This window comes from Chaetodon auriga, chromosome 8 (assembly GCF_051107435.1).
Source record: "Chaetodon auriga isolate fChaAug3 chromosome 8, fChaAug3.hap1, whole genome shotgun sequence".
Lineage (NCBI taxonomy): Eukaryota > Metazoa > Chordata > Actinopteri > Chaetodontiformes > Chaetodontidae > Chaetodon > Chaetodon auriga.
The window spans coordinates 18498246-18907934 of record NC_135081.1 but is presented as its reverse complement, the minus strand read 5'-3'; the positions used below and the strand labels follow the sequence as shown (position 1 = coordinate 18907934).

At 43.2% G+C, this 409689-nt stretch overlaps 38 protein-coding genes and 1 non-coding gene across 64 annotated transcripts in view; 21 read left to right on the top strand and 18 right to left on the bottom strand.

Annotated features, from left to right (window-relative positions):
* The first annotated feature begins 2984 nt into the window (after window positions 1-2984).
* On the top strand, window positions 2985-23933 carry fam131bb (family with sequence similarity 131 member Bb). Of its 3 annotated transcripts, XM_076736929.1 has the most exons (9): window positions 3014-3212; window positions 12273-12310; window positions 15604-15639; window positions 16068-16170; window positions 17732-17956; window positions 18146-18286; window positions 19966-20279; window positions 20997-21263; window positions 22263-22964. In XM_076736929.1, the coding sequence occupies exons 1-9, from the start codon at window positions 3185-3187 to the stop codon at window positions 22470-22472; spliced, it is 1362 nt and encodes a 453-aa protein (XP_076593044.1). In that variant the 5' UTR covers window positions 3014-3184; the 3' UTR covers window positions 22473-22964. The 3 variants fall into 3 exon arrangements, with proteins under 3 accessions (XP_076593045.1, XP_076593044.1, XP_076593043.1); XM_076736930.1 differs by lacking the exon at window positions 15604-15639 and having other exon boundaries at window positions 2985-3212; window positions 22263-23933; XM_076736928.1 differs by lacking the exons at window positions 3014-3212; window positions 12273-12310 and having other exon boundaries at window positions 15336-15639.
* Window positions 23934-27473: 3540 nt separating this feature from the next.
* Window positions 27474-54873, bottom strand: LOC143324811 (chloride channel protein 1-like). Its single transcript, XM_076737553.1, has 23 exons — window positions 54780-54873; window positions 42539-42776; window positions 41151-41282; window positions 40862-40990; window positions 40575-40708; window positions 40073-40150; window positions 37096-37174; window positions 35789-35914; window positions 34785-34869; window positions 34483-34584; window positions 33859-33943; window positions 32756-32911; window positions 32573-32642; window positions 32372-32482; window positions 31622-31835; window positions 31390-31523; window positions 30781-30962; window positions 30603-30684; window positions 30425-30507; window positions 30065-30109; window positions 29832-29936; window positions 28788-28874; window positions 27474-28505 (listed from the first exon to the last, which is right to left on the bottom strand). The coding sequence occupies exons 1-23, from the start codon at window positions 54828-54830 to the stop codon at window positions 28041-28043; spliced, it is 2973 nt and encodes a 990-aa protein (XP_076593668.1). The 5' UTR covers window positions 54831-54873; the 3' UTR covers window positions 27474-28040.
* Window positions 54874-56323: 1450 nt separating this feature from the next.
* Window positions 56324-71280, bottom strand: casp2 (caspase 2, apoptosis-related cysteine peptidase). Of its 7 annotated transcripts, none has more exons than XM_076737559.1 (12): window positions 64850-64978; window positions 64391-64468; window positions 64105-64268; window positions 62797-62967; window positions 61940-62009; window positions 61380-61471; window positions 60899-61081; window positions 60322-60450; window positions 60129-60219; window positions 58670-58870; window positions 58297-58406; window positions 56324-58171 (listed from the first exon to the last, which is right to left on the bottom strand). In XM_076737559.1, the coding sequence occupies exons 3-12, from the start codon at window positions 64252-64254 to the stop codon at window positions 58037-58039; spliced, it is 1332 nt and encodes a 443-aa protein (XP_076593674.1). In that variant the 5' UTR covers window positions 64255-64268; window positions 64391-64468; window positions 64850-64978; the 3' UTR covers window positions 56324-58036. The 7 variants fall into 7 exon arrangements, with proteins under 7 accessions (XP_076593674.1, XP_076593678.1, XP_076593676.1 ...); XM_076737563.1 differs by having other exon boundaries at window positions 58682-58870; XM_076737561.1 differs by lacking the exons at window positions 64391-64468; window positions 64850-64978 and adding an exon at window positions 71166-71280.
* rap1gapl (RAP1 GTPase activating protein-like) lies at window positions 66427-72968 on the top strand. Its single transcript, XM_076737555.1, has 19 exons — window positions 66427-66596; window positions 66763-66795; window positions 66912-67002; window positions 67208-67243; window positions 67331-67378; window positions 67532-67729; window positions 67814-67911; window positions 68636-68714; window positions 69130-69183; window positions 69272-69355; window positions 69451-69551; window positions 69646-69775; window positions 69922-70083; window positions 70295-70366; window positions 71294-71380; window positions 71486-71641; window positions 71740-71823; window positions 71916-71935; window positions 72021-72968. Exons 1-19 carry the CDS (start codon window positions 66526-66528, stop codon window positions 72109-72111), a joined length of 1695 nt encoding a protein of 564 aa, XP_076593670.1. The 5' UTR covers window positions 66427-66525; the 3' UTR covers window positions 72112-72968.
* A 141-nt stretch (window positions 72969-73109) lies between these two features.
* On the top strand, window positions 73110-76271 carry LOC143324816 (glutathione S-transferase kappa 1-like). Of its 2 annotated transcripts, none has more exons than XM_076737566.1 (8): window positions 73110-73195; window positions 73629-73734; window positions 73822-73903; window positions 74484-74612; window positions 75159-75304; window positions 75392-75508; window positions 75598-75691; window positions 76006-76271. In XM_076737566.1, the coding sequence occupies exons 2-8, from the start codon at window positions 73666-73668 to the stop codon at window positions 76050-76052; spliced, it is 684 nt and encodes a 227-aa protein (XP_076593681.1). In that variant the 5' UTR covers window positions 73110-73195; window positions 73629-73665; the 3' UTR covers window positions 76053-76271. The 2 variants fall into 2 exon arrangements, with proteins under 2 accessions (XP_076593681.1, XP_076593680.1); XM_076737565.1 differs by lacking the exon at window positions 73110-73195 and adding an exon at window positions 73297-73536.
* A 1084-nt stretch (window positions 76272-77355) lies between these two features.
* Window positions 77356-83003, top strand: styk1b (serine/threonine/tyrosine kinase 1b). The gene is made up of 10 exons (XM_076737557.1): window positions 77356-77784; window positions 78624-78679; window positions 78856-79026; window positions 79732-80064; window positions 80179-80360; window positions 80458-80532; window positions 81200-81408; window positions 81567-81607; window positions 81957-82053; window positions 82147-83003. The coding sequence occupies exons 2-10, from the start codon at window positions 78625-78627 to the stop codon at window positions 82337-82339; spliced, it is 1356 nt and encodes a 451-aa protein (XP_076593672.1). The 5' UTR covers window positions 77356-77784; window position 78624; the 3' UTR covers window positions 82340-83003.
* Window positions 83004-83014: 11 nt separating this feature from the next.
* Window positions 83015-89436, bottom strand: phc1 (polyhomeotic homolog 1). The gene is made up of 14 exons (XM_076737554.1): window positions 89289-89436; window positions 88376-88497; window positions 88134-88244; window positions 87980-88045; window positions 87732-87875; window positions 87100-87342; window positions 86166-86918; window positions 85935-86070; window positions 85651-85829; window positions 85460-85523; window positions 85257-85344; window positions 84835-85006; window positions 84120-84357; window positions 83015-84023 (listed from the first exon to the last, which is right to left on the bottom strand). Exons 2-14 carry the CDS (start codon window positions 88490-88492, stop codon window positions 83872-83874), a joined length of 2463 nt encoding a protein of 820 aa, XP_076593669.1. The 5' UTR covers window positions 88493-88497; window positions 89289-89436; the 3' UTR covers window positions 83015-83871.
* Window positions 89437-91684: 2248 nt separating this feature from the next.
* Window positions 91685-91790, bottom strand: LOC143325315 (U6 spliceosomal RNA). Its single transcript, XR_013077516.1, has one exon. It is a non-coding gene; the product is annotated as a U6 spliceosomal RNA (small nuclear RNA).
* Window positions 91791-93071: 1281 nt separating this feature from the next.
* Window positions 93072-98353, bottom strand: m6pr (mannose-6-phosphate receptor (cation dependent)). The gene is made up of 7 exons (XM_076738080.1): window positions 98018-98353; window positions 97131-97303; window positions 96758-96924; window positions 96307-96416; window positions 96010-96140; window positions 95034-95160; window positions 93072-94932 (listed from the first exon to the last, which is right to left on the bottom strand). Exons 1-7 carry the CDS (start codon window positions 98021-98023, stop codon window positions 94810-94812), a joined length of 837 nt encoding a protein of 278 aa, XP_076594195.1. The 5' UTR covers window positions 98024-98353; the 3' UTR covers window positions 93072-94809.
* Window positions 98354-101722: 3369 nt separating this feature from the next.
* arhgef5 (Rho guanine nucleotide exchange factor (GEF) 5) lies at window positions 101723-113860 on the top strand. 2 transcript variants are annotated; one of them, XM_076738151.1, is made up of 15 exons: window positions 101723-101837; window positions 102410-106255; window positions 106993-107038; window positions 107359-107408; window positions 108193-108557; window positions 109559-109719; window positions 109873-110025; window positions 110208-110337; window positions 110510-110584; window positions 110706-110795; window positions 111523-111665; window positions 111839-111982; window positions 112069-112139; window positions 112891-112995; window positions 113118-113860. In XM_076738151.1, the coding sequence occupies exons 2-15, from the start codon at window positions 102430-102432 to the stop codon at window positions 113258-113260; spliced, it is 5502 nt and encodes a 1833-aa protein (XP_076594266.1). In that variant the 5' UTR covers window positions 101723-101837; window positions 102410-102429; the 3' UTR covers window positions 113261-113860. The 2 variants fall into 2 exon arrangements, with proteins under 2 accessions (XP_076594266.1, XP_076594267.1); XM_076738152.1 differs by having other exon boundaries at window positions 102410-105571; window positions 113118-113858.
* A 482-nt stretch (window positions 113861-114342) lies between these two features.
* On the top strand, window positions 114343-118633 carry LOC143325104 (gamma-aminobutyric acid receptor-associated protein-like 1). The gene is made up of 5 exons (XM_076738002.1): window positions 114343-114525; window positions 115760-115849; window positions 116100-116178; window positions 117187-117305; window positions 118125-118633. Exons 2-5 carry the CDS (start codon window positions 115760-115762, stop codon window positions 118188-118190), a joined length of 354 nt encoding a protein of 117 aa, XP_076594117.1. The 5' UTR covers window positions 114343-114525; the 3' UTR covers window positions 118191-118633.
* A 268-nt stretch (window positions 118634-118901) lies between these two features.
* On the top strand, window positions 118902-125462 carry LOC143324677 (early activation antigen CD69). Of its 2 annotated transcripts, XM_076737368.1 has the most exons (7): window positions 118902-119203; window positions 119410-119508; window positions 123028-123132; window positions 123398-123526; window positions 124069-124220; window positions 124331-124428; window positions 124965-125462. In XM_076737368.1, the coding sequence occupies exons 1-7, from the start codon at window positions 119116-119118 to the stop codon at window positions 125089-125091; spliced, it is 798 nt and encodes a 265-aa protein (XP_076593483.1). In that variant the 5' UTR covers window positions 118902-119115; the 3' UTR covers window positions 125092-125462. The 2 variants fall into 2 exon arrangements, with proteins under 2 accessions (XP_076593483.1, XP_076593484.1); XM_076737369.1 differs by lacking the exons at window positions 118902-119203; window positions 119410-119508 and adding an exon at window positions 122458-122931.
* A 41-nt stretch (window positions 125463-125503) lies between these two features.
* Window positions 125504-131975, bottom strand: trpv6 (transient receptor potential cation channel, subfamily V, member 6). Its single transcript, XM_076737367.1, has 17 exons — window positions 131789-131975; window positions 131518-131665; window positions 131313-131410; window positions 131098-131220; window positions 130444-130584; window positions 130130-130228; window positions 129805-129980; window positions 129544-129690; window positions 129377-129456; window positions 129151-129286; window positions 128473-128559; window positions 128306-128382; window positions 128057-128222; window positions 127795-127861; window positions 127414-127682; window positions 127220-127326; window positions 125504-126053 (listed from the first exon to the last, which is right to left on the bottom strand). The coding sequence occupies exons 2-17, from the start codon at window positions 131646-131648 to the stop codon at window positions 125795-125797; spliced, it is 2163 nt and encodes a 720-aa protein (XP_076593482.1). The 5' UTR covers window positions 131649-131665; window positions 131789-131975; the 3' UTR covers window positions 125504-125794.
* A 3325-nt stretch (window positions 131976-135300) lies between these two features.
* Window positions 135301-171517, bottom strand: ephb6 (eph receptor B6). The gene is made up of 19 exons (XM_076737552.1): window positions 171409-171517; window positions 161635-161699; window positions 155710-155982; window positions 153649-153818; window positions 153252-153547; window positions 143507-143662; window positions 142838-143109; window positions 142305-142386; window positions 140987-141111; window positions 140731-140893; window positions 140318-140432; window positions 140171-140226; window positions 139726-139842; window positions 139388-139635; window positions 139043-139261; window positions 138799-138948; window positions 138161-138345; window positions 137903-138061; window positions 135301-136796 (listed from the first exon to the last, which is right to left on the bottom strand). Exons 1-19 carry the CDS (start codon window positions 171512-171514, stop codon window positions 136691-136693), a joined length of 3063 nt encoding a protein of 1020 aa, XP_076593667.1. The 5' UTR covers window positions 171515-171517; the 3' UTR covers window positions 135301-136690.
* Window positions 171518-174331: 2814 nt separating this feature from the next.
* Window positions 174332-183822, bottom strand: slc2a3b (solute carrier family 2 member 3b). 2 transcript variants are annotated; one of them, XM_076736996.1, is made up of 11 exons: window positions 183705-183822; window positions 183395-183553; window positions 180205-180309; window positions 179581-179741; window positions 178821-179061; window positions 178357-178519; window positions 177929-178116; window positions 177065-177169; window positions 176870-176971; window positions 176575-176778; window positions 174332-176485 (listed from the first exon to the last, which is right to left on the bottom strand). In XM_076736996.1, the coding sequence occupies exons 2-11, from the start codon at window positions 183416-183418 to the stop codon at window positions 176228-176230; spliced, it is 1551 nt and encodes a 516-aa protein (XP_076593111.1). In that variant the 5' UTR covers window positions 183419-183553; window positions 183705-183822; the 3' UTR covers window positions 174332-176227. The 2 variants fall into 2 exon arrangements, with proteins under 2 accessions (XP_076593111.1, XP_076593112.1); XM_076736997.1 differs by having other exon boundaries at window positions 183691-183757.
* Window positions 183823-190073: 6251 nt separating this feature from the next.
* cox6b2 (cytochrome c oxidase subunit 6B2) lies at window positions 190074-192594 on the bottom strand. Of its 2 annotated transcripts, none has more exons than XM_076736229.1 (4): window positions 192520-192594; window positions 191896-192034; window positions 190958-191058; window positions 190074-190373 (listed from the first exon to the last, which is right to left on the bottom strand). In XM_076736229.1, the coding sequence occupies exons 2-4, from the start codon at window positions 191999-192001 to the stop codon at window positions 190320-190322; spliced, it is 261 nt and encodes an 86-aa protein (XP_076592344.1). In that variant the 5' UTR covers window positions 192002-192034; window positions 192520-192594; the 3' UTR covers window positions 190074-190319. The 2 variants fall into 2 exon arrangements, with proteins under 2 accessions (XP_076592344.1, XP_076592346.1); XM_076736231.1 differs by having other exon boundaries at window positions 191896-192022; window positions 192523-192594.
* Window positions 192595-194463: 1869 nt separating this feature from the next.
* On the top strand, window positions 194464-202997 carry rasip1 (Ras interacting protein 1). The gene is made up of 16 exons (XM_076736184.1): window positions 194464-194732; window positions 195436-195557; window positions 195898-196349; window positions 196522-196782; window positions 196883-197124; window positions 197203-197367; window positions 197908-198112; window positions 198205-198503; window positions 198615-198776; window positions 199829-199869; window positions 200170-200324; window positions 200438-200550; window positions 201298-201586; window positions 201967-202130; window positions 202220-202361; window positions 202470-202997. The coding sequence occupies exons 2-16, from the start codon at window positions 195436-195438 to the stop codon at window positions 202646-202648; spliced, it is 2991 nt and encodes a 996-aa protein (XP_076592299.1). The 5' UTR covers window positions 194464-194732; the 3' UTR covers window positions 202649-202997.
* A 13295-nt stretch (window positions 202998-216292) lies between these two features.
* Window positions 216293-221259, top strand: il11a (interleukin 11a). Its single transcript, XM_076737963.1, has 5 exons — window positions 216293-216299; window positions 217070-217227; window positions 220215-220310; window positions 220462-220623; window positions 220806-221259. Exons 1-5 carry the CDS (start codon window positions 216293-216295, stop codon window positions 220983-220985), a joined length of 603 nt encoding a protein of 200 aa, XP_076594078.1. The 3' UTR covers window positions 220986-221259.
* A 1545-nt stretch (window positions 221260-222804) lies between these two features.
* On the top strand, window positions 222805-230249 carry znf628 (zinc finger protein 628). 2 transcript variants are annotated; one of them, XM_076737818.1, is made up of 9 exons: window positions 222805-222932; window positions 223383-223958; window positions 224093-224165; window positions 224250-225188; window positions 225714-225884; window positions 226021-226354; window positions 226698-226852; window positions 227432-227674; window positions 227809-230249. In XM_076737818.1, exons 2-9 carry the CDS (start codon window positions 223573-223575, stop codon window positions 229870-229872), a joined length of 4365 nt encoding a protein of 1454 aa, XP_076593933.1. In that variant the 5' UTR covers window positions 222805-222932; window positions 223383-223572; the 3' UTR covers window positions 229873-230249. The 2 variants fall into 2 exon arrangements, with proteins under 2 accessions (XP_076593933.1, XP_076593934.1); XM_076737819.1 differs by having other exon boundaries at window positions 222872-222932; window positions 223667-223958.
* Window positions 230250-230440: 191 nt separating this feature from the next.
* nat14 (N-acetyltransferase 14 (GCN5-related, putative)) lies at window positions 230441-232925 on the top strand. The gene is made up of 4 exons (XM_076736239.1): window positions 230441-230585; window positions 231064-231221; window positions 231313-231618; window positions 231710-232925. Exons 2-4 carry the CDS (start codon window positions 231141-231143, stop codon window positions 232151-232153), a joined length of 831 nt encoding a protein of 276 aa, XP_076592354.1. The 5' UTR covers window positions 230441-230585; window positions 231064-231140; the 3' UTR covers window positions 232154-232925.
* A 2974-nt stretch (window positions 232926-235899) lies between these two features.
* Window positions 235900-237376, top strand: aicda (activation-induced cytidine deaminase). The gene is made up of 4 exons (XM_076737798.1): window positions 235900-236464; window positions 236561-236843; window positions 236967-237082; window positions 237188-237376. The coding sequence occupies exons 1-4, from the start codon at window positions 236279-236281 to the stop codon at window positions 237236-237238; spliced, it is 636 nt and encodes a 211-aa protein (XP_076593913.1). The 5' UTR covers window positions 235900-236278; the 3' UTR covers window positions 237239-237376.
* Window positions 237377-237933: 557 nt separating this feature from the next.
* LOC143324914 (adaptin ear-binding coat-associated protein 1-like) lies at window positions 237934-243410 on the top strand. Its single transcript, XM_076737722.1, has 7 exons — window positions 237934-238107; window positions 239129-239229; window positions 239656-239760; window positions 239987-240068; window positions 240197-240305; window positions 240442-240589; window positions 241726-243410. The coding sequence occupies exons 1-7, from the start codon at window positions 238007-238009 to the stop codon at window positions 241836-241838; spliced, it is 759 nt and encodes a 252-aa protein (XP_076593837.1). The 5' UTR covers window positions 237934-238006; the 3' UTR covers window positions 241839-243410.
* A 58-nt stretch (window positions 243411-243468) lies between these two features.
* mfap5 (microfibril associated protein 5) lies at window positions 243469-246899 on the bottom strand. Its single transcript, XM_076737724.1, has 7 exons — window positions 246809-246899; window positions 245721-245795; window positions 245577-245609; window positions 245406-245441; window positions 245181-245268; window positions 244086-244159; window positions 243469-244002 (listed from the first exon to the last, which is right to left on the bottom strand). The coding sequence occupies exons 2-7, from the start codon at window positions 245761-245763 to the stop codon at window positions 243890-243892; spliced, it is 387 nt and encodes a 128-aa protein (XP_076593839.1). The 5' UTR covers window positions 245764-245795; window positions 246809-246899; the 3' UTR covers window positions 243469-243889.
* Window positions 246900-252652: 5753 nt separating this feature from the next.
* sbk3 (SH3 domain binding kinase family, member 3) lies at window positions 252653-257729 on the bottom strand. The gene is made up of 4 exons (XM_076738161.1): window positions 257350-257729; window positions 255001-255148; window positions 254341-254543; window positions 252653-253438 (listed from the first exon to the last, which is right to left on the bottom strand). Exons 1-4 carry the CDS (start codon window positions 257353-257355, stop codon window positions 252653-252655), a joined length of 1143 nt encoding a protein of 380 aa, XP_076594276.1. The 5' UTR covers window positions 257356-257729.
* Window positions 257730-269920: 12191 nt separating this feature from the next.
* On the top strand, window positions 269921-283993 carry epn1a (epsin 1a). Of its 3 annotated transcripts, XM_076737264.1 has the most exons (13): window positions 269922-269991; window positions 273142-273303; window positions 273570-273671; window positions 274047-274205; window positions 274885-275013; window positions 275362-275482; window positions 276536-276693; window positions 276893-276961; window positions 278498-278581; window positions 279416-279704; window positions 280349-280513; window positions 280740-280982; window positions 281946-283993. In XM_076737264.1, exons 3-13 carry the CDS (start codon window positions 273603-273605, stop codon window positions 282407-282409), a joined length of 1950 nt encoding a protein of 649 aa, XP_076593379.1. In that variant the 5' UTR covers window positions 269922-269991; window positions 273142-273303; window positions 273570-273602; the 3' UTR covers window positions 282410-283993. The 3 variants fall into 3 exon arrangements, with proteins under 3 accessions (XP_076593381.1, XP_076593379.1, XP_076593382.1); XM_076737266.1 differs by lacking the exon at window positions 276893-276961 and having other exon boundaries at window positions 269921-269991; XM_076737267.1 differs by lacking the exons at window positions 276893-276961; window positions 280349-280513.
* Window positions 283994-284082: 89 nt separating this feature from the next.
* Window positions 284083-288663, bottom strand: foxj2 (forkhead box J2). 2 transcript variants are annotated; one of them, XM_076737268.1, is made up of 10 exons: window positions 288401-288663; window positions 287742-288088; window positions 287520-287594; window positions 287314-287403; window positions 286427-286564; window positions 285852-286350; window positions 285593-285754; window positions 285376-285477; window positions 284637-284978; window positions 284083-284502 (listed from the first exon to the last, which is right to left on the bottom strand). In XM_076737268.1, exons 2-10 carry the CDS (start codon window positions 288060-288062, stop codon window positions 284390-284392), a joined length of 1842 nt encoding a protein of 613 aa, XP_076593383.1. In that variant the 5' UTR covers window positions 288063-288088; window positions 288401-288663; the 3' UTR covers window positions 284083-284389. The 2 variants fall into 2 exon arrangements, with proteins under 2 accessions (XP_076593383.1, XP_076593384.1); XM_076737269.1 differs by having other exon boundaries at window positions 284260-284502; window positions 287742-288141; window positions 288401-288541.
* Window positions 288664-288862: 199 nt separating this feature from the next.
* isoc2 (isochorismatase domain containing 2) lies at window positions 288863-291210 on the bottom strand. Its single transcript, XM_076737319.1, has 7 exons — window positions 291073-291210; window positions 290765-290875; window positions 290299-290423; window positions 289984-290196; window positions 289789-289859; window positions 289251-289368; window positions 288863-289024 (listed from the first exon to the last, which is right to left on the bottom strand). Coding segments are annotated over exons 2-7 (594 nt in total). The 5' UTR covers window positions 290766-290875; window positions 291073-291210; the 3' UTR covers window positions 288863-288958.
* A 5-nt stretch (window positions 291211-291215) lies between these two features.
* atg12 (ATG12 autophagy related 12 homolog (S. cerevisiae)) lies at window positions 291216-294319 on the top strand. The gene is made up of 4 exons (XM_076737321.1): window positions 291216-291348; window positions 292742-292878; window positions 293009-293071; window positions 294108-294319. Exons 1-4 carry the CDS (start codon window positions 291255-291257, stop codon window positions 294165-294167), a joined length of 354 nt encoding a protein of 117 aa, XP_076593436.1. The 5' UTR covers window positions 291216-291254; the 3' UTR covers window positions 294168-294319.
* A 119-nt stretch (window positions 294320-294438) lies between these two features.
* LOC143324635 (germ cell-specific gene 1-like protein) lies at window positions 294439-302193 on the top strand. 2 transcript variants are annotated; one of them, XM_076737317.1, is made up of 9 exons: window positions 294439-295141; window positions 295172-295478; window positions 296087-296182; window positions 296300-297436; window positions 299708-299890; window positions 300006-300053; window positions 300162-300314; window positions 300423-300534; window positions 300647-302193. In XM_076737317.1, the coding sequence occupies exons 4-9, from the start codon at window positions 297241-297243 to the stop codon at window positions 301017-301019; spliced, it is 1065 nt and encodes a 354-aa protein (XP_076593432.1). In that variant the 5' UTR covers window positions 294439-295141; window positions 295172-295478; window positions 296087-296182; window positions 296300-297240; the 3' UTR covers window positions 301020-302193. The 2 variants fall into 2 exon arrangements, with proteins under 2 accessions (XP_076593432.1, XP_076593433.1); XM_076737318.1 differs by lacking the exon at window positions 295172-295478 and having other exon boundaries at window positions 294439-295025.
* rcvrn2 (recoverin 2) lies at window positions 302113-305953 on the bottom strand. The gene is made up of 4 exons (XM_076737320.1): window positions 305913-305953; window positions 305240-305796; window positions 303220-303331; window positions 302113-302715 (listed from the first exon to the last, which is right to left on the bottom strand). Exons 2-4 carry the CDS (start codon window positions 305618-305620, stop codon window positions 302627-302629), a joined length of 582 nt encoding a protein of 193 aa, XP_076593435.1. The 5' UTR covers window positions 305621-305796; window positions 305913-305953; the 3' UTR covers window positions 302113-302626.
* A 2314-nt stretch (window positions 305954-308267) lies between these two features.
* On the top strand, window positions 308268-311271 carry LOC143324838 (uncharacterized). Of its 2 annotated transcripts, none has more exons than XM_076737600.1 (2): window positions 308268-308390; window positions 309204-311271. In XM_076737600.1, exon 2 carries the CDS (start codon window positions 309274-309276, stop codon window positions 309706-309708), a length of 435 nt encoding a protein of 144 aa, XP_076593715.1. In that variant the 5' UTR covers window positions 308268-308390; window positions 309204-309273; the 3' UTR covers window positions 309709-311271. The 2 variants fall into 2 exon arrangements, with proteins under 2 accessions (XP_076593715.1, XP_076593714.1); XM_076737599.1 differs by having other exon boundaries at window positions 309198-311271.
* A 1476-nt stretch (window positions 311272-312747) lies between these two features.
* LOC143324078 (C-Jun-amino-terminal kinase-interacting protein 4) lies at window positions 312748-323598 on the top strand. Its single transcript, XM_076736281.1, has 28 exons — window positions 312748-312847; window positions 314234-314608; window positions 314742-314936; window positions 315061-315181; window positions 315305-315375; window positions 315517-315581; window positions 316261-316324; window positions 316428-316597; window positions 316771-317027; window positions 317486-317543; window positions 317721-317873; window positions 318011-318053; window positions 318187-318314; window positions 318431-318484; window positions 318963-319103; window positions 319232-319364; window positions 319643-319729; window positions 319831-319878; window positions 320015-320156; window positions 320319-320361; window positions 320461-320541; window positions 320694-320761; window positions 320849-320997; window positions 321090-321261; window positions 321481-321594; window positions 321691-321789; window positions 322224-322313; window positions 322448-323598. The coding sequence occupies exons 2-28, from the start codon at window positions 314510-314512 to the stop codon at window positions 322564-322566; spliced, it is 2964 nt and encodes a 987-aa protein (XP_076592396.1). The 5' UTR covers window positions 312748-312847; window positions 314234-314509; the 3' UTR covers window positions 322567-323598.
* A 302-nt stretch (window positions 323599-323900) lies between these two features.
* Window positions 323901-324827, bottom strand: LOC143325233 (transmembrane protein 238-like). Of its 2 annotated transcripts, none has more exons than XM_076738186.1 (2): window positions 324754-324827; window positions 323901-324360 (listed from the first exon to the last, which is right to left on the bottom strand). In XM_076738186.1, the coding sequence occupies exon 2, from the start codon at window positions 324351-324353 to the stop codon at window positions 324024-324026; it is 330 nt and encodes a 109-aa protein (XP_076594301.1). In that variant the 5' UTR covers window positions 324354-324360; window positions 324754-324827; the 3' UTR covers window positions 323901-324023. The 2 variants fall into 2 exon arrangements, with proteins under 2 accessions (XP_076594301.1, XP_076594302.1); XM_076738187.1 differs by having other exon boundaries at window positions 323901-324355; window positions 324754-324802.
* Window positions 324828-325266: 439 nt separating this feature from the next.
* On the top strand, window positions 325267-330056 carry ccdc106a (coiled-coil domain containing 106a). Of its 2 annotated transcripts, XM_076738185.1 has the most exons (8): window positions 325267-325369; window positions 325876-325945; window positions 326043-326141; window positions 326263-326484; window positions 326620-326676; window positions 326812-327093; window positions 327231-327398; window positions 327508-330056. In XM_076738185.1, the coding sequence occupies exons 2-8, from the start codon at window positions 325876-325878 to the stop codon at window positions 327822-327824; spliced, it is 1215 nt and encodes a 404-aa protein (XP_076594300.1). In that variant the 5' UTR covers window positions 325267-325369; the 3' UTR covers window positions 327825-330056. The 2 variants fall into 2 exon arrangements, with proteins under 2 accessions (XP_076594300.1, XP_076594299.1); XM_076738184.1 differs by lacking the exon at window positions 325267-325369 and having other exon boundaries at window positions 325764-325945.
* Window positions 330057-330279: 223 nt separating this feature from the next.
* On the top strand, window positions 330280-339407 carry u2af2a (U2 small nuclear RNA auxiliary factor 2a). 4 transcript variants are annotated; one of them, XM_076737162.1, is made up of 12 exons: window positions 330280-330896; window positions 331794-331935; window positions 333800-333835; window positions 334171-334274; window positions 334492-334643; window positions 334794-334910; window positions 335047-335185; window positions 335326-335405; window positions 335752-335874; window positions 336049-336135; window positions 336862-337110; window positions 337208-339407. In XM_076737162.1, exons 1-12 carry the CDS (start codon window positions 330848-330850, stop codon window positions 337340-337342), a joined length of 1413 nt encoding a protein of 470 aa, XP_076593277.1. In that variant the 5' UTR covers window positions 330280-330847; the 3' UTR covers window positions 337343-339407. The 4 variants fall into 4 exon arrangements, with proteins under 4 accessions (XP_076593277.1, XP_076593276.1, XP_076593280.1 ...); XM_076737161.1 differs by having other exon boundaries at window positions 335047-335203; XM_076737165.1 differs by lacking the exon at window positions 333800-333835.
* Window positions 339408-345771: 6364 nt separating this feature from the next.
* cacng6b (calcium channel, voltage-dependent, gamma subunit 6b) lies at window positions 345772-352219 on the top strand. The gene is made up of 4 exons (XM_076737812.1): window positions 345772-346493; window positions 349009-349083; window positions 350886-351023; window positions 351127-352219. The coding sequence occupies exons 1-4, from the start codon at window positions 346130-346132 to the stop codon at window positions 351345-351347; spliced, it is 798 nt and encodes a 265-aa protein (XP_076593927.1). The 5' UTR covers window positions 345772-346129; the 3' UTR covers window positions 351348-352219.
* Window positions 352220-355392: 3173 nt separating this feature from the next.
* On the bottom strand, window positions 355393-373758 carry cacng8b (calcium channel, voltage-dependent, gamma subunit 8b). The gene is made up of 6 exons (XM_076737098.1): window positions 373319-373758; window positions 364098-364399; window positions 363089-363313; window positions 359561-359644; window positions 358336-358476; window positions 355393-358045 (listed from the first exon to the last, which is right to left on the bottom strand). The coding sequence occupies exons 3-6, from the start codon at window positions 363309-363311 to the stop codon at window positions 357246-357248; spliced, it is 1248 nt and encodes a 415-aa protein (XP_076593213.1). The 5' UTR covers window positions 363312-363313; window positions 364098-364399; window positions 373319-373758; the 3' UTR covers window positions 355393-357245.
* A 2290-nt stretch (window positions 373759-376048) lies between these two features.
* cacng7b (calcium channel, voltage-dependent, gamma subunit 7b) lies at window positions 376049-389869 on the bottom strand. Its single transcript, XM_076737466.1, has 6 exons — window positions 389468-389869; window positions 385336-385531; window positions 384839-384925; window positions 383808-383948; window positions 380335-380480; window positions 376049-379603 (listed from the first exon to the last, which is right to left on the bottom strand). Exons 2-6 carry the CDS (start codon window positions 385529-385531, stop codon window positions 379148-379150), a joined length of 1026 nt encoding a protein of 341 aa, XP_076593581.1. The 5' UTR covers window positions 389468-389869; the 3' UTR covers window positions 376049-379147.
* Window positions 389870-392376: 2507 nt separating this feature from the next.
* The window catches only part of prkcg (protein kinase C, gamma), an 18059-nt gene continuing 746 nt past the window's right edge, over window positions 392377-409689 (bottom strand). The window contains exons 2-17 of one of the 2 annotated variants that reach the window (XM_076736837.1): window positions 408721-408967; window positions 405301-405332; window positions 405105-405187; window positions 404013-404124; window positions 402809-402937; window positions 402539-402695; window positions 401934-402135; window positions 401215-401412; window positions 399069-399242; window positions 398677-398768; window positions 398153-398215; window positions 397840-397978; window positions 396601-396681; window positions 396304-396411; window positions 395082-395222; window positions 392377-394240 (exon numbers count right to left, since the gene is read on the bottom strand). In XM_076736837.1, the coding sequence (XP_076592952.1) occupies window positions 394079-394240; window positions 395082-395222; window positions 396304-396411; window positions 396601-396681; window positions 397840-397978; window positions 398153-398215; window positions 398677-398768; window positions 399069-399242; window positions 401215-401412; window positions 401934-402135; window positions 402539-402695; window positions 402809-402937; window positions 404013-404124; window positions 405105-405187; window positions 405301-405332; window positions 408721-408962 (2115 nt within the window). In that variant the 5' untranslated portion in view covers window positions 408963-408967 and the 3' untranslated portion in view covers window positions 392377-394078. Of the gene's footprint in view, window positions 394241-395081; window positions 395223-396303; window positions 396412-396600; window positions 396682-397839; window positions 397979-398152; window positions 398216-398676; window positions 398769-399068; window positions 399243-401214; window positions 401413-401933; window positions 402136-402538; window positions 402696-402808; window positions 402938-404012; window positions 404125-405104; window positions 405188-405300; window positions 405333-408720; window positions 409070-409689 lie in introns of both variants that reach the window. The other variant, XM_076736838.1, reaches the window with a different exon arrangement.

Sequence of the window (409689 nt, the reverse complement as noted above, 5' to 3'; positions counted from 1 at the left end):
TGTAATAACACACACTCGAGCAGCAGTTAGTTCAGCAGAGCACACACTAAAGATGTATGGAAAGCAGTGGGCAGTAATGAAGCAAAGACAGCGGGAAATGGAAAAATGGCATCTTTTAGAGGAGTTTAACCAGTCAGAGCTAGTTTTCCTTTAAAGAAAACACTTAGAAAATCTTTAGAATGACTTTGAAAACGGGCTGTTTCATTCATCAGCACAGAACATCTTTAATGTGCCTGAACAAGGCAATATTAAAGCTGTTATTCATTATCCTTGAGGTGCAACCAACAGATAGTGACAGGTACATGAAAGCCACTGATTACAGCAACGAGGTGTGTGTGTGGGTCCCCGAGATAATATTAAACAAGGACTGATGCATTTAAATTCAGTGCAGCATCATCAGCCCAGATAAGAAAACAAGAGACGTGCCGACAGGAGCATGCTGGAAGTCATCTGTGTCACGCGCTGCAAGGCGGTTTCATGTCATCACACATGCTTTGTTAGCCGTGTTGTAAACGTGTGTGTAAGAGTTAGAAAGGCAGTGAAAGGGAGTCATCTCCGTGAATTGCTCATGTATCATGACCGAGATTAGTGTCAAGAATTTCTTTCCTCTGTGGTTGACCTTGTCTCGCATCGTCGGTATCATAGATCACCACATTGTCAGGTGTGCTCTGTCTGTATGTGTGTGTGTGTGTGTGTGCGTGTATATATACAGCTAAAGTTAAGATTCATTATCAGTTAATCTGAAGATTATGTCCTCATTTTTTTGCATTGTCTGTAAAACATGAGAAAACAGTTCAAAATGCCCATCACGTCTTTCTTAAGCTCAAGGTTACATCATAAAATCTCTTGTATTCTTCGACCAACAGTCCAAAACCAAAATACATTCAATTTATTGTAAATGTAAGAGAAGGAAAAGCAGCAAAGTCTCTCAAACAGCTTTGAATTGATTATCAAGATAGCTGCGGATTCGATCGATTAATCAGCTAATCGCTACAGCTGTAGTGTGTGAGTGTGTTTGCGTCCTATCTACGAGAACCAAACATGAATCGCATTAAAAAGGAGCAACATGTAGAGCAGGATAGAGACACCTAGATTACCTGAGGATATAGAGATAGAGATGCGTCGGCGAAGAGAGAGACCGACTGAAGCATTATAGAGACTTCCAGACAGCAACTGACAGAGTGACGGGCAGATGGACGGGGAATGGAGAGCCAGAGAGGAAAACAAGGGTCGAAGACAATATACTCAGTCTGCAATTATTCGTATCAGAGGGGAGTATGTTTTTTTTTTTTTTTTTAAATCAGGTTCAGGGTGTGTGAGCTAACAGTCCAGAGTGAAGCTGACCCCTGCACCAGCCCATTGCCTCGTCTCCTCTGCCCCAGTGGAATCCAACAGAGAGAGCAAACACACATCTATATATAAACCCACAGTGCAGGGATTGGCTGGATTATGTATGATTTGTTATGTCTGGCGAGTCACACATCCACTGTAAACTCTTTCATTCTGTTTCACATCCATGCCTCTGCATTTCTTTTTCTTTTTCTATTCAGTCTTAAAGTCAGTGATTCGATTTTTGTGGGGTTTTTTTTCCTCCGTCCAGTCTGGACTGCTAATTTTCATTTCACACAGCGTCGTCTCCACACCTCTCCCGCACATGACTCAACTGTTCTTTGCTCTCCTTCCCATCACTCCCCCCATCTGTCCATGTCTTTGTCTCTCTGTCCTTCCATCTGTTGTGCTCTCTTCCTCTCTTTCTTCTTCGCCCCATGTATGTAAAGTCAACAAAACATGAGTGACCATGCATCCCTCTCCACTCTCCAGACTGTTCCTGTGGCATTTGCTGGGCAAACACTTACAGAAGCAGCACACATAAATGTGTAATTAGTAAGGAGAAGAGAAGGGGGTTCCCAGACAGAAGAGGAGTAAGAGGAGTAAGAAATACAGGGAAGAGAGAAAGTGTTGATATGAAACTGAAGTGAGAGGGGGGTTTAGAGGGAAGGTGGAGGGGTTAGGTGTGATGGTGCTAGAGATAGAGATACAAGCCAAATGAGAGCGACAGATGTAGATAAAAGAGCTCCTCGGCTTTTTTCCTCCAGGGAACATGGGATGAAGGAAAGGAGGAAGAACAGAGGAAGATGCTGGGATGTGATTCAGAGTGAACAGAGAGCAAGATATAGAGCCGACTGAGGGGCGGATCAATACTGAGAGACGACAGAGAAAGAGGTGGAGACTCAGCACCGGCTCCAGTGTGAAGGAAAACCCGCTTCTGTGTGTGTGTGTGTGTGTGTGTTTTTTTTTTTTTTCTTTCAGGATTGTTTAGTATTGGTGTATGTGCGTGCATGTTTTTTAGCGATCGGTGTGAGGGAGGGTGATCGAGAGGGAGATGGAGAGGGGAGAGGCGCGAGGAAACCGCTGCAGTGCATTGTTAGGCTGAGCGCACACAGGAGAGGGAGACAGAGAGAGAATCCCCCATTTTAGCTCAACAATATTACAGCAGTGCAGAGATATCTACAACAATGGCAGCCCGGCACTTTCAGCTCCGTGCTATTGATCTTGTAGTGGCAACCCAATCCACACACAGTCAGTCTAATTGTTGTTTCAGCCTCTCGTTAGATTTACGCGTGTGGTTGTTTTGATTTTTCTGGTTTCCAAATTATCCAGTCAAATTATCAGTCAGTCCCAAAAACTCAGGTAAATGGAATAATATCTGCAAATTGGATGAAATTTGAAATTGAAAATGGATGTTATAAACCTAATATTACAGGTAATATTGATGATATTGATACATTTTCTTAAAAAAACAACAACAACAACAACAACAACAACAAATATTTGTTCTTAAATAACGCTAATTACACCTCACATCTTTATTTAGTCTCAATCTATTTCCCTCAGGCATACTGACTTACTAACCGGATCTCTTCTAAGACACTGCACCGGAGAGAGGGAGCGAGAGAGAGAGAGAGAGAGAGAGAGAGAGAGAGAGAGGGATGGAGAGGGAGGGAGGGAGAGAGAGTGTGAGTGATCGAGCGGGTGCAGGAGGGAGAGAGGAAAAGAGAGAACGCAGGAGAGCAAGAAAAAGAAGCTAGAGCCGAGAGAAAGAGAGTCGCAGGAGCAGGAGGGAGAATGCACGGTGTCTGGGTAACACTTCCACGCTTGTATCCAGGGCCTTTGTGAATACACCATGGGATGCATCGGCTCCAGGAGACTGAGTAAGCGCCGCTTCTCTTCCCTCTCTCGTTGCGGGCTAGAGGGGGGTTTGGGGGAGGGTGGGGGTGTTGAGGTGGACGATGGGGTTCTTGCAGGACTGAGGGTTTGCGTGGAGACTGTGGCCAGGCTGTGAATATGTGTGTGTGTGTGTGAACATATATGAGTGTGAGCTGTTGGCTTCTCCTTCAGTGCAGAGCAGAAGCAAGCTGTAGATGTATGCTCACAGAGGCTGTGTACACAGTATACAGGCAAGATGTCAGAGACAATATGTGTTAAAATGTGCTACTGTGTGTGTGGTTGCATCCCCCACCTCCCCACTCCCCTCCCTCCCTCCTCCCATCCCTTGATTTATGATGCTGTTTGGCAGTATGTATACGTGTGTGAGTAGGAGGCAGAGAGGGATGGAGAGGAGAGAGAGGCGGGAGAGGGAAACGCTGTGATAGTGCTTGTTTATAGGGTGGTATGGCTTGGAGAAAGAGATGAAAAAGAGAAAAGGAATAATGCCATTGTCACTGGTGTTTGCACAGTTAGTCATTATTTGCATAAATAATAGGGATAGAGGGGGATAAGGAAAGGAGTAGCAGAGGAAGAATTTCAGTGCAGGCTGGCGGGCGGGCAGGGAGGAGGGGAGACGGACGGATGGCGATGGAGAGGGGGGAGAGAGAGGGAGGGGCAAGGATATGCAGGCGAGGTTGTGTGGGATTAATGGGAGTTTTCAGGTGAGGACCCTCCTGGATAAACCCATAGATGACATGTTAAGAAAACCAACAGCAGGACTGCTGCTAAGTGGGGAAAGACTGGGAGGGGTAGTATAGAGAGTCATTGGTGGTAAACAGTCAGCTATCTGCATGAGTACAGTTCAGATATGTTGGAGTGCACATTCAGGTCCTGCACGTCTTATCACGCTCAAAGGTAAAAATAAACACAGACTCCCTTTGGTGTTAAATATTAATGAGCCACTTAGCAAGTCACACTCTTCATCATATTCATGGCAAAGCATCAGTCTGAACACATATCTTAACATTGCTCTGAAAAGTGCATAACCTTTACATGGGGTTGTGAATGTCAAAACCAGACCAGACAGGATCTCCAGTGTGCTCGTGCAGCACGCACCTTGCCCCCCCCCCCCCCCCCCCCCCAACTGCATGTAAATTCTTGATGAAGTGGATTTTAAAAATATCTACAATATGCAAGTGCAGAAGAAGGACTACTACATGACACAGTTAGGAAGGCAGGTGTGAACTGAATACAGCAGAGGCAGTGTCACAGCATCTCAGGACGTCCAGATTACAGTATTTGACAGATTGCAGAACAGGAGAGGAGGTTAGGATGATCTGTCAACACACGGGTCAAGACAGGAGCCCAGCAACGGGAAATAATGTGATTGAAGTAGACAGAAGGCTTTGGAAAGGTGCCACATTAATCTGACTGTGAGCCACCTGAATACTGATGCTCATTTTTAGACAAGTGATCACAGAAGCTTAAGAATCCAATAAGACTGGTTTAGTAATAGCAGTTGCATTTTCTAATCAGGGATAAGTGATGGAGAGCTGTGATGAAGGAGAATATGCATAAGTACACATCCAAAGTACATGCAGCAGAGATTGTACGTCTACTTAATGGAATATTCCTCTCCAGTTTGTAGTTATTTTAAGATGTGTGTGCTGTAATCTTACATGAATGCGTAAATAAACAGTACTTAAGAGAAGAAAGACCAGCAGCTTGTGTGCCTGAGTCTGCGATGCTCTCGTAAGCAACAGAATCAGCAGCAGTGTTGCCAGTCTAGAGGCGCGGTTGTGTTTATCCTGGGTGAGAATGGCTTTAGCGTGCGCTATTGATCGGCCTTCTCGACTGCAGTCCATGCTGCCAAGCAGAGATCAACAGGAGGAGCAGCAGCACTGGATCTGTGTCTGCACGGGAGTAGCCCTGATGTATCTGTCTGCCCGCTGGTAACACTATCTCTCCCAGCTCCATCATATCTGGGAGTGTGCCCCGTGGTCAGGCTGTGATATCTGTTTGTACCCACACGCTGCCATAGTATGTTATCTATTCCTGTGACATACTGCATCGCATCCTGCAGGAAACTATACATTTTATTTTGTTTTGGATGCCACAGGTAATGTGACATCAAAGAAACTATAGTGGCATCTTTTTAGTTGATGGCGTTTTAAATTTGTCTCAACAAAAATACTGCAGGTGTCATGTGAGTTTGCGCCTGTTAATTCAGACACAGTAGGGAAATCAGGCCTAACATGAATACCAGCGTTATGGGTTTTTTTTGCCAATAAAATGTTCAGTCTTCAAAGAATAACCTCCTTATCCTTGCAGCAGGTACAGTGCACTGTATGTTAACAGTTATTCTGGGTTATGCTTTAAACTCAGAGTGGAGGAAAGGTACTGACCCCAACCCTTTAAAGATGTGCTTTAGCCCAGCTCGCCCTCACTGATACTGGGTCAGGTGAAGACAGACAGTGATGTACAGTAGATGAGGTGTCTGCATCCATCACCGCTCCAGAGAGCAAAGGCCTTGAGAAGCAGTCGTTGGGAGGTGCACATTGTTCTTCACCTCATCAGTGAGGAAAGGCAACGAGATCTACTGCGAAATAACCACAAACTGTATTTTCCTCAGTGACTCAGCTTGCGTGTGCAGTACACAGCTTATGTATGCCTCATTGAGAGCAAATTTCTGCCAAACACAGTGTTAGTAATTCTGTTACGGCACCATGATGTTGATCACATTTGTAGATGTAATGTTGATAATGCTATTACCCATAATTGTACTAAAAGCTACACATCAGGAGCGTTTTCCTGTAGCCAGCTACCAGGCCACACCACACATGTGAGTCCTGGAAACATTAATCACTCTATAATTTAGGGCATTATGTGCAGCGTGAAGATAACTGCTATGGGTCAGGCTGCGGTGGTGAAATTATAGATATGAATGTGGGACATTATGGCCTCGCTCACCTGTTCGTGCAGCCGCGAAGCAGGCTCCCTCTTCACTTTCTTTAAGTTAGCTTAGGTAAAGTGCTGCTGCTGACACACCACTTACTGATTCAATAAGCACTAATAGCCAGTTCTGTGCGCGTGTGTGAGTGTCTGCTCATATATTTTTCCGGTACTGACTGAAATGTGTTTATAGTGCAGAGTATTACAAGTGCTGAAAGCTGGCATCAAATGTCTGGTCATATTCAAAATCTTGTTTGCTCGTTCTTTGATCAGACAGTTCCTGAAATTTTGCCGATTTTAAACTATTTATTATATTTAAAGTTCTTGTGCAGCAGCTGTATTTAACATTTGAGAGCGGGTTTCGGGTGTGTCTACATGTTCACGTGTATGTACAGTCTGTGTTCATGCATGGACCAGTGAGTGACCTCTTGTTTACATCTGCCTCTCACATGATCGTGCTCTTGCTGCTATATTTATGTACACGTGGGCCCATGTGTGGGTGTGAATACAGTATAGGCACCACCGTTGCCTCCAAATGATGTCCCATCACTCTGTGGTGCGATACAGAAAGGGATTTCCTGCCATTGAATTAAAAAGAAAACCAAACACCCCCGCTGCACAGTGCCTTTACACACATTCATGCAACCATTGAGCAACCATGTCCCAGCATTTGCCAGTTTGCAGTTTGCCTGCAAACTGGCAAATCTGGCAGACTGAGGTGGAGGCTGATTGATGGCTTCTGTTCAGGTTGGAAAAGCCTTGTACACACGAACGCATTCAAGGTGAATGACTCAGTGATGTAGTGCCTCAGAGAGACAGTGGGACCTGATGACCCTTACCTGTGTGTGTGTCAGTGTGTGTGTATGCTTATACATCCAAGGTCTCCAATGTGGCACATATAGCGTAAGGCCTTTACCTCCAGATTTATGTGAGTGTGAGTGCCTCTGTGTCATGTTCTCTGCTGTGTGCCTTCTTACTGGGTGCCAGATTACAAGCCTGGATCATTATGGGAGAGGAATTGATTTAAATGTATTAGGGTGTGTGTGTGTGTGTGTGTGTGCCCTTGTACATATCATTTACAGTCTGTACATGTATGTGGCAGATCAGAAGTAAGAGGCCTGTGTGTGTGGGCACATGACAGCACGTGTTTCTGTAAACAATGTGACTCAGCCGCAGAGTGTGTTATGAAATTGAAACATAATGCTGTGAAAGAGAGAAATTCATCCCTACAGTTTGATCTGTGCGTGAGTGTGTGTGTGAATTTATGTGCATTTGAAGATGTGCTCAGCATCAACCAGCGGTGATTGTCCCGGTGTTATCTGCAGCTACTAACCACTTCAATGCTGATAAAGAAAAAAGGCCATGTTCTCAAAGACGGGAAGTCTCCTTTAAATATCAAGAGCGTGAAAACAAAGATTTCCTCGATACAATGTCTGTACACATAGCCAGGATGCTTTCCTCTGCCCCTGCAGGTTTTCTTCCCTTCATCTAAACACAATCGGTTAACGGCATTTTTTTTCCTTTTCAGGACTAAGTGCTCATTTTATCTATAGCAGACCATTACAGTGTTTGTGGGAGTGATCAGGTTTATGCTACTGGGCTGCAGCTGCATATACCAAGGTACTACATGCTGTGGATTTTTAGTTACCACAGCCGGTGCAGCAGTGACTGCTGTAACCTATTTACCCTGTATCAGTGATGGAGACCTGCACAGGATGGCAGCCACATTCATGCCTAACAGATTAATGAGGCGTGTCAGATCTGCCGATGACAGGGGCATGTAGATTAAGAATGCCATAAAGTAGTTCATGCTGTGCTTGAGAGTCTGTTTAAGTGTATGCCAGAGCCCCTTCATCTGCGTGGATTATGTCCTGAGACACATTTAGCTCAATTTCCCTCAACCAAACTCTCAGAACCATCTGGGCTCTGGTCCTCAGCTGTGTTCTTGCTGAACTCTGGAGCTCAGTAACCTGGCCTCTGCACATATCGCTGCAAGAGGGCTGCCATCCAAGCCGGTACCCCATCGTGGCAACCAGCCTGACTGCAGCTGTCATGGTAAACAAGCACCAAGCCCCCTGGTTCTTCGCCGTTATTGCTGCAGGGCAGTGGGAGTACAAAAGACAGATGACGCTCAAATGCTTCCCACTTCAGCGGGAGACGTCAAGCCACTACAGTCAGAGCCGGAGTTGACAGTGCAGCCGCTGCAGATCTTTGGTTGTTCGTTACGCACGGCCGCGCTGCTCCCTCTTTTTTTCTCCTCCATCTCCCCACCCTCCCTCCTCCTCGCTCCCTCTCCTCGGCTGAGCTAAGCCTGGCTCCCCTATGACCGCAGGGGGGTATCCAGCACCGCACCGCTGTGTATGCGGGGGAGGAGGGAGAGCGCCAGGGGAAGAAAAGCTGGCTCAGAGCTCTGGTCATGTGCTCTGTTGTTGTTGCTGTTTCCTCAAGGAGGGATCCTGCTCGGCTTCTCTGGAGCAGAATTACGCATTCGCTTACTGTGCTGCTGAGAGCACAAGAGCATCACCTACACGAGGGCAGAAATACAGACCGTGCCATGTCTTAAGAAACCAGCAAGGTGCTGGGTAATGACTGCTGACCCATCATCTATAGAGATATTCTGAGACCTATAGACAAAGCACAGCATAGCAGCCAAACCCTCATGGCTCACTTCATAAATAGCACATGCTTTGATGTAATCTCACATGAGGCTGAAGCTCGCAGACACTAGAAAATACACATACAAAGGTGCATACAATGCACTTAATGTTTCTGGTCCGTTGCTGTGTAAATATTAGAGAGCTTCCCAGTGGTGGTTTGTACTGCTGCAGTCCAGAGGACTCTTGAGCCATATTGTGATTCATGTGGGGAGAGAGTGACTGCTAATTTACTAATTGGCCAAAGAAGCTGAGGGGTGGAGAGGGGAGACACCAAGAAAACTAAAGAGAGGGAGGCAAACAGAGGAGGAGAGGGAGCAGCAATGTGTGTGCCTTATACTGTATGTCGCTGTAGGTCCAGTGCATGTGGGTGTGCATATACGTTCAGTTTGTGTTTGCAGGGCAGCTTTTTAACCCAGATGGGGAAGAAATCTGGGACACTCACTCACACCCAGGCAGAAAATGAGACATCTAACTGATGTCAGCCAATAAGTAACCATCTCACGCCACATTCCACTGTGCCAAAAATCAAACACGCCTGACTAATCCTTCAGAGGTCACATGGAGTTCATTTGTAATCGTGAAAGTAGCATTAGAAAATAAATACGTCCACCCTCCAGATGCAGAGCAGTTCTTTATATGCTGTTTTCTTTTTCAGGAACGCCTTGTTCACACTCACAGTTTCTCACAGCTTCATAGCAAAAAAAAAGGTGGATTTGCAGCAGTGCAGGGAGTTCTGTCAACAGCTGCTGCTTAGTGGCCGTAAACACAGCTAAATCACTTTTGCTCTAAAATGAGTACATTATGTTACCAAAATGACCTTTCACACAAAGAAGTATTTTCAATCAGAAACAGTAGTGTTGTGCTTCAGTGTCAGGTCCTTAACATCGGTGAGCAAAGTCATGTTTGGCTCATCACTGTACAAAAACTGATAATAGAAAACCAAGTCCTCCACTGACGGAGACCTTGCAAATGTTCCATTTTTCTGTGCTACATTGTGATCCATCATAATGCACTACAGAAAGAAGACATGTTGGCCTTCTGTATCAGCAGCGTCTTCTCACATGTAGAACTGGAGTGAAGATGGGTTGATGTGACATTTTGGACATTCATTTTATCAGTGTTTGATAGTGGTATTACACTTTCCTGAAACTTGCAAAAGATGCCCTGAATTTTAGTCCCTGCTGTATAGCTCAAGTCCCTTCTTGGCACTTCCTGTAAATGTTCACGTCTGTGTTAAAGATTTACACTGTGGAGTCGAAGCCCAAGCAGAGATACCTGGGTCATGTTTCCAGGTTGTGTAGTACTCCCTGTGACTAGGAAATTGACTTTCATACATAAAACCAGTGCAGTGTACCTTAAGGCAAATTTACCCTGATAACGCACAACCAAAGAGCTATTTATACATGCAGTAACTTTGTGCACCTTCAGTTGTGATGTCCAGAGATATTAAGGGAAGCACCAACTGTAGGGAAAATGCATAAAGTGGGTTGAGGGAAAGTGGGTCGAACCAAACGAGATAAAACACTCCTCACAATGTGTTAAAGTTCCTCTCCTGGCACAGATTAAACCCAGAAAAACTCATCTCTGTACATCAAAATAACACATTTAGAAGTTTTTCCATGAAGGAAAAAATCCCTTCATGCCTTAAAATTGCTTATATGTAACTACACCTTCCTTCATTTAGTATGCACAGAGTTATGCATATGCAAATAGTGCCCACCTCTATCTCCACCCACCCCTCCGCTGCTCGCCTGCAGCTCAGGCGTACCTGCTCACCTTCGACTCTGCTCTTCAAACACACGAGCCTCTGCTTGTTTTCTGTTTTGCTAGCTGCTGTATGTAACACAGTGGCAAGCGGTAATAGAGGAGAAATTCATCCACACATGTTCAAAGCAGGAACTGATTCTGACTCTGAGGGAGAAGAGTAAATTGTGCAGTCGCCCACAAGTTGATGTATCAGAATGGCATTTTGTGTATTGCTATCTATTGCATTAAAAATGTAGCTGTAATAGATAGCATCTGACTTTGGCTTGACTGCCATACGTGATATGGAAAGCTCCGACCTGCACGGTGACGGGATTGGTTCATTTGGTATTTGATGTATGAAACCCACTGCTAAACCATGGCATTGACTGTTTTTATTGCTCCTGATATGTCTAGTAACCATCCCATGGACATGTAATCAAGGTCAAAACTTGATTTTCCTGGAAGTGAGTCTTCAAGTATCACAGACTGATGATGCATAATATTGTGTTAACTGTACAAATGAAGCAAGGTGGTCCTGATTTGTAGTTGGCACACCCTTCCCTGTGCAAGCGAAGAGGGTCAGTTTCTGGAATGAAGCCTGTCCCTCGTCTCCTGCCCTCGCAGTGATCTGATGTGACTGGATGGAGTTCAGAGGGAAGGGTAATATCTGAGAGCCCAACAGAGACAGAGTGGAGCTGATGTTTGTGAATCACTGGGTCAGTGGGTCACAGACATCACTGGACATCCAGAGAGCCAACGACTCTCTGTGTTTCTCAGAGCTCCCGAGGAGGCGCTCTTGATTGCCAGAATGCAGCTGTGAAAAATGTGATTGGCTCAGCAACACGCATGTAAACACACAGACGCGCAGAGTGCTGATACAGGAGTGAACCCCTCTGAGAGTTGTGCACATAGACCCTCTGATACAGAGAGCAGGCACCTAGAGACTGAAGCTGTGTTTAAACTCCATTACCAGGACAGTCTCTCTAATTAAACCAATGTTTTAATTAGGATTTGGACAGCCAGGAAAGAGGAGGGATAATAATGTTCATTTATCCAACAGAGAGCGCGTGTTCCAGATGACTCCCATCATCAGTATGCTGGGTGGACGGCTTTGTGCCTGATCTGCTGCTGACTCTTCATAGTGCATTACGCAGTGAAAAGCAAGTGTCATTTACATGTAGAGGAAATTCATTAAGGAGAGAAAGACTGGTGATAAGACTCCTTCGACAGAGGAGGCCCACATAAAGGATGCCCCAGAGGATAGACGCTGGTGGTGATGGAAGAAAGCCTGCAGCTGGTTGATGGAGACTCTCTGTTGAATCCGCTGAACATCCTGGATGTCATGGTGGTGATGGTGAGGTGGTGGGCTGCACAATAGTGGGTCTGTAGTTGTGCAGTTGGTCTGATCTCGCATATTTACACCAATCCACTTCGTCATTTTCGCCATGAGACGTTAACTCAAAGGCAATTACATTCTGATCTAATATCTGAGAAATAGCAGAAATTCACCTGCAGAGGAGTAAAGGCAGAACATGAGAGAAAAGATCCTCCATATTGAACTTCAGCCAACGCTTCATGAATGGCAGGAGTACGAGTGGAGGCAAGGCTCCTTTTGTGATGTGACTGAGGATTAAATACAAAGACTAAAGATCTGTTTTCCTTCTCTCCCTTCTCTCTCTCTGTTTGTCTCTTCCTTTACCCTGCTCTCAGCGGCAGATGGCGTGCCAGTCCAGAAGGATGGGGAGCAGGTAAGTCCTCTGGCTCGCCCCTCGTGTTGACTTCCTCTGACGGCCTGACTGTTGTCACTCCACCTGAGGAACCAACATGGCCGCTGATTTAAAACCCGTAGCTCCACGATGAGCTACAGCAGCTCACTGCGGTGCCCTCGAGGTGCCCGTGCTTTTGCTGGTAGATTAGTAAAGTAGCACACATCACGTCAGTGTCAGTTGCTTACTTCCACCACGCTTCCCTGCGCAGGGCGGGGCGGCGTAGCTGGAAGCTGAACAGCCGCTGGTTCGGTTGGCTCATCGCTGCTGCTAAGACGTCTGTTGCTTGATGTCCGTCCGACAGAGTCGCTGCTCAGTGCTGGTTCAAAGCAAAACAGCAGAGGCATCACTTTCTCTTTCTCCAACTTCTTACACACCATTACTATACTCTCCTCTCCTTTCCTCTCCTGCTGCTATACTGATCCCATGCTCTAAAGCTGATCCCTCTGAGACAGGACACAGGAGAGGGAACCATTTTGGACTAAAATGTAGAGAACTCTACTTTTTCACCAAATGCACCGTGGACTGATTCCATCATTTATTTATGCATGGTGTCCCAGAATGCCCTTTGGTTCCTTCGGAGAGGACAGAAACAACTGCGCACACACACACACACACACACACACACACACACACACACACACACACACACACATCAGCGTTGTCAGGGCTGTTGGAAGGAACATAGGAAAAGCTGCTTCAAGGGGCCCAGCTCAAGCACTCAAGTGTGTTAAATCTCTCATCACACCCACTGCTGTGGAGCGAGAGGAAGAAAGCGAGAGAGAGAGATGAACAGAGAGTCAAAGAGCGAGGAAGAGGGAGCAAAGAATAGAATTACAAGAAAAAGAAGGAGTGAAGAAAGGAACGGAAAGAGGCTGATATCGATTAACACGAGCTATCTGGATGCACGCCGCACGAAGCTGATGGAGATAGTGAACACGACCCTGGTAGTCACTCCTTCATTATGTCACTCATTAAATGACCTTTTGTTTGCGTTTAACATTCCAGAGACGATAAGTAACAAAGCACATTTACTCAAGTATAAGTACACAGATGCAGATGCAGTGGTGGTTTATTGAAGTATTTATACCTTGTGCTACTTTATATATCTACTCCACACCAAGACAGAAGGGAAATATTGTGCTTCTTATTCCTCTTAGTTATTTGATTAGAATTATACATAAAATCTGATTCATTATAGATTAAACCACCAACAGTTTACTGTACAAAGTAATTAAAATTAATTCAATCACCTCCAACAGTGAAATCACATTTCGATGAAAATACCTCTGTAAACTTTTTAAAGCATGATTTTTACTTCTGATTGAGTACATTCCACATTATGGCGTTTCTATTTTTCATTCAAAACCCATTTTTGAGCTCAAAGGAATAGTTTGACAACTTGGAAAATACACTTATTCAATTTCTTGCAGAGAGCTGAGATGAGATGAGACGAGTTAGATGAAGATTGCTGCCACTCTCCCACTCTATATGCTAAATATGAAGTTACAGGGAGCAGCTGGGTAACTTAGCTTAGCATAAAGACTGGAAACAGAGGGGAATAGCAATTCAAAGCTAGCTGATTCTGCCCGCCAGTACCTCTAAGGTTCACTAATTAACCTAATATATCCTGTTTGTTTAATCTGTACAAACCACTGTGGTTTCATGGCGGCGTTTTGCCACACTCTTTCTTGGCCAGATACAGAAACGTCCAGATATTAGGATTTTTAGGGTTTTTCCAGGGGTACTTTTGGCGTTGCCTAGTCAAATTATGCCATGTTGATTTGTGGTTTCTTAAATGCGCCGAGTTGCTCCACTTGGAGCTGGGGGATGGTTGTGGTGGCGTCAGATGGGTTGCGGTCACATCAGATGGGTTGTGGTGACGTCAGATAGTCTTTTTCATCATTCAGAAGCAATAACTTCTGCTGCCATTGCCAGATATAGCAGATACTTCATCCTCTTTAATTATCCTGTCTCTGTTTTTCAAACAGTTTACAGTAGATGCCAAAATCATAACAACAATCTGAAAATCCATGATGATTAGTAGCTGGCTACCAACTATCAGTGCTTTTAAATGACCGACTCAAGGCTAGCGTGCCATCCTATGCTATTGTGGTCCCGAAACTGCAGGCTCCTCGATTGCAGGAACATACTACTCCTGTCATCAGCCAAAGACCCGCTTTCAAGTGGGCCGCCCTGTTGTAATGGAGGTGCAAATCCCTTCCACGCTGGACTGATGCACTGAGTCAAGCCAAGCCAGCACATGTGCATGGAAAAGAGCTACTAGTTAGCTTTGGACAGAGTCAGGCTAGTCATCCCCCCTGTTCCCTGTCTTTATGCTGAGCGACCCTAACAAGCGTCATATTTACTGTGCAAACATGCGACAAACAAGAAAGTAAAGGATCTTCTTCCACCACTGCTCTTTACATTGCAGGGTGTCAAATACAGTATATAAAGCTGCAGACATGACCGCCTTTGTGACATGCTGGGGGAAAAAAACGAGCTAAATTGTAAGAGAAATACAATTGGAGAGCATGGTGGGATGTGTGCTAAATGTTGGGGGCCAGCGAGACTTGTCCAGTGTTGTTGTTCAGCCTCTACTGTCTGTGCAGATCGACGGGAAGGTGAAAACATTTCCACACAGCCACTAACCCACCAGTGTCCCCAGTCTAGTTAGTGTCAGTCCAGCTGATAGAGAGGAATGGTGTGGCAGAGGCTGCTGCTTATCTGCTTTGTCCCCAGCATCTGCCTTCACACACACACACACACACACACACACACACACACACACACACACACAGTCCCCTTCCTCCTGTTAGCCTCAGTCCCCTGTCTGTCTGCAGCATCAGATACCGTTCGACACAGCACTGACATCTCTCTCTCACGCGCTCGCTCACGATTTTCCGCTGGCTTTCAGTGTTTTTGGCAGCACATGTAACCAGAGAGGAGACTCATTCATCCGTAGCATATTCACTCTGCTATACATAACTAAGAAAATATACTGATCCGCTGTTTAATCCCTTCTCCTTGTCATTCTGGTCCTTGACTCCTGCCTTCCTCGTTCCTGGAAAATCCTGTGTATCTGTCTCTCTCTTCCCTCTCTCCCTGCTCTTAATTTCTTTCTCTCCCTCTGCATGTCTGATGTGCAATCCCCCCTCTGTCCCTCCTCTCTTTGTCTTCTCCCATTTCCCCTCCCATGCATGTCAATGTTCTCTCTGTCCTGTCACTCTCTCACTCTTTCCCCATCCCTCTCTCCTCCTATTTCTCTTCCTCAGCATGGACGTTCAGAATTTTCATGGGAAGGAATCAATGTAAGTGTTGTGACACCATTCCTTCATCTACTACCTTTCTTTCTCTATTTGTCTCCCTCACCTGTTTTGATTTAACTCACCCTTTAGCGATCAGCTCTTCCCTCCCCTCCCCCTCACGACCCCCCTCCACCTCGGCTTTACAGTCGATCTCTTTCGGTGTATCGTAGTGGTTCACGGTAGTGAGCACAGTCAGAATCACTTATTGGTGCAGAATAAGATAAAGACCGCAGTAACCTGGAATGAGGATTTGGGTAACGCAGATGTTATCTTTTGTATTAACCCAACATCTCCATCACTTCTCCTCTCCACTCACCCCTCTCTAACACACACTGTCTCGACGTCTCTGTGTGCTCTGTCACACGTCCCATACTATCCTTTTCTCTCCGCTTCTTCCCCGTCCTCCATTCCTCTGTCTTCTCTCCCTCTAGCTGTCTATGGAAGACACCACGTCAATCCTGCCTCGGCTCAAGAGGAACTCAAACGCCTATGGCATCGGGGCTCTGGCTAAGTCTTCTCTGTCAGGTGTGTCAGGTGTGTGTCTGTGCTGTAACTGGTAAACCGACCCCATGTTGGCTCCGTCCTCAGCGGGCGCGCGAGTCAGCATGGTACCCGAATCGGGTTCCCCTTTATCACTTCCTCTCCACACTGTGGTAATACTCGTCAATGACTCCTCGTGAGTCATTGATGGAATTAATTCAGCCTGAACAACACAACACACACACACACACACACTGTGCATCGTCACGCAGCTTGTTGCTCTAAGAAAAGGTGAGTGGTGAGTGGGAAGTGTAGCTTTTTAATGTCAAGTGGTTGTGAAGTTGTGGTGTCCTGAACAAGTATTAGTATGGATGTACTGGACTGTGTAAAGTGCTGTGTTGAACAGAGTAAAGTGCAGTGTAGTGAAGTGCTTTCTTTTAGTGCAGTGGTTTTTGGTTTGATCCAGATGTTCTGTGCAGTGCAGTTTATTTGAGTGCAGTGAAATGCATTACAGTACAGTGAAGTGTAGTGCAGCTGCTGCACTGTGTGGTGTGGTACTGATTTGTCCTATAATTTATTCCCATAATTTATTCATAAATCTCATCTCCATGCGCCACCATCAGAGAGAATCAAACAACCAGGGATTTACAGTATGTGTCATCATGTGTGGGTCACATGGAATATGGAGCGCAGCCATTATGCAGATATCAGCTGGTGTTAGCTTGGTAGCAGAGGAAGAATTTCTTCTTTAAAAAAAAAAAGAAATCTATGCTCTGCAGTGTTTGCATGAGACAAGTTCTCAGACAGGGAGCAGTTTTCTGCTTACCCAGTGCAGCTTAGCAGAGGTGTGAAAGCTATCATGTCAACAAGCCAACCTCTCATTACTCATGCCACATAGCCACCTCACCCCAATTAACCTATTCCATCCCATGATGCACCTTTGTCAGACAAGACACATCCATTCCCGACTGCGCTCTGTAGCCTGAGCAGGTGACGGCTTACTCATGAATGTCACCCCCACAACCCTTGTCATTTAGCTATTCTCACAATCCATGTTCATGGCAACCATCATTAAACTACAGGCATTTAAATAGTAGGATTTGACTGATAATGTTTTTCTGTAGTGGTTTATTTCTGTTGATATTTTAAGCTAATATCCAGTATTTAAAAAAAAACAAACAATTTCTGTTCTCCGAACATCGCAGAGGTTATTCAGTGATAACACTTCAAAACTATAATCACACATATTTGTATAGACGTGAACCACTACAGGTCAGCCTCTGCCTTATTATCAATCATACAGTCAATATGTAACTAAATAACCTGCATCATATTATATTTGAGGAGAACAACACTGCCTGTCCAAATATATCCTCCCAGTTGCCAAACCAGTTTATCAGTCGAACTCTACTGGATATCCATAGTTTCATAAGCCATCACAGCATCCACCACCACACAGCAGCACACACTGGATGATAACATGTCTATCTTATGTCTGTCTCCCCTCTTTCTCTCTGTTTGTCCATCCTTCCCTCTCCATCTTCCCTCTGTGGCCATCTCACTCCTCCTACATTTCACTTCACCGTCCTCTGCTCCACATCTTTTCCACCATAAGGAGTGACCCGTACCATGAAGGAGAGAGTGACCAAGCCCACAGCCATGGCCCAGGGTCGCGTTGCTCACATGATTGAATGGCAAAACTGGGGCATGCAGACGGTAGGAGCAGGAGGCATCCCCCAGTCCCGCATCACCACCCAGGAGCGGGAAAATGAGCGGCGGCTGGAGAACGATGCCTACAGTGACCTCAGTGACGGGGAGAAGGAGGCCCGTTTCGCTGCAGGTTGGAAACACACACACACACACACACACACAGATGCGGGCAGGCACTCCACAGAGCCTGTTAACTGTCATCAGCAGAATTATGTGCTCATCACCTCGTTTTCTGGGATTTATGCCAGTTAATCAGCCAATTAGTCTAAATGCAGGTCCTCACAGTGATCCTGTCTCGCCCTGTGAATCCTGACCTCAGGCATCCTGCAACAGTTTGCGATCTCAGAGGCGACCCTCCTAGCCTGGTCATCGATGGATGGAGAGAGCCCACGGTCGGGGTCTAATCAGGGCAGCGTGGCTCATCTGAGTGAGGTCAACCAGGAGAGCATCACCAGTCGAGGTAAAGGACTACAACTATGACTGAAGTAGCTTGTCTTTACATGACGGCAAAGATTACGATTAGATAGATAGAATGGTAAATGGTATTTTAAAGTACATCAAAAACATGCTATAAGAACATTTATTTTCATCATCGTTGGAGGAAGTGTCATATTTTACCTAAGTTACTGTAAATATATTCACTAATGCACAAAACTGCACAAATACACTTAAAATTAAATGTACTCATCATGCAGCAAAATGACCCCTGTCAGTGTTATTATGTTGTATTATTATATTACCTTTACTAAGTAATGTGCATGCAGGATATTATGTTGCAGCTGATTTAAGTAATGATTCTTTTTTCTGCTAAATGTGTTATTGGGTAGTTGGATGTAATCATATTGTGCATCATATTTTATAACCTGATCGTATGTTTTGCACCCTGATCGCCAACTTTTATAGTAATCAAAGCTGACAGTGTGAGTATAAAGTAGCATAAATTGGAATTAATCAAGTCAAGTTCAAGTGCATCTAAACATTGCCTGAGCAAATGTGCTTGCTTCCCACCACTGTTGTTTATATTCAGTGAAATAATGTATAATTGTGTATAATTAATATGCATTATAAAGAGTAATAATGATGTAATATATGGCCAGCATTAACACAGCTGTGTCAAATGTTTGTGTAGGTGTAGACAAACAGCTTGCAGCATAGCGTGTATCATACCGTTTAATAATAGGAGCATACTGTTCCATCTCCTCTCCAGGCTGGAAAGTTAGTTCATTATTAATTTTACATGTTCCAGCAGAGACTGTTTGAAGGTAAACCCTCAGCACTCAACCCTCAGCGATATTGGACATTTTTACTCCACAGCACCGTCTTCTCCGTGCAAACTTTTTCTCCTCGAGTCGATTCAAAATCAGAGCTGCGTCTGCACTATACAGTTTGACACAAGTGATGAATCAACAGCGAAAGGTGTGCCAGTGTTCAAACTTCGTTCAGCGCATCAAGGAGAGTTTCTGTCAGAGCTCTCATTCAGCCAATGTGCAGATTTTTTTCTGCTGACTTTTTCGATTTCGCTCCCAGTCGAACTTGTGTATTCTGCTCGGCTGGACAGATCAAAGCCAAACTCAAACTGATTTAGTTTTGCTCTGCTTCTTAATTGTGTGATGCACCGCTTGCACTCCACTTCCACTTCTTTTAAAATGATACTTGACCTTATGCATTCTATGTGCTCTGCTTTTAACTTTATTTTATTCTTATTATTCAGTGTGCTTTATATTCCATCTTATGTTTTGCATTCTTCTTATTCTTCTTATTCATCTTTGTTCTATGTTATTTTTTACTTATCGTTAGTAGTATTGTAAAACAGCCTAAACCTGAAAACCAGATACAATTACATGTATGATTTACTCTTAAATTTTAAAATTATGTCAACATTGCTACAGGCTAAATTGTGGAAGCTAAAGGTAAAGTTAAGCAGTTGAAATAAAATGGTAATGTTTACCAGACCAACAATGACGTGTTTTTGGTTTAGTTCTTGCAAAGATCTGAATTAAAACAAAACAAAACGAAGCATAAAAAATCAGCAGCATGGCATCAGGACATCCCTGGTTTTATATCATAAGGTCATATCATCGAGATGATCCAGTCTGCTGTGCACTAAAAGCAGCTGCTGCCTTTTTTCTTTTTTTCCAGATCAGATATTGCACCACTCCTCAGCAGAGGTGTGGCCTCACACATACGTCTCCCAGGGCCACTACTGCCTCTCCTCCTCTGACGCCTGGGAGCCGATCAACAACGACCCCTCCGGCGTGGCGTCTCCCCCTGCCGGCTCCTACGTTATGGGGACTGACGGGTATGACGGGCAGGCGGCAGCTCACTTCCTGTCGCAGCAACAACAGCAGCAGCAGTTCACTCTCCAGCAGCAGAGTCAGCTACAACAGCTGCAGCAGATCCAACAGATCCAGCACTACCAGCAACAGCAGCTCCTGCAGTATCAACAACAACAGGTGGAGTCTCACTGCTGTGGCTGTGGCAGGGTGTAGCTCCTGTGAGAAATTAGATGGAGCTGACATTTAGTATGTGAGCATGTTTACTGTTGCTCTAAGTCCAATAATGTATAAACTGTGAGCACCTGAGTGGAAACAGGACAGGTAACATTGAACATATGATGCTCTGTGTCCAAAAAAAAATCTGAGGTTCATAAAACTCTTTCAAAACAGCTAGATCGACAGAAAAATCAGTCACTCTGCAAAAAAGAAATGTTTTTTTCACTGTTTTTAAAAGTTTCTCTTGATTTTCATCATCAAATTCTGGTGAAAATCATAAACCCAGAGCAACAGTCTAGCTCCGCTAACTAAGAACGTGTTTAACATACACAAACAAAAACGCGAATTCTTGCTTTAACATGCAAGTTGGAGCCAAAATGAAATGATGAACCTCATATATCAAAAAAAATGAAATAAAATCTCCTGTAGACAAAGGAAAGTGGTATTGATCACTGGCACGGTCAAAGAGTGCTGGGCTGTAAACTGTTTACTGTATTGCTTTCCTAATCCTTTTTCCTTGGCTGGCGACACGAAGCTTTGTGTGTTTTGTCAAAGGGCTTGACGCCGTGTCCTCTTCTGACATGGAAAAACACACCTGAGTCAGAGAACAGGACTGATGGCAAACAAGCAGCAGATCTCAGCTCTGTGCCTAACTCTTCCTCCTCTCCCTGTTTGTAGTCGCTGGAGCACAGGCTGCACAGTGCCAACCACTCTTTGCAAGCGACGCCCAACAGCACCATCCACAGCCTGGTCCATCCCGCTCACCCACCCCTGGTCGATCTGTGGAACACGGGGCAGATGGAGGCCTATCAGACGGAGGCCGGAGGCTACATGGGTGTGTCGGCCGTGGTGGAGCCGAGCCTGTGTGTCCCGTCTGGAGACGAGATGGTGGGAACAGAACACTCCCCGCTGCTGGAGCAGCAGGAGGAGGACGAGGAGGTCAAGGTGAGGCAAGCGTAGGGTTAGATGACATAAAATGACATCTTCATTGTTTAAAGTTTGATCTATGTAGTGCTGAGCAAGCACAGTAAAAGATGATACTGGTGGTTTTATGTATCATATCGGTCGGTTTCAATTCATGTCAGTGTGGTAACAGCAATAATCAAAGTCTGCTTTCCTGTTTCATCTCTTTGTAAATTGAACATCTTTGAGTTTTGGGCTGCTGGCTGGACAAAAAGCAAACAATACTTACTTTGAACACACATTTAAGAGGCTAAACAATTAAAGCTACTAGATTGAAGCATTCTGTAAAAACAATGTTGCAGCTGTCGTAAGAACATGAACTTGCAGTGAATAATCAGTCACCTGTAAGTGATGTGATTGTAACATAAGAACCTTTTTAATTGGTCTCGAAGGGAAACTTAGGAGTTGGCATCTGACCATCAACCTTTTAAAAGGGGCACTTTGCCGATTTCCAGCCACTAAACCACCTGTTATAACAGCTGTTTAATGCCTTTTGTGGCTCTGGAGGGAGCTTTCCAAAGTTTGATAGAAATAACTCGGTGATGTTAACAGAAAGTCTGTGTTATAAACTGAAGTGGGTCTCATGAAAGATGCCTAGATGATGGAGTTTTTCAGCAGCAACAGTTTGGGATTATGATTTAACAAACCACCAATACAAGCGACTCCAGTTTCACCACAGATGACTAAACGTCAGCTGTGATGGATCGCACGTTTCGAGCATGTCTGAGGAGTCTTTTCCAGCTGATCGTCACACTCTGCTGGTTGCCTGAGAGATGAGAAATCAATCTGTAGACCCGTGGAAGTCAGCTGGCAGTAATGTAAATAATATAAGACATGTAGTCAATGGGATAAAACCTGGGAAATCAGCAGTGTGGACCGTGGCTTGTGTTCATGATGGTGATGGTGAATCAGTGATGTGTGGATGGAGCTGAACATCTTCTGTGTTTGACCTAAGCTGACTGCTTCTGTCCCGATCACCAGGAGGAAGAGGTGACACTGTGCATGGAGCCAGAGTCGGCCACGTTGACTCCACCCACGCAACAAGGTGATGCCTCTGGTGGCAGTAGCCCGGGGCAACCGCCGGCAGAGCCAATCACAGAGCGGAAGGCCTCCGATGTCACCCCCAGCCTCGTTCAGACACTAGAGGAGAGGGACGAGGAGGGGCCAGCCGCCTCTGTGGCAACCAACTGAGGTCCTGGCTGTCAAGAGACTCCTTCTTACAAACTGAGCGGAGAATCAGCGAGGAATGAGCATAATAAATACAATATATATCTATTAATCTGTTCCTTTTCAGGTATCGAAAACACGACTTTTTGGTTGCGAGATGAATTCTTCAAAATGGTGAGAAACAGATTTGCAAGTGGACTCACAGTGAGACAGGGGCTGATGCAACAAAGGACACCTATTTCTTTGCAAGCCTTACATCCCAAAGGTAACCGAGGAGAGGAGTGAGGACGGAGAAACTGAGGAGGAGGTGGTGGAGGAGGAGGAGGAGGAGGAGGAGGAGGAGCACCAACTAACTGAGACATTTCCATCAGGGAAGTGAGAGCACGTTGAGATGAAGAGGAGGGGAACGGAAACATGCATGCTTTTTATGAAGACAAGCAACTCGACCGTGTCATCGTCTCACAATAATAATGAGAATCTAACATAATAGAACATTATAATAAGAATAATTTTGTTAAAAAAAAAAAAAAAAAAATCAAGACAAAAATCTATGTATAAGTGTATGATAGGATATAACGGTTTTCCTGCGGGGGAACTACTCTGTTTACAGCTGTTACTCAACATATTAGTGTTTAATCAAATTAATTTCCCTGTTGCATCAAACACACCCAGTACACTTAAACAACCCAGACGATTTCACATGTAATTAACGTAGGCTCAGAAAACGTCAGCATTTCAGTGAAATGCAGATTAACCCTGGAGAATAGATTCCTCTGTGACGTTGTGGCACCAGGCTGCCCGGGCACAACCCAGACGCAGGCCTGTGCGCTGACTGCACACCGAACCCTGCACAGAAAAGGATTGTACTGTAAGATAGCGTGCTTCCGACTCTGTCTCTCTTTATGCATGTTTCTTCAGAGCACTATGGAGTACCTGCACTATACAGCACTGTATAGACTTTGCACTGAACCATAGTATCCCAGGTGGGGCCACAGCGGCGCCTGCGGTGAGCGTGAGCGGAGAGTTTCATGACGGAGAAATAAAGACAGAGCTGCATGAGCCAGTCTCTTTTGCACTGATGCAATCCCACAGATCAGAGGTTGCCTTCGGATGGTCGGCAGTAACCCACTTCTCACTCTGAAAGCTTTCAGCACCAAAACCGAGCCACTTAACAACACAAAACCCTCAGCTGCTTTTTTTTTTCTTTTTTTTCTTTTTCCGTAGAAGTAGTCACGATAAATTGAGGATGATAACCACTATTTGAATGTACTGGAAGACAGATGGCAGTACACGAGCGTTGTTCTTGATGTCTCCTCGCGGTCCACGCGGGACGCAATCAGACGCTTTCTTAGGACAAAGATAAACAAGCGAGTCTTTCAAACGTGTGGGAGGGAGCTGTTGGAAATGGATTCACTGTTTGCTCGCCTGGACCACCACTGCACACACACACACACACACACACACACACACACACACACACACACACACACACAGAAAACACACCAATATCTAAATTGTAACCAGCAATAGGCAGGCACAACACTGGAATCCCAACAGACCAGTGTCAGCTCTGTCGCATAGATGTAAATAGTCTGAGTATATAAAAGTCGCCTCTCACTCACAGTCACAACTGTTCTACTACAGTATGATTTCTTTATTTTTTTACACCTCTCAGTCCCACTTTATTTTGGGATTGTTCTCAAACTGACGTTTCAGGCCTCAATTTCGTTTTTTCCTCGCGCAACACAAAGACAAATGAAACGGGGGGAACGTGTGTTGTAAATAAGAGCCCACAACGCAAACTGGAGCGCGTTACATCTGGTGAGTCCGTCAGTGGGGGGAGGGGGGCGACATGGAACAGCAGCAGGTGTGAGCTCAGGCGGAAATCAGAGCCCGCTCAATCAGCCAATCAGGGAATAGAACAGAAGACCAGAACTGAACACTGGAGCCGGATACGTCGGCGTCTTCCTGCTCATCGTGATTACTGTGAAGCAGCTGCCTGGAGTGTGATAGTGATTATTAATGATGTTTGAGGAAGCATGTTTTCATTTATTATTTATTTTTTTCTTTCGCTTGAGGAAGACCGGGTGTTTTCCAGCGAGGAGGGGAGCGAAAAGCGAAGAACGCGGACTCACTGATGAACTTCACTACAATGCACCACCACTGCTGGCATCTTTTCTCTGCTGGGGAGCACCTGCTCCTCTCACTTTGATGATTGTGTGAGAAACTTTCAAGATAAAAAAAATATATATATATATATATATATACAGTTTATTGACTTGAATGAATTTATTTATTGATTGCTTCTTTATGCAATGTTGGGGACAATGTTTATTTTTCTACTGACTTGTTGAAATCCCTTCCAGTATAAGTTGGAATAAGGTGTCATGGTTGTAAGGCAGTCTGGCTTTGGTCTGGTTTTGAGCACTTTACACCAAGAAAAACCCGCCCTGACACCTTGATTTAGAGATGGATCATTTGGCAGCTCTTAATTATAACAAATCTATTGTTTTAGTTCACTTCAAGGACCCCTGTTTAGTGGCTCACAGAAAGGAGAGGGCTCAAAACTGCAAACAGAATGTCTTTACACACCGGCACATATTCATTTATTTATTGAACAATTACTCGGTGGGGAGGAATAATGTGACAGCTTGTACAGAGTCTATACTTTCATGTAGGTACCAACCCTTCTGGGAGCAGTATCTTTTCTTTATGAGTCTCTCGGCTTTAAAGGCTTAAAACGTGGATGGGAAAGACTGTTGCTTTATATTTGCTGACGGCAACAACTGCAAGGCTAATTTGGCTAAAGAGAGATAAGAGTTCACGAATGGAAGGATGAAAAGAAACTGCTTCAATTTGGGTGATTTTAGTTCTTTTTTGTTTTGTTTTTGTTTATCAAAATCTCAATGAATGAATAAACTAATAACGAGAAGCCAAATATATTTCTGTGGATGTTAAGGTTTACTGATCACATCTTTGTTAACCGACCGGTTTGCAATTGAGTTCCTCTTTTTGTATAATTCTACTGCCATCTTCCAAGAGTTACGGTAACTTGTCTGCAGGCATGACGCTCAAAATCTGCTTCTGGTCCTCTGCCTTTCTCCTTCTCTCTCTTTCTATCTCTTTGTATCTGTTCTGTATATTTGTGTCCGTCTGTTTGTCTGTCTGTCAGTGTACAGTAAGTTGTCTGCTGTCTTGTTGGAAGAATCACTGCCTGAAAAAAAAAAAAAAAAAATTCCACATCAACCAAAGGGGATTTGAGGCAATCAGACATGTAACATAGCTATAATTTGGACGTGTGCTGCAAAAAAAAAAAAAAACTAACCGCTGTAAAAAACGCTGTAAAAAAATTGGATGGCTTGTGTAAAAGTCTGTATAAAATTGGATTTATTTGTTTGAAATGAGGCAGTGTGGCTGGTGATACCAGTGTACACTCACGACACTCACACCTATGCATGCTTGTTGGACGGTTGTCACAGGACGGTTCTTCCACGTGGTTCCCCCCTCTCTCTCCTCTTCTGTCAACAACTCTATCTTTCTTCCCGTTTCTCTTCCTCCCCCCTCTTTTTCCTGCACGACAGAACCTCCTCCAGCTCCTTTACCTGTCTCCTCTTCTTTTCCTCCGGTGGAGAAAGAGCAAATAAAACAAACCGACAAATGGCATTTCTTGTGCATGTGTGGATATCTTTTCCAGGCTGTGAATAATTAGATTCTCACACGTTCACCCCTTTCTCTCCGGAGCCTTAACACATGTGATTTGTCTTTTTTTTTAACCGTGTTTGGCGGCTAAGCTCATTGGTGCTTGTCAGACAAAACGGCAATCACCAAGGACCTGGCAGCAGTGGAGTCCAGCCTGTCATGCTTTTCCAAAAGCATCCCTCTCCAGTCTTTATCGGGGGTTTTATGCCAGGAGAATATTAATGACAAATTCTCAGAGACAGGCCTCCTCTATAGGGAGTAGCTGCTTATTTGTTCAGGCTCACATAGGAATCAAAGACTGAAACACACTGTTGACCTTCACAGCGCAAAAGTGTTTATATGCTCGGAGATATTCTCTTTTCAAGCCTGAATATTGGAACATCATCACTGACTATCACTGATACAGTGATTTACTCTTTTTTACCCACACTTGTGGCATGTCTGTCCAAAACGAACCAAACATTGCAACATTTATTGGATAGACTGCCATGAAATTTGGTACAGGAATTCATCCCACTCCAACGTTAATTCTAATACCTTTGGTGATCTCCTGACTTTTCATAGTAGTGCCACCATCAGGTCAAACATATTCTTAGTTGTTCGTGACTACGCAGAGGCTCAGGCTAAAAACAGCCCAACATTAAAACAACACAAGGGGCTGCGTTGGTGGGAAGGTGTTGCTTCACATACTGGTGAAAGGAAACACTCTCCCGGAAGGCCTCTTCGAATAGCAGATATATATTCTTAATCACCACAATCAAGAGCTAAACAGTAGAAATACGGCGTTCATCCTAAAAAGTAATCTACCAGGAATGTGCACTTGCATGTATCTGATTGGCCACTGCAATGCCTCACTGGATGCTGCTGCGTTGCAGTCAAGCAGTAATGACAGATTCACCCTTTTTGCCAGAGGATCCTGTGGTTTTTTGCTGCGTTGGCACCCCCACTGGGTCGCTGGACTGTTTCCATTCAAATGAATGAGAGAGCTGCAGTTTTTCACCAGGGCTTAAGTCAGTCTGAATGCAGCAACTTGCAAAGCAATCCCATCAGCCTCGGCTGTAGTTTGTGTTTCGTGCTAATTAGAAAACGTTAGCATGCTAGCACACTAAACTGAAAGTGTGAACATAGTAAACATCAGAACATCTTCTAAACATCAGCATGTTAGCACACTGACTTTAGCATTTAGCTCAAATCACCAGCGCTGTGCCTAAATACAGCCTCACAGAGCTGCTAGCATGACTCCAGTTTTTCTTCTGATTGTCATTTTTATTGTAAATAATTAAAATAAGCTAGCAGACAAATTTAACATTTATTCTCTTTAAAAATTACAGACTGGTAATAATGATTTGAATATTTACCATACAGCAAATATATGATATATGGAAGTTAGAATTTAAAATTAACCTCAATCAGTAAACATTAAATGCATGATCTCTTTGGCCTCTAGGTCAAATTAATTAAGTCCTCATCAATATATTATTTCATTAACATACAATTCATTGCTGTCAGTTAATTTTTGATCAAAGGTACTTCATGAAATTAACAGACATTGATATATGATGTGCAGCTACATTCAACATCTCCAAGATATGGATGGACATTGAACATTAGTGACACGAAGGACTGAGCATGTTTGTCCGTCTGCAGTTCAAAAGACACAGGAAGGAACCTGAGATTTTGAGTGAAAAAGTGTGATTGTCGTAAGAGTAGAAAAAATATCCTGCACTACAAGTTTCAGGAGCTGTGTGTGCACAGGCTCGTCCTGCTCACTGCGAGCTGAATGTCTGTGAGGGCTGCGGGTGAGCCCGACTCCTCCACCCGGACAGCAGCTCTGTCTCTGACGAGAAAGAATGAAATCAAAAGAAGGTAAAAGTCTTTTGTCCTAAACCCAGTCTATATGGGCTCATCTGACTCCTCGCTCTCCCTCTCCTCCTGCAGTGAGGATAGTGTAAGGACAGGGCTGGTGGGTGACACAGGGGAGGCAGGGGGTGAAGGTGAGGTAGGGGAGGAGGTAGAGGGGGATGCGAGTTCCTGTGAAGCACCGTCTGCACCTCTTGTGGTGGCAGAGCTGCCACTGGGGCTCCCGGAACTGATGGGGGAGGAGGAATCAGTGTCACACCCCGGAGCTCCTCGGGAAGATGATGCCTTCCCTCGGGAATCCTCCTTGGACTCCTTCCTCACCGGCTCTCCCTCCCTCCTGCTCCCCTCGCCCCACAGGTCTCTGTCCCGCGTGGGAGAGGAAGGGGTGGATGAGGGAGGCTGGTGCTTCTTGGTTTTCCTGCTGGCGTCTCTGAAGCTGGCCAGAGGGGGGCGAAGCCTCACCCCGCTGCGAGTTGAGCCCTCTATGGCTTTCTGTAACTGTTAGCAAAGAGAAAGAGGTTGAAACACACACAGAGGCAGCACATAAAGCAAGGAAACATGTGCTGAAGGGACAATGTTGGATTACTAAAGAGAACATCCAGGGATATGAGTTGGGGGCGGTTAGTGAAATAACCGCATGAATCAGAGCGTGAAGAATGATGCACCCTGTGACAGAACAACTGCCCACAATGTGAGATCATCACATCTCGCTGTCATGCCACATTACCGGATCAAACCAAGAGAGGTGACAAAAAATGAAGAGACAAAAAGTGACTTTACCTCTTTCAGTGCCACGACACCCACCAGCTTTCCAATACTGGTGACATAGGCGTGACTGAGACCCAGCAGAGAGAACAGAGTGTGGGTCTGAGTAATGAGAGAAGGAGAACATGATCCAGTCAGTGTTAAGCGTGTTGTAGTGTGACAGGACTCTGCTGGCTGCACTGTTCCTCGTAAACAATTTCTACACAAGGAAAAGAGGAAATACTGTATATGGCTTTGCTGCATAGCATGAGTCACAGCATGAAATTCATGATTCGGGATTCAAAGCTTTTTGGTCATATGGACAGAGAACAAGCTGTACGATAAAATTCTCAGTTTTCTGCTCTCACTGATTGCCATCCATACGACATAAAAACAGGGTTGTGCATGAATGTGCTGAAAGAGCGCGTTCATTGAACGTGCTCATGTTTTTTGGTGAACAATGAACTGAATGTTTTACAGTACCTGGATGACGAAGGAATGACCTGCCCTCCCCTGCCTCTGATTGGCTCACCCTGATATTCTCACCCTGACCAATATAAATGAAGACAATACCAGCATGGCTACTGCAACTGGCAAATATTTGAAGGAGCTTTATGAACAAATCAGCACGATTGTGTTACCGGGTCAAACAAACAAATCAGAACTTCAACCACATTAGCAACAGGTTGATTTTCTGGAGCCACTGAAGAAGAAGTCTTCAGCTGTTTTTATAGGCCCCTTTAAAATGCTGAAGAAAGACAATGAAAGTAAATGAGGCTAATGTGAAAATTAACTTGGTTCTGTGTTTTGATGTTTGACATTTTGGGAAATACTTTCATTTGCTTTCTTGCCAAGAGTCAGATGGTAAGATTGATAACGCTCTCACGTCTGTAGGACAAATTTAAACTACAGGCTGTTAGCTTAGCTTAGCATCAAGAAAAAAAAATCAAGCATGCAGTAAAAGTTGACCCTGCATTCTTCTGCTGCTTGGAAAAAAGAACTGGTAATTGTGCAGGACATATAACTGCATGATCGGTGTTTGCATGTGCTGAAATGTCACCCAGGTGTTGCTGTGGTCACCTTGTGCAGAGACGTTCTTTCCACCAGCTGAAATGGGGAGGGGTCTATACGTATCTGCTCCATATCGACTGGTTTACCCAGCTCTTCCTCTTCCCAGGCTTTGATCTGCATCAACCAATCACAGGGCAGAGAGATGGACTCAGAGTGTATAGAGCTTCTAATGATTCCTTTGTATACCAGTTCGATTGTCTCATTTCTGGTGGTGTGAATGCTGAATCAATAAGGTACAGTACCTCCTCTGGGGACATGGTGTCAGTCAGCGGAGGGGCCATGGTTTCCTGAGGAAAGAGAGGGGACAGAAAGAGCGAGGGATAGATGGTTGGGCAGTCAGTCAATTTGAAGAAGCTATACAGATGATGATAAGATGAACCCTGGTGGGTTTATATCATCACCCACTGCACAACATGTCAACTCCGTTATGTATGCATCATGTCACACCCCTCCCATCACATTAGTGAGGTTGGCTGGAGCTGCCATGTTGGAGTGATGCCCCTGTCTTAGCTGTCACTGCCAGCTCGACAGAAGATCAGTGATGTGCTCTGAGCTTTTGGGGTCAAAACGATGAGTATGCGAGGCTGATCTTAGCAGCATACCTCAGTTTCAGTCTGGCCTGACGAAGACGTGGAGGAGAAGAGTCTCTGAAGGGTCCTCCTGACAGATGGCAGCTTGCGCTTGTCTGGGGACGTGATATGGCAACACGTGTAAGAGGAGAGAGGAAGCGACATTTGATGGGTGGACTTGTCTTTATGTGCAGTGGAAATGTCATGTCACCTGAGCCTGTGTGGTTGGTGGAGGGCTCCTGAGGTTTGGGGGACGGCATGGGCCCATTACATTCTTCCTGTACTGGAGAAGTCTGAGGGAACAACATGGCTGGTAACTGCATCATATATTTTTTAAGCTAACAAGGTAAACTACTTCCTGTAAGTTCATTCATGGTTTGTTTTTCTACCTTGTCTGCGCCTTCCTCTCCACCCTCCTCATCTACGAAGGTGAAGGACTCCCAGCTGACTTTGGAGCCCTGGCCTGGTGAACTCTGACCTCTTTCAAACACTCGCCTCTCTGGTGAGAGCCACCAGTCAAAGACAGCCTGAAGCTCTGTCCTCTCGATGGAGCCCAGAAGAATCATGGATTCTGCAGATAGAAGTGTTACAGGAATATTTCAGCATTTTTGGATATATGCTTATTTGTTAGATGAGAAGACTGATACCACTCTCATGACTGTATGCTAAACATGAACCTACAGCCAGCAGGGGTTTAGCTCAACTTAGCATAAAGACTGGAAACAAGGGGAGGTTAATTTTTATTTGTTATGGCTATATTTGGGACCATTTCTTGGCTAGGAACAGCGATTTCCTGGAGTGTATAACATGTTAATTAATGAGCTTCAGTGATGCTGGAAGGCACGTTGTTTTTTTAGTTTTTGTTTTTTTTACCTTTGAAGACAACAAAGCTAGCTATTCCAGTCTTTAAAGTGAGCTAAGCTAGCTCTCTCCTGGTTGTAGCTTCACATTTAGAGGACAGACATGAAAGCAGCATCGATATCGGTGAGTCACAGGACCTTTAGAGTCAACCAGGGGGATAGTTTTTAGAGTCGAGGTCTCTAGCAGATGGTTCAGTTCCCGATAGGTGGAATGAGAAGACAGGAATTTCACTTTGCGCACCATGATGTCCTCCACAAAGATGTTATACTTGCTGGGGATACAGAGATACTATTATAAATACTTTTTGTCTTCCAATGACAGCTGTATGGAAAACACTCAAAATATAGGTTCTCATTGTTTTAGCTTTACCTGATGTGCCCAAGGGCCAGCTCAGGCAGGTAGGGCAGCTTCTTCACCTGGATGATGGAGTCGTAGAGAGAAGGCTGCAGACCCTGGGCCACCATGTTTGCAAGGATCACCGCCACCATCATGGGCAGGATGTGGGAGATTTGACCCGTCAGCTCGAAGCAGATTACTGCAGTGGAAACGGTGTGTGTGACGGCTCCCGTCATCGCTGCAGCACCTGGTGGAAAACAGTGAGAGGAAATTTATTTGGTAAGGGTGAAGTTTTATTTCTCAATCTGATTTCTCTGCACCTGTTAAAAATATACATGTCACATCAGTTCATTTTCAAACCTGTTTATTATGCAGCCCAGTTGTCAGAATAACATTGGCATTGTATGTTTCTGCAAACCTTGAATACATTAGATTTGTTTCTATAACAGGTATCAAGGTGACATGGTACTCAAAATAACCTCCAGTTAAGAGGGAATCCACTCATTTTTTCGGTGAACACAGAGCACGGTTACAATACTGAGCTGGACAGCAAATTTAAGAGTTTTCAATGACTTAATGCCACCAAGTCAAGAGAAAATGGTGGAGTTGCTTCCAAGCTGCTGCTAGATCGACATCTTTAAACTGGAGGAAGAAAATTTTAAAGGCCAGGACAAACAGGTCGAGACTGGTAAGTTTGGGCAAAAAAAAAAATCAAGCGCTCTTAAAGTCATTCATTTAAGGTCTATGGGAACCTGTGTACAGCACTAAGACTAGCAGACTGACCAATGACAGCGTAACCTCCTGGCAGGATGCGGTAGACTATCCCATCAAACAGGATTCCATTTGGGAAAAGAGTGGCCATGATCTCTCCTACGAGGCGACCAAAAGCAGCTCCTTGAGGAGAGAGATAAGACACACTGGTAAAGACAAATTGAAGTGAAGCTCAGCAGGAGATACTGCACTCGCATTACAAAATCCTCTTACCTAATATGAACACTGGCATAAAGGCACCCGAGGGGATGGGCATTGTGGTGGAAACTGCTGACATCCAGAACTGCAGCACAAAAACAGGATCAAGGTAGGATTGGGACCAATCCCAGAGGTTTTTCATGCTGTCACATGTATTTCAAGGCAACACCTACTGTACACTGCAAGAGGGAGAGATACCTTCATGACGCAGAAGAGGAGGAGGATGACGAAGACACTAACATGCGGATGGAGCCATGCAGATGAGCGACCCAGGCCGGGCGGAAGAGGAGATCCTGAGATTTTGGTCCAGGTGAAATTATCAAACAGGGAGTTGATGCACTCCCTGGGCATCAGCTGCCAGAGGGGACACATTTTTCAAAAATGCACTTGTGCACATTTCACATCCCACAGTACAGCCAGAAACTGGATTACAGATTCAGTGAAGAAAAAAGTTCCCAAAACTTTACTGAAATGAAAAAAAGTTATAAATAAACAAAATACTCATTTTATCCTGTTGATGTCTGACAAAAAATATGAATATACACTGCCTACACTTCATGTATCATGTATAAAAGAGGGGTACAAACTAAAACTAAATCACTACTAGTTAAAGTGGGAGTGGTACTTTCAAGTTGTACAGACTAAAAAAGCTTGATTTTAATGATTTGTTCAGATAGTCAGGGAGAAAGTGGCTAATGTTCAGACGGCTTGGATCCAATTGATTGATTTTGGTCAATTCAATATGACAAATTCAAACTTGAACTTGAACACGTGGGCTACCGAGCAGAACCAGAGACACCATCTCTATTTTTCCAAGCATTTCTATTTTTCTTATGCTAGTGACGAACATAGCTTTGAGCTGTAGCATCAAGCAGAGGAGCAGGCTACAGAGGTCTGGTAAGCTCAGTTCTTTCTAAGTCCACACCCTGCGGTCTATTTTATTTTCAGTCTCGTAGTCTCAGCTCCAATCGACACTGACTCAAGTGACACCACTTGAGGCAATTTATCAGAGTTCACACAGGTCCCTCTGGAGACACAAAAAGTTTTATACAACTTAGTTCACATATGCAGTAGAGCTCCCCAAGACTCCAGTGGTAGTCCCCAAGCAAACAGACTTTGATGTGTAAAGTCGCTGGAGGTCCCCTTTGAGTTGCTTCTAAAGACTAAGATTAAAGACTTTCTTTGCTTCTGTGTACGGCCTAACATGACAGAAACACATGATCCATACTCAATGATGCACCTTTTCAGAAAGAACACACATCGATAAGAAGTCAGAGAGTGTGAGATTGATTCAGTCTCACCTCTCCAGCCATAAACTGTCCAAATCCAGGAGGAAATGTCAAGGTGGCGATGATCAGTGTCACTGCACCTGGATAGATCAATCGACTAGGCGCACACAAGCACGCACACACACACACACACACACACACACACACACACACACACAGCCATTAACAGGAAGCCCAGTGTATCATCAGAAACCTCCAACATGGCATAATAAGTGATGCTTGTAACAGAAATAACTGTCTCAGTACGAGTGCGTACCACCACTGATTGTACGGCTCTCCTGGTGCTGCTGCTCGCCTCTCTCTAATGGCGGAGACTAATGTTCCCTGACTGCTGAGTCTCGGAGGATAAGTGAATCTCCACACTGAGTGAATAACTGGCTGAAAGGTTGTTAAGGCTTTGCTGCTGTCCTGGCCAGTGTTGTGAGACTGATGAGTTCAGAGAGTGGAGCTGAGATACATTAAGAGGAATTGGGTTTGAATGCACAAATGGTTTGAGTTCCTTGGAACAATGTCTGCTACCAGAAGCACTGTAGTCTAAGAGCCGAGTGCTTCATTAATCTACAGCAGCAGGGAGTACATGGTCCTGTTTGTGTGTGTTTGTGTGTGTGTGTGTGTGTGTGTGTGTTGGGATCTCACTGTTTGGTTAGGAAGCGTGTTAGCGCTGTCGGTCTTCTCATGAAAAGAACCACCTGTCTGTTCAGGTAGACGAAAAACGCCCCCAGAAAGCCACATGAGATCCTAAAACATGAGAAGAAACTTGTTCTTACTGTTCTGCCTGCACAAAGTTTAAGAAAACTATTGGACATGCATAGACACCAAATGTACTGGGGAGAATACACTGGGGTGCGATTTCTATAGGAGACCAAAAACAGATACAAAAAGGACATGCAGTACAATTCCAAACACACACATGCACACGTACTCTTTAACATCCTCACCCTATTATTGCAAATGCAGGCAGCTCCTGCAGGTCAAAGGGGAAATCCATCCGGAAGTTAGTTTTGAAGAGAGCTGTGATTGTGACTGAAGGAAACAGAAAAAGAAAATCACAAACTAAGCTAATTATGAAATCAAACAAATATGTGATCTTAATCGCTCAACTGTGCTCAGTTTCATTTTCCTACACAAGCTAAAATCAAAGAAAGGACTGAAAAATATAATCGAAAGAGAGCAAAAAGGCTTCTATTCATTATCCAACAGAGATTAAAGCATTTTTTAAACATGTTTTGTTGGACCTGAAACCTGCATTACTGTTTTTATGGTGATACTTGGAGGCTGTGAACACAACATCAAACAGACACAGAGCGACATCATCATCCCATTGGAGTCGTGTTCATGTATAAATGATGAACTAAAGTTTGAATTTCACTCTCTTTTAGCTCTATTTTTGTTCTCAACCTCTTTAGCTGCTAAATGCTACACTATGTGCAGCAGTTTCTAGGTGAGCTGTTTGGTGCTGAGTCTTGTAATGTACAGTGGATTTAACAGAGCTTTTTTGCTGCCTGCTGTGTCTGGAAACACTTCATTCTTTTCTTTCTTTTTTTTTTGCATATTTGGAAATATTGCAAAAGTGCATTTATGAATGCGTTTATAAATTAAATAATCTGAATGACGTCCCTCTGTGAGTTCAATCTAGTACTTAAAACTTAATATTTGGACAGTAGTATTATAAACTGTAAGAAGATGACAAAATAAAGGAAATATAGGGTGCAGGGATTTAGAGTTTAGTGTATTTCATTATAGTAGTGCTGCTGGATTGTGGATATACTGTAGGTGATGACTTGAAACATTTCTGGTTTATCTAAAGAAGCAAATATTACTTAGCTGTCATATTCAGCTACTTTCCATAAAATGCTACTTCAGCAGTGTTTTACAACATTGTGTGTGTGTGTGTGTGCGCGCGCGCGCGCGCGCGAGCATGTGTGTGTGCTCTGCTCCTCACCAGCATCCTTGTTCCAAACAGAGAGCACCCTGAAAATGAAGGCGCTGAATGTGGCGGCAAAATATCCCCGCCAGTAATTCCTCACCGCAAAGTAGGTAGACGTGACCTCAATACTGAACAACACTCCTGGTGGTGGTGACGAGAGAGAGAGAGGAGGACGGACAGAGGGAAAGGAGGGATTAAAGAGGAGAGGAGAAATGAGGATGGACAGTGTGAGAAATGAGAGAGGAGGAAGAGGAGCAGGAGAGGAGGGTGAGAGAAGGACAGAGACGGGCAGCGGGGAGACAGAGAGGAGACAGAAATGAGTTCAATAAGCAGAATGAGTCCAAAAACAGTTTAAGCTGAGGGTGTAATTATACACAACGGGAGAACCACAGAGAGAGAATACACACACTAGAACACAACCAAACACACACACACACACACACACACACACACACACACACACACACACACACACACACACACACACAGGGCCATAATCAGCATGTGAAGCAATAAAATAAACATTAGAGCCATCAGAAACATTATTCTGAGCAAGACGAAAACAGCTGAACACAGTGGAATAAATATTTAAGGACTAACAACTGTTTTTTCTTTTTCTTGCGATTGAGAACTGGGTTATTAATGTTTTTTGGCTTTATGTACTTTAAGGGATGTTTGTAGACTTCTGCACATTGAGAGATTTTAAGTGGAGCTGCAACTAACAAGTATTTCCATAATAGTTTGTTCTATAACATATCAGAAAATAAAGAAAAATGTCTGTCACAATTCCCCAAAGTGGAAGTTGACCGATTCATATTTCTAGTTTCATCTGACCGACAGTTCAATTTCCATTGGTGATTTGTTCTCCGCTGTAGAAAGCCAGCACAAAAGCAGAACATTTAAAGCGATCATTACTAAAAATTACTTCAAAGGTTGTCGGTAAGTTGCAGCCATTTAATTTGCTGTTGATTAAAGGAAAATGCCTCCAGCACTCCACTGTTGACCTGGCCAATATATTGACATTTTATTATAGACCTGATAGTATCAGTGTAAATAAGTGACAAGAAATGACCAGAAATTGCAAATATATGTTTCAGGTCATATAGAAACTGTAAGTATCGCCGTCACAGTCTGACCTTCCAGACATAAGACTAACTTTAGATGGTGGATAGTTGGAGTGGATAGTTTTTGATACCCTGTGCTAGTGACACAGTTGGTACTCAGAAAGTACAGGCACAGCCTCAGCGCAGTATGATCTAGTACAGACGGATGTTTGGTGCAGTAGTGTGATTATATGAGGCAGTGTGGAAGTTGTACAGTACCTCCTAATGGAGTGCCGAAACAGCATCCCACCCCCACCGCACAGCCAACAGTCAGAATATCTGTGTAACCATAAGGGTTCTACTGACACAGAAAACAGAGGGGGAGAGGAAAGAAACAAGAGGGAAATAACAGGATGAGAGAGACAAAGAGGGATGAAAGGTGTGAGATGATGAAGGGGGAAAATGAAGGTGACGAGGAACAAGAGCGTAGACAGAAAGACAGGAGAGCGAGTTGGAGGAAGAGAGAATAAAAGATCAAGGTGGAGAGGACGTAATGGGGAACCACAGGGGGAGAATTGACAGAGGGGAAGCAAAATGGAATAAAGTGAATAAATAATGCTCACTGAAGAATGGTAAAAAAGTGATAGAGAAGGGAAGGGGGGGGGGGGGGTCATGCCAAGAGAATACAAAGCAGAGGATGCACATGCCAATGAGAGTAATCAGACTTAGAGGAAGCAATTAAGCAATCAGGAAACAAAGCGAGTGGTCACATCGTCCATAGAGACAGATCCCTGCAGCTGATTGCAGACCGAAAATTAAGGGTAGCAGACATGAAGTATTTCCACTGATTATTCATGACCTTGAATCAAATGTAGGTTCTATGTAACTTTTATGGAGGGTCTTTTATGATCTGTGTTGCATCATTTCTTTTAGAGAATACATATTTTTAACATGTGACTTAATAAGAAATTTGGGCATTGAAATGGTAAAAACGCTGAAGCTCATTACTTTAGAAAAAGCCTGAAAGCGGAGACAACCTTATAATCCAGGGCTCACCTACTGGACAGTATTGCTGGGAAGCTAATCTGTGATAAATATTCATTCACTATGAATTCATGGCTGCTGATGCCTGACACCGGTCTGAGATAAGGTTCAGGGGACCAGTTTGACATTTATAGAAAATGTCCTTCCACAAGTTAGATAAGAGGACTGATAGGACTGATACCATTTTCATGTCTGTACACAAAATGTGAAGCTAGAGCCAGGAGTCAATTAGCTTATCTTAGCATAAAGACTGGAAGAAGAAGGAAAGTGCCTGGCTTTGTCTGAAGGTAAAAGAAAAAAATGTTCACCAGCACCTCTAAAATTCCTAAATTAAAACTCATTTGTTTAATCCACTGGGGGAAAAGACATGTTAAAACTCAAAGTTGTGGTTTTAACACACAGTGTGCCACATGGTGTGCTACATTCACACAATACTGACAGAATGGGAAGGACAGGAAAGTCTCCAGTTAGCCTAGATTAGGTGAATTGATTCTATTAGAGTTAATATTGGATTTCATTTAGATAGAACTGCCAGCGATGGAGGCTTTGCAGCCATGTTTCCAGCGGTTTGTTGACACTTCTTTTTGCCAAGTGGAAAGAAATTCTTAATATCTTTGACTCAGAATTTCATCTTGGTGACAGACATGAACGGTTTTCCCCACAGGACTGCACATAATTACAGTCTGAATAATATGACATAAACACTGCTTTAATTAGACCTTTAGTGGTCCAGGTAGATAGATTTTTTTTACCTTTTGACAGAGTCACGTTAACTGCTTTCCTCCTGCTTTCAGTCTTTATGCCAAACTAAGACGATTGCCTGCTGGCTCTAGCCTGAGGTATCGACCTCCTCCTCTCGGCAGCAAAGAAAGTGTCTCTCACAAAATGTTGAAATATTCCTCTAAAGTAGAAACTAAAGTAGAATAATTGCCAGGCTAATCTGCATGTTTAAACATGCAGTTTAATTCATCACTTGTAATGGAAGGCACTGGTCTGAGGTCAGATTTAACCCCCACGTGTTGATGCTATTTCAGGAGGATAGAGCTGACTGGAGACCTGTGCCTGAGTGAGTCAAGGGGAGGAGCTGGGTGGGACTTGCCTCCCACGGGGGCAGCGAAACAGGTGGCCACTCCCACGGCACACGCACACACCAAGAGGTCCTGGTTATGGGTGCCATTCTGGGGTTAAGGGTCAAGGGTGGAGACAGATGGGGGCAGGGGGACACAAACAAGCACGGATGAATGAGAAAGCCACAGGGAGGTGGAGACAGAGACAGCAGGGAAACGGGGAGACAGGGATATGGGAGGTCACTGTTAATACACATGCCAGACATAACCATCACACTATTAATACAGTGAGACACAAACACAGACGAGGTGTGAGGGGGCGAGCCAAAACAAAGACTCAAGAGAAAGAGGGAGGGGAGGGTGTGAGCTGGGTGGGAGAGAGACAGATGAGGTACAACAACAGTCACAGGGTTCCCACTTTCTCTTCATCAAATTCAAGGACCTTCACAATGAATTTAAAGGGCTCAAAGTTGGCATGTTTGGCAAACTCAAACACTGTACAGGCCTCAGTTGTAATTTCATACATTGTCAAGTGAAGAAAATGGTCATTCATTTAAAAATGTTGATAGAGCTGATGGAATTTGTATGTTTTATTTCTAGGTCATACAACCATTTTCAAAACAAGTCTATGATTCTACAGCCGGGTGCTCACTGCTCTGTGAGACTGTACTAAGTGCTGCTTTGAGCTAAATGCTAAAGTCAGCATGCTAACACGCTCACATTGACGATGATAACATGCTGATGTTCAGCATCCTCAGTGTGATGTCAAAATATTCAAAACACTGGACAAATGAAAGCTTTGACCTGATGATGGCGCTAGATGAAAACTCACTAGGATACTGTTACTTTGGGACCATGAGTATTTGTACGAAACAGTTGTGGAGATATTTCTCACCATCAAAGCGTTGGATCAACTGACTGACAAACTAACAAACAATGTCATCCCTTGAGCCTTCAAAACAACTGATTTTATCAAGTCTAAAAATGAAGATTTTAAGGGCCTGTGGGAACCCTGTAATTACACCAAAGACAACAACAAAGTATGTTATAACGGAAATACTGCATTCCACTTCGTTACTGCATTGACTGTGAGGACATGAGGCTTATGGGTAATGCAGTCTGTTTTGGTCAGGGCCTCAGCTTACCTCATAGACGCCCGAGAAGATGGACATGAATCGACTCAGCACTGCGGCACAGATACTGGCAATGTGGACAAATGGACCCTGGAGGTGACGGGAGGAAATCACTGACACAGATGAGCGACATGTAGTGTTATCTACACGGACACTGACTATTGTCTGTAAAACAGGCAGTCTAAACTGGGACATGTTGTATCAGAACAGATAAATCACTGTATAATTGCTGGATGTGACAGCTGCCCTGCTACTGTAATGCAGAAAATGAATATACTCCTTTGCTGAGGACTTGAATAATTTGCTTCAATCCCATGAGAGGAGGGAGAGAGGGAAGACATGACAGAAGATGATTTATTATCATCCAAGTTTAGAGAGAGAGAGAAAGAGAGGTGAAGAAAGAAAAAAGAAGGGACGGAGGATGATGGTAATGATGTTCGATCAATGGATAGGGAGAGATACAGAGGAGAACAGACAGTAAAGAGGTGAAAAGGGGGGAGGGGGGGTTGTTTACTTCTTTGCCAACTGGCATCCCACTGCCCAGGCCAGCAGTCAGCCCGATGACTTTAGCGATGAAGGCTTTGAGGGTCAGATATTCCTTCAGCACTACGCCTCTCAGGATGGTTTTCAGCTCAGGAATACCAGAACCTGGAGAAACAGATGGAGACAAGGAATCTGGGCGAAAGGATGCTGAGTGCAGTAAATAAAGAAATATCCTACAACAGGCAAAACAAGGTAAAAAGAGGAAAACGGAGATGCTGAGAGAGAGTAACAGAGGCTGACAGGTGATGGAGAGCTTACCGATGGCCTGTGGGGAAACCAAGTGACAGAAGAGCGAGGCAAACGTGACAAGGATCATGGGATAGGTAACCCAGGCAAGGTACTGGAGTGGCACATTGCCCTTAAGCTCCCCATGTATCCACTTATAGGCTGAAAGATGGAAAAATGACAGGAATACAAAGAGAAAAGAGTACAGAAATAGTGCATTACACACAGGAGTATAAACTAAACAATTACTCACAATGGAAACCAGAATCGTATCAACTGCAGATCTAATAGTAATAATCTCTATGACCTTGGCCTGTGTTACCTTGCAGGCTCTTGGCGCTGGCGTAGTCCATGCTCCAGCTGACCAGAGCCATAGTCAGTCCCAGAAGAACCAGAAAAATCCAGTCCTCCCCCATCTTGGTCACTATATACCGCCGCACACGAGCCAAACAATCTGGGACAGAGAGATGAAATGATCCATCCTCAGTCCATTTATCGCTTGATTTAATTACTGTCAGTTATTTTAAAAATGCCTGAGAGGGAATCATTCAACACGGTTAGGGGCACAGCGATGACGCTATAGTTCATCACAGAGGTAAAGTAAAAAATGAACTGAAAAGATTGTGTTTTTTTAAATTTACAAAGGATGTATGCAAACTCTGGAACATGAGAATTTAAAGCACAGTTCACTGGTGGTAGAAAAATAAAATGTTTTCGGGGAAAAAAACAGCAAAGAGATCAGCACAGTCATTACATCTCAGCACAGTCGTGAGGTAGACTGACTTTGAACCTCTTATATTAGGATTAAGATCCAAAATACTGGATCCTACACTTCCCACAATGCAACTCTTTAATTAGACTTCCTTGCCTACAGTATGACTTTCAACCTTTTCCCACCCAGTTTCTCATACAGGTTTCAACCTTTTCCCACCCATTTTCTCATACAGGCTGTCTGTTAGAATTTTGTAGTCTGGAACAAAGTTTGGATATTAAATACGATTACTGAATAGGAAGCAAAAATATCACCTGAGCACAGGCTTTGTAATACTCCATTACCCCATTAAGCATACCTGCACAATGTAATGCAATTCAGTCCTTGAACTAGGTATCAAACATGCTGTTTTACCCATTTTATGTAAACATTCAGTTTTTGTATTACTGCAGCGTGGAGAAGGCTTTAAACCAGCATTTAGAACTTTGTGTTGGGGAATAAAAATGACAGAAAATATGACCAGATGAGTGATGCATAAAATACAAAGAACAAAATAAATAAATTTAGATACTTTGTTCTTGTAGGTAAGGGTGGGGTCCATTAAAGGACTCATGACCTCCAGGTGGTGTAAAGTCCAACTGCCTCATGTTCTGTGTGGCAGCCTAATTCAGCTATAGCCGTGCATCATATTTTATGAGCTCATCGTGTTGCATGTAAAATCATAATGTGCCAAGTAATCAGTAACTGAAGCTATCAGATAAATGCTGCTCTCTCTAGAATGTAGTGCGATGAAAGTATGAGGTTTCACAAAAAAACAGTGAAGAGTGAAGTGCAGCATCTCAAAATTGTGTTTAGTTTAAGTAAAGGTGTATTGTTAATTTCCACCTCTGTTTCACGGTTGACACATGTGCACAAAGCATGACTATGGAAACTGTCACCACAATCTGCATCTTCTTGGAATATCTTCCGTAAAGCATTGGAACAGAATAACTGGTCACCTTGGCATTTGGAGTAGTGACGAGGCTTCTTGGTAGAAGAGGCGTGGCTGTGATGCGACTCCAAGGCCATGGGTTGATGATGATGATGATGATGATGATGATGATACCTCCGGCCGTGCCCTTTGCGGCCGGTGGCTGTGGTGTCCCCCGCCCGTCTCCTCCATTGTCTCTCTGTCAGCAATCGGGCAGCCTCCCGTCGGGCAAAGTTTCCCAGCTGCTCCCTGTATTCTCCGTACAGCTGTAACCAAGAGGAAACACTGACAATCACTTTGAATCAACAAGTCAATAGAAACCATATGTTTCTTGGGCCTTCAAAGGATTGTAGAGAAGGAGAACGAGATGTCAGACAGGAGAGAGGGGAAAAGAAGAGAGGAGAGAGAAGGAGAAATACCTCTGACAACTGAGACTGGGGAGAAGGATAAAACTAGATCCAGTGTGAAGAGTCTTGAGATAACAAGAAAGAGATGGGGAATGTGCGGCGTGTGTGTAAGGGATACACACCAACCTGAATACCCTGGCAGACAGAAATAGACAAAACGGGCATTGAGATCGGAAAAACCCCTCCCTGAGAGGAGGCAGGGGCTGGAGAGGAGCCAGAGGAAGAGATCCTGGAAGAGAGGACATTCCACATCTTCCCCTTCCCACTATGTGTGCACTTTGCACCTACAACCACATGCACACACACAATAACACACACACACTCGGTCAGAAAACACGACACTCTGTAATCCAGCGTGATCAGTTTGCAGGGCACTCGTTAAAGCCATAGAAGCCGTAAAATACTGCAGATCCAGGTGCAGCTACGATGTGCAACTGAAACCTACAGATCACATGCATCCCACCACACAGTAAAGCAAGAGGCTAAATCATAAGGATGGCTGGCTGCCACACATTTCTGTCTCATGTTCACACAGGAGAGGAGTGCTGACACATCCAGCCATGAGGCCCAGGACCAGAGGACCAGAGCGGGAGCTTAGCAAACTGCCCATAATTACATCCACACCAACAATAAAACAAAGCTGCAACAACAATCTACAGTCTCATTTGATGGGAAAATGTTGAAACAGTTACTGTATGACAGAGACAAGTTAGTGTAATCTGGGTTTGGTACGATTTCCTTCAATGTAAGCACAGAAAAACTGCTTTACACAACCAGTCCACGGTAATACATGAGTCACTACAACTGCATGACAAAGTGACTGATGTAGATGTTTATAATTAATACACGGATACAGCACATAGCAGGTGGCCTGGCCAGCAGTTACACTGTTAAAGGCTCTTGAAAACTTTCAATGCCTCTAAATCACATAGCAAGTTATTTTAAACCTCACTAAATACTACGAACCACAAACTGTTATTCAGAAGAATGCTACACCGCTAACAGCCTCTATGAGCCTTGATGTAACCATCCACTGCTATTCCCAGTTTTAATTATTTCACATTATACAAAAGTTAAATATTACTTCCATTTGTTTGTTTTACCTTTGTTCGCTGCCAGAATAGTGGGGGTTTGCTATTAAGGGCCAAACAATGATGTGGAAGAGTTAAAATCACAGGTCGCAGGAAAGGATTTAAAGTCATTTTTTGGGTTAGAAAACTTACCTATCATTAGCTGAGTTGTCCAAATGTTTTGGATGTGATTCTTTGGCTGTTCCATGTAAAATAGATGAATTATCTACAAAAAGTGTCTGACAAAACTCTGATGCATTGTCTTTGTTTCTGGTGTGGAAAGACACATAGGAAAATATGCAAACTATACTGTCTTTTGATCTCTTATTATCATTGCTTTTTCTAGTACTGGATGCATTTAAATCCAATAAAGTGCTGCAAAACAGCAGAGGCTACACATACGATTTAAATTTGAGCTGACTCACATGTAAAAATGATTTGTGTTTTTTAATAACACAAAAAGAACCTGACCACAGCAATTGAAAACAGCAAGCTGTGAAATGTCTTGAGTTTTCCGCACAGAAAATGACATGTGAAAGGAATTATAATAAAGACAGCTGCTGACTAAAAATTATTTATTAAGGAATTAAATGCAGTTTTTGTTGGTCCATCAGATATTTGTTTGAAGAATTTGGCTAAAATCCTATTGGAGCAAATTTTATAAAAATACAACCCTGTGTTTAATATACTGTATAGCCTATACACTATAGATGTTCAATATTTTCCTATAATATAATATATTGTTATAATATACATCCATCCTCATCTAATGTGAGAGGCACAAACAGTTACTGCATTGTACAAACAACCCATTTAAGATAGAGTCGGAAAACAGAAATCAATCAAAATATGTAAACAGATCCACTAAAATAACTTGTGGAGATTAAAGAAAGAAGACGCAGAAGATCACAGGACCTTGCCATTAATAGCAGAGAATAAAAAGATAACCCTCCACCACCTGACCAGATGGAGCCTCTGGTGATCCTGCCTGTTCCTCATCAGTTGTCTTTAGCATGATGTGGTAGCAGCTCTGTCCCTGTTCTGTCTCCTGTCCTATGCTGCAGGCAACCTCACCACCGCTGCACTACACATTAACACCAAAGCACTAATCCATCAACATCATCAAACAGGCGCTGGCACCAGGCGCCATCAAAACCAGGGACAGCAACAAGAGGAACCTGTGCACCGCTCACAGAGAGGGACAGATTAGTTATTTAAACACTGTACTGCCAATGCCACAACAAAAAGGACAACCAGGAGATTACAGTCTAAAGATAGCAAAACAGTCATTCCTACAAACTATATTTTATAATAAATTGCTTAACAACAGCATCTCCTGTGTGTTTTTGTAAATAACTTCTTCATGTATTTCTGTATTATCCCAGTCATTAGCATCACATTTATTTTACTATCAGTGTCCTAGCAGCAGCTTTTGTGACTGGTTTAAATTTTGCGCTCTCTACTTGCTTGATAGTTTTACAACGTGAACATGCAGTCAAACAGTACTTTTATTTAAGTGGCCAAAGAATAGCATCGTATATAGCATTTTGTTTGAACTTTCTGCCTTTACTTGGTCATGTAACACTGTCAGCTAGTTAGCTAGCTAGTAAACTAACTGTTAGCAACAGTGAGCTGACCAGTTAGCTAGCTAGTCAGCTAACTTAGGCTGTCACATAGAGGTGCTATTTCAAATGGCAAAATGGAAATTATTTAGGAATGGACTCTATTAAGAGTATAGCTACTACAATATAGCATTGCATTTCTATTAGATTGTTGGACTCACAATTGGTAGTCATCACATATCGTCATTCGACAGTACCTGCCACCTATATTACCCAGTAATTACCACAGTTCAGTTGGAGTTATGCTAGTAGCAGCTAACGTAGCCTCGAGCTGCTACCCTCAAGTAGAGACAAAGAGTGGGCTACAGAAGTCTGGTGAGCTTTCTAGTCTCGTGTGAGGAGTTACTGCCTTTCTCTATGATTGTATTTTGGACTGTTGGTTGGATAAAAAAAATAATTTGAGTACATCACCTTGAAATCTAGGAAACACTGATGAGTTTTTGAAATTTCTTGTAGCAACATAATTAGCTGCAATGTTCATATATTGCCAGTAAAAGTCCACTGAATTGTCATAATGGAAGTAAATCTGAGAAAGGGGGACAGAGACAAAAAGAGACTGACAGTGTGAGAGAGACATTGAAAGCTGTGATTCATTCGCATCGGGTGACTTTGCTGACTCCATCTCTCAAACTTGTGTTTACCTTTGCGTCACCACATAACCTTGTACGTCCATCAGTGCCACACGGGGCCGAAACATGACATCAGCAACCACCTTCACATCCCCAACTTTCACACGCTTTTGAACATTGCTGCTGCCACTGTTTGACTCTCCAGCTGTGGAATGACCTTCCGACTCCCACTCAAGAACACCAGAGGAAATATCACCCTCTCCATACCCCTCTTCCTTCTCTACTCGCACTAATTTGCTCTCAGCAAGATTCCCTGCCTCCCCTCTTGGCTGTTACTATTTTGCTGCACTTTCCTCTCTCTACAGACACATGAGCGTAGTCAGGCGTTGACACTCACACCGCTCGTTATTAGTTTCTTGTGCTCTACTGAAAGCCTCTAATGTTGTGGTTATTGCACTCCCGTTGGATGAAAAAACGTAAACCATTCCTCCCTTGGCTTTGTTAGCAATACAAATCCCGTTTTAAATTAGGCTAGCAGGCTGTCAAGAGCTTAAAATGCATTCATGGATTCGCCCTTCATGAGGCATCAACTGTATCACTGCGTAGAAGAAAGCGTACACCTACTCCCCTAACCCTGCTCTGACGTTGCTAGCTTATGGAGATTAGTTTATAGCTAACAGATACTGATAGCTAACATTACGGCTCACCCGAGGAGGATGCCATTGATGCTTACATTCATGTGTGGATACACGCTTCCTCCTGTGCAGTGATAGAGTTGGTGGGTGAAGTTCAGTAGAGAGAAAAAAGTTCCTTTATGAACTTGCTCACAATAAGGTCTGTGGATTATCTTGAGTGACCAGCTCATGATTTTTGAGACATTGCTGTTAAGTTTTAACTGCCATCTAGTTCCGTTATATTCAAGAGAAGGCAGATATACAGCCAGCGTGTAACAGTGGAGATGGATAAATAGCTCCACAGGTATGAGGAAAAAACAAGGTGACACACCTAGAACTGTGAAACACAAGAAATTCAAGAGGTAAGAAACTGCGAACAACAAAAAGAGAAACAGGCTTGCAGAGGGAAAGAGAGGGAGAGCTTCAGTCACAGTGAGAGCTGCTAATAGATGCCGAGGTTGAAGGGCAGTGTGACATTGAGAGTTAATTAAAAAAAATAACAGCACATTCCTGCATCCCTCCTGAGAGGGAGTCAGCACTGCATATTCATAAATATCTGTGTGTGTTTGTCTTGCTTCTTTAGCATGCTAAGTTTGTGTTTGTGTGTGCTTATCACCGTGCTAAATTAATGTTTCTGTGTGTGTATTTGTGTGTGTGTGTGTGGTGAGGCCTTACAACACTATAGTCCTGTCCCATAGCACAAGGTTAATGATAAAATCTGACCCGCTCACTGACAGATAGATCAAGAGATTACCCCCCCAACACACACACATACTCTCAATCCTCCCTCCCAACCAACACATGTACACACGTACACACACACGCACACATACAAGCACAAGTCTCCATATGAATACACTAATTAACCAGCACAATAACATTTCCATGCCTAGTCCGAACACTGTTCAAGCTGTCATGTTCTAATTAAGGCATGTCGGCACAGCCAAAAGAGAAAAATAAACCAAACTAACTTCCATGTGTTATGCATGAGCCCACAGTTTAACTTTACACCAAGTAATCCAGGAAAAAGTGACTGGAGGCCCCTTGATCCCTTGTAAACCTGGTTTGCCTGTAATAAGTAATGTCACAACATGAAATTTAAAATTGAAAGTCAATAAACATGTTAGAGATGGTCCAAAAGTAGCCTTCTTCTACCTCTCTTTTAAGTCATGAATGCTTCAATCCTTGCAAAACCTGATGCAACATAAAGGAAGAAAACACTTCAGTATGTAAGATAGTAAACCTTACCAGGAATTGATCTATATTCAGAACTGTTTCAAAGGTGTTGATGCGCTCCCTCATCTTTTCAGCCGTTCCTCCTGCAGGTCGCTGCTCACTTTCCTGTGTGTCTTTCATATACTGTAATTCCCACTCTGGATATCTTTGTCTTACATCTGCCCTTTCCTGTCTTTGCCAGTGTGACGGACACAGACTGTACCTGCTACCTGCCTCCATGCAGTGTAGACCCCCAGTACCTGACAGGTATGGTCAGTGTAGCATGCTCGCACGCACACAGGCGCGCGCGCACACACACACACACACACGTACACACACACACAAGGGCAAAGCAGTAGAGGTTAATACAGACACTTGAGGCTTGACAATAAATTGTCAGCAGCTCTTAATTCAGAGGGGTGGATTCTCAGTCAGGCGGTTGATCCAGAAGATTCCTGCAGCAGGATCATAAATGATACCAGGCAGGCAGGACACAAGCTTAAGGTATGAAAATAATACCTGCTTAGTGGAGACCATAGCCGTATTAACATTGTGTGGGATATAGTGGGTAATACTGAACTGTACTTTAAGTGCCATCAGCATAGATAACATGCTTTCCTAAAGCCTGGCTGGGCTCTGGTTCAGCATTCAGTATCATGTTTTTTGGCTAACATTTGTTTTTTGTCCACAAACAAATGTTTTTGCCAGTGAACGCTGAAATTTGGTTATTAAAGATTAAGTTGAAGCGATGATAAAAATATGTGCCGATGCAAGCTGTTTTACAGTAGAGAAATAAATTTTACTCTGAAAGATGACAGTGAATTTTAAATCTTAGACGGGCATGAAAACTATGAATAAAAGACAAATACATTAAATGCAGCCTATAAAACATTTGTATGGTGCATATCCACTAATATGTAAGTGGAACACTGCTTGAAAGCATGAGAAATGCTCCAAATCTTCTGTAACTTTCACCAGTTTTAGAAATATTCTCCTTCTTACAGCCAACATCAGTATGGATTACGACCTGCACTGATTTCTTTGAATAAGTCAGTATCCGCAGGTCATATCGGCTTGCTGTTTCATCAGTTGGATTCTGCTCTTTACCTTCATGTAGTCATGTTGTTCTCTAGCTGTGGGGCCTAAATTGGGTCAGTGACTGTTCTGTTGTGACCCAGTGGTTCTCATGTGGTTTCTGGGTCTTTGGGGACCAGAGTGCTGAAGGTAGCTGTTTGCATTTGTCTGGCTGTTAACTGGCCCACTCAGTCAGTCCAGTCAGTTTGGTGGATTGTAGTGTTTTAACTGTGTGTGTGTTGGGATTGGATACTTTATCACCTGCAACTACCACTGGCCCTGAATGTGCAGTGTTGATGTCAGCTGAAAATAACACCATTTTATTTCAATTTCAACTGGCAAATGGAGTGTAAATAATCTGGTTTTGCCTTACCCTGCAATAGACTGGTGGCCTGTACAGGGTGTTTCCTTGTCTGTAATCTGGTGCATGCTGGGATACTCTCCAGCCCCCTGTTAGCAAGTTGAACAGGCAGAAAATTGATGGATGGAAGCACCTTTCAGTTTCACTGCAGCAAGGAACACCTGGCCTGAAAACCTGAGAAATGTTCCAAACCTCATTTTAAAACTTTCTCCCTCTTACAGCCAGACTTAGTACACAGTTTGACCAGTATTACATTTTCATTTAAGTATTTTTTGAGCATTATGGTGCTTGATTTGAGTCGATTTCATATATGTACAACACATGAGGCAAAAGAGAGGGAAAGACTTACAGCAAAGGTCCCTGCTCAGACTCAAAGCAGCGTTGATGTAGTGCCTTTTTACCGCAGACATTTTGACTTGTCATGGCAGGAGAAGCAAAGGTGTAAAATTAATCACCGCTCTGCTTCATCTAAGTGTCCCATTAAGCAAAACCAGCGAGCCAACATACATAACACCAGGACCCCGAAACCTGCACACCAAAGTAAATGCAGCCATCGTTAATGTTATTAACTACACGTTTGTCCTGCTACGACACGATAAAATGTCTGCCGTTTATCACATTGTGAGCACCTTAAACCCCAATTATAATCCAAATTTCAATGCAACACAGAAATATTGCTGTCATTTTGAAACCAACTTAAATCAATTTGTATTGTATGTAATTTAAATTTCTCTAAATAATTTGCAGTTCAGTTGACTGGCTTCAAATTGATCTAAGAGACAGAAAAACACATTTCTGCACTCATTTTGAGCAGCTGCAACCAAGTGTGTGTTGCTGGCTCTTGTGTTCTGGGCCACATCTCTCAAGGCAAAAACAATCTTAGTCCCGTTGGAAGCGAATTTGCTCATATCACCTTAACCACGAGATGCTTTTGAGAAACGAGACCTTGGTTTATATTCAGTTTAGTGTTTTATTTGTTTGTCCAGTTGCATATCCCTGTAAGGCACAAACACACATCAGATTTTTCTGTCGTGCGACGCCACCAACAGATTTTCTTGTACTTTCTTTTCCGAGCTGTCTCACCTCCGACTGAACTCTTGTGTGCAGCCTTTCACCTTTCTCCCTCACTCTTCCCCCTGAAACTTTCCCTCTCACCACCCCTTGTCCCGATCCATCCAACCCCCACCCCTGAGGTGAAACCTTACTCGTGGATAAATTTAGCAGCAGTGTGACCCAATGTTCACTGACACACTTCTCCGCACCTCTCCCTCTCTCACGCTGTTTATCTCTTTCAGCCCATCTCTCCCAGGAGGCCTGTTGTACAGACAGATGGAGGGCTTTAACCTTTACACAAAAACAATGACAAGTTATCGATGCTATTTTGCAACGCTAACGTGGCGTTTCATCGTGTAACTACTGATGTAACTACTAATCGTTTAATCATTACATTATTGCCACCTCTGTAATTGAAAAGACACATCAAGTGACTGCGATATCATATGAAATTTAATGGCTTAATCGTCTACATCCCAGTCATTCCAGTCTGCGCGACATTTGGCAGGTGAACATTATCCCTTTTAGTAGCCTGTAACATTTGAGACTTATGAGATCTGTTTCACTGATGTTGACATTCTCACAGATCGAGACTCGTCTCCTCACACAACCTCATTTTTAACCACATCCATCATATAAAATGTAACACACGACGTGCTGTATCAAAGCAAGCACAAAGATACAGTGTGCACACACATTGCTATCTGTTCTCGCCACCCTGCCGGAGTGTGTCTGTCAGTGTGACACAAGCCCACAGTGGGGGCTTCCTCTTTGTTAAGGTCAAGGGTCAACAGCAGCTGTGTGACTTGGAAGTAATTAACACAACCTTACAAACCCAGCAAGCAATAATTTAGTGATTTGCAGGTCAAAAGACATTGAGACGTCTGTGTTAAACCTGGTCTAAATTTGTCAAAAAAACAAAACAAAAATGTAATGTTATACGGGCCCGTAAGTTCCAGATCATTTGTTAAACATTTCCAAGAAGTTTCCTGAAAAGAATTATGCAAATAGTTACTAATTACAGGAAAGCAACAATCTGTCAACACCAAATGTATTACAAATGACTCAACTATAAGCTTAACAAAAGTCTGTGACAGAAATGTTGCACTTCATGCCAAGTGTGCATTACATAACGCTTTGTTTGTACTAATTAAAGGGCGAAAAGAGAGAGAGTTCAATTTCTACACATCAATTAATTACTACTGCAACCTTTCAGTCAGTGCAAAACAATTCAACACATGTAGAGAATAATGCTGAGCAGATGGCGAGTGCTTGGATGCTTGTTTCTTATTTAAGTGAATAGACGCACTGTTTGCAAGCAGGACTCGGTCACCTGATTCAAACCCTGAACACAGAGGAGGGGACTGAGAAACTGCCCCACTGGAGAGACATGACATCACATGCAAAGCTGGGATATTTATGTCTGTTCAACCTTAAAACGCTAACAACAATCAAAATGTTGGTGATATAATTCTGAAAAAATCATACATCAGTCCATTGTTTTCAGGTGTATTGTCAAATAATTTGGTGATGTTTGATCCGACACTGAGCAACTGAACTGACCATAGTGAGACAAACGCATCAGTGGACAAGATGAAAAAAAATTAGCTCTGTAGAACGTGTGGAAGTAAAATCATCGGTCATCATTTTACTTAGGTCTATATATTCTCTACTTCTATTTTCTGTGTCACAGTGACCTGGAAAAGAGGCCCCACTGCGTGAGGCAAGATGAAAAACAGATGTTCTGTGAAGGATAAACACAGGATGGGGGGGCCTGTATGTCCTGCGTGCGTATGTTAGGAATATGAGACAGTGTGATCACTGCATGTTCAGAACATGACTTTGTGGCAATTGGCCAGATTTTGAGGTGGAGTTACTGATAAGCCAATGATATGGCTCCTTGCTAATTGGTCAGATGTTGGGTAATGGTGGACAGTTAGCAAATCAGAAGAAAGCTTTTTGTTTAGAAGACTAATAACAGCTGAATTTTGTGGAAAACATTTAGAAACTGCTGGCTGTGACTGACTTTTCCTGACCTTAGTTTTTCCTTATGTGTCTCCTTATTGTAGCTACAATAATAACAATGTTTTTAATTAACAACCAGCAGTGTGTAATGATTTGATGTGTTTTTGAGTGCTTTTAAACAGTTTCCACGGCAAACGTACGGATGCTTTTATTTATTTATTTATTTATTTTGAGTTTTGGACATTTAGATTCATTGAAATAAGCCATACCCACTTTGCATCAACTGAGCTGAATTTCTTATGAATCCATGTTGCCCATCACATGAGCTTTTCGCATTTGTGGCGCCACCTAGAGGCAGAATAACCCAGGACTGCACAGCGAAGCTTTTAAAAATGTCTTAATTCAAAACCATATTGAAGATTAAAAATCGTTTTTCCAGACTGGTCCAGATATGATATGTGCTGATTTTGATGCTGAATGCTTAAAATTTGTAGGAGGAGTAGTGGGTAAACAGACTTCACTTAACTGGGTGTGGCTGATATGGATAGATAAGTTTGTTGTTACAGTGCCACCATCTATATATATCTATATCTATATCCATATCTATATCTAGATCGCTAGACAGACAGATATACAGACAGATATTTAGATAGCTGTAGCTGTTACAGTGTCTGAGACAGATACCTTTAGGGCACAAGAAGAAGAAAAAGGAAGAGCAAGAAGAATCTTGAGAGTTACAGTTGGGTTCCAGCAGCTTTGTTTGGCCTCTAATGAAGGATCAATTAATAATAACTTGGGTCTAAATGGAGCTTTTCATTCAAGGAAAATGTATATCTTTTCTAGAGTTACTACAAGCAGATGAGAGCTTACTGGGTCAACACTACAAACACAGACATTATCGTCTTGCAGCAATAGTGTGCATCTGTGAGCCAGCTAAACCATCACCCTGAAAATATACACTACTATATCCTGCTGCTGATCAATAAACAAATTATATTAGGACGATCTATTAACAGCTCTACACATAAACTCTTCAAATCCTTCAAGGCTCTAATTTCCTCTCTCACACACAGACACCATCACAGCTTTCACACCTGAGAGATGTGGGACCTCTCAGGGAGACATTAAGCCTGTAAATAGTGTGGTTAATTGAGATTTCTTATTTATATCTGACCTGTGGGGCCCAGAGGGGCTCCACGTGGGCTGGGAATTAGAGATTTGCTTTGGGCCATCGTCCAGCGTCTCAGAGGAGAAGAGGAAGGAGAAGGAAAAGACAGTCACTGCTCCCCCGCATTTTGTCAGTTGCTCAGGCTGCTCTAACACACACATACACACCCCAGCTGCTCATGTATCGGTCATTCTCTGGTCTTGTAATTCACATTCAACTCTGCAGAAAATGACCTTTAAAAATCCTGCACATTGCCACAATCCTTCAAATCAGTCGCTGGAGAAGATAATCTGATGCTGTGAGTCATTTTTGACCTTAGAGCAGGTGTGATTGGATGAAAACAGTAAAAAAAAAAACAAAAAAAAACAGACATGATGGGTCTGACCAACATTCAGGATGAGCATTTAAACAGATGAACTAGATGATATGGAGACATGACTTCATCTCAACACGTAGGTCTAACCTGTCTGCTCGGGTTTCTTGAATATACAGTAGGTATTTATATCCACCAGCACATGAAAACAGCAATGACTTTACAAGGCGGCAGCACGGATGAAAGATGGACATAGTCACAAAGACGAAATGTACCCAAAAACAATAATAGTCAAACGCCAGGCATCAAGTAGGAGACTGGTGTCAAAATAATTAATAAAATCCTTGATTATTGCAGGGATGACTTTCCATTTATCGCCTTCACTCAGTGTTTTGTGGTGTGGGCGGTGTGAAAGCAGCGGGGACTGTGAATGTGTTTGAGGGCTGTACTAATAAAGTTGTCATTAAGTTGAAGATTCTCTTCTTTGAGAAGAGAATGGAGGAGGAGAGAGAGCGAGCACTGCTGGTGGACAAGAAATGATGTGGTAACAAGAAATAGATGACCAGGAGGTAGTACTGAAAGTACTGAAAGGTAGGGGAGAAAGAAAATGGGGAAGTAAAGGATGGTTGGAGCAGACTAAGTGACAGGTGGGTAGATGCAGGGATGAGGGAGAAGCAGGTGGAGGGGCGTGAAATGAGGGGAAAGGAAGAGACATTTTAAGAGGCAGAGGGAACAGCAGACAGACAGACAGGTAAAGGAAGATTTGGGAAAGACCTACCAGGGTCTGTTGGTATCTCAGAGCCTTCCTTTGCGACGCATCTGCAGCCATTGACACGCTGTCACTGATCCAAAAATAACCTCGCTGGACACCCCAGCATTTCCAATGGCGTGGGCAACACCATACACACTCTCCCACTCTCTCTCTCTCTCTCTCTCCTTTATATGCACACACTTCACACCAGGTCAAATAAACATGCAAACATCTTCTAAAGTTTCTCACACTCCTAGAAACTCATTCTCAAACACACTCGTTACACAGAGAGAATCAAAAAACACCGATGACGTCCTTCCTGAACGCGCTCTTCTCCAGGTGATCCAGAGGCTGCGAGCCATCCAGCTCCACTGCAGACCTGACAGACACACGGACAGAAATCAGACAGGCAGACAAAGCAGAGCAAAGCCATCTGATGAGGCAGTGAAGGACGCAGCGCTTTCCTTTATTAGAACTGCAGACACCTAATAACACACACACACACACACACACACACACACACACATCTTGTTGCCCTTCGCAGCACCCTCCCTGCCAGCCAGCCATTAGGTGTGTGTGTGTGTGTCTGGATGGACTGTTCTTGTTTGGACGGAGGGGGCAGCTGGGGGTTGGAAGGGCACCCCCCATAGGGCTGCCCCTGCAACGTGAGCAGGAAGGTGCACACGACACCCCTATGACAGCTCGCACCTTATCAGCCAATGATGCAAGGCAATCCCCATAACGCTCACATGCAATGGCAGTCCCCCACGGTAGAAGATGCCCACACTAAAACCGCTTGTAGGACCCACTGTAGAGCGCAGTAAAGTGATCTCCATATTGCTTAACCTCTCCAGCAGGTTCAGGTGTCTAGAGGAGCGAAGGCAGGGGGCTGAGCGTGTATGTGCTGCACATCAATCGCTGGAAAGCTCAGAAAAAGCACACAACATCCCACTCAGACAAGTTAATCTGAACGTCTCTAACTCGTCCTCTTGTTCCTCTTCGCAGGCTGATGACACAGGCGGCCATTATGACAACGACAAAGACACACAGACGCACACAGATCCCCCTTAACCCCGCCCTGCTTTGTGGTCCACACGCCAGTGCATAACAGCCTAATCTTACAGCTACAACGGAGGCCAATGAGAAATGTGTTACTCTGACTGCCAGCGTGTGTGTGTGTGTGTGTCAAGGGAGAATGACTGTGGACAGCTGGCTGGGCCTCCATCTGATACGCTAAGAACATTATCACTGGGCGGCGGGCAGTGTGAGAGATACATACATCCCAGTAACAGCGTGGGGAGACCTGAGCGCAGCGGAATAGTGGGGAGCCAGTTATATTATACCTGAGAATGGAGAGGACAGGCTGTACGCCGAGAACAACACACACAAACACAGCAACAAGGAGGATCGAATAAAGTCGAGCACACGCAGGAGAAACCTTCGTGCAGAGGCCTCACACACTCACACACACAAAATTCAGCTTAAAGCAAACATATGCGCTAAAAGGAACATGCAGATACACTCGTGCGCACATGCAGCTGTAAGAAAACAACAGAAAGCGTGTCTTGTTTAGAAACCATGGCCTGTTTATTGTATAGGACATTTGGCAGTGGTTGGCGTTGACAGAAACAAAATCTCTCCGGGCCCCTCACTCTGCACCTCAGCAGAGCTTGGCAGCAAATATCAACCTTCAAAACTTCTCACCCTGCAGGAGAGTTACACCTCCATCGCACTTCAGTGTTTTCCTTTTTTTCATTATAATTATAATTAACACAACCAAAGGATGAGAGGGATGAGCGGCTTCCAGACCAGGGCAAACTCCACCACAAGCACCTCATACAAAGCATCTTTGTTTACAGATGGTTAACAATCAATACTGTTTGAACCATATATTCTGTTATCTTCACTACAACACTGTTGTAACTAAACACAGTTCGCCTGGTGAGGGCCTTTCTGGGAAACATCAATGCTCACACAGCCTTGACAAATTGATTTCTCTCTGTGTGTGGGGAGGTGCCAAAGTGATACAATATACTGTAAAAGCTTCATGGTGATAAAGTCATCTAACAGACCATCGTCTCGTGGCACAGGCTGCGGTAGAAAATTGCATATTGTTTATGGAAGACATAAGGAATGTGTGCTTTGTCCTTACTTTATCAATTCCAGTAAAATACCACCAAAAATACAGTGGCACTAACTAAATGAACACCTCCCACATAGGGAGAAACACTATTAGCAGTTAGAGTGAGCCTAAAGGTCGGAGTTCATACTTTAGGTGTATGACCCCACAAGTAGCACCACATTCCACTGGCAGCCCACCACCCTGACAGGGACAGATATACAGTAACACAGCTGGCACGCAGTGAAATTTACAGCGAGTGCCTTCATGAAATTTAAGGTTGAGAAGCTATAAATTTTCCTGATTGAACATCCAGAAACAGAAGCGAATAAAACAACTGAAATGAAGCACAATCTTGTTTTGAAGCTGCCCTGTAGGTGTTTTTCCTCTTCATAAGGCAAACCAGGTGAGGAAAAAATGTGAACTTCTCTAATGAGAAGACTTTTTACTGTTTAATCATCACTGTAGCTGACTGTAACTAAAATAAAAGCTGTCTGCAATCATGACAGTAAAGATCATTTTGAACTGCGGGGGATATGAAAAAACTGATGAAAGGCTGAACATGAAACGCATTTGTCTCTGCTGTGCTGCCCCCTGTCTGTCATTGTACTAAAAACATGAAATCATCACAACTCATAGCAAACATTATATACAAAAAAAAGGCTTAAAAATCCTTATGAAAACAATTTCATACAAAATGAAGCCACAAAAATAGATCTGTATACAAAATACACTTTAAAAAGAGTGAAACCTCAAAGTAGCCATGAAGAAAAAAAGTCTTTGACTAAAAAGGATTAACATCTAAACCCGCTAACTGGCATTCGACACAGACACACAGATACATGAGCAAGTTGTATGCAAATACGTTGCCCGTTTTCCAAGTACATGTAGATTAACATAAGCTTGCTCCTTTTTCATTTCCAAGATTTGCGGGAGTGTATGCACACGTGTATGTGAGTGCACGTCTGTGGGTTTGAGGAGGCAGTATTTGCACAGAAAACATGAATGAATAAATCCTCTGTTTGGATGAGAAGCTGTGACAGGGGAATGTGTGAGTGTGTGGCAGTAATTGGTGTGGAATCGACAGTTGTGCGCCCTTTATCGAGAGACTTCAATACAAGGAATGGCCTGTGTGTGTTAATCCGTGTATGTACATATTGGCATGTCAATACTGGGGCTGGTACTTGGGGAAAAGGAAGAGGTCTTTGCACAAGGAGCTGGTGAACTCCGACATCTCTTTGCAGCGATGGTGGGCGGTGCCGGGAGCGTAACCCTCCCGCTCCTTAATACGACCGTTGACCTTGACACAGAAAAAAAAAAAGAAGCAGGAAGATTACAGTAACGTCTTAAAGAAGTTCACTAAATAAAAAGTATATTTTACACTGTGGACGCAGTGTATGAAGTTATAGGACACTTTATGCTCACCTGCACGAGGATGTCTGCAAGGTGTGTGTCTCTGGCATGGAGGCGGAACGCCGTGTTAAGCTCTTGGATAAACCAGGATCCTTTCTTGGTGTTCCGCATGGCTGCTGTGCCTTGAGGACACAGAGATCAAACGATAAAGGCTCAATACAGCAAGATGAGATGCAGCGAGACAGAGCTAAGGTGGTGTCAGGCATTTACATGAATGAAACCAGGATAAGTCAGAAAATATTGCTAACATTGAAAACTGAAATAAATGTCTCGGGGAAGCAGTCTAAGTGCTCTTGGACCAGAATGGGTGAAGGCCGAGCTCAGTGGAAACTGAATCAACCAACACAATTTTACAACCCAGAATAGCAAAAAGGGACAAACTTACAAATTCTCTGACCTTTGAGAGACGCGAAGCCACAGATCATGTCAGACCGCTGGGGCAGTTTAATCCTGGGCCTGCCCATGTCTCCTCTCTGTCTGGAGTCTGCATCGCCCTGTCCTTCCCTCCCAGCATCCCTCTGTTCACAGCTTGGTGAGCAGGTCCTCACTGGCCCATCTAGCTGCTCCACGCCACAGTCCATCTCCTCTGAAAGGCAAGATGGTTTCAGGTTAACTTCAAACATTCTTCTTAATATGTGGTGCAAAAAACAGAGCTGAAGCACTTTGCCCTGGTTTCAGTTTCAAGATGCTTTTTCTGTGACTACAGTTATGAAACATTGAATAGGCACACTGCTCGGACGAGGACTCATCTTGGACCCAGTTTAAGGAGGTCTTGACTGTGGCTGTAGCAAAAACTTCAAAAATCAATGCAGTATTTGTGTTAGTATGTCGTATTAGTGCTTCAACTTCTGCACTGAAAAAACCTAAAAAGTGTGACTAGTTCAGCCATTTCTCCAAATTATTTCAGTAAAACTTCTAACTTTTAGAACACAAATTGTTAAACTGCATAATTTTTGACAGGATTTTCGTGAATATGGGAACAAACTAATCATTAGTTTTGACTGAAGCTATTTGCAGAGGTACAGGCCAACCACATCTAATGGCCTTTCATCAGCACACCTGCGGTGGCCTCTGCGGTGGAGCGAGGGAGTATGTGACAGTAATTACAACTGCTCCTGAGGAGTATGAGGATTTGTCAGGGGCATCATCAGCCCTGCAGTCAGACCGTAACCTCCATCACAGACTGTATAATTAGCTGGGAGCCTGGTTAAGTCACAGATTAATTACATGTTTATGGACCATTATCGTACTGCTATTGTATTACTTCTTATTGAAGCCTACACCAGAACATTTGACATTACGACACCATCCACAGCATCTGGAGCTATGCGGCTGATGGACAGCTGCGATACTGTCATACGGGTTACCTGTCCCAGTCGGCAGGAAGCTGACAGTAGACAACATCTGGACACGTGGAGGGACAGGCTGGCATCTGTCTTTTCTTGCACTCGTTCAGTAAAAGGTTTAATTATGTTTCAGGGATCCAACCGGATTAACATGGCCACTGTTAGCACATACTGTAAGCCATTTTAATAATAATATATTTGCATACGTATTCGCACGCGCCCTGAACATGTCCACAGGGAGGCACCCAAGAGACAACCTCAGAAGAGGCAATGACCATCTCAACTGGCTTCTTCACATGTGAAGCTCCTCACTTTATGGGTGATCTCAAGTGAGCCCAAACACTCATAAACACACTTTCTATATAGATATGCATACATGGTTAGTACGAGTAACCTGTATAGGTTTGCATACGTATTGATGAATTTATTTCCTGAATTATTTGTATGTAAATGATGATAGAGATACAGATGATACAGAATAAGACAGAGAGGCTTTACCTCCTCTGCAGGCCTGGATGAAAAACATCTTGGGCTTGTTCTGCAGCAGGGGACAGTGTGCATTGTCAAAGGCCTCGAACACCCAGTCCAGCTGAAATTGATGAAATGTTACATGTTAAATGTGTGTAAAAGAGGCTGCATCTTTATCCTTTTATAGCATTGCATACATCACAAAACTATCAACCAAACACACCTGCAGGAGCTGTCCATCTGTGCCATATATAGCTCCTTCCACCCCGTGGGACAGCAGACATACCACACAGCTGTCCACTGTCCGGTGGTCTGGCAGTCGACAAAAGTTCTCAATGCACGTCCTCATGCCCTGCACAAAGAATGAGGAATCAGGAGAAAACTCTGGTTACCGCAGATGGGCATGTGTCCAGGTTTCTGTTTGCAAGTTTTGCTTTTTACTACTGCACAGGTTGGTAAGGCAACCATGTGGTTACATAAAATATGTTTACTCATTCCTTAGTTTCATTCCTTAGAATAAGCCAAATCATTAAAATGTTAAATGTGTTTGCTTTGTGATAACATTGCCAGACTGAACAGCAGTGAAAATGGGAAGTGAGCTAAAGAAACCTGCCAACAAGCACTGAGCTAAGAGACTTTCCGAAAAATGATTCAAGGTCACAAAGTTGTTCCTCCCTGTTTTACAACTTTCTTCTCTACTTCTGTCAGCTAAAGATGGACTCATTTTGTTTCAATCAGCATCGTGTAAAGATACATATTGAGCCTGCGTCTGTCTGTCTGTGTGTGCATATATGTGTTACCTGAGCAGTGAGGTCTCTGTGAACCGTAACCAGGTAGTCCAGCTCTGTGAAGACCTTCCTGAGGACCTCGTCATCCACCTCGCCTCCCTTCCTCGGGTCGAGGTCAGGCGCAGCACAAGGATCAAAGGTCACGTTACTGATCACCAAAGCGAAACCACGAGGGGATGAAGTCATTCTGTAAGACTGGAGTCCAGGAAGGCAGAGAGAAAAACAAAAAAGCATGGTAAGGAAATGGAAAGGGAAACAATGGATCAATGAATCCAAGATTAACCACATGACATTATACTATCGTTACTTTTACAAATGACTACAATTTATAGTCACTACATTTTCTGCATCTTTGCATGTAGCGCTCTGTACTGACACATGTTCAGACAGGGGGTGTGACACCTAAATATTTCTCAAAAGCCCACAGGTAAAACATAACCAAGTAAGTTACTGCAAACCTGTTGAGCTGATCTGGTGATGAGAAGTGTTTTACCTGCTGGCAGTGCGAGAGGTAAAAGTCAGGAGTGCACGGGAGCACCGGAGTGTTGATGGGACTGTCTGCATCCAAACTGAACTCCATGGACTCTGCCCCACACACACACACACAGACAGACACACACAATGGCAATGTCACACACTGCTTGCTACAAGTTGAATTGCTGATGCAGAGTTTTCACATCATTGTGTGCTCCCACCAGCACTTGTGCATTAACAACCTTTGTACTACAACGCTGTGAGTGAGTCACTCTTGGGGCGTGGTGCCTGCAGGTACAGACAGTAGCCAAATACTACAGCTACCACACTCCTACACTTCTCCCAGTGATACGATTACATACTAAACAATTCACACAGAACACTGAACTCTCAAGCTGCCGAGGGCTACAAAATATTTTTCTGTTGAAGTATATTGAATTACCTGTCTGTTTATTTAAACTGGACAACAGATAAACACTTGTCCACACACTATCCCTTGTCCCCATGGAAACAGAAAATATTGACAACAAGAGAGACCCATTTCATCCTGAATGCAGGCCACACTGCATCACCACTCACCATGTGTCCTTGCTCTCTTGGCAGGAATTCCTTCTTGGGTGGGAAGTGGCAGAGAAGAGTCCACAAACCTCTGAAATTCAAAGTCATGCACAAATTATTCATGACAAAACATCAGCTGCTTCACACAAATGAAAGAAGACAGATAATGACGGGTTTTGGTCTTTGCTGTAGCAGCAGCAGCAGCTGTTGTTTGTTGTGGGAATATGACAACTAGAACCATAACTATTAAGGAATCTCCTGCCTCCTGTGTGGCTCCCTCAGCAGGCCATCTGGCTATCTAACATAAGATGGATGTGGTTTGTGATTCTCACATCTGTCTGCTTATCTCTTCCTCTTTTCTTCATACTCTGTCTCGTCTTGCTGTCTTCCTCCCTGACTGGAACCAAGCACCTGACTGAGGACACCGAGGCTCGTACTGGGCACGATGAGGTGCCGATCACCTCACTCTTCTCGTCTCTGTCTCCTGGGGATGTCTGCAGAAGACCATGTAACTGGAGCATAATGTTATCTGAGATGAGTGACTCTTTACAATTAGGCTGACAATTATGAAACATCCTTAAAAAGACTTATTCAATTGTATAAATTTATCCAGACATTACCTTTTGTTCTGTCTCAGTCGTGTGACAGTAACTGCAATAATTCTGGTTGAGGGATTATAAGCACTCTGCTTCCCCCTCTCTTTTTTTCTGCTGTCTGCATGACTAGTTGTCCTACCATTCCCTCTGGTTCTTCCTCAGGCTGAATACTCTGTCAGCAGAAAACAGTCCAAGAACTGCACTAACTCTGGTAATAATCTGCCGCCTATACTGTAGATTTGTGTTGTGTGTGTGTTAACGTTTGATGGAGTGTGCGCTCACCTCGACATGTGTCTCTTTGCCATCTTTCTCTGGTGATTGTGTGAGCAGGTCACACAGGTGCTGCTGCTCAGTATCTCGCAGAGCGGAGCAGAAGCTGCTAAAGGCTCTGGGCCCTCGCTTTGGTAAGAGCAGTAGTAAGCGCCAGCTTCGTTTCTGTGATGTTGGCTCAGCCTAGAGTAGACAAGGTCACATCAGAAATCTAAAGGTCACTGACAAAAATTAAATCACTTATATCATGACATTATTTTTTTCCATTTTGTCTCTTCAGCTCCATGTCAGCATGATCTGTCTAACAATAACATAGCCTGCATTCAACCAGACACTGTTTTTTTTGAGGAGGGTATCTCAGGTGGCAACTCATCTCAAATTTACCTCTTACTTTACAAGTTACCCAGTGGTTCCCAAAATATTTGGCTGGTGACCACTTAAAAGTGTGCAAGCTTACTTGTGACCCCTCATCAAAGCTTAAGTCTTTAGTATGGACAGTAATGGTAAGCAGTTCAGTTTGATTAATTTCAAATATGTTTACAATCTAAAGAAGTTAAATGCATACTATTCAGGAATTTACAGATGACAATCATGTTTTTTCCTGCAAATACTGATTATTTATGAGCCATTGCAGATAATACACAGCTGATATCGAATTTTTTTTTTTTTTTTTTAGTTTCGTTTTTTATTATAGCAGCTAATATAGCAGCACTATGGGTCAATATGACCCCCCGAATATTGGCTGGTAACGTGGCCAATCAATCTGGGCGTCCCTACAGCAACTGTCGGCTACTGTTTGCAATCAAACAGCTTTCTGAGCTATGTCTGCTATTTTCATAGCCTCCTCTTGGATGCCTGCTGTGTACGGTCTGGTACCTGGTCCCAACCTCACCTCTGTGCTGGCGGCTGCACACCAAGTGCCAAAAGGTTGCAGACCCAACATCCCGACCACGGCCAAATACAGGCATGGTCTCTGCAGATAAATACACCGCCACACACTTCTAGTGGGTCACTAGTGATGACCGAGGATAACTTTTGTATGAGTCTATACATTGTTTGTTTTTTGTTTTTTTTTAGGACATTCCTGTATAACATACCTTTACAGTATTGGAATCAATCTCTGTCCTAATTTTGACCCAACAGATCTGTCATGTGACCTGTTAGGAGTTTTGACAAAGGTTTAACCCATCTGGACAGCTGTTAACAGTCACCTGAAATATTTTCTTTCTTGACAGTTAGGTGATTGACTGTTGACTGTCAAACTGCTTATTAGCCACGTGACCTTAATGAAACTATATCCACATGTCAGTGCTCACATACCAGGATGCTCTCTGCCATGCTTTCTGTCAGGATGTCGTCTGCCTGTAAGGACTGAATGAGCAGTTCATCCACCACCAGCTGTTTGCAGAGAATAGCTGAGCGTCTCCGAAGAGCCCGGCTGTCCCGCTCCAGCATGCCGCACTCCAGCATTTTGCTCCAGCGGACTGGGTATAGGACAGGTAAAGAAACACATAAACCTCCACAACTATTAAACGGAGGTTCAGCCACAGCATAGCGAAGTGACGGGCAATCTGAGCAGCTCCAGTGGTCTCACTACAAGACTCACCGTGTGGTGTTTCTGATTTCTTGCTTCAGGTAGCAGCGAGACAGTATCGATGTACATTTCAGTGTTGCTGGGCTTTCTCTATCGGACATATCGCGGAATAGTTACGCGTTATACATCCGTTAGCGAATCACCACAAAATACTTCTGAATCATGGATATCATGTATATTCATAGTAAACTTTTAAAGCCATCAAAACCAAAACCACCACCAATGCTAACTGATCGCTGCATGTGTATACAAAGGAACATCTAACTAATGCGTTTGTGAAGACAATAACTAACTGTACATGTTTATATTATGTTATGAACAAAAGCTCACGATGCAAGAGACTGTAGTTAAATTGCATTGCAGTTGATGGCTAATTACCAATGCTAACTAGCTAGCTAGCGCTAGCTCACTTGTCTTCTTTTTTCTTGCATGTGTGAGCGAAATATAATTCCTTCAAAACTCACTTCTTACCGTTCTTCTGTTCCTGCAACAGAACACCAAACCGTCCAGAAAAACTACAGAGAAATATCAACGCGTTTCACACTATTTCACACAAATTAACAACATCCCGTACACTGTCTACAAACCAACTTCCGCGGGGTATCCACTGCCGCAATGAGGGGGAGGGGCTAAAAGTAGTTGTTTTGGATTCTGACCAATGAAAGCAAAAGAAAGCTTGACTGGCGTTTCAGGTTTCCAATCACCTGGTTTCTTACAGACCGGTGCCACCAAAACTATATTTACTGTAAAGAGAGATTCAAGGACATTTTGAATTTGAATCCGTTTTCTTTAAATAAGCAGCCAATTGATAAGGGCCGCTTTGAAGATAGACACAAACAGTTAACTAATAGAAAACCATTTGACTAGAGGAGGATGGACTCTCACTGGTTGAAAAGTAAAAAATGGAATAGGATTTAACAGAGACTGATTTCCAATATGTATGTTCATACCTCAAAAAGATATGAAAATGGATGAAATTATAGGCAATAGAAACAAAACGAAAAGCAAATTGCATGGAGGGTCTGCTGCTGGTGGAGGAGGTACAAAAAGGAAAAAGTTATATAGATATATAAAAGGGAAATTTTGAACAAAAAACAATATATGGAAAGAAACGGTGAACAAATTAAAAGCCGGCTTTTTACATTTTTACATTGAAAGTGGCATGACGTTTTGTGTGTTTGGCCATAATATCTGAGTTACAACAAAGAAACAGCTGCATTTGTTGAGGAATACAACTTCCTAATTCTGAGTTATATCCATTGCCTCAAATATATTATTCATCATGACCAATAATATAAAAAACTGTACAGTCATTCCAAAACATGTGTCAGAGTGTCTCCGTCTCTGTACTGCAACCGTCAAAGATGAAACAAAGTACCCTCAACCAATTTAGAGACCTCTGGAGGTCTTTTAAACTTAAGGCTTACGAGACAAAAGAACTGTTGGAAAGTAACTAAGTACATTTCCTCTAGTACTCTACAACGTTTACTTTATCTCTCACTTCAGTCCAGAATGTCAGCTTCGTCATGGACCCTGCATACCTCATTCAATTAAGATACACAGCTAATAGAAATGTGATTCGTGTCATGTGAGACATTTTTTTTAAATATGCACACCTCCTCTCTCCGCTGCCTCTCTCCTTCACTTTCTCTCTTTCTTACCTCCCTTTCTCTTGTTCTCTCTCTCTTCCTATCCTGAGGCCTACTTCACCCTCCCCCGCTGGCTATCTCCTCACCCTCTCTGTGTGTGCTGTCAATAATTGATGATCCTCACTGACTCAAAGGGTAACAGGTCCCGGAGAAAATATCTCATCCATTTATCTTTTATCTTTAAGTTCAGTCAGTCTGAGAAACCACATGCACGAGCGTTTATTCAAGCACGGGGATCGATGGGCATGAACAGGCTGGCCGTGTCCGTTTCGCAGTTTGTGGCAGCTGCTGCACCTGTGACCATGAGTGGGTTAATGCTGCCTGTCTGGCTGACAGCAGGGACAGAGGGAGGAAAGGGAAGCTTAAATGAGTGAGAGGCAGGGGGCAGAAAGGAGGAGGAGTGACAGAATGATAGAGTGAATTAATTCAACCTTAGCCAGCCCTGATTGACTCGGTAGCAAACTGGCATGTACAAACATTCACAGTGACACCAAAGCCATGGAGAGAGAAAAGAGGAATGACATGTCCTTCTCCAGAAAGAGAAGTTTCACTTTTGGGGCATATGGAGGGTGAGTAAAAACACTGTTTCTCTCATATTAGGACTGACATGTTCCACCACGAGTCAAGTGAATAGCTACATAGTGAATAAATTACATTATTTCAAATTTAAGTTATCCTGTCTGTGTAAGATTATTCATTTTCTTCTCTGACTAGTTCTCACTTCCTTGTTTACAGTGTGGACAGATTCACATGTGGGGATGAGACGAGGTGAGATTTTCTTTTCCATTCGATTGCAGCAGTTTCGAGCTCACGTTTGTGGTATGAAGTAACACCTGAATGAGAAGTGACGATGTCTTCTTGTGTCAATGAACCTGTTGCTGCAGACCTGAATCTGCAGAGGACAACATACTGGACATCCTGGACTCTCCTGTCAATGAGAGCAAGACTTTCCTCTCTGCCAGCAGCAATCAGAGGGTAATATCATTATCATGTTCAGCGTGCATCCTCCCCTCTTATTTTAATTAATCACATTTAATGTATTTGCATACCCTGCGTTTCTAAAAAGGCGAGCTTCCATTTGCAGCTGAAGCGTTATTCATGTTCCTCTTCCTCCTCATGTGTCTCCTTCCCTTTCTCTCTGTCTGCATTTCTGCCGTCTGCTGCTTGTTGTTCATATCAGGACACAGAGCTGTTTGAAATCATTGAAAAGCTGCAGGTGAGTTACGGTGAGATTGATCTAGTGTTGTGTGTGGCGTCTGAGCAGCGCAAGTTTCTTATCATCAATACTCCTCTTGTCCATCAGGGCAGCAGGATCGATGAGCAGCGGTGTGAATTCCCTCTTCCTCTGAAGGTTAGTCTTCAATCTGAGACTCTATATATGGGTTTGATCCCGCGTGTATGTGTTGACACTGACCTTTCTATGAATGCCCGGGCATTTGTTTGCGCAAACAACAGAAATGACAGGCCCTCATCATCATCAGGTGCTCCTTTGTGTCTATTTCAGTCTCAGCTTTTAACGATAGGTGGAGACCTGCCGCTCATCCTCCCTTCTAAGTTGGGGGGCTACTGGATAGACCCCCCACTGGATAGGCTTGTAGATGTGAGTCCCACCTCTCCCCACTCTGGCCAAGATCCAGACAGCTATGACATCATGGAGAGAGATGGAGAGGCCAAAATCTACCACGAGTTCTTCCGCTCACGAGTAAGTAGACTTTATGTTATGTCTCAAAGAAGATAATATCTTTCCTGGACTGGTATTCATGTTCAATCTTTTTTTTTCCATTAGTACCATCACTCATTCACAGCAGTGGATCCATCTTTGGGGCCTCTGGTTCTCTCTGTGTGTTTGGAGGACGAGGACAACAAGCTGCGGGTGATACTAAGGTTGAGATCTTAACTCATTTTACTCAATTATGAGACAATCTTTGAATCTTCCAAATTTGATGCCAGCAACATGTTTCAAACAAGTTGGGATGGGAGCAACTAAAGACTGGGAAAGATGTGGAATGCTCCAAAAACACCTGTTTGGATCATTCCACAGGTAAACAGGTTCAATGGTCACAGGTGATAGTATCATGATTGGGTATGAAAGGGACATCCTGGAAAGGCTCAGTCGTTCACGAGCGAGGATGGAGTGAGGTTCACCACTTTGTGAACACATGATTGTATAAAGGATATTACTACATGGACTCAGGAACACTTTTTGAAACCATTGTCAGTAAATATAGTTCATGTAGCTATTCACAGTCCACAGAAAGTTACACTAGTGTGATGGAAAAGCTTGAAACCTCCAGTGCACATACGTATGTATAGTAAAACTTAATAAAACTTCTGTATAAATGGAAGACAAACCTTTCGTGTATTCATATATTTAGAACTTTTTCATGAGGGAGAGGGAGTAGATGTCATTTTAAGAATTATTCAGTGAAGTAACTGAACTTGTTTGTGGAAAAACATATCAGGCAAAAATTATTCAAAATAGAATATATTTATATGTCTTAAAGCGCATCTGGCCGAGATCATCATATTTTCATTTGAATGTGTTTGCATGTTGCAACTGTGAATACTGGGCAATACTGCATCATACAGACAGTTTTTTGTCTCACAGGATGAAGGAGTGCTCTCTGCATGGAGTTTTCTCTGTCTCTCTTTTCCCCAACATCCCATCTGCTGTTGAATTAGCAAAGGTATCCGACTACTTAATTTGGTGGAAGAAGTATTCATATCTGATACTCGAGTAAAAGTAACAGTACCAGAATGTAAAAATGTTACAGACGTGTTGTCAGTAAAATAAACTTTAAGTATGACATTCTCATAAACTCATAAACATTCTCATTGTCCCTTAAAGACTGGTATTTTGAGTTGTTATTGAATTATTTTTGCATAAATTTGCAGGTTTATTGTAGTATTTTCAGTGCTGAGACTACTGTTGGGCACTCATATTTTCTAAAATGATTATATTTTTGTATATAAAATGTAACTCATAACTTTTGTTGTCAAATAGATGCAGCAGATCCCTCTGAAACAGTCAAATAGATGTATGAAGTTAAACAGAAAAACTCAAGTAAAGCATGTGTCTAAAATCCCTCATATTGTCCCCAGATGCTCTGTGACAGAGTGACTGCGTCAAAGTTTGAAGTGGTCAGCTATCTCAAGGTAATGATTTAAAATTACCAATAACTAAATACATTGTCCACTTGTTCCAGACAGATCCTCTCTAATCTCCCTCTCACTCATCCTTCAGGCTCCAGAGCTCATAACTGCATTTGATGAACACAGAGTGTCTCCTAATTTCAAGTTTGGCATTTTGTGCCAAAAGGATGGGCAGGTAAGAGATTGTGCAGAAAATGTCCTGCCTTCATAAAAATGACCTGGCACCATATCATAACCAGCCCCTCTCAGACAACACCCATCTTTCTGTAGCTCACTGAGGAGGAGATACTCAGCAACAATGAGGAAAGTGAAGAGTTTAAAGAGTTCCTCTCTATTTTGGGAGACACCATTCAGCTGCAAGGCTTCACTGGGTAAAGTGCTCTCTGTTGATGTTGCTTAGCTGAACAAATGACACATGAAATGTGTAAAATCACATGGTTTTGTCTCCTCACCCCCTTCTCTCAGGTTCAGAGGGGGACTGGATGTGTGTCATGGTCAAACAGGAAGTGAAGCCGTCTTCACTTCCTTTCAAGGGAGAGAAATCTTGTTCCATGTCGCAACTAAACTGCCTTTCACAGAGGGTGACCCACAGCAGGTCAGTTACTGTATCATCCTCAGCCTATTCTGCGCCGATGACTAACAGGATGGCGTTTCTGAGGATATTTTCAGCATTAGTTGGAAAACAAGTTTCTTGAGAAGATACTGACACACTTGTTTCTCCTTCTCATCTCACCCACACAGCTGCAAAGGAAAAGGCACATTGGTAATGACATCGTAGCTTTGGTCTACCAGGAGGGCCAAACCCCTTTTCTGTCTGACGTTATCAAATCTCACTTCCTGCACTGTTTCCTGGTGGTCCGGAGGATTCAGGGGGCGGAGGAGACAGGCGAACCCTCGTACCAGGTGAGTGAAATCTATCATCCCTATCCATCAGTGGTGGAATGTAAATGAGTACATTTACTGAAGTAGGTAAGTACAAATTTGAAGTATTTTTAATCGAAAATGGCGAAAATAATCACTACTGTGGAGACTGTGGCTCCAAATGATGTCACCAGTGCAACATGGCAGCGCCCGCATCTGCGATCTTATGGCTTTTTTTTTCTCCTCTTCACAGGTGTCTGTCACAGCCAGAGAGGATGTTCCTCCCTTTGGTCCAGTCCTCCCAGATCCTCCCATCTTCACAGAGGTAGGAAATAATACTTTTTCTGAATACTTCACAAAATGTGAGTCTCAGCATCAACCAAGTCATAATTTTCAGCATCTTCTTCTTTGTCGTCAGTCTACCAGTGAGTCATATGCTGTTATTTTAGAACCTCCTGGTCCCTCCCTGTCCAGCAATGTCTCCAATACACGTTTATCATAACAAACATTTTGATTTGTCAAAGCAGAAAAGGCACAGGTGTAAATAATCAAATGAATGATCACTCAGTTCCATTAAGGGTCCCAGTAAGTGTGTGAGCATGCACACGACCAGTGCCCTGGAACCGGCTCACCTAAATGGAGTGAAGCCATCATGAATGCTACTGATTCCACCTGTGCTTTTCCTACTCAGACAAGTCAAAATCTCAGTCACGACGGGTCAAGTCTGCGGTTTCCACACACGACTGCATACCTGCTCTATATTCCCTCCAGCACTCTGCTGTAAGAAAAACACGGGTGGAATTAATAAAATAAATAATGGCTTAATTCCATGTAGCTGCTTCAGGTTCGGGCTCTTGGTATTGTTTATGCTGGCTCACTGTCACACTGTCACTGTGTACACTGTGGGACACTTCAACTGAACAGAGCCTTCAGTAATGTTATCAGTTTTTTCCGCTATGACACAATTTGTTTATTTTTTTCCAGTTGTGAGCAGCTCATCAACTTCCTTTTTACATTGCATTCAGGCAGAAAAATGTGTTAATAGAATATTTGGTTTGTATGCTGTGAGCTTTGATTATACTATGCCCCTTGTCTTGTTAACAAACCTTGCTTTGATCACTCACCCAGTAAACGCTGTTAGTACTCCACCTTTGAGCATTTGAGTCCACACCTTGCTTGCCTCAATCACTACAGCACAGGTGAATTATTGAGATGCTTCATAGGTCTCGGTGTCTTCTGTCCTGTGTTTCAGCGCTCTCTGCTCAGAGAGTTCCTTCTGACCAAACTCATCAATGCAGAGATTTCCTGCTACAAGGCTCAACAGTTCAGCAGACTAGAGGTAGAGAAAAAGCAGTTTTTATTCATGCTCTTTGTTAATGGATATCACAGTTTGTTCTCTGATTCCTCTCCATGTGTGCTCTCCTGTGCCTCCTCTCTTACGCAGCTCCGCACTCGCTCCTCTCTGCTGGAGAGCTTGCAGGCTGAACTCTCCACCCATTCACAGTGCATGATGGGGGATCCATCGCTGGCTGCTCTCCCACCTTCTGAAGGTGTACGGGGGGTGTCTGAGGGCAGTGGAGGATTCATTGAAAACTTTAAGGTAAATGATGGCCTCCTCATCTTTCAAGTTTCAAAAACTCTCTCATACTTGACTTTAGTATTTTCAATTTGCCTTTTCCTCTGAATCTCTGTCATTAGAGAGCCATTAGAGTGAGGAGCCACTCTTTTGAGACGCTTGGAGTACCCAGGAAAACTGGTGGCAGTGCATCACTGAAGCCTAAGGTAAAAATTCACAATGTTAGCGAATGTGATCGACTGAAATAAATACTTATTGAAAGGTTTGAACTAATGTTCTTTTCTAACTTCCATTACAGGCAGAGAAAGATGGCGAGAGGTACGGCTTCTGAACACAGGTGAAAATTTGGTCTTCTGAATGATTTTGGTTAGAAACAGAGATAATTGTTTTATCTGCTTTCCAGTGACAAATCTCCAGGACCTCCACCTGCTCTCCCAGACAGTTTGGCACCAACTGACCTCAAGGATCAAGCAAGTCCTCAAGAAGAAACATAAAATGAAATATTACTTTGAAGATTTTAGAAAATAATACCCTTATAGACATTGCTTGCCTATATGGTTACTTATTTATTATTCTGGTGGATGGCTTAAATGTAAATAGATTGCAAAAGTAAATAGTATTTCTGAGAATATAATTATTTTACTGTCATAAGAGGGATATTCTACATTAATGAAAATCTTTATATTGTATTTGAGTGAAATGTTAAACATAGAAAACTGCTGGGAAAGGACGAAATGTTTTGAGTTTCCACTTGTGTGTCTATGTTAATAAAACAGTTTTACTTCAATGAGGGATGTGAAGAGAGGAAACCAGAGGTGAAGAACAGATGGGGAAATTTAAATCGAACTGGCACAATATGCAGAAAATGAAGAATGCTCAGTGGTTTAAAGATAAATTTAATGATATTAGTAAAGATAATTATTAAAGGGCGCTGATGTTTCTGCATGCACACAGTATATGTGGAAGGCAGCAGCAGACATTTTGACTTGCCATACTAGGAAAAGCACAGGTGTGGCTAATGACATTAGCAATGGCTCTGTTCATGTAAACCATGACAGTGTGACAGTGAACCAACATGCACAATACCAGGAACCTGAAACTGAAACAGCCAAATGGAATTCAGCCTTCATTTACTGTGTCATTTACACCTGTGCTTTTCCCACTGTGGCATGTCAAAATGTCTTTCGTGAAAAAGGCCATTGAGAATATGGTTTACTGGCTTGACATCCACTGAAATTACAGGTGACAATATACAGATTCCACCAAGTGAAAGAGGAAGAATATGACAAAGCATGCTGGTACTGGAAGAATATGGGAAAGGCATCAAGTGGCCAAGTTACTCAGCTGGTATCTGTAAAATAGCTAGGAAATTATATATATTCATATATGTATTCTATATATCACTTCTTTTTTTAAATAAAACAAGTTTTTTGGCTAATCCACTGCCCTATACTCCAGTCCAGGAGGCTATATGTTGTCTTAATGAATTCACAGAAGAAGAAGAAGAAGAAGAAGAAGAAGAAGACCCTCGGAGGGTCGAGTTGGAGGAGGGGGAAGAGGAGGAAGAAGAAAATAAAGGTAATGGATTTAGCTCAGGTGATTTACACCGAGTTGTAGTTGTTCCAGAGGAGGGCAGTAGTGTGGTGCTGTTTGCGTTATTCAAACACAGGCGGCAGACATGTTTCTGAGCACATCCGTGGTGCTTGCAGTTCTGGCTAACTCTTGCTAACTAGCTAACTGAACGCTACGTCTAATCAATTGACTGTCACGCTACAAATAGGTCAAGTTCCACAAATGATAACAATAATTCTGCGCTGATGCGTCTGTTACAACCGACAAAAGTGATCTCTGTTGACTGATTTTACGGTTTGATGAAGCACTGATTTGACTAAACACACCATCGAGCAGTCCTGCGTCAGGTCGGTTGAACTTTGACACACTGCTGTACCCTTGGACTGTGTGCAAGGCAAGGAGCTCCTCAACGTTAACTTACCGTTTCATTTCACCGTAGTGTTAACGGCGAAAAGTAAGAGCCGCTGACTGCAAAGATGACATCCAAGAAAGTGATCGAGTTGTTCTACGATGTGGTTTCTCCGTACTCGTGGCTTGGCTTTGAGGTTTGTTTGGTGTTGATGTCTGCTTCAGCAACACATGCACAGTTGAAGTTGAAAATGAAGCCTCACGCGGGTCGTCTCTGTCCACAGGTCATGTGCCGCTACAGAGACGTGTGGAATATAGAGCTCAAACTGCGCCCTGCTTTTCTGGGGGGTGTCATGCATGGATCAGGTACATACACAACGGTGCAAAGTAACTAAGTACATCTGCTCGAGTACTGTACTTATTGCAATTTTGAGGTACTTCCATTCCCTGCTACTTTCTACTTCAACTCCTCTACATTTATTTGGTAACTCTCTTGTTCCTTTGCAGATTCACATTAGCAATACAAAATAAAATCAGCATATAAAATATGACATATTACTGAAGATCAGAATGAGATAAGGGGGCAAATTCACAGGCTAGCAGTATGTAAAGTTACTAAAGTCCACATTTAGCAGCTGCAACATTAACATCAACAATAATATTCATTATTCTGAATTGGACTGTTTGGCATAACGAGTATATTTTGATGCTTATACTTTTGTACTTGTACATAAAGTAACATTTTGAATGCAGGACTTTCACTTGTATCAGTATTTCTACACTGGTATTCCAACTTTTACTCAAGTAAAATATCTGAGTACTTCTTCCACCACTGCAAACAAATATTTGGCACCTGTGAACTATTGCAGGGCATGTTGTTTGTTCCCATCTGTGTGGACACTGTTGGTACTCGTATGTTTCATATCATCTTTACCTTTCATGACAGACAACAAACCCCCTGGTCTGGTTCCAAACAAGTTTCTGTACATGACCAAGGACCTGGACCGCTTAGCAGAGTTTTATGGTGTTCCCTTGCAGCGTCCATCCAACCCCTTTGAGGCCATGTTCGACAAAGGTACATTTAATGATACTAGTAAACATGATTATTAAAAGAAACTGATGATGTTGCCGTAGATGATAGTAAACTGAATATGTTTGGGTTTTTGTCAAAGAAAACAAGACAAATCACTGCAAAGGAGACAATTACAATTATAATCTGTCATTCGGCAGATGCCTTTATCCAAAGCGACGTACATATGAAAGAGGCTCTTATTATGCCAGTTGATATTAGGGCTGCAACGAATGATTATTTTCATTGTGGAGAATATTTTTCTCGAAGAATTGATTAGTTGTTTGATCTATAAAATGTCAGAAAATGGTGAAAAATGTCAATCAGTGTTTCGCAAAGCCCAAGATGATGTCCTCAAATGTCTTGTTTTGTCCACAACCCAAAGATGTTCTGTTTACTGTCATAGAGGAGTAAAGAAACTGGAAAATATTCACTTTTAAGAAGCTGGAATCAGAGAAATATTTCTCTTAAAAAAAATACCCAACATTTTCTTTAATGAACAAACCTGATCATGCAGCAGGTTTCAGTTCTTCCTCTGTTTTCTTCTCCCAGGCTCCTTGTCTGCAATGCGATTTGTGACAGCTGTACAGGAGAAACAAAAGGATGGAGACAAGCAGGCGGAGAAGGTATCCCGGGAGCTGTGGAGAAGGATCTGGAGTGAGGACAAAGACATCACTGAGCCGGCGTCATTGTGTGAGGTACCAGCTCATCCAGTGTGTCTGTGTTCGAGAAGATTAAGAAGAAGCATCACTTAGTTTTGTCATAGTGTTTCTTTTTTTTCACAGGCAGGGAGGAAAGCCGGATTGTCTGACAGCGAGATTGAAGAAGCGCTGAAGCTGTCCACCTCAAAGGAGATCAAAGACAAGCTGAAAAGAACAACACAGTATGCACTTGAGAACGGGGTCAGTTGTCCTTCGGTTCTCCTTGTACATTCAGGCAGCAGAAACATTACGATGCAATGAACAGACTCTCTCCCGCTGTCTCTTCCCAGGCGTTCGGCTTCCCCATGATGGTGTGTCATATAAATGGAAAGCCAGAGATGTTTTTTGGATCGGACAGATTTGAGCTCATGGCCCACTGCATTGGTGAGAAAACTGTGCCTCATTCACACACACAAACACACATCATGGAAAAATGACAATACATACGTTAAAGGGACATTTGACATAGTCTTAATCGGCTGTTGCACTCACTGTAAATCACCCATGATATGAGCATTAGATAAATGACTAAAATGTAAATATCCTGTTAGTGACAGGCTTTTTATTTTATGACTGACTGACATTATAAACTGTGTTTGTCTCTTGTGTTTCTGTGGTTTTGTTGAGCATCTCATTAGCATTTCAGGCTGAAGCTGTCTTGCGATTCTGGCCCAGTCACACTTTGTTCTCTGTTTCAGGGGAGAAGTGGGTGGGACCTCAGCCCGCCAAATCAGCCAAACTGTGAGAGAAGAGGCTGCCTTTGGTGTGCTCACAGATTTTTGAATTTGCATCTCATCTTAGTCATTTTCCCTGATTCTTCAAAATTCTGTTTTGATGCTGTGCCTTCTGAAAACAAAGCACTAGCTGGATTTCTAACAGACCGTAACAGCAAAGAATAGTGTAAATAATGTAACATGCAATTGTACTGTTGATTGTGTGCCTATTAAAAAGCATTGACACCTTCCAGGTGAGAAAGCTGGTTATCTTTTCTTTTGAATTTTGTAATTGTTGCATTGTAATGTTAGGCTCCATGGATGGTGCAATGATCACTTTGGTCCAAATTGACATATCTAAAAAAAAACTTCATCATTAGTGGTCCCAACAGGATGAACTCTGATTCTAGTGATCCCCTGACTGTTCCTCTAGCACCACTATGAGGTTGACTTTAGTGGTTTTGAGTGAAATGCCTCCATAACTACTGGATGGATAGCCAAGACATCTAGTTCAGACTGTCACGTTCCCCTCAGGATGAATTCCAGTAACTAGTAAGCCTTTACAGTTTTCATCTAGCACCATTATCAGGTCAAGTTACTAGTTTATTTTCAGATTAACATTTAGCATAAAAACACATGATGATCTTATGAAATACAGTGTGTTACCATATATTCAACCAGTGGCTCCGAACCCTTTTGGCTTGGTGCCACCTCACATATAATCAGTGTCGAGCTGTGGCCCCTTTGCACTGTTCAGATGTCTATAAGTTGTGAGCAGTTCCACCAAAGAAACCGAGCGTCTCAACTCAACTTCTCAGGCTCAGAAGGGTCAGATTATCCAAGATTTCACAAAAAAAGCACAGAGACAGGAAAAAAAAAAAAAAAAATCAAAACTTGTTTTGCAGACCTTTTTTGTACACTACTACGACAATCATCTCATGACCCCTCAGACGTACGTCTAGTTTGGGAACCACTGAATTAAACTAGCGCCATAATGTTTTTTTCTTCAGTAGAATTTTTCATGCACTACTTGTAATTGCTAATTTTCACAATGTTCCACCACTGTAATAATGCATTTCCTTAATTGATAGTACACTGTTTAGATATTTTTCAAGACGTGGGATTATTTGTCTGTGTTAAATGCACCTGAAAGAAATGCAGTGTATTATCGCTGATTACCTACTCCAGAGACTGCAGAGCTTGTCATACAAGTTCCAGTGCAGTGAAGGTCGAACATGGTTAACAAAGGGCTAAAAATGACAAGGAGTGGCAGGACCAGTTTTTCTAAACAAAGAAGAGGAAGGCAGCACCAGAGGTAGCTGACATATGTTAACTTCTGAGAAAAAGCCTATCACAGAATGTGGTCGAGCAAACTCTGAGAGAGGCTGGGCAAGGCTGGATTAGCATAAACCTGATATCAGTGCGATGCATCTCCTCTTAAACTGACAAGGAGAGAGGCAGAGAGGAGGAAGAAGGAGGAGGTAAACAACAGAGAGGAGGGATGAGGTGCAGGTGAGGAGGGTGGGGTTAAGAAAACACTGAAGGTGGACAAACAGAGCAGCGCACTGATCCCCTGAGCCTGACACACCACCTGAGAAAAACAAAGACGATGAAGATCTGAAAGCAAAGCTGAACCCGGACTCCACATTCAGCTGGGAGGATGTATGAAAAGTGTCTGACTGTGTGAAGGAGGGAATCATGAGCCTGGAGTGACAGGACTGAACGTTTTCTGTGGGATATAAGACGCAACTGAAGGAAGCTGAGGTAAGGATTCATACACTACAAATTGTTTTCAATTAATCTAATCTCATATATAAACTGTTAGATTATGATTGTGAGATTGTTTTTGGAGAGTGAGCCGGTGCTGTTATGCCATTAACGTTTGCCCTTTGGGTGTGTAGTACAACATTTATGTGTCAAAAAATGCGGACGAGCAGGTCTAGAAACGCTGGATGTGACGTAGAGGGATGAAGAGTTTCCCCGTGACGCCGCGGTGCCACTTCAGCTTTTACTCTACTGAATTTAAAGCAGCATTTAAATTCAAACACACAACGTGAAGAGTCCTCAGGTAGAGAGATGGTTTCTTTGCGAAGGGTGTGTCTCATGCTCAAACCAGCTCATATAACTTCACCTTAAGACAGACACAGAGTCCTAAAGGCTGAAATAAGACGAACTGAAATTAAACTGTTGAGGTGTCACAGCTTTTTTTTTTTTTTTTTTGGCGTAGCTCACGGACAGTGATCCAACATCTGAAGTTCCTGGTCTCAGTTACACGTTCGCTCAGACACCTTCTCATACTGGATACCTTGTAAAGAATCATGTTACCATTCACAGATTCAGCCCAGACACCAAATGGGTGTCAGGACTACCTCTGTCACTTTATCTGTTGTTTTTATTCATCTACATCTATTTGTTTACCCTCAACAAAGATTTCAATGTTTTCTTGTAAATAGAAAATATCCCTAGGCTTCTACATAATGACTGGAAGCATGAGGAAGTATAAGAAGGCTCCTGAATGGAAGGTCTGACTGTGTGACAGGTGTATGAGGAATGGGCAAAAGCGAATAAAATATCCTTTATTCTCATTTCTTCTAACGCAACAGGATGTCTTCACTGTCAGAAGCAGACTACCGCTGCGAGCATGGAGACACGATCTGTGGTGAGTTTTATCAGCAGAGATAGGACTTGGAGATTTTGGCCACTAACTTGTTCTGGCCATAAGAGGCCTTGTTCACCTGAGATGACAGACGAACAGACGACATACCTGCCCCAGACAGACACGTCTGGCACTCTGAGATCACTGTCTCTGAGGATTGTATCTGTTCCCGTTTGCAGAGATCCGTGTGTATGAGCAGGAGGTGATCATTGTGCCCATCTTGCTGCTGGCCAGCTTCCTGGTCACTCTGGTCTTCATTTTCCTGCTGCGCTTTTGTCCAGAGAAAGTCGATCGCATCCGCCCACAGGCCTCAATGTCGGCCCCCAGGAGAGTGCTGCATGGCATTGATGGTAAGACACTGGGCGAGGCCAAGTTTGTTCCTGTTGATTTAAACAAATGAAACAAATTAAATCATATCACAGGTTGAAGAGTGCAGGTTCTTTTTGCTTAATGCTGGACAACTTTCTATGTATCTATTTTTATTGTCTTTTGCATTTTAAGTCTGTTTGTGTGTAAATTACTAACAAGAGCAGTCAATATCAGTTTTAAGAATGTCTTCCAATAGAATGTGAAAGATGTGAGCCCCACATCAGCACGTTCAACTGGTTTTAACAATAGCAATGATTTTATTTGTATAGCACCTTTCATACAAGAGTGCATCTCAATGTGCTTTACAACAAAGAAATCGCATGCACCCAGTGCTCCACATGGACAGGACATAGAAAGAACTTAAAACAGGGACAGAAAATGAATGTAAGATGAGATGGACGATAAAACCCACAAGCTAAAAATAGTAAAAAATAGGATATAAGGATGATTTTAGAATAAAGAGAATGCATTACACAAGATGGAAAATAAAATCCACTTGGTTTTTCATAATGATGAGTTGAAGTATCCGCTGTATATCATGATTTCTCTCTATCTGTGGTTTCAATTAAACATTTCTTCCAACACAAAGATGAAACAGTTCTACAGACCCACTCTAATGTAAATCCTGGCACTTCTCTAATGATCATTATCCTCTTGCTCTCTCTCACTTAACTCTCTGCCCACAGCTCCACCAGGTATCAATGTGCTGGAGCATGAAAGCATCGCCCTGGACGTGCCCAGTTCCTACTCCACCTTCCACCCCCCAAACACTTACCGCCAAAAAGACCTCTCCATGTCTGTGGTCACACCCTCTTTCGCGTCCAGCCCCCCACCGCAGCCCTTCAAGCCCAGTTTCACTCCCATTGTCCAGCCCAGAGAGTTGCCCCGTCAGAGGCTGCCTGAGTCCTTCAACCTGGTCACCCCTCTGCCCGCTGCCTTCTCCCTGCAGTCCGACTCCTGTGTGTCCCTCTACAGGGCCCGCATGGAGAACAGGAACGTGGTGCTGCGAGTCCTCAATGGTGAGAAACTGGAAGTTTGTTTTTGTTTGTGGCTTTTCAAAAGAGCTCTTGAGGAAATGGTTTCTGTAACAGCAGTTTGTTCCTTGAGCGCCCTCTCATTCTTGCCCTTTACAGACTCTGCCGATGCCGTAGAAAGACACAACTTCCTGGGCTTTGCATCCTTCCTGGCCCAGGTGGGACCGCATCCCTTCCTGCCAGAGCTGCTCGGAGTGGTCTCACTTCGAGCCCCTCTGGTTACAGTGGTGGAAGAGCTGGAGAACAGAGACCTGCTCAGCTTCTTGTGGCGATGCAGACAGGTATTTTGTTTTACAGATGGTGAGCCGCAGCAAATATCTAAGGCAAAAAAAAAAAAAAAAGATTGTCTCATCAGAATCTTCTCTTTGAATTTTTCAGGACAATGTGGATCCTCCATGTGAGATGACTGAAAGACGAATATTTACCATGGCCAAACAGGTGGCCTCAGCACTGGTTAGTATGCTGAGAAATATGCCCTCACCTTTTTTAGACGCTTGTTTGACTTTCAAATCATTGACATACAACATCCCTGTCCTGACAGCATCTCAGCACTGACTTGTTGGTAGGGTTTACCTCCAATAATCCTGACAATCCCAAAAATGTCCCTGTGTTTTTGTATCATTGGGTCATTTCTTTTATGCTATGGGAAACAGAGATGCAGTCTACAGTCACACTAACTGGAGTCTGTACTTTCGCACAGTGAAGCTTTAAATGAAATGCTACCATCAGAATGCTAACAGTGAGGATGCTAACATGATAATGTTGGCAGGTAACATTTACCTTGTTTCACCACCTTATTTGCTATGTTAACATGCTAGCATTTGCTAATTAGCACTGAACACAAAGTAGGCCTACAGCTGAGGCTGGTTGCTGTTTCTGCTAATATTTAGTGATAAAAGTGTCCATGATAATTAATGAACTTAAGAAAATATTGGAGAAATTGAAATCTTAACCTGATGAAGTTATTTCAACTCAACCTGTTGGAAACAAATTGCTGACATTTCGCCCCAAAGCACACGTCTGCTTCGCGGTGGTGCTAGAGGCAACATCAGGAGATCACTAAAACCAGCAGGAACCGAAATCAACTGAATGAGTTGTCCCATGTTTTCTGCCCAATCAGGAGTTCCTTCACAGCAAAGATCTTATCCACGGAAACATTCGTGCCCGTAACGTTCTGGTCACCAAGGAGTTCACGGCCAAGCTTTGGGGCCTGCACGGGGTCTACACGAGGAAGAACCAGGGGGCCACTCAGAAAGATGATCCCAGCATGAAGAAGTGGCAGGCCCCGGAGCTGTTAGCCAAGAGACCCGCCAGTCAGAGCAGCGACGTGTGAGTTTTCTGTTAGCATCTCGGGTATTGCCTGTACTTTGTTATAATACTATAATATTGCTACTAACTTCTCTGCGGCGGGGCACTAAATGCATGATGCGTAAATATGTAATTGAGAGCATTTACTGAATGGAACCGTTGTCCGTGTCCTCCTCCAGCTGGTCATTCGGCGTCTTTCTGTATGAAATGGCAGCACTGGGTAAGTTCGGCAATATAAGTATATATGTTACAAAATATATCATGAGATGACGTAAACCTCTCAGCTTATTTATATTGTATTATTTCTTTAATACAGAGGGTTGTATTAGACAATTGTAGGCAATTTTATAGCCCCACAAACAAGACTAGTTCATGGCAATATTAGATTTTAATATGGTCTTTGCATCAATGGGATGAAGTACCTTCATCTGTAAGGTAACAGACGTCGATAAATAGCTTCTCTGTTGATTTCTCAGAAAATGTAAGAGCACATACTGGATTCCTTGATAGAGGATTTTTTTTTCTATATCTTCCACTCCTGTCGACTAAATTTACTCTTTTCTCTCCAGGTGAAGCTCCATTTGCAGAAATCTCAGTTAATGAGCTGCTGCAGTTTCATCAGCGAGGGAAAAGTCTGAAAAAACCTTCCAACTGTTCCAACATGCTGTAAGTATCCATGTGACACAATCAAACCTGAAGCTGAGTTTCTCTCTTCATCAACGTGCTGTAAAGCCTCACATTGTCGCCTCTCTCCGTCAGATACTCCATCATTAAGGGTTGTTGCCAGTGGAAGGATCAAGATCGACCCTCTCTGGCCGAGGTGAGCCGCAAGCTCCTCTCAGGAGAGAAAAGTGCCTCTGACAAAGTCCTCAAGGCGTCGGGGACAGTTAACATTGAGCAGTACCTGCAGGAGGCAGGATACGGGGAGACCAACAACTACACTGTTTTCTGATCACAGCTTGTGCCAGCTCAAATCAATTGCACTCTTCTCCCCAGTGGTACCCAAATGGTGCACTTCTACAAAATCACATCTTTCAGGTGCAATAAAGGTGTTCCAAACTCTGTTTATGAGAGCTTTGGGCGCCGAAATTGTTCTTTTATGTATTTTCTTTAGTAAATGAGGAAAAACTGTACGCTAAGCAAGTTGTTTGGGAAACATTCATTTTCATATACGCAAGACCTTGTTCATGTGCGTCTTTGTCTTGGTAATTCCTAAATCTTTGAAGTTCAGTTGGGGGAAACACAACCAGTCATTTTTGTAGTACACTTCAAGATATGTAAACTTGAGCAATGTACAGCTGCTGCATCAGGAACCTGTAGTCAATACTGTCAGTATATGATGGTTTACAAATCTTTTTTACAGGCTAAAACAAATGTGTATTAACAGATCTAATATATGTTATTACCACATTCTGTATGATTCTTTATTAGGCAGAATTGTGGAATTGAAGGGCACATAAATGTATTTATATATGCTGTTATTACACCCATTTTTTCCCTCTATAAGCTCAGTTTATGCGAGCAAACTGTTTACAGAAACTCAAATGTGAATAAAAATAGTCCTACAATGATCTTTTTCCTTTTCAAGTGGACACCATGGAGGTAATAAAGCATACACACACGCACATCCAGTAACAGGAATTGTTTATTGGTAGTACTGCATACATGTACATAGAGCACTTCCACTCAGCCCTTGAGAGAGCAAACCATGAGGAACACCTATTTTCAGGTAGTTAGGTTGATTAAAGCTACTAAAACTATATCATATTCATGAAAAAATAATTTTGATTGTAGTACAAAATGGAAAAGATACAAAACTAAACCTTTAATAACGGGTAAAACTAACTCAATAAAATAAACCAGGCTTGTTGAGTGTCCTCAGCTCGATGTGATTGGAGCCTGGATTGAACATCTACAGTAACATAAGTAACTACTAAAAGACTGACATATTTAAATGAAGTGGACTGTTGTTGACATCACTTCAAATCATACATCACTAAAGTTAAAGCACCATTTGAAATACAGCAAGAAGGCAACATTTCCTCTTTTTTTTTTTTTTGACCCAACACTTGAACTGTCCTGGCTAGAAGACCTAGCACCAATGACTGCAGGCTGGCAGATTTGCACAGTTCCACAAGAGCCACAAGAGTATATATACAAAAGGCCTCTACACACAGCAACAGTCCCCCCCCCCCAAAAAAAAACAAAAAAAAACAAACAGACACTACTGACATGGATACTTCAGACTGTCTGTGCTCACCACTCACACAACAGTACACACACATGTATCTGCACATTCAATGTCCAGAAAGTAAACTGTCCATCCCCATGTCTCCACATGATCGATGGTGCAACATTGCTTTGTAAAGAACATCATCACTGTAACCAAACATCTTAGTCTTTTCTTACTAAAAGAGGAGCAGGTCCAGGTGTCGACTCCAGTGAGGTCATCGATGAGAACATGATCCTGAAGTGCTGACTGCATCACTCACGCAGGGTGTTGATGGAGGCACAGATCTTGAGAGCAGGACCCAGCTTGATATTCATGGTGGAGATGAGATGGTCCTCTCGCAGAAGCAGCAGAGCCTGCCCGTCTATTTCCTGTGACAGGAACTGGGCAGCCAGCTCTTCACAGCCTGGACAGAAGACAGGGAAGTTCAAACTAGTACAGAAAGAGAACAGGGGCCGTGGCCGAGCCTTACAAAACGGTTATCTAATTGCTGAACACCAACCTTGAAGTGAAGAGATAAACCTGCAGACTTCTTCCACGCTCCACTGAGCAGGAGTTGCTGAGAGAAAGTTAGCGCCGTCTAGTGGAAGGCTACCAGGAGCTGAGCTGTCAGACGGAGGAGCGCTGTGTCCAGCCCTTGAGCAGGAGTGTGAAGAGCTGGGGGACAGTGAAGGAGAATCGTCCTCCTCTCCTTCCCCGTCGCTGGAAACGTCCTCTGAGCGACTGGACTCAGAGTGACACTACGGCCAAAAGAGCAAAGACTCAGATACAAAGGCCACTTCACAGACTAAGTTACATTTGTTTACAATGCAGCGACGTGGTATAAAGCTTTTCTTCCTGTCAACAAACTCCATGAAAAGCCAGAGCATTAGTCAATGTGTTCCTTCCTGTTTTCCTTACAGGCTGTGGCCCTCAAGAGACAGATCACAAGTATAAAGTTTGATTTTTAAAAAAGCTTAGTAATTTCCTTAAGTAGCTAGGCACTGTAGTTTTTAGCAAACGTCACTAAAACAGGAGTAAATAGTGAATCTGTTGGGGACTACTTTCAGCTGTGGAATCATACACATTTGGTACACTACAGCAGCAGTGCCTGTATTCTCTGTATTGACTTAAGTCCTTGTTAGTTTGATGAATTGGTTTTGCTTTTCTCATGGGATTTGTTGACAGTTAGAGAAATACAGTATCACCGTCCTCATCCTTTAAACTACAGATCTTACCTTGACAGGTAGATGCCTGCCTGATATTTTATTGCAGGTGTTATTAGAGCTGCTCCTGCGAGTGGGGCCCCTTCGCCTGGCAGCGCTCTCAGTGGGTGCTGGAGGTGGTGCTACGCCTGCACCACTTCTCCCTCTGCTTGTCTTGAAGTGCTGACTGCAGCTCACATTATACCTGTGGATCCAGGAGCACAGTCACTGCTGAGGAAGAGGTTTCCTGGGGGTTTGTTATCCTAGGAGCTTGTGCTCTCTAATGTGTACAATGTGCTAATTAGGTCTAATCAGTGGTATCTTCTGGTATCGTCTTTGGCTGGTTCCTTAACTACATATGGTCACCTGTCCTTGATGTAAAACACAGGAGAGTATGTAGTTTTCGGAAGTACGTACCAAACAATAAATCAAGACAAAACAAAAACAAATCATACCTCTTAGCACAAGTGTTTGAACAGAACCTCTTTGATCCTCTGAACTGGCTGGCTGGGGCGAGGCTTCCACAGTATTCACACTTTAACACTGAAGAGGAAAAGCAAAGAATAACAAACATGTCACACAATTAATTATTAATACTGACGATGCACATAGTTTCATGATATCATCATTGCAACATGAGAGTTATTCCACCACTTACATGGAGGTCCGTTCTCTGAGCGGCCAACTAGGGCAAAGTCTCTGTCTTTGAGGAGTCCAGCAACCTGTAACATCAAACACAAGCCTGACACTAAGGAAGCGTTTCACATGGCAAAGTGCATAACCAGTGCATTTAAAATGAGATATTTGATTTAATGGGAAATCTATGTTGTCATAGCAGGGCACACTTACAGGGAAGGGCTCAGCTCCTTCCTGGATCACAAAGCCCTCTATGAGGTGGGTGAGGACTTGTGGTTTGACCACAGCCTGGGGAACAGGCGCTCTGTCTTTGTCCCCAAGCCCGACTCTTGACAAGGGCAGAGGCAAGGACAGGGTGGGAGGAGACGGGAAGGCTGCAGCTACAGGAGGAACTAGTGAGGATCAAAAGTGAAAATAATGAGTTTTCAACCAGAATTTCATTATCTACTCTGCTACTAATGATCTATGCTTGATTTGGAGACAGCAAGTTGAAATACCTGAGTCCTTTGTAGGGGCAGGGGATAAGGGAGGAGCAGCATCTTTCATGGGAGTAGAGTCAGAGGATTCTGTTGTCATCTCATTTGGTGCGTCACAGTCAGATTTTCTCTTCAGAGAGCCAATGGCAGGCTTTACCTAATAATATATGGGGGGAAAAAGCAATTCCTTGAACACTGATATTTATTCTTACATCTAACTGAAGAGTACATCCTTTCAATGGTCGATCTTACCATAGCACTGTTGTTGGAGACTGTGTTAACATTCCCACCAGCTGTACTTTCCTGGCCTGCGCTGCCTCGTACCTGTGCCAGGGCCACAGCCTGCGCATTTCCTGCTAGGCCCTGCCTGGCTCCTACAAGCTGCACAGGGATGTGGGAAGTGCTGTGTCCCCCAGTGGTGGCCTGGCTATTGCTAGGTGGTGCTGGGAGAATGGGAGGTGGGTGTCGAGGAGGCAGCTGTACAGGTAAGCGGTGTCCCTGAGCGGTCTTGGGCTGGATTGGCACAGGACCTTTGTCTGCAGTAGTGCTGGCCTGTTGTAGGGGCTGCACCACCAGAGTCTGTGTGTTTACATTGGCCTTTGGGGTCACTGAGCCAATGGAGTAGCCCTGGGTGGTGGTAGGGACATTTGAGGTGGGCACCAGGATCACAGGGGCAGCAGAGGAGGACAGGAGGAGTTGAGACAGAGGGAGTGCTGGAGAGGAGGTGGAGGAAGGAGCTACAGAAGCAGCAGGAGTAACAGTCATGGCAGCCTGGTTTCCAGTCTTTACAGTCATAGTGTTGGCGGTGGGCTGCTGAGTAAAATTGGGTTTGGCCATTTGTTGTTGCTGTTGTGGTTGCACTTGCTGCTGCTGCTGCTGAGCTCTCTGGGCAAACGTCTGCTGCTGCTGTTGACTGAGAGGAAAGCTGGCAACATCTTTCCTCTCAGGAAGCTCAGACTTGACAGCAACCGCTCTAGGAGCACAGTGTAGAGCCAGATTCTGCACCTGTATGAAAAAGAAAGGAGTAGGTTGAGGTGAAACATATTTGAGAAAAGTACCAGGAGCGTGTTTGGTGGAGTCAAATAGTCCTCCCATGACAATCATCTCCCTGAAAATCACATATTTAAGACTGTATGCCTTTAAATAACTCAGACTTTAAATTACAGGTAGGGGATGGTTCTCAAACCTGGTCATTGTCAGACTGGGCACTAGCAGTGGTAGGAGCAACTTCATGCTGCTGCTGCTGCTGCTGCTGCTGTTGTTGTTGTTGTTGTTGTTGTTGTTGTTGCTGTTGTTGTTGTTGCTGCTGTTGCTGCTGCTGCTGCTGCTGGGGCTGTGTCTGGGCAACTGTTGCTACAGTAGCTGTTGCTGTACCACCAGGCATGAAGATGAGCTGAGAAGCAAGGGGAGCCCTGAGAGAGCGGTTGACCTATGCGAGGACCAAAACAGATGGGTCAACCTTGTAAATAGCACATATTTCAATTCATGACTCCTTAACTACATGGAATACTTAGTGACTACAAACATTTTTGTTGAGCTTATTGCGCAAATGACTAAAAGCACTTTCAGCGTAACTGGTTGTCTTGAAAAACTTTTTCTCCATACTTATAGTGACAATCACTCTGGCTACAAGTAGCATAATATACCAACCTAAAAGTGAATCTTTAGAGCACCAAATCAATAAACTTTTAGAAACAGAATAAAAGGTTAATTATATCATAAGAATCGGTGACACAGGGAGGAGCAGTATGCATTCATTCATGTATTCAGCTGATTATTTCTCAAAAAAAGATGATATGCACAGTTATTTTAACTCACCCGAAGATACATCTGTCCCTGTCCTGCAGAGTTTCCACCCAGCAACACTGACTGATTGAGAGCTGTTGTTGTTGCAGAGGTGGCTGGGCCATGGGGACGGGGACTGGTCATGGTACCTCCCGCAGATGTTGTGCTTAGGTTGACCTGGAAGGAACAGAAAATTGTACATTTCCATCAAACCTACCTTAGTATTTCAAGAACTAGCTGTGTGATTCAGAATTCAAACAATAATTAGCATAAATACTTACAGTCGTGGGTGCTTGGGACATGCTGTTACTTGGGGTATTAGACTGACGACTAGCTGCAAGCGTGGCCTGGTTTAAAAAGAGAAAGGAAAGGGATGTGCTGTAATGCTTCTGCTTTCTAAATTTTTGCACATTTTTCTGTCATAATTCTGGTTACCTGTTGCACAGCAGCCAAGTTGTGGAGTTGGGCACTATTGATCTGCTGTTGTAGCATGAGCTGCTGGAAGTACTGAGCTGCATTTGGCTGTCTTTGCAGTGCTTGGAGAGCCTAAACACACAGACACACACACATTATTTTAAGGCTAATCCAAAAGTCTTCTCATTTCTATATTATTAGCAATTCAAAGTAACAGTCTTTTCATCACAAGCAGTTGTTTATGCACATAACACTTCACAAACCTGCACAGCCTGTCTCTCATATAAAGACATGTGGGCTATCTGGGGTGCACGAGAGTTGCCACTTGTCTGAGAATTTCCATTGGTAGTGCCTGTGTTTTGGTCTTCACCTCCATCCATGTTTGCTGCTCAAAACACAGAAGTCAGTCATTAAATATAGCGGTGACCCAACACCACTGTTGAATAAACGATAAATCATTGTAATAGCTGTAAATATCTTAGCATGAAGACTTGTTGAACATGGAATTTGGCATTCCACACAATAAAGATGACAATAAAAATGCTTAAATAATGTACTGTACATATGAAAACTCAAATAATCAATTCCTAACTTCAGAAAGTTACATGACAAACAAACACTCTATCAATTCATGAGGATTGTTTTTAACAGAGGGACGTTGCAGAGGGTTATTCTTTCACAGGGCCCAAAAATCACAGCTTGCTACACCCCTACACATATAGTAGCTTTAAGTACACGCTTGGCAGACGTTATCACTATGGCACTAACAATCGTAGCAAGCAGGAGCATTGTGGTATTTTCATTAGGAGACCAGCTGTCAACATGATAGATGAATGCGGGACAAAGAACATGGAGGAAAGCTCATAACACCAAGTAAGAAAGCCACTAGCCAGCTGTTGCTAACTATAATGGACTTTGCTAGTTAGCTAACCTATCTCTGAATAAAAGTCTGACATACCACAAATAAAATAAATTAATACTTGTAACCAGACTATGTTAGTTTGGCGCTAACAGTAAGGTTTACCAGTACAAAAGGTGCAGCGTTAGTTTAACATAGATCGGCTAACTAACTGGCTATGCTAAGTGGTTACAGCAGGCAGAAAGCTAACAACTAGCTGGCTATCAACCATGCAACAAGTCAACGTTTAGTGTGCTTCGGCGTGCTTGTGTCTTTACCTCTCCTTGGTATTTCTGTCCTTTTCACAGAAAAACGCAATTAAATGTATATTGCGCTCTTGGTTTTAACTACAAACAACGATATCCCCTCTCAGGCTTTTTGCCTCCAACAAAACCCCGCCCCTTACAAATATTTTTCTTCTTCTCCTCCTCCTCCTCCTCCTTCTTCTTCTTCTTCCTCTTCTTCTTCTTCTTCGTGTGTGTTGGCGGGTGGTAAACCAACGTTAAAGGTGCATACAGTGTCCCACTGCATCGAAAAACAGCGTTTGTTTCTCTCTCTACTTCTACATGTCAGTTCTAGTTCATTAAGGTGTTCTCATCTTACACGATTTAGCCAACCGTTTACAATCATGTCAATGTGGTGTGTCTGCGTGTCAAGAATTTTTGGTTCGAAGTCACAAAATATCTTGCATGTCACAGCCCCACGAATACAGTCGACATCAGCGGTGGACTCAGGGGCAAAAAAAATTAAAAGGGACACCAGCTGCGTGTGGTGGGGCTCTAGCATGCAGAAAGCCGCGATGCATTTATGGTGAAACAGATCCAAACTCTGGTTAAGATTATAAGTACTATACCCCTGTAATCACACATGGAATTATAAACCATTTGCTTGCTTTCTTGCATGTAGGGGAGTCAGTATGGCAATGCATTGCGTTTGCTCCAAAGGCACCCGAGAGAGCACTGCACCACGTTTTCTCCATCGGAAAGGCACTTGATCATGTTTTTTCCACTGGAGGGGCCCCTTAGAAGACACTATTTTGTTACAGGTATCCATGTTTTTTTAACTGACAAAGGGTGAGGGTGGTAATGACATGGGATGTGTGGTTTTTAGGACAGGAACCGCACAGGAAGTTTTCTAAAGGGCTGGAACTCTCTCCAGACTGAGGCTCAAGCTGAAGATGTGCAGGAGTCTGGAGTTGACGCCACCCGTGCCTGTAGCCTTCCTCGCCTTCATCCTCCTCAGCTCCTTCCTCACCTTATCGGCTATTATGGAGAGGCTGGGAGGGAATCAAATCTGTTGAAAAACTGGTTCAGTTCATGTGCCCATTCCCAGTCTCCAGATTCAGGGCCCCTCCCGCTGTCGCTGCTGTGCCCTGAGATGGTGTTCAGGCCTTTCCAAGCCTATCTGGCATTGTTTCCCTGAATGCCTCATCCAGCTTTTTTTTTTTTTTTTTACTTTATTGTGGTAGAGACAGCTAAAGACATGACATGAAAGAGGGCAGTGAGAGAGTTTAATATTTAAAATTAGTTTAATATTTTATATACTGCAAGTATACTTTAAAGTTTTCTTTAAGTGAAGTTAACATCATACTTATAGTTTACTATTTCTATATTTTTTCACACTTTAAAATATACTACTAGATTGCTATTTAGTTATACTTAATATATAATGACTCATAATAGTGGCCAGTATGTATCAAGTCTGTTACAATACTGAGACCTTGGAAGAAATGTCAGTTTTTTTTCTCTAATAAAATCAGACAAATGTTTCTCTGTTTCTGTGTGGGTTAATAACACTACATAAAAGATGAAGTTCAGTTCCACCCATGTAATATCTATATATTAATAATATCTAAGCTATTCCACTCAAAGCTGACTTGTTACTGCAAATTTACTTGTGGAATATGTAAGCTCATGAGATAGTATGTAAAACATACTGCAGTGCACTTCAAAGAAGCCAATATGTATGGGAAAATATTTGAATAGGCTACTATCAAAAGAGTAAGCACAACTGCAATCCAAATATACTCGAATATTATTATACTTTTCCCAAGTGTATCCCGATCAAAAGTTCAAGTACAAGTCAAATACACTCAGACTTTTCTGTATACTTTTCAGTATAAGCCAAGTATACTTAAGTATAACTTTGTTAAGTATATCTCTGATAAGTACATCAAAAGTAAACTGAAAGTATACTCTCTTATTTTTAATTTAAAAGAAGTATACTAATAGCATAGTTAAATAAAGTTGTTTTTTGTAAGGGGAAGCCTGCAGGCTGGTCGAGCAGCAGACACCTGGCTTCCAGCAGCTCTGACTGCAACACTGTCCACACCAGCATTGGACCGAGACACCCTGTCCAAATCAAACCAAACAATTACGTTCACGCAAATATAATGGCACGTTAGTGGGCAGCACCACAGTCATGAGGAGAAACAGCGGATCATGCAGTAAACCACGAGTCCACACTGCCCTCTACTGTCGAAAAGTATATATAACTTTTTATATAGTATATAAAAGTCGATACATCGCTGTATCAATCGTATTTCTCAATGTCACCTTCAGTTTTCTAATTATTGTGCTTTTTACTCGAGATGTCGTCAATTCAAGCAAAAGGTGATGTACAGCACACTCGCAACCTGAAAAACCTAACCCTAACATCGCAGCTGAAAAACGAGAAAAATGAGGAACGCTTCACGAATTTGCGTGTCATCCTTGCGCAGGGGCCATGCTAATCTTCTCTGTATCGTTCCAATTTTAGTATATGTGCTACCGGAGTAACACGACTTTGCAAACCTTCTGGTGGGCATATAACCGGTTCCGTGCCGTGTCAGCCCTGGCTGATGGTGCGAGCTCACGCGCGCTGAGAGGGCTGATGGGAAATTTATGCAAATAGCCCTTACGTCATCCAGCCAGGATTGGCCCTGAAGACGAGACAACAAAAGATTTTCTCACAGCTCTGATCCTTGCATTCCTTCCCGAGGATGAGAAGCCCCAGATACCCCAGAGCTCAACCAGGAGCTGTCCACCCCCTGACGACACAAAGACAGACAGAAATGTCTGTCCACAACTCATTCAGCTCCGCTTCAGGATGAGTCAGAAAGCGTCTGCAGTTCCGCAGACTCGCCACCAGGTGTCGGTCTATGAACAGTCTGTGGAGAGGAGCGCTGTTGTTGCCGCCCTTCTCCTCCTCTTCGTCCAATCATCGACAAGCATTTGTTCTTTTGAATGTTCACTGATGAATCACTGAAGCCTCGCGCGTCATCGAGGAAATCTCTACATTTCTGCAGAAGTTGCGAGTTCACAGTGAGATTTTGGCGGTGGCGGCGGAGGCAGCGGCGGGGGTGTGTCTGATAAATGACACATAAATTCGTACGAATAAAAATATTCATTTAATTCAGCGTTTCTTAGTGCAGGTGTGTGTGTGTGTGTGTGTGTGTGTGTGTGTGTGTGTGTGTGTGTGTGTGTGTGTGTGTGTGTGTGTGTGTGTGTGTGCCAGTGAATTACTCACGTTGTGGGGACAGAAATCTGTTTACACAGTCACATGTGGGACAAAATACAGGTCTCCACAATTTAAATCCTTACATTTTAGGGTAAAGACTGAGGATAGGGGTATGGGTTAGGTTAGGTATAGGGTTAGGCAAACAGTGGTTATGGTTAGGGATAGGGTTAGGGTAAGTCTCCAGGAAACCAACCAGGGGCTATTACTCGCCCACAAGACTGCAGGTTTGTCTTTGACCCCATAACTTTATTTATTACCTCACAATGAAGACTGGGTACACTAAATGAAACATAAATATGAAGATAGTGTAGGTGTGTGCTGTTGAAGTGAAGTGTAATGTGTCATTTGTAATTGTCATACTCATGTTTCTTCTCTATTTACCAGTTAAGTCATTATCTGAATCAAATTTCTTGGCAAATTTGCTTTCAGCCTTTAGGCTTGGAAAAACCACAGAAAAAAACCTGCTAAACCTGCTTCTTTTTCCTGAAACGGCTACTAACGCTTACAAGGACGATTGAACGTAACCATTACATTGACTCATATATGAATTCTGAATAAAAATGTGTTGTGCATGAAATGTTTTTATTAAAACATTTTTACATCCATTAAATCTCCAAAGAAGAGTGCACTTGGGTGTGTATGGAGTTCACCACTACAATGGGCATACATAAACTTCTTTCATATTTTATTTTTGATGGAACCAGAAAACAAACCAAAAAAGTTTGTGGCTTGAAATCATCTTTGAAACAAACAAGCTATTATATCTAATGGGAGCTCAGTTCACTACAAACACAGGTGTGACCATTTCCAGCAGATTGTTTCCAGGAGTCTGCTGAACTAAGGACAGAAATGTCAGCTGTAGTGAACACAAAAAGGAAGTGATAGAAACAAAACAAAATAAACACAAGTGTTCAAACTGACAATAATACAGTAACTGGATTCACATCATCTTTCCATCAAAGTCAAAAATCCTGCTTTAATACTTCGCAGTAACTATTTGAAATTTCTAAAAAACATTACAAACCTCATTCCTGATATCATCAGAGCTGTAACATTTTTACAACAATATAGAAAATTAAGTGCTTTCACTGCTGCTATATCTGTCTAAAGGAGCAATGCATCAAGCATGAAGCGGCCTTTAATATTTGGTCAAAGTACAATCTACTCTTGCCAAGCAGTGCATCTGGCGTTTGGGTCGGCTTTATTATGACAGATCAGTTTACTCGTTATAATATTCATTATTCAATAGTTTTGTGATGATCAACATTGGTCTTTTACTGTGACAGTTCACTTATTCTATGAAAATACAGTATACTATATATATGACATATTTTTTGAAATCATACATTTTTAATAGCGGAATTCATACACTAATCTCTTTTTAATGCCCATCACTGTATACTAGCATAATGAGCAAAAGTTGGTCATTTGAGATCTAATTCAATTTTTAATTGAGTTGAATGCTTCGCTTTGGACACCAAATTTGTAAGTTCAATTCACTTCAATTTAATTTAGAATTGTTCACTTTTCTTATAGCAAAAACTAACATGCTCAGATTTCTCTCAGGAAGTTGGTAATACGAACTATTTTAGGGACATATTAACATTGATGTAGAAGCTTTCCCCTTTAATGTGGGAGAAAGGGAAATGCCCCATTAAAAACCAAACTCAGTCAAGCTATCGTTTTTGCAGTGCGTCACAGTACTTAAAATTAAACAATGACATTCTCATATTACGTCTCCAACTTTCCAAAGAACGCATAAACTGATTAAAGCCAAATGACATGAGCAAAAGCACCAGCATGTTTTATAACGTGTCAGAGCACAACCAAGATCCCAGGAAGAACAGCTTGCTGCAACCTGCATCAACTTCAGACAACAATCAGTAGCTAAGCACAACAATATGAACAATATGTTATTAAGTTTAAATCATGGAGAAATCCAACTTCTTAATGTATCCCCTTTGTGCCAGATTTTCATTGAAGAATGGCTCGTTACTTTGCAATCTTGTAATGAATCACTCATTTGTTTGACATCAAACAGCTGAATGAAATGTATGGGGGAGGGAGAGGAGACAGGTCTGTCAGCCCTATGAGTAATATGCCCTCTTTAGTGACAAGCAGATCACACAATAGTTGCCTTAGACACAAGTCTGGAATAAACACACATAGTGTCAACAGGTCCTAACCTAAACCAGTACAAGAAAAACAAGACTTGTGTCTAAAAGCAACTTTGTCTGACCTTTGAAAGACTAAACTGTGTCACGCAGTGAAACTTTCTGTCCCACTTCTGACATATTTAGGTCACATAGGTAGTAAGTGGTCATCTCTCTCCTCTGGCTCTTCTTCTAAAGGTTCAGCAACCACTCCTCTGTACGCCGGGGCCTCGTCACGATTTCGTGACCGGCACACAAAGTCACATCCATCCTGTAAGGGAGGCAGGGGAAAGTTATGAACGTCATGATATTCCCAAAGAGTCACGAGACTGATCTTTTAATGACGTTATATATCGACTGCTCTTGTCTTACCGCTGTCAGATTGCCAAACTCCACCCAAAAGGCATAATTTGGGAATTGCTCCATCCCTTTGGCTCCGACAATCAGTCGCTGGTAGAGGAAACCTCCAATGAGGTAAACAGCCAGAAGACAGATCGCACTGAAAGAAGAGAAGTCTTATGATCACTGACTGTTTATGATATTAGACGCTTTAAAGGATCCAGTGTGTAGGATTTAGTGTCATCTAGTGGTGTGGTGGCAGACTACACCCAATTAAATACTCCCTTTAAAAGCATGTGGGATAACCTACGGCAGCCCTTGGGTAAGGTAGAGCCAGAATGTTTTGTCCATTCTGGGTTACTGTAGAAACATGGTGGCTCATTCTAAGCTAATGAAAACAGAATGATTCCTAGGCTACATCCACACTAATGTGTTTTCGTTTTAAAACTCATATTTCTTCCTACATTTGCACCTAGCGTCCTCACTACTCTGATGTCCTAGAGACTTAAGGAAATGCTGCTGACCCCATTTTAGTTTGAAAACTTCTAGATTGCATTGCAGTCTCGACAGGTGGGAGGAGACACTTTTGGAAACGATGACAAAGACACCCACAACTGCCTCCTGATTTGTAAGGTTCCTATCACATGACCCTTTTCCAGCAGAGATTAAACAACATCAGCCCGTATATATCCATGATATCATGCTACCACTGCCTAGATAGGTAAGAGGCAGACACCAAACACTGGCACACGTGACTGCCGTTTTTAGATGTGTTTGTTTAGACAGAGATGATTTCTTCTAAAAAGCTCATCTGGAGGGAGACCATGGACAGAAAATGTTTATCAGTTTGGATCTAGCCTTAGTTTCAGGTGATAATACACTAATCAAAACATAAATCTGAATATTGTATTACAATCCTGCCAGTAGATCCTCCTAAATCCTCCCCACTTGTCCTTTAATCAAGGGTGAGGTTAGGGTCTTTGAGTCATTAGAGACTGTCTATACGTACATGATGAGTATTATGGAGCCAGTGCTGAGCTTGGACTGAATAAGTGGGCACACTGCACTGGAGTCCATCTCAAACAGGTAGAAACAGTCCTGCTCCCTGTCCCTGTCCTCCAGCACCACCTCCAGCGGACCCTGGGAGTGCGATGGAGAGAGACAAAGGTAAACACAAGGCAACACAGAGTAAGGGAAAGAGAAAGGGTGCTAGATCACACATGAAACAGGAGAAACATCAGGCCATGTTCAGACCTGTGTGATTCAGTCACGTTTTTCTAGGTAAGTTGTGTACTGGTGATCTTACCGCATCCATATTCCTGTCGCAAGAGATCATGACAATGGCTTTCCTCTTCTCCTTGGAGCAGTGGGCATCATATGTGTCGCCGTTTCTGTAGATCAACATCACCCAGTCACCTGCAAGGGCAGTAAAGTATAAAAACAATGCAGACACAACACTCATCTAAAGCACCCTATGAAACTGTTAGTCCCACGTTCAGAGTGAATTCAAGACTGAACAGTAAGGATGTGAAGATTCTCAGTCATCAAGGTCATGTTATCCAAAGAGGGTTGAATCAAAAACAGTTCTTTAGCTATCTTGGGCTTCTTTTGCTCATAGTTTGTCCCAAAACATAATGTAATTCTCCAACCTAAGATCCCACAGATGGTTATCATTCACACACAGGCTGCAAGCATCTGATCAGAGCAAAGTCAGGGTAAATTGGGATGAAATAAAGAAATATTTTCGAGACACTTACTTCCTCCAATGGCCTGTGTTGAATTGTACGATCCAATCACTATTGGTTTACTTTCTTGCTTGCTGTCCAACTGAACAACCCCTGCTCCTGGAACACCCGCTGCATCTCCACACAACTGGAACACATATGTGTAACTCTCTTTTTCTGTTTTGGTCACGACTGAAAAGCTGAGGACAAATCCCAGGAAATAATTAATCATATATAAGAGAGATTGTGAAAAAAACAACACTGAATGGCAAAGAACCATTAGGCTAAATGCTTCTGCTGCATATGCAACTATTGTTGATTTTCTGATTGGTTGCAGGCAATCCAAACACAACCCAATGTCACATCGATGGCACTGAATCTGCAAGTACACAATGGAGTCACTTACTTCTTATGGGCGAGTGGCTCTAGTCGACTGAGGACTTTCCGTTCTGAATCAGACTCAGCAGGCAGTTTGCAGTTCTTGGTGCTGTCACTGGTGTACACCCCACTCCCACACAGGACCAGCTGAACAGCAAGGGTCCACACCAGGAAGGACCCTCCACTCTGACTATGGGCCACCTGACAAAAAAAGAAAAAAAAAAGATAGTTATTTCATTCATCAGCAATTCTTAAGCATAATTATTTAGGGAAATTAGGGTTGGACAATCTGACAATCCTACAATATTTGTATGGACATATTTATATGCATATACTGTGTCTACAAACTACCTACCATTACTGTTAGCTACTGTTTATACTGCAGTAGTATAAATGTGGTGGCATTATGGTAACCAGCCCCTTTAGAGCATGAAAAAAGTGGTCACTTAATCAACTGGCAAAAGATTGATGGATAATTACTTTGATAACAGATGAATAATTCCAGTAACTTTTCAATTGAAGATTTGCTTCCTTTATTTGTTATTATTGAACATCTCCTGTTCACTGTAATCAATTTCAACATGCTTACTTAACTGCTCTCTTAAGAAAAAACCCAACTAGGAGGAAACTACCTGTTCAATTCTTGGGGGAAAAAAAAAAAAAAGTATTTTAAGTGTGGGCTATAATATGTACGGACAGAAAAAACGAAGATCCATGTCTGCTGCTCATGTAATTGGGAAACTGAGTTGTGTAACCTCTATCTTTAAGCCTTCACTAAATATACAGCATGTGCATGCAAAATGTCTGTTCATCTCCGCACGAGGAAAGAAGTTTTCCTGAGGAAACACAGCCAGTTGAAAATATCTCTCTGAACAGCTTGACAGAGTGCAACTTTTGGCTTTATTGTGCACCTACCTTCATGACTTCTTCTACTGTAAATGAGCGTGAAAAGCTTCTTTGTTCGTTACAGTTTAACAGTCAAACTGACAGTAGTTTAAAAACGTAGCCAGTGGATGATGGAGTGAGCTTCCTCACGCTAACATCGCTTCCTGGTTTACTTATTCAACAGCTGTTCTTTTGTAACGCAGATATAACAAAGTAAATTTGCGTGTAGTCGGAAGTTTTAAATAAACGTTGCTAGCTGTACACCTTTCTGTCCTGGATAATAAGCACGCTTTTCCTCAAAATGTGTGAAGTGTCATCCTAGAGGCTAACAAAGCTACTGACAGGAACGTAGCGTAGTGCGGAAGTGAAACTAAACACACACGCGCATGTGACTGTCCGAATGAAGCGCGACCAATGAGCGGCAGTTGAATCGTCACGCGCACAAATCATGTGACCTGCGACGTTTAGATGAGTTGCAAAGAGGAAAAGCTCAAACATGTCATGTCTAGTTTATTCAGTGTGTGTCTTGAAACTTAGTACCGCTGTCAATGCTGCACAAACCACTATACCTGCTTAATCACCATTTGACAAGATGAACCTCCTGATTCACCCAGTTTTTTTTTTAATCCAAGTAAATACAGTATTTTAAAAGTGACACAGAATTTTATTTTATTTTTCATAAAAACTTCTGTTTCCTCATACCAACATGTTACCATGTTACCCACTTTGAACATTATGGTGTTAGTATGCTACCATTTTCTATTATTTGTTCATAAACCAAAGTACTGGAAAAAAAAAAAAAAAATTTAGATATTTGCTGAGCAGTAAAGGAATCACTAAATTTATCAAAATTGATCCCTTGGGGAGATCAATTCTATAGCAATCTGGCAAGCTATCCAGTAAATTTTGAGGTCTTTCACTCAAAACCACAAATGTCACCCATGTGGTGGCGCTAGAGGAAACGTCAGGAGCTCGCCAAAGACAGTGTCTGGGGGTAATGAATGTTTGTACAAAATGTGCCAATCCAACAAGTAGGTGTTGATATATTTCTCAAGATAACTGAAAATCACCTAAGTCAGTGGGATTCATCCTCTGGGGACCATGGATATATGTACAAACTTCTAGGACAATCCATTTAATAGATGTTGAGATATTTCAGTCTATATCAAAGTAGTATTATGCAATACAGTTTCAGAGGGCCACAAATTGCAAATGCAGCAACCATTGTATTTTTAAAAAAGAGAGGTCAAATTATGGCTTACGGTGAACTTGAAGTGCAAGGTGATTGTTCTAGTTGTCACTTGTATATATTTCTTCGTCATAATTAATTTATTGATGTTTGACTTGGAGTGATTATCTGGTTGATAATGTAGGGATTGGTGTTAAAGCAATTTTTGTAATGACATATCACATGAACTCCTTTGTCTGTACTCTATTTGGGGACTTTGACTATGTGTAATACTTGACTTTGTATATATAGCTGTGATTTAGTTTCTCTCTAAACCGACTAAAGTAAACTACAGGATCCAAAATGACCATAAAGTTGATTCAGCACCTCTCTAAAATACTTCTTAACAAAAACAAAACATTCTCATCTTCGTGGAGGTCGGATTTATTGCAGGGCTGTTATGTTGTACTGCATTAGTTTTATTAAAGATTTCCTGGAAAATGGCAGCAACTGAGTACATTTTGTCACTGAAATTGCATGATAATGTGTAATCATCTATTTGAGAAAGACTGGTTGTTAAAATAATGTTCTTAGAAAATATATGTGTGTATTTGACTGCATGTAAAACTGTGTGTGTAGAACACGTTGCTCTGGTATGAATTAAATGTTTAGGCAGATATATTTATGGTAAACCTTACGAAGTAGAGTACCAGTATGTCCAGTTTACTGTTTCAATAGCAGCAGCATTTCCCAGTTACATTAGCAACCACACATGGCTCCACCAAGCTCGTTTATACAGTCGCCTGAACCTCATCCTGCCAACTTCAGTTTATCATGAATCTGAATACAAGGCAGCCTTTAACCTGTTAGGAGTTTGATTGATTGATTTCCCTGAAACATTGCCCCATTCTTCTAATCCAAACCTAATTTGTAAAAATCTAAAAGCACTGTTTAAAATGATAAGATTTACGGTGATAAACAATCCTCAGGAGTGTGTGTGTGTTTGCTCAGTGAATTTATGCTCTGTTCTATTTAATTTACCTTTGGGAGGAAACAGCTGAAAAATATCCAGCGATTCATAGTTCGTACTGGGATTAACTGGCGGATTTTGTTACCTTTAGACAGAGCCGTGCTACCTGTTTCTAAGATGAACAACTGCTGGCTGTAGCTTCATATTACCGTGCAGACATGAGAGTGGTGTCAATTTTCTTGTATTTCTCAGCATGTTGAACTATTCCTTTAAACAAAGAGTGGCCTTACATCTAGTAGTACACCTAGCTAAAACTGATGCCCTCATTGATATAAATGGAGCAGGAAAAATATCTCAAATATAAGCAGCACCACAAGTTACAGTCTACAAAATAACCACAAAACTAAGTATAACCCTCATGACGGCAGGATTTGTTGCAGAAGTGTGTTATTAGACTCCATTGGCTTTAAAGGTCCTGTATTGTGAAAAACTCACTTTTTCAAAGGATTTGGGGTGTTATTTTGGGTCTCTGGTGCTGCCACACGCATGCAAAGTGTGAAATAAATTAGGTGTGATTAGTGTGGAATAAACAAAATTAGGTGTACCAAATAAACTGGCTGCTTGAGATTCAAAATTGCTAAATGTATTCATCTGAATTATAAAGGTCTTCATCCAAATTAAGTACAAATCCGAACGACAAAGTGGTTAAATGTACATAAATAAGTAAAACTGCAGTGAAGTCAAACATGAGTAGTGAACGTGAGGCCTGGGTCTTATTGCCTTTAAATGGTCATGTTAATGACATGGACCTTTCTCTCAGGCCACTTCAACACAGTAAAACCGTCACTGTTGAACAAATGATTCACAGATCAGCCGTGTAATGCCCCTCCCTTGGTTTCCTCCTCTGTGATTGCTTAATCTTATTATTTTTTTTTTTAATCATGAGGAAGAGCGTGCGTTTCATCTTTCTCTCCCTTATTAACTACCTCTCTGGGGATTGTTGGGAAGTTTTTATTGTGCTCAGCGAGCTTTGTGTGCTCTCATTCCTCACTCTCTGTCTCCCCTCCCCCAGCTCTCCCTTGTGTTATCGCAGCCTTTACCTTACCTGGCTGTGTCTGTTGTGCAGACACACCCGGCTGCTTCATGTCAACCAATCGCTGCTCCAAAGGCAGAGACACCAAGGAGGTGTACTTCCTGTGTTTCAGCGAGAGAGGAATGGGGCAGGAGAGAGGAGAGAGTTATGTACTTTTATTTTGCCAGGGGGTGTCCACACAGGCGATCATGTCGGCAGTAGAGAGGAGGGAAAAGAACTGAAGTAGTGGACAGACTTTAGTTTGATTTATTGGAGGTCTCCTGGTTCAGCAACAGCAACTGAGAAGACAAGACAGAGAAAAGGAGGAGGGGAAAGATAAGTGTCAATCTGTTGAGACTTGTTTGGGAATTTGAGGAAGGAGGGGAGGTGGAGAGAGAAGGCAGCAAGAGGGAAAAGCAAGGAGAGCTCAGGCGTAAACATTACGTTTTTCACAAGAGTTGAAGTATTGAGAGGAAAAGATAGACACTGAGTTATCTGAAGAAAAGGAGGACGTTTGGTGTGTTTCCTAGACAATGTGAATACAAGGAGTGAATTCTTCTGTGTTGTGCAATCCCATGCGTCTGAGCTGAGCTGGACCCGAGGGGGGAGACCACAGACCTCCCCAGGATACTACATTCAGGTGAGTTGCTTTACCATTTTTCACGGATTTCAGATGAACACTTCAGTAACTTCTGCTTCTGGTTTGGATGCAGATTAAGGTCTGGCTTAGTTGTGGCTTACTTGTTACATGCCTTGCCTATGTGTCACAGGCCCTCGCTTTCTCAAAGACGTCTTTTGGTATGTGGTGCCTTGCAGGACTGTGCTGCATTCTTAGACGACTGTAAGAGGGTGTCACCTTTTCTTAGGCCCGCATGTCCCTTTCTTACTGTAAAGTTACTATACAAACAGACATGCTGAGAATGTCACGCAGCTTTTAGCTTCAAAGTACAAGTGCAGCAATTCAGCATGTATGACAAAACAGAATAACAGGCTGAAAACGCAGCTACCTTTGTGCAGCTGCCCTGTTTTTCAAAGGTACAGTAGCTGCAGCATTTGTGTATAAGTATAGTTTTCCACACTAATCTTACTAAACTCTGTGATATTGAGTAACTATGCTTAATTTGACCTGCATATCTGGGATTTGTCCCTGAAAATGGCTTGACTGGTAATGTTTGATTTCTAACTCATGATGGTCGTGTTACTGTCTTTTAGGTTCTCCAAATTATGATACTATGGGGACCAAAAGGCCCAGCTGCACCCTCTTTGACACTTTATCTAACGTAAACACATCTGACCGCAAGCTTCAGCCAGGTGGAAAAGTCTCCCGGGATCCAAGTCCGAGGCCAGCGATGACTGCCCAGTCGGATCGAGAGAGAGACGGCAACCGAGACGAAGACTGGAGGAGAGACAGAGAAACAGACAAAGTTAGAGACAGAGCGAGATACAAAGATATGGACCCACGGGAGAGATACTATGAAAGAGACAGAGCTCCTGCACCCCGGCCCAGAGAGGGAGAAAGAGAGTGGAGGGACAGAGAGAGGAGGCAAGGAGATGACAGGAGCAAAAATGGGAGGCCGCTGTCAAATGTAGAGAAGGAGATTGAGAGAGAGGTACAGAGGGGGGCGAAGAAAGGTGACACATTTCCCAGAATGAGAAAGAGCAGCCCAGATCGGGGCAGAAGGATGACGGCCACGACTGAGATGGCTGAAGAGAGACGAGAAAGGAGGCAGAGAGACAGGCCGAAAAGAGTGGAGGCAGATGAGTGGGAGAGAGAAAGAGAGAGGGCACGGCAGAGAGACAGGCACAGAGAGAGGGAAAGAGATGAGATCAGGGCAAAGGAAGAGGGGAGAAACACTGGACGAAGACCTGTAGAAGAAGAGAAATCACGTCATAGGGAAAGATATCAGGAGTCTGATGTTGGCTTTCAAGACAGGAGAAGAGAAGTGGGTGATTCGTGGGACAGGAGAGAGAGGGATGCAGGGAGAAAGAGAGAAAAGCCAAGGCTTGACACAGGAAACAGGGAGGTCAGAGTGTCTTCTCCACACAGAAGAAGAGACAGAGACATGTACTCTAATGAGAAGGAGAGGGAAAAGGCGCAGAGGAGAGAAGGATGGAGGGACACCAGGAGCGAGGGAGACAGCGACGAAAGAGAGCTGAGGAGGGAGAGACAGAGAGAGGAGTTGACATATCAACACAGTAGAAGTGAGGGGGAGAACATGGGCAAAACAGAGAGGGAGAGAGCTCGAGATAGGCAAGGATACAGGGAGGAGGACAGGCAGCCGTACAGAGACAGGGACAGAGAAAGAGAAGAGGATCGATCCAGGAGGAGGGCAGCGGAGAGGGATAGGGAGAGGTACAGAGAGGTCGACAGGAGAGGAGCAAGGGAGGCAGACAGGGAGGGAGAAAGATGGAGGGAAAGTGCAAGAGACACGAGGGATGACAGGAGACAGGATGACAGATACAGAGAGTACGAGGAGAGGAGGGGGAGGGAAACTAAGGAAAGAGAGGCAGATCCTAGGTGGGACGATAAGACAGGCAGAGGGGGCCGATCCCTGAACGAGATGGCTCCCAGGGTGCCGCCACGAGCCCAGAGCAGCGGAGAGTGGAGCACTACTGAAAGTGACAGAGATGTAGAAGAACAGAGAAATCCAAGGAGAGCTGCTGAAAGGAGTCAGAGGGAGCAGAAAAGAAGTGAGAGACAAGAGAGAGACAGAGGAGAGATGGCAGGAGGCGTGCCAGAGCAGAAGAGGATGTGGTTAGAGCCACAGAGGGGCACATATCGGAAAGAAGAGTTTGTAGACAGAGAGAGACACACGAGGGGGGAGGAGAGGAGGAGAGAAGGAGAGAGGGGTATGGAGTCGCAGGCTGAGTGGAGAGGAGAGGAGCAGAGAGTGAAGGAGGAACCTGATGAGAGGTACTCGGACCAAAGCAGTTACAGAGGAAGACATGGGGGAAGAAATGAGTACAGAGGAGACATAGAGAGGGAGTCAGAGGGTGTAAGTGTAGATGCAGAGGAGGTGAGTGAAGGCTGGGGTGAAAGAGATAAAGGAGGGAAGGAACATCTGTCTGGGCATGATGGAGGGATAGAGGGAAGGCGGCGGAGCTGGGATGCAGAGGGAGAGCACATGACAGATAACACAGAGGAGAGTGACAGAGAGGAAGAGGGTGGGAGCGATTACTGGGGCCGCTCCGAGAGCGAAGGAGGAAGTGAGACAGGGTGGAAGCAAGACAGAATGCTGTCAGGAGAAGACGGCTTTGTGACCGTGTCCAGTGGAGGAGATGGAGAGGATGAAAGAGAGGAGGATGAAGAAGAGGAGTTTGAGGACTGCCAGGAGTTCTGGGAAGGTGGAGGTTCATATAATGACCCCCCACCTGTCGCCTTCAAGGGGCATGAGGGAGAGGAGGAGAGGGAAGAGGAATGGACAATGGGAAAGGAGGAGATGGATGATGAAGACAGACAGGGAACGGAAAATCCAAAGTACGTCTTCTGTGTGATTGGGCAAACATTGCCCCGGTCAAAAACCAGTGAGAAGTCACAGTCACAAGTTGATCAGACGAAGGGAGTGGAAAGAGATGACACAAATTTAGAAAGTCATCTTCATTGCAGTGATGACGCCACACGGCAACCTCAGGATGTCCTGCATCCGACACTGAGTAGAAATGATGAATACCCGATCATCACCAACCAGGACACAGAGAGCAAGAGCAGGTGTAACCTGCCCAGAGAAACAATGGGAGAAACAACGGAGGTGAATATCAGGTACAGACTGTCATCAGAGCCTCAAAACACAGAGGCTGGAGAGGAACTCAGGCGCAAAAAGGAGCACCCGTACGCCGAAATAGGGCCGATTAAGAGGGACTCACAGACTGAAAGGCTCCTTGTGAAGTGGAGAGAGAAAAATAAAGATGAGGTGGAAAGAGAGTGGGAACAATCTTCGCCTCTCCCGAGTAATCCCTACACTGATGTTTGTTCTCAGATGAATTTTGAACAACTTGAACCCATCTTGGACGGGATTAAAACTGGAGCGATGAGCCCAGAAGAGGTGGAGGCCATTCGGATCCGAATGAGCGGGGCGTGGAGCATGTCCGAGGAGCCCAAACGGCATTCCCAAGCCCCCCACCTTAAATGGGCCAAAAATGTGGTGCGGGAGATTCTGGGACGCTCAGAGGAACAGTCTTTGGATGAATGTAATGCAGAGGCGCAAGGAGACCAAGGGTTCGACCAGTCCGAGGCGGCAGCGGAGAACGACAGACGACAGCAGGAGGTGGCACAAGAGACTGGAGAGACGGCTGTTGGTCAGTTGGGTACGGACGAACAGCACTCAGAGCCAGAGCTGGAGGACGAAGAGCAGTTGGAGGTGGAGGGATTGAGAGGTATGGGGCAGAGTCAAGCCGACATGCATGCTGACCAGTTCGCAGCTATGCATGGTGACACACCTACATACACTCATGCTGACACACTGTTAGACACAGGAGGGAAGGAGGATCACAGTATGGACAAAGACACTGAGCCCTGTGGTCACCTTCAGGTAGAAAAGGCAGATATAGAGGTGAAAATCAGTGAGAAGGCGGGTGAGGAGGGGAGTTTGTCAGAAATGGAGAAAGAAGCGAGGAGAGAGAAGGAGGTGCAGATGTATTTATCTGTGAGCAACACGCTGTACAAGCCTAGCAGCTGCCCCATTCTTAACTATGAATCTGGGTCTGACATCCTCAAGTCCTCCAGGGAGGGTGAGGGCCAGGAGGCGGAAGACAGAGCGGGTGAAAGTGAAGAAGATAGGCAGGGAGAGGAGCCTGACGAGGAGGGCACTGCAGAGGAGGTGGGGGAGACGAGGGAGGGAGAGGGAACCGAGGTGGACAGCAGACAGGTGGCGGCAGAAGGGAAAGCAGGAGGGGGGGCTGTTAAGAGCAGCTGCAGCTTCCGAGATTTGGGTCCCGAAGCTCGATTTCGAAGAAGGGGGATCCGTAAAACCACTGAAAGAAGAAATGGACAGCATGTAGAAGTGCAAGAAGAGGAAGGTGTTGGAAGGGATCGCAGGACCAGAATATTCTCTACAACAGGTAACGAGAGAAGATGGGAGACGCTGGTTCTCTGCTCAGATCAGTTACAGCCACACGATTACCTTTGGCATCCATGTTTGATTTCTGTCTAGGTTCAAATCAATCAGCATTTTCCATTTTTTTAATCATCTAATCAGGTTGACATATTTGGGCCCAGACTGCGCACAGGGGATAACCTTTGAATGAAGTTAACATTTAATTTTTACACGTGGGAAATTTTAATCACAGATGATCTTTTTGCCATTTCCTTTTTCTGTCCGACAGGTTTTTTGTTTGAATCATTTCGGTTTTACTTCTCACGCACGATCCAATATCAATGGCAGACATCTGCTAATAGACACTCTCAGTGCAGTGATATCAACACAGCGCATTACCTGAAACTGGAAACTGCGTCACAGTGTTGTGGTTGCAGGTAATGGAGGCGGGGATAAGTGGAGGTGGAGGAAGTGAGGGAAAACCAGAGGCACGAGCTTAAAGGCTCGGGTCGATCCTGTTTTGAGACATAACACGAGAAGCATGAGTTCTGGAAACACACTAATCTTTTCTGTAATTCAAGGCTACTAAGTAAACTATTTATTTTATTTATTACCTACTTATTTATTTGTGCATTTTTAGGTGTTTTGTTTCTATTTGTTTACATTCATTGTTGTAGTTCATAGTGAATTCGGGGACACATTGCGCGCGGATAGGTATGCTGTTGTGTAATCTATCAACAAATAGATACTTTTATATTCCAGATGATGAGGATGATCGGAGCAAAAGCTGGGGAGAAGTAGAGCTGAGGTGAGTCAAACAACCACACTTGACATGATAAATAGGACTGTGAACACATGTTCTCAAACAGTAGTGGTAGTGATTGTTTGTTATTGAGTGTACCTGTTATTAAAATCTGCCATAGTTTAGCACTTGGAGGGGCCAAAGCTCTATAGCATTACTGAAATTATTGGGTTTTTTTTGTTTTTTTTTAATTTAATCTATTTCTGTGTACTTAATACAAATGTTCCACACTAAAAGCCCTTTTAGACCGTTTTAGTCAATTGATTTTTATACAGTCTTCACAGTTGTAAGTAAACTGTTGCTGTGATTCTTTCTCGGCACCGTAGGAATGTTTTAGAGACAATCGACAGACGAAAAAGGAACTCCAGGTTTTTCAGTGAGTATCTCTGTTCCACCTTTATGTTTCATTCATTTCATTTCATTCAGGTCAAGTGTTACAGAACGCTCCAGGCTCAGATCAACTCCATGAGAGCCTTTTTTCAAAATGTGCTGTGCGTCTTACTTTTTTTCGTCACTGTCAGTTTTGTTTCAGAGTTAATCTTAAGACTGATTATTAGAAAAATCTGTGTAGGCAGCGCAGTGACGTGGCCTCAGATCATATCTTTGGCTGTGGTCGGGAAATACACGACATGGTTGAGCACTTCCTTTCCGTTTGCGTGATTCATCTCTGTGTTAATACAGGCCCACTAACTGTTTACCTCTTCCTCATTAAGTATTGGCTCAGAATTGAAATGAAATGCACAAAGGAAAGGGAATCTGTGCACAGTTTACTGTTGGCTCACACAGTTACAATATTACATTTTAAACAACCTGAAATGGCCGCGGATACTTGACCTATGATTCACATGGATATTAGGAGAAACGGGACGGGAGTGTGTCTGTGTGTATGTGCTGTATATACGTGTGTCTGTGCGAGTCACAGACAGGTTTCTGCAAGCATTCAGATCTCCTAACTTGAGGGAAACACAGCTGCCTGCTTCGACTTTGCATTCCGACAAGTATGTGTAAAAGGAATGTCAAATGCAAACAAGTCTTCTTGGCTAACGCTGTTCCTGTCTCTGTCTATCTTCTGTCCTTTGCTTCCTGTATTTTCAACCTTCTTTTTCTGTTTCTCCTCTGCCGTCTTTCTTTGTCTGTCTCGCTTCCTCTCTCTCTCCCAGATGCTGCCCAGCTTTACCAGCAGTACAGCGAGGCCGCTCAGAACTTTGAGATCCTTCGCCAGGCCCGCTCCGATGTCATCTCTGTGTGCGAGGACATTACCCCGTCCCCTGCTCCCTCACCTCCTCCTGCCCGCAGACCTCTTCCTCCTCTGCCTCCTGTCCGGCACCCCCACTCCTACACAGGCTCAATCACCAGTGTCAAAAGCTTGCCTCTCCCTGAGCCCCCCAAGCACGAACGCAGGTCTTCCTCCCCACGTCTATCCATCTCTCTCACGCAGTCATCCACGCTGTGGCGGGAGCTGCCGGGGGTCAGGAACAGTGCCGAGCTGGAGGAGCTCACGGAGGACGAGAGGCGACTACAGGAGGTAACATATACTGCACATGCGAAAGCCTAGTCACCATTAAATGCAAAAAGAATGGACAGTGCCTTGGTAAATGTGAGAAACGTTTCAGTGAATGAAACACAAAAAAATTCACACTGAATGAGTGAGCTTTTATTGAAAATTCCACTCTAACCAAAATCATGCGTTTGCACATCTTTGGAAAGCTGCTGGCACAACATTTCCACCTCAATGAAATTCAGGAGAATCCTCCAGGCAACTGGATGCCTGATGGTTATCTGTCACTTTTCCTGCAGCTTTATCTCCTTCATCCAGCTTGTTTGATCTTGCTAAGATTGGAAATTCAGATTAGAGCAACAAAAACTGCTCCATTTATGTACAGTAAATATTAAACGGTGAAAGAGTCAGTGGGAAGGTTTGTGCGTCATTCTCTGTGAAGTCACTAACACAACACTGATTTGTCATTGAAATTTGGAAGAATCTTGCGAGGGTCAATTAAATGCATCACGGAAATGAACTTGTTTTCATGTACATAATGATCAGCCATATTTAAATTATTAGTTAGTGACTTTACTTTGGGCGTCTGTTCACATCAGCAGCTTCTCTGTTGGCGCTGACTTCTGGGAAATGGCATGACGTACATGAATCAGCTTTCCACTGTTGTTACCTCACTCCTCAAGCTACTAAAATCACTCAAAATATTCTGACTTGCCACATCTTAGAATAACCCTCCCACTGATCCACTTCTCATTGGCAGAAGAGTGTCTCTTGCCAGACAGTGTGGTTGCATAAACGTGTTGTGTTTCTCCCTTCTAAATCGTAAAGCAGACATGTGTCTTAGCTGGAAAACTTCTGCTCATTGTGAAATCTTCCTCCTTAGTTAGTCACATCCTTGAGAACTGACAAACCTCTGTTTATTACCTACAATTTACTGTCTCGCTCTCGCTCGTCTTGAGTCTCTTGCTCAATGTTTTAATCTTTTCTAATGTATCTCACTTTGTTTTTTTGTTTTTTTTGCCCTCCAGGTGAGGTTTGAGGTGGTGACCTCAGAGGCCTCCTACTGCCGGAGTTTGGACATTGTTGTCGAACACTTTGTCAAATCCAAACAGCTGGGGGTGCTGTTGACCACTCAGGACAGGAACTGGCTGTTTTCCCGCCTGGCGGATGTTCGTGCCATCAGCCACAGGTCAGTTCTTTATCCACCTGAATGCAGTCTACATTCACATGCACTCAGATTGTTAAGATCTGACATGAAATGTACATGAAGTGACTATCAAACCTGTTTGTGTAACAAATCTGCCAGAGAAATAAGCTCAAAAGACTTCTCTGTGATTTATAGTTTTTTATCAAAGCTGGAGGAGCGGGTGGAATCAGACATCATGCACTTCACCGTGTGTGATATCATCGCTCGGCAATGTCAGCGCTTCAAAATGGTTTATGTGCCCTACCTCACCAACCAGTCCTATCAGGATGCCACCTACCAGAGACTCATGTAAGCCACTCTTGTGATTTCTCTGCTGGATCCAGAGAGAACCAAAGCACTATATACTCTCTGTGAAACTTGCTTACTTATCAAATTTTGGGGCGTGAAAATGATTTCCAGTTCATGAAAACTTCAGCTGCTGTCGGCATTCTTTCATCTGTTGTTACATTCAGTTTCTCTTTTTCTCACAGGAATGAGAATCCAGGATTCAAGCGGATTGTGGAGAAATTGGAGAGAAGTCCCGTCTGTCAGAGGCTTCCTCTTCGTTCCTTCCTTGTCCTTCCTTTCCAAAGGATCACGAGACTTAAGCTGCTGGTTCAGGTGTGTGTGTGTGTGTGCGTGTGTGTGTGTGTGTGTGTGTGTGTGTGTGTGTGTGTATGTGTATGTGTGCGCGTGTGTGTGTGTGTGGCCTCTCTCAAACAGCAAAGGTTGATGGTTCAAAACATGTTCGATCCTGTACCCTTTATCTCACATACACACCATTTCTCTCCAGAACATTGTGAAGAGAACAACTCCTGGTACTGCGGAGTCGACTCAGGCCATCAAAGCTATGAAACTTCTGGAGAAGGTACAGCAACGTCCCCTTTTCACTGTCCATTAAGGCAGGATAGCAGTGATATAGCTGAAAAATGTCCTGGTTAGCCTCTTGGTGACAAACCTCTCTTTTTATTCATTCCTCCCTCCTCAAGTTGATTCAAGAGAGTAATGACAGCATCACTCAGATGAAAAGCATCGAGTCGCTGGTCTCCCTCAGTGCGAAGGTGGACTTTGAGTGCAGGGTAAGTAACCACTACAAGATGAGATGGGAGAAAATCAATGAGATCACATTATGATGATTTGACCATAACTTGTTATTGTTTTCCAAAGCCTAATTTGAAAACTAACAAAATAAAATGTTGACGGTTCTGTTTTGTGTTGTGTCATGAGATTAATTTCACCCATATTTTCCAGCATTAATGAGAAAAATTGCCTGTGTTTGTAGTGATGTTTATGGAATCTACAGCAAAATAAATAATGTGACACAATGATCTTAACTCAAGGTCCACTTCCTAGCTTTCAAGTCAGGGTCTTCATCAGTGGAGGGAGTTAAATCTGAGAAGTGGGCTTTTACATGTACAATAAATGAACTTAACATTATTTGACTGCAGCTTAGGAGTATGGCGGAACCTGTGGCATCGTAAGTGCATCGACAGTGTTTGTGTAATTACTCTCACTGCCAGAGGGGGAGACAAAACTTCTATGCTGCCAGTTAACCCAGTTGTTACGGGGATGGCTCAGTTGGCATCCCCTGATCTACAGTCAGGTGGTTGTATATATAGGACAAATATGTAAGTGACCATGAGATGTAGCTGAAAGCCCCAGAAAAAGCTTGTAAGTGGACCTTGATTTATGATTGTTTTGTCAAACTGCTGTTTCTATTGTGAACAATTAGCTTCCCAGCTCAAAAATGATAACATGCTAACATTACTGGCTTTTGCCAATCTGTTTTCTGTGTGTGTTTTACAGACTCTTCCTCTGATCAGTCAGTCTCGGAGGCTGGTGCGGGAAGGGCCGATCACTGAGCTGATGGATTTCTCTCTAAAGGACACAGAGAGGAATATTTATTTGCACCTATTCAATGACTACTTGCTACTTTCACTACAAAAAGAGTGAGTCAACGAACATGATTTGTAATGTTACAATAAGCCGTTCCCAACTGGCTCATTACCGTTTGCTACACCCTGTTTTCCTTCATATCGCCGTCTTTTATCATCCCTGTGATCTCATCACATTATTTCCTTCCATCAACTCATTTCTCTGTTGTGCCGTCTGCTGCTTCCAGAGGAGGAAGGTTCACAGTAATCGACCACTCCCCTGTATCAGACCTGCGTGTAGAGAACTGCCGAGTCAAACTTCACTCCCTCCAGAAGAACCTGTTCCGGCTGCACATGTCGCACAAAGCCCTGCTGCTGCGGACTGACACACAGTAAGAGAATGAGGCCATTGCAGGGGAATGTCTGCGTTGGCTGTCACAGTTGCAGAAGATATAATCGTCTTTGTTTGTTCCTCCAGGAGTGATAAGCTACGCTGGATATCCGCTCTTTCAAGGCCACATCCTAAAATAGATTTTTCTGCTGCTCAAGGTGAAGACATTACAAAAAGTTGTTTGAAATCTCTGCCCAGTTCACTCATTCCCCACATCATAAACACAGTCAGTTACTCTATTGTGAGTTGTATATTCAGATTCCGAATGCTGGAAAATTCATCATTGTCTTGCATCCTCAACCACAGTTTCAGTGTTACATGAAAATAAATGTAGTGAAAGAAGGTTCTGTGGAACTTTCAGCAAAAACAGTGTCATGGTATGGTGATACTGCATTTTCTGTTTAACCATACAAATTGTGCATAAATTTGACACATTACATGACACTAGACCTGTCTGTGATAGTGCCAGTTGATAACTAGGTGTCTAAACCTCAATTTCCTGCGCTCTATTGACTAAAGCATTGTTTCCTTATGTAGGAAATACTTACATGCATTTTAGACATGAGAGCAAACAAAAGAGCATTACATAATTTACTTAGACTTAGACAAACTTTATTGTCATTCAGTAGACAGCAAGTGTACACCGAATGAAATTTCGATTGCAACAGGCTCAGCACAGGGTTCAAAATACTTAAAGAGTATGTTAAAGTATGTTAAAATAAACAGTGGAGTATATACAGTATGTGAAATAAACAGTGTGTAGAATAAACAGTAGGAATATTCAGTAAGGTAAAAATAAGCAGCATAAATTTAGACTAAAACACAGTACAGTGCAGTGCAGTTACAGTATTGACCTACTAATATTCGTGACTGTCAACCTGACCTCTCTCTCCTCTTTTCTCCATACAGATTTTCCACAGATGCAGTGTATCCGAGCTTTTGTTGCCCAGCAGCCCGATGAGCTGTCCCTGGAAAAAGCTGATATCATTCTAGTGCACCAACAAAGCAGCGACCGTAAGACCACCGCTCTACCTTTCCCATCATTCCCTTTGCTTGATTGTAGAACTGCCCTGATCCTGCTGTTATTAAAGAATAAACATTTAGTTACTCTATGTTGGATGCTTTCTTCTTCCCAGATTGGGTAGAGGGGACCAGACTGTCTGATCGTCATCGTGGATGGGTGCCCGAGTCCCATTTGGAAACCATAACCAACTCAAGGGTCCGGCAACGCAACCTGTCAGATGCCCTCAAACTGACAACAGCCACAGCTGCTGTTTGACCAGGATGCTTAGAGTGGGACTAAAGTGAGGGACGTCCTGGATGCACCGTAAAGGATAAGTCTCAGTTGTTGGCGTCAAACTGCTGGAAACGGGACTATGGAGATTCAGTGCTTAAGCATTGAATTGTTCACAAGCGTGAAGCAACTGAAATGCTGTAAGATTGCACCTCAATGTAGCATTGGGTCTCCCTTGTTTCACTTGGTGGAACAGTGCATTGCCTTAGAGCAGTGTGTGAAGGCTGAGGCCTGCCAAAAAGACATTAAGGACTATGTGACTCTATTAACTGTTGTCTACAGTACATTACAAACATTGTATGTACTATAATACATCAATAAACTGGTGTTTTAAGAGAAATAGTTTTAAAGGGAAATCACCTTTTTCCAAGAAATCGTTTTTTTGGAAAATGTATTATTATTTGTGTATATTGAACAGAATCTAATGATGATGCACATCCATTAAAAAGTTTACCCCTGCGTGCAGGAGTGCCGACGGGAATCATGCAAAGTGTACAAGGCAGTTCAAAGATGCACAGGGCTTACCCTGTTATAACATTTCAATAAATTCAGATCGGTGGAATAAAATCATTTTTCATTATGTCCATGCCTTCTTGAGAGTGGTCTGTGGCACATTTCCTTCATCATATAAGCTGTTTTGGTCAATTGTAGATACAACTGTGAGAAATTGTACATCAGCAGCAGTATTGCACGTTCACAGCGAGCCTTTACTGTCAGTTAGATGTGATTTCTGGCATGTGTATGCAGGAGTTGTTTACAGAACAACGAGAACAGTACATTTACTGAAAAAAACCTCTCACGCTAGGCACGTAACTTGGCTAAGGCGTGACCATACGGCGTCCTGGCCCATTTTTTAAGACCCGCTATTGGTTTTCTCTGCCATCACTCACAGAGAACGGGGCGGCAGGAAATGGAGATGGTGTGCAGCACTCATCCAATGAACGCACTGTAACCCTGCCTTTGTCTTCTATTGAATGGACAACTTCTACTGTCAGTCTACACACTTATCTCTGATTGGTTACAGCTGTGGTGGGAGGGCGTTTCAGTATTTGTTGTTGTTTTTCTTCAGCAGTTGAGATGCCCAGTCGACATCTTTGATGTAGGTTTTATGCCCGTGTGTAATGGCTGTAGTTTGAGCTAATAATTAACCCCGGGTATTACTTTGAGAAACTTGACCACATAAGGGACCAGCGGAGCTTATCTGTATTTGTCCTGTTTGGAGTGAAACTTGTTTTTTTGTCTTTTTGAAGGTACGTGAACAGTAACGTCTTGTTGACCTATTAGCTGCAGCTGTTAGCACTACTGTTGTTAGCTAGCACCACAAACAGCTGATTTCGGTACAGATAGCAAAAACACCCTTTACGTGCTGTGTTACAGATGTGGAGACGTAAGTAGTTGATTACAACGATTCGTGTTATTAGGTGGTTTGGTTGCTCTCTATGTAAATACGCTAGAGGGAAGATAGTTTAACGTTAGCCGATGTCAAGACTGTGAGAAGTGACGTGGCCTCGTTTCACGATGACCCAAACCACCGCGAGCCCAGAAACTCGTGATCTGCACGCTGAAAAAACGAGTTTGGCCGTCAGTGACGGTGTTTCCTGATCATTAAGGGACATTGTGTGGATGAGTGTTTTCATCGTTAGCTGTACTCTCGAAGCTTACCCACCGATACCGTTGTTTACTCCTCACGCAGCTAGCGGTAAACAGGGGCATTTGTTTGGAGGTTCCTGATATGAGAAGATTTTAAACTGAGACTGTTTAAGTTACAGACACTCCCATTTCTGACTGTATGTCGAGGAGTAAATTCTTCAATCACGCGATATGTATTTTATATCATGATATCAGTGATATTATATATTTATTACATGTATTTATGTAGAAAATTAACTTGAGATTCAATTCACAGATGAGCGGATTAGAGTGTCTGTTTTTGGGTCAGTCCTATTGGCTTGCAACAAATGATTACTTTGATTATTGATTAAAAAACGGCACCGTTTTAAAATGTCTCGTTTTCATACTCCGTTCACTTGAAACACGACATAATTAATCAAACGATTACAGAATATTTTCTATATTTGCCGAAAAGATGGATTGAGTAATCATTTCAGCTCTTGATTAAATGCTTAAAAAAAAAAAGTCCTCACATTGATGCAAATGTCCTATCAATCAATTAATGCTACAGAGCAGTCCTGCTCACTGATTTGCTGTTAGAGCTGATACTTGTGCTTCATTGATTCAATCAGTCAATTGAGTAAATTTAAAAAAAAAAAATGTCAACAGTCTCTAATGAAACCATGGCTGCTTTTCATCTTGCAGTAAACAATGATGTGCTCTTGAGGTGGTCAGTCACTTGCTGACTGAATGCACTGGTTGGTGAAGTCAGCGTGTGCTCTTTCTCCTTTGTCTGCTTCTGCTTGGTAAATAATGCCGTTGTGAGAGACTTCATGTCTTCTGGTGTTGTTTGTTTCCTTGTGTTGTTTTCAGATGGGCAGTCAGTACCAGCGCTCAGTGCCACTAGAGGTGAGGAGAGCAGAGGGAGAGAGAGTTCGGGCCAAACATCCTGACAAGATACCGGTCAGTTTCATCTCTGGCACATTTTTTAATAACATGGTGCGTTTACTGTTAGTGACTGTTCGATGGTCACGCTTATATGTAGACTTACATCCAAAGCAAGTTCTCTAAATACAAGGGTAGATCTATGATTTATTCAATTAAATTTAACTGTAAGTAGTGCAGATGAATTTGATGGTGTTTAGATTTTGGCATGCGAACACATCCTCTCTCTGTTACTGATGACTGATCGCTGTTTGTTTTTTTCAACCAGATCATTGTGGAGAGGGCCGCGAGGTCTCGAGCTCCAGAACTGGACAAGAAGAAATACCTAGTGCCCTCAGATTTAACAGGTGAGTTATGCAGACACATGTGCGTACTTAAAATAACTCTCACGTCCAGCGGTCTCGTGAGCTAGCCCGGAGCTCACAGATTTCCAGATTGTCAGACACAGCTGGTCTCCCAGAAAAGTCAGGATGTAAAGAGAACGTGGCTCTGTCTCAGACGTGAACAGTTCTATCTATTTTGATACTGGTACTGATATTAATATTTGGAAGTTTAAAACAAATCTGATGAGGACACATTGGCTGATAAGTATTTTGTTTTTAACCATAAACACATAAACAATCTTGATATTAATCACTTAGACTTGTTTTTTATACATATATTCAGTTGTAACCAAGATACTAACTGTGAAACATTTTACAGTTTCAAAATAAACTTGCCAGTGCTCTCTGGTGGACAAATTATGTAATGTTGAGACTGTTTCTAAAAGTAAACACAGATATCAAAGTATCTACAATAAATTAATATCGACTGATATATCAGCCTGGCTGATTAACCAGTTACAATTAATCTGTCAGTCAGGAAGTACTTTTTGTCTCGCACTTTGATTTCTAGACTTTTTTATGGCAGTGATTTAACCAGGAGTGTTTAATAGCAGTAATGGTGGCGGCACTCCAGTTAGATGAATTCCTGGTAATGTATTGGCTCACTGTCATGTTGCCTGCTACACGTGCCATCATTAAAATTTTTATTACCACCTGTGCTTCTCCTGCTGTGACATGTGCAAATCTCTGCCATAAAAAAGGTCTACTGGAGAGCCGGACAGTGTGCTTTGAAGTGCAACTGTACGGGGTTCAACTACATTTGCTTGTAGCTTTTTGTGGTTGAAAGTGATAATATTACTTTTCGTCGGACACCTGTTTTGTTTTCTGTCTCTGAATCTGTCTCTAAGCCGACCTGTGACCTGGCCGTGCCCCGCTGTCGCATGTTTTCTCACTCTTCATATGACATGAAACTCCCGGGTTTGACCCTTGCTGACCATCTCATTCTCTCGATCGTGCCTTCCTTTGTTTTAGTTGGCCAGTTGTGCTTCCTGATACGCCAACGCGTGTCTTTGAGACCAGAGGAGGCACTCTTCTTCTTCGTCAACAACTCCCTTCCCCCATCCAGCTCCCCTCTCTCTGCTGTATACGAGGTAACTGCACTCCTCCACACACACCATAACCTCTACTGGCCTGACCCTAACCTTAACCCAAGCCTTCACCCCAAAATGTAATGATTTACATGATGGGGACCTGCATTTTGTCCCTACAAGTAAGGCGAGTCCCCACAATGTTACTGTGTAGACAGATTTATGTCCCCACAATGTGAGGATACACATACGGACATTTACCCTATCCTTAACCACTACTTGGCTAATCCAAACCATTACTCTAACCTTAACCCAAGCCTTCACTCTAGAAGTTAATAATTTACATTATGGGAACTTGCCTTTTGTCCCCATAAGGAGGGTGAGGCTTTTTATGAAATTACCTTTTCACAGCTTTGTAAATAAATAGTTTCAACTTGAGCACTTATGTTTTTTGCCCCTCAGCCTTGACACAACATTCCGCAAGTGTCATCACAGTCAGACCATGCTCGACAGCTCTGCTTAGACAGCAATGTTGCTTCACTTTTTTGGACCACAAATAGATTGCCAGTAACCCATGAACATTTAAAAATATATGCAAAAAAAAAAAGGACCAGATTGATGGTGCTCAGCCATCAAATAAAATCCAGTGGGTTGTAGATATAAAACCAGCATATATTTGGAGTCATTCGAGGATATGAATTGTCTTAAAAGCTTTGTATTCCCCAAATGATCAAATGAGGCCGACAGGTACATTTCTGACTGCGTTTATCATGTTCAGGCAGCACCGCTGCGGTTAGTGCGGGTGTGTCAGTCTGTGTACGTCTTTTGAAGTACGCTTGTCACCCTGAATTATGCATCGTTCTCCGCTTTGTTGTGTTGTAGGAGCACCATGAAGAGGACCTATTTCTCTACATGACCTACAGTAACGAGAGTGTGTACGGTGCCTGAGGGAGGACAAAAGACTGGAGAGAGAGAGAGAGAGAGACTGGGGAAAGAGAGAGAGAGAGTCTGAAGAATTAAGAGCTAAGGCTGTTTGTAATGCACCGCTATTATTCTTTATATTAGTTTTGATAAGTTACTACAGTACAGGGTGGAAGAACGGCTACGCACAAGGGAGAGGGCTCTGGAAGGTTTACTTTTGTCAGTATTTTGGGGTGAGCATAATGCATCTTTAGTACACTTCAAGTCACGTTAATTCCAAACTTGGTGAAAGAAGAAAGAGGAAGGAGGAAAAGAAGAAAGAAAGAATGCATTGCAAAAGGAAGTTGTTGAAATTATGTTGAGCGAGCTCTCGTTATCTTTCTCAGTCATCTGTATTTAATGCAAATAGTATTTTTTTTTTGTAAATTAATATCATAAACTTTTGTGAAAAATAAAGGTGAAAATGCATACATTTCTGATTCATTCTTTTTGTCATTGCTGTACGCCCGCGTGTGTATGTGTGTCTACATTTGCCACACCTGTGGTTCTAGGTGTCATTGATTTAAAAAAAAAAACAAAAAACATCTGAATCCAATACTTTTCATAGCTAACTGGGCGTTATCAATCAAAACCTGCTCACAGAGAATGTTGACATATCACGTACGCACAGAAGCGCCATCCCCCAAAGCTGCTTGTACACTGTATATATGGGACTTGTGGGAAGGGCAAAGTCAGGAGAAATCTTCAGGGGGAAGTGTTCTGTCTTTACCGATCAGATGAGTCATATACTGACTGGACACTTAATATTTCACACATCATTTCGCAACTGGCACTTCATCTAGGCTGCAGTTGTGTCTGCACGACAAAAGGTTACATAACCTTGCCAGCTGAATAGTTAGATCTGAAAAACTTCCTAGCAAACCGAAAGTTAGAGAAACAGAGGAGAAGAGCCATGGAGATGAATACGATCAACACAGAGGAGGAAAGATATGTGGAAGGGATAAAACCAAGTGAACCGATCCTGAAGGCCAGTGCTGAAGGTAAGAGAAATGTATTTGAATGAGGAGATACCTGATAGTAAGGATACAAAACACAAGCTTAAACTGTAGAACTGCAATGTAAAAGTTTAAAAGGTCGTGCTAATATTAAGAGAATTTATATAGTTTACTTCTGTGTAATGTTTGGAAGCAACGTGTAGATGCTCGTGTCTCTGTAAAAATGTGTCTGTATTTTTGTCTGGCTTTAGAGGAAGCAGAGCTAGACCCGTATTCTAAGCTGCAAAGTCCACCTGAGGACATCTATTCAGAGGCTTATTGTGGTGTCGGTCCAGACAAACCAAAAGCAGGTATACTTTGTATCAAGTGTGTGTTTCGTGCAGCTCAAATGCCCACAGACGTCATGCTTCAGCTTGCCTTTGAGCGCGTCGCTGAGACAAAATCACTAACCAGTGCAGCATTTCAAACTGCATTCTGTTTAAACTCTGCTCGGCTGCTTCATCACACGAAACATACAGTAAGTATTTCAGTTTGAAGGAAAAACAAGAAACTCGTAAGGACTTTCCATGAAGTTCCTCACATTGCTGAGCGTGCATGTTGTCGTCATTAATTGAGTCATGGTGCTGTCGAGAAATTGCTGCCGAATGACAAGAATTCATGACTTTAGTATTTCTCAGAAAACAGATCAAAAAATGAAAAAGAAAGTAGAAGCAAAGTGGCGACGGTTTTGCCAGAAAACTACGCCTAAAGTGTAACTGCCTGCAACATGTTTATCGCAGTGATAATGTCTGTTTGACTGCCGGTTCAGGTAAGGACAGCCGGGTCACAGTGAAATTCTTTTCATTTCCTGTAGAGCAAAAATAAACAAAGCAAAACATGTTCACGCCTTTGGGATATCAAGGAACAGTTCACCTAATTTTAGCTCATCATTTTCTCCACCAAGGGCTCATTTAGATTATTTTAGACGAACACTAGAATATTTACAAAAAAATCACCTAAATTAACTTTCTTGTCTCACAACTTTAATGTTATTTTTTTAAAGATTCATTAGAGGTTTTTGCATTTCTCCGATCTAACTGAATAATTGTACCTACGGTGTATTTGCAACATGGCATCAAAACAAAGCAGAAACGTGTAGTAAGAATGTACAGCTAACGAGTATTTGTATTACCCAGTCATCTGCTAATTGTTTATTAAATTCACGGATTAATCGTTTGGTTTGTGTTTAGTCTGAAAATAGACAATTTCCTCTTGCTCGTCATATTCACGTTGCTTGTTCTTTGCGGTTTGCAGTCACAGACGGCCGAGAAAACCTGCAAATAAAAAATGAAAAAATGACTCAAACAATTAATTAGTTATGCAAATTCTAAACCAATTGATTCAGCTCTAGGACTAAGCAAACATTAATTAATCATCAGAGAAATAGTTATTTTATTTACGTATGTACGATGGTAATTAGACTCAGTTTAGAAAATTCTCCTGCAAACACGAACCCTTTGTGTTTACATCATACATGTTTCACCCTTTCTGTGGTTAATGTTGGCTCCAAAGATTCAATGTGAACAGGATGAAAACATGAAAATACACACAAATAGATATTTATAATAATAATAATAATGATGCGCATTTCTTTGAATACACAGACAAATACAAAATAGCAATTACAGATAATTTATATCTGATACTTTAAATCTTTCGTTTACATCTCTTTTTTTTGTAGGAACGGAAGTAAAAGTACATTTCTGATTCACGCTCAGTTGACAAACACAAACTATTCTTCATCTAGAAAACAAACCTTTATTTCTATGCTTGAATGCATCTGTGATTCACGGAGAGTGAAAGCAGAGTTAAGGCTGGACTGAAAAACAGTGCCTGAACTCCATTTGGCTGCTTCCGTTTCTGGGTGTGGGCATTGAATAGAGCGTAGCTAATGTTGTAAGTAATCTGTTTGCTTCTCCAGCTCTGACAGGTCAGAGCACATTTCATACATCCTTTTAATACTGTTGGTACGCAGCTGCAGCAGCGGCGGCAGCAGCAGTAATTTTATGTGTTGCACTTGACACAATATTACATTACACTGAGAATACAGATATGTTAAATTGACCTCAAACATATACTTGTTCTAAACACTGTTGAGTGGGTAAGCGTAGGTTTGTTTATCATGTTTTCTTAGAAATCTGTGGCACAGTTTATCTCACATTTGATAAACTCCATGTTGTCCAGTGCTCCTCCGTCTTAATATCTGTACGTTCTGACACGTTCACTGTTCTTTATGTCCGTTTTATGCCGTTTGTCATACCGCCCTGGTCTAGAAAAAAGAAACTAGGGACACGGCCAAATAGCGCAGTAGTGTATGCTACTGTTTGAAAAGCCTCGAATCCAAACAGTGTTTTATCAGAATCAGCTCAATCAGCCAAGAATGTGCACAGGAAAAGGACTTCGCGCATACTTGACTTCGGTTTTAAGTGGCCCTCAGTGTTGCACGCAGTTCCAGAAACATTGTAGAGGAAAGAATAAACATACAGCAAAAAACAGGGACAAGAAAGAAATCTGAAGCTTAAATATACTCTTACAGTACTATTATAAGTAAGTTAAAAAAACATGCGTATGTAAAAATATGGAATATATTAAAAAGCTGTAACATTTGTTTGAGCATATTTTGATAAATCCCACATACATGACATTCTGTTGTTGCTGTTTTGGAACCTTTTTGCTCATTTTTATTTTTTATTTTTGGTGCCGTGCCTTTGTGACACTTTTGTCTTCATCTTCATTAGAGGCTGTTGCTACTTACAATTGCATCTGTAGAGCCATTTCACTTATTTTCTGATTTTTGCGTTTGGCTTATGCTGCATTTTTCTTGTCTTATTTGTGCTATATTTTTGGCTTGTTGGCATTTTCTTAATTCTTGGTGTTTTTGAGTGGACGCCAGGGTTGACCAGCGGCCATGCTGGAAGCTAATGAGGAACTAAAGAAAAAATAAAGAATGTACTATTAAACTGTAAACTAATGCAAAAAGTGCAAAGGTCAATAAAATGCACCAAAGCTACTGCATCACAATTAATCTTTCATTTAACTGGACTGAATTAAATTATCGCCTCTTTGCTCACAAGAATTCAAGAAGAGTGAATTCTTGGAGTGTTCGGCCTGTTCTTTATAGTAAAGAGAAAAATGCTTTGTTTATATGTCAAGTGGCTACAAAAATGCCTTGTGAAGAGTCTTGAGCAAGGTCCGGTTTGATTCCTCCTGGATATGTGATGCACTTGTATCACGTCTCTTGTGCGTCAAATTGATATCAGCGCTGGCTTTATGTTCTGTCTCTGCACTGCTTTTGGCACTAACACTCGTCTGAAATGACCTCAAGGGAGAAATCCTATCTGTTGTTTTGGAACATCTGCGGACAGGCGGCATCTGTCTGTGTCCCTCTCACACACAGTCATTCCTAAAGGGAGAGAAAAAGAGAGATACAGCTAAGTTTTTGGGTACTGAAGGACAAGTCAAGCACTGTGCTCCATGAATAGATATCAGTAAATGCCATATTGCCATGGTGACGAGACGAGGGGGGCGTCTTAAAACTGCACTGCTGCAGGCAGACGTGAGCCAGCAGGACGGGCAGAGGGAGCAGGGAAAACAAGCTCCGTAACAAAATCCCAGGACACTTTTCTCCATGTACATCAAATTCTGCCGCAATTATGGCGAGGATGAAAAAGAGAAAGCCGACGCTAACGTGTCACCCAAAGCCAAGCTATCTGTTGATCTGGAGGGGGAGAAAGGTAGGCTAGAGCAGGTTTTTCCCCAGGCCTGCTGGTGGTTTGCGCTGTGCTCTTTAAAATAGCTCACTAACATCCGGCTGATATCTTCTTCTTCAGACAAAGAGACTGTGGGAAACACACGTCTGTACCGTGCGGTGTGTGTGCTCCTCGGAATAATCTGCCTGACCCTGCTGCTGGTTGTCATTATCCTCAGTGCGAAATGTGAGTATCTGCAGCCATGGATCTGTTTTCATGTAATTACAAACCCCTGCTGGCTGGATTATTTTTGTTATACCAAAGCAGAGTATGAAAGGATTGTAGTTTTTCACCAGCAGTGCAGAAGTAAAAGGAATCATGTCAGAATCACACTGCTTTTATTCTGTTTTTGCAGCAGACAGTGATGCAGGAAAACAAAGCATGTTCGCTTGCTTTGTTGAAGGCATTCTTCTTTTCCCTCACACTCCTCCCACTCTGCTCTAAATTCTAGTCCAACATGGACCCGCTGTCTGCCAGGAAAGAGAGGAGGCTGTAAAAACCAACAGGCAAAGTCCTTCATTCTCTTCCACCTGCAGCTATGAGCAGTGCCAGGAACACCTCCCCAGCATTGAAGTCAAATGTGAGTGTGATGCCAGGTGGCAAAATGCAATGCAGAAAACCTTCCTTTTACAAGCAAAAGAAACATCCAGATCCAAGAACAACAAACAAAAGTTTCTTCATCACCATGTTTTTAGAGACAGTTCTGCTTTCGCAGTTTCTCAGGCCTCAGAGGAAGTCGGATCATGTGCTCGTTTTTAGAGAATCCAAACCAGTTTTTTAATTTAAACCAAGATTCAGCTGATTTTGATCTGATTCATTGTTTCCTCTTGATTTGTAATGGCCACATGGAGAAACAAAATAGGAGCAAAAATGTTGAGAAAAATATAGATATAGAAAAGATGGAAAGGTCTGCTTTGGAGTTAAAAGTGCAATATTTGCCTCTATGATGTTGTGGAGTAGTTGCATAGAACAGAAATATTCAGTACACGTGCCTTGAATTTCCACTTAAGCACAGCACTTGAGTGAATGTACTTGATTACTTTCCACCACTGAATTGAGTTCACTCTGATTTGCAGAGCAAGCTCTTGTGACTTCTCCACACTGTGCCCTCTCTCCTTCCAGATCGCAGCTGTCCGCAGTGTGCTACCGGATGGGTGGAGTTTGACAAGACATGTTTTTTCCTGTCCACCGTCAGGCTCAGCTGGGAGGAGAGCCAGAAGAACTGCAGTGCCAGTGGAGGATCTCTGGCTGTTATCAACGACCCCCTTTTTCAGGTGGATCTGATCGTACTTCCTTCCCTGACCCTGAAGTATAACCATGCAGTTCATAACATAGTCATAACAGTGTATTGTTTTGTAAATGTCGGTGGTGCTCTGTCTTCTAGTATTTTCTGTCCAAGGAGGGTAAAATGAATTACTGGATCGGACTGAGACAGAAGAGCAACACGTGGACCTGGACCGATGACTCTGTTCTGCAGAAGAGGTGAGTCTTTAAGAATGGCCTAGAAATATATAAATATGTACCAGTTCTTGTGTTTTATGTTCTGGGTTGGAAGGAGAAAAATCAGATAGAAAAAGAGATGTATTTATGTATCTTTATGTATCTTTGTGTATGTGACACTTTCAATATAAATGTGCACTCAGTTGCCACTTTATTAGGTACACCTGCACAATCTAATGCAATCCAACAGCACTGCCATCAATTAAACCTTTGCCAAGTTTACAGTCTTCAATTTTTTGGTGCTGTATTAGACTACAATATATTGGGACCTGTTTCTATTTTTTTGTCCTTCCCATTTACACTCATTAGGCGGCGGAATATTGAAAACACCACTGACCACCACGAACTATGACCTCAGTGCTTCAAACATATAACTGAATCTACACATTTCCAACAAAGTCACTATGGACTCAACATTATGAGCTTTATTAAGGCAGAACAGTTATATGAGCCAGATTTACTCACTGAAAACCTGTGGTTACCCTCTAATAATCAGTGTTCTTCTCTTTTGTTTGCAGTTATTGGGCAGAGAACAGTGGAGGGGGGGACTGTGGGATCCTCAACAGCGGAGGCCCACCTGAGAAAAACTGGGTGACAGCTTCCTGCAAAGCCTACACCTACTTCATCTGCCAGATGCAGCTGTGATGGCTCTATCTTTTTTGACAGACTAGCAAGCAAATCAAAATACTCAAGCAAGAACAAGCATCAACTTCTCAATAGCACTGCAAATCATTCCTCTTTCCACTTCACACATCAATCAGTAGTAGCCAGCCAAAAAAGACAAGTAGCACAATGGATGATAGTTTTATACTAAATACATGAAGAGCTGTTTAGTTAAATTTTAGACAAAGTTATTTTGTTGTCTGAGCACTGTGTCACCTGATTTGTATTGTGACCCATCAGTCAGAATTCGTCATGCCTATAAGAAGCACCAATCAGGGTGCCTCACTCTTGCATGCTGTATCTTTGTACTGCTCTCTGACTTCTTGACAAATAAAGTTTGACAAATAAAGCCACTTTGTCTCAACAAGGTTTTATTCTCATATAAAAACGTTCATGCATCTACATAATAAGTTGAATGTCTATGTTTCACTTTGCTTTAGCTTAGCATATATTACTGCTACATATTTTCTATATTGCTATAAAAATAACGCACTCTTCTCTATAGCATAATACTGCAGGAGTAATTGCACCGTTGACTATATAGACAGATTGAGCCAGCTGAGTCCTCTTCTTGCAAGTTCGTGCGTTGACTTTCATCAACTTTTATATCTACTTCAAATGTTCAGGACTGTAAGATGGCGGAAGGCCTTGGAGAATTCACTTCAGGCTCAGGTAGTGTCTCTTCCTAGACATATTTAATGTCCTGGTCTTCCTCCGACTCTTCCTGCCCCATCTCCAAACCCAAAGCGCTGTGGCGAATCATCTGCCATCCCGTTAGAGACCTCCTGTTGTTAAACCCTCCTCTGTTTTTAGGTCTGAGCTTTGGGGTTCCTGACAGCGACCCCTTTATTGCATCAGTCTTCTCTTCCTTTTCCTCGTCTTTGGAGAAAGCTTTGATGTAACGCCGCATCTTCTGAAGCATCGGATCGTTTCTGTCCTCAACCCTGCAAAGAAGAGTAAAAAAAGCAGTCAGAGTTGCTTCAAGGGGAAAATATTCTCACTATGTAAACTTTCATCAAGATGTTTAAAGTGACTCTGCAGCAATGTAGTATCGCGCTTCCCTAAATTTGACTCAGAGGCAACAAATCAAAGAATGGATGGTCAGAACTGAAGCAGCAGATGGGAAAATATTCTGACTTTTGATTGGTGCTATTGATCAAACTCCAGACACCTACATTTCCCATAATGCAGATGGACAGTGGTCTTTCCTGCCTTGTAAATACGCAAATCTTTCAAACTCCAACCCCCAATTTGTAATGCACACTTTGAATGACGCTGGAAAAAGCCTAGGAGCATTTCTCAACATCAGTAGTGAGCTAGTCTTCTTATGTAAAACAGGTGGAGAGCTCCTTTAATGTTTAAACCCACATAACATATCAAGGCTAAAAAGAATGTAGGTGGAGGAGGTGCGATACTGATGTCGTAAGATCTGTGAGAGTGAGAGTTGTGCCTCTTACTCACAGCATAACATGACTTGTGGTTGACGTGCATTAAAAACTACTTAGGTTGTGGTTGATGGACAAACTTCTCCCTCTGTGATTATTTTGAGCAAAAATAGGAAGCCTAAAAAAAGTTTGACCACTGGTGTCATTGCACACTCTTTGTTATTTCCATTTTTTGCTTTTGAAGGGGATTTTTGGTGTGTTTCTTCTTCATTTTTTAAAAATTCTGCCTCTCATGATCGCCTACAGGGTTCGTCATGGACACTCATTTTCTACTAACGTCCGAAAAGTTTTGGCTAGTTCACAAGGGATTTCTGGAGGCGTTTTGTGCTCTTCCTGTTGGTTTGAAGCGGGCGGGACTCAGTTTGGGAAAAGGTGAGGTCATGAATTTCTGTGCACCAATCAGGATGTGGCAACATTTGAATCAAAATGGCATGACGGTCAGCAGGGTGCGCTTGCTTGTATTACCAACTGCTGTCAACCAAATCTGATCAGATCCCATCCACACAGCCCCGAGGAGGCAGATTAGCTGAATCTTTGAGTGTTAAACTCTGAACAAATCATAACAAATTAAGTGTGATTGTTGGATTTAGCAATGAATATCTACCATTCCATAAAAAAGGCTTTAAGAGTCTGTTTCTCCTCCTGTTACTGCAGTACTGTCTTACCTGAGATACCAGCGCTCCCTCAGACCGTAGTTGAGCCCACACACCCCGAGTCGAGGCCACAGGCAGCGGGGCAGCCTCCTCTCCAGCATCAAAGTTGTAGCTACCACCTGCACAACATCATTATAGCTGTAACCATGACAGTGTTAGGCACACTGGGACATAACAATGAGGCGTTTCTGTGTTGTGAGTGTCACCTGAGTCCTCCAGAGCTCGTCTCTCTCCTGGGCCACCCTCCAGTGTGTGTCGCTCATCATGGCGATCAGTAGGTTTAGCAGAAGGATGTAGGAGACCACAGAGAAGGTGCAGTGCAGCACGTGAACGATTGGGGGGGTATCGATGGTGTGGTCCACGGGCAGATCTATGAGGCCCACGCTGAGCTCAAACTGGGAGAAGAGGGTGATGGGGAAGGAGCGATATGCAGGAATGGACTCCGGCTCCTGGGTCATGTACACCATCCACAGGGCTGAGAGGAAAATTCAAATAAAACCATATGAGTGGAAAAGTCTAAATCCTTACCTTACAAGCTTTGTGAGGGTTAAAGATTTGTTTGTACACATCGCCCAGAATATACTCACAGGTGGAAAAACCAATGAGCACAATGAAACTCAGCCACATAAACTTTGTCAGGTCTCCAAATATAATCTAGGGGGAAATGAGACACATGACATGTCAGTCTGCAAGCGCAAATAGGTGAACCTCAAAAACCAAAACAACTGAATGCATCTGCGTCACAAACATTTTGGCACAGGTGTGTGTGGAACAAACTGTGTCTACATGACTCATGAGCTCCCATCGCATGCACCACTGTGTCTGAGCCCCGGCTGAGCTGACTCCTACCTTCTGTATCATGATGACATAAGGGCCCAGCATTTCAAAACCTCGGGCGAAGAACATGACGTTGCTCCAGCCGAGAACTAAACACAGTGCCATCACCACCGCCTCTCCCTGCACCTCGCAGGCTCTGAACACACACAGCAGCACCACCAGGCAGGCGTAGCTGATACTGGTGGAAACAACAGCAGAAAGGTTAAAAGTCATTTCAGGACAGGGTGCTTTATTTTACTGTATGGAAGCGTTTCTACTCACAGGATCACATGGAAGGGGCCTCCGAGTGCTGTCTGGCCAAAATAGCGCTTTGCCCCCACTCTCAGTATATCAGGGATCTGTCGGATAAGGGGGCACAAGAGGACGCGGCAATGAATGCACTGTTTGTAAGAAGGTGGAGCGTGAAGAATGATGGAGCATAAATTCACCTCCAGCAACAGGATGACAAAAGCTCCCAGAATGCTGATGATCTCGCCTGCCAGCCGCAGGTTGTCCTCATATGTCACATAACTCTCCTGAGGCACAGAGAGAGGAAACATGGATGTATAAATATTCAAAGTATTTTATAATTAGACTGTGTGTCAAGTGTTGCAGCACAGTTTGACATTTACACAACAGCTGTGAGCTGAAGCCCCTGCTTTTTATTTAGTTTTACAGTATTTGTGTGATTAGAGTTTGCTTTTAATTCATCTTCATCACATTACAGAAGTAATGTGCATAAACCCGACCTCTTTCTGTGCCCAAAATAATTTGAGGTAAAATGCCTCTTGAGGTTCAGAAATAGATCGAGTATCTTTACTTAAGTGGTAAAGGTACCACATTCCAAGTAAAAGTCCTGTATTCAGATTTTTACTTCAAAGTATAAAAGTGTTATTATCATAAAAATAAAATGTGCATTAAATGTACAAAGCCAGTACAACAGAGCCATATTGTAACTTTGTCATGCACAAGGTAAAAACTAAAGGCCCTATATATGTATACAAATATACATATATATAAAACATACATGTTACAGGTACTAATATGCACAGGGTTTACAGTTCTGCATACATATATTACAACACATCATGTTTTGTCAGTATGAAGTATTTATAACTCTAACACACATGGAGTGCTTTCTGGACTCGGATGGTTTTGTCCATGTCTGACTTCGTGTAGTTCTCCGGAGCGTCCTTTAGAGGGCGATATGCACAGCACAGTGTGAAGGTCCCGATGTACAGGAGATACAGTAAGAGCAGCAGCCTGAGGCAAGAAAAGGAGAGGAAAGCACTGTGAAGAGAGACTGGCCATGTGTACAGTTCAGATATTTACTTCAGGCGTCATTTTTTTTACCTGAAGTAATGTTTTCCATACAGGTTCCACTTCAGACTAACCAGCTGCCTCACAGGGGTCACCTCCAGTATCCCTCTGGCCTGGAGAGCGAAAACAAGGTTTGACGTTGTTACTTCCGGCCAAACAGTCTGCGATTTCACTAAAACACCGCCGCTCTTGAACTGTACCTCTCTCTGGTGGCTGCCCACGATGAGCTCCAGCACTGACATGTTGTCGGCCCATGAGTCGATCTCCGTCAGGTCGTACAGGTTGGAGGTCAACGGGCCCAGACTCCATTGGACTAAACGCCTTTTATTAACCAAGTGCTGGAACGCCTGAGAGAGCCAGAGGGGATCACAGCAGTGAGGATGGGATTAGTGAAATAATCTGGTCCACCTTTCATGTTGGGCTTTCACCCTGTGAGCCCCCCCCTACCGGGCTTCACTCACCACAATGTTTCCCTCTTTGGCAGCTAGTTTAAAAGGTGTAAGGCCTCGGTAGTTGGGCACCATGTCGAGTGGCACTGACTGGTCCAGCTCTGCATCGCGTGCCATAATCAGGTCAATGGCCTGGCACGCAATCGTCTTGTTGGGCTGCAGAACCAAAATGTGAAGCACTGTGTTACCTAGACGGAAAACAAGGGAATACAAGGAGGGAGTGTGTGTAGACAGAGAGAGACGACAGAAGACTATTAATGATAAACATATCAGACTGATACACAGATGTAAAATAATACTGTGCTTTTCTCTAACTACAAGGCAAAGTGTGTCATACCACGGTAATCCTGGACCCTGGTGCTGGCCCCTGCGTCGATCACCATTGAGATAATGTCCTCATTCCCAGCGCACGCAGCAAACGACAGAATGTGCTCACCTGTCCACCAAATTTACATTTTTAAAAAACACCATTTGTTTTGTGTCACTTAGCATAAAAGCATACATTATATTTAATTTGCTAAATGCTCTGGTCCAAAACAACTTGCATTTTTATGCAAACACAGCCATTAGGAGCAATTTGGAGTTCACAGTGGCTGCAGCCACCTCATACATTTCACTGTGAGCCTGCTGACAGCGAGAACGCTGACTTACCGTAATATATGAGTCCTCCTATCCTCTTCCTGAAGTACAGACCGGTGACTCGAGGTGTAGCCACATCGCCCCCACGACTAATCAGATGATGAACCATATTGATGTTCTGATTCACCACAGCGATGTGGAGAGGAGTGACACCTGAGGCAGAGCAGACAGAGCAGAGTACATCAGCAAATGAGCTGGTTTTAAATTCGCCTGCTGTGTCAGTGAAACTTAACCCCTGTGTCACCAGCGGCAGAAGACGTATTCAGATCATTTGCTTCAGTAAAAGTAGAAATACCACACTGTAAAAGTACTGCGTTACAAGTAAAAGTCTTGCATTGATAGTTTTTCTTCAGTAAAGTACAGAAGTACAAAATGTATGTTTTGTCAGCACTTATTGTCCTGTAACAAGTGTTCATATTTGAGACCTTTAGAACTGTAATGAATGCATTTTGTAATTGGATTTTTCAAGGTGAACCTACACTTATACTACATTTACATATAGATAATCCATCATAAATCTCAACTGCAACTATTCACATCCATTGTTTCCTCGCTGTGAAATAACTCTGGTTACTCTGAGAAAAGTAAATGCACCATAGATCCGTATTTCACCTATAATCTAATTTCATTTTGTGCTTGTTTCTGTGTGTGTGACTGCAGGTCAACCTTGGAAGAGCTCTGAGGTCATGGGCTCGTTGATGAGCTCAGGAGCTCCGTCCATCAGGGCCACGGCGGCGTCCAGGTTGTCATTCATCACTGCGACATGAAGCGCCGTCTCGCCAAGAGCTCCTGAGTGAGACGGTCACAGTTTCAAAGATTACGACTGACACTGCACGGCCCTGAAGTAACGGCTCAGTGAGGTTTTCACAGTTCAGCCTTACCTCTCTCAAAGATGTTCGTGGATGCACAACTCAGCAGTTTCTTGATGCAACCAACGCTGTTCTTTTTAGCCGCATAGAACAGAGGGATGTCATTTATGCTGAGAGGGGAAGGACAGAAGAATAATCAGGTAAAGCTTTACACCTGCGTGCCATTCATTTAGACATAATCTCTTGTTGAAGACAGTGGAAAATCTGAGTTTCTTACTGTTTGGTGTAGAGCAAAAATGTCTCATCCAGCATCTCGTTCCATCCTTTCTTGTTTTGAAGGCGAAACCTCAGCTGGCTCCACCAGTGGTTGAGCTCGCTCGGAGCGGATCTGGCCAGAGACGGAGACATTGACACCTGACGTTCGACTGGAAGAAACAAATGCAAGGCGATGTCCACACAGAGGCACACACACAGAGAAAAGTTGTCAAAGTCAGTTTGGTTCTTGGACATGGATTATTCTGCTGTAGGAGAAAGTGTCTCGTTCTTACCCTTAATCAATAAAAGTGCCGCTCCTCAGCTTCTGGTGATACTCAGTCATAACACGTGGTCAAATTTGGAAACAGCACCTATGAAATGTCCCTAAAGAGAAGTGATATCCCCGTGGCATCATCATTATATATGACCCAGGCACGGGGGAGGAGACATGTGGAGGGATTGAGAATGAATGGGTGGAGAGGGAGGATGAGTGAACAGCGGACAGGTAAGACAGAGAGAGTGAGGCTTTAATGAGCAGGTAGACTTTCACCGCAGGTCAGGGCTCCCACAGGGAAAGTTGCGCTTCAAGATTTGAGTCACCGTTGCATAAGGAACTCCTTTATCATGCTGATCTGAAATTATTATCAGTTCTGTCACCTTCAAAGTGAAGTGCCAATGGTCCTGTTCCTAATGCCGGTATATCACCCTGTTATCACCAGGCCTGTATGCATTCCACTCCCCACCACCAAAACCTGCATGGCCACTATGAAAATTCTGCAACATCATGACAGTCAACGCATAGCAGTCATTGTTTCTAGTGAACCGTTAAGGAAACCTGTTTGGAAATTGCAAGCATGTAAGTTTGAACCCAGGTTGATAATTTAAACCTGATACTAAGGCACAACTGTCCAAGTTGCGTGTTATTCCTGTTGCTCTATTACCAGTTTCTCCAGGTGAAACTCGGGATCATTTGGCGGAGTAAACATGGACATGATGTGTGATTGTCCGACACGCTGCTTCTTGTACACACATGCACACCGAGCTAGTTTCATTCATAATGATTTAACATGTTGAGCACCATTGATGTGTCAACAGGAATGATCACAAACAGGGTAATTGCCACATTACAAAGACCATAATGATCATTTAGAGGCTGGCAACATCATGTCACTTTCCTCTGAAGGCATGAAAACAAAGCTCCACGTAGGTTTGTTTTGTTATCTTATTATTCTTTATTCCAGGAGAGCCCATTCGGCAAAAAGGCACCAACCGAACCTGGACCACGGATCTCATTTCCACACATGTGAAGTATTTGTAAACTGCTGAATCAGTCAACTTTTACGACGTCTCTGGTTAGCTCGGATGTAGTGTGCAGGTGTTTTGCTGCACCATTTATAGGTCATGACTAACAGGCTGGTCAGCCACAGGATAAACTGGGTTTAGGAAGACTCTATAGGAGGCCCTGATAATGGTTGCAGATGTCGTGGTCATTTAGTATTGTGGAGATAATAGCTGTTTACCAGACGGAGAGCACCATCTTTAAGTAGTGTGATAAAGACCAGTGGTTTCCACTCTGTTAATGTCTTTATAAAGAAACAATAACACCATAAAAACATGATTTTGTGGTTTGTGTGTCTACTGTTTCTGGACATACGTACATGCACTTCTTTCACAACACTGTGTTAATTAGAGCCGGGACACCACAGCAAACAATTATTACAGATATCTCTGCTCCGTTTGTGACAGTTGACAGATGCTCCTATTCAGAGTGACTTAACACAACGGAGCCCAGTGATCACAATTAAAGCAAAAGCATCACATTAAACAAATAGACTGACATGATTTCAAGAGTATCATCATCGTCGTGTAACTTCACCTCTTTTTCAAACACGAACTTCAATTTAATCTTTAAACTCTCAAACTTTTAATGTAAACTTTTTTTCAATTTCTCCTTTTGCATCTTTAAAGTGAGATTAAACAAAAAAAATGAAAAGGTCCACATGATGTGAGTAATTTTCATTTTTCTCTATAATTCAGCGTCATATACTTTGTGTTGAGAGAAGTATTCAGATCCTCTATTTAAATACGATTAGTGATACCCAGTGGTGGAAAGTAACTAAAGTACATTTACTCAAGTTCTGTTCTTCAGTACAATTTTCAGACTTTCAGACTTTACTTGAGTATTTCCATTTTCTGCTCTTTAATACTCCACTAGATTTCACATTGGAAATACTTTTTACTCCACTACATTTATCCAGCAGCTTCAGTTACCAGTTACTTTGTGTATTTTGGTTATTTTTCATTCAAAGCACATCATGAACTTCTAAGACGTTCTTCGATAAAAAAAAAAATATCTCCCTGTGATTCAGTCATTTTATTCTGGAATGGGGTCCTTAAAGTTTTATTATATTATTACAGTTCTATTACATTATATTATTATTTTTAAAGTGGCTAAAATCAGCTTCACCTCGACCGAGTACAACAAAAATGCTGCGTACACATCAGGGCATCGGTGATAATAATCCTGTGAAAGGGGCGATTTCCATAAGTGTAACTTTAAATATATCGTGCTGATAATACTTCTGTACTTCAGTCAGATCTTGGACACAAAGTTTTTTCTCGTGTGTTTCATTGTTGCATTACTACTTTTACTTGGGTAAAAAGTTTAAATACTTCTTCCTGCTTTATATCGTAAAGCAGTTAAAACCTGTAGAGCGTTCTCAAAGCATGTGGAAGTGAAGTACAATACTTGAGTAGATATACTTATTTACTTTGAACCACTGGATATTGGATATATTGGAAGCGTTTTGATCTGATCTGCAGTTTAAAATAAAGTTCTGAGGGTTTGAACAATGTTTGGCCACCCAGCAAACCTTTTGGAAAACTGACGCTGGGACAATGTGGAGACCAGTTATCACGCAGCCGTCTGATATGATCCAGTGTCAGACTGGCACAGTAACGTGGGAGCTTGTGTAAGCGCTCTTACTATCAGTCCAGATCTGCTGTGATATCAGCAGCAGCAGGACATGCGGGAAAACCAGAGTCTGTTCCTGAACTGCTGCTGATCCCAGCAGATCCCCGACTCAGATTCTGCTCAAACCTGCTGATCTGTTCACTCTTTAACATTGTGAAGGTGATATTAGGTCATCAAGGTGAACATGTTGTATTTTACTGTGTAACTCATGAATTCATTGTCTGAACAGCATGAAACACTTCCTCTGTCGGCTGCTGTTATGAACCATTTCACTTGTGTTTAGTGTTCAAACATCAGCCCTTCAGGCCATGAAAGACTGGCTGTTGGATGAATTTCTTACGATTTGGTTCAGACATTCATTTTCTCCAGAAGATGAATCCTAAAGACTTGGGGCATCACACAAATATTCACCAAATCATTAGGTCAAAATTTTTATTTGGTTTATGACTTTTGTTCAGTGCTAATTCGTAAATGTTAGCATGCTAACATGCTTAACCAGGATGGTGAACATGGTAAACATTGTACCTACTAAATGTCAGCATGTTAGCATTCTTACTGCGTGTTAGCATGCCCACGTTAGCATTTAGCTCACAACACTGCTGTGTCTAAGTGCAGCCTGACAGAGCTGTTAGCATGTCTATTCATCTTTTTGACATAATAAATGTGGCCTTTTGTTGCATGTTTGGTCTGTGCGACGGCCTTTGTCTCTTTCTTTCTTGGCTCCATCAGGTTGTTTTTCATGTGTGACAATTTCATATACTGATCAAGCCCAAATAAAGACATGGATATTACTTTTTTTCATGTTGAGTAGCAGGTCAAATTCTAAAATAAGGAGCAAGTACAATATTTTAAATAAAATCATATCATTTATTTTACAAATTTGCACAATTATGGAGTAGTGGTGAACACTCATACAAGTAAACACAGCTAATAATGTGTGTAGCCTGACACACTCAAACACACACGCACACGCCCACACGCACGCACGCACGCACGCACGCACACACACACACACACACACACACACACAGCATCATGTACAGCGTACACACGTTACAGACACACAGGTGCGTACTTACAAAGCATTTTCCCTCCTTCCTTCAAGTGTAAATCAGATCAGGTTTCGTCCATCTTTCCCATTTCACACATTCACAACGCTTCCATGACTCAGTGGCTTTTCTCTCGCAATCAAACAGAAAGAGGTGAAGTGTGAAACGTACACATAAAGGTGGGTGCTGTTCGGTTCTGTCCTCGTCACAGACGGACGTTTGTGTTTGCAGCTGAGGTGAAGTTTGTAGCATCACAGTACATGAGCTCTGTTGTCGCAGAGAGAGTGAGAGTGAGCTGTACAAACAGGGCTGCTCTCAATCCCTGGATATGTCTTTTAAAAAGGGGAAAACACGGCTTAGAGTTTTTAAAAGCATCTTTTTGTTTTGGTTTTGTTTTCCCAATTTCATGGCAGTGATTCTTGTCTGACCTCAGGGTTTGCGGTACTGATTTTGGCGTTTGTTGGAACACTGAACAAACATGTTTCTGAAAGCTAATGGTAATACCTCATAAGGCCAACCATAGGCTGCTAGGAAGTACAATGTTTACTTTTTTGCTAACAGGTTTTAGCATTTGGCGTTTAAAGTAGAGAGGAAGTGATACAATTTTACAAACTCAAAAAAAAAAAGTTAGAAAAAGGCTTTGATTGTCTTCACGCAATTCTTTGTGTGGAGAGATCTCCATGAGTATTTTAACAAAAAGCGTTTATATCTTTTTTTTTGTACTGAATGAGGGAGAGGGAATTGAAAAGTTTGAGGGAGGGACGGTCGTGGATGAGAAGGTGAGAGGTAGGACTGCAGATGGGTGAGGAGCGAAGAAGGCAGACAACCATAAAGTGAAATCTAGTGAAAAACATGGAGGGATCTTTAAAGTCGTCCTTCTCCTCAGCACCTCCCTAACCTCACTTTGACCTGGACTGCAGCTCCCATAGTGCATCTCTTCTCTGTTATTTGTGTCGAGTGGCTGGCAGGAAGTCCGTTCCTCTGTTTCGCCCCTTCTGGCTGTAGCGTCGGGTTTTTCAGACCACATGGAGTGGCACTTGAAAGGTTGTTCTCTTCCTGTTTTGGTGTAAAATGTGCTCCATCGAAATGAATGTAACAGAAACCAGACACCACAAGCACAGGAAGGTGAAAACCACAGAAATCCATGGCACAGGTTGTACTGTAGGTGGATTTCACACCTCCACCTGCCCCTGCGTCAGATGGGCCCTGAGCTGCTGGGCTGCACTGACGATCTTCCTCTGGTGTCCCAGCAGGCTCACCCCGAGATTCTGGACGTCGCTGAAGGAGAGAGCAGATGAACCGCAGAGTTTAGTTCAACGCTTCAGCTTGATCTGTGGCCTCAGTGATATTCTGAAGGACAGTACTGGTTCTGCCTGTGGTAGCTCAGGCTTTTAATTGATGTTCATACTAGCCCTGATTTGTCTCTGTAATACTTTGACTTATTTTTATTTATTTTTTTAAAGACATCCAACTCACTTATCACATACTTACCAATGGTTGAAATGTTTTGTAATGTTCTAGTTTACATAGTCAAAACTCAAGATGTGAGCTCAGCTTTCACAGCCTCGATTTCCAAAAGAGCTGGACTGCTGAGTGAAACATCAGTAAAAGAGAATGTGATCATTTGCAGCAACATGTTTTAAACATGTTGGGACAGGAACAACAAGAGACTGGGAAAGATGTGGAACGCTCCAAAAACACCTGTTTGGATCATTCCACAGGTAATCAGGTTCACTGGTAACAGGTGAGAGTATCATGATTGAAAGGGGCGTCCTGGAAAGGCTCAGTCGTTAACAAGCGAGGGTGGAGCGAGGTTCACCACTTTGTGAACACGTGATTGGATGAAGGATATTACTACATTGGGCTCAGGAACACTTTGTAAACTGTTGTCAGTAAAATGTGAATGTTACGTTTCCCACAGCGTCCAAGCTTATTTGGAATCTGGGTTGTACTCAGTTTGCAAGAGCATATAATTGAGTAATTGAGTGTGAAAGTTCGTTCTTGATGTTGGAAATAGATGTTTGCTCGGCTGTCATGACAACTGCTGGAAAATGAACCTTGAGCTCAGCTTCTTTTTGTCAATATAGTCAATATACAAATTGTGTATACTTCACACTTGTGCTGCTACTGAGTCCACTTCACACAAAGTAATACACTTTGAGACAGTCTGAGACAGTTCTCACCAATATGTTCTGTAAACGCATTTTCAAATCAACCTGAAACTTGATCCATCACAGACAACATGCAGCTGGAAACAGTGATGAGACACTGGCTGGTTTTGGCTGTCCCTTCCACTAAAATCTGACTCATTTCTAAACATGGCCGGAACATGTTTCATTCATTAGTTACATAAAACAAACTTTAACAATAAAGACCATACTCACTCCATGGTGAGCATGCTGACTCTGTCTAATGTGTCCAGGTGTGCCTGTTCAAACTCATCCTGATATCTCTCCATCCTCAGCGCCTTCAGCCAATCACTGACTGTTGCCACTGCTGATAAGTCTGTGGGGGTGGGGCTGAGCAGCGGCTGAGAGCAGCTTCTGTAAATGTCAAAAATGAGAGCATGAGAATCCAGAAATACAACAGATTGTTCATCGCCTGCTGCCTCTGATATGTTTGGCCAGAATCTGCTGTCTCACCGCGTTGGCTCCGCCTTGAGGGAGGCAGGGTGCCTGATGAGCCGATCCAAGGAGGACAGGAGCGAGTCAAAGCCTGGCCGGTCGCCTCGTTCAGCCTGCCAGCACTGAAGCATCAGAGAGTGGAGGGCTGGGGGGCAGCTGTGTGGGGCAGGGAGACGATACTGGTCTGCTACTGCCTTCATCACCTGCAGAGAGAGCGAGGGACACCTCAGACATAAGTAGAACAGACTGTGTGAGGATTCTTGTGTAACTGCATTATGTAAAAGGTCACAGACCACTCAGGGCTCGTAAGAGTGACTAAGAGGAAATTATGCAAATTCCAGATGTCTGACATTTTGTCAACGTTTAAATATGGCTGTTAAATAAAAAGGAGGGGTAATAAAGTACAGCTGTCTCTAATTTGTAAGTACCCTCCTTGTGTTTTAAGACAGAGCACTTTTATTCAACAGATTTAGATGTTGGATGTAAACAGTGGATGCTGCAGTTCAGCGAGTGCCTTAACCCACAGAGGGCCTACCTTTAATGGCATTTAGTACACTGTAGTTGTTGAATTTGCACTGAGGCAAAGGATCTGACTGCATTTCCAGTTAGTAAATCATGGCCTTTTGTGCTCAGGCAACATTCTCCTGTATACTCACTTCCTGATTGCTCATGTCCCAGTACGGACGCTCCCCATATGACATCACTTCCCACATAAGTATGCCGAAGCTCCAGACATCACTCGCTGAGCTGAACTTGCGATGCTGAAAGGCTTCTGGTGCCGTCCACCTCACAGGGATCTTGCTGCCCTGATGGAGGAAGACAGATGGTGAATTAGTGAATTATGTTACACTGAAACCACAAATCAGGTGCGTTTAAAAGCCACAGGAGCTCAATATGTACCAGTGAGGCGGTGTAGGTGGGTATGTTGTGGTCCAGGCCCCTCATGAGTCGGGACAGGCCGAAGTCGGACACCTTACAGACCAGGTTGGAGTTGACCAACACGTTCCTTGCTGCCAGGTCCCGGTGGACAAAGTTCCTCTCAGAGAGGTAACGCATCCCTGCACCGATCCCTCTGAGCATCCCAACAAGCTGGAGGACGCTGAACTGTCCCTCGTTCTCCTGAAGGAGTTATGAGGGCAGGAGAACGGGAGAGGAGAGGAGGAGATTCTTTGGTTTATAGTCAAGTGAAATGTGTGCATTCACTAAAAACATCCCGAAGATGTAAACAGCGTGTTGTTGTCTCACCCTGAGGAAGGAGTCCAGGGGCCCGTTCTCCATGAACTCAGTGATGATCCTCTCTGGGGGGCTACGAGTGATCACACCCTCCAACTTCAGCACATTGGGGTGGTCAAACTGTCCCAGGACCCCTGCCTCACTGAGGAACATCCCCCTCTCTCTGTCGGACGCCCCCCAGCGCAGGGTCTTCACCGCTACCAGCACCTCCCTGCGACCCAGCGGACGGTAGCGGCCCCGGGAGACCTCCCCAAACTGGGCTGGAGTGGAGAGGAGGTGGAACAGATTATTACTATTACTAATATTATTACTATAATATGATTGAAAAGAGAATCTAGTATCAGGCCCACCTGCACCGATCACCTCCTCAATCTTGACATGAGTGGGATCTATCTCACGGGCGAACTCTTTGACAGCCTCGCTGGGGTCCTCGTATGTGGATGGGTCCACATAGTACTTAACTCCACCTGGAATTTAAAAGTAAGCAGCAATATTTTAATACATTTATTGTCATGACAGGAGGATGAGATGATCTTTCACCGCCCTGCAGAGAGAAATGACTGTACACCATGATGTGCAGTACTGTATTTCTAAGGATAAATATTAATTTAGAAGACATGGGAAGTTTAATCCTATTTCAAAATAAGGTCTGTCCCATTCATTCAGATAGATGTGAAGCATTTGTCTACTTTTTCAGGTGAAATGAAACCATTAAATGAATCAAAAATGAAATGAATCATTCACTTGACCAAACTGAATTTAAAGTAAATGAAATGACATTAAACTAACGCTCACCTCGGTTACTGATGTACCTCTGGAGTCTGTCGCTGTACGGACTCTCCCTCCTCTTACTGCCGCGCAAAAGCAAACAAAACGCAGGAGGTTAAAAAAAAAAACAGATCCTGTGTCTGATGGTGCGAACTGATCGGAAAATTACAGTACCTGCGAAATACCACCACAACCACAATCGCTGCCACCACCAGGAGAAATGCTGCTCCGCCCATCACTGACCCGACCAGCAGAGGAAGCCGATTCTGGATCTGCTGTGAATGTTCCTCTGCGGGAGAGAAGGAGGACACCATCAGCTGCTGGAACTAAGTACAAACACTGCTGTTACTGGAACTGAACAGACGTCAGTGTTGTCATGAGTATTTTCTAAAACCAGCCATTGTATTTTCACTTACAGTGGAACCGAGATCTGATCTTTTACCCTGATAACCCTGATTTTCGGATCTTATTGAAGCTGTGATTTTAAACTGTTGTTTTGTTATGGTTGTTGTTTTTGTGTAGACCCCAGCAACCACTTTGTGAAGAATAAAGGATTTCACTGGTATGACAGTGAATGAGCGTTGTACCCAGAGGCAGCGTGGTGAAGTAGATGGTGTTGCTGTAGGGGCCGTAGCCCCGTTCATTTCGAGCTCTGATCTGGAAGGCGTAGATGGAGCCCGGAATCAGAGAGTTGACGGTCACTGTGTTGGTCTCACTGTACACACTCGCGGCGCTGTCCACATCTGAACCCTGAAGGACGCAGACGAAGGACATTTAGTGGTGACTTTTGTCATGAGTCAGTCTGGACGGTGGTGCAGCATGTTTGGGAGTGACTCAGTGTACCTTGTCATAGTATCTAAGCTGGTACTCCAGGATGTCTCCGTTGGGCCTGTCTGGCTGAGGCCACGACAGAGTGATGGAGTCTGGGGCTCGGCTCAGCTGGTGCATCATGGGAACTGTACTGGGAACTGTGGGAGACAACCAGCGGTGGAGGAAATATTCAGATCCTTTACTTATGTAAAACTATCAATACTACATTGTGAAAACACTCCACTACATGTAAAATCCTGGATTCAAAACATTACTTTAGTACAAGTATGTATCAGCAAAGTGTACTTAAAGCATCAAAAGTAGAAGTACTCTTTGTGCTGTAAAATGGTTTAAGGTTGTCATGGCCTGGCTAGCTCAGTCGGTATGAGAGCATGAGACTCTTTATTTCAGGGTTGTGGGTTTCAGCCCCATGTTGGTCACTGACCTTTTACTGCATTTTGTTGTCTCTGTGTTGCACTCTGACAATGACAATAAAGTTGAATCTAATCTAATAATTTTATCTGCTTTGGATATTTTAATCCACAGCAATGCATCATAATCTATAAAACCACCAGAAATACTCAAGTAAAGTACAGGTGTCGTCCTTAAATACAGCACTTGAGTGAATGTGCTTAACCATGTTCCACCACTGGAAACAACCATCTCATCCATCTGCAAACCCCATCGTCCCACAACAGTAAAACCGTGAACTTGTGTTGATGCAATGGTGACCACAAGGGGGCAGTGTGATAGAACATTTAGTAGAGCATGAAAGTGGAATAGGCGTTTTCATGGCTCACCTCACAGATCTAGTTACAGTCACTATACTGACCGGCCAGACGTCAAAGGGAACTTTCTGCCATCCCGTTAATTTAATCAATAAAGTCTGAGAGCAGACACAAGAAGGTTTTGGATTATTTAAGTTCTAATCGATCTTGATCAGTTTCTTGGAAAATTGTATAATGGACTACTTCTGTCTGCACAACGCTCCATTCTGCTCTCCTCTCCCCATTCATCTACTTTCTGTCCGTCTTTTTGTCTTCCCATCTCTCATTTGTCCCTTTCTTCCTCCACACTGACTATAATGGGATCTGACAGGATATTGTAACCTCGAGCTACCTCCCGTCCAGAGAGCAGGAGCAGGAAAGATGGAGCAGAGACACAGAAAGAAAGAAGGAGAGAGTTTCAGGGGGAGAGAAACCCCAGACAGGCGCGCACACACACACACACACACACACACACACACACACACACACACACACACACACACACAGTATCTACACAAACATCATCATCAGAGCATCTTTTCTCTTTCATCTCATCCTTTTCATCCTCTCTGTCCCGCGCTCACCTGACTGGCTCGTAGTGAAATTGATGCTTGTGTATCGCGCTGGAAAGGGGCTCAAAGCTGACACCTCATTCATGGCTTGCACCTGTCAATACGAAGAACACACAGATGTGACATTTGAAGCTTTTTTCTATTAACTTTTATGACATGCACCCGTGTTTGAGAAACAAAGCGTGGCACTTGCAGCTGTGTTGGCCAGTCAACAAACACCAGAAGATGGGAAATATCGGCCCATTATGAATAAGAAATAAGCTATGATTTAGTTGAGTGATTCCGAGCTAAATAATAAATGTTACTGTGTATTTGCTGATGTGGAGCTTATGGAATAAAAGAGCCCGCCTCCTCTGTGGATCCAGGAAATGTTTCAACATTCACAGAAAATCCTTAAAAACAACTTCCAAACATTCACCAGTAACCCAGACCTGCAGTTTAAAACAGTTACTACTGTAAAATCAACTCCCACAGACAACTTAGACTATTTAAAAGGTGTTAAGGGAAAGTGTTTTATGCCTTAAACAGACAGCTTAGCACAGTACCTGTATGAGATAAGTGACTCTGGTCAGCAGGTTGTTAAGGGTGACCTTGGTTTGTTTCAGGTTGGTCTGGGAGGGGCTGAAGGTGACGCCCTCCCCACACCACGAGCACGACGCCGGGTTGGAGAAGGTGGCTGATGGGCAGATGCGACACACCACCCCGTACCACACTTCGCTGCGGCCTCCCATGTCCACCGGAGGGCGCCACCTTAAGGACACCCCGCCGTCGCCGCTCTCGTACTCCCAGGACAGAGAGACCGGAGCAGATGGAGGAGCTGTGGAGAGAACACAGATATAGAGGGAAGGCTTTGACATGCATAATGTAAGCGGTAGACACTTAGATGGCAGCATCTGCTAAAAAGTTTAAGATATGAAAGAAGCTGCATGCTGGCAAAGATGTTTAACCATGTAAAGTAATGGAAAGAACTTTATAAAACAAAGTTTGGCAGTGACACAATTTGAGCTCAGCGAGCAGAAACTAAATACTTCACAGTTTTCTTTCTGCTGGGGGAATTAAATGTCCATTATATTGTGCTAAAAAAAGAGGATGGATTCCGGTCACTGACTGTACATCTCGGTTCTCACAGTCTGAGTAAATGACAAATGACCAATGAGGCCTCTTGAACACCTCCCAGAGAGCCAGGCGTAAACAAACAAACCAACAAAGCTCACTTGTGCAGGCAGAAGAGTTGGCATCATTCGCTGACCGATAAAAGCCGCTGCGACATTCACACACACTCGATCCCTCTTGGCTGGTTCTGCTGTTGGAGGGACACACTGAGCAGGGAACAGAACCTGAGACGGACTTGAAGTAGCCCACCGGACAAGCTGCGGAGGGACAGGAGAAAAACATGGAGGCTGAGGTTCATCCTCTGTTAAGAATCAAATAAATAAAGTGATCAGTGTTCACGCTGAGTCAGTGGTAACCAGAACTGTGCCATGTAGGAGTCTGCAGGGTTTCAAGGTTGTATCACACTGTCTCTCCCTGCTGGTTTCACTAACACATCCTCATCCAGAGGAAAGAAGACAATTTGAAAAGAGACACTGAAAAACAAATTCAGTGTCAGACTAAACTAAATCTGCCAGTTCTTCCATTTGCAGGCAAAAAAAACATGTAAGAAGTGTATGTATCAGTAGGAGAGCTTGACAGCAGTTGACAAAACACTCTTAAGTCAAGGTCCACTGACTCACTTGCTCTGAAACCACATCATACAGGTGGAGTTTGCTCAGTTGTCATGGAACTGCAGATGTAGACAATGGAAAGTTTAAGGAGCTATAGCTCCATGACGTGCTGGTCGAAAGCTCGAGAACAAGTTAACAGATGGACCTTCAGATAAGAATGTCTGTAGTTTGGTTCATGATCACTGAAAGTCAAGTAACCAAATAAACAAAATGTTTTCCACAGTTTTTCCCCTCGGCTGAGCAGAGGACCATCTTGAAACGTCTGTGAACTGGCAGTATTTTGAGAAATACACAGCTTGTGTACTTCCAATTTGTCCCGTTTTATTGTTTTGGTCCATGGTGTCCAGGACAAAGTCAAACACCAGAAGCTATTTCGGGGTAAAGCATCAATTTGAGCTTGGCTTGTGGTTCCCGTTGAGTCAAAAGTTCATCTAAGACATGGCGGCCTGCTGTTTGTTGTTGGCTTTGTCCAGCACAGTCATTTACTGTGTTTACAGAGGAAGTGGCCTGTGTTAGCACAGAGCAGCAAAACCATCAGTCTCAAGTTCAAAAAGCACAAAATGGTCACACTGTCCCTACATCAGTGTGTCAGAGGAGTAGTTTGACATTTTCTCAGCTTATTTTCTTTATCAAATAAGATAAGAAACCCATATAACTTTTATGTTAGTACAGTAAATATGAAGCTACAGCAGCTAGCCTAGTCACTATGTGTCATTTTTAAATCTTGGTTTTTGTACAGACCAAACAAATGAGATAAAACGTGTGAAATTGTGAGCTTTAGAAGGGCTGGTAGGCTGATTTTGTTAGCATCAAACATAGCCCGGCTAGCTGTATCTGCCTGTTTCCAGTGTTTGTGCTAAGCTAAGCTAACCGGCTGTTGGTAGTAGCTTCATCTGTTGCGTACACATGTGAGGATGGAATCAAAGCTTTCCTTCATTCTCAACCTTGGGAACTGGATGAATGACAAAATAATGTCAACTCCAAGGGCCGCTTAAAAGCTAGTTTTTCTGAGCTTTCAACTGCAACGTTTTTACAGTCTTCATCAGTAAATGGAGCTAGCGCAGGCAGGGGACGTGTGTAATAGCTCCAAAGCTAGTAAACAGATGTTGGAGTTGAGTTGAAGTGTCACATATCATCACTGTCCTGTGAAAACTATGCACCTCCAAAATGACACCTTTTCATGAACTAAGAAAACAACTCTGTTTTCAACATAGTGACAATGGTTTTTCTGTATAATCCAACAGGCTTTAAACATCTATTTAACTCACAGCAAAAACTGGACATTCTGGGAAATATGCTGATTGACTTTCTGGTGAAGAGTTAAAGCCAAGCTAGCAGTTTCCCCCTGCTTCCAGTTTTTGTGCTAAGCTAAGCTAACGAGCTGTTGGATTTAGCCTTACATTTAATGGGCAGACATGAGAGTGGTGCCAATCTTCTCATCTGATTTTCCAAAATGTGAAACTATTCCAGTAAGAAGTGGGAGAACTTTCTTATCCCATAAAGGAAACTTTAGTTCATCAGTTTGTCTTTTCACCAAATGTAATTTTCACTGGACAGCAACAAAATGTGTAATTACTCCCTAATGAAACAGAGAGCGGAGCAGAAACTCATAAAGAATTACATTAATAATAAATTCTGATCATTCAAGTAAAAATCAAAGTCTGCATATATTTCTCTCTCTCTCTCTCTCTCTCTCTCACACACACACACACACACACACACACACACACACACACTGGAAATGCCATTTGAACCTGCAGGCTGTTATTCAGTTTAACGGTGGAAAATCTGTGAAATGTGCCAATTGTTAATGTCAACAGCAGGACAGTCGAGCGCTGAGGTCAAGGTAACACACACGTCACGTCATGCTGCTGCCTGCCAGAGCGCCGAGCGCTCATCCTGAGCAGGACTATGAGAACACTGACAGGAGTGCCTCCGGATTGGTCTGCTGCCATTTTCACACTCTGTGTGTGTGTGTGTGTGTGTGTGCGTACACCTAAAGTAGTGTCAACTAAAGGTTGCATCGTTCAAAAGAGGTCTCTCTGGCTGTCGGCTAAATGCAGACTGTGTGTATATCCTGATACAGTGAGGCTTTCTTGTACCTCTGAGTGTGTAAATGGCACACCTGACCCAGCAGCCTAAAAGAAGGACCCTCTCATACGGTTTTAAACAGAGTAAACACACTCCTAGAGATGGAGGACGAGGGAGGATGTGTGTGTGTTGTTTCTGGTCAGCGGGAGTGAACCCCTCACCTTATTTATATAACCCTGTCAAGAAGATGAAGCATGTCTCAAATCTGACATGCCGTATATGTGTGCGTGGATGCATATGCTGGCTGGTGCCGGGGCAGCGTGGGAGTAGAAGATAAGAAGGCAAGAAGTGAAGGAGGGAAAGAATAAACGGATAAAAGGCTTTCTGTGTTCTCACTCGTCTCAGAGAGCGACTTTGCTTTCAAACAGGTGTGAAGAGGGAAAAATGGAGATAAGAGAGAAGTAAAAGCATGTTGAGAGACCACAGAGAGAGAATAAACTAGAGAAAGGGGAAGAAGTGAACATGGACATGGAGGACCCAGGACAGTTGTCGGATGAACAGGAGGATTATGCAGAGGAGGACAGCGAAAGATCCTCCTTCCTCCATCTTTTATGTCCCTGCTGCACATTACCAGACGTGTTCTCTTACAGCTCTGACACGAAACATGAGTCTTCTACAAAGCCACCCCCCAGCCCCCCCCAGCCCCCCTCCTCCCATCCTCATCCACTTGATTACACCGGCCAATGAGAAAGCAAGCCCTCTGCCCTCTCACTTGATCTGCGACTCCCCCCTCCCCCCAGTGACATCCATCCATCCATCCATCTTCTCAGCTATACAGTTGACAGTTCGTGGCCATAACAAACAGAGACACACATGCTTTTACATCAGTACACTGGGGGAGGTGAGGAGAGAGGAAGGAGGAGAAGGAGTGAAGGAGAGGAGTTACAGTGAGGGCTGGTGATGACAGACAGACATGGGTACTACATGTATTACAGGAACAAATATGAGCGATGCCTGTTGACTGAAGTTGATAAGTGTCATTTATCTAATCTAAGGTGTACATCAAACTTCATGTCACACCCTTCTTTGGCAAAAAAGCCCCAAAATTTGATTCCAGCTTGTCAAATTGACTTTTTAAAGATTTCAAAGACTAAATGATAAAAAAAATTATTAACAATAATAATAAAATAATCATAAGTTGCAGCTCTACTTACAGATTTTGAGTCAAATTACTTGCAAGTGGCAAAATACTTTATCAAGAAACCTCATTTCAAGCAGGAAAAACGCAGAGATACTGTAGTTGTGAGAGAGCAAGAAAAAAAGAATAAATAAAGACAAACACCAAAAGAAGAAACATACATAGATAGATAAGGGGAAAGGATTAGTTCAGCAAAGGCGAGACGCATGCAAAGAGAAAAAAAAAATAAGTACAGTGGAAAACAGAAATTAATTTGTGAAGAGATAAACAGAAATAGAAACAAAGGCAGCAGCGAGGTGAGTAATTTGATGTTAACATAATACGTTGGTATGTAGATCTCTGACCCAATTTCTCTCTTTTTCTCTTCCCTTTCTGTTTCATGCACTCATTCCCTCTTTTGGCTCCCAGCATAATCTCTCTCTCTCTCTCTCAGACACACACACTCAAAGACACACACACACGCACACACACATAAGCTCGGTCACAGATGCGACCACACAACAGGAGTGATGGGTACACATGGTTCCAACGGTAAATGCCTTCCTCCGTCCTTCATTTTCTCGACGTTCTGTCGTTCAGTGCAGCCTGGAAGCAGTCAGACTGAATCACATGTGCTTTAATATCATCCATTTCCATATAGGCTCCAACAGCACGTGACCACATGTAAAAGCAAGTCAACCTTTGTTAGATCTTCTCATATAACGAGCAGCTTTTCGCAGCACGTGAACTACACTGCCACAGTAACAGAAGGCGGGCGTTACCTTAAGAGAAAATAATTCCTTCTCCTGCACGTATTCTCAAACATGACTGCGCAAGATTAAATCCACCAGCATCTCTTAGAGTATCTCTTAGACTTATCATTATTTGGAGCCGAGTTTGTGGCCACCTGGCGAATGTAAGCAAATATTCACTCTCTTTTTGCTCCGTTTTTGGTCTCCTGAGAGAAATCACTTTCTCTTTAGCAGCTAAATGCTCCATTGAGGGAGGAGCCGCCGTACCTGAATTTGCATCATCGCTACTCCACCTCAAACCGTCATATAATGCGAATACATAAAAATGCAGTGGTATTTTTTTGTAGCTAGTCAAGCCCAAAACGTTTGGGGAATTTTTATTCATGAAATTCTGTGTACCGCCCTGGCTCTAAAAACATCCCAGCTAAAACAAGCTTGAACAAAACAGTCAATGGCCTCATCATTACACCGGATCATCACTGCTCTGATGGTCCAGCAGGCTCAATAAAACTGACACAGACGGCTGATGTGAGGTAGTTATGCACTGTTAATTTGTCATCATCGTCTGGCTCCACCCACACAGCGATGTCCAGCCAACACTCAATACTGTAACTCATTGATCGTTTCACTCAAACTGTGTGAAAACGTGACCTTTATTAATAGATTGGAAAAGCAACCGAATGCCAACAAGTGCCTGTAATATGAGACAACACACCATGGTGGGGGACTGAGGAAAAAGTAAAAACTGCAATAAAAAAGGAAGCAAATCGCATCCTATTATCTGCTTTGAAGAAGATATGAGGAAGGGGATCAGACTCAAAATAATACTGTCCTTTAACGTCCTCCCCTGGCCAAATGTTCTTATGGGAAGCGCCCGCATAACCTCAGGATAGTTAGCAGACGTGTCTGTGCTGAGACTGAGCACTGTGGGTGACAAATCAGGACAATCTGACAAGCTGAATATTTCACCGTCAGTGACACGCCACAGAAGACACCAACATACTTGAAAATTAACTCAAAGCCCATTTGAAGACTCGGCACTAATCCCTGGCCCGGATCCTCGGCAGTGGATTAATATTGATTAGGAATCAGAGAGAAGAGCTTGTCTGATAAAGCACTGGCAGCTCGGACCGGCTCGGGGAGCCCAAAACTACAGGAATGGTTCATGTTTGGCTGAACAGGTGTAATTGTGCCTCATGCTCAGTTGTGTTTCCGCCGGAGCGTCCCGCCTCTCCATCTCTCTTGTGGCATGCAAACGTCAGCAGAGGAAAAACATCCTTCTGTTTCTTGGTAGAAAAATTAAATAACAGCAGCTGCTTGTCATCTGCCTCTGTCTTCATCATTTTTCAAAAGACTGAAGAGTTTATTTTTTTCCCAAACTGAGCTTTGAATATTACAGTGGTCGTGTAGAAGCCTTGCTTGTGATAAACAGTTTTATAAATAATTGAAGAACGATCTTTTAATGTCTGTCTGCCAAAATGCCAGCTGTGTTTTTATAAGTGTTTGATGTCTCAGTTGGCAACCTAATTCATCATCAGTCCAAATGGTGGAGTGTTGTTTTGGTGAGTCTGAATTATCAGGCGTCACACATGTAGTAGATTAACAAAGTTTTCACAAGAGTTTCTCTCTTGATGTTGTCATTTCTAGTGATTCGTTTTCATGTCAAACAGACAGGATCCTATGATCTCAAAAAACATGAAAATCATACAATAAAATTCTAAATACTTACTTTAAAGACCCTGAAAACCTACTTTTCCAATCAGCTTCTTACTATGAGCGATGGGGTCCTTGATGAATGCACAATAATCTGTTACAGCAGTTTTGTTTAATTCACATAAGAGATCTCTGTTTTCTTTTTTCTGCGCTGTTTTCACTGGTTTAAGTGGGTGGAGTTGAATTCAAAAAGGTGATGTCAAGTATACCTATATATGTCTTAAGGAGTTAGCGGCTCTGAGGCTGCACTTAGTTCATTGTTTTGAATTTGATGCTAATATGAGCATGCTAACATACTCACAATGACAATGTCAACATGCTGATGTTTAGGCAGGTGTTCACATCCAGTTTAGCCTGTTAACATGCCAACAATTGCTAATTGGCACTTAACACAAAGTACACACAAGGCTGATGGGAATGGCATTCACTTTGCAGGCATTTAGTCACAAACCAGAAGCTACAAAGTGAAATTTTGATGTGATGATGGCGCTAGATCAAAAGTTAAGCATCATCAAAGTTATTACAGTTCATCCTGAAGAAGACGTGAATGTCTGCACCAAATTAAATGCCAATCCGTCCAATAAAAAAGCAAAACAAATTTCACCCTCATAGTGGAGTTAGAGGATAAGTCATGGGGGTCACTGAGCCACTAAGTTCATCCACTGGAAACCACGAATGTCTGGACCAAATCCTATAAAACATGGATATTTCACAGCAGTGAGAAAATGTTTACCTGCTGGTGGCACTAGAAGTCATTAGGCTTCATCCTCTGGGGATCACGAATGTTTGCACAACATTGTTTGGCAATCCATGCAATAATTGATGAGACATTTCTCTCTGGACTGATGTGGTGGGCCAACTGGCCAACCGACTCAAAAAGCAAAAATGGCATCCATAGCACCATTACTGCTAAAGCGTGCTCGTCTCTTGGACAGATGCGTCAAACATTAATGCTAGATGAATGTATAAAAAAGCAGCAAACACCATAGCTCAGTCGATACCGTAAAAATGGAGCTTATTTTTTCTGTTGTTGAGTCTCAAGTCCTTTCCATAATAATCCACATTACAGAGGACCCTGCCAATCTTAAAATAGAAAGCAATTAGAGCTGTGTGTAGTTAAAGGCAATCATTTAACACTGACTTTCATTTTCACTTGAGACTGAGGGGAGGAGAGTCCACCCAAGAGTCCCTTATGTGTCCCTAAAAATTATGTCTTGCTTGAGGGGGCAAAGCTGCATTGTGTGTGGTATTCTCAAATGGATATTAAATGGCATTAATTTACACTGTAGTGATTTACTTAAACAGAAAGAAGCCCAACAGAGTTCAAAGAAATGGTGAAAATGGAGAAAATACACTGCAATTTGTCCTCAAAGGGTACTGGTTGATGTACTAAATAATGTGTTTCATGCACGTGATTTAAGATGTCCACTTAAAGAACTCGATAAAGCGTTTTGTTGTCTCAGAAGTGCTCAAAGTGCTGGCAGCAGAAAAGCAACGAGCATTCTGCAGAATTGCACAGCTCAGCAGAGTCCAGCCTGTAATTGCCCGCTATTATTAAAATGTCCTTGGCGCTAAATTCAAATGGGAATAAAATGGACGAGTTCGAATAGTTAAAGTTCGGTGCTCCACTTTCTGGTGAGAACGAGGATCGGCTGCTGTTAATAATCCTTGACGTCTGCATCGCCAGTTAACCATCTGCCTCTTTTCTCGACATTCCCAGGGAGCCAGAGAGGACAACAATATAATGATGCCAAACCACATCATTAGTCAGTGAAGTGATCAACAAAACATAATCATATGAGAGTTGGAACAAAAAGCCGGAGCAGCGTGGGCAACAATGTGTTAGATCATTCATAGACAGTCAGTGGAAGCCATCGCTCCGGCAGCTCAACAGTTTCGAGGGGTGATTTGTCAGTAAATATCAATCAAATGCAGACAAACACAAGCGGCGGGCCGAGTGCAGATGTAAAGCAAAAGAGCATGAACACATTTCACAGCTGACTTGGCAGGATTGGAGGATTAATTGCGCTGGAGTTAGTTAGACTTTGAGGGCCCCCATGCGAGGGAGCAGAGCAATTATGGCCGCTGAAAATCCTGGTAGACTCCAGTTTTTCACTGTAATCCTGCCATTTAACGTCATCAGACATATGCGGTTGGAATGGAAAGCACGTATCAGCTATACAGCAAGACGCGCTCGTGCATTCACACACAAACCATCCACTCGTTTGCCTTCGTGCCCTCTGATTTTTTTGCCTGCTCAGTTCTTTAAGTCATTAACTTGCATCCTCCTATCTTTCACTCTCCCTCCACCCCTCCCTGTTTCGCCTCCACTCCCCCTCGCTCCCCCTGCGGTTTCTGTCACTTGTTCACAGACGAGTGGCCATTACATCGCCATGACCTAAATGTGTCACATCCCTCTCACTATGGCTCTCTCCCTCTCCTCCTCTCTCCCTCCTCCTGCTCTCTCCCTATATCCCTTCCTGTCCGTCTGGACATCTCTCAAATTTTTTCTACTTCTTTTGTCCCCTACTTAGAATCACTTTGAGAAGTGCAAACGCTGTTGACCAGTTTCTGCTGACCCTGTTATGGCTCTCAGCTGTGTGCTCCTCTATACATGTATCTCCTCTCCTCTCCTGATACGTTGCCAGTAAAAGATCAATATATGATACAACAGCTCTGTAGCAGCTGTACAAATCAGTACGAATGCGCTGCATGGAAAACATACAGCATCTCTCCCTCTCATCTCATCCCGACCTGACCTGCCTGCCCTCGTTTCTCTGGACCTCTACATCAAGCACAGTCGTGTATCAGAGTGACAGCAGCTCCTTTCAGTATTGATCCAGATGCGTCGCATCTCAGGAAAAACCAAGAAGAGAAGCGACAGGAAGTCAAAATTGGCCCAAAAAGATGACTGACTACTACGACTTTTTATGGACATTTTAGTTGAAGGAGTTCTCCTGAATGCAGTCACTACTGTGTGTGTTTAATAGGAAATTTACTAGTTAAAGTCAGTTAAGAGGTGATGGTGGGTATCACTCTTAAATCAGAAATTTGAACTGCCATTCGAACTTAGGGAAAAGTTAAATATTTTATCTGTAATGACCTGGTCAAATCTAAAAGTCATGGTGTAAGTGTGCAACAGGCCATGTCTCGTACAGCATGGGCCATTCACAGAATGCACTGTCCATCTGATCTACTGCATCAGTAGACTTACTACTGTTGTTCTTTTAGTTAGCACAAAATAGATAAAACTAACAATGAGTTGTGAACAGATAATCATGACGGAAGTAATGTAAGGAAGCTTTTGGATGAGATGGAAAAATTGTGCATTGGGTGTAATGAAAAGACATTATCTATTAACATTATGAGAAGTGTAGGATCTTGGGAGGTGGGACATCTCAGCCTCTGCTGCTTGAATTGTGACCATTCTTTGCTTAAAATGTCACCTCCAAGTCAGCAACTTCATCACGTGACTGACATACTGAAGCTACTTCATATTTACAATCGAGAGGACATGACGCCCAGATTAGGAATCAGGCTGATCAGTCTTCCTCTGACTTACCCAAGCAGGCAGAACCATTGAGGTTCGGCTCGTGGCCTTCATCACAGACACATCCTCCGACGGGGACCATCCACTCCCCTTCAGCGTTGCAGTGCATACGAGGGGGCGTGCCTCCCTGTGCTTTACTGTGGGGGACGCATGTCCCGCCCACAGGAACTAAGGCAGTTGGCTCCGCCCCTGAAGGAGTCGCAGGGTAGGAGGCCAAGTAGAGGCTGGTGGCTGGACAGCGCCGGTAGAAGATAGACACACCCATGAGGGAAACACAAGCTCCACTGTCGACGATGGCCAGGACGAATCTGAAACAAGGGTCCGATGTTAAGGTGGAGGACATTCAGAGCATTGGGAGTACTGATGTTGGTAAAAGACGAGCAGCAAAGTGTAGCACAGTGATGGTTACCCATTGCGTGTGAGTGGAGCAAAGCTCCGTGTCTTGATGTTGATCCGGCTGTATCTGTTGGGTTGATACTGGTGAGGTGAACTGGGCTCCACCTTAGAGAAACTCTTATCAGCTGCGATGGTGTCGATCTTCACCCAGCCCTCCCTGCTCTCCTTCTCTCCGCTGGACGGCTGCGGTGAGGAGAGAGCAGAGTGGACAGCAGACAGTGGAGGGAAAGATAATGAGCGGTCAAGAGAACACAAAATAGCACGGAGAGTGTGTGGTTGACAGGAAGGAAAGAAGCAAACAGGAGGAAAATTATGGCTGTTAAAATTAGCTGGGTGATGAATAAGAATAGGAAATATACAGTGCATTAAAGACGAACAAATCAGAAATAAGAGGGAAAATGTCAAGATGAAGCTTAGAGTTTTGCTGTATTTTTCCTCGGCTCATGTATAATATGAAGCAGTTTAGTGAGAGGAGTAAACGTTGACTTAGATGTATGCGCGTCCCAGAGGGGGGTTCGTGCTCAAGTCCCTGCAAAGACTTTCAGCGCTGCAGTGCTTCCTGCTCTTCTGTGACTCTCCTCTGATTCCTCATCAGGCTTTGATTTGCATTTTTAAAAAGCATCTCCCCTCCCTAAGGAGAAATGCATTCATCTATACAAATACTGCATCCCCCCCACTGTGACTGCGACTGCACATGTAGCTCAGTCAGTTCAGACTCAGCGGCTCGGAGAGAGAGAGAAAAAAAAGGAAAATAAAAACTAAATGCATAAATAAATACAACACATTTGGACAGGCAGTGTCAGTCGCTAAAACACATCACTGACAACACATGAGGTTCAGCAAATTTCATGCAACTGTAAAATGCTCACTGTTGTCTATCTTGTGCCATAAAGATATAATTAGAGGGACTGAAGTGACGTTTCTGGAGACCACAGTGGCACATTTCTGCATCTTGTAAACCACAATCCTCAACAAGTATGTACTTCTCACCAGTGCAGCCAAAGGAGGCCATCAATCTCAACGGGTTTTTCTTAAGCACAACAATAATCAGGATGATTATACAATTACTCCTTGCCATGAGATGATGAGAGGTTTTGCTGTTTTGGTGTAACATGGGCGTAACATCAATGAAAATTGCATTTTACTGCGCTTAACGATTCCATCTAAAGGTTGTTGGCCTCAAGCGGTGATTAAAAAAACAGAATAATGAGAAACATCAGAGGAATTAGCCCTTGTTAAATTTGATTGTGATCAGACACACCTTAATTCGAGCACTTTACATTTCCAATTCGGCTATTTTTATGAGGACGCTGAGCTGTATCATTAACATTTAACTCTTAGCTGATGAAGACTATTGTAAATCCAACTGTTGCATCTGGTACTTTAACATAAATGCCTAAAATAACAGATTTACAAAATAATTTTAAGGTGTCACTGGTTTATTTCTATATTTATAGCTACATGGAGAATTATGTCCTTTAGTGTTAGTGGTATTCATCCAGTTTAGAGATGCGAAATATCTGATTATGCTAACTTAACAAGCACTTTGAAAGCATTTCATCTGATGTTATTAGCATGACATGCAATTTAAGGTCGTGTTATTTTGGTAAAAACCTAAATCTCAAGTAAACTTACACGTTTGAATTTGGTGATTTAGAAATCTCTATTTTGTAAGAAACACTTATGTTAGTGTGTAATTAGCTGAAGTTTGGTTTTACAAAGAGCGGCTGCTGGACTCTTGGCCCATCAAAGCTGGATGCTCCGTGTTCACCACCAGGTAGAAGTGAAATGTAGGAACTGATTTACGCTTTCAGCCATGTTGCACACTGATCTGTTTTTGTCCTCCCTCCGATGGGAAAAACATTTGACTGGTGAAGTTAATAGCTGGGAATGAGCGTCTCCTGCACTGCAATACTGCGGATTCAAACTGGGGAAATGTCTTATCTGTACTTGTCAGACTTGTGTCGAGTATAACTTTCTCCTGCTCTTAATATAACAAGATATTTATTATGTAAATACAACGATATGGTAATTGCATGGTGATTGCAATGGAGCACATTCAGTGCTGTCTCACCTCAGCTACCCAGGTCCTCTCCAGCTCTCTCTGGGTGTCGGCTTGTTTGTAGAACAGGGTGAGCGTCTCTCGGCAGGTGGGTGACGGTGATCGCAGGCTGGCGCAGTCGCGCACCGAGAAACGCAACGTGACAAACACCCGCGGAGCAGAGTGGCGGTACAGGAAGGGCGTAGCCAACCAGTTGTCCTGCAGACGGGGGTTTTGGTTGACGTTGCAGACCTCGAAGGTTCGTATGAGCTTCCCCCGGTCATCCAGGACGCTGACCTCATCCCACTGAGGGAGACAGAAACAATACCGTGAGCTTGTGGAAAGTCAACTTGGCAAAAGAAAAACATGATCTTAATCAGGGAGCTCTTGAATCAACCTGTATAAACTGTAAAACCCTGGCGCCTCTCTGGTCTGTCGGCAGTGATGACGTTTCCTTGTATCTTAAAAGACGGTTTATGTGCAGCAAAGTAAATACTGAGCACACTGCCGGTGTTGCTGGCATGTGGGTCGAGTCCTTTACTAACATCACACACTGATGTTTGACATCTTCATCCTTAGATAAGTATAATAGAGTATTTGTTTTGTCCCCATATTAAACACACACTGGTACTGAATCCACAATTGGAAATCTGTTCTTTATTGTCCCCACTGATGTAGGTCATCTCTATGTCCTTGTTACCCACAATAGACTTTCCACTGTCTAATTAGGTAATCAATGATTATGAAACCAGGAGTTAATTAAACCACTAGAGCCATTAATTCAGAGCATAACACATTTCAAGTGTTGTAGACAAAATTGTAATGATCAAGAGCTAATCAAATATTTATATGTAAAAGAAGTGAAGATGTATATATATTCTGTTTCATGATTATGTGCACTGCTCTGTGCTACGCTGTCTTTTGTCTCAGTGCACAGTGCGACACTTTGTCTTTTCTGCTCCTCGTGTGAAAATGTTCAACCGGCGACAGGTGTGAAATGCTATCAGAGGCAAAGCTGAAAGGGATTCTGTCGGCTCTTCAGATCAATAGCTATGACTGAACAAACAAAGACCGACTGTGGATTAATTAAAGGACAACTGTTGGTCTCCGAGGGTGATGAAACGCTCTGTGACGTATGAGATGTCTGTAGGAATATGACTGCTGAACTCCAGCATCTCTCAGCCCAGAGAGCTCAGAGGTCCGTCCGCACACGACGGACTGAACGCTGCAATAAAGATTTCTACGACAAATATATTCTAATTTCTCTTAGTATTTAATGAGTCGCACCCAGATGCAATGAGGTGAATGGATTTCTGCGTCCACTTCCATAGATAACCTGCTGATTTTTGCCACTTTGGTTTCCCATGTTCGTGGTCTTAGTTTAGCATTTCATCATCGAGGTTTTTCAGAAAATATGTCTCGATTTGTCAGGAAAACAGACAGAAGACAATGTGGATGGTTTTCTCTCTTCAGCACAAAGTGTCCAGAGCAACGAGGACATTTCTGAAAAGACATGTTGATGCTTAATTCCTTACAATTCATTTCATTGGGCGGATTGAGGCGGACGTGTCAGACAAATGTTTCAAACTCTCAGCAAAAAACATGACAAAAAGATTGAAAGGAAGTAGATTCAGCCAGCGAAACAGACAAACTAAAGGTCAATGACGGCATTTTCCACTTCAATATGTTAGCGGTGTAATCATGTAATGGTAGAATTGGCTTGAGAGGATATAAAAATTTCATGTCATGATCATCCTGGGCAAAATAATTCACAATGTTATCCAGCTAATGATCAAAATATGCGTATAACTCTCAAAATGGCACTGAACCATACTGGAATCACTTTACCTTTTATTAAGAGACAATTCAAAATAAATCAGGAAATCAAACAGGACTGTATGTTAGCGATGTTCGCTTTTTCAAGTCGCCCAGGTGAGGATATTCACGATCATCCCGATGGAAATTTACCACGATCAAGGATGAAATCTCACACTGCCTCATCCCCATCGTATAGTAACAGTGACTCAGTTTTATGCGACATGTGGTCAGTTATTCTCTTGCACCAGTTTGGCATTTGCATGTATCATTGTTCTCATGTGACGGGTGGTGGACACTTGTGCGTCTGACTTGTGGCAGCTGTTGTGTAATAAAATGAGCAGATTTTGTCAGATTTTAGGGAATCTGAATACTTGCAGATGTACAATTCTATTTTACATTCATTTATCTGTTTTTACGTCCTTTCTGTTACACTGGGTTGTGCCCTGTAGGCAGATAAGACCTATGAAGTGAATCAGTATCTGTATTTTTATCTGTTTTTTTGTCCATTCTGTTCTCTCTATGTAAATCACTCGCTTGGCGTGTGTGATTTCTTTCTTGCAAAGCACCTTGAGCTGCAGTTCCTGTATCAAAGGTGCTATACAATTAGAGTTTGTAATTATTTTTATTTTTACAAATGGATCTGGGTATGAGTTGTACCTTCATGGAGAGAGAAGGAGCAGCACAGAGACTCGGCTCTGAAAGAGTCTCCGTCACATGAGTCGAAATGTAAATGTAGGCGCAGAGCTTAGTTTCACCAATTATACAGTACGATGCCTCCAGGGATGAAAAGGCTCTGCTTTAAGCTTGTGTAGCCCTGAGTGACAAGCAGGGCCTTTTCTGTTGTAACACAGAGGAATTATGTATTAGGCCTCATCATCATTATTCTCCCTGCAACAATAGCAAGAGGACAAAAGGTCCTGACACCCTATCAGGGTGCTTTTGGTGTGTGTGTGTGTGTGTGTGTGTGTGTGTGTTTCTGTGTTTGTGTACGTCCGTGCATCCCTGCATGCTCATGTCTCTTTCTCTGCGTGGCTCTGACAGCCAGTACGAACAAAAATCTTTGCAGCAACACACACGAGAGAGTGCATTCATATTTGGTCAAATTGGAATAATGATAAGATCAGTGAGCAGATAGAAAGCGTCTGAGGCGCCGTCAGTCTAATGGAGGGAAAGGGCACGTTTTCTCTCTCCCAGGCTGTGATTCACTCTGTCAGACAGGAGAACGAGGGGAATCGGATGGGGGGGGGACAGCAGAGGGCACATGGTGGGATGGAGGGATGCAGTTGGGGAATAGGGTTAGAGAAAAGTGAGGAAGCAGTAAAGAGAGAGAGAGAGTGTGTGTGTGTGTGACAGTGTGAGGTGGCTGCAGTAAAAGCCTGACCATGTGGACTTTCAGGTACTGAGAGTAGCCGCTGGTATCAGTGTGTGGCATCGCGTGCAGTTTGCTTCTGTACCTTTGAGAAAAAAAACAAAAACGCAGCATTCATTTGTTTTCTGACCCCAAACTAAAAACCCCACCTCCCCTCCTTCCTCTCTCCTCCCGCTCCCTTCCCTGTTTCTCCCCCTTGTTTTCTCCCTCTCTTAGGAAGAAAGAAAGAAGATCAAGAAAAAAAAAAAAAAAACAGGGCAGATTGGGGAGGAGGGGTGGATGAAGCGTTGGAAAGCAAAAAAAAAAAAAATAGGGACGACTCATCTTTATGATTTAATTTGAACCGAAATGCCAGAGAGCCAGAGAGCAATCTCTCCAGTGACGGAGGGCAGGGAGGGGCAGGGCCTCGGACACGACGCACACACCGAAGCACGAAGAAGCAGCGAGCCGCACGCACAGATACCCCGAGACATATGCATGTGCACACACACAGAGCAAACACACAGTGGAAGAATGGCGAGTGGAAACAAGGGGAGGGAAAACAGCGAAGACGACGGTAGGAAGTCGAGAGTCTGCCGGTTTGACACTGAAGGGAAATAGGGGGCAGAGAGGAGATTGAGTTGGGGGATAAAAGGATGAATATGAAGCAGAGACCCACTGGCTCTGGGACTGTGAAGGGCAAAGGGAGGGAAGATTAAAAGAGAGAGAGAGAGAGAGAGAGAGAGAGAGAGAGAGAGACGCAGAGTCAAAGCTTGTCAGTACATTAAAAGAATGGAAAGACGGCGCGAGAGCGAGAAGAAGCAGGAGGAGAGCACAGCAAAGAATATCCACAGACCCTCGAGCAAAAGAAAAGATGGGATGTGAAGAGAAAAGTGAGGAGAGGGTTAAAAAAAGAGCACACACACACACACACACACACACACACACACACACACACACACACACTCAAGCACACATACACACAACTTCCCTCTTTCTCTCCCCCTCTCTTGGTCTGTCTTTCTACTTCTCTCAGCTCGATGCCCCGGGTCAAATAACCATATCTCCATCTCAGGAGCACTTCTCATCCAGGGACCATAAAGAAAAAAAAAAAAAAAAAAACTCATGCAACACACAAATGGATGGGCTCCTATTAGCATCGTGATTCACAAACACCTCACACACAAGGCCGTAATTAATCACACAACATGTACAATTATGGCCGAACTGGAGGCAGGACTGGGGTGATAATGACGGCGGGTGAAAGTTATAGTTTAGCGTTAAGTTGAGATAAAATGCTTGGCGTGAGCGTGTATGCTCTCCACATGTGAAAATCGTTAGCATATACAAATGTAGCATTGAGCTAATCTTATTTCAGGCACTGTGTTTCCTCTGTGGTAACAAGGACAAGTCCTGTCCCACAGCTTCTCACATTGTTCGACTGATTATCTCAAACGTGATGACAACGAAGACAATGTATGTGTGTAATTATGAGCCATATTAGAACTGAGCCACAATCACTCACAGATGAATGAATTTAACTGACCCGGGAGTTGACCCTAGCACAGTCACGCAAGTACACACACATGCACTCACACATGTCACCCCCCCCACCCCCCCCGGCCACCACACACACACACACACACACACACACACACACACACACATATATATATTTACACAGCTCAAGGCGGTGCGACAACCTTAAATAAAAAGCAGCTCAAGAATGGGAGATCTATGCTTCAATCACTGCAATCTCCTCACAGATAGAGTCCAAATGAAAAAAGCGTTTTAGCCCTCAAGGTTGTCTTACAGGCAAGACGAGACCTTGCTCAGGCTGTGCACCACCTGCCAAAAGCTCCACCAATCAATGTCAGATGCCAGACATTCAGCAAGATAATAACACTGACCTCAACCCTTAACTAAACATACCCGTTCATAACATTATTCCTAATCTTCGAGCTGAGCTCTGTCATTTTCTGCGCGGTGTAACTGTCTGCAGCCGTGAGACGTCCATCAAAAACAGCGGACAAGGTTTTATGGAAACCTGCTGTTTATTTGAATCATTGCAATCAATGCAGCCTTGGAAGACGTGCCAGCTACCACAATGTATACGACAGGGCTCATGCTCGCTTTTGATGTGTTAGGAATGTGTCAACACGGTGAGAATTGCTTTGTATTAACTGTACAGGCTTCACTTTAAAAGGACTTTAAGGGCTTGGACACGCGCGAGCTGAATTATCATATCTACAGAGCAGAGCGCAGAGATCTGTAGGCACGGCTAAGTGTTTGTTTTTTAACAACCAAGCGAAGAAATGTAAATAATATGTAAATATTTTGCTGTCATTATAATCACATATTGGATCTTTAACTGTGACTAACACATAATACTAAACACAGACATAATCATCTTTAATGCCAGCCAAAACTTCATCATTATTTTGATGAATGATAAATTGTTTAAGTCATTTTACATGCAAAAATGTAAAATATTTGATGTTTCCAGCTTATATCTTACACCGTCTTACATTACAGTGCACTGAGCGAACTTGAAAAAAAAAAAAAAAAACGGTGATGAGCTTTTTTCACCATTTTCTGACATTTTAACATTTCTTACGTACAGTATTCTTGTGGTTAATCCCTTTCAGAACAAAGCCCAACGAACAACGTGAATCTAACCTTAAACACAACCATGCGTAACATGTGTGCAACACATTTGAGTGGCCTCCCAACTCGACTGCTTCAGTGCTCCAACAGCTGGAACGCACACTGGCAGCGAGCTCCCCGCTTACCCCCGTGTCTGGATAGGTGGTCCAGCCCAGCTCTGACGTAGACTCTGTTGTGTCCAGCAGCATCACTGACAGGTAAGGAAGCAGAGACAAAGACAAGGTATGAGAAAACAGACAAACAAGTTTAATGCGACCAACAAGATGGCTGTGATTGGGCGAGCGCTAAAAAACAGTAGCAGTCCACCACCGGTCTTTTATCCTTTTGTTAAATAGCACCAGTTGCTGGAAGCCGGTCTACTGTCGGTGGAACAGGTCCAGGTTTCGTCCACATTTCTCTTTGATTTCTCCCCCGTGCAGTAAAATCAGGGAGGACTCCAGCTGTGCACATCTGTCAAACCTAATAACAGATCCTGAGAGATGATGCATTTTGGCACAAAGTTCTGGTGTTTAAAAAATTAAACTGATTGACCTGATGGGGCACCGTGATTAAAGGTCAAATTTCCCAACTTTAAAAGGCCATAACCGTTACTGTCACATTGTGTTGAAACTCAGCGAGCTGATGCTTCTTGTAGTTTGGCCCAGAGGGGACCTTCATCATTTCATGAAGGCCGACATGTTCGCTGATGGTTTCCCCTTTTGTTTCAGGTTTTAACAGACATTTGTTCATTTCCAATGATCGAGGCTGAGAGCACGAGAATAGCGTGACTTTTATGTTGGAGTGTATTTTCCCATAATTTGCTTTTAGGTTTAAGTGCTTTAAAAAGCAAGCTGGCAAAGAAATCTCTCTCTCTCTCTCACACACACACACACAGACACACAGACACACACACACAAAGTGACTTTAATGCTGAGTGCTGCGTGCTGACACATGGCAGCTTCCCACACAAAACTGAAGCCCTTGAATTTTCCATTAGTATTCCAAAACTGTGGTGGCTGCCGTTTCTTCAGTCTGGCTCAGTCTGTGCTCGAGTTGTGCTGGGGAGACGCCGATTGAACGCAGGCCAAAGATTGTCATGCACACAGAGGTGGCGGAAAACATCAGACTTTCTGTTTAGGATGCTCGCACAGACGGAGTTAACGGAGAGAAACACACAGCGCCCGATTTCATCAAGCACAACGCTAATCACCTAAAGGGCTGTAGACACACACGCGGCACTGCGGCCTGTTTGCCAATAAGTGATTCTTCCCGTTGTTGTCGTGCAATTTTCATGCTTTCGTTTCCATTTCATGTCACACACTCACTCACCAGAGAGAAGGAGGCTGTCTCCGTTTCCTCTCTCTGACAACCAGACAAAGAGCGGCAGAAATATTTTATCGGCGTAATCATCACACACGCAGGATGGGATCTGAAAAGGTGCCCCATCTCGCCAAAATACCGGCGACCCGCTGAGACGCCTCGGTTTTTTCTTTCTCAGGTGTGCAGGCTGGCGCACACGCCGCCCGCCTGCTTCTTAACGAATCAAATAAGAAAATGATATCACTTCTGGCTTATGACATAAATTCACCCCCCACCTCTCTGTTCTGACTGTGCTATAAACCGATTTTTTTTTTTTTCTTTTTAGGATTATGCTCACAGATGGAGACCCTGCAAATCTGTCCTCCAATCCTTCATTTCCCTCCTCTCTTTTTTTTTTCTCTCTCCCCTCCAGTCTGTCGGTTTTCACCCACTAGCTTGTCTTCTTGTCAATCTTACTAAATTCACACATTTTTCCGTGGAAGTCCTCCAGGATTCGGAGAGATATGAATTGTATCAAGAGAAGAATACAAATGGACTGTGACAGCGAAGGCTTACATGCAGCCACAAGCATCAGAATAAATAGTTTTTGGTGCGGCGTATGTCTGGACAGCTTGGCGGCTGGAATCGCAAAGCAAATCAGGATAAAATCGGCTACAGGCGGAAGACTAAATCCACCAAGCCAGGATGTCTAAAGCCTTTCAGGAGAATGATGATTTCCATTAGTGACATACCTATCTTGCTTTGTTTGATGATGCTTCTGTGGAGGCTATAAACTCAGTTTATTGGGAACAGCTAAAAGTAATGTGGTCTAACACAACAGTCCTGCTTTAAATCCTTCCATCAGAGAGGTCAGACTGGTTGGTTTTTATTGAAAGTGCTTCAGAGAGGTGTGGATTCAACTTTACGGATGTCGTCTGTGGTATTGCTTTTTACGGAGCGGTGTTTCTATTATTTAGCCTGTCCTCTTCGATATCAGTCAGTGTGTGTGATGGCATGGAAACAGCCTTTCGATTAGTTTTCCAAGTTCTGTGTCTTTTGAATCAGAATCATCCTTCATATCTCAACATAATAAAAGATCGTTATATGTATGAACATGTCATGCGTGAAATGCATGCACTCACATATGTATTCTGACCTCATTAAGCACCATCCTATTTATATCAAATAAGCACACACACGCACACATGCACGCACGCACGCACACACACACACACACACACACACACACACAGCAAATGTGTCACCCCAAATTCAATTAACCCTCTGCTTCGGGGCAGAGTCATGCATAAATAATATATAGCCAACTATTTTGACATGAATATTTATGCCTCTACTATTTAGCGTCTTGTCGTGAGGCCTTGGGGACCACAGGTCCTCACGTCGCCTCCGCCCTCCCCACGACAAACCTGTACATGAGGATTACATGGAGGGGCGTTCAAAGAGCTTCATGCATGTCTCATTGCGTGACATTAGCATGTTGAATAATTCACCGCGGCATCCAAAGACAAGCGTTGAGTGCCGTGTTACACACACCTTTCAAGGGTGAGCTTGGGCTGAGGCACCATGACCGGATCTTGTGTGTGAGTGCGAGAACAAAGTTGAACAAAAGAGAGGGACGTTTGCTGGCAGGTCCACTTGCCATTAAAAGCCCCTTTATTTAACTCTCAGACAGCTGCGCCGCAGCATCTCCGTTATTGGTCCATCTACGGGCCGAGACACTCAAAGTTTGTCCCTGACAGGTTGGAGAAGTGCTGAGTCTGCAATCTGGACCTGAGTGCTGTCTTAATGCACGCTGTCTCTCACGTCTTCCTGCTCCACTCTGGTCTTTTACTTACTCTGCTCGATACCTTTCCCCCCTCTTTCTACCTCCATTCTGTCCCCTGTCCCTTTCATCTCCACCCTCTCTGCATGTGTGTATTATTTATCTGAAAAGTGACAGCGGGGTCGGCATTTCTGTACATTAAATAAGGAGCTACGCTGCGCTCCATTATTGATGCCAGATGTGCTGTTTGTTTGGCTCGAGCTTTGATAGAGAGAAAGGACAGACAATAGAATGAAAGAGGCAGGATTACGAGGCAGGAATGAGAAGAGGAGGTAGGGACTGTGTGTGTGTGCATATGAATGTGCTTCTTTCACTCTTTCCCCCTCTCTTCCTGTCTGTGGCGTGGGTGTAAACACTCTTTTCTGTTGTGCAGAGGTGACCTGCATTAGTTCATGACTGTCCCCGCTGCCACTCGAGTGTTCACTTCAGCTGAGTGACCCTCTCTCCTCTCTCTCCTCTCTCTCCATCCATTTCTCTTTGCCCAACACTTTGTCTCTGTGTGGCCATGCATGCATCGACACTCTCCAGCGCTAAGTGTAGTGCTGTTGTTCACGTCACGCCTCTTTGATGGCAGATGTATGCTCCTTTACCGTGCATTTTCCAGGCAATAGAGCCTCCCTGACACTCAGCAGAGAATTTCATTGTTAATATTAACGCGGGCTAGAAGGGTGTGAGTGTGTGAGCGCGTAATATGACTTTACACCAAAGTAAATGCACCTGCGACGAGCTCACAGAGTCACGGAGCTCACAGGTAACAGCGAGTTTCAGGAACGCACACGTGCGCACACGCTTTCACAAAAAATTCCCACTGCCTGCGAGCGTTCTCGGTAGCGGTCAGGTTGTGTTTTGTCTTTTGTCCACTCATCCACCCATCTCCACCCATTCTTTATGTGCTCCAGATGCTCCCACCCACAGACAGTCAGTCAAGGACAAGGCCCACACCAAAACCATCATTACAAACAACCACAGTGAGAGAGTGATCCGCCAAGACAGAGAGGGAGCAGGAGGAGGAGGAGGGCGGAGGAGTGAGGAAGAAGGGGGATTAACACGACTCCAGAAATAAGCATGCACATGTCAAAGGGAGTTATCAAAAACTCTCGAGCGGTTAAGCTGAATGAAAGTGCAGCTGCAACAAACAGTACTTAAGCCAGGTTGGATGACAGAGGAACATCTGCACTGAACAGGCAGCAACAGGCACAGGTAGGAGGACATTTCACGAAAACTGGCTCTCTTCCTTAATTACAAGACTTCTGCAAAGACTGGCTAGGTTGTTATCTGGGGCCTGCTTCTGGGTAACTACGTGTTAAAGGAACTGTTCCACGTTGTGGGAAAATGCACTAGAAAGGTACCAAGAACTAGTGTTGGCTGAGCGCCGATCGGCTGCACTCGAAGGTGGAGGTTAAAGTTGGTCATCACGGACATTTTCTCTCCTGGAAGGCATTCATAGTGTTGCACTCTGAAAGTGATGAATAAGTTAAAACCAGGCCTACTTTCACACCTCCACACGGCGAGCCAATCACACCCCGAAGTGGGTGTGAATATCGGATTGTCGGTTTCACGGGGGTACATTAAAAAGCGGTTCTGACGGAGCTTACTGGCGTCTTTAGATGAGATCGATACCACTCTCAGGTCTGTTGGTTGCCAGCAGCCAGCAGTCGGTTAGCTTACCTTAGCATAAAGGCTGGAAACAGGGGGAAACAGCAACCCCGGCTCAGCCCAAAAGTAAACTCAAAGTAACTTAAACCTAAAACTCACAAATTAACATGCTCCATATTGTTTCTTTAATCCGTGTAAAAACAGAAATGGAAAAATGACTATTTGTGTTTCTATGGTGGGTTATGTGCTGGAGTTTTTCTTGGTTAAACAAAATGAGATGCGACATGTTAATCAGGAAGTTTTAAAGGTGCTGGCAGGCGTATTTTGTTTCAAATCCAGGCCAGCTGTTTCCTCCTGTTTCCAGCATTTACGCCAAACTAAGCTTACATCTCCTGGCTTCATATTTAGCGTGCGTACATGAGAGTGGCACCAATCGTCTCACCTAACTCCCTGCAAGAACGCGAACAAGCGAATTTTCCAGAATGCTGAACGATTCCTTTAACCTGTTCAGGTATTCCTACACTTCACTCTCCTCTCCTTCGATCAGAGGGCTTCAAAACAGCTTAGACACATTCTGGGTGTATCACAGGCACAGAAAGGCTTGGACTTGTCATGAAAGAAGCAGTCATGACAGAATTTAATGAGACCCAGTAAATGCTGCTGGCCAACAATCGTGTGGAAAAATACTCCTCAATGGTGCTAGAACGGAGAAACTCGTCCCTCCCTCTATTTAAATGTTCACCCATCAAACGAAATCGAGGCTCATTTTCATCGACATCTCCACCCTCAACAGCCACTACGAAGGAATGAGAATCTGAGACGAGATCAGTTTACTATAATCTCATTGTGCCATTTATGAATAGTGAAGCCTTCAACAATCAAACTTTGTTCTCACCCTGCTCAGCCGATGCCAACACGCAAACTGCCAAGCGCAGCTTTAATGTGAAATTCAAAACTGCAAACTGCATTCCACTGTGTCACAGCAGTCCATACCACGTGTTCATCTTTCAGTTACATTTTGGCTCTAAATCACTGCCTGTCTGCACAGGCGTATTATCTGTGACTCTATCTGCAACGACACTGACTGACTCAAAGCAGAGAGTCTTGGCTCGCAGCCGCCTGAAGGCTTCAACCCCTCATATCACAAATGGCAGATACGTGAGTCATTTGAGGGAAAAGTGGCCTAATGTCATTACAGAGCTCTCAACAGCCACAGAAAATGATGTTGCTTTTGAAAATGACATGCAAAAACACGGCTAAAAATAACGCCTGGTCACAGTTAAGTGTTGTAGTGTCAATGATGGGGATGCTGTGACCTCCACTTCCCACCAGCGTGCGATCTCTGTCTATGCAGCTCGGCGAACACGCAGGCAGGAGGGAGGAGAAAAGGAAGCTTTTCAGGGCTGTTGGTGGCATCTGTCCTGCTGCACTCCCACTGTGACAAGCTTGCCATTTATTTTCTTATCACACTTTGTCTAATTTATCATGTCCCGAAAAGGCGGCTTATGACACCCAGGATAAGGATAGTAATCAGCCTCATTAATACCGTCAAATCCTGCCAGCGAGTGACGGCAGGAACGATGGCCCAGATGACCTTAAAGTGAGACCGTAAACATGGCTAAAAGTTTACACAGCCTGGTGATTAGATGCACGGATAACCAGTGGTGGAGAAAGTGTTTTCTGTAAAAAGACTCCATCATCAGTGATTAGTGCGATCAGTAAGTCCTGCATTCAAAATCTAACTGAAGTAAAGGCGCATAAGCATTGGCTGCAAAGTGTACTATCAAAGTGAAAGTACTTGATGTGCAGAAAAATGGTCCCTGTGACTGGTGTAATATTACATATACATCTATTACATAGCTGGAATGGTAAATTGGACAGTTTGATAATTCAACCAGGCTAAGCTCATTGCAGATGTATTGTTATCAGTGTATATATCCCCCAGTGCCAAACTATGTTTTGGCTAATTTAGTTTTTCCATTACATAATGTGTCCCCCAGAGAGAATCGACAGGTTCAATTTCATCCGTAAAATGTCCATTTTAATACGCATCTTTGTCACAGAATAATCTCATTTATCCATGCCAAGATTCTTTATGTTACATGTTTATACTTTAAAAAAAATACCATTGTCAGATTTTTGAAAACTACCAACTACTGCTATAATGTGAAGTATCAGCATGTATCCGTTGAGTCATATCCTTAAACTGGTGTGTATCAGTGCAGAAGTAGTGCTGTTCTACTGCTGTGGCTGGTGAGATATTTACACCAGTGGTTCCCAACATAGGGATCAGGCCCCATGAAAGGGTCACAAGATAAATCTGGAGGGAATTTATAATTCAGTAATCACATTACTAATGCCAGTAAAGCTTGTTCGCTGCCTCACTGAAAGTTAGATGATGGGTTTATCAGTTTGGTCTCTCTGCTTTCAGTTGATAGTGCAGGAGCTGGAGGTGGGGGGGTGCTGCTAACGTTAGCCACGGCTATGCCTACTTTGAGAGTCACCTAGTTTCATATCAAATTGGAGGTTGTGTAACTGCGCAGCTGAAGTTGGGACTTCCACGAAGCTGTGAGCAGTCATCAAGGGTAAACTCGCAGCTGGATGGTCAGTGAATGCTGAGGAATGTGAGGCTGCTGCGACAATATCTCATTTTCTATTTATGCATGTGTTAAATATAAAATGTGACGTGTGGGTTTGGAGGACCTGGACTTGTTTAAATGCACCTTTGATGGTAAGGCGCTGAATAATTAAAGTAACAAGTAATGAGAAGAGATGTGTTATTAATGAAGAAATATAATTACTTTTTCACGGAGTAATGTGTAAAGAATAACTGGTAACACTTAGTATCCTGGAAACATTGGGAACCACGGGTTTAATCTCTAACCAAGCACTGTATTTTATAACCTTGTCATGGTTCTTTTGTAAAATGTAAATCTGAAAGGTAAATACAGCTGTCAGATAAATATAGTGGAGTAGAAATGCACAATATTACCCTCTGAAACGTGGTCAGAGAACACCTGCAAAACACCTGGTTTGAGTTTCACACACAAAAAAAAATCATTCACACATTCACATTTTGTGCAGCTTGTTGCCTTTTGTTCAAAATCAGATTAAACTGCCTTTTCATTGTATGACATAAGTTTCACTAATGATACGAGGTTCATTTGTGGATACGCACAGCTCAGTGAGCATCACTGCAGCTCCACTCATCCATGACGGAATGGGCCGGAGGGGCTCAGGTGTGATCCTGCACAGGCTCCTCCTTTAGTGTGGTGTGTTAATCCAATGTGAACACGCAATCCTCGACACAGATCCAACAATTCAGAGGCCGGCCATGTGGCTCCACATCAATACCTCACATCAACAATGCATGTGGGCGAACGCATCGACACTTCCACAGGCAGCATGTGAGAGTGACAAATCAAAAGCCCTGTCACTCACACGCTCTGCAGTTTGTCTGCATTCAATGAGGTGGCAAACTAGCTTTTATACTCTTCACTGCACGAAATTAAGGCAAAAAAAAAGAGGGACCCTTCTTTCTGGGTTGTGCTGTGAAAACAGACAAGAATAGGGGTTGTTAGTGGTGGATACACGGATGTACTTCAAAAGCAGCAGACAGACAATAAACAATAGAAAGACAGACGGCAAACATATCACTTAGCCAGTCAGTCCAGACAGACAAGTGATCTGCTGCAATCAAAGTCGAGGCAGACGCCAAATCCTTCCTACGTGACATAACTACGTAAATGTTTCAGTTTATGTGGATTTATATGGACGTCCAAGCTATTGGGTTAATACTGTATTACGAAGAGCTCTATTTCAATTACACAAACAGAGTCAGTAGGCCAGTAACACTGTGCAGCCTCTCTCCCTCTCTGTCATTCTGTCTCATCTTAGTCCAGGCCATCTGTTACAAACGCAGCTCAAATCATGTGGCAGGAGGCTGACATATAAGTTACCTCTGTTATAGGCTATTACTGACACACACCTCGCAGTAAACTAAAGCCAAAGGGAGATGAGCATGAACAGGTGCAGCTCCTTCCAACGTGCAGCCAGATGCTTTGAAAGTAATTGCGTGCTCATGGCTGAGACCCTCTCAAGTGTTGGGGACTGGATGCAGGCGCTATGTATAGGCAGACGCCAAAGCATACATGCGACGATGAGAACACACGCTCGCACATTCGTACAGATGCACAAACACACAGACACAAACACGTGCGCGCACAGACACACAGAAAGGCAGCTTGAGTCACCAAATTATCATCAGGTTTCTCAAGTCAGCCCACTCTGATGTGAACACTTCATAGATGGAGTCTCACTTAACTATCAGCCTTTCCAGACACTCTCTCTCTCTCTCTCTCTCTCTCTCTCTCTCTCTCTTCCTGACTCGCTCACTCACTCTGGCACTTTTAAAGACATCTAATATTTCCATTAATATCGAAAAAAGCGTGGAGTTAAGAGCAGAGCAGCGGAGACACATTCATTGAGGAGACAGGGGGTACTTATAACAGCACTGGAGAGGGGGCAGGGGTCTCTGGCTGTCACATCCGTGAGACCTTGAGTGACACGGGGGCCCGAGGTGGCGGGAGGGGGGTACACCAAATACATGGGCAAAGAGAAACGGGTTATGCAACTTATTATTCATTTGTCTCCTGCCTTATTTCCATATTCTTTTGTTGTGGGAGCTTGATAGGCCCTGGCACGCACCTGGCACTTCCAACAAAGTCCTATCTGATGTGCGCGCACACACACACACACACACACACACACACACACACACACACACACACGCACGCACAGACACACTCAGACACAATACAGAGCACGCAAAACTAACGCACACAGGGCTGTGTGAGCAGGGGGAGAAGGTGGTAATTATTCAGGGAGTCCCAAGCTGGAGCCAGAGCCCCCAAAAAATTGAGAATGAATGGGAGTTTCTCGAGGTGCTGCGGCCTTTCGTGCCACAGTTTCACACATTGTCAAAGTGCCCGGCGCTCCCAGAGAGCCACATTCTTAGAGAGCTACAACAGAAGCGTACCAAGTGTCCATCCTTCACTTGTGGACTCATTATGAGCACATGATGGGAGCGCTGTGCAAACTCTCCATCCCGCAATGTCCGTAAACACGCACGTGCGATCACAGGGGTGACGTGAATAAATTCAAGGAAAAGTTTAGTTCTTACCTTCCTCCGCTGAATTAGGCTGGAGAAACACACAGAGAGACAGAAAGACACTCCACATCTCCACTACAGAATGACACTGACAGAGAGAGAGGGAGGGAGAGAGCATGAAAGAGGGAGATAGAGTGAGTGTGTGTGAAAGAGCGAGAGAGGGAGGGAGGGAGAGGTGGGTGAGAGAGGGGGTGGAGTCTGTTTGCTCCCTTTATCTGGGAGAGAGAGAGAGAGAGAGAGAGAGAGAGAGAGAAGGAGAGGGAGTGGGGGGGTGGATGGATGAATGGATGAGGGAAGGAGAAAAATATTTACAGAGCAGCACATACAATAAGTACACTGCCAACGGAGGAAGTAAACAAAACGCTGTTGTCAGAGAGACGAAGAGAGAGAGAGAGATCAGAAAGAGTGAGAGGAGGAGAGTGGGAGACAGTTTTTTTATTTGAGAGAAACAAAGACAGAGAGAAGGCATGGGAGACTCAACAAGAGAGAGTGACAGAAGGAGAAGGAGGTGGAAAAATTAATAAACAAGTTTGCCTGGGCTCTAAAACAACTGTCTAGACATGTCTAACGGCGTCAGTTCCAGCTCTCCTCCAAATCCTCACACACATTTCATTTCACTGCGAGGCCGCCTGGCAGACTGTGTCTCAAACTGTGGCATCCCTCACATGTCTGGACACTGTGCTAACTTGCATTTTTTCAAGCTGTGGCATGTGAGAGTGTCCAACTTCTTTTCCCCCCCAATTTTTTTTTTCTTCCTGATCTCTCTCAGTTGTACCTTTTATGGAAAATGAGTATAATTCAGACACATTTTTGGATGCTCTCCATCCTTCGTGTGGCTTCGTGCTTCCTCTTCCTAACACCCCTCCTCCCCCTCCCCCAGACACACTCCTCGCCTCACAGGATTGCTCATCCAGACAGCATCTAGACACGCACTTAAACACACACACACACACACACAAGCACACGGACCTGAACGCTCGTCTGGCCCGTGCACGCCACCCGCTGGTCAGAGCGCAGCACTGCAGCTTGTTGATGGGCTTTCATGCCCCAGTTCACCGCAATGAGTGAGACTTCAGTAGACTCTTGCAGGGAGATGTTGCCCATTGGCTTGACACAGTTAGATGGCCCCATTCCCAGCCAGCCGGGGGCCCTTGACCCAAGGCTCTTCGCTCGGAGGGGCTGAGGTACAGAAGGTACAGTGGAGAGGGAAATGGATCACAGCCCGGCAGTTATTAAGTGGGGAATAAAAAGCTTTTGATCCATTTTGAGAAACTGTGTGTGCCAGCGAGCGTGAATAAACTCTGTTATGTACATTTTGTAAAGCTGAAATGATTATTGATTAATCAGTTGGTCAGTTACCAGAAAAGTCACTGTTAATCGATCAGTTAAGTAGATTTTTAAGCGAAGATAGCAAATTTAAAAAAATAAAAAATGAAAAATAAAAACAAACAAACAAACCCACTGGTACCAGCTACTCAAATATGAATATTTTTTGCTTTTCTTAGTTTTCTGTGATAGTAAACTGAATACCTTTATGGCTGTTGGTTGACCAGAAATAAATAAAGATATTAAGAGGTCGCCATGAGCTCTGGGAGCTTGTGATGGGCATTTTTTTCTATTTACAGACAATTTGTCAGCAAAGAAGGCAACAGAGTTAGCTGAGTTAGCTTACTTTAAATCCCTTAGCGCCAGATGGCCGCAGGTTGGGTCAAATTCATTTTCCTCAGAGTCATTAAGTCAATCAAATCTGAACACACAGACACTAGAAACATATTTTCAGATTCACTGTGACTTACAGTCTCCGATGTCCGTCGCGAATAAAAATCCGGATATCGTGGAAAAAGACGCTCCTCATAACTTCTGGACTTGCCAGACAATAATCAGTTCCTGTTTCCAAACTGATAATAGCTGATTTGGCATTCTTTAAATTACGTAAATAATAAATAATGTAAAAATAAAGACCCCACCCCCATCTAAAAAAAAGACTATAAACGGCTACCTAACCTAATCGATGCCAACTATATACTTCCTGTTTTGTTTTGTTTTGTTTTCTTCTTCTTCTTCTTCTTCTTCTTCTTCTTCTGCGAGGTTTTACGGCAGCCTGTTTACATCTCTCAGAGAATTATGGGAAAACTTGGAGCATAATTATCCCCCAAATGAAATAAAGAATGATAATGACAAAGTCCATTAATATTAAATTTTCCATGTTCTATTATAAATAGTGTCAGACCAAATTATAACCTGACCCAAATTACAAATTTGAGAATTTGAGAAAATAGGTACATTAACTGATAACAAAAATAATCTTTAGTTACAACCCTGCTTTTTTAGCCTCCTTCCTAAAAACAAAATCAACAATTTGCATGATTTTCCTTGAATGCAAGAACAAATACATGCATAAAACAGCAGCAAAGACCTGTAATATTAAAAGAATGTTTTCTTAAAATACATTTTAAGAGGAAATTCTCTGTGGGGTAAAAATTCTCTTGCATCTCTACATGTGTTCTGGTTTGGCTTCTGAAGCTGTGCGACCCGGGAGAAAATGTGACCTCATAACTCCTCCTCACACACGCACTCTTAAAAATGTCAACACAATCAGGAATACACCTTTTTACAACCCAACTGTTCAGCAGCAGCAGCGACAGTGAAGAACTGAGATCTGGTTTTCAGCTCATGGCTTTATTTCAGTATTTCAGAGTGCTGGTTAGTTCTGTGTTGAATGACAGCACAGCTAACTGAGGTTTTGTCGCCAGGCAGTCGCCACAGTGCAGGAGTGGGTACCAGACAAAATACCTCACAAACCTCTCACACTTTCACTTCAGCACAGGCTGCAGCTCCATTAAACATTCATGACAAGAAACTTGCTTTGACTCATAGTATTACAGACAGAAAAAAAACAGACTCTTTATGCTCATAATTCAAGTCACACATTCCCTTAAAAGATGGACAACTTTATTTCCTTTTTAGTTTCTCAAAGCAAGTGTCACTCATATTATTACGGCAGAGAACAGAGGACATAATAATAGAAAAACAGGAAAGGTCATCTCTTATCTGACTCTCAAGTATATGCTCAGTCTTCCTCAGTTCTGTCTGCGGTTGAGCAACATAGTGACATTTATCATAGTAACAGTATTTCCATAGTGCAAGACAAATCAGTGGCTGTAACATACAGTAGATGAAACAGGATTATGAGAAACAAGCAACCAAAACCATACACTCCCTAACACATATGGCATATTTACATGTAACAGAGAGCCACACACAATACAAGCAATCAGTATGAAGTAGTCTGACTACCAAAGTGCAAACAAAAACGCTGCTGAGCTCAAACATTGACAAGTGCTTCCTTATGAGCATGCGCACATCCAGAGGAAGATGCAACTGTACAAACATTCGCATGACATTTGGAAGCATGCATACTGTGCTGAGATAGCTGATCATGATATGGGAACTGAAGATTCTACAATATATACACGATTTCAGACAATTAGAAACAAATGCAGACGATAAGACATTTTTTGTGCGTTAACCATTGAAATAAATACAGTTTAGTGTTTTTATTCAACGTCACTGTTCAACATGGCTAATGTCTTGTGAGAAGCGTGTTGTCGTTTAATTATCGGTCGACTTGAATGTGTTTCAACACACCCCCCAAACAATGCTTTAACACTGACGAGCACTTTTGATTCGATGTCACAATATTTTAGAGATTGTAAGACATTTTATTTCATGACCTGTGATTCAGAAGTTACTGCTACCTGCAGATGTCAAAAGAGTTTCAAGTACAATGACGGATAAATGCATTTTTTAAGCCATAACAGTCAGAAGCCGATTATGCAGTATAACACGATGAGCCACCTGAGTTTTTGTATCCAACTGCTGTAATGCATACTATAAACAACTGCAGTACAACAATTTCTCTGTCACCCTGGTTGTGCAATGAACTCATAAAACACAAGAGGTTAGGTTGTGTTTTAAAGAGCAGAAGGAGACTTCTTTCAGGCTTGGCAGTGCTAAACTACATCTCATCCTCTTACAAACAATATACTTTATGCAGACAGCACTGATTTACAGAACCGTCCTTGTTGTTACGTATTTATCAGCATAAACATTGCTGACTTCAAACAACACAAAAACATCCTCTACTCTCAGGGGATGCTGTGCTACAGGATGAGGAGAAATATTTATTTTCTTTGACTGTGTTAAATATATTTATTTTAAGTCGGCAGCACCTCCTCCATGTTTGTTCTGTCTATACAAGGCAACATGGTTCCCTCCCCCAAGGCACACCAGGCAGGCAGACAGGACTGCAAGTCAGTCTTTTTTTTTTTTTTTGGGTCAAACCACCGGGCTCCAAAACCGGCTTTTCAAGCTTGACCTCAATACGTAAAACCCCCAAATCCTGCAACCTTTTAACACTGGGGGTAGCTGAAGATCTGGGACTTAACAGAGAACATACGTTGATCCTCTTATATGGCAAGATGCATGGAGCTGGTACTGGGAATGTCAATAAATATTAAGTACTGCTAATTCACTTAGGTTTGACCCATGTTTAAAGTATGATTACATGGGATTCTGTCAATTATTTTAGCATTTGTAACAGCTGAATCTTTAAAAAACATTGAGTTTAATTTTTTTTAAAAAGGCACACTAAAAACATAAAAACCTAACATCTTATTTCTGCATTAATACACTGAGTTGGCTTTTTCTAAACACGCCCCCACTGCTCAGTCGTCATTTGTGAGTTATGAAATATAACTCCTTACAATATCTATGTGCTTGGAACCTGTTGTCTGTCTTGTACCCTGTTCTTCCTTCTCTCTAAGGATGCTCACGGCTTCTCTGGAAGATCGACCATGGGAACCTTCTCTGTGGGGGACATGGGTGTGGCGTCTTTGCTCTCTGGCAGGCCGACGACCACCGCCTCAGGAGAAGGGGACTGGGAGGATTTCCCTGCACTGGCAGCGAATCCCTGAGCGATGTCATCAAAGGTTCTTCCTTTGGTCTCAGGCACTCGCAGGAATGTGAAGATGAAGAACAGGATGAGGAGGATCATGAAGATGATGAAGACGTATGGACCACAGAGTTCCTGAGAGAAGAAGAGAAAGATGTTTGTACAGTAACGCCATGATAAACTCATGTACACCTGAAGATTTTCGAGAAATCATGTGTTCATACCTCCAGTTTAGGGAACCCCAGCCCCACTAGGAAGTTGGCAGTCCAGTTGGAGAAACCAGAGACAGCAATGGCAGCAGGGCGGGGCCCCTGGGAGAAGAGCTCTGCCACAATGAACCAAGGGATGGGACCTGGACCCATCTCAAAACTGGCAACAAAGCCGAACACAGCTACTATGGCCAGGTAGCTCAGAGATGCGTTGGTCTTCTGCTCAGAGAGAGAAACAAAGAGGATGAGGAGATGTAATGAGGAAGAAAAAACCTTGCTGGACAAGAGCAGTTATGCAAACATCACTCACCACCAACGACAGGGAGATCGTCATAAGAAGGGCACAGATAGCCATTCCAGCCAGGCCAATCAGGTGCAACGTCCTTCGCCCCGCCCGCTCAACCAGGAAGAGCTGGAGTCAAAACAAAAAACAGATTTCTTAATAATCCAATAGATATAAGACACACCTCGTATTGAGACACTGCATGTGTAGTCATACACTTACAGAGACAACAGTAAACACAGTGTTGACAACTCCAGCTCCTATGGTGGCGTAGATGGGCTGAGTCACACCAGCTGTGTCAAATATGCCTGTAGAATAATAGAAGACCTGGACAGGGAGACAGAGGAAGAGTCAGTCTTATTCAAGTGAACAAAATGAATGTAGTCTGACATGTTAGCGAGCAGTTGTCTGTTGTTTGGTTATGGTTGACGTGTACAGGGGTTTTTAGAGATTGTGAGCTAAAAAAAAAGACGACAAAAATTTCTAAAGACAGAAACAAAAAGTTGCTGGAAATGACACTGATGAAAGCAGTGAGAGCGGACGAAAACTTTTCATTTTAAGTTGTGGGACATACTAAGATCCTCTTGATAAATGTACCCTCAACTTTTTGGAATAATTACACAGCAGAAACTTACACAAGCTGTATTTTGTATAACTCTTCTAGCTGCTGTGCTACGATTGATATAGGCCATGAGCGTTGATGTGTCTGTCAGAGTTCAATCGACGTCCCGGCCTTTAGCCATAGGCGATAGCAGCTTAACTGTAGTTGCCAGGTCAGACGCAGCAACCGCTAACGCTTAGTCAGCCTGGTTACATGACCTCATTAACAAAATACCGATTACAAACCACTGGGTTTGTCTCTTTCCATTGACACTCAGAGGCTTAAATTATTCCACTCAATCTAACATTGCCTGGAGCCAAGAAGCATCTCTTGTCATGTGCTTGTCATAAACATGTATGATTTCAGTGAATGCTCCTTTAAAGATTCATGTGTGAGATGACAGGTTTATACTTCCCTCTCACTTCAGGCTGACATGTGATAATTACATCCTTAACGCTCCATTATAGGATATGATGTTTACTCACAGCGTTGATGCCGGACAGCTGCTGAGAGAGCTGGAGGATGATGGCGATAATGATTGGTTGACGGTAGTTTGGGGAGCGGAAGAGTTCGAGGATGGTCACTTTCTTTTCCATGGTCATCTTCATCCCTTCTTCCTTCATCTCCTGGATATCATCGTTCACATCTTCACAGCCGCGCAGACGCACCAGCGCTGCATAGAGAAGGGACGAGTGAGAGGAAGTCAGTACATTATTTATGTAAATATAGTGTATAGAAAGGCTGGAAGGGTCTTGGAAATGCTACATTGTAAAAGTTTAATTAAATCACAGGGCTGCCTCATCATGCTTCAATCCACAGATCATTAAAAATTCACAGGTAATTCTCGATTCAGTCTCATTAAAACCTAATGTTGCCGTCTTGTTAGCATAGTGCAAACTGTCTCAGAACAGACCTTTTCTTGCCTCGTCCTCCTGGTTGAGGACGATGAGCAGGTAGCGGGGGCTTTCGGGGCAGAAGGGCAGCATGATGCTCTGCAGGATGGCAGGCAGGATGGTGAGAGCCAGCAGCAGAGGCCACAGAGTGTCTGAGCCGAGCAGAGCCTCCAGGCCGAAGATCTAGAATACACAGACAGCAGGGGATGAAGTGCTTCCTTCGCCTCACCAAACATTTCTGACTGTCTTTGTGTTTGAGGTTGTTTCCTTCTATACGGTCCATTGATCATGTGACCTTTAACCATGAATATGAAGAGAGGAAAAGCTGATATTGATTTTCAACTCATAAAGTTAAATATTTTGTTTGCAAAAGCTGATACAGTATCTTATGTTATCCAGCAGAAATCCTCAGCTTCTGCGCAACCAAATGTAAAAACATCAATAACATAAACTCTAACATGATCACCACACCAGAGCGTCATACCTGTGCCACCAGGATGCCGATAACGACACCCAGCTGGTGCAGGGTGCCAAAGGCTCCTCGGACAGCGGTGGGAGAGATCTCTCCGACGTACATGGGTGTCAGTCCCGTGCACAGACCGCAGAACACACCAATGATCAAACGGCCAAAAATGACCATCTCAAAAGATTGACACAACAGCGACAGTCCCATCAAACCGCCTCCGAGCAGAGCCAGGATATTAGAGAGCAGCATGGACTTGCGTCTGTGATGAATGACAAGGAAGAAAGAAGGTCATAATTACTGAGAGTACAGAGAAAAGCAACAAAATAAACAACCATAAAACACATGTCTAAATAAGGGGGGCTGCAACAAATTATTATTGTTATCAGCAATTACGCTGCAGATTACTGTCTCAGTTAACTCCATGTTCCAGGCTTCAAGACATCACTTCACATGTCCTGTTTTGCCCAATTGTCCAAAACTGAAAACATTTAATTTGCTGTCAGATTTGAGAAATCCACTCATGAGAGACTGAAACTAGCAAATGTTTTCCATTTCTGCTTGATAAATGACTGAAACGATTAATCTGTTTTCGGGGATGCTGAATAATTTTCTGCCAATCATTACGGTCTTAGAGGAAGTAAAGCAAAATAGCTTTGCTTGCTGATATCAATCACGTTCAGTAAACTGCACTAAGAGTCTTGAAAAGGATTTGTCATTGTCTGTCATCTTGCATTAAACCATTTACTGCACCGCAGCAGTTTATTATTGATGTTCTCACCTGCCAAATTTGTTGACCATGGCTCCAACAGAGAAAGACCCGATCATGCCTCCCACACTGAAGATGGCCACAGAAAAACTCCACACCATGGTGTTGGTTCCTGGGCTGAAAGGCTCCCCGTACCGCGCCATAGACACATTCTGGAAAAACCTACGCAGTTTCTGTCAAATCACAGAAATAGGTGGCGGAATAAGAAGTGACTCCTTTTAAGAAAGTGTTGTCTTATGTGATTTGTGATTTTTAAAAAGAATCACTTTGGAAGTTTCTGACACATCCACATGGGGGCAATATAGCTTTCTGAACTGCTCTCAAATGAGCCCAGACACACTGAAAACATGATGACTAGCACCATAACTCTAATGGACGCCTACTTGCAAAACCGCAGATGCAGAACAAGACCATAAAAGCATTACATTTATTCAGTAAATGGCATTGAATCAGTGCCCTTAGCATATTAATAACAGAAAATGAGAACATGTGCGCTGGATCTATTGTGAATCCAGGAATTATGCCCACTCCTTTAATTGTGAAACCTCATCATGAACCATTAAAAACACTACATGTCCTGCCATGTGACTAACATGATGCAAACACACACATGCACACACGCACACACACACACACCTGCTCTGGTGCATTGATGACGCCGGTGTTGTAGCCAAACTGTAGCGAGCCGATGACTGCTGTTGAAACACAGTAGAGAAGGTAAAACGTCACCTTCTTCTTCGGCTGTTGAGAAAGCAAAAGACAGACAGACATGGCAGATTAAAACAATGAGCAGATGGCGTTTATGTACAATCATCCCCTCAGTTTTGCGTGGCGGACATGGCCTGTTCCTGGCTCCACAAAGCTCTTGTTGTTCATAGTGACACTGGTAACTACACACAATGAGCCTTTCTACATCTGCCCTCCCTCCTTGTTTTCAGCTTTTTGCATTAGCAACTCGCAGTGCGACTGTGAAAACTAGGTGTTACAACACTGCACAGGCTCCACGATTTGCAGCTCTGTGGTATTTCTCAGCTAAGTAGCTAAAGACACCCTGAGAGAATAAGACTGAATCCTGTTGAGAATGTTTTTCCCTGCTGGTTTGAGAATTAAAGTGGGCTTAGCTCAAAATAATAAGCTACTACACCTGACATTAATCCCATACATGGCAGTGCTCCCTGCTGGGGAGTGAAATTCGCAATATGTAAAAATATCCAACCAAGCAGAACTGAACGGAGTAAATGGCTTAAATGAAGTCTGCTATGTGGCAGCATCTAGCCAAAAGCGGAAATCCCCAATCAAAGTTTCACTTTGATTAAACAGCTAATGTCCACGTAACTTTTACATTGTCTGTAATACATCAACTGTCTAAGAACTTTTGCAAAGCGTGTTACAGGCTACTGGTCAAGGGCTGATGTCCAAATAGACTCATTAATGGAAGGAAATCCATTTCATCCAGTTTAATCCATCTATTTTCAAAATCTGCCAGCTTTATCAAACCTAACTCGCCTACACAACATCAGTGAAACATTCATGATGCTAATTAACACATTGTTTTGCACAATTTGTAATCACACTCGAGGCTAAAACAAACACTTCCAGTGACAAACATGTGCAAAGACAGGCACAATGAGCTTTGTCTCACTGCACATGATACGACTATCTGCACAGATAAAATAACAAATTCCTCAAACGTCATGAAACGGCATGTTCGTTGGGAACGACCTGCCTCATTATGAACAGCATTTTGAAAGCAAAAGGCAGTTCAAAGTCTCCTGAAAGGAACTGCCTGTTCATTCATCTGAGCAGCCACCTCCTTTTTCTGATTTACTGCGATTCTACAGAGAACTTGAGGTTCTTAAGCTCCTTAAAAAACTGAAAGTGTTTTGGATAAAGGGCATTTGTGTCTGTTCGTATCAGCTGCTCATTAAGTTACCATGAACCACCACATGGGTCAGAATGAAACAACCCACAGGAGGAAGTGATGAATTTCTTGCAATAACGATAACAGAATATTTGCCACACTGAGATAGTGACAATCAGTTATAATTACGCCACAGTGTGTTTCTCTGGAGAACATCATGACCTCGTCTCATAATAAGGACTTAAACAAGTGGAACGCTCTGGTGTTAGTCATGTGAACTATATGTGACAGACAGACAGACACAGTGGAACAGGAAATGCTGCATACATGATAAAAGTGACAGTGAAGGGGAAACAAAGTAACAGAACAAAGACGTGCCAAGGATGAAGGGACAAGAAAGGAAAATATAGAAGACGTGATCTAAGATTTGAGAATATAAGCACATTAAATCTGTTATCTTAAAAAAGAGAAAGACAATAATTGTAGGATTGCATGACATATTTGACTTCCACCACAAGATCATCTCAGATAACCTAAAGGGGGGGATTAAAAACATGTACGGTTGGCGTGGTGGGACAGATCAGATGAGGAAAAAATGAATGTGGTTGTACATACTGTATGTGTACGCATGTGAAACTCACAACTGTATCTGCTGCAACATGCTGGTGTTGAGTAATATCTAGGCAAAACGACTGCGTCTATAAATCAGCCTCTTGCTGTAACAGCGTCAATGAACAAGGAGTGGCCGCATTATGTGGTCGCCCAGGCGTCTGTTAACTCTAGAGAACTTGTGTGTGTTCTGTCGAGTTATGATTAGAGCATACCAGGTAAATGCTGAAGACCTGCCTGAATAGAATACAAATACTGACAACTCCAACAGGCTGATGTTTAGACTGCTTTGACAATGTGGACATTTGGACAATTCATGACAATTTGGAAAGTCATGAAGACCTGAAGACTGAAAACTCCACAACGGCTACTAAATGAATCTCTTAGCCGTGGTTTCCAAGGTCAAGAAATCTGTCATTGTGGTCATTTCCGGTTCTTATATCTAGTTCACTTTTGCTCTAATATGAGATAATTTCACAGAAAGAATAACAATTACGTGTGTCTTCTCTGCAACACTTCATGTTTTTGGACTACACTGCACTGACTCTTTCAATATTTCACTAAAGAAAGACAAACGTCCTCTATGATAATTCAAGGAGTGCACTTCAATATTCGTTGTGGCTTGGAGGCCGGTTACATCAACGCTCATTATGTGAGAATCTGAAGAAACAGGCGTGAAAATGAAGGAACTGCATGCAATATGTTTCAAAAGACAAGCCACAGGGAGGGTTTGCGAAAGCACTCACTAGCGGGCAAATTCAGTCAGTTTAGATGTTTTACAATGTCAAAATTTAAAGTTGAACATTTAATTAGTAACACTAACTCTTGTGTATGTCACTCTGAGCATGCCCTTTTCCTCTGCTCTGTTTTTGTCCTTCTCCTCATTTCTACTTGTCCTACTACCATCCTCTCAGCCCATCTCTCTATGCAAGATACAAATAAAAGCAAGAAACTAAAACATACTCAAGTTCAAACTTGCCACCCACCAGCCCTGTTTCCCACTCTCTCTCTCTTAGTCACGCTCTGAAATGCTCATCACCAGTTCCTGCCCTTGCCAGAGAGGAAAAATACAGAATTGCCAGCCTGTGACTCGTAAATACCACACACTTTTTCATTAGGAGGTGTTGCCTCAAAACTGGCTCTGAGCAAAATCAAACAATGGCAAAAGCCAAGCTGACACTCTTCCTCAGGAACCGCTGGGACGTCTAACTGAAAGCTGAAATTAACGTGGGAAATGTGCACAAACTGAACAGCAGTATCATGTCTGCAGGGTTTAGAGGTTGAAATTGTTCGGAGGGTACATATCGAAGCAGTACCAGCAAACCTTGCAGCTATAGAGGAAACAGTTATATTTACCTTATCATCCTCCATCCGCTCCATCTTTTCTGCTTGACAGACGATATTCAGAAGAAAACTGCAGGTATTCTTCAGATCACAGGGTGAAGCTTCTTAGACTGAGCTGTCTCTTATTCCTTATGAACGCACACCTTCTGTGCAAACAGTCAACAGGAAAACCTGACAAACACAAGAGCAACGTGACAAACTTTAAGCAAACATTCATTACAGTTTCTCAAGGATAAATGTTTAAAGAATCTGATCATCATCATGTGGGTTATAATAGAAACAATGAATACACAAAAGAGTAGACTCACTCTATCCTACAGACCTGAGTGTGGAGCACTCTGCGGCTGCTGAGGCACTTGTCTGCACTCAGTTCAACAGGAGTCAGTGCCCAAAATGACAGCAAACCCCTCCCTCTGCTTCCGTGTTCAGCCTCCTCTTCTGCTCTCTCTAATTATGAAGTGAAAAGAGAAAAGTGATGTAACTCCTTCTTTTCACATTAAATTACTGTCGCTTAGCTTGTTTTAATCAATACACTGGGTAAAATAACATCTCAATGGGCTGCAGTGACTATAATAGAGCACATTACTGCGATGGAGCCGCATGTGATGCCGCACTGATCAAGTGAAGTTTTACTAAAAATGTTCTCTGCGCGCACTTGTGTCATTCTAATATGTGGACTATAACGATACAGACACGGAGTCTAGCACCTCAAATTAACACATGAGCAACACTTTCTTAACTTAGACGAATGTCATGAATGAATCAGCAGGAGGAGTAAAAATAAATGTTTGTTTACCGTTATGTGGGATTTGTGCCAGTCTTTGTTTATCCAGTAAAGCGCTCTTGTCCAGACCTGTTTGCTATGACAAATGTTCACTCCTCCCTCCCATCTGTGTGTTTTTATAGAGTCTGTTACACGTACACCAGCACGTTTCAGTGCTTCAACATTCCCCTCAACTCTCTTACTCATACTTATTTGGATGCGTGCGTAAAAGACGCACGCAGAAATTCCCATCCCGTCGAGTCACTTCGGGTTTACTCGTCTTGGGTCGTAGCGGCGCAGAGGTATTTCCGCTCAGCTGAAGAAGGGGGACGTGCTCGGGCGAGCGTGCGGAGTAGCGATGGAGAACAAACGGTGCCGGTGAAAGGAGGCTCTGTGCTGCTGCTGGCCCGTCGGCTGCCCACCGGGGGCGCGACAACAAAAGGCAATGTGCACGGAGTTCAGATACAAAGCCTGGTCATGCAGAAATCATGAGACCGGCTCAGTGGGTGGCAAACAAACGGGGAGCCCTCCTAATTCTTCATCAACTAATCTTCACAGCCCACCTAAATCCCAGTCTGGAATTTGTCAAGTTCCCCAGAAAATGAAAGTGAGGAGGGCCATTATAAAATTCCCTTGGTGAGCAGGTTGCGTCCATATTGTTTTTTTTTTGGCGGTTTTAATTGGATACCAGGGACTTGCGTCTGATTCTGGATTTGGGTGACGCTATAAATATGGAAATACTCATCTGTTAAGGTATTTGTCTAGAAAAATAGACCTTTAAGTCCAAAGATAACAACTTCAAGACGTGAAGGTGTGTCCGCATCATCTCTGTGCAACCCTGATTCCAAAAAAGGTTTGGATGCTGTTAAACAAACAAACAAAAAGAGAAAGCAATCATTTGTAAAAGAACTATATCTACTGATAACGGTTTTACAAAGTGTTGCTAAGATCATGTAGTAATACACTGAGCCTTTCCAGGATGCCCCTTTCATACCCAGTCATGATACTATCACCTGTTATCAATGCTCCAAAAAGACCTGTGGAATGTTCCAAACAGGTGTTTTTGGAGCATTCCACAACTTTCCCAGTTTTTTGTTGCTCCAGTCCCAACTTGTTTGAAACGTGTTGCTGCATCAATTTAACAATTAGAATATATTTACGAAAATCAATTAAGCTGATGAGGTAAAACATTAGATATATTGTCTTTGTTTTCAGTTAATAATATGTTAGAAAGGATGATCACATTCTGTTTTTTTATGTTTTACACAGCATTTAGAAATACTGAGGTCATTAATACTGGCCCCACTCGCCCCATCCAGCAGATTTTGACCATATGGCAAAAATAAAACTGAATGAAAGAATAAAAGCTGAATTTTTCACGTTTCGTTCATTTGGTTACATGTTCAATTCAGCTGCTCAAGTCAAAGTAATCAAAGATCAAAATCAGTTACAGCTGATGGCACACGTTAATCGTGTAGGCCTGTAGATAACGGTCCAGCTGGACATAAATACACACATCTATTCCTGAGCTGAACCAGTGGAAACTGGATCATTTTTGACATCAAAGCTAAACACAGATTGATTATTCATTTAATCATTTATTGACGCTCTTATTTTGATGATCTACAAAGAACAACAATTCTGGCATGAGTTTTAAAGCAGCGTCTGGCCTCATCAATGGGAGATTATTTGAACAATACACCCAGGTGACATCTATTTGAACCTTTGTTAACTCATAAATGGCTCGTTAATGAAACTTCACACATTGCTTCAGAGTTAGAAGTCGCTCCGACATCACAGGAAAAGAGTCACTATGATGCAAACAGGAAAGATTAAAAAAGGGTTCCTAGGAAATGTTCAGAGTTCAAACCGCATGGGTTGAACCCACGGTGACTGTGGACATATATGGCCTTGAATATGACTTCTGCTAAGCCTACTTTTGGTCAGATCCACTGACATTACAAGTTAGGTAACTAGTTAGGTGGGTAAGAAAGTGACATCTGCTGTAACCATGACATTACATGAAAAACATCAGGTTCTGTGTACCGTGGGTGGCTTTTTGTGCGCGAGTCATCTGTGGAATCACAATTATGTCATTCAGTCTGGAAATAAGTACTAGAAAGAAAAGAAGGAACTAACAGAGATGGGGATGTGCAAATAATCAGGTTCAGAGCCTTCAGGGCTCTGCCTGCTTCCAATAATTCTCTTCATTCATTCTTCAGGAACCTCACCTCACTGTCCCAGCATCCCATCTGGGTCCTGTCACCTGTTGCCAGGAAACCAAACCTGCAGCATGTCCTCCAGTGACCCAGTCTGAGCGAGCGAGTGAAATGATAAGACGTCTGCAGAGGGCAACCACAGATAACACAGATACAGGGGGAGGGAAGAAAGTTACAGGCTCTCACCGTGTCTCCCCATCACCCATTACAAACCACATCCTGTAGCCAGAGCACAAAACATCCCTGTGTGTGTGTGTGTGTGTGTGGTTGTGTGTGTCTGTGTGTGTGTATACATATGCCTATACATTTCTACATATTTGTTTTAACAATGTTTTTTTTTCACCAGGGAACAACTAAAAGTCATAAATCAAACCTAAAATTTGCTCTTGCTTTAAATTAAGGAAAGAAAACTTCATGACATACATTTTGACTATTTCAAACCAAACATTCAGAAGTTTGGAATCACCTACCACAAAATCTTGATTAGAGTCAGATGGCTGAGAGGACTCTTAATATTTGAGTGGTCTGTCATGCTTTTGTGTTGTAGAAAGTCCTCTTTGCAAATAGAGGTTGTTTTGTGTGAAGGGTTTGCAAAAAGAGGTAATGTTTTGGTACATGGAGAACAAAATGCTTCACAATGGTTCAACCAGGCTGACAGATGAGGGCAAAAAGAGACAAATATCCATCTGAGCAACAGCTAAATGAGAATATAATAAATCAGTCATTGGTCAGTGTAATTACTCAGCATCAAAGTCTCTGTGGATTTAAAAGGAGCAGGTGCCTGTTTCACTGTCCAGTGTACAACAATGCTGATAACAAGCTGGAATGTGTTGCTTAGCAAAGCTATTCTTAAAACTTCCATATAGGAGTAGAAGGCTAGTCTGGAGTGAACCTACTGAATGTAATCACTGAGTGGTCTGCAGAGGGCCCAAAGAAAAACAGGCTCCTGAAATGTATTTAGGGCCCAGTTGCACCGTTGTGGTTCAATAATGATCTAAAGTCAGTTACTCTTTTCTGGACTGAAAATCAAATTCAGAGTCAAAGGGTATTTTGGGAGAAAGAAATAGTTAAAACAGTATTCTCAGTGTTATTCAATACAATGGAGAGATCGAATAAATGAAAATGTTAATAATTGAACTCTTTTTCTTGAACTGTTTTTGTATGAATAATATATTTGGTGTTTGAATCATACTGTCTTCATCCATGTTTAATTAGCTGTTAGTGAAGGAGAGAAGGAAAACATCGGTACAAGAGGTGACTCCAAACGTTTGAAAGGCAGCATATACCCATAGACCTGTGGAATATCACAACAAACAGTCATGTTTGAAATGGCTGTGCATGGCTCCAGCATGACATTTTAGGTATCTTTGGTTTGTTGGGATCTTTTGTTGGTTGTGGGTTTTGTGGACAATCTGGTGGTTCATCGTCGACAGGGTTATAAGGCACCTGGGGGGGCTTGTTACAGAGGAATGAAGCCTTAAGAGAACAGTTTACTGTGGGTTTTACTCTTGTTACGGTGGAAGGTAGGCAGTAAGCTCCACCCCTTCAATGATGTGCACCTATTGATGGCACCTGCACTCATTAGCGCAGCTGGGACTAATCAGCCGGGCTGCTCTGTAAGAGGAGGCTTGTGGCTCTGCTTTAGTTGGGTGTGTGATACCGGAGAGTTAACACCTTCAGTTGGCTCTCCTGGTTTTGTGTGTGGCATTGATGAATGAGTGTGTGAATGGTCTTAAACTGTAGTGATTCTTTCTTTTCCAGAATTTCACTCCCTCCTTTTTAATGACTCTCAATTTTTGTTTTTTAGGCTCATTTCTTTTGTCCTTCTATCATTTTGATAGAATTAGTGGGTGTGTGGGTAAGTTATTCCCCATCACCTTTTAGGCCCCAGGAGGCCCATTTTGTGTTGAGTGCAGTTTGTTTTTTTGTTAGTTTCCCTACCAGCGACCACCATTAAGTTTGTTTTGAGGGGAAACGCAACACTCTTGAAATTTGGTGTAACACTGCCACCCAGTGCATATGGCTCGCCATTGACTCATGTTGACACCCACTGACCCTGACCAGATAAACTCCACGACGACAGTTCTCTGACAGTCACAATCTTATGAAAACACTGTTGTTTCTTGCAATATTTCGCTCACCTGACGATCTGTTAATGTATCTTTTCTAAAAATTCACCACCACAAGTAACAGTGTTATCACTATCAGTAACAAGCAAAGCCTGAAGAAAAGTTTATTTGGTCTACAGATCAACACGGAAGAGGGGAACACACCCCCTCTGGCGTGTCAGGACAAATTGTAGCATACCTGAAGTGAATGGTTGCCAGTGGAGGATGTGGTGAGCTGATGAGAATCAAAGCAAGATCACAGCTATGGTCTGAGGACTGTGGTGCCAGCAGTGTTACTGTTACACAATTCATGAAATCAAGGCCATCAAGCTTAAAATGGCCTACGGTGACAATGTGAACTAAGAACTAACATGAAATAAATCTTAGTTAACCTTCATCTGCCTGACCGCTGTGTGATAATGATACAAATGAAGAGTGGAAATGTGTTCGCAGTGGAGGAAGTAAGACAGTGTGCTTGACTGCCACCACCTTCATGAGCTTCGTATGTTGGATGTTGCTCTTGAATGAAGGTAATGAATAGTAAACTTTAATAATGCTTTTACATAAATCAGCAAAGGCTGCATTTTTATAACCCTTTTAACAAAAAAGGATATCCGACATCTGTTAGGACAGATGAAAAGTTTAAAGCTGATCTTTCCACTTGTATATTCCCCATATCCGCCTCTGATGAAATTCTCTAATGCTTTGGTTTCTTTGAATAAGTTCATTTAAGCAGCACACATCTGTTGGAGGGTGCAGCTCTAACTAGGTCGTCACAGCCTATCCAACCTATTAATCACCTTCCTTTGGTTGTCAACATGCAGCACTGACTCAGAGCACTGAATTAATCCAAACACTTCCGACACTGGTCCTCAAAGAATTACTGTTACTCAACATGAACAAGCTTAATCATGAATACAGCTCAATGGTGCCGCAGTGTGGTAGAAATTGAGTATTACACCAATACGAGCAGCTGGTTTATCACCACTGCCATCCTCTGGAAAGTCTTTGTTATTGTTGCTTTGAGTTTTCACAGCAGACTGACCTGAGGGTGTTTCATTGAGGATTAAATGAGCACTTCTGCAGATTGCTGTGCATACTGCCATTTCCAGTGTTTATATAATTATCAGGATAGCTGAAGAGACACTGTTGGCGAAACCAGAGAGACTGCAGGTCTCTGCAGGTTAAACTGAAAATCTAAACGGAAACAAAATTCAAGTATAAAACCTGTTTCACTCCAGAACACTCCAGAGCTTTATAGGAGTAGCCATACACATGAAGAATATTTTATTAAAATCACTCAGGGATTTTTCAGGACTTGACACAGACGTGCAAACACCCTAATGATTGGAGCTCAGCCATCTGAAAGATCTGCCCCACAATACCTGCCCTGCCATCAATTGGATATGATGTCAGTGAGAAGACATTTCCATTTCATCTCTCCCTGAATAGGCACAGTTACTTCACAATATCAACTTCACTAGCAGCCAGTCAGACATGTTTTGTTTAATTAAATTACAGATTTAAGAAAAATACTGTCTGACTTGGAGGAAGTTATTCCAATATAACAAAGTGCGGAAACTGTACAATGAACAACACCCTTTTAATTACATCCGCACTGTATTTATTGATGAATCAATGCCAGAGAGTAGTTTACAACTGCAACGGGAAACAAACTTCAGACCTCAACATGCAGGGTAAAAAGTTGTGCGTGTTTTAAGTTAAGAACTGTAACATCAATGATGATGATTTGAAAGCTGTTTGAAGATGTCCTTAGGCAAGCTACAGAGATAACGGTGCAAGTAACAGAATGTCCTGCAGTGGACTGTCCTGATCAACAACAGATTTCAGATCTTCCCCGGGAAACTTCCACCCTCCATCTGCTCGTCCCACTTGGAAACCTGTTAGGAGATAGTAGAAACAAACTTTAGTCCTCTCTGACAAACTAATGCTTAACTTTGAATTGTTGCTTTACATCCACAGTTGTTTCCTGTCTATCACTAAAACACACCACCAACAGAGATTTGAGCATGGAGGCTCACTCTTGACCTTGGGAATAGTACGTCTGTGAAAATAGTCTCACAGCTGTTACATCTGATGTCAAAAATCTCACCTCAAATTGAGGTTGGATTACAAGCTTTTCAGAGCTTTCAATTCCAGCTGTGAGGCTATTTTGGCAAAACATAAATAAATGATGGAATATGAACTCAAAAAGCAGGAAAAAGAGGTAAACTGTATTTATTTTATAGTCCTTTATCACATACAACTAAACGCATGTCTCAAAGAGCCTCAGATTACAAGCAGCTATGTAGAGAAAACCGATCAAAGGTAGGAACAGAACAAAATGAAGAAAAAACAAACACACAAAACAACAAGAAGGTAGAAAAGAACAATCCTATCTGGCCTACACAGGGTAGCCTGGTCTGTCCAGGACTAACACCTGAGCACACTGAGGAACTATCAGAACTGGAATCCTGTAACTCACCCAGTTCAGGGGACAGAGGGTCTTGTAAACCCTCTGGTACCAATCACAGGGAGCCACATCCTGGTCTCTGGCTGACAGGGCCTTGGTGCACCTATGGAAATCTAGAGCAAAAAACAACAAAAGGTTTCAAGGTTACTCATCTGACACATTGTTCACACTAAAAACGCCATAAACAAGCCACAGAGATCGAAGGACAGTCAGTACCAGCATGACAACTTCGACAGAACAAGTGAACGACAGGAGCATATCTTGTTTTCTGCATGTGCATATTATTAACAAGACGTTTGTACCTTCTTGTAATTGCCATTCATAAAATTGGCCAATATTCCCATTGCAAAGATTAACGACATATTGAATTGTGCTCTCTGAAATTGTTTTTTCATTTTGTTTTGTGACCAGTGGTTTAATCAAAATACTGATTACAGTTGAGCATATATTTGGTAATTTAAAGAAGAAACAGTTGAAATGCTGTATTAATAATACCAATGTCATGTGGAGGTCATATTCTAAACACTTTTTCACGTGAAAACGTTCCTTATGGTTGATTGATGACTGATTTCTAAGCATTCGCTCTCAGCTTTCTTAAGGTGTACCATGTAAGTTTGACGGCTGTAGCTTCACAATATGTCCTAGATCTATGCAAAGATTTTAACCAAACAACCACAAACCTGCTGATTTAAGCAAATTTTACTGATGCACCTTGTATTATGATGCTGCATTTATCTGTAAGTGCTTTGATACTAATTTCCTGCATAATTTGGGCTAATAATCTAATAATCTAACATTACAAATGTGACAGAATCACATTCATTCTTATACACATAATGACGAGTTCAGGCATCGATCAGTTTTCATCTGTAGTGCTTGCCCTATGTCTGAACAGTTTTTTTAAAAGTCTGATGAACAAGTAATCACAACATATTGATCCATGTCCTCACCCAGGTAGTTCTGGAAACAGTTACGGGTCTGGTTGGTGTTGGGGAATCGGGCGTCAAAGGGAGCAGTCCTGTAGTCCTTGATCTTCTCCTCAATATTCGCAGCCATCTTTATGAGCTTATATACAACGTCTAAACGACACTGAAACAAGGTACAAGGTGGATTTACTTAATGTTGCAACAAGTTGCTAAAACGCGTTGGATGACAGCTAACGCCAACAGAGCTATCACAGTGTAACGTCAATGTTAGCTGGCTAACCTAAAAATAGCGTTGTGATCAAAGTTAAATTTAGGTTAGCCTTTACTCAATGCTAGTGTATCATACGATCTAAGGATAAACATAGGCAAGCTAACTAACTAACTTTTGACAAAACAAATCTTAGAACTGTGACACGACCACATAGCTTTGAATACAAATTAGCATAGTTTGCGTAGCCTCGCAGACTTTAGTTGGTTAGGCTAATGCTAACAGTTAGCTCGTTGCTAATATGTTAACATATCTGGATCTGATTGTTAGCTAATATATTTGAGAACTCTTAGTTGTTCCAATAGTATTTGTTCGTTAGAACATTAGAAAGTCAGACAAAGATGAAAATTAGTATTAACGACGCCAAATTTAGGACTTACCAGCAGCTAACCTTGGGACGTTTCTCGTTGTGTCCTCGGTGCTCTCCGGAAAGATGTCCTTCCTGGTCAGGCGCGCAAAGGATGCTGGGACACCGGGTGGTGGAAATGCCTGGAACAGCAGACATCTGTACCTAACGTTAGTTTTCAGGTGTCTAAAGTCTGTTAAGTTAGCTTTATTGAGCTACAATAAAATGATCAATGGCATTTGTTTGCTCTGAGCATCCTCCATGTTGTGACTGAAATTTAAGCATAACATTGCACAGAGAAGGCATCTCATCGGAGGCCCGTGTAATAGAGAGGTCAGTTCAGGTCAGTCTAATGCAGCAGGAACAAAATAGACCAATTACAGTGGAATTATATAATATTGCTTTATTGATATTTCTCACCCCAGCAGTTAAATAGATCCTTCCAAATGTACATTTAGGAGAAGCAGCATTGACAGGCTAGACAAACAGCTAAATTTAGTCATTGTTAAAGGTTTATCATTTTGAAATGTCACATTATGTTTCCTAATCTGGATGCAGACATGGCCTCAACTCACTGACTACAAGACTAACTGATTTCAAGGTAAAATCACCTTAATGCAACACTCCACCTAAATATATATCCGTATAGTATCAAATAGGCCTGTTAGTGGCAGACAAACTTGAGTACTATGTTTAAGTTTAGTACATTTTTCTCCAGAGGACTGCAGCTGTGGTAAGCTTGAATTTTCGTTGCTTTCAGTGAATTACAATTTTTTTTAAATGGGGAAAAAAAGTATAAAACCAACACAATTGTTATTCATCTTTAATCTCAGTGTGTGAGATATATAATAACCAATTGGTTTAGGCTGGGTACTTGAAGTCAAAATATATAAAGTCTGAGTCAAAGTCTTCTTCATTTTCTCAAGTGGCATCTCAAATAATAAGATTCTTGACTCAAGTCTGTCTCAAGTCTTTGATGGGAAGAAAATACAACTTTTATGATGTAACCAGCACACCCTTTGAATTCCTTTGTTCAGATATTTCTTTCCAATGTTTGACAACATCGCCCATTGAGCCTATATTCTGTATTTGCCTGTTCCACATGTGACTGAAGCTGTCACGCCTCAGTTTATGGATGCTGAATGATTTACTGCTCAAAAATACGACTGGTGAGAAGTCTAATGACGGGACTGATTTGTTGAATTAATATGATGCCAACAGTGACGACTGAAGATAATGTCAGGCTAATGTCACAGTTACAGCGCATGTTGTCCACATTTGAATTGAAGTATTCTGTTGGTCTCCTCCCTCAGTGACTCCAGACATCTGAAAACAGTGGAGGAGCCTTTGAAATGGGACAAGGGTTACAGAACCGTTATGACGTATTCGGTCTGGAAATGCAGATTTCGGAGGATCCAGCCCCTGAACTTGGACACAGTGACAGTCCCCTTTCTCTTTCCATCGCCATCTTCCTGTCGAAGACGAGGTCAAAGATCACAGGTGTCTCTGTCGCTCCCTCTAGCTTCCTGTCTCACTGTGTGCATTTCCTTCATCCTCTTTTCAGCAAAACTTCAAACTGGGCCGTCTGTGCGTTTTGTGATGTGTTGCGATATCCGTTCTGAAATCACAATGTGGTACCGGATTTAAATGGCCACAATCCTGATTGTGGCTTTAAGACTATGTTTGTTGTAATTAAACTTTATTAGGGCAACACTGACACCTCATTTCTGTTTAATCTAGACAGACCAAAAGATAGGTATCTAGATGGCTTTGTGGTGTACAGTACAGTATATAATATTCCAAACAAGATCTCAAACACTCGTGTGTGTATGTAAATTCACCCTTCTCTTGCTTTCTACCAATCTCTCCCTCTCTCCCTCTCTCTCTCTCACTCAGTCAGGATATAGGTGTTGTCCACTGCAAAGGAAGGAAATTCTGTCACTTAGAACAATGGGCCTGTTTCTCTATCTATAGACCCAGAGAGGCTGTGAGCCAGACGGAGAGAGGGAACAGATCTTGTCCAGTTAGGAGAAAAGGCTATTTCAGTAAAAAGAAGATCAACTCAATGGATATGGAGATTTAGAGATGTGCATGTAGACGTGTGACAAGTTTAGGCCTTTTGAAAATGGAAGTTCGTTGTGGGGAAAAGGAAGCATACAGAGTTTTTCGGTTACTTTGAGCTGCGTATTTGCATTTCGGTGGCTAGGAATCATCATAACGCACTAGAAGGATCAGAAGTAACTGTGGGTGAGTCTTTTCAAGATCTAATACCAAAAAGCATTTGAATGTCTTTTATGTACCGTTCGGATTTTGTCATTTTCAAAATATTCCACCACAACATGGAGTCATGCTCATTAAAAGAAAAGGGATCTTTGAGAATGACAACAGCCAATTTTAGGTGCAGACAGACATGTCAACATGTGACATTTGCAGTCTTGAGAAATCATACTTTAGTTTGTCAGTTGCATTCATCTGGTAGTTTTCCAGAGGAATGCAGTGATTTTGTTTAAACCTCCAAATTCCATCTGCAAGGGGGGAAAAAAACAAGCGTGAGCCTTAATTTTGATGGTAATTTACATAGAAGTAACACTGAGAAACGGACAGGCAGTGACCTTTGGAGTGGGTATTTCCCTGTCAGTAAAACAGCTGGACCTGAGTCCTAAAAAAAGATGCTTCCTGTTTGAGAGTGGGAAATTCGCGCTATGACTTTAGGGGCTGATTGGGGTGTTGTGAGTTAATGTCTCTCTGTTTGTTTTCACCATGTTGACAACCTGCTGTAGGTATCCTGTTGGTATTTTTTGATGGTGACATCATGCCATTGTTATATTGTTTCAATCCTGGCATTGCTGACACACACATTCCTCACGACAGGATTAAGCAGATGATACGCTGCAGATTATTGAGTTAAAAAGCCACATGTTTTCTGCGTGTCTCTCTCTCCCTCTGTCAGATGGAGGGGTCTGGCAGTCCTCGCTTCAGAAAGCTCCATTTCCCAGTGGGTCTCTGGATCAACTCGCCCAGGAAACACTTTGCCAAGCTAGGGGGTCGCTGGCCAAGCGCCATCTCTGTCAAGTCAGTCTGAAGTTCTCTTGAACTCACTTGTTTAAACCTCCTGTTTTGTTTCTGTGTCATGTGTACTTGTTCTCAGGTTATGCCATGTTCATGCCATTATTGCTTAGTTAGATTTCTGTTCCCATTCTAAGTATTGTTGAATGAAGAGTTTATGCATTGATGCCATCTTATCTGACTTCCGCTGTCATTAGCATCCTTCCAACTCTGTAACCTTTCTCTTGTATTATTTTAGTCCTTGTTGTTTGTCTGTGTTTAGTCAGTCATAATTCACAGCTGACTGGTCCCTTCCTCTCTCCTTCCTCTCTCCTCCATCTGTCTTCCCCTCCTCTGTTGTTCCCAGGTCGACCACCAGCTCTGACGCAGCCTCCCTCCACGAGGCCCCTTCTGCTCCTTCCTCTTCCCTTTCTAACTCCACCCCCTCGCTGGCTTCCCCTACCCCATCCCCATCTCCTTCCCCGGCCTTCCTCCGGCCGCGGCCTGCTGGGCCCCAGTCCCGCACCAAGCGCCTTTCCCATCTCTTCCTGCGAGGGCGCTCGAACAGCGACCGGGACCGGGCGGTGGGGGAGAGGGAGAGAGAAGTTTGGGCTCATTCAGCTGCCCCCTCTTCCCACCACTACTTGCCCCCTGCCTCGTCCTCTGCCCCGGGCCTGATCAAGATCTACGGGGATGCCCTCTCCAGCGGGGCCAACTATCGCTCCCTGCTGGCCAACATTCACTCCACAGCCAGCCAGCTCATCGCTCAGGTCATCACTCGGTACACTGAGAGAGAGAGGGAGGAGACAGATGACGCAGGTATGAGAGAGGGAAATTTTCTCTCACTTGGACCTCTGCTGTGACCCATTACTGGGAATTGTTTGCTCAAAATTTTTTAACCAATTGGGAATGACTTAATACAAACATAAACCCTAGTGTTATGGAAAAATAATTACCCCCCCTCCTCCTCCCTTCCTCCATTACCTTCTAGTTCTCCAGAAACACAGCCCAGAGGACTTCCTGTTGTGTGATGTCATTGGAAAGCCCATCCAGCAGCCAGATGGAGCTATCAAATGGGAGACAGAGTGCCGGAGAAGCGTTGCCCCATGGGAATGTCCCTTGTTGTTAGTGGACATGTGGCGGCCTAAGGACGGATTTGAGCGGCGCTTTGAAATCCAAAGAAAGGAAGACTATGAGAGAGAAGAGCGGGAGAGGGAGAAGGAGCGTGAGAGGGAGGGCGAGAACTATCAAGGTATGTTTAAGACTCAACAGGCAGACATGTAGCATGCAAAGGAGCTCTTAAACATGACGTAGAGTCCGACTCACCAATCCTCTGATTGTCTGGGCAACAGGTGTGCGCTGGCGGCGGAGCAGGATGTCGTCAGGGGGCGGCCCAGAGGAGAGCGAACGTGGTCACCGTGGGAGGAACACGGAGCTCAGGAGGAGCATCAGTGACATGAACCTGAGTCTGCGGCGTCGACAAGGCAACCATGTCAGCAAAGACCCACGTGGCTCTGGTAACCGGCCTAACAACAATGGAGGGGTGCAGGACAGGAAGAACATCGTGAGCATGATCAACCCACAACCAGGAGAGGTAAAGAAGACGATGTGGTGAGAAAGAAGCGTTGTGCATTCGGTGTTCTAACCGTCGTGTCTACGCCCACTTTTTCAGGTTAGAGCTTCAAAAGCTGAAGCAAAGGTTGGGTGGACGAACCAGCCAGCACAGGACGAGAGGGATTATTCAAACTGTGACCTGGAAGTGATGTCACAAAGTCTGATCCTTCCACCCACAGACCGGCCCTACTTTCTGTTGCTGCAAGGCTACGACCAGAGCAAGGCAAGACATGCTGACAGATGATATCGCACGCACAAATACTCGCAAACAACACCCACACACACGTACACTATGCAAACACAGGTCACACACACACATTTACTTGGTATAGGTGCATTCACACTGATGTGCAGATATGCAAACTAACAGGCATGTTGTAGAGGATTTGTGCAGATGTACACGCGTGCACACACCCTGTACATGACATCATACCTGCATGTCTGTAATCGCCACATACCATCAGGGTTTCCATCGCTCAGCAGACCTCTCCCATTCAGCATCCTGCACAAAACAGCCCCAGAACAGCACAATGCCTCAACAATTTATCCACCGAAAGCACAAAACCCCTCTGTGTACACCACTCGCACACAATGACCTCACACAGGTCTCCATTGTAGCAAACTGTGACACACTTCATACCTTATCAACTGCCCTCTGTTCAATTTAACTCCTCTAAGATGGAAGATTGATATAAACCATAGCACTTAAAAGATAACAGACCTCCCTGACTTTCTTCTGCTCTCCACTCTGTGTTTTGTTCAGGATTTTGTTTTGTACATCATGGTGGGACATACGCATGTGTTTGGAAGAAAGCCCACAATGAGGGAGCGGGAGAAGGATAGAGAGAGGGAGAGGAAGGGGAAGAGGCTTCTGAAGGTGGAGACGTTCCTCTCTGCTCCTGACCTCTTGACCAGACATTTATTGGTCAGGAGAGACTCGGCTGTTCCCGAGACGCCCACTGGACAAGGTACTAAAACAGTCACTGATTTATATCATACTTAGATCCGTGGTGCACTTGCTGCATTACAGTCGACTTAATCTAATTTTATTTTATTGTAGCTTTGATGCGGCCCTTCAGAGGAGGTGAAGTCACACACAACGGAGTGGCCCTTTACAGGGAGACGGTCCTAAAGCCAGGGGATGTGATTGGTCTGGGGAGCCACTTCCTCTTCCTGTATCGTGACCCCCGTGTGGTTCCGGCTCCACCGCTGGCACTGACCCTGCCATGGCAGGCGGATGTCTCCACCACTTGCTGCCCCTCAGGGTTGGTGGACAGACAGGAAGCACTGAGGCAGTACCTGGGATCTACAGAGGCAGTTCTGAAGTTCCACCCCCGTCACGCAGATTCCCTGTTGCAAGTGAGACAGGAAGAAGAAACTGAGTGTTTTCTAGCTGCCCTTGTACTGCTTATCTGGTATTGTGGCCTTGATGACATACATTGTTGTGTTTATCCCTTACTTTTCTCCTAGGAGATAATCTCCAAAAATTCCTCTCCAGACTCTGGGGGCGGGCCTTTAGCACCTGCTTATCTCCTGTCAATCATGATAGATCATGCCTCCAAACACCTGGACCCCGCTCTCACACCACAGATATTACTCAAGTCAGCCAATCTCATTAAAGAAATTGTCTGGGTAAGTAAAAGAAAAAAAAAAACAGCTTGATATGTAAAATAAAATATGACATGAGGGGGAGCGTGGACCTTTATTGCCTGTCATCTCCCTTCCTCTCATTTCCTGTCATCTTTCTGCTGTTAGCTCTGTAATCACGGCAGAAAAAAATGTCCAATAAATACTAAGAAAATTCTACTCAGACACAGTGGTGCTCCGAGCTAAATGCTAACACTGGTATACTAACATGCTCGTAATAACAGCGCTAACCTATTGATGTTAAGCAGATACAAGATGTTCACCATCTTTGTTTAACATTTGGTAATCAGCACTAAACACAAAGTGCAGCTGAGGCTGATGGAAATGTAGATTTGCAGGTATTTGTATTGGACAGTGGATGTTCTGACTTGATGAAGGTGCTAGATTAAAGGTCAGGGACTCACCAAAGTTATTATTATTGAACCTAGGGGGAAAATAAGTGTCTGAACCAAGTTTCAAGGAAATCCATCCAATAGCTGTTGAGACATTTCAGTCAAAATTCGCAATTAAAGTAGCGCTTGATAAGTCAGGGATGACCAACATCAGGGGATTTCATCCTCTGGGTACCATGAATGTCAGTCTCTCCAATAGCTGAGTTATTTCAGTCTGGACCAAAGCAGGGAACCCACCAACACTGCCACTCATGGAGCCATGCTAGCCTGGCTACAGCTCAACATGTAAAATGAGCTGTGACATGTTAACTAACATGACAAAATATCTCAGAGTTTTAGCAGTACTTCATCTCTGGAGCTCACAACAAGTGAACCATTATTTACTGACTGCTTGTCAGAAAACATCAGGTCGGCAGGTTGAGAGGGCCACATTCAGTGAGACAGAAAAACCAGCAGACAGACGTTTGCCGTTCATTGTGGCCTGCTACGTTGTGGACAGGAGCGAGGATGAGCTGATGTCACTGCCCTTCTGCTGGAAAATGTGCTGTAATTGTCCTGGCTACAGGGCTAGACTGCTCCCCCTCCTCCACCCCCACACTAAGCCAAGATGTCTCTCCTCTCTTCTGTCTCCAACTCTCTTTACAGGATAACATTAAGGAATTTGGGGATAAGCATCCCACGCAAAAGTAAGAACATTTTTGTTCTACGTCATGTTTCCTCTGTTTAGAGATCTCCTGCTGAGTGATTCATGATACATTTGTGTCTGTGCTGTTATGTCTCTGGTAAATTTTTGTAGTATGATGAAAGCATTTTAACACGGTGATGTTGGAAACTGGCTGAAATATAGTTGAGTAATGATAACTCAGTCTATTTTTATTCACAGTGTGCTGCGCTTCTCCTTCAAAATGCAAACAAAACACTGACAGGAGAATGTTCACAATCATTTTACAGCTCATATAACTTTGACATCACATAAATGTGTCCAGTTCTCCAGAGCAAGAAGGTGACATAAGCACGCCGAACGTCCTGAAACTGTCATCCGACCTTCGACCCCTGATGTTCTGGATGTCAAATGCCACAGAGCTCCTTAACTTCTTCCAGGTCAAAGTTGAAGCCATGGAGAAAGAGTGGGAGTTTGAAGGTGAGAGTGATTAGCAGCTGTGACCGTTAAAAGAAATATCAGACCTTTGGGAATGCTAGAAATTAGAGCAGACAGAAAAACCTTAATTCATCTTAATGATTGTTTCCTGAAAGCCCTGGGGGACCCTCTTCTGACAGCTGACATGGACACCTGCTCAGAAGCTCTGGCACAGCTGGATGATGTCATTATGCACACCTTCCAACAGTGTGTGTATCACCTCACCAAGGTACAGTATAAAAAACAAGACACACGCTAAATCCACACTAATTCTGCATGCTGCCTTTCTAATTGTCACTGTGTACAGTTTTAGCAGTTAGTAAGCAAAAAAAAATATCATCATAATTTACCATCTGAAATGTGTGGCGCCAGATGTCAATCAAACTGGTACTTTGGAAAGCCACTGCCAATTAAGCCTTACACAGAGACAGCAAAATGTCTTTCTTAAGAGTTAAGACAAGACGTTTTTTTTGTTTTCCAAGATTCTGGAGCTGTCTCACCACCACCCACAATTTATTTTAATTTTTTCCAGCTGTGAGCAGCTCCTCCATTTTCTTTGTGCTTTGCATTCTGGGAGAATAGTGCATTAATAGGACGTTTGAAAATCAACCGTATTTAGTATGCCTACTGTCTAATTCCAGTAAGCACACCACCCACTAAAAACCTGCTTAGAATTCGAATGTATTATAGATTTGGGACTTGTCTACATGTCTGCACTGGAGGCTCATATGCCCCCAGTGACAAAGCTAGCATGCTGATGTTCAGCAGCTATGATGTTAACCAAGGTCAGCATCTTAGTTTAGCGTACAGCTAAGAATCATGGTTATTTCATGTTTGCAGGTAATTAGTGATAAACGAAAAATTTGACCTGATGACAGCAGAGTTATTAGAATTGTCTGTACGAAATGACATGGCAGTCCATCCAGTATTCACATTAAACACATGAACTAAGTTCCTCTCCTTTCTGTCCACAAAGACCCTGTACTCACTCCTTCCAGCTCTCCTGGACACCAACCCATTCTCCAGCGAGGAGAAGGAGAAGGACAAGGATGGAGGTGCAGAGGGAGAAGAGAAGAGAGGAGGGGAAGGCGAGGTGGACGATGTGTCCACCTTACCGCCCAAAGTTGCCGGGCTGGTGGAAGTGTATCGCTGCTCCCTGATGCTGTCGCGGGAGGCGTGTCTGTCCCCGCCCCTCACCTCCCAAACCTTTGGCTACCTCTTCTTCTTCACCAACACCTCCCTGCTCAATACTTTGCTGGAAAGAGGTGAGAGGTTAAAGTGGGCTGATCTAACTTTTGCCGAACAGAAGAGATGAGAGAGTCAAACAGTTAGTCATATTAATCAGGAATGTCAGTTTTATAGCAATATCTAGTTTCTAATGTTAGCTAACAATAAGCTAATGGTCGTACCAGACCGAGTAAGGCTGTGTCAGCAAAGAAGACAAGACTGTGTTATCTCTTCTTTCAAAACTGTCTCACTTTAAAGGTCAGAGTTCCTCTGAGTTACATGTTATCAGCCGGAGTTATTAGTGCTCTCTGCACACTAATGTAAAAATCTCACGTGTTATTATTGTCAAACAGAATTCTATCCATTCCATGTTTTTTGGAAATTGACTTTTTTTTTTCTTTCTGTTCTCTCCCATTAGATGGGCTGTTTTCGTGGTCCAGAGCAGTCCAGATCCGTACAAACTTGGACCTGGTTCTGGACTGGCTACAGGGGGCGGGATTAGGAGACATAGCCTCTGAGTTTATGAAGAAACTGTCAGTCACCGTCAACTTCCTGTGTATTCCCAAGACTCGACTTATCCAGGTAACACAAGGACATGCACAGTGTGACTTCTAAGCCCTATAGCCACAGAGTATTGACTGTTATCTCTCTATTAAACTCTCATCTTCCAGTCGTCCTGGACCTCCCTACAGGAGGACCATGTCTTGTTAAGCCCTTCACAGCTGCACCACCTGCTCACCCATTACAAGCTGGGTCCAACCAGAGCCCCACCTGCATTATGGGCCCCTCCGCCAGGCACAGAGCTGAGTGGAGGTGACACATAATAAATAAAAATAACAAGGGTGAGAATTCAACCATGCAGTTGGGACAGTGAAATTATCTGTTATGCCAATTGTTTGTTTTCCTTTTGTGATCTTTCAGACATCTTTGAGAGCTTCCTGGACCACCCTCCTCTAATCCTGCCAAACGAGACTCCACGCCTTGACCTTTCCAAGCCAATCCCAAGCCCTGAGCTGCAAAAGGAAGTGACACGTCTCCGCACCTTCTTGTGGGGACTCGACCAGGATGAGCTCCCTGCCAATCAGAGAACTCGGCTTTGAGGAAGCCCATATTTGTCTCTCCATGGATGTCTCATAGGAGTAAAAAGAATATCACCAGAAACAGCAAACCAAAAAAATGCACACCACAAAAAACCTAAACTGGACATGTTTTCTCTGTCTTGTTGCCTGGTTGTTGCAGTTTTTTCATGACATTTCCATATCAATTCATTTATTCATTTAGATATTTTCAAGTAAGAGAAATGTATTGGCTTTGGTATGTCTTTATAGATTTTATTCTAAAACAGGGAGTGAAGCACAACATCTGTTAGGTCACTTACTGTTTAGCTTGGCTTTCACGTATGTTTTAAAACTACTTGTTTTGAATAAAATACTGAATTCTAGTTCAAACAACAGTCAGTTTCTGCATGATCTTTGTCAAGCTTGTTTCCCACAGTGGGGCCCCTTGGGCTTGGCACCCGCCTCATCTTCAAACACCAAAGGAATATTCCACAAGGTGGCAATGCAGGACTCATTTCCCTCTGACGCTAAATGATGAGTCTGCAGGTAGAACTGCTTGACTAAGGAGGCAATCATACGACTGCTCCAAAGGCTCATTCTCATTTCCTGTAATAATGGTAACATTTTACAAAGGGTCATGACTCAAGCAAGCAAATGAGACTGTGACTACCACACACAAAGGCTACCTTTACCAAGGTGATCTGTCATAAAGGTAAAAGCTGGTGACTTACAGTAAGAGCAGGGGGAGATTTTCATTTCCCTTTGGTTGGTGTGACACACTCAAGTGGTCTGATTGGTAGGATTTCCCATTTCATTAATGTGGTTCAATACCCTGGCTCTTTTAAAAACATCCATGTCGTTAGGCAGAAATTAGCAAGCGGCTGTCATGTGCAGACATCAGACAGGTGATATCATCAACAGGAGTGAGTAACATCTTAGCTTGAACCTGACCTGTCACAAATTTGTAATATCCAGTCAATTTCACCGTCTAGTCGGCCAGACTTCTTCAGAAACCACTTTCTTTGTTTTTAGAGTGAAGCTCTATGACGTCTTGACAGACTCAAGTTATCACGCTCCTCCTCTGGCGTCCGGCCAAATGGCTTCCTTTCTTCCGGTCAGCTTCGCAGATGAATTCCTTTACGGTAAAAAGCTCAAAAAAACATCAGTCCCGTGAGAGACCCCTGCTTACATCATCACTGTTGCCTCCGGTTCTGTCTCCCCAATTTCTTACTGTGCTGACATAAGAAAAACATGCCATTGAGAAAGGCCGCTTATAGGTCATGAATCACGAGAAGAGGCTCCCTGTGGTCACATTTATCAATTAAGTGATTGTAATCACTCTCATTTGAAATTCAATGTGGTGTATGAGTGAGAGTGAGACTGTGTTTGTGTGCTAATTTCAAGTTTCCAGTAATGCCAAACAGATGTAGTCTGTAGCTTTATAATTAAACACAGATGGGGTTCAGACTGCTATCGGTCCATGCTGATTGTACAATATCACAGTAGTCTGTGATACAATACGGTGACCAATATCTGAGTACTATCAAGTTGCATGTAAGGTTTAGTAAGCCTGTGACACACACACACTTTTCTGTGATCTCAATCACTGACACAGACAAAATGTCATACACACTTTCACCCAGAATTGTGTAGTCATACACACAGCCCTCTTTCTCTGTCTCTCTCTCTCTCTCTCACACACACACATGCACTAAGTAGAGTTCTTTACCCAGGTGCAGAGTCCCACACCTGTTGTAGCAGCTCTCTGTAATTAGCTCAACACAATTATCATTGGTGGATGGAGGGGGGTGTGTGTGAAGACAATGGGGCAGTTATTCTCTCCCTATCATCTCCTTCTCTCTCCCTGCTGTCTCCCTGTCGAGTAATGAAAGATTCTTCCATTCTTCAAAGAGACGGAGTTTCCTACAAAACAGCTGAGTCAGAGGAGAAAAGAGAGAAGGATGAAAAGAAACGGAGAACAGTAGGGAGGCAAGTGCGGTAATGCAATGCTGCTGGTGTGAGGCCCAGTGGACCACAGTGATTGTGTTCACTGTTGTTACACACAGGAGTCATTTTCAGGAACCGGAGAGGGCCCATGGCTCTCACACTTAACGCTAACAGCTACAACCTGGCACGGCCTCAGTATCTATTTGTGATCTGGTAACACTTTACCTGAGCCCTGCGTCATCCTAAAGCCCTCAGTATAAGGAGGTTTTTCAAGTCATACGTCAGGGGAAAGGCCAGAATGTGATGACTGTGGGGCTACTGATGGAGGTTGTGAGGCATGTTTTATCAGGGAAAGTGTGAGAGTTTAAGTCAAAAGTAGTCATCATCGACAAATATTTCGGGATTCTGGGATAAGTTGTGTTTTTTTAATCTGGTCTCACATGGCAAGGCGAGCAATACTTTTATGACTGTGGCTTCCAAGAAATAAAGCGAAATTTCTCATCTGGGGTCACAGACTGAAAATATTTAAAGACCTGGCCGTACGAGACACAGTCAGCAGAGAGTCAGCTCTCGTCTTAAACAAAGTCAGAGTGGAATATTGTACATGGCTCCTGGCTAAGTCCTGTGTTAAGGCCAGGAAGGAAACAAGAGCGCAGGGAAATCTGTGTTAGGTTGCAGACAGACAAAAAGACAGACTGGGGGTGTAGGAATCTGCATGAGGTTTGAGACGAGCGGTGAGAAGGTCAGAGGTGCCGGGGGGGAAATCAGTTAGATGCAGACAGACGACGGACTGTGGCTGCAGACTTTAGGTGGAGGAAATGGACAGCGGGGCCTCAGTGAGATGACTAAAAGGCCAAGAGAAAAGCCTTGATCTGTTTTCTCCTGGTTACGTCACCTGAACGTGAAATGCACACATAAACACACAAACTTTTTTTTTTTCTGGTCCACACATGCTTGCCCCTACACACAAATGTACACGGGCGCACGCAGGGATATAAAGAAGCCCTGTGAGGTCAGATCCACCGGGCTGAGGCTGTCCACTGTTAGTAGGACTAGCCAGCTAAGCCTCACAGTCTCACTGGCTGCTACAACCACCACCACCAACCACTGTACCCTGCCTTGCCCTGCCCTGCCCTGCCCCGGCCTCCTCTGCACTGGCGGCTGTCTGTCCTGGCCTGCTGCTGCTGCCGGTTCTCCGGGGCAGCAGCAGCAGTGTTTATGTGTGTGCTCAATTTGGGACAGGGCTAGCGCCACCAATTTGGGACTGGTGGTCTTTTCCTCTTTTCTAAAATGTCCTCATCTACCTTTCCCCTCCTTTCTTCTCCTTTCCTCCTCTTTTCCTCCCTCTCTCTCTTTCTCTCTTATTCTCGCTCAGTATGTTTCTCTCGGGCCGGGGGGCCTGTGGGCCTGTGGGTAGGGGCCTTATTCCATCAGCCTGGGGCTTCTGTCAGAGGCTTGTTCCATTTTGCGTCATGGTGTTGACTGAGCGGACCCCACACTTAACTCCCATAGAGCTATGGGGTTGGGCGGCAGGGCGGCCGGCGCGGGCTAACGCGGCCCCGTGTTCAGCGTGGTAATCTGATGGCCATGTTTATTTTATGCAGCTCTCCTTTGATGGAGCAGAAAAAGTCTTTGGGCTTTTTGTTTCAGCACTTTCACTGCCAGGTCAGAGGTGCTCGCCGTGGTTACGCTCAGGAAGAATAATATTTGCCCTTATACTCGCTCCAAACAGGCTTTTTTCCATATTAGTGTCAGGGATACTCTCTGGGTTTCTGCCTTCCACTGATTCGGCACATTGGAGGTGAAGGGTGGTGGGGGCCCGCACCTCAAAAGCATCGCTCCCTGGAGGATAACGAGGGTGTTCCACAGGTCGTCCCCGGGGCTTGTTCCTATACCCCTGAGTGAACCCCCGTCACACTCAGCTGCGGATCTGAGAGACAGCCCTGCAGCCATATATATATAAGTCCCAGTAGTGAAGGAAAACACATACATAAACACATGAAAACACTCTCCCTCCCGCTTGGCTGCCCCGGACTCCACCTCAGCTGTCAGTCGTCCAAACCTCCCAGGGGTTCGTTTTAATGGAGTTACCAAAAAAACAGAGTTACCTCTCCTTGTCTGCCTGCGCCTTTCACTGCCTCACCTCAAAACTCACACACCCACCTATCTTTCTTGTGTCAGCTGTTTCAGATGGGTCGAAAAGCCAGGGAACCGCACAGAGTCATTAGAAGAGGCTTTGACCTAAACGTACAAGAGAGAGGAAACTGTCCACGTTCACTGGATCGAATTCTGACCCTAATTTGTTCTGCGCGACCACATCATGAAGTACAAATAACGTCTCATGTATTGCCCCTCATCACAACGTTCTGCGCTTACTGTGTTGAGCTTTACAATGTTGATCTGACCTGGGAAAGTGTTCTCCGTGTGGCGACTTAACAGGACTCGCTTTGTCACGCAAGAGTGCCTTTCACTTTGAACATTAATTAGTACGTAGCCTTAGAGAAAAGGAGCCCAGATTGTGGCTGGAATATTGTTGATCTAGCTCGATTTTGTTATTGTAATTGGCTAAGGTCTGTGCTGTGATCATGATATTACAGGAATGAATCATTGTCATACAAGATAAGACACCCTGGGGAGTTTTATATGGATAATGTTTCATTTCCTTCTAGGTTGTTCATTATTTATGATCTGAATACAGAAAAGACTGGGTTAAGGCCAGATAGGAACAATAAGCACACATACACACACACACGCATGCATAAACAGAAACTAGATCACCATCAACCGACTTCTACTCCTCTTATCTTTCCAATGGACATGAATGGAAAACAATGTACAGGAAGGACTGTTTACACCTCCTCCATATATCCCATTATCCACCTTTCTGTTCTAACACATTTGGCATGTTTCTGGCCTCCCGTGTGACTGTGAGGTATGTGCTTACTCACAGAAGGAGCCTGTACTCTGATGCAATTCAGGGGAAACAGGGAAACGGGGGGAGGGGGGGGGGCTACCTTGGTGGTAGGTAATCCAATCCCACCTCTTGCAATTTAGCAGCTCAAAACAATTACCGACCGGCTGCCCCCAAATCAGCACCAGCAGCCAGACAAAAGAGAAGTAGTGTTGGCGTGCTAATAGACACTGATGTAAAGTCAGATTTAGTAGGCCACTACAGAGAGGAAGCTAATCTGGATCAGGGTTTGGTAATGTCGTGTTCGCTGCTGAAACGGAGCCTGAAAGCCTCTGCAGATGGCACCGTGTGGGAGACAGTAGAAAAGCCGGGTCAATGAGTCATAAAGAGGTGCTGTCGGTCCAATCCAAGGATTCATCAGCCAGAAATCTGCCTGTGAGATGTGTGTGTGTGTCCTACTCTTCCCACTCACTGTCACCCAATCAGGGGCTGATTAAAGGGGATCGCCTTTCCTGTGACATGCTTCTATCTCTACTCCCGCTTCCTGTCAAGCAGTCGTCCCTCGCTCACGCCCAACACCCTTCAAATGGGTGATAGCCTGTTTTACGTCTTTGCCATCGCTATCTGTGTTCAGTCATTCTCCTCCATGGCATCACTTTGTTTTTTCTGATCCCAGCTCTATCGCTGGTCATTGCTTCTTTTCTCCATGACCGGTTCACCTATCTCTCTCCACTCATCCCAAACCCATCCCATTTCTTTCTTTTCTCTTTTCATGTGTCACCATCCTGTCCTCGTCATCACTTTCAGCTTCCAAGGATAGAAACTGTCGCTGTGTTTATTGTCTCAGTGTCAAACATAAACCTGTGTCTGTCCAGGCATCCTGTTCCATCCCCTCCCATCCCACTCTTTGTCGTCATCCTTTTCATTTCTTCCCAGTGATTGTCCATGGGTCTGTTGTTTCTGGGCTTTTAGTCCAGTCTGCTGTGGGGAATTTCCTTCTTATCGTTCACTGGGCCATTCTTTGCATTCCTGGCATGCTTCCCGGCACTACCGGGGGTCCAGCCAGATGCGAGGGCGTCTGTAATACAAGGCAGACGCCGAGGCCAACTGACACCATTCATACATCCAGCGGTGACCTTCTGATGAGAATGGACAGACATGATTGATGAACAGAAAGAGGATGAGGAGCCAGGGAGAAGAGGGAGTGGGAGACATAAAAAGACAGTGGCAGCGGGGGCGTAATGGTAATGCGTGTGAACTCTGTGCCAAAAATAGAACATCCTGGATAGTTTTCATTTCTAAATCCTTGACTCATGGACTGTTATTGATAAAATCAGACATGAAAAGCATTTAAATACCTCCTGACAGAGCGGTCTGTGGCTAATTGGGAACAGCAGGGGGTCAAAGTGCACACAAACACTGGGAACAAGAATAGCAAGATTAGAATAACTTTCATGTCATTCCTCTTAGTCACAGCCCTCCAAGGATAAAGGTGGTTCTCTAACTGCACACTAAACAAAGCTTTTGTTAGTTCCCACAATGAACAAAGGTCAAGAGAATAAAACCGGAGAGACGCTGGGATTGTGACAGGTCGTGCAGATGTACAAGTAAAAGATGGCCGTCTCAGACTTGTCAGCTGGAGATAGTGATAATGGTGGTTATGAAGAATGCACGCAAACACATCACTTCCATATCTTTCACTCACTATTCCAGAGATTAGATAGTCTGTCCAAGAGGTATGAGGGCTAGATAGCTCACAGTTTATATAAACATTTACAGTAAATGTTTTCCTTCCACAAGAGAATGCAAAAAAAAAAAAAAAAAAAACCCAAACTGCGATACGACAACTGCAGAAATTTCAATCTAAAAAAGGAAGACAGTGCGTCTTCTGTGCCGTGTTTTCACCGCTTCAAGTCAAAGTCACTTCAAACCAAAGTTGACATTTCAGTGAACTTGAGGTCCGCCTCCCCTCCCTGTGCGGTCAAAGCACAGCCTACTGAATGTGGAGAGAGGTCTTTTTGATTTACAAACATTTTCAAATGCACTCTGCCTCCAAACTGTTGTGCTCAACTCTCCCATCCGTGTTCGTACGTGATTTCAAAACATAAACAGTGACAACGTGCGGATATGAAATTTCCTTTCCTGTGTTTGCTCTTCGTTATGATGAAATTTACACACTCTGCATGGCTGACGCACAGGAAGTGGTCAGTGGAACGACGGTAGAATCAATACAGCTGGCCATGTGCTCTGTTATAAGTAGTGTTATCTGCCATCATTGTTGTAGGAGGTTGATTTATGATTGTCGTCGTGTAACAAGCGTTAATTTAATGAACAGCCCGTGATGGAGGGGCCCGATGTGCGTCAGCCTTCACAGAAAACAGCCAGGCCATGTCAGGTTAAAGGGGGTAGTAGGTTATAAATTGTTTTAAATACTGGAGTGAACTGTCTAACAGACGTAAGCATATGTGTGTTTCTGTGAGTTTGTTTGTGTGTGTGTGTTTGTGTGTGTTTGCGTGTGTCCATCTGTCTGCAAAAGGGCATCCTCCCACCCCCCCATGTGACTGAGGTCACGTCACATTGACAAAGTGACTCGGTCGAGCCAGCTGCGACGTCACACCAGTCCTCTTCCTTTTGTCTTCCCGCTCCCCTCACTCTTTCCCCATCGGCGCTCCAGGCCCCGCTGCCCCCTTGCAGACACACACACACACACACACACACACAGCCCCCCCCCCCCCCTTTCCCCTGAGAGTTTGTCAGCAGCTTCCGTAGAATAACACGACAACAGACTCAGTGTGTGGCTGACGCAGACGCACGGCGCGCCGGCAAGTAGTGGTCAGCTCTGATACAGTATACATCACTCACACACACACACATGTAGTAACTCACCACAGACACAGTGCAAGACTGACAAAGAGACAGAGAATGCACAAGTAATGTCTCCCGGATAACTATTCTGCACGCTGAGGAATGCACCAAAAATAGCACCTTCACTTTCATTCTGCTCTCTTCTCTCTCTTACTTTTATGATGAAAAGTTCTGCGCATGGTCACTGGTGCAGAGATGTTGCAGCCAGGTGATAAAAAGAATTCACCGTTTACATGCACATGCTGAATTACATCCGCTTTCATTGTTTAAAGCTCGTCCTGTGCACCAGACTGCGCAGGAGAAAGACGGGGAGACCAGGGGGAGAGGGGGATGCGAGGTGGAAACGAGTGAGTGGGTGAAAGAGAAAGTAAGAGGGAGCTGAGGGGAAGCAGTCTGAAAAGAGGAAGAGATGGGGAGAGAGAGGGATGCAGACAGGACACGCAATGACAGGGGAGGAAAGAATGTTTAGGGCGACTGAGAATGGCGGTGAGAGGAGCGGGAGGGAGAAGCGGAGGAGAAAGCGGGAGCTCTGAGACAGGCCTGGGCTCTCCAGTGTATTAACACCAGTCTGAGATGGAGGGAGCAAGCAGGGTAGATGGAAAGAGTGTTTGCACAGTAAAAAGTTCCTTTTGCGTGGGTTGCTTACTTCCCGCTGTACCCTCCTCCTCCTCCTTCCTCTTCTCCTTCTCACACTCTGTCTGTGACCTATTGCTTCAACCAGTTCATTCAGAGATTTCCTCACTGGCAGACGCAAAACTGCTTGTACGCAGTGAGAGGGGAACGTGAGCAGGTGAGCAACGCAGAGTCAGAGAGGGAGAGGGTTTCGGCTGATACACATGCACGCACGCGCGCACATGCACACACATTCAGTGTGTTTTGTCACATACCATGGAGTTTGGTTTCCAAACAAAATGAGCCTCGTAAATGTGTGTTTAATAGAGAGCTGATTTAAACATTTTGCTCCCCCGGTTTCTGCCGGGAGAGACGTTTGCCTCATGCTCTCCCTTTCATCCCTGCATCCTGCCCTTTGCGCGGCTCCGTGAGCTGAGCCAGTGGAGGAAACCTGCAATAATGATGCTGGTTAATGTCCCCCTTTAATGGTCTAATAAAAAGGCAAAGCAACAGATGCGCAACAGCCATATCTGCCTCAACTGGGCAGCTCGCATGAAAAAGGAAGAGAGCAATTGACACGCATAATTAGTAAATCACGTCCATGGGGAGCTGTCTCAGCTTAGGACTCGCCAGTGGAGGGGGCGTGGAGGGGGGCTTCAGAGGAGGGTCTTGTCATATATCCATTTGAAAGGGGACAACAGTGCTTTAACACTGATCACTGACAGTGAGACAGAGAGAGAGTCAGAGACGTCACTTTATTGCCCAATGACTGCAGCCCCCTCCTGTGTGTCACTATTTCTCCCTCCAGCCCCCCCTGAACTTTTAACACACTCACTTGCTCTCTGACGTAGGTTGAAGTACAGGGGGCAAGCGGAGGGAAGAGGGGGGTGGCGTGATGATGGCAGTGGGTACCGAGTTAGGGTGAGGGGTAACCATGACGATTCCCCGGATAGCAGTGGTGGAGGAAGTAATGAGCTCCTTTACTTGAGTGAAATACTGGTATTACTTAAGTAAAAATATATAAGTATAATCAGGGAAATGTACTATAAGTATTGAAAGTAAATGATGTCCCTGTGACTTTTCTACATGTCATTAGATAATCGTTACTGATGCATTAAAAGCAGGATGTCACTGTTACAGCTGGTTGAGGTGGAGCTCATTTATAACTAGTTTGTACAGGACAACAACTAATGATTATTTTCATTACGGACTCATTATTTTCTCCATTCATTGATTCATAGTTACCATTGCGAATTCATTTTCTGTCAATCAACTTATTTCAGCTCTACTAACAGTATAAACTGTTGAGTATCTTATAAGCTTTATATTTTTATGCAAACATGTAACTGAAGCTGTCAAGTAAAGTAGAAGTCCTCAGATTTGCACTTCAGTACAGCGCTTGAGTAAATGTACTTAGTTACATTCCACCACTGCCAGATGGGATACCCTGCCAGAATCACACACTTGGCAGCGAGCTGGAGAGAATGAATGAGGGACAGAATGACGGAGTAGAGAGGAAGAAGAGAGGAGGAGGAGGAGGAGGTCATGGGGAAACTTGAAAGTGCCCTGTTCTAGGAGAGTAAATATTAACAGTAATAGGTCGGACCTTTGGTTTTGCCTTTGAACGTAATCGCCGCGGTTGTTTACTCAGGCCCTGCTGGAATTCCCTGGAGGAAATGAGGGTGCAACATAAAAATGATGAATTTATTACTACTCCTTCTCCCATGATCCCTTTTACCATCGCAGCAGCGTTGCGTCACGACCAGCATTTGCACTGTTTACATATGACACTCTGAGGTAAGCAGAACATGAGACTTAACCCTAAAACCCACAAGACGACTTTATCATCCACCTGGACATGGAAATTAACCCGCGGCGACAAACATTTATGGGAAAAACCACATTAACAGAATGGGCTGATTTGGTATTTGTTCCCATAATCAAACTACAACCCTAATTAAACTAAAGCAAACACTGAAAAAAATCCCCAACATATAAAAATCTGTTCTTGCAAAAGCTCTTCCTTGTCAGGTAAATAAACCACTCACACTCATTCTGAATTTGCTTCAATCAAAGTGGCGAATGAATCACGCAGCTGTGTGGATTAACAGGCCGGCAAAAGGTGAGCAAAGAGTGTGAGGCATTCAAATGATTTGAAGCCTGCGTAATAATGTGTGAATACATGCCGTGGCGCACAGGAAACCTAGTGTAAAGCATGAGCGAATTGAGTGAAGCTTGTGTGAGTAAAGTTTGTCTGGCAGCGAGGCCTGGCAGACCCTGTCACAGGTTCCCCTTCCTCTCTGATGTCTTTGAGGTCGTAGTCTGAGTGTCTCACTCTGTTTCTCCTCCTATGGTGGTTTACACAGATTGGTGATGTAATGGGTAGCATATGAAGGCCACACACAAACACACACACGCAGACGCACACACAAACACTGATGCACATGCACGATATACAGACACCGCACTTATACCACCACATACCCATAATTACACACATATACTGTACGCACACCCATTTACACAAACCCTGGATTCCCCCTTTTCCAACAGGCATGCGCCAGTGTGCGCTCGCTCTCTCACACACACAAAAACAAAATTCTAAACAAAGATACACAATTCGTTTCATTTTGCGTGCCGACGTCTATGCATACGTGCACGCGCACACGCCACACACACACACACACTTAAAGGATACCCATCCGGTGTCATGGTGTGTGAGTGATCAGCGCTGGCGGACGGCCTAACAGAAGGCTGTGTGCTTCAGAACCACCCAGGAGACCCCCATCATGAGAGGCAGCCCAGAGAGGGAATGAGGGAGAGTGACTAACTTCACTTTTTCTTTTCTTCTCTCCCCAGCTGTGTCTTCAAACGGCCCTTTGATGTGGCAAATTAAAAAGAGCGAGTGTGTCAATATCTCCCTACGTCCAACCGCACTCATCTATTTCCTCCCCTCCTTCTGCTGCTCTCCTCCCTTGCCTGCTTTTCTTCTCTACTGTTGACCCGAGAAAACAGAGTATGACCCTTTTTAACCACAACAACTCTGCCACCCACTCACTGCCACCAGGCCCTCATCATTTGGAGGGTGTTTGTTTGTCTGTGTAGGCCCACCACCGGACTGGCAACTCTGTGTGTGTGTATACTGTACGTGTATGAGTGTGCGAGCGTGCGCATTCAGGGCCCACCACTAATTATTTTCTAACCACACCATGAGTGTATGTCTGTGAATGAGGGTCTCCTAATCTCACACCCAGACTCAAAAGCGCTTTCTTCCCTTCCCCTGGTCTCTCTCGCTCACTCTTTCTCCCTTTGTTTGTTTGTGTCAGTAGCCAGGTTTCCACCCAAATGGAGGAAAAATTCTAACCAAATTTTCAGGAAATTGGCAAAAGAAAAGGCCTATTTACACCTACCGAATATCAGGAGGTGAGATAAGCAGCGCTGATTCTCCGCTCAGGTGCCGTTATACCACTGCAGAAGAAGAGGGCGCCACAAGATGATGTAATTAAACGACCGCCAGTCAAACTTCAAATGATGTGAGGGGAAAAAATGATGCTGGAAGTGTAGCCTTTCTGTTCGTTTCATGTATTAATGTGTTAATACAGGTGTCACATCCCGCTCAGCGCTCCACACAGATCTCATATTTGTACACATTTCACTCCCTTGTGATATACAGTACGTGTACGCTGTGATGCCTCGACTGTCCCTCTGTGATGACTGGAAATCATTCTTGCCCTTTGCAAAAGCAGGCCACACTTTACTGCACCTGACAGGGTGTTTCCAGACTGCCTCTGCGCGTGTGTGTGTCTGTGCATGTTGATGTGTGTACAGGAGACTGTTATGTTTCTACATGTATCAGAGTGTGTGTTTCGGAGCTGCAAAGTGCAATTTTGGTGTGTTTTCGTTCTTTTACAGCAGCATGTTTTTCTTTGACCGATCGTGCGTGTGCATCTATGTGCATATCGTGTGCGTGTGTGTGCGTGTGTGTGTGTGAAGTGTCGACCCCATCAACCACCCTGCACCCCTCAAACATGTGTCTGTGTTAATGTCCTGCGGTGTGTGTATATGCGTGTGTGTCCGCTCACTGTTTCTATGCAACACTTTCAGAGGCCCCTTCTGGTCTGGACAACACCTCTCTCCTGCTCCTATCCGTCTCTCACTCCTCACTCTTTCCTTCACCCTGGAGAGGGAGAGAAGGAGTGAAAAAAAAAAGAGAGGAGGTGGGTGGGGGGGCAGTGGAAATAACAGGCTGCTGTCTCAGGAGGGGCTCTGAAAAAAAAAAAGAGCAAGGGGTGAGAAAAGGAGGGAAATATGGTAGAGAAAAGGTGTTTGCTGTGAGTCTTAGCCGTAATACAGGCAATGTGGCATGTGTAGCCGAAATTAGCTGTGAATTAAATAACACAAGCGAGAACACACTTCCTGTGACATTTCACCCTTGAATACAGCGCATAACACCGGGTGAGCGCAAGAAAAAGAGAGGGCAGGTCAAACTGGAGGCTCAGAAAGACACATGGTTACATGAGATATGCTGATACACATGAAAACAATGGGCTTTTTAAAACGTCTGCAGTGATAGAGAGAGGCAGGGGGGAAGAGATTTGGAGATGGGAAGATAAAAAGAGGTAGATGGGACTGATTGGTGCAGGTAGCGGGATGCGACGGAGGAAGTGCTGGAGATAGCGACGGCACAGGACGGGGAGAAAGTGATAGAGGAAAGAAAAAAAACAACGGAACATTTTTTTTTTAAGTTTCGCAAAGGGAGACAGGCAGCAGGGAGGGGAGGAGGAAAGAGGGAGAGAGAGAGGAGGGAGAGAGGGGGAGAGAGAGAGAGAGAGAGAGAGAGGGAGAGCGAGAGAGCGTGTGTCTGTGTGTGTGTGTGTTTTTATGAATGAAGTGAGTCACTGCCGATGTGTCATAGGCCCGACGTCTTTATAAAGGAAGTTTTAAACAAGCCTAAACACTTCACTGCGCGCAAAAAATTGGACTTACCACACTCGCATCCCTCTCTCTGCATTTCTGTTGCCTCTCTCTCTGTCTCTCCAAACTGTCTAAGTGTCTCTCTGCCTTCAGCACTCCATAAAGACTCATCTCAAACTTTAACCAAAGACAGAAAAGTTTGACTTTTACCTTCCTCTCCTGACTTTCTCTCTGAGTGCCTCAGTCATCACTCTGCTCTCTCATTCATTCTCTCTCTCTCGTCCTGACAACTTTCCTCCTCACTCTGACTTCAAGAGTGCGAAGAAGAAACCGGAGCACGTGACAATTTCCGGAGTTCAATTTATTTATTAATTTTCTATTTATTTATTTATCTGCGTTTGTTTGCTGGTTTACCTATCTCTTGGATCCGAATCAATATGAAATGTAAGTGTTTGTATGAGCGCATTTGAATGCCTAATTGCTTTAATTGTTAATTATTTCTTTTACAGCTTTATTTTAATTCTAAACGCTTTGCTTTAAAGTTGTGAGTGTATGACGTTTGTGTGACTGTTAGCAGCTGTTTTGTCGTCCTTTTCAGACTGATGTGATTGATTTTTAGATTAAATTCTAAACAATGAACTTACTTCTGACTTTCAGTATGGACAACTTTACTCTCTAAACTAAAAGTTGCACTCGACTGGGAGCTCAGATGCTCCTGCAGTGTTATTTTGGCTGCGATTCTTGTGGTTCACCTGTAATTATCAAGCATTCATCATTTCAACAGCACTGTGGTTCCCTTTTAATACTTAGTCTACCTTGTATTTGAACTTGAAAGGAAAAGAATGAATGAGCTTACTGTTAGAGAGTTGACTTGGCTGGGTCTATATAATTTATACCACCAACTCACGTACCTATCCAGTTGCAGGTGTGACAATCAGCAGCATTCATTTCGCTGCTTATGGTGAAGGGGTGATGATGATATTCAGTGTCAAAGCCCGGCTTTTAATGATTTAATGATTTGCATTCAGCCTGTGAAAACATGACTCTGACACTGAAGCTCTTCAGGATTCCTCTGCCAAGTCTGGAGCTATTGTTTATATTATGGTGCAATATCTTCCCCTGGAGCTGACAGCCGTGGCCTGAGGTCATTATCATTATGGCGAGATGACAAGCGCCTCTCCACTAATTGCTTCCGTTTTCTTCTGCCCCTGCAGTGCTGCTCGACTCCTCCTCATCGCTCCTCTTCTCGCTGCTATTGGCCCAGCTGCCTGTGTTCACGTCTGCCTCTCCAGTACCACAGCGGCGGCCCAATGACATGGATAAACTGTCCAATCAGACCAAAAATCTAATGAAGCTCACCCAAGAACTGCTGGTAAGTCAAAATGTCGTCATTGCAATTGTCAGTCTCAGCTACTGATTGGAGGAGAGGCTAATGAGGCCCTGACCATCCTATGCTAATTGAATTGTTAGTGTGAGGGTGGAAGAGGATGCTGGTCATTGTGCCACAGCCTGTCTTGATTGATCTTCCTCTAACTGGATTTTGGTGTTAATGTCACCTCTCAGTTTTGGTTACATCACTCTTCAAGCAGCACTAACTTTCCACCATGAGTTGTTGTGGAAACTGTTTGGCTGAAGTTTACCAGGTTTACTCAGGATTCAGTTTGACTTAAGCTGCTTTCATTGATGACAGACTGGCTGGAGTCCATATGCATGCTTAGATCAGGGCAGCAAAAGCCTCAGGGGAGATTTGACTGAGTGATCTCACTTTTAATCCACACTAGACTCGGAAGGGAGGGGAGGTCTGACTCAGCAACCTCCTGGTCTGCCTGGTCACCTGACTGGTGGCGGTAGCAGGAAGATTGGTGGCCAGGTCGGTGCCTATATCCTGCCCAGTGAACGTGCAGTGAAATTAATAAGTTTTATGGAGCTGAGGAGAATAAAAACACATTTACAGCAAGGATCTAGCAAGATACACAATGTAGTCAAGGGGACAGAGAAACAAAACAGAAAGTTCTAGGAATCCGTTTAATGTCTCCCATCAAGACAAATATAGAACTACATATCAACACTGTACCTGCATCCAACTAAAGCTGGACAGCCAAGCATATCATCTGTGAAATGACAGCAAAGTATATCACATGCCTGTTTACATAGAAACATGTTTATGTTCTGCGGCTAGACTGTGGAAGTGAGGAAGGAATTGGAGGAGTTTTTTTTTTTTCTCCTATGAAATGTGAATCATTTGCACCGTACTGACAACTCTGGCAGACTCTGACAAATCTTATTTTGTTGACAGTCAAGTGGTTAGGAAAATCAGATCTGAGAACATAGCCAAGATTTGGCTCCAGCTGGTGATTGTGTATCAACACTGTGTTTTAACAGGTGAAAAGAAAGCGGGATCGTATCTCTGGATCTTTGGTTACACATGACTGATCCAGATTCTATTTTTGCATTATGCAAATCTTTAAAGTCTTTTGTTCAGGGGATGAAATCAAAAATAGCCACAGACTCTCTCTAGTCTTGGCTAGTAGATAATGTAGATAATGTTCAGAAAGTGTGTGTCTGTGTGTGTGTGTGTGTGTGTGTGTGTGTGTGTGTGTGTGTGTTCTGTACATATGTGTGGGTTTGTTACTTTAAATCAATGTTACAGACCATTGTGTAGCAGTAGTCTAACCTGGGATCCAGATGTGAAGGAACCAACATCATCAAAGGGGGTTGGGGACAGTATTAGACAGTGTTCAGTAAATGGAAGATTTATTTTTAATTTTCTTTCCTTATTGTGTGGAATTCCACTAAAAAGAGGACAAAGTTAGGAAAGATAAATAGAATGGGAATCCATGGAAAGTCCCTGCAAAAAGGCAATGAAACTGATGCTTTAAAGGGAGAGAAGTGTGTGTGTGTGTGTGTGTGTGTGTGTGTGTGTGTATACACACACATAGGTCCATATAAGTTTTCCGACTCAAGTGTGTGTGTGTGTGTGTGTGTGTGTGTGTGTGTGTGTGTGTGTGTGTGTTTGAGTGTGTTTGCATGCATGCAGTATGGGTGTGAATGTGTCCATGCATTTGTGTGTAGGCATTTTTGTGGCTGTGTGTGTGTGCATTGAGGGTTCTGTAAATAGTCATGGTTGTGTAGGTGCGGTGTTTAGAGTTATGCTTTCGGTCGCCACAGCAAAGTGACTTGATAAAAATCAAAAAGATTTATCACATTCCAGTATTTGCATTCAGGAAGAAAAAAGGCTGGATGCTAAGTTCTGTCGGGTGAGGTCATGATCTACGATGGAGAGAGCAAGAAAAGGAGGATAAGAGGGAGAATTAAAGGCTGAGAAAGATGGAACAAAAACCACAAGAGATGAAGAGATCAGAGAGCCAACTAGATGACAAGCCAGTGGTGTATGTGTGTGCATGCATGCACATGTGCACGTGATGTTGCATGTGCTTATGCACCTGGTATGAGACAGAGAGGACGAGGGGGGCAGGGGAGAGGGTAGGGAAGCAGGGGATAGAAGGGGACAAAGGCAACGGAGACAAAACATTGGACCACAAACATAAGTGAGCTCTCATGAAAGGCTGATGGAGAGACATGTGAAACAATGCGGCACATTCATCACCAAAAACATCAACACAAACAACGGGAGGCAAACGGTAGAGCAAGGAAAACACGGGATAACAGGTTAAGGAAGCATTAAGTACAGACAACCTGTTTACACAAAACATTTCTCAGCACTCATCATCCTAATGTTGTTATGTTCCTCTACTGATTGGAAATGACGCAGGCCACATCAGTCATCTCCATTTACCCCCATTCATTACTGAATCAGGCATACATCTTTAGTGCTAAATTGTACTACTGTTGAGCACAGCTGCCTTCTAAGGTACAACCACGTGAACCTGCAGTCAGGTTGTTTGCCCCCCTCTGGTGGCCACGATGAGCACGACATCTGCTGTCTGGACATAGTTTACAACACGACTCTTGCTGGGCAGCAGCACTGCGTCATTCCATCTTTTTATAGCTGTGACCCTGGAGTTTCCCTACAGCCCTGTGTTGTCTGTCCCACTTGGAGCTTTCTTAGTCACTGCATATGTTGTTATCCGCGCTCCCTGTAGAAAACATCCTGTGGGTTCAGGTCATTTACTCTTATTGTTGACATTTGGGGTGGCTGAATGTGGGTGAACTCACACTGACCCGATCAACCACGCTCCCCTCAGTGAGAGCTACTGTCTCTAAGCACAGAAAACAGTCATCCGATCGAGGTGCTGGACTAATACTTTCCTCATGTTGCCGTGACTTGTCTCAGGATGAGTAAAATTGCACTGATGCAAATTGCTAACTGCCTGCTCTGTGTCTTGTTTTCTCTTTCAGAGGGAGCATGCATTTGATTCAGATGTGGAGCCCCACAGGTTCAGATCCCTGCCAGAAATGAGCAACAGATCAGCCAATGATCTCAACAATCTTGAGGTAATGCTCTGATAATGCACTTGTGTGTGACTGTGTGCATGTGTGTGTGTGCGTGCTTGTGAAGGGAGAGGGGCTGGTCTGTTTCTTTTCGCACAGTTACATCTTGCCACACCCATGCTAAGTCTCTAAAGTATGTCTGTGTTGTTTCCAGCTGAAGCCCACACTCTCTCAGCTGCATTCTGACCTGAAGCTGTATGAGCACCACTTCGAGTGGCTGAACAAGGTTTCGAAGAAGCACCACCACCCTGCATTGCCCAAGCTGGTAGAGATGATCAGAGAAATGAAATCTCTCATCAGCCTGCTGCACCGTCAGGTAAAGAGCTCAGTTTCTCCTTTTCATTCTCAGTTGATTTCAGTGTTTAATTTTCTCTAAGTTTTAGCAGAAAACTGTCATTTTGGACAACAGTGTGCCACCACTTTTACATTTACCCTGTGATGAATAAATGAATGAACTGCTGTTCTAATCTGTTTGTCTTCCTCTCTTCTCTCCTCCAGATGCTGAGAGTTGAAGCACCGAGGCTGACTCCAGCGACCCCCTCCCTCCCCCCTCACCTCCCCTATCAGTTTGATGTCCTGCAATCCAGTCATGAGCTTCTTCAACACTTCAAGCTCTTCTGTGATTGGGCGTACAGAGCATTCATCAGCCTCAAGCCCAAAGTCTCTGCAGTACAATGATAATCCAAGCACATTCACTCTTCTCCTTTCAACTACTTGGCTGCAGAGCCAGTGAGGACAAGTGGAGTCCCGCCTCAGCCAAAGGGGAATAATGACCATATCAGTGTGCATTGCAGTCAATAGCATCCCTTAAGAGGCCCAAACGTCAACCAATGACATGCGTGTTGAAGAATGTGTCTTTCCATCAGAGCCAATAAGGATGCACTATACTGCAGCCAGTTACAACCATAAAGATTTTTGTTAAAGCAAACTGCCAGTTTAACTACAATGATCATGTCATGATTCCCCAAACTCTCTCCTAAAGGCCTTGTTCATGACCATGTTATTTATGTATTTATTTATTTATTGACTGTCAGTAATTTATTTAATTTTATTTATTTGAAATTGCAATGTGTCACTCTCATCTTTATTTCTGTATTAACGTGAATTTATTTGCCCACATCTCTGTAATCTTTCTTTTTTTGTCTTGTGTCTCACTGATCCTCAAGAAAAACACAGTAGCACTTCCTGAACCTATAGCTCTGATAATGACTTTCTTTGCATTTGTGTATTTCTTCAGCGAATAATTCTTCCAGTAGATGTAGCATGCATTTGGAACAGCCAAGGTTTTCACTATCTCTCACTTACAGTGCCCTTAAAGTAAACAGTTGAGAAGATGGTAAGGTTATCTTCTTACCATGTTGAACGTGCCACGTCGTAACATATCAATTGATGACCTATGAAATTAATCACGTTTATCTGAAAATGTCAAGGTGGTAGCCGAAGAGAAGTGAATACTTTCTTTTGTACCACAGGCAGAGTTTCTATTTTCAATGCCTGTTTCTCGTGTTCCGCATGAGGAGGCATATTTAACATTGTGGTAAAGTTGAATGAATGTGCCCTGTTGCTGAGCACTGATGGACCTGATTAGATTCTTTGCACAAACTTGTTAGGATTAGCCTCTTGGATGAGTGAGATGGCTGATTTTGAACCTGTGCTTTGGGGTAGAAAAGTTTTTATTATTATTATTATTATTAATATTATTATTATTTTATTTTTTAGTTTTTAGTTTAACACCCAAAGCCTTAAAATACTATGTATTGTGACACTATGTTCTGTACAGGTGTACATAAATGTACAAGAATGTAAATTGTTGTATACAGTGCTTTTGTGTATTATGTTGTTTTCTACAGTATAATGTAGATTACTTCACCAATTTCATCACTATAAGTTCTGTCCATTCCTATTCTAGTATTTGTTTCAGTATTGACTATTTATTTAAGTAACTTGGTGGAACTATTTATTTTGTGCTGCAGTGGAGCAAGTCTCCTATCTTTTTGTACTTTTATACAGTTTTTATTCTTATTTACTATTATTATACCATTATGTTTAAATTATTGTTGTAACATCAAGATGCCTCTTCCACACACTGATTGGCCTCAATGTGAAATATGTGCCTTGGTGAAATAAATACTAAAGAATGTGCACAATGGATTTGAGTATGTCTTTGATAACCATGGTTCACCTAACCAACAACGTAAGCTGAGACAGAAGGGAGTCAGGGCAGTCACACTGGTACTACGTTACCCAGAAGTCTGTGCGCCAGAGTCAGACTATAACGAATACAGATCCATTGTGAATAAAGCTTTAGAAATCACTTCAGGAGACCTCGGAGTGTTGATGCATCACCGATACGTGCTTTTCATTATATTTGATTAGAAATGTTTTTTTGTAAGCAACATTTAAAAACGTCAATCTGTCTGTTGAAGCTCCTGGCCAATAGTAGTAGCTCATCTATTGCAGCAAACAGCCAATCGCTGTCGCTGTTCTTAGAAGGCGGCATCGGGCGGAGAACTGCTGTTAGTTTGCGCTGTGTTTATTGTTAAGGTTGTGTGGATTAGCACTGCGGTACCCAGTTCATTTTAATAATATCAACAATATAGCTTTAAGATGAGGTAAAGATGCTCGGTGAGTACTGCTTCGGCCTGAATTCATGCACATCCTTATCGAGCAGTTTAATGACGCTATTCCGCATTGACGAGGGCTAGTTTAACTTGGCGTTAAATGAAGGCCAGTAGCTGTTTTTGTTGATTCAGTAAAAACTGATATTTCCTCTGGGTGTTGTGTGTCGGCTCGCACAGCTGGTCGATAAATTAAGATACCTTTATAAAGTAGCTTCATGTGTAACTTAGCTGTCACCCCTGTGTGTGTATTGGTAGTAGGCACCGCACTGCGGGGACGGACAGACGCGGACTGACGGCCAGAGGAAAGACAGCAGGGAGGGGGGGTGGGGGACCAGCCTCATAGACAGGAGGGAGGGAGGGAGGGAGGGAGGCAGGGTGGAATTTAAAGGGGACATTCTTACCAGGAGTTACCAAGTTATAACACTGCATGTGTTTCCATTTCACTTTATGTCAGACCTGTCCTCAGCTCTCTACTTGGGATGACAGCTGGTGTTTCCAGTGGCTGACAGGGAAAGAATTTGTGAAAGACACAGAAGAAAATATGAACGAAGGAAAGGTGAAAGAAAAAACCATGATACTGCACCAAAACTAATCCACACCTGCATCCAAGGAGTACCTTCATCTGCTACCAGCTTGCTCTGGTAATGGCTAACTCAGTGGCCTTAGTGGTCCAAGCAGAACTTTTACCGCCTCAGTCCACCGCCTCCCTCTCTCCTTTCCCATCCCTTCTCGGTTCAGGAGAGGATGGTGAGGACGATAGGGACAGAGGGGAGCTTGTGGATGGAGACAAGGCAGTGGTAGAGGGTGGAGTAGAGGTGGTCCTGGACATGGTGACGTCGTCCGTGCCAGGCCCAGCCCAGCAGCCCGAGCAGTCGGACCATCCCTTCCAGTGTATGGACTGTGGGAAGAGCTTCAGGTGGTCGTCCAGGCTGACCCACCACCAGCGGAGCCACAACAATGAGAGACCATACCGCTGCAACCTCTGCCCCAAGGCCTTCAAGGGCTCCTCTGCTCTGCTCTACCACCAACGGTACCCATAAATCATCCATATTATAACAAAAGTATTTGGTGGCAGCAAATAAGATGTAGCACAAGAAAAGTGTTGCATTGTGTAATGACTGTTATGTAATGCTGTCTTCCTGAATGGTTACTCTCCTTTTGCAGGTCTCACTCAGGGGAGAAGCCTTACAAATGTCAGGACTGTGGCAAAGCCTTCAAACGCTCCTCTCTGCTCCAGGTGAGATGTCAAACAAAGTTATTTTATGGAGGAGGATGTCTGGAAAAAGGGAATGCTTATAAATCTACCTCTTTCCATCTCCAGGTCCATCAGAGCGTGCACACTGGAGTGCGTACCTTCTTGTGCCCCTATTGCCCTTTGACCTTTAAATGGAGTTCTCATTACCAGTATCACCTGCGGCAGCATACTGGAGAGTGTCCATACCCCTGTGACACCTGCCCCAAGGCCTTCAAGAACTCAAGCAGTCTGCGGCGACACAAGAATGTCCATCTTGGTCTCAAGCCTTACACCTGCTCAGTGTGTAACAAATCCTTCACTCAGTCTACCAACCTGAGGCAGCACATGAGGATACATACAGGTGAGAGGCCCTACATCTGCAGTGAGTGTGGACGAAGCTTCACACACTCATCGAACCTGGCTCTGCACAAGAACTCCCACTCCAACCTCAACGCAGGAGGGAAAGAGGGGAAGAGGGGAGAGGACGCAAAGAAGGGAAATGAGGTAGTGGAGGTGGTGGTAGGGACTGAGGAAGTGACATCGTCCATGCTGACGGACATGGTTGGATTTGTGAGCCAGGAAGGAACTGATGGAGTCGGGGTGGGGATGGAAGAAGTGTTCCTGTCAACCACCTCGTCCGGCCAGAATCCGAGCCTTCTCCCCCAGCTCACCCTCACATCCTCAGGGGGGGACGTGTGTGCATCGAGGGCCATTGGGACAGAGGTTCACCTGAGCACAGACACCGGGGCCAGTGTGCTGCTGTACAGCTGTGGCAGCTGCAGCCACACCTTTGGCACACGAACAGACCTAGAGGAGCACCAGTCCATGCACATGGCTCCAGAGGAACATGGGGCCAGTGCAGAGGCCGGGCCTGGAGCAGGGATGGAGGTTGGGGATGGGCTTGTGGGAGCTGGCCACCTGCTGGCTGATTTTGAGGAGGTGGTGGAGACGACGACAGTGGCTGAAAATGGACACACGACAGAGGTGCTCCTCGGACTGACGGAGGGCGCAGATGGCAGTAATACCGTAAGTGATTGGATCAAATGGATAAATGTGAGAAGAGAATAAACCCTGTAGATAGGGAGTCAGGTCATCAGGGGGTGGTATGTAGCCTGGTTACAGACCTCTGAATCACAGATTTGTACAGCAGTTTAAATAGGTCTGATTGATGGCTGTCCCCACAGGTTAGAGAAACAATTGACCAATCAGAGGTTAGCAAGTGGGATTAGAGATGGGGATATCGTCTTCTAGCTAGCTAGCTACAGTTATGAAAAATAGGCCGGCAAAAATGTCCACAAGGAAAACAGAACAAGCTAACATAAACAGAGTGTCAGGCTAAATAGATGAAGTGAAACAAAAGGGCAACTCAGTCTGATTATTACTGATTACTGCTGTTCGTAATGTGGCATGGATTAGAATGGCAGTACTCTCGAAGGTCAAAACAAACACTCATCTGTCTGTATAATGTAATTACCTACCTACTCTCTAAAGTGCTTGACTTGAATCTGAAGGCTTTTTTGATATGCATTACTTCCTTTGGTTTGTCCTCAGAATGTGGGCACCACCCAGGCCCAGTTTGACCTGCTGCAGAGCTTCACTGAGGTGACTCAGAGCTCTGAGACCGTTCAGCCAGAGGCCAGAACCACATGGGCAGGGCTGTCATGTGGCTACTGCAATAAGACCTTTAAGACCAGTGGTGGCCTCAACAGACATGTGTCACTGGTGAGAATGCTCTTCTCACAGTTGTACAAATTGCAGGAATGTATCGTATATTGAGCATTGAAATCAGTATCATGCATTTTGATGTATCTATCTTCAAATCATCTTTGCCTCCTGTGTTCCCCTTCTGTGTGTCCAGATGCACTCTCTTTCATCACAGTCCCGCTCCCAGTTCAGCTGCTCCGCCTGTGACCGCTCCTTCCCCCTTCTCTCCTCACTCCTCACCCACCAACACTCCCACACCCCTGAGCAGCGTCTCCTGGCCGAGGCGGAGGCTGAGATAGTGTGCCCTCCTTCCCTTTCCCTGTCTCTCCCCCTCCCCTCCTCTCCCAGCCAGGCTGACAAGCAGCAGGAAGGCCAGAGGGAGATCCACGTTGACATCATTGCCGTCGGTGAGGAGCAGGAGGAGCAACCGGCCAAACCGACCAAAGCCCCCAAAAAGACGGGAGCCAGCAAGAGCACTCCTGCTGGAGGTAAAGGCATTTTCAAAGCAGAACAGACACAGAGCTGCATTTTGACATGGAGACAGTGATTGATTTGATCATACAATAGGAAGTATGATCCAAGCACTCCGCTCCTGTGTTTTGGTATGATATGCTTTCCCTACGCACTGGCAGTCCTCTTTATGCAAAACTAGCCACGCTGTAACCAGTATCAGATTGGTTGTATAATACATTTATAGCAGCCAGGGAACTTTACTTGATGTCTTTTTCCACATAAAGAGGTTGTTCTTTACTCTGTTTACAACAATAGTTGACTCTGTTTTATTGTATTATATGTCATTTTTTATTTCAATTTTCACATACTCTCATACAGAGAGGCCATACCGCTGTTCAGAGTGTGGAAAAGCCTTCAAAGGTTCATCAGGGCTGAAATATCACATGAGGGATCACACTGGGGAAAGGCCCTACCGCTGCACTGAGTGTGGAAAAAGCTTCAAGAGGTCGTCATTGCTTTCAATCCATCAGAGGGTAAGGCCCACTGCAAGAAATTTACACACCAGTTAGGTTTCCAAATGAGAGAATCATCATTGTGGAGCTAAAGCTTATCATTAATGTCATCGTAAAACTTAAGATTTCTCTAGTTTACAAGCACTGCAGCTGCTGAGCGTGGTTCACAGCCACGCAGATGAATGCAGTCTCCAATAGACAAACCCAAAAAGCAAAACACTTCCCCTTCAATGCAGAAACACATTCTGTAGTTACATCTTTCTTGTGACTGAAGTTGCTGTTATCACACAATGTTTTAGTTGTAACTTTTGATTGCATTGTTCACACATTTGGATCTTTGCAGTCTTGAGCTACATTTATCAAAAACAATTACATTTGTTACATTAAATGGATTTCATTGCACTCTTGAAGTTTTACTGCAGTGAACACTGAAAAAACTGGATTTACAAATGCAATAGCAACAACCACAAACTGACACTTTTTTTGCGCTATAAATATGTACTTAAGTATGATTGAGTGTTAGAACATGTAAAAGAAATAAAACCTAATGCCTAAAAGTGTAAATTGCATTTTTTTTTTTTCCATGTTCACCTTACCCAGGTACACACAGGCGTTCGGGCCTTCCAGTGCCCCCACTGCCCTCTCACTTTCAAGTGGAGCTCTCACTATCAGTACCACTTACGGCAGCACACAGGCGAGAGGCCGTATGTGTGTAAGGAGTGTGGCAAGTCCTTCAAGAACACCAGCTGCCTGCGGAGACACAGTCAGATGCACTCTGGACTGCGGCCTCATACCTGCTCCATCTGCTCAAAGTCTTTCTCGCAGACGTCGAACCTCAAACAGGTGAGTACGGCCTGCGCAGGTTCAGCTATCAGCTCGTCTGGATTTTAAACTGTTTGTATTGAACAAATCTGTCTTAACTCATAACCTGTTTTCTTCATTTGTCTACCCTCTTGTTGATATTCCTCTGCGAGCAGCATGAACGCACCCATTCTGGTGAGAGACCCTTTCAGTGCACACACTGCAATAAAAGCTTTACACACTCCTCCAACCTCCAGCTCCACCTTCGCACGCACTCCTCAAGCAAGGACTTCAAATGCCCTTACTGCTCCAAGGAGTTTGTCATGCACTCCTACTTGCAGAGGCACATCCGCACCCATGGCAGTGGTGTTCCCCTGCCCTGCCCTGGTGGTGGAGCTAAAGATGGAGTGGCTGTGAAAGCCAGTGTTGGAGGAGTAACAACCACCACAACCCTGCTCAACCCCATCACTCTGGAAACCTCAGGAAACCATGGCAGCCTGATTGTGTCCCAGCCAGCACTTAATATTCCCCCCAACACCTCCCAGAACTACTTTATGATTCAGACAGCCAGCGGCCTGCAGCTCATTCCTCTGTCATCCCCTACACCAGCCCCTCCACCTCCTCCTCCTCCTCCACCACCACCGCCGCCTCCGTCCCAGCCCCAAAACTTCTTCCTCCTGCAGTGCCCCTCCAACAATGGCAGCCAGTCCAGCTTGATTCTTGTCCCGACAGCGAACAACCCTCCACCAGCTCCGGAGCCTCAGACCCTCCCAGTGCTTCAGACTATCCAAGCTCTGCAACCCGTCCTAAACCAAACACAGACTCAGATACCCCATTTTCCGACCATATCACAGCAACAACAGCAGACCAGGATCATAATCACCAACAATAATAACAATGCAAACGCTCCTGCTGCCACGCCAACACACACTCTCTCAGCCAACTCCCTGCTGACCAAGCCCATATTAGGGAAAAGCACACGGACAGCACGGGGCAGACGGGGACGTAAACCAAAAGCTACTCTTCAGAAATCTGCCGCACCTCCTGTCAGTCAGGCTGCAGGTGGAGCTCTGTTAGTAACAAACTGTCATGTGACCAGTGTCGCACAGACCACTACTGCTGCTAGTACAATCACAGAGTCATCACCATCACCTGTACCCACAGTGTCCCACTGTCCCCTGGCAACATCTTGCACTACTGTCCCAATTCTTTCATCTTCCACCACTGTAACCCCCACAGTGGACACCTCAGGACCTCCATCGGCTGTTTCCATGGTTAGACCAGCCACCACAGTAGCCACAGCATCAGTTTCTGCTCCTGTCCCTGCCACTCCAGAAAGGAACCCCCATACCACTGTGGGGCAAATAAGGACAGGGGAGACCATGGCTGGGAAACAGTTTGTGCTGTGTTTTGAAAATGAAGGACAGGCAAAGGAGGGGATGAATATCGAGGAGGGCGGGGGGTCATACGTGTTCCAGTTTGAAGGGGATACATCGGGAGAGGCAGTGGATGGAGGAATGGGTGGGGAGGGAAAATCACTTGTCTTGCAGTTCAAGACAAATGGGCAAGGTGAAGGGGAAAAGGGGGGAGATAAGGGAGGGATGATGTCACTTCTGCATGAATGGGGTGGGGAAAAGCAGGGAGAGAGACAGGCTGGAGAGGATGGCAGCCAGGGAGAGTCTTATGTCCTTCATTTCCACACTGAGGCACAGGACAGCGGCCCATCCAGCGCCACCTTCAGCCAAGGGCAAGAAACAAGCTTGCAGCTTTCCTGCACACCTACCCAAAGCTTGGTGCCACTTGATGGGCAGGAGGTGGTGTTTGAACTTGGGGGTGAGTCCAAGATGGAGCAGGAAACTGAGGAGGGTATGCAGATGATAGCCCTGATAGAGGGTGAGGGGGAAATGATGGGAGAGGAAGGGGCAGGTTGCAATGCCACAAGTGGCAGGGTTACCGAGGGTGGATCAGCCATGGAAAGTATATTTCAACTGGAAGGCGGAGAGGAAATTGTCATAATTGAGGTCAGCACCAGTAGCTTAAGAGAAGGAAGAATGGAGAGGGGAGGGGATGCAGAGATCTCCCAAAGCAGTGAGGTGAAATTTGAGAGTGTAACAGCAGAGGTAAAGGAAAAGTCTGTGAAGGAACACAACTCCACAGACAGCACAGAGGTGCAAACATCAACTAAAGACACGATAAGAAATGGACCTATACCTAATAAAGAGATGCAGTTCTCTAATTAAGACCGGTGTGCATGTGAGAGAAGAAGAAAGTGTGAGTGAGTGAGTGAATGAGTGAATGAATGCCTCACTATTTGTGGGCTCAGTGTGTTAGCACTTTAGTCAATTTGAGCTCTCCTGGAACTGAGGGAGAACATGCAGTTAGATGAGTACTGTGTTGTAATCCCATGGTGCCACATACTAGAAATGTTATACATTCAAATAGGCTGTACATGGACCTCGGACTGTTCCTAAATATATTAGTTTCAATGATACTGTCGTTGGCAGTTTAAGTAAATACGTTTTTGTGAACATGTTGTACATTGTTGTACATGGCCCACTTTCTTCACAATGTTTAAAGTAAATAGTTAATAATTGTTAATAAATCTGTCAATACCTTTCGTCATTTGCTTTTTTCCTTTCTTGTGGTTTGACATATAAATGTTGCATCTGGAACGCTGTTTGCGCCGTTACGTCGCGTTTGTCATTCACGTAGCCCGTACGCTGTGCGGATTGTAGATACGCAAATAGCGTTGGTCGACTCATTGAGAACGTGCGACGGGACGTAAATCAGAGTACGTCTGTATTCAGAATTCCTTCTTTCCGCAAGAAACGACTCTGTGGCCGTTGAATAAAGCGTGCCAAACCTGCGCGGACTTCACAACAAACTGGGGGAAAACGTTGCATGCAGTGTTTATCCCAGGTTTCAGGTTAATTCGAGTCGTGTGGTGCGCAAGGTAAGCGGAAATGTGGGGTGAGAGCACGAGCAGGGGGTCTAAATATGTCAGGACAGACCGCAGCACTATGTAATAACCATATAAGGATTTGAACGAGGTCTCTTCACTTTCGCCTGTACCCTTGGTGAAAAGCAGAATGGCGTGTAAGATGCAAGCAACGTTACAGAATGATGGTGACACGTGCACGATACAAATCCTCGATAATCCCCATCTGTCTTTGTTGTTTGCAGCTAGCGTGGCTGTGATGTGACACTGCAAGTACTGGCTCAGTGTGGAAGAGATGTACTGCATTTCTAAATATGATTGTCAATTCATTGACCCAGTTCAACTGAAAACATGCCTGTCAGAGTATAGAGACCGCAATACGACATTAACCTCTGTCAGTCTGCACCACGATCAGCTTCACTGTCACCAGCTCTGCCGGAAAATGACAACCTTCTGTCCGTGCACTCTTCCTTAAATAAGTGTGTTTTTGTAGGGTTCCCGTTCACACACTGTGGATGTTGGAGTTTGCATAGAGCAAACAATCCTCCTGTCAGAGAGCAAAGGGTAAACATGGTGAAGCTGGAGCTGCATCAGGTGGTGATGAGGAGGATGAAGGAGGACGACATAGAGGTGGTCAAAGCCCTCATTAAGGTTTGTGCAATAGAATTAGACATAGTGCTTTAATCATGGTGGGAATTTGCTTTTGTCCTTGTGAAGCTCTTGCTGATTTTTTTCTCTGCAGGAGGGCTGCGAAGGCACAGAAAACCGTCTCATCCTCCACATCCTCACTCGTCCGCTCTGCCTCTTCATCCTGGCTGTCTTCTCCTCAGTCCTGCGCTGCCTCGTCCATTCCTTTATCCTGGCCCTTGCTATTCCTGTCTTCCTGCTAATTGTCTTTCTCAAGATCACCATGCCGCGGTCCACAGGGGTCCTGGGCAGCAGCCGTCCCTACTGGGACTATGTGGGAAGCAGCTACAGAGGGACACAGGAGGAGACACTGCAGAACGCCTACTGTAGAATCAGTGGCAAGACACCAGTGACTAAAAGGGTTGGTCTTCTAGTTTGCTGGAATAGGGTAGTTTTCACTTAATTCTAATGACCAAATGTTGCAGTCAAATAATCTTATTTCTTTTATGCAGCCAAGGCGCAGAATTGGAGCCAGAGAAAAGGACACAGACATGTCAACAGAGAAGATCACCCCAGAGAGGGAACAGACAGCGGGGCAGGTCTGGGTGGCAGACTGCGATGGTGACATCCTCGGGTGCATCTTCCGGGAAAGCGAGAATCGAGCCGGCATCAGGAGGATCTGCAGGTTGGTGACGGGCTCCTGGTACCGCAGGGAGGGCCTGGGCCGGCTGCTGGTCCAGAGTCTGGAGCAGAGGGAGAGGGAGACTGGCGCTCACAGAGTGTACGCACACATCCCCTACCCCTCCAAAGTGGGGGAGGTCTTCTTCAAGAAGCTCGGTTATGTGCAACTTGGGGAGGGGACTGACGAAGAAGACGAGCAGGAGAGGAAGCTGGAGAGTCCAGAGAGAGGCTTTCTGGGATACCCCCTCACGAAGGTGTTTTATAAAGACCTGTGATTTAGGGGCGATGGACTCATGTGGAAAAGAAAGTGGAAGGAATATCTAAAGGTAAAGACTTTGAGTCTGTGGATCTCTGCTGCAACGTGTTTGGATATTTGTTTAAGTTAATAATTTATTGGATATTTGCGTTATTTATGCCAGTATTTATTTACCTTATGTGTTGCTGTTGTTTGTTTTAAGTAATTTTTTTTTAACCTTTTCACCATATAGAGTACCATCTCGCCATTTTCATAACTCACACTGTTCTCATCGTTTTGTAATGAAATAAAATATTTCTGTGAAATGTGTTTCCTAAATATGTGTTTTTTGTGGTTCTTAAACGTTTGAGCACAATGTGTGTGTGTGTGTGTGTGTGTGTGTGTGTGTGTGTGTGTGTGTGACTGCTCACATTTGTTTCTGTGTGAAACCATACAGATGTGTAGGAGGATGTACAGATACTGTATAGGAAGTATGTGTGGTTTATGTGAATGTGCAGAATTTAACTGCTTTTATCTTTCTGCGCTCGTCGGCAGTCGTTGCTCTCCTTTTCGTACAGTATGTGGCTCCGTGAGTCTGCAAAAACAGCGCTGCTTCCCTTTGCTTCCGCGTTCTCGTTCTCACATTTTGATTATCTTTGTTATATTTTATGTTGAGAATTCAGAAGTCTTCAATTTTTATGTTGTTAACAAAATACTTCCGTGCACTAACTGCTACTTGAACAATTGACTGACAGAAATGAATGTAATCTTAATTGTCAAGTTAAAATTAAACTTTATGGTTACAACCTCTCAAATGTAAGGACTTGTATGCTTTCTAAAACCTTAATACTTTTGAGTTTTCAATTGTAGTAGCCTCAATAAATTTTAAATTAACTGATTAATTACAAATATAAATAAGTTTGTGATTAAAGTAATTTTTGCTGCCCTAGAATATGGTGTCAATTGCAAAGAGTTAATCAAAATCTCACATAAATCTACTCTGTAATTATTGTTTCAAAAGTTAGCACATAAATTCATGCATCTGGTATCCTGACTCAGAATGTGTGTGGTTTGCAGGTGAATGACAGTTTATGTGACTAAGTGGGGAAATGCACACAGCCCCAGTCTGAGGCTAACCTTAATATGGTTAGCAGGCCTCACGCTCGCATTGCACAGCTACCTACACATCTAACCTCAGACGATGTCAGTATAGCATCAGTGGGCCACAGATAAACACCACAGGATGTTTGCACCATGTTTATTTGTGTGGGAAAGAGGCATATCTCACCTGATGTGAAGACAAATACAGGCTTTATACTACAAACTGTAAATCATGCAAACTGGAGTGGAAAATCACAGCCCTTTAATTAACTTTGATGAAAAAGCTGAGACACCCAGTAACATAACAGTGTTATTACTTGCACGAGTAAGTGTGTGGTCAGCCCATTTTCACTCTGTGAAAGCTGTATTTTTACTGGTGACACTTCTTGGTCATCATCAGGTTGTTTCTTCATGCCTGCAAAAGAGCAGACACCTGTTAAGCCGGGCCTCTACCCGCCCGATCTGTAGCTATTATTGTTGTCAGGAAACAGATGTGAGTTCACACACTGGAAAGAAAGTCTGTTTGTGACTGTGGTCATGTGCGTCTGCACGGTATGGCTGTGTGTGAGTGTTTGAGTGCGCGTGTGCAGGGCGTGGGCGGGTGGGTTTCGGAAAGTATGACTTGGCATTTCCTACACCCGGTTTCTGCCCCTGACTACGGGTTAAATGCACAGCCATGTCTGGCCATACTGTACTACTCCACCACACACACACACACACACACACACACACACACAGGCAGAGCACAAGAGCTGTGCACGTGAGCGTTCATGTGTGACTGTGAGATGACCTTGGTCAACTGTGGTCAAACCCAGAGAGCTGGGTGGGAAGTGGTTACATATAGTTTGGCATTTGATCAGCCTCTTGAAGTCCAGAAAAGACACATGCACACAAGATCAAATGTGCAGAGACATTAGCCTTAGTGCACCGTCAGAGTAATGCAATATGATGTGAGGTCGCTCAGACCATGCAGACACACATACACATGAATCACTCCAAATTTTGGGGCACCACACAATCATAGGATATATTAGATAAATTTGTTCCAGATGATGTATAACATATAGACTGTGTTAATGACATGCTCATACAGATGGCTAACACACACATGCGCACACACAGGCACACACACACACAGGCACACACACACAGGCACACACACAGATGAGCTCCAAAAACAGCCACCCTGGGAAACGGTGAATTCCCCAAACCACAGAGTGCATGAGAGGGTGAGGGGAGTCATGGGAAAGCAGGATGCCTGCATGCAGTGCCACTGAGTGAGCAGACTAGGCCAGAGCTAAAACAGACATAGCAAAGAAAAGACGAGAGCAAAATAATACACATCCTGATTTGGCAAGGACGGATGACAACATCTGATGGTTCAAAGGCTTATGAGTGAGATTTATCCACACACTGTGGTCAGTCAGCTGGCCGGCCGTTCTAGCAGACACGTAGGGTGAGGGAGGTCAATTACAGTTCTGCTCCCAGCCTGACACAGTTTGGGAAAACCCAGATCAGAGGACAAAGTAGGTGTCAGGGCCTCCAAGGTCTGGACGTTCCCAGACCTTGGAGGTCTTGACATGTGTCCACCAAATCTTGAGGTGGGGGTCTCGGTAGGTGGAAAGGCTGAAAAGCGGGAGAGGTCAGTGGCGATTCCGCTGTAGATCGAGGTGAGAAGGTATCTGGAAAGTTTTTAGTTAATGATCTGGTGAAACCAAAGCAGAGACGCCAGTGACTGGATGAGTCTTTAGTGTTTGGAAAGTTCCAGCCAGTTGGCTGAGTTTACTGACGTCTGTGAAAAACTCCAAAGGTTACAAATCACGTCAAACACTCCTCTCATGTGTGGTCACTCAAATTAAGTTGTATTGTAAAATCTGTGTTGTGTAATCTACCTCCCCAATAACATTCCTTTATTGCCTTGTGCCAAATGAATGGTTTCGCCTCAATCATTACGATGTTATATTTTTCAAAACACATAAAAACCATGATGCCATTCAAAAGAATTTGGCAAACAAGTAATTTATTTATAGATTTAATTGTTTTGCAGCGAGACAATACAACCCATCCATCTCGTTTGCATCACGCCCCCTGAACTTACTTTGAAAATCTTTCTGTCCAACCAGAAGCTGCCACTGTTGTATGCAGGATGTTTATGTTTAGAGGTATATGCTCTCAGTTCCCTCCCTTGAACCCCCCAACACACACACACACACACACACACACACACACACACACACACTTTCACTCTTTCTCATTCACCTTCATTTATTGCCCACGCCTGCTGAGTGACAAAGCAAAGCGCGCCTTTCAAAATGATTACAAAGCTAGACAGGTGAGCAAAATGGATACGTTCTATTTATCTGTCGTATATGTCTTTCTGTTTGACACATATTTATATATAGATTACACATGCATGCTATTAAATGGAAAAAATGTAAAAAAAAAAAAAAAGTTTTTCACAAACGTTTATTAACGATTACACCTCGAAGCCAACGTAAGATATTCATCAGTGGAATTCTGTTTCAGTAACTCCGGTACTGTACCACCTTTCAGCACTACAAATTGAGGTTTCAGTATTAATGACTTTCGCTAAAAGTTGTGAAACTGAGAGCAAGAAAAAGAAGCAGTGAATGTTAGTTGTCTTATGACTGTCCGTCACTCACATTTGGTTAACCACAGGTTTTACATGAGTTTATTGTGCTAACTTATTGCATTAAAACCAGAATGCATGTGAGTCATCTGACTAATAATACGTTAAAATGGTAATTTTATTAGTTCCTGAACAGAATTTGTTTCAGACTTTCCCGGCATAAAATGACTGTCTTTGCTGAAAGCTACCGAGATTATCAGTCACCAACAACGCTGGTTAACTTTTGAGAATGGCATTATTACTGATTAAAATGTGATGACTGATAAATTCCCAGAACCTTGTTTTTGTAAATGTAAGTAGCCTTTAAAAACACTTTAAATCTTCTGTAGATGAGTTATACTGTGCCCACTGTAGTGTGCTTCTCTGTTCTACCTGCACCACAGTCCATTAGCTAACAAAAAGGGCACATTTCTCATGTTCTCCCTTTGTCTCAGTGTGCTTTTGCCCCGAAAAAAGTTCATCTACCATTACAAGAACGTGCGCTGGGCAAGAGGCAGGCATGAGACATACCTCTGCTTTGTAGTGAAGAGGCGAGTGGGGCCAGACACATTAACGTTTGACTTTGGGCACCTCCGCAATCGTAATGGCTGCCATGTAGAGGTGAGTGACGTGGGTCACGATGGGGGGGTGGGGGGTGGGGGGTTCAGGGGAAAGACAGAAAATAACAATTGAAACATTTCTCTGATATGTCCATAGTTGCTGTTCCTGCGCTATATAGGAGCCTTGTGCCCTGGTTTGTGGGGGTATGGAGGTACTGGAGAGAAGAGGCTCAGTTACTCCATCACCTGGTTCTGCTCCTGGTCTCCCTGTTCTAACTGCTCCAGCAGACTGAGCCAGTTCCTCAGCCAGACGCCCAACCTTCGCCTCAGGATCTTCGTCTCTCGCCTTTACTTCTGTGACATGGAGGACAGCCGTGAAAGAGAGGGCCTAAGAATGTTGAAAAAAGCCGGCGTGCAGATCACCGTAATGAGTTATAAAGGTGGAGGCAGACGTCTGTGTATATGTGGCAGATGTGTATATTTAAAGACAGAGAGTTAGTTTTCCTTATCACGATCCTTCTCTGGATTTAAAAAACAATGAGTATTTCTTTGTCTCTTTTTAGATTTCTTCTATTGCTGGCAGACATTTGTGGCTCGTAAGCAGAGCAACTTCAAGGCCTGGGAAGAGCTGCACCAAAACTCAGTGCGTCTTACAAGAAAACTCCATCGCATCCTCCAGGTAGACATTAGACCACCCTGCATGCTTTTTCTTCAACCAACAGGATCAGGTCAAACCAAAAATTATTTTTTTTATAATAATATGTTTTCCTTCTTTCTCTCTCAGCCCTGTGAAACAGAAGATTTAAGAGATGCCTTCAAGCTTCTTGGACTGTGAAACACAACTGTGACCTCTTCCATTAATTATATCATTAAGTCTACTGAGAAAAATACGTGTTGGTGTTTGTTCATCACTACAACTGCTAAGCTGAGAAATGAGGAAAAAGTGAGAAAAATAGCTTTCAAGTTGCTGCAAGGCTTTAACATTAGATATATGCTGCTTGCTGTTTCTGTAGCAACATGGTCATGTGAAATAAAATAATATACAGTCAGATATTGTCCTGTGTTCATGATGTTACTTCGTGTTATGGAGCTTGCGAGCCGTTAGCGTAACTTAGCTAGTAGCTTTTTAAAGATGACTCTAAAACTACTTTGCTAAGTGGTGAACTCAGCTATCTGAACTGCTGATTGTAATGAATGTTACACACTGTTAAAGGACAGCAGATTAAAGGGGCATTCCAGTGATAAATGAGAGAACTTTCATAAGTGCAATAAGTCAGACTGCAAGTTTTTCTGTCTGGTAAACGCTCACGTCTTTCAAACTTCATGCTCCAGTTTCTAATGTAAGCTTTCTGTAAATTTGTACTCATGTGATGTCACTGGAGTACTTTTCTTTGACTTGCTCAGATAAACTCCCCATGATGAGTGAACTGACCTTTGCGTGTAAAATTGGTGGCATGCCCCTTTAAGGGCATCCCGAACACCGTGGCAGTGAAACAAGGTGGTGCGCGAGTACACCATCTATTACGGTCACGTAGCCGTTAACGCCGCGCGGACACACCACTCACCGTCACCACCACCACCGGCGTGCACCCGACAAGTCAAGATGGCGACCGAGGGTCAGTCCGAGTACGAGTCGGTCCTCTGTGTCAAACCTGAAGTCAACGTTTACCGAATCCCACCGAGAGCATCCAACCGGGCTATCAGGTGAGGGGGGGGGCAGCGGCCTGACGTGCTTTCTGACCCAGCATCCGCGAGCTGCAGCCGTTGCCTCGGCGACCTACCCACCGAGCTCATCCACTAATCACGCAGCCTGAAGTGCCGGCGGCCGTACTGCTTGTGTTGTCGTCGTGGCTTCGTGTTTACAAGGTCATTACGGATAACGCGTAACTGGCGGTTGGCGTTTCTACCTGCGCTGCGTTGCCCCACTCACGGTTAACAGGGACGCAACTGGATTGGATACATTTCTGTCGTCCGTGTTCCAGCTTCCGTCCAGTAGCACATCAGACGATGACGTGTAATAACGCTCACACTGCTTAAAAGTCCAAGTGATGACACAGGACAGCTAGCTGATGCTCTGTTCTCACAGATTCTTGGTTATCTGACCCTTTAAGTAAAGTTGACAGAACGGCATCCCTGGAGCTGGAAAGAAGTGTTGCTCAAGGACACTTCAGTAGGGTCCATGCTTTTTGATGACAAGGGGCTTTAACATCCAACTGAAAGACAGTGTTCCCTCTATATATGCTTTTAAGTGACCATGCCGCAAAACTGCTGCGTGGTTAAAAAAGGTTGACATTGAATTGTTTACCCCATTTTTCATTGGCTGGTGCTCCAGCCTGACCCGCCACAGCTGCATCTGAGTGGACATTATACCAGCCAAACAGTAGCATAGGCCTGAGTCCCACGAGACATGATTGGTTAACCAGTGACCATATGTATAGTGAGTAAGGGTGATGATGTAATATTTCAGCCTCAGGTCTCAGTGAAATGCCCGTCCGATGCCTTAGTCACGTTTGGCTCACGTAGAAAATAGCCAGCATTGAGCTGGAATGTGTGTGTGTGAGTGCTGGACGAATCATAACAATAACATACACAAATGTCCTTTCCTGTCTCCTTTTGCTCTCGCCCGTTCTTCCCCTCCGTCTCGACATCAGTCTCCATAAACCGCTGTCACCACTTCACCTACATCACGCCGTCTCCCTGACCGCCTGTGTGTTTGCGTCCCCAGGGCTGCCGATTGGAAGCTGGACGCTCCTGACTGGACAGGACGCATGCGTCTGACGGCCCGGGGCAAAGTGGCCTACGTGAAACTGGAAGACAAAATCTCTGGTGAGAGAGACGCAGACAGGACAGTGCCGTTGTTTACTGTCTCTGCCGCTGTTGTAAATCATAGTCTCATGCTTCGCCATCTCCCTCTCTGTTACTCATTTATTCCAAGGTGACCCAGCAGCCCCATGTCCGAGCACGCACTTCATTTTGAAGCAAACAGGCTGAAAATCTCTTTCCTTTTCAGTGTATTTCACGAATGATGTCCTGGAATGATACTTTTTATTGGCCTGTTTTTGAATACTAGAATCCATCCTAAACATTTTTTCTTATGCAGAAAAAACATTTTATGTCCGTCCCTGTTTTAAATCGGAGAGTTTCTTACTCGAGTCAGTGCGAATTTCTTTAGTCTCTCTTTGTGATCCAAATTGCCACTGGATCATTTTGCCAAATAAATGATGAACATATTTCTTTTGCTCCAACCTACAGGGGAGCTGTTTGCTCAGGCACCAGTGGACGAGTTCCCTGGCATTGCAGTGGAAACAGTCAGTGACTCAAGCCGTTACTTTGTGCTCCGCATCCAGGACGACAACGGTGACTAAACTGTTTGTTGCTCAGCCATAAATATTTTGTAAATGTGCCCATAATTAAAAGAGAACAGAGGATGATTCACAGTTTGATGCACCGTTATTTTTTTAATGCCAAATCTTGGAAACTGTTCAGTGTAGCCTACAGATTAAATCAGGTTAAGCATGTTTTTGTGTGTACCGTCTCACACATCTCATATTAAACTCGTTCATTGTGTACGTATCTGTCATAGGACGCAGTGCGTTCATAGGCATTGGCTTTGGAGACCGAGGCGATGCCTTTGACTTCAATGTTGCCCTCCAGGACCACTTCAAGTAGGCAGCGGCTTTATAGTGTGTCATGAATCCTAACTAATTCAGTGCTGAATTTATTTATTCCAGTTAATTAAACAAACTTTAATCCTTCTGCATGTCATCTTGTCTCCCGTCCTCGTCTTCTCCAGGTGGGTGAAACAGGAGGATGAACTTAAGAAGCAGGCACAGGCTCCAGACACCACTCCTAAACTGGACCTCGGCTTCAAAGAAGGACAGACCATTACTCTCAATATTGGGGTGAGCTTCTGTTCAATCAGTGCAGTGCTTTCATTATAAAACCAAATGACCAGGCAGTTGGTGAACTTGCACAAACACACACACGCACACACACACACTCACCCGTTTTTCGTTCTCCTAAATGTACCTTCTCCAGCAATCAAAAAAGAAGGACCGGTCCCGTCCGCAGAGTTCAGGTGGTTTCGGACTTCTTCCACCTCCTCCTGGGGGCAAGTTAGCCCCTCCCCCCTCATCCAGATCTACCAATCACAACACACAACCATCTGCAGGAGGAAGTGACACTGGTAGGTGACTGTAATGCTACAGTCTGCCTCGTACTTCATGACTGATTGCAATTTTTTTTTTAAATTATTTCTAATTATTATTTTGTGATCTTAATAAGCTGATGTGTTAAAGTTAGATTATAATCTGGAGTTAAGTTAGTTAAGTTAATCATTATTACCCCGGTGGTCCATTGCATTGCAGCTTTACGTCCATCTTCAAGCTGCAGGTTGTTCTATATCGGCGCAGCTGTTTCATTTACAGTGGGGTGTCGAGTGTGACGTGGCCCCTCAGAGGTTATACAGAATGAAAGTTCATGTAAATGTTCAAAATAAAGCAGATGAAAGTTATTTCCTTGTTGAAAGCTTGTGTTTCCTTGGCCCCACTGGGGTTTGTTTTAAAGCTGTTTCCAGTGGAGCACTTGTAGCCACAATCTTTACAGTGAAAGTGATGAGAGCAGTGTTTTACTGACCTACAGGAGTACTAGCCAAAACTATGAGGTAGACTCTAGTTGTAAAATACAAGAATTTTCCTTTAAAATGGTTGTTTCCCCTCTTCCCTTTGGCCCACTGTAGAATTGATATCGCATAGATCCATTTATCTTACAAAACTTAACTAAATGTCATATTTTTCCGTACGTAAGGTATCTCGCCATGCACATGGTTTCGGTTTCATGTGCTGAGGTTTGTCTCTGTGATGTCTGCAGCCCTGTGAATTGCAATGTAGGTGAATGTAATGTTGGCTGTGGTGCTCCAAGCTGTTGAAAAACTCAGCAGCAGTTTGTCTTTACACAAGAGATTTCTCCACTGTGAACAGTTTTCATTGTAAATACTCTCTGCCAAAGAAATAGTCCTGAGCAAATAATAAGGTGTGTGGATTGTGCAGAGTAAGTGAGAGACTGATTGCAGCACAAATGAAATTCAACTCACCTCCATTGTTTTCGGGTGGTGGCAGACATTTCAGAGGTCGATACCTCAAACTTCAGTAAATTATGCTGAAAGTATCTGCATGGCTAGATGCCACTTGGGTAAGGGTGAACTTGCTACATTGGGTGAACTGACCCTTCAGCAAAATATATCGTCAGACTTCATCAGAGATCTATATTTTCCTGACTTTTTCAGTCGTGCATTATGTTTCTGTTTTGTTTTTGAACCACCAGGTTTTTTGCTCGACCTGGACTCCAGCAACTCCAACTCAGCGGCGCCATCCAACCCCGCCACCACAGCCAGCTCCGACCTGTTGGGAGACTTTGACTCTGTGTCCTCGAAGTGAGGAGGGATTCGTTTTGTGTTTCTCCCTCTTCTTCTCTCTCTGTAAATTTATGCAGCACTTTTTGCAACTTTGTTTTCCCCGTGATGGGGTCCCGTATCTCTCCCTGCCAAGCAGGGTAACTCCCTGTACTACTTTGTTTTGTTTCAGTTCGGTTCCTCATAGCTGTTGCCTTTAGCCAGAGATACACCCCACCCTCGAAGTCCAGTCTTAATTAGAGAGATTTAGAGCTATAGGCCATCTCCACCATCTGTCCTTCCCCATCCTTCTTGGGGATCATCTTCCCTCTGCCCTTCTGTATATCCACTCTAGCGCTCTAGTTTACATTCTCCTGTTTGAACTCTGCCTTGGCCCCCTCTCAGCGTTTCATTTGCTCATTTCTATCGTAGAGTATACATCATGGAAATATGATCAAGGGAGACATGATCAGAAACATCTGATGATGAAATTTAATAAAATAGAATTGTGAATGAATTTTATGTACAGAGAATATTTATGTCGATGTATATATTGTCAGTAGTTTGTAATTATTGTCGTTGCTGTTGTCGTACTGTAGCTTGTAATTTCTCCAAGTTCCCAGCAGTGGGACTGACGATATGCACTGACTGGCAGTCTAGTCTGTCTGTGTGGTTAGTAATGCATTAAGTCCACATTTAATGCAGGGATAGTTCAAATCTCAGACTTAGGTTATAGTGAAATTTACCACGAAATGATTTTACTTGAACGAGGCGTGTGAAGCTGTAGCTGATTTACAGAATATTTGCGCTCTCTAGCACTCTCCAGTGGGCTTTTGTGGCTCTACAGCATCATTTTGAGAGAGATGTCAAATTGAGCTGCAGCTGTTGAACACATATTTCACTGGGGATGGGTCTTGGGCACTGTGTGTATTAACTGTAGATCAGTACAAAGAGAAGTAGGAATGTTGGATGCGATTGGGTGTTACCATAAGAAAGAAGCATCAAGTGCTTTTATCTTTGCCTCAAGGGGAAACAGATGATTTAGTTCATGTTATGTCATCTCAACTCAGCACAGCTGTTAAAGATGGGACTGGTGAGTCATTTAGGTCGTGCCCTCTCTCCTGCTCAATGAATAGGTCGGTGTTTCCGCACTGCTCCGTCAGTCTGGGTAGAGCTTCACCTCCTTCTTTCTTTACAAGAAGGTGATCGGGTCTCAGCCGCAGCATGTCGTAGTGTACAAACGAGTTTGAACTGTGTGAAGGTGTGATGTTATGTATGGTATTCTGATGCAGACAAATGCAACGTGGGACCAAGCTAGTTTGTGTTTGATGCAGTGTTTTTTTTTTGTGATATTGCAAACTGGCAGGTGGATTATGTTGTGCTGATATCACATGCACATGTGTTGTGACAGATGACAGTAAAAAGTGGCGTGATGGTGGATGTTGACTGAAACACGCAGAGATTATGCGAGCGTAAAGCCCCGCTGGTGTTTGTCAGTGTTTGTTTAGGGTTTAAATTATATGCATCTCTCCCAAATGTTACTTGTTATTCAAACTGTATATGTGTATGGAAATGTATATGCAAAGAAAAACATAAAGATATCAGTCAATGACTATAACTTTCATTTGTTTTGTTTTTTTTTTCCAAATCAACAGAGAAATCAATAAACAAATAACTCATGAACAAATGTAGCTTTATTTTTTTGGATACAATAGTGCACTTAATACTGGACTGTTGATGAGTACCTTGCAATCCACGACACAGTGGGTCTTTCTTTGTACAATGAAACGACTCAGTGCTGCTATAGGCCCATTACTACAGTACTTTAAATGGGTCGTAAACCATGATTGACATGATCTGTGTCCAACAACACACAGATGAAATGAGCACACCTCCAGTATTCACACACAGAAGACTAATACATAAACATAGATATGACTCAGCACACTTGTGTGTGTGTGAAAGAGAAAGAAAGAGACCCCCAGGTGGTGAGAGGTGGATTTATGGTGTTATGAGTTGTTTGTATGACGACGATCCTTGTTTTTGTCTCTAAGGGGCTCTGTGCTCACTGGTGGTCACGTCGCCATCCTGGGCCCATCAGGCCTTGTTTGCCCAGGTTTTCGGGTTGCTACGGCGATTGCGACAGGGTTTCCTATTAGATGACCTCTCAACACGCCTGGGCCACCCGGACAGCTCTCTGCACAGTTCAGCTGACATATACGAGAGAGAGATTTCTGTAAATGCATGTTCACGTACCTGACATCGTGCTTGTTTTACTTAGAGAGCGCCTCACCTTTCAGATACTCGTCCTGTTGGCACACAGTCCTCACGCAGATCTCATTGTTGATCACATAGACGCGAGGAAGGCTGCATCAGAAATACAATAGCATCATGAGGACTGTAAGAGAGCTGTGGTGATACCGTTCGACCTGGTGTGACAGCGTGAAGCTGCAGTCACTAAAACATTATAAGACCGATCTTACTCAACTTACACTCAAAGTATTTCTGTTCTTCTGCAAATGCTTTTAGACCACCATATTTATCTGGGGATTGACTGGTGATTAAGGGTTTACACACAAAATGTTATCAGTTTCTAATCATTTTTTAGATTAAATTGGCTGACAGTAAAAAAAATTGTGAAAATTATCTCCAACTAAACCACAGCTTAAAAGTTGATGCATTAATAATAATTCAATAATATCATTTGTAATATCAATACACTGGCAGGGGCTATTCTGCTGCATATTTATTACTTTTAAAGTACATTTTGCTGATAATGGTAATATTCTTTAATTCAAAGGCACTGAATCTGCCTCTTACTATGAGCAAGACAGTGTGACATGAACACCGCGTTTTCTGCCAAAGTCAGAGCAGTTTTGGTTGTTTCACATGAGAGATTTCTGTGTTTCTGCTTTTGTCTCTGCTCTTCTCACTGTCTCGAAGTGGCTGAGGAGGTGACATCACATGACACCTGTCCACCAATGAGAGTTCAGCAACATTTGAATCAAAATCTGGTGACAGTTGAAGGTTGCGTGCTCTCAGGTTGACAGTCAAAACTTGATCAAACCACACTCACACTGAAGCAGATCAGTGTTAAATTCTTAATAGACAAAAGCTAAGGATGTGTTTGTGAACTTTAACTTTCATTGCTGCTTACATTTAATGACAGAGAGAAAAGTTTGCAGGGGTTTTAAGGCAGGACTTTTACTTGTCACTGAGTATTTTTACATTGCTGTGTCACTACTTTGTGAGTGGGTCTGAGTGCCTATTCCACTTCTGATCTCTATAATACTCCATGCGTGCTCAAGAAACAGTCATGGATGATGCTATACACTAACACATCATTGCTAACTAACAAAAGTCATTCTGCAGGTAAACTGCAGATCACCTGTAGAGACAAAGAGCACCGATGCATCTCTTGATGGGCCGGTGAACCGAGTACATCCTGGTGCAAGGATACATCTCCTCCCTACAGTCTGCAGAGACAGAAAATAGACGACATTGAAATTGCATCAGTCACAACGTCAGGATGAAGCACACAAAGCACTGTGCCAGCAGTTCATGGGGCCTCCTGAGAGGCAGCTCAGGTCATCTCCAATCTGCTGTCACTCACTGGCTGGCAAGGTGCCTCCAGGTGCCTCAGTGCTCTCTACAAACACAGAAAGAAAACCCAATCAGATTTGGATCACATGCTAAGCAGCGACCCAGCGCAATGACTCACAGGTGGACAGATGCCATGCAACACAACTCGGCCTGATCTAACATGTGAGGAGAAGAGCATTACCAGTCTGCTGCTCTTGGGCTACAGCTGTGAGCGCTGTGGAACAGAAACCACATGAGGGGAGTGTTTCGCAGCATAAAAACAAACACACAGCGACTCAACCGTAATTAAACAGGATGATTTGTGTGTACTGTTTGGCAGCATTACCGTGGAAACTGCAGAGGAGCAGGACCACTGGAAGGCTGCCCATTCCTTCAACTTGTAAGAGGTGAGCTTTACGAGCTGGAGGAAAGCGAAGAGGAAAAGAGTCAGGGTGATTTCACAGAGTGGAACTGTTCAATATCCTCGCTCAACATTTTTGTGCTGTTTATGTTTCCTTTAATCCGCTTGGTCACTGTAATGTTTTCCTTACAGTTTCTGCTCCAGCTAAAAACACAGAGTAGTGCCATGGTTTTGGATAACAGACAAGTTGTTGAAGAGTGCCTGATGTCATTTTGCTGGGGAATAGTCTGCACAGCGTATACTTGTACACTTCCTACTGCTTGTAAACAATTACCTAAAGCAGCAGTGGAGCAGCTATTAAAAGCAGTTTGAAATGACACTTTCTACCTGTGGAAGCGTGTTTTTCTCCTTTCCCTCACTCCTTTTCTTACTCTTCCTCCTTCCCTCTCTTCTCTCCCACCCCGCATCATTCCTCTCATGATGTGTCAGTGTAACTGTGGAGTCCAAGACGTGAGTTCTCTCAAAAGAATGTGTTTTTTTTTTTTGTGCCCTATTTGAGCACCCCACCGCCCCTCCTCTGTTACAGTCGCACATTCTTTTCCAACTTTCTTTTCATAGAACATATCGCCGCTTTCCAACTGTAAGATCATCGCTAGCCCCTCTGAGCATCACGGTTTTGTCACAAGTTGTGTCCTTTCTGCTCCGATAATCCCAGAGTCACACATTTGCAATTACTGGATTGAGAACTGTGGATTGTCCTGGTTTAGCTCGGTGCATGCCTCTGTTGATCTGTTTGTGAGAGTGACATGTTTTTCACTGCTTGTACTTCCTGAACTCTGTATGCAGCCACACATCACACAGTCATAAATATAAAGTCTGAAGTGAGTCAGTTAACCAGCCAAGCATCCACTCTTTACGTTTCATGTTTACATCAGATCAGTAGGAAACATCAATCATCTTCAGTTACAATCTCTGGATGTGAGATATCCTGCATGTACAGATGCCACTCAGTGTATTTCCTACAGTATGTGCTAAAATCAGGTGAAAAAGAAGCAGAATTAACTTGTACTCACAACTTTTGCTGTCGTCCACAACTGCTTTAGTTTTATGAATCTTTTGTCTTCTCCTCTTTCTCCTCCTTCCCTCTCCTCCCTCCTCCTCCCCCTCCTCCCCCTCCTCCCCCCGTCCTCCTAACCATCACAGTTTTCTTGCTTTTTGCTTTTTTTCCTGCTTCAATCTGGTCCAAACAAAAAAAAAAAAGAAGAAGAAGAAAAAAATTGCATGCAGCGACAATCTGATCTCTTTCATGTGAAAGTTTTTTTTTCCATTGGTCTATAAACACCTTTTTATTGGTCATCTTGACCAGACATTTTATTTGACAGACAGTTCCAGTATCTCAGTGTACACAAAACATTCAGACTGTCATCATCCACAAAAGTAGGGCAGTTGCTCTTGGTCATTGAATAAGCTCTGTTAAAAGGCACACAAGTGACAGAGCACTTTTCTTTAGCTCAATGCTCGTTTCTTTAACTAGAACTCAAAGTCTCTTTGAACATGTATGTAAAAATAACACCGACTGTATAAGATAATAAGATCAGAGATGCAGGCTTGTCTGAGTCTATTTGCTACTCTTGTTGCAGGAACATGTAGATTAGCATTAGCATGTTGTGTTTGTCCTGAAATCTGCTTGTTGTCATTTTAGTGGAGAAAATGAAATAGTGAAGCAACTGAAAGACACACATGAACAGAGGCATCCAACCGCACAGGGCCTCAAATTTGACTCTTGCACTATGTGATATAACCAGCAGGTGGAGCAGCGCACACAGACAATGACCTTGGGCTGCTCATACAGTCCTGTGCAAGGGTTTTCTAGTCTAATGTAAGTTAAACAGATAATGAGCCACCATAACCCAGGTTATCTCTGCAGGAATAGCCAGTGACAGTCCAGTATGTTTCACCTTACCATGTTAAGCTGCTCATCCTGAATGTGTGATTTGAATTCTCTATGCCAACCACATTGTTTTTGTTTACTTAGGTGCTGAAAGGATGAGTTGATCAACTGATTACTTTGTCAGTAACTTATATATATATATATATATATATATATATATATATATATATATATATATATATATATATATATATATATATATATATAAAACAACTATACTATAAAACAACTATACTATAAAATAACAACAAGCATATTAACTCAGCTGACCTAATAAGAAAAAAAGAAATTACCCAGGTTGTGATCCATGATAAGCTCAAGGTGCTTATACTCTGTCACCAGCTTCGTCTGCTCTTCTTTGATGTCTTTTGAGACCATTTCTGGTCTCAAATGTCAAGACTACAAATAGATTTGGCACAATTACTTGCAAAATTAAAAGTCTGTAACACATTAAAACTTTTGCAATTGCAAAACTTTAACTGTTGGAATAAGTGGAATATTAACAAATGTGGTGGACAGTTTATGTTTGCCTGTATACATAATTAGACATGTGTCATAAGGTACAATTCGTTAATTATCAGTCTGCATAAGTTATCTTTAAATTATTCCAAGTGGATATCTGTGTACAGATGAATATGTGTGTCAAGGTCATAGTTCACAACACCTTGAAAAGATGAGTTTCATTGGGACTGTTACAGTTGCATTGGGAAGGAAACTTGACACTGCACTGGCTTCCATGCACTTGACTAATATAAATATTGCTATGCATACCCCTGAAGTCACACACGACAAAACTCTCACTGGCTCTCACCCCATGGTAGGGCCTAGTCAGATCAAGAGGGAGACACTCATCATCCCCTTGACATATCGGGGTTACACGGACCCCAGGGTGAGTGCCGGTGGGGTGGCCCTAACAAGGTCGACTGGGTGAGCCTGATGACAGCTTGACAGATGGAGGCAATGTAAGCAAAAGAGAGAAGGACAGCAGCCAAGAGGGACAAGCAATCCTTTGAACACATCAACCCGCCACTCTGCCCACACTGCTCTGCTGTGAGGGAAGAGTAGTGTTGAGAGGGGCAGAGATGAAGAAAGAAAGGAAAGGCAAGAGTGGGGTAAAAGTATCAGGTGGTGGAGGAGCGAGAAAGCAGAACGCAGAATGGTTAAGGCAAACATGCCGGATAGTAAACACATGATAATCTCTGGACTTGTTTATTAGTTGGTTTGTAATGCAGGAGGCATGCCAGCTCTGTAATACATACTCCCTCATCGACCTCCTTTTCACCCCAACACACTCCTCCCTCATTCTACTTCTCCCTTACTGTCTCTGCATTTCAACCTGCTGACATATTTATCATGCACTATTGCGTTTCCTATGCAAGAATACGCACACACTGTACTTGTCAGAACCCTCGTTGGCATACTGTATTCCCTGGCTCCTGACAAAATGTCCTGACACTGCAAAAAACTGAAATTGGTCCTCACAAAGATAGAAATACGAGGGCACACACACACACACACAAACACACAGGAAATGACCTTTACCATGAACATACTGCAATTCTCAGTAAATACTCGCTCATGACATACAGTTGTACCATAAACTGGATCATCAGCGCTTCTCACTCTGCAGAAAACAACATTTGCAGCTCGATATCATCACTCTCAGTCCTGGTTGAGCAAGTAAAGTCACCGAACCTTAACAAGCAGCCAAGTGGTGGGGAAGGTTGAAGGTGTAGGGGCAAAGTGGGCTGTGATGACCCAAGAACTTTTGCTTCAGTGTGCGGATACATTTCAGACATTTGGCCATATGAACTCTTTATTTGTTCCACTCTGACCATCAATCTGGCTCTTATATCGGAGGCTGTTTTTGTAGCTATCATCCTCACGACATGTGACATCTTTTATCAGATATCTGTCTAAATATCTGTTACATCTAACATCATTTTCCAGCTGGTTCTCTCCATATCCTTCATGCACCATAAGCATTTATATTAAAGACATGAACAACTGTCGTCTAGAGGGAGAAACAAGGTAACTTCTGTGAGACATGAAGTTCAAATTTTGAACATGCTTTATATGCAGTGAATGTGACACCATGCAGACCACTCTGAAGTTGAAACTTTTGTGCCAAAGTGAGCTTCATTCAATACTGGTAGCGTGAAATCTGAATCTTGCTGACGTTACTAATCTAAATCTGATGTTCTTGGGTTTCTAGATTTTGGACTGTGTCATTTATCTTCACAGACATTTAGAGGTCTGTCATGACTTAGAAACATAAACATCATTCAAAGTAAAATGAACTGCATTTCCCTGACGGTGCACTTGGGTTTTAGTAAGGACCAGCAGTCCTTGTGTATAGCTGTCCTTGTTTCTCCTTTTTTCATCATCCCTGGTCATCCCTGCTATCTGTCCTCATGGACCTCGAGCAGATTTGCACCTCGATTAACATCTTTGCGCTGGCACTCCCATTGTCTCTGTGGTCCGCACCATGTGTTTCCATTTGTCAGGCTGTGGTCCTCCATTAACTCCCCACCCAAGTGTCACATGAGCCTTGTTCCTCCGTTTCCCCGAAAACAAAGCATCACAAACAGCCGTTACTAAAGGAGATATCAAGTGTTTTAATGTAAACATACTGTACTATGGGAGATGGCTAAAGAAGTCATGTTGGTTTGCGTTACCGCTGACATGAGAAGAGAAAGGTCCAGGGAGGGAGTGACTGAAAGGGAGACAGGCGCCAAAGTTACATAAAGTAGATGTGACCACAGAAGCAAAGATGAAAGGGAAAGACAAGGCCCAAAAGGGATGAAAGGAGCAACGCAAAGGAAAAAGTAATCAGCAAGAGGGCTGGAGATGAAAAGAGAGCAGAGACGAGGGAGTTAACAGGCAAGACGGGTCACAGTGTTCCATCAGATTGTGCTGTTACAGGCTTGCAGACGCCAAGGCAGCCTGACTTTTGCATTTGGGGGGCTGTGGAGTTCAGATAGTCAGAGGAAGGTGATGATGTGCATGGTGTGTAAATAGATGGGTCTGGGGTCTATTTATAAATCCATCTGGAGTGGCCCTTAGCAGGGGTTAGCACAGGTCCTACCGGCATACACACACACCCGCACTGCACATTAGCAGCTTGCTACCAACAGGGATGCACTCCAAATTGAAACTGATATATTGTGCACATTGCAATGTGAAAGTTAAAACCTAGGATTTAATTTTCTGTGCTGCATTTTTCCACTTACTATTGGCAGTGGAAGTAAACCCAAGTCCATCTATTGTGGACTACAGTTACTTTTAAAGGTGTATTTTATTATTTTCTTCCTACTACGTTCTTTGCTTCTACAGTGGTAGACAGTTGTTAACCTCATAGCATGATTCAGTACGGGCACAAGTGTGCAAAGTGGCTATAAGCGATACGAAAGCATTCTTTTGGGGGGGCAGGAACAGGAATGCAGGTGATTTTTCATCCAGTCACTGTCCTCTGTGACAGATGTAGGACAAATGTCCCTGCGAACAATACGGAGGTCAACCTACCATGTGTGTAGATTTGTCAATAAACATGTCAATCAATCATCTATCCAAGTGCAGTTTATACATTACAATAAAGATCATTTTAGCTTCAGTTTAATTTGCAGTGAAAGGTAGTATGCCTGGGGTTTGCATCACACACACTTGGAAGAAGATCACGCTGGTATCGCTATCAGGTTGTATTGTTCAGTCCAATTTTAGATGTGCTTCATGTGTTCTGTAGCACCTGTTGCTTCACCACGTCAAAGATGAAACTTCTTTCCATACTTTTCCAGAGTCTCTTATAAAGTCCTCAGAAGTTGGCACTTACTATCCATTAATATTCAGTTCTTTATTTCATTATTTACACATAATTACTCACATTTTAAAATTGATTTATTCATGACTTATATTATATATTTAATATTTAATATTTAAGTTAGCTTATTACCAATAACTTAAACCCTTAATGTGTTGAGCATTTTCTTTTCTGTTGACACGCTGATATTTTAGCTAAGAGAGATCCCAGATCCTGAGGTCATGCTGTGAGGGAGCTTATAGTGAAAGCAGCCCTGGAGGTTATGGGTTTTAGTTTTATTTATTTCCTGTTTTATGCTGAAAAAGATTCTCCTCATGTGTCATATTTTGTTGTACTTCCTGGCTTCGTGTCTTTCCCTGCCCTTGTGATTGCAGATTAGTTTCACCTGTCCCTCATTAGTCTTCCCTCTGGTGTATTTAGTCAGTGTGTTTTCCCTCTTTCAGCTGCCATGTCGTCTGCATCTGATCACTTGTCCTGCGTTTGTTTTCTGCATGTGTCTTTGCCGTTTGTTATTTGTTTTTTGGATCTTGTCTCTGCCTGCTCCTGCAGTATTTGCCTGCTTGTTTGTTTCTTCTGGATTCAGCTTTGGTTATTAAAACTTGCTTTTTGTTCGTCAGAATAACCTGCCTGAGTGTCCTGCGTTTGGGTCTTTTTCAACTACGAGAACAGTTTGTGTGTTTTCAGAGGTTCAACTTTAAATTTACAGTTAGACATGAAGACACTGCCTGATGTCTCATGTTGAAGCAATATATGTGATTTTGCACCTTTTATATAAATTTGACTTTATATATGTGTAACTTATGAACTGAACTGTACCTCATGAGAAACTCGGGTAAAAACAAGAAGTTTATTTAATTCAGGCAACAATTCTGATACAGACTTTTAAAGGCACTATAATACAACTTGAAGTTTCCAACGTCAGACTTTTCTTGTATTATCTATAGACTCTTCATTAAGACACACACATACGCTTGAATATATACACCAATGGTAACTTTAGTAAGGACATTTATAAAAAATCTGAAAATACAGCACCTTTATAAAGTACATGTTTCTATCAGGTTAAAATTTGTAATTATACACAAAAATACATTTTTCAATACAATTCATTAAAAAAACTGTCATGAAACAATTTTATTGAGACAAATCCTATCTCTCCCCTCTTCCTTCCCTCACCGGCTCCTCTGCTACTCCTCCTCCCTCTCTTATTTTTCTAGCCTCCTTCTCTGCCTCCTCTGCCTTCCTCTTCTCCTCTCTCTCCGTCTCCATCAGCCACGGCCCTCCCAGGTAGCTCAGGATCTCCTCAGGGCTCCCTCTGTGTTTGGGCTCAGGGTGGAGCAGCTCCTTGAAAAGACACATCACCAGTGGGCTGAGGCCCTCAAACTGTGAGGGAGGAGGGTTGTCCCTTTGGTTCTCCTTCATGATTGTGTGACTGTCTATTTCCTCCTCATCAATCCACTCACCACTGCTGGTCTTCACCTCCTTTTCAGCCTCACTGTTAAACCACTCCTTGTATCTACGGTAGCCACGGTCATCGTGGGTGCTCTCCTCCCAGGGGAAGCAGCCAGTTAAAAGGCAGTAGACGAGTACACCAAGGGCCCAGCTGTCAATACAGGGCTCCACTGTTATCCAAATGTCCTCCATCTCCTCTTCAGTCCCATCGCACACCCTTCTCTCCCACTCCTTCTCAGCCTCCTTGGCAGGTTCCACCTCCGGAGTACAGAAGGGAGACTCGTACCAGACGGCACGAACAGTGGAACCGATGGCCCGGGCGAGGCCAAAGTCACCCAGTTTGACCCAGCGGCAGGAACTGTCACACAGGAAGATATTCTCAGGTTTGATGTCACGGTGGACGAAGCCCAGGGAGTGGAGATGTGTAACCGCACCGCTCAGCTGGGACATCACCCTCTGGACACACTCTTCATCCACCCCAACCTGAAACAGAAAGACAGTCTGGATCAGCACTGCCTCAGCAAAACAAACTTGGTACAACATTTCACTTTAGGTGACAGATTAAAATTAGTCTGGTTAGAACGCTAAATCAAAGACAAACAAAATCTGCGTCACCAAATGGTTGATGATGCTCTTGGAAACCCCTGCCTTACGTCACGTACTCCTTCATTCAGTGAGAGCAGGGTGCCCTTATGCTTATCAGTACTCTACTGTGTTACTGGCAGTGACACAAGCACAGAGGCTGGAAGTCTTTATCAAGCATGTCTCCAAAGCCCATGGTCAGCAGTTACATTTTCCATGAAATCCCTACGACAAAGCCACACTGCTCACACACAGTTTAAGCCTTTGAGCTCCTGCAGTGCTGCATTTGACTCAGATGTCAAGTCGTCAGACGTCAGTCCACAACCTTGTCTTCTTGAAATGACAAATATACTACTGATTTGCGTTGCTGCCTGCATTATTCTCCCAGGCAGCATTTTCCAGTGAGGTGCGGTGTTCTTTTTGCAATACAAGCACTTTGGTTAAGGTTAGGGAAAAACTGTTGTTCAGATTACATGTTGATAAGATAAACAGGCTCCTTCTCCTGCCTTAAGTCACTGGTGACTATATCTATATCAAAACCAAGACAGCAACGTTTCCCTAATTTCAACCAAGTGCTGTAATGGCTGAACGTAACAACAAGAAAGTCTCTTTTCTTTTCAAATGTGTTTTCTTTTCCAAAGTAGTAAGATGCAACCCAACCTGACATTCATGCAAGCTTTTCTCCTGCTGAAACCACAGGAAACACCCTCTATTCTTCATTTTGTTTGAAAAAGTATGTTAGGCTGGACATACCATGCAGGGCATTAATGGCAGATTTCAAGCCACAAATCAGTCACACTGACCTCTGACACTATCACACTGTAGAGGTCACCATATAGACCAGCTTGCTGGGCAAAGACATAGTAGGACGGTGTGGAAAAGAAGATGCCGAGGGCCCGTGTCAGAGAAGGATGGGTGCAGTAAGAAAGGGAAAGATTGTATTCACGCAGGAAAGAGGTGAGTGAGGTGGACTGACGAGGGAAGAACTTCAGAGCCATAGGGGTTCCTGAAGGGAATGAAGCAAGACAGCACGTGTTGAACACTGCAACATCTAATCAGCTTTAGTTAGACGCTGTAAAAAAGCCGTCGTCACTGGTGGAATGTGAGTGTTGTCCGTCACTGACACTGTGAACAAATATAACTTCCCCTTTGGGGCGACTCTGTTACGCTGCTACACCCCAGTTGCGGCAACTCTATCTCAGAGAATGTACCAAAGCACTTCATTACAGCAACAGAAGTGCAAAAGGTTAATAAAAGGCCTCATGTTATTGCATCATTGTAGTAGAAGGAAACCTGAGGCTGAGATAAAGGTTTCCTATTGGGCTGTAGGAGTTTCAATCATGATCAAAACTCAATTCAGTATATCAGCATTAGGAAATTTGAATGGCAATTGCACACACTCTTGCGGACTTATTAAATTGAGATGACCGGGCATGACCTTTAACCTTGAGTCTTGGACTAACCTCTCTTTCTGTGTACAGCCAACATGACCTTTCCGTAGGATCCCTCTCCCAGGAGCTTTACCACCTGGAAGTGTTCGGATACCTTCAGAGTGGGCATGGACTGTGCCGACAGGAAACATCGCTCGTCAAGTTCCTGAGCTGCTGCAGCCTGTTCATGCGCACGCACACACACACACACACACACACACACACACACACACACACACACACAAATCCACATTCAGTGTCACTGCATGATGCCTACAGATGATGATTGGTTCAGTTGCGTCAATTGAAAGGAGATCCGCAGCTTGATCGGCGTGTGTTGATGTCAGTGATAGATAACTTCATAGAATGAAGTCTGAATCTCAGGCCAAATATGTTGACGTGTTACCTGAACCTGCTACTTTAAAAAGGACCTTGCAACTTTAAATCTCACGTATCTCATTAGTTGCTATAATAATATATTACTAATTCTCATGAGGGGGTTTTGTTATTTACTGAAAGTTCATCCATTCCTTTTCATGCACACTCCTACCATCCACATGCTAACCCCGCATGCATCTGTGAGAAATCAGCAGAACATGTTATGTAATGTTTACTTTCTCCAGATCTGGCATGATTTCCATCGTCCTATAAATGGGATTAACTTGTGACATCTATGTGATGTCTTATCAGGGCTTATTTGCCGCTGTCATTCAGTTTCCACCGTCTGTTTGTGAAGTCACATCCTTGATGACTTCGTTTGAAGTAGATCCCCCATCACATACCCCAGCAAATTAGTAGGGCTGTGAACAGTTACCACACACGGCTTAACGCAAAAGAGAAAGCGACTGTAGGAGGATGACATTTTCACTTTTGACCTTCCATATGTTGCATAACTGAGCTTAGTGGGCAACCAATTTAACAGTGATTAAATAACACCAGTTGTTCCTGCAAAAAGTGGTTAGTATTAATTAACCACCAGAAATGTTAATAAGTAATAGTTATCATTTTTTCCTGGTTTGGATTTGGATAAAAAGCCAGAAATAAAAGATTATGACCGTAGAAATGACCGTGAAAGACTGTCATGGTTGATGTTTGCCAATAAATCTCTGATGGTGATGAGAGCTCAGATGGTGCCATATGACACTTTAGATTTATTTCTGAGTTATGCCATGCCAGCAGGTTAAAAAATTTAGATGGATCTCAGTTATGACTTTCTGCCTGACAAACAAATGGATCTGATGTGCAGCCAAAAATAAGACCGCAGGTTTCAACCAGTCTGAGAGCTCTACTTGGCACAGATGTTGCTAAGACAGCTCTTTTTAAAATAGAGCTGGGCTGCTTCAAGATCAATGGTGTATAGACAGATGCTGCTCTATTGATGCACCAGTAGGTTCCAGTTTCTTCCTCCAGAACAACAGCTTTTCAAACATTGAAAGAACTCACAGGCTGACAAAAAGTTTGATTAGTGAGTGAAAAATTGAAAGTAAAATTGGAAACATGATGCTTCTATAGGAAACCCTATTGTAATGAGTAATATATCAACATAAATGTACATTAATTAAACTGGTAACATGGGAAAATACAAATATATAATGTCTATGCATATTCATCTATGCCTTTTCACAGTCTCAAACTCAAAGCACCCCAGTGTTAAGTTCTTGAATTCAAATCGCAGTTGGGTTTCATTTACAGTTGTTAACACATGTTTGGGTTATCACATTATTATAGTAGATTCTCTGGCTGCTCTTCGTTCCACTCGCACTAGAAATAAATAAATGTAATTTATCGCACTGTGGCTCACACTTTGATTTGGTGATTTAGTGGCTCTGATACATTAATCATCATAGATGCATATAAAATACCTGTTGCATTAAGAGCATTCTGATATTTGCCATGTCCCTGTAAAGTGAGGTGATTATTAACCCCCTATTAGTAAATGACACTTGGTATAGAGCGACAAGTGGATCTGAGATTTATAATAAGGGCTCTGCATGAGCTAACATAATTAACAAATTTGTAGTCCGGTACCAGTGCTCAGTATTACAAGCTGAAAATCCTCTCAATGAAACTGTCTTGCTAAACATTTGCAGCCTCAGAGAAATTTTGCAATAAAAAGCCAGCAGTGCATTTGTTCCATACCTGCATGTCATCTCATCATATAAAGTTACAAAATGCATTTCTAAAATGACATATAAAACACCCAACCATTTGCGCGCACAGGAAACAATTGCATTTATGCATGTTTTTGTCGCCATTATTTATGTTTGCAGCACAATGTGAGGATTTTATGAATGCCATTCAACTCATTAAACTGACATGTAAGTGTACAAGTAACATGTTGCTGCTGGATTCATCTTCACAGGAATAAAGTGCAATACTTACTGTCATTTTCTGTTCAGTTGGTTGATCTCTGTTCACTTTGTCTTGGCTCTTTGCAGACTTACACTCCTGACAAGTTGCTGCCACTGCGACTAGCTACTGTTCTTTGCTGGAGCTCAACAGTATATCCTCGGCTAGACTGATAATTTCACTGGAATTGCGGCTGATGTTTTTGCCTTTGCTCTGGAGTCCCATGCAGTAGCCCAGCAATTTTTTAGAGGAGGCTCATAGATGTTTACTGGAGACCTGGATATTAACTCTATGCTTCTCCCCAGGATACTGAACTCTCTCCCTCTCTTTTCCTACTCTTGTGCCAACTCTCTCTCTCGCTGCCTCTCTATTATGCTGGCAAATACGCGTGAAGCAGCTACAAGGCATGTCAAACCTCTCCCTCTCTCCACCCCCCTCTCTTCCACTATGCAGCAGTGTTAATATCCCTCCGTTTCCAATCTGTCAGTCAGCCTGACCACATTAACCTGTCTCTCTCCTGCCTCTCCTCTCCTCAGCTGTCACTCACTTTCTGCCCTAATACGCACACACACAACCCTCCCCCTTCTCTTTCCATGTCTCTCTCTCTTTCTCACCCCCTCAGTAAGTCTGAGTCACTGAATTCCACCCACAGTGTAGGATTCCTCATTTAATCAACAGGTATGCTGGAATGATAGGAGTAGGCCAACAAGCTGTACCCATGATCCCTGAATCTTACTGGGATTATGCTGTGCACTTAAGCATGCCACTTGACCCTTTAATTGTCCAAAATCACTGTCCTTTTCATTTCTGTCTAAGTTTGCAGGAGGCATTATAATAGAGTTGGAAATATATTCAATCCATTTCATTTCCACATAAACATCCTCTCACCTCGAGTTCACAGAACATCTTCCAGATTTTCATGTTATTTTTAATCATCACTAGACCAACTTTCCCCCTCATCTTCCACTCCCTTGTCATAAAGCCAACCGCACTTCATCTCTTTGCCAAGTGCATATTATAGCCTACATGCCATCACAGACTGACGCAGCTAACAGCTGAATCTTTGCCTTGCAAAAAACACCATTCTGTACTTTGCTGTCTGCATGCCAGCTCTGTTTCCTACTTAGCACCAGCTGCAGGTCAGACCTCTTCTCCAGCTCCCATGGCCTCTACACCCTCCTCCTCTGTCTATACACTCAGATACTCTTTCTATTCCCTCGGTACTCCATACTACAGGACTATTATTGCCACTTGCTTGATGGCTGTTCGTTATATAACACAAACACTGGCTGCTATCACTACAGCCCGGTCCCTGCTCAGGTTTCTACCACTGAGCAATGGCCTGTGTGCTTCCATGTTTGTGCACACACCATAGGGTCATTTGGCCCCTGCTGTGACAACCTCTGCTACCAAAACACAACTTTCATCGCTTTCATTAAGTTGATGCCAAGAGAGATTCAATTTCATTCACAAATACAGGATGTAAAAACACATGCACATATGCAGAGCATAGACTATTATGAACACAATCATACACTGTGAATGAATGTGGTTTCATGGATGCACACAAGAGCCCAGGACAGCTTTGTTAACAGTTATACTGGCAAGTTACATAACTTTCATCTTTGCTATTTGGTTATACATTTATATTTTTGAGTGCTTTTGACTATTTAAAAAAGTATTTTTCTTCGGAGAGGCAGGTGAAGCAGCTGTCAAACAGACAGAAGTGTGTGTGTGATGCTGGCGGTCTTGCATGCCGAAAAGAAAAAAAGAAAAAATGTCTGTGGATGCGCTATAACATTAAAAGCAAATGCAAGAGGCGGTGTAAACTTCCTGCCATTCGGTAAATATTTATACATCGACAGGCTAGCAGCGATTAGAAAGCGTCTCACGTGGAGGAATATTAAGACAGGGTACGTTATTTACGTTATGTGAAACTGATAACGCCGATTTAAAAAGTGTTAGTCGTGTTACTTGTAGCTGTTACTTTAAATCTATCAGCATACATTTAAAACAATGGCTAATGTTAAACCATTTCCATCATTATCCGACTGGGCTCCTCAGACCTCAGAGGCTTAACAAGCCATTTTTCTGGCGTTTTTCGGTCAGTTTCTTGCATCTTTCACCTACGCCGTGTTCGCACCAAACGCGATGTCGCAAGATCGCGCGACAAGATTACATACAAAGTCAATGCAAAGACGCGATCTGAAGCGTCATTGCGCCGGGCGATGCGCTGGACGCGATCGCGCGGCGCGATGGACGCGTTGGCCGCGAAAATCGCTCCCATCGCGTCGCCCCATCGCGTCAACAGCTTTTGGTATTCGATAAATGCTCCTCGTGGATTCTCGCTTTGATCCATTTGAACAAAAACAGAAAAAAGTTATTATTCTGCAGAAAAGCACTTCGTTCCCTGTTTATTTTTGACTGGCAGATCAAAGGCAGACACAACAAGCGTGACGTCACATGGTGACGCATCAGAGGAAAAGATCAAAGGCAAAGATGATATCGCCAGTTTGCTGAGGCATATTTATACCGTTACCATCGAACTACAGACATACACCATTGAATTGCAGGAAAGATATAGATATATAGCAAACATGTCAACAGACACAACATTTCATCACGTAGGGAGTAGTACACAAGAAAAACAAATGGAAAGACCCAACAGACAGACAAGAGCAGAGAGGGGTATTCTGTACCACTTTAGACAAGATACAATAGAGTGTCAGGCCCAGAAGATGCAGCAGGAGGACACAATGAAGGGGCAGCCTGCTGCAATGGAGATGGGATTTATGGCAGAACAAAGGCAGCAATATGGTCACATGAGCATGCCTGAAAAGACAGAGCATAATGCCCAGGTTAGGGACGTCAAAACTGAAGCCTCCTGGGCATATGCTGAAATGGCCACTGTTGAGCAAAGGATCTTGAGGAAAGCGAAACAAAAAATGGCTCAATATGAAGAACAGAAGCATAGTGAGATGATGCAGTCTCGATTGCATAGATATCACAGGCAGGCTCAGCAGGAGGACCTTCAGAAAATGCTTCATCACATACGAAGTAATACACAAGAACAACAAATGGAAAGACCCAACAGACAGACAAGAGCAGAGAGCGGTACTCTGTACCACTCTAGGCAAGAGACAATAGAGTGTCAGGCCCAGAAGATGCAGCAGGAGGACACAATGAATGGGCAGCTTGCTGCAATGAAGATGGGATTTATGGCAGAAAAAAGGCAGCAATATGGTGACATGAGCATGCATGAAAAGATAAAGCATGATGTCCAGGTTAGGGACTTCGAAACAGAGAAAGAAAACCTGGCTCAATATGAAGAACAGAAGCATAATGACATGATGCAGTCCCGATTGGATGAACATCACAGGCAGACTCAGCAGGAGGACCTTGAGAAAAAGTTTCGTTTCCGGCCTCTCAGAAAGCTCAAGCAAATGAGAGAGAGGATGAAACAGAAAGAGAGACTGGACTACCCGCAAGTTCAACAGAGGTCAGAGGTCATCGAGGACTTGGGAAAATATCAGAAGGAAAAAGAAGAGACCATGCATGAAATTCATCAGTCTATTGATGTCCACAATCAGAATATGATCTGGGAGAAACAGCAGAAGGAAAACAAGGAGTGTCAAAGGAAGAAGGATGAGTTGCTGGACAACGAAGAGGCTGCAGAGTTATTCTCCACAGAGGAAAGACCGAATGCTCAGAGGATTAGAGGAGAAAGCATTAAGGTAGCTCAGATCAATGCCTCCCTTATAGCTGACAAGCATGCCGACGTCCAACAGTTGAAAACTGAGGAACATGATGCTACAGTGAAGAGTGAAAAGAAGAATGCTGTGAGGGACAACCAATTCCAGCAGCATCTTCAGAGGAAACAGAGTCAGTTCACCTGCCTCCCACTCATTCAGCAAGGAGTTAAAAACACCTCAGCTGCAAAGGGTGCAACTAGAAGAGGGCTGTTTGACACCTTAAGTGCATCGTATTCCAGTTACATCTCTGCAGATACGGGTGAAGCACTGCCTAGATTTGGCAGGCCTCAACCTCAGACAAATGAAGAACTGCAGAGGATACCGCTCAGCTGTGAAGAAACCAGTAAGGTCACCTTGGGGCCCGCCTGTCTCCCACCCAGAGGGCTGTTTGACACCTTAAGTGAGTCGCATTCCAGTTACATCTCTGCAGATACGGGTGAAGCACTGCCTAGATTTGGCAGGCCTCAACCTCAGACGAATGAAGAACTTCAGAGGATACCGCTCAGCTGCAAAGAAACCAGTAAGGTCACCTTGGGGCCCGCCTGTCTCCCACCCAGAGGGCTGTTTGACACCTTAAGTGAGTCGCATTCCAGTTACATCTCTGCAGATACGGGTGAAGCACTGCCTAGATTTGGCAGGCCTCAACCTCAGACGAATGAAGAACTTCAGAGGATACTGCTCAGCTGCAAAGAAACCAGTAAGGTCACCTTGGGGCCCACCGGTCTCCCACCCATTCAGCAAGGAGTTAAAAACACCTCAGATGAAAAGGGTGCAACTAGCAGAGGGCTGTTTGACACCTTAAGTGCGTCGCATTCCAGTTACATCTCTGCAGATACGGGTGAAGCACTGCCTAGATTTGGCAGGCCTCAACCTCAGACAAATGAAGAACTGCAGAGGATACTGCTCAGCTGCAAAGAAACCAGTAAGGTCACCTTGGGGCCCGCCTGTCTCCCACCCAGAGGGCTGTTTGACACCTTAAGTGAGTCGCATTCCAGTTACATCTCTGCAGATACGGGTGAAGCACTGCCTAGATTTGGCAGGCCTCAACCTCAGACGAATGAAGAACTTCAGAGGATACCGCTCAGCTGCAAAGAAACCAGTAAGGTCACCTTGGGGCCCACCGGTCTCCCACCCATTCAGCAAGGAGTTAAAAACACCTCAGATGAAAAGGGTGCAACTAGCAGAGGGCTGTTTGACACCTTAAGTGCGTCGCATTCCAGTTACATCTCTGCAGATACGGGTGAAGCACTGCCTAGATTTGGCAGGCCTCAACCTCAGACAAATGAAGAACTGCAGAGGATACCGCTCAGCTGTGAAGAAACCAGTACAGTCACCTTGGGGCCCGCCTGTCTCCCACCCAGAGGGCTGTTTGACACCTTAAGTGAGTCGCATTCCAGTTACATCTCTGCAGATACGGGTGAAGCACTGCCTAGATTTGGCAGGCCTCAACCTCAGACGAATGAAGAACTTCAGAGGATACCGCTCAGCTGCAAAGAAACCAGTAAGGTCACCTTGGGGCCCACTGGTCTCCCACCCATTCAGCAAGGAGTTGAAAACACCTCAGATGCAAAGGGTGCAACTAGCAGAGGGCTGTTTGACACCTTAAGTGCGTCGCATTCCAGTTACATCTCTGCAGACACGGGTGAAGCACTGCCTAGATTTGGAAGGCCTCAACCTCAGACGAATGAAGAACTGCAGAGGATACCGCTCAGCTGTGATGAAACCAGTAAGGTCACCTTGGGGCCCGCCTGTCTCCCACCCAGAGGGCTGTTTGACACCTTAAGTGAGTCACATTCCAGTTACATCTCTGCAGATACGGGTGAAGCACTGCCTAGATTTGGCAGGCCTCAACCTCAGACGAATGAAGAACTTCAGAGGATACCGCTCAGCTGTAAAGAAACCAGTAAAGTCACCTTGGGGCCTGTCCGTCTCCCACCCATTCAGCAAGGAGTTAAAAACACCTCAGCTGAAAAGGGTGCAACTAGCAGAGGGCTGTTTGACACCTTAAGTGCGTCGCATTCCAGTTACATCTCTGCAGACACGGGTGAAGCACTGCCTAGATTTGGCAGGCCTCAACCTCAGACGAATGAAGAACTGCAGAGGATACCGCTCAGCTGTGAGGAAACCAGTAAAGTCACCTTGGGGCCCGCCTGTCTCCCACCCAGAGGGCTGTTTGACACCTTAAGTGAGTCGCATTCCAGTTACATCTCTGCAGATACGGGTGAAGCACTGCCTAGATTTGGCAGGCCTCAACCTCAGACGAATGAAGAACTGCAGAGGATACCGCTCAGCCGTAAAGAAACCAGTAAAGTCACCTTGGGGCCCGCCTGTCTCCCACCCAGAGGGCTGTTTGACACCTTAAGTGCGTCACGTTCCAGTTACATCTCTGCAGATACGGGTGAAGCACTGCCTAGATTTGGCAGGCCTCAACCTCAGACGAATGAAAAACTGCAGAGGATACTGCTCAGCTGCAAAGAAACCAGTAAGGTCACCTTGGGGCCCGCCTGTCTCCCACCCAGAGGGCTGTTTGACACCTTAAGTGAGTCGCATTCCAGTTACATCTCTGCAGATACGGGTGAAGCACTGCCTAGATTTGGCAGGCCTCAACCTCAGACGAATGAAGAACTTCAGAGGATACCGCTCAGCTGCAAAGAAACCAGTAAGGTCACCTTGGGGCCCACCGGTCTCCCACCCATTCAGCAAGGAGTTAAAAACACCTCAGATGAAAAGGGTGCAACTAGCAGAGGGCTGTTTGACACCTTAAGTGCGTCGCATTCCAGTTACATCTCTGCAGATACGGGTGAAGCACTGCCTAGATTTGGCAGGCCTCAACCTCAGACGAATGATGAACTGCAGAGGATACCGCTCAGCTGCAAAGAAACCAGTAAGGTCACCTTGGGGCCCGCCTGTCTCCCACCCATTCAGCAAGGAGTTAAAAACACCTCAGCTGGAAAGGGTGCAACTAGCAGAGGGCTGTTTGACACCTTAAGTGCATCGCACACCAGTTACATCTCTGCAGATACGGTTGAAGCACTGCCTAGATTTGGCAGGCCTCAACCTCAGACGCATGAAGAACTTCAGAGGATACCGCTCAGCTGTAAAGAAACCAGTAAAGTCACCTTGGGGCCTGCCCGTCTCCCACCCATTCAGCAAGGAGTTAAAAACACCTCAGCTGAAAAGGGTGCAACTAGCAGAGGGCTGTTTGACACCTTAAGTGCGTTGCACTCCAGTTACATCTCTGCAGATACGGGTGAAGCACTGCCTAGATTTGGCAGGCCTCAACCTCAGACGAATGAAGAACTTCAGAGGATACCGCTCAGCTGCAAAGAAACCAGTAAGGTCACCTTGGGGCCCGCCTGTCTCCCACCCAGAGGGCTGTTTGACACCTTAAGTGAGTCGCATTCCAGTTACATCTCTGCAGATACGGGTGAAGCACTGCCTAGATTTGGCAGGCCTCAACCTCAGATGAATGAAGAGGATACCGTTCAGCCGCAAAGAAACCAGTGAGGTCACCCTGGGGCCCATCTGTGTCCCACCCATTCAGCAAGGAGTTGAAAACACCTCACCACGTCCGTGAAACTGATAACGTTTTTACTGGAAATCCACTGCCTAAACCTCCTCCTAAACCTAAATGCCGGGACATCACAAAATAGCTTGCTCACGCACGCCCACCGCCCACGAATCTAAAGTGCAGTCAAGCAGAGGTCCACAGAGAGATGATCCTGGTCAGACTACTTCCCCTTTACCCCATCCCTTTTCTAGAACACCATGTAGGCTCAGAGGTTAATACTCGGCCACGCAGTCAGGTTCTGGTTCAGGCCAGACCTTTCTGTGAGGAGTTTGCATATTCTCCTTGTGTGTGTGTGGGTTTTCTCTGGGTGCTCCAGTTTCTCCTACCCAAAAATATGAACATCAAATCATGTACAAACTTGAAATTTGCAACTACACCAAAAACAATAATAAGAAATAGATAATTAATTTGGCAGAAAAGACAATGAAGAATAAAAAATAGATTGTAAATAATAAACTAAAATGATAAATAAAAAAATCAAATCATGTAGACACTTAAAATTGGCAAATTCACAAAAAAAAGATAAATAAATGAAATAAAATAAAAATAAATAAATCTCAATCTGAACTTCCATGTCATTGAAAATTGATGAGTGGTATGACCATAACAAACTAATTGTTGTTCCATGTTACAGTTTAACTACAGTTAGATTAAGTGCTGTGTTCACATACATAGAAATCCAGAGTTTCAAAAAGATATATTTAAAAAAAACAAAATGGAACTACAGCAAGAAGTTACGATAGTAGGTCTGTGAGGCTGTTAGCCATGTTAATTTAGTGAGTTAGCAGTAGTGAGTTAGCAGAGAATATTGCATCTCCATGAGAAGTCTTGATAGTCTAAGTTTGGCGTTTTTAGATTTCGTAGTTCTTATGTTTTGTCAAAATTTGTAAGTGAAGGTAATTTACCAGGAAAAAAAACAGTTTTTCCAGACACTCACTTCAGAAGATGCATTCACACATCAACAAGAAGTCATTCCTCTTCTGCATCAACTGGGTTGTGCTTAGACACATAATTAATAATTACTTTCCCAGATTGCAGTTAGACTTTTCAACTTTCAAGTGTCACATACATACAGACATAAGGACAAATGTTTGTGTAGAATAGTTTGAGTAATGTAGTTGAATTAATATGTCATGTTGACTTCTGCAGCACAAGATTTGACAACTTGCAGTCCTTTTGCTCTGATTTTATACTGCTTGGTATGCATTTCATTGATAGATATTGTTCTTTGAGTTTACAGATGTTTGCACTGGTGAGATGCATTCTGACGCTGCTATCATTCACTGCCATCATTTGAAGTTTCAGGTGGATCTATGTCATATCTGAGGACGTCACACCAACCTTTTTGATGGAACTTGCTGCTGTGTTTGCATCTACTGCATATTCACCCTCCACTTTCAAGATGCACTGCCTAGATTTGGCAGGCCTCAACCTCAGATGAATGAAGACCTTCAGAGGATACCGCTCAGCTGCAAAGAAACCAGTAAGGTCACCTTGGGGCCCACTGGTCTCCCACCCATTCAGCAAGGAGTTGAAAACACCTCAGATGCAAGAGGCAGCCTGTACTCTCGAAATCATTCGGAGATACTACTCCTTTCATTACATTGTCACCGTTATGTTTTGGGGGTGTTTTTTAGTTTGTTTGTTTTTTTGGACAATTACAATTTGTGATATTACTTACCAGTATTGGCACAGACATTAACTCAGACAGGCAGCTCTTCAATTATTCAATCAATAAATTACTGGAAAAAAAATCATAAATCATAAAAGAATACAACATGGAGTAATTCTGCTGCTTGATGCTCCTGTCCAATCTCTCTATGTCTTGAAAACATGTTCTTTGTTGAATTACTCTGGTGTGTTGCTATGCAGTGAAGCTGATTCTCACATCATGCCACCTATAAGCTTGAATATTCACATAGTACACCTATGTGAACTGGCTCCAGTGTATTGTAATACACTGACCAATTTTAGCAGATAAAATAGTTCCAAGATATAGAGAGGTCTGATAAGATCACTCAGCAGAATTACACAAAGTACCTCATGATATCAGTACTGGGTAGTAACTCATATCACTTCATGTTAAACCCAAACTACACCTTTAAGACTACAAAGTGTGTCTAATAGTTTGCTATTCAGTCTTTGATCTACACTCTTCTGATTTCAGGCACTTCAGACCAGACCAGAAAGAGAAAGCAAGGCCTGCTGGGGCAACATTGTCTGCAAGACGATGGTTGTGATGGTCAAGAAGAAGTCTGCCACTGTCAATACACACATCTCCACACTACTAAAGAACCTCATCAACTTTGAGTGGGACTTCATATTTGTCATTGAGCTCTTTCTCATCTCTCTTTCTCGCTCCATGTGTTTTACTTTACTTTACTTTACTATATTCTAGTGTTTTTATTCTAATGTGTCATTTCATAACATGGACCAAAATAAAAGTCTCTTACAAATTACAACTATTAAATTAAATAGTGTAAATACAGCGACCGGAGCCAACCCATGATCTCTTATTCTCAGTTAAGACAGTGCATATTTTGCAACAAAGCAAACATCTGAATAAAAGAAAATGGTGAGACAATGAGCATCATGTGGGCAGAATGTGATAAAGTCAAACTGCACATACAGAAGCACACACATCTATGAGCAACATCTTGGCCAGATTTGAGAGCTGAATTACATTTGTTTAAGAGGGTTTGCACATCGCTTACTTCATTTGGCATCATTCTGATGTGCTTTTGATAAGTGCATCATTTTTTTTTATCTTGAATGTCTCTTACATCCACAAACTGATTATTTAAATGATTAAAATCACAGCCATAGTGAGTCACTGATTCATTTCTGAAACTGGTTTGATACTTTGAATTCCTTTTACCACTGACATTTTTTCAGCTTATTGTGGTACTTCCCTTGTTTTCATGTTCATGATTCATGTTGACTCAAACTTCTCTCCTCTGGCAGAGTAGGGCCAGTAAGCGTCAAGGAAATACTGTATAAAGTTCCCTGTGACATAAGAGCGGAACAACACCTGTCAAAATAGCTTTTATGCTTTTTATAATCACCTGCATTTCTTAGTTTATCTTCATGAGATTAGTGTTTCCAAAGCAGTGCGACAGGGCATTACAGCTGTATAGCTTGCTTGAGTCATGCTGCCATGTTTCCTTCGGTCCCCTCCTCCCTGGAGAGGAGGCAAAGATAAAAGGATAAAGAGATGTGGGATAAAAGTGGAGCTTGTAACACACATGCATGCCAGCTGTTACTGTGTGTTGTTCTGATCTATGAGGCTTACCGTGTATTATTTATGGGTCCACTGATAGGTGACTCTCAGGGAAGCTGTCAGTTCAGAGTTGGTCCACCGATGCCTCTCTGTGGATGGTGTGTGTTCTTGCATTACTGAGGGAAAACCACAGTGTCATGCATTACATTAGGATTTTTATGCCATTTACTTTTTTTTTAATTATTATTTTTTATCATCTGTACAAATGTACATACACAGTTGTTTTGTTTTTCTGTATCCTGTATACTTTTTGATTTTGACCCCTTTATGCCACTATGCTTGCTCTTTGTAATATTTGCTGGTTGTAACAGCTGAATTTCCCAGGAATGGGATCAATAAAGTCTTATCTTATTAGAAGTCCAGAGGGTGATTTTTGATTCTACGTCGGTCTCACTTCAATAAAGGCTTTGTCAGCTTGAACTTAACTGTGAAATACATGTTGCTCAGATTTGTAGGTCTCCATATAATGTGACCTGTAGCAGATTATATTTTCAAACCATAGAGGGTTAGAAATCAGCAGCCTGCTCATGTGTCTCTCCACTGAGCCCCCGGCAAGAAGACTTGTTTGATGAGCAGTCATATTGAGAAAGTCTCCAAAATATATGTGTTTGGAACTTTTCATGTGAGAAAAATGTATTCAATTTTTGTAACCCCCACATCCATTGCCCAAAATGTTGGTGTATTTACAGCTGTTCAGCTCCAGCTCAATACCTATGCACATTTTCACGGTCATGATGACGGTGGCAGTGACACAGATGAAGTCTCATCTTAACAACAGATAAACTTTTGATTTTAAAATATAGAAAAAAACAAAAGCCAGTTTTTAGACTGATATTGCAAATTAACAGTCATCAAAGAATTCATAAATTGCACATAATGCCACGTTGTTTTAAAAATTAAAACACAAGTTACAGAACTATAAATTACCTGGCTGTTTATCATCCCTCTAAATGATAAGTTCTGTATAATTGCCTTCTCATCTGCCTCAAGCAGCAGCATTCTACTTTTCAGTAGTGGAAGAAGTACTCAGATCTTTTAATTATGTAAATGTACTTATAGCACAAGATAAAAAATACACTTTTACTGTAAAAGTCCAGCATTTGAAATGTCCACAAGTATAGGTATTATGGGCTAAATGTACCTAAAGTATAGAAGTAAAAGTACTGGATTTGCAGTAGAATTATGGCCATATTATTGTATATGACAGTGTTAGATTGTTAATGCTGATGTACAATTGTGTTAGTAGCATTTTACTGTTGCCGTTGAGTTTCAGCTAGTTTTAACGATATTATACACAGTCTAGTCCTGTGATTCGAAATCTTATGGTTGGCTCTGTTCAAATGGTCACAAGATCTGAAGAGATGTGAGATGATTAATGTTGCTGGAAAGGAGAAAAACAAAATTCTGCTACACAAATTCTTTACTCAGTTTTGGCTTTTTCCATGATCTTTTCGGGGAGATATTTTACATCTTTCGGCTTGAACAGTTAATAAAAACTCATATAACAACAACAACAACAACAATACAATAACTATACATATATATATATATACATATACACACACACACACACACACACACACGTATATATACACGTATATATACATATATACGTGTATATATACGTATATATATATATATATGTATGTATGTATGTATGTATATATGTATATATATATATACGATTGACGAGTATGTATATATATACTCGTTCCAATCGCAAAAAATACAAACACTGAGCCATTAAAAAAATACACAAGAGCATGAAAGAGGATGTGATTTCTTCCCCTAGACAGTGGGTGTTATTTGATTAAATAGAGGAATTAGGCAAACAAGAAATCAAAAGTTACCTCCCGATCTCTCCTCGGAAGACTTTAAATGTTAATGAACCGTCGTTTTGTATGTCTTTTCATTTAGGACTTTAATTTTGAGTGTTAAAAAGTCAATTAATTATTCATGAGTCTTCTACTACCATCCCAGGAAAACAAAGCTACAGGGGGTGCGGTCTTTCCTGTAGCCGAGAACGGAAGCGGAAATTCGGCCATCTCCTCGTACATTCAAGCTACAACAGGGTCAGTACACACTTGATTTGGTCATTTATTGTGGTGTGTTGTCAGTGTTTTGTTGACATTTTGGCTTGTTATTCAAACCTGTATATTCAACATTGTCCTGAAGCAGTAAGTGTCCTTGCTTAAGCTTGTACAGTCCAGCAGTCCTGTTGGCAGTTGCGAACTAACTACCAGGAGCTAGCTAGCTAACTGCTACCTTGCTACTAGCTGGCTAATCTTTCCCAGCAGCAGCAGCAACAGAGCAGCAAGTGATTTCTTGTATCAGTCAAACTGGCAGGTAGCCTTAACCTTAATTTTAGTCTGGTATGATTCAGTGTTGTGACGAGAACATAGTCCTTGGTTTGACTTGAGTTTGCCTGGCCATTCGTAGCTATCTATCGTTACACCCTTATGTACCCCCTGTTTATACTTTGCCAGACTTTACCCAAACCTTGGTGGCAAAGTGCTAGCCAGCTGTTTCGATTCGCTGGAATAGAGTTGCTTGCTAACTGGTTAATGGAAGCTAACGGTACCAGGTGACAGCTAACGTTTGTTGGCTAATTAGCTATAGTTATGGCTCGTAAACTTGTCTTTGGCATAAATATACTTCATGACACAGATATGCTTGCTTTACGATGCTCTTGTTAACTCTGTTGTATCATGTCAGGGTTTCATTTAACTCTGTTCCCAGACAACCTGTCCCTTCGCTGTGTCTAGCGTAAGTTCACAGTTGCTGGTTAGCTAGCATAACGTCCAGTTAACTGTTTGGTTGCTATCAGCACACCAGCTAGCTAACTTGATAGGTGTGACAGGGAAAGCTGCAGTTGTCCGAATGGGTCACGATTGTTAACCTTATCTTTGTGCAGGAGGGACTAACTTCTTCGTTGAGCTGTGCAAGCTCAATGGCATGCAAGTGATAGCAGAAGCACAAGTTAGCTTAGTTTTAATTAACTCTTCGCCTTGTTTGTAATCTATGCAGAGCTACAGTATCAAGAATATATGCCAATATGTAGATGTGACTGATTTGCTGATACTTAATCATTTGCCTAAGATAGGTCATTAACATTCAGTCGTGAGCTTGACCTAGCTAGATGTGTGCTGATCTACGTAAAGCGTCACTGTCAGACCAACCTTACATGATAATGTGATTGTGTACTTCTGTCTGAGATACAAAGGCGTGTTATATCCCTTATCAAAGAGTAGTTGGCGTGTCTGAACTTTGATACAGAGCTTCAGGAGTCTCTGAACTCCTTTTTTTGTAATGGTTGCCTAATGTTCAGTTATGCAACATGGGTTCATTGTCTGACCCTCAAGTCTGAACATGAATATGTGCTGTATGTGTCCATATAGCATATAAAAAGCATATAACACTTTAAAAGTATAGAGAACAGTTGGGTCTTCCATGTAGCATGTTTGTTCTATTACTGATAGATCTAAAACATGAACAAATAGCCTAAATGCATACTCTAAAATGTATTACTCTTGTTGGAGTGTTACTTTATTAAATTATGACGTTCAAAGCAGTCCATGGTATGTAACAGGTTAGTTTGTTTAAGACAAGAAATAAAAAGGTGTACACGACCGTCTTTACATTGGTATTGAAGAACAAACGTACAAAACTTGTAAAAGAATTTTAAAGTAATCTTGCATTTTCTTGCCTGTCAGAGTCCATGGTGCAGAGGTTAATCTGTGAACAACACTGTTGAGTCTGAGTGCAATGTGCAGACAGGACTGCGGGAGACAGGGGTAATGGAGACAGCAGCACTGTTTCTTAAACTGCCTACTAGTTCTTAATTGCCTGGTTGGCCTGGATGTTCATACAGTGGGATGAGTTGATCATCTTCTTTAGCAAAGAGATTGTGCCTTCGCTCCTTTGGTTCTTTGAGAGATGGCAATTGAGGGAGGGGTCAAGTGCTGTGTTTGAAGATTATCTTCAAATGTCCTTTGCTGAAGTTTCTCAAACTTTTCTTGCCTTGTAGTGCGTCCAAGATCAAGCAATAATTAGGGTTCAGGCCTTTCAAGAGGCAGAAGAACAACTGGACTGTGACTTGATGTTTTTTTTACTCTTCTTTTTTTTGGTGTATTGCCTACCTCTGTTACTTTGTGACATGGGCCGGGATAGCTCCTATTTGGTGAAAAAAATGCAGGTTGTGGCAGTGAAAGGATGCATCTGGTCAGCAACAATGTTCGCTGTGTAAGCAAACAAACACAAACAATGCTCAGTAGGTACTGAGGGATCCAATATTGTGCCACAAAATCATTCTCTGCATGCCATTACACCAGCAGCAGCAGCAACAGCAACAGCATCAACAGCAGCCAGTCCATGATGCTGATGTCAATTTCAGACCCTGCTACCAATGAGGCCCACCTGTCAGTCACCCAGGTTTTGCTGATAAAGTGCACTCTACACTCCTTTATAGTGAAGTCAACCCAAGAATATTACTATCATAAATTCAGTAAAGGGAAGTACATGTTATTATGTGGCAGGCAGCAGAATTCAAAATTCAGTTTCTGTTCAGGAGTACAGCATTTATTTCGTACTACTGTTGCATAGCTTTACTCTGATAGAAAGGTGGATGTTGCCTAAACGATTTTAAAATGTGAAACTAATTATTGACTAGCTCATGAATGAATCACAAGTTTGAAATGCTAAAGCATGTACTTGAACATGTGACCCACGCCCAGGCTCGGCTCTTTCCAACTCAGTTAATGCGAATCTCACTTTTACAATTTAGATTTGTCAAATTAGGTTATATTTTCTGAAGTATGAGGCAAAACCCAAGAGTTAGGGTTAGGTTATTTTCTCCTTCTGGCTCTTATTGGTTCAGGAATAGTCTGCATACCTGCTTATTCTTAAGAGAATAAAAAAGTGCATTATGTACTGTTCTTCAGGAATTAAAAGCCATTATTTTCTGATTCACAGACCCTCGACTTGTTAAGTAATATAAAGCATGTAACTCATATGTTGTATCTCTTACTGTCAGCCATGTGTGGATCAGCAACAAATCATGTGATTTTTGTTGCTGAATATCTGCTTTGTCCTTATTTTATAATGGTTACTTTGAAAATCAGACCAAGGATAAAGTTTTAGCTTGTTCTTTCATTGTGATTTAGCAGTAATTTCTTACTGAGGATGGCTTCTTTTCTGACATTAATTTTAATCTTGCTCCATAGTTTTCATCTCCCTGTGTCTGTGGTTTTGGGACCCAATGTTGCCACGGGAAGAAACAGACAAACTGAGACATAACACTCCGTGAATGAGTGGCTCACAAGCCAAGAAAAACGAAGCGATACCAAGAGGAGAGACCCCCATTCTGCATCATTCTTGTGTAACAGGTGTGTATGACACGGTCTGTCTTCCTTTGTTGATGCCAGCTGTCACATGATTTTTAGGTTGATTTCTGGTATAGACACCATCTCTCACAATCTGATTGTTCTTCTCAAGGCCTCCCACTCTTTCATCAGGACACTTGTACTCTTTTTTTTTTTTTAGTATTAAGTGTGTTTCATTTTTCTTTGTTTGTAATGACAATGTTCTTTGCCCTGCCGTCGTTTGTACGTTAACGATATTTTTCATCCCTCCGTCTCCGTCCACTATTCAGATTGCAACAGATCTCGACGGCCAGACCGTTGCCATGTCGACCTCATCGCTACGGCGACAAGTAAAGAACATCGTCCACAACTATTCAGAGGCCGAAATCAAGGTTGCGTGTCCCTTTGCTTGTCTGTCTTTTCTTCTTCTCCTCTCGTTTTTTTACTCCCACATCCTCCATATGTCCATGGTTTAGGTGTAACCCATGTATCTCTGCAGTGCAGATGACATAATGTAGCTGCTGATAATCTAATATTTTTTACCTCCGTCCTCCTTGCCCTTGTTAACACAATATGAGCTAATCTAATCATATTATCCATTCATTATTTTGCCTCTGTACAGCTTGTGTCATGATTGAGTTTGCGTTGCTCCTCAGAACACTGTGGATCATTAAATTGTCGCAAAGCATTGGTCCGAAATCATTCTCATCACGGACAGTTTGGGTGGAGGATTATTTAAGGTTGTCCCTTGCTGTGCTGTTGCCCAGGTAAGAGAGGCGACATCCAATGATCCATGGGGCCCCAGCAGCTCTCTGATGTCAGAGATTGCTGATCTGACCTACAATGTTGTGGCCTTCTCGGAAATCATGAGCATGGTGTGGAAGCGCCTCAATGACCACGGCAAGAACTGGAGACATGTGTACAAGGTTTGTGTGCATGTGTTGGAGTTGGGAATAACTGTTTTGGCAGTATATCACAATACATACTCTTACTATGTAATGTACTACTGTGACAATATGTTCTCTCACGATACGTTTTGGTTCCACTGGTACCAATATGACAGTATTGTGTTAACCAGTGTTACTTGATAATATTCTGACAGGATGTGTCAAGAAGTCATTCCCTGTTTACTTTATAATGCCCTGAATTTATTATAGTTATTTAGTGTGAAAGTTTTTATACAAACTAGTGCTTTCAAATATTCGCATTCCCAATATTCGGTAGTTTCCAACAGTCCCACAATGCAGTGCATCCCATCTTGTAGAGGGAAAAATTACAACTTTACAACACTACACCTGTCAGGGATGATGTGAATGAATCATGAAAACTCAACTCACAATGGAGTAAACTATTGAGTGTATTGAGTGTTTATTGTATAGGAGTACTGAATGAGTCAACGAGGAAGTGATTTCTGAATGGCTGGTTCTATGAGATACATGAATTGTGCATTTTTTATTAAACTCTGTATGACTTTATAGCTCTATGTGTGTTTGTGTGTGTAAATGAATGTGGAATCTAACAGAGACTAACTATATAGAATTTTCTAGTGTGATTGTATTCTTTGTTGAAGCAGTTACTGAGAAGCATTGGTTGTATTTTCACCAGGCTATGACTCTTATGGAGTACCTGATCAAGACGGGTTCAGAACGTGTTGCACAACAGTGCCGAGAGAACATATACGCAGTCCAGACCCTCAAGGATTTTCAATACATAGACCGAGACGGCAAAGACCAGGTACACAAACACACCCACAGCCACAAAGCTGAATAGAAAGTTTAGTGATGAGTGAGTAAGGTCCACATTTGTGGAATGCAGGCACAGTTTGTCAAACATGCTGCTTGAGGTTTATTCAAGGACATTTTACAGTGACCTCTTGTGCAAACGCAAGAGCCATAAACGTTTTTATGAGTTGTTGATAACTGAAACTGTGGTAAGTACAGGCTGTTACGGTAGCAATAAGGTTCAATGTAAAAAAAACTGCATTAGTATTTAAATGTTTGCATGTTTATTTAACTTTTGAGATTGAAAATTGAATGCTAACTTTCAGCATGTAAATGTACGTTTTTACCTGTATTTTTCCAGGGGGTGAATGTGCGAGAGAAAGCCAAACAGCTAGTGACACTGCTAAAAGATGAAGAGAGACTAAGAGAGGAGAGGATCCATGCCCTCAAAACCAAAGAGAAGATGGCACAGACCTCCAGTGGTGAGAGGAGTCCTTAAAACAGTGTTGTTTTTAAAAAAAAAAAAAAAAAAAGATTCACCCGGTGCTCAGATTACACTTTGAAAGAAAGGTGGTCTCACAACAGCATGAAGGGCCTCTGAGTAGCTGATAACCTAAAGCCACGTTTCTACCACACACTTTTAGGTAAAGTACCCTGGAAACCTGTACCTAACTCATACCAAACCGCCTTTGCTTTTATAGCAGGTGGGAAACAACAGACGAGACGGATCTTTGACTCGAGAAGCTGCAGAATTTGTTAACTGACTCACTGTAGCCTTCGCTGCACAGTTACTGCCAGATTGATGACTTATCACTAATCTTTTCCTCAGCTCGCATTCACCGTCACTTTTTTGCCACTTGCTCTCTTGCACTCGCTCAACCACACACTGAGCTACGCTACTCTTGTAATGACAAGAACACAGTGGAGGTCGTTGTATGTTTTGTGTTCCTTTTTCTTGGTATATGGTTGTTTTTGACAATAAGGAGGCAAGCTTTGTTTGAGAAAAAGCCACAGCAGGGTTTCTCATACGTTCATTTATTTGTGGCAGCTCACCACAATATCAGCAATGCCCGCAGCATATCGATTTATTGATTGATAATGATTTTTGGAGCTGTGCGCACCACCCTCTGCATTTTGTGACCCATTTAAGCTTTTATTGTTTTATTCGTCCGAGAGAACGGCACCATCTATGATCGCTAAACTAGTGGACAGCACTAGTGAGAGATGGGAAATTCTTCATCAGAGTGCAGACGATGAGGTTACGCTTTTGGTCTGGTTCTTTCTGACCAGTCAACAGACTGCAGTGTTTTTAGTCCACCTTTAAGTGCCAGATCGTTGTGTTAGGTACCTCAGCAGAGGGAATACAAAAAAAACAGGACTGTATGGAGTGATTCTACTGGTACCATCCACAACTTTTGACAATGGAAATGTGAAAATAACAGTTGCATGTAATGAACTGAACTGGACTGCTGGGTTGAATTGTGGCTTAAGACTGGCTCTCATCCATGTACATGCTTACCTTTTCTCTGCTTCAGCCTCCTCAGCTCCCTCGGCACCAAGCCTGGGGGGTAGCCTGTCAGTGGGCTCCCACTCTGGAGGGGCAGACCCGGAGCAGGCCTGGCCGCAGAGCTCTGGAGAGGAAGATCTGCAGCTCCAGCTGGCTTTGGCCATGAGTAAAGAAGAGGCAGAGCAGGTAACTTATAGGAGCCTATTCAAGGCAAGCACAGGTGTCTTACTGTTCTCTAAGATAAGGATTAAAGCATAACTATAACTGTGGCTAAGCTGACTGTTAGAATCTGTTGCAGTACCTGTGTACACAGAGGATATTACTGATATTTTTCACTACATACACCTAGCTTTGCTCTCACCATGTAACGCCTGACCTCCCCCAGAATAAGGACCCTCTGGAGGACGCAGAGCTCCGCTATGCACTCACACTCAGCAAAGAGGTGCAACAAAAGGTCAGGGCCAGAGAGCGTGTCCAGGTGACTGGCCAGCCAGTCATCAACTATCTGTCTTTCTGTCAATTGGATTTTCTCAAACACACATCAAACAATCAATCGTGTTAATTCATTTCTGCTCATATGTGTCATGTGTCATTTTCCTCAAGATATAAATTTGCATCAAACTACAGTAATACTGTTGAGATAATTTAGTTTGCTGTGTAGCATCACATTCTTTCATAGTGCTTGCACTCGTCAAGAGCAAAAAGCAGAGTAGGTGCTGTTCATGTCCCTATCAAGACGTGTTTGAACTACACAAAAGTCAGCACTGAGAGATTTGATTAACTCTAATTTAATTGTTGAATTTGCATGACATTGGGAAATATTTAACATGACTGACTAAATGAAACACTTTTTTAAACAGTGATTATTCTTTCCTGTTACCCTCTCTGATAGCATGCACTCAGCTGTAGTCTTGATTTGAAATGTCCTCTTTTCCTTGACTCTTACACATCTCCTGCTGTTGTAACTTCCTTGTACTGTGTTCACTGAGTGCAGATCATGTTTGCCTGTTGTATACAACTGGTTAGAGTCCCACACCTACCGTACCGCTTGACTGGTTAAACTAATTCAGGCTCTTTAAAGGATAATGGCAATGTTCCTGTTACTTAGTGGCATCAAGCATAAGACTTGCTTAGTTCTATAGCAGAGGTATCCTGTTTCCTCATGGATTAGTCAGTGTTCTACTGTTTGATCACCAATCCTCCTCATAATGAGGAAGGATATAAGGTGGCATTAGGTAGGGATGACCCAGGATGATCTGCAAGATCTGCATTAGGGGGGATTAAGGCAGTTTTTAAAAAATTGCTTGGTATTGGTTATGTGGAGCCCAGTCCATTTCACCTCCTTATTTTTAATTGTAACTTGTTATGCTCCACGTAGGCTGGATGATAAAGAAGCTCCGCTGCACAGAGCTCAACAACTGATACCTATTCCTAATACATAGTGTGAGCAAATAAACCGTGAGCAGCACAAACAAATCAAACAGCAAGCAGTGTCTGCTGAATATTCATAATGACAACATGTTTCAGGAAGCAGACTAACCACAGCTGTCTTTGCAGCTGACTCACTGAGTAAAGTGTGGCTGCTGGTTGAAACTGCATTTAAACCTCAGTATTCTGTTCATGGTGGATTCATATCCAAAAACCTTCTTGCAACAGCAGCTCTACAGTTGTCAGTTTTATTTTAGGTAACCTTGTGACAGAAGTTCAGGATGAGTTTTTTTTATGTGTGAAACTGCACTAAAATTTACAAACATTAATCTGAATCGGTCACGTTTTGCTGAAGTTGAAGCTGCAAATTCTTGCAGATAATGCAGGTACTGGTTAATTTTCTGTTGAAGATTGTGATTAAAGGTCAGGTTTTCACTTTCCACTCCCACTGTTTCAGTCTGTAGCTGTTGAATTGTAAACCGGTCCTAAATCTGTACCTGTGGTGTACTTTCCGAGTTTGTGTGTCTCAGGTTGCTGACATCACAGTGTGTGTGATTGGCAGGAAGAGCGACTGCGCAGAGGTGATGACCTGAGACTGCAGATGGCCATCGAGGAGAGCAAGAGAGAGAAGCTTAAACCTGAGGAGGTGTGTGTAAAATCTGTCTCTCACTTTCCTGGCATTACCTCTTCTAGCTGTGTCTTTCATTTTACCTGTGTAGGAGTGCACGGCCCATACAGATTACTGACATGGCCAGTGTGGAAGAGATCACAGTCACTTAGATTTTCTAATAGTCATTACATTATCACTTCTCCATATGTAAAACCTGTCCCATTGTCCAAAACCTGTCCCACTGTCCAAATCCCATCCAAATGGGTCTTTACTTGGTGCATTTTGTGTTTAAAGCCACTATGTTTGTCAAGTCAGATATTCATTTGATTTTGTTTAAATTGTTGAGGGTTTCAGATATCATGCTCATACTCAGAAACAGAAGACACTTGTGTGCTCTCACTTTTGGTTGCAGATGTAATTTACATTTTATGCTGTCAGATTCTTGAAGATACTAAGTGGTGTGATAGACCCGCTAGCTTAATTTATCTTTGATCTGGGGCCTGAAATATTTACAGAAACAGTGTCTATATGATGATCGAACCAAAAAGGTTTGTATGTGACTGTAAACAGCAAACAAACTGTACATAGTGCAGATTGTGTCACTCTCAAGTGTTATTTAAGTGATAAATAACAGTTTTATCACAGTATATTCACGTCGCACAAAAGAGGAACTAAGACTTTGTCAGAAGTTCAGTGTGATTTCTTTCTCTGGTTGTGAGCTCACTGTCTCGTTCTACTTCTCAATTCTGTGAATTTCCTCTTATCGTGCCAACATCATCTAACATCAGTGTGGTGCGGTGAATGTGTGCTCAGATTTCTTCCTGAGAACAGCTGCAGGAACATGAATCCATAATGTATTCTCTTCTACAGAGTTCTCTGATGGAGCTTAGTGCCGTGGACCCCTGGGGGGCCCCTGCTGCTGCGCCCGTCGCCACTGTGGGCTCTGCCGGCCCCTCGCCTCCACCCACGGTTTCTGCCCCTGCTGCCTCAGGTCCGTGGGGCACAGCCTCCACAGATCCATGGGGTGTAGCGTCACCCACGTCTCCTACAAGCTCTGACCCCTGGGGTGGGGGAGCCCCACCTACTATAGCCCCCCCTCCAGACCCTTGGGGAGAGACGTCCAACAGAGTTAACAACGTCGACCCCTGGGGAAGCTCAGGTAAGCAGCAGGCAAGCAGCTGCCACAATGCTCACATGTTGACTCTGTAGCCAATCAGGTTGGTGGAAAAGTGCTCATCGGCGAGTATCAAAAGAGAAGCGTGTCCAGCTCTGTGGATTTAAGAGGATGTGAAGGCCTCTGACGTTTGCTCCTCTTCAATCCGCTGTTTCATTTCCTGTCTTCATGAAAGCCCCCTTACATTTTCTGTCATGTCCCCATGCTGTCGTATCTTCTCATCCACTCATATGCTTTCAGTTTGTAATGAGGAAAGCAAGCATGCTAAGTCCATTCTCCCTCTGTCTCTAAACCAGGGATTTTTATCCTCTTGTTTCTACTCAGGACTGACTGTGGCTGTGTCTCAACCAGAGCTGTCTCGTCTCTTATCCCTTTGTGCCTTTTTAGCTTCTTATCATCTCTCCTTTACCTCCACCGGGCTTCAGATATTAAACAGGTGAAAGTAACATGGTGGACAGCTGTAGGAAATCTGCTGTCACCTGTCGAGGTAGTGGAACGACAGAGGTCAAGGAGAGAAACACTTCTGTTGGAACCCAGCCCAGCTTCCTGCTCCCTCCTTATTGTGGATTGTACCTGTAAGGTGTTGTGTTAACCCTCCCCTCCCCTGCGTCTCCTCCCCTCCCCTGTAGCTGTGACTCCCCCCAGTGCTGATCCCTGGGGCCCCCCAGTGCCACCCAGCACTTCCTCCTCGGGGGGGCCAGTAGACCCTTGGGCAAGGGACGGGCCTGTCCCTGCCTCTGACCCTATCACCTCCGACATCTGGAGTGGCACCGCCAAACACACTAACGGCACAGGTACACTCACACTTAAGGCTACATGGACTCACAAACACTGAGGTACTGGTACACACTTCATCGTAGACTAAACACAGCTGCATGCACACAACAGCTGTCTTGTCTTACATTTCATCCTCCTCTACAATGTGTGGTAACACAGTTCTATATTGTTGTTTTATTGTAATGCAAACCATTTTTTTTAGTATTCTCTGTCTGAGTTCCTATTTTTGTTTGTTCCTTCCAGGAGACCCAGAGCGACGAGGGTCCCCAGCACTGGGCTGTGACAGCACAGGCTCACCGGTGCCCTTTGACCTGTCATCTCTTGGTTCTTCACTTCCTGTTCGTAAGACTCCAGAGTCGTTCCTCGGCCCCAACGCAGCACTGGTGGATCTCGATTCCCTTGTGTCATCTAAACCCAAACCCAAACAGCCGCCGCCTCCTTCCATCTCTTCTTCTTCAGCTCACAATCCCTTCCTCCAGAACACAGGTTAGTTACAGTTATCGTGTTAACTCTGTAACCTGAGAAAAGAAAGTGAGCGCAGTCTCTAAGCTCAGACAGGTTTACTCTGTTCCCAGGAACTATTTGTATTTTTAGGTAGAGCCACGTACTCTAGGCCCACACAAAGTCTACAGTCTATAATGCCACCATCCGCTGTGTTCATATTCACACAAACTGCAGCTGGCAGGATAAGACAATTCGATTGAAATACATTTTTAAAAGGTCAAATAAAATGTCTTGAACCACGATGTGCTATTGTATATAATTAACTTATGGAGACAGTTTGGAGTTGGACTAACCTGAAGCCTTTCCGGGACAATGTAAATGCAGTTATATGAGACATTATGACATATACCGTTCCAAACAACAGAACATTTAGGAGCTTATACAAGGAGCCTTTAAAAACTGGACAAGAAATTAGTATAAAGCTGATCCTCGAGGGAGAAAGCAATGTCTTGGTATTCAGGAAATGAACTTGATGAAAAAGTTTTACTGTCTTTTGAGAGCTAAAGGAAATATTATTTACAGATCTTGGAAAAAGTTACTCCATGAAACTTATCTGTTTAAATATGGAAAATAGAAGATGTAAAATGTAAATGTAAAATTAAGAACCCTGTGATAACAATCTGTGGTAGAGCTGCAACTAGCTGTTATTTACATAATCAATGAAGTTGCCAATTATTTTCTAGGTTAATCATTGAGTCTAGAAGGAAATTGTGAAAAATGCCTGTCACTGTTTCCTAAAGCCCCAAAAGAAGACCAAAACAAAATGAGTTTCTGTTCCATTCACTAATCGCTGAGTTGATTTATTGTTTCAGCTCAGACTTCTGAAAACCTGATATTAATGAAAATATGAACTGGATTAAAGTGTGTTGGACATAATGGATGAGAAAATATGATGTGACTCTCATTGTGTTAACGTATTTCTGAATTGTCACCTCTGACCCTCAGGCTCATCTCCTGCTCCTGGCATGGCAGTGACTCCAGGCAGCACCATTTCCAGTAGGGGGGTTTCCCCCACACCTGTCTCCTCCAACCCTTTCGGCGTGGCTCCACCCATGAGCTCCATCTCACCTCAGCCCTCGTCACTTGGTCTGAGCGGCCTCCGCTCCAGTCCTGTGCCTCCCAATCCCATGCTGGGCATGGTGCAACCAGGAATGGGCATGGGGCCAATGAGTGTGGGTATGGGGGCTCCAGGAATGGGCCTGGGCATGATGCAGGCCAGCCCCATGAGCATGCCCTACAGCGGGCTCTCACCTATGGCTCCCCCAGGCCCCCTGTTGGGGCCTGGAGGTGCTGCACCTCCTCAGCTGATTTTGGGTGGGCCTGCAGGAACAGGTGGAGTGATGGGAGCAGGAGGATCAGTGGGAGGTGGAGGAACGACGGGAGCAAGCACCAACCCTTTTCTTCTTTGAGGAAGTGTCACCACTACTTTGCTCACCTGTTTCAGCCTCCTCTGTCATACCTGCTGCCCCCTTCTTTCATCCCCCCTCAACACAGTTTGTGTCCAAAAAGAAAAATGTGTACATCTCTATATTTAAAGAAAAGAACAAAAAAAAAATCAAAAATTATGTTTATCTTTTCCTTCAAAAGCATTATTTCATTTCAGAATAATTTTCCACATTAAGATCCTTTCATTTCAGTATGGGTTGTTTGTGGACGGGAAATAGAGATCTATTTATTTTGTTTTAGTCCTGGTCTGTTCTGTATCGTTCTTCATGTTGTGTTTTTTTCAGTCCTGTCTTGAGATGAAGGTAAGTCTGTACGACCCGGAGGCTTTTTCAGTAGTGTCACTCTGTTCTAATATTACTGCACTGAGAGCGAGCGACGGAGGGAGAGGGGACATAGCCACTAACAAACTGAACAGAGAAACTGTTGTACCTGCCTCTTCCTCATTTCTCCCTCTAGAATGAAGGCAAACACTGAATCACTGAAATGAAACCAGTGCATGAAGGATGATTTTTTTAAATGAACTCCAGACTAAGATACGGACTGAAAAACCTGCATTAACATTTCAGGCACAAAGTGGTCAAATTGTTTCAACTGTTTCACTTTTAATTTAATTTAATGTTAACTGTAATTTATTTTTTTCCAATTTTTGGGAACAAATAAACAAGGAAAATCACTCGATGATGCCATTTAAATCAAAAGCTTTTTTTTTTTCCTTTGATTCATTGTAGAAAACTAAAGAGAGATCTGACACCTGTGGTCTGATGGGGAAAAATGACGGGATGTTTGTTGAATGTGTATGTGTGTGTGTGTGTGTGTGTGTGTGTGTGTGTGTGTGTGTGTGTGTGTGTGTGTGTGTGTGTGTGTGTTTGCACCAGTGTGTGAATGAGAACACGAATGCTCATTTGTGAGTGTGCAAGTATGCAGTAGTGCAAATGCCTGTTTCTGTGTATATGTATACATCATATATCTGTCTCCATTTTTCCTGTGTCCGATCTTATCTCAGTGACTCAGAAAGGAAGAGATCTATTGACATCCATTATTTTTGTTTTTAAAAATTGTCACTTGTATTAATATGTAATGGGGATTTCAAATGAGGTATTGTAAGGGCCACACATTTCTCTGCCAATCTCATTTTGCTATTGTTTTTTTTTTTTTTTTTTTAATCAATCAGAAGCATTTTTTTTTTCCAATCACACATTTCATATGGGATCCCTGGTGTACAGGTGTACCAGAGCACCGCTGTCCTTGTGTTTCATCCCTCTTTCCTTCGAGGAGGGAGAGATGCTGATGCTTCTCTAAAAAAAAAGACAATTATTTCAATGAATGAAAGGAAAAAAAACGGGGACTTGACGACGACATGCTCCATGCTGTTCTTTTAATTTAGTTTGATGAATTTATTGTTATTTTATATCAACAAGAAAAATATCTCTTTTATCGGGTAAGGTTGAATTTTGTGTGGTGATGACTGTGAACATTCACATTTGAAAAGTAAAATGGAAAAAAAAAAAAATCAAAAGGAATTTATGAAATAAAACAAAAACACAGGATGTGTGTTTGGCTTGTTTCATGCTTGCTCTGTAGTTGACCCCCCCCCCCCCCCCCCCCCCTCCAGTTGCAGAGTGCAATAATGGGACAAGAATAAACGTACACTTTATTTTCTTTGGTGAACATTTTTACAAATCTAACAGAAAAAAACACCCTGCCAATAACCTGCAGAAGATAAGCTACAGAAAAGTTATTACAGCATACGAATTGGAATAACGGTGAAAAAACATACAACTTTTTCAACCTTGAAGTACAGCATTCAGTCATATGTGGAAAAACTTGATCCCAAATTTGCTCTCCGAGAAGCCTCCGCACAGAGTTTAATGAAGATGGCCGTGAGGCGCCGCGTTCCTCTGAAAAGTTCAGTTTTCACTGTTTCTCCACGCAGACAGTGAGGGTCAAACGAGCAGAGAATCCCAGTCAAAGTCATCCTGGATCTCCTCACTGTTGCTGTGCAGACTCTTTAGAGGAGGACGCTGTCGTGGTGTCATAGATGGAGGCTGCAACCCAGCTGAGGGAAAGGGAACCATGGACGAAGTTAATATGTAACTGCTGCTGGGATGGCAAGAAAAAGGGAATTTTGGCAGTAAAAAGGTTGCGACTTTGCTGGATATCAACCTTTTGAACAAGATGTCCAAATCTTACCTGTCGTGTTTGCAGGTTGTGTCAGCTGTGGTCTTTGAAGTCCCTGACCCTGCACTTGCTGAGCCCTCCGGGGCAGCTGTGCTCCACTAATGGGGGGAGCTATGGGAGAGTAAGGGAGGGGTGAGGGGTGAGTGAGGCTGGCGAGGGTAGGAGGAGGATTAGAGTTGAAGGGTGGGACCTGTAAGGAGTGAGGTCCACCGAGGGATAGTGGGGAGTTATTCCCAGAGGTGATCATGCCTTTCTGTGTGAAGAAGCGGTTCAGAGAGTCACAGAGGGAGGTGAAGAGCGCCGGGTCCAGGGCCCAGTCACAGAGCTCCGCCTGGCGCATGCTCTCCAGGAGGTCTGGTGACAGAAAGAGAGGATGATGCCTTTACTCAGCATTACTAGTGTTTTATAAAGGTCTTAATAATCACTTTTGTAAATGTTACAGTGCAGTAGCTGCAAAAGATAAACGTCAGTTCACCCAAATGGCAAAAGAAAGAAAATGGAATTTACTTCTAGTTGTATTACAACTAAGGATTATTTTCATTGTCAAAAAATCTGCTAATTTAGAGGCTGAAGAAGACTGTTTACAGACAGTTTTGCAGATTGACCACAGTAACGCTCAGAGACAGAAATCAAAACTTCAGCAGAATAACCAACTACCCCCTGAGGTAAGTGAGAAAATATGTTTGTTTGGTTTTTTTGTAACTCTGGGTGAAGCGACCCTTTAAGCAAGACTGTGGTAAAAAGCACACACCTGGGTGACCAGAGAGGTCTATGTTTGCCCAGTCTAGACTGCTGGCAATGCGGAAGCTCTCCTTCAGAGAATCTGGGTTACTGAACCAGTCAGGTGGCACCGCTAAAGAGGAGAGGAGGAAGGTAACTTTAGAAAGCATGGCTCTGTCCTGGGTTATGTCGCTGCCTTTAATACAACTGAAGCATTTCTGGGGTTGATTAGGTCATGTGAGACTCACTGTATTGTGAAACGCGCTCTGTCTCCGGAGGGTGTGCAGCTGCTGGAGGTGGTGCAGGTGGTGCAGGTGGTGCAGGTGCAGGGTGAGGAGACATTGGCAGTAGAGTTGGAGTGTGAAGTGGGGTAGTGTCATTGCTCAGAACAGCCAGGGGAGCGACATCCGCTGGAAAGAACAAGGAAGAAGGCACTCATCCAAGCTGTTGATGTGAATAACGTGCACTTTACAGCCTTAAAGGATATAAAACACAAGTGGTACTTACACTGTGAGCCTCCCCTCTCCCGCATGGTTTTGACAAGAGACTTGAAAGATGCGTACAAGTCTGGCAAATTCAGCTCGTCGAAGGTGAAACGGAGCGGGGGATCGGTGGAGTTTAACGAGACGACAGGAGGGGCGGCGATAGATGAGGGGACAACAGACACAGAGGAGTGAGAGGGTCCCGACACGGTGCAGACGGACAGAGGGGCCGAGTTGGGAGTGCAGGAGAAAGTGGAAACAGATACGGACCCCGAATTAGCAGGAAAGGATGGAGCAGCATCAGAGAAAGAAGGTGCGGCTGGAGAGGCTGTGGACATGCTGGCAGCAGACAGAGGTGTAGCAGAGGCAGTGGGGATGGAGAGAGAGGGGCCGGTTGGATGGGGAGATGGGAAAGAACTGATGGAGGACATGGGGGTGGCGGGTGGGAGCCCAGGTGAAGGAGAGACGGATGGATGGGGGACAGGGAGGCTGGACACTGGGCTTGGTATGTAGGGTGACAGTTGCTGTGAAGATAAAACACATCACATTTGAAAACGCCCAGCAAACCTGGCTGCGAAAAAGAGGGGACAGAGTCTCTACCTTGCATGGGGGAGGAGAGAGGGAGGCAGACTGGGGTGACTGGATGGCTCCCAGTGGCTCTGTGTTAAGAAGCTGGTGGTCTGTGTGGGAGGTCGGTTGGGGTTGATGAGGTGAGGGTCCTCTCTCTGCTTGTGTCCCCTGTAACAGCACAGCATTCATATTAGCAAAGGTGGAAAAGGTATTAAAAGGCCTGTAATAGCAGCATCACTGAAGTTAAATCACGTTGAAGGCTCAGTGTACCCAAAACACAAAAGGAGAACCACAAGACAAAAATAGAATTCTTAGCAAAGCTTTCGTGTGCACGGGTTTCGATCTCTGCCTCTACTCCAACACATGTGAAAGGTGACGAATGGAAACAGTTTCTTCCATATGAACAACTGCTATTGAAACTGTTGACAGCTGACGATTCTCACGACTAACTAGGACACTGTCCCTGGAAAGAAACGTTGGTGTTTGAATTGTAAGCAATTTTTTTTTTCACTGCTGTGAGCACCGCAAATGAAGTTAAACACTTAAATTCTTAAACCCTGGACAAATAAAACCAAACACAGTGTCTACAGGGATAAAAGCCACAGGTGGTAAGTTAAGTTTTCTCTGAAGGTGTCTCTGAAAACTGGTACCTTGAGAGTGTTAAGTGTTAATTTATAAGTTTTAACTGATTCATTATGGGATATTTTACATTTAAAATCATAATATGCCAAGAAACTGGTGGGTTACACATTGATTTTTAGGAAAATCTTGCATAGTATGCCTGTAATGTGAGTGGGGATGAAACACCAGAATCCCAAACTCCTTATCAAACTTCTGTGGCTTGTGTACAATTACTTGACATTTTTTGACAATACAGGTTTGAGTGGTTCGTGCATGAGTGAGATTAAACAACTTACATCCTGCTTGTCCTCCTCCTCTGGATAGGGACGTTTAGGTGCCCTCACTTGATTCACCTCTGCAGGTCCATCCATCGTCCAATAGGAACCCTAGAAATACAGCACAGGTTTCTAGCTTCTGGCATCATTTCTCCATCTCACATGATGCAGACTGTAACAAACGCACAAGTATTCTTGCAACATCATCGCATAAAAAAGTAATTCACCTTGCCCGGGTCGTTCTGTGGCCGAGGAACTTTCCTGAAGCATTTATTAAGGGACAGATTATGCCGAATGGAGTTCTGTTCAGGACACACAGTCAAATACAGAAATACATCAGACCTGAAGCAGCTGTTGATGAATAATACGAACAAACTGACATTAAACATCGTTAGTTATTACTGTTCCACCGCACTGAGAACAGGCCGTTGTTCTACATTAAAGCTTACTTTCCATCCACGGCCGGCTCGGCTGTAGTAGGGGAAAGTGTCACTGATCCAGGTGTAGATGTCATTCAAACTCAACTTCCTCTCAGGTGCAGCTGCTATTGCCATGGCGATGAGAGTGGCATAGCTGTGAGGGGGTTTCCCTTTAGAGTTAGAAGGGGAGGGGTCCGGCACCGAAGGTAGGAAGTCTCCCCTTTCCCTCCCTCTGTCTTTCTTCTTGTCCCTCTCCCCTCCTCCTCTTTCTTTCCCCGAGCGCAGGCTGCTGATTCCCAGCTGAGGCAGCCAGTCAATACTGGTGAGGCTGGAGTCCAAGTCAGAGGACATTGTCTCTCTTTTTCTCTGTCCAGGATCTGAGAGATCAGAGGAGGAAGTACTGAATGAACACGTCCTTTCACTTTGGACACTGTAGAGACAATTACAGACACTGAGGAATGCTATAGTGGAGTCCCCTCTGCCTGTAATGTAACACTGTCAACCATTCTGTTCCTGTACTCCCAACACAGCGTCAGTTACAAACCAGCAAGTTCAGACACAAGACACTCTGTGCCGCTCTGGAAACTGTCCCTTCACAAGCAACAAGACACTGCATGAATGTGCCAGCGTTTCAATGTTCCAATTCCAGCTAGTTTCTATTTTCTGAAGAAGAAGAGTGACTTGCTTACCTCTGTACAGCCACTCGAGGCCCAAGGCCTTAAAAAGTGTTAATATTTGATGTTGTCATCAGTTGTGCACGACTACTGACAAACTGCTGCCCGTCCTTCCCTTCAGATCTCTCTCTTCAGCATGTTGATCCCCATCAGGCCTCCACTCATACCTTTGCTTTGTGAAAGTTTGTGTAACTTTGGAGAAATATACACAAAAACTTATCGGAGAGCTTCCTTTTTCTCTCTCTCTCTCTCTCCCTCTCTCCTTCCCCTCCCTTTCTGGATATACCAGAATTACGTCACTCACTCCTCCCCCTTTGTGATGTCGCCCTTTAGCGCCCGCCTCCGTGAGCTGGTCCCACCTCTTCAGCTTGAAGAGCTCCTGCAGCTGTGAGCTCACCAGGATATCAATAAAGAGGAACAACCTGCAAGCTTCACTTAAAACCATTTTAGAGACATGAACCCAAAAGCACAGTCGGCCAAATTTAAAGCAGCAGCATCACTTTATTGAAGCACTTTATCAGGATGTTGGGACAAATTAAATTCTGTGGAACAGAGTGACAGCTGATGATCTCCCTACAGAGCGCTGAAGAAGGCGAGGAGGCCAGTGTCAGGAGATGGGTGGGCCATAAGCTTCTGGATCTGTCAAAAAAGTTGAAAGAATATTTGTTTTATTACTGAAGCTGGCAGCACACTCAGAATTAAATCAAAAAAGTGCAACAGTTGGGTTTGATCACTGAAGTGTCCCTTCAGCATGCTCATTTAAGGTCACCCGCGACTTGTGAGCAGCATCAATGACACATTTATGACACATCTCAACAAACAGGAATGACTCAGGAGTGCGACAGAGAGCAGCTGGAATAAGCACCTCCTTGAAGTTGGGGTGTTTAGCATCTTGAACCAGCTGCAGCAGAACAGCCTCGGTGGTGGTGAGGAAAGCTCCGCTCTGCTTCAGTCGGGACAGAGCAAACAGACGGTCCGTCTGGCTGCGGAGGGAGACACAAAAGTAGTAACACACACAGGAACAAATGTATATTTAAGGGTCCAGTGTGTAGGGAAATATTCATAACTAACTTTACATTTGTGTATAATCACCTGAAACTAAGAGTCGTGTTTTTATTAGCTTAGAATGATTTATATCTACAGAGGAAGCGGGTCTTCTTCAACAGAGTCCACCATGCTTCTACAGTAGCCCAGAACAGACAAACCAAGCACTGGCTCTACACAGGGCTTTTTAGAGCCAATATATGCCTGGAAAAGGAGGGCTGAGGGGAAGGTCACTCGGGTGATTGCTATCTGCAACCTGACCGCGAGATGCTGCTAAATCCTACACACTGGACCTTTAATGTACAGTAGGTGATAACAATGATACAGAGCAGAAAAAAGTACACAGAATACACAGATACCTTCTGGATGAGACAGCGTCAGCCACAATATGAACCTCCATCCCCTTTTCAAGCAGGTCAAATGTTGTGCACTGTGGAAAAGACAAGTAGAGTGTGTATTCACCAATTACAGGCAAGAGCTACCAGTTGTCTTTGTGTCGTCTTTTTGTTCACTGATTTCAAGGCTAACCAGGAGAAACAATGATGTGGTCTTACTGCAATACAGGCGTGTGCCTCGATTCCACACAGTATAGCCTGTTTGGGATTCCCCAGGGCTTGCAGCTCCTTCTCCACGTCCTCTATCATCATGGTGAATGAAGTTTTAGCATGAGCTTTGAGATCTGCAGCTCCCAGCTCTGGTACTGTGGGACCCAAGCCTTTCGGGTACTGCTCTGTCAAAATGGGGGGGATGCCCAGAACGCGACTGGCCTGTGCGAAGGAAGAGAGAGCAGGCAGATGTGATCGGTTCCTTCAATTACTGAATACTGTGAAACGAATGTCTGCGGCTGTGTGGAGGTGTGTGTTTCCAACCTGCAGCACTCTGGCTGCATTGCTGACAATGTTGGTGAACTGGAAGATGTTGGGTCTGAACTTCTCCTGCATGTCACACAGGAAGAGCACTGTGTCCTTGGTGGAGAGTCTGCCAATTTTTGCCACTGTTAAAAAGAAGATCACAGAAAAAGAACAAGTTGTGTTCAACATTGATCGATGCCACACGTTTTGATGTGATATGTAAGGTACAGTGTTGCAGATGACTGGCCACTGAATATTAAAATATCACTGCAGCAACAATAACACTTGTTTGATTCCAGCTTTGACAACGAACCTCAACTTCACAGTATGTTTTATGTGTCACAATGGTGCAAACATGGAAGAAATATTTCCTCCATGTTGTCGCACTGCCTCGAAAACCTTTGAGACCGAATAATGTAATAGCTGAACACACATTAATTGTACCTGCATTTGAACGAACTTAGACATAAGAAAGTTAACTTACTGTTGTTGCGTGAACGGCGTGATTGTGAGGAGGCGGAGTGGGTGACAGGTTCAACAGGACTGGAGAATAATCAACTATTAGGTTAAAGTACTACGTCCCATGTGACACCTCCTGTGTAATTGTAGACCAACAGAAAATGTAACGTTAGGATACCTGTTTTACTTGCAGGTGAAAGAGGAAGAATGCATTCAATATTACACAAAAACAGCAGATCACAAGATTAATCAAACTGGCAACAAACATCTGAATTCGTTAGAAAACAAATACAGTATTAATAAATATATTCCAAAGTCAAAACAATACTTAACCTAGCATGTAGCAAGGAGGACACACAAGTTCAACAGCATTTCCAGATTGGTATTGACCAATCGGATTACGTCTATTAGAGATTGATGTTTCCTTGAACCAATAGCAGCCGGGGTCTCCTGCCAATCGCTTTGCTAGCTCGTGTGGGTGGGAGCCATAACTAACCCGAAGTGGTCACCTGAAGATGTCTGACAATGCAGAGTCTCCAACAGAAACGCAAAAAGAAGAGTCACAGCCACCGTCAGACGACTCGACGACAAATGAAGAGAAGAAAAAAAGTAAGAAAATGTCATATATCGAAAATTCGACTCAATTATGGAGTAATATGTGTTTACAAGGACTGTTGCTGGTGCGATGAGAAACATTTCCGGGTGTGTGACGCCAAGACAATTGACAGCGATCCAGACCAATGGAAAGGCTGTTTTTTTCCTGTTAAGCCAATAAACATTTAGTTTGTAACATGTGGTACTGCTGGGTTAGGGAATGGCTAAAGCTAAAGCTAATATACATATGAAAGCAACATTCATCTTTTTGCTCGTAGAGAATATATATTTCTGAGAGGCTGTTTGTTTCCTTAAGTTATCAAATACATGTCACGCCAATACTATTAGTATCATCCTGTAACGTGACATCAAAATAATGCATTAAAGCTAAGCTAACGAGCTCCGGGTAACATTAGCTTAAAACTATCAAACTGTCGCAGCCCACTTTATGAAAACACCTTGTTCCACGTTTCGGGCTTTGAAATAAGTTTGTTCGGGGACTCCAAGAAATACACTCCTTTTGACGTTTACATTAGCTGTGTGAGATTTAGTTGAATGATGCTTTCCGTTGTTTGCCAAATAACAATAAATACTTGAATTTGCCAAATAATTATTTTATACAGCATGCAAGTTGGCGTGTTCCTAACAAGATGAAACCCTTAGATTCAAATCAGGATCAGCATGATACAGTGTGATCTTTATCCAGTTTGTCCTGCCAAACGTCCAGTTCTGATCCATTAATATTCCTAGATCTTAGGTGAAAGTAAAGTGAAAGTAATCATATCACACAGTAAATAAAAACGAAATGACGCCTTTACGCATTGACTATCATGTCATGTGCCCAGATAAACTGGCCCTGTATGGGCAGTCGTTTTGTATATGAGGACACAATTATGTTGTTTGTGATAAGATCTAACCGAGATAGGATGGGACTTCATTCCTGAAGTCTATGCTTTGCACAGCCATTTTTTTAATGCACATTTTCTAAACTTTTATAAATGAAAAGATCAAATGACTCTAATAACTTTATTGTGTAAAATGTTTGGATTTCATTCAGAAACTTTCATTTTAAATTATAACAAGGAATGGTTCAAAGGAAGTCTGTCTACATGTAGATCCAGTGTAAGTTATTAACAATAAGGCCAAGTTTTCAGTCACTAGATCCTTTTCATTGCATTTGATAACAATGAATCTCAAAGCTTATAAATCAGGACTTTAAAATAATTGAAATACATATTAGAAGTGATGAAATGGAAGGGGATGCGTCAGATTTACAGCACTGTTGGCAGATATGTGTCAGTGGATTTCAGCAACACTTCTCCAGAAATTCTCCCTGAACAGTTCACGTTCAGATTTGCCCGGAGCAGCCAGGCAGCACGTTCACTTTTTATTTTCTCAATTCTTGTAGTTGATGTGTTGCTGAAGGCTGTGGGAGACACTCCTATAATGAAAACAAAGAAGTGGGCAGTGGACAGAGGGAGGACGGTGCAGTCCCTGTCTCAGTTCATCTCACGCTTCCTCAAGCTTGATGCAACTGAACAGTTGGTAAGGATGAAGCTTGTTGACTGGCTTTTTCATTTCCCAGAATCATGACTTGAACAGAGGCTTGGAAAGCATGCTTCATGTCTTTAAGTGCTTTTTATCTATAACAGTATCTATTTTTTCCCCTCCCCAGTTCATTTATGTTAACCAGTCTTTTGCCCCCTCACCGGATCAAGATGTAGGGATCCTCTTTGATGTGAGTACATATAAACACCCATTTTTATTGCCTGCTACAGTTGAGTGTCAAATACTTAAAGCTAATTTTCCTTAAACACAATTTAGCAAAGATGATTTCTAAGAGAAACAAACAGCAGATAAACACTAGTCACATTTGTCCTCCTGTTGTTTTGTAATCCACTTCAAACCTGAATGTGGAGACTCGTTCTTGATCTTTGTGTGTGACAGAATCATCTCCACTAGTCCACTTAATAGCTTTTTCTGTGCTTTCAACTGCATCAACGAACAGATATTTGATAAACAACTCCATTAGCTGAGATAGCTCAGAAAGAGCTGGTAACTCAACTTAAACCATGTCTCCAAATACAGCGGCAACACATGTACATGCAAAGGACAAGTCTGTTCATGTTTGCTAGACTACTTGGCAACATTATAACTTTAAGTCCTGTTTTGCTTTACTTATTCAGTGAGTAAAATGTCAAAGCCAAGCCTTATCAGTGAGCACAGATGGGAACTTTTCAAGAATATTAACGTGTGTTTACATTTTGAGTCAGATTGTCTGAAACTTTAAGGTATATAACACTTAGTAAGAAGGTAATACATATAACCTTTTCCCTTTACTACTGTGCACACCTGCTCTAACAGATAAACTTCAGCCCAGTCGCGTTTCAGCCGAGTTGATATCTTTTAGTCTCCTAGCCTTTAATGAAATGTCAGAATAGTAACCTATGTAATTGGTAAGCGTCTGTGGCCCAGCCCATAGAAGTGAATGGGCCATGTAGAGCTTTGACCAGCAGAGGGGGCAATGAGAGGGAAGCTCTACGTTGCACATGCCAAAATCCCAGGCCACTGATTAATGTCTTGATAAGTAACAGCAAAGAGCTCAAAGTCCAGAATTCACAGTGGACCTTTGATCATCCCGCTGCTTTCACTGCTCAGCAGGTCAATATCAGCACATTAACTGTGGATCTGTGGTGTCACATCACTCCTCCGTCGTACTGGTTTATTTAACATTCACCTTTGTGTACGTGTTTCTCTCTCTGTCTCTTTTTCAGTGTTTTGGCAGCGATGGCAAGCTGGTTCTACATTACTGTAAATCTCAAGCCTGGGGCTAAACTGCTTTCTATAACTCCATTTTGGCCCCCCCACCCTTTTTAAATTCGTCCTCCAAACATGCACACAATGTTGTTTTTGCTTTTTTGCCTTTTGATTTCTTTCAGTTTTTCTGTACATACATATTGTAAATAAATTATTATGACTATGTAAAGCTGCTTCCACAGTTTTTAAGGCATCACATTTGGCACCCAAAAGTAAACACTTAACTTAGTGGGCACAGGATTTGGCTTTGCACAGCGCTGGTGATTAAGGAGAAAAAAAGGCCAAGGCCATTCATATGGACACGTTTGTTCCGTTTTATACTCTTAGTGTAATAATTGAAATCCCACTAAAAGTCAAATTGGTAGGGGGCTTAAACTGGTGATAAAGGTTTAGGGAGGCACCACCTCTAAAAGGAACAGACACAGGAAGAGAGGGGGCACTACAGTAACAGATGGACTTAGAGGGATTACATGATTCGGGATGGGTTTGTGACATAAATTCCCAAGAAAGACAGAAAAGAGAGTAGAGTGGCGTGGAGACAGACGCTCAGCTGCTGCACCAGTCTTTCATCTCTGTCGACTATTGGCTGTGAGGATTAAAGGGAGGGAGTGCAGCTGCAGAGGTAAGGGTCACTGATGCTCATCCTGGAGGAGGAATACTGGTGACAGATACAGAGGGAAACAATAAAGAGGGTAGTCACACGAAGGATCAAGATGGAGCAACTGAAATCAAGTTCTTAAGGAGCTTTTTGGCAGAGATAACCGAGGATTGAAGGTTTAGAGGAGTGAAAGGAGTGACCACCAACAGTTGTTCTACTGCAGTAGTTACCTCAAGTTTGACCTGAAGTACTACAAGGGACAAGAAAAAGTTCTTTGGTAGGTATTATTTAAAATAATTAGAGCTGAAATTATTGGTCAGTTGAGTCAAAGTTTATCAGCAACTTTTTTTTTTTTTTAAATAATGGATTAATGATTTCAGTTGTTTTTTGTTTGTTTGTTTGTTTGTTTGTTTGTTTTACAAGAAAATGAGAATTTGATGCCTTTTCATGTACAAATGTGGAGCTTTGGGTTTTGGACTGATGTTAAGATAAAAGTTCTATGAAGATTTCGCATTGGAAAGCTCTGGAAAGTTATAATGGGCATTTTTCACTATTTTCTGACAGATATAAACTAAATGATTAAGAGAGAAAATAATTGTTACTTCAAAATAAGTGAGACATGTTTTTCTTTTCTTATTTAAACCTAGATGGAGCCCTCAGATATTTTGAAAAACAGTCATGTTCACCACCGAATTTTGCGTCCATTGAATAAAGAATCTGCAGTTTTCTTGTAAGATTAACAAAAAGTTTTATTGGTGTTTCTCATGCAAAATCTGCTGATTAGCCTCCATCCAGCTTGTTCATGCTGTCACCTTTTGCAGACGTATATTGGTCACTGCCCTGTGTGTTCAGCTTGTTATCACTGATGGCAAAAATTGAAGAGGAATGTTAGCTGAGCAGAAAAATGGTCTTGACTATGGAGAAAATAATGGTGATCACATCAGGGAATATACAGAGTTCAGGTCATCTGAAAACCAGGGACACCATGTATACAGTAGTAGTAGCAATCACAGGAAGCACAGAAAGTCATTTAGGCTGGCCTTATTCTTTGGGCACTGTAAATCTTGCACATATTGCACATTTTTTATGATTATTTATTTATTCACCTGATAAAAATGGATGTGCAGAAACTCACAGATTTATGCAGATTGTAGATTTTTGTCTTTAAAAGCCACCTTGATCTCACTAAGGGCATCCATTAGGTTTTATGCATTTCCTTTTTTCCAAAATGAATGTATTATTTGTCACCACCCAGATAACGATACCACCATGGGTCTGCTCCTGTGTGCAGTAGATGCACCAAATTCACTTGGTCTAACTAACGATCTTGTATTTCAGGGGCTGAGGGCTGACGGGGAGACGTTGCATGAGAGAGAAACAGCAGATATGGCCAGAAAATGAACTTCACACTGAAACACACCTAACACAAACGGGGTAAAGAAGATTATCAGGGATTACTAGCAAAAAATTCATTTAGATCGGTGGCTTATCCATAATTTCATCAAAGAAGTAATCTCTTGTTTTTGCTCCCCTCCTTCTTGTCTTCTACAGAGGGTCCGGCAGTGGAGCTCGTTATGAGCAGCAGGGTCAGGCCTGAGTGTGTTAATCAGGAAGCAGGGAGCAATTAGCCTGGGTCACGGGATAGCACACATCACTTTTTCTTTCATAACCCCTCCTCGTAAAGACAGCTGGCAGTGTTGTGTGACCTCAGGCAGTTTTATGACTCTTACTGCGTCAAGGAACATTCAACACAATTAGATGTCACCATATGGACACCCAGGTTTTAGCCTCTGTGTGTCCCAATCAGCCATTTCTCTTGCCAGGTGATGAATTGCATTTCAGGATGTCCCGTATCTCCTCCTTAGATAAACAACGTTTAGTGATATATTCTAGTATTTTTAAATGACCTTCGTGCTTTTTTCAGCACAGTGACACATATCTAGAGCGTACAAGGCGGTCTACAAGTGCTGAGGTCAGGGGATGTATGGCCACATCATTCAGCACAGGGATCAATAGGAAGAGGTCACATTAAAGCTGTCTGGCCAGCACACGGTCATGTCCTTGCATCCCACTGTTTTCTCTTACCGTGAACCATCGTGCACCTAAATGCCCTCTTGTTCACTTCTTTGGTTCCATCTGTCCATCTTGCCGTGCGTATCGACTTCAGAGCATCTTTTCCCACTCCCTCCCCTCCCAGTCTCTTTATCTTCTTCTCTTTTAATCACACTGACTGTACAGTAGCTCTTTGTCAGCTGTGTTTTGTCATCTCCTGTCTGCACTGTTACATCACATTTATCTTTGCTTTCCAGTTAAACCTGGCACCTCATCACCTTTTAAAACCACTCCAAAGCATCTGTCCCACCCTGTCGGTTCCATCTGTGACTGCAGTCGCACCTTCTGTCCCGTTTGTCCTATTCCCACGTGGAGTGTCCCCTCTCCCTCCCCATCTCTCTTTCTGGCCTCCCCCTGCCTCCCCCTTCTCCCGTGTGGCCATGCTGGAGCGTATGTCCCGTCGCTCTCGCTCCCTGCTCTCCCTGACCTTGACCACTCTGGCGCTCGCCCTCTCCATCCTGGCTCTCTGTACCTCTTACTGGTGTGAGGGTACTCACAAAGTGGTCAAGCCTCTCTGCCTGTCGCCTGTCAAAATGAAGAACTGTGGTCAGAACAACAGCGAGCCTTACACCACAGGTACTGAAATGTTTTTCACCTCTTCATACCAAAAGGTGTTTTGTGCAGCGTTATTGTGCTTCCAGTTGCTTTACTCTTTCTCTTTGATTGCTCTTTCACTGTTTTTGTACACAAATTTGTGCATGCACATACATATTACTCACCACTTTTTGAGGTTCACCTCATCATTTCTGCAAACAGCTCCCTCCTGATTCTGACAATGATTTGTGTCTCTACAGAGGATTAAATATGCAGGCAGGGTGGAGAAGTTCCATTACTGTTCAGCTTTATGAACTAGATGCTTGGATAAAAACACTTTGAAGATTATTGGTGTCACACACACATAAACAGCCACGTTGCCTGGATTTTTGAGGTCGAACTCTACTAACCAAAGAGCAAAAAAAGGCTTTATCTAGCTTACAAGGACACAAGTATGCAAATAACAACACACAGCAGTGACACAAGAAGTAATCAGATCCTTTCTTTAAGTAAACGTAGTGATACTACAGCATAAAAATACAAGTTAGTCCTTTAGATTCGTATCAATGCATTAACATGTATGCAGCATTTTAATGTTATGGGTGTTTGAGAAAGAGCTGATTTTAATTATTTGACTTTTTCTTGAGCACCATAGTTCATAAGATGATCATATGATTTTTTTTTATGTAGAATATTAAACCTCAAAATAACTAGTAAGTATAGATGCCAAGTACTATATTTCCTTCTGAAATGTAGTGAAATAGAAAGTTGCTTTAAAAAATTGATGTACTCTAGTAAAGTGCAAGTACCAATGAGTACAATACTTGAGTAAAGTATATTTCAGAATATTGAGCTTTGAGCTTAATAAATAAGAAAAAGAAGATGATGTGAAGTTTCCCTCCTGCTGCCAAAGAGCAAGCAGACAAAACCACAATGAACACTTGAACAGTGCAGAGAGATGCCTGCTTTGATACGGGTCCTGATAGGTGTTGCAACACGTTTGCTGGCATGTCGCAGTTTGACGTGCAGCAACATAAACAGCATGAGCTCATGGATTCATCCTGCCTGACGTCAACGATGTTTACTTGCCGTTAGACTTTTGCAATAGTCAGACATAATTTGAATGAATCAAAACATTGTTACTGACCAGGTCATCAGCAGACTTTCAAGAAAAGCAGATCAAGTGCAGATTTTGCTCTCTGGCTAAACTCTGTGAGACTGTGAGATGTGATTCGAAGCTCTTTCTAATGAAGAAAGCCTGTAAGCACAGGCAAGGTATACCAAATAAAGTGGATACTAAGTCTGTATGTCACATCTCTGTTTGAGTGCATCATTTCATCGTAAGTCTTCCAAAATGCGCTGAAGATATAAAATCCGTCCTAAAATTTTGGCCTTGACTGTTGAATCCGCTTACACAAGTATTGAATTTCTATCTTTGCACCATCACTGCATAACAACCAATACCTCGAATTAATCTGAGTGGATAAACTGACAGGCTTCTCCCGCGTTAGAAACTGATTGTCCTTGGTTTGATGTTTTTAATCTCTTTTTGCCCATACCTTAGTCTCACAGTGAACTTAATTATGGCTTAGTATTAATCTGTGGGGTGTGAGGGGAGCTCCCACAGGTCTATTCATCCATGGAGGAGAGGTTTACACTGCCTGCTGCCTGGTTTTTTAATTTCTCAACAGATACACTTAATCCACAATGAGATTAACAGCTCTTCCTGCACAAAGGAATCAACTATGATCCCTATGTGAACTTTGTGTTCTTGTACAGAAGGAGCTACCTTTACAGTGGTGGCTTCCTTATGCTCCTACACCAGATTTACAGATACACGTGGGATAACAAGGTGCAGGCATGTGACTGCACAACACAGAGGCAGCGGTGTGATTAACAGACTTACAGGTGTTTTGCTCTCACTGTACTGCGTCCGTCTCTCATTCACGTGCATTCAAAAGTGTGTGTTTCTCATCTGATCGCTCCTCTGAATTTTTGGTGCTTTGAGGTGTTGACAGTGGAAAATGTGCAGTATGTACTTCTGTGTGTTTGTGCATCTGCTGGCCTGTACATGCACGTACTATTTGTTTGTGTTTTTGAGTGGATCTGTTGTCAATGCAGGCAGCTCACAGGAAGAAGGTCCTGTTTGTTTGATACTTGCATGATAGTGCCTCCATGGGTTGATGTCTCTGTGTCTAAAGAGCTGTGAAGAGACACTCTAACCAGTGCATTTTTGGTTGTGTTCCATTATGCATATAAGGAATAAGCAGCTATAAAAAATTCTCATTGTGACCCTGTTGTGCTCTCACACAGAGAGTCCCACTCAGAACCCCTTCAACCGCACACTGTCTCCAGCCAGGAGAGACGAGCTGGCCAAGATCAGACAGAGGCAACTAGCCAACGCGGTTCACTACATCTGGGAGACGGGAGAAGACAAGTTTGCTTTCAGATACTTTCACACTGGTTTCTGGGAAAGCTGTGAGAAACACAGCGACGGTGAGACCGCAAAGCAAAACACTTACAGCTGATCACAATATTACACAGTTCTACTAGTTTACATGTATTTCCATGGATCTTACTTTCTGTTCATATCTGCACATTTTGCCGGCAGGAGAGAAATGTCGAAGCTTTATAGATCTAACACCTGGAGAAACACAAGGTGAGTCAGTCCTGCTGAAATGTAAAAACCATGACATTATTTTATTGAATGTTTATTTCTGTATGTATGCATGTGGATCAATTGTGTATGCATTTGGAAATGTTGCAGGTGTGCTCTGGCTCTCAGTTATTTCAGAGTTTACATACATCGGTCTGCTGGGGATGGGCTTCTTACTGATGTGGCTAGAAGTCTTGTGTTCCCATAAAGAGATGCACTCGCTAAAAATCAATGCCTATGCAGCAATCTGTACTGTGTTATCAGGTGAGTCTTCGTGTTTATGTAGTGCCTCTATGTGCATGGTCACCTTTGTTTTCTAGACTTAGATTTGTTCTGTCTGTCAAGTTTTTGGTTGTTGCATCCCACATGTAGGTCTTCTTGGCATGGTGGCCCATATGATGTACACCACAGTATTTCAGATGACGGTTATTGTGGGCCCCAAAGACTGGAGGCCTCAGTCCTGGGACTACGGCTGGTCATTTGCGTAGGTGGCTGATTTTTAGAGACAGCATACAAACTGTTGTCCCTCAAGCACGTACATAAAATACTTGTCATCTCTTCTCCTTTTAACTATTCCGAATCTGCTCTGTTCCCAGCCTCGCCTGGGTGTCCTTTAGCTGCTGTATGGGTGCCGCTGTGGTCACACTCAACTCCTACACAAAGACCATCATTGAGCTCCGTCGCAGACAGAGGCTCCGTTTGGAGGAAGCAAGAGCCGCCACTCACGCTCCTTCCTATGACGAGGTCGTTCCAGGCGGTGGGCTCTACTCCGTCAGCGGCTTGTTGCAGTGTCCAGACGGCATGATTGATGTGGCCTGGGCCCCGAATGGCAGCGTGGTTGGAGTGGGAAATGGGGACGTACCAACGCTGGTTTTAGTAGGAGGCTGTGGGCCAGAGGGGTGTGAAGACTGTGAGAGGGAGATGGATGAGATGGAGGAGGCCATGGACCGAGTTGACTCACCTTGTTAAGGGATCACTTACATCCATCAACTGAAACTGCTGAAAAACTGAAAAAAGGAAAGGCTCTGTCGCCATGCTGCAGACGGATCAATGTGAGCAAACAAATCCTGTTTTTCTTTTCTTCAACTCTGACTTTGATTGAAGTTGGGACATACAAACTGTGCTTGAAGGCCAGTGAAATCAATACATATCAAAATGTAAAGACCACAACGTATGAATAGGTCACATTGACATGCACGTGTTCTGGGTGTTTCTCAGTGCCTCATGGTCGGAAAGTAAATGCATGTCTATGTGTAAATGCTTATAAATATTTATATAATTTTATTGTTGATATCTTAACATGCAATGTATCAGGACAACAGTCATCTCATTGAGCTTTTCAGTGCATAGACGGGATGGATGTTTCTTCTCCTGTTGAAACCTAAACAGAACAGCCTGTCCTGTAGATTAAGAGACAATATATCCTCATTAATCTGAGTGGGACGTGCAACATTCAAGCTCATCTCTCTCTTGTCACAAATGTTTGACAGATACAGCATTTGGATGCAACGCATGTATACCAGAAGCTACAGCAAACATGCCCCCGCTGCAGATGCACAGACAAACCCATAAGATAGACACATAGGGCTAGAAAGATTACAGAGATTTTCAAAAGTCTGCTCTCTGATGTTGAACAGAAGATTATGTGTAAACCAGTAATCCCGAGTTGGATGGAAAGGAGGAGGAACAGAGTGAGGAGAGATGGTAGGCATGTGAAGGGATGGAGATGGAGAGCGGTGGAGGCGGGGGAGCAGGTTGCGGGGGGTCAGGGTGGAAGTTGGAAAGAAATGCAGACATGCACACACACTTAAACAATCTGTACTTAAACATCACACTTTCAGGGAATTACTTGTTTTTAAATGGATATTACATTCTGGTATTTACCTTAAATGTCTGTTGATTTGGGATAATATTGGATTTACTGTCTGGGATGGATACAACTGAAAACCAAAGCACCGGTTTTGTCAACCACCAGCGTTATATTACACAGTGTGTTTCTAGGTCATAGGAGAATTTATCGTTTCTGGGAAAAATAAATAAATAGATTTTCAAGGCACAGATGTATGAGAAAACCTTTAATTTATTGTACAGTGAATAAAGTACAACACTTGAGAGCTACGACTTCTATTAAGACATTTCCAGCTCTGTAAAAAAGGTTTAATGAGCTAACAGTGAGGTATAACACTATATTCAAAATGAATTTGAACCATTTTAACGGTTAATATTAGGACAATATTTCATACTTTCTTCATATATGTGTGCGCGCGTGCATATGTATATACACACATACTATATATGTATATGTATAGCATTAAGCTTTACATAAAATCTGTACACTTTTGGGAGCACTATGCCAGAATTGACATTGACAACAAACATTCATAAAACAGTAATGTGACATCAACGAAACTTACTGAAAAAGTTAGTTGCAACCAAGACACTGCAGAGAGGAGTATTTACACAAACGAGTGGAATGGAGTAAAGAGGAGGGAGGAGATAAGGAAGAATACAAGTTTCAAAGAAAGTAAAGAGTCTAATGAGAAAAAAAAAGGAGGGGGGATAAACTAGGAATGAGCTTATTGTTTGAGTGGCTCATAGTGGATAAGACGCATTGCATTTTCATTTTCAATCACTCCTTTGATGAACTCTCCCTCAGCCAGCCGCTCTGTGAGGAGAAAAAGAAAGAGTCAGAGATGTTACAGTGGGAAGAAAACTGTAAACAAGACATACAGCACAGAGTGTGGGGTAAAGATGACGTTGAATCATGACTCTCATCTAAGAAATCCGGTCTTATCTCCTGTGTGGGTGTGCATATGTGTGTGTGTGTGTGTGTGACAGTAACATGCAATGCAGTGAGTCACTTGAGGTTTCATGGTCCATCGCTGGTACATACATAATAAAGCTTGCATGACATCAGTGATGCTGTGCCTGGGGATGTGACCCCAGGTGGATTTATTGCTTGCATTATTATTAAGACAAACAGCTGATTGAGAAATGTAATCTTTGCTACAGGATGAAAGAACAGCTGCTCATGAAAGGTAGTAAGGGCTTACGCCGGTTTCCCGTCTCTTTAACATAAGTACATTGTGATAAGAACACAGTGACCTGTGATGCACCTCGGGGACACAGTGCATATTCACATGTGCTGCATGCGTGCTGTTTCCCTCACCGTTGTCTTTCTTTTCGAAGTAAGACCACAGCTTGTTGGCTCTCTTCTCGGGTGTGTTCTCATCCTCTGGTAGCCTGCTCTGCTCCTCCTTGGGGATCAGCTTAAATATGGCCTGAGAGGGGGTTGGGTACAAGATTGGTGATAAATGCTGCATCATTTCAGCCACACAAATAATGTATAGACTGTCAACACAGCTCATAAAACAAATGGGTACAAGCCAAGAAGCAAGAGCCTGTAGGACGAGTGAGTGAACTCACAACCCTCTTGGGTTAATTAGTGTCTTGTTTGTATGTGCGGTCTATTGAGCTTCTGATGTATAACAGCTTGACATTTAGAGAAAGGCTTTCTCCAACACTTTCTCCTCGTGATTGTCTTATGTCTCGTCCCTGATTTGGCTGAATACAACCAAGTCTTACACAAAATATAACCTGCAATCCCTAAATGACAACTGATCTGCCTTCCACATGCAGCCACAGGAGCAATCCTGGAGGGCTTCGTCATCACAAATTACATGTAGGTACAAGTTAAAAATCCACTGGCCGTGTCAAAATGAATAATCAAGCAGCCCAACGCAGCACATTCAGGCCTGTGTGTCATTTTTCAGAGACAGTTAATCTGCAATGGGCCACTTGGAATCCGGCAGATTGTAAATGACTGCGCACTTTAGGTTCACGTCTTTAAGTGTGTGTCCCACTTAGAGAGGAGGCACTCATCTCCCACATTTAAGACACCTAGATTAACATGGATTAGTGCCAAGACTCAGGCCACAGGCCAAACACCAGGATGTCATCTCTTTTCTCGCTGGACTGTCCCTCCATTGGCTCCTCTGAGCTTGTGGTCTGTATAGTTCACACTGTGAGCTTATGGATGGCAAGTAGTTGCTGGTCAGTTATAAAAACATGGAACCAGATCTGTATCAAGCATACACAGGTGGATACCCTGTATTTACATCTTCACCATCATATCAGTGTCATACACAATACTAAACTAATATGGGCCTGTACTGCCGTCTTCAAACCCATATAGAAACAGGTATCACGGGACTTTACATGATAATGATGTTATCCTCTGTGCATATAGCAGATCTGTTTTTACCTACTTCTCCACACAGTCTAATTTTGTTGCAGGTTGCTGAATTTTTGGCAGGATGGCTTTAAAATGTGGCTGTTTTGTGCAGTGGTTGTTAACATGATGCACATGGACTCAGGCCAGTTGGCCAGGAACTAAATCCCATTACAATGTCAGCTGGATCCTCAGCTGATCTGTCTAAACCTCTTACAATTCTATTTCATTTGTCTTGAAACCTCACAACCTCCATCAGACTGAGTTTCGGTCATATAAAAACAACGACTGACGACTATTATACTGTAATTACCTTAAATGAACCTAACAGTCCAAAGTGGCAGCCTCGTGAATAAAAAAAAACTTGGATGAGATCCAGGGACGATGGGCAGTCCCTCCAGTGGAGTAGCCTTATTTAAGAGTAGGACAGCCTACATTGTCTAAGAACTAAACCTGTAATCACAGAGATTAGAGGGAGTTTGGGGCTCAAATTGGATGGCTAATTGGGCTGGTAATTAGAACTGAGACCTACATACCATGAGAGGGGTGGTCTCTTTCCAATAAATATTAACTCAGTTTAAATGGTCCTTAAAGGGAGAGAGAGCAAAATACCAAGAAAACCTGATAATATGATGCAGTCCAACGATCAATTATTGCTTCAAAAATCACCTTAGAGTAAATTTAGCACCTCAAAAAACCTCAAGAACAGCTTGAATTTCTGATATTATATGTCGATAGCAGCAATAAAAATGAAGGTTGTGGTAAAATACAATAGCCTTTCTATCTTTCGCACTTCCAGTCAATATAGTTTGACGCTCATAAGAGAAGATGAATGTTTATGAGATTAATGTCTCTCTGTGCAGGGAAAATGCTCAGAACAAGTCACACTAGAACCCTGGTTTAAGTGTCTCATCCTCTCATCACCATCATTACTGTCTTCCACATGCATCCCTCTCACCTGGCAGATCTCCGTCACTTCTGTCTTGTTGATGTATCCGTTCTTGTCTACATCAAACAGCGAGAAGGCCCACTCCAGTTTTCGGGTCGTCTTCCCAGTGGAGGTCATGTGCAGTGCAATGATGTACTCCTTGAAGTCCAAAGTGCCGTCGTCGTTGGTGTCAAAGGAGCGAAACACGTGTCGGGCGTAGCTCTTGGCATCGCTGTCAGGAAAGAAGCGGGTGTAGATCTGCTCAAACTCTTCCGGTGTGATGCGTCCCGTCGGGCACTGCCTCTGAAAGTTCTCGTACCACTGGGAGATCTCGTTCTCAGTGAATTTGGTGCTGAGCTTCAGGTCCTCCAGGATCTCCTTTGATATTGCGCTACTGGTGGTATTTCCCATGGTGGCTGCTTTCAGTGTCTTAGTAATGTGTCAGTTCTGACAAACTCACCGGCAAATATTTGCCACCTGAGTTTTTCTTCCCTTGTGCCACCTGAACTTCTCCTCTGAAGAAAATATGCTGTTGCTCACCGGCTTGACCTCTCCTGTTGACGTTACAGTCCAAAGAAAAAAAAACCCTGGAAGAGAAAAATGAATCACACATATGGTACAATCCACTTGTGAAATCCTAAATATTTGACACTGCTCAGTAAATGACATTGTGAGGATGATCAGAAATGCAGAGGAGGCTCACCTGTGTGCTGTGCGCAGAGATGATGGCAGGGGAATTGAGCGTCTGCCTCAACAGCAAGACAGTGAGAGATAAGGAGGGCAGGGGGAAACACACTCCTACCATGGATGACGGGGTTAATTCGGTTAATGCGGGATTTAAGGTGGCTGAGCTCTTGTCGAAAATGAACCCCCCCCCCCCCCCCGGCTCCTAATTTTCTCTATTGAGTCTGGACATCTAGAACATCATGGACATCAACAGTTTATGCGAGCGCTGAGGTTATTTCTCTGTCAGATGATCTAGAAACTGTAGGAATTCTGAGTCATGCATTTGTGATAATGTATATTCAAGAAGGTGATCTTACTAAATAACTCAGTATTAATCAGCCAGCAGAGGGTCCATGCATTTCACTGTATCCTTGTCGCTATGAAATATAGAAGTATTTTAGTGCTGCGGAGTCATGAAAACTTGAACATTACTTTACTACATGTTCTTGGAAACTCTGTGAGCACGACCCTGGGTGGATTTCAAAGCCCCAGCCGTACGTCTGGCTATTTCAGTAGTGGCCTTTCAATGGGTTTAGTTGACCACTGATGTCTAATTCTAGCCTACCATCTGTCTAGGCAGTTTAACTCCCTCTACCTCCAATCCCACCTACGCCCCTTACATCATTGTCACTGCCGTCCTTCTTCATACATGACCTCCTTCCTGTCCTACGTGAGCCATGATGTTGCCCTCCTTTGACTAACATTTCTGTCCTTAGCCTGGGGTTGTTTTTCTGGGATAAATAACTACAAGTGTTACCCTTCTTTTCTCACGCTGCCAAATTATGTTTTTGTGGTTCGGCTGTTAAATTCTTCTCTTTTTTAGCCTCCTCATCAAGTAGTGTCTCATGCACTTAAGGTGTCCTGTTTTACATACTGACGGACACAAACAGGCACTCTGTATAAGGCCTCCATCTTTATTGTCACCAGCCATCACCTTATAGGATCAAACACATCAAAGTCACTTCACGACATTCAGATCACCAGTCTGTTTGATTTGTCTCTGCAAGTATAATTGTGATTGTCTTGACTGTTGTTTCTGACTAATTTGGCATGGAGGTTTGGGAGCATAACAGACTTAATGTGTTACAGATTTGCTCATGGGTGTGTATACTGAAAGAGAACAGATACACTGCATGATTATCATTTTGACAGCAGGTTTTTGATTTAGCCATAAATATGCTCAGTGAGTCAATCTATTGGATTATAATGGCCTGCCCCTTCCCACCCAATCCAACACTTAGCCAATTACCATCATCCTGTGAGTGCCATGGCCAATAGAATTACCCCCTCCTCTCCACAACACAACAATCCCTGACATCTGACCTGTACCTTTGGCTTGACTAATAGCTAGAGCTAGAGCAAGCGAGGATTTGAAATGTTTTTCTACGTACAGAGAAGGTGAGAGTTCATGTAATGTGGATATCTAAGACCAATCTCAAGCTTCGGAGCACAATAATGACAAAATGATGAAATGATAATGTCTTTGGAACAATATACAGGATATATATTTCTTTTGCAGGTGGTAACGTATAATACATATGCAAAATAATGCAGTAACAGGTGAAAGTTTGTCTATAGTAGAAGTCAACGCGTCTAAAAATATCTACAATTAGGCCAGTGATTGACCACTGGCAACATCCCAGTTGGCTGGTCAGCCTTTCAGCCTATTAACTGGCAGTATCAAACTCCACCTGTGTTACATCATCGACCTGGGAGCCAACTCAACATCAGCACTGACATATACACGGCAAATCTGGCCCATGCACGGCCGGCCAGGAACCTTTCATTCATGAATGTCTTGCACTTGGTAACAGAAACATGCAAACAGTTTGTTTTGCACAATTTGTTCCATTTCTAATTTCTACATCATTATTGATGGTTATTTTGCAAATGAACAGCCAAAGAACAAAGTGAATCGTAAAGCATTTCCTCTATAACTGTAAAGAATCCTGATGAAATAATATGCATCTCGCCACCAGTGACAGGAGAAATGGGAATGCTGAACAGGAAAATACTTTAAAAAAAGAAGAAAAACAACATTCTCAGCCTAAACAATGCCTTGGTGGGACTCGACTCAAACGTTAAGACTGAAAGAGAGAGGAAAAGAGGAAGGGAGTTGTTCCTAGATAAATATCTGGTAATGGGTTATAATGACGTGTAATGACAGACGAGAGCTTCCTACTGAACACAAGGGAAGAGAAGACCAAACAAATGATGACAACAATCTTGACAATTGTGTCCACCATCTTGTGAGGCCTAACGTTGTGACGTATGTGATAAAGGTAACAGCACTGCGGCCCCCTGCTCCCATTTCTACACTCATTGTCGAGAGGGAAAGTCAGCAGCTCTTTTAGGCTTTCACTGAAATCACTCACAAACCTGGAAAAAAAAATCGAAACTGTGAATTTAAATGATCTTCATTCACTGAGACTGAAGCTCCTGATTCAACACTGAGGTAAGCAATGCTATGCTTTTTGTATAAAATACAGCATTTCTCAATATTAGCATTTTGGAATTACTTACCAGTCTGGTCACAATTTCTGACGTGAGCAAGTGTCCTACTCTGTATTAACAAGCAAAGATATCTAATATCTAAATTTAGTGGGCTTGAGCAATTTTATTCGCATAACATGATTTTACATGGATCCACTCACTTGAAGAGACTCAGTCTTTTGTTAAGGCTTATTGCAGTTTGCTCACGCAGTCAAAGAAGCCAAAGAAACGATTTGGCCTCTACCTGTATTTGTATCTCAGATTTAATTAAATTGCTTTTTTTTTTAATCTTAATTCAGTTCAGGAGAAATGCTTCCAGTGATTTTGGCTGTTTGCCATTTAAATGACCAATTTGAAAATGTCATTATTATTCTGCATTTCCATAACCCCGCCAGTGGCTCAGTCATTACAGACATTACTGATGCTTTGAAGCCAAACACTGCTCTCTCTCTCTCTCTCTCTCTCTCTCTCTCTCTCTCTCTCTCTCTCTCTCTCTCTCACACACACACACACACACACACACACACACACACACACACACACACAATTTTATTTCAAACAGTGGAGATCCCAAACTACATGTGTAAATGACGCACGTCTCTGATGAAACGGTGTAGCCATATTTGGACTCTGAGTTTTGAATATTGCAAAACATCATACAGCTCCAGTGAAGAGTCAGAACTAGAGATAAGACTATTTTTCCAGTCTTTAACCTACATAAGGGGAAATAAAAAGGGGAAATGAGATGGTAATGGGTTTGTGTGTCAAGTTGTAGGAGTAAAAAAGAAGAGGAAGCTGCATGAAAAGGCACTTTTGGTCATCTGACAGAGGAATCAAAACCAACCATGACAACCAAGATGGAAACGCTCGATCCTTCAGCTCTATCGGACGTCACCTCCACTGTCACCTACGACTGTAAATCTGACACCGTGGTCTTACCGGGAGGAGTCGTCTCAGTGGCGGGGGTCACTGTGGTGACCGGGGGCGTTGAGCTGTCCTGTGGATCCTGCATGCTGGCCTTTGGTTTTTGGGGAACTCTCATCGGCTTCAGCTGTGTGGCTGTGGGGGTGTGGGACCAACTGAACCACTCCAAGGGGCGGATGTCTCACTTACTGGGACTGGGATTTGTGATTCTGGCCCTCAGTTTCATGGTGGTGGGAAGTGTGGTGGCATTTTACCTTCTGACGAAGAAGAAGAGAGATCTGAGGCGAGAGGCCAGAGAGGATGGAAAAGAAGTTCTTGTAGAGAGTGGGAGGGTAATTAAAAAAGTCACAGTATAAAAAGACGAATGTCAGAATATGAGAAAAACCGATCACACTGCACAGAATTTTGACTGTAAATGACACATAGTCACAGTTGGAAGAAAAAACAATCCCATTGTGCCTCTTTTATAAGACAAGATCCCTCCATGTCAGCCCGACTCTATGTCTCCTTAAACTAGATTAAATTCGATTAATCTACCCAGCAGTATATAAAGCAGTTAAAATGATGCTGCCTGGTGAATGTCTAAGTACATCATGCTTATAGTACTTTCTGTACTTCTACTTAATGAATACAGAACATTTACTTTAATGTTTTTATATTGAGATATTGCTACTTTTATTCAAGTAGCACAGAGTAATACTTCTTCCACCACTGCCTGCTGTTTGTTGCTCACAATGCTTGTATTTTCTTTCACTCTCATGACAATTTTACATGTACTGTGCAGACAGACCATGCATGTAATTAATGGACCACGTGTAAAGTGTGCATGTTTGGGTGTGTGAGAAAGGAAAGGTAGGGAGGGAAAGGCAAAAAGATGAATACCTGGAAGAAGGCAGGTGGTGCAGATAATAAAGGGAGATATTTTTTACAGAATACAGAAGTCTGTTAGAAGGTTTGTGCACTCAAATTATGCACAAAAGAACAGACTTTGTCATTTCCTCCTAAGGGTACCATGCAAATATTCAGAGATTTTGAGATAGCTGTATCCTGCTGCAACCCTGATACAATGGAAGGGAATGGATGGTTATTTGCATTAACATTGAACCCTCTTCCTACCACTGTGGCCCCTGGTGGTGGCCCCAAGAATAAACTACTGTAAGAAACAACCATGATATAAAAAATATTCCCTCATGTCTTCTCAAAACATTTTTGGTTGTGCAGTTAATGCCATCTGAAAATAATTTTAAAAAATTACATGTTTTTCTTTGGTACAAACTGCAGCTTTTATCCCGAGCATCCACATTATTACTTACAAGCTTATTTACCGCCCTTTGATTCTGGTATCATTTAGGAGGTTATGCCAAAGAGAGTTTTCAGGATCCATCCGTTAGGAACGCTGCAACCACTGCGTCTTAATGTGGAGTTTGACATGAGTGTTATAGATAAGATAGACATAGATACTATGTGCTATATGTTTTCTGATGGCTACACCCTGATGTTTACGTAGCATTTATGTCTATTGTTGCATATATTCTATTTTGTTGTGTGTATTGTGAATTTTGTATATTGACTGTGCTTAGTGTGTCTTGACTGTCTCTATAGACACTGCCTTTAAATTGTGGTGCACTATACGTGCGATGTTTAGCCGCACAAATTCAACTGATTGACTGACATGTTCTGCATCAAGGCTCATCAAGTGATTTTCATTTTGTATTGCTGCATCCACTTGCTGTCTATTCATGAAAGTCTCTGACCAAAAGCTTGCTTATTTAAAAGATTTTTTTCGCAGCTTTGAGAGTGCAGATGTTTTTTTTTCTCTCTTTGAGCAGCCTTAAAAAATGGCTGTTTCTCCTCACACTCACACCATGTCCTGATCATGCTCTGACTGCATGTAAAACATATGCATGACCCACTATTTTGCAGTCTTCTCTTGTATGATAGGACATTTCATTTGATAGTCATAAAACATTTTATTACAAAAGTATGCATTGTATATCTGACTTTGAGCATCATCTAACCTTAGGAAGAGCAGTGTTTAGCGTTGAGGACAGCGCACATGAAGAAATCTGTATCTGCTGCATCTGTGTCTGTCTCCAAACATGAACTCAGTAAATACTTTCAGTACTGCTTATGCATATTTTGATGCTTTTGACAGTACATTGGAATTTAATGAAAAGCAAGACGTTTACCTGTGAGGTCTGTGAGTACCTCAGTCAATAGGATTAAGGTTAAAAGAACTCAACAGCAAACTGTCTTTACAAAAACATTGCCTGGTGATAGATAATTCACAGATCACTATTGACACATTTTCTTTGACCAGCTGAATAAACAGCCCTAATGACAGTGCTGACAGTGATATCTGAGGATTATAGATACCAGGACATGTTCTTGAGTTTTATCAACAGCATTTTTTTTTTTTTAAGCTTTGAACACCATTGTGCTGGTGTGGTTGCACAATGTCAAAGATGGATACCTCAAACCCTCCTCTGCCCTCATTATGTATGTACATGCCTATATGAGGATGATGGCTCAATCCTATTCAACTGTCTCTGTAAGTGATACCGAAATGTTAAATAGAACATAGCTATCATTAATTATATTATTGTGCTTTCTTCTCCGAAATGGGCCTATACACGTTGTATAAAAGAAGGAGACATGCAGAGGTGGGGTCAGAAAAGCAGGACAGGATTGTGTCTCAGAGGGCTGCTGAGTGCAAGTCAACAGAACAGAAAACCATGAACAGCAACAGAAATCAGATGAAGGGTGAAATGTGTTAGTACCTCCATCTGCTGGCTGTAAAACAAACTGTGCTTCATCCGATCACTTCTGGCTGTGATTTACAGTAAATGCAGATTTCCCCTGTACCTCATTCCATGAAATAGTTACTCCACCTTCAGTCTAAGCTGTTTTCATATCGATCATTTAAAGCACGTTTTTATGCAGTAATCACAGAGGGTTCAGCGGCGATGTCCCTCTTCAATAAACTGGTTCAGTTGTTGCTTTTGCCTTCTTTATTCTAACTTCACACCTGAATAACTTTATTAACAAACACTGTTCACAATGCAAACATTTCAACATTTCTAACTCTCTGATACCATTGTGATCACTTAGACTGACATGAGGAAAGAGCCGAGCTTTTTCTCAGGTATGTGAGGTATTTCGACAGGTATCCGACTTTAGACGTAGGTTACTCAAGTCACCTGACAGCCTTGGTCACGTGTCACCGTTCAAGTTTCAGGAAACTTTTTTTTTTCTCTCTTTCTGAAAACAAAACTGCCATGTCCCGCCTTCTTTCCCCGTCTATTGGTTACAGAAGACCATTGCGGCGCTCTGGTTGGCCAGACTGAAGACATGTCTGCGCTCGTCACTATCAAACGACAACCCCCTTCTTTAAACTCGTTTATGTGTAATTGATATCGTCCCTGAAGAAAAAAAAAAAAAATTTCAGTATTTCGAGTCAGTGAAATGAAACTTATGAAGGAGTCAGCCGTGAAGGTGAGTTTGCGAAGCGGCAGTCGAGCAGCGCGACGACTCGACTCGTTTTTACAACTTCGTAAACTTACTGCCAGAGACCTCTCAAGGTGTCCACTGTCAGTCACGTTACTTATTCATACAGTATGTCAGTTCAGGCGTGTCATTTTTAAAGCTTTGTTTTCGTCTTCGCTAACAACGAAGGCTAATTGGCCTATTTATGGACGCATGTAACCTGTCGCCGTTGTCATGTTTGTGTGTTTACATCTCACCGTTTGAATGTCTCAGTGCTATTTGCGGTGCTGTTGGACACACACGTACACAGGCTCGTTTGGTCCGTATGTCCCTGCTGCACATGACATAATCCTTACTCGAGACACATTTAACAGAAAGATCCGCTGTGTCTTTGATATGAGGGTTAAATGTCAAGTCTAGCAGCTTTGGAGCTGCTTTCATGAGACTGCTTACCGAATATGTTCTGTGATTAAGACTGCTACTAAGGATTATTTTCCAGATCAGATAACTGCTACTCACTTTCTCGATTAATCGATTCACTTTCGTCTATAAAGTGTCAGGTAATGGCAAAGATTTCCCATCACAATTTCCTGATGCTCCTGATGTTTTGGTTACAATGTAGTTTACTGGTCAGGTTGACAAAAAAATCAACTTTTCTGGAAAAAAATTTCTACACATTATTTGGTTCCTGCACCTCAAATGGGATGTTTTGATGCTTTTTTGCCTTTGTGGACAGTATAGTAGAATAAACAAGCAAATTCAATACGTTACAAGTACATATGACAAAATAATGCATGACTAAATAATGCAAGAAAGGTTGAGCATTTTTTCTTTAAAAATCAATTCAACCATTATTATTTTTTTTTATCTGATTAGTTGCTAAACCGTTTTCTGTTGAGTGACTGATGTGTTGTTTCAGCCCCTCTGGTACTATTGCTTGAAGTTGTGGTAAAGTTTTAGTGTGAACATATTAAAGCCACTTGTTTGTGCCTTTGAAAATGTCTCCTTTCAAAGAGAAAGGCATCCAGGAATGAATGCGTGGCATATAGAGCTGTATGCTGTACAACAAGCGTACAAACTGATCTCTAATGGGTGTCTTTTCAGTTTATACCCAGACTTGAAACCAGCCATTGGAATTAAAATTTCATCCTTATTGAGAAGATGCTTTGTTGTCTGTTTGCTGTTAAACAAACCAGTTAGTCACAGATTATAATAGCAGAAGATCACGTGACCACGTTCAACCAATTATAAGCTTGCGGTAAAAAAAAAAATGCTTGTCTAAGCTTGAATATTGTACCAACCATTTGACTGTTCATTTGCAATTATACTTGGCTGCAGTGTAGAAGAGGTTGGTGATCATTATATATCATTTTGTTTTCCTCTGTTCTTTCCCAGGATGGACTCCAAAACGCCCTCTGATATCAGATGAACGTCACAGTCCAGAAACATGTAGTTGAGTCTAAGAGGATGATGTCCCTGTCAAGAACAAAAAGAGCACTATGTTGTGGAGGAGGTGTTCGCAGAAATGTTAGAAAGCTAGATAAACTAGTTGTATTAGTTGGTGAGGAAGTGTAGTCAGAGTTGGTTCATAGAGCTGTAAACTCATTTATCCTGAGTTGAGTTGGGGAAACCACTTCAACAGTTAGTACAGAAGATAAACGTGATAATCAGATGGAGTGCGGTGAGAGGGTGCTGTGTGGGACAGGGGAGGTGGAGCTGGACCCCAACATTGTGAGTGAAGAGGCAGGAAAACTGTATTCAGAACTACAGGTAAAGCAGCTCCTCGTTTATTTTTCCCTCTCTCTTCCGTTATAATTGAAAAAATCTGCCATGTTTTTCTGAGTGGATTAATGGTGGTCACACATGCAGTACCTGCTTTCTCTGCTGCCGTGTCCTGTCACAGACAGTTATTGAGACTCATGGAGAAGGTGTGGTGGAGTCGCTGGTACCCATATTTGTCTGGGTCCTGGAGGGGCTGGCCAGCTGCAAAGCCCAGCTAAGAGACAAGGAGGAGGAGGCTGAGAGGGAGAAAGCTGACCGAGAGGAGCTCCTGGAGAGGTACCAAGCAGAGAGAGCACTCAGGAAAGAAAGTCAAGAGGTGGGGATTGATCCAAAGTGTTGATCACGCGTGATATACCGTGATTCAGTTTTGTGTTTTCAAACGTTGTGACAGTAGGAAGTTGTCTGTTCTCCGAGCTGCTAAAGTGTTCTGTTTTCTGTAGAGATATCTGGAGCTGGACGACCAAATTGAACAAGAGAGGAGAGCCATGAGGGGGAGGGAAAAGGAGAAAGAACGGCGAGAGAGAGAGCTGGAGAAGAAAGCAAGAGAGCAAGCTGATCAGTGTGAGTATTTGAATATAGTAACTGTGACAAACGACATACTACCCTGCATTTAAATCTTATCATTCATCTTTTTTTGTGCAGATATAGTTCAAATCTCAAGCTACATGTTATGTTTTCTTGTAGTGGTGGCCTTGGAGGAGCAGAAGGCAAACCTGAGCAGAGAACTGAGCACACTGAGGCACACTCACAGCAAGGTCAGATACTGCTGCTCAGTCTACAAACTTGTGTGTTATTGTATCATAGCCCAGCGACTTCTTAAACACCCTGTTCACAATGTTTAGCTGCCTTTTCTCAATATTCTACTTCTTACGTATCACTGATGTTCTTTCCTTCAGTTGGCTCACACATATCGGGAACTTTTGGAGAAGAGAAAGGACTCTGAAAGAGATTCTCCTCTAAGGTTGTTCTCATTCAGCATTCATCTACCTCAAACTAATTTCTTACACCGCAGATAGAGTGTGACACAGGAAGGCTCGAGGTGTTCCATGACAGCAGCTTTATTATGACCCATACAAGAGCCAACAATATAATCAAGTAAACATACTTGCCAGTGTGCTTGCTTTTTGTAACCTGCTTGTTGTAATGACTAGATTTCCCCTGTGTGGGATCAATAAAGTTCTATCTTATCTTGTCTTACTTGATATTGAACCCCATTCTAATGTGTTATCTTACCTTTCTGAACTTTACCCTAACAAATTCATCGCATAGCACCAGTGTAGCAGCATCTCTGTGTAACTTTTGCAATGAAACTAATTACAGTATATACTATATGTCAGAGAAAAATGACGGTTTTACAAATGTTTTGCAAATTTTCCATGTTTTATTGATGCAAAAGTAGACTTTTATGGAAAGGGTTAGCTCATTCACCAGAAAGCTATAGTTTCACCTCTGGGCTTTTGTCTGAAAAACAGTGTTTTTAAGTGGTGATTTTCAGAATGAAATAGCACTTGTTGGTAGGGTGTTGATAACAAGTAACAGGTTATGATTAAGTAATGCTTCAGGAAAGTGGTGCAAAATGTACGAAGCCCAAACTGATACTGTTTCCTCAGATGACTTTTCTGTAACGCTGTTGTGTTTAGGAACCACATGCGTCCCAAGAATGCAGAATTTCCATCCAACCAAGGATCCAGTGTTAATGAAAAGGTGAACATATTCTCACTTTACACACCTGTATTTGAAACATTTTTTGATACAAGATTTTGGCAGAACAAGCAGCTGTTTCCTGTTTTTCTTTTTTTTTTTGCAGATGTCTCAAAGACCACATTCAAATTCTGGCCCCCCCTGTTTGGAAGATCTAGTAGCCAAGGAGGAAAAGGCGATTGACATTGCAGTAAAGCCCACCTCAGATCAGTTTATCAGTGAACTCATAAGCTCCACTCCAGAGCTCAGGCAGTTTCATGGCTTTGTGGACGCAAGGTAATAATTTGAAACCATGGGGTAATTTTTCTGGAGATTTGAGTGAGAAAAGTTTGTGTAATCATGAACTAAACCTAACTTTAGCTCATCGGCCTTTTCACACAGAGAGCATCAGATATTCAAGCACTGTCTCACATTTTTTGCTCTTTCATTTGCATCATTGTCATCATCAGCACCCCTGCTGTCAGACCACCCAGAGTTGAGTTGGAGACCAGCTTGGAGGATGAGATGGGGGAGGTGGAGAAGAAGGAGGGAGAGAAGGGGTGCAAAGTAGAAGAAGAGCAGGGAGGAGAGCGGCAAGCAAAAGACGAGGAGGAGGAGGATGATAGTATGGAGTGGGAGCTGCGCAACACTGACTCTGTGTTCTCTGAGCTGTCCGAGCTGAGTCGGGATTACGTGGAGAGTGTAGACAGAGGGGCCAACGTGAGAGGTGAGCTCATTAGGAAAACACGTTTTAAGACCCAAACACACACAAAGACACAAACATGGTTGATGTGCTTTCCCTTCGTCTTTTACACAACATTTACAAAACACTAACTGCCCAAGAATGAGCCAGTTTTCAGTCAGATAGTTGTGCACACATCTAGCAGCAGACACAAAAAGAAATATCTCACTCACAGTGTGTTACATACAGCATTGAAAGACAAAGTAAGTGATCACAGACAGAAGGTGACAGAAGGTTGATTTCTAAAAATAATGTTGAGAAGGTGAGAAACTGTTTGTACCCGCTAACATGAAGTGCAAGTACATCAGTGACAAACGTCTCTGTCTGTAGGTTTCATTAAACTTCCTCTTTTTTTTTTTCTTTTTTTTTTAAACCATTTTGTACCATTTCATGTGGTAATTTACTCTTGGATGAATCATTTTTAATACTTTTTTCCTGTGTAGGCAGCACAGACCAGTTTGAGGAGATTCTTTCCCAGTATGAGGAACTGAAAGTCACCCAGTGAGTCCTATATTTAATTTCTCTGACCTTTTTTTGACTAGCTCAGTGTGATTATTTGGGTGTGGAGGGGATTTTCCAAACACTTCATTACAGTAAAGTTTCTTGCTTCAGTACAACTGATTGTCGATGTCTTCATAATCCTAAATTGTTCATCTTTTGCTCTGTTTCTTCTCTCAGCGAGTTAGTAGAAGCTGCCCGTAAGGCTGTGATATCTCGGGTAGTAGAGCTGACGGATGACCGTTCAGCTCTTAAACTGGAAGTGTCCTCACTTCAGGAAACAGTCTCTCGATTAGAGGGGCGGGTGAAGGAGAAGGAGGAGGAAACCAAGAGGTGTAGAAGATTGTTTTCCTGTTTTAATGTTGTCTTTTAATTCTCTGACTTTTTGTAAAAATAATTGCATTTATTTTTGTTATCATGATAATGTATATACTGCTTTTAACTCTGCTTTATATCCACTGTTTTTATAGACTTCGGAAAGAACTGGAAGCGTGCCAATCTGAGGATCCTGATGTAAGGAGATGTTATAATTTTCAGCCTTTTATCTGCTGTATAAAGATGTAGTGGAACTAACTGCTCAGTGTTAATCATGATGTATGAAACTGATGCATGTACCCCATTAAATAGCATAAATCTCTCCATTCAGGCCTCTCTACCCACATCCATGCGCCACTTCTCTCGTTCTGAAATGGCTCGCGTGGTCATGGAGAAGAACCAATATAAGCAGCGTCTGTTTGAGCTGCAGGAGGCAGTAAGACGCAGTCAGACCATCAGGTGAATTTGCTGCTCAGTCAGCTTAGTTCATCTAAAGTTGATATCTGTTCCAATAGAGAGCTGTGTTTCAGGTTTTTGTCTCCATCCTCATTTAGTGTGTTTTCTGTTTTTTAAAGAGCAACAAAGGAGGAGAGGTTAACGGAGGAAAAAAGGTCAAGTGTTTGGAGAAAGTAAGTGTGTGTCTCAGCTGTGATCGCATCTAAAAATAGAACATTTTAGATTACACTACATACTCATCGTCCTGTCAATTAAACCTGCAGTGAAGTTAATGTCCCCATAACACACAAGGTTAGCTGGTGCAGCTTTGTTCCTCCAAAACAACAGATATGTTGGTTCCCATGTCTGTGCTAAAAACCAGTGGGAATGTAGAACTACAGCACTTACACCAAAAGAAAACTACCATTTCAGGGTCCATTTGGTTAGAAGCACTTTGTTATGCAGAAGTAGGAGCATCGCATGAGGGCAAAAATGACTGTTTCCTAAGATGGCAGTAATCAGTGAAGCCACTCAGCATCAGATGGGCATGGCACAAAATAATAGAAATGAGTAAGTGTGCTAAGTGTGTAATTGTGCATTTAGTAGCGTGCTGCACAATTTTACAGTTTAAAAGACTGATATCTATTTTTTATTTTTTTGTTCTTATTAAAGGTTCAACCGCTTCTTTGGCCTGTCCAAGGAACCCTTAATCCCACCACCTGCTTCTGCATATGCCTTGCCAACTTCCCCATCACTCACTCACTCTCCTCTGGGGTCTCCACAACTACCGGCTGTCAGTCAGGCTCATGCAGAGTAAGCTTGTGTTTCTGACCCTGTCGGTCTTGCATGCGCTTCTCTATTTACATTATTATTTACAGCAAAATGGAGCAATTGTGAAAGGCTCAGTAAAGCTGATTTAACACCAGAGGGGTTCTCTGTAGGTCTGCGTCTCCTGCTGCTCTCTCCCCACGTGTCCGGAGGAGAGAACTCTACAGAGAAATTCGCTCACATATTTGGGGATCGCTTGGAAAACGGCAGATACACGGCTGGAGCGTACCACTGGCAAACACACAGGTAGTAGAAGTGCACACATGCTGTAGATTCGCAGAAATTCACATGTCTTAGTGAGAATATAGAGTAAAGATATGCTCAAACCTTCACTGGCTGCCACACAAGCCTGAATACATTTTGTTACCATGCAATATTTATATAAACTAAACCAAAGTAAGACGGTCTCGTCTTCAGTCCGTCCCGCTACATTGGATTGATGAGACTTAACACACCCTTTAACATACTCAGACATGCACATTTCCACAGTCCTAACAGTATCCTTGTGATTAACTGTCATGTAGGACTCCCAGGAGCCTGTCCCGGAGCCTAAAGATGTTCCTGTTCTAATGCAGCTCAGACTGTTGGACCAAAGAGACTCCACAGCTAAGGTAGACCTTTTCACTGCAAAAAAACTTCAACTCAAGAACCCAGCAGCTCTTAGCACCTCTGCTGCATTTAAGCAAGATTCCCAACTTATTTTTCTTTTCAGCTGAACTGTGCGGTTGCAGTCACACCTGAAATCTCTGGAGAGGCCACAGTAAGTCTGCCATCATCCTGCTTTAATAGCTACTTTAGTCATACTCTAATCACCATGTACAATGCCATCCAACCATAACTAACAGTGTTTCGTGCCACTCGTCTTTCCAAACTCCACATCCGCCCCTCTCTGCCAGTGTTCTGTATGGGTAGTTTCTGGCCCTGCCTTCAGCAGCGATATTACAGTGATTGATCCAGCACGGTCCAACACAGTCTTGGATCAGTTCAGCCTCCCTCCCACAGCTCCTGCTCTCTGCATCTGTGCTGTGCCTCCCATAGGTCAGTGCCAGTACAATGGGCTGCAGCAGCTTCCTATAGAAAGCTTGTCTAATGTATTCTGTACTCGTATTATCCCCTCATACCATTCTGAAACATTTGGAAGGCAACACTGCTTACTTAGCGTTTCCTTTTGACACAGTCTCTCCTGTCTTGTTATGTCAGGTGACACTGCAGGAACTGTGTGGATTGGAACTCAGGAAGGAAGGTAGCATCTGCTGAATAAGCAGCTCACTTCAATAAATAACACTCTCTCTGAGTAAAATGCTTGTTGGCAAAGCACTCAGTCTGTCTCTCTCTATCACAGCATACTGGTGCACTCAGCCTCTGCTGGCAGGAGGCGCTGTCTGCAGTCTGTTTCCCTCTCAGAAGGTGCTCATTCGCTCACGTGAGTTGTGTCTGCTTTCTGTTTGAATCACATTTGTCTCTTGGTATTGCAGGTATTAGAATTTAATGAATGTGTTTATGTGACATTGATTTATCTTCATGTTTTCATCTAGAAGACTGAAATAAGATGCTTTTGTTGACTCAATCTGACAGGTACTCCCAGGGTAAAGTCATAGCTGGTTTAGCTGATGGGACTTTGGCATTTTTCTCACATGGTCCAGGTAATCCAATCTCTCCATTTTGCAAGCTCCACATACCTTAATGTTTGGTGACACAAATAGTGAAGTAATGAGTGTTGTGGTCGACAGGTGGATGGAATCTACAGTCACACCATGTGATGCCTCTTGGATCAAACCCTTTGCAGCCCATTCGCTGCTGCCTTGCAAAAGAGAGTCGGCTGTGGGTGGGATATTGGAACAGAGTCCATGTGGTTGACATCAATGGCAAAAAGGTTGAGGTAAGAATCAGAAGAGGTACCTACGCTGTGTGTGTCTCTTGGTCACGCTTGCATTTGAACTCACCATCATTATTCCATATCTGACCTTTCAGCAAACATTCTCAGTCTCCGAACGCAGCGAGCAGCAGGTTCGTTTCCTGTGTGCCGGTGGAAGCGGCGTTTGGACATCCTGCCGACTCGACCCAATCCTCAGACTGTTTGATTGGTCTACAGGACGGCCGCTACAGGAAGTCGATTTTACTGCTTTGGTCACTAAAACATTAGGTGCTAAAACTCTATTTTTTCTGTCATTACAAATGTTTTTTCAATGTTTGTGACTTTAAATTTGTGTCTCTATCTAAAGAAATTGTGGTATTAATACATTTTTCCTGGACTACAAAATGCTGGCTTATTATTATTTAATAATGCTGTTCTGTTTTTGTGTCAGGCATCTTTAAACTCCTTCCTGCAGCTCAGCTGACATATTTCTGTCTCCCTCTGTAGGCCAAGCCTTCCTGACACTCTCGCCTCTCCAGATCTCGTCTCTTGCGGTCATCTCTGGCCGTCTGTGGGTGGGCACAGGAGGTGGTGCCCTTTTCTGCATCCCATTATCCATAAGTGAGTTTTATTTAGGGTGACAGTACAAATACTTGAATTTTATGTTGTCCAAAATGCTCTCTGTCTTGTATTAACTATATTAATGGTCGTTTACAGCATCAGAGGCCGTTTCCATCCCATATTGCTCCATTGCATCAGCCCAGCTGTGTTACCATGGACATAGACAAGCTGTCAGGTTCATCATTGCTGCACCTGGTAAGAATCTGAACCTAGCCTGCCAAACATTGTCAATAACTAGTTAAAGGTTGGATGAGTCATTCTAGAGAAAGATTGTTGATACCTACTCATGGTCCGCTAACTGTTCAAAAATGCGGTTTTCGTATACAAGGTGGGTCTATAAATGGGAAACAAAAACAAACACAGCAGTTCAGACTGAGCCACACAACATTATTCAAACCCATCAGCAGCAGGTGGCATGCACAGGATGAGGGGAGAGGGTGGGCAGATGGGGGGAGAGAGAGGGAAATCAGGCATGTTAACGTGTGATCGCATAGTGAAGGCGAGATAGCGATAGCAACCATCTTTCTCCAGAATGACTCACCCTACCTGTAATTCAGGGGATCCCTCTAAATGCACTCGCATGCTGTATTTGTCTTTTTAGTGGCCCTGTAATCATCTTTGCCCCACAGGTTGTTTGGTCACGTCTCCTGGCAGCAGCACGGTCACTACCTCTCAGCTTATCCTCAGTGGAGGAGAGGGCTACATTAACTTCCGCATTGGTAAGTTACAGGAAAACCGTGGTGCTGTCAAATTGTTCGGAGCTGTCTGATGTGTTGGATCAGCCTTGTATTTATTTACTGATTAGTCTGTGCTTAGTTTATTAAAGGCCTAACAGAGTTGTGCCCTTTTTCAGGAGACGATGCAAGTGAAGGATCGGTTGAGTTGTCCCAAGCTACACCTCAGCGGTCTGAACGCAGTCACATGATCATCTGGCAGAATGCCACCCCCGCTGTGCCCAGCCCTGCCCTCTGATAGTGCTCATCTCCTCGCTCTGCCCTTTTGAAATGAGATAAAGATGGAGCAGACATACACTTAGCAGCAGCAGGGCTTGAGACAGCATTGGAAATGATGCTTTCATGGAACTGAGTGAACCAGCGTCTCGATGTGGCAGCAATAAAAGCAGCCTCTGGAAAACATACGATGCATACTGTTTCACCCTTCTTTACCTCACTCATTTGTACATCTGTCTTTTGACTGGATTATCAGAATGGATGATGATGCCTTACTGTGTGCCTTCATCAGGTTTGATTTCATTTCTGTAGAGGTTGTGAGTAATACAGCTGTCTGATGACTAAAAGCTCATTTTCACCTTTGCACTAACAAAGAATTCAGTGATACATTTTTCTTCCGTACATGCAGAGTTGTCAGTCACATCTTCATTTCACCATGGAAGCACCAGGTTCTTTTGTCATACATTTTTCAATCATAAGGTTTAACTTAATAATGTGGCTGTTGTTGAAGCTGTTGTGTACACACTTTGTTAACTGTGAACTGGAAACGTGTATGGGTCTTCTCTCAGCATAAAGACAATCAGACTCTATCTCCCAATGCTGCATTGAGATTGGGGATACCTTCTTTTGTTTGTGATGTGTGTTATTTGCAGTTTATTTTCCAATTCTACCCCTCCAAATCGAATATGGTGCAATTATACATAACTGCTCACTTTTAAATGTGTCTGTATGAAAGTATGTGATATCCTGTCTTTTGAATGAACCGTTTCAGTGCTTGTCTTAGGAAATTATTTATTTTCTCAATCAGTTTTGAGCTGAATGTGTCTGGATGTCTTAATTTGTTTTATGTTTTTCATTTGATGTCAGTATCTTTTGTAAAATAAGGGAGAGCAATTCTTTCAAGTGTCCTATGCAGTATTTATGTGCACTTACAAGTTTGTGCACATGCTGATGTCATAGCAGCTCCTTTTCCTTCTTGAAAAGTTAAGACTTGAGTATTAGCTCTGACTCAACCTGGTGCAAACGTGATTAATGTCAATAAAAATGTCTTCAGTGGTTAATGTAACTTTCATTCTAGGTGGTATTTCTGGAATAGTTAATGAATAACTATGAATGAATAACTCCAGAGAAAATCAACAAAATAATACAGCAGATTAATCTTTTTAATCTTCATATATTGGAATCTATTGTCTAGTACATTCCAGTCCTGAGTGTAGTCCACATACAACTTGTTACGCAGAGAGGACACAATTGCTCTCAGTTTTTCTTATGAAAACATATTGAATGACCCTGACAGTTCTTCATGAGAGCAAGGTGTTTGTTAACTCCACAGCATAAGTGTATGTGAAGAGAATGACAACCAGCAATGACGCTCCTTTGCCTCAGGCAGCTTGGCCCTCCACCTGGTAAAGGACAGCCCTTCTAGTAACAACGGTCTAAGTCCGTCAGTTAGCTGTTGGTGTCTTTGGGATCCACCTCCTATGTTGGACTGCTGCGGGTCCTCGGGATCCGTATCCTTCGGCTCAGGGAGCGAGCAAGGCGGTCCACAGCTCCACCCACAGTTCCCCCCAACTCCTTTTTAGAGGTCAGACCCTCGATATTGCCACTGTACCACATGACCCAGCCAGCCAGGGACAGCAGCACCAGCAGGGCTCCTGTGTACACCAGCAGATCCCCAAAGTCCCTGCCTTTGATCTCTAGTGGAGCGAAGACCCCCAGCAGCAGGGAGACCACACCCAACAGGTCCATCAGCACAGCAAACACCAGGGCCAGCTTACAGTGGGACAGGCCGTCATATTTGGGTGCCATGGCTGCACTGAAAAACAGAGTGGTCATGAAACGTGAACTTACGACAATTCTTCATATCAGATATCTTCTGACTAATAAAAATAAAGACAAATTAACCAACATTTACCAACAAATGAGCTATATAGGCCAGTGATTTTTTTTTTTTTACCTCTATACCTAAAACACACATAATGGAATTGTTTTTAAAATTTTACTTTTACAATTCTCAATGCTGGCTTTTGTTTTCTAACACGTTTTTACACTGGCCCTGCTTTCAGTCAAAGCAGGTGCCACACCTGTCACGTACGTTTCAAGAGGCTTCTTTATGCAGACCAGTGGCACCGCAGAAAAGCTACATTACTACCGATACATAGATATATATATGTATATATTTTGGAAAAACAAAACCCCAATCACTTACCGTCACGTTACGTTTGCTGAATATTTAAATTTCTACAGTATTCACAAAGGGAATCGTGCGTTTTGAGTCTTTCGGGATCCACCGAAGCCGCCAGTCAACACTGAAACCTGACACCTCCTCACCTGTTCAACCTGTCCTGCAGCTTCGCTGCAACCCCAACAGTCTTAGACTTAGACTTTACAACAGCAAAGCTGAAAGTGGAAAATATTGGTGCATATTTCTATCATTTTGTCACATAATTGAGTTCTTCAGTACTGAGAAAAATTTATCAGGGGATATGAACATAATAGTCACAAGATAATTTACATAAATATTATTCAAATATTTTTTAAGAGTCACTACTTTAAATAGAGTTACAAACTCAAATAAACTTCACAAACAAAGCTTCTGCAGCATGTATTTTTCTGTCATTCATATTTACAAAAGAAGACCGCTAATTTCATTACATCCGGAAATGACGCGTGTATCCGGAAATGAAGAGGGTATTGAAAAAATAAAAGAGCGATAATTGTTATTGTTAGCTTGTTAGCTAGCAGACGAACTCGAGAATGGAGATATGACAGAGTAATAACGTCTTATTACATGTGCACGATTAAGTTATTACAAACGTAAAGTGGTATGTACCAATTTCTGTACAATATATTGGTAGAAAAGAGATTCTAGTAATGTCTGAATGACGGACATAAACACTAACGTGTACAGAAAGGATGGAATTGTAATTTTATATTCGTAGCTAAATTCTTGCTAACATTATGCCAGGCTAACGTAGTACAGAGCTAATGTTAAGTCGCTTCCACACTGTGAACAGGTTACCAGGCAGCTGCAAACTTATATTTGAGTAACTCACTAAGTTTTACTGTTTCAGTTTATACGTGCATGACCATATAGGTATATAATAATATTAGCTTTGGTTTGCTGACTGTCTGAGCTTGCAGAAAATATGACAGATCACCTTATGAAAGCTTGCCTGTAAATGTATTGATGAATAAGCGGTCTATTTATGTAAATCATGTGTGCATGCATTAGTGTAAAATGCCCCAGCGAGTTGCCTAATAGAGCCCGGTGACATTTCTTTGAAACCTTCAACTAATCAAACATTCCTCACGTTGTCCGATGTGTGAGATGGAGGACGGAAACAGGACTGATGCAGCTTCCACATCCAAGAGCCACGCAAGCTCACTCCACCTGCAGAGTAAGGGTGTAAAGGAAGCAAATACATATGTTTGTTTGGTTTTTTTGCCTTGAGGTCAGGCATTATGATCAATACTCTGTGTGTTTGTCCTGTTCAGCTCCTAAAAATGAGGACGCCTATGAAATTGCCATCCCCTACGAAGAGAACAACTTTGAGCAGCAAGGCTTTTTCAACCAGAGTGATCAGAATTTTGATGGTGAATACCAGAATCAATATCTAAACCTCACCTTTATCTGTATAATAATGTCATTCTTCACACAGAGTTTCTTGACATGCAATATTAGAATTTCCCAAACTGTCCTGTCTGTCCTCCTCAGAGTCCCCCCCATCTGCTGGCCCATCCCCAGTCAACAACTCATACATGGTGATCACCAACCTGCGGACCCAGCTCCAGATCTCTCTGGAGAAAAACTCTTGGCTGCAGAAAAGAATTGAGGACTTGGAAGAGGAGAGAGATTTCCTCCGTTGCCAGCTGGACCGTTTCATCTTTTCCACAAAGAGCCAGGGACAGGAGCAGAGTCAGAGCCAATATAGTAACGGTGAGGACAGGGGACAGGTGTGACATGACAACCTGTTCCACAAGAAATTGAGTATAAGTTGATTAGAAACAGAATTTTTGCAAGAGAAGAAAATTAATGGAAAATTAAATCTTACCTGTTGGTATTTGTCTGTAGGTTATGAATCTAGACGGTTCAACTGGAGAGCAAGAAGAGAGGACGATCGTCCCGCTGGTAAAAACAAAGATTGATGTACTTAACCGCTAAATTAAAATCAGTAATGGTTTGATATAGTTGTACTGTATTAAATATATGTATTTCATCTTAGCTTGCAGATTCTTGAATACTGTGACTTTCTTCTCTTCATAGAGCAACAGAAGACGGACTCACAGCATTTCTCCTCACGTCCGTTCATCCAACGAAGGCCTGGTCCCCCAACCATGGTGCCTTCCAAAAACCATGTCTCCAATCCACTCACCAATCAGCTTGCCTCTATTAATGCTTTGTTCAACTCTACACAGTCACAGGCCCTCTTGCAAGGCCATAGCCATAGTACTTCCAGTACCACAGCCAGTGGCAGCAGCAGCAACAACAACAGTGCTACAAGGTCATCCATGAATGAAATGAGTGGACATAGCAACGTGGGTCCAGGTAATAAAAATGGGACAAAGCTTTCTGTCACCTCAATTGATGTAAGACTTGGGAGGGAAAAGAAATGGGAAAAAAATCGTTGCCTGTGGCTTTTATTGAGAGGGTTTTGCTGAGGATATTTTTTATGCTGTCATCAGATTCGCTTTCACTCTTGGGAGAATCTGATGAGTACTTGGAGCAGGACAGCTACCTCGAGGAGGAGGAAATGATATCGGGGGAAGATGTAATGTCAGATACCATTAACAACAACAGACACCAGTTAAAGAGAAGGCGGGTTTTTCGAGCCCCTAGAGAGCGGCAGAGAGGTAGGGGAAGGAGAACGATCCTGCAGCAAAACGTTTCAGTGCCATTATTTGATCATAGACTGTCATAAGACTGCTATACCTAACTCTCTTGTACTTTCTTGTTCCTCAGTGAAAGATGCTGCTGGGGTGCTGTTTCGTTACAAGAAGATCCTGCTTACGTATCAGCGTCTGAAAAATATGTCTAAAGCCTTCCAAATCCATGGTGTGGACCGCAACACAGTGGCTTCCACCACACCCATAGCTGAGCTGCTACTGGTAGCCCCTGAGAAGGTGGCGGAGGTGGGCGAGTTTGACCCATCCAAGGAAAAGCTGCTGGATTATGCACGGCGCTGCTACACTGCTCTGGATGAGGAGACACTCAGCAGGGTGCAGGCCCTGAAGAAGAATAACCTGCTTCTGCCCATTTCCTACAGGTTCAGACACTGAGGGGAGAAAGACAGAGGAATGGGAGATGTCTCTGGACAACAGTGGAGTTGATGGTTAAGTGAGGAGAAAAGAGGCAGTTGGTTTCTGCTGCAGCAGGCCGGCTCACTCCTGAGGCACAGAGAAGTCCAGAGGCATGTGGAGTTATTTTGCTATCTCAGCGTCCTGGATATGGCCATGTAAACTGTGGCTGAGATCCTCAGACAAATAAACGTTTCACATCTCACTTTTATTATCAATATATTGTATAGGAATGGCAGTTTCTTTGACAAATCCTCACCATCATTCCAGTAATTTTGAGGATGAGGGAGTGCCTGCTGAAAAAACATGGTTCCCATTGCTGAAAGAGCAAAATGGCGTATCTGTGTGATTCATGTGTGTTTACTGTTGGGATTATAGAAGGGATTGATTGTCTTCAGTCCTTAAATGATTCATTCATGTTCCAGCCCAGAGGTTTGCAGAAACACACAGACCCTTTCTTTCCTTTGCTTCTGGATCAGCTTGAGGCCAGTAGTTCACTGATCATCTAGATCATGTCAGTTCCTGACAGTCTAAATGATTTAAAAACAGAAATTTTTATCACTTTATTTTTGTGCAATTTTGACACAATCCTAAAAATATAGTAGTTTTCAATCACGATGTCTGCGTACGTTAAAATTATGCTACAGTCCATATATTTTGTAGTATTATGCCATACTTTTCAGAAAAACAATCTTTTCCTTTTGTTTATTTTGTTTGGTGTGTCTTTGTTGTATTCTTTTTGGCATTGTTATAATATCCTCAACTATTTTCACTTGCCTTAATGCAATTTGTGTGATTTCTTTGTGTCAGACATGCAATAGTTCTCCCTGAACACCCACTGAATGAGAATTATGGAGTCATTTTGGGTTCTCTTTTTTATTTCCCCTGGTTTAAAGGAGGGGACAGTTGACTACAGTCAAGACTAGTCCAACATGTTGTGCAAATGCATTTCTGAGAGCAACACACTTCTGGCAACAAGAGCCACTTCTTGGAAATCAAAGACAGACACAAATATGCTGGTGATATTATTGGTGATGGTCTTGGGCCCACTTTTAACAATAGTACAGCTGAGTTACCCTGTTGTTCCAGTAAGAGTTGTACCGACCTTTTTTGTAAATTATCTGCACTAAAATACTTTAAGTGTCACTTCTTATGCTTCTGGTATTGAGGCTCTTGTAATGCTTTGGTGACTATAATACCTTTTGTAAAATACAGTACAGAGCATTTACTATACTAGCTGTTTGTAACATTGTCTACATTTGGTTCTGTGTGGAAAAATTGTGGACATTAATCACACATACAGTTTTACAGTGTGAATTACAGCATCAGCAAAAGCAACTAGCTTGTGTACACAGAGGATCGATTATTGCTTCCCAAGGCTCCACTACAAATGCATGTGAAAAGAGCACTTTGATGGTCTGTAGTTTATAGAGGTCTTGTCAAAATTCGTAATTTCCAAAGCAGTTGATGATTATATTGTATGACAATGTGTGGTATACCAGTGTAGTGAAATGATAAGATCTCTTACATTAAAACAGGTTAGGTTACAGTGGAATACAGTGACTCTTGGCTTAAATTTTCATATCTCAATAACCTTATTCCCGTAAACAGACATAGGCACAAGTTACGCAGTGTTCACTGTCTGATTGGTCATGTGGCTAAAAAGCAAGCAATCTGCGGTCAAGTGCAAGTGTTAAGCAGACATTGCAATATCATACCAGGGTGCCATGTGTTGAAAAACAATAATCTGTCTCATTTTTATGTGTCATATTTATGTATATTGAGTGAAACGTGTATCTCACTGAAACGATGTCTATCATTCAACAAATGTACAGTTAGAATCAAATGTCATTAAGGTATTTGATTTCTTACAAAAATGTAGATTTATTAATCTGTAAAAGCCTCACCACTACTCACTGAAAAATGCTTATGATTTGGGACTTTTTTTTTTTTTTTTCATTTTGAAGCGTCACAATCTGGGAAATTACATTGTTCAGTGAATGGTCTTTCAGCTTAAACAAAATGTGGCTTTACTTTGAGCACTTTAAGTTGTAATTCCCAGTTTCTCCAGTTAAATCAATGTAGTGAGAACTCTGTCTGAGGAGGAAAACACTGAATATCATATGAGATAAAGAGTTTGTGAATATTTTTTGTTAATTTGATAAACCCATTGCAAAAATTTTTGACTTTCAATAAATCTGACGAATTGCGATGAATAACGTGTCCCATCTTTGGTTTTGAAACGTTCCTGTCTTGAAACTGGCGATCTAAAATCTACAACGCTAATTCCACTTTAGATATCGCATACTTAGCACCTTATCAAATAGAAAAAAAGAAGAAATTGGAAGATGGGGAGACCTCCCCCTTCGTCTGTGTGACCCTGAAGCTTAGTTCGTACCTCTGAGCGTCTTCTTCACTCACCGGAAATCTGTCCTTCATCAACTTCCGGTGTCACGGGGTACCTGGGAGACGGAGCAAAAAAGCGGGCATACCGAAATCTTTATTGTTTTCGCTTGGCTTTAAACATTCGAAAGCGCATACAATTGACTTCTAAAGTCAAATAACTGCGCCTTATAGGCCAGTAACCGCCTGGGTTTTGCATTTGGCTTTGAAAAGAGTCTCATTCATTCGGCTTTCGTACTAGCTAGCTAACTAGCTAACGAGCTTCAACACCAGTGTCTGGAGCAGCAGGCCCATTCTTCTGGACTTTGCTACAAGCTACTTAGCTAACATTAGCAGGCTAACCCATGCGAACACGTTTTCTTTCTCAATTATTTTGCCCGTTACGTTGTAGATGAATACCACACCGCGACTGTGTGTGCTGGATAACAGTATTTTGTAGTTGTGTTGTTGCGTAGGCTGCTAGTTAAAGCAAACTTACTTGAGCTAAATAATCGAGGCACTTGTTAAATAAAAGTGTTGTGCACTTTGTTGCTAGCTTAAGCTAGCCACCGCCAACTGAACAACGCAGTCGCTGAAAGCGTAGTAGCCCTCAACAGACAGAGATGTCGGACTTCGACGAATTTGAAAGACAGCTATCCGAAAACAAACAAGGTAAATTAATCGGTCACACATTAGCAATTTTGAATAATAGTGGTTCTTTTGTGTGGAATTGCTGCTATCATATTAGCCAACCATGGATATGTCTATTTGCTGGAATATTGTAAGCTACATTATTAGCTCACTGTCATGAAACCATTTGAGATGCTATTTGGTTGGAAGTTACTGCTGCTCGTCAGAAAAAATATGTCGGGGTGATTAAATGAACTAATGTTAGGCTTCTGAAATATCTGAATATCGGTAGCTTGCTTAACTGTATCAAGGTAATTTGAAATGTTTCTGTAAGGCAGGGGAGGTCTATATCGTGGTAATCTTCCTGTCTGTACCAGCTGACTGAATGAGTGAGGCAGTTAGCGTTCGTCCTTTGCAGCTGCCGTGACCAGTGAACATTTCTTGGACTATTTACCTATTATTGCCTGCAGCTTTCTGGCGCCCAGCCGGTAACGCCACCAACATAGCCACTACCCTTATCCCACATTAAGCTCTCTTTAACCTACTTATATTTACACTCAGTGTACTGCACCTAGGTAGTAGACAGCGTGAGTTTATGAGCTGTTTAAATTACACATTGTGACACTTTGATTGTGAAGGTCGATTAGCATACATCTTTTTGTGTAGTTTTCTATTTTTTGAAGAATCGGTACATTGCATTGATTTTTAAATATATTGCATATCACCACCATAAAAGATGTGGCCTTATCATAAAGAGTCTTTGACATGAGATAACACTTTATTGACCCCAAACTGGGGAAATTAGGTAACGTAAGCTATGCATCTATTTCACTTGACAATTATTATCTATGTGTTGCCATGTTTTCATCATTCCACCAGCTAGCTGTGTATTGCATTTACCAACCTTTCTGTAAGTTGCTAAGCACTCTATTCCTACAGCTGAACGGGACAAAGAGAACCGCCACCACCGCCGGTCCTCCTCCCGCAGCCGTAGCAGAGAGAGGAAAAGGAGGAGCAGAGACAGGGACAGACGCAGCAGGGATCGCCGTGGGGACAGTAAGGAGCGCAGACACAGACGCAGGTTAGTACCTTTATACTACACCTGGGCCAGTAAGCCGTGAAAACTAATGTGTCATATCATCATATATCTCTCCCGACTGGCCTTGCAGTTCATTAAATTACAACCGGATAAAAACCAAGCGTTTCATTCTATTAAGTGCCACCACTAAGAATGGTTTTGACCATATTGATTTGAAGAATCTCTTTTTTCTTTTTTCCCCCCCGTTCTTAGAATTTTTCGTGATTAGTTCATTACATGGCTCAGAGCAAATGTCACACAAATGTACATGAGCATGCACACACTTTTTGGAGTTCGGCACCACTCTCGAGTGTGCAGGCATACATGCGTTTATGCCACATCAGCATGTCTTCTCTACACCCTCGACTTGGTCTTGGCATCTAACCAGTCGCCTACTGTAATGTAGGTGGCTACAAATTCCAAAGTGAAACAAATGGACACAGAAAATGACACCGATCTATTAGCATTGATTAAAATAAGATAAAAAATTAAAGCCTATACTTCCAAGCCTCCCCCGTTGTCCATTTAAGATTTCAAGGGTTGACCTTGTCTGTATGAAGGTGTGACTGTAAAGTATAGCCATGGATCATAGTGTTTTATTTAGAATGACTTAAGACTGGGCTAGGTGGGCTTGAAAATTGACTGCATTTTATCTTATGAAATGATATTCTTATGAGTTGTATTTCACTACCAAGCTGCCTTTCATATAGTCTATTTTAGATGATGTTGTTCTTGTGTTCTCTGTCCCTAAGCTCTCTGTCACAGGTGCTAATGACATTGTAGTAATTTTGCCTGAAGTGCATGGGACAAACTTTTAAATACACATAGTGACAGCTGCTGCCACCTCTTTTATGCTCCTGATAATTTAACACAAAACATCAAGATTACCTTTTTTTTTAAGGAATTTCAGATCCATTCTATAATCAAAAATCCCACAGCTGGTATTAATAGAACTCATGCGGGAAGAATTGCTTTGTCATTTTAGGTTCCTTGCATATTCACTCCAGTATTGCATAACATCAGATGTCTGTGACACCTGCAGCCATGCAGTATGTGTGTGACTGTCTCATGATGCGTCTAAGCGGCACTGTGATAGGATCTTTTTAAGCTTGTGGCTGCAGAAAAATTTTCATACTGGTGCAAGTTCTTCCCAGAACACTACCAACACAGCTGATAACCACCTACAACAGTGACAAGCCTGTTTGTTGTCAGGGAAACATGTTCGCTGCTGGACACATAACACCTGCACGTCTTTTTGGACATGATTATGTGTTGAGGATGATATCTTTTGAAAATGATGTGTTTCAGTAAATCTGCTACTGCTTGTCAAATCTATGGATTATGGTTGTATAAGGCAAACTTAACATTTTGAAGCTGCATATCTGCATAGTGACTGCTTGAATACGTTATTTCTAACATGGGCTTTTGTGAAGCTTGTCGACTCTCTTCTTGTTGGTTGTGAGTGTGACCTCTTGCCTGACTGCTGCTTTGTGTCTCTCACTGTCAATTTAAAATAAGTTAGTAGTGGTCACTCAGTGTGAGCACTTGGGCAGAGGGTGTAAAAGTCAAACTCTCCCCTTGCATCTGCTTTGTGTTTTTGAGGATATCCTTTCTGCTTTCCTTGTATCATTAGTTGTTCACAAATGGTATTGTATGTCAGCTGTGAGGCTCACTGAATGCACTGGTTTGTCATCTGAATATGAAAGGATTTTGTGCTTTTAGAAATGGATATTCTGAAGGCTCCTGACAGCTTTTTGTATTTGGTGGTGGTCATAGAAATTCAGGTTCTAATTTTGTGAAGTGGAAATGTTGGTGAATGTCATGGTTGATTTGAGAGAAATGTGAAACCCTTCCAATGTCATTTCAGCTCACCATCCAGCTACCCCCAGGACAATGCTGGAAGGTAATACAGCAAACTAACACAAAGCCAGTTTGTGCATTATTGCAACAACTGCAATTTAATGACCTGCCTCTGATTCTATGTACTATTGACACATTGTGTAAAAGTCTGCCTGGGTGGGGTTTTCTATCCCTTCTGTTCCCTTTACTATCATGTTAACAAGTTTACAAAGTTTTGATTGATGCAATCCCCCCCAAAAGTTGCTAGATTTTGTACTACATTTGTGGAGATGTGACCCATCATTGGATCAAGTAGTTAACCGCTGTGCTAATGTGAGATATCTCTTACATGTTGACTGTTCTACTTTTATTATACCCGTCTTCTCTTCCTCCCAACAGCCGTTCTCCACACCGTGAGAAGAAGAAGAAGGTGAAGAAGTACTGGGATGTCCCTCCACCTGGTTTTGAACACATCACTCCCATGCAGTACAAAGCCATGCAAGGTAATATCTCAGTTTTCTTGTTTGATTCGTCTGAATAGGCTTTGTAGTTTCACAGTTGAAAATGTATTTTGTCATTACCAACAATGTTGTACTACAGTAGTGCAACATTTGATTACTGTAACACACCAGTGATACGCATATCGAGCTACAGTATGATTAGAGTATATATATATATAATGAGATTGTTGAATCTTTCTTGTCTGGCTTTTCTCTCCAGCTGCTGGCCAGATCCCAGCCACAGCCCTCCTGCCGACCATGACTCCAGATGGCCTGGCTGTTACTCCCACCCCTGTACCTGTAGTGGGCAGCCAGATGACCCGGCAGGCCCGCCGGCTCTATGTGGGCAACATCCCATTTGGAATCACAGAGGTGAGGAACAGGACAGCATTTGGCTTTTGAGTCCAAGTTTGTTAGCCTGTTAGATTACTCAATGTGACTATTTCATCCTCGTGGTTTTAATAACTTCACCATTAATTAAAATTACTCGGTTCCTTAACTCCTTCCCTCTTGTTTGTGTAGGAATCCATGATGGACTTCTTCAATGCCCAGATGCGTTTGGGTGGTCTTACTCAGGCCCCTGGAAACCCTGTCCTTGCAGTACAGATCAACCAGGATAAGAATTTTGCCTTCCTTGAGGTGAGATAATACTCATCAACATGTCATTTGTTCTTCCTGGGTGTCTGTCTATCAAGCCATGTTTGAAGAGCACTTTCAGTAAGACATTAATAATGATAAGAGCTGTTTAATCACCTGTAATTTTGTTTGCGTGTAGTTCCGTTCAGTGGATGAAACAACACAGGCTATGGCCTTTGATGGCATCATCTTTCAAGGCCAGAGCCTCAAGATTCGTCGTCCCCATGATTACCAGCCCCTGCCTGGCATGAGCGAAAACCCCAGTGTCTATGTGCCTGGTACACAGACAATTAATGGTTTTTAACTCTCAGTACTTGTGGCATAATTCATAAGTCATCAGTAATTCATTTGTTACAGGAGCTTGCTCCCTATGCTTTACTATGTATGTGTCTTACTGCTCTCTTGCTGTCTCCTGTAGGTGTTGTGTCCACAGTGGTGCCCGACTCTGCTCACAAGCTTTTCATTGGCGGCTTGCCCAACTACCTGAATGATGACCAGGTCAGTGTTTCTGCATGAAACAGCTTTGCCTCTAAACTGGGCTACAGTGTGCCACACATACATTTCTTTCTAAAACAGCATTAACTAACCATAGCAATTTGTACAGGTGATTTTTATTTTTAATTTTAATTTTCACCTTTATTGAAGCGTGACAGCAGAGTGACAGGTAAAACACTGAAGGAAATGATAAGAGAATATAGGTACTATGCTTTTATGTTTGCAGCGATATCGGCCTGTCGTCAGTGTCGGTACTGAGCTGTGCTGTTCACATCTGGAACGTCTGAGTCAGTGGAGGTTTTTGGAAATTGCTGAACTTTCACTCACTCTCTTCTCTTGTGTATGTCAGGTGAAGGAGCTGCTGACGTCATTTGGTCCCCTGAAGGCCTTCAACCTGGTGAAGGACAGTGCCACAGGCTTATCTAAAGGATACGCCTTCTGTGAATATGTTGATGTCAACCTTAATGACCAGGTAACCAATGTGACAGACAAAAGATGTCTGTAGGACATGATGACATTTATTATTTTTTTTTTAATGATCAGACAATTTTAAACAGACTATTTCCAGAAACTGCAAAGTCATCCTAAACTTCCACAGCTGTATGGACATTTGACCGTATAATTTAAAACCTCAATATTGTTACAGGCTATTGCTGGGCTGAACGGCATGCAGCTGGGAGACAAGAAGCTCCTGGTGCAGAGAGCCAGTGTGGGATCCAAGAACGCCACTCTGGTGAGTGTCCAAACGCTGGACAGATGACACAGCATGGTGGTGGGAGGCTGGATGCTCTTTTAGAGTTGCTAAAATGAATAAAGGCACATTGCTGATTTAATCTATTGTAACAAATTTTCTGCTCCAATCCCAGGCACACTGCTAACAGCTGCGCATGTAAAACACTTCCTGCTCAGTAAACTTATAGTCTTAGAAAATATTGTGCACATCAGCTGTTGCTGAAACTCTGCCTGCTGCAGTGCTTTGTGTGGTTTCATGGCACAAGTGGCATGCTGAGCACTGCGTGAAGTGGCTTTTAAACGTGTGATCACTTGCTTTACAGCAGGGAGCTACAGTGAACCCACAGTCTTTATCACTCGTCATTTGTAATGCATTCTGTGCCTTATGCTGTCGCAGAGAGCAATCTAAAATGTGATGCAATACACATTCAGGCACTTTTCATAATTATTTGTCCTGTCCTAGATAAATGCTGCTAAAAGTACTCCTGTATGTATTTTCAGATGTACAGAAATGTGGTGCACTGCCTTAATCCATTCTGATATATACAGTATATTCTCTCAACAAGAAAGCATAATATCAGACAATTAGAAATTACAGAAGGATAATCAAAGCAGCATGAAGCTGGATATAAAAGAAGTTATTAAAAGCTGTTTTTAAAAAGCTAATTTAAATCATATGGTAAAAACATGCCATTAATCCTGTTGTGACCATTGTTTGTGCTTCCAGACTAGTATAAACCAGACCCCAGTGACACTGCAGGTGCCAGGTCTGAACAGCTCAGTGACTCAGATGGGTGGCCTGCCCACTGAGGTGCTGTGTCTGATGAACATGGTGGCCCCAGAGGAGCTGCTGGATGATGAAGAATATGAGGAGATCGTGGAGGACGTCAGGGACGAGTGCAGCAAGTACGGCCAAGTTAAGAGCATTGAGATACCTCGACCTGTGGACGGCCTGGAGGTGCCTGGGACCGGCAAGGTAGGAGCTGTTACATCAGCATTTCATTCATCCTGAGTTAGAGGTCATGAAAAGTGATATCTCATCATTGCAGTGTTTCTCTCCCATTCTTCTGCAGATCTTTGTGGAGTTCATGTCAGTTTTTGACTCCCAGAAGGCCATGCAGGGGCTGACAGGAAGGAAGTTTGCCAACAGGGTGGTGGTGACCAAATACTGCGATCCAGACGCTTATCACCGCCGAGACTTCTGGTAGAGGAGGCATGAAGAGATGAGGGGACGGGGGAGGGAGGGAGGGAAGGTGGGAGGGAGGGAGGGAACGTGTGCTGCCCATTTCCAAATCAGCCCCCCCCCAATTGATTTGCAGCATTTCAGGTAGATCTTGGAGTATTAATTTGGCAAATGGTTGCGGTGATATCAATGTGCCATTTGAGATCTACGTGAAATGTCTGGCAGTTAAAACATATTTGGAATTGGAAGAGGAGAAGAAGGGGGAGGGTTTATATTCAGTCCATCACTAAGGGGGCTAGGTTTGGGTGGTGAGGGTGTAGCTGGGTGGGTGGGGGAGTCAAAGATTTTTGAAAAATGTGTGTAATAATAGGTCCAGGGTGGGGTTAACAATTTTTATACTTTGTGAGACAGGGATGTCATTTAGGGTGGGAGGGGGGTGCCACACTTCAAGGTTTGTATTTAAATGGAGGTAGCCTGTTTTAAGTACATTAGGAAGGAGTTACAGTCGGGAACTAACTGGACTATTCTGAGTGAGAAGAGGGGTCGAGAAAACAGGAGTGTTTATTTGTGAAAGGGAGATGTGGGGGTAGATGGAGAGCAAGATGAGGGCATTTTTGTTTGACCATCTAATGTAGATAAACAGTAGCTGTAACATCCACTTCCATTTTGCCCCAATCATTAGAAAGGCGAGAGGAGAGTCCTCATTTTTGTTTGTTTGTTTTTTTTTTTCCGTTTGGACTCAAATCATTTCTTCATGTTTCTTCATCTTCATCAGACTACTGCCCCCCTCAGGACGAGTGTCAGAGAATCTGTTGTCTGATTGGACTTTATCTGAATGTTAACTGTAATTGTTACAATACTGTGTGTAGCTTCACTGACTTGAGCTGTAATATCACCTTGTATTCAGGCCGCAGAATAACACCAACTGCAGAAAAGAGCATTTTCTTTCCTTTCTTCCTTTTTTGTATTTTCTCTAACTTGTTTTTCACGTCCATCTTCTGCGCACAGCTTTTAACAGGTGAGATTGTTTTCGTCTCCGCAGTTCAGATCTGGGTTAATTCATAAGGAAGATGGGGAGAACAGATTGGTTTTTAATCATGGATTTATCTCTTCCTTACCAAAAAGCCTTAATGTTACTACACGTCAATTCGCAAAAGATAAAAATTCGGCTTACCCCCCCCCCCCCCATCAATGATGTCTGTATGTTCATGGTGTCACTATCTTGTACTCAGCTTTGCATTACCATTCTTCACTTTCCTCATTTCTCCTCAGATTTGGGATATAAGCTGTGTTGGACCCGGTTGTTGTTTTGTTTTTTTTAATTTCTTCAACGTCTCACCTCTTTGACAAGACCAAATAAATACATGAGTAATACGCATGACTCCTGTTGTACTGCAGAGTGAAACCCAAACCCCATAACTTCTCTCTGTTCTGCCAGTTTTCAGCCTCATTTGTTAAAAAAAAAAAAACAACTAGATAAATTGGTCAACGATGGCTTGCCCACACAAAAGAATTAAAACTAACCCTAATGCTGCAATAGCTCATTGAAGAAATTAAGGCCTGCAGGCAAAGAATTATCATCATACACCTAATTCAATTTCAACAAACGAATGAAATCATTTCACATTTTAGTGGTAAGCTCTCATTATTTTATTATGTTTAGCTGTTGGGGGATTTTCACTAAGTCTAAGAGGTTGTTGATGGGATGTTAGAAACTGTACGTGCTTAGACAAAATCTGCTTTTCTCTCATCTCCCTCGTCTTCTGCCCTTGATTCTCTGAGGACCACATGTTCACACTGTACGGGCTTGAGACTGCTTTCATTTGAAACCTTGGGTTGCTTAAGACAGCGCTGAAGAGAGATTGTGTCAGTGATAACACTTATGAGATGTTAGTCCTTACTTTCTGAAACCTGCTTTCTCAGTGTCACTGTGTCATTTAATTTCTCTTTTCCCCCTCTCTGGAAAAAAAAAAAGTGATTTCTTAAATGATTTAAAACCTAAAAACCACACCTAGTTTATAAAAAGCAAAAACAGTCTTTCATTTGTCCAATTTGTTTTCAAATGTTGATTAAAAACTGAATTTACATGATGTCTGTCTTCTTTATGCTCCCTCTGTTATGCACATCCGCCCCACTGCAGCACACTTTTATTCAACCGCTGAGTGATGACATTCACAGTTAATTATGGAGATGGAGTAGACTGGAGCCATGTCGCTTTCATTCAGTCCATGGCATAATCTATCAAGCCCTGTAGTTAATGATGATGTCCAAACGATGGAGCTGTTTCACATCGAAAATACTCCACTGAAGTTATGTAATATGACTTTTATATATTCTACATTACTTCTATACTTCTATATTATTGGTATTAAGTGTACAAATACATCTTCTATAGCTTCATACGGTTCTTCAAAAATGTTTTTTTTTTTTTTTTTTTTTTTAACCATTGCAACCCACACAACTTAATGACATGTATGTTAGTTTTGCAAGCTTGAATTCTATATCTTAAAGATCATTTCAGGCTTAATTTTTAAAGTAATTCACAGATGAACTTCTCAATTAGAAAGTCATCTGATCATCAAGCAGAGTCCTAACGTATGGAACTCCTTTTCTTAGTGTTTCCTCCTGAAAGTCTTTAAAAGAGATGCTAATATAGTTTGAGCTAATCATTAAGCTCCTTTGGGCTTTTTCCCCTTTCCCTGCAGATTAATTTTCATTGTGAGCTGGACGTCATTTGATTTTAACCTGTGCAAATAATTGAAATTCAAGCTCACTTTCACGCCCATTAGCACCCAAATTTACATAATTACAAACTGCTTACGAAGAGCCTGCTGCTCTTTCTTGAGCTGGTGCAGCATCTGTGCTTGCTGTGTCAAAGTGCACCAAGAAACCAAGTGAAGTTGTTGAATCTGCTCTTTACATTTAAGTCCGTCTACATGAGTGCAGAGTTTGTATCAGCAGCAATAAATACTGTAAACTGTGTCCACCTGGGACTTCCTCAGCGGGGAGTTTCTGTGAAACAGTTACAGAACAGCAACAAATCTCTGACATGATATAATGTCCTGTGTCAGCTCTATACTGTCCATCTCCATCTGCATCGCTGCACCCCACTGCACAAAACCCAGCAGCAGGGCCACTGATGCAACACTCTGCCCTGTTGTTCCCTGAGGGCACAGATAAAACCTCAGCCCTCCCCGCCTGCTGAAGCCACGTCCACCTGAGTGAACATGTAAAACTGCCCCTGCTCCTCTTATACTCCATCAGGACTGCTCCGGCTGCCGAATATGAGACTTATTAGATGATATTAGGAGCCCTCCCCAGGCCTGATGCTGCAGTGAAGATTGTAAATACATCATCTCCCTCTAGTGGTGAACGTAAAACTCTAGTGATGGTCATTGTCATTCTGGGCAGGGCCTCCCCATTGATCCTCATTCAGAAAGATAAAACACTGCAGCAATGGGAGAGTGCAACACTGGAGCAGGATGGATGCAGCACTCTGTGTACACTGGGCCAGTTTGCCTTCAGTGAATATGAGTTAAATGGACGTAAACATCCCATCAGAAGCTGGTACAGAGAGGTGGCAGGTTAAAGGTGAATATGCCTATTTCACATTTCACACCAAGCTTTTTTCACGTCACTGTAGGAAAAGCACAACTGACGATAATAAAATTAATGATGGCTGAATTCCACTTAGCTGCTGCATTTTCAGGGTCACACTTACTGGCACGCTCAAATTGAAAGTGTGATTTTCTTGCTATGATAAATAAAAATGTTTAGTGTGAAAACAAAGGTCTCTCATCACTGTTTCAAAAAGAAACAGACAAACAGCACCAGCAAAGAAGAACAGCAGAACGGCAGACCCCCACAGTTCATAGTGGAGTGAGGAGAACCATTAATTGACTAATTTAACCCCCCTGTGCAGCACTGCTGCTGATGGTGCTGTAATAATTTAAATGACACAGTTCTTTTTTTCTAAAGTGTATTTTTAGACTTCCTGTGTTTAACTTCTCTCTTTTCACAGAAAAGTTAAAGAATAAGACTGTTTGTCCATCTCTCAACGCTCTCTGACTTCCCCTGTCTGTCTGTGGGTGAACAAGCATTTACAACCTCTGCTTGAGTAAAAATACTGATACCACACTGTAAAAAAACACAAATAATAAGAAGTCCTGCATCGAAAATGTTACTTAAGTAAAGGTATGTGAGTATAATTTGGATTTATTGTCAATTAATTTTCTGTTCATTGACTAATCACCTAATCATTTCAGCTGTACATGTACATGTACATATGTTTTGCTTTAAAAAATCAGTCAAATAATTGTAGTGAAGTTAAAAGTAGCATGCGAAAACATTCAAAGTACAAATACCTCAAAATATACTGACGTGTAGGACAGTTGTAGCAAACACCATTTGAACAGGAGTAAACTGTGCGTGTGGGATAAATCACAGCACCCATGTTGTCCAGTGTGGCTATTTTTAAGAGTTTTTAGACAACAATGGAGAATCAGTTCAATCAGGCTAGTACTCGAGATTCGGCTCGGTGAATTGCTGGTTTTGGTCTTTTCATGGGATCAGACATCACCAGACTTATGCTTTTCAGGCAAATATTCTCAGCCAACATGATTTTCCAACGTCAAAGTAAGAAACGGACACAGCTGAAATGTGCATGTGTGGTCAGTGCGCACATGGCTGCACAGATGAGCATACATGTGTGCACTTCAGTGTGTTCAAGCATAAATCGGCGCTGCTGACAGGGCCACTTGAGCGGTGCGGAGACAACATTGTTCACATCAGCATACTGTGGATTATTGACGGCCTGACTGACTTGACTGTGGACCCTCTTCTATCAGTCTCGTGTGATGGAGGAGCAGAGACAGCTGCGAATTTGAAGCCAGTCATTTTAAGGAATTGATGCACACATGTGCAGTAAAGAATGAATGAATGAATCAGTTCATCATGGCTGCCATGTGCCCAACATGTTTCCTCCATCTGCAAACTGCACTGCGGCGTCACAGCAATCCCTCCCAAAAAGGAACAGGCCTTGACTGTTCTGGACATTGTAGGTGTTTATTTTCCTGTCACAGCCTACAGCCTGTTTCGTCCCTTTTCTCCTATTCTGTCTCTCTGTGCCCGACTCACTCTCACTTTGCACCCCCCCCCCCACACACACACACACCTCTCCCTCCCCACTTCCCCCTCTCCCTGTCCACCCCGAGTGCGGCTGGCCGCTGGGGTTGGCCTCTCTCTCCCTGTGCCACGTATGTGACCTAAGCTGTGGAGGAGCCAAGCAGGGCTGGGCCACGAGAAAAGCTTTCCATACGACCAGGCTGAGTCCCTGAAGTCTCTCTCTCTGGACCTTGTTCAGTGAGGAATGAAATGAGGCTGCACATTCTCATTTTCTTCTCTAAACCGCTTGATTTTCACTCAGCGTACTCCACATCTGCATCTGCCACAGACATTAGTGTTCCTTCACTTTTTTTTTTTTTTTTTTTAGCTCTCTCCCATCTCCTTTTCCCATCTTTCTGTCCTTTCTTCCACTTCATTTCCCCCTCTCCATATGCTCCCCTCTCTGTTTCACTTTCGCTCTGTCTCTGTGTCAGATTTGCACTTCCTCACAGTATATTGTGTCGCTGTAAAACGCTATCCTGGCCCCTCACACGTAAGGACAGACTCCTCCTTCACCCTTACTTAATGTCATTAGCAGGTGGCAGTCTAAAATAGACACACACACAAACACACAAACACACACACACACACTGTCACATAGACAGACATGTTTTTAATCAGGGCTGCTGTCATGTGGGCAGACCACCCTGCAGCACCGTTGCTCATTGATTTACGATTTCAAACCTGTGGGTATGAACAGGGTGCTGTTGAGCTTGAGCATGAGTTGCAGGTGCAGTCTTGGGGGCAAACAGCAGTGCAAACACACGCACACATTTAATCATCTGCAGCGTTAACCAACCAGGCTGCAGCCCCCTCCCTTGTTACACTCACTTTCCATAACCCTTACGTACCTCCTCCCACCCCTCTCTCACTAACTCTCCCATCACCACTCTGCCCCTCTATTAAGTTTCAAGCGTCTCTTACTCCCGAACTGAACAACACACACCAAACAGGTCAGACTTACTCTTCTTTTCACTCAAGTGCGTTAGCTGGTTGTTGCTTTCTTATGCCCACATGTCACACAGGTGGCCCGTGGCTGTCTGTGGTGAAATGGTAGAGAGAGTTCCTCATTTTCACAACATAAAAACGCACCCGTGTGTACAAGCTTATCATCGCCTCAGCTGCTATAGAACTTAAGTCAGTGCACAGTTTCCTGCTGCATTATCTACCTCAAAAACCCGCTTGTTGACACTGCTTAGGATAATCTTGTGGAACAAAGTGAGCATTTGTCTGTGTTATCCCTCCAGTAGAGTAGCCTGGCATGCTCTGACCCCTCCGATCCTCCTGTGGTTAATATGGATGTAATGTGATCAAGGTTTGTAATTCTATGACTACTAACATGGCTGTCAGCAGCTGCAGTCTTGATATTCAGTATTATAGTTAATGTAGGAGGACTATTGTAATGCCTGGGTGTCATCTCAAACCTTTGGTTTATTAGAGACGTACAGCTCTTAACAATCTGTTGTATCCCTTCGCAGTGCTTGCTCTAAGTTATCATTGGGTGATGAATTGATATTATCCTTTATTGACTCTGAGAATAATAGAGTGATAATTTAATCTTCCTATTTTATTTTTCTGTGATTATCTGTTGTTCAAATGAATATCTCAAAGCGAGTAATTAAAATTTTAGTGATTAAGTTTTTGAAGAGTTTGGTGACATGTAATGCATTACAGTGAAACAGTTTATTGCTTTGAATATTAGTTTGATAATGTCATTTGTGGTTTTGCACACATTTGCCATAAGGAAATGTATAATCTATACCAGACACTGTCTTTACAAATATGACAATAATTTTAGGACTGCCACTCATGATTATTTTCATCATTATTGATAAATAAAACTGAATGTGATCATTTCCTTTTTGACATAAACTCAATAGAAAACAGTACAAAGACAATATATTTAATGTTCGACCTCATCAGCTTCATTGATTTTTATAAATATCTGTTTATTCTGAATTTGATGACAGCAACATGTTCCTAACAAAAGCACCTGTTTGGAACATTCAACAGGTAAACAGGTTCACCACTTTGTGAACACATGATTGTATGAAGGATGTTAGTACATGGGCCCAGGAAAACTTCGAAAAACTGTCGGTAAACAGTTTGTTTGCGAAGGACAGCGTTTTGTTTATTTAGGTTTTACACAGCGTCCTAACTGTTTTTGAAAGTCAAAATCCTCACATTGAGGAAGATTGAATTAGAGGAGGGTTTGAGTGTTTGATTACTTAAACAAATAATGAAGTGTCAGAACAGTTGAATGAGTTTTCTCTCCGGTTAACCAGCTAATCGTTTCAGCTCTAAAAGACTTCAACCATACCCACCGTTCATACTGATATCACAGACACAGATATTTATGCCACAAAAGTTGTCATTTCCATACTACATACTTGTCATATTTCAGATATTGTAAAAGATTGTGCGTGGTCGACTTGCACTTAGTGGGTTCATGCGGTGTGCTGCCTATATATAAAACCTCTGATGCTGTCAGTGCAAAGCTCTGAATTAAGTGATCCACCAACTGCTGTCCTCCTAACTGGCCGGGCCTCTTGCCTCCACTACGTGACCTGTTGGACTGCACAGGCAGAGTTAATTACTGCAGCCCCCTCTCTGTCAGAGGGTTCAGGCATGAATTATCACCTCTCATGCACCCTGCGCAGAGCAGTGACACCGTTGTACCCCGCCACTCACGTTGTTTATACTGCTCCGAAGGGCCCTCGCTCCCAGTTTGGAATAACGGGAACAACTCTATAAGCCTGGATCCACCTACAGAGTATATGCCACACACTGAAACACACCCACACATACACTCAAAAAGACAGTCGTGGCTGCAGATTCCAAGTGTTTGCCGGTACACGTAATGCAGGATTGGAAGTATTTGTGGCAACCCATTATCCCCTCAGATCAAAAGGGATCTGTGTCTGAGCCACAGATAGTGTACCTGCTCGGGAAAGAGCTCTGTTGTCAACTCCTCTGGGAAAATAGAAGATGGGTGGTCCAGTCTGGCGCTGTGGTGTTATTTCTCACCTTGACCCTGCACCAACCGACTCCACCAGCTCACCCAGCCCATTGTTTCTTCATCTGAAGCAAAATCTGCCTTTCAGGGAAACGCCATATGGCTTATCTATTGTTGGCTGAGAGCGTGTCATATGGCTTTTAGGGAGGGATAACTGTAGACGCTGATAAAGCTGTTGGAAATTAAATATTACGCTGGTGATGAAAGGATTTTGCTCTTGTGAAGCATATGCTGGCTGCTCTTTCATCTTTCTGTTTCATCTCTCTATTCCACAGGACTGGACGGAAAACAGACAGTGGCTCTCCTGGTCCTCGCCTCCATCTCCTCCCATTTTATCATTTCCTCACTTCATCCGCCCCCTGCTTGATTGGAGCTCTATTCATATCGCTTTCTGTCCAATTTCATTGTTCAGCCCACTTATTTTTGCTTGATCTTTTGCTCACTCTGACTGCTTTTGCTCGGTTTACTCATTCATCACAGGGTAGTTGATAGCTGTGTGTCCTCCTCTGCACCCTCTTCACCCTTAACCTCTCCCCATTTTCTTCTCACTAAACCCTCCTTCCATCGTTTCCTCTACTATTCACTCCTGTACTCCTTGATCAAAGTGCCTCGCTCTTTCCCCCGGTCTTCAGTATGTGGTCCAACTTCTTTGTACAGCAGGATGAGGAGGGCCGCATCGGGGTGGCGGGTGCTGGACAAGCTGGGGGTTTGGGTGGAATGAAAGGTGGAAGGGGTCAGAGGAGGACCCACAAGATGAGTGACAGCCAGGAGGGGAAGATCAAGCTGGCCTTCTTCGTGTGTATTATTGGCGTGACCCTGACGGTGCTGGGCATGGGGACAGAGTTTTGGGTGGAGCTGGCCCAACCAAAGAATTTCATCGGCAACCAGACCTGCCAGATGGCCCATTATGGCCTGTGGAAGGGCTGCATCCGCACCCTATGGGTGGCTGACATAGACCCAGAGAGGACAAGCTGTGGCCCCGCTGAACTACCTGGAGGTGAGACCTCTGGCTGGCGTGTCTGTGTGTCTGTGTGAGTTCATGTTCGTCTGTCTGTCTGTTCTCTGTGCTGTCTAGGAGGTGAGCAGGTGAGCTTTCTGGAGGGCATGTGTTTGTTTTGTTTCTCCGACTGTCTGCTCATGTCTGTCTCTCTGTAAACTGAATTGCCCGGCCATGCAAGTGTACCTTGAGGCTGCCTCCACGCAACAGTATGTGCCTCAGTATGAAAGTGAATTAATAGAAAGGGGTCAAACGATGTTTTTGAGAGGTCTCAAGTTGTTGGAAAAAACATGTGCACTTAATCACCACATTTTTCTTCATCTATTCGCCATCACCAATAATGTGAAAACAGAGGGAGCAGGCATAACGAATATGATGTATGCCCTCTGGGAACATGCTTACATCTGTAGGTCTTTCATGTGAGCCCATGAAGGACTGAGGAAAGCTATGCCAACAGTCAATTTTCCCTGTGTACATACGTATGTATCCACTGTCACCTTGCAAAGGCATAAAGAGAGGATACTTGTGTATGTGAGGCTGCCTGCATATATATGTATCTAGGTCATCCTACAGATAATGTGCAAATTGAATCATTAAAGAAATACGATGCTTGAAAACAGAGCATGAGCAAGACCACAGAGAGGCTGTTTTTAATTCCTGCATTATTGTAACAATGCATGCAAGCGTGCTGCAATTAATCAATAAAATCTCTGTGATTCATTGTCAGTAATGAAGCATTCATGTCAAGTTTTCCCTTGGCCGCATATCTGATTATCTCCTGATGTACGTGCAGTGCAGACATTTGATGAGGGGCTGACCGCGGGTTTATTGTGTTGACGAACATCCATGTTTAGAGTTGTGACAGTTCCCTTCTAAAAGCACTTTATTCAACTTGACCATGGTTAGGTTCTCCAGAGTGCGCTGATTATCTGCACAATGACCTATTTCTGTCTGAAAAGCGAGCCTGGAGATGGAGAGAGGCAGGTATTTGAAGACGTGAGATAGAGATTGGCAAGGCAGGATTTAGAAGGAGCTGCTCCTGGAATCACTGCCTATCTCAGGGAATCTGCTGAGACACAGCCGAGCTCTGAAGAAACCAAAAAAAAGTCTCCTCATCTAGCAGAGATACACGTGGATCACATGCTGTATATGCAATAAATACGGCTCACATGCATCACTTTGAATGATGCGTCAAAACATTGTTTTCTATCCGGTCGTCAAGGACTAATCCATCTTACCTGGCAAAATGTCCTGCGTCTCTGGCTGCTTCTAGCTTATATATCTTTGAGATGGTCTGTTGGCTTGTGAGAGCAGCCAGTATGCTGCTGACAATCTTTCTCACACGTCCTAACACTGTTGGCCCACGCCGCCTGTTGCAGATGGCCGTGGGCTTGTCATGTTTGGACGAAAACAACTGTTTTTGCCATCTCTGCTTCTCTGTTTCACATCCCTGTTTACATGCCTCTGGCTCCCGTCTCGAGTGAAGTGTGGCCCCGCCGATGCCGTGCCTGTCATGTCAAGACCAGCCATCCGTCTTTGCAGCCTGCTGGAGAGGAACATGACAGCTCAATAATTATAGCCTCAGCAGGGGTAGTGAGAGCAAAACCGGTTGACTGTGATAGCATAATGTGCTAAAAAAATCAGTAGGCTGATAAATGGTGTGTCTGCTGCAATAAAAATGTTTGCAAATGAGCACAAACATATTTGTGTGTGAAAGAAATGTGTGAGTGTGTGTGCAAGCATGTGGTCATCTTGGACCACAAAATATTCAGTGGGTGAAAGTCATCACTATGCGCCTGTGAAGCCAAGTGGAATCTGACTACTTCACAGTTTTTGTCTAAATATAGAGAGGGGGAAACGAGGATGAGGGACAGACAGGGACTGAGGGAGAGTGTATGTCTAATGCAGTATTAACCAACCCCTCTGCGCTTCCTCCCCCTCTTGACATCTCCTGCTCCCCTCACCTCCTTCTCCATCTGTGGCTCCCCTCTCGCTCTTCCCCTTCACTCACCACCCCTCCATCTGCCCCCCAACTCACTCCTCCTTTCCCCTGCTTTCTCCTCCTGTGAGCCTCTGTGCATATTTCCTGCATCCCCCCCTTCATCATTTGCTCACCCCACATATCCTCTTCCCCTCACTCCTTCTCCCTCTCCAGCCACGCCTCTCCATTTCTATCCTCCATCTGCCCCTTTCTCAATGTCTACCTCTCTCCTTGCTCCCCTCTGCCATCCACCCTCAGTGTTTTGCCGTCTCTCACCCTCTCTGGCGGCACCATATGTGTGATGCTGGGCAGTGTGTGTGTGTGTGTGTGTGTGTGGAGCAGTGTGTGTATTCCAGCTAATGCTTGACACTTGGATATAAATAGGAATAATGCCTGGAAGGACAGGGTGCATGGATGCATAGGAGGCACATAACAGAAGACCAGCAGCCATCCATAGGAGTGTGTGCGTGTGTGTGCGTGCGTGTGTGTACATGTGTCTGATCTCTTTGTGTGATCTTTTTCCTTTACCCACAGAATCCAACTGCACCTACTTCAAATTCTTCACCTCTGGGGAGAACGCAGTCATATTCAAGAAGACAACTAACAAGAGTGAGATGTTATACTTTCCCCTGCTATTTTTGTTCTACATACAGATACACAGCAACAGTTACAGCACAGCTACTATCAATAAAGACGTTCACTGGTGTGCTCAGAGGACCATGCTGGTGATTTTTGCATGTTTCAGTCCATTAACTTCTGCTGCCACCCATTTTCCAAAGCAAATCATAAGCTATCAGACTGATTAATGTGTTTACCTTACTGTCCAGGCAGCCGCTGGCTTCAGCGCAGTTTCAAGTTCAGCAGACTGAGGCGTGATACTTTCATCACAGTGGGCAAAAAAGTTAATCTTTTAGAGAAAAGTTCAGGAAACTTCCTTGATGCGCTTAAGGTCATTTGATATATTAAGGACAAGAGAGTGAATTACAATCAGATGGTGAGTTGTTTGAATATTAAACCTTCAAAATGTACACTAAGCAAACACTAATGGAATCACATGGCCGATGGGATGCTGTGTGTAGCCAAGCTAGCAGTGTAGCTAGATGGATAGCAACGTTGGCCTTGGACATCTAAATAACTATTTGATGGATTGCCTTGAAATTTTGTTCAGATATTGATGCTTCTTAAGTGATGTATCGTAATAACTTTGGTGATCCCTTGACTTTTCTTCTAGCGCCACCACGAGGTTGACATTTGTGGTTTTGAGTTGAAAATCTCTTGGATTGCCATGAAGTTTGGTGCTTTCATTCCCCACAGGATGAATAGCAATCACTTTGCAATGCCTTAAAATTTCATCAAGCACCGTCATCAATCAACATTTTTATCTGTTAAGAACTAAAGTTTATCACCAAATATGTGCAACATTATGACATTCCCATCTGTACTTTGTGTTTAGTGCTAATGAGAAAATGTTATCATGCTAACATGATAAACTAACATGTATACATGGTAAATATTCTACCAGCCAGACATCAGCATGTTAGTTTTGTCATCATGAGCATGTTAGCATGTTAGCATGTGTGTGTGTGTGCGTGTGTGTGTGTGTGTGTGTGTGTGTGTGTGTGTGTGTGTGTTTGTGTGCAGCCTCACAGAGCTCCTGGCGTGACTTCAGACTCTTCAGTCTTGTTTGTCTGAAAGTGGATGTTGTTTGGCTGAAATTCCACCAAGAAGAAGGATCCTTCCAAACATGCTGTAGTGCCAACTGCATTAACAAAATAAGAAAACAAACAAAGTGTTCAGTGCGATGATTGAGTCATGTCAAGAAGTTTTAAGTCTCTGCAGGTTCGTTTTAAAGTCTTACGGGGACACATGGACACCAGTGGCTGCCATGGATCATAGGAAAAAGGCATTAATGAGATTGAGTGTCAAGTGTTGCTGGACAAAAACAAAACTGCTAATGCTCTTTTTAGGTTGCTTTGCATTATCATTTATCTCACCTCCTTTTTGGCTTCCCTTCACTCCCAGTAACAAAGCCCATTCGTAAAGCTTGTATCTGATGTGCTTTAATTAACAGAATAAAAACACAAACTGGCACTGGCTGTTGTCAAATGTTGATCAGCTTTATGAGTTGCACCTGTTCAGGTGTTTAATGCCAGTAAAATCTGTTTTAAACAGAGCCAGTATGGGAGGCGGCACATTTCACACCATGTTTGTATTTTCCCATTTCAGTCATGAAATACACTCAGCCATAAGCCCAGTAGAACTTTGTGAAGAGATGCAATGTTTGATTCTATGAACCGAACACACAAAGTATTTCAACTTCAACTTTAAACATTTATTTTCACAAATTCTCACACACACACCTTTGCTCTCGGCTCCCGTCTCTTTGAATTTCTCTCTTCTCTCCCTCACAGATCTGAATCTAGCAGCAGCCATCTTGGCCCTTTTGAGTCTGACCATGATGGTGATGGGCTCCATCTGTATCGCCATGTCCCTCAGCAAAGGAGTGCCCTTCTTTCTCAAGCCCGCCTCCTTCTCTTTCATCCTATCAGGTGGGAGCTCACAAAGATTTGTTACCGGTTTACATTCAGGTGTTGCAATAAGTCAACCTGACTGATTTGGTGGGATAATGTGATTTTTTTTTAACCTGTTCAGGTGTACTGGTCCTGCTCTCTGTGCTGATATTCCACCAGTCCGTGCAGGCCTTGCTGTCCAGCGACCACTCCATACCTTTACACCACGAGCTGTCCTGGTCCGTGGCCTGCGTGGGCTCAGCGGGAGCCATTCTTATTCTCGGAGGTTCCCTCTTCATCATCCTCTCCCTTCCTTTCAGCCCCTGGCAGAAATGCCTGCCACACAAGAACAGCGCCACCTAGCGCTCGAATGCTAAAACGTGCATACAGTATTCTTGACGCCTTGTTTGAGAGCAAGTGCAAAAGTCCTTTTCCTGAGGACGGTGACTTTGCTTGTTCTTGTCAGAAAAGTCATAGGTCTTAATCAAATGTCTGAAGAGAAGTCAGGAACACATAAGTGAGGCCTCCAGAATTTTTTTTTTTTTCAAGTAGAAGATAGATGGAAGGAGCAACAGGGCTACTGCTGACTGTTTCATTTTTTAGCTCTGTGTTAATAAATCTCGTCTTTCTACCAGCATGAGCAGAATAAATAAAAACTTTTTTAATCCTAAGACACTCTTGTATATCACAACTTGTTTTCTGATAATGCTAACCATCAGAATGGAGGATTATCTTACTTGTCATATCTGCTACATGTTGCCTTATGAACTGAGTCGATGAGTATCCTTAATATTTTAGCCCTTGAAGTTTTTAAAGACTTAATCCTTGATAAAACAAAAGGCTTTAGTTGTCATTATTTATTTACTTATGTGTGTTTTAAAACTATTGGGTGAATGCTGCTTCAGTGATGAATGTGTGTTGAATGACATCAACTGTGAGAAGCGATTCAAATGCCGTTTTGTATATCAGAGAATTGAACGGACTCACTTTATAAGCTCAACTTTGTACATAAATGGAATGAATGTGTTTATATTTTATGAATGGTCCTTGTTTGTTGTGTTGTCTCCAGTCACTTTCCAATCTGTGTGCAGTAAATATATATTTGTCATAGGAAGCTCACCTTACCTCTCTACCAGGAAATGCTATTTTACAAAATATATGCTGTGCTCATTTCTACTCATATATATGTACAGTATGTGGTGCCAGTTTTGCTTATCATTAAAGGGATTTGACATAAAATTACTGCCTCCCTTTTGTTTGCTGACATGACACCCTGTCTGTCTGTCCAACTTGACATTCACCCATTTTCACCCCTTCACAGTGTGACTCCTAACCTCCCTGCCAAACATCCCCCTCCCCCAAACCGGCTCCTCTATAATTAGGCCAGAGCTCATCGTAATGCATTTCGCTGCAGAGGTTCGGAAACCTTATCCTTGAATTTCAACTATGTACCCCCCAGCCTATCCTCATACCTCTGCACCCTCTCCTCTGCTTCTCCACCCCTGACCTCAGTGCATCACTTTCTCTGATGTCTCCAGGGTAGTCCGGCAGCCACTACTCCCCCCCCCCCCCCCCCCCCCCTCCAAGCCCCCCCTGCCCATCCATCCACACATGCACACACACACTGAGAGACAGACTGTCCAGATCCGAGACGTCCCAATAACTACTCTAACACCTGGCCCGCTGGGGAGTGAGTGGCATCCAGACAGTCCCACACACTGACACGCTCACCTGCACGCGCGCGCACACACACACACACACACACACACACACACACACACACACACACACACACACACACACACACACACACACACACACACACGCTTTTAACTCTGGGTGGGCAGAAACTCAATCCACATGACAAACTATCCTGGTTGTATATATAGCTGTTAATAGTCCTACTGAGACAGTGTGACAAGTGGTGCGCAATCACTGGCTGCATGTTTGTAAATGGAAATGGACTTCCAAGAATTCTTGATAGAGGACCTGCAGATTGAAGGTGGAAGCTCCCAGAAGAGACAAATATCAACAGTTATTATTGATATATTGCCAAAATATGAATGGCCACATATTTTAATATAAGCTGTGTGATAAGGAATGGTGCCTGTGTAGTAGATGACATAAGTTTGCCTTGGCAGCCTCTCATCCTTCCTCCTTCAGTCTTTCATCGCTGCATCACTGTGACTATAACCAGACTGCAGTAGGTATGATAATAGCAGGGGAAGGCTATCCAGATAACTAATCTTCAGTGTTCAGGAGCACTGCTAGGAATCTCAAGCCCCTTGTCAAGGATGTAACACTGCCTCGCTCTGCCTTAAGTATCATCTCTTGCCTCTGAAGGGACTCATCCAGCTTGATCCTCTCTGGAAGAATTCCCACTTTATTCCCTACCATGCCTCTGAGGTCAAGCAGAACCTGCCCAGTGGGCCAGAAGGGACCAGAGTAGACCTTGAGAGTATTTCACAATTGTTCATGCAAAGAAATGCATGAGGCACCAGATGGGCCCATCAAATAGTGGACTCAGGTAGGGCAACGTTCACAGAAGTATACTGCATTAACTTTCAGCTGCTTATCTCATTATCTTCTTTGTCAAATACCACCCATCTGTCCCGATGCATATATTTGCAAATATTATGAGCCTCCGGTCTGACAGGGAAGGTCAAAGTCTTTTTAGGATCACAATCCGCCCAAGACTAGCTGAGAGACCTTGAGCTTGAGTAACTACTAAGAGCAATGTTTGCTCACTAATGATGAACAGTTTGTGTGCTATAGCCCAGAGGTGGAAAGTAACTAAGAGCATTTACTCTATTTTAAACGCTTAATACTGCTTTGTGCTTCTACTCTATATATTGATATTGTACTTTTAACACCACAACATTTACAGCTTTAGTTCCTGTTCAGTTTAAGATTTTTCACAGAAAATATCAGTTTGTAACATGTGGTACATTTTAATGGATTATATTGCCTGGCAGTAGAGAGGTTATAAGTGGATTCACCCGGTTCAGCTCACATGTTAGTGAATGCATCATATATGTTAATCATTTAATAATGTAACTCTCACAGTGGGCATTCTTCAGTCCCTAACTCCGTACTTTACGTATATTTTGTTGCAAATCCATCTTTTATTTTAAGATCTAAGATGTCTAAAAGTACATCTATACTCATTCTCCCTCTTTCAGATAATCCAGATCCTGTGTAAATATTGTTCATATCAATTGTTTAATGACTTGACACAAGATGTGTCCTGCTTCACTGTAAAGTCTCCTCTTCGTGTTTGAGCTCTGGACATTTCAAGTTTCCATATCACACTTGTTTAAGCTGCATGTTGGACTGTGTGTTTCTACAAAATCATACATGTCCTAAATCAGACGTGAAGGTGACACAGAGATTACATGAAATTTCAATGCAGGACTTGTGTGAGTGTTTTTTAATAGTATTGTATTATTGCTACTTTTACTTAAACCTACAATAACAGTTTTGTTTTTGGAGGCAAGTTGTGAATGCGTTGCCTCCTTTCAAGTCGATATGGTGAATTCGAGAGCAGAGAGCTGCTTAGCATCAGCAGGTATTGAGCAACATTATTCATTTGGAGTTGTGCTTGTGGCCACTTGATGAATGTGAGTCCAGTATTCAGTCTCTTTTAGCTCTACGTTGGTCTCTACCAACTCCTGAGGGATAGATCTGGCTCATAAATGCTCCATGTTCACCAGCTAGTTTCTGACTGAGTCTGCCTGCTGTTTGGTGCAGAGAGGGTAATTTACAGTAGATGTTTTGGAGCTTTTTCCACTTAAAACAGCTGCCTGCTGAGGATGACAACAAAGCTACAAGAGCAGTGAGACTGAACGAAGACATTGAAGGCAGACAGCTAAACAATGAGCTGAAACTCACTCTGAGGCTCCTTAGATACGAGTGGAGCAGCAGATTCGGGTGATAATTCTCGGCATGTTCATCACTGTGAGCGTCTCTTTGCACATAGCCTCACTGTTTTCACATTGGCACCAGATATATAAAAATATTGATTATAGCCACTTTAAAGCAACAAGGAATTTTCAATTTTTGTTGATTTTGGCGACCCCTGTGGACAAAAGCGGTAGTGTTTGCCCCGCCTCGTGTCGTGGAGATCTTGATCTGACAGTGCTTACATTTGTTTTGGAAGCCAGCAAAAGAAAATTATTTTTAACACTGTTTGTCTTGATGTTCTTGCTTGCTTATGTTGGTCATAAAGAGGGATCCGTATTAAACTGAAACTCTTTCATAATCTGTCCTTGTAGTCCTTTTAAGTAAAAGGATTAGAATACTTCTCTCTCGCTGTTAGCCTGTCTATCAATGCTCTTGAAGGAAACTCAAGCACAGCTATCCCGCCTCCTCCCTTAGGAAACAGAAACAAAAGACAGCAGCCTGTGAATATGTCTGTTATTGTTTTTTTTTATAAACTTCGTGCAATACAGTGTTTTAAGTTTATCACACATTTAGATAAACCATAATCATTTGTCTAGATATATCTATTCTCAACTACATACTATTCATATTGCCCACATAAATGCTATCTGTGTGCAGTTTTATCACATTATTCTTTTTCTGAAATGAAATCAAAGAAATGAAAACGTATAGAATCTGGAAGCGTCTGGTTGTTTTGTTTTGTTTCTTCATTATATCATGTAGCGCTGTGTCCACGGTTTCAACCCAGATCTTGGGATAGTTTAGAAGAGAGAGTGGGTAGGGGGGTGGGGGTGGGGATGGGGGCAGTTACAAGTGTTTACATTCTCATCAACATAAACAGGTCAGAGTTCAGACTCCGGAGTCAGCGGTCACAGGGGAAGCACAGTGAAAAGAATCTTTGGGGATGTTAAGATGTCTCTGTGGTGAATCTGTTATTGGGGTGATAAAGTAGGGGACACTGATCCTGTGACCAAATATGGGTGGGGGTCAGGGGCGAGTATGGCGGCGCACGGTTGGCGGATGAAACCACCCAGCCAGAGTCCAGGGAGGGTGCCAGGAACAAAACACTTCAGCCAAACCTGCCCAAAATGCATACCCAGTTTGAACAGTGGTCCCGAAAAACATATCTATAGACTTTACAAATATATGTATGCGTAATTACAATGTACATGAATCTTTTCAAAAGTTTTTCTCAATAGTGTTTTTTAAACCCTCTCAACCCACATATACATATTGTATTTTTTTGCCACTGAAAATGATGAGTTGCATGTCTCACTTTGGGACTCTTCATAGAAAAAATGATTAGGTTTTTTTGTTTTTCTGCTCAGGCAGGAACCTTTACCTGAATCTGTACAAATGTATTATTCTATGTCTCTTTTTTCTGCTTCCTCCAGTCAGAGGTTTCTGTTAATGCCCAAGAACAAACATCTTCAACACGACTATAGCTACAAGTACTACTGTTAACACTGATTAGAATGGAAATAAGACTAACAGAGGCCCATAGAAAACTCAGACTCATAATAACAATGAAGTTGGACAGTTGTCGCAGTCACTCACATTATTGTTGCATTTCTTTCAGTATCAATATTGGAAGACAATTTACAGTATTCAAATCTGACTTTGTGTTATAAATGAAAATTATATATTATGGGGGTTAAAAAAAATAATACAGGCCCTCACTCTCCCACATATTGTGCACACTCATGCTTGACACTTTGACACAGTTACACACAGCTCACTGACAGTCCCAGTGGCTCTGCATGGAAGAATTTCACAGTAAAAGTCATCGAGATTAAAAATTAGAGTGAAAATTACACGGAAATTAAATTTTCATTCCAAACTAAAGTGTTTGCAAATACGGCTAGCCTGTAATAACGCTAAGAATAATCACAACAACAATTTTACATTAATGATGATCTGGTTAAATTAGCAGTAATATTGCACAAAAAATATGTGAAACATTTTCATAATAGCCCAAGGTTAATTGCGTTTGATCATTAACAAAATAAATCATTTCTAGCACATTAAAATATCAAAATAGTTTTATTGTGAAAGTTCATTGTTGTTGTTATTATCACTCTGTTATTACTCATTTTCTTTTTGCTCTCAGTGAGATTGAGTAGACTAAATAACAGTGAACATGGAGGGAGAGATTTAGCATTTCACCTGTCTGTCTGTCTGCCTGTCTGTCTGTCTGTCTGTTTGTCTGTTTCCTGCTGAGCTACACAAACACAGAGCTCCTCTCTAGCTTCCCTCCTTCATCCCTAACCATCCTCCTTCTCTCCCTTCCTTCTCGCCTCCCCCTCTCGTACCCTCTCTCTACACAGGCGTTGTCTTCCTATTGAGGGTGTTAGAGTTGCTCTCCCTGTCTCCCTTCAGCCTGTCCAGAGTCCCCATCCCCCGCTCCCTGTCTACTGTGGATGAGGTGAAGGGTGGAGGACCCGAGCCCACCGAGTTGGGCATGGGAGTGTTGGAGTTGGAAGAATTGGAAGGGTTGTGGGACTTAAGTGAGGGAAGTGTACCACTCATCATAACCCCTCCACCTCCACCTCCATCTTTTGGGAAGCAGTTGTGGAGCTGGTAGAGCGTGGCCCTGTCCACCGTTCCATACATGGGCGGCAAACCCCCCAGTTTGGGGTCGCGGGACAACGTGTAGAGGGAGATGTCACCTCCAGCCAGGGCCGTGTGCGAGCGAGAGTGGGGGTTCGGTAAAGTGGACACTGAGATGGGGCCCTGGGAAAGCAGCGCAGAGGGGGGCATGCCAAAGTTCTTGCCCCCACCTCCCCCTACAGGTGAGGGGTCTCGGGAGCGGGAGGGGTCAGTGGAGCGGGACGAGGAGCGGGAGCGGCGGCGGAAGCGATAGCTGGGCAGGCGGAGCATGGCGTGCGTGGTGCTCTTGAAAATGTCGGTGCGTGAGCGGCAGCGCAGCTCCTTGTTCTTCTCGATGTAGATGTTGACAGCGAGGACCCCCACCATCTCGGCCATGATGAAGGACAGGCCTCCAAAGTAAAAGGACCAACCATAGGAGTACTGCCACTTCTTATCCTCGTCCTTCTTAGGAGAGATGTCACCCAGCGCAGCCGAGATGTACACGATCACACCAATTATGTTACTCAGACCTGAGACAGCACAGAAATATGGTATTTACAAAAGAGTTGCAGGGACTCAGACAGACCAACTTACAGTACTAATAAACACATTTGTTTGACATGATGATTTGTGACATTCTCAATAAAGACAACTGGCAAGATGAGGGTCGAACGTAAAAACCTCTATTAACCTGACAGAGTAGTCTACACACAACTAGACAGTCTCAAACAAAGCATAAAAACTGTTAGGGCAAGAAATATTCTCCAGATCGCCTCTCACACAAGCAGACACGCATGCACATACACTACTCTTAAATTACCTGCAGCCACAAAGAGAATTCCTGCCCCCAGGATGATGTTCCTTTTGCTCTTATAGAAACGACTAGCAGCGATGCAAACTCCTCCCATCAGCAGCAAGATGGCACTAAGGATTGGGAAGATGTTGGAAGCCCTGACTACCCCTAAACGGAGGAGAGAATAATGGTCAACAGCAAATACTGGAAAGAACTATAAACATGTGAGAAATGACACTGGACTTCTGTGAGAGTATCTGAATTGACTTGAGTTATAATCCTTCAGCTTTGTAAGAAATCAAACCCTGTTTCTGATACTATTTATGATTGTCTTTCTCTCAGCAAGAGCCATTCAAGGTATTTACATTCTGTAATTACCTCTCTAAATGGTTTTTATTGTTAGTGGTGGAGTCTGCCATTCCCACACTGGACCTACGCTTGAGGGGTTCACAAGAAATGATGTATGCATGTGTTACTGTTAACTGTGAACAGCCATAACAGGGCTGTGATAAGCTGCTGCTAAGGCAAACTGAACTTATCCTACAGATGTTAGTTAACATTAAGAGATTCAACTATCAAAACACGGTGTGGAAAAACTTTCTCCTTTCTCCACGGGTGTCACCGAGTTAAACAACTATTTTACTGCTTAACACAGGTTTGGACAATGCAAGGCGTAGGCAGAATGACGGTCACAAAGACAATGAAAACAGTGAAAGCTGCTCCATTAAAAATATACACATAACATTCAGTGAGGAAATTAATTACTCAGTTCTAGGCACATGATTGAATCAAACCCTTCCCATGTGGCCTTCAGTGTTTTCAGCGGATCTGCCAACCATGCACACACACCCACACACACACACACATTAACACTCCTCTCTCATCTAGGACAACTAGGCCACGGGAGAGAAAATGCCACCTAAATGCCAGCAAAATGCCTCTGCAACATTGTAAACAGAACACAAGCTTTTCTTTATGTATGCACGGGCACACAGCATATCGTAGCATATCACAGAGCACAAAGATATCACTGCAGGACATTAGTACGAACTAGGGCACCCCATCTCCCCTGATTTTCTGCACACATTGTCACATGTTTATTTCTTGCAGAGAGAGTCTTCTGAGGAGAGAGCAATAAAAACACCAAGTTTAAAAAAGTAATGAAAGGTAATTATACAAAGTATTTTTTTTTCTGAACTCCAGGCTTCTCTCTCATTCACCATCCATGCCTAGTAATGCGGTGTTGACTTACGTAGGACGTACTCTGCCCCATCATGGTCAAAGTCTGCATCTTCTGGGAAGTGGTTAATCTGAGAACACACTCCTCGCTTTACTCCTGAGATATGAGAGAAGAAACAGAGGGTGACGAGACACAACGAAAGACAGGAACTCAGAGCTGTAGCCTTAAGAAAAGACAACAGCAAACATCCTCCTGAGGGACGAACTGACTGGCAGCTGAACACAGTCATATATTTGTTAGAAAATCTCTCTTTTGAATCTGGGCATATGTGTCATATAAAACTTCAACATACTGATAAGAACACCAAAAGGTTAATTCTTCTTCTGAATGCAAGTTAGTAACAACACATACATATAGTACACACACACGTAAATACATACAAGTATGCAGACACACAGGCAGACAGATAACTACCCGCCGGGGTCCTGCATGTGGACAGACAGACGGACGGAGGGATGCACGCACGATGATGACAGCACACCACTGTTGCTGATGGGTGGATTGTGAGAAAGATGGATGGAAGTGATGGAATGAAGAGACACAGACGGAGGGAGAGACGGACAGATGTGGGGTGAGCTGGTCTCTTTCTCACAGCTCTTATATTTCCACAGGTTGGTCTGAAAAGAAACAGATGGAGGCACAAAGGAGCGGCACATCAGTTGAGCCACACGGATCAGTGTTATCCTCCTCAGACACAGACTCGACAGACTTCAGACTGTTTCAGGTGGCGCTGGTATATTCAAGGCTTTTAGACATTAGTGTTGGTATTTTTGACAAATCTCCTTCAGTTTCTAAAAGCACAAGTTTGGTGAAGGACTGATAACTGATTCTATGAACGACAAACTGCATCTGGAACATTGCATCTCAACCAGCTCCTCAAGTGGCCACATTATCTGGTTTTCTGTGTTATCCTCAACTTTATGTGCTGTATCACTGAGGGGGCACTTCTACAGTTGCCAGGCGGTACATGGAAAGATTTTGAGTGGCTCAGGTAGTTTAAAAAAAATGGAAATTAAAATTTAATAAAGAGTAAAAATGAAAAATAACAGACACATGAGCACCAAGCGGTTGCGTCAAGGGGAGTGTGCATCAAAAATAGTTAGCAAGTAAGCAGAGAAGTAAAAACTGTTGGAAGAAAAATGCTTTAAGATATATCTAAAAGCGATGGCTAAACAATTAAAATAGTTGGATAAAGTTTAAATGGATAAATAGTTGAATGAACAGCTAAAACTAATGGATAAAAAGGTGAGCTTCTTCCACTCAACAGCCAGTGCAAATGTGAACTTAACCAAACAGACCTCAGTATTAAGAGTTCAGTTGCATCGACAACAATATCCACTTTTAAATAATGCATTGCAATAGCATATAGCAATAGCATGGGTGCTTCTAACAGATACGTGAAGGCAGGTTTTGACAAAGGTTGGGAACTATATGAACAAAAAAATCTTACAAATGAAAAATGTAATCATTGACAGGTTATTCAGTGCAACCCCACGTTCAGTAAACCTGCAGAAAGGCTAGAGAGGAGGACAGGACACAGCTCTATCCACAGCATAATGTGCCACCCACCCACGGGCATAAATCTTTTAGAGCTAGCATGTCCTGCATTTCCAGTCCAGCTACACCTCACTGCATCACTGCACGACTACTGAGCATCTATCTTGGCTCAATACTCCATAGACATCAAGGATACTTGACCTCCAAGCCATGCCAAGACACTGTCAGCTTTACTGCACCACGATGTGAGAGAGAAAGACTGAAAGAGAGGAAGCTACAAGGAGAGGAAGAAACCAGTGAAAGATTAAATATAATGTTTGGGGGAGTGAGACAGAGGGATAGCAAGTGGAGAAACTGAAAGAGTGAGGCAATGGAGGGAGTGGGTGGGGGTGCACTGCAGCAGTGCTGCAAGGGCTAGAGCTTATCTCTAATTGGCTGCTTTGCTATCAGGAAGCTTGGAGATGAGGACAAATTAGCTTTGTACAATGACCAAGCCCAGGATGGGCCGGGGATGCTTTATAAGGAGAGCCAAGAGGTTTTCCTGGAGACAGAAGTCGGAATATGAGCAAAGGCACAGATCGCTAACTCACACCACCCCTTTGGCTGTAGCTGCTTCACTGTTAACTCCATCCCAGCTTTTACTGTTGAGTGTCAGCCAGGCAGTGTAATGTATAATGAATTAGCAGCTTGTGTTGCAGTGACAAACTGAAGATTGAGAGATGGCCTGTGCCAGTTTCTGTAGCCTCCATCAGTTGGAGTGAGAAGACGATGTGTGTCAGGGTGAAAGTGGGCCTTTTGTTTCAGCCCTTGAATTAAATTACTGCAGCCTGAATCAAACACAATGATTAATGGATTATTTTGAGTGAGGGTTACGCTTCAGTATCATGTAATTATACTGCAATTATGCAAAACTGTTTTCTTGTCACTATAGCGCGGTCTAACAAATATGAATGGAATGCGTGTTGATGCTATTAAAGATTACTGACATCGCAGAGACTCCTGAAGTCAAGTGAAAGACTGGCACTGCTGAACTTCTGCTGCACAATTAAGAAACAAACACATGGTGAAAGATGTGTTTCCACTTTGTAAAAGCTTTGACATCACCAAGAAATAAAGGTAATGAGCTGAGTTTAGCGGGAGCTGATAAGTTGAGTTGGAGTCGTCACTACCTCCAGCGTTCAGTGCCATCCACTTGTTTTTGGAGAGCGTTAAATAGTTAAAATCACAGCAAAGGCAAAAAGAGTTTGCAATTGCACCAGTCTAAATGCAAAAAGTGCTACATTGACCTTGCAAAATCTGCATTATTCTGGAGGGAAAGAAGAAGAAATATTACCCATTCTCATTTACCTGATAGGAAAATTAAAGTGAGAGTAGGTCGTGTATATTTGAAGCATTTTGTTTGTTATATATGTTGGAATTCTCTTAACATCAGCCAACAGAAATGAATAATCAAATGCTCCCAGAAAAAAAAAAATGCTCGCACACAGACTGCCCATGCTCTCATGACCACAGTCTTCCACAAGACTGGGCCAATATATTGCTAACGTTATAGCGAGCTAGTTGCGCAAGAATTCCGGAGAAAGTGCAGCCAAAATTTATGCTAACTTGACAGCTGTGAGTACTAATAACAGCCATGTTCATAGTTTTCATTCACTATGATAATGTTCAGTGTTTTCTTACACGTGAATGAAACAAGAGGTAGTTGGATATGTTGCGAGCAAACTCCCAGAGCCGAGAGACTCTCGTTCAGTAGCTAACCCAATAGCGCAGCATGCTCCCACACCAGTGTGACGGCCAGGTCGTTGATACAGACTGAAGGACTGGACCACAAGTCTTAAAGGCAAGAAGATCGAGTCTGACTAGATTTTGATTCACATCAAATGCTAAATGGTTGGAAAAGGCAGAGCTGTGTTGCCATATATCAGCTTTCTCTCCATCCTATTCGCTCAAATTAACAGTCAATCAAAGCAAACTTTTTATCGCATGGATCCAGATCAGTACAAATCCCACCCATAGACCCAACCCCCACAACTTCTTCTTTACCTTCCAGGCAGCATATCCTCCACAGTCCAGAGTGGGTGAGCGCGCCAGGATCCTTCTTGTCCTTGTTATGGGGGTCATCCTGGGTGACGTTGGCTGTGCTGTTGCAGATGAGGGCACGGGAGTACAGCCAGTAGTCCGTCCCTATTGCCACCGTCATCAGGCCGAAGGCAGCGAATGCCCCCACGGTGGTGAGAAGGATCTGGATCCCCTTCTCACACACCATGCCTTAAGAGAGAAAAGATAGGAGAAGGACAACGGGAGAGAGAAGAAGAAGAAAAGGATGGATGTTAGGAGTGCAAAAAGGAGCAAACTAGTGTTCATTGTGGAGTTCAAGAGCAAGAAAGAATGAACTAAACCAAGCAGAAGTACGTTTACAATCATACACAAAGTGCAGTTTATTGAAAAAGACGAGAGATGATGGGCAAGAGGAGGTGAGGGACGCTGGTGGGAGACAGAGAGGGAGGTGATGAGAAAAGACAAGACTGAGGACAAGGTGGATGTGGGAGGCGCATAAGTGGCTGTATGATGTGTCCTTGGAGGAGAGTTGGATGACTCTGCTGACTCCGCTTAACAAGACAGAATTGATGTGAAACACAACAGATCACACCCTCCCAATCTCTGTGCGCTCCATATTCATGACCCTGACATCGTTCTCCCCCTCAGAACCACACACACACACACACACACACACACACACACACACACGCACACACACACACACACACACACACACACACAGCAGATCTAATATGACATCACCTTGTAACCGTGCAGTCTCTATTAGGAGGTCAGTGCGGTTGAATCTTTTCCACATAAACGTGCAAATTTGCTCTCACACAAGTAGCATCATATAAATCACTCCCGTCTCACTGACCCATGCATGTGTGAGAGGCAGTAAAGTTGCCTCAGTGGCCTGTAAATCTACTGTGATGGAGTTTCCACTGTCATGCTGATGATACTGACAAAGATTAGACAAGACTGAAGCAAAGTCTCAAAAGTTAAGACTTACCTGACGGCGAGTTTCTATCCTTCGACTCAATTTTGAAATCTTTCTTTTCCTCGTCAGTGAAGAACGTGCTGTCCCCTCAATCCGGACAGCATCCATCGACTGTTCTCACCCGCTCCCCTCTCTCCTCGTTTTCTCTCTTTTGCCTCTTTCTCTTGCTCGCTGTCTCGCTTTCTTTCTTTCTCACTGGAAAGCTGTTGCTGGTGGAGGTTGTGGCTTGGACGGCTGTCCCGCTCTCCGTCCGTCCACTGCTAGCAGAAAACTCGCACCATGGTCACAGCTCTGCTGCTGCTGCTGCACATAAACTGAGCAAAAGACAAGGGGATTTTAGACTTTATTAGTTTATTTAACATTATTAGGTCATGCCAGATGGAAAGAAAGAAAGCATAATGACAAAAAAAAATAAAAATAAAAACACAGATTGAATATTTTCTTTCCAAAGACTTTAAATAGTCTAGTATATAATTAGAAGTATAATCATTCAATCATAAAAAAAGAAAAAAAAAAAAGCAGTGAATCCTCACAACTGAGGAACTGGAACTGAGGGATTTTCATTTTTATTTTTAGCCATGCTAATGGCATGTCTCAATGTTGGTGTCAATGTCCCCCAAATTTATCCCCTCACTTCATTGATCCTCTGACTTTTCATCTGGCGCCATCACCAGGTCAAAATTTGCTTGTATTTTGACCAAACACTGATTATAAACGAGGGGTGGGGAACATCCGGTCTGTGAGACGGTTTGATTGGGCCAGCGAGGCAATTCACACATTTTTCAAAAAGCAATTACTTTTTCCAGTGACAAAAGAAAATAACATGAAATCGTTGACTAAAACATTCTTCCGAGGGGTCCCTGAACACAACACGTGTCGCCAGCATGTTTAAGAAAACACTAGTCTGGAGCATGTTACAGCTACAAACATGCTGTGAGCGTAGATGCTCTTGTATAAAGTTAACGCTCTTGGGTGGCGTCTGAGTGCCCAACAGTAGCTCTCACAAGACCACGGAGACAGTTTAGTGCAGGCAGGTTTTGTAATGAGTGAGCTAACAGCTAAGAAGCTGAACCTCATCCAGGAGGAGAGTGTGTGTCTAGTTGCTGCTACAGAGCTGCTAGCACCAGACAAAGTCAAGCTGTCAGTTTGACTGGAATAAATCACAGAGATGAAGAGAAAACCTGACATGGAAACTCAGTGAGAGCAAGTGTCTGTGTGATTTGGCCTACATGGTGGACCTCTCAGAGCTGAAGCTCAAGCTCCAGCCAGCATCTCAGCTCTCTGCTATGAAATCATTTGAAGTGAGATTACAGCTGTGGTGAGTGCGACTGAGACAAGACCACCCTGATACAATTCCTGGCTCCCCCAAGTGATCCCCTTCTCAGGTGCTGCCCATTCACCAGTGACATTCCCCGTGTGTGTTGCCCCAATGTAAAATTTCTGGGGTGCCATTAGGTATGACACTTGAAGGATGTCATTAAAACTGAAATGGCCCCTGATTGGACAAAGGTTTCCCACCCAGTGATAAGCTAATGACATTCCCTTCAGTGTCAACGCTGCATTGTCATTTGTACTAATTGTTAACATTGTAACACGCTTAACTAAGATGGTGAGCATGGTGAACATTATACCAACTTCAAATCAGAATGTTAGCATCGTGAGCATGTTAGCATGCTGATATTAGCATTTAGCTCAAAGCACCACCAACTGCAACCTCACAAAGCAGCTAGCACTACTTAAGATCTCAGTATTATTACTTGAAAAATGGCTTACATGATTGTTTCATCATGAAAATAGTTACCAGATTAATTTTCTGTCGATTGACTGAATGAATCATCTCTACATTTTCCACTACAGATGCTTTATTTAAATGTTGTAGATCCATATTGGAACAGTGTGAATACAGATCAGAGTAATTATACAAGTGAGAGTATTACAGGCTAAAGACAGAATGACTCCAAAGCAAGTTGTACTGCATCTCGCCTGAATAAGAGGAGCAAGAGGGGGAGGCGGAGAGGACCAACCCGACACTGTTACCATAGCAACATTGAATTCCAAAGTCTGGATCAGCATAGAGCGGGGGGGTGGGGGGGGAGCAGGCAAGAGATAGAGGGAGAAAGAGGCAGAGAGAGCAAAGCAGAGAGAGGGCAGAGATGGGAAAGAAAGAGGCAGAAATGAGGGGGAGTATTTCAGTCACTAGCGTGAGTGTTGACTCTGAAACCCAGACAGACAGACGGACCAGTGCACCGCGGCTCCATCAATAGATTTGTGTGTGTGACCACAGCGACACAGATGCTCCCACACACACACACTCACACACATACTGGCACGTGTGCACTCACAAACACATGCGAATAAAGACAACATCAGAGAATGAGAAGTATCCCCCGTGTCTTTTCTTGGTGAATTAAGAAAAAAAATAATAGGATTGGAGAAAACAGCACACATTATTCAACAAACATTATTTAGAAGACATAATGCAGTGCAGTCAAGTCTGTTAATATTTGATGATGCAATATGGCACTGTGATCAAAATAGGTTACATCCTGTTTGCATTGTGAGACCCAAAACAGAGCTGCCTCAGAGACAGAAGGAGAGATGGAAGGAGAGACGGTGTGCTGTGTGTGTGTGTGTGTGTGTGTGTGTTTTATGTGTGTGTGCACGTTTCCTCTCCAGTGCATCTGAGGATGGGTCGAGTCCAATCTTATTGAATCCCAGTAATGTTCCCCTCAGCTCCCCTCAGTTAGACAGTTAGCCTCGTATCTCTGCGCTCAGGCTCCTTATTATGTAAACTGTCAAATGACACCACCACTGTGTGGTTTATTTATACATTGTGGGTTCATATGTGCAAGCAAACAAGTGAATGTGATTGTGCATGCGCATGTGTTTGTGTGTGTAGTATGACCTTCCAACCCTATCAACATACTGCCTCTCCCTGAGGAAAACTCATATCCAGAAGGAATTATACTATCTCCAAGGCCTAAAAGTGCAGTATTATATATATATATATAGATGTGTATGCGTGTGCGTGTGTGTGTGTGCGCGCGTGCGGTCTTTGACTCCAGTATTTAATGAATGACCTTAACAATAACCTACTAAGTTATTCCCCTTAGCAAAAACTCCCCTGTGTAAGAGATCATAATTGTCATTTAATTATCTGTAATTTCTATTCTCCACCAATAATTAAGAAAGAGGGGAACGAGGGGAATGAGAGCAAGAGAGCGTGAAAGAACAAGAGGGCAAGAAAAGAGAAAGAAGAGTGAGAGTTTAACTGAAGGAGTAAGACTAAGGGACTTTATAAAAATGACTAGAGGGGAGAGAGGGTCAGAACTGGGGAAAGGCTATTGCACTTGCATTTTAATTAGGCTGAAGGTAAGGTAGTCTGTTTTTTTGGGGGGGAGATCAGGAGGCATGTTTTTTTTTTCCAGCCTTCCATTGCAATTTAGTCAATGGTTACGTGAAAAAAGCCCTTAAAGGTGGAGTTTGCCAAAGCAGACGTTAACTGCTCTGTGTCTGTATCAGGGTTTCCTTCATGTGAACACTGGTGGCACACAATAAAAGTTGCTTATTGCTCAAGTGAGTCAAGCATCTTCAAAGAAAACATAAAAGGGAAATGCCACCAATTTAAAATTTCAGAGTCTGTTTATGGGTCTTGGGGAGAACTACTGAATATATGAAAAAAGTTTTGGCTCCAGTGGCTCCTCATTTTTGCTTGATGCTAGCAGCTTCATTAGCTGCTACTAGCATAACACACCTAAATCTCTGATTAAACTATCCGTGATCAAGTTGCACTGTGGGTAATGCAGGTGTCAGGTTTTGACAAGGAAAAATAAGGCGTGTAATTAAAAAGACGAATTTTTGATTCTGCTGCATTGATTGATTGATTGATAGTTTTTTTTTTTTAAGTGAAACCCCTCAGCACTTCAGTTATTTTTGTACAGTCCCTAATGGCAACAGATTTGTCAAGACAGGTGAAAAGTGTTTGATTTAAAATATGAGTGGGTTTAAGAAATACTGGTAAATGTTTGCTTTTCCCATAAGTCTGAACTTCCCAGAGCTAGCTTACCCTCACAGCGATGTTTTTATAGTATGTTTGTAACACTCACAGGACTCTGAGCCAGCCAGCGGCCAATTAGCTGCAGCAGGATGTGCTGCAGCAACAAAGGCCGAGAGCTTAGCTTTCGGGGCTTGCTGCTACAAGGACCATTATGGGACCAGGCCCTCACTTGTCAGAAAACCTCAGATGTAATCAGATCTACCTGTGTGACTCATTCCCAGAATGACAGAATAGCTCATATAAAAAATATAAGCACACCAAATGAGTTGTGGCTCCAATAATGCAGCCATAAATCACATGGGAGATTTGAATTTTGTAGCAGCTGCTCCATTAGCTATTCATTGTATAAATCAACCACCAAACGGCTTGTTGAATAAATGATGACATCTGTAATAAGTTTTTCCACACATGTGAAAGGCAATGGTCCTGTGTGGGCATGTGGGAATGTTTCAGTGCAGATACACAAGACTGATTCTACAGCCAGTCACACTACATTCACTGTTGCACATGCAGGAGAGGAAATGTAGTTAGTGAAAATGACATAAGCTAATGCTGATTGCTTGACCAGAAGAAAAAAAAAAACTGCACTAGGCCTACTTATGATGGCAGCTCTAAAAATACAAGCAGCGTATTCTATTCTGAGTGCTTGATGGCAGCAGTGAACATTAAGAAAACATGCCTAAATAATCAGAGCAGTGACTCTTATTAGCTGAGATTATTTCTCTCCTTAATCATAAGAAAAAGCTACACACCTGAGCTCCCACAGCTGGCACACACACACACACACACACACTCACACACATTTACATCTCCACATGCATGCCAGCACAGACACACACGCAGGTGCACAGAAAAAAAAGATCAACATGCAAACAAACCTTTGGCATGCAAGCACATATGCAGCCTCAAACCCCCACAACAGTCAAAATGATGACAATAAAATCATAAAAATAGGTCATCTTTAAAAGGCACTTCATGGTGAAGCAGAATTGCCATTAAGTCCATGTGAAGAGTCCACCAAGATCCTGAAGACTGCATGTGACCGAGTCTCTGCCTGCCTGAGCAGAACAGCCTGAGGAGGTAGTGACAGTAACACCTTGGTCGAAGAGGCTCCCAAAATAAAGTGTCTCTGGATGACCTGACACTCATGAACCCACGAACATATGCTTAAACACATTCGCACGTGCACCCATGCACATGCATAAAGACACCCTAATTCACTGAGCAAAGTGCTCTCTGACAGCACATCTAACTCAAGATGGCCATTTAAATTTATTTATTTTTATACAGAAAGAAGCATGATGCTAGTTTATTATCTGACCATAAAAGTGTAGCTGGAGAGAGAGAAATAAAAGAACTGAGTATTTGTAGATATCAAAGCTACTCAAAAAAAGGCAGCAGTAATGATATTATGGCTGCAACTAATGATTCTTTTCATTAATGATTAATAATTTAGTCGCTAAGATGTCATAAATGATCTCAAATTTCTTGTTCAAAACCCAAACATATTCAAATACAATGATATAAAACAACAAATCCTCATAAATGAGAAGCTGGAACCGGCAAATGTTCCACAGCTTTGCTTGATAAATATGTGAAAATGGTAAATTAAATTGATATTTTGACACACTGGGAAATACTTGTTTTTTTTGTTTTTTTTTTAAAGATAAGATCGATACCGCTCTCAGTCTTTATGCTAAGCTAAGCTAGCTGCCATCAGGCTCTAGTTTCATATGTCTCCTGGAGTCTTGACAGTCTTGATACTCCCCCCATAAAAATCACAACTTGTTTTTACATTTAAGTTCTTGTATTTTAAACAATTTAGATATAACAGGTTAATTAGCGAGCTTAAGACTTACTGGTAGATGGATTTTGTTACCATCAGGCAGAGCTTGGCTAGTTGTTTCTCCTTGTTTCCATCTTTATGCTAAGCTAAGCTAAATGACTCCAGGCCCTACCTTAATATTTAGCATACTTTGATGCCAGTAGTATTGATCTTCTCACCTAACGCTCAGCAAGAAAGTGCATTTTTTTAAAACATTGAACTCTTCTTTCAACTCACAGTCCACTTACTAGCTTTTTCAGTGCTTTCAACCCCATCTCACGGTCTTCATCAGTGAATAGAGTTTAGGACAAATAACAATTGAGCAAGCTCCTTCTGCAGAGGATGACTGAGAAATGTGGTTAAAAGCTCCAGAAAAAGCATCAAATCCAAATTGCTGTTGATTAATAAAAAAAAATATTTATTCATTTATTTATTAGTTTGATAAAAATTGAAGTGATACACATGATATTCTCTGCACCCAGATTTGAGGAATCTCAGTCACATAAGTTACTTTGTGTAAATCCTTGAAATGGTCTTATTAACCTTATTGTTTAATACTGTATACACAACTCAGACTCTCTCTCTCTCACACACACACACACACACACACACACACACACACACACACCTGCAGCCTGTTGTAATGAGTGCAGAGGCTTTGGTCACAGGTCTCATGTTGTGTACCTCCAGTCCAGTCCAGTGAGCACGCTTGCCTGTCAGACATGCTAACAGTGTGTCTGCTGTATGTTTACACTGCATGCCTCTGCACAGACAGGTCGCCTACAACATATCACTGACACAATATGGCTCAATCACAGGCTCTTACAAACCTTGCTCTCAGAGGCTGCGCTAACTTGAGCGAAGCACTTAAAAACACCAAAGCTGGAGGTTAATTGCTGCACGGGTCACAGCCATTGAGACAGGAGTCAATTAGAAAGCTTTGGATAAAAGCCTCTGCTCGCTGGAATTATAAGCAATGCTGTGTACTGAATCAGCAAATACGGGAAGCCTGTGCTTGATTTGCACTCCATGAGGCGCAATCACAGTTTCAAATTTAGTGCACTTACCAAGTGCAATAAATATGCAGAAGTTTGTCTGACTGACACTGGTGCTGGGATCATAAGTTACTTGATTATGTTATTGAACGGTGGTGTTTTAATAATTGGACTGGTTACAGGACCCAGAGAGCATATTTAAATCAAGGTATCCGTGTCTGTTCCTGCCACACAATGCTGGGTTTTCTCCTGAGGCTCCGTCTGAAGAGAGGAGGGAACATTGTGAAGCCTTACTGTGGGCCATCAAGAAAATTGCAGCAAAGACATTGATCCTCTGAACAATAGCTACATGACAGATGTGATGATCGTTGCAGAATTCCTTCTCCTCAGAGAGAGAAACAGAGTGAGAAGGAGATGAACAGACCTGGCCGCCCAACCGTATGAAACTCAAGTGAAACAGCAAAACGAAACAGGCCGAAACATTTGGAAGTTACAGACAGTCCTTCTGATTGTTCTGGACCGCTCATGTATTAGATGATTATGATTTGGCCGGCGCTAAAAAACAACTACAGCCTGTGTGGGCTACGCACCAGTATTGACTGCAATGAGTCACCTTACAGCGTAAACAGCAGATCTTAGAGCCAGCTGAGGGGTTTTGAAAGTAATCCAAAATCCACAGAGACAATCATCAGGGCCACACACACACATCACACACACACAGTACAGACGGTGTTTACCACGTGGGAGGCGGAGGGGCTGAGGGGGCGTGACCAACAGACGGTGAGGCCACACCTCACTGAAACATTCACTGATCATTGATGGAGAGGTGAGCCGGTAGTGACAAACAAAATGACACTTTCTCATCACTGTTTGGAAAATGTTTGATGTGCTGGTGCACATCGCTGCATGGGCACTTTAAGGTGCAACAATGTGTAAGCATTACATTTATAATTTATCCTCATAATCCTGCAGTTATTTTGTAAATTAGAGTTTAACTGACTAACGTGAACATATAATGACATAAACAAACACTGCTGTTGAACTAGCAATAGCCACACAGAGTGTGATCATGTTCGTATGGAAAGTTCAGCTTCAATAGTCTCTGTGATGCTGCTCGCATCAAGTGAGAGTGAAACAAGTTGGATCTGCATTACAGCCATAAAGGAGCAGGTGCTGATGGACACTTGAGGCCAGTCCCCCTCCTGAAGAGATGCAGCACCTAAATCAAAAGCTCAGCTCAGAAGGGAAAAGCATGCGCTGTAGTCACTAACTGCAAGTGACCACATCTGGTTATTCATCAGACGATTATAATCTCAGAGAAATCATTCAGAGTTGTACCTGTCATGTGCTGCAGCCCTAGGAGAGATGGGTATAACTCACTACCTCTTTTTTTTTTTTTTTTGACAGTGCACGGTAGCACCTGAATGCTGCAGTGCACACTCCTATAGCCTCTCCAATTCAAGACGTTTCATTCTACCTTTAGCCCAGATGTGATCTGAGCTGTGATGAAAAATGAATGATTGATAGGGTGCCAGATGTTTGGTGCCCTTTACCTCTGGATGTGTCAGAGCACAGAGCACAGGTCGGCCAGTGAGAGGAGACAGTGGGCTGAATAGAAAATGAATCTCATAATGCATCAGATAACATGATGTGGCCCAGGTCCAACGTGAAGCTAAGATGCTGGCCCTGCACTGCGAGGAGTCCAGCTGCAGGAGCCCTGCAGACCACATACAAGCTCAGAGCTACGGGGCTGAGAGCGTGCAAGGCTTCAGTATAGTGATGCGGACTGCGGTGCATTCATTAATAGAGAAAGCTACACACATCACCCTGCCTGCATAGGCAGCACGGTGGAAAATGGACGCCTAGCATCAAGCGGCCGGTACAGAGAAAACTCAGTGGACTGGGACACAAATCACACGTTAAGACACATTCATGGAAATAACTCCCGATTGTGGGACGAGTAGTCGATCATTTCGGCACATACAACAGATATTTTAGTCCCAACACCTGCGGTGCGGATGCAGGGAGAGCTTCAAACGAGCTATTATAAGGCTTTCATTTGCATAATAGACGTTGCAGTCGCTAATTATAGGCCCGCGGAAATAGGTGGGAAAATTATCATTCAGCATTTAATCAGAGAGGTGGCAGAAGTGTGAGGATTATTATCATTATTTCTTTTCCTGTAAATTCCGTAGTCCACATTGTCAGTAGTGGGCTAAGTTGCAGACAACGTGAAACAAATCAATGTGGCGTGTAAATTACACTGGACGAACAGTGATCCATTACGCTGCAAAGTAAAAAACAACAGCGGCACAGTGTAATTATGATCATTCAGAGAAGCTTGGAGAGCTCTTACCTGCAGGCTTTCTGATCTCACAGATTCGCAGCGCGTCGCACTCCCAAAGAGAAGGAGATGGAGGGAAAAAGAAGATAGGGGGTGGACGGTGGATGGGCTAAATAACGGGTCGATCGAGGCAAAAAAAAAAAAAAAAAAAAAAAAAAAAAATGAAGTGAATTGAAAGAGGATGATTAGAGTTGACGGCAATAAGAAGCGCGCGAGGAACTGGATTCTCAATTCCTTATAAAATATTGAATCAGCCAGTGATGGAAAAGGGCTGAACGTGCATTTAAAAAAAAAAGCCTAATACAAAACACGTCACTGAACACGGATTTGTCTACAGAGGATGTGGCCGCTGCTTGTGTGTACTCGGGGAGAATGCGTCTCCCCCTCCCCTCCGGTTCGGACGAGCGCTCGCCTGCCTGCCTGTCTGCTCCTCTATCTATTTCTCCCACACTGAGCCCGACGCAAGCAACTTGTCGCATCCCACCAAAAAAAAAAAAAAAAAAAAAAAAAACTCCTCAGTGATGTGAATGATGACGGATCATGTCAGAACCGACATAGGATGAAATCTACTACAGTATGCTGTGCTTCAAGATCACGGCGAAGGTTTAACCCCCCTCATCTCCCCTCCCTCTCCTCTCTCATATTGAGGGAACTGGTCTGGATGTGCTTATTGGAGCGTGGGCCGCGCGCGCCGGGGTGTGCGTTTGTAAGTAGCCTATTAGCCATGACCAGGTTATGTATATATATATCTGTGTGTGTGTGTGTGTGTGTGTGTGTGTGTCTGCGCGCGTGTGTTGTTATTGATGTCGATTTTTTTTTTTCTGGAGAGCAACTCGATGGAGCGCCAGTGGGACACTTTTCCTCTGTGGTGATGATGATGATGATGATGATGATGATGATGAGGGCCGCGCTGGTAGTTCTGGGAAATGCAGCACGAGCGCAGCCCTGCAGAGAGAGAGAGAGCGAGAGAGAGAGAGAGAGAGAGAGAGAGAGAGAGAGAGAGAGAGAGAGATGTGTTAGGCTAAATCACTGAGTCAAATATCTACAGGTCAATATTTATGTGTCTACATACGCAGAAATTCAGCAGGGCCTGTATAATAATTGTGATAATTGACTATCATTGTCATAATTATTTCGTCCAATGACTTTAGAGATGAGGGATCACTGCTGTTTGTAGTGTAGACTAAATTATGTCATCCACAGAACTATAAAAATGGAGTCAGTGGCTGAGCTACTGGTTGCACACAGCAGTTAGGATGCACGAAACTGAGCGGACAATGACCTTCAGTAGCTTTAAAATGGCTTTGCTGCCCAGTTCACCCCTCTCTCTCTCCCTCTGTCTCTGTGTCACACACATGCATACAAACGCACACACACACACACACACACACACACACACACACACACACACACACACACACAGAAAGGGGTGAGGGAGAGCTGGAGAGAGCTAATACAGAGTGACAGGTCTTTCATGCAGTAATGGTGATGGTGAAAAGAGAGATCCACTCAACCCACACTGCCGAACGCGCACACATACACACATGCATATACACAGACAAACAAAAGAAAGACACAGAAGCAAATACACACACGGAGCTGCACACGCACACTCACGCGCACACACATACACACGCATACTTACAGTGAAAAGCACATTATTACAGAAAAGTGGCCACACAACAACCAGAAGTCACAATTTAATCTCAATTGTTTGCACCAGCAGTCAGGCTTCATTCATCAGGAGAGATGCTCACACATGCACACACGCATGCACACGCACACACACACACACACACAGTCCTGGAAGTCAGACAGCAGAGTGCTCACGCTTTTTAGTTTTATTGACCTGTGGATGTTTGATGTTTCACATCATAATGTAACACCTCTCACTCTCTGTCTCTTACACACACACACACACACACACACACACACACACACACACACACACATTGTTATTTACTGTTTTCATCTTCTGCATCAAAATCCATTCAGCTCTGGATTAAAGATTCAGTAAAGAATCGTATGTTTGTGACAGATTTGTGGTTTGAAAAAGTTTCATATTTTGACTCTATTTTTCTCCTTGTTGCGCCAAATCTATTCTTAGTTCACCTACATGTCTCATTCCTTCATTCTACTCTCTTTTTCACCTTGACTAAAAACAGACACTTATTTTTAACTGTATTATACCTGAAGACATTTATGTAGCACAGACCGGATTTTAGAGACAACTGTTTAATCTGTTTCACTTCCCCTGGAGTGAAATTACAATTCAATCTAATATTTTTAATGTTATTTTTGAGTCTGATTTCATAAACAATAACTAACCTTCATTCAAACACAAACATATACGCCAACAAAAGCAGTCGTGCAGAAACGCAAACACATATACAACACTCTGATCAATTGTTGCCCTCAGGCTGTGGTGGCTTGCCGTGACTGAGGAGGGAGCCTGGTTAACACCCAGTGGTTCACTGCAGTGCAGTATGCATTCACTTACAATGGTTCCCTCCATCACAGAGACCAGCCAGCAAAACACCCCTATGCATCATATTATTATGAGTGCATGCTGGACTCATATCACTACAATTCATGTCAAAATGAGGTCTTAATATTCAGTTCTGTCCTTCTTATACAAACACTTTTACAGGAAAAGTGAAAAAGATTTTTAAACATTTAACAACAAAAAAACAAATGGACAATATCAGAAGTAGATAAGAAAAGAGGGCAAACAGAGTGAAATGAACCCATGTTGAAAGTTTTATTCATGTTTAGTGGAAAGTGAGTGACAGACGTCAACACTTTCAAGAACAGTGATCTTATCACAACTGCTATTGAAGTATATAACTCAAGATTATACAGCATCAGTTCCATTGAAGCATTGAAAAGCATTTGTTTTACCAGTTTTGGTGGTTATGTGCAAGTAGTCTAGGCTTTATGCAGAAGCAAGCACAGCTACACCCTTTTATGTAATCATGTAGAGGCAAAGAAAAAAAAAAGCTGGGGGTAGAGAGGGAAAAACGAAGAGGTGCAGAGATGAAAAAAGGAAAGAAGTGCCGCAGCTAAAGAGGGAAATGATTATCGAATGGCTCAACCAATGAAAACGGACATTTTTTAAAGGAAGAAACAGAAAGAACAAAGTTTAGATGCCTGTCGGTTGGGAAAATTTAGAAAGGGAAATACTTTGATCATCTTCAGCTGCAGCCTCTGAGGTGCCCTTGAGCAAGGCACTTAACCCCCTAACTGTACCAGCGGAACCAGCAACAGAAGGCTGCAGTTACACCGGGCTTCACCTCAACATGAACTTGTGCTACTGCATAAACAAAAAGCAGGGCGCTGCTGAAAAACCACATGCTTGCTCACCTGCATGAAGGCGAAAATATGATGATATCTCCCTTTCTGTTCTCCCCTGAAAGTCTTTATCGTCCCACACATCTTCCGTGGGACATCAGTGTGTTTCCCTCTCTCCAGCATCACAGTGATAATGAAAACCAGCCATTACACAATGACACGGTGGTTTAAGTCTCATTACAGAGATATATCATATCGACATATCCCACGATGTGCCTCAAAAACAGACAAGAGAAACTATTCTAGATTAAAATACGACTGTTTCTGATGTACAGATCCTGCTTGTCTTGAGAGGAATTTAAACTCAAGATTACTGCTGCATCTTTGAGATACTGTCCAGTATTTCCAGAGCATCTGCAGATACAAGTTATTTACTAGTACAAAAAAACAAAACAAAACAAAAAAAAACATTACCCTGTTTGGTTAAAGCACACAGCAGAGTAGGTTAAACCATCCTACAGTGTCGTAAGCAGCAGCCTGCTACATTGTGATGTTGGAGGAAGTGCTACTCTGACCCACCTGCTGGAACATGAAACAGAACGAATAACTTTCATCTTTGAAATACTGTTCAGTATCCAACATATCTTTTTCTGTGCAGGTATGCTTTTTTTCTGTGCAACATATCTTTTCTGTACAGTGCTGAACAGACAAAGTTAACACATTTAGAGCCGCAACGACCGGGTGATATATCAGTAAGTCCGATAAGATTCAACATTTTAGTTCTTTTTCAAGCAAAATGCCAAAGACTTGCTTGTTCTAGCTCCTCATACATGAAGATTTGACACTTTTTTGTGATATATGGTTGGAAACTCAATATCTTTGGGTTTTAGATATTTATGTAGGGTTTTATCTTTTGGGTTTTTTTAAACTAGCAATTTGAATACATCACCCTGATCTGACATTATACTGGGCATTTCTGAATATTTTCTGACATTTCAATGATAAATCCAGAACATAATCAGCAGATTAACCCAAAATGAAATAATCATTAGTTGTAGCCCTACACAAGAGATCACAACATAATTTTTCAGATGCTTTCCGCTTTTGTCTTAAATGGCCACTGAAAATGTCAGAATAAAGCTGTGGTCTCTACGTTGTCTGTGTATATTGTCAAAAACAGAGGACGTGCATTTCACAAACAGTGGTATCGTCCTAAGTGCAAATGTAATTAATACTTTCATCATGTGATTTTTCCAGATATATAAACAGCACAGAGGCTTTAGAAAATACTTCTAACCAGTCTTTACAGCATATGAGCATATATGTTGATCCACGTACAGTTCAAAATGTCTCGTTGCTCCTGACATTCACCATAACTCCACCTCCGAATGGACAACAGCTTCAACTCACCTGTGATGCACCATCAGCTGACACGCAGCGCAGGTCAGCGAGGAAGGAGGAGTGCATGAGAAAGAGGTGAACTGAGCCCAGGGGGCTGGTCCAGGTTCAGTGCAGAACAGTGGCCAGTAGAGGGCATCAGACCCCTGCATCAGCGTGGGGTGGTCCCCCCCCTTCAAACCAGTGTGCGCTGTCTCCAGGGGGTGTGTTGTTGGTTGTAGTACGCCTGTTGCAGAGTCTTCATCCAAAGCAGAATGAGTCAGACATTTTCTTGATGTGACTTGTGCCAAAGCTTCATTCATAATTTACAACAGCTATATAGAAGTCCCCGTGTGCAATTTTATGTACAAGAAGTTAGAAATCTGTATCTTAAACAAATATGTAAAACACAACATTGATTTCTCTTTGATATTTCAGAACATCATCCACCTCTGTCTGTTTTTTGTTTTTTTTTAACAAAGCTTAACAACATTCACATACAGTGTTCTCATTTCAGAATTAGCCTACTGTTAACTAATATTTTTTAATTAATAATATCAGTAATACTACTTTGACATTGTGAGTTATGAAACTGGACTGATGATGTAAGAAATTCAGAGAAGACAAGAATATATTTTACCACATTTCTCTTTTGGTAAAAAGGAACATAGTCCATGTGTTGGCATGAATTATGTATGTATAAAACTATGTGCATCCTCAGTCTTTGTGATCAATGTTTTGCATTGTACATTTCAAGTGCATACAAATTTCCTGCAGCACTGCAGTATCTTTGTATTATACCGCAGCCCCTCGCTCTCCCTGCCTCACTCTCCCTCCCCCTATATCTCCTCTGTCACTCAACATAACCTCTAAAGTCTTTCTAGGAAACACCTTTTTCCCTCTTTCTTCTTTCTTTTCCGCTCTTCTCCTGTTTTTAGTTTTCTCCATCCATCACAGTTTCTGTAAAATCTCCACATTCCTGTTTAATCAATCTCCTTTGTCCTCGGTTCAGTCTTCCAAACGCTACATTTTTTTTTTGTGTTTGATCACCTCATCTCACATGATTTGTGTTCCAAGCTCAGCATGTACTCTCATCCATCATCTAAATGTACTGTATACATGATTATGAGGAGTCACAGTGTGTCTCTTTCCCACCCTGATGCTTCCCTCTTCCTAACAGGGGGAGGCGCTCATGTGCATGTGTGTGTGATACTGAGGGGGAGGTACTGGTGATGGAGGCATGGCCATGGGAAGAACCTGGCCTTGGGGATGTGAGGAGTGCGACCTGGTCAGGGTGTGCGTGGAGGGGTATCCAGCAGACTGCGGGGGCATTTGGTAGCTTCCTGCTGAAGAAGACCCAGAAGGCGGGCTGCCCTGGCCACCCGCTTGGAGCTTGCTTTTGGGCGGCGCTGGGGGTGCCTGGTTGAGCTGGATGGAGATGTCACTGGAGGCTTCGGAGGTGCTGCGGCCTCTCTTCGGCGGAGGCCAGGAGGATTCTGGGTGGAGGAACTGACCGCTGTAGTCGCTGCTCTCGGACAGACGGGGGCGGTAGAGTGCTGGATGGGGGCGGTACATCTCTTCCTCGGCGTAGCGCTTCATAAACAGATAGACTGACATCACCCCAGCCCCCTGAGAACAGCGAGTGAGAAGAGGAAGCAGGAAGAGATGAGGAGGAGATAAGATGCGACAGGGAGAGAGGGATTCGGTTACATAAATAAATTGAGTTCAGAGACAAATACATCTTCAAAGAAATGGCAACAAGTGATGGCTGGGGAAATTAGACAGGCAAGAAGTGTTAAAAGGAATGCACAAGGTGGAGAGGTGGGAGCAGGTGCATTTGATTGCTTGTGATTTAGAAAGGTGAGGGTGTCCTTTGAGTTCTTTTGAGCTCATGTGAAACACACAAAGGCAAAAGAAGGAGACAGGAGTGTGGAGAAAAGATGGGGAGAAAGGAGACGCCAGAGGAGGAGTTCACACTGAACTGTCCACTGCAGCACATTATGAGCAGTGCTGCTGATGATGGGAAGAAGAGGCAGAAGGAGCAGGGGGGAGGGGAGGGGGAGATGAGCAGAGGATTCACATGAAATTGCAGCACGCATGGATGCACACATGAACACACACACACACACACACACACACACACACACACACACACACAAACCCTGCAGTTCTGCATCACAACCATCTCACATTATCTACGCAACACTAATCACCTCACCTGCTTGCACACTCAGCATGCAATACTCGTGGAAAAAAATACAAACAGACACACACACACACACACACGCACTCACTCTCTCCCTCTCTTTCCCATATTTTTATCTCTAACACACACACACACACGCAGAGCCCAGACTGACCTCTTTGAGTAAGAATGAAGAGGCAGCGAAGGCGAAGGACCAGCCATAGTGGTAGTTGAAGAACTGCTCGGGCTCCCTGGGTCGGTTCATCACCTCGTCATTAATACTGGAGATGTAGAGCACCAGGCCCACCACCAGACTGAGGCCTGCACACAGCACATTAACAATGACAGTGAGCCAGAGAGAGAAAGAAAGTTCGATATGAGAGGAGGTAGAGAGAGCGTGGAGGTCATTATGTAGCAATCCAGACAGCTGCAGCAGTGTGGCGAGGGTTTAAGAGACAGAGAGAGCGATGGGATGTGGAGTGACCACACAAAGCAATTAACTTCCAAAGTGCTAACATTAATAAAGAGATGGGAGAGAGAGAGCAGACCAGAGAGAGTGTGTATGTATCATAATGACAGATAAAGAGATAAAGATGGATGAACTCCAAAGAGGAAAAAACTTTACTTCACAGAAACAAAACAATGCACAGCTTATTACAGATGAAAAGCAGCTAAAACAGACAACATCACATTATAGAAATTATAGATTAGCAAATAACAATAAGTTTAATAAGTTTTTGACAGTTTCTACAATATTCTGGAGAACAATCACTGTGAAGCATTTGTGGAGATGACCCTCTGATTGCAGTCTTTGTGTGAGTCTGTCTGGACTTTGTTTAAATATCTTGGCATCATTCCTTCCCTGCAGCAACCCTCTCTCATGCAAAATTACTTCTGTATACTACTATTTTGTTTTGTCACAATACATATTGAAGGAAAGTGTCAGGTTTCCTTTAGAGTAGAAAGCAAAATGTTTTTGTAGAGCAAACCAACCTGATGAAGGTCAGCGTTTAGGTTTCGGTTTAGGCATACAATAATTATTTGTGCACAAATGTCTTTCTGGTGCTAGATGAAAAGATGAAAGGGAAGATGATTGCATGGAGTAGCATGGGATCATGGGAGATGTTGTCTTCCTCATAAAACAACCACCATTGCAAATGAAACTGAATAATCATGCTCAATCACGAGTACAAACAAGAGTAAACAATAGAGCCTTCCTCACTCTGACAAATCACCCAGAAGTTTTTGCAACTAGAGGGGATGAAGATGACATGATGCCATTGACAGCTGACAAAATGACACTCACTGTTAGCTTGAATAAAAGCATAGAAACATTTGGAAAAATACAAGTTCTCAACAAAAGTCGTCATTTTTAGACATTACTATTCCTTTAATTGTTAATAGAGTAAACCTGTCCTGTCTGTTTTTATTCATGTTTAACCAAGACCACGATCTTCCCTTATCAAAGTGCTTTGTCTAAACATAACCATGAAAAAGTGAAATGATTCTTTAGTTGCTATGAGCGGATGTTCAAATGCAGGATATTACAGGGACAAACAAATTAAATTTGGAAACGTCAGTAAATGTTTTGCAGATGTGTTCAGAGTGAACATTTTGTGACTTGGCAGGTACATGCTGTACACCCGCACACTGACTTCAAACCACAAATATCATATCCTCGTTGGGTCAAAAAACATTCATTAAAGCATTTTCTCATTATGGTGATTTGCTGCTTCAAATTAGCAGTATGAAAATGTAATTTCCAGGAGACGGGGTTGCCTCCAGATATCCATTTAATCTAAGCTAAACAATTTTCTTTCATTTACTGATCCCAGCAGAAAAGTGCCTTTAATTTAATTGTAATATCCTATTTTGATTATTCACTGATTTTGTATTGGGTTCTTCCTGAACAAAGATATGTTTCAAATAAAGAGAGATAAACATTGAAAGGAGGAGAAAATGTAGGACGAAGAAAGAATTTAGGAAGCAGCTGGATGAAGCATGCACTGTAAACATCAGTGTGTTAAAGGACTGATTTTATGTAAAACCAGAAGCCCCTTCCATCAAGAGCACTCACATGCTCTCCACCCTGCCTCAGACATGTTAAATGCATGAGATACAACATATGGCCAACATCGAAGAATCAATATTCAAAGAAAGCTGCATGCTGTATGCAGCGAATATGAGTATTTTTAGCTTTCACTGCAACATTCAAATGCGCCACCGGGCTGTCAAGCTATGTAAGGCTATGTCCTTTACATAAACGGCTGGCTTAAGAGGTCGTGTGGAAAATGCAGAAACCTTGCTGCTGTCAGTCATGCAGTGGAAGTGCATCTTTATCTAAATAAGTAACACCAGGAAAGTGACGGAAACACACATGTACACTAAGAGCAGATGGAGGAAAATAAAACGTGTGCATGAGTGTGAGACAAAAAGAGGAAGGAAAGGAGGTAAATGATGTGCTTACAAGTTCACATGCATATGCGAGATGTGTGTGCCGTGTTTGACAGAGAAACAAGAAAGAGAGAGAGAGAGAGAGAGAGAGAGAGAGAGAGAGAGAGAGAGAGAAGGGGTAAAGAGCAACCTCTAACCATGCTTGAACAGCTGTGGCTCCATGCTGTGTTTTTCACTGCTGCTGTGAATTCTGTGATATCAACCAGAACATGACCGACCCAAACTACAAAATTTACCAGACCACCTTGTCAGTGATGCCAGCAGAATTGGCTCACATCCCCCAGCAGTCCACAAACACCACCACATCCACCGTGAGTCAGAATACTGAAAGAATACACTCTGAATGAAGGAGTGAGAGGAAGGAGGGCGACTGAGAGGCGGGAGAAAGCAGAGAAAACTGAGAGGCTGGGGGGGGGGGGGGGGGGGGAGCAGGGAGGGCAGGAGGAAGGCAGTGTTCAGGGAGAGAGAGAGGCTCAGTGCAGCAGAATATCCAACCACTGAAAAGCAATTTGATACACTTGCCCCTTGTTATCACCCTATTATCAAAATACCTCATAAAGTAAAACACTGCGGCACAGGCTATAAACATTATATAACCCCCGTTATATAACACCTATTATTCTGCTACACCCTCTATCAGCAAGTCCCCGCTACGGCAAATCGTAGCTGTCGTGGCAGACTCTGCTTGATGCTCCTCTGAGCTCTGCGGCGCAGCTTCCTTCTTAAACGTGTCAAGTGAAACAGCCTTCAGAGAACATGAGCTCCAATTTGGCTCCTGACAGTCTTTACTACACACACGGAGAACAAGAAATGAGAGCATTACAGCCACCTGCTGTTCAAGAAGGTTAATTACACTAATGCAGAAAACTGAGCTGAAAAGCCTGCTCATGATACTCTCAGAATACTGAACCTATTTTCGAGGTTTTTGCAAACCCAAGTTCATAATTTTGCCTTTTTGTGTCACGGTAATGCAAAGAAAGACTCAAAGCCTGTTTGATTCTAAGTGATGCAAAGTCAAAAGAGGAAAAGCTGAAAACTCACTAATCTAGTCACCTTTCCTGATGACGGCCTACACACCTGCATCGTACACTAAAAATAGAGCCTTGATGGAGAGTCTCAATGTGTGACACAGGACACACCAGGCTGCTGTAATCAATCACTCAGTGACAGTGGGACATGAGTAATGGGTCCAACCTGAAAGGATGAAGAAGATGCCGGACACAAAGGCCAGGATGGTGCGCTGAGGCCGGATGTGTCCGATGTTACTGATGACGAAGGCCGTGAAGACAAAGAGCAGCGACACCATCGGGAAGGGCGTGGCTGTCCGCACCATCTCTGCAGGGAGTAGAGGTCACAGTGTAAAAAAAAGCTGATGGGATGTGTCCTGAAACTGCTGGGAAAGGTGAACCATAATGTCTCTGGACTTTGAAAAGTCTGATGTTATCAAGTAAGATTTACCATATTTGTTGAAGTGTCTATTTGCTTTAGAACTGTGGGAAACAGAGCGACAGAGTTATGATGGAAAATGTTACAGCACTGTGGTTGTAAACCTGTAAGATTACAGAGGAATGCAACCAAATTTGGACCGTTTTGTTAGTTTTAGTACTCATTTTATCAGCACGCTCTGTTTCAAGTGCATAGCAATAAATATTCAGTGCTGCCTGAACGTGAACCAAAACTAACCTAAGATCTTGCATTGTCAGTGGAGTCCTTATTATTCAAAGCCGATGATGCTGAAGATGAACTAACAACAACTCCTGATGATGAAATTTGGATCATTCAATTTAAGTTCACTTTTCTCAGGTAAAGCACTAGAAAATTTGTTTTTGAGGATGATCTGGCTTTTCTAAATCACCTCAATGTAGTTCATCTGAACAAGTGATTTTACTAATCTGATCATTTTCTTGATTAATAGTTCAGTCTATAAAGCATCAGAAAGCACACATACACAGTCCAAAACCAAAAGATTTTAAGTTTTCTGTGACAGAAAACAGGAAAAAAGCAGTAAATCCTCACAAATGGAAGCTACAACAAGAGAATTTGGGCATTTTTTGTTAGAAACCCACTAAATGATTAATTGATTCATTTAATTAATTGTTAATTTTCTGTTGGTCGACTGGTAGTTGCAGCTAATGTTCAGATTTCAGTACCCTCAGGCAATCAGCAGGGGGACTCTGCAGTTGCTCATACCTGCAGGATAATGTGCTGTTACATGTTTTACTCACTGAGGATATTTGCCGTGTTTTCAGTGGTGATCTCGATGTCGGGTTCAGTGAAGTACTCTGACGCGACACATCTCCCGTTTTCTGATCCTGAGAGGAAACACACACAGAAAAAAAAAAAAAAAAAAAAAAAAGGAAAATGTTGGGGTTTGCTTTTAGGATCAAACTCAGTGATGCATGAAGAAACAAAACAAACCAAAAAAAAAGCATGTGGGGCCTCTGCAGTCCTGCTCACAGGTAACGATCATGTTTTGTGACAGCTATGATTCCAGAGGCCAGACGCTCGCTTTCTCTCTTTTCTCCCCTTGCTGCTCCCTCACTCGACTGGTTGACTTTATCTGTTCCTGTGTGTTTCCAGCTGTGATGATGTGTGCATATGCACACACACGTAGCAGCGTTGTTTGTACGCGTGTGTCAGTGTGTGAACATGTGTGTGTCTTCGACAGTCGTCCTTTCATTTCTGAACGTGAATATTCAAATGTGTCGTTGGATCATCCTACCAGCCACGAAGCAGACTCTCCAGAGGCCTGAATGCAGCGCCATCTTCACCTCCATGCTCTGGTTCTGCTGTAGGATGATGCCCTCCACCATGATCAGCCAGTAGTCTGTGGACACGGCCACCCCCACCAGCAGCAGCCCGCAGGCTCCGAACACTGTGGACAGGATGGTCAACGCACGGCTGCTGCACGAACTCATCTGGAGGGCAGAACGAAGGGTGTTAGAAGACAAGAGGAATTACACGTCAAAACAAAAATGTAGGTAAATTTGGAAAGGGGTCACCGAGGGAGGTCATTGGGGACGGGGAGACACTGAGACAGACATGTGATGTGCGCACATGCACACAGCTACTGGCCATCTTTCTGTCTCGCCTTGTTATTGCTAAAAATGAGTTAGTGACACATCTGGTGGCGACCAATCCTGTTAAAGGTCAGAGAGGAGCCAAAGCAACAGATGATGACTTCATCGCAAAGCTCTGAAGTTAGGCAAGGACTTAAAAAACTAAGAGATAGATAACAGCAAACACACACACACACACACACACACACACACACACAGATCAGGACAGGGAGGAGGGGTCCTGCGTGACTCACACATGGTCTTTCTGTGACTTAGTTCTGGTTGACTGGGAAAGACTTCACTGCAAATTCTTTGAGCATGCTGTCTGTATGCATTCGTGAGTTTCTCTGTGTGTGTGTGTGTGTGTGTGTGTGTGTGTGTGTGTGTGTGTGACTGTTCAGCCACTAACTTCTGCTCAGTTTGGACCACAGTTCAGTATCATCAGGTAATGGACAGCAGATGCATATGGAAAAGCCACAGTGGGCTCTGCGTTGACTGCAATCAGCCTCATTTAGCTGACTGTGACACTGGGAGGATCGTTACTGACATGCAGCTGACCCAACATGTCACCTCATACCTTCCCGTGTAAGAGGTCAGCTTCTCTTCACTTGATTTTTCAAGACATGAGACACCACGGGGTTTTTCCATTTACTGTACATAAACGAGGTTTTTACAATACGTTTAATTAGATTTGTGATCTACTTATTTACATCCCGCTGCTCTTTTAATTAGGCTCGAGCGATAGGACCACCTTTAATTCTTCCAGCAGGAACTCAGTCCATGATGAGACACCTCTCACTGGCTGCACACGTTTTGTCGGCGCGTGGCTGCTGTGAATATCACCTTGTATTTCCCAGACTGTGCAGGGCATTTCGGTGCTCTAAAGTCACTTTAAATGAAATGTGACACTGTAATAACTGGCTGGAAGAGCCCAATTATGACCATGAAGGAATGTGTAAATGCACACTGACATTCAACCCTCAGCCATTCAAAACTACAACAGTGGCCCAGTGAGTACCAAGAAAACTTGTCCACCATCATTACACATACTGTGCTGCTTAGACTCTGAGCTGTGAACGGAGTGGAGCTGTTACACCAAACTCTGACCCTTACTGTCACAAAATAATTGCTATTTGTCGGAGCAGGAAAGGTTTTTCACTCCTCACTTGTCCAGTTTTAGCGATCATGCAACTACTCAAGCTTCACAGTCTTGTTCTCGCAGTAGCTGACAGGAGTGAAATCAGGCATGTTCTTCTGCTGATGTAACACAGCCGCTTGGAGGTTGGAAAAGATGTGTGTTTGAGCTTTTCCTCTGCAGATCACCATTGTGCTGAGCTGTTATTTGCATACTTGTGGCCTGCCTGGTTGAGTGTCATTAATAAAACGTCGACAGCGCTGCAGCTGACCGGATCGTTTTTTGAAGTTTCTTGTGTCTTTCTCTGTAAATCCTCCCCTGTGTGGTGCACAAACAGGTCTTCAAATCCACATTATTCACATATTTTGCATATGTATGCATAAGAACTTCTGATGGGAGCTATCTGCATGAGTAATTCTAGTAAAAGACATCATGTTTATGCTGACTAATTAATTTAACATTGACTATTTATCTAGCACTTAGAGGGCTTTGACAAGAGATAATTAATGTCAAATTAATGTCTAAAAGATGAGAACCACTTTACTCTTCATCTGCTCTTTCTTTGCATGACAAACATGTGAGTCTTCGAAGATCAGAGCTATAATAGATACCATAATCCTACAGGAGAACTACTGAAGATTGAGCTTGCCTCATCTTATCTAGACAGCCATTGGGCAAGACTGGACCACTATAGATATTGCATCAGTTTCTGTGCAGCAACAGGGATGAACAGAGCTTCTTTTTGTGGCGCATGTGTATGAACAGAGCTGGCTGGTGTTACACATCCACTGAGAAACCACAAGTTTGGGCATGTTGAAGCACAAAGTGAGGACAGGGATGACCAATTGCTAACAATCCAATCAGACAAACAGGACAGGGGAGAGCTACAGGATTCACAAATGACAGGATGCAAACTGCCACCCCCACCTGAGACACAAGGGCATGACTGAAGATCTGTATGCTTTCCTAAGTTTCACACCTATTCGTTGCTGCCCTGTTGTCAATTTGATTATTCAATCAGAGTTTGGGCCCGGTAGTGCCCATTGCTGCTGACACTTGGGACTGGTAAGAGTTTGAGCTACTACAATTGAGAGAGTTTGAGGTAGTCTAAGTGAAATCAAAAACAGCTCACTGATATAAAGATAACCTGGGGGCAGAGAGGTGTGGGGTAAGTACAATCTCACCTTCCAGCAGTTGGAGGATGTGCCAAAGTGGTCAGGCAGGAGTGCGAATCAATTGGAGCTGCAACATGGCAGAAATGAGTGGATGTGCCTGAGTGGCTCGTTCAGACTTGTTCAGCACCACGGACAGCACCCTCATCACTCTCACACTCAGCCAATCAGCTAACACGGTGCTACCCAGCAGATGAAATACACGCTGCTGGTTTATAACAGATCTGGAGTTAAATTAGGCATGTATTGTGCTCACATCATGCCAAATAAATCCAAAGAGCTGTTGCAGCTTTTGGAGGCACAGCCATTGTGGATTGAGATTGAGCAAAAAAATTTGGTTTGCCTGTTAGATTTGTGATAACAATCCCATTTTAGTGCTCCGAGACAGGCCCCTCAGCTCCCTCGCCCAGAAAGTAATGAGCCAATTGAATTGGTTAGATAGGAGCCACAAGGGGGACAAAAGGTTTAATTCTCTCTAATCTGTCACAATCTACAGACTGGCATCACCTCTAAGCCTCACAGGAAAGAAAGCCACCAAGAGAAAGAGGGAGTGATGGATAGGAGGGGAGGATATGGAGATGTGCTGCTGAAAACATCCAAAAAAGAAAGCAGCAGGGAGAGAGGACTGAGAGGAGGGATGAAACTGTGTTTGGAGAGAGAGTCTTTAAGGCAGGAACAGCATGAGCATATGTAGCACATATAGGTTAACACAGGGAAAGACCTTGGCCCAAAAAATGGAAGGAGTACCCCGCATGGACGCGCACGTCGGGGACGCGCCTACACCTGTGCTAAACTAATCAACCTTGACTGTGCGGCGTCTCAAAATCAGCCTGGGATGACGATGAAATCAATGAGTGAAAAAAAGAAATGACTTCATAACGACTAAACGTAGATATCGTGACTCAATGGGTGGGTTTGGTCCTGATTTGTCAAAGCATTTCAGCTGCGCAGCCACACTCTGACAAAACTCGCAGCGTTTTTCGCGGAGCCGAGCGGAGAGTTTATTCACATCATATCTCCTGGAAACCACATGTATGTAAAACGGGATCTAATGGCACAGGACTGACCGAGGCATTGCTGTGCGCATAGGATTGTTTGCGCCCCTCTCACACTGTCACACACACTCACACGCGGAGTTTGGAGATGATAAACAGAGCAGAGAACATGTGAGCGACTCAGACAGAAAATTGGGATGAAATGGAGAAAGAAAAACCCGAAGAGCAGCTTCACGACTCCGCTTCCAGGTAACATTGAACCGTGATGTTTCTGAGCGCTCTCACATGAAGACGAGCGGCTGTCTTTCACGCCAAACACGACATGAGGACACGTTATGAATGCTGCTCTTTTCGCAGCTGTCATCACACACGCGCGCGCGCGCGCGCACGCACACACATTTTAAATGACTGAGTCAGGTTGAAAAGGCGTCATCGTCACAATTACTGCCAAGAAACACAGGACTGTAGTTATTTAAAAGGAGAAAATACTCACCCTGCCACCGGAGTCGTGCGCACACGTCAGTAGCCAAGAAGCCTCACAGCGGGGAGGCTTGGTGGATATTTGGTCTCTCTCTCTCTCTCTCTCTCTCTCTCTCTCTCTCTCTCTCTTCTGTTTGTTTTCCCTTAAGCCCCCTTACCCATCCTCTAACTCCCTCACTCTCTCTTTCACTCAATCTGTCCCAGGCACTGCGGTGGATTGGTTCAGCGAGATACTTTGGCTATAAAAGAGACATAGAGGGAGCAGGAGGGAGAAGTGTCGGAGAGAGAGAGAGGGAGCGAGAGAGAGAGAGAGGGAGAGAGAGAGAGAGGGAGGGAGAGAGAGAGAGAGGGAGAGAAGGAGAGAGAGAGAGCGAGAGAGAGAGAGAGAGAGAGAGAGAGAGGGAAAGAGAGAGAGGGGGTGAGTGAGGGAGTATATGTGTGTGTGTGTGTTGTGTGTGAGTGAGTGAATGAGTGTCTGTGTGTGTGTGGGGTGGGGGGGGTGAGTGAGCAAGTGAGTATATGTGTGTGTGTGTGTGTGTGTGTTGTGTGTGAGTGAGTGAGTGAGTGAGTGTCTGTGTGTGTGTGTGTGTGTGTGAGAGAGAGAATGAATGAATGAGGGGATGAGAGTGAGAGGGAGAAAGAAAGAGGGAGTGAATGAATGAGTGAATGAGTGAGTTAGTGAGTGAGTGAGAGAGGCAGGGGGCATATTAAACTATTTCTAATCCTTTTTAAGTGATTTGATTTCTATGTTTTTCTTTCATTATACTTTAATATGCAGTACTGTGGATGTGTAGTGTAGTGTAGTGTTGTTTAGTGTACACACAGAAGTGTCCTAATGTGAATTTTTTATTATCATATTTTCACCCTTTTTATTGCTTGAGTCCTCGCTCTTAAATCATCTCACATTTCTATTTGTACTGTCTTATTATCAGCTTGTCAGTCATCTGGAAAACACAAAATTGCACTAACTTTAGGAAAATGTGTTATACAAATAAAGTTTGACTGGGTGATTTAAACCATTTCTCATTAGTTTTCTTAGATTTTTTTTAAGTATTTAACTTACATCCTGCTTTGTCAATACTTCATTATGATCATGCCAATAAAGCACAATTCAATTTTTCAAAAAGTTAAGAGAAAAAGAGACGGGGCAGTGAGTTTGATTTGGAGGGGATGCAGGTTGCAAACTTCATCAAATATAAAGTAGAAAACACAGCAGATCAGCCGTCCTGAAGCAGTTTTAGTTCATTCAAGACTTTCATTTAACCTCGCATTATGAGCGCAAAGAGTACCAGTAAAATGGCACAGCTAGTAACCTCTCTCTCTCTTTATTCCTTTCTTTCTTTCTCTTTTCATCCCTCTCCTCCTCTTCCTCTTGCCCCCTCCTCCTTTGTCTCCTGTGGTTCATGTCCCTCAGTCTATTTTTAGCTGGCTGGTGGAGGAATCCTATATTTTTAGTAACGATATCAATAGTCTACAGCACACTCTGACCTCAGGGCAGGAGCGAGAGAGAGAGAGCGAGAGGAGGGGTGGTGAGAGTGAGAGATGGAGACGGGATAGAAAGAGAAGAGAGAGGTAGAGATGGAGGAGGAGGAGGAGGCAGCATGTGAAGAAGAGGGATGATATCATGTCACAGTGACAGCGAATGATGGACTGCACACACGACTCCGAGCGGAGAGCGCTGCAGGTTCAGTTACACAAAGGCAGACGGATCAAGGTTGGAGTAAAGGTTGTGGTGAGGAGGCAGCTGACATCAGACGTTCAACATGTCAAAAACTACACAACAACCACAAAAAAAGAGGATTTATCTTTTTAGAAAGGTGGCGTCATATGTTTTATTTTCTTTAAAATGGCCTATTTAAGTGTGAAATGTGGCACTCCTCACGACTGTGTTGTTGGTCAGAAACACACTACAAACTATGAAGAGTCTCATCTGCGAGTATAAAAGATCATTTTATCATCACAGGAATCAATATCAAACAGAAAATTTGCATTTCTTGACATGATTTGTTTATGCTTTTTTTTTTCATCAGGTCATTTTTTTTTCATCAGGTCATGTTTTATTTTCAAAACTAGGATGCAATGTTCTGAAAATAAATATGTTTATCAGCTAAAATCTGTATCTGTATCTGTATCTTCGATGTGTTTGCCCTCCATCACATCCCTGTCACACTTTGACTGCCTGAGCACCATCAGTATAAACGTAAAACGGATCATAATATTGATGCAGAGGCCAGCACTAGACAAAACATGATACTCGTATCAACAGACAACAGTGGGTGGTATATCAGAGAGATAATAGCAACAACAGTAAAATCTGACACTATGATTTATGGAGAATGACATAAAACAATGCAGTAAAGCATTTACAGAGCAGCACTGACAGAAAACAGAGACGAAGAGAGATGAAGGGCAGATAGAGAGGAAGACAGGGAGGCAGAGAGGGAGATGGGAAGTTGATGAGATTTTAATGTGAAGGTCAACTTGTTATAACTGAGATCTCTATGGGGATATTAGTCCCATCATGATGCTGGAGTGGGGGAGGGCGGGGCTGAAGGGGGGAGGAGGAGGAGGAAGAGAGGGAGTGAGGCTGCCTCAGAAGAGGAGGAGGAGGAGGAGGAGGAGGACAGAGTGAAAGTGAGATGCCCGAGAGGTGGTTTTGCTGGTTCGACAACTACAGTACCTCAGTAAATAGAGGGGTCAGCATCTTCTTTCTGTGTGTGTGTGTAAGGGTGTATGTGTGTGCACATGCTTGAGATTGCACTTTTGAGCATGAGTATGTGTGAAAGAGAGCGAGAAGGAGTGAGCGTGACAGAGAGGCGTGTTGGGAGGACAAAGCGAGAGGCTGTGCGTGTTTGTTTCTCAGCAGCTTCACACAAAATCAACAGAAAAACACTTTGCTGTTCTTGTTTCATGTTTTTTTTTCACTAAGTTTATTTCCATGTTCTTTTTCCAGCACATAAAAACACAATTTAACTCAACTAACAGATACATAAACCATCTATTGTATTATCTATTATTGATTGTATTATCTATCGTATTGAAGTACCGTGTGTTGTGACATTTGACCTCCACTGAGCTGTAACCAGTTTAACCGCTCTGACCTTTCACATTTGGCCACTATCAAAGGGACACACACAAAGCAAATCTGTCCGATTTTGCTCCTGTGGATGAGAAATGGTTGCAATTGTCGTAAAGAGAAAATCATAAAGATACTTCAACGGAAATTCACCAGATTTCTCTGTGAAATGACCAGCTGTCTTGTGAGATAAGGGCACTGAAATGGGATTATTAAAGTGAGCGTTTGCAACCACCTGCTCTCCTCAGATAATGTTTAATGACAGCGCTGCTAATATTTTTCCATGTATTGAACAGTCCCAGTGAGCCTCACTTTTAATTACACCTAATCAATGCTGTGGGTACGTCATTACACAGCAAAAAGCTTTATGGCATACGCCACAAAAATAATAAAGCACCTGTACAAGCTTCTTGTTTCAGCTGGAAAAACCAAAACATCATTAAGAGGCATATTTTCTAAGACTGCAAACACACATTTCAGTGCGGCTGCAGGACGTCATTAAGGAGCAGAGATGCTGTATGTTGCCACGTGGACAGGCCTAATTCCACCGCTTGCTCAAGAATATAAGAAAAGAGGAAACATGAATAGAAAAATGCTGCAGCCCAAACAGTGGCAGTAATGTGAGGCCTTCCTATCAGTGATAATACAGTCAGGCAGAGTGGTCATGGGGGGAGGAGGTGGGGGGGAGGGTGGGCACTGTAGCCTGCATTAACTGTCACATTAACTGTGCCCACTGCGTTGTTTCAGCATCTCAGTGGGTCATCTGAGGTCACTGGTGTGACGTTAAACGGAGAGGTTGGGCCGGGCCAGAGGAACCCGACCGAGCTCTCTCCACTCGCTCAGGCAAACACTCGCACACACAAAGAGAGTGAGATAGACACCGAGAGAGACACGTTATAGTGCTTCTGAAGCAGAGTTACTGTACGCTCTGGATGAAACCCGCTAAGGAACATTTTCATCTGTGTGTATGAGCTGCAAAATGATTAAAAGTGACTTGTTTTGCCTAGTGTGTGGCCTGTATAGCTGTGTGAGGAAAAACCTGACTTAAAAATGTTTTCTTCTCACAACACAAGACGATTCTAATCAAAGTGATGGAAAGAAGGTTTGAATAAAGTGGTCGTAACGTTATACAGGTATATTTTCTTGGGTAGTCTACGCTATAGAAAACTAGAGTGTCAAAGCAATTCATTCTAAAAACATTGCATGCAAAGAGATTCATTTATCAGGTTCACACTACAGCATTCTTATATCAAGTTACGGGATGTCCTACAAAAAACCCTAAGATGGACATCTACAGTAGAACACTGGCTTTGTTTGCATTGCTGCAACATATTCTGTGACTATCAAGGTAAAATACATCAAAGAGAGTGCATGAATAGAAAGGTGTCTTGGCATTTTCATGTAAACGTTAGAATTTGGTTATGAGAGGCGTCTTTCATACTGCTAGCTCTCATGTTCAAATTCTGTTATAAAACTACTATTAAGGTGGGTAAGAGGGTAGTTCGGAAACACTCGGAGGGCTTGTTGGAGCAGGTCTGGGAGCCATTTTCAAACAGCGGTGAGAGGCGAGGGGGCAAAGTCTGGGTTTAGGAAGGAGAAGCCCTGGAAGTCTTCCTGGTTTATAGCTGCTAGTATATCCGGGTCAGAGGGGGTGAGCGCTGACGGAGCTGCCGTGAAGAACTTGTCGAAGTTTTCGCCTTTTTTCCCACCCTGGTGAAGGAGAAGAGGAGATTAAATGCGCATATCCTCAAACATTTGTGGCTAATACTGATTGCATACAGACCATCATTGTTCTCCTGAAAAAAGACACAACCTAAGAAAAGACAGATTATAAAAACACACCACCTCCGTACCTCTTTTTCTCACCCACACCCTCCTTTTCTCTCTACGGAGCTCTCTACCACACCTACTGTTGGAAGAAAGCTGCTCACGTCTCCTTTCCTGCTCCTGCATACGACAGCCGTTCTGCTGGATGATATGAATCTCATTTGGCTAATGGGCCTGGCCTCTAACCCCTGAGCATACTCAAGGCACACCTCACCATTAGCCAGTGGGGCCACAAACTAGCATGTGGAAGGCTAATGATGACATATATTTGCATATGGGAGGAGCAGGCAAGACCCCAAGGTCAGAGGGTCCCCGTCTATTATGACCGGACTGTCTGTTCCTGAGCGCTCAAAGCTCGTCTCTAGGAACCAGCCGAGGTGATGAAAGAGAGAAAAGAGAGGGGAATGGAGGAAGAGGGAGGGAAGGACAGGGCCATTTGAACAGAGAGAAGGAAGAGGGGATGAAATGGCCAACACAATGTGGACAGCTGAGAGAGGAAGCATGCAGGGAAATGAGGGAGAGCGTGGGAGCTTGGGAGAGTGGAGACAGATGGAAGAAAGTGACAGCTTCAATTCCCTGAAAGTGTCCTCGGAGAGACAGAGAGACGGAGAATGGAAGAGAGGGGGAGTAGAGAGGAGAGTGGCAAGGAAGAAAGAAAGATGAAAGAAAGGCGGACAGAAAGAAAACAAGTCTGTAGAGTCTGAAGTCCATCTGTTCAACTGACAGTTCTGGGCTTGAAGGGCGGCTGGATCTCCAGTCTCTCCAGACGGTCCCAGTCAATCCAGCGGAAGAACGGATGTTCCCTGATCTCTCTCTCTCCTTCCTCTCCTGCACCCAGACGCTTGGCCGGGTGCTTCGTCAGGAGCTGGAGCAAGAGTGAGGAAGAGGAGGGGGAAAGGTACAAAAAAAGAAAAGATAAATATTCTGGATACTGTTGAATGATTTCTGCTCATGTTCTGCTTTTGTTACACTTGTCAGCAATGTGCATGGTAAGCTTTGCTGTATTTCCAAGTATTATTCAAAGCAACATCATGTAATTCATTTTCTTTTCCACAACCGACATACGCATCTATACTGAGTGTGTGTGAATTTTAAAGGAATAGTTCAACATATTCGGAAAGAGGGCCCACACTTATTCTCTCTTTTCTGAGAGTTAGATGAAAAGCTCAACACCACTCTTATGCTTGAGCTATGACGCTACAGCCAGCAGCCTGTTAGCTCAGCTTAGCATAAAGCCGCTAACGGGGAAACAGCTAGCCTAGCTCTGTCCAGTGATAACAAAAAACTGAATAAAGCTCACTAATCACCATGTTCCATCTCGTTTGTTTATTCCTACAAAAACCAAAGTGTAAGAATGACTATTTGTGGTTTTAAGGAGGTTTATGTATACGCCATTACACGTATGACTTGGCAATAAGATGTCAACTCAGTGCGCCTGGTCAAGAAGTAGTAGTAGTAATGAGATATAACTTGTTAAATAGTGAGCTTTAGAGGTGCTGGAAGGAGGATTTGGTTAGTTTCAGACAGAGCCGTGCTCGTTGTTTCCCCTGTTTCCAGTCTTTATGCTAAGCTTAGCCAATGGCTGCTGGCTCTAGCATCATATTCGACAGACAGATGTGCGAGTGGTATCAATATCCTCATACAAATTTCAGCAAGAAAGCAAATAAACGCATTTCCTAAAACGTCAAACCATCTCTTTAACCCTAAAACTCAATGGTTTCCATTCCAGGGACCAGTTTTTTGCCCTGAAATGGGAGTTGAGTCCCTTTAGAGTAGCAACAATTAATATGGATGGGCTGTGCTGTATTTTTGAATATTATATATGAATATTATGTTTCAGAAATGTAATACGCTGTAATTTCCTTTAATTTTTCCGATTTACAATTATCTTAATTGTCTGTGTGCCAAATGTTACGCGAGGCAGAGGAAAATGAAAGGTGGCTTACTCCCTTGCAGATAGCGACAGCTTCACGGGAGAGACTTTTCGGGTATGAGACACACTGCTCCATGATGGACTGAAACAGCTCCTCCTCGTCAATACCATCAAATGGTGGCTGCAAGAGAAAGATAGAAGAGAGGAGAAGAAAAAAAGAGGGACCATGAGGCCCGTGAGCAAATTGAAAGCAAATGTATTGAAATTAAAGTTCCTTTGAAAGTCTTTTGAAGTGATTACAAAGAACAAGTACTGGAGGCTTAAGTGTCTGTGCGCATGGGAGTATTGTTAGGACTAAGCTGAGTGTTACCTGTCCTGCCAGCATTTCATACATCAGTACGCCATAAGACCACCAGTCCACCGCTTTATCGTAGGGCTGATATGCCACAATCTGAAAAGGATGGAGAGAAAAGGAGAGGAGATAAAGCAGAAGAATGGCAGTGCAGAGTGAAGAAGCAGAAAGAAGAAGAAGAAGGGAGAGGGGGAGAAAGTGCAGTTGTGGCTGTTGGCTGCTCTCTTGGATGATATGTGGCTATCGGAGACAGCCGGCATGAAAAGCAGAGGGAGGGACGAAAAGGCAACGCACGGCATTAGGAAGGGTAAATGTATGAATGAGCTCAGAAATAATCAGCACATGACTTTGGACTTACGGGTTTGTTTGTCTCCCCAGAGTTTGTTTGTGTGTGTGTGTGTGTGTGTGTGTGTGTGTGTGTGTGTGTGTGTGTCGGGGGCACGAGGGAACAATTCCCAGCCCCTGGGGAAATATATTGTATCTCTTCCAAAATGGCAGATGCGGGAGAATCAATGGGTGTTTACATAAGAGAGTCGATACCCAGGGGTTCCATGGCAAGGTTTACAATATCAAAGATGTGCACAACAGTCACATCTTCTCATTCTCTCCCCGTCTGCCTGCCACACGTCCACAAACCAAACAAGCTGCATATCACCTCCACTCTTTCTCTGAGTTTAATTTGTTTCTGATGACTTCAGACTGAAACGCTCACATACACATTTTAAACAATTTGTAAGGTAAACATTACACAGCATGCAGTTGTATATTTATTTCTAGATATTTTGCATTTCAAAAGGGAGTCAAGCAAAAACCAACTCAGCTCTTTTTGGGCTGAAATGTGCATCATCATCGATGAAATCCATTTGAGATTCTGCAGCTAGTTTGCACTAGTTTGTGTTACTCTCAGGGGACTTAATCACCTTAAGTTGCACTTGTCAATCACAACAGACAGGCAAAACTGGTAGTGCAAGGTTTCTGAAGGACAATCGCCATTTCTACGTTGCATAAGCACACACCACCGCTAATTGAATTATGTGAAGTTAATTATTCAAAAATGCTGACAAGGTCAGAGAGGACGGCGAAGATGAGAGCAGCTGCAGCGAAGCAACTCGCGGTCTCACAGCGCTGCAAAACAGGTCAAGCAAACGGAGAGGGGAAGACAGGGGTGAGATGAGGGGAAATGAGGGATCTGAGGAACAAATGAGCGAAGTTCAGGAGTTAGTCTGGACCATGAAGTGAGAGCAGGGGTCGGCGTACCTCAGGGGCGATGTAGTCAGGGGTGCCGCAGAAGGTGCGTGTCGTGTCGCCCGTGAACATGCCCTCCCTGCACATCCCGAAGTCAGCTATCTTTATGTGGCCCTCGCTGTCAAGCAGCACATTATCCAGCTTTAGATCCCTGAGAAAGGAGGAGATTGATCACACAGGTATGAATCATTTTGATAGATAACATCTTTACAACAGTCATTAGCTACAAAAGACATGATAAATCTGTGTCACGTCTGTGTGCTGCACTGCAGAGCAGTGACAACGCCAAACCAGGCCATGTTAGACGAGCAGCCCACTTCTCTACCTGTAGATGATGCCTTTGCTGTGGAGGAAGAAGAGGCCGGCCGCTATCTCTGCTGCATAAAACCTGGAGGGAGAGAGGAGGCTCACTACTGGTTGCTTTATCTTTTAGAAAATTGGCCCAAGGTTTTCAGCGAGGAGTGAGGGAATGAAGCTCGAGAGGGTGATGAAAGGGAGGGTAACCAAACAGATGAAAGGCAGGAAGATGAAGAAAGAGAGCTGGAAATGAGCAACAGGATACGGATTAGTTTTAGATGATTGATCAAAGATTATTGATTAGATGAAGAGCCAGAGGGGAGGGAAAATGTAGATGAAAAGATGAGATTAGTGGGAGGAGAAAGATGGAGGAAAGAGAAGAGGGCTGGTGCTTGAGTTGATGACTTTTTATGAGTCACCAGGTGTAATGAACAAAGCTAAGAGATGAGCGTGTATGTAAAGGAACAGAGAATAAAAGAAAGGCAGGAAATGAGAGGCTGGAGATGAGATCTGAGATTAAAGGTAAAAGAAAGGAGCTTTTTGACGACGTACGCTGCATGAGGCTCTTTGAACTTTCCAACTATCTGAATGTGAAACATCAGGTCTCCTCCGTTGACGTACTCCATCACATAATACAGACGGTCCTGCGGAAACAACACACGGAGACACACACACACACACACACACACACATATACACACTCTCCATACATAATCACCTCTTGTCCAAATTAAAAAGCAATCTGTTAAAACCTCTCCTCCAGGACCAAGGACCTTGTTAAAGAGAGCAATCTAATTATTTAATTTATTAATCAAAATTCTCAGCCGACCTGGACTGAAACAGCTCCCGGGAGGAAAATGTAGCCAAAATGTCACGCGGGTTTATGGACAATTTAATGAAAGTTACGTGGTTCATTTAGGACGCAGTACACCACCTGCACACACCTCAGTCTGGAAGGCGCAGTAGAGAGATGTGAGGAAGTGAGGGCGAGAGGAAAGCGCCAGAACCCTCCTCTCCACCAGGGCGCTCTCCGTGTCCTCGTCCTGGAAGAGAACGTCTTTCTTCAACACCTTCACGGCGAACAGGCGCTCGCTGCCTCGCTCCTCCGCCAGCAGCACCTGTGCAGACACAACAGAGAGAGGAGGGAACGTTAATGCGACAACAAGAAAGTCCCAAGGATCTTAAAGGAGCTGCTGCACGTCTGCATGAAGTCCACAAATAAACACAATGTTTATTTGCAGACAACAATACACCTACTGTCTGGCATGAAGAACTGAAGATGACAAATACAGCTAGTAAAAAAGCATTTTTAAATTCCAAAAATCCACTTTTTAAAAATTCCTCGCAACTAACAGAACGGCGCTCTCTTCTTTCCATTGCTTCAAGCCTCATTTCCAACTGTAGATAGAATTATACATGTACTGTAACGCTGCCAGTACTGAACATTTTTTAGGTCATTGTGTTATGAGTGACATGGTGCTCTAGTTGGGAGAAAACTAGTTCTTTTAATAACATGATGTGCTTTTGAGGCACATTTGCAATGTTTTGCTGATTTTTGTGCATGAAAATGAAACACCGAGTGCCCTGCAATGAAAACTGCATTTAGGTGAAAGAAAGTAAAACAGTCCAGGAGAGAAAAAAAGGAAAGTTATCACAATATATGGACAGATGCTGAGGAAAGTTCAGCACTCTGCACATTTATGCCGACATGGTGAAATAACTGAAGCAATGTTTAATTAAAGCTGCTCTAACGCCTGCAGATTTCAAGACACGTTAATGTCATAAATGAAAAAGCGAAGCGGCTCTCGTGTTTTTATCAGACATTAAAAACGCATTCAGCGGCTATTTTCGCACTCCTGTGAAATTGGCTGCTAGCGGCTTGCTCTAATGATGCAGTAATTTTCTCCAATGAGAGCTGCGTGACCCAGGTTTTCACCGTGGTTCACGGGAAAGATATGGTCAAGAGCAGCGGAAAGTGCTGACAACAACACTGTTTAAAAGTGTGTGGCCGAGCTGCAGCGCTGTGCTGTAATGGTCACTGAAGGAGCTCATTTTACTTTCAAATAGCAGTGAATAGTACAGAAAATTACACGGTTTCATTTTTCAGAAATCAATGTGACTACACAAAGCTGCTGTTTGTGAAGGAAGCTGTTTGTGTGTGTGTGTGTTTGTGTGTGTGTGTGCTATTGATGAACTGCCAGTCACTGAGAGAAATCCTGCCGTCCTCTGTGATCATGTCTCCCGCTCTTCCCCCTGGTCTCAAACAAACTCATAAAAATGGGACTCATCACCCCTCAGAATATTACAGATCTTTCTAACGCAGTCACATGCACAGTAGTTTTTCCGCTTTTTCGCCTCTTGTTATACATTTCCTCTCGGTCATTTTATCACTTTCCGCGGCACAATAATCCTTCCCTCTCTCTCTCTCCATCCTCGTCTGTCTCCTTCTCACTTCCCCTCACTCAGCAGCCCCGGGGTCTGTCTCTCCTTCCTTGGGTCGTGTTTTTTTTTTTTTTTTTTTTTTTCTCACATCTTACGTAAGTCGAGTCTATTTCTCCTGTCCTCTGTAGACTCTCCTCTGACAGTTATGAAACAGCACAGGGGGATTTCAGAGGAGGAAGAAGGACTCAAAACTCTGTTCTCTTCATTATGCCTCATCTACTGGGGAATTAAAGAGAAAATGGAGAGCAGAGGCTCCCTTGAAATGAACACCTCCAGGAGGATCGTCTGCCTGTGTGGCATGTAGGAAGCCAGCCAGCCGGAGCTCACGACTGCTGACAATAGTGAAGAAGAAGCTAAGGGTTAAATGAGTCATTTGACAGTGGTAGCAGAGACAATGAGCATGTTAGTAAAAAAAAAAAAAGAGGATTTTTTACCCATAGAAATTCTCCCTTGCTCTGGCCAGGTGCTGCTGTATGAAATGCCACTTGAAGGTCAACTCCATCAGTAGAAGAGACAATTGAAAGCCAGGAATAATCTTTGTTGTTTTAAGAATGAATGGCCTCTTTGATATCACTTACAGCTGTTGGATCAGAGGTGCTGATTGTGTGTAAAGAGGTGACATTTGGTCTCGGTAGCTGCTGTGTTTACCTTGCCAAAGCTGCCTTTGCCCAGCACCATGAGGAAGTTGAAGTCGTGGATGCCCACTTTGACTTTGGCAGGGCCAGGGGTGTGGATGGGAGGACAGGATGGCACAGGGGTCGGGGACAGGGCACCAGGGAACCCTTCAGACAGCGGGACGGGCATCCCTTGAGGCAGAGAGGCTGTTGTGACGTCTGGCTGAGGCTCCTGGAGAATCGTAGTGGGAGGATTGAGAGATGAATGGCTGGATGCAGTCCAGCACACACACTGACACACAAAACCTGAACACCAGATAAACCAAACTTCCTACCCCTAGTTTTGTATTACAGTCAGGCAGAACAATCCTGCACTCTGGTGGAGAGAGAGTGTAACAGGGAAGGGAGGGGACTCTATGTAATTTATTATCTAATTATTTAGCTACAACACCAGGCATAAATCTTCTGTGGTTTTTCTCCTCAGATAGAATTGTAAGGCGAGAGACAGTTCAAGCTCCTGACCCAGTGTGAGCAGTGGCAGCTGTTGTTTATTAGGTGTAGGTAATTATAAGCTGATAAAGGCTACGCCAAGGCCACAGGATAAATGGTCATTAGCATGGTAAAAAAAAAACATAAAGGGCTCCACTTGGGTGAAAACAGGTATAAATATCTCCACGCTTGCTTTTTGTTCACCATGAGGACCAACTGATGGATTTTTTTTTTTTTTGGTCCGTGCTGGAGCAAATTTCCTACCTGCAGGTCCGGGTCTGGCACAGGGATGTTGTAGTACTCTCCCTCGTCTTGAGCCAGCAGTTTGAACCAGCCGCTGATGGGACGCCTGAAGATCTCGCTCACTCCGAATGACAGCGCTCCCATGAAGTCGTTCCTGGACGTGCGGTCCCAGTCCCACACCTCCACAGACAGTCGCCTGTCCCACTGGTGACCGCGCACTGAGCTGGAGAGACAAATACAAAAACTCCGAGTCACTGGGGAGAGTTAGCTCACTGTGCAAGCAACACAACGATGCACAAAGTCACAGAGGGAAACGGTTGTTTTTCTTGTTTTTTCAATTTCATGACATTTTCCAGGTTCCTGAGGCAATTTCCTAACAGCTCAGTTCTCCTCATTTTCAGAAATCATCAGAATATATGCACACATAGAGGCAGTAAAAGGTGAGCGCTGCTGCATATATTCAAGGACCATCAACCTCTTATTCTATCCTCTGTTCTCTGTCTTTCAGAGTCATTTTTATGACTCTGTAATTCCAATTTCTGGGATATTTTATTTTATCTAAAGCACATCTTGTCCCAAACTCATTTAAATTTTTCAACCTTGGATTAAACTTCTTGAGGACTCACAAGGTGAAACTCTCATTCCAGACGGGATTGAGTGTTGAGCGGATGGTCTTGGTCTTCTGTTTGCTGTGGCTCTTGGGGTCTGGAATCAATTTCAGCTTAACATAAGGGTCTGACAGGCCGTTTGGATCCATGGGCATCAGGTTACGAGCCTCCCGCACTGGAGAAAAAGGAGCATTATAGAAAGCACAAAGAGAGAAACACTTCATTACAAGTGAAATCCTACTTCTTGTTTTAAAGCCACACTTCCTATGATCCAGCAGGTCCTCTCACCTGTGACAAATACATCCTCTGACTCTCCTCTGATAGTCAGGTGGATCCTCCCTCTCTTCTCTGTATGGTCTTGGCCACAGAGACTGGGAACACTGGTCTCACACCGTCGGTGGACGTTCATGTCGCAACCTCACAGTACAAAGACATGCATTCATAAGAATGAACACATGCTTAAATGCCAAAAAAAAGTAATAAGATCACAAAAGATTTTTTAAAAGTTTTTAAAAAATTGCACGCCCAGGACCAAACCTAAACTTTAAAGGTCCAATGTGTAGGATTTGGGGCCATCTAGTGGTGCGGTTGCAGATTGCAACCAACTGAATACCGCTGCCTCACCCTCCTCTAAGCTGGCTCTTAATAACCATAGACTGTATAAAACATGGACCTATAGGTATCAGAGGAGTTGTGACTCCACCAAACTCCTGGCTAATCCAAAAATAGGCCAAGAGGTGAAGAGTGGGCGGAGCTGAGGTGGGCCTAACGATGACTGGTTGCTGAAACTTAGCAGCTAGCAGCCCCTCAAAGCGGCCATGCCTATAATTATGCATAATTACAAGTCTTGATGTAATTTCAATGAGGGAAATGGGCAAATTAGTGTTCCAGACTGTACATGTTTATTTTTGCTTTAAAGTTGTCAGCGCCAGAGGTTGCTGCTTGCTAAAGGCTGTTTAGGGCCAGTGTTTGGTTTGTCCATTCTGAGCTACTGTAGAAACATGGTGGTGCAACGTGGCGGTCAACCTGGAAGAGGACCCATTCCCTCTCTTGATGTAAAGGGCTCATTCTATTGTAATAAAAATAAGCAAGATAAGACGATTAATTCAACTGTTTTACCTGTGAGTATACTGTAAGCCTCCAACCAGCAGCTGGTTAACTTAGCTTAGCATAAAGACTGGAAACAGGCTCAAACAGCTATCCTGCCTCTGTCTGAAGGCAACAAAATTCACCTCTTAGGTTCACTAATTAACACATTCCATCTCATTTCCTCAGTGTGCACAAAAACTGAAGTGTAAAAACAACAGTTTGTGGCTTTAAGGGAGTTACGTACTGGACAATTTCTTAAGTATAACTAATTTTGTCAGGAACATGCAACTTTTGTTCCCCAGCTGGGAGGCGAGTCCCATTAATGTGAACTGATTTTTATCCCCACAACATGACTAATGCAAGTGCAGAGATTCATCACACTGCTGTATGTGCTGAGACTCACTGGAACATTTCATGCCCTGGTGTATGAGGCCGTACAGCAGCGAGCCGCAGTGGTCGCAGAAGGTGGGACTGGAGTAAGTTTGGACCTTAAATGTGTGTCGACTCTTCAGGTCCTGAAATTCACAGAAACAATCTGCATCAAGTCTAGCGCGCAGACACATGCACACATACACACACACACACACACACACACACACACACACACACACACACACACACACACACACACATAGTGACCATGGAATAAACTGTGAACACACATACATTCACACACATTCATGCAGAGTATGATTAGTGGAGAGATGTTGAGTGGGGTATTCATGCACAAGCCAATTAGATTTCTCCACTGGGAGAAGACATATAAATGAGAGTGCATGCAGGCGAGGCTGTGTGTGAGCGTGTGTGTGTGTGTGTGTGTGTGTGTATACTGTGCAGAGAGGGATGAATCATTTTTATCTCTCCTCAGCTCATCAGACCCCAGCGCCACCACTCTCCACACGCCACCTCTCCCAAACTGTTTTCCCTCCCTCGTCCCCGTGAGTCCCGATTTTAAACCACCTCCTCTTTCCCTCCATGTGTGTTCCTTTCACGCTCTCATCCTTTTTCACACACACACACACACACACAGATAGACACACACACACACACACACACACGTTCCCCTTGACCTTATTTCCGAGGCAGTTTATTTGGCTGGCCAAAAAAAAAAGTGAAGGAAAGACAAATCTCCCTGAAATCCTCAAAATGCCACAGAGAGGAAGACTGAGCAGTCTGTTGCTCTCTCCCCCCTCTAATTCTCCCTCTTATCAGTCCCTCCCACCCTCCACCTGTATCTCCCCCCACTCTCTATCTCCAACTCAGTGCATCTCTGAGGCCTTGTAGGATGACATGACATGAGTGCAGACGTCACGGATGAGGATGTGAGGCGGTGTGATGCGAAGGATGTATGGATTGACGGATGAGTCATGCACGCGTTACTGGCAATGAGCGGATGGCTAAATATGATGATGATGACGGGGGCAAACCTTGACAGAAATGGAAAACAAGAATGAAAGAGGGAGGTAAAAGTGAAAGCGCTGACACATCTGCTCACATCTGGTTTGGGGCCTGTCACAGAGCCAGGACAAGTGAAGGTCACAAACTCGTGACATCTTTTGTGGACCACAAAACTGCAAACTGGAGGAAACACAGAGAAAAACATCCTCAAAAATGATTCGGTCACACTGACAAAATCATCTGAGAAGATTAAATACTGCAGAAAAAAGCAATAACACTGAGTTTATCTTTACCTTGACATTGGAATCCCTGTTTGCCGATGCCCCTGAGTAAAAACGGCACATGGATTAAGACACAAATACAATCTTCTCTACTCGTCTTAAAGGTGAAATATTTTGCTTCTGAGACTGTTTCTCAGCCAGAAGAGCAAAGATAATGCTGCCAAGAGAGAGATAGGGCTGTTGCATTATTCCATCCTGAATTAAGACCAACAGACGTGGGGGCTCACGTTGAGAACAAATTCTCACCACTGGCTGTGTTACAGGCTACCGACTTCAAAGTCATTATGTGTGAAGTCTGAAGTTTCCTTTCTAAGCTGCTGACCAGGTCAAGTAGAGCAGTGTCAATTATTGTCACACACACACAAACACACACACACACACACACATACACAAACACTATTCTCCTGTTTACAGAACTGCGGCGTTGGCTGGTTTCCAGCATCTCCTTAGAGCTTTAATTGAATAATTAAAGCCATTGATTGACTAAAGAGTCCACTCAGCGGCCTGCCTGCTGTGAATCAAGTTTTGATTAGGAGGTTTAGAAAGGCAAGAAGAACAAGACACCGCCGTAAGCTGCTCCACAATCATACTGGAGAGGCCCAGGGGTTCACAGGAAACTGACCATAATCACTGATCTAAAATCAGTTCACCATCTGGCTGAGTAATAATTAAAGATGGGGCTGCAGAGGGTAATCTGATCCTTGATCAGCATTCAACAGAAGTCTCTGTCTGGAGCTCTGAACGCACGAGGCCAGTTCTGCTCTTCGACCAGCAGAGAGCATTAGAGAGCCAGGTTTGGATTTGGAGAGAATCGACGGTGTTGCTCGCTGGCCGGATATCTCCGGGAATTCACTGCATTTTAAATTTAATGATGCATGGAAACACCTTTGTAACACATGCCATTAAATAAAAAGGCACCATGAAAAAACATAAGCAAAGCACTATAAAATGGACCATGACACTCCAAAACATGAAAGTATTGATTCTATGTTAAAGGCAGAATGAGTAGGATCTGTCGGTTGCAGTTTGTAAACCCAGCATTCAAAGCTGGCCCCTCCTCCCCGGCTCCATGCTTCCTCCTGGATGGATGCTTACGATCTGGCACCTGGTCGCTGCATGTTTATGCCCTCACACCCTGCCCGCCGTTAGTTGCTGGGGGCTACACACCCGCTGCCCAAGGGTTTACGCCGAGAAATGTCCCGAACACTGCCAAATAATATCCCACGCATTCTGCCTTTAATGAAAATGAACATCAATGATGGCTGAATTCCATTTAGCTGCCTCAGTTTCATGTCCTGGTGTTGTGAGTGCTGGCTCACGGTCACACTGTCACAGCTTTCTGGGACAGCTGAATAGAACAGAGCCATCTTCGGTGTTATTTGTAACACTTGTGCTTTTCCTACAATGACAAGCCAAAATGTCTGCTGTGAAAAGGCCCATCGGATCTGTCCTTGTGCCTGTTTGAGACAAACCATCATACAGTCTTATTCAGGGATTTTAATCTTTAACATATGACGCTCAAGATCAGCAAGTTAGTGACTCCAAACACACACTAGACTGAATTGAGACACCAGCGTCACTTAAGAGCTCGTTTCACTCCACTGATAATTGAAGGAGCCACACAAGGTACAGCCCATTTCCTTTTAGAGCCTGACTTAATAAACAAGATATTTACATTTCAAAATTAGGACTATCTTTTCTTAGTCATTAATTAATCTACTAATCCCCCAAGAGGCTTCAACACCCAGGTTGACATCCTGTGTGAAGGAAAGAGTTTTCACCCTGAGCTAAGTGCTGCTGCCGCTGCCAAGACAGCAGCCAGTTGGAGAAATGTCCTGAAAGCTACCCAGAGGCTGCTGGCACATGCACCGCCCTGCATCCGACATACACCCCCACCATATGTCCAAAGACACAACCACACAGCCACACAACCGCTTACACACACACAACAGCTCACGCACGCTGCCGTGGCTTCGCTGGAAGGAGCACGCTCACTGCATGGTTGTCTGCGTGGAAGACACAGTTTTTTACACGAGCTCCCGTGTGCCTGCGTGTCAGAGGCAGACATTAACAAAATGCACTGATACTTTGCTCCACCATCTCTTCTTCTTTTCTTGTTTTATTTTGTTTACACTGCAGTCACCTGTGAATACTTTGTTAATAAAAAAAATAAAACATATCCCTGATCATCCCTCCTATGAAAACCATGTATCTCCAAAACATCAACAACGCCGCCCACAATGATGCCTTTCTTGTTCTCCATTTTTGTCCCATCGTTACCAAGTGGAAGCAGAATTCTCTAAACCCATAAAGGAACACAAAATCCTTCAGTTTATCTGAAAAATTCTAAATCCTCAGATTTGGAGATTCGTGGTTTTCACTGGACAGCGATGAGCGTAAACTCCAGCAGTTTATAAAATACTTACTGAAGATCTAGAGCTCCCTGGGGCAACTACAACAATTAAATACGACTTACACGATGTGTTCTACATTAAAAATCTAACACCGCAAAACAGACAGCATTTTAGAATCAGCGCTGCTCCTTCCCGCATTTATTTGACTGCTTAGAGCAGGAGAATCTGTAGCGCATTTGAATGCAGGACTTGCTAATACTTTCTGATGAAGCCTTTTTTAATGTTGTGGTATTTGCACTAAAGCACACTCCACCGATTTTACGCATGAAGTTCTGTTTACTCATTACGAGGAGTACTACAAGTACTCAGCCTGTGAATAGTTCCATAATGTCTTTTGTGGCTCTGGAGGAGCTTCCAAAGTCTGAAAAATAACCCATCTGATGGCTGGATGGCGGGACCTAATGAAAGTCCCTGCTGAGCTGCATCATGGGAATTGCAGGGCACAGCAATTTTGGAGTTCAACACATACTACAGACTAAAAGTCAGACAATTTTGACCCTTCCTGTTTTAATCTGTCCCCTGTGAGCCCCCCAGCCGTACGGAAGTGACATACTAAATCGCTGGAGCTCCCCTTTAAGATCTGAATAATTCCTCCTACGCTGCTGCCTGTGTGTGTTTGTTGTGTGTTTGGTCTAACTCTGTGTGCAAGCATTCACACTGAAGAAAAAAACCGTGCCCTAATTGTGCGTGTAAGTGTATCTGTTTATCTCTCTGTGTGTGTCTGCATGTGTGTGTGCTCATGAAGTTCCTAAAGTAACTCCGGCATCGCGTAGGCCGCAGTGTGGAGGTGAGGTTATGTCATCAGATCAGGTCAGTGTGGTGGCTACACAGTGTAGGCTGTTTCTCCAGCAAGCAGATGGATCCGGTGGAAAAGAGAAAAAGTGCAAAGGAAGTCAGAGTCAGATGGAGTAGTGGGATGCCTGAGGAGGCGGCTTATGAACTGCTGGGTTGCTTTCTGTGTAAATGAGCAGCCGTGTGTGTGTGTGTGTGTGTGTGTGTGTGTGTGTGTGTGTGTTACCAGATGAAGTCGGTGCAGTGGCTGCAGAAGGTGGGCTGCTTGAAGAAGCGGGCTGTGAACTGATGGTCTTTCACCTCGACAATCCTCTTGTGTTTGAGCGCTCCCTTCCTCTGGAACACGGGCACCCTGGGTGGAGGGGAGAGGGGCGAGGGCAGAGGGGAGACACCGGGGGAGGTTGCTGATGTCGGGGAGGCCAGCGTCAATGGAGAGAGGGAGGGGGAAGGGGAGACCGGGGTGGACATGATGCCTGCAGGACACAGCAGGAAGAGCAGAGAGGGAGGGAGAGGGGGGAGTGGATGATGAGAGTCAGTAACGACTCAGAGCGTATAGAGTTATACAGGCGAAAGACCTTGAACATAGGAGAGGTAGGACGCGAGGACACGGAGGAACGGGAGGGGGGAGTGATGGAAAGTGTAATGGGTCATGGTTGAGACAGGAGTTGTATTAATGGCACATGGGATGTAGGGTGGGGAGCGGTGAAGGAGTGATGTGGCGGAGAGAAAGATCGAGAAAGGATGAATGGACCGGAAGTGCATGAAGAAGATGGAGGGAGCACAGGGAGAGCAGCAGGTACAAGAGTGAGAGAGAAAAGAGAGGGAGGGGGAGACAGGGAGGTTAATTCACACACGGAGACAGAACTCTCTTAAGAGACTCCAGACGCTAAACGATTGGTGCAACTCACTGTGTGTCCCACATACGGCCCGTCCATTCTACCTACATCTCCCTCTCTCTGTACCCCTTATATCTATCTTCTTGGCAGTGATGACTACTCCCCCCCCCCACCCCCTGGTCGTCATGTCAACTGTACCTCCTGTTGCCATGTCAACAACACCCCCACCACCTGCTCCAATATTAGAGCCTGTATCCTCTCTTGACTTCCTGCCTGCCCTTATTAGCAATTAGTCCCATTTCTGAAGTAAAGTTTGGACCAGAATAATATGTATATGTCTATAGGGAATGAGATGTGCT

Excerpts from the sequence above, each read along its gene's own strand:
- fam131bb (XM_076736928.1), top strand. The coding sequence starts at position 15,463 with ATGTCTGATGTGCAATCCCCCCTCTGTCCCTCCTCTCTTTGTCTTCTC. Across the intron at positions 17,957-18,145 it reads GGAGGCCCGTTTCGCTGCAG|GCATCCTGCAACAGTTTGCG; the intron begins GTTGGAAACACA and ends TCCTGACCTCAG. Across the intron at positions 20,280-20,996 it reads TGCAGTATCAACAACAACAG|TCGCTGGAGCACAGGCTGCA; the intron begins GTGGAGTCTCAC and ends CCCTGTTTGTAG.
- LOC143324811 (XM_076737553.1), bottom strand. The coding sequence starts at position 54,830 with ATGGCTGCAGATGCGTCGCAAAGGAAGGCTCTGAGATACCAACAGACC. Across the intron at positions 30,963-31,389 it reads CCCCCTGGTTGACTCTAAAG|AATCCATGATTCTTCTGGGC; the intron begins GTCCTGTGACTC and ends TTCTATCTGCAG. Across the intron at positions 30,508-30,602 it reads CACCAACCACACAGGCTCAG|ACAAGCGCAAGCTGCCATCT; the intron begins GTGACATGACAT and ends TCACGTCCCCAG.
- casp2 (XM_076737561.1), bottom strand. The coding sequence starts at position 64,254 with ATGCTGGAGTGCGGCATGCTGGAGCGGGACAGCCGGGCTCTTCGGAGA. Across the intron at positions 62,968-64,104 it reads GCATGGCAGAGAGCATCCTG|GCTGAGCCAACATCACAGAA; the intron begins GTATGTGAGCAC and ends TGTCTACTCTAG. Across the intron at positions 61,082-61,379 it reads ACCTCTCGCACTGCCAGCAG|TCTTACAGAATGACTTCATC; the intron begins GTAAAACACTTC and ends CCTGGACTCCAG.
- rap1gapl (XM_076737555.1), top strand. The coding sequence starts at position 66,526 with ATGGAGAGAGAAAAGAGGAATGACATGTCCTTCTCCAGAAAGAGAAGT. Across the intron at positions 67,244-67,330 it reads AAATCATTGAAAAGCTGCAG|GGCAGCAGGATCGATGAGCA; the intron begins GTGAGTTACGGT and ends CTTGTCCATCAG. Across the intron at positions 71,642-71,739 it reads GATTCATTGAAAACTTTAAG|AGAGCCATTAGAGTGAGGAG; the intron begins GTAAATGATGGC and ends CTCTGTCATTAG.
- LOC143324816 (XM_076737566.1), top strand. The coding sequence starts at position 73,666 with ATGACATCCAAGAAAGTGATCGAGTTGTTCTACGATGTGGTTTCTCCG. Across the intron at positions 73,904-74,483 it reads GGGTGTCATGCATGGATCAG|ACAACAAACCCCCTGGTCTG; the intron begins GTACATACACAA and ends CTTTCATGACAG. Across the intron at positions 75,692-76,005 it reads GCTCATGGCCCACTGCATTG|GGGAGAAGTGGGTGGGACCT; the intron begins GTGAGAAAACTG and ends TCTCTGTTTCAG.
- styk1b (XM_076737557.1), top strand. The coding sequence starts at position 78,625 with ATGTCTTCACTGTCAGAAGCAGACTACCGCTGCGAGCATGGAGACACG. Across the intron at positions 80,361-80,457 it reads TCTTGTGGCGATGCAGACAG|GACAATGTGGATCCTCCATG; the intron begins GTATTTTGTTTT and ends TGAATTTTTCAG. Across the intron at positions 82,054-82,146 it reads TCCAACTGTTCCAACATGCT|ATACTCCATCATTAAGGGTT; the intron begins GTAAGTATCCAT and ends TCTCTCCGTCAG.
- phc1 (XM_076737554.1), bottom strand. The coding sequence starts at position 88,492 with ATGGATGGAGGTGAAGACCAAAACACAGGCACTACCAATGGAAATTCT. Across the intron at positions 86,071-86,165 it reads TCTCCAACAACAGTGCTATG|GTAAAGCCTGCCATTGGCTC; the intron begins GTAAGATCGACC and ends ATATATTATTAG. Across the intron at positions 85,345-85,459 it reads CTCAGAGAACGGACCTCCAT|TGTTAAAGTGTGAATACTGT; the intron begins GTAAGTGGTGGA and ends TTTCCTCTTCAG.
- m6pr (XM_076738080.1), bottom strand. Across the intron at positions 96,417-96,757 it reads AACACAGGCCATTGGAGGAA|GTGACTGGGTGATGTTGATC; the intron begins GTAAGTGTCTCG and ends CTGCCCTTGCAG. Across the intron at positions 95,161-96,009 it reads GGCTCCATAATACTCATCAT|TGCGATCTGTCTTCTGGCTG; the intron begins GTACGTATAGAC and ends CTCTTCTTTCAG.
- arhgef5 (XM_076738151.1), top strand. The coding sequence starts at position 102,430 with ATGGGGACCAAAAGGCCCAGCTGCACCCTCTTTGACACTTTATCTAAC. Across the intron at positions 106,256-106,992 it reads CAGAATATTCTCTACAACAG|ATGATGAGGATGATCGGAGC; the intron begins GTAACGAGAGAA and ends TTTATATTCCAG. Across the intron at positions 108,558-109,558 it reads ACGAGAGGCGACTACAGGAG|GTGAGGTTTGAGGTGGTGAC; the intron begins GTAACATATACT and ends TTTGCCCTCCAG.
- LOC143325104 (XM_076738002.1), top strand. The coding sequence starts at position 115,760 with ATGGGCAGTCAGTACCAGCGCTCAGTGCCACTAGAGGTGAGGAGAGCA. Across the intron at positions 116,179-117,186 it reads AGTGCCCTCAGATTTAACAG|TTGGCCAGTTGTGCTTCCTG; the intron begins GTGAGTTATGCA and ends CCTTTGTTTTAG. Across the intron at positions 117,306-118,124 it reads CTCTCTCTGCTGTATACGAG|GAGCACCATGAAGAGGACCT; the intron begins GTAACTGCACTC and ends GTTGTGTTGTAG.
- LOC143324677 (XM_076737368.1), top strand. The coding sequence starts at position 119,116 with ATGGAGATGAATACGATCAACACAGAGGAGGAAAGATATGTGGAAGGG. Across the intron at positions 119,509-123,027 it reads TCCAGACAAACCAAAAGCAG|ACAAAGAGACTGTGGGAAAC; the intron begins GTATACTTTGTA and ends CTTCTTCTTCAG. Across the intron at positions 123,133-123,397 it reads CATTATCCTCAGTGCGAAAT|TCCAACATGGACCCGCTGTC; the intron begins GTGAGTATCTGC and ends TCTAAATTCTAG.
- trpv6 (XM_076737367.1), bottom strand. The coding sequence starts at position 131,648 with ATGTCTCCGTCTCTGGCCAGATCCGCTCCGAGCGAGCTCAACCACTGG. Across the intron at positions 129,457-129,543 it reads TGGGCAGCCACCAGAGAGAG|GCCAGAGGGATACTGGAGGT; the intron begins GTACAGTTCAAG and ends TTCGCTCTCCAG. Across the intron at positions 127,327-127,413 it reads ACGAGCTCTGGAGGACTCAG|GTGGTAGCTACAACTTTGAT; the intron begins GTGACACTCACA and ends GATGTTGTGCAG.
- ephb6 (XM_076737552.1), bottom strand. The coding sequence starts at position 171,514 with ATGCTCTCTCCCTCCCTCTCTCTCTGTCAGTGTCATTCTGTAGTGGAG. Across the intron at positions 142,387-142,837 it reads GAGTCACTTATCTCATACAG|GTGCAAGCCATGAATGAGGT; the intron begins GTACTGTGCTAA and ends TCGTATTGACAG. Across the intron at positions 138,346-138,798 it reads GGGACATGAGCAATCAGGAA|GTGATGAAGGCAGTAGCAGA; the intron begins GTGAGTATACAG and ends CTCTCTCTGCAG.
- slc2a3b (XM_076736996.1), bottom strand. The coding sequence starts at position 183,418 with ATGGAGCGGATGGAGGATGATAAG. Across the intron at positions 179,062-179,580 it reads ATGGTCAACAAATTTGGCAG|ACGCAAGTCCATGCTGCTCT; the intron begins GTGAGAACATCA and ends CATTCATCACAG. Across the intron at positions 178,117-178,356 it reads GGAGGACGAGGCAAGAAAAG|CGCTGGTGCGTCTGCGCGGC; the intron begins GTCTGTTCTGAG and ends TTCTCTATGCAG.
- cox6b2 (XM_076736229.1), bottom strand. The coding sequence starts at position 192,001 with ATGGCTGCGAATATTGAGGAGAAGATCAAGGACTACAGGACTGCTCCC. Across the intron at positions 191,059-191,895 it reads CTGTTTCCAGAACTACCTGG|ATTTCCATAGGTGCACCAAG; the intron begins GTGAGGACATGG and ends TTTTTGCTCTAG. Across the intron at positions 190,374-190,957 it reads CCCTCTGTCCCCTGAACTGG|GTTTCCAAGTGGGACGAGCA; the intron begins GTGAGTTACAGG and ends ATCTCCTAACAG.
- rasip1 (XM_076736184.1), top strand. The coding sequence starts at position 195,436 with ATGGAGGGGTCTGGCAGTCCTCGCTTCAGAAAGCTCCATTTCCCAGTG. Across the intron at positions 196,350-196,521 it reads GGAGGAGACAGATGACGCAG|TTCTCCAGAAACACAGCCCA; the intron begins GTATGAGAGAGG and ends ATTACCTTCTAG. Across the intron at positions 199,870-200,169 it reads GATAAGCATCCCACGCAAAA|TTCTCCAGAGCAAGAAGGTG; the intron begins GTAAGAACATTT and ends AAATGTGTCCAG.
- il11a (XM_076737963.1), top strand. Across the intron at positions 217,228-220,214 it reads AGCTCACCCAAGAACTGCTG|AGGGAGCATGCATTTGATTC; the intron begins GTAAGTCAAAAT and ends TTTCTCTTTCAG. Across the intron at positions 220,624-220,805 it reads TCAGCCTGCTGCACCGTCAG|ATGCTGAGAGTTGAAGCACC; the intron begins GTAAAGAGCTCA and ends TCTCTCCTCCAG.
- znf628 (XM_076737818.1), top strand. The coding sequence starts at position 223,573 with ATGGCTAACTCAGTGGCCTTAGTGGTCCAAGCAGAACTTTTACCGCCT. Across the intron at positions 224,166-224,249 it reads AACGCTCCTCTCTGCTCCAG|GTCCATCAGAGCGTGCACAC; the intron begins GTGAGATGTCAA and ends TTCCATCTCCAG. Across the intron at positions 226,853-227,431 it reads TGCTTTCAATCCATCAGAGG|GTACACACAGGCGTTCGGGC; the intron begins GTAAGGCCCACT and ends CACCTTACCCAG.
- nat14 (XM_076736239.1), top strand. The coding sequence starts at position 231,141 with ATGGTGAAGCTGGAGCTGCATCAGGTGGTGATGAGGAGGATGAAGGAG. Across the intron at positions 231,222-231,312 it reads TGGTCAAAGCCCTCATTAAG|GAGGGCTGCGAAGGCACAGA; the intron begins GTTTGTGCAATA and ends TTTTCTCTGCAG. Across the intron at positions 231,619-231,709 it reads AGACACCAGTGACTAAAAGG|CCAAGGCGCAGAATTGGAGC; the intron begins GTTGGTCTTCTA and ends TCTTTTATGCAG.
- aicda (XM_076737798.1), top strand. The coding sequence starts at position 236,279 with ATGTTCTCCCTTTGTCTCAGTGTGCTTTTGCCCCGAAAAAAGTTCATC. Across the intron at positions 236,465-236,560 it reads GTAATGGCTGCCATGTAGAG|TTGCTGTTCCTGCGCTATAT; the intron begins GTGAGTGACGTG and ends ATATGTCCATAG. Across the intron at positions 237,083-237,187 it reads AACTCCATCGCATCCTCCAG|CCCTGTGAAACAGAAGATTT; the intron begins GTAGACATTAGA and ends TTTCTCTCTCAG.
- LOC143324914 (XM_076737722.1), top strand. The coding sequence starts at position 238,007 with ATGGCGACCGAGGGTCAGTCCGAGTACGAGTCGGTCCTCTGTGTCAAA. Across the intron at positions 239,761-239,986 it reads CCGCATCCAGGACGACAACG|GACGCAGTGCGTTCATAGGC; the intron begins GTGACTAAACTG and ends TATCTGTCATAG. Across the intron at positions 240,590-241,725 it reads TGCAGGAGGAAGTGACACTG|GTTTTTTGCTCGACCTGGAC; the intron begins GTAGGTGACTGT and ends TTGAACCACCAG.
- mfap5 (XM_076737724.1), bottom strand. The coding sequence starts at position 245,763 with ATGGGCAGCCTTCCAGTGGTCCTGCTCCTCTGCAGTTTCCACG. Across the intron at positions 245,610-245,720 it reads GCTCCTCTGCAGTTTCCACG|CGCTCACAGCTGTAGCCCAA; the intron begins GTAATGCTGCCA and ends TCTGTTCCACAG. Across the intron at positions 245,442-245,576 it reads AGCCCAAGAGCAGCAGACTG|AGAGCACTGAGGCACCTGGA; the intron begins GTAATGCTCTTC and ends CTGTGTTTGTAG.
- sbk3 (XM_076738161.1), bottom strand. Across the intron at positions 254,544-255,000 it reads GGCTGTACACAGAAAGAGAG|GAACCCCTATGGCTCTGAAG; the intron begins GTTAGTCCAAGA and ends CATTCCCTTCAG. Across the intron at positions 253,439-254,340 it reads ACAGTGTGATAGTGTCAGAG|GTTGGGGTGGATGAAGAGTG; the intron begins GTCAGTGTGACT and ends TTTCTGTTTCAG.
- epn1a (XM_076737264.1), top strand. The coding sequence starts at position 273,603 with ATGTCGACCTCATCGCTACGGCGACAAGTAAAGAACATCGTCCACAAC. Across the intron at positions 275,014-275,361 it reads ACCGAGACGGCAAAGACCAG|GGGGTGAATGTGCGAGAGAA; the intron begins GTACACAAACAC and ends GTATTTTTCCAG. Across the intron at positions 276,694-276,892 it reads GTAAAGAAGAGGCAGAGCAG|AATAAGGACCCTCTGGAGGA; the intron begins GTAACTTATAGG and ends GACCTCCCCCAG.
- foxj2 (XM_076737268.1), bottom strand. The coding sequence starts at position 288,062 with ATGTCCTCTGACTTGGACTCCAGCCTCACCAGTATTGACTGGCTGCCT. Across the intron at positions 287,595-287,741 it reads GAGCCGGCCGTGGATGGAAA|AACTCCATTCGGCATAATCT; the intron begins GTAAGCTTTAAT and ends TGTCCTGAACAG. Across the intron at positions 284,979-285,375 it reads AGACCTCTCTGGTCACCCAG|ACCTCCTGGAGAGCATGCGC; the intron begins GTGTGTGCTTTT and ends TTCTGTCACCAG.
- isoc2 (XM_076737319.1), bottom strand. Across the intron at positions 289,369-289,788 it reads GACGCTGTCTCATCCAGAAG|CCAGACGGACCGTCTGTTTG; the intron begins GTATCTGTGTAT and ends CTCCCTCCGCAG. Across the intron at positions 289,025-289,250 it reads AACACCCCAACTTCAAGGAG|ATCCAGAAGCTTATGGCCCA; the intron begins GTGCTTATTCCA and ends CTTTTTTGACAG.
- atg12 (XM_076737321.1), top strand. The coding sequence starts at position 291,255 with ATGTCTGACAATGCAGAGTCTCCAACAGAAACGCAAAAAGAAGAGTCA. Across the intron at positions 291,349-292,741 it reads AAATGAAGAGAAGAAAAAAA|TTGATGTGTTGCTGAAGGCT; the intron begins GTAAGAAAATGT and ends CAATTCTTGTAG. Across the intron at positions 292,879-293,008 it reads TTGATGCAACTGAACAGTTG|TTCATTTATGTTAACCAGTC; the intron begins GTAAGGATGAAG and ends TCCCCTCCCCAG.
- LOC143324635 (XM_076737318.1), top strand. The coding sequence starts at position 297,241 with ATGCTGGAGCGTATGTCCCGTCGCTCTCGCTCCCTGCTCTCCCTGACC. Across the intron at positions 300,054-300,161 it reads AACACCTGGAGAAACACAAG|GTGTGCTCTGGCTCTCAGTT; the intron begins GTGAGTCAGTCC and ends GAAATGTTGCAG. Across the intron at positions 300,535-300,646 it reads GACTACGGCTGGTCATTTGC|CCTCGCCTGGGTGTCCTTTA; the intron begins GTAGGTGGCTGA and ends CTCTGTTCCCAG.
- rcvrn2 (XM_076737320.1), bottom strand. The coding sequence starts at position 305,620 with ATGGGAAATACCACCAGTAGCGCAATATCAAAGGAGATCCTGGAGGAC. Across the intron at positions 303,332-305,239 it reads AAGTGACGGAGATCTGCCAG|GCCATATTTAAGCTGATCCC; the intron begins GTGAGAGGGATG and ends ACCCCCTCTCAG. Across the intron at positions 302,716-303,219 it reads CTTCGAAAAGAAAGACAACG|AGCGGCTGGCTGAGGGAGAG; the intron begins GTGAGGGAAACA and ends TTCTCCTCACAG.
- LOC143324838 (XM_076737600.1), top strand. The coding sequence starts at position 309,274 with ATGACAACCAAGATGGAAACGCTCGATCCTTCAGCTCTATCGGACGTC.
- LOC143324078 (XM_076736281.1), top strand. The coding sequence starts at position 314,510 with ATGGAGTGCGGTGAGAGGGTGCTGTGTGGGACAGGGGAGGTGGAGCTG. Across the intron at positions 318,054-318,186 it reads GCCAATCTGAGGATCCTGAT|GCCTCTCTACCCACATCCAT; the intron begins GTAAGGAGATGT and ends CTCTCCATTCAG. Across the intron at positions 318,315-318,430 it reads AGACGCAGTCAGACCATCAG|AGCAACAAAGGAGGAGAGGT; the intron begins GTGAATTTGCTG and ends TGTTTTTTAAAG.
- LOC143325233 (XM_076738186.1), bottom strand. The coding sequence starts at position 324,353 with ATGGCACCCAAATATGACGGCCTGTCCCACTGTAAGCTGGCCCTGGTG.
- ccdc106a (XM_076738184.1), top strand. The coding sequence starts at position 325,867 with ATGTGTGAGATGGAGGACGGAAACAGGACTGATGCAGCTTCCACATCC. Across the intron at positions 326,485-326,619 it reads TCAGAGCCAATATAGTAACG|GTTATGAATCTAGACGGTTC; the intron begins GTGAGGACAGGG and ends ATTTGTCTGTAG. Across the intron at positions 327,094-327,230 it reads ACATAGCAACGTGGGTCCAG|ATTCGCTTTCACTCTTGGGA; the intron begins GTAATAAAAATG and ends TGCTGTCATCAG.
- u2af2a (XM_076737161.1), top strand. The coding sequence starts at position 330,848 with ATGTCGGACTTCGACGAATTTGAAAGACAGCTATCCGAAAACAAACAA. Across the intron at positions 330,897-331,793 it reads GCTATCCGAAAACAAACAAG|CTGAACGGGACAAAGAGAAC; the intron begins GTAAATTAATCG and ends CTATTCCTACAG. Across the intron at positions 335,406-335,751 it reads ACTACCTGAATGATGACCAG|GTGAAGGAGCTGCTGACGTC; the intron begins GTCAGTGTTTCT and ends TGTGTATGTCAG.
- cacng6b (XM_076737812.1), top strand. The coding sequence starts at position 346,130 with ATGTGGTCCAACTTCTTTGTACAGCAGGATGAGGAGGGCCGCATCGGG. Across the intron at positions 349,084-350,885 it reads CAAGAAGACAACTAACAAGA|ATCTGAATCTAGCAGCAGCC; the intron begins GTGAGATGTTAT and ends TCTCCCTCACAG. Across the intron at positions 351,024-351,126 it reads CTTCTCTTTCATCCTATCAG|GTGTACTGGTCCTGCTCTCT; the intron begins GTGGGAGCTCAC and ends TAACCTGTTCAG.
- cacng8b (XM_076737098.1), bottom strand. The coding sequence starts at position 363,311 with ATGGTGTGTGAGAAGGGGATCCAGATCCTTCTCACCACCGTGGGGGCA. Across the intron at positions 358,477-359,560 it reads TGGGGCAGAGTACGTCCTAC|GGGTAGTCAGGGCTTCCAAC; the intron begins GTAAGTCAACAC and ends TCCTCCGTTTAG. Across the intron at positions 358,046-358,335 it reads AATTCTCTTTGTGGCTGCAG|GTCTGAGTAACATAATTGGT; the intron begins GTAATTTAAGAG and ends GTGCTGTCTCAG.
- cacng7b (XM_076737466.1), bottom strand. The coding sequence starts at position 385,531 with ATGAGTTCGTGCAGCAGCCGTGCGTTGACCATCCTGTCCACAGTGTTC. Across the intron at positions 380,481-383,807 it reads CATCTTCTTCATCCTTTCAG|GCCTCAGTCTGGTGGTGGGC; the intron begins GTTGGACCCATT and ends TGCTGTGTGCAG. Across the intron at positions 379,604-380,334 it reads CTTCATTCTTACTCAAAGAG|GGGGCTGGGGTGATGTCAGT; the intron begins GTCAGTCTGGGC and ends CGCTGTTCTCAG.